Source organism: Lutra lutra, chromosome 8 (genome assembly GCF_902655055.1).
Source record: "Lutra lutra chromosome 8, mLutLut1.2, whole genome shotgun sequence".
In the NCBI taxonomy this organism is placed as follows: domain Eukaryota; kingdom Metazoa; phylum Chordata; class Mammalia; order Carnivora; family Mustelidae; genus Lutra; species Lutra lutra.
Genome location: NC_062285.1, coordinates 65,932,956 through 66,420,542, shown reverse-complemented (window position 1 = coordinate 66,420,542; position 487,587 = coordinate 65,932,956). Strand labels below are relative to the sequence as shown.

At 38.0% G+C, this 487,587-nt stretch overlaps 1 protein-coding gene across 1 annotated transcript; it reads left to right on the top strand.

The window, feature by feature from the left end:
- The first annotated feature begins 501 nt into the window (after positions 1-501).
- On the top strand, positions 502-364,608 carry PDZRN4 (PDZ domain containing ring finger 4). The gene is made up of 10 exons (XM_047742655.1): positions 502-1,242; positions 3,639-3,725; positions 5,653-5,760; positions 298,206-298,462; positions 301,547-301,649; positions 340,440-340,538; positions 345,256-345,318; positions 352,417-352,518; positions 357,068-357,184; positions 360,817-364,608. The coding sequence occupies exons 1-10, from the start codon at positions 592-594 to the stop codon at positions 362,341-362,343; spliced, it is 3,114 nt and encodes a 1,037-aa protein (XP_047598611.1). The 5' UTR covers positions 502-591; the 3' UTR covers positions 362,344-364,608.
- Positions 364,609-487,587: the final 122,979 nt, after the last annotated feature.

Sequence of the window (487,587 nt, the reverse complement as noted above, 5' to 3'; positions counted from 1 at the left end):
TGCCTCAGTGATTTTCTAAGGTCGCAGCCACTTAGCTGGTGATTTTGTGGTTAGCGGATTTGAGAGAACGGAAGTGCATATATTTCAAACACATTTATTGAAGATCCACTGGATGCGGGGCGATGAGAATTCAGCGGAAACCCGACGGACAAAAATCTTGCTCTCCTTGAGTTTACATTCTGGTGGAATTAAAAGTTGTTTCTCAACATCTGCGCTGTGCCCATTATCAGCTCTGCCTGAAGCCTGGGCCATGGCAAGCTGGTCTCGGCTCTCCGCGGACACAATCTGAAAGAATATGAATGGCAGAGCCACGAATGAGGCGGGGGTGGGGGTGAGCGTATGTTGCGGGGGGGGGGGGGGTCACTTGAGGTGGCGTCTATTAGCGTCAATACGGCGGAGTCAGGGGACCCAGCGAGAGCCTGAAAACTTCAAGCCAAACAAACTCTGGGCTCGCCACCACCCCCCCTTTCTCCTTCCCTCCGACAGCCACGGCCACGGCCGTAGGAAAGCCGTCCCAGGGGTAGCCCAGGGAAGGCAGGGGGCTTGGAGAAAGCGGACTCGGATTCGCTCTCCCTTCTCCCCCTCCAGACTATGGGCTTTGCCCTGGAGCGCTTCACCGAAGCGGTGGACCCGGATTTCAAGTGCAAGCTGTGCGGCCAGGTGCTGGAGGAGCCCCTGTGCACGCCGTGCGGGCACGTCTTCTGCGCCAGCTGCCTGCTGCCCTGGGTGGCGCGGCGGCGCCGGTGCCCGCTGCAGTGCCAGACCCTGGCGCCGGGCAAGCTGTGCCGGGTGCTGCCTCTGCGCGGCCTCATCCAGAAGCTGCGCATCCAGTGCGACTACCGCGCCCGCGGCTGCGGCCGCTCGGTCCGGCTCCACGAGCTGGCGGCGCACGTCGAGCGCTGCGCCTTCCGCCCTGCCCGCCGCCGCCGGCCGGATTGCGTCTCGGAGCCGGGCGGCCGCCGCGGCGTGGACGTCCCCGCGCGGGGGGGCTGCGGAACGGCGCCGGGGCCCGGCCGGGGCGGGGGCGCGCGCGGGGGGCCGCCGGGCGTCTGCGGCGGGAGCGGGCGGGGGCCGCGGCAGCTAGTCCTCGCCTGGAGTCGGCGCGAGAAGGCGCTGCGGGCGCAGCTCTGGGCGCTGAGGGACGAGGCGCAGCTCACGGCCCGCAGGTACCAGGAGAAGTTCTCCCAGTACATGGCTCACGTCCGCAACTTCGCCAGAGACCTGGGCGGCGGCCACGGCCGGGTAAGCGCAGAGGGATCGGGCACCTGGGGAACGACTGGGGTGGAGAGAGAACCGCTTCTTTCTAGTACTTCGGGATTCCTTCAGAGGTGACACCCTTCCTTACTGTGGGGTGGGAGGCGTCCACCCGCCTTGACCAAAACGACATACACTGTTGGTACTTTTCGGGTGCATTAGTGTTGCAAATTTCCACTTACATTAGGATCGGAACGAATTAAATTCAATTCCAACTTTTCAGTGGAGAAAGAAGAATGAGGAAAACTCATTTTCCCACCCCGACCTTGCTCCCCATTTTTAACTCTCCTGCCCTACCCTACCATATGTGTGTGTGTGTGTGTGTGTGTGTGTGTGTGTGTGTGTGTATTTATTATTATTATTATTTTTTGTGTGTGTGCCTTTGGCCTGTGCCTAAAGCCAATCAGAAAAGGAAAGCCAGGAAGTGAGGACTTCCCCGACCCTGCCTCCCCTCTGCCCCTGCCCCAGCATCACACCTTTAGCTCTGAATGACTTAGTTTTCCTGCCAAACTACCCATATTGGCCACCTTCTACTCCGTGCAGAGAGACTATCAGGGATGTGAGAAACCAGGAAAACCAGGGGGAGATTAGCAGATGGGATTTCTTAGACCTGCAGAGATTTCGTTACCCTGACCTTCCCTAAAGAATCCTTAGCTGCCTCGGGATCTCTTCGTTGGTGTAGTGTGTGTGTGCGTGCGTGTGTGTGTGTGTTGTGTTGGAGGGGTGGTTTGGGGAACCAAATCCGAGAGCAACCCCATCCATCCCATCTGCGATCAGACTAGCCCTGTGAGCCCGTGGGCAGCGGCTGTTTCCCTTCTTTGTCGAAGCTGCTGGCCCCGAACTGTGCTGGTGGACTGCCCGCTTTCAGACTGAATAAACAAGCCTCTTTGCAGCACCCCCTGTGAAGAGGCTTGTTTATAAAGCTGTTACTTCTCTTCTGGAGGACTTCTGCGCAGTGTTTGACATTGTTGGTCGCTGCCATGGTGAGCAGGGATTTAGCAGAACTTGCACTCCATTCAAGGAGCTGTTTTCATTCTTCAGCGTCCTGGGGAGGAGCAACACACGATGATTCCCGTTTGGGACTGCTTTGCCCTGCCTCCAACCCAGGCATCCAGTTTGGAAGCTTCTTCCTTGAACCTAAAAAAATGACAACTTAACTGTGAGGGGCTAAAATGTTTCTACTTTGTTAATGGGAGGCACAATGCTTATTAAAAGGCTGGAGGCTATCCCTGATTCTCTCTGTAGCCAGGTATATTTACAAAATGGGAGGACCCAGAGAAAAGCGCAGAAATGCGCTCTGCGTTACCAGGTCACGTTTCAAGGTTGTAGGGAAGCCATGATTGATGGAAAGGAGCAGCAACTGGAATTATATGAGGGAAGTCCATGCAACAAGTCAAGCTATGATTCTGAGAAGTGAGGAACAAACTGCCCATGTTTTGGAGATTGTCAGAAGGCTTCTCCGTGCTCCTCAGAAATGTTTTCCCACTACCAGTAGGGGCTGCTGCATACACTGCTTGGGAAAAGCTTCTGGGAAGAGGTGGCCATGGTGCTTATGGAATTTTACCATGAATTGCCAAATGAAGTTTCCTAGGACAGTTAATAATACCCATAGCCTTACCTAGAATAAACCTTGAATGAATAAGCCTTACCTAGTCTGGCACATTTTGTATTTAAATTGGTCTTCATTAGTAAACAGGTTATAGATATAATTCCTATTTGTTTTGCTATTATCTGGCTGCCAGGAGAAGAAATACACACTGTTTTACTTAACACAAATCCTTTCTTTGTAAAATTCTGTGGGAATAATACAAAACCAAAATAAGAATACTATTGAAAATTAGGATTACTGTCATTTAGATTCTGCATTACAATAACAATCCAAATATTACTGTTGAAAGAATTTTATCAATAACTCACAGTTACTTCAATCCCTCAAGACTTTCTGAAGTGAAATTTTTACATAAAATAATTCTGGAATTTTTTATTTTTCTCTGTTGTTAAAAACAAAAAGTAAAGGTACCTGTAGGGTTACCAGAAATTTGTTTTAAATTACAGTGAAGCCAGAATTAGATGCTGTATTAGGATAAAAGATAGAGAGATGTGTGAAAACATAAAACCTTTAGACGTTTTTGAAAATAATTTTTCTCACAAGCACTTTTTTAAAAACTATTTTTTCAAAGTAAATTTAGGAAGAAATTAATGGTTGAATCTCCCAAATTCAACCATCCTTAATTTTAAGGTTTTCTTCTTTTCAAATGTTAATTTATTGACAGTTTATTTTTTAAAAAGCTTTGTGGTAGCTTTTCTTTTTTCTTTTCTTTTTTTCCTTTTCTTTTCCCTGTCCTTTTCTTTCTTACCTAGTTATTTTATCCCTTTTCTTCTAGGATGGAGAACATAAGCCATTCACCATTGTGTTAGAAAGAGAAAATGACACATTGGGATTCAATATTATAGGAGGCCGACCAAATCAGGTAATCTACCTTATTCATGCCTAATTCATTCTTTGCTTATAAAATAATAGAAAACCACGTTCATTTGTAGATTTTGAATGAGGATAGCAAGTGATTTAATCTTTAAAATCATGGTTATGATAAAATATCAGATCCCTTAATGCAAATGTTCCAGTATATAACTACATTTTTCTGACAAAATGAAACAAAAAAATCCAGCAACTAATGAACTAGACTACCCTGTGCTACTTTAGGGAAAAAAGAGAATATGTTTCATATTTTATTTACATTGGATAGCCCCATTGGTAAACTTCTTAAACCTATTTCACAATAATGTGTATAGGCAATTTCTACTTGATAATATTAGGTAACTGGATTTGCCTGATTATACCTTCTATTTACTAAGTCAACTTGTCAGTTTTCAGAGGCTAACACAGACCAGGCAGTTTATAATGCATGTTGATTGATGGCATGAACAGTTAAAATAAGTTGAAATAAGGGATCATTGTTTTCACAGTTGTATAAGAAATGCCATGTTAAAGGAAGACAGTTGATTTGAAATACTATTGGCTCTCCAATCCAATCTTTTATTTAATTGAATGAATAATATTGTCTTCATTGCTACCAGTTGTTTTCAAAATACATGAGTTATAAACTTAAACCAGACACTGTAGTCACAAAGTTCTTTGATATCCTTCAAATACTACATCAACTTAATTTTCACCGTAACTAGAAAAAGGTGGTAAAGTTTAAAAAAAAAAAAATCATGTTCTTTAATTTTCTTAATAAACTGCCATGAAATTCTCGCATCCTGCTTTGCAGAATTGGCCCAAGGACACTGGGTTAGAGTTGTTGGCCATATGCTATGTTTAGGTCAGGATGGCAATGACATATTTCCCTCTACTGTTTAGTAGTTTGAAAACCTAGCAACTAATGACTACTGTGCTTCTGTTTCTAGAACAGTCCCCATTTATAATGAAAAGATAGAAGTCTTTTCATCATAATCTTTTTTGTTTTGTTTTTTTCCCTTAAGGAATGTTTTTATAAAATACCACTTAGGTGTTTGACCTTTAGATGACACTGGACATTTTTAAGAGACTCTTCAAATTCATGTTAAGGAAGGCTAATTAAGGGGAAATAATTTTATTTAAACTGCCATGAAGTAAAATGACATTTAAAATTATTATGGTATGTTGGGCATTTTACCTAGATAGGTTTTGCAACATAATTGTTTTCCTGTGACTGGCCAAAGTGTCCTATTTATATTATATCGGTTATATGGTTGAGGTTTAACTAATCATTAGGCTCATTGCACCTGGAAATGTGTAACAATTAGCTTTGAAAGGGTTCTCTTGCAGTTAGTGTTGATCTTTTGGGACTTTACACTTGAGTAAGCTCCTAGTCTCCCTGTAAATATAGTCAGAGCTTTATTTCCAGATCTGACACATCCTGAGGCTAAATTATATTTTCAAAACTATGGCCACAATATATAGTGAGGCTGGATATGCTTTTTGTTTCCTTGTGACCCTTTTTAATTGCTACATCTCTTGAGAAGTAAGCTGCTTAATAATACTTTGAAGACAGTCAATATCACCTTGTACATACCCTTTTCTCATAATTTTTTAATGTATACTCAAAAACGTGAAGCGAATGGATAATCTTGTCAGAGATGCTGGACTCATTCATTAAAGCTGCCATTTTGATTAATGACCATTTGCTATTAATGTAAGTTAATTTTAAGTAAGTTAAAATTAAGTAAGTTAAAATTCAGTGCCAAATCCCCAGCTAAGAGAGAGAGAGTTGCATGTTTAGGGAGGATTGGCAATGTTACATTTATTAAATTGTCCTTTATCCAACTAAAATTTTGTCTACATTTTCTTACTGCTAATGGTTTTGTTTTTGTTAATGTTTTATTTTTTTGTTTTTGCTAATGTTTTATTTTTGATAGAATAATAAGGAAGAAACATCAGCAGAAGGAATTTATGTTTCAAAAATTTTGGAAAATGGACCTGCCGACAGAGCAGATGGCCTGGAGATTCATGACAAAATCATTGAGGTAAGACTATAATATAACACCAATATGAGCCATGGAAGAAATATTTGGACATTTTAAATTTCCAAACTTACTGTTTTACCTTGGTGTGGCACTTATTAGAGTATGTATCTAACCAGAGTATAATATATCTGTCTAGAGTATACATCCAATCTATATCAATTACTAGATCTTAAGATAAAAGAATACATCACCTGAAGTTTCCAAATGTGTTATAAATTACTCTCCCCATAAACTATGAAGATAGTTGTGTTATTATTAAGGGATCAATTTTGTATTACATTTCAAAAGATGATAAATCTCTGCTAAAGAACATTTTTGATGAGGAAATATTACTATCTTTGAACTTGTGGATTAGTATATTACATGGAGAGTTTGGAATTTCTTCATTTAATATGGTTTACTTAGTTTACCATTTCTTAGTTTAATATGCTTTTCATGTTCATATATTTTTTCATGAAGGAAAAAAAAAAGGATTTTTTTTTTCCTGTTGTGTGAACTTGTCATTTTCTGTATTGTGCATTGTAGCTATGTTGTTGAGGGAGTTGACAAAGTAAATATATGTAAATTAGTAAAATTTGGGCTGTGATAATGGAATTTTAGGTCGCTGCCATTTACCACCAAAGTGCTTTTGAAATTTTAACTGGTCGCAATAGTATTATTTGGTGTTACTGAAAATGATTAGATTACTTTTAACAGTGGAATTATTTCCAGTGTATTAGTAAAGGTGTAAGTAGGAGTTTGGAAGGTTTCTTAGACTCCATTCTTGGAAACACTCTGTTTATTCTAGATTATATAATAACTAGTGCCATCTTTCTGATTATCTACATAAAATAGCTGGATGGAGATTGTTTTTTCCTATTAAACTTGGAGTAAAATTTTAGATATACATTCATTTTCTGTGCATTAAAAAAAAGTTGAATTTTGGGACACTGGTGGCTCAGACAGTTAAGCGTCTGCCTTCAGCTCAGGTCATGATCCCTGGGTCCTTGGGATCAAGTCCCTCATTTGACTCCTTGCTCAGCAAGGAGCCTGCTTCTGCCTCTGCCTGACACTCCCCTGCTTGTGCTCTCTCTGTCTCTCTCTGACAAATAAAATCTTTTAAAAAATAAAAAATAAAGAGTTGAATTTTGAATAATTTGACCTTGGATAAGAGTAAAGGATGCAGAAGAGCCAATAGTGTTTTTGTTTCAGAAGAAGAGCTTTTAACATCAAGAAATTAGCTGACTACGGACTTTGGGGAAGGGAGAGAAGGTGACCTTTGGCTGAGAAACTGGGTTTTATCTGAAGAGGTCTCTTGTATTAAGATTTCCTCCTTCTAGTTGTGTAGCCAAGAAAGTACAGACCTATTTTCACTGATACTATCCAGTTTGTCTTGACAATTTGCCCAGTGGAAATATTTATATGCTACAGTTTGTGTAGTCAGAAATTTTCTATTTCTACTTATGTTTGTGCAATATGATTTAAAGGGCCACATAATTTAAACAACAAAAAATTATTCTCATTACTTTCTGCCTTATCTCTAAAGCATTTTGATCTTTCCCGTTGAATGGAAAATGAATGCCTACATTTGATACTCTTAGAAAGGCAGATGGAACCCAATACATATATTCAGTTAACACACACACATATACACACACAGAAACATGTAATGGGGATTTAAAAAACAGTTTATCCTAGCTAGGCAACAATGTTGTATATGCTTCATTACTGTTGTATTAAAGAGGAAGAAGAAGAATTTGTTTTTTATATTGTGATATAGCACTTTATTAAAAAATGCATTTTTTTAATGTGAAGAGATAATTTGACAAAAAACTGTGGTTGATAAATCAAGTGTATCTAGACAGCTAGCTAATACTGTTACTAATATATGTCAAAATAATCTTATTTAAATCATTTAGAGAGTGAAGACTGACCATGTAAAACTAAATTATAATTTATAATTAGCTGCAGTATTATTATTTTACCTTGATGTGCATATATTATCAGTTAATGATGAGCTTGAAATTTGCCTCAATGATACAAATTTATCAGTGTATCTTTTATGCCAGGGTGCATTGTAATAGGCATATTTTTATTATACTTCTCTAATGGATTCATGTGAACACATTTGCAGTAGAAAATGAATTAGATGATATATATTTTTTTGGAATGCTGTCTGTTAAATAGCATGAGATATTTAAAAAGGAATATTATTAGAAGTCTCTCATATTCAGTTGTTCAGTGATGCCATCAGCTTTTACAGTGAATATTTGTGTGATCATATATATACACTCACACATACAAATACGTTGCTTGTTCTTGTGTGTACATATGTGTAAAAGATCCTATGTTTAACAATTAATTTAGAAATACTTGATTCCTGTCAGTTATTTTAGTTCATCTGCCATTATGGTATCAGTTAACTTTATACATTTTTTAGTAATAGGAAACTAATATGATCTCATATTAGTTTCCTATTACTAAAAAATATTACTAAATATATGATTAATTTGAAATGTGCAGAGACAAAATAGATTTTTAAAATAGAGTAATTTAGTTTCCATTTTTTGTGCTCAGTGATTTCTTTATTGAACTAATTTAGTGAGATTTTTTTTTCAGTTTTTGAATTTGCAATGGCTATGCTGGCTTATACCTTGTGCAACGAATATATTTGTTAGCAGTATAAAGTACACAGTAGTTCATATATTATGAAACTATCCATATAACCTAATTGCCATAATCTGACATATTACTAAATGCTATGAGTTCTGTGATATGTGACTGGAATAAACAAGAGAAACTGTTAGACAATTCTTTTTTTTTTTTTTCGTACTTACGGTCAAGATGTACTAAAAATGTTTTGTCTAGTGAATTGCTAAAAGCACACATTACAACAGTTTTATGAATTGTTTTTATAAAATAACAAGATTTTCTTAAATCATTCATTTGGTGGAGAAAGTAGATATATTAAAGGTCTGGTTCTGTAGATAATTTAAGAGATTTTACGAATTTTAATAAAAATTAGATTTATTTACCAAAGTTTAACAAAACCCAACAACTCTAAAAGTATTATTTTTATTTATTTATTTTAAAGATTTTATTTATTTATTTGACAGAGATCACAAGCAGGCAGAGAGGCAGGCAGAGAGAGAGAGAGAGAGAGAGAGGAGGAAGCAGTCTCCTTGCCGAGCAGAAAGCCCCATGCAGGACTCGATCCCAGGACCCTGAGATCATGACCTGAGCCGAAGGCAGAGGCTTAACCTACTGAGCCATCCAGGCGCCCCTAAAAGTATTGTTTTTAAAATAGTCTGCATTCCTCTGAAGCTGATCAAATTCAAGAATCATAAAAGAAAAAAAATCACAGTTGTAGTGTAAATCCATGTCCTAGTTTTCACACAATACAAAGAAAATTAATTTTCGGAGTCAGTCCGCTTGAGCAAAATTATGTTTAGTAGTTTCTAGATGTTTACACATCTGTATTTGTTAAAATATTTTTGGTGTACATTCAGAAAAGAAATCCATTGTGTAATTGGAGTTACAGTATAAGGTGTTCAGAGTATCCCTGGAGACCAAAAAGGCAGAAGGCATTGTTAAAGGCATTTTGAAATATGGCAAAAGTTCACACAGACCAGGAATTCACCAGAGTATACATCCAAATAAAAGCGTCTTTTGCATGCTGTTTTACATCCTTTCAAGACTCAAAGGAACCACAGAAGAGTTTTGATACCATCAGAGGCTTGCGCTCCATTCTGAAGAGGACAGTAGCACTACTGTGATTATCATCCCGCTGAGATGCCCATGGGGTATGTGGGAGTTGAGAATCAAAGTTCACTGCTGCTGCCAGCAGTTACTCCTCTGTTTTATTCCTGTGATGCTGATAGCAAGCAGTACAACCTTAACCCCAGAGTGGGAAAGTGAATAGAAGTGTGGAGAGTCATATCTGGCTCTTTGTTCCCACTCTCCTCCCCACGCTTCCCCCAAGATCCTAGCCAAGGTTGGGAGACAGGAAAGTCCACCCTTCTCCTAGCTTCTGGAGACCAAGGAATAGGGGTGGAGGTCGTGAAGTCTATGGGAAGAACAGTTTGGAGCAGAAAGCAGTTTTCTGTAGTTTATATATTAAAGTCTTCTATTTATTTAGTCTGAAATTCATACTGATGTGCAGTATACAGGGCATTTTCACTTACTTTAGAAACAGTTCCCACATCAGACAATGTCAATGTAGAACTTTCTGCAAAGTGCTGACTGTAGTATAGGGCGAAGGAACTTTACAAATGCAGTGTCTCAACAAGAACTTAACTATTCCCACCTGCCAGTCACATGAGCTTTTAGTTCTGGAGTGGTGTATCTTTAGCATTCTTCATCACTGTGCTGCTAAAGTAAAAATCTTTGATGGTTATCATGTTTATTTGCCTACATCTCTGCACAGTTCATTTATAGGTGTTAACACAGGAAATATAAATGCAGATCATAGCTAAACATTTAGGAATGCTGTTGAATCGGATCTACAGTATGCTACCCCTGCGTGTGCTTGAGGCACAGTGTACCTTACTATCTCATAAAGCAGCCGTGCTAATTTGTGTACGCTTAGGAAGCATTTGCAAGTTTTGTAGGTCACTTGTAAATCTGGTGGGCAATTAGGATTTTGACAAATTGCTGTTTAATTTGAAGACGTCGCTGAACTCTTCAGTAACAGATTATTATCATCCCACATTTTTAAAGTGTTATAAATCAATAACATTGATTATCTGAAAGAATTAGGAAAGAACTGAAAGCAGTTATGTCAGTGCAAGTAACAAATTGTAATTGTAAAGCAGTCATGTTAGTGCCAGTAAGGCATTTGTCATCATGACTAAATGCTACAAACTGACTGCAGTTTTAATAGGATATAGTTATCAATATATAATTGTATATTTTAACGTATCTTTAAAAGTATGGTGGTGCAGTGGGAAGAGCATGAGTCCTGGAATCAAGGAAATCTGGCTGGAATTCTTGTCCTGTCTCTTGAAATATGTGTGACCTTGAGCAAGCCGGTTGTACCTCAGTTTCTAGGCCATTTATGTTTACTGTGTACAAAAAGTGTCTGACACAAGGCAGATTCGTAGAACCCGCTATCATAAGCCTGATGCATTTCTCAGCTTACACAAGTAGTTTGTTCTCCAGAACCTGGAGACAATGGGGGCAGGGCTGTTTTTCTTTCTTGGAGAATTTAAGTCACTCTCCTCAAATTTTAGTCATTCCCATGTCTATAGATACCAGCATTTAGATGCGTAAATGTAGGAAGTTTGAACTCCTTTATTTTCACATATTTATAAGGACATGCAGATGCAAGAAAGCCTGTGGGGAAGACTTTCTAACTATGCACTTATGATTTAATCATTCACCAAATATTTATTAATTGCCTAATATGTGCCAGGCAGCATCTCTGTGTTATGCAAAGAAAGAGCAATAAGAACCATTCTCTGCCTACAAGTATCTTGTGGCATACAGGTCCCATTTTCTGTACAAGGCAAAGCAGTCTTTCATGGGAAGCTGTTCCTTCAGTTGTTACAAACTTAAATGGGCGTCACCACCATATCTTAGTGGAATGACACTGTGGTTTTATCCTAGTTTTCCTGCTCTCCCTGGAGTAGTTCAATTCATTTTAAGAAATCATGATGTCAGGTTAGTAAAGTAATAGAATCCGAATGTAAGTCAGCATTGTGGTTTCAGGAAGAGGTATGGGCTTTGAACTGGGGTCTTGGCCTTGAACTGAGGCTAGGTTATCTTGCAAAGATGTTTCAAACTTTAGTCTTCTCAGTTTCTTTGCTGTAACAATGAGAGTAAAAATAGCTAGTCCCTCAGATCTTCAATCTAGATGATCATAGCATTTTGCCATTCTACTGAATTTCCATTATTAATAAGTATCATTTTATTTTAACTTACCAGGAAAAGGCTGGAAATGTCTTTATGCTATTAAGCTTTGTTTGTTGGCTTTAATGTGTTAAGCATTATTTTATCTATTTTAAATTTATAAAGTACGAACTTGAGTTTGATTTTTTTTTTCTTTTGAGTGCTAAGCTTCTGCGTGAGGAAACAGGACCACCACACATGACTGCAGTTTGCGCACTGCACATGGGGTCCCTGTCAAAAGGTCTGGCAGTGGTTCCCATTTTCCTCATTCTGTACTACAGAAAACCTCATCAGAGCACCTATAACATTATTTTTTTTAATCAAAGTATTTCACATCCATAAAATGTTATATTAGTTTCAGGTGTACAACATAATGATTCAATATTTGTATATATTGCAAAACGACCACTACAGTAAATCTACTTGATATCGTCACCATATATGGCTACAGAATTTTTTTTATCTTATGAGAACTTTTGAGGTCTGGTCTCTTAGCAGCTTTCAAATATGCAATACACTATTTTTAACTATAGTTACCATGCAGTTCTTTACATCCCTATGATTTATTTATTTTATAATTAGAAGTTTGTACCTTTTGACTCCCTTCAACCATTTCATCCAATCTCTGGCCACCACCAAACTGTTCTCTGTATCTATGAACTTGTTTTTGAGAATTATACAGTATATGTCTTGCTCTGTCTTACTCATTTCACTTAGCACAGTGTCCTCAGGGTCCATCCATGTTGTTGCAAATGGCAAGATTTCATTTTTTTCATGGCTGAATGATATCCCAGTATGTGTGTGTCTATGTGTTATATACAGGAGTATTACAATTTCTTTATCCATTCATCCATTGATGGAGACAGGTTCTTTTTATATCTTAGCTATTGTAAATAATGCTGCAATGAAGATTGCATATATGCATATATGTTTTGAGTTTAGTATTTTTGTTTTCTTCAGATGAATACCCAGAAATGGAATTGCTGGGTCATATAGTAGTTCTATTTTTAATTTTTTGAGGAATCCCCATACGGTTTTCCATAGTACCTGTAGCACCAATTTACATTCCCACCAGCAGTGCACAAGGGTTCCCCTTTCTCCACAATCTCAGCAACCTGTGTTATCTCTTATCTTTTTGGTAATAGCCATTCTAGCAGGTGTGAGATGAGATCTCATTGTAGTTTGGATATGCATTTCCGTGGTGATTAGTGATTTTGAGCATCTTTTCATGTACCTGCTGGTCTTTTTTTTTTTTTTTTTTTACAATTTTTTTTTTTTTAATTTGACAGAAATCACAAGTAGGCAGAGAGGCAGGCAGAGAGAGAGGAGGAAGCAGGCTCCCCACTGAGCAGACAGCCCGATGTGGGGCTTGAACCCAGGACCTGGGATCATGACCTGAGCCGAAGGCAGCGGCTTAACCCACTGAGCCACCCAGGCGCCCCCCTGCTGGTCATTTGTATGTCATCTTTGGAAAATTGAAAAGGCCTATTCTGATCTCCTCCCCATTTTTAACCTAGTTGTTTATTTGTTGTTGTCGTTATTGAGTTGTATGAGTTCTTTATATGTTTTGGATATTAACCCCATACAGATATATGATTTGCCAATATTTTCTCCCATTCCATAGGTTGCCTTTTCATTTTGTTGATGGTTTCCTCTGTTGTGCAGAGAGGCTTGTTGGTTTCCTGTAATTCCACTTGTTTATTTTTGCTTTTGTTGCCATTGCTTTTGCTATCAAATCCAAAAAATTATTGTCAAGATCAAACTCATGGAAATTACTGTGTTTTCTTCTAGGAGTATTATGGTTTCAGGTCTTACGTTCAAGCTTTTAATCCACTCTCAGTTAATTTTTGTGTTTGGTATTTAAAAAGTGGTTCAGTTTCATTCTTTTGCATGTGACTGTCCAGTTTCCCCAACACCATTTATTGAAGAGACTTTTTATCCCCATTAAATATTCTTGGACCATTTCTCTTAACTTAATTGCCCGTATATGCATGGGTTTATTTCTGGGCTTTCTCTTCTGATCCATTGACCTATTTGTCTGTTCTTATATCCATACTACACTGTTTTGATTACTATAGCTTTGTAATATACTTTGAAATCAGGGAGTGTGATGATGTCAGCTTTGTTCCTCTTTTCAATGTTGCTTTGGCTGTTCAGGGTCTTTTGTCTTTCCATACAAATTTTAGGAGTGATTTTTGTATTTCTGTGAAAAATGCCATTGGAATTTTGATAAAGATTGCATGGAATCTGCAGATTGCTTTGTGTAGTGTGGACGCTTTAACAATATTCTTCTAATTCATGGACACAGAATATCTTTGATTTATTTGTATCTTCAATTTTTTTTTATTAATGTTTTGTAGTTTTCAGTATGGGTCTTCTGCTTCCTTGGCTAAGTTTATTCCTAGATATTTTATTCTTTTTGATTTAATTATAAGTGGGATTATTTGCTTAATTTCTTTTTTTTTACAGTTTGTTATTAGTATATAGAAATGCAACAGATTTCTCTATTGATTTAATATCCTGCAACTTTACTGCATTCATTCATTAATTCTGACAGTTTTTTGGTGGTGTCTTAAGGGCTTTCTATATATAATATGCCATCTGCAAAATAGTGACAGTTGTATTTCTTTCTTTCTAATTTGGATGACTTTAATTCTTTTTCTTGCCTAATTGCTCTGGCTAGGACTTCCAATGCTAAAATAAAAGTTGAGTAAAAGTGGCAAAAAATGGGTATTCTGTCTTGTTCCTGAACTTGAAGGAAAAGCTTTCAGTTTTTATCATTGAGTGTGATATAAGCTGTGGATTGTCATATATGACCTTTATTTATTGAGGGATGTTTTCTCTGTACCCACTTTGTTGGATTTTTATCATAAATGGATGTTGAATTTTATTAAATGCTTTTTCTGCATCTGTTGAGATGATCATGATATTTAACCTTCATTTTATTTTATTTTATTTTATTTTTTAAAGATTTTCTTTATTTATTTGACAGACAGAGATCACAAGTAGGCAGAGAGGCAGGCAGAGAGAGAAGGAAGTAGACTGCCCGCTGAGCAGAGAGCCCGATGCGGGGCTCAATCCCAAAATCCTGGGATCATGACCCGAGCCGAAGGCAGAGGTTTTAAACCACTGAGCCACCCAGGCGCCCCTTTAACCTTCATTTTATAAATGTGGTATATCACATTGTTTGATTTGTGGCTATTGAACTATCTTTGTATTCCTAGAATAAATCCTGTTTTATCATGGTGTGTGATTCTTTTAATATATTGTTGTATTCAGTTTGCTAATATTTTGTTAAGGATTTTTTGCATCTATTTTCATCAGAAATATTGGCCTATAATTCTGTGTGTGTGTGTCCCCTTGTTTGGTTTTGGTATCAGGATAATGCTGGCTGTGTAAAATGAATTTGAAAGTGCTTCCTAGTCTTCTGTTTATTGGCAGAGTTTAAGAAGGATTGATATTCTTATCGGAATGTTTGGTAGAATTCACCAGTGAAACTGTGTGGTCCTGGGCTTTTGTTTGTTGGCAGGCTTTTGATTGCTGATTCAATCTCCTTACTAGTAATTGGTTTATTCAATTATTCCTTTTCTTCATGATTCAGTCTTGGAAGATTTTATGTTTTTAGGAATTTATCCATTTCTTTTAGGTTATCCAATTTGTTGGCATATAATTGTTTATGGTAGTCTCATAATCTTTTGTATATTTTTTGGGTCTTATATAAGGTCTCCTTTTTCTGATTTTATTTATTTGAGTCCTCCCTCTTTGTTTTCTTAGTGAGTCTAGCTAAAGTTTTGTCAATTTTGTTTATCTTTTCAAAGAATCAGCACTTGGTTTCATCGATCTTTTCTTTTGACTTTTTGGTTCCTATTTCATCTATTTCTGCTCTGATCTTTATTTCCTTCTGTCTACTACTTCAGTGTTTGTTCTTTTTCTAGTTCTTTGAGATGTAAAGTTGTTTGAGATTTTTCTTGTTTCTTTAAGTAGACATTTATCCTATGAACTTCCATCTTAGAACTGCTTTTGCTGCATTTCATAAGTTTTGATGTGTTTATTTACTTTTTCATTTATCTCAGTGTATTTTTTTTATTTCTCCATTGACCTACTGGTTGTTCAGTAGCAAGCTACTTAATCTCTACGTATTTTTGAATTTTCCAGTTTTTTTTTTTCTTATAATTGATTTATAGTTTCATACAATTTTGGTCAATGAATTTAGTCTTACTAATTTTTTTTAAAAGATTTTATTTATTTGACAGAGATCACAAGTAGGCAGAGAGGCAGACAGAGAGAGAGGAAGGGAAGCAGACTTTCTGCTGAGCAGAGAGCCCAATGAGGGGCTCGATCCCAGGACCCTGGGATCATGTCCCGAGCTGAAGGCAGAGGCTTTAACCCACTGCACCACCCAGGCGCCCCAGTCTTACTAATTTTTTAAGACTTGCTTTGTGGTCTAATACATGATCTATCCTAGAGAATGTATCATGTGCACTTGAGAAGAATTTGTATGGTTGCCCTTGGATGAAACATTCTATATGTATCTATTAAGTCCGTCTTGTCTAATATGTCATTTTAGGCCAATGTTCTCCTATTGATTTACTGTCTGAATGATGTATCCATTGCTGTTAGTTGGGTATTATAGTTCCTTATTATTATTGTATGGCTGTCAATTTCTCTTTTTAGGTTTGTTAATATTTGCTTTATATACTTAATATTTAGATGCTCCTCCATTGGGTGCATAAATATTTTTAAATGTTATATGTTCTGTTTGGATTAACCCCTTTATCATTATGTAAAAACCTTCTTATCTCAGTCTTTTAAAGTCCATTTTGTCTGAGTATAGCTACATCAGCTTTTTAGTTTGGGTTTGGTCTGGTTTCCATTTGCAATGAATATCTTTTCTAGTCCCTCACTTTCAGTCTGTTTGTCCTTACATCTGAAGTGACTCTCTTATAGGCAGCATTTCAATAGGTCTTGTTTTGTTTTTAATCCATTCAGCCATTCTTTGTCTTTTGATTGGAGAATTTATTTAGATTTAAAGTAATTATAGATAGGCATATATTTATTGCAATTTTGTTCATTGTTTTCTGGATGTTTTTGTAGTTTTTCTGTTCCTTTCTTCCTCTCTTGCTTTTTCTTTTGTGGCTTGATGACTTTCTTTAGTGGTATGCTTATTATCTTTTATGTATCTTCTATAAGCTTTTGCTGCTTTGTTATTACCATGAAGCTTATATATAACAACTTATATTTATAACAGTCTATTTCAAGTTGATAATAACTTAAGCTTAAATGCCTTAAAGCCTGGATGGCTTAGTCAGTTAAGGAACTGCTTCAGCTCAGGTCACGATCCCAGGGTCCCGGGATTGAGCCCTCCATTGGGCTCCCTGCTCAGGGGAGAGCCTGCTTTTCCCTCTCCCTCTGCCTGCCACTCTGCCTACTTGTGCTCTCTCTCTTTTTGTCAAATGGATAAATAAAATCTTCTTTAAAAAAAAAAAAGCATTATAGGGGCGCCTGGGTGGCTCAGTGGGTTAAGCCGCTGCCTTCGGCTCAGGTCATGATCCCAGGTCCTGGGTTCGAGCCCCACATCGGGCTTTCTGCTCAGCGGGGGGCCTGCTTCCTCCTCTCTCTCTGTCTGCCTCTCTGCCTACTTGTGATTTCTCTCTGTCAAATAAATAAATCTTTAAAAAAAAAAAACAAAAACAAAACAAAACAAAAAAAAAAAGCATTGTAAAGCGCTACATTTTAACACCCCTGCCTTGTTTTATATTTTTAATGTCCTATTCCTCGTCTTGCTATCTCTGTATTTCTTAAATAATTATAGAAGTTATGGCTGTTTTTACTACTTTTGTCTTTTAATCTTTATACTAGCTATATAAGTGATTAATCTACTACATTTAATATATATTTACCTTTACCAGTGAGATTTATATTTTTATATGTTTTCTTGTTGCTAATTAGCATCCTTTCTTTTCAGCTTAAAGAAGTCCCTTTAATATTTGTTAGACCAGTTTAGTGATGATGAACTTTCATTTTTGCTTATCTGGAAAACTAATTTTTCCTTCAATTCTGAAGGGTAATTTTACTGGGTCACGTGTTCTTGGTTGGAAGGTTTTTTTCTCTTAGCACTTTAAATATATTGTTCCAGTGCCCTCAGGCCTGCAGTGTTTCTGCTGAAAAATCTGCTCATTTTTTCTGTCACTGCTTTTAAGAGTCTCTTTTTAAATTTTGTAATTTTTTTTTTTTTTTTTTTTAAGTAGGCTCCATGCCCAGTGAGGAACCCAGCACATGGCTTGAACTCACAACCCTGAAATCAAGACCTGAGCTGAGGTTAAGAGCCAGACACTTAACTGACTGAACCACCCAGGTGCCCCAAGATTCTGTCTTTAACTTTTGACATTGTAATTACAATATGTCTTGGTGTAGGTCTCTTTTGGTCTCTCTGGACTTCCTGGGTCTAGAAGTCTGTTTTTCTCTCTAGGTTAGGGATGTTTCTAGCCATTATTTCTTCAAATACGTTATCTGCCCCTTTCTTTCTCTCTTTTCCTTCTGGGACCCCTATAATATGAATGTTGGTACACTTGATACTATCCTATAAGCCTAGTAAGCTATCTTCACTTTTTTTTTTCTTTTTGCTACTCTGATTAGGTGAGTTCCATCACCTCTTCACTGATCCTTTCTTCTTCTTCTTCATCCAGTCTACTATTGAACACCTTTGAGGATTTTTCCATGCAGTTAATGGTATTATTCCACTCTGGGACTTCTGTTTGTTACCTTTTTTTTTTTTTTTTTTTAACATTTTCTTTGTTGAAATTTTCCTTGTGTTCATTCTTTTCCCAAGTTTGGTGAACATCTTTGTGACCATTACTTTGAACTCTTAATTAGATAAATTTTCCCTGTTGTTGTTTTTTTTTTCTCCCTGAGATTTTATCTTATTCCTTATTTGGAACATAATTCTCTGTTTCATTTTCCTTGATTCTATTTGTTGGTTTATATGTGTTAGTTGAAGCAACCTCCTCTCCCTGTCTTGAAGAGTTGTTTTTGTGTAGGAGATGAAATTTACTATTTAACCTTGCCCTAGCTCTCGGCTGTCTCTTGAATCTTTGTGATGGTCCAAGTAGACTGTTTTATTTTTAACAGCTCTTAGTAGTTGAGTATGTGCCCAGAGCCATCAGTGTCCCAGAGGGAAGGATCTCAACACCTCGATTCAGACTGAATAGAAGCCAAGCCCACAGGCAGCAGCTTCTTAGTACGCAAATATATATAGTCTTGTGGTATCACAAGTGTAAATCTTCTTGGCCACTGAAACGGGTGATCTAGAGGTGCTCTCTGTGGGCAGTTGCAAAAATCAGGCTGCAGGTGAGTGTATAAATTCTTTTCTGGGGGATACTCGTGAGAGTCGTGAGCCAAATGGAGAGTGCAGATGTGGCATCCCCTGACCTATATTCCCCGAGAGCACCTCTGCAAGGTCTAGATGTTTGCCAATTCTCAACCTGTTCCTGAGGCCAAAGCTCCAGGACAAGAGAGCCTTTCTCAGAAAGACTGTACGAGTGTTTCAGTCATCAGCTGTTTGTGCAGTGCCCTGGAAGTGGGAGTGGTAATCTGCCAAAACCTGCCTTGCCAATTGTTATAGTCCCAAGCGACCCATGAATGGAAGCAGCTCTGGCCTCCAGAGCCAGGCATTCAAGAGTTGGCAGCCACAGAATCCGAGTCATAAAACATAAGAACCAGGGCTGCAGGTGTATGTGGGAGCTTCCCTTCAGGAATGTGGCAGAGGGAGAATACAAAGCTGGCATCATCTGGGAAAAAAAAAAAGAGAGAGAGAGAGAGAAATATGGTGCCTGCCTGCTTTAGCAAGGTAGAGGGCCAGGGTGGAAGATGACACCTGCCTGTTAGAGCATACAGATGTCACACACACACCACCACCACCACCACCAATCCCCCGAAAGAGAGAAATGTGGTGCCTGATGGCCTTAGTGAGGCAGAGCAGGAGCTAGAGGATGGGACCCATCAGCCCCTATCCCAGCGTCCCTGCCCACCCCTACCCCTCAGACCAACACATTAAAATTATCAAAGAAGTCTCTTTTTCATGAAGCCTGAGCACTTTCCAAAGGGCTGCTTCTGTGTAGGGTCCTGGCATGTGTGAATCTGCACATGATCCCTTTAAGATTCATTTTTTAGTTTGCCTTAGCTTTGCAGGTCCCATGGGTACAAGCCCCACTGCTCTTCAAAGCCAGATGTTCAGGGGGTTGGTCTCTCAGGTGCCAGGGGTATCCAGTGTAGGGTACAGACTCCTCACTCCTCAGGAAAAAACTTGGGTTTTAAGTTCCCTCTGGTTTACAGGTTGTCAGTGCACTGGGATGGGAGGTAGGGATTGCCATGAGATTGTTTTTCATCATTTCCTATCTGCTTCTAGGTCCTTTTCCTCTTTTTACCCAATGTGCTGGGTTCACTGCCAATTGTAGTTTTTTTCAGGGGAAACTATTCCATATATATCTGTAGTTTCATTGTGTCCCTGGGAGAGAGGTGAGTTTAGGATCTTTCTACATTGCCTTCCTGAACCAGAACTTCCCTGTAACATTATTGAGATTTATTTTAAAATGAGATCTAGAATAAATTTTAACTAAAATTTCAAAATGGCCATACGTCACTGTCCTTTGCCCTCCTTTTCCCTTCAATCACCTTGGTTATCTGGCACCTTCTTTCTCATGGTCTTATTTCTTTGCAGCATTTGTCTTTTGAAAATAATGTCTTTAAATTCACTTATACCAATAGACATTTGAATGATAAAAGTTTGCCTCACCAGGCCGGGTATCTGAACTTTACCTGGAGGTAAGGCCTTAATGATTCTCGCGCTTTTGGCATTTTCATCTTGAGCACAGTAGCTTCTTGAGTGAAGTTGCCCTTCACCCGATCTCTACCATTCCCAGCTCAGCCTGCCTGCTACTGTCAGCATTGTCATTATTTTGCTCCTTTGTTTAAGGTCCTTCATTAGCATTCTATTGGCAACAGGATAAAATCCAAATTTGTTAGGCATAAATGGAACTTCAAAACCTTTTCTTTTAGTTTAGTTTAATTTTGTTTTGTTTTTTAGTTTTTGCTTTTAGACCCTCTACCTTAGGTACATGAACACCCCCCCAACCCCCCCCACCGGCTTCTTATTCCTTCTTTTCTTTTAACCTGGTATTCTCACCCCTCCCCCACATCTTTTCTATAGCTGGCAAGTTTCCGATATCCTCAAAAGTCCTCCACTTCCCCAAAGCCCTTCACAGTCCCGTCCATTTGTGGATTATCTCTGTGGTCAGTGCATTTCTATACCTCTCACTTTGATAGCATTTTTCATATGCTCTGCAATGTATTTATTCTCTTGTTTTCTTCACCTCTCACAAATGAAAGGGTTTCTTTAAAAAGTGGTTTAGGATTTTCTTGAACTTAATACCTCCAGCACCCTTTCTGCTCTCAGCATTGTGCCTGGCAAACTGCAGGCATTCTGTTAATTTTCTTTGAATAATGGAATAAATAAATGGGTAGACCTTAAGGTCAGAATTTCAGGCATTATAGTCTAGATGCAAGGGTTTTCCAGGTGCCAGGTGGGACATCCCTGAAGGTGGTCCTTGTAACAGCCTATTCTTCTCTTTGCATCTTTATTACAAGGTCAGTCAGAAGTTGAAAGAGTTACTGCTACTTAAGTTTCAAAATCTCTAAGAACTAGTGATAATGGACTGAAACAATTGTATTTCACTAGAGTCTTCTATGCTGTAAATAAGAAAGAATGCAAGTCTACAACACAGTATTTCAAATTCAATTTATATAAATGCTTGCATTGGATCTGAAGATGTGTGTTTGCCTTCACCCTAACACGACTTTTCATTATTAAACTTGAAGAACACAGTAAAGCTGACTATATTCACATGCCTGCCTGCAAAGCAGATTTGCAGAAAATGGCACTGGAGTGAACATGGAATTGAACAAAAACATGATTAACCACAGAGGAACTGAAAGATGAAAGATGTTTTCAGTGTTTCCAAGCCTTGTAAATGGTTTGGTGAAAAGATAGAAGCTTCATAAAATACTGGAGAGTGGCTGGGGAGACTCTTTGAAGTTTTCATGGTGAGAGCAACTTGGAATAATTAACAGTAGCCCCAGCTGTGAGGCATTCTGTGGAAGCTTAAGGAACAACTTACTAAGCTTGTGCTGGAACTTTTTGAGCCAAGTTTTAAAAGGTTGTGCATTCATAGAATACATGCTGTTGTATTTCTAGTAGATGTCGGGTTTGTCGTGGACATGAAAAATACATTATGTTGGTTCACTGTGTATAGAAATACAACTGATATTTGTAGATTGATTTGGCATGGTGGAAATTGGGAGAGGTTCATGAAAGGATACAAACTTTCATCTATAAGATGACTAAGGTATGAGGATATAATCTAAAAAATGATAACTATAATTGATAACATTATGTTTGATCATTGATATTTGTTGAGAGTAAGACTTAAGTGTTCTCACTAACATAACAAATAAGATGGAACAAGGGCCTTCCATATTTAGGTAGAATGCCTTGAACCAAGTGACAAGCAGTACTGACTGTCTTGCTTGGCAGCTATATGCTGATTAATATAATGAAAAAATAATAACCAGTACATATCAGTACAATCACACTCTCACAGGTGTTAACTCATTGCATCCCCACAAAACTCCCTGAGGTTGGTATTATAGCTACTAGTAGTGTCCCCATTTTACTGATTAGAAAACTGAGGCACAGGGCTATCCAGTAATGTGCCGGTGTCACAGAGTAAGAGTTCTTGGATCTGTGCCCTCAACCATCTCTCGATCCTACATATTATTAAGAGTTATATGGATGATTCGAGGTAGCTAATGTATATAATAAGTCAGTTGAAGTCAGATTTTGATCATATTAATGGAAGGCAGTGTATGTTTGGCTAAGGAGTTTAGTTTTTAGAATATAGGCAATGAGGAGTCAGTGATCATATCTGAGCAAGGGAATGACTTGTGTAAAGCAATGGTTAAAAAATTATTAAAAGGTTTCACTGGAATATGTAAATAAATTGATAGTGAAGGCATTTGAGACAGGGAGACTAGTGGGTCATCATTGCAGTGGTCCATATATCAGATAATGAGGGATTATAGCAAATAAAATAGAAAACTACCAGAAGGTAGTAACAGTCTAGTTACTTTATTCATCATACTTCTCCTGTTTTCCTTTGTCTTCACTTTCCTGCAGCATGTTTATCTTAATTCAAAAATGGTGTTTAGTGCTTATTTTTAAGTAAATTTTTATAGGAGAGTGACAGATCACAACTTCTAGTGTAATGAAGGATCAGAGTGAAGCCATCCATGTAGCCAGCATCCAGATTAAGAAACAGATCATTATAAGCACCCAAGAATCTCCAGTATTCCCCCATTCCATCATTACTTTCCTCCAAGATTGCCTCTTTTTGAATAGTGTATACAAATATATAATCATGTCATAGGTATTCTTTAAAATATGGCTTCTTTTACTTAACATTATGATGATAGAACTCACTGATACTGTTGCATCTAACTGTAGTTTGCTCATTCTCATAGCTGTGTAACATTTCACTATATGACTACAACACAATTTAGTTGTCACTTTTACTACCAGTGGAACTGCTAATTCTGGGTTATTACAGTACAGTCTGCACATCCTTGCATGTATCTTTCGGTGAACGTGTACATGCATTTCTGATATACACATAGGACAGGAGCACATTTTGTACATTGCAGAATCCTAGGATATGTACATGCTCAGCTTTAGTAATAACTGCCAAACAGATTTGTCAAATTGGTTGTAGCAATTTACATGCTTACCAACAATGCCGTGGATAGTTCTAGTTATTCCACATACTTGCAAAGACTTGCTATCGTGTGTCTTTTTAAATTTAAGCTGTCTAGTGAAGTGGTGTATGCACAATTCCTTGATGTCTAATGAAGTTAAACAAGTTTATATGTGTATTGTCCATTTCAGTATCCTTTTCTGTTCACTTCATGATGAATGCAAAAATCCTACCTTTCTCTGTAGCTTGAACACCTGGCACACTGCCTGACACAGAGTAGGTACTCAGTTGTTTGATGAATGGATTAATACATATAAGACTATCAGGATAAAGCAAATCTAGCATCATGTTAAAATCCTGGACTTGACATAGATGAATTGTAATAAATACATACTAAATGGATATAAATAGCATTTCTAAGTTTCCTTGAAATATATATCTTTCACAAAGCAATTATACTCTTCCTGTCTTACCCAGTTATCTCATGAGGGTGATTTTGTGTTTCTTTTGACATTGTCACCCTTGATCATATTGGCATGCTCAATTTTTAATGTTACTCTTTTTGTAAGGCCAGTCTTACCTGTATATATCCCTTCACAGTTCTTTGTTACAGTGTCACAAAGATTAATATGATCCCTAAATAAAAACTTGTGGCCTAGATACACTGTGTTACAAAGATTTTCATCTTACTGAATGTGTGGGTGTTATTTTTTTCAGAGGCACAATTCTTTCCAACAGATAAGCATGATCAAAGAAAAAGTCTGTTTTTCGTCTTACCTGAACTTTCACTTAGTAATTTCTTTTTATAACCTGGAACTTTATAATGCATTATCTACTCTTAGAGAGAAATAATTTTTCTTTGGATCCAAATTAGAGCTCTAGTAATGCCAGATCCTACTGCTTCAAAATTAGGTCACTGAGGCATACTAGGGCAGCCCTAAGATAAAAGTAGATTTCTAGGCATCAAGTGATAAAATAGAATCTTAGAGCTAAAAGAATTGGTTGGCTGAAATTGTTATGCAAGGAAACAATTGAGAAATTATTTTCATATAAAAGTAAAAAAAATGCTGAATACTCTAGCAATATTTCACATAATTAAATATTTTATAATGTGGAATTATGAACTACCAAATAAATTATCTGACTGTAACTAATACATAACTGTCCAATACAGAGAGAATTCATAAAATATATTTTAACACATACAGAAGTCATATACCATATGGCTCTTTACATTCATCATCATAATGAGGACAATAATGATTATAAAGTCTAATAATAGCACTAATAATTATGGAGTCTTTACTGTGTGCTGAACATGCTGCTGAGAGTTATATATAATAAATATATTATTGCAATTAAAGGATGTCAATGAATAACAATAGCTTAAACTTGATAAGGTTCAGTTTCATCACAATCCACTTAAATTATGTCTCATGAGAAAATATAGGTCAGTTTATTTGGAGGAATAGTAACCGTGAACTAACGTATAGTGAAGGCCTATGTAGTTAAGGGTTCTAACAACTCTTTAAACCTGCAAGTAAAATTCAGATTAATTATAATATTAACAAAGTTTACTGCTTAACAAAAGGATCAAGGAAGTACGGCGATCACTGTGTCTTTTCTTATAGCATTAGAATTTGTAATACCTTTCATTGTTAAAAGATCCCAAAATGCAAAGGGATACATGCACCCCAATACTTATAGCAACAATATCCACAGTAGCCAAAATATGGAATGATCCCAGATGTCCATCGAGAGATGAATGCATAAAGGTGTGATGTGTGTGTACGTATGTATATGTATATACACACAATGGAATATTATTCAGCCATTCAAAAAAGAATGAAATCTTGCCATTTGCAACAACATGGATGAAACTAGAGCGTGTTATGCTAAGGGAAATAAGCAGAGGAAGACAAATACCATATGATTTCACTCATGTGGAATTTAATAAACAAAGCAGATGAACATAGAGGAAGGAAAGGAAAAATAAAATAAGAGGAAAACAAAGAGGGAGACAAACCATAAGAGACTCTTAACCTCAGGAAACAAACTGAGGGTTGCTAAAGGGGAGGAGGGTGAGGGGATGGGGTGCCTGGGTGATGGGCATTATAGGGAGGGCACGTAATGTAATGAGCACTGGGTGTTGTATGCAACTGATGAATCACTAAACGCTACCTCTGCAACTAATAATACACTGTATGTTAATTAAATTGAATTTAAATAAGAAAAATTTTAAAAGATCTTGAAATGCTTAGTGAAGCAGGTTATAGGAAGGTGCTTCCTTAGCTCTGAATTTCCTGTCGTTTGTCTGTTTTAAGCTTGACACACATTATTCTCGCGTCCACTTTCTCCTTTATTTTCAGGGTATAACTGGTAAATCCTGGGATTCATAGTGTCCTAGAAATGTCTAGCCTGCTAAAATAGAGGTCGTTAAGTAGAAGTTTTATAATGGAGACTTGACTGTTGGTTCAAGGGAAATTTTTAAATCCCATTCCATGAAAACTTGAAGAGAATTTTCTGCTTTGAGAGTATAATATCAAAATTTTAATATTCATATTTTTCCATATGTAATTTTTTCACTAAAGAAATCTCCATACCAATTTATATAGTCTTGATCATATTTTTTTCTAAGAGATTTATACTATACATGTCAGTAATATTTGTGTCAATTACTCAACCAGGAGCAGTTGATGAAACTTGATCTCTTAGGAAGATTAAAACTTAATGCTCTCACTTATCATCTTTACCATATTCAGATTAATTCTTGACATGGGGCTGGTTATGTAATATAAAAAACTAAAAAGGATATATGAAACATTTTGTTTTACCAATAAAATTCCGAACCTCAGATCTGTAGGGAACATGCTTTGTAGTCCTTTTACTACCTGGAAAAGAATTTGATAGTATTATGCTTATTGTTTATTTTCTGGAGAAAAACCTGTATAGGAAAGAAAAAGAAGATGTTAATTTTTGGATTTCTTTTTTAAGAATATTATGGGGGAGGGAATTTTCTAGAACATTTACATGTATAAGATAGTGAATTCTTCCTCTTCACTTTTTCATGTTCTAGGAGTTTTTAGGAGTGTGCAGGTTAAGTTATAGGTGATAAGGAAGTACATAAATCCTGTGAATTTCTGTAAGTATGTATATTTGTGCAAATAGGTGTGTGTGTATGTGCATTTGCTCTTTTTGCCAAGTCTGAAAATAATGAGTCAGCACTTTGATTTAAGGATCCTTTCTAATCTTTATTTTGGAAAGAGCTCCTGGCATACAAATGAGTGGCTGGAGTTAATGAGCCATAAGGAGTGGTTTATTTGGAGTGGAAATGAGCTAAAAAAAATAAAAATAAACATTTACTTTGTTAGGTTTCAAAAGGGTCATTTAGACACAGATAAAGACATGTTAAAATGATATATCACCTTCTTTATCAACAAGGACAATATTACTAGCAGGTTCTCTATGGGAAGTATTAGGAAACAATAGGAGTATTAATTGTTTTACATTACTGGTATCTTTTGGAGGGGAAGTGTTAAAATATAATCTTAACAACATTTTAAAAAATGCAATGAAAGCATCATGTTTCATACCTGTTGCTCATTTTCAGCAACCACTGGACATCTTAAAAATAAGAAGTGTTTTAAATTATTTGTCCAGTTGCTCACAGGAAAGCTATTGTGTAAAAATGTCATTTAAAATTCCTTTTTCCGGCAGCCTGGCTGGCTCAGTTGGTATAGTGTCTGCTTTCCTAGGGTCCTGGGATTGAGCGCACATCCCGCTCCCTGCCTGGTTCTGCCTCTCCCTCTCCCCCTGCTTCTCTCTGTCTCTCTCTGTCAAATAAAGAAATAAAATCTTTTAAAAAAGTAAAATTCCTTTTTCTTTTGAGGGACTATTCTTGGAAATTCTGAAAGCCAGGTATAAAGGTGAACTTATATAGTGCTCAAAATGTAGCTCTGGCTTACCTTGTTCTTTGTATATTTACTGGTACATATGGATATTGCTGAAGGCTTAAGGTCCCAGCATTGTTTAAATGATCTAAGACTTCTAATGCTTTTTTCAAAAGAATCTAAAGTCTGAACGTAGTTAACTCATTTTCATGCCAAAATGTTAAGATCTATTTCTGTTTATTTCTCTCTTCTTTCTGTGTCAAGCATTATTCAAATACAATCTCTAAAGTATTGTTAGTTTTACAGATAAATTATGCCTATACATTGTATGACAATGTCAAGGAATACAAACAATTCATCAATTTAAAAAAAAAAAAAGATTCCAGTATTTTATTCCCTGAGCAAATATAATTGGAGATGTTATATCCTTGTCAATAGTCCCAGCTGCCAGAGTTCTCATACTAGGGTACTTTACAAATAGTTACTTATTGAAGGAATTATCAGTATTCCTATGGGGGGGCGGGTTTGGGAATAATAGAGTGTAGAGAGATTCCTGGATTCCAGATTAGGATTTAATTCTCAGAAGCCAATCCACTAGTGAGACTGTTGTCAGTGGACTATTTCAGATTCTACTGTTTTAGGAGAAAATCTGCTGTAGAATATAAGGAAAGGTGCTTATCTCTTTTGTTGTGACCTATTTCTGTTTCTTTCTCTTTTTTTTTCAAAGCCTTTTGGATAGCTGTTTTCTCTTTTCTTTTTTTTTTTATTTATTTTTTAAGGATTTTTTATTTATTTATTTGACAGAGAGAGAGATCACAAGTAGACGGAGAGGCAGGCAGAGAGAGAGAGAGAGGGAAGCAGGCTTCTTGCTGAGCAGAGAGCCCGATGTGGGACTCAATCCCAGGACCCTGAGATCATGACCTGAGCCGAAGGCAGCAGCTTAACCCACTGAGCCACCCAGGCGCCCCATGGATAGCTGTTTTCTCTAGTCTTGCCTACATTGTTGAAGAACCTTTCCTCAGAGGTGCTAATGTAATTCCATTAGCATGAGAAGTGCTAATCACTTAGGAACATAGACTCTTAATCAGAAAACTAGTATCCTGATATTGCAACCCTAACAAAATTAAGAGAGGCAAGACAAAGGCTACCTGTAGATACTTTCTGCTGATTGGATCATTGGGTGGTTCAGGCAGCAGACACATAAGCCTGGATGTGGAAAAATGCAGTTGAATGCAAGATCAGTTTAGGCAGAGTAAAAGCCACTTATTTCAGCCAAAATCCAAATAGAAACACAGTATTCAGGGGTATGTTTTTCCACAAGACCAGAAACCCATAACAATGACATTATTCATTCACCTCTAGATGTTTTTTCCTCAGGGCCTTTTTATTAGTCCTTTTATATACCAGCTTCCTTTCTAGCTGACTCCTAAAATAGGTAGGTATGTTTTAAGTCTAATTTAAAATAAACTGGATTTGCATTTTTTTCTATTTCCTTGCATATTACTGTACTCTAGACTAGAATAAACCTTTCACTGGGCGCTGTGCCAGTCAGCCTAATGGTGAGAGAAGCCCAATCTGGTGTTAATAAAGTCTTGCTTTATACTAGTACATGTTCCAATATCTTTGTGGGCTATAACCGAATTATACAGTTGTTATGGGAACATAAACTCTCATGTAGATTTTTAAGCATTTCTTTTGCCTGGACTAAAATATGTTATCATATAGACATTATGATACTGATGCAGTATTTGTCTTCCACCTGTTTTTAGTGGTTATTCTTTCTTTCCTTTTTTTTTTTTTTTTTTTTTGCACTAGTAATAATACAATTAAGTTCTTGTCTGGGTGGGTGCATTTTTTCCCTTGTATTTTCAATTATTTTATTCTAAGGGTAGCATCATTAAATATGGATAGATTGACATTCTCATGTTATTTGGGTGTGTTTTATATAAGAAGAGTTGTCTGAGATCAAAGCCATACTTTTTGTAACAGTGCACTTATTCTCTAAACCTCTTTTTAAAGAAATTTAAAAAATACTCATTTTCTCATTTATTCAGTAAACATTTACCTAGCTTCTCCTCTAAGCCAGCTACTGTGGTAGGTGCTAGTTATACTACACCCAAGGATCTGTAATTATGTTAAAATGATAAAGACAGACATTAAGCAGGTAGAAAATTACAAATTGTAGCAAACATATGAAAGAAAAATTGTAGGTGTTATTTGAGGAAATAATGGGGGTGAGGTGAAGGTGGTTTTTATTTGGAAGATCAGGGAAGTCATCTTTCAAGAGTGCTATTTATAGCATAACTTGAAATATTAATAGTCAGTAGTTAGACAGAGATTTGGGGACAGAGCTTTTTAAACAGACAGATGGGTGTGTGCAAGAGCCCTGAGGTGGAAAAGGTTCAGTGCAGTACAGGAGTTGAAGGAAAGCTGGGTAAGAGAATGGCTCTCAGCGATGGCTGGAACATTCATGCAGTATCTCACAAGCAGGATGACCATCCATCTGGGTTGCCGTGGGAAGCCTTGCTGATCTGACTAAATGATTCGTAATGCCCGTACTAGCAAAAACACCTCAATTTGATGTTCAATTATATAGTCAGCCTACTTATAAATTAGGGGTTTTGTTTGTTTTTATTCTAAGCAAATTGGAACCTGTTAAAGTGTTTAAGCAGTGAAGTAACAGGATCAAATTAGCATTTTAAGAAAAATTCTGGCTGTGAAGTTGTGGGGTAGAGTTGAGAAATCAAGACTGGGATGGGAGACCAGGTAGTCCACAGCGCAGTAGGTCAGATGCCAGATGTCAGTGGTTTGGATTAGGGGTTTAGCAGTGAAGAGGAAGAAAAGTCGTGGACTCAACATGTATTTCAAGGGCAGACTCAGGAGGCCCATAAACAACGGGTCTAACCATAGCACTACCTTTCTTCATTTCAGTAGAAATTCATAAAGGCATGCAATGCCCAAACCAAAATTGTATTTTAACTGACTTCTTGAGAACATGCAAAGGGTCTCTCTTTTATCGGCATCCTGTCTTCTGATTAACCTGTAGCAAGCTTTTGGAAAGCGTTGCTGTCAGTAGTTGATCTAGGAAAACAGTACAGGGCGTTGGTTGGTTTCCAGCCAAGGTTCTAGAGTCAGAGGGCCTGGGCTGGAATTTTAGCTCTGCCATCTGCTGGTAATGGTATGGGAGAGTCCCTGACCATCTCTGGATCCTTGTATCTAATATGAGCTTAATGACAGTGCCCACCTCATGGAGTTGTTGTCAAGATTAAATGAGCTAATATTTAGAAAATGCTTGAAGAATTTCTAGGCACATAGTAATCTTTGTTTTATGCAATTTTGCTAAATAACTAAAAATGGATAGCTGTGTGCTTTATTAAAGTGCAGTTTGATCAGAGGGTTAGTAGGATAATTTCTTATATATATAAGAATAATATATATCATATATATAAGAATATATAAGAATAAGAATATATATATATGTACGATATTTATATAGCCTGACTATGTACATTATCTGTTTATAACTAGTAAGTCCCTTAAATATAAATAATAAATGATTATCTAGACTAGAATCCTGGCTGGAATAAGATTAAAGAAAGGGTTACATTTTTGAAAGAAAAACATTTGTAGGCTTAATTTCTTCAGGCTATTTAAAGTATGGGTTTTCCACCTCAGCCTAAAATTAGATCTGTATTTACAGAATGTTAACATGGAAAACTATTATAGATGGCTTTAAAAAAAAACACATTTTTTTTTTTTTGTGTGGTAGGGATATAGAAATTAGGGCTTAAAAAAATAAGTTACTTGGCTTTTGAGAGGAAAAACTGTCTGAAAGTTTTGAATGTTAAAGACAGAATTTTAGGGGCACCTGGGTGGCTCAGGGGGTTAAGCCTCTTGCCTTCGGCTCAGGTCATGGACTCAGGGTCCTGGGATTGAGCCCCACATCGGGCTCTCTGCTCAGCGGAGAGCCTGCTTCCCCCCGCCCCTCTGCCTACCTCTCTGCCTACTTGTGATCTCTCTCTCTGTCAAATAAATAAAATCTTTAAAAAAAAAAAAGAATTTTATTGCTAATAAAATCTAATAGTGTCCCTCTCTAGATGGTTTTCAGTACTTCAAAAAGCTGTGAGATGTATTTGTGAAATTAAAGAGACTCATGGTTGGTGTATGTGCTCTTCTGGGATGGAAAAACAGCCTTCAGATACAACTGGTTGGAAACAGAGTAGACTGTCTCCCTTCTGTGATATGGAGAATGAGGGCCCTGCTTCCCTGACCAAAATGTTTCCTTTCTTACCTGCTACGTGGCTTGCATTTCCATCATTAATGATGCATTTCAAATCTTGAGGATTTCTTTTTGTTAAGTAACCTCATAGTAAAACAAAAATTGCTTGCTGGGGCATCTGAATCTAAAAGTGTATTATCTAAGGATTTCTAGGAAGAGTTTCGAAAATTATAGCATGAAAATCACTATGTTGGATTCTTGAGGAACTTGTTAAAAATGCAGACTCCAAAGCCCAGGCCCAGATCCACTGAAATCATCTCTGAGATATAGACTCCTCAAATCTTTTTTTTTTCTTCTCTATTTAGCTATCTTTAGAAGCCCTAGGTCTTTGTCATCCGCTCCTCAAGTTAGATTTCTATATGCTAAAGTTTGAGAACCACTCATGCCAGTGGTTAACTCATGGAAATGAGTGAAAGGGTGCCATTGAGAGTGCAAAGGATGACCTTTGTCTCCATTATGGTGCTGTTTGAATGCCATCTGAGTATCACATTTATTATCACCAGTGGTGTTTAGAAAGTTTGTAATAAACCAAAACCATGAAGTCCTATTTCTACTCTTAGAATATTAAAGCAGGTGAAATCATTTCAGTTTAGGGGTGCCTGCGTGGCTCAGATGGTTAAGTGTCTGCCTTTGGCTCAGGTCATGATCTCTAGGTCCTGGGATTCAGCCCCACGTTGGGCTTCCGGCTCAGCAGGATGTCTGCTTCTCCTTCTCCCTTTTCCTCTCCCCCTGATCATGCTCTCTCTCTGTCTCAAATGAATAAATAAAATCTTAAAACAAAATCATTTCAGTTTAATTTGCTTTCTGGTTGATAGTTCAAAAGCTATGTGGCTGATAATCTTTGAGGTCTCAACTGTTTTGTCTGCCTTGATGATAATACAAATAGGTTAGGGAATTGTTTTAGCAGATACCTGATATATCCATTTGAAGTGTAACTTGCATAGTTTTCACCTGAGGCAAAGACTATCTAGAGTTATCATTATACCTCTCAGCCTAATTTTGTTTCTTTCCCACTGTTCTCCCATGGTTCTCCCCTATTAGAATACTTGGAGTCTGCAACTTACCCTCTTTGAGCACACCTTGATTCTAAATGAGCTTCATAAACAGCCTTCTTTAAAAAAAAAACAAAAAAACAAAAAACAAAAAAACTCTCACTGAATTTAACACCCTGCTGTCCTAAACCTGATGTTGCTGTGAGGATTTAATTAAATCATTTACATGAAAACATTCTGCGAACTGTATTATATAAAAGTCAACTACTGTTACTGGTTAAGGACCTGAAAATTCTAGTTATTCCTTCTGTTTCCTTTTGCAGTCATTCCTTCCATCATTTCTGTCTCAGAACTGTGGTCTCAATTATACTAGTTAACAAAAGTATCAAGGTGATGCTGGCCTCATGAAATGAGTTTGGAAGCGTTCTTTCTTTTTTGGGGGAAAAGTTTGGAAAAGATTGGTATTAATGCTTCTTTGTGTGTTTGGTAGAATTCACCAGTGAAATCATCCTTTTGTTTGTTGGGAGGTTTTGTTTACTGATGTAGTTTTCTTACAAGTAAAAAGTCTGTTCATATTCTTTTTCTTCATGATTCAGTCTTGGAAGTTTGTATGTTTCTAGGAATTTATCCGTGTCTTCTAGGTTGTTAGACTTGGCATAACAAATTCAATTGTTTTAGATAAAATTTCGTCTCTGGTACTAATCAATAAGATCCATTTGCATGGGCTTAATTTGGTTTATTTAGGTACAACTAATGTATATATATATTTTTAATAAGAGAGAGCCTGCGTGCATCCACAGGAGATGTGGGGGAGGGGCAGAGAGAATCTAAGCAGGTTCCATGTCCAGTGCAGAGTCCCACATGGGGCTCAGTCTCATGACCCTGAGGTGATGACCTGAGCTGAAATCAAGAGTCTGGTGCTTAAATGACTGAACCACCCCAGTACAACTAATAATTTTTTTTATCATCCAGTATATGCAGTGTTCTATTACGAAGCAATGAAAAATTAAAATGTAGTTCTTGGAATTGTTGTAGAGATTTTCTAAAAGGAAACAAGAAGAAATACAACTATAATGCAAGTTACTATAGAATGAGTGCCAGTGTTGATATAAAAAGTGCTGAGGGTGGGAGTTTTTATGAAAAAAAGTAAAAGTTGCAGTTTAAAGGGGCACCTTGGTGGCTCAGTCGTAAAACGTCTGCCTTCAGAGCAGGTCATGATCCCAGGGTCCTGGGATTGAACCCGGCATTGGGCTTCCTGCTCTGCGGAAAGCCTGCTTCTCCCTCTCCCACTCCCCCTGCTTGTGTTCCCTCTGTTCTAAAATGAAAACATGTCCAAGGCTGAAGAACAATAGTACTATTTCAGAGCAGACCTGATCACTGATGTTGGAAATGCTGAAGGCGGAAAGTTTGTTCAGGACTATAAATCTGCATAGTTACCAGTGTGACATCCACTTCTGATATATGTCTTGTATTCAGGCACATTGATTTCAGCGTATTTTTAAAGGGCTAGAAAACTGCTTACAATATAAAAATCTGATCGTCTATTTGGAGTGTTATGTTCTTTCAGTAATGGTTGTTGGAAGTAGGAGATGACTCCTCAAGGAAGGACTCTGAAATAATTTGGTTGTATCTGCTGAAATAAAAGAATATAGAATAAATTTACTTTTATTATAAACCACCACTCATTTCTAGCAAATATGTATCACATGTAAAGATTGAATTATGTTCAAATATTTTCCGTCTACTGCTCCTTCCACATTTTAATTGAATTTCTACTCCTCTATGGTAAGTTCAAATATTTGGCTAAAAGCAAATAAGCCTTAAATTAGCTGTAGATATATTTTGAAAATTTCAAGCAGATATCTAGGAAAAATCATATTCTGATGCGTGGAAATCAGTGCCTCATTCGGCATACACTGACAGAGGCTGCTGTGTGTGTGTGCTGAGACTCAGCCACTACCTTCCAGGAATTCCAGGTCTTAGGTGCTGTGCTGGAACCCAAGAGAGGGTGGAAGCAGGCCCTATTTCTAGCTGGAGATGGTGGAAAGAAGCCAGGAGAAGACTGAGGAGAGTTCTTAAAGGATGTGACCTCAGACATATTTTGATGACTGAATAGGAGCTTGGTCAAGAATAGAGATGGGGAGTGGCAAAGAAAGGAAAACTAGGCAGATCAAATTTCTTCCAAATACTCTCTTTTTGTAGATATTTTACTGTTTTTTTTTTTAAGATTTTATTTTATTTATTTATTTGACAGACAGAGATCACAAGTAGGCAGAGAGGCAGGCAGAGAGAGAGAGGAAGGGAAGCAGGCTCCCTGCTGAGCAGAGAGCCCGATGCGGGACTCGATCCCAGGACCCTGGGATCATGACCTGAGCCGAAGGCAGCGGCTTAACCCACTGAGCCACCCAGGCACCCCGGATATTTTACTGTTAAAGTAGAGATCAAGGAGGAGAAATAATTAGTGATAAGCTCTACAAGTTGCAACTTGACATTCTTAGCAGTAGGAGTAAGCATTACTTCTTTGCTAACTGATTGTAGCTTTGGCCATGTCTTTGGTAAGCTGAATTTTAAATGGTGCAAATGCTTAAAAGAAATTGGATTATATGTTGAGATATTAGAGCTGCTAACTAACAAACCTGAACTTGCCTTGGGGAGAGACAAAGTTTACTGATGATAAGACATATAGTAATGTTTCATGATTGTACTAATCAGGAAGTGACCTTCACAGGATAAGAAGTTAGCTGTGGAATTTGCTGGTTTTGCCAAAAATGGAATCTTTTTCTTCAAATGAATATTTTAGAGCTATATCATGCTTTCCAAAAATTGTATTAGAAATTCTATATATTCCAGCACATTTTTAGATATGGTGGGTTGCTGGTAATATAACTTACAACATTGGCCGGGAAAATTCTAGAGATTCTTGTGTGTCAGTTTGACTTTAGAGACCTGCCTGAATTCGTTCTCAAAGGGAGGATGAACCAGTGTGGGTGCTCTCTGTAAATGCTGCAAATGTGTAGTAGACTCCTAGGGATCAGTGGCAGAGTGGTAGAAAAGGAGAGTTCGAGAAGTCAAATTCCATGAGTGCACAAGGATTTTTATCCGTTTTTTTTTTTTTTTTGTTTTGCTAAGTAAGATTTGCATTCGTTTGCTACAGTTTCCATAACAAAGTTCCACAGACTGGGTGGTTTAAACGACAGATTTTATTTTCTCACAGTTCTGGAGGCTGGAAGTCTAAGATCAGGGTGTGGGCTAGGTGTTTTTTTTTTTTTTTTTTTTTTTTTTCTGAGGGTCTTTCCTCTTGGCTTTAAATGGCCATCATCCTTCTGTGTGTTCATGTGGTCTTTCTCCTGGGGGGTGTTTGTGTCCTGATCTCCTCTTCTTAGAGGGACTCCAGTCATACTGACTAAGGGCCCACCTTAATAACCTTATTGATCTCTTTAACGTCCCCATTTTCAAATGCATTTGTATTCTGAGATGCTGTAGCCCAGGGCTCCAACTTATGAATTTGATGGGGACACATTCAGCCAATAAAGAGTCCTCAATGCTTCAAGCAAGTATTTGATATTGAACAGCATTTGGTAAATGAATGCATATTTGAAAGAATAAATGGAACAAAAAATGAAAGAATAGAGAGAAGCTGATGTCAGAAGCTGACTTGGATTGTATGTATAACTATGACAAGGAAATACATGCTACGTGGGCATTCAGTTCTGCAGTCCCCAGAGGTAAGAGAATGGAATGAGGAGAAGGTAGTTGGAGATGCTAAGCAGTTCAGAAACTTGGGCATAAGTCAAGAAGGTCTATTCATAGCAGTTGTCTCAGCCTTGATACTAGTTAAATGTGAGTATTTTTAACTATTCAAACCATAACTTGGAAGGAAACAAAATACTGTAGAGAAAAGCATCTGCTTACCCAGAGGGTCCATCTTCCTACATACTCTGCCTGGAACCTAATTATAGCTGAGGCAATGTTGTACATCTCCACGCCTTTTTCCTTGTTGGGCACGCTAGACGACCGCAGTTCTCCATTGCCCTGGCATATATATGGACTATGTGACTGCGTTCTCCCAAGGGAATACAAGTGGAAATAATGCTTCTTACAGACCTGGCCATAAAACATCCATGCAGTTGTCCTTGTGTGCCTGCTCACTGTCTGTCTGTCTCTCTCATATTCCCACCTGTGTATATGCTAGAAAGCAAAGAATAACAAAATGGTGAGTCACAGACTAGAAGGAGGTCAGATTCTGGAGCCACTGCTTGGAGAAGAGTGGTTCAGGAGGAATTTTGGACAGGGAACACCACTTCGGAGTTGATATGATCAAGAAACCTTTATAATGTTAGGCTGCTAAGATTTGAGGGTTGTCAAAGCACTTACTCATCCTAATGCAGAGATTGGTACTTTGAAGTGATGTTCCATAATAACATAAAGATTGCATCAACTTAGTGGTCAGGGAACATAGTAAGGAAGCTAACCAAGGCTGCGAGATGGCCATCCCTGTTATTCGGGGGCAAAACATCACCCCACATTTGGGAGGCAGAACATATATTGATATCTCTAAAAGGTTGAAAAACAGAACTTTATTAGTCTGTGTTGGTTCTGATGAGCTGGCAAAAAATAAAAAATAAAAATAAAAATAAAAGATTAAAAGAAAGAGATGAACTAGGGAAAGAATTTCTGGTTTGTTGCCAAAATGGCAAAGAACAAAGTATAGAAATTCAAGGCTCTACAGGTTTGGAAGTCAGCTGATTCTGGAGCTCAAGCAGTTAGAGATCAAACTACTGTGACTGTAGAGGTACAGTCAGATGAAGGGTGTGTATTTGGCCTTCCCACATAAGTGTGATAGACTTCAGTTGAGTTCAAGGAAGCTAATTTATGAGAAAGTGGCACAGGGAAAGAATGGAGAGAGTTGGGCCCCTAACTATCTTTACACAGCTGACTACACAGTCCCCAAAAGGGAGTACTTAAGACCTACTTACCTTTTGGCAAAGGAGATACTGGACCAGGAGAGTCTGTCAGAGGTTGAAAGTAGATGATGGAAAACAAAGGAGAAGGTTTCTTCCAAAGAACAGAATCAAAATCCAATTAAAAAAAAAAAAAAAAGACATGTATTTCTGTTATGCAAATGTAGAGAAAAACATACGTACTTAATGACATCTCTGTATTATTTATATCACTAAACACCAGTGGTGAAGATGAACTGATGATTTTGATGGAAATAGGATAGCCCTTCCAAGATAAGGTGTGGTAAAAGGAACTTGGAGGTATCAGTGGCTCACAAATTATCCCTTTAAATAGCAGTGGCTGTGGTGGTGGGTTGGCACCTGTGTGTTTTACTAAAGCCAGCATGTGCTCTGCTGCCCTTTCCCCATGGAGTATGCCATCTGTCATGTAGTTAGCTATCAGCTACATGCATCAAACATCATGGGCCACGTGGTACTTTTTGCTAGAAATAGTCATGTCATCTGCTGGTCATTGCCTACTAGTATTTTGTTGTGCTTGTGCAAATATCAGGATGTCCTTTTGGTATTCCGCCCTTCTCTCCACCCACGTCTTCTCCTGCCTACCCCACCCCCCGCCCCGCCCCATCTACCTTGCTTACCTAAAGTGCTGATGGCAGCCATGATGTCCTTGGGCAACCATGAACCATGATGTGCAGTTTGAGAAAGAACAGATTGCTTATGTATTGTAGATCACACAGAGGGGAGTTTGTATATTTGTTTATATTAAATTTCATCAGGTTTCACTGATAGAATTTATCCAAAAGGTGGGGCGCCTGGGTGGATCAGTGGTTTAAGCCTTTGCCTTCAGTTCAGGTCATGATCTCAGGGTCCTGGGATTGAGCCCCGCATTGGGCTCTCTGCTCACTGGGGAAGCCGACTTCCTCTCTCTCTCTGCCTGCCTCTCTGCCTACTTGTGATCTCTCTCTCTCTGTTAAATAAATAAATAAAATCTTTAAAAAGAAAAAAAAGAATTTATCCAAAAGGTAGTGGAATATTTATAACTGTTACAGAAATACTGTGAATTGGATTTTTATAGTAAATGACCTCTTAGATTGATTCTAATATAGCTCTAGTTTATGTCTTAGGGTTTTTCTTTTGTTTGTTTGTTTGTTTTTTTGGTATCTTCTGAACTTGGCTATGACTACTTGTATTTTAGTATCTCATTTTTGGTAGCCAAATTACATTTTTTAAGATTTCAGTTTTGCTCTATCATGAAGATTGGATAAAGCTCTCACAATAAGTAGATATTATGATATTTATTCATATCTTCTCAGTCTTTAATAACCAACACCATAAAGGAACCCATAGTACAGATTTGGTGGGTTTATTTGTATCCAGAGCATTACCATCAATATTTAGAATGTAATACCGAAGTTATTTATGTGATAGCTTATGTACATGTGTATAAAAGAAAAAATTAGTCTTATGAGTCAGGTTCTTTTTCCTTCCCTATTTCTCTCTTTCCCTCTGTGTATGTGTGTGTCTGTCTGTCACTGCCTCTGTCTCTCTCTCTGTTCTCTGTGCATGTGTGCTTTTAATTCAACCAGTAATGTAGGAGAAATGGGTGAATAACATACATCTCTTCTCCAAAAGCTCACCCTCTAGTCATTGAATATGGTATATTGATGGTATTCTATTTTTAAAAAGTAAAAATTTTTACTTTAAATTTACTTTAAAAAGTAAAAATTTTTAAAAAGTAAAATTATTTTGTATTCTGCATAGTAAATGCCAAATCAGAATCCCTTTTTGCTGTTAAACTAAATGTTACAAATAAAATAATATTGATGATGGGAATTGTTGAGCAATTAGATACAGACATGGTCAATTAGGACAATGAGCCAACATAAGACTTAAGCCTTTATTCATTTACTGCAACAGTACAAGCAAAAGATAAAAAAGAGCTGCTTGCTCCCCAGTGACCCATTCGTCCCCAGGGAATGACCCTGAGTGAGTGTGGGGTGGGTACAGCACAGATGGGGAGAATTGCTCACTCTCAAAGACTTCAGAGAGGACCCCTGACTCTAGGGACCTGTGGGTTCAGGGCCAGGGGAGGGCAAGTCTCGGAGTAGAAAGATACTAGTCAAAATGGAAAAAAATGTCTCAGCCATGACCCTCCACTAAGGAGGCCTCTGCATGGAGATGCCTGGGCTAGGAATGCAGAGTTCCATATAAATGTGGCTGGCCCACGGGGTGGGGGGAGGAGGACTTGAGGCCTTCACTGCAACTCTTTCCAGAAAACTACTAGTTCTTATGTGGTTCTCCCCAGGAGGCCTGCCAGCCAAAGCTTTGCACGGGCCTGTGGTTGGACCTGAAAGATGACACACAGGGTTGTGGCTTAGAGCTGAGTCCTCAGGAGCTCACTAAGCGTCAGACATTGTGGCATTCAGTTCCCCTAAAAGCAGGAGGAGTTTGGGCGAATTATTTGCCCCATTTTACAGATAGGTTACCTGATTTTCAGAAAGCTCCTGTTACTTGCCCAATAGCTTTGTGCTATCCAGTCTGTCAGCTAAAGTGGGCCAGGTCATACTGCACCTATTTAAATATACATAACATTAGTTTTGGTTAGAGTCTTCAGAGAGTCTTTTGTTAAATACCAGTGTCGTGATTAATGGGTCAGTTATTTGCTGGAGTGTGGTGAAGGGTGAACTTTTCCTGTGCATGGACACGTGATAAAATTACATGTTCAAATGGTTTTATTGAAGAAGTGACAAGATGCTGTGCTTCTAGTGGATTCAAGAACAAAGAGAAGGTCAAGTCAAGAGAATTCTGCTTTAAGAAGCACAGAATCATCAATCTTTTATGGTCTTGGAGACTGTCCCGATTTTGTACTATGGGTGAAGAAAATTTAAGTTTGTTTCTTAGCACAGTACATCTAACTAATAGTAGAGATGGGATGAGAAATCAAAACTCCTGATTTTTAGTTCAAATCACATGTTACTGTCGAACAAATACAATAGCAGTGGCCATAGTCTTATTCTAGTGTCACAGATGAGAAGAGGAAATGGATACTTGGAGACCAGAAACTCAGTCAGAATTTGAACCTGAGCAGACTAACTCGAGCTCTCATGCTTTCAACCACTGTGCAGTAATATCTTAATACTGCTCCCATAATATCGGAATAATGGAGATCGTGTTTTTTTTATGAATAAGTCTGAAAAATAGCACTATAATACTTAAGGAAAAAAATAGGGACAAATCTTGCTTATCTATGCAATCATCGTGACTGTTTGTTGATCCTTTTCCCATTGTGTAAAAAAGTTGTGCTATTATTTTTAGGGAAAATAATATAAACTACATGTATTCTTTTTTTTAATCAAGAAATAGTACATTAATCTTTGAACTTATAATGTCCATCTGATGAATTTTTACTACCACAATTTGCAGAGATGTTTACTGTTTTAGCTTTTAAAGCTAAATAGAGAGAGTTGTGATTTCAGTCTATAAACAGGAAGCATAACATCTTAATGCTTCCAGCTCTGGGTGGTTGTGCAATTAAGTGAGAGGGAGAAAGCTAGAAACAAAATCTCTGAAAGCAATGATGTGCAAAGAATTTGGGGATTCAGATTTGGGGCTATGATTCATTTTATATTGTGATTGTTTTTCTGAGACCATATACATTACCTTTATTGTTATTTTTTTTAAAGATTCACTTATTTGAAAGGGCAGGAGACAGAAAGAGAGCGAGCGTGCAGGGAGGGCCAGAGGGAGAGAAAGAGAGAATCTTAAGTAGACTTCTCCCTGACCTCGGAGCCCAACTTGGGGCTTCAATCCCATGATCCTGCAATCCTGATCTGAGCCAAAACCAGGAGTTGGACTCTCAACTGACTGTGCCACCAGGTGTCCTGACATTACCCTTAAATAAAACCCTTTTGATCATGGAAAGCTTTATTACAATTAAGTATATCCAAATGCTTTTGCAATACTTTTGCAATTTAGCTTAAAGAGCAACAAATAAAAATAAAAATAAACGAAACTAGTTTCCCTATCTCTTCTTTCTGGATCAACATGGATGATTCCTTGCTGTAAGGTGTTGAGAGACAACTGAATGTGGGGGCGAGGGACTTAGAAACTTCACTCCTTCCCTTACCTCCCAGTTGGGAATCAGTGCAAACCCTTGCCATTCCTCTCATCGATTTTACTATACCCATCTTCTCAGCTTAGGTTTTAAGTGGATATATTTTTTTTTAAAGATTTTATTTATTTATTTGACAGAGAGATCACAAGCAGGCAGAGAGGCAGGCAGAGAGAGAGGAGGAAGCAGGCTCCCTGCTGAGCAGAGAGCCCGATGCGGGGCCCGATCCCAGGACTCTGAGATCATGACCTGAGCTGAAGGCAGCGGCTTAACCCACTGAGCCACCCAGGCGCCCCAGTTTTAAGTGGATATTAAGTGTAAGAGCTATTAAGGTGTTTTAGGATTTGGGATCTCAGAATTTCATTTGTCTCCTGCCTTCCCCTGCCTTTCTGGGCCCTCACAGAGCCAGGCACCCACAGGGCAGGTAACCCCTATTGGCAGCCCTCCTGCCTCCACTTGGCTGCTTTTTCTACTTTTATTGGCATTCCTATTGGTCCTCAGTTTCCCTGTTCTGGGTCTCTTTCTCTTAGGACCTGGTTAAATGTTGCCTTAACATTTGAGTTGACCATTTGATATTATGGTTCTTAACATGAAGACTTTGAAATGTTTTGAACAATGCTGTATGTCATATGCTATTATATATGCATAATAGCACAGACTTTTCTATGGCCCATTCACTCACCAACCTCATGGCAGTTCTCAAGGTCCTTGGTGTACATGTGCCTGACCATGTCTTTAACTGCCTCTCTCTACTCCAGGTACTCCCTGCTCCCCTTACCTCCTGTTTCTTCTCTATAGCCTAGCACCTCCTAATACCCTGCACGGTGTTCCTAGCTATTTATTCCTTGTCAACTCCCTACTGGATCAAAAGTTCCTTGAGTACATGTTTTTTGTTTGTTTCTTTTTGTTTTTCATCCACTGCTAAGAACTCCAGAGCCTGGAATAGGGACTGATACCTATTAGCTGTTCGATAAATTTTGTTGAAGTAACAGTGACTTATGGGGACACATGACTTTCATTATATTCCAAAAAGGGAATTTTGTTCAGTCAAGGGGTAGTCAGAAGTAATTCTGTGTCGGTTCAAGGTTTATTCTATGTATCTCAGATCAAACTCGGATCCCAAGTGATTTTGAATAACTCCATTGCATCCTCTGGCTTCTTCTTGTTTTGTCAGGGCCAGTAAGTAATTTGCAAGTGACCTATCCAGCTGCAAACTGGGATATCAAAGTCATCAGGAGCTATAGTGTGTGTATATATATTATATATACATAAATGAGGCAGAAGTAGAGATAGGAAGGAAAAGCAAAAGTCATGCCTTAAACAAAAATTGTCTTAAACAAAAATGTACACACACATGCATAACACATACAACATATATCATGTATACACCACAAAAGTTGATTCTATGTATAATACACTAAAAATAAAGTAGCTTTCAGAGAAGATATTTACTAGTACTATTTTAATGACATTAAATTATAAGAGTAAAGGTCTTTGATATTATACATGGTACAAATAAAATAGCATGAGGGAAAAAGTCCTCTAGATTGAACTACTTTGGAGCCAAAAGACTGAGCTGTATATCTACTTATTAACAAAAATTATGAACAACCCTCTTCAGAATCTACCAGAGACCAATGAAGATGTTTTCAAGTGTTTCTCTAATCAGATGAACAGGGGTAGCCATTCATCAGTGTATCACCATTATGTCATCATAATTATCTTAAAACATAGAAGGAGAATGCACAAGGGTTTCTTTAGGCTGAAGGTTAATTTTAATTAAGTATTGGGGCATAAGTCAGACTTTCTGACTACAGAGTAATTTTTGTACTGCTCCGAGAATTTGCGAGTATTCAATAAAGTTCATAACAGCATTAGTGTTGTATGAATAGTCTGTTTAACTTGGATATGATAGGTCAGAAAAAAAAAAAAAAACCCAAAACAAAACTGTGACTCTAGTCTTGGATTTTGAAAGCCCCTTTGCCAGAAAAAGAGAATGTGCAATGGGTTAGAGTGTTAATTAGGGGGAAAATCCCAGGAGCATTTTATCGTCTTCCTAAATAAAAAAGCTACTTTTGTTCAAGGTCTATACACACAAGGGGCTATGACACTCTGATTTGTTGTGAATCAGACAACTGTAATTTCATTGACAAGTATAAGCATGAGTTTTCTTAAAGACAGAGTTGTTTGAGCTTCTCTTGAGTAGTTTCAGGAACCAATGTCCCTTAACACTTCATTGAATTATTTCTATGAAAGCCGATATGTCAAGTGAAATGTGATTTTTCTTAATATCTTTGTGTTTACATGTAGAGCAAATTAATTATTTCCATGGAGATAATTTGATGGGGTTTGGAAATTAGACAGAAGGAGCATTATGCTGGAGTACCAGCCCGATGGGGCCTAATACTCCAAACCTTAAAGAAAACTGAACAATTCAGCAAGATTCTTCTCTTTCCAGTAATATAAATTTCTCCTCTAAGTTAGAAGTGAATGTATTACCTCAGCCAAATCCCACACCATGCAGTACTTTCTGATGCCCCCCACATGATCTCCTCTGTTTGCCATAATAAACTGAGTCGGATAACCTGCGTTATTGTGCCCATTCAGTTCCTTAAGGAGGGAACCTGGAGATTCCCACTATAGCAGACACCCAGAAATTTGTCCAAGGAAGGAATGAAAAGCTCACAATCACAAACGAAACAGGGACTACCAAGTAGGATTTTTCAAAAGTTACATAACCAGAAATGTCAGATTCAATATCAGGACCAGAATTCCTGGTGCTCTGTGATATGTCTGTTACATCTGCTTTCTTATTCCAGACTAGATACTCTTTTCGAGTAAGTGTGAGGAGTGGGTATAATTATACCCTATGTTGAAACCGCAGAAGTAGGCTGCACTTAGACTGTGACATTTTGCATGTCTTACTCCCTACCTGCTATCTCAAAGCGCAGGTTTTGGTAGCCACTTTCATCTTGTTTCGCATTATGCTCTCAGACCCTATGTCCCCTCGCACCACTGTCTTGGGATTTTCGTTTGTAACCCTCTTGTGCTGGGCTTCAGAAGCCTGGGGGACTCCCAGAGCTTGAAACCTGACAGACTTCCACTTTATTAACAACTTTTCCTCAGGGTCCTAGGTGAGGCCAGTGACATTCTCTGCATTTCTCACTAGGAGGATAGCTTCTTTTTTCAGGCTGGAAGCTTAAGCAGGATCCAACTTTACATTTCTTAAAGGCATAATAATTTTGGTTTTGCATAAAATTGGTGCATTTCGTGGTTCTAAGCAAGTTTCCACAAGTGGTTTTTGGCAGAAACAGTTTGTGACCTGGTTTTTGTTGCTCTGTCAGCATTAAAATTACTACAGTTACTACAACTCAATAGTAATTGATTTTCAAAAGCATCCCTGTATCTCCTGAAGGCCAGAAATCACAAACCCGATCATGCTTTTGGACAGAGTAAACATTGCTGGTGGGGAGAGCACTGTGTCAGCCCAGCTCAAAGTGAGAACCTCTGTGCTTTCTGTTGACCAACTAAAGGACACATGTTCTTCCAGTTCTGGCTGAAGAATAATAGCACATTCTATGTACAGGTAGGGAGTTTTATGCCCCACCACATGGGAGGACATAATATCTATGATTTTATCGATTGCAATTTTTTTTATCCCTGCCTACCTTGTCAGAACCTCTCCTCATCATTAGATTGGGCCCAGGCAGTAGAGCTGTAATGAATATTCGCCTGAAGAACACATATTAGAAAAGTACATCTTCCCTATAAAATCTAAAATTAAAATCATGCAATGTATTCCCAAGGGGTTATTTGTGATGTCTAGGTTATTGCTTTCCTGGATTATTTTTACTTCTGTTTCCCTCCACTGGCCTATCACTAAAAAAATTTATCATTGCTGATAAGTTATAAATGCAGGCAGGTTTTTAAAAATAAGGATGGCACATTGTTATAATAGAGTGGAACAAACAAGGGTCTGATTCTGCCGTCCTTGAAAATGGTAGATTCAAGTAAAGTGTATATCACCTACGTCGGTGGACTTAAAAACTCTTTGTCCTTTTTCAAGTTATTTGTATTTAAATTGTTCTTATTTTTTACACATTTTCAGAAAAGCAGATTTTTTGTCTTTCATTTCCAGCTTTTGTAACTGGTTTAATTCGTCATAGTCTGATATGGTAGTTCTGTTATTTTAACATATAGCTAATCTTTTACCCAAGAGACAGGAAAATTTATAGTTCAGCCACATTAAAAAAGAACAGTATACTCTTTGTTTTTTCTTTGAGCTGTCTAATTCCTCCAGTGTAAGATTAATTTAAAGTAATCCTGTCCCCTCCCATGCGGTTTAATGGAATGTGTAGGTGCTTATGTATCGTATGTATATGTTTTTAAGAAGAAATATTGAGGAGACATAGAACAGAAATCCATTCATGAACTCACATTGCTTCCATTAGTTGCACATTCATCTTAAATGAGAAACACTGATTAGGGCTGAGCAGATACCAAACATTAGGAGCTGATTTGGACTTGATAAGCCCTTGAGAAACCAGACTGCTCTATTATCATTAATGGGTTTTGTAAATTTCTCAATTGCTTTTTTCCAAGGTTTTTATTAGGGAAAAAATATATCAATGTCGAAATTGCCTTTGTGTTGGCAGCTTTAAAACTCATTTGTTGGCATTTACATTGCCTAATTTCCCAATGACACCATTTATTGCAGAAAGGATTGGATTTGCTCTGTTCTGACCTAAATGCAACAGCGCAAAAAAAAAAAAAAAAAAAAAAAAACAACAAAAAAAAAAAAAACCCACAAGATAACTAAGTTGCTGGTCTATTTAATTTGACTCTGCTGATGTCAGTGATGGTAGCATGCAAATAAGTTTCCCTGGAGGTATAATTATTCCAGAGTGAAGGTTTTTCCTGATCATATACTGTAAGGTATGGTATCTTTTTTTAGACTTTATGAGAATATACCTAGTCACTTCCGCTGTTCAAAAATTGTATTAATTTAGGTTTTTTGGCTTCTTTCCTTCTTTTTTCCTGAATAAGATATGAGAGAAAAGCCTGAAGCTATGATTGCATGGACCCCAACCCTAGTTTGCTACATAACAATGATCAATTCTCATACTTTCAGACCTGTGATTTCCTTATTTGTCGGTTATAGTTGCTAGACTAGATCTTGAATTATGGTCAGTTCTAGTACCAAAAATTAATGATTCTATGTAAAGCAAACTGAAAACTCTTAGCATTGAAGTTATGTTGAGAAGGGCAGAATAAAGAAACATTTCCAAAATGTTGCTTATAATAAAGTTAAAGAAGTTTATTAAATTTAAAAATCAATGAATTATAATTGTTTGAGTAAGGGAATGTGTTTGTATTATTTGTTTCTTAACACAGGCATAAACATTCTATTTCTAAAAGGTTGTTTTGGGGAAAAATACAGAGGTGTGTCACAGAATGCCATTTGTGGCAGCAAACCTGCTACAGATTATAGATCTATCAGGGAGCAGCATGCTTATTTTCTTTTTAAAGATTTATTTATTGGGGCACCTGGGTGGCTCAGTGGGTTAAAGACTCTGCCTTCAGGTCATGGTCCCAGGATCCTGGGATCGAGCCCCACATCCAGCTCTCTACTCAGCAGGGAGCCTGCTTACCTTCCTCTCTCCCTCTCTGCCTGCCTCTCTACCTACTTGTGATCTCTGTCAAATAAATAAATAAAGTCTTAAAAAAAAAAGAGATTTATTTATTTATTTTATTTATCTGAGAGGGACAGAACTAGGAGAGAGAACACGAATGGGGGGGAGAGGGGCAAAGGGAGAGGGAGAAGCATACTCCCTACTGAGCAGGGAGCCCAATGCAGGTAGTGGGGGGCTTGATCACAGGACCCCAAAATCACGACCTGAGCCAAAGGCAGATGCTTAACCGACTGAGTCACCCAGGCGCTCAGGGAACTGCATGCTAAAACGTATGTGTTCAGATTACATTCCTAAATTTAATGAAGTGCTATCTTCATATACTATTGCTGAATACTTACTTTCATAATAAAGCAGATATAAATTGATGCCCAGGTAGCCTTACCTGTCCCTTCACATGGGAATATAAAGAGGGAGAGTGCATTACACTTTGCCTGGAATGTAAAGTGTGAAAAGACCCCTTTGTTATTTTCCCATTGGCCAGTTTTGAATATGTAAGGGGGTGTTCCTTAGCTGTATTAGCAAGTCCTAGGATTTAACAAGTCACTGCACAGTTTTTAAGCTTCTAGATGAAGGTCCTCCTATTCCTACATGTTTGGCACATGGGGGAGATGCATAGCAAAGAAGTGTATATCAAGATCTAGCAAAGAACCCTGCTCTGTCTGGACTCCATCATTGAGAAATGTTGCTCCTTGATTAATAGAATCCTCAAGTAGGCAAATATTGAGCACCCCAGGAAAGCATTTGCTTGATAATATATCTTGACATTTTCCTTTTGAAACTCCAGTTATAGGGCTGTCTATAATTTCATAATAAAACAAACACTTTAAAGTATATAAAACAGGGGTGCCTGGGTGGCTCAGTGGGTTAAGCCTCTGCCTTCGGCTCAGATCATGATCTCAGGGTCCTGGAATCGAGCCCCGCATCGGGCTCTGTGCTCAGCGGGGAGCCTGCTTCCTCCTCTCTCTCTCTCTGCCTGATCTCTGCCTGCTTGTGAGCTCTGTCTGTCAAATAAATAAATAAATAAAATCTTTAAAAAAAAAGAATATAAAACATTTGTGTAATTAATTAACATGTAATAGATTATAGTATAATGATGTAATAATTATATAATCAGGGTGGCTAATACTGTCACCTTATTTTACAAGATTTTGGCAAGTAATTAGACCTATAATCTTTACTTTCAAACGATACAGATCTTTTAAAGAGTAACTTCTCAGAATGCATACGGTTGATATTTTCACATAAATTATGAATATGAGAAGCCAGGATTAAGACAAAACTCAAAATTTTTGGTCAGAAAAACCATCTTAGGAAAGTTTAAGTATTATTCAAGATGGAGAATTCCAGTCCTAGGCATAGGGTATGAGGGTACCATTTATGAAGAAGGACCTTTGTAACTACAATGTGGAAGAACTCTTGGGGAAAGTATTAAATTTTCTTTTTATTTGAAAAATGTAGGCATCTCACCAGAAAGAGAGTTTACTGGTGGTTTCTGGATTTCTGGGATGAGGAATAGGTAGGAAGTCTTTGAGGTTCACCTGTGTGTATTCACATCTTGTATCAGATGGAATAATCACAGCCACAGATTTCTTAATGGACAATGTTACCTTTTGGGTTACTCTTTAGTTTATATAATGTGCCCTTTAAGAGCTGATTGGATCAGAGCTGTATTTTCTAATTCATTGAATCTCCTGAAATTGGAGATGGTTATTTAACCCTATGACAGATGGAGACAGCCTGTCTCAGCCTTCAGAGATGAAATGTGAATGAGCACAAGTGAGTAAATATGAGTCTAATTGAAGTGAACCAACAGAGAGACTGAGGAAGGATGCATTCCTGGCACTCCTCAGACCCCAGCTTTGAAGCCAGCCATCAGTCTGTGTAAGTGACCCCGCTAACCTACACCAGAAGGGGTTGGAAGGTTACCTAAACACATAGTCCTTTATAACTCTATTAGAAACACCTTTAGGCATTAGTATCCCTAAACATGTCTTGTCTCTCTTATCAATTATAAAGTAAGAATTTAGGAATACTGCTTTTTTAGATGATTGCAGTAACTTTATATTGTTCAAATATAAGCTTTTAGAGTACTACAACCAAATATTAATACTTTGACTCAACAGCAATGGTGATATTTCAAGCCCTGCCACCTTCTCACCTGAATTATTGGTATGCCATTTGGTTCCTTTTTCTTTCTTTCTTTCTTTCTTTCTTTCTTTCTTTCTTTCTTTCTCTTTTTTTTTTTTTCCATTTGGTTCCTTTTGCAGCAATATTCACCTCCTGGGAGAATAAGTAAAGGCCAAATAATGAAATGAAATTGAAAACAATGTGGGTTCAAAGTCTAGCTTTATAAATTATAGCATTTCATAAAAATATTAAGTCAATGAAGAAGAGGAACCATTGTGTTAACCAGAGCCACAAATTCAAATTGCTTAGAAGGGCCAGAAAGATTCCACACTGGGAGTAAATTCATTTGCACACACTGTGTATATATATGAATGGTCGGGATTGTGAGAGACACATAGGTTACTTTTGTTAAAAATAAAACTCAATTATTTTGCCAGTATTTGGAAATAACAGAATTGTAATTCAGGATGTACAAGCTACAGCAAAGCCATAGGCAAGTCCCACAAACAAAGGAGAGGAACATTATTTTGTGGAGAAGGAGGCAGAAGTTGGGAGAGGTTGTTTTGGATGAAAGTCCACTGGAGAAAAAGCAAGAGTTCTGGGTTATGAAGGTTTCTTATTGACTGAATTGCAGAGGTAGTCATTTTTTGGTAAGAGATACAACTTCTTTTCACTGTTGCCTGTAATTGACCATTCTTTCCTGTTAGTAATTCTTCTGGTGGGGTCTGTAATTAATGGTTCTTTCTGTGATTGTTGTTGGGTGGTATGCTTCCCCATATAACCCCCTGATTCCACTTTAACGAGGTTTCTCTTTTTAAATTCCCACATTTTAGAAGTATGTGGGCCCAGAAATGGTAGAGTTTTCGTTTTTTTCAAAAAACAGAGAAATCTAAATTTGTATGAAAAACATATCCATTTTTAAGTGTTGGTTCAAAATTAAAAAAAAAACCTCTATGGGCCAAACCACATCTATCCATGGTTTCCAGGGCTATGTGGCCCTCAGGACACCAGTTTGCAACTTCTGATCAAATGTATAAATATGCACAAATTTAAGGCTTTTTTGTATAGTAGAGACTCCAAAAAATTTTTGTTTAACCAAACTGAATATAATAAGATACCGGAGTTTCAGGGTCTTGTTGTCAGGAGCAGAACACTCTTTTTTTTCATTATTGAACTTTTAAAAGTCAAAGTAAACTACATTAGATATATTCAGCTATGTAAGTTACTAACTTAGCCAAATTTCAGGAATCAACATTCATCTTATTGAAAATACACTGTAAATTAATTTGAAATATTTTTTCACAATCTAATTCACCCACATTTATCATCTCCAGATTAAAAGACACTGAAGAGGTGATTAAAACACAGTTCCAAACCAAAGTAGTTCACAATCCAGAGTAGATGAGAAAGACTAGCTTTAATATAAGGCAGATAAAAGCAAATGTACAAATGTCATGAGCGAGGAAAAAAATGATTTCCTTTGTGCTTTCATAGTACAAAGGAAAGCATGATGGATTCTTTGCAGAGATCAAAGATCAAAGATCAGGGCATCCTAAGGAGGTAGCATTTCAGATGTGTCTGCGAGAGAGAGAGACATTGTAGAACTGGGGAGGCGGCAAATGGTATCCGAATCCTTGGTTGAGCAATGGTAGATGGTCTGGCATGGCAGTGGGAGCACAGAGGGACCAGTGTGGAGGTGAGGTGGCAGGCTAAGCTGGGACAGGATTACAGAGAGCCTTGGGCATCCTAATGGCATGTTTGAGTGTTTTATTATGTAGTTAGAAAAGATAGATGTAAGAATTTTTAATAGATACAGTCTCTGTTTTACAAGCAAATGCTGATGCATAGTAAAACATGGATTAGAAATAAAGGAAAAGTGACCAAAAGCAAAGAGATAAGTTAGGTGGTGATTTCAATAGTGTGGACAACAGAAAATGAAGCTAGAGCTGTGGGAAAAGCGGGGCTTGTGAGATGATGGATTAAAGTTCATATTAGATGACAGTCCAGGGAATGTTTTTTTCTTTCTTACCAACAATGTGAGTGAAATAATTTGACCTAGATCTTGGTTTTTGTATTTTCTATCAGCTCATCATTCTCTCTGAATTTCAGCATAACCAGCATAATAAAGAAGAAATGAGAAGACAATGGGTATTTAGATTTTCCTACACAGTCAAAAACAATTTCTATTCTCAGTTTCTGGGTTTATTTTATTTTATAAGTGGGATTGGTTGAGGAAGGGGAACAGAAAAGAGAAAATATTTGTTCTGTTTCTATTATGCTTTAAAGGTAGAGGACTGATATGGTTTCAGATGCATACACAGATAAAAGTTACCATAAATGAGAACACAGATTACAAATGCAAAGATGAGGAGGACTAGGATTCCCAAACAAACTTGCGTTGTTGGAAAAAAATGAAGCATGAAAATGAAAACACAGTTAGGGAACCTCATCTTTTAATTATCATACCTTCTTCATGATGGTATCCCCTTGTACACCCTTAGGAAAATGGAAATCAAGACCTTTCAAATGAGCAGAGTGTACAGTCCAGAGATGGCTGATGAAAGAACTATTCATAATACATTCAAAAAAATCTATTTCCTTTTTTTTTCCTTATGAAATGGAAGTAGAAAACATCTGGTAAAATTAAGATCACTGAAAATAGACATCATAGAGCAGATATCTTTACGGACCATATTCTCATTTGGCCATGTTAATTGTTATAGATGTTCAAATAAATGCCCCAACTAAAATGTCTCATAATTTTATTACTATTACTAGTGTATGTTGTTTTCTTACACGTGATAAGATATGCTTCAGGAGATGAAACTGTCGCCTGTCCCCTTTCTCAGTTTTGAAATAGTGCAATAGAGAAATTAGATGCTTTTCTTTATCTACTGTATTCAACTCATGCACCAAAAATTAATTGAACACTTCTCTAGGTAAAAGGTGCCACATGCTATTGGGGTCAGAAAAGTGAAAAGACAAATACCGAATAAGCCATTTCATTTTCAAGAATTTTGATTTTTCTTTGAGGTTTGGAAAGTCAGTTTAGCTTCTCTTAAAGCTTTGTATTTTCTGCTGACTCATTGGGCAGCAGTCATTCTGAATGAGCTGGAAAAAGAAAAGTTACATGATTAGGATTTTGTAGACTATGAAGACATTTTTTAAAAGACAACCTTAACAAAAACCGTAGAGATGGTTGAGCTTAACAGTTTCCAGAGGAAAAGATATTCAACAGTGTTTTAGACCCTAATACATCCATTATGGGAACCATTTTTTCCTTTTAAGGAACACTAATGTGTATATTTGAGAAAAGGCACATACTACTGCACACTTGGGCAAGAAGGACTACATCATAGCCGGAAGGACACAGCGCTTTATACTGCTGAAAACGTGGCAAATTGTATTACTCATTTCACGGCATGTCTTTGCTTTGAAAATTTGACTTTGTAAGTATTGCTATTATAGTTGTATACAAATTAATTATAACCATCTGACAGATTTGTAGCTGATGGTTGTCAGGAGTATTTTTGTGGGTGATCATTCCTAAATATTTGTTTCCTGTTTTCCCCAATAACAATGTAATCGAGACGCAGTGCTCAAGTGTGCATCCAAGGTCCATGCGGGTCCTGTCTCAGAACGGAAGGGTTGTAATAACTGTAGCTGATCAGTGCCATACCAAAAAGTAAGAAGCCAAAAATTGAAATTTTGAAATGCATTAACTGGAAGTAGCTGCAGAGACAACTAATTCTCAGGTTGATTGTATTTGCTTAGGCTACCAGGTGGATGTAGTTAAAATAAAGACTGTGGAAATATCAACAAAATGACTCAAACGGGCTGCCAAGTCAGCAAACTGCCGATCTACTAACACCGTATAGATTATGCAGTCTCAGAATGGGTGAAATTCAGCATCTATACCACACTCTTTCTCCCCAGTGCTTCTCGCTTTCTTTTATATTACAGAGACAATACTGAGCATAGAGATAGGAGCTGTCATCTTCTCTGCTTGGCCGTTATAATCTGTTTTTACTCACAGCACATCTGACACCAAATGTGTGGGGTTTTTTCTCACACCAACCAATTCTCCCAACTCTCTGGACACCACCTGCGTGTCCTTCCTACAATCCAAAACCGTTCTGACACCGTCTGGAGCTAGCCCAGACTTCACAGGTTAGGGGCTCAGTCCTACGACAGTGCCTCCATTTCAGATGCCAGTCACAAGGCCAGGCCACCAGTATTTTGACCAACTACAAAGTCTTGGGGGATTTCCATAGTCCCCTCCCCAGATTCAGTAATATGCTAGAATGGCTCACAAAACTCAGGAAAGGGCTTTATTTACTGGTTTATTATACGAGCTACCGCTCAGGAATAGCCAAATAGAAGAGAAGTATTTGGCAAGGTGTGGCCTTGAGAAGCAGGAGCAGAGTTTCTGGGCCTTTTCTGGCCGTGACACCCTCCCAGTGCCTTGATGTGTTTATCAACTTTGATGCTGCCTATCATTTTAGGTGTTTTATAGGTTTATTATGTAGGCGTGGTTGATTAAATCATTGGCCATTGGTGACTAACTTTATCTCTTATCCATTTCCCCTCCCCTGGGATCCTTGGGGGTGGGGCTGAAAATTCTGCTGGCAACCAACTCCTGCTCTATAACCATCCCCACCAAGAGTCACCTTATTAGCATAAATTCAAGTGGTTGAGAGGAGCTTGTTACGAATAACAAAATATGCTCTTGCCCTATCAGGAACATGGAACAAAGACCAAATATATATTTCTTATTATGCCTCTTTTTGCTTTTTTTGTGCATTTAGATCTTGGATTTATTTAAAGGAGTTAAACAAAGTACTCCTAAAAAAGTATTCAAATCAATGCTTAATAGAAAGGCAATGGGATTTTGTTAGCTGATTGACTTGAATGAACACTTGGTTCTACCACATTGTAGTCCAGTAGTTATGGGCAAATTACTTATCTTCTGTGAGTCTCAGTTTCTTCAACTGTAAAATGGGGACAATAGCAACCACATTGCAGTGTTGTTGTGAGGATTAAATGATATAATAATAAAATACTTACTGTGGTCCACGGCATATTGTAATAGAGGTTCCAGCAATTTTTTTCTGGTCTCCCTTTACAAACCATTGGTGATATGACTTTATGTTTTTCAAGGCAAATGTAAATAGTGTTTATTAACATTCGCTCTTTTATTATATTATAATTATATTATATTATATATATGTATATATATATATATATATAAAATATATATTATTATATTATATCTGAGCACTTACTGGGACCATCCTGAGTTGATGATGGTCTCAGCCACTCTTAAGATTTGACAGCCCTGGGCGCCTGGGTGGCTCAGTGGGTTAAGATTTGACAGCCCTCACTGCTTAGCTAAACTAAGCTAGAACTATGTCTCTTAGAACTCTTTACCTTTATAGGTCCCGGATAAAATAACAAAAAGAGAAAGTTCTATGAGGCTTGGAAGGCAGAAGGGAAGCAGCAATCTTGTTTTGCTCCTGGAATTTCAGGGTGTGGCCCGCTGCTGTTGGAGCTCTTGCACACGGTCCCAGATCTGCTGGCACACAGTGGCATGAGGCAGGAGCTGGGCCAGACTTCCTGCAGCTCCTGGGAGAGCACCCCCACCCCGCCCCCAGGCCAGTAGCTCGCCCCATCTTTTCTGGCTCCTACCGGATCTTGCAGCTTCTCCAGCTTTTGGGTCAGGAGTGTCTTTAGCTCTGTGATGAAGGTCCATCTTCTCCCACAGATTACCTGCAGCATATAAGTTGAAACTTGGAGGAAATAAGAAAAGGCGGGTTTTACTAGTTCATCCTCAGGTGTCCCGCCTCATCTCTGTAGGTTCTTGCCTTTCCCTTCCTCCTTTTAGTCCATGTTGCCCTCCCTGTTGCTTGTCCTGTTGGTGTTAGTTAGGTCCAACATCAGACACGAGAGCCATAGGTACATTGTTTAGCCAGTGCCCACAATTGCCCGAGGCCTAATCTCTGACACACTCTGAATGCTTATTATTCCCACTGTTAATGCTTTTTGCCCACACCCTAATGGATAGACCTATCAAATATGAAATCTCCATTTTTCAATTTAAATACATGTATCTCGATCTTACAAAAGGTAGCGCGTGCGCGCACACACACACACACACACACACACACACACATTATGCATTCACTAGAAAGTAACAGACCATTATGCCTAGAACCTTCCAGACCTGGTCTCAAACATAGCATTTGGAGACTTGCCCAATAAAATCTATGGTTTTTCTGATATTTATCTCAAACGAATATAAAAGAAAACCTCAATCTTCTTCTAGTAAGGGTTGGGGACTCTTGTTCTTTTCCTCTCATTCATTCATTCAGTAAATATTTGTGGATGGAACTGATTTCACCCAGTAAGTTTGAATTTTGCCCTTGAGAGTGTGGTTGTCAGTTTATCTACTGACCGTGCCCATCCTGTTGAACAGAGATCCTGGTTGACTAGGGACTACAGAGACTGCTACTAGGAATGCACTCTGTCCCGAGACCCAGCATAATCTCACACTTAGTCATTTACTCATTTAGCAAGATTCATTAAGGGCCAGTTGAGTTAGAGGGTAAGATTTGGTCACTGCCACTTAGAATTTGAAATCTCTAAGAAGACATATCCATAGCAACCTTACTATGTCTACTCCCACAACAAACTGAGAAACACCACAGATTTATCAGTGCAGGGTAATATACTTTAATAAAGTACATTTTAATAAAGATCTCAAGAGTAAACTTAAATATAGGATCAAAATCATGTTGTTCATTCCCTCACTCTAACTTTTGTGTGATAGTGTAAAAATAATCTATATTTTTATCAAGATAAAAATACAAAACCATGCAGGGGCGCCTGGGTGGCTCAATGGGTTAAGCCTCTGCCTTCAGCTCAGGTCATGATCCCAGGGTCTTGGGATCGAGCCCCACAGCGGTCTCTCTGCTCAGCAGGGAGCCTGCTTCCCCTCTCTCTCTGCCTGCCTCTCTGCCTACTTGTGATCTCTCTCTGTCAAATAAATAAATAAAATCTTTATTAAAAAAATATAAAACCATGCAATGCTTTGTCCAAATATAAATGATCACCTCCTAAATTTTAGTAAGACTATGTAAAAGTTATATATAACCACATACATATAATTCTACATGTATGTAATGATTAAATAGATAGTTGTATCATTTTAGCCCACAGCAACGTGATATAAAGGAAAAAATAACTAAACCTACAGAACACAAACACACATAGTGCATGAATGTAGCTTTCCCCCTCCCAAAAGTAATCTTCAGGAAGATAGATTATGCGTGATGGCATCTGAGAGTCAAGTAAATATTCATGAGAGTATATTGCTCTTCCTATCAGCAGGTAAGTCAGGACAGCTCTCTGAAGCTCTTGAGCTTGGGGAAACAGCTTCTGGGCAACTGGGAATGTTCTCCAAAGTGCAGGGATGAAAAACAATTTGATGGCTTCGTTTATAGAAAGAAATGAATTTAACACAGATTGTATATTAGTACTTTGACAGAGTGCTTGATAATCTTGTAATCTAAAAGAATTAGCCAGTTTCCCAAAGTCAGATTTTGTTAGTGTAGGTTGTGAAATGGGGACGTTGGTGTCAGGTCAGTTCGTGAGTTCTGTTCAGTTTCATAATGGAGTTAAAAAGGATGGGTTTACCAGTTTATGTAATCTGTCTTTATTGAAATCCAAATCAGGTGTGTGTGTGCGCGCGTGTATACATGCGCACCTGCATGTCCATAAGAATAAGAATAAAAGGGTCCCTGACCTTAAGAGTTCTTAATCATTTTGCATTACAATTTGGAGCAAGAGGGCTTCATGTTGGTCCTGAATAGTTTCAGAGCTGGTCTGTCAAATACTTCCATCAGGGATCATATAGATTATGTGGACAGTTGTGCAATTAATGAATTATTTTTAGCTGCAAATCCAGTATTTAACCTTGAAAGATATACACGTTCACCTAAGTTATTGATATCCACTTTGTAGATGTTCAGATCATGAGATGATTAATTGCATTACCCTCTCCGTTTTAGCTATCACATCTGAAATTCCTTTCCGCTCCCTGAGAAGTTTCCTTTAGTTTTATCATATCAATCATTTGGAAATGGAACTAGAAACTAGAAATCCATATGACATTTATTTTCAGTTGGGTCCAGGGAATCCTTAAGATCTTTATTATTTTCAAGTTTCATTTTATAGGACATCTTACTTTCAGTGGGTGTTCCAGGAATCCTTAACGTTGTTATTTTTAAAAAATTTCTTTGCTGAATCTTCAATATTTTATGTGCTTTTCTTGCTTCATTCAGAAAATCTGGTAGATAAAATGTCTGCTGGAAAACAGGATTTTTCACAAAATATCCTCATAGACCGTAAGTAGCTGTCACCTGGTCTCAGTCTGCTGATGTGGAGTGAATGCATTTGGCAAAGGTGTGCGGTGCCTTGCTGCATCGAGCTCGGGGTATTCCTCTGTCTGTGGGTAGATAGGATTAGCAGAGCATCCTATTCTTAAAAGATTCCTGAATCCTCATTTCACCTAATTACAGTACTTGTAATAAAATAAAATAATAATAAATACTGTAATAAAAATACAGTACTTGCTCTAAATGCATGTTTGTCTTACCTGGTTCTAGATAAGATTCTTCCCAGTATTTTCCTTTGTGTCTGTTCCTCCTGTTACTTGACTTCTGCCTCAAATATTTTTGAGTCAAAAGCTTCTTCAGTATGGAGGGAAAAAGAATTTTCCCTTATATCCTTTCATATCTTTACCCTGCCTGCAGAATGTTCTTGCTACCTCCTGAAGATTCCACATGAAGTTAAAAACTATGGTGAGATTTAGAGACATGGTTGAAGTCAGATTTTTATTAAGCAAAAATTTTAATTAAAAAATTAATTCCAGGGGTGCCTGGGTGGCTCAGTCAGTTAAGCAGCTGCCCTCAGCTTAGGTCATGATCCCAGGGTCCTGGGATTGAGCCCTACATCAGGCTCCCTGCTCAGTGGGAGCCTGCTTCTCCCTCTGCCTGCCGCTATGCCTACTTATGCTTTCTCTCTCTCTCTCTGTCAAATAAATAAATAAAATCTTTAAAAAAATTAATTCCAACTTTAACCATTTGAACAGATATTACTTCTTAGATTTGTTTTAACCTGGGTCAGCTTGGTTTATTGTTATGATACTATACTCAATAATTACAATTTTAAAAGTTAGTGCAGATGTTGGTAAAACAAGGAGACATACAGATCTTAAAATGTTTTAAGTTGATGATGATGTCTTATGAGTTGTGAACAAAATAATGACAAAGGAACTAGTTGAAAAGTAGAAAATATATGTATTATTCAAATAAATTATCTGAGAACAGATGAGCAAATTAAAATGTTTTGACTTAGTTCGCATTTAAAGCTAAATAGATTTCTTCAAGCTGCTTTGCATTTACAACTGCAATCAAAGGAAAACTGTCTCTCAGATTTTAATTTGGGGGGATGATTTTTCTTACTATGTGTTGTGAATGTAGTACTTTAAGACAAATATTTGAGAGAGAGTGTGAGTGTGTGTGGTTGGGGGAAAGGGAGAGGGACAACTAGACTCTGCTGAGTGTGGAGCCTGATGCAGGGCTTGATCCCAGACCCTGAGCTCATGACATGAGCTGAAGTCAGATACTCAACCGACTGAGCGGGCCGCCCCCCCCCCCTGCCAGCATTCCATGAATGTAGTAATTTCAATTTTCTGTATGGGATAGCATTGTTTCATTTGGTTCAAAACCATAAAATATATTTCTAATACATTAAAATATAGTATTTCACATGTAGAGAACAAAGCCCTATAATTAGCAAAAAAAGAAAGTATCTAAAGTTCCTATTTTTTAACCTTACCAAAAACATTCCCTTAAACATCACCCATTTCCTTCTCATACTCCCAGTCAGTAAGTGCACACTGAGGCTCAGCAGTCTTCCCTTTTGTATTTACTATCTGGTTGTACATCTTCTCAGCCCGACTGAAGGCTGGAGGAGGCTTAAGTTCTCTTCTGACATTTTATGCATAGTGCTGACCTCTAACCTGAACTCTGTCTGGTTTCCCAGCATTTCTATTTGGACATCTCATAGGCAGTCCTTCCATGTCTCGAAACAAGCTCTTGGTTTCCAACTCCTGCCCCCCAAGCCATCTCAATAAATGGCAGTTCTGTTCTTCTACTTGCTCAGGTGTCAAACCCTTGGAGTCACCCTTGTATCCTTTTTCCACCCCTTACCTAGAAGTCTGACTTGCCATCTGCACTAAGCCACTGTATCTCTCTCCGAGAGCATTGCAGTAGCCTTCTCACTGGCCTCTGTCCCTCCTGTTCTGTCCCACTACAGTGTGCTCTCTGGATGTCAGAGGATAATGACACTCTTCTGCTCAAACTACTTCAACAAAAGTTGTCTCACTCAATAAGTCTCACATCCATTCCGTGGCCCTGGCCCTGCATGATGCCTCCTTCTGTTGCCTCTCCCGCCTATCTTCTCTCTGCTTACCTTGCCCTTACCAAACCAGCACCCTTCCTGTTCTTCCAGCAGGTCCAACCAACTCCTGTCTCAGAGTTAACATTGTTTCCTCCCCTGCAAGGTCTTTCTGCCAGGTGTACCATTGACCTGACCTTCCTTTCATACTGGTCTTTGGTCTAAAGTCCCTCTAACAGAAGAAGTCTTCCTGGATCATCCTATATAAAATAGCATCGTAGTTTCCACCTCATGGCTAGAGTGTGTGTTCTTGCCTTTCATAACACCCCTAACACATTACATGTTCTATGTTTATCAGTTTATTACATCTCCCCACATTAGAGAAGGAGATTTCTGAGAGCAGGAATTTTGCCTGTTTGTTCACTACTATCTCCAGAACCCAGAACAGTGCTGCTTCCTTAAGCATTTAATAAAAATTGTTGAGTGAATGCATGAACAGGTTGCATTATTTTGTCAACCAACACATATTGACTACTTGCCTAGCACTATTTCAACTACTGGGAACTGAAATATGAAACCATTGGCTCAGCCTTCAAGTGGGAGCGATGGATGTGCAAAAAGTCATTTAGAATATGATATGAGGAGCATGTTGCATAGTGAAAACCAGGTTGCATAAGGTTACATTTTACATGATATGTAAATATATACACATATGTATTATTTAGGAATTTTACATATTAGTAAACATGTCTTAGTTTACTTAAATGTAAAATTCCTAAATAATACATGTCTGTTAGTGATAAGTACCAAATTTAGGATAGGTGGAACAGTGAAAGAGTCTAATTTGAAGGAAAGTTCAGGGGACTTGAATTCATAAGGCTTTATTTTTTATTTTCATTTATTTTGAGTAAATAAAAGTTGCATGTTTAAAAAAAAAGAATATGATATGATGAGTGCTATGGTCAAGTTATAAAAAGTTCTGCACACACCAAAATATTTATGAAAGACATGATACGATATCTAAGACTAGCTTCAAAATAGTATGAAGGAAGGGTATGATCTATATATGGAACAATATGTTAATAATTGATAAAGCCAGGTAATGGATATCGTAGGGATTCATTGCACTATCCTCCCTACTTTTAACAATATTTGACATTTTCCATAACAAAACATGCTTTAAAAATCCTGTAGTAATATAGTGGATAAAACAGTAACTTTTTCTGTAGGCACAGGGTATCTTTCTAGCGAAGATGAGATTTACACTGGTTCCTCCAAGAGCTGAGGCAATCGTGGTGAGCAGTCTAGGAGCTATACCCCTGTCCCCATCTGCCCTGCAGAAGAAAAGAATGCAAGGGCTTGATATTTCTAGGTGTGGCTCAAATCAACAAGAGGGTAAGTGAATAAGGAAAATAGGCTTGGAGGAAAATAGTCAATGACCTTGTTTGCAATAGGAAGGGATATTAAATTATTTTATAGGGAGTCAAAAGCCAGCTGAAATGTTAAAACTACAAAATTTAGGTTGATAACTCTAATAGCATACATACTGTGCAGTGACTGGTAACTAGGAGACACTTTACCAACCGCAGAGAGATTTCTCTAACTAATTAGAATGTCTTCTTGATAATTTGCATTGAGTGTTGTCTATTTCATCACAGTACTTGATATGAGCTCTGTCTACAGAAGATTTTTTTAAATAATAAATGTTTTGTCATCCTGTCCATGTCAAAGTTTTAAAAGAATCATATTTAAAAATTCACCATAGATTGAAAAGCTGTGATTCCATGATAAATTTTTGCGAAGAGGTTACATTGTGTGGGTAGATGCAGACAGATATTGATTTAAATCTGATACCCTTGAGGAAATTATTCATATTCCTTATGCTATTGAGTTCTTTCATTTTTTTTAAAGATTTTATTTATTTATTTATTTATTTAACACAGAGAGAGATCACAAGTAGGCAGAGAGGCAGGCAGAGAGGGAGGGGGAAGTAGGCTCCCTGCTGAGCAGAGAGCCCAATGCGGGACTCAATCCCAGGACCCTAAAACATGACCTGAGCCAAAGGCAGAGGCTTAACCCACTGAGCCACCCAGGCGCCTCAAGTTCTTTCATATTTTAAAGGAGGATTTCATCTAAATGTTTGGGGCATTTTGCCTTGCTACATTTTATGATGTCATGACGCTATCTAAGCTTTCCAGTTTGCTTGTGTGGTTGGTTACAGGGGCAGGTCAGGTTACAAGATACAGGCATTTGATGAACTCAGCTTCAAGGGCTTGGAGTCACAACCAACTTTCACTCTAGTGCTTCTTTCTGTCCTCATGTTCTTTATCCTCTGAACCTTCTAGTTCAGTGGGAGCTGTCAAGTAGCAAGTTTGACTTCAACCCTGTCATTCTTAATGCTTTGGAACCTTGGTATAATCGGTCATATTATGCCATTGAATGTGAAATGTAGTGAAGATAGTGACCTCTAAATTGTTTAAGAACCAAAGCTTTGCTCTGTAGACAGATCCCACACATTTGTTTTTCACTTTCACTCTGAAACACAAGTAGATAATTCTATATTTAGGCTTCAGCTAGGATATTTTGCCTTACTTTGTTTTTAATCCTTCAAGAATTAATAATTCCTTCATCTGTTCCTTCCTAATTGTTTTTTTTATTCAACCAACATATTATGATCCAAAATATCGAAGGTTCTGTGCAAAGTGCTATGACGAATATAATGCTGGTGAAACCCTAGCCTCAGAATTTAAAATTTAATCAAGGGGTTAACGTGTACCCAAATAATTATGGTCCAAGGTAGAATATGGTAGGTAGCAGTGTTTTGGGATTACAGAGAAATAATGTGTCATATCTGGTTGAGGGCTAGAGAAAGAAGATGCTAATTATGTTGCCTAGTATCTCATCTTCCAAGTGGGCTGGCAGATTCAGCATTCTGTGAGAACTTGCTAGATGTGCAGATTCTCAGGCCCCAACCAGATGCACTGAATCAATCACAGTCTTTGGAAGTGCAACCTCTCAATCTGTTTTAATAAGCTGATTTTTACGTACGCTGGTACATTGCTGTTCCTCAATATAAGTAGATTGTTGATTTTGGGGGGAAGGGAGAGTGAATTCCTTTCAGATATTTTGTATAATGAGCAAATATCTTTCTTGTACAGAATTCACTGAGCACTGCCTTGTGCTTTACTACTGCCTTGAGCTTGGCTTTGATTATGAATAGCTTGGAAAATATGATAAATCCCTAACTTATCAATTATTACATGTTTCTTGGCTTCATAGATTTGGATAAAAGAAAGTAAATTGATGTAATAGAATTTTTTTAAAAAGTGTTGACTCATTCATGCTTTTAAAAATATTTTATGTCAAAAATAATAAAACGTATATATAAAGTATTTTAGAAGATTTTTAAAAATAACCTTTGTACTCAAGGTAGCCAATTTAGAATACTGGTATTTGGAGATCATTTTTAAAAGATCTAGCCTCAAACTAAGATTTTAAAAGATTCAGGTTTATATTAAAATGATGAGGACATTTGCACAGTCATCAGGCATTTCAGCTACAGAAAACACTGGCGTTAGGCCATGTGCTGGGAGAGTTTATAGATGTGAATTTGACTGGGCTGTTGTTTTTTGGCAGTCAGGGTGAAACAGGAAATGACCTGTGCACAGCAGGCTGCAATGAGTTGGAATGATGCTGGTTCTTGTAGGTTTACTTCACCAACTCGTTATGATATTTTTAAAGTGATTTTTCCCCGGTTAGCCATGGTATTGATTGGTTGGTTGTTTTGCTTTAGCAGTTCATAGTTTGTGAAAATTATGTATGTGGTTCAGGAGGCATTTTGCTGAGTACTTTTAGAGTCAGCTGAGAAAACCCAAATACTAGATAAAATCTACCAAGCCAAAATGATGTATTATCAGGGCTTTCTATAAAGGAATCAGACATTTAGGGCTAACTTAGATTCTGTCATCATGCAGCTGCATCCCAGGTTTTAAGAATTACCCGTGATATGCTGGAAATAGAGACAATGCAAATAACAAGAAAAGTAACATTTTAATTGCTGGGAAGAAAAAAGTTTAGCATTCAATAGCTAAATCCAGTAAATTAGTGTATGACTGGCAGTAATAGCTGAGATTTTATGCCCCTGCCCAGAAATCCACTGTGAAATTGTGAATTTAGAATGGCAGTGATTAATCATTATGGTGAACTGTCAAAAAAGAGTTAAGGTCATTTATGTTAATGATTGCAGTATGCAATTTTTGACATTTGCTGTGAGTGCTAACGTATTTCATATATAACAATTAACCAAAAATGCAAACATCTGGAAAGTAGTCTGCCTGAAGTCTTGGAAGAAGTGGTATAAATTGGAACACACACACACACGCACATGCATACACACCATTGAAAGAAACCTTGGAATAAAGAGTTGCATTATAAAATAGTACTTTATAAATAAATTGAAACATAGATAATTTACCCAGTATAAGATAAATTTCTCCAGACAATGTATATAATGTCAGCAGTAACCACAACCCAGATTGCATAGCAATAGTAATATTCAGAAAATACTTAGGTGCCATGGTTCGGATATGAACCAGGTATGCATTGCACTTAGGCAAATTTGTGGGCATTACCAATTCCCCAATATTTGTTTTAAATCGCTTTCAAGTAAAAACTTCTTGCTCATTATGCAACAAAAATGACTATATAATCTAGATTATACATGCATGTACACAAACACACACAGAGTCAAATCCATAAAAGGGTAAATATTTTTTAAGGTTCAGTGTCTGGACATTCAGATAGGTATGAAAAAAGCAGAAAGTGTAATTGCATTGTTAGTATAGATACTAGACACACTTCAAGAGGAAGTACTTTGTTACCCCGTAAGGAAACGTTTCTGTGTTGAGGGTAACTTGTAAAGATCGGATATAACATGTCAAAATACGTCATTCGGCAGGGGGGTGAGGGATAAATTTGTACATAGGAATTTTCAGACCCATTGAATGCCCCTGGCAGTATGGCAGTATTATTACTGAATTGTGGGGATTTAAGGTTAAGAAGGGAGCTGAGTGAACAGCTTTGAGGCTGGAGAGAAGTCAGTAGGGAGACAGAAAAGTAATTATGAGGCTCTGAACACATTCTTGCCAATCCAGTTGCTTTCAGCCTTAATTATTAGGAAGCATAGCAAAGGACTCACACCATCCAAGGCTGCTTTGCCCTTAACTTGCCTAAGGTACTGTGCAGTCTTCCTGGGGATTTCCCACTTTTTGACATGTTCTGTTGACTTTGCACAAAGCTAGAAATAGCACAAGATATTAGGGAGTAAAGACGAAGCAGAGATCACTCAGAGGTGCAGTGCTTGGGTTTGGTGACTGAAGCCTTTTCTTTCTTAAAAGTGTGTGTGTGTGTGTGTTTGTGTGTGTGTGTCCATGTATGTGTGTGTATGTTTAAATTTTCTTACCAAGTTCTATGAGTCATCAATCAAATTTCCCCACAGTTTACCCCAGCAAGCAGTGTTATGAGACCTGAATTCACTGAAGGAGAATTTTATTTAGACTGATTTCTTATAAACTATATCTAGATGATGTAGATGACGATGGAGAAAATGGGTAGGATAACTTGTGTACTTTACTTACTTGATTTTGACTTAGGTGTTCAGACAGATTATTATAGATGTACTACAAAACACCCTCTAACCACTCCAGACCCTCAAAGAATTGTTTTTTGGGGTTTTTTTGGTAGCTGGTGTCTACCTCTGACTCATTCAGCAAAGATGAACAGCTGGTTTTTAGTGAAACAGTTGCAGGGGATAGGAAAGACAGTTGTTACTTATATAGCCTTGGTTATTCACTCACCTCCAGAAAACTTTTTCAGGAAAACAAGAAATCTCTATTTGAAATATGTTCTCAGAATATATAAGAAACATCTCAATTGTTCTATTTTCTATTTCTTGACTATTCTATTATCTCCTTTTCTTTTGATATAAATGCTCTGTGATAACTCATTTGAGGACCCATCTCCGCCTTACCCAGACTATTCATTCTGTCCTGTGTGGTCAAATTACAATATGGGTCAACAAGTCCTTAACCAAAACTATAAAGTTTAGGAAACACAGTATAAATATGTTATATTTAAAATAAGCATTGTAGGGGTGCCTGGGTGGCTCAGTGGGTTAAAGCCTCTGCCTTCGGCTCAGGTCATGATCCCAGGGTCCTGGGATCGAGCCCCACGTCGGGCTCTCTGCTCTGCAGGGAGTCTGCTTCCTCCTCCCTCCCTCTCTGCCTGCCTCTCTGCCTGCTTGTGATCTCTGTCTGTCAAGTAAATAAATAAAATCTTAAAAAAAAAAATAAGCATTGTAGTTCAACCACTTCAGAAACTTTGGCAATATCTTACAAAGTTATACATACTTTATTGTATTATGACCAGTAGTTCCACCCCTAGGTATTTACTAGAAAGAAATGAAAACACATATATAGGAGTTCTCTTTATAATACCAAATATCTTGAAGTAACCCAAATTGCCTACCAGTAAGTGAATGGATAAACACATTTTGGTATGTTCAACCTATGAAATATTACTCAACAATAAAAGAGAATCAATGAAACAGGCAGGAGTGAGAGAAGACACACAGGTTTTGTTTGTTTGAAACATTTAAATGTACAAAACAAATTAACAGTAACAGCAGATCGGTGATTGCCTGGGGCTGGGAAAGGGGTAGGAAGGATTTCTTGTAAAGGAGCATAAGAGGACTTTTTGGGGTGCTGGGAATGTTTTAGATTTTGATAATGGGGGGTACAGGAGGGTATACACTTGACAGACTCATCAAACTATGTACTTAAAATGGGTGTGTGGTAAATTTCATCTCAATAAAGTTGATTTTAAAAGAATAGGATATTGAGTATGTAGGAATAAAGGAATGTGTGGTAGAAATCATGCTGCAGCATTCAGTGGTGGGAAGTAACCCCCAGAAAAGTGAGACTTGAAATCATTTTGAATCAAAATAGTATTGGGGGTGCCTGGGTGGCTCAGTGGGTTAAGCCTCTGCCTTCCACTCGGGTCATGATCTCAGGGTCCTGGGATCGAGTCCCACATCGGGCTCTCTGCTTGGCAGGGAGCCTGCTTCCTCTCTCTCTCTCTCTCTCTGCTTGCCTCTCTGCCTACTTGTGATCTCTCTCTGTCAAATAAATAAAAGCTTTAAAAAAAAATAGTATTGAACTGAGATGAAAATTGTAGCAGTCAGTATTTTCTTCTACACTGCCAGAAAGATCAGAAACAGAAAACTTTATTATTTAGCACAGTATTGACATTCTACTATGTACTTTAAAGGCCTAATATTATTTGCCCCTCTCTAAAACTCCATGAGGTAAGTTGTGTTAAAAAAAAAAATGATGGGGTGCCTGGGTGGCTCAGTGGGTTAAAGCCTCTGCCTTTGGCTCAGGTCATGATCTGAGGGTCCTGGGGTCCAGTCCCACATCCGGCTCTCTGCTCAGCGGGGAGCCTGCTTCTTCCTCTTTCTCTCTGCCTGCCTCTCTGGCTACTTGTGATCTCTGTCTGTCAAATAAATATATATATATATATATATATATTTTTTTTTTAAATGCTTAGGGAGACTAAGTACAGTACTGATAGTCACATGGCTGATGAGTTGCTGTGCTAGGATTTGAGTCAGACTAACTGAAAAATATCAGTGCTTACCAGTTATACTAAGTCTTCCTGAATCGTCATTTCTTACACGATTATGGAAATACTATTATTTGTGATTGTTCAGATAATATATATAAAGACGTATTGCAACTTAGAGAGTAAACCATTGTCTCACGCACATTTGTCAGTAAATACTTGACTATCTACTATGTGCCAGAAATTATGCTGCATTCTGGGAATAGGACAGATTACATCCGCCCTTCTGCATTTAAAGATGTAGTTAGTAAAAGAAAGAAATTGAAATACAGTGCAAGAAGGGACCCACAGGGCTCAAAGACTACATTACATAAACAATCACCCTGTTAGAAGTGGTGATTTCTGAGTGAGAGCTGATGGATTTGTGTTTGCTCTCCAGCTGTGGGAGGAGGGGTGGAGTAATGCCCTAGAAGACATTGTGGGGAAGGATGGAGGAGAGAGACGTTCAGTAAGGTTTAGTGGGACTGGAGTCTACGTAGAGGGAGGAAATGGTGAGAAAGAAGGTTGAAGGGACGGGCAGGGCTGGATCATATAAAACCTGCTAGTAGAGCATGTGCAATTTGTCATCCAGGCCGGAATACATGAGAGAAAGGAGCACCATTAATACTTAGCCAACAAACACAACAGATCTAAATTGGGGCTGACCATGACCAGCTGGTTATTCCACAAGCCTTGAAAGGGAACTTGGGGCTTTTAGGGGTAGTAGGCATAGTTGGAGGGTTTTAAGTATAGAAGTAAAATGACTAAATTTGACCTTGCATCACATCTATCAGGATGCTTTGGCGTGGGGTCTGAAGGGACCTTTAGTAAATTTTACCTTCCTCAAGTATATGTTTGATGCCTTTTAAATCTTTGTATTCACAATGGAAATTATACTTCCTAGAGAAATAGTGAAGAAAAAAAAACAACACTGAATATTTCAATATATTAACAGCCAATCATCTTATTAAAGATAATTTGAAAAATAAAATTATTTATCATTTCCTTTTCTTTCCTAATCATGTAAAAATGATTTTTAGCAAATATTTTAAATCAAAGTGCCTGAAGTATAAAAGAGAAAATCGTTTTCCCAATACAACATTTTAAAATGGACAAAGATTTATTCCTCAAATTTTGATGTTCTATAATATAAAGGAAAATATTTAAGATTGTTTCTTGATTTAAGAGACTTATAAAAGAAGTGGTAAAATACTTTAATACTCTTCATATTTTGTCTTCATTCATTTGAATATTCAACAAGTAGATATGCAATGCCTAAAATGTGTTTTGAGAACCTGTAGTAAGATACTGATCTGCCTACACACAAGGCGGATAAGAGTTAAGTCTCACAGAGCTTTGTTGGCAATGTTGTTGTGTTTTTATCCTAGGAGCAAAGAGAAGTCACTTTGGGGTCTTTAGAAACATATTTATGTCTACCTTTGAAAAACATCACTTTGGCTGCAGTATGTAGAATACATTGGTTAAGGGGGGAGTTGGGGGACAGTGAATATAAGTAGACCATTTAAGAGGCACTGGCCAAGTGAGTAGCTTAGGCTGGGTTGAAGGCTGTGAAGAAAGTAAGTGGATTTCAGAAATATTTAGGAGCCGAAGCAATGAAATATAGTGGTAGATAAAATAGGAGAGTGGAAGGAGAGGAATTGGTTACAGATGATTTTATGATTTAGTTAACTGGCTGAATGTTCATGCCATTACCTGACTGAGGTTTGATGAGAGAGCTGGTAGAAAACTTCAGAAGATTGTTAGGACTGTCAGAAAAGCCTTAAGATATACAAGGGAATAGTCAAGTGGATAGTTGATGTGTAAGTCTGGAGACAGTTATGGTCAGATGCAGAGACAAGGTAAATAAAGCTTTGGATGTGAATGACCTAGGAAGGAATAGAGCTAAGAATTTCCTGGAATAGACTTTAGAGGGAGAAGAGAGTCCTCAGGAAATTCAGTATTTAATGACCAGATGAAGGAGAAAGAACCTTTGGAGACAAAGAAGAAATGGCCAGAGAAGAAGGAATAAAACCAGGGAGGTATGGTAATACCTAATTTAGCAAGTGTTATGCCAGAAATTGAGTTTTTCAGTTACATTACATTTATATTTATTTTGAACTGATTTCACTCTAATTGCATTGGAGAGAGTATTCTCAAAGGGAAAGTAATTGTCATTCATTTGCTCCTTTTTATTTACTCATTTTGTTTTTCTGGGAGTGCGACCCAGCTAGCAGAAAAACTGTAAGTAGTTTAGCAACTGTCTAGATTCGTAAATTTAACAGTTATTTTAGAAGCTAACATTTATTCAAGTGCTTATTATGTGCCCATGCTAAGTGCTTCAAATGCATTATTTTAAAGATTTTATTTATTTATTTATTTATTTATTTGACAGACAGAGATCACAAGTAGGCAGAGAGGCAGAGAGGGAGGGGAAACAGGCTCCCTGCTGAGCAGAGAGCCCGATGTGGGGCTCGATACCAGGACCCTAGGATCATGACCTGAGCCGAAGGCAGAGGCTTTAACCCACTGAGCCACCCAGGCGCTCCTGAAATATATTATTTAAATTTTTTTTTAAATTTACGTTCAATCTAATTAACATTAGTTAATTAATATTACTAGTTTATTAGTTTCAGAGGTAAAATTTAGTGATTAAGTGCATTGTTATTTAATCCTTTCAACAAACTATGTTATGGATAGTAGTATTATCCTTTTTATAAATGAACAGAGTAACAGAGAACTTGAATAACTTGGATATGACCTTACAGCAAGTGACAGAGCCTGGATTCAGGCACAGTGAATTACTCTGTATACCATAATTGCTAACTGAGGGTTACTCCATCATCATGTGTCCTAATGTGAAGCTGGCAGAGAGTCTACCAGACGCTGGTATTTTCTAAAGCCAAGCTGTTTGTATTGTGTTGTAAGTTACACCTGCTGTCTTGCTATTCCTACTTCTAGTATCCAATGGGAAGCATCTATATCCTGTTTAATTTTGGACCTTTTGGGTTAATAGTATCTGTAGTCTCAGTATTTTATTCTGGTAAGTAGAGTGAAGGAAGGAGAGGAAAAAAAGGGAAAGAAAAAGATGGAGTAGGGGGTATAGGGAAACCACATACTAGAAATGAAATCCCTTATTTTACATATAATTCAGAGTAGGGATCCTGGCACTAGAAATCCTCTTTGTATAGATAAGAAAGAGAAAAGATTCCATCTCCACAATCAGAAAATCATAACCCAAGGTGGGAAAAAATAGAAATTCTGTAATAAATGTAATTTTTAAAGCATAAAATATTTTATTAAAAGAGAAATACTATTAAAATTAAGTAATGAAATATGAAACTACTTAATTGATTCATTCTGCAAACATTTACTGAGTGCCTATTCTTGCTCGGCCACTTTTCTAGTACTGGGGATGTAGTAAATTTCCTGCTCTTGTGGATCTTACATTCTAGTGGGAAAGATGGGCAATAAATAAGCAAACAGGTATGTAGTTGGTAGGTGGTGATATACGCCATAATAAGAAAGCAGGATAAGGAGTAGAGGAAACAATGGGGATGTTGTCCAGTTACTGTTATCAGATGAAGGCCATTGATGATGGTGTAAAAATACAGACCTCAGTATATTTTTTGGCTTTCATGTTGGTAAAGACATTAACAAGTGATATATGGAGGGCATACTGCAGTGATTTTACTCATTTACTGCAGATTAAAGCATCAACTTTTAAAATAATTGTATACATTTAAAAATTAACCCACAGTTAAATACACACATCTGAGAGACTGGAAGCGAACTCCTAAATGGTAACAGCAGCCATTACTGACTGGCTTTCATTTTCATCTTTATACTTTACGTGTCTAAAAATAGTTCTACATTGTATAATTCTCTAATAAGAAAATAACATTTAACTTTGCTAAAACATGCCTAAATAGAGAAAAGACAGAATAGAAAGAGAAAGAAGAAAATAAAGGGAGAAAAGAGACAGACACTCACAGTTAAAAATAGACATAAAATTTAAATACACAGAAATAATCTTCATATTAAGAAAAGGAGATGCAGAGAGGGGAAGAGACATATCTGTGAATCTGCTCACACAGTTCTCCATGTTACAGCTTTTAACGTAGCGCCACTGAAGATTATAATTCTGTATTTTAACAGGTCAAGCATAGAAATGTCAGTACTGGAAGATTATTTGTGTTGGATGAAATTGCTCTGAGGGTTGGCTCTGATAATAGAATTAAAACAGGAAGTTAAACCTCGGCCAGACTCCTGCTTTGGTTCTCTGTTGGTCTTTTTTTTTTTTTTTTAAAGATTTTATTTATTTATTTATTTGACAGACAGAGATCACAAGCAGGCAGAGAGGCAGGCAGAGAGAGAGGAGGAAGCAGGCTCCCTGCTGAGCAGAGAGCCCGATGCGGGGCTCGATCCCAGGACCCTGAGATCATGACCTGAGCCGAAGGCAGCGGCTTAACCCACTGAGCCACCCAGGCGCCCCCTCTGTTGGTCTTTTTTGCAGACACTAATTATATATGTACTTAAAAACTTAAAGGCGTCACAGAGACAACTCTTAAAATATATTTAGAATTAAAATTTAAAATAAAACCTTAAAAAGGAGTCTATTGGCCAAACTGATTCTTCTATACTGTTTAATTATTTCACAAATGAACTTAGTCTAGGAGTGCTATTTTGAGCTAATCAGCTTAGTCTTAGCTCTCTCTTTTGATAGCTTTATCAGTAACTATTTGACTTACTAGGATTATAAATTCTATTTATTTTGCAAGTAAATCTACAGAAATCGAAGTGTCAATTATATATGTCTTTTTCATCTATATTTCTGATAAGATTCAGAGAAAACTGACCTTGAAGGAATGGCTTAGACTTGTAGTAGGTCACCTTCTACTTTATTTCAAAATACGGCCAGTGAACTGGTTTGTTCAGAATATCTGAAGAGAAGATTTGAAATTTTTCTGTATTTGATTAATGAAAAAGAATCAAATAAATTTTCTGTCAAAAATACTGAGAGCAATTAAATTTGCATTTTAAAGGTGAGATCTTTCAGACAGTCTTTTTTTCTTTTTCTTTTTCTTTTCTTTGGCAACTCTGGAAAATGTTATAAGAAAGATTTGCTTGTGGTGTTTTATTTTGACTTATATTTTAGAGGAGGAACAATAGGATTAAACATATCAAATTTTCTAGTAGAACCTTGGTATAATTTCCAGCATCACAGCAGAGACAAGGAGTGTGTGTTCGTATTGGTACAATTTGCAGGAAAACTTTAGTCTTGATTCCCATTAAACAAAGGCTATAAGAAGTGCCATATTCTGGGTGGTCTCTGATTAAACAAGCTAGTGCTATTGAGTTCAAGTGTCATAGTTTATTTTATTTAGAAAATAAGATATGGGGGCGCCTGGGTGGCTCAGTGGGTTAAGCCTCTGTCTTCAGCTCAGGTCATGATCTCAGGGTCCTGGGATCGAGGCCACATCGGGCTCTCTGCTCAGCAGGGAGCCTGCTTCCTCCTCTCTCTCTGCCTGCCTCTCTGCCTGCCTCTCTGCCTACTTGTGATCTCTCTCTCTCTCTCTGTCAAATAAATAAATAAATAAAATCTAAAAAAAAAAAAAAAGAAAATAAGATAAACTCAAGCATTAAAGAAATTCAGAATGTAACAAATCCAAGTTATGACTCCAGTCATACACGAGTTCATGTAAGATTGTGTTTCTTTTATTATATAACAGCATTATGTAGCCAGTGTTATCTTATGTAATTACTAGTAATAAACACATTCCTTGGTAGTAAAAATTACTAGCCCACTACATTATCAGCAAATGGGAAGGAATAGTCAGTATATCAGTTCCATCAAAATTTAATTGAGAGCCTGTTATATCCACTATGAAGCTAAGCAAGGTGATACCATTATAGTTTTAAAAAGTAAGCACAAATAGTCTTACATGAACTTCTGTACGATTGTCATAACTTGGTCTTAGATAGTCTTTATTACCTTTGTTTTACCCATAGTGAAACGTCAGTATTTCTCACACTTTTCTACTGGAAATACTTCTAATGACAAAAAAAATAATGAGCGTCTAACCCCAGGGTTCTACCAATTTGCCACAAAGTAACCCCTGCATTCAGAGGTATTTTTTTGTTTTTTTTTAATCTTGTGGATTTTTTTTCCCATTAGACTTCATGATAGATCTTTCCTTTTTAATTACAAAACAACGTGTTTTTATTAAGTAAAACCAATGATCCAGAAAGATACACTGTTTATTTTGTTGCTTCATGAATTCCATGGCATATCCCAGTTTGAAAAGATAAAGAATTCTCTATCCTGTAGACCAATTAGAGATGTACCAGATGTGTAAGTGTTCAGGAATTCCTTAGAATTCCTCATATGAAATTATGTAGATTTTTATCATTAACTTTTCTTAGATTTTTGAAAAATTGCATGTGGTGTACTTGAGGGAATGAAAAAAACGCAAGCGTTAGAGAGGAAGTTACAGCTTTCTTTAAGAAAACACCTAAGGGCAAATGGGCAAATCTCATTCCATATGGTTTGTTGGAAACCTAATAACTTGTGATAATGGAATTACGGCACATCAGAAGTCACAGGCTTAATCAAGATTTAGGAATTAAAGGAATCAAATCCTATTCCTCTACAAAATCAGCCGAAGTAATTCTATTTCCTTTTTTATTATTTTGGAATCTTCTCAATTTGGCCAAACTCAGCAATTTGCAGGGAGCTGTAATACAAGAAAGAGAAACTCACACTGGCATCAGCAGATCCATGGCAGAGAATGTGAAAATGGAGAGAGCACTACTTAGGGTGGCAAGAATTGGTAATAGGGCAGAATAGTAAGGAAGGGGCAGACTTCATTACTGAAGATGGACCTCAGGGCTCCTCACTGAAACCCGGATATGAATCTTGGGATTGCAATTTCTTCTTCCACGTTCATCCTCCCATTCTCTCCTCCCCTGATTCCATCTGCACTCCTTCAAGCTTCCTGGAGGGTTCGTCTGGTTCCCTAAATTAAGGTCTTCTCTGACGTCGGGACTTCTGTAACTTTTTCCACTTCCCACTGGCACTGATGACACAATACTGGAAATGTAACCATTATTGCAGCTCTACCTGCTAAAAGCCTGTGGCCACACTCCATCCTGTGGCAGAGTCTGGGGATAAACAGTCACCCATAGGTGCACAAAGCCAAGCATAGGTCGCTTTCCCCAGCACATGCTAGATTATTTTAGTAATCAAAGCTTATTTTAGACTGATCCTAAGTGAAACTGGTAGAAGGTAAATGTAGATCACTAAAGTAAGGTAAGCTTGGCTGTTTGGGCTTTTAGAATTAAATAAGACAAATCTTAAAGATTAACAAATGAAATCACTTGAGTTGCTATTTTTAGCCAGATTTTTGAAGTAGGAATAAAAAGCACAATGTATATATTTAAATTCTTAGCCACATAGTGTATACTATTTAGGTGAAATATGTACAGTACTAGAAGATTAACTCAGGCAACAATGACAAATTACAAGGGACCATGGTTCTTTGTGTATATTGGGTGAAGAAAATCACAGAAGGGGATCATTCCCTCACTTCAACTGTTCCTCAAAATTATTACTGATTCCTATAGTGACTCCCAAAAGCAAAAGGAATATGTGTGTGTTCATGTATACGTGTGTGTTTACACACTATGTATATCAATGAGACATATAAAGTGAGTGATGTAGTCATGCTACTAGTTTTTTAGTTTTTTGGAATGTACTGATATAGTCATCTTTATTGAATTATATCTTGCATTCATTTAAAGAAAATGAAAATAGAGTGCATCAACTAGACAAAAGCAAAATACTGATGGGGAAGAATTAGCAATCATAAATTTTATGTGCTTGTGTTAAATTTTAAAACTTTTCAAATTATACAACAAAATATTTACCATATATAAATCCAAATTTGTATACCCCTGTATTGATAATAGGTTGAATCAACCCATAAGCATGCCATCACCTGTGTGATAAAGGACTGCCCCTGAGGCCAAATTAAGCTGTGGCCAAAGACACTAACAGCCCCTATCCATTTCACACCTTTGACCTCTGAAGTTTCAGAACTATTTAAAAAGAGAGAATTATAGTTAAGAATATGTGCATATTTATGAATACCCCCCATTTAGAGGAAGAGGAAAGGGTCTTATTTAAATTCTGTCATTTTTCTGCTCTATAACTAGTCAAGACTGCAGGTACAATGAACACAGTAACATTTTTATATGATAATACAGTAATGAAAGGATTTTATTGGCAAGACTCATAATAATATCCAGTGGCAAAGAAGATCACGTGGCTGTGGCTTTTTCAAAAGTCAACCTCAAAGTGAGTGTATACAGTATACAAGATGGTTATCTTAATTGATTTTATAAGCATCATGAGTAAAGTATCATGCCAACAGGAATTGAGACCAACCTTTTATAGTCAAAGGTCTTAAAAATTCACATATTGCCACTGAAATCCATTCCTTTTGCCATTTTCTTATTATCTATGTAGTGGTTTGTAGTGGTTCAGAAAATCCATTAGAGGGCAATATAATATTGCTCTGTGGCTGAGAAGATGTGCTAGTGAAAGGATGAACAGAACAATCCAGCCTCTGTGTGTGCATTTTCAAAATGGGCTTCTAAATAACAAAATAAATGATTTTAGCTTTAGTCTTCCCTTGTTAGTGTTTGCTTTTTGTGAAACACAAATCTTCAGCTGAATTTTAAGCTTCTTAAAAAGAACTTAAGAGTTAGAGGATATTCCAAATTTGGATTTCTATCTGCACATGTGTTTTTGATTTGATAGATACAAGTAGGTAATACAGTAAATGTCCTCAAGTATTAAAAGGTCTTCTTACAATAGAATAGAAAAAGTTCCTTAAAAATGAGTAGAAAACTTGTTTGGAATTTATAAATTCAGTGAATAAATATTCCTGTAGATCTCTCTCTCTAGGTATATGAAATTCTGTGCTTCTTTTTAAAGAATCTTGATTGTTTATGTTGAAGGACATATATTTTACAGGTTTGGCTTATAAAGTTACATTTGTAAGTTTGAGATACAGTCTTCACTCACGTAACATGCTAGTTTACGTAATTTAATATATCTTTTAGTTTTCCTTAATTGAAAAATATTAAGAATGAATATGTCATGAATATGGTTTTACTTTAAGACACTGTTCTGTGTGATACCAGTCCAGTGGAGCTCAAATCCGATCTTCAATCTCACTGATTAAAGCATGTTGCAAAAACGGTAACAATTACAAAATTTAAAGAAAACACTGGGCATTAAAGAACTGTATTAGGACTTCTGTTTTCTTCTGAAATGACAATGAGTCGGTTCTGGATTGTTTCTCAGCAGAGGGATAGCTGCTGCCTGGATCCAGGTAAGTTTCTGAGTGACACAGGGAGACCTTTCATGAAAAGGCCGGTGAGGGGCGCCTGGGTGGCTCAGTGGGTTAAGCCTCTGCCTTCGGCTCAGGTCATGATCTCAGGGTCCTGGGATCTAGTCCCGCATTGGGCTCTCTGCTCAGCAGGGAGCCTGCTTCCTCCTCTCTCTCTCTGCCTGCCTCTCTGTCTACTTGTGATCTCTGTCTGTCAAATAAATAAATAAAATCTTTAAAAAAAAAAAAAAAGAAAAAAGAAAAGGCCGGTGAGGGCCTGAACTTGGGTGAAGGGGAATAGGAATTAACTAATCAGTTAGACTGACTCTCTTTGGAGGATGGACTAGACCCATGCCCCTCAAACTTTTAGCCATATCTATATACTGCTTATACTGTTATTTACTTCATTGGGTCGCTTTTTAAACTTTAATCAGTGTATTGTAAATTACTGTAAACTACCATGAATTGAGATGATAAGCCATAAATATCAAGGAACAGTAAAAATAAAGATCAGGAAAATGCATTAAATTAAAAAAATGAAATTAAACAATAATAATAAATCACAAGGGATCCAATAACTATATCTATACAGAAATGCATAGCTGAACATAAACTATTAAATGCATAGATTTGTTATTATCAGTCCATAATAAAGAGATTTGTTTAGGCCCAGTGCTACTTAGTCTGAGATGTAAGATGGGACTTTTTTTTTTTTAAAGATTTTATTTATTTATTTATTTGATAGAGATCACAAGTAGGCAGAGAGGCAGGCAGAGAGAGAGAGGAAGGGAAGCAGCTTCCTCTTGAGCAGAGAGGCCGATGCGGAGCTTGATCCCAGGACCCTGGGATCATGACCTGAGCCGAAGGCAGAGGCCTTAACCCACTGAGCCACCCAGGTGCATCTATAAGATGGGACTTTTAAATCTGTAAGATAATTCCATTTTGTGCGTGTGTTGTGTTGATATTTACTGGAAGTAAGAATCCCATTTAACCTATGCACCTAGTTAGATATTATGGGCCAGTTTGACGTTTACACTTTTAATTACAGAACAGTGAGAGGTTCTTTGAGCAGGAGGAAGCAGATATGAAGTAGGAAGCTAGATCTCAGGCTAGGTGAGGTGCCCCCCTCAGGAAAAGATATTTTGAAAAGACTCTGAAATTACACAGCTTCCCTTTCATTCTCCCTGTTGCCAGGGCTCCTTCTGTGCTCAGAGTGCAAAAGTCCCTGACAGGGTATGTGCCAGGAGTTAACCTAGAACTCCTTTGTTCTCTGTGTGGTCCCACCACAAATCCTAAAAGTCTGCATCACCTTCCTGTGTTTGAGTCTATCACAACCAAGTTGGCTAGCCCAGGATCCCAGGAGAGAGACGTCCTCTCCAGCCTGCAGAGCAATCTTAGCAGGACAATTGTACCTCCTTGTATCATCTGAAGTTATTGTATTGACATGCATGTTCACATTTGGCAAACACAGAACTGGAGACCATGGAGAGTGTTGGAAGGTTATGATTCAGAGGGAAAGGGCGCAAAGATGGGTGTCAGAAGAGCAATGTAGGCGCTCTGTGTCCCTGCAACATCTCCGCTTTCTACATCTGGTCCACTCACAGCTTTAGATCTTTTCATTAGCATCACCTGGGTACATATCCAGACATCTGTTTGTTTATTTGCTGGAAAAGAGACACATCCTGTTCAAAAAAAAAAAAAAATAGTAAAATGCTTTAGGGGAACGTATCCAAACCTTGTATAATTAATAAGGGATGCTACCTTTTAATAATAATACATCAGTTAGTAGTTTAAGAGTTTCTAATATAATACCACAAAGCCAAGTTTTCTTTCCAATTTATTCACAAGTTTGGTGTTACCTTTTTCCAGAATTCTATTAGTCTGTCCATCCGTATAGTTAGATAACCAGCCTGTCATTTCTGTTCATCAAAGCAGTGTGAGCTCATGGAACTCTCCAGCTTAGGTGCCAGACAAGCTGTTAATTAAAAATAATTCAGTCCTGGTCTATGTGCTCTCTGAAACATAGCTATCCGGCCTTTGACTGCCATTGTATGTAGGTAATGTTAAAACTGCTTATGACTTTCAGCCTGTAATGAAGCAGAAATATAGCTGTAGTGGGACATAGATAGGGATGGCAAAAACTTGGCATATAATTTATTTGCCCCCTCCTGTGCCTATAGCAGATATTGCTAATTGATATTCCTACTGAACCTGATCAGAATCCATCACTAAATAGCTATTATCAACCAGTTAGAGCAGGCATGTTGCTGGAGACCTCCATGCTATTCTTGTATTTGGAAGGACAGGGAAAAAAAAAAAGAAAAGAAAAAAAAAGGAAAATGTAAAAGCAAGGATATGGAACAGAAGAAACAAAAGGGAGAACCAGTGAATCGGAAGTTTAGAAATGTCCTTTCTATGTGCTGGTGATAAAAATTGGAGTTGAAACAAAGGGAAGGAAAAGGAATGAATGAGAAAGTTAACTCTGATAATCCCTTTCACCATAGAAAAAGAATCCTACACAGAATAGCCAGTTTCCATGGCTGCCCTTGCTACCCTGGTGACCTGGGGGAAGCTTAAAACCTCTGGTCTTGATTAACTTTATTACGTTAATTTCAATGGATATTTTTTAAGTGATAATTATGCATACTACACATAGGTGCCTACTATTCGAGGTTCTATGGTAGATTCAAAAGAGAAGTTTTTAAAAATTTAGTTCCTACTGACGGGCAAGGCACCATGCCAAGTCATTAACATTTGTTATTTTATTTAAGTCCCAAACATCCCTGGGCCAAAGCAATGCCTTGTCAGCTTTACAGATAGGAGACTTGAAAGACGTTAAGCCAGCTGCCAAAAGTCAGTTACCAAGTGAGGCCAGATCTTGCCCAGAAATTCTTTTCACATTGTGTTGCCTTACATGGCCCATGAGATAATTGTGCTTGTGTTTTTACCTATCCCTGGAGTCCCTGAAACAGCAGAAGAGCAGGGATGGCCTGGTCTTGCCTCCTATTCATACACATTATTTCCTTGCCACACAACACAAACTTCCAAAGGCTAAAGATAAAGGGGAAAAAATCAATTACCTGTGCTTGACTATCTATTCTGGTCTCATTACTTATATCCTTCAATTATTTCCAGGTTTGAAATTTTTAACAATGTTAAAATGTTAATCGTAATCATTAATATTAAAATATTTTAATACTTTAGTAATGTTAATATTATTTTAATGGAGCCACCCTTCCTTTGAAGAGGTTGAGGTATTTTTAAAAATTCAAATTGAATTGGAGGAATGAACATAAGAACATAATAATGAATCAATGAAGGATGAAAACACAGAAACCTGCTTCATTCAAACCTAGACATTCCACTTTGCACCCTGCCTTATAAATTATCAACTGGATAATACGATTCAGTATAGTCCCCCTCAGTCATTAATTTTTCACTTAAAATGTATTGTCTGCTTCACCTAGCTGCTTGCCTTGAGCTTGGGGAGTGCAAACAAGGATATTTGGGTTTAGCCTAGAGCAACATAAAAAGAAATGGAATAAAACCTTCTCCAGATCTCTGTATAGTTAGTGGCCTTCAGTGGAGTTGGGTTATAATGGTTCTTAAGCCAAGAACAGTATTGCTGGTGTCCATGAAAATGGAAAGCAACTATAAAAATGATTGACATGTTCTATAAAGTAGACTTTCATTGTCAATCATCTAAATACGATTCATTAATCATACTACAAGCATTTGACAGCTGACTGACAGTAACAAATTCTCCCCAGAGAAAGCTGTACAGAAACTTAAGAGCAGCTTATTAATGTTGATACTACTTAAGCTGGATGTTATGCATCGTAGAGGAAGCAGGTAGTTTCTTGCCGCCCCACGTAATTGATTCCAGCAGAGCTTTTATTACCAGAGTGTGCATTACACGGCTTCTGAGGCATTTCCAATCACAGAGGACTGATTGGTTTTATGAGAATCTTTTTTACAAGAGAAGAAGATAGAAGATACCTCTGATTTAAATTAAATTATTCAAAATAGGGTTTTTCTAAAGAATGTGTTTTCTATTTCTTTCAACAATTCCAGAGCCTTAGTATTACGAAGCAGATAATGTCAACCTAGCTTTGGTTCCTCTGTGTGACATCACAGTGTGCCTGGGTTCAGGGCCTCATTGGCTCCCGAACCAGCGGCCTTTTGCATCGGGACTCTTGTTTCCAGAGGATTCAAAAAAAAAAAGGTGCAAGGTCAGACCTTATTTAAGACACAAAGTAGAAAGATTAAGGGTATAATAGTAAAGAATTGTTATGCATAGATCCAGGAATTGTCCTTAAGGAAGATCTCAGTCAACATTAGGTTTTGAATGACAGTAAGCCTTCTGACACACACACACACACACACACACACACACACACACACACACACACACTACATGCTGTAAAATTTCTAGAATGTTAATTAAATGCCCTAAAGAGGCATTTTTTTCTCCTCCCTTTCCTTCCACCCCAATTCTCATTCTGGTTTTTTGAGGAACTTCTGATGGGTCATTGTTGTAGGTTGGAAGCTGGCATCACTCAGACCTGGATTTGAATTCGGGTTTCAAGTTTTGTCCATTTAGTACCTATGGGTGAGTGGGTTATTCATCTCTAAAGTAACGATTATTTATTTGCCCATCCCCAAGACTGTTATAAATTAAATGAGCTCATAGATAGAACAGTGCTCTTTGATTAACTTTGCTATTATCCAGGTTAATACTTAGACTGTAACTATTGTTTGTGCTAACATGTGTATATTTAGAATTAGGTTTTAAATGCATATAACCAGGCCATAATTCAAGAAATTTATAAAACTTGGGCTCAGTAAATTTTGAAGCTGAAGGGAATGACTGGAGATTATCTAATTCTCTAGTTGTAAGGAAAGATAAATCACAAAAGCAGGTAAATGATATGCCAAAATATGACTAAAGGTTTGTTTCTTTAATTTTTTAAAGGAATTGTATCCTTGCATTTTTTACTTTCTCAAAATTGCTGTGTGTTTTTAATGAAGATAGAAAATTAGAATCTTTTGTTTACTCCCATCTTATCATTGCAATTTAAGAATTCATCATTCCAAACTAATCGATCATCATAATGAATTTATTTACTCTTATAGTAACTATTTCTTGATATTTTATACCCCAGTAGGATAGAAGAGAGAATACATGTAATTGGAAAAAGTGATTCAGATTCTGTGCAAAACTCATTAACTGTTTCATTCATTTGTTCAGTGAGTCTGAAATCTGAAAATATCTGAGAGTATAAACCCAATATATGCATTGGGGCAGTAAGAATTTGAATGAAAAAGGCTCTTACCTAAAGTGTGTCTCATATCTATCTTTAGATTTAGTGACAACTCTGTATCTACAAATATGACCATGTAATAAAAATTGATCATTCAAAGGTCAAAACCTTGTTCATTATAGGTTAAAATGATTATTTTAGAAATCTGAAATAAAAAGTTTTATAGCATCACATGTTTTTCAGGATTACAAATAATTCTCATTGACTTACAGAATTTGTTTTTATACTATTTTTCTTCTTGTGTTTTATGTATAACAGATTTATTAAATTCAGCACCCCCCCCCCCCCGACCTCCCACAACAAGCAGAGGTTAGAGACAGGATACACCAAATATCTTCCAGTTTATTGTTTTATGAATAGCTGATTCTCATTATACTTAGCTTCTCTCCCTTAGGTACAAAAAATATGGGTCAAGTCCCATTTTCATGGCCTTATTAAATCACAATACAGGTAGCATCTTTAAGTATCCATGGCATTGGTTTAAAGATGTCTTTCACATAAATGTGGATTTTAAAAAAAATACTCTTCTTTGTATTTTTCATAATTGTTTTCTTCCAAAATTCAGATTTCTAACCTATTTTTAAACCTATTTAAAACCTATTTTAACCTATTCTGTTTTAAACATTTTGCCTCTTGCCAATTAAAATGCTAGCCTCCTAGCCCGGACTTCCTTTCCCTTGTTCCCAGCAAGCATCTGTTTTTTCCACATTCTTGTGTAGTTTAACCCAAAATGCCAATCAGTGATGATTGATCACATTTTCAGACAACAGCCTGGACCCTGATTCTGCATTCCACATACATTTGCCATTTTGATTAATGAACGTAAACCAGGGGTGACAATTCACATTTGCAAATGGATGGAAAGAATTATTAGAAATGTGGTGTGTTAGTACAGCTACAGCTTCCCTTCATTCTATTACAATTGCATTGAAAACAAGTGCACGTCCCTCAGAGAACCCTGTGGTTCTCATCAGGGAATATCTGCAATACAAAAATAAAACACATACTGACCAGGCCTGTTTTCATTATTTTGATCTCATACAAGATCTTTATATTTCAATACAGCAGTAACATCAAATGATCCTGAAACATAATTTTAATTCTACATAAACCTCTATTATACAGAAAGTCTCAAAAGCCAGCTTTTTTCTCTACCAAATAATGAGTATGTAATGATTCTGCTATGAAAGAGTGTCAAGGAGACATTTAAATTTGTTTTCTTAATTCACATGAACAATAAAAATCAAGGATTTTTAAATGTTCATTCAATGAACTATTTGTTTCTTTTTTTCTTCTGCCAAGATTTTAAGCACATAAAATTCAAAATAAATAACCTTTCCTAAAGCCAAAGTGCCAATGATACATGATGAATAAACTTGAAATTATCTGGTGAAAGTAGTTTGTATTCTCTGGCTGTGAAAATTTTGACCTAATAGGAACTTGCATACCCAGATCCTCACATAAAATATTCCTAAGTGGCTTACATATAAAGTGTAATTCACAGACCATATGTATTGATTCCAAGAGTGATCTCTTGACACATTAATTTTAAAGGATCATAATTATAATGGTCCATTCATTGTATTAAATGAGTATTAAATCTTTACTACTACTTAAAACTGTTTCTAAAGGGTCATAGATCTCATCACCTCACAAAATATATACCTACACCAATAGTTATCCCCATGTCTGCAAAAGGCAGAAGTTCTATAATATTCAGAAAGTATAACCTATACTTCTGGAAAAAGTCAATCTGTTTAAAGCACATGAACCAGTACTATCAGAGAAATTTTTACAAAGTTCGTCACTATTTGGAAAGTTATAAAAATATTTACCATACCTAGATTAGGTTTCTATCTTAACACAATTACTTAGGAAATACTTTGTTTTCATTCTCCTTTGTGGCAGCCAAATTGTCCCTTGAAGGCATCTGGAGTGGACACAGGAAGACTTGGTTAAATTGTTATACATGTGAGAGAACAGCAAAATAAGGTACTGTTGAGTGTTAATCTGAATTTCCAGAAATTACCTTAAAGTTGAAGTCCTTCTCAAAACACGTAGGAGGAAATTAACTTCTGCAAGCAATGAGAATTACTGTTTAGGGAGTTCCTGAGAGCCCCCCTCTCTTGCCATCTTCCTTAATCTTGTCTGGGCTCCATTTGGTAGTCTTTTCATGTTAAATTTATAATAATGGGCATGGAAAATTGAGTGCTGAGTATTCCCTAGATTAACTTTATTCATGCAAAAATAAGTATTTTATGAGGCAATGTGTTAGGTATTGCAAATAGAAATATCAAAGAACCTGAGTTTCTGCTTTCCAAGTATTCTTAATCTAGAGGGGAAATATTCATATCAGGAAAATGAGTTATAATCCAGTTGGTAAGTATATAACAATGGAAATATGCGTAAGACAGAGTGCTAAAAAGAGAAAGAAGGATCAAACCTGGTAGGAAGATATCATGAAAGACATAATTAAACCCTGAAAGTGCAGTTCCCCTGACATAGAGAGAAGGAATGGGTCTTGGGAGAAGAAGAAATACTGAATTCTGAACAAAGAAAGAATGAAACATTGTGGCATGATAGAGAATGGCAAGTAGGCTTAAGTGCATATGAAACCCAAGACGTAAAGCAGAGATGGAGGAAATGACAAGGCATGAAGTAGGTAAGGAGCTTGAGAGTTTAGATATTATTCTAAAAGTGATGCAGAAAGAGATAAATGAGGTATTTCCCTGAAGCAAATGTATATTTAATGAGAAGGAGTAATTTTTATGAAATTTTGGGATACCAACAAAAAGGCAATATAAAACATATTTTTGATAAAATATTTTGTCAGTTTCATCAGCAAAAAAGTATGGTTGATTTTAAGACATTTCTTGTTGTAGGACAAAACTGCCAAATGAATGCAATTTATCATTAAATTTACCTTCACTGCAGCAGATGCCAAAGAACTAGTTCAGCAATTATGCCTTAATGTCATCCCATTATCATTTATCATTTTTTGTAATTCATCAAGACCTAAAGTGTAAGTCCATGAAGGCAAGCTTGGTCAGCAACCATAGAAATATGGGGTTCATTTTGCTTTCCTTCTTTTTGTTATAAAAGGGGTCTTGCCTTCTTATATATGGGATGTGACATTTAAGTTAAGTTCATATAACCTTTTAAGTGAGTACATTTTTTTTTTTTTTCATTTTGAAGTAGGATAACTACATCACCAGTAAGTGGTAGAATAAATTGTAATGGCATGTCAAAAAGTAGGTCATCCTAATGAGTGTGGGTAAAGCTGGTATTTTCCTTCAGGAAATACTGGTTTTGTTTTTTTGCAGAATAACTGTTCTGTGTATTGTGTAGTTAAAATTATTGACTATATAACTTCTTCAGTGCCAAACATTTAAAATAATCAATCTTTTAAAAATTAACTTGACATGACATCAAGATACAATTTAAATGGAAATATGTAGATATGATATCTATGAATGGAAAACATTTTAAGTGCTGAGCTTTTAACCTTGTTTCTCTGTTGGTGAATACTTTCTAGTTGAAAAAGGAAGAGAGGAAGGAAGGAAGGAAGGAAGGAAGGGGAAGATGGGGGGAGGAAGGAAGAAGAAAGAGTATCCTGAGTTAGTAAATTGTCTAGATTAGAGAATATAGCAGTCTCCCCTTATCTAAGGGAATATACTCCAAGACCCCAGTGGATGCCAGAAGCTGAGGATAGTGCCAAATCCTATATAATTTGCTTTTTTTTTCTTATACATACATGTCTATAATAAAAATTAATTTATAAGTTAGGCACAGTAAGAGATTAACAATAATACTGCTCATAAAATAGAATAAGTATGACAATATGCCATAAATAAAAGTTTAGTGAATGTGGTCTCTCTCTCAAAATAGATAATTATACTGCACTCCTCTTGTGATAATGTAAAATGATAAAATGCCCAGATGATAAGATGAAGTGAGATGAAATAACATAGGAATTTTGACATAGTGTGAGGCCACTGTTGACCTTCTGATATCATGTCAGAAGGAGGAGGATCATCTACTCCTAGATCATGGTTGACAACGGGTCACTGAACCCATGGAAAACGAAACCGTGGATAAGTGGGGATAACTATACTTTGGAAGCAAATACAATACCATAGACTTTCAGGGGTCTTAGAGGTGTTCCTCTAAACACCACGCCAAGTCTCTGTGACACCTGTGTCATCTCTGCCTGTTGGGTCCCTGGACCTCACCGAAGCACCTAGTCAGCAGTGGAGTGCCGTCCTCGTAAGGCAGACTGCGTCTTCTTCAGATGGCTTCTTCAGGTTAGGAAATTCTTACTTAGATTATTCTAGATCTGTCTGGCTGTAACCAGGATTCTCTGCCAGAGTTCTGCCTGCATGGGGCCATATAAATATCTGTGGGCAGCCAAAGATGAGTTTCTTTCCTTTTTTACTTGATCACTAGACTGACTGGCAACCCGGGAAATGTGGTAGACAAAAAAAAGGTCTGAATTCAGCCAGATATGAGCAAAGTCTCTCATTGAATCATTATAGACAGAAGAGGGTTGGCTGATAGCACAGTTTAGTAAATTCATAACTAGGGACTAGTTAATGGGTGGCTGGTGTCAGTCCGGAGAATTGAAGTTTCCATGGAGCCTGCATGCTGTCTCGCTCTGTCTTCTGACTAAGATGCTCAACATTTGAATCTGTAACTGAGCTAAGGACCTTGATCAACGTGGGATTAAACTGACCTTAGAGGCAGCTCTGAGAGGGAGAGTGGTGAGAGGTATAAGTGCTTAATGACACTTACACCAGAGAACTGCATGGCTCATGTTCTTATTTTATTTAAGTTTGATAAAAGGTCCATATTTCAGATAAACTCTTTCTAATCACTTTACACAAATAAACATTCTCTCCTATCATAAGTATCCTCCTCCTTTATCTTCTCCATAATACTTATCATCACTGGGAATGTTATATATTTACATTTACTGGAAAGTTCTCTCCACTAGACTGTAAGTCCCAACTTTTTTTTTTTTTTAAGTTTAAATTGCCAAAAATTCAAACCTTCTGCTCTTTCCCATTAAGTGGTTGAATGGCCAAGTCATTGACATGAGCTTTGCAGTAGATTGAACAATAAACTTAGAAAAAGCAAGTTTGTGGAGTGACATGGTGGGGAGGCAGGAGATAGATCCCCTCTGAGACCCATCCTAACCCACTACATGCTAGTTCTATGCTAGGTGATTGGTATTACTTTATTTATCACCTCTAAAATTTTATGAGAGTGTGCTGTAGACATTTTAAAACAAGAGAATCTGAGGTATTATTCTATTATATATAAGGCAGTAGGTATGTAATAAGTGAAGGAAATAGGACTCAAACGCAGATATGGCTGGCCACAAGACTGGAGGAGAGCTTTTTAATATCTGACTATGAGGGTCACAGTGAATGTGTAAAGGGGGTTTCTTGAAAGAAAGGAAATGGAGCACAGTTGAGCCTAAGAAAATCATTCGGGGAAAGGGTAAGTCTTGATATAAAGAAGGAAGGTGGGGTACCTGGGTGGCTCAGTGGGTTAAAGCCTCTGCCTTCAGCTCAGGTCATGATCCCAGGGTCCTGGGATCAAGCCCTGCATTGGGCTCCCTGCTCAGCAGGGAGCCTGCCTCCCCCTCTCTCTCTGCCTGCCTGTCTGCCTACTTGTGATCTCTGTCTGTCAAATAAATAAATAAAATCTTTAAAAAAAAAAAAAGAATGAAGGTGATTCAGAGGGATGGGAGAATGATGAAGATATGAGAATGCTTGTGAGTTTCAGAATTGGGTAAAGATCACAGGCACAGAGGAGACTCCAGATTTATGTATTTCTGTCTTAGTAGATGTGGTTAACTAGTAGCAATTTTATGTTATTAAGAGGAAGGGTGAATGGTTTGATAAGCCTAGAATATTCTCAGTGGGGATGATGATCAGCCCCAAAGGGGCAAAATTGGTTCTTGGAAGGCAATCCCCCCTCCCACCAGATATTAAAATAGTTCATGGCCCTCCAAAGGACCACAGTATATAAACAGACATGCAGTATATCTGTGGTGCTAAAATTTCATGGACAAGTGCAAAAGGGGGATTTTAATGGAAAAAAAAAAAAAAGAAACACAGGCAATTCAAGAGAGTAAGAGAGTAGAAACCATAAGAGAAAATAATTTCTACAAAGGAAAAGCCAACTGGCTGTTTTACATGGTTTAAGAACTCCCCTGAGTATATTATAGTGGCTTAAGGAGTAGAATCTGTCCTTAGGTAGATCTGGAGATTATTTTGGGCTTACTATGTGTCCTAGACACTTCTAAATGCTTCTTGTGTGTTCATCGATTAAAGCCTTACAATGAATTTATGAGAGGTTCTTTGAATAAAATTTGTCCAAGGTCAAATGCTACAGTGTTAGGGTCAGCATCACTATGAGCTCTGTTCTCCTAATTGGGAGAATGGGGATTAGATAGTAATGACTATTTAGTAGGCTGATGTGAGAATTACATGGGATCATGTATGTAAAGCAGTGAGCACAGTATCAGGCAGGAATGTTAGCTATTCAGGATGACTCACTTGTGGTCCGTGCCCTACGTTTGCTTGGATGACCAGAGGCAGCTGGATTTGTCATTTTCAAGGGTCCATGTCTACTTCAGTTAATGACAATGCCTCAATATTGTTAGTGTGACAGATGCAGATGTACCACACTAATGTAAGATGTGAACGATGGGGAAAACCGGATGTGGGTATATGGGAACTCTTTGTCCTATGTTCACGATTTGTTTCTAAATCTATTCAAAACAAAACTTATTTTCAAAAAGATTCATTTCTAGCAATGAATTGAGTATGTTCTTTTAACTTGCAATTAAAAAAAAAAACTTTCTAAATCGTGCTGAACTATGAAAATGTCAAAAAAACACCACAAAACCCAGTAACAAGAATGCACAGGAATTTTAAACATTCCATGCATAAGCCAGCAGATGGCAGAGTACCCAAGCATCTGAATTTTGGCCTAAAACCCTGCTTCCCATCAAAGGGAGCTTTTTCGTTTTTCATGGAGTTTAAACTAATTTATAATGCTAAAAATACAAAATCCTGTCGCCTCTAAATACAGGGCTAGTGCTGCAAATAGAATGGGCGTGAGTGTGGGGCGGGTACTTCAGCTTGGAGACACCGTGGTGGTGAGTTCCTGTTGAGGGAAGAGGTGGCTTTGATTCTGAGAGCTGTGAACTCAGGGGCTCATTTACAGTCCAGATATGATGTCCACAAACAGATGGCGAGCCTTCTTGTCCCAGTCTTTTCCTCCCCTCACGCTCACTATGCCGATTTCTCACCTGGTGCAGGTGGGTGTGTAATCAACACCATAGACTAATATGGCGGGACTCATCAGTGATCTCCTCTGTGCCAAAGCTGAACGAGAGTTACTGCTGAAACAATGGTATAACCTCTAACTGAAATGAGGCTGGGAAAGGCCCTGGGTGCGACGACTGAGGAGACTGCTCTCTGCGTGGAGGAAGAGCAGTGTTTGTGAGAGGAAATCAATTTCTCTTTGGTAGATTAGCAGCCAAGGATGGAATTCACACAGAGGTTCCGTATGGAGAAAGATGATTTTTTGTCCCCTTATGTCTGGGAGAAAGGAAGATAATTTATGTGAGCAAACGAAAGGTAATGTAGAATAAAAGGGATAGTTAGACATTTTAGTCCTCAGCAAAGAATTTAAGGCTAATGGCCTCCATCGGATCCAAAAGCCAATTATGCTAATGGCTCTCTTAGAGGTAAAATCTGTGGCCATAAGTCAGCCCAGACCTTTGGCACTCAATATGTTTGCATGGACACTTGGGTGATTCTTTCCCTCCCATTTCCTGGCTGTACTCAAAGTTAAAATCATTTTTACCCTTTGATATATGCATGACCTGGAAGGTAACAGGACTGAATATAGTAGAGACTGTTTATAAGGCTATGACTGGATACATTCTCCAATCTGAGTCTTATGGTACATTCACAAGCCAAAGAAGCAAAACACAGACACAGGATGCAGTGAGAAGAAAATTTATTATCCAGGATGATGTTTTTTTTTCACCAAATGAAGAGGACTTTTTAATTTCTTTTGTGCAGAAGGTTAATCGTTGAGATGGGTTAATGTACAGGCATTAGTTAATCTTAGCAGTCTGTTAAATGAACAGGTTTATTGACTGTACAAAGGGTTACTTTGTGTAACGATTACATTGGAAGAGCAGAACTCAATAGAGGGCAGAATAAAGCAGTGTTTTTCTTCTGCTGCCCCTCAAACCCTGTGGTGGGCCGCTGACATCCATGCCTCTGACGAAATGTCAAAGCAGCCCCGTAGCTTCAGTCACTTCTGATTACAAAACAGCTCTGAATAGTCAAAACTCTCCCTTCACTCAGCGTTACCCTTCTCCCGTTGTTCTCTTCCTGCTGCTCTTCTTCAGCGGGAAGTGAGGGGATGGTGGGGGGACAGGAGCGTGCAACAGCTCACACCGAAGAGATCCCAAACTGTCCTAGTCCCTCGCTCCTCTGATTTCTGAAAATCTTCAAAGTATGGATTGAATCGAGGGTCTCAGTATTTGGGGCTCCTGGGTGGCTCAGTTGGTTTAGCATCTGCCTTCGGCAAAGGTCATGACCCCAGGGTCCTCTGATGGAGTCCAGCATTGGGCTCCCTGCTCAGAGGGGAATCTGCTTCTCCCTCTGCCTGCTGCTCCCCCTGCTTGTGTACTCTCTCTCTCAATTAAATAAAATCTTACAAAAAAGTGGGGGGGCTCAGTGTTTTTGACATCATCTCTGCAGTTCCTGCCTGGTGATCTAGCGATCTCTTAGGTTGTAAGGGTAATGATGCTTATATCAGCCTTTGGGCTTTCAGCCAGAGATGGAGGAAAAGAAAACAAGTCCTATTTCAATATCCTGTCATATTAGTAACTCTGGAGGATTTCTAAGACATCAAAAATAAGGCCATGCAGGGACGCCTGGGTGGCTCAGCTGGTTAAGCAGCTGCCTTCGGCTCAGGTCATGATCCCAGCGTCCTGGGATCGAGTCCCACATCGGGCTCCTTGCTCATCTGGGAGCCTGCTTCTCCCTCTGCCTCTGCCTGCCATTCTGTCTGCCTGTGCTCGCTCTCTCTCCCTCTCTCTCTCTCTGACAAATAAATAAATAAAATCTTTAAAAAAAAAATAAGGCCATGCAATAGGAAAATAGCAACATTCTAAGCTTCTTGTTTAGTGAACCTTGAAGGCCAGTGGGAAGTCAAAGTCTTAGGCAGAACTTGGATACACACTGTTTCTCAAGTGTTTGGGCTAATTAAGTTTGAAAACCACGTCTCTTGTCACTCTTTAACCAAGTCAAACATTTTGACATATGTTATTTATAAAAAGAGACAGATGAGCTAGGGGAGACTCTTAGGGTTCCCTGAAGCTCCAAATTGTTTATCAAATCAGGGGCGCCTGGGTGGCTCAGTTGGTTAAGTGGCTATGTTTGGCTCAGGTCATGATTCCAGGGTCCTGGGATTGAGCCCCACATCAGGCACTTTGCTCAGTGGTGAGCCTGTTTTTCCCTCCTCCTCTGCCTGCCTCTCTGCCTACTTGTGATCTCTGTCAAATAAATAAGTAAAATCTTAAAAAAATAAAAAGAATGACAAATCAAACAATAAAAAAATAAACTTGGCAAAATATTATATCTAGTTATCTTATCTTTGATTGTATTCCTATGAAACAGGCAGTTATTAAAACCTAAAAAGCTAAAACACCTTCACACAATTTATAAACCTAAATGAGAAACAGCTAATCTTCATTGTATAAAAAATGACAGCTATGGTGGTTAAAGATTAGAGCTAATTCCCAGTAATAGGTAGGAGCAAATATTCTTGAATTCATTAATTTCTATTTGGATTTCTCTAGAGAAAGCTGATATATTTTTTTGCTTAAGTCTCTATGTCCTCAGGTGAGAATATTAACTGAACCTGGGTCCAGTCGATGTGAAGTGTGAATTTTTAAAACTGAAAATGTAAAAATCAAACACATTACCATTAGTGTGAACACTAATGCTTTTAATGGAGGAAAATGAGATTTGTTGAGACAAAGAAAATAGAGTTGGAGATGATTATAATAGTATTCAAGATAGAGTATAAAGAAACTATAGTGATTCATACTATAATGGCTAATAGAAGGGCACCTGCAAGGCACATAGGAAGTTTTTTGTTTCTTTTTCTTTAAAGGCTTCCTGCGCCACGCTGCAGAGCTATCCTATTTGGTAGAAAACAGCAGCATAAAATCTGACTTGGGTTCGAAGGTAGAAACAAAATGAGGATGTTGAGATCCAGAAGGTTCTCTTTCTCCTTTATAGGTAGTTTTCATTTTGGTGGGAGCTCACTCTAAACTTCAGCAGCCTGAGAGACTTGCCCCTCCCCACCCCAACTTCTTCAGAAATGCTCCCCTTCTCTTCCCCGCAACCCCCTGCCAACATTCCCCAGCTTAACCCTGCCCAGGTCTGCATGATAACTGGGGCGCAAATCAAAGGTCTGTGAAACAGTGAATGCACAATGGCTGCTGGAGAATCCCATTTCATTAAATGAAAGTGGGTTCTGTTTAAATTAAGTTTCTGGTTCTTTCACTGGCTCTGGGAAGCACATGTGGCTGGATGCGTACGTGGGTGTGTCAGCACCAGGAAGAATAAATACTCAGGTGCTCACCTTAAGTCTTTGTTTCGGGAGACGCTGTTAGCAGAAGACCCACAGGGCCTCGAGGGAGCACTGTGGGGGACAGGGAGGATAACTAGTGGATGAGCTGGAGGACATGCAAGGAGACACCCCATACACACAAAATGATAGCCATTTACATTTTTAAACATACGGCATGTTGTTCCGTAGTAATCGCTTAATATCTTAGTCTTTATGTTATTTTTGTTGTCTTTATGTTATCTGGTGATGGAAGTGTTGTGTTTTTTTCTGATGAGTCAATTTTCCTTACTTAGACTTAAAAACACACCCCAGGTAGATGATGTAGCCGTCCCATGCTAGCTAGCCTCTGCAGCATCTTCCAATGCTGTGATAGGCAGAAGTAGAGCATTCTATTCAAACATTATTTAAATCATTTTTTATGTATAAAATAGTATTTTAAGCCCCAGAAGGGCCACTTGGAATAATAGACTAAATGAGACAAACCTGCGTTCTAACCATGGCCCTGCTAGAGGCATGACCTAGAGCAGTCACTTGACTTACGAGCTCAGATTTCCAATTTGTAAAAAGAAGTAGTTGAACTGATGAGTGCCAAGATCATTTTCAGCTCAAAATCCTGTCAGTTGAATTCTTGATGTCTAAAAGAAAATTGCCCTTATTAAATGTATCAATTATTCCAAATTAGCTTTTATTTATGACATTTAAACTAGTCCTTCATACATGGAATAAAAAGGGAAATTACTAAATTTACTCTGCAGAGATCCAAACACCAGTTGGCTGTTATGCAGTCTGACTAATGTGAAAATAACTTAAAAAACTGTAAACCACCAAGGAAGTCTGAGTTAATGGAAAATTTCTAGTCTTCTTCAAGGAACTTCTTCTCAGATTGTTTTAGAATTAAGCACCTCAGCACCTAAGGCAAGAAAAGAAAGAGAAAGAAACCAAATAAAATAATAGCAAACTCTAACAGGAACTCTCCTGCATAAACTAGACTTCCTGTTCTTTACTTGAAGACCTACATTTCCTCCAGAAGGCTTACTATTTAGCATAGACAGCACTGCCCCCTCCTCGCCCCCCTCTCAGCAAACCTGGGTAGAAAATGACAAATATCACTTGAGGTTTTCCACGAAGTTTCTCCCTTATGTAGCACTGCCATTTCTGCAAAGCCCTTCTAAATAGGAGAGAGAAAGAAGTGGCTTTTTATTTGGAATGCTAGTTGTGACTTCGGATTATTGGTGAAGCCCCTTTGTTTGGGTTTTATAGAAGTGTGTCAACAGCTGTCAGCGGTAATACTCGCCCCGCCTGCCGCCATGTGATCTATTGATATGTATACAACAATATGTTATAAATTGAAATAAAATATGCATTTTTTCATAATTTATCAGCATTATGATGGCACCAAAAAGGCAGTCTTATGAATAATACAGAGCTCTTCAGCGGGCATTATGTACTGTAGGTAATAAACGAAGCTTCTCCCCTGGACTGCCAGGAGAGTTGTAAAGCAGAATGCATTAGTTCAGCCCTGTGATAATAAATCATTTTAGTATGTCAGGAGGCTCGGGCTAACTTTTACTCCTGAGGTCTGAAAGAATAGTGTGCCATACGGCTCTGGATGGTTTCTGAAGTGTTTAGACTGGCTCTGATTCTCCTGGGTCATGTTTTGAGTGAGCGATATGGGTAGATAACAAGTGGCAGTATTTCTCAGGTATCGATATTGTGATGCCTCCTGTTGTTTTATTGCCTAGGGTGGCTGATTCCATCCTAATTGGAACTGTAGTTCTTCTTTGTGTCTCTATTTGCAATATGGTGCTGTGTTTCTTTAAAAAATATACAAGTTGTTCTGTAATACTACGCAACTGCTCTAAGTGATACCATCCTGCCTCTCCGTTATCTTTCCATGGGTAAGAAATCAATAAGTTATTTCTGTTCTTATTTATCCTCTTAAGAACTATAGCCATCCTTATGGGAACTGTTTTTCTTGAGCCACGATGACCATTTGTTCATCATTACATCGTGTGTTTGGAAAGGTAACAACACAGCCTAGTTGGTAGCAGACCTCAGTTGATTGTAAGATTGAAGGAATCATCTTTATATAAACTTTGTTAACATCTCAAGTTCTCTGTGTGTACTAATTTTTCCTAGAGTTGCAGTTGGGGTAATAGTTGTTGTATATGTAGAAAAAGATACAATTTAAAACCACTCTTTTGGCTTAGAACGCATGCCTTTTTTAAAGTATGTCACAGTTTTCCATTATGGTAACAAAGGTCTGAAAAAATTCATAAGAAACACTGGATGGAAATCAACAGCTCTTCTGAAGGAGGGGAAACATACATGCATTTTGTCATTATTTTCTGATGTTCTGTTTAAACTAATTCTGAGAAGTACATTAGCCCTTTTTGATGTGTAAGATTATTTACCAAGCCTCTGCCATCTTTTTTTTCTTTTCTTTTTTTTTTTTTAAGATTTTTATTTATTTATTTGACAGACAGAGATTACAAGTAAGCAGAGGAGATAGGCAGAGAGAGAGGAGGAAGCGGGCTCCCCGTCGAGCATAGAGTCTGATGTGGGGCTCGATCCCAGGACCCTGGGACCATGACCTGAGCCAAAGGCAGCCAAGCCTCTGCCATCTTGATGTAAGCATCCATACGTTAAGTTCATGGTGATCCATGAACAGTTAAGAGAACAGTGATCTGAAGTATCCACCCAGTACCTACCATTCACTGCAGGGTAAGAGCATGGTTTATAACTTATGCTCATTTTGAACATTCAAACTAATTCAAGTCATGAAACTCTAATAGTAGTGTTTTTAATCCACTGGTATATTACCTATTGTGGAGGAGGGGTACTTTTCATACAAAAGATCCTGAATGAATCCTGAAAATATTTGGGTTGAAACAGGTGAGAAATAACAGTTCAGGCCCACTGCTCCTTCAGGTCCCTGAAAAATAAATGCGGAATTTTAGCAGCAGCACACCAGCTGAGCTGCATAAAGATGGCCAATTTCTAAGAAAACCAGAATTTTTGTAATACAGGGCCTTTTAGAACGCATCAACTCAACTTCATTTGGAAGCAAATATGTAACTGGTACAGCTCGGAAAGCACGGCATGGCTCTTTCGCATTTCAAATGGCTCGTGTGGCCTCTGTTCTGCACCAGCAGGTCCCCAAAGCTGGCTCCCACAGAAGATTGCTGCAGTCCAGTATAGGGATTAGGAAAGCATGGAATACTGTGGTGACAGCAATTTTGAAGACAGATGTCTTCTATCTATAACCAGATTGGAGATAGTGAAGAAAATAGCTGTGCAAGTTGTTTCCATCAACTTACCCCTTCCCTTTGCTTTGTGAGTGTACCAGAAGAGGAATTCTGACTGCATTATGGAAGCTGGGTTTCCAGTGATTGTTATAAAATACTTGGAAATTTTGACACCAAAGAGGGCATGCCTAAATAGTAAGCCTAAGAGTATGAAAAACTCTTGTGAAAAACTACTGTGATGCATAGAAAATGCTGATGATGGGCCTTTCCTTTGGATTCATATGTAGCTGGAGATTTATTTGATGTCTGAGACCCATTGTCCTTTGGAATAGAATCCTCTTAGCATTCTTACCATAAGTGTGGTCAAAAGATGATTTCCGTGCTGTGGTTGACTAGCATGCATTGCTTCTACTTATGAGACTTTTTTTTAATAAAAAAAATTTTCAAAGAAATAAAAACTACTTTGGAAACAAGCATAATACACCTCATTTTCCTAAATAAGATGGCAAAAAAGGAATTTCATAGAAACTGTGATAAATCAATGACCTTTTTAAAGTGTCATGAAATAGAGCAACCAGCTTCAGAATTTCTATTTTCCAAACAAAAGATGTCTTTGAATAAAAGTATTTTAAGAAAAGCCTCCATCCAATGATGTATCAAATTCCCTATTAAGGTGTATTTATTTCTTTAACATTGAGTTATGTAAATTCTGAGGTAGAATATATAAAATACTTCTAAGATATCCAAGGAGAATTAAAATGGTAGAGTAAGAGTAGGACCTTGGCTTGCTTCATCCCTTGAACATGGCTAGATAAATATCAAATCATTCTGAACACTCAAGAAATCAATCTGAGAATGGAGAGAACAAACTGCACAACTAGAGGGAGAGAAGAGGCCATATCATAGAGGGTTGGAGGTATGGAGACATGATTTAGGGAAGAAAAGAATCATGGGTCCAGCTGAGGGAAAGAAGCCCTGATCATAGAGGAGAAAGAGAGAGAGAGAAAGAGAAAGAGACAGAGAGGGAGGGAAAATGGGAGAGGAGAGAGAGAGAACAGTGCACAGGAGATCACACAAGGAAAACACTTCTCCCAAACCACTGACTGGGGATATGAGAGGGGCTAATTATCATGAGTTTTTACAACAGAGCTGAAAGACTGAAGTTTTAGAAATCTGTGCCATGGCTGGTGTTGAACCCAGTAAGCACAGTAGTGCTGCTGTGTTCCTAGGCCCCTGTGGAAGGCAGGGGCCTAGGAACAGACAGGATCCCTCTGGATGCACTGGGAAGAATGTATCCCCCTTCTTGGAGTACATCCAGGAGTGGTAGTGTTGCCTCTTAAGGGTCAAAAGAGCCAGTGGGTGCTATTGCTCTGCCCCATTCCATAGCATAAGGGCAGAGATACCTGATAAGAGTGGCTAACCTGGACACAGCTTTTTGTTGTGTTTTACTCTGAACTCCAAGCTCCTATGCATTGGTGTGACTACTCTTCTGGGCCAAATGGGCAACAACCCCAGTATGGTGAAACCCTCCCCCAGAGGACCAGCAGGGGTCCATGCAGGTCCAGGTCCTTGAATTTTTGAGTTTTGAAACTCATTTGGTGTGCTGAGATACAACATAGGTGCACTGTACTGTTGGGTGGGCAGACGGCCCAGACACAGTGTGAAGTCAGGAATCTGAGGAACACCTGGGACACACGAGGGGAGATTGTTTGCTCTTCTGTGAGGTCTTCCTGGACAGCGATTGGCACAAACCCCTCTCCAGGGATGAGAAATAAGGCTGGCACCATTTTTCTGCCCTATCCATCAGTGCAGACGGACTTCAGTGAGCAGCACAATACCCACAGTGGAGGCCTGAGTCACTTACACCAAGCCCCACACCCCTGTGCTCTGTAAGTGCTTCTCTACTAAGGCAGGTGTACCTGAGAGTCAGAGCAGCAGTGGGCCCTTCCTCCAGGAGACCAGCACAAAGTCCCCCCACATACCAACTCTACCGGCCATAGAGTACTACAAATTTTCAGCTCTAGTGCAAATAGCATCAGGTCTCTTTTAACAAGCAGAACAGAGCACACCTAGTTAAAACGCCACAATTTGGACAAGGTCCAGACAATCCCCACTATAGGCAAGGAGAAATTCTGCAGAGGCCTGACCTAAAGGAAATAGCAGCCAACACACAGCAGGAAAGTACACACAACATACACCAGAAACACTTCCTGTAGTGTCAGGCACTGGATAGTATAAAACCTCTACTTAATAAAGTCATTACTCTCAGGAGCAGGAAATATAACAGGCTTTCCTAATACCCAGAAGAAGACAGAGGCCTAGACAGAATGCCAAGACAGAAGAATTCATCCTAAAAGAAAGAACAAGATGAGCATTTTAATTATATCTAATTAAAACAGATATAATTAATATGCCTGACCCAGAATTTAAAACAACAATCTTAAGAATACTAGCTTGGCTTGAGAAAACAGAAGACCCCAGGGAGTCTCTTACCACAGAGATAAAAGACCTAAAAATAGGCCAAAATAAAAAAAATGCTAGAACTGAGACACGAAACCGACTGGATGTGATGACGACAAGGTTGGAAGAAGCAAAGGAACAAATAAATGATACAGAAGATAAAATTATGGAAAATAATGAAGCTGAAAATGAGAGGGAAATAAAAATATTGGATCATGAAGGTAGACTCAGGGAGCTCAGCTACTCCATAAAGCACAGGAGCATTCATATCATAGGAGTTCCAGAAGAAAAAGAGGGGAAAAGGGAAGCGAAGGTTTATTTGAGCAAATTATAGTTGAAAACTTCCCTATCTGGGGAAGGAAACAGACATCTAAATCCAGGAGGCAGAGAGAACTCCTATGAAAATCATCAAAACCAGGTGAATACCAAGATACATAGTAAAATTTGCAAAATAGAGAAGGAAAAAATCCTAAATGCAGCAACAGAAAAGAAATCCCTAATTTACAAGGGAAGACGAATAAGGTTAGCAGCAAATCTACCCACAGAAACTTGACAGGCCAGAGAAAAGTGGCATGATATACTCAACAGGCTGAATGGGAAAAATGTGCAGCCAAGGATACTTTATCCAATAGGGCTGTCATTCTGAATAGAAGGAGAGAGAGAGTTTCCGAGACAAACATAACTAAAGGAGTTCATGACCACTAAACCAGCCTTGCAAGAAATATTAAAGGGGACTCTTTGATTGGGAAAGAAAGACCAAAAGTGACAAACACTAGAAAGGAACAGAGGAAATCTCCAGAAACAATGACTTTACAGGTAATACTATGGAACTAAATTCATATCTATCGATAATCACCAAACGTAAATGGATGAAATGCTCCAATCAAAAGACATAGGGTATCAGGATGGATTAAAAAAATTAGACCCATCTATATGCTGCCTAGAAGAGTCTCATTTTAGACCTAAAAATACCTGCATATTCAAAGTGAGGGGACAGAACTACTTATCATGCAATGGACAGGAAAAGAAAGCTGGAATAGCCCATACTTATATCATATAAACTAGATTTTTTTTTAAAGATTTTATTTATTCATTTGACAGAGAGCAAGGGGGAGGGACAGAGAGAGAGGGAGAAGTAGGCTCCCCACTATGCAGTGAGCCTGATGTGGGATTCAATCCCAGGACTCCAGGATCATGACCCGAGCCAAAGGCAGTCGCCCAACCAACTGAGCCACCCAGGTACCCCAAACTAGATTTTAAACCAAAGACTAATGAGATGAAGAAGGCCACCACATCATCATAAAGTGGTCTATCCAACAAGAAGATCTAACAATTATAAATATTTATGCCCCCAACTTGGGAACACCCAAATATATAAAACAATTAGTAACAAACATTAACTCATCAATAACAATACAATATTAGTAGAGAATTTTAACACTCCACTCACAACAGTGAACTGATCATCTAAGCAGAAAATCAACAAGGAAACAATGGCTTTGAATGGCACACTGGACCAGATGGACTTAACAGATAAACTCAGTACATTTCATCCTAAGACAACAGAATATACATTCTTTTCAAGTGCACATATAACATTCTCCAGAGTAGATCACATACTGGGTCACAAAACAGGTCTCAACAAATACAAAAACGGTTGAGATCATACCAGTGCTTATTTTCTGATCACAATGCTATGAAACTTGAAGTCAACCACAAGAAAAAATTTAAAAAGACCACAAATACATGAAGGTTAAAGAACATCCTACTAAAGAATGAATGGGTTAGCCAAGAAATTAAGGAAAATTTTTTAAAAAAATAGATGGAGAAAAATGAAAATGAAAACATTGCTGTCCAAAACCTTTGGGATGCAGCAAAAGCAGTCCTAAGAGGGAAGTTTATAACAAAACAGACGTACCTCAAGAAGCAAGAAAAATCTCAAATATGTAACCTAACCTTATACCTAAAGGAGCTTAAAAAAAAAAAAAGAACAATAAATGAGGCCTGCAGCAGCAGAAGAAAGGAAATAATAAAGATTAGAGCAGAAACAATAACAGATCAAGGAAACTAGGAGCCGATTCTTTGAAGGAATTAATAAACTAGATAAAACCCTTAACAGATTCACCAAAAAGAAAAGAGAAAGGACCCAAATAAATAAAATCACAAATGAGAGAGCCACAGACAACACCACAGAAATAAAATTTAAGAGAATACTGTAAAACATTAGATGCCAACAAATTGGAAATCTGGAAGAAACAAATAAATTCCTAGAAACATATACACCACCAAAACTGAAACAGGAAGAAATAGAAAATTTTAACAGACCTACAACCAGCAAAGAAATCAAATCAGTAATCAGAAATCTCCCAACAAACAGAAGTCCAAGACCAGATGGCTTCCCAGGAGATTTCTGCCAAACATTTAAAGAAGACTTAATATCTGTTCTTCTCAAACTGTTCCAAAAAGTAAAATGGAAGGAAAACTTCCAACCCATCCTATGAGGTTAGAATCACCTCGATTCCAAAACCAAATAAAGACCCCATGGAAAAGGAGAATTATAAACCTATACCGATGAACATGGATGCAAAGATTCTCAACAAAACACTCTCAAATCTAATCCAACAGAACATTAAAAGAATCATTCACCACAATCAAGTGGGATTTATTCCTGGGCCTCAAGGGTGGTTCAGTATTTGCAAATCAATCAACATGATACACCACATTAGTAAAAGGAAGGATAAGAACCATGTGATCCTCTGAATAGATGCAGAAAAAGCATTTGACAAAGTACAGCATCTATTCTTGAAAAAACCCTCAACAAAGTAGGGATAAAAGAACAGACCTCAACATCATAAAGGCCATACATGGAGAGACCCATGGCTAGTATCATCCTCAATGGAGAAAAACTGGGAGCTTTTCCTCTCTGGTCAGGAACAAGACAGGGATGCTCACTCTCACCATTGTTATTCAACATAATACTGGAAATCCTAGCTTCAACAATCAGACAATAGAAAGAAATAAAAGGCATCCAAATTGGCAGGAAAGAAGTCAAACTTTCACTATTCACAGACAACATGATACCCTATCTAGAAAACCTGAAAGACTCCACCAAAAAATTGCTAGAAGTGATACATGAGTTCAGTAAAGTCACAGGATACAAAATCAACATACAGAAATCTGTTGCATTTCTATACAACAATAATGAAGCAGCAGAAAGAGAAATCAAGGAATCAATCCCATTTATAATTGTACCAAAACCTATAAGGTACCTAGGAATAAACCTAACCAAAGAGGTAAAAAATCTGTACACTGAAAACTATAGAACACTAATAAAAAATAAAAGTGACACAAAAAAATGGAAAAACATTCCATGCTCATGCATCAGAAGAACAATATTATTAAAATGTTCATACTACCCAAAGCAATTTACACATAGAATGCAATCCCTACCATCAACATTTTTCACAGAGCTAGAACAATCCTGAAATTCATGGAACCATGAAAAACCCTAAATAGACAAAGCAATCTTGAAAAAGAAAAGCAAAGCTGGAGGCATCACAATTCTGGACTTCAAGCTCTATTACGAAGCTATAATCATCAAGACAGTATGGTACAGGCACAAAAACAGAACAGACATCAATGGAACAGAATAGAGAGCCCGGAAAAAGACCCACAACTCTATGGTCAACTAATCTTCAGCAAAGCAGGAGAGAATGTCCAATGGAAAAAAGACAATCTCTTCAATAAAAGTGTTGGGAAAACTAGACAGCAACATGCAGAATTAAACTGGACGACTTCACACCATACACAATAATAAATTCAAAATGGATGAAAGACCTAAATGTGAATCCATCAAAATCCTGAAGGAGAACACAAGCAGCCACCTCTTTGACCTTGGCTATAGCAACTTCTTATTAGACATGTCTCCTGAGGCAAGCGAAAGTTCTTTGGAGAAGATTGTGGCACATTAAGTGTGCATTTTAGTAGGGTTCAGCAGTCTTGGAAAATACACCCCAGAAAGTTGTATATTAGGCCAACATGAGAAATGTTTTAGACTCTGTATTTGACAAGATTGGCTAAGGGTTGAAATAAAGAACCTCCATCTCTCTGGGATTTACCCCAGTAAATGTATATTTCTTATCCACGAAAAGTCCTCTCAGAATGATCCTGGTCAGGCAGCAGCCTGCTCTTCTCTTTTCCGAGATATGGATCAGAACTCTGAGGTCCTTGCATTTTGGGGCTCCACTGCCATCTTGGAGTCCCTTGCTTCTTCCAGCTGCTCAGTTGGTGTGGAGTGGAGGTGAGTGGAAGATGGGAGAGGCAGCAAAGTATAGACATTCACTCCATTTTATGGCCAGGTCTGAAGAAAGCATTCATGACCTTCATCCACTTCTATCAGCCAGAAGTTAGTTATGAGATCCCACCTGGATGCAAAGTATTCTGGGAAATGTATTCTTCTTGGCTCTGTCAAAGAAGAATTTGGTTGGGGCACTTGTGTTGCTGTATCTGCCACAGTCTCTGTTATGGTTTAACCACCTGCACTCAGGTGACTGAGTTGTTGTTCCCCCATTCCCACCTACTTCTCCCCTTCCGTCTGTGCTTCTGCTTTAAGGAAGTCAGGAGCTGTCACTCTACATGTCTATAAAGGGGGCTGCTCCCCTCTCTCTCAGCTATTTAGAATAAACATCATGTCAAGGTGCCATCATTTTAGGGATTTCCTTAGACTCTTAACTGTTCCCCTCCTATTTGAAAAAATAAACTCACCATTAACGCATATCCCTTGTATGCTGTACTCCAAAGAGTGGCAGAAATAACTCATTCTGGCAAAAGGAAATCACCCTGGAAATTACCAGAGGATGTGACATGGGTTATTTAGTGTAATGGCTGAAGGTGTTTTCAGTAAAATGCAGTGTATGCTGTGTTCCCTGATCCCATTTGTCCTCTTAAAATTAATTTCTGTAGTGTTTCACAGTTACCTGTTTAATTATTCATTCTGGATGTCAGGGAGAATGATACAGTACTGCAAAATAAAGCCAATAAAACAAGTTTCTAATGCTAAATATCGAAGCCAGAAAATATGACCATTACATATAAGCAAGGATCTGTCTTCCTTTTTCATAAGTATTCTACAAAGACGTGCTATGCAATAAACAATGGTGTTGCTTGGATTAATTTGAAGATGTTTGCATAAATATGCTGAGTTTTATAGTTCTCTTTCCCACTACAGTTTATTTGTATTACAAGAATGTGTGTTTCCCAGGCAAAATATTCACCTTAATCTTTCATGCCATTGAAACTTCTAAATTCTCTTTGCAGTGTAGTGCTAGGAGAGAGGCATGAACTTCTGGAATGAGACAAACCTGATTGTGAGTCCTGGCTTAATCACATCTGATGCACAGACTACTTGCTCAGACTGCTTCTCATTTGTAAAATATATCTCTCAAAAGTTGTGTACGTTAAACTGAACGATATCACACAAAACCTTAATTTAGCATGCTGACTTGCCTCTCTCTTAAAAAACAATTACTTTCTACTAATAATTCTACTTGAATTATGAGTAACAAGATTGATTCCAAAGGATAAAAATATAAATAAGAACAGTATAACAATTGCTATTACTTTATGAAGACTACTAAATGACATGAAGGAATTAATTCATGGTAAATATTTAACATTTAAAGTTATTTTATTTAAGGGTGCCTAGGTGGCTCAGTTGATTAAGTGTCTGACTTGATTTCAGCTCATGTCATGAACTCAGGGTCATGAAATCGGGCCCCGCATCAGGCTCCTCACTCAGAGAGTAGTCTGCTCATCCCTCTCCCTCTGCTCTTTCCCCCACTTGCTCTCTATCTCTAAAATAACAAATAAAATATTTTAAAAAATTATTTAAAAGACAACAATATGAAATAGGGTGATTTTGCACTTAATTTCTTTATTAAAATAGAGATATCCCAAATTTGATTGACTGAAATATTATCTTCTTTTAAAGCTAAACTCAAGAAATCACACTTCTAGAGGAGGAAAACTCAGAAGTTGAGACAGAGTCCTTGTATGTTAAAAACAGGATGACAGGGGTGCCTGGGTGGCTCAGTGGGTTAAGCCTCTGCCTTCGACCCAGGTCATGATCTCAGGGTCCTGGGATCAAGACCCGCATCAGGCTCTCTGCTCAGCTGGGAGCCTGCTTCCCCCCTTCTCTCTGCCTGCCTCTCTGCCTACTTGTGATCTCTCTGTCTGCCAAATAAATAAATTAAATCTTAAAAAAAATAAAAACAGGGGCGCTTGGGTGGCTCAGTGGGTTAAGCCTCTGCCTTCGGCTCGGGTCATGATCTCAGGGTCCTGGGATCGAGGCCCGCATCGGGCTCTCTGCTCAGCAGTGAGCCTGCTTCCTCCTCTCTCTGCCTGCCTCTCTGCCTATTTGTGATCTCTCTCTCTCTGTCAAATAAATAAATAAAATCTTTAAAAAAATAAAAAATAAAAATAAAAACAGGATAACAAAAACAATGTTAAGCCTCCTGTAAGATCTATCATATTTTTTTCAAATCTATTATCAAATTATCAAAGAAGTATTGGAAGAAAATTCGCTACTTCAGTATAGAGACATGACTTTTCTTCAGATACATAGTTTTTCAGAAAGGAAAGGGTGGCCATCAGACAGGTGTAAGAATCACAGCAGCGTCTGGTTTCTCAGTAGTAGCATTGCAGGGACAATGGAGCCATCCTTTCTATTTTGAAGGGTAGGGATTTTCAAAGAAGAATTCTACACTTGAACTTCCTGTAAACTGTGAGGTAACTGCAGAAATACAAGAACTCAAAAAGCTTATCTTCCACTCATCCTTCCTGAGGAAGTTACTTCAAAGTATACTCCAGCCAAGCAGTCATGAAAACCAAGGAGTGAAATTTGAAATATTAAGAAACATTGGAACCAGTCTATTGAGTTCAATTACAAAAGTTCCCATGTTGTCATCCATAAGTCAAAAATAGCCCTCAAGCCAAACAGAAAGCATAGAACAGAGGAGGACAGAGTAGAAATTGATTCAATTCCAAGATAAAATGACTAAGACGCTAGAAGCTGTTAACCATGAAGACATACATATTTTTCTCAACAAAACAAAAGAAAGTCACTTAGGAAATCCAGAAAAAGTGAAAGAATACATAAACAGAAATGTGCAAGCCCTACATTCCTCAAAAACAAAACAAAACATAAAACTCTATAACAAAAGCATGGCTTAAAAATATACATATACATATATATATATACATATACATATACATATATATATACACACACACACACACACACACACATATATATGCTTTTGAACAGTTGATGGAATAAAAGAGAAACAAATTTTATAATGTTAGAATATGTGAATTTTAAATAGCACAAAGGTAATGACCTTGAATGATTTAAAAAAATCAGAATGGAAAAATAAAATCTTTAACCCAGGACACAACATATCCCAGCAACCCTGCTCTGGCTGTGGCATTGCCCTTCCCTCCAACTGCACTGATGTGAGGTCCATAATGATGCTTCGATAGTTTTGGTGTTTTCCCAGGTAATGTACAATACAAACCAAAGCCTCTTCTCTGAAGCTTATTTTCAACTAGTTCTCACACCATTAAGATTGTGTGGACAGTACAGTAGTGCTGGCTGGCCTAAAAGGTGGTATGACATTGAAAAAGGGGTTTGTTAATTTGTAGAGTGTTTTCCTAGTGCCAGTGGTGGGACACACAAAATACTCCTCGTCAGTGAGGCAGAGAGAATTCTTCCTTCCCCCTCTTTCTCAAGCCCACCTCAGCAGAAAACTGGGTCCCTCTAAGGGGGGCCCTCTGCCATGTTCATATGATACCCAAACACACAGTCCCTTTGTGGGAATAAAATAACATAAAAGTTTTGACTAAATTGACAGGTTAAAAAGGAAAATGTGACTTTTAATTATAGTCAGCCTTTAAGAGACAGGAATCCAGATGGGAAGGAAAGTCCATGAAGCAACTTCTAAGCAGCGTGGAGAAAATCCCCCATGTTAGAATTAGTGCCTAATGAGACAGTGACATCTTTGCAGTCCCCTCAAGTAGATTTGTTACTGTTTTTCAGTGTCCCTTTCAGACCCATCCTTAGTCTGCCCTGTAGATTAGAGAAACCAGTATCTAGTTTCTGGTTCAAATATATTCTTTAATGATAATTTTTATATTAGAGAAACAATAGAGGAAAATAAAATTCCCAATAATCCCACCCTAGAGAAAAACATTATTAACAGATATGAGTATTTAAATATAACTTGAAGATTTGAATTGCAGGATTGCTCCCAGTGACAGTTGAGAGCTTGAAGATTTTTTTTGTGTGTATTCACAAACTTTACTGTTTGCGTGTTATACATTGTTTTCTTGTTTTCCTAAGAATGTGCTATTCTGTTTGAATAATCCTGAGTCCATACTTTGAATATTTAACAATTTCATGGCTGCATTGCCACTCAAGTTTGCTTTGTGTCTTAATTTGGCATTTGCATGGACTTCATATCCTGTGATACTGTTGGATGAATTTTAAGCTAAATTCTTTTGTTGCCTTATGAATTTTTTAATGATGATACGCTTTTTGTTGTACATTTCTTTACAAATTACCTGATGAGAACTGGGTGAGAAATGGTTCTCTAATGGAGCCAGAATATAAATTAGAATAATGTTTAAACGCATTAAAATGAGCCAATGGAATAGACTAGTACGGTATCTTTCGGAAGGTGCATAAATAGGTCAGATTACAGCTCACGTTTGAATTTCTTTTATTTATCATTTAAAAAGATAAGATTTGGGGGGAAATATTTCTTTTTCTTTGAAAAGCCGATCGATACTCCTCTGAACTAGCCTAATGAAACTCAGTCCTCTCTGGACCCCTTCCTCGTTCCCTCTTTGAGCCTTCCCAGTCTGTCCTGGGATCGTGCATCAGCCCCCTTCTGCCTTGTTTTCTAATTCCTCATGCTGTGCAGCAGTTTTTCTGTTTTTGTTTTTTTCTTGTGACAACATCAAGTAGTCTCTCTCAGGGGCCAATGCAAGAAGTTCCATGCATCGTTCAATAGAACAATAAACAGGGAGTGACCCTGGGTTCTTGGAGGAGTCATCATTCTCTGTAACACTCTAGAGTAAATGACTATTAAAAACAGATAAACAGGGTGCCTGGGTGGCTCAGTGGGTTAAGCCTCTGCCTTCGGCTCAGGTCATGATCTCAGGGTCCTGGGATCGAGTCCTGCATCGGGCTCTCTGCTTGGCAGGGAGCCTGCTTCCTCCTCTCTCTCTCTGCCTGCCTCTCTGCCTGCTTGTGATTTCTCACTGTCAAATAAATAAATAAAATCTTTAAAAAAAATAGATAAACAGAGCTAGCCATCTTATCTTCTTTATACTTTAACTTCTGTATATAATCAAAAACCTTCTCTGAACTTTTCTTACACTTGTTTTCACAGTGGAAACTTAAAAAAAAAAGGAACATCAAAATGTTCTGCAGTTAAAAAGCTTTTAAATGGCCTCTCATTTCTCAAATTTTTGCTTGGGAGTCAGACTTTCCTCCTCTTTTGTAATCTGTGAAATCATTAAGAGTTGTTGAATCTCGGAGTGCTCCAGTTGATTATATATTTAATTCGTGAAGGTATTTTAATGATTGGTTCTGACTTCAGATCTAAATTGATTCTAGAATTTTCTCTCCCAGAATTAATTTATTTTATGATCCTTGGGTTTCTGAGGCTTAGATGGTATCCTTATAATATTTCCTAATAGCAAATTATGCTTCATTACTCAGTAACAGAATTGCTACACTCTTTTACATGTTCTTAAAGAGTAGAACTTTCAAAATATACTTTCAAGTAATAAAATTATTTAATCTTATGGGAAACAACTATAAATAATCCTACTGTGCTTTTGCATTTTCAAATTGAGTTTGTTTTCAAAGCATATTTCACTGTATATTTGTATTTCATGATAACAGACTCAGCATATTTAGCTGCCAAAGCCATTTAAGTATATTTATATATTGAGATCTTGTGCAATTTATATTTTTATGTCTTTAAAGGAAAAATTATATTTGATACTATTTCATGATGCTTTCATGAATGAAAGTATCTTTCAAAAATAGGTGTGTGTCACTGTACCCTATTAAAAATGGACCTATATATATGTTGTTATTTAATTGTTTTATCTATTTTGACCTCTGAGTAACCTCTGCCAGTATTATTCCAAGAGAAAACAAATATTATTTACTAATTTATATGTTCACTTACTTGTATCATGTTTTATGTATTATATATCATTATATCTTTATATATTACTAATAAATATATTTTAAAAAGGCAAATGCTATGTAACAATAAAAGCAATGCTACATTGCTTTTGTATGTCTCTTTTAACTGCTATCTTGATCTATATTTTTTTTTTAAAGATTTTATTTATTTATTTGACAGAGAGATCACAAGCAGGCAGAGAGGCAGGCAGAGAGGCAGGCAGAGAGAGAGGAGGAAGCTGGCTCCCTGCTGAGCAGAGAGCCCGATGCGAGGCTCAATCCCAGGACTCTGAGATCATGACCTGAGCCGAAGGCAGCGGCTTAACCCACTGAGCCACCCAGGCGCCCCTGATCTATATTTTCTTTTATCTTCTTAAGACCTTTTGAAATAAGATTGGTAATTTTGTACATTTGTTTAAAAAAAAACAAACTGAGATATGGTAGCAACAAATGATATGCCAAAGTCACAAAGCCTGATAAATTCAGTGCTAGAATTAACATACAGTTTTCCTGAATCACAATTCAATAATGTTTTAGGAGCAGATAGTCAAAAGTAAGGATTAATATAACTTTAACAATTCCATTTGAAGATATGTGTATGTGTGCACGTGTGTGTGTGTGTGTGTGTGTGTGTGCACGTCTCTATGATATTTTTGTGTGAAATGGTTCAATAAGCTGCCTGGCACACCCAGAAATGCCCCCAATTAAAATCGAACATATATTAGAAATATTTCATAATATGTAGGTTTTATTTTTTCCCTTGTGATCATTATCTCTTCTTTGAGAAATGGCCTCTAATAAAGATATTCATTTGGCCCCAGGATATGTGTACATTAAGGAAATAAAAACCTCAAGAGTTCTCCCTTCCCTATTATATCCATAAGATATTTGTCAAACATCCCTAGGGCCTTTCCCTTACTGGTCAGCTGTGCACAGAGATCATTATGAAAACTTCACATAGTTTTGCAGTATAACTTTGTGATCCTTCAGAGCTATTATATCTTCTAAGACTTCCTTGTGCTTTATTGAAAGCTTCAGGGAAAATAAATATGTCTTTCTAGACCCAGAACTTGAAATGACAGTGGACTCAAGAGATCAAGGTTATCGAAACATGAGTTCTGTGTTATGGCTTCTGTTTATCTGCAGGAAAGCTGTCAAGGTGAAATGGGTTGTTGTTATTTTTAAAGTATTAAATTATCTGTAAGAGGAATTTCTTATCAGTATAGATTATTTTTGTTTCCAATTCTAAATGTTGACCTTATTTTTGATATCATCTCTGTCCTTTGACAGTTATTAGCTTATAGATGATTGTGGGAAAATAACTCCCAAACTTGCAAACCCAGGAGGTTACTGGGGATGTTTGGCTATGTGTTTGCTTTCAAAGAGGGGAAAAAAGAGAGGTGAAAATGATGAAAAAGATACTGTTAAAATAATACCTTCACACTCATCACATTTTAAAATAAAATCATTTACTCCAAAAGATGCTCAGGGTTTATTTTGTGGTTTCTTGTGCCTTTTGTTCACCAATGTATACCCAAGGGGAAGGGTACATACCCTGGTTTTCAAAGTCTGACATAAATGATATTTTGAGGATGATTTGTATGCAGCTTTAAAAAAAAAGATGGAAGAATTAAAGGTGTGAGGATGCCATTGAGAAATGCATGATCTCTGCACACCTCTTATAGATGCTTAAATTATCCTGTAAGTAGTGAGTTTTTATAGGATCAGATTTATAATCCCAAAAGGAAATTAAATCTGTTTCACTTTTGCTGACTTTTGCACAATGGGCTTAGGAAAAGTTCCTTTATGAAGTTAAAAGTTGTTTATTTGGTGAGATAATGCAGCCCTGCAGAAATATTTTCTGTCTGCAATTTTTTATAACTCTTAGTTCATCAGTTGTTCATTTTACCCCTCCCCCACACCTCCTCTATCCATAATGGATGAGATTGGGTGCAGCTGATCCAAGTGAACCTTCACATGTCACCTAAAGTATAAGTCACATGCTTAGATTATCTTATAAATTTTCCTCTCAAGAGGATACCATTTTGGTTCTGAGCTGATTTAATAGTCCTTGGCTTATTTATGTGGATCAGTACAATATGTAGATAATTTTGTTTGTTGAAAATGTGAAAGCTACAAGCATTTGGTCCATGACATTGTCCTTAGTATCGAGAGTCAGTGAGCCATGATACCTATGATCTGAGGAATTATCCACTGGAAGCACATGAACTCATGGCAGGATAAAGGTGGTCTTCAGGGAGACCTCCATGGCAGGTACAATTATTACTCCAAGACTTCTGTTTTCATAATGTTGTCAGTGTTAGCCAGTAAATCAGTAAAACCACCAGTCAGACCATGCCCTTGGCAAAATATGAGATGGCATAATTACAAAAGAGTGTTTTCGAGAACACTCCCCAGAGTTCTCTGTGCTAAGTGCGGAAGAGGGGTTTTCTGCTGGCCTATGATTTGATCGTGGCTGTATGTGCATCTCCTGCCTCCAGGCTTCCTTTATCTGTGGACTGTATTTCAAAAATTTTGCAGCTTTACGAAGGCAGTGGGTATGTACATCCAGTTATAAAAATGCTGCTTATAAATAAAAATAGTGAAGAACCCACCTGTTTCCTCTGGAAGTCTCACATTCAATGAGGTTTCAATAAGATGTGATCTGGCTAATCACTCAGTATATTACTGTTTATTTATCAGAGGAACCAGATCTAATTTGTCATCATCCTGCTTACTTGATAATCATGCTAATCCTGACAACATTTAAACATTTGATTTGAAAGATTATTTTGGACCTGGGACATGCGTCTGGGTTCCTGTACATATACCAAAGGCAGGCTTTGTTGGAAGATGTGCTTTTGCTTTTCCCAATTAGCCCATAGGAAACTCAGAGTTCTGGATAAGTTAGGTGGCAAATTCCTTATTGTCACTCTATGTAGAAGTGACAAAGAACTTGAGAGGCTACACTAGCACAGACTTGCAAGCGCCCACCTTCACATTCTTTCATTATGGCACCTGTTCGGGTTGGGACTCAAACTCAGCACTCAAAATTCTTATGTGGTGGGTGAGGACCACAGACATATAAAGACATGAGAGTAGAGATATTTACAAAAGAGGAGTTGTCCTTTAAAAGATCAGAGCATACTTCATCAAAATGGAAAATTTCCATCTTAAGGACTTGCTAAGTCAAGAAGATGGGGCAAGGAATTCTGATGGCATAGTCCTGATGCATGGGACAGTATGTTATTTACCTTATTTCGAGTTTACACAAGGCTTTCCCCTACATTTTATGCTTTAATATCTTAATAGCCTCACATGATAAGTATTACATCATGAGAAGTTAAATGACCTACGCAGAGTCACCTAAATAATAAGTGTCAGAACTGGAATTTGAATTAATTCATTCCTTCTTTTGTTCAAAACATTTATTAGATATTTTAAAAAAAGAAAAACAAACAAACATTAGGTGCTTACTTTGAAGCAGTGTTTCTCAAATGTTTTTAATAATCCCTCCACCTAAGGATCCTTTTTGGACTTTTCTTTTAACTAATTGCCCTCTCCCTAGGAAATTCTGATACCTCAGATATTCTGTATTTCCATTTTGTACTGTGGCTCTTTGGCGGGGCACAAACCATTGCCATAGCTAGGATTTTTTTCATCCTTTCCCAAGAACCAAGTTTTGCCACCTCGAAGGTGCTATCTACCCCACTGGGAATGCTTGCTTTAGAGACCATTCGCTAAATGCTCAAGATAGAAAAATGAATAGGATATGGTGCTTTTTTGGAGTCATCTCAATGACTAATGGGTAAGGGGTACAAGCAAAGAGATAATCTCAGTAGAAAGTAGTGAGTGCAACAACAGAAGAGTGTCCAAGACCCAGTGACAGCACAAAAGAGGGAGGCTGTCTTCAGCTTTGGCTGCAAGCAGGTAGAAGAGGTGTCATGAGCTCCCTTCATGGTTAAGTCGGGCAGTATAGGAATGTGACCACAAGGAAGGTGGAAAAATGGAGAAGGACGTTGCAGACCATCAAGAACCATATATTGAAAGACAAAAGGGCAGTGAAACCACATGGCCAGTTTTAGGGTCTGCAGAAAACTTAAGATGGGAGGGCTCGAGATGTGTTGGGACCGTATGATAAACTGGGAGCCTAAATTTTGTCGTAGAATCAGCGGAGGGTTGACATGATGAGTTTTGTGTCTTAAAAAGTTCGCTTGCGAAAAAAAAAGGAAAAGTTTGCTTGGTTGTTTCACTTCCTGTTCAATGTGTCTGAGGAAAGTCAGCAAGTTTCTGTCTTCTCCCTCCTGCCAAAATCCTGTTGAAGTTACAGGCATACCCCAAAACTCACTGCATCATTGGAAATCCGGAAAGATGCCTTTAATCAACCAGAAACCATGAGGAAATTTTGGAACGTCTGGGAACATAAGTACGTTAAAGCACTAGAACAGTTCCTGACATAAAAGGCGCTCTGTCGTTAGCTATTAATCAGTGGGAACAGCTCTAAGAAGCCAAGTTAAAGCAAAACATTATATGATTCTTAACTGAGACAGGAACCTAGGCAGGGTCCGAGCAGATTAAAAAACAACTATATTGTGTGTGCTTGGGTGTCTCAGTCGGTTCCGCATCCAAATCTTGATTTTAGCTCAGGTCATGATCTCAGAGTTTGTAATTCTCATTTCTTGTGTATCATAGTATTTATATGTGCAAGGGACAAACGCTTACCTTTAGCACTGACAGTTCAAAACAATGAATCATTGGTGAATTAGATTATAATGCCACAAACAAGAAATCTCAGGAAGCAATATCAAAGATGAAATCCTGAGGCAATCTTAAATTCCAACTCAAGAACAAGAAATGAATCCCATATTGTCCATTTGTCTTTATAAATGGGGGAAAACGGAGGCTTAGCCTATGTCAAATCACAAATAATCCAGGAATAGATCAGATTTTTATGTGATTTTAAAAGCTTTAGGGTAGATGTTGGTATTCTGAGAAGAGCATGTGCTTATATTTGGGTATTTAAGCGACAAATATTCTAGAAATTATTTTCAAAGACAGTTTACCTAGTGAAATTAGATTCATATTCTCTTCCTTTTTATACTCCACACAATATCCTGGGAATAAAGAACACTATTCATTATTTTCTTCCTAAAAATGCTGTTATACAGAATACAACTTATCACACCCATGGGTAGGGTTATAATGAAGTACTTCAAGGTATTTTATGTTCATGTTTCAATTTGGAAAAAAAGGACCTTTTTTGTTTAAAACTGTACATAAAAATAAATTTCAGATAGATTAAACACCTAAATTTAAATGTGACATTCTTAATAACAATACTATCCAAGTACTAGAAAAAAAATATAGGAGATAATATTTTATGTCTTTGAGTAGAGAAGTCCTCCTTAAGCACCACAAGAAACCCAATTTAAAACTTGAAAATGAAAAAAAAAAGTAAAATTAAAGTTAAAAATATAATTAAAAGGAAATGTATTATGCATAACATATAATGTTAATGTCCCTAGTATTCAAAGAGCTGATATAGATAAATAATGAAAAGTTAAACAATCCCATTGAAAAACAAGCTAAGGCTAGATCAGGTAATAGTAAATAATGGTAAACATAATTTTTAAAAACACCTCATACTAATGATCAAGTAAATGCGAGTTATTAGTTACCAAACCAACAACAATGAAAAAGAATGACAATATTCACCATTGTTGAAGATGGAAAGAAAAAGTAAGCTCTTCTCACTATTCGAGAGACTATGAAGAATTTTCATATAACTCTGCATGTGTGTATATGTATTTGATGTATTATTAAAACTTGACTATTATAAATACCTACCTATGGATTAAAAATAATAAAGTAGTGGGCTTAGCACATTAACAGTATCTAGAATTTTTTAAAGATCATGTCATGCTCTTAACCTCATCCTCCTTTTCCTCACCTTGTGACTTGCTGTATTAAAGAGCTCTATTCAGTCGCTCTTAACCCTTCCAGACTTGCAAAGAGGATTTCTCCTGGATCATAGTTACATTTGCAACCACCATTCTCCGGACCTAAGTACATTATAACTGCATTGATGGTTCCATTATCACAGCTGGACCATGCCAGGCTTTCTACGGTTGCTAAGTAATCAGTGTCAATTGTTGCTCTTGAGGATGAAGGACAAAATATTTCTTAAGATAAAAGGAAAGCTTTATGAAAAAGCAGAGGCTACCTTTTTCCCACTGTATCCTATTTCTAAAACACTACCATGTTTTAATATTTTATTCATGAGGCAAATTCTTACAAGTATCCTATCACTTTCTTTAGTAACTTTATCTTGGAAACCATTTTCATTTAGGACAAAGGATTCTGACAAACATAAAAGGTTTTTTTGCACGATCATAAAGTTCATATAGGATTAGGGGAAATATACAGATCTAATGTTGAATCTCATGAGCATATGACGGTTCTGCTACCAACTTCCTCGGATCTGGAATGTAAATTAGGCCTCCTGCTAATAATATATTTACTTCAGCACACATAACAACTATTAAATAATCTTTTTCATAAATCTGCACAATTTCTTATTGCACCGAATCATCAAAAATAGATGAAAATGGGGCGCCTGGGTGGCTCAGTGGGTTAAGCCTCTGCCTTCGGCTCAGGTTATGATCCCAGGGTCCTGGGATCGAGCCCCACATCGGGCTCTCTGTTCGGCAGGGAGCCTGCTTCCTCCTCTCTCTCTCTGCCTGCCTCTCTGCCTACTTGCGATCTCTGTCTGTCAAATAAATAAATAAAATCTTTAAAAAAAAAATAGATGAAAGCATTGAATAGTTTGATTATCCTTGTCAACAATTTAGGATGCTACATGATTTTACTCAAAAACTAACACTCCAGTACTCCATCGTTGTATAGCTTAATTTGGTTTCAGTGAATCTGTGGGAAATCACACCAGTCAGTAAATATGCATACTAAGTGATGTGCTATAGTACAGGCAAGGAGGGACTTAAAAAACAATGAAAAAAGGCAAGACCCTTGTTATGTGGGGAAATTATATTCTTGCCTATGAAAGGTAATTAGCAATACCCAACATTATGCTTGTTCAGCATAGAGGGCTGGGCAAATATTGTATGCTGGAATTCTCAGGATATTAAAAAACCTGTCTGGCTTCAGTAAGGTCAGGTGAGCCTATAATTTTAAAGATCCACGATCTTTGGGTTGAGAACTACTTCTTTCAAACATATGAAGACTGATATATTAGGTGTCACTATATTAGAATGATACAGTAAGCGTTTAGTACGTCAAGGGTTGACATTCCATTTTACTGCCTCGTCTTATAGAAAACAAGATGTCCTCAAAAAAATGTCAGAATTCAATAAAACCAACTTTCAGATTTGTTTGAATTTGGAATTGTGTACGAACAACTTTCAGGTTTAAGAATATGGATGAACCATTCCCTGATTTGTTTTACTTGCTATATGGGATATTAATGTCTATAGGAACAAATTTGTACGACGTATACAAGTCTGCTCACTTGACAAAGACTCAAAAGGTATAGAGTGGAATTTAAAAGAAAATCTATTAGAAAATGATTATGTTCATTACAAAGGAATTTTTATAAGATTTTATTTATTTATTTGATAGAGATTACAAGTAGAGAAGCAGGCAGAGAGAGAGGAGGAAGCAGGTTCCCCGCTGAGCAGAGAGCCTGATGCGGGGCTTGATCCCAGGACCCTGAGACCATGACCTGAGTGGAAGGCAGAGGCTTTAACCCACTGAGCCACCCAGGTGCCCCTACAAAGGAATTTTTAGCATTATAAAATGTTACTGCAATTTCTTTTAAACATAGTACATATAGAAATAATTTATTAGGGAAAAAAGGCAGTTTTTATTTTAAAGAAAACATTCATTGCCCCTGATTTGGCATCATACTTTTTATGGCCACCAGTCAGCTAAGTGAGAAGAAAAGCGTGGGCTGCTCTTGATGCTGAAATCAGATTTCCCTGGATCAGCATTAGGGTTCTTCTTTACCATGTCCAGATACTAAAAATGTACATAAGGTTACTTTAAATACATTTGTACAGTGCATTTCATTTGTTCAAAGTATCTTCATGAATATACTATTTCATTTGGGTTTTTTTTTTTTAAGATTTTATTTATTTATTTGACAGAGAGAGATCACAAGTAGACGGAGAGGCAGGCAGAGAGAGAGAGAGAGGGAAGCAGGCTTCTTGCTGAGCAGAGAGCCCGATGTGGGACTCGATCCCAGGACCCTGAGATCATGACCTGAGCCGAAGGCAGCGGCTTAACCCACTGAGCCACCCAGGCGCCCCTTTCATTTGGTTTTTAAAACTTTTTCTGAGTTGTTTCCTATCTATAGGCAGTGTTCCCCTTATGCCAAATGCTTTTATGGAAAAGAAACACATACATTTTACATTTCTCTGTAGCGAAGAAAAAAAACCCAAAAAACAAAGAAACCCCAAAAACACACTTCCAAAATCATTCCACTGAACTTGGCAAAGGTTGGGTTTATTCTTTTAACAAATCCAGGTCTTACAGCATCTTCATCTCCCTGCCTCTAAATATGTGGCCTGACTGTGCATGCTGTATGCCTTCAGGCCAAGCATGTGGCCTCCTTCTTTTCTTCTTTTCTGTGTTCTATTATTAGACAGTTTTATTCCTGTTCAGCCTCTAGAGACTGGTGACTCCAGTGTCCATTATTGCCAAACCATACTGCTTTCCTTAGTGTTAGACCCAGAAATCCTGGCTGCCCATTCGGCATCTCCAAGTGGATATTGCATAGGCAAAATAAATTCAGGGGATTGAAGATGAAGCTTATATTCTGAACTTTTCCTTCCTCCTGTGTTATCCATTTAGGTGAACCAGACCATTCACACTCACCTGCAAATCAGAAATATGAAAATCATCTTGTCGGTTAAAGGTCCCAATCCTTAAATGCCTGTTGTAGCTCCCATCTCCTATACTGGCTCCTGAACCTTTCTTAAGTCTGTCCCTTCTTCCTCATCCCCACTGTGTTCCTATATGAACTCACCCCATCTTCATCTTTTACAAAAGATTCAAAATTCTCCTTTCCAACCCCAGTGATCTATGACCCCCCAGAATGATTGCTATAAAATGCAAATGTGCTTTGGTGATTGTCTTGCTCAGGTCCTTGCTACCTGAGGCAACATTCCAACACCTGAGTCGATCTTGCTCATAAGTCTGTCTTATCTCCAGGGGAGTTTTACTACTGGCAAGACCTGTGTGGGTTTTTTACTCAGTCTGGACCTTTGCTCATTCTGTTCCTTATGCTGAAAAGGCTCGTTCTGTTTTATTCTGTTTGTTCTTATTTATTAGAAAAAAAATACTTTGAGACCACTTGTTACTTCTTGTCCCAGAAATCACTGTTTTCCACAATTTAGATGCCTTAGAATCAGGAAAATCATGATACAAATCACCAGACAGCCCAAATAGTACAATTTAAGGATGTAGAAAATGCTGTGATAACATAGTCAGGAAGTGATGATTTCTTGAGTAGTGAGGGGCTTTCTTTCACCCAAGAAGCGACATTTGAACTAAGTCTTGAATGTTGAAAGGGAATATTCCAAGTAGAAAGAAGGAAGAGGACATTCCATGCATGAACAAAGATTACAGCTTCCGAAAGAATGTGAAACATTTGGGGGAAGACTGGAAAGTTTGTGTGGCCGTGAAGCTGTGTTTCATTAAGGTCTTGTTAGTTTGTCCTTATTTTAGCAACTTTTCTTTTTCCTCAGTAAGATAATTTTTGTTTAGATTTTCTCCATTGAGATTCGCCCAATGTGGAGACATCCACACTCTTCATTGAGTGTCTGTGTGTGTGTGTGTGTGTGTGTGTGTGTGTGTGTGTGTGTGTGTTTGTGTGTGTGTGTGTGTTTCATATCTTATCTAAGTTTCCTGTGGTACTGGCCCAGCCTAAGTCTTCCAGAAAGGAATGAAGTACTTCTCTGGAGATTTTAGAGTTTTAGGTATTACATGAAAAAAACATTGAAAACTATAAGTCATTAAGAACGGTGACTCATGCAGGCAGTGGTAACGTGGGAGAAATCATGACTCTGGAAGATCTCATAGGCTTGGTGTGCATTGATGTAGACCAAACCAAGGCTAGACTCCTGAGCATTCAGGAGAATTCATCTGTGCAGTTTTTCCCTCCTTTCTGAGCTCCACTCTGTTATATTATCCATATTTTTAATCTGAAAGCATATGAAGCCAAACCTACAGGAAACGAGTGAGCATATATTTCATTGTGAAGTGACATTTTATGAACTCTATGTGTCCTTGTTCGCATACATGCTTACTTCATAACAATGAAAACCTCTTCTGGAAACCAGTGTATAAAATTCAGTTTAGTTTATTCTTTCTACTGTCACTACCATGATAGTGAAAAAGCCAAATGACATTTGATTTTTTTTCTATTCTTGTTTATTATATTTGATCCACACCACTGGCATCTGACCTTTGAATTAAATGAAGATGTATATGAAAGGTATGAGAGCAAATGAATATTATAACCCCTTTGTTTGAAGTAAATTATAAACAATGACCCAAACATAAAGAATTTAATATTATCTATCATTATCATTTGATATTTAATCTTCATTAATAAAGAACTCTAATTCTTGTCCTAGTCTTCATTTAATAAATTGTAAATGAAGCCGTGATATGAAAAAATTTGTAGCACTGGGAAAAATAGGGATCATCTGTTGATAGGATTTATTATAGTACTACATAAGAGTTATAAAACACAGTGATTATTCTGGAACCATATAAATAGGTAGCTTGCCCTCATACTAAGTTATTGGACTCATTTGTATTGCATTGCAAGTTGTTTTCCTTTTGTTGTCATCCTTGCTTTTTGGATTGGAAAGGTAGAAAAGTCCTGGTCAGAACTTAAATTTGCAACCCAACATAAATCAAAGCTCCATTCTCCAGTCTGAAAGCTTCCGCCCCTACCTTCACTCCCAGTGACCCTGTGAATGTAATCTTTTCACAGTGAACCTTGAATCTGGTCTAGACAGCATGTGACTTATGAAGTGAGGTAGGGTGAGGTGTCCAGGGAGAGAGACAAATCCTTCAGAAATGAATTTCAAAATAATGTGTTTTCTTTCTTGGAGCCCTAAAATAGGGAGAGTTGTAACCCATTTCCTTTTTCATAAGCTGTTTACTCAGGTTTGAATGCTTTCTCTTTCTTCCAGTATTCATACCTAGTGTTTGTAATCCATGATTACATTGTTTCTGTTTTTTATTTATTGACCCCTCTGGTTTAGAAGACAAGTCCATATAAATAATTTGAGGTAAGACCGAAGTGTGCATTAAAATTAAAAGAAGGTAGCAACTGCCTCTTCCTTCTTAATAGTTTGAATGGTGTTTTAATTGTATACATAGTAATCACCATGAGGAAATAATCTAGGAAACATTTCTAATGAGAAGTTCTGGAGGCTGGTATGGTTACTGAAGGAAAAATGTAAGAAATAGAACCTGTAGTCCAGGACAGTAAATCCCTGAGTTAGAGGGAGAGACTATATGTAAACAATATTCATTTTAACTTATGAAAGTAAGTCAAATGTCAGTTTCAAGAGTATTCCAACTGTAGGACATCAATGGAAGTGATTCAGTCACAAGAGCTCCTATATTTGTATGGCTCATAAGCTCTCTAATATTCTACCTTTATTTAAGTTGTTAGTACTTTCAAACAATTTTATCTGGTTGGTTCCTATAAAAGAGATTGAAATCTTATTCCTCGTGGCACTCAGGGATCCGCGTTTGATAGTGTCATTTTAAATTCTTGTATCTTCAGTCATTCACGAAGTTTCATTCATTTGCCAGAAGCACTGAGTTCCATCTCACTAACTCTCCTCCGTCTTTAACTGTGTGCTCTCCTTCTCCAACACATAAGAGCCAAAGCAGAAGCAGTGACCATCTTACTATGGTGGAAAACTTTCATCATCTAATACCCAATATCATTTCTTCATTTTGTATTTAGGCACTAGGGAGTGTGAGTAGGGGAAGAGGAGATTTTCCTTTGAGAAGCAAAAGCAAAGCAAAGCAGAACACAAAAAATCTGTGAGATTTATCCCACTGTCCCTAGATGGCCAGTAAAATGTTTCTCTCTGTTTTCGGTGTGATCCTTTTAAACAGCTATCTATAGGGCCTGGGCTAATGCTTCTCCGCTCTTTGGTTCCACACACTGAGAGAATCAAACATTAACATTAGGAACAGTGGCTCACTATCAGATTTTTAACCATGTTCACCATTTTCAACCACTCATGTATCTAAATCTGGAAAAAGATAGTGGCAGGTGGATGTAAGATGTTCCTACAGGTTTGTGGGCTGAAGAACTCTCCAGGGAATATTGATGTTCCCCAAGGAACCAGGTATAACCTGTACCCTTCTCTTTGCCCTGTTCCTTAAAACAATAAGTGGTATATTCACATACACATTTTTCATGAAATTGCTTCCCAAGTAAGTAATTTATTGGATAAAACATTAAACCATCAAAAAAGTTAATATAACTGCAGGAAAACTGCTGCTTACGGGGCTTATTATTACCTAGATTTGGGTATTGGGGTAGTTCTAAAAGGACAATCAAAATAAACTGGAGTTTGGTGTATTTTCTTCATTGTTTCTTCCTCCTCTTCTTCTTCTTCTACTTCTTCTTCTTCTTCTTCTTCTTTTTTAAAGATTGAGAGAGAGAGTGAGCACACACAGTGTAGAGGCAGAGAGAGAGGGAGAGAGGGAACCTCAAACAGACTCCACACTGAGCACAGAGCCTGACACAGGGCTGTATCCCAAGCAGGAGGTCATGACCTGAGCAGACTGAGCCACCCAGGTGAATGTTCGCTGTTTTTCCTATAGACTTGTTTATGTAATAACCCATATATGCTTCTATTTAGTGTGATTTCACCATGATTACTCAATCAAAAATCATTTTCAAGTTATAATAAACATTAAATATAAAAACCAAATCAACATTTAATAGTTATTTTCATGATTAGGAATGATACAAGTTTACTATGAAAAAAATGGGAGGGGTACCTGGGTGGCTCAGTCAGTTAAGCCACCGACTCTTGGTTTCAGCTCAGGTCATGATCTCAGGGCATGAAGGCTACCTTTCAAAAAAAAAAAAAAAAAAAGGAAAAATGATGAAGAAAATAAAAATTACCCATGATCCCAACACCCAGAGAGAAATTTGTATTACATTTTGATGTCCTCATTGAGTGGCTGTATGTGCCAGGCCCCACAGTAAGTCAGTGTGATGTGACCCATTGATTCAGTAACCACACAACCCTGCCGTGTTCTCAATCTCTCCTTCTCTCCACCAGCCAAGAGATCAGTATCAAGCTTTATGTTCTGTGCTTTGTAGAACAAAAATAGCTGAGGTATTGATGATGCTTTCTTAAACTATGCACACCCAGATTCTGATTTCCTTCCATCACCTCCCCTCTTGCTTCCATTTGAGGATTCCAAGTATTTGGGTAGGGGGGAACACATCAGAAAAATAGGGAAGCCTTTAATTGGGAAGGCTCTTATTGTTCCAACTCCATCACTTAAAACTTTGCAATGTTGGATAGATGATTACCTCCCTGAGGTTTACGTCCACAGTCATTATTTAATAATTTATAAAATGGGTTATGAGGATTGACATGGAAAATGTGGGTAAAGTCCTTTGCAGAGTGCTTCTGGGAAAATAGGAAGTAACTTCTTCATGCCCGGATCTGGTTTGGGCCCTATCATTTACATTATGTGATTAATTTCTGAGAACAACTATGACCAAGAACAAGCATATGGATTTTTATGTGTGACGTGAATGCCCCAGGTTTCACTGTTCTGTGAGTGCAGAAGAGACCACAGTCACATAATGCCTTCTTCCAGCAGCACCCCTTCACAGAGGACCTCATCCGCCCTTCAAAACTGTCCTGGTTCTTCTACAAGTCTGCAGAGGGATGTGGGAAGTTTGACTCATGTTCTGCTGTTCCAGAGTCTTTGATGCCTTCTGTGGAAACCTATGTACCCCTCCATGGAGGCTATAGAAATGAACACCCAGGTGCTCACCCTCATGGGCAGATTGCTTTTGCAGAGTGGAGGGAGAGAAGAAGAGTCTGTGATCTGCTCTCAGTGGGCGATGAGCTAGGTCGCCTAGGCCTGGGTTCTCAGTGTCTGTGACCACAGCCTCAGCGGCCCACATGAATCCAGTGCCTCCCCCTCATTCTGCACAAACTGCTTGCTCTAGAGTCACTCGAAACTGATTAGTGCCCCTCCTCAATGTCCAGATCTACCATCGTTCCCCAATCCTATAGCACAAATCACCTTCCTCCTCCCTCCCAGAGGCAAAAACCCCCAAGCATGCAGAGCCCCCCACCCACCCCCAATGAACAACCAGCCCGTCAGTTCCACAGTCAGCTAGAGTTTGCATTTCTGTTCTTTTATCTTAGGGCACATTTGTTCATTCAGAGACAGAAACTGAGGCTGGCCTTCATTATTAAATAGGCATAAAGGTGGAAACAACTCATTCAGCTCACCTGCAACCCTGCGGTGCATTTGCAAAATTGATGTCTGTGCCCTGCTTTTTAATCTTTTTTTTTTTTAAAGATTTTATTTATCCATTTGACAAACAGAGATCACAAGTAGGCAGAGAGGCAGGCAGAGAGAGAGGAGGAAGCAGGCTCCCTGCGGAGCAGAGAGCCTGATGCAGGCCTCAATCCCAGGACCCTGGGACCACGACCCGAGCCAAAAGCAGAGGCCCTAACCCACTGAGCCACCCAGGTGCCCCCCTGCTTTTTAATCTTATGGTTGCCATGCTCTTTTACGGCACAAGAGAGCCCCTTCATGTCTAAATGCTCGTCTTGGGTCGGCCCCTCCTGTTGCTTCCCAGCAGCCCTCAGCCGTGCAGCATGGCTTTGGACGGCCCTCCTGCACGTCCCTAAGCATTTCATCTGCCTCCTGGGCTCACAGCCACCCGCTCTCGCCGGCTGTACAGCTGCTGTCCCGGTGCCTGCTGTTAGCCATCCACAGCACCGTGGATGCTCCCACCTGGGGGCTGAGGGAGAAAGAACATCCTTTCAGCACCGGGGCTTTGGCTGAATGCCAGGTGCTCACAGGTGGTCTTGCCATATCCCCTCATGCTCTGCAGCTCAGAGGAAAGTCAGAGACCGCAGCCCCCCCCCCCCCCCCCGCCCCCAACCTGGGGCCTGTTACCAGTTTCTTCAGCTGTGTCCATGGAGCAAAATCAGATACACTGCTGACACTATGCTGTCCTTTCATCTCCCACGATGTGTGCTGACTAACTAGAGTCCTGTTTTCTCAGTCCATCTGTCTACAAATGTTTGGATTTCTTGTTGCTGAGAACTCAGGTATCGTTATCAGGTTTTTTTTTTTTTAAGATTTTATTTATTTATTTGACAGAGAGATCACAAGTAGGCAGAGAGGCAGGCAGAGAGAAAGGGAAGCAGGCTCCCCACTGAGCAGAGAGCCTGATGAGGGGCTCGATCCCAGTACGCTGAGATCATAACCTGAGCCGAAGGCAGAGGCTTAACCCACTGAGCCATCCAGGTGCCCCTATCAGGTTTTTCTTATTGTTGTTGTTTTGTTTTTTTGTTGGTTTGTTTTTTGTTTTTTTATCTTCAGTATTAAGGAAAAGCTCTGTTCTTTAGTATGTTGTGGTAATGGAAAGTATCAGTTAGATGAAAACCCCATTTGCATCACCTTGAGTGTTTCCCGATCACTCAATCACTCGTTGCTTTCCTTACAGCCAACAGTAGCTGTGAACGTAGTGAAAAGGGATCATGGCTTTTTTCCAGAGGACCTCAGGCTGGCCTGGAATCAGAGACAAGCAGATGTCCACAGTGAGATAGCTGAATTGGTGTAGTTTTTAGAGATCGAACACGTGAAAATTTCATTAGGTAGGAAGTGAAAGCCCAAAGGAGGAATTTATCTCTCCCTTTGAATTTGTGAATACAAATTCATTAGACTATGTGAGTAAAGTTTATTAGAATAAATAATCGTATAACTACAGAAGTGTCAAGATCTCATAAAAAATTAACATTGGTTATCTCTAGGTGATGCAGTTATATGTAATTTTGAATTTTCTTCTTGTTTGCATTTCCTAGCACTTCTACAATAAATACATATCACTTCTATAATAAAAAATAAATACATAGTAGAACTTTTGCAAGTTTCAATAATCATACCCCAAAACACATAAGTATAAAAAAATTTTCTTCACTTTTCAGAATACGTTTGTAAAATTTTTCTTACGTACTAGAAAATCCAGTATGAGCTAAACAAAATAGATGAGAAAAACCTCAGATGCACTTTTAAGAATAAAGTGTTTGCTGTTTATGTCCTAAGTGCTGGACTATACAGATAAATAAGAAGTTGCCCTCCCGTGTTTGAATTTTCCATCTGCTCTCTTACTAAATTAGGTCAATCATCAGAAAGCCATGTGCCTGGACCACCTCACCTCAGGAGCACTGCAGTGCCTTCACTGAGTTATGATTTAATGGTACATTTTCTGCTTCTAAGCATTGAATCATTATAACAATATCTCTGGTCCCAGTGTTAATACTGTAATTCAAAATATTGCCCACACAGATTTACACAAAAAAATCTCATTTGTGACATTATTTCCAGCAAATAGTTCATTACCTAAGACAGATTTTTGTGTACCTTTTTATGGCAAAATGAAAGCTACCTAATCCAAACCTCCTATGCTTTAATTCCTAGAAATTCAAGTCAGAGTCACTGCTCATGCAGTAATCTGCACATTCACCTAGCTAATAACACCCATGCCTTTGATTTCTTTGGCAATTTGCTGGATTTAGTTTTGGTTCTTTGAATGGAATCTAATCTGTTTTGATCACTGTAATTTAAATAAATAGGCTCATATTTTTTAGATGGTAAATATATAACAAGACAGTGATCACCTGTATCAATGAGACATTAATCTTCAATTTAACAGAGATGATCTTATCACTGAAATATTTTAGCATTATTATAATTCCCTAACTTGAGTAAATATATAGGGATCACTTGTTGGAAAGCTTATGATTCTACCTTGTGTGTGGATATGGTTGTAATGCCTCTTCATCCTACAAGAGCATCTGAATTTATATATTTAAGACTAGTTCTTCATAGCACCCCTCAGCAGCTAGTCCACTAATGCTGTCATTTACCAAAACTTTTTGTACCTGGACTTTGAGGATTGCCTGTTGGGCACTTTTAGATGCATATACTCCAAAATATTTATCTGCGGCTCATTCTATAAAATAAATGCATTTGTGAAATGTTGCATAAAAATTAATATTGGAAATTTTGACTCTATTAAAATCATTAGAAACATCTTTATTTAAAGGAATCTCAAGTCTTATCCTTTTCTTTTTATATTTTTGTGAATCTTGAAAACAGTTCTCTACTGTTTTGCTAGTATACTGAAAAACATTGCAGACGGCAAATAAGGCCAGTCTGGTAAAGAAATGTGTTTCCCCATTCCAGTCCATCTGACTGGTGATGAAAGTGGCTAGATTAGAGGTTGCATTACTTTTGTTTCAGACTTTCTGGATCTTATCAAAATATTGCATTTCTTTTAAGCCCAGAAGGATAAAGCACTCTACCCCCAAGGTTTGTATCTCAGTTGCAGCTTTAAATTGACAGGAGGACTGTGTTGGAATAATCTTCTATGGATAGAGTATGACTTAAAGGAAACATCTAAATAAAATAATTCCTCCTTGCTATTGGAATGAAAGATCAATGTCAATTTTTTAAAATAAAAATATTTTAGCTTCTTAGTATTATATGAAAATATTGAGCCCATTCTTGAAATTTACATAAGACCTTCAGTTGAATTTGATAGGCATTTTAAAATGCATGTGATAAAGGAACAATAAAATAGAATAAAGTCTAAAAGTAATGAAGCTATTGAAATTGAATGCTCCTAAGGTAAACAGAAGATGAAAAAGTAATATTTTTTGCCAGATGAAGAGATAGGTCTCCTTATTGTATTGTTCAGGCAAATAAAAGCAAGAAATAATCAGAGTCATGCTATAGAGTAAGAAAAGTAAGAGATTTTCATACAAATTGAAATGATAATACATGTTTAAATCAGTCATAAAATTATTTATTATCCAAAAAGTATGTCACTAACACAGTAGCAAATGCTATAGTTAAAACATGTAAATATTTCTTTTCTAGTAATGAGTCATAAAATATCTAAACATTATCTTCACATTTTTTATAGTGATACAAATTAGTATCACTAATCAATGATACAAATTAGTATCATTTTGTTAATAAATCTGGCTACAAAAATGTCTCATAGAGATGTGAGTTATATTAATTTTCTAAAATTTAAAGATAATACATCAAGTGACAAGTTAACCTGCATTAGTATATTATAACATTAATCTCAAACAGAAAGTATGTTATAAAGATATTGTCCAAAAATTTATCTATATAATTCTTTAAAAAAAAAAAAAGCTAAGGTTTATTTCTTTTGAATTCTGTGTCTTTAGCTATTTTGGACATTCATATCCTTGTATTTGAACTTTTATGACACATTATTTGTAAGACTACACCTTCAGTAATATATGAGAAAAGGACTTTTTTATTATAGCTGATGTTTTTAATATGATGTTACAATACACCATAACATAGAAAGATTGTTTGAATAAAAGTTGTACCTAAAAAAAATGATCTAATTTTTCCTTCTTTCATTCCTCTGTATGGTACTTTATTAGTATCAGTAAGTTCTTATATACTTCTTCAATTATTATACTATTTATATCTCACTTTATAGATTTATTTAAAAATCTGTGCAAATTTATATGCAAAAAGAATCTTTAAAAATGAGGCCATATTTTATTTTTTATTTATTTATTTTTTTTAAAGATTTTATTTATTCATTTGGCAGAGAGAGATCATAAGCAGGCAGAGAGGCAGGCAGAGAGAGAGGAGGAAGCAGGCTCCCTGCTGAGCAGAGAGCCCGATGCGGGACTCAATCCCAGGACTCCGAGACCATGACCTGAGCCGAAGGCAGCGGCTTAACCCACTGAGCCACCCAGGCGCCCCAAGGCCATATTTTAAATTCAGGAAAAACATTGCTGTTTTAATCAGTAGTTGCAGCTTATTGAGTTATTGAAATAACTGGATATTCCAATGTTTTTGGTGAAGTATTATAAAAGAGTAGAAATTTTACAAATATATGAAGAACACATTTTAATAGGAAAACATCACACCCATTAACTACACTTTTTGTCTTGTGACCTGGGAAAGATACTATGATCTCCCCATTGTCGACACAGCCTGTAGACACAGATTACTCTAACACATTTACCAGTTTTCATAGATGCACCTCTCAACTGGCTTAAAGGGACTTTATGATAAATATTCCTATAAATCCAAATAGTTACCTTCCTGATCTGTGCTTTCCAGTAGTAGCCACTAGCTACATAGACTAATTAGTCTAATTAGTAGCTATTAGACTAATTAAAATAGTGCAAATTGGAATTGAGATTTGCTAGATCTCAAAGACATAATATAAAAATACCTTATTTTTATATTCATTGTATGTTGATATGAGAATATTTGAGGTCAAATATTTATTAGGAATAACTCTACTTGTTTCTCTTTATTTTTTTTAATGATAGTTCAGTTGTTTTTACTTAATTTTTTAAAAAGATTTTATTTATTTATTTGATAGAGAGAGAGCACAAGTAAGCAGAGCAGCAGGCAGAGCGAGAAAGAGAGAGAAACAGGCTCTCCATTGAGCAGGGAGCCTGATGCGGGGCTTGATCCCAGGACCCCGGAATCATGACCTGAGCCTAAGGCAGCTGCTCAGCCAACTGAGTCACCCAAGCACCTCTCTCTTTATTTTTTTTAATGTGGAAACTCAGCTGTTTAACATTTGAAATGACAAATGTGGCTCTCATGTGTGCCCATATTATTTTTGTGGAATAGCACTTTTCTAGATACTGACCTTCAGTCTATCTATTTTATAAGTTACCACAGTAGAGCAAATCCGTCTTTAAAGTGAACACCAGCTCTGGAGATACTTAAATGTACTTTGTTAATATTTGCAAAATAATATTTCAAATATTTTAACATGATCATTACTTTAGTATATAGTAATCTTAAAAATAAATATTCCAGTGCTTGGGATTTTATGTATATGTCGTATCATTATAGGATAATTCAGTGGCATCTGAATCTTTAAAAAAATTAGAAAACCTTGTTAGAAATTAACATTTATGTATGAGTTGTTTGTACCAATGTGTTTAGTGTGATATAGTTTGAAGATTTTTCTGAAAATAGAATAAACCAAAATTAGTTTGTATGCATCAATGATTACAATTACAGTATCTCCATGCATATTATTTTCTTTAACTGAATTCTTAGAAACACTATAATAATTGATCTTAAAAACACATAACAATGAATTTCTGAAGAAATTAGATGAGATGGATTGTAGGGAGAAGGGGACAAGGACTTGGTAACAGCTCGACAAACTCCTGTCAGCAGGGAGGAGGGTGACCTCCAGGCCAAGCCAGAGAAGACAGAGACTTCTTGTAGAAAAATCAGCTAAACATAGTTGTTGAGCGGTATTCAAGACCCACATGTTATAGTTTCTGCCAAAGACCATTTGTGAAGGAGTCTGTCTAATCATTGATCTGTCTCAGTTTGTGATATTTTTATTTGGATATTATGAATACAAAAAGTCAGGGTGATCCCCAAAAAAGACATTTTAGCCAATGTTATCACTTCTAGTATGGGACATAGACTATGATAAGAAATGAGCAGGTGTTTTTTTTTAATATGTTATTTATTTATTGACAGAGAGAGAGAGATCACAAGTAGGCAGAAAGGCAGGCAGAGAGAGAGGGGGAAGCAGGCTCCCCGCTGAGCAGAGAGCCCCATACGGGGCTCAATCCCAGGACCCTGAGATCATGACCTGAGCCGAAGGCAGAGGCTTAACCCACTGAGCCACCCAGGTGCCCCAGAAATGAGCAGTTTTAAAATGAATGTGCCTTAGAGAAATTGAATATGGTAAAAATATTATCAAATAAATTAAAAAAGCTTTCTAGGATAATTCCATTTTGTATCTTTTTGACTTTTTAGTTTCATGGATAAGTGTTCTATGGGTAGTGATTTTCAAAGATTTTTTACCATAACCAGCAATAACACATACATCCACGATACATCCACAGTTTACCTAAATGTATTTATTGCTTCTACAGCTGACAGACTTTGATATTTTCTCTGTAGTCTACTCAATTTCATGTTCTGGTGATGATCCACTGAATTTCCCTTACAACCACAACTCACAGCCATTCATTTAAAACATCCTTCAACCTGAAAAAAAAAAAAATACTGTTCTATGAAGATTATGATCCTCATTTTATGGGCAAAACCAGACCAAGGGACCCCTGCCCCACAACTCCCCTCTGTACGCATTGGTCATGGTTATTCACATGTGGCTTGTTCCTCCAGCGAGTTCACAAACACTGGAGGAGTTTGAGTAATGTGAAGAAAAGTGACCAGTGAGTCTAGAATTCATATTTCAGCAGATTTATCAGCAAGTGTTATTCTGATGTGTGTGTACACAGAGCACATGCTTGCACATGCCTCAAAATTCCCAGCTCTCCATGGGTGACTGACTCTGGGTCACCTTCTGAGAAAAACATGGACCATCTTGGCTGTACTTTTGGTGAAATGGCATTCCGTGTGTAGTTCTGGAGCACTGTCCTAGGTCTGCTTCACCTGGACATGAACCGCACTGCATGGCAATCTTTTACTTTGCTGTTGGAATGCATGTGTCTACATAGATTTCTTTTTTCGTTTTGGTCTGCTGAATCTTGATTTACGTTCCTATCATAGGAATACAATGCAAGTGTCCGAGAGGAGTGATTTTGCATGGTAATGGTGTTGAAATCTCTCTTCAACCAGTCTTTTTAAAACAAAACAAAACAAAACAAATGTCTCAATTTGGGGAAAAAAAAAAAAAGACTGTTCTATGCAGACACCAGACAGTAGGCATCACCAGGTCGAGCTTGAAGATTTGAACAACAAAGGATCAAAAGCATGTAAAAGGTTTGGGATCAACATATCCTAGGGACAGCAAGGGCCAGGGGATCAGAAGGCTCCCTGAATGCAGGTACCTGTGATCAGGGCCAAGTGTAATTGTGATGTAATTAGTTATCTTCTACTCAGTACCTTGGCCTCGCTGAAGCCAAACACCCTAACCAGACACACCAGATAGAGCAATATACCTCCCTGTTTAGAGTTGTAAAATGACAATACAAAGAATTCCTCCTCGCAGAAGCAGACTCCGCTTGAAATTTTTTTTTAAATATTTTATTTATTTATTTGACAGAGATCACAAGTAGGCAGAGAGGCAGGCAGAGAGAGAGAGAGAGGAGGAAGCAGGCTCCCTACTGAGCAGAGAGCCCGATATGGGGCTCGACCCCAGGACCTTGGGATCATGACCTGAGCCGAAGGCAGAGGCTTTAACCCACCGAGCCACCCAGGTGCCCCTCCGCTTGAAATTTTTAAAGGAAGATGGTAAAATAAGCATTTGCTAAAATGAATGGCATTATATTCTCTACAACTTAGGATATTCAGATAGTAGTAAAGCACACAGACAAATAGCTTTAATTAAATTCTGAATATAATCAGGAAAATGAACACAGTCAAGACTGAATGATGTATTATTTGGTCTTGAATTCTGAATTGAATTATTTATTTCCCTATCTTTTCAATCAGTCCCTCTCCAAGGGAATATGGTCATTTGCAATTTCTCTTTCTCTTGAAGGCACAACTCCACTTTGCTTGTATTTTCCCTGTTTTTCTCCCATTAAGGAAAAGGCTTTTTGTTTCTGTCCAATTTTAGTACATATTCTTACTTGTTTTTTCTTTCCAATTTCAGTACATATTCCACTTTGCTAAATTGGGGCGGTAGGTACAGCATTGTTCTCACATTGTGCAGCCCATTTACAGATTTCTATTCCTAGCATCCCTTTCTTTTCTTCAGCTACTAGTGATTGGCAGAAAGCTTGCCCAGAACCTCCTGCAGGCTTGCTCCTTGAGGGACAGTTCCTTTGGCACTGAATCCATGAGGCTAAAGCCCAGGCCCTCTCTGCACTTGTGATGTTTCGTCTCTGCTAAATCTTTTCCCTTTGTACCTTAGACACCTGAACTGTAGAGTGCATTTGTTGAAACTTAAAGGGCAACTCTTACCACGGTTAGGGCATGCTCCTTCATTTCTTCGGCTTTAGTTTTGGGGAAGTGGTTGTAGCTGTGGACATCAATCAAATGGAGAGGCCTCTTCAATTTGAATAAAACCTTTGTGTAGTTTGTGAAGGAGAGGGCTAAACAGTGAAAAGCCTTTGAGTTCTCAGGACATCCAGAACCAGTGGATAAGGCTAGTGGCTTAAAGTTGAAATGGCTGCTATTCCTTTTAGCTCGCTGTGGGTACAGAGCTCAGAATCACTTCAGCAACTACTACCTCTCAATGGTATCATCTTTGAGAATGAAAATCATGTGGTATGTAGCGAGGGTATAAGAGAATGTTGCACTGCTCTATGTTGGGCGGGGGGTGTTTGTGTATGTTTGTGAGAGAGAGAGAGAGAGAGACTATACAACACGAATATACATAAATGGGATACCTTACATACCCACTTCAGACATAGTTTTGTTTTCAAATGTATTTGTTTAAGTTTACTGAAATCATGTGTGTTTTATTCACTGTCTATGCTAGGGCATGGTTGATATTAACAAAACTATACTAGATAAGTCAAATATGAAAAGAATCTGGCAAATATGATTATGATTTCAGACTACATTTAATGTGATTCAGAGGACAGGAAGAAGGTTTATCCAACTGTATTAGCTATGCATTTAAAAAGAGCAGTGGAAAATAAATCTAAAAGCAAAATCTAATTCCGGGGTAAACACGGTTGTTTCAAATATTTTATCAGAACGATTTACGTTGTATAAAATGCACAGTAAGATGGTTTTGTGTTCCTTGATATTTGATACCTGTGTACTAGTTGAAATGTGTGCAGAAAAAAAAATTTATATATATATTAATATATATTATACCTATTATATATTATATTGTATTATATATATAATTATACCTCTTCTAAAACCACAGTTTGGGAGGTTTGTTTTAAAAAAGTTCAACTTTGTTTTAAAGAGTGAGTTCTCAAAATTCTGCTTGTACCTGCCTTAACCCTCTCTAAAAAGGCATGCTCAAGTTGTTCCTGAGTGTTTACCAGCCTAGAGAATGGTGCTGCTTTCATTGGTTGACTTAACTATTTCCATGTAAAAGTATTCTTTTGAGGGTAGGGAAAAATATTTCTAAGGACTCAAAGAAGACAAATCTGATGAGTCTTATGAGACCCGGCAGGACAGAAAACCATCACGGAGAGCATTTAGGCAGAGCCAAGTGGATTTTATTTTGTGAACAGAAGTGACGCTTTTCTGATTCGTCACCTTCTTTTGTCAGACGGCGAAGCCTTGAAATGTTATGAGCAGTTCTCTAGGGACCCACTTTCACGAGAGCCTCCTAATGGGTTTTTTAATTTGAACAAATTTGGACTGAGTAAAACAGAATGGAACCAATTTGATGACGTTGAGATGATTATTTTTCCTTTTTGACATCAGACTTGCTCCTTACCTCCATTTCAGCTTCCGAGTTCTACGTCCCTAAGCAAATTTCTGTTACATGCCTATGCATATTCTTGACAGCATCCTCTGCTAGTTACTTGGTAGTTTGGGTTGATGTTCACTCATTAGGGAGATATCAGAGCTGGGAACCTCCCTCAAGCAATCCTAGTTTGCCTATAGTGTGCCTACCTGCTCATTCTCTCAAAGTAATTGGGACTGTGTTTTAATAGAGGAATGTGTTTTCTTCGATGTGTTCGTCCATGGCTAAAGCCAACTTTAATACCTGTGCATTCTATGCTGATATTTTGTGTATGTGAATACACTAAGTAAAGTTTCTCCACATTATGCTTTTAAAAAGGGAAGTTCATCAAAGAGCATATATTTGTCAGAGCATGTGTTTACAAACCCCTTGGCAGCTAGGGAATTTTTCTTCTGCTTAGTTAATTCAGCCGTCTGAGTCACTTTTAATCAGTCCCCTCATCGTATTTTTAAAAGTCAGTTCAGCATGCTGTTCACAACAATAAATACATCTATTGTCATTTTTGGTGTGTGTATAACGATGTGGTGTTAATGTGCACTTTTTTCTTTAAGATAATCAGAGAATAATGCTAAAATAATGACTATTAAGAACAGGCAAAATGAGATTCTTAATTGCTGATTATATTCCTTTTTGTTTCTTTAAGTAAATGTTCTTTTGTCTGGCATTGCTTATACAAATCCAACCCCATTAAACTTATGAGAAAATAAAACATATAAAACCATTGTGCAAAGAAAGTACTTTAGTAGATTGAACTATCACTCAAGTCAAACAGTGTTTTTACGCAAGTTGCTCAGACTTGACTCCTGAAGATGAACCCCACATCCTCCCCTGTAATCTCTTGTACCCGATTTTCTCCTGATAACAATGGGCCAGTCTTTGCCTAGTAGCTAGAACTTTGATTAATCTTAGAATTATGGTATACAGAGATATCATGTGATTTTTCAGGTTTTCTCAGGAGATAAGCTAGACCATTTAAAAATTCTTTGTTATGTGATTTTCAGTAACAATGATTAATTTAGGATTATTACATATTGTTTAAAGAACCATTTTCCCTCTGTGCTTCTAAGTTAGCATAATGAGTGTTACTCAGCATGACAAAGTACAAAGAATAATCTGATTAAAACTGAATGAACTAAACCATTGATAACCCGATGTTGCAGAACTCAAGAGTTAATCATTGATCAAACTTTCCCATTATAAGAAAGTTATCTTGACATTTCAGGTGTTACTGAGATACCATTCTGGGTTTTAAATTTTTCAGTTCTTGAACCATACAGAACTGGGTATGACTTTGCATAATCAACTTTACCTTTCTGTACCTTAGAATCCTCATTTGTAAAATGAGGATATTAAAATTAGGTTAAATCATATAAAATTGCATGTCTATAAGTCAAATACAGTTTTTTTAAAAAACAGACAATTTCCTATTGTTTGCCCTGGTACCTCTTTTATAAGTTTGATGAGAGAATTAAAAGAGCTAATGCATGGGAACTCTGAGCAAAATGCTAAATATGCTGGAGTTAGCTTTCATAAATTTTAGTTAGTATTCTTATCATTAGAATAGTAAAAGCCAAGAACTATTTGGTCGTTCTGGGTATGAAAGAAATACATTCAAGTTAGCACCATCCAGCAGCCCAAAGTAATTTATAAAAAATTCTTTTCTTACATTTCTCAAAGTCAGAATAATTAAAGTCTTTATTTGTATTTCTGAAAAAGAAATGTCTTCTTGTACATCCCCATGACTTGTTATGTATTCATTGCAAGAATCTTTCAAGAAATCAGCCTCCTAAATATTTTTGTTACTGCATTTTCTTATATCAAAAAAAGTTTTCAGTACCCAGCTTTAAATCATCATATATTGTGTAGTTTTAATGTAGCTATTTGCTTCTGTCCCAACTGAGACAAAACAAAAACAAAACCAAGAAACAAAAACACCATTACTAAGGTGAATTTAAGCTTTACACATCTGAAAAACAGGGTTTGGGAAAGACCAGTTAACATCATAAATTGCAAATTACCCCAACTGCTTTGAGAAATACAATCAATGCAGTGAACTAATCACAGTGAGGTATAAGGGGATATTTAAACTTCAAGAACTTGAACTTAGATGATGTGAAAAGCAGAGAAGCAGCAGGTATGTTTGGGCCCTATTTCATTTATTTTGCCTTAGAAAGTCCTGTCTTGTGGTTTTAGAAGTGTTCAATGTTCTCAATCATTTCCTGTACTTCAGGAGCACAATCAGGCCATTTACAAATTAACATGCCTATATACAAATATATCAATGACCACTTAAACCCAGAAACAATCATACCCCTTCCCCCAAATGTTTGTGGACTTGAAGGACTAAAACTACTGGATCTAAATTAGAAATGGAAGTAAAGAGCTTGGAAGACAAGTTGAAATGGAATCTAAGCACTTGTGAAGTTATTGATTATTTACATTTCTTAAATATAAAAGGAGGGACAAAGAGAAGATCTGTGGTTATATAAGTTAAGTTTGTAGATCAGGTTATAAGGAACTCGACATCTGTGATGTCTGTTTTCGCAATAAAATGTGAGGTAGGACTGCTATCTGTAAGTGAGTCAAAGAGTTTGGGTAGGACAGGAGAGGATAATATATGAAACAATCATCTTAGATATTGGGAACTTGGGAACCGAGCTTAATGGAGAAACATGGAAGAGTTGCTGAGCCCATTTGAGACGTAGGGTGATTAAGTTAAAGTACAAACAGTATGCCTGGTCGTTTAATTTTCTCCTGCTACATTCAACTACTTAGGAATGCACAGTAAGAAACCGGATGGTTGTGCTCATCTGGAATTTGAGTTTCACAAGGAGAATACCATGGAGGAGGAGAGAAAGAATGTAGTTGAATGTAGTTGTAATAATGGACTTTTGCTTGTAAGTTGCAGAAGAAGGGAAGAGAGGAGAAGGTGAGGGAAGATGATAACTCAGCAGGTCCATGCCCTGAGGATCTAATGTTCTGAGAAGAGTACTATTTGAGTAAGTAAGAGGTAAGGGTAGGAAACTGAGATCCCAGGATGGAATGTTTGCATTTCAGATTTGGAGATGGTACAGACTCTGATGATAATGAAGTCTTGTCTGTGATCAGGAGAAAGGGTACTTGAGGTGTTAGGAAGGACAGAATTGTCTGAGATAAGGAGGTCAAAAACCAGAGGACTGGTTTTGGAAGGATTGAAAGGATTGTCCCAATTGATGATGAAGTTGTCAAGACTGGCTAGACTTTGTACAATGAAGAAGACAGGATCTAGAGCTAAAATCATTTGTGAATCAAGGGAAATGACCAAGAAATGAAGAACAATAGCTCCGAAGGGGTAGTGAGGGCAGAACAGCAAGTTTGCAAGAAGCAGAAAAAGAAATGGTCTGGAAGTGGAAGTTGGGGTGGGGGAGAACCAAGAACAGTTTCTCTCTTCTTGATCTGAAGCACCTGAAATAATAGTAATAGTAGTAGTAGTAGTAGTAGTAGTAGTAGTAGTAGTAGTAGTAATAGTAATAATAACCAGAACTATCACAATAGTGAAATAGCTATTGAGATCTTACTGTGAGCCAAGTTACTGTCTCAAATGCTTTATATTGATTCACCCATTTAGTCATTACAGTAACCCTTTGAGAAGTAAGGCTATTAACAATATCCCCCATTTTAGTAAACTGAGGCAACAATAATGTAAAGTGACTTAACTTTGCCAAAGTCACATAGCTAGAAAGTTATGCTGCTTGAGTTCGAGTCCTGACAAATGGACTTCAGAGCCTCTAAACCACCACATGGCTGCCAGTGTCCTTAATCTGAAATTGAGAGAATCAGCACTTCTGTAGGAGGATGTGTTCACTGGATTTCAGATTGCTGTGGAACCCTTTAGCACCGGTGGGCTAAGCGCTGCATCAGAAAGCCTGGGTCTCAGGGATTCATGCTGCAGGCGTAGAAAGGTAGTACAGGTCTTCCTGTAAACCCTTCTTTCTTGACAGCCATGTGTGCTGGCAAAGCAGCTTCTTGCTGTCCCTCACCACTGCCGCCACCCTGAACCCGGGGAGGACCCCATCTGGACCTCTGCCTTGTCAGATGATGGAGCACACTGCTCTTTTGTGACTGGGGAGAGAGCTTTGCTCTCTCCACTTCCTGTTAACAATAGAGCATTCACTGTTTCCAAGTCCTATTAAAGAGTCCATATTTAGGAAGAGATAAGAGAAAGCATATCATAATTTGTTTGGTTTATCATATTTTGCTTTGCTTTGATCAAGTATCAAGATTCCCAAAGAACCACGGTTGGCTCCACCAGGATGCACTTTTCATACCTAGTTATCTTTGTGTCAGGCACAAGCAGACTGAGAATTTGGACAAGTAACATTCCACAACCCTTGTTCAAAGTGAAATTTCCCTATCTTTCTAATTCCACTGCGCTCTCAGGTTGCTGATGGGGACCCATAATACCAGCTGTTTATCTAGCGCTCTATTGGTAGTTTTTTTGTTATGGTTTTCACTTATGCACACCTCCTGGGCGAAGGCCATCCTTTTCTCTGGAAAACTCCATCTAACGTTTGCCTCCTGATTCACATTTGAATCTCTGTGAGCCTACAACAGGGCCTTTGCTGGCATCTCACCAACTGGAGCCCGTCATAATAGAATCTTTCACAGGCTCTCTTGCTGTGCCTTTTCATCATTCTCAGATCTTTTTGGTGTTTTTGTCTGTGGCTTTGTTTGCTCTTGAATACCAAGAGTCTGTCTTTGGTAACCGCTGAACGTAATGAAGCTTGGGAAGCATTCGGTGAAAAGTTTTAAAAAAGAAAGAGAGAGAGGAAGAAAGAAAGAAGCCAAATTAATGACTGTTGTTCTAAATGCAGATGGCACTGATTAGTTTGCCGAGATCCTTCTGTGAAATAAGCTCAGCACCATCACCTTCTTATCTAGGAATCAGCCTTCCTGCCAGAACTGATGGCTGGGACAATGCAGATGGCTCTCAAGTAGGAGCTTCTCTCACAACCTGGTCCTTATCACAGCTTTGACTGGCAAAGGCTGTCATTCATGCTGTCACTCACAGTGGGTGCACAATGGATCATGTCTACCTTGCACATCATAGATAACTAGACTAACTGGGGCTGGATTTAATTCTTCGGTTAAAGAAGAGGAGAAAAGATAAATCATTGATTATAGAATATCTGATTTTCCTTTAATTCACCTGTCACTGAAACTGTAACCTTGTGTTCTAGATCAGTTACATTTGTCAGCATCCCTAAGAGAAACTACCACTTTAATAAGATCTTTCTTCAAACTACATATATTTATAAGTCCATATATGTGACTCTTTCAATCCTGTATCTGCGTGACCATCTTTTCTTTGAAAAACAGCAATGTGGTTTTGATGTGCTTTGGAATTTTTATTCTAACGTTTTAAAATAAAAATGAGCATTAATGATCTTGAGAGTATTCTTGGAAAAAAAACTGGTTAGGTAAAATGAAAATATGAAGCTATTGAATATAAAGGTATTTTGTGTGGAAGTCTACTGTTTCTACAGTACTCTGAATGGTGACAGCAGAGGATTCATTTACACATCTAAAGCAGCTTCGCATATTGACAAAGAAGGTGTTAGAGACAGAACCGTTGTCATAATAATAGCTGTGCCTATTCACTAGCATTTTATGTTACTGTATGTCACAAATGTTGTACTCCATATAATATATTAAAATAATCTGATAAAAGAAGCAATAATTCTTAGCTAGGTTAATTATTGAGTTTTTGAAGAACTAATTAACGATGTCTGACCTGATTTGTTTTGCTGCTGAAGGAAGGTATTGAAGATTTTAAGATATGCGAACACTCCTTAGTATACAATAAAACATATTTATAATGTTTGCCAAGGATATTAGTTTTTTCGCCAGGTTACAACACTGAGAATAAAGAACCTAATATTACTTTATGCATCTTTCTTTGCTCAGTGGTGGGAAAGTCACAATATTCAGCAAAACACGTGGAGCTAATATGTCTGATATGTTTGCTTATTTTCCTGGAGAAGTAAACTATGAACATGACTCTTGATGCCCTAACCAAACCAATGCTCATTTATGCAGAGAATTTTAGTTAAAATAAGACAGTGATGGTCTGTTAAAATGTTAATTGAAATAAAAGAGTTCCAGGGTGCCTGGGTGGTGCAGTCGGTTAAACGTCTGACTTGGTTTCAGCTCAGGTCGTGATCTCGGGGTTGTGAGCCTGAGCCCTATGCCAGAATCTGCACTTAACACAGAGTCTACTTGGAGCCCCTTTTTCCCCCTGCCCCCTACTCATACTCCCCCCAATAAATAAGTAAACCTTTAAAAAAGAAGAGTTCCTTTCAGAGATTGCATTTTGTTCTACATAACAACTACTTTTAGGATAAGGCATAGAAGATGTATTCTTTTAAAAAGAATCATAGCTATTTCTAAGGTTTATATAACATATGCAAGTGAAGGAGTAAGGAGGTATTCCTTCTAATTTAATAATTCTCATTTAAAAGTATTTTTGCATGCTTACGCAAAGATACAATCCATTGCCGTTATTTCAACAAATATGGCCAATAATATGCCAAATTCTACAGAGTATCCACTTGAATAATGTGTATCAGCTAAGGGTTGGTTCCTCTTGACATGGGAGATACAGAAAGGAGGAAGACAGAAGAGTTGATAAATTGAAGCTGTGGGAAAGAAAAATAATGCACTGCTCTTGTAGTGACCATTTATAGGTCACTGTTGAGCTCAGGGATTGGTTACCCTTGAATGAGATACTACCGCCTGCACCCCAATCAAGTCCAATCTGTGGCTACCTTAGTGCAAAGACCAACCTGGGGCTCTTTCCCAGAAAACAAGACAATGTGCAGGAAACTGTTGGCCAAAGGAGAATTGAACATGATAGTCATGTGACTGATGTGTCCAGAACATCATCTCTTCTTATATATGCAAATCTGAGTATTTAAGAATTTGTAAGTTTGTGCTCATTCTTTCCAGTTTCTTAAACAGTACCCAAAGTAGAGTCTATCCAGGTCAGATCCATGTCCCTCAAAGAAGAAAGGCAGTATCACCAAAAAATGTAAGTTTTTTAAGTTTACTGGACTATCTAATGTCAAAGAGTATGGGTCCTCCAAATTTGCCCTGTCTCAGCTCTCAAAAGGGACTTAGGATTTAGGGATGGCATATAACATTCAGAACTCCAAGAAAGAACAAGCTGGAGCAACAATGGACCCTTGCCTCTGAGTTTTGATTTTTGAAGTATGTGGGTTCTTCAGAGGAACCTCAGAGCAGTTTCATAGCCTGTCCAATTGTCATACAATAATTATCATCTCATCTCAGTTTTTACAGTCTCCATTCTTCTTTGTCTGAACCATGCCTTCATTCTCATAAAGTCATAACAGATGACTATGATCCCAGAATTCAGTTTCCTTGGTTAACTTCCAGGGATGAGAATGAAGTTGTTCCTTGGACTCCATTAGAGTTAAACCCATCTTTGACAGTCCTGTCCTAGAGTATACCATACCATGACTATGAAGGATACTGAGCTACCAACATAGCTGACTTCTTGGAGGCTTCAAGATTCATTCTCTTCCTATGCTCGGTCTTTATAATTTCTTGCCAATGTGACATAGATGAGTGTATAATTAGAAAATAAACGGAGAGAAGATTTTGTATAACCTTGTTCTCTTGGAAAACCTATCACATCTAGATAAGTGGCTTTGTGTGTGTGTGTGTATGTGTGTGTGTGTGTGTAATTTGGTTATTTAGAAAGGATTGATTGATATTTGTTCTGATCTTTTGTTTAAATATCTCACTTCAATAGTAAAATATAACCTGGTAGTTCAGTGAATTCCTTAATTTATTCATTTATCTAGTATTTATCCAGTGCCAACTATTCCAGTCCTCATGAATCTCAAAATTAGTGAACTCTCCAAGCAATGTATGAAGATTAGCATTACAAACTTAAGCAGAATGTAAAGGTTAATGTAAAACTCTTGTGGCCTTGATTTTCCATTTTGCATAGTACTCAAATGATTCTTTTTAAAGTAGATGCAGTCAAACCGCATGGGTCACAATAGATCGGTCATTTTTGTTTGGTTTGGTTTTGATTATCAGCCTATGTAGGCATAGAACTGCATTGAGAAAGGGAAAAAAATCGTCCATACTCATGATTAGATGACAGCTGTGTTAACAAGATTGAACCAGTTCCAGTCCCCAAGACAAATAACATGTCTAATGGCCATGGAAATGTGGCACTCTCTTCAGTACTATACTGAGTCTTCTTGGTTACAGGAAACAAGCAAGAACAATGTTAGTGACCAGTCCCTGCATATCTTAGCAAAATAAAATAGCAAACACAGTATCTCACCCAGTTTCCTGGGCTGAGGAATCTGGGGGCAGTTTAGCTGGGTAATTCATGTCCTGTCTCCATGAGGTTATGGTCAAGATGTAGTCATCTGAGAGCCTGACTGGGGCTAGGGAATCTACTTTTTACCTCATTCACATGGCTCTTGGCAGAAGGCTTTAGTTTCTCGCTGACTGTTGTTGGAAGCCTCAGTTTCTCTCACATGGGCCTCTCCATAAGGCTGCTCTTACCACACGGAAGCTGACTTGTCCCAGAGAACGTGGTGTAAGTGAGAAAGCAAGTGAACTAAGACAAAGCTAACAAAGCTACAATGTCTTCATAAACTCAGCTGAGAAATAATATACCATCACTTCTCCCATACTGTATTATTAACACAGACTGGTCCAGTGTGGAAAGGGATTACACAGGGGCACAAATGCCAAGAGGCAGGGATGCTTGGGGGCCATATTGCAAGCTAGGATCAAAAGTTTCTGATTTGATTCCCAGCTGTTTTTTGGAGAAGCCTAACCAAGTATCTCTCTTTAAAGCAGTGATTTTCAAAAGAGGATGAAGAAGTGTAGCATTAGAGAAGCATGCTCTATATTATAGTGAATTCTAAATCTTGATGTAAGAAAACACACTTTTTTAAAAAAGATTTTATTTATTTTTTTTATTTGACAGAGAGAGAGATCACAAGTAGGCAGAGAGGCAGGCAGAGATAGGGGGGGAAGCAGGCTCCCCACTGAGCAGAGAGCCCAATTTGGGGCTCAATCCCAGGACCCTGAGATCATGACCTGAGCCAAAGACAGAGGCTTAACACACTGAGCCACCAAGGTGCCCCAAGAAAACACACTGTTCTTTGAACATGGGTTACAGAAAACTAAATTTAACCATTGTTTCTTTGCCTGTGGAGATACAAATACATGCATATTGGTGATTAAGGAAAAAGGAGACTCACAATTTTGGTGTGCGTGTTGGGGGGGTGTATTTTGTTGTAAGGAGGATGATATTTTTAATACTGAAACTACTCTAAAACAAAATTAGGGGGTTCCTGGGTGACTCAGTTGTTGGGTGTCTGCCTTCGACTCTGATCATGATCCCAGGGTCTTGGGATCGAGCCCCACGTCGAGCTCCCTGCTTGGCGGGAAGCCTGCATCTCCCTCTCTTACTCCCTCTGCTTGTGTTCCTTCTCTTGCTATATGTCTCTCTGTTAAATGCATAAATAAAATCTTTAAAAAATAATAAAAATAAAAATAAAAAAAATAAAACAAAATTAGAAACCTGTCATGAAAATACAGACCATTAGACCCATTATCATTTACTCCAGTTAACCTCAATGAAATCAACCCATGTGTTTCATAGTTCTTTGATTAACAGGGATTTATTTCAGGTTTAAGAAAAAAGAATTGGCCAAAATATCTGTATCAACTCATGTAAAGTTATTAAGGATTTCTGGCAGCCTTATGGTATATAGATCCAAAAAGGAATAATGTACTATTATAGAATTTATTTCAGTCCTAAAACAATACAGCAAATATTATAAAATAATGTGCTTTTACTTGTTATTAACACAAGCATTTTGTATTTAATTTCTTCATGCTAAAGTAGCTTCCTTGAGTTGGAATCTGTACCAGATATCAAGGAAGCTGATCTTATCATTCTGTTGTAGTAGAACAGCAGGCAGAGTTCAATGAGGCTTTTTATCTTAAATTATATTTTCAACTTGACCTCATTAAATTCCTTTCCTTCTGTTTGTCATTGTTAGGCTCACTATATTTCACATTTCCTCTTGGCCTCTTTACCATTTTAAAATTGTCCTTTAGAAATAACTCTGGCATGGAGAGTTCATTATTTCTGATAGTGACAACACACTGAATGCCCTAATACACTGATTTCATTGTGCCTCATGACCTACATTTAGAAAAATTCAGGTATATTTTCTAGTCGCTGATTATTTTTTAGAAAACCATTAAGTGTCAAAAGCTATTTTCCTGTATATTTTCAAATTTGTTTTTAAGCTATCTTTAGGAGAGGAGTTGCTATAGTCTAACAAATGAAGAAAAAAAATCCCATTTTTTTGCCTAGATTTTGTTTTTCAAAGTGGAGAGAATAAATAGTAAATGGGGATTATTTTCTCTAATGTGTGACCTAAATTTCTGTTGCAATGAAGCTGATCTGCTTTTAAATATAACACCTGCCTCTGTAAATTTTTGTGGTAATTTCTTTTTCAATGATTGTGTATGCCATGTGGGTGTAAATATATACTTTAAATATTTCACATAACTATCAATGTGGGTATAATTTTGACTTGAAAATAAAGTAAGTTATTCTGAATAAAGTAAAGCTTTCCAAGCATCCTTTAAAAAAGAGAGAAAAATTAAAAAGGAGGTGGGGGGGAAACCCTGACTGAAATATAATCAGATGAGCCAATGTTACTAGACACAACCACTGGAAAGACTAAAGCAACTCATAATGAATTAGAAGAAAGGGGCCATTAAACTGGAGAATCCCAACAATCAAGTAGAGATGTTTCAAGCTCTTTAGGCATTACTGCTGGAATAAATACGTTATCACACTAAGCTTTTATGAAAGGCTGTTACATTTTTACCAACTTTAATCTGTTTCATTTTTGTGTTTAAAGGATGGGAGTTGCATTAAAATAAAAATTCCATTTGGGTTATTATCTCCCCAGCTGTCTGTACAGACCATGGAGCTGGCCAGAGAATATTCTCATTATGTGTGTCGAGCAGTTACTCAGTGATTGATGCCGCATTAATGCACGACACAGACGCGTTCCTTTTGTTACCGAATATTAGACAAATTAGTTCTTACAAATTCATGACCCACCCTTCCCCTCCTAGTATGGGTGTCTTTCTCCTCCCTCTCTCAGCTCCCTACCTGCCCCTGTGCCTTCTGCTGGGCACCTGACTTGACTACCATGGAGAGTAATATTGCTGATAACCTTCAGTGCAAATGAACCGAAGCATTAGGAGGAGGGCTTTGACAAAGGAAGGGGCAGAAAACAGGCAGTGGTCTTTCTAGGCAGACTATAGAATGAGGTTCTGGTCATTTTCCAGGATACCCTAATGAAGTAATGACAAATGAATGTTTTGTTGTCCCAAACTAGTTTTCCCTCCCCCACTCTACGTGAGGGACCATTTATCTCCTCATTTTCTTTAAACTTACTTTTGTAAGGATGGGGAGAGAGGAGTCATTAAAAAAAAAAAATTGTATTTAGATGGTTTCCTTACCATGAAGCTAGGAAGTATGGGAGTGGATATACCTCTCTTCTTCTTGCCCATAATGTTTGTATTGGAATTATTCCTAGAAGTGAAGAAGAGGCAGCGCCAGATATTAAAATGCGAAAGTGGGTTCTGAGCATGATCAGTGGTTTCCAGTTGGATTATGTGTCATATATTTGTGTTTCGTTGTGAAAAATGGGCCCGTGCTCACCAAATGTTTAGAGTTGTCAAAATATATCAGTACGTGTATATTTCTGGAAGAAAATATTCTGTGCTAAACCTTACTGTTTTTACATTGAATCTTGAAAATGACAAACTTCCAGCTGTACATATGAGGACACTGAAGCACAGGAAATTTAAGTCACTTGCCCAGTGTTACATAGTCAAAGTAGATCTTGAACCTGCCTCTTGAACCTATAAATTTGGTTTATAAATGAAAATGGATTAAATTTTACTTATTAGCTGTTCCTGAAGGTTCCGATATGTATTTTTTGGATGTTCTAAATTTCAGTTTCTAATACAGTAAATACTGATAAATATAAATATTGTTATTTTTATTTGATAATTATTGATATAGTCCATCTAACCAAAAGCTTGAGGAGCACTGAATACAATATTTTTAAGTTTACAAATCAGTGGGTATTTTTGGTATTTTAATAAGAGTGTGCAATAAACACTGCAATGTAATTGTAGGACATTTTTGTTCCTATAAAAGCAGCCCCACACCATTTGCAGTCACTCCCCATTTTCTTCCAGTATCTTCTGTCTAACCACTTTCTTCTTCTGGGTTGGCTTATTCTGGGCATTTCATATAAATGGAATCATAAAACTCATATAATATATGAATGATTGTGGTTTCCTCCACTTAGCATAACGCTGTCAAGGCTCATTCCTTTTCTGGCACATCTTAGTACTTCATTTTTTAAATTGCTGAATAATATTCCATTGTACAGATAGTTCACATGTTGTTTATCCATTTGTCAGTTGATAAACAGTTGATTAACATGGGATGGTTTCTACTTTTGGCTATTATGAATTGTGCTACAGTGAATATCTGTGCACAGGCTTTTGTGTGGACATTTGATTTCATTTCTCTTGAGTATATACCCAGAAATGGAATTTCTGGGTCATATGGTAACTCTATATTTAACCTTTTGAGCAACCGCTAACTTGTTTTCCATAGCAACTGCACCATTTTACATTCAAACCAATAGTCTGAGGGTTCCAATTTTTCCACATCTTTACCAACACTCGTTATTGTCTCTGTGTGTGTGTTTTATTATAAGCATCCTAGTGGATGTGAAGTGGTATCTCATTGTAGGCTTGATTTTCATTTTCCTAATAACATTGAACATTTTTTTGTGTGTGTTTCTTTGCCATTTCTTCTTTGGAGCAATGTCTATTCATATTCTCGGCATATTTTAAAATATGTTATTTAAAATAACATATTTTAAAATATGTTATTTGTCTTTTTCTTCTTGAGATGTAAGAGTTCTCTACATATTTTAGACATATAAGTGCCTTATCAGATATATGCTTCACAAATATTTCTCTCATTCTTTGGATTCATTTTCTTGATGGTTTGGTTTGCTGCACAGAAAAATCTTAATTTGGATGTAGCCTATTATATTATCTTTTGCTGCTTGTGCTTTCAGTCTTATCTAGGAAATGTTAGCCTAACTCAGGGTCACAAAGACATATTCCCATTTTCTTCCAAGTAGTTTGAGCTTTCATGTACATTGTTAAATTGTATTTGAAACACCCCATAAAAGACTAATTGTGGTATAGACCTAATTATTTTTAGTCTTGCCAATTATACAAGTCATTATACAAGTCAATTCAAAACCATTCACAAAAGTTAGTTGTGATGACTGTTCAAGATACATAGGAAATCAAGATGATTTCCTAGAACCTAAGTCTGCACTGAAAGAACTTGGCGTAATAAGAAGTAACAGACATAATACAAGTAACTAATTTGAAAGGAAAGTGTGACGTGAAAGGAATGGGATACGACGTATCTTGGGAATTCAGGAAGAAAGATTACCTGTAGTTGTGGAAAGTGATATTCATGCTTGATCTGAATCTCTAAATAAAAATCATGGTAAAGTTTTGGCAAACTCTCTCTGCTCTGCTTAAGATCGTAGCTATCACTGATTAGTTGTACTTGCATTGTGGTTTCTGGAGTGGTCCAAATGGCTGGATTTCAGGGTTTTGTGCCAGAGATAAGCAGTTCTACAAATGCTATTGGCAGAGCACTGAAAGTCCCTGAGAGGTTATAGGTGGTCTTCTAGGGCAAGACAATATTCCTAGTAATATTCAGACATGATTTGCCTTTTTCATTGTACTGACGTTGTGGTGGTTATGCAGTAGCAATAGTGGGTAAAACCACTGTGCTTTAGCACAAATCGAGACAACACCATCAAACTGTATGAGTAGTCACTGTGTCGATAAATCTGTAACTGCTCTGATTCTGGTGCCTAGACCAGATGGCACAGGACGTAAGAATTGCTCATAACTAATTTTGATGAATGTTTCTAGGCAAAGTAGATAAAAAGTCCTGAAAGTCCTCATAACAGATTTATTTATTTATTTTTTAAAAGATTTTATTTATTTATTTGCCAGAGAGAGAATGAGAGAGCATAAGCAGGGGGAGCAGCAGGTAGAACGAGAAGCAGCTTCCCTGCTGAGGAAGGAACCCAATGCTGGACTTGATCTCAGGACCCTGGGATCACAACCTGAGCTAAAAGCAGATGCTTAACTGAGCCGTGCATGCATCCCAAAAAAAAAGATTTAAAAAGATACTCTCGGGGCGCCTGGGTGGCTCAGTGGGTTAAGCCGCTGCCTTCGACTCAGGTCATGATCTCAGAGTCCTGGGATCGAACCCCGCATCGCATCGGGCTCTCTGCTCAGCAAGGAGCCTGCTTCCTCCTCTCTCTCTGCCTGCCTCTCTGCCTGCTTGTGGTCTCTCTGTCAAATAAATAAAATCTTTAAAAAAAAAAAAAAGATACTCTCAAGGGCTTAAAATAACCTTATTACTTATAACAACTTACAAATGTGATAAATTTAATTAGAAAAAAATACTACATAGGGCACCTGGGTGGCTCAGTCGGTTAAGCGTTGGATCCTTGATTTCAGCTCATGTCATGATCTCAGGGTCCTGGGCTCCAGCTCTGTGTTTGGCTCTGCACTCAGCATAGAGTCTACTTGGGATTCTCTCTCTCCCTCTGCCTTCCCTCCCTGCACCCCACCCCTGCTTGAGCTCTCTATCATTCTCTAAAATAAATAAATAAAATCTTAAAGAAAAAAAAAAAAGCAAAATGCTACACGATAACAAAAATAACAGGGCTCTAGAACAAACGCAAATGCATTTTAGTTTCAACTGAGTGTAAGTGCCTGGCTTCTGCTAAATAACTGTCCTCCAAAAGGAGATTCAGATAAAACATAATTTCCTGCAAAATGTGAAGGAAATAGTAGTGACTTTTCAAAATATAGTAAGAGCAGCTTGGAAATGTATATGCCATTTTGGACAATATTCCCCATGTCATCTTAGATATGTTGTTACTATATATCCTTCAGAATGTTATTATAGCAACTTTATTTATGAAAGCAGGACTGAAGACTTGGAACCAACCCCAAACTAGGTCTGAATCTGAGCCAGAAGCAGGCTTCCTGTCAGGGTAGAAAGAGCAGTGCCTCTCTCCTACTCTCACTTGCAGCATACCTGGGAGGGAACCATGCAGCACAACTGTGATTCAGTTGTGGAGCGTAGGAGCTCTTCTCTGATTTCTAGGCAGGATTTGGTATTTGACAAGTCTGATCTGAAGGAAGTAAAATAGGTGCATTTATTCTAGAGTTGTGGGTCATGGACAAGATTCTGGTTGTCAGAAGCATAGTAAGTTTTTAACCAAAAAAAAAAAAAAAAATCAGTTGGATATATGACGGGCTTTAGAGAGAAATCTGCAATGGAAATACAGGTTTGAGTGATTACCTTATAAATGATAGTCACTCTAAGACATGACTTTATTTCAGGAGTCTAGGAGGAAGATTATTACCGGTTTCATTATAATAAAACAAAGTAAGGAAGGAGTATTCTGTGATAGGTAGCAATAGCTCTCCTAGGTGAAACCACTTCTCTAAAGATGCTAAAAGTGAATTGGGGATTCAAATATATGAATACATGGAAAAGTAAGAGGAGAATAAGGCACAACTCAGTCATTTGGAGAACATCCAATTATTTATTTTTTCAGCATTATTGAAATATAATTGAAAGTGATGTATAAATTTAAGATATACAGTGTATCGATTTGATATATGTATAAGATTATCAATTTCTAATATACAGTATGGAGAGTATCCAATATTAAACAGGTGGATTAAAGTAGAGGAAAACTTTTAAAATGTTTTCAAAGGAATAGAAATGAAGACAGAGATCTGGGAAAGAAATTATATGAAAGCTAAGAAGACTTATTTTTAAGAAGTAGGTGTGGCGGGGCGCCTGGATGGTGCAGTGGGTTAAGAAGCAGATTCTTGGTTTCTGCTCAGATAATGACCTCAGAGTGGTGAGATGGAGCCAAGCTTCAGGCCCTGCACTTGGCACAGAGGAGTTGGCTTAAGACCTTCTCCCCCTCTCCCTCGGCCCTTCCCCCACCCCCTATAAAATAAAGAAACCTTAAAAAAGAAAAAAAAAAATGTCAGTATGGCCATCGTATCTGATTATACGTAATGGTTCTGTTTAGATAGGTTCCAGAAAGGTACCCTGGGTTTGGCAAATGAAAGCCTCCTGGTGAAGCCCGTATGGCAGGCTGAATGTGTAGGTTTGAGGATACAGAGACAAGAAGCATGGGCTCCACTTTTAAAAATCACAGTTGTGAAAAGGAGAGTGAGACAGAGTGTCATCCTGCAAAAGGACAGAACTGTCAAGAAAGTGCTTTTGTTGATTTAGATGGGACAGACTTAAGCAAGTCAGAAGCTAACAGTAAGAGCCAGTGGCGAGGGAGTGGTGGGTGATTTATTTGGGTGACTGGCAGCTCCTATTCTACTCAGGATAAGAGACCTTGAGTTCTTGCATTTATCACGGCATTTCTGGTCCTGATAAACTTATTGGTGTCAGTACTTTCACTTTATGTCTTAAAGTACTTTGTTCACATGGTTTAAACTAAAACAAAAGACAATTATTTGAGAACAAAATTAATTATTCTAGAAGCTTATTATGTTAATGCCTCAGTTAACAAGAAATCAGCTAACTTAGTAACCCCAATATTTTCTACACTTTTCCTTCTATATGAATGAAGAAGGATGTGAACATGAGTGATTAAAAATTTAATTTAAAACCTACTTCAGTCCAAGTGGGTCTAAAAAAAAAAAATAAAAAAAAAATAAAATAAAAATAAAACCTACTTCAGGGGCAGAACAGACAATCAGTAACCATTTATTATGTGCTTACTCTCCCAAAGATAGGATGATATGTGCTAGAGTTGATACAGAGAATTATAGCACCTGGTCTTTATTGCCATGAAGGTTGCAATCTGAGGATATAAAACTATATGAAATGATAGCTAATGGTGTGGCAATATAAATGATAAACAGCAAAAGGAATGATATAGATTAAATGCAAAGGAATTTGGAAAAGATGGTTAACAGTGAGTCCGAGCGTTCAGAGGTAACTCCTTGGGCAAAGCGGAATTCAACAAATCCTTGGGTCGGATGTGGACCTAAAGAGAGAAAGAAGGCTATGGATCCTTAGATGTAGAGATAGGAAAGCATTTTAACTGGGATGGAAGTAGTACTTACTCATGAATTAGAGATTACTGTTTGCTGGTGATATACTAGGTATTTTAACATGCATAATCATAATTAATTTAATGATTTGTGAAGGTGAAGAGGAATAGGGTTTATTTCAGATGATTGAATGTACCATAGGTTAATGGGCTAATGATTTGGTTAGGTCATTAGTTAGCCAAAATGGTCTCTTGTGCATGCATGTGGGCATATGGGTGTGTGTGTGTGTGTGTGCATGTGTGCGTGTATTTTCTGTTCTCCCTGGCATCTGAATCCCCTTCCCACGTTTGGGGAATCCCCCCACATGAATATTGGCAGGGGGCAGACCTTACTTCTCCATAAAAGTTGGAAAGTCTAGATACTTATTTCTCAGCCCCTGGCAACCAAAGATAGGGCAGACAGGTTTGACCAAGCAGACGACTTACCTGAGACTTGGAATCAGGAGCTGATTGCGTCTGTAATGAAACAGCCATTGTGGCAGTGGAGGCAGCCACACCCATTCACTGTGGTGACAATGGCAGGGCAGTCAATGTTGACATTTAGCCATGTTGGAGGCAGGAGGTAGCAGGCTGGGGCATGTGGTGGTCAGAGGTGGAGGCAGCAGTGTCCTTAGATAGTTCAGTGGCATGATTTGGATATGGTTTGGCCTTCCTGGCTTCTCTTCTTTCATGCCTATATTCCAAGCCAGGCTCTCTTGCCTCCCCAAGGATTCTGTGGGGAACCCAATAATTTCTTTCAACAAATGCCCTTTCTGCTTTAACTAGTCAGACTTGTCTTCTGCTGCTTGAAACTTAGCATTGTGACAAGTGAACAAGTTTAGGGTGAGGTGATGAGAGTTTTGAATGTCAGCGTGAGGAGTTTAACGTTTAATGTACCAGAAGTTCTCAGTATCAAAGGGTTTAGAACGGTAGGATAACATTACCTAAGTGATGCTGTAGGAAAATCAATGTCAGTATTACGTAGGATGAATAACTTGAGGACTATAGCTGAAAAGATAATGGTGGAGAGATGGGTCATATTAACAAGGAAGCTTGTCTGCAGGAGAGGTTAGACTGGTTGAGTCTGAGTCAATGCAACTAATGTAAAATTGGGCAATAGGAGCATGGGGCTAGGCATAGACAGAAGAAGAGAGAGTCAATACTTTAATAACAAGGTGTGTATGCTGTAGGAGATGTACTGCTCTAGGCAAAGGGATTATTGGTCTATAATTCCTCATAGAGCACTGGGCTTCTGTGTAATCTGCCCTTGCATGCCTGAGTGCCAAACCATGGACCAGGACCCAGTGGTTCATTGCCAGGGTGATTCTCCATTTTCAGCCTTGCTTCCCTTACAACATCTATTTGCATCTGAGGGGAAGGAAGCAGATGTCAACTGAGAAGGAGCCAAAGATTATTAAATAAGCTGCCCCCTAACTCCAGTGCCCTACCTCACTCCAAATGCATTTACCCAGGAGTCTCTTGTTTAGAAGGCAGAAAACAAAGAGGACAGAAACAAATACTGCCTACACTTATATTAGGTGCTAGAGAAAGGGAATGGATTCTTAAAAGAAGAACAAGACTTATATAAGAAGTGTCAGGACTGCCAGAAATCGTGGCAGCTGAATTCTACCTTTCGATGATAGTGTCTAAAGGTCCACCCAGAAAGGGCGGCAGAGTACCGTAAGTAGCATGAGCTACCAGGCTTAGATAAAGTGATGCTTGTATTTTATATCTAAAAGTCATTGCACTACCTTATCCTTATAAGAGCCTTATCCTCATTCAGTTAGGATACGCAAGGATGACTTTGCTCATACAGGGTACTCTTCCATAACATTCTTATAAAAAAAAGTTTAAAAACGCAACTTTCTGGAACAAAGGGCAAGTCATACCGCACTGTTAAGAAGATTTCAAGATGTGTTCTCCCATGATGCTAATGTCATCACTTGAAAGCAAGGTAGATTTCACGTTAGCAGGTGCAACGCACAGGGTTGTGGGGGAGGGCGCCACCCTACCGTTTAGTCAAGAGTCTTGTTTCGCCACAAATGGTTTGCCTTGAAGATTTTCTTGCCTTGTCTCTGCCTCAGTTTCCTTATCTCGTAAGTGAAGAGATCACTGGGTGCCCTTGGGGAAAGGATTGAGAAATTGAAGTTGTGATTCAGGAAAATGAAATTGGCTGTGGGAGGGAATGAACAGATGATGCTGCAAGATGAATTGCAGCCTTCACGGCAGAAGTTGAGAACAGTTGCTACTTTCCTTAAAGGTCACTGCTCATGTTCCAATGGGAATGGGGTGGTGGTGGCACATGGAGAACCTGTTGTCTTTGTCTAGGGTGGGCCCTACCCTCTTCTAGCAGTTATCTGTTTACCTTTTAATATAATTAGGCAGACCAGATTGGTATTTAGTCTTGTTCTGACAACAGCAAATTAGGCTTAACTCTTTAATTACAATGAGAAGGAAATCACCTTTCTGATATCCTTCAATTAGCTCAAGCAGCTGTTAAGTTATAATTAAAATTTCACATGGATCATTTGAGTTCCTGGAATGTTTCCATTTAATAACAAAACATTTGCATATATGCATTCAGTTTTCAGCCACCTTTTCAAATCTGTCAATGGTAAACCAAGAACGTTGATACTGTATTAAACAAAATCTTTGTAGACTTGGAAGCAGCCAGCTGGGTCCCACAAAATGAAAAATGGAAATGGAAGACAGAGATCAAAAAGTATTAGTGCCTCCAAGTTTTCTGGAACTTGTTCAGAGAATTAAACTTTTCGCTTCATTCATACTTATCCAAGAGGGGAGAAAAAAAACTAACCAGGAGAGAGTGGTTACTTGGTGCTTAACAAATGAGTGCCTGTATTACACGCATCTCATTATTCAAGACAGCAGCAATCACCCTGCTGTGTCTTTATAAATGGATTCTTGACTCCACAGACTTTTGAAAATATAAATGTGAGAAGAAAAATTACATGTGAAAATTCAAATACTCCCTTTTGCTTTGTTTTTATTTGATTCTGAGAACTGAATTGACTAAACAAGCATACTGTCTTTGAAGTTGCTCGGGCCGGCATCTGTCTGATACAACCGTGGACTCAGCGATGCGTGTAACACCAACAAGGAAGAATCGACATAGATGAATCACACTTAAAATTTAGATATTAATGGAGCACCGGGTGTAGTGCACAAACAATGAATTTTGGAACACTGAAAAAAAAATTAAATTTAAAAAATTTAGATATTAAAGGTCTTTGAAGTATAAAATGCTGGCTAAATTAAACTGAATCCAACTGAAGAATGATAGGAATGTATTTGAGATTATGCTTAGAAATGTGAATTTATGGAATTTGAATTGAATGGCAAAATACTGATTAAAACAGGAAGATTTGAAACTATTGTTCTCCCTTTTTAAAATATGTTTTTGTGTTTTCTTAACATTGGTGGGAGGAAGTGAAGAAAGATTTTGTAGGTTAATAACAATGTTGTGAGGTGTAGCCTTCAGAATCTATACCCAAGGCCCTAAGCTGTTTTTAACAAGCTGGGATTCTATTCATGCTTATTCATTGATAGCTTATATTGACAAGTAGAATTCTGTAATGGCTAAGACCCTAATGTCCTCCCAGCCGTCGGTTTGTAATGTATATTATTGAATTTCAACCACCAAGATAATTGTATCCCTGGAAATTAAAGAACGCATGCAGAGAAGGAAGAGGAATGAAAGAGCAATGTCTGATATCATAATTATACCAACGTGCACACTTTTGGGGGCTACCAGCTGTTATCAGCACATTTGCCATCTGCCTTTACTAATTTTACTATGACCTTTTGGAACTGATTTCATCTAGCAGAGAGTTGGCTCTGACGCCTTCATTGAGTCAGTTTTATCTTTGAACAACTAAAGGGAACGATGAGTAACAAGTGTCATTCTAGCCAGAAAAAAATACTTCTGTTGGGAAACTTCATTGTTGAGTAATTTTGAAATTCATTTTGAGTACTTAGGTTTACCAATCTGCAAAGCCACAGGGTACCTTAGAGAAGCAGAGTCAGATATAAACTCTCAAGTAATTTTCAATTCAATTTATTCTGATTCTCAGATCTAGAAAAATGTATTCATTATCTTTCTCCTCACCTGTGTTCTTTCTCTTCCTCTCTCCCTCCTTCCCCCTCCCTGACCCACACACAACATGAAGACTGTACTCTAAAATAACATCAAGATGTTTAGAACACTTATTATGGGCCGTAGTTCACTTATAGTGAATAAAAAATTTATTCATCCCCCAAACCTAACAATCCCATTGATATTCCTATATACATCATACATCAGAGAAAACTGAAACCAGAAAAGGTTGAATAAATAGTGCTTACAGGGAGCAGGACCAGAAGTTAAATCTATGTGTGTCTTATTCTAAAGCCCATTCTCTTAACCAGTATGGTGTTATATTCATTTGTTCGTTCGTTCATTCATTCATTCATTCATTCAACAACATGGAGGCTACTAGGTCTCAGACTTTCCCAAGAGCTCGGAATACAAAGGTGAGCAAAACAGACAGGGTCCCTCTTCTCATGGAGGTGACAATATGTGGATACTTTTCTTCTTTTAAATTGATCGTATGTCAATGAGCAATGTCAGCACATTCATAGACTTTTGCCCTAGGCATAAGCTGTGTGTGGGTTTTAGGGCTGTTGCTGAGGCCTGCATTAATGCTGGGAATATCTGAATTCTGTAAGGAGGCAGTGTGTCGAGTCATCTCTGGGGGCCATGGAAGCCATGGCTGGCTGTTTGGGAAGTAGCAACAGCTACACAGCCATAGCACGGTTCAGCCCCCAACCATGAAACACAGGATCAGCTTCTAAGTTGTTCTTGGGATTTCCCTGTTTTCTAAGAATCCATCTCCCCGCCTAGCCGCCCACATAGGGAGGAATACCCTCTCCAGCTCCTCCTGCTAAGTCAAAGAGCAGGCTGCATGCAACCTAAAAGGAAAGATTTGATATTTCACTCGCTCCAAGAAAAAGAGTAATACTTTACTCCGACTTATGTGTACCAGCAGCACTCCCAACCAGTTACATTTGCTGAATAGAAGGACATATTCAGGATTCATGGAACTCCTATATAATTCCTTGGCATAGAAGGAGAGTATTCTGATCAAACTTTATATTCTAGTGTTTGACCAAAAATTTTCCCAGTTCTTCTTCTTACTAACATCACCATTATTGTCTTTTTTAAAAAAGATTTTATATATTTATTTGAGAGAGAGAGAAAGAGAGAGCACACACATGAACGGGGGGGAGGGACAGAGGGAGGAGGAGAAGCAGACACCCTGCTGGGCAGGGAGCCCTGAGGAGGGGCTCAATCCCAGGACCCTGGGATCATGACCTGAGCCAAAGCCGGACACTTAGCTGACTGAGCCACCCAAGTGCCACTACCCTATTAAGATTTTGCAATGAGCCAGATAATGTCCTGGGCAAGTCCCTTAAACTTAATCCTCACACTTTTCTTCATTGTATAGATGAGGAAACTGCAGTTTAAAAGAATTGATTAACTTGTTGGTGTTCCCCAGCTGGTAAGGGGCAGAGGCCAGAAGAATTTAGGTCCCTCTGACTTCAAAGCTGCTTACCTTGAATTAATCTGAGTCACATGAAGGCTGTCCTGCTCCTGCTGCTGCTGGACGTCAGCCATATGTGGACCTTGCATAGATTTAAGGACTTTCAGTGTGTCTTATGGTTTTTTTTTTTTTAATTTTTTTTTTTCAGCATAACAGTATTCATTATTTTTGCACCACACCCAGTGCTCCATGCAATCTGTGCCCTCTACAATACCCACCACCTGGTGCCCCCAACCTCCCACCCCCCACCCCTTCAAAATTCTCAGATCGTTTTTCAGAGTCCATAGTCTCTCATGGTTCACCTCCCCTTCCAATTTCCCTCAACTCCCTTCTCCTCTCCATCTCCCCTTGTCCTCCATGCTATTTGTTATGCTCCACAAATAAGTGAAACCATATGATAATTGACTCTCTCTGCTTGACTTATTTCACTCAGCATAATCTCTTCCAGTCCCGTCCATGTTGCTAAAAAACTTGGGTATTCATCCTTTCTTTCTTTCTTTCTTTTTTTTTTTTTTTTACAGCTTTATAAACATATATTTTTATCCCCAGGGGTACAGGTCTGCGAATCGCCACGTTTACACACTTCACAACACTCACCATAGCACATACCCTCCCCGATATCCATAACCCCACCCCCTCTCCCAACCCCCTCCCCCCATCAACCCTCAGTTTGTTTTGTGAGATTAAGAGTCACTTATGGTTTGTCTCCCTCCCAATCCCATCTTGTTTCATTTACTCTTCTCCTACCCCCTCAACCCCCCATGTTGCATCTCCTCTCCCTCATATCAGGGAGATCATATGATAGTTGTCTTTCTCCGATTGACTTATTTCGCTAAGCATGATACCCTCTAGTTCCATCCACGTCGTCGCAAATGGCCAGATTTCATTTCTTTTGATGGCTGCATAGTATTCCATTGTGTATATATACCACGTCTTCTTTAGCCATTCGTCTGTTGATGGACATCTAGGTTCTTTCCATAGTTTGGCTATTGTAGACATTGCTGCTATAAACATTCGGGTGCACGTGCCCCTTCGGATCACTATGTTTGTATCTTTAGGGTAAATACCCAGCAGTGCAATTGCTGGGTCATAGGGTAGTTCTATTTTCAACATTTTGAGGAACCTCCATGCTGTTTTCCAGAGTGGTTGCACCAGCTTGCATTCCCACCAACAGTGTAGGAGGGTTCCCCTTTCTCCGCATCCTCGCCAGCATCTGTCATTTCCTGACTTGTTAATTTTAGCCATTCTGACTGGTGTGAGGTGATATCTCATGGTGGTTTTGATTTGTATTTCCCTGATGCCGAGTGATATGGAGCACTTTTTCATGTGTCTGTTGGTCACCTGGATGTCTTCTTTGCGGAAATGTCTGTTCATGTCTTCTGCCCATTTCTTGATTGGATTATTTGTTCTTTGGGTGTTGAGTTTGCTAAGTTCTTTATAGATTTTGGACACTAGCCCTTTATCTGATATGTCATTTGCAAATATCTTCTCCCATTCTGTCAGTTGTCTTTTGGTTTTGTTCACTGTTTCCTTTGCTGTGCAAAAGCTTTTGATCTTGATAAAATCCCAAAAGTTCATTTTTGCCCTTGCTTCCCTTGCCTTTGGTGATGTTCCTAGGAAGATGTTGCTGCGGCTGAGGTCGAAGAGGTTGCTGCCTGTGTTCTCCTCGAGGATTTTGATGGATTCCTTTCTCACATTGAGATCCTTCATCCATTTTGAGCCTATTTTCGTGTGTGGTGTAAGGAAATGATCCAATTTCATTTTTCTGCATGTGGCTGTCCAATTTTCCCAACACCATTTATTGAAGAGGCTGTCTTTGTTCCATTGGACATTCTTTCCTGCTTTGTCGAAGATGAGTTGACCATAGAGTTGAGGGTCCATTTCTGGGCTCTCTATTCTGTTCCATTGATCTATGTGTCTGTTTTTGTGCCAGTACCATGCTGTCTTGATGATGACAGCTTTGTAATAGAGCTTGAAGTCCGGAATTGTGATGCCACCGACTTTGGCTTTCTTTTTCAATATTCCTTTGGCTATTCGAGGTCTTTTCTGGTTCCATATAAATTTTAGGATTATTTGTTCCATTTCTTTGAAAAAAATGGATGGTACTTTGATAGGAATTGCATTAAATGTGTAGATTGCTTTAGGTAGCATAGACATTTTCACAATATTTATTCTTCCAATCCAGGAGCATGGAACATTTTTCCATTTCTTTGTGTCTTCCTCAATTTCTTTCATGAGTACTTTATAGTTTTCTAAGTATAGATTCTTAGTCTCTTTGGTTAGGTTTATTCCTAGGTATCTTATAGTTTTGGGTGCAATTGTAAATGGGATGGACTCCTTAATTTCTCTTTCTTCTGTCTTGTTGTTGGTGTAGAGAAATGCAACTGATTTCTGTGCATTGATTTTATATCCTGACACTTTACTGAATTCCTGTACAAGTTCTAGCAGTTTTGGAGTGGAGTCTTTTGGGTTTTCCACATAGAGTATCATATCATCTGCGAAGAGTGATAGTTTGACTTCTTCTTTGCCGATTTGGATGCCTTTAATTTCCTTTTGTTGTCTGATTGCTGAGGCTAGGACTTCTAGTACTATGTTGAATAGCAGTGGTGATAACGGACATCCCTGCCGTGTTCCTGACCTTAGCGGAAAAGCTTTCAGTTTTTCTCCATTGAGAATGATATTTGCGGTGGGTTTTTCATAGATGGCTTTGATAATATTGAGGTATGTGCCGTCTATCCGTACACTTTGAAGAGTTTTGATCAGGAAGGGATGCTGTACTTTGTCAAATGCTTTTTCAGCATCTATGGAGAGTATCATATGGTTCTTGTTCTTTCTTTTATTAATGTGTTGTATCACATTGATTGATTTGCGGATGTTGAACCAGCCTTGCAGCCCTGGAATAAATCCCACTTGGTCGTGGTGAATAATCCTTTTAATGTACTGTTGAATCCTATTGGCTAGTATTTTGGCGAGAATTTTTGCATCTGTGTTCATCAAGGATATTGGTCTGTAGTTCTCTTTTTTGTTGGGATCCTTGTCTGGTTTTGGGATCAAGGTGATGCTGGCCTCATAAAATGAGTTTGGAAGTTTTCCTTCTATTGCTATTTTTTGGAACAGTTTCAGGAGAATAGGAATTAGTTCTTCTTTAAATGTTTGGTAGAATTCCCCCGGGAAGCCGTCTGGCCCTGGGCTTTTGTTTGTTTGGAGATTTTTGATGACTGTTTCAATCTCCTTACTGGTTATGGGTCTGTTCAGGCTTTCTATTTCTTCCTGGTTCAGTTGTGGTAGTTTATATGTCTCTAGGAATGCATCCATTTCTTCCAGATTGTCAAATTTGTTGGCATAGAGTTGCTCATAGTATGTTCTTATAATTGTCTGTATTTCTTTGGTGTTCGTTGTGATCTCTCCTCTTTCATTCATGATTTTATTTATTTGGGTCCTTTCTCTTTTCTTTTTGATAAGTCTGGCCAGCGGTTTATCAATCTTATTAATTCTTTCAAAGAACCAGCTCCTAGTTTCGTTGATTTGTTCTATTGTTTTTTTGGTTTCAATTTCATTGATTTCTGCTCTGATCTTTATGATTTCTCTTCTCCTGCTGGGTTTAGGATTTCTTTCTTGTTCTTTCTCCAGCTCCTTTAGGTGTAGGGTTAGGTTGTGTACCTGAGATCTTTCTTGTTTCTTGAGAAAGGCTTGTACCGCTATATATTTTCCTCTCAGGACTGCCTTTGTTGTGTCCCACAGATTCTGAACCGTTGTGTTTTCATTATCATTTGTTTCCATAAATTTTTTCAATTCTTCTTTAATTTCCTGGTTGACCCATTCATTCTTTAGAAGGATGCTGTTTAGTCTCCATGTATTTGGGTTCTTTCCAAATTTCCTCTTGTGATTGAGTTCTAGCTTTAGAGCATTGTGGTCTGAAAATATGCAGGGAATGATCCCAATCTTTTGATACCAGTTGAGACTTGATTTAGGACCAAGAATGTGATCTATTCTGGAGAATGTTCCATGTGCACTAGAGAAGAATGTGTATTCTGTTGCTTTGGGATGAAATGTTCTGAATATATCTGTGATGTCCATCTGGTCCAGTGTGTCATTTAAGGCCTTGATTTCCTTGTTGATCTTTTGCTTGGATGATCTGTCCATTTCAGTGAGGGGAGTGTTAAAATCCCCTACTATTATTGTATTCTTGTCTATGTGTTTCTTTGATTTTGTTATTAATTGGTTTATATAGTTGGCTGCTCCCACGTTAGGGGCATAGATATTTAAAATTGTTAGATCTTCTTGTTGGACAGTTCCTTTGAGTATGATAGAGTGTCCTTCCTCATCTCTTATTATAGTCTTTGGCTTAAAATCTAATTGATCTGATATAAGGATTGCCACTCCTGCTTTCTTCTGATGTCCATTAGCATGGTAAATTCTTTTCCACCCCCTCACTTTAAACCTGGAGGTGTCTTCGGGTTTAAGATGAGTTTCTTGTAGGCAACATATAGATGGTTTTTGTTTTTTTATCCATTCTGATACCCTGTGTCTTTTGATTGGGGCATTTAGCCCATTAACATTCAGGGTAAGTATTGAGAGATATGAATTTAGTGCCATTGTATTGCCTGTAAGGTGACTGTTATTGTATATTGTCTCTGTTTCTTTCTGATCTACTACTTTTAGGGTCTCTCTTTGCTTAGAGGACCCCTTTCAATATTTCCTGTAGAACTGGTTTGGTATTTGCAAATTCTTTCAGTTTTTGTTTGTCCTGGAAGCTTTTAATCTCTCCTTCTATTTTCAATGATAGCCTAGCTGGATATAGTATTCTTGGCTGCATGTTTTTCTCATTTAGTACTCTGAATATATCATGCCAGCTCTTTCTGGCCTGCCAGGTCTCTGTAGATAAGTCTGCTGCCAATCTAATATTTTTACCATTGTACGTTACAGACTTCTTTTCCTGGGCTGCTTTCAGAATCTTTTCTTTGTCACTAAGACTTGTCAATTTTACTATTAGGTGACGGGGTGTGGACCTATTCTTATTGATTTTGAGGGGGGTTCTCTGAACCTCCTGGATTTTGATGCTTGTTCCCTTTGCCATATTGGGGAAATTCTCTCCAATAATTCTCTCCAATATACCTTCTGCTCCCCTCTCTGTTTCCTCTTCTTCTGGAATCCCAATTATTCTAATGATGTTTCGTCTTATGGTGTCACTTATCTCTCGAATTCTCCCCTCGTGGTCCAGTAGCTGTTTGTCCCTCTTTTGCTCAGCTTCTTTATTCTCTGTCATTTGGTCTTCTATATCGCTAATTCTTTCTTCTGCCTCATTTATCCTAGCAGTGAGAGCCTCCATTTTTGATTGCACCTCATTAATAGCTTTTTTGATTTCAACTTGGTTAGATTTTAGTTCTTTTATTTCTCCAGAAAGGGCTTTTATATCTCCTGAGAGGGTTGCTTTAATATCTTCCATGCCTTTTTCAAGCCCGGCTAGAACCTTGAGAATCATCATTCTGAACTCTATATCTGACATATTACCAATGTCTGTATTGATTAGGTCCCTAGCCTTTGGTACTGCCTCTTGTTCTTTTTTTTTGTTGTGAATTTTTCCGCCTTGTCATTTTGTCCAGATAAGAGTTTATGAAGGAGCAAGTAAAATACTAAAAGGGTGGCAACAACCCCAGGAAAATATGCTTTAGCCAAATCAGAAGAGATCCCGAATTGTGAGGGGGGAGAAAGGGGATAAAAAGGAGTTCAGAAAGAAAGAAAAAAAAAAAAAAGAAACTATTAAAAAAAAGAAAGCCGATAAAGAAAAAATATAAAAAGAGGAAAAAAATATATATATTAGATAAACTATTTAAAAAACGTTAAAAAAAGAAAACGGTAAGAGTTAAAAAAAATTTAGCAGAAGAAGAGAAAAAGAAAAAAAAATTGAAAAAGAAAAAAAAATTAAATTAACTGCAAGGCTAAAAAATCATGGGGAGAAAGCCATGAGTTCCGTGCTTTGCTTTCTTCTCCTCTGGAATTCCGCCGCTCTCCTTGGTAGGTGAACTTGGTCCTGGCTGGGTTTCCCGTTGATCTTCTGGGGGAGGGGCCTGTTGTAGTGATTCTCAAGCGTCTTTGCCCCAGGCGGAGTTGCACCGCCCTTACCCGGGGCCGCGCTGAGTCATCCGCTCGGGTTCGCTTTCAGGAGCTTTTGTTCCCTGAGCGCTTTCCGTAGAGTTCCGGAGGACGGGAATGAAGATGGCGGCCTCCCGGTCTCCGGCCCGGAGGAGCCGAGAGCCCAGGGCCCCACTCCTCAGTGCGCCCTCAGAGAACAGCGCCCAATGTCTCCCGCCACCCTGGCCTCCGGCCACGCTCCGAGCTGACCGAGCCTCCGACCGGTTCAAGGCAACCCCGAGCTGAGAGTCACTCCTCGGCTCTGTCTCTGCAGCCGGCTCTCCCGTTCTAATACCGGTAAGCTCTGCGTCACTCAGACACCCCCGATCCTTATGCGACCCTGCGGGACCTGAGGCCGCGCTGACCCCGCCTGGGCTTCCAGTTAAGCCTCTGGAGCGATGTCCCTCAGCGTAACAGACTTTTAAAAGTCCTGATTTTGCTCTGTTGCTCCGCCGCTCGCCGGGAGCCGGCCCCTCCCCCCGCGGTCTATCTTCCCGTCGCTTTGGATTCACTTCTCCGCCAGTCCTACCTTGCAGAAAGTAGTTGATTTTCTGTTTCTGGAATTGCTGTTCTTCTTCTCTTCAATCTCCCGTTGGATTTGTAGGTGTTTGCAATCTTTAGATAAGCTATTTAGCTGATCTCCCGCTACCCGAAGTAGTCTCAGCCTGCTACTTCTCCGCCATCTTGACTCCTCCGGTTTTTTTTTTTTTTTTTAATTCTAAAGCACAGATCCACAAGTTAGCATATTTTCCAAAGATATCTTCATCTCCCAGTTGCTTAAAGGATTCATATGCTAATTTACAGATTTCAAGCCCGTGCCAAAGCTAGGTTATACTTTTGTCTTTTAGGGATAGTCACTTGGTAGAGGATTATTTTCTTTTGAGTTTCATTTCTTAATTGTTTCTGAAATAATGAATCCTTTAATTAATTTATTTTAATTATTTAATAATTGTGGCTCTCCAGCTGATCAGTCTAAAAAAGGTTGGATAAATGAACTACATGGTGGTGACCTAACGTGTTATTTAAGACCTCTTCTGACCCTGTACTTCTTAATGTATATTTATTGCTAATTGGGTAACTTACCACAAGTGCTTCAATCTCCCTGTGCTTTATATTTTTTTTCATACAGAATAGTGTTTCTGCTACTTTTTTCAAAAGGATTTTCAGTCACCACATCTCTAAAATATCTTTTAAAATTCTTTGAAGGGAGGGACTGTTTCATTATATTGTGATTGAGTTTGGAAGTGAAGTTAAAAGACTAGAAATCTAGTAAATAGCCACTTCAGACTAAAAACAGGACACTTCAGTGGTCAGATTTCTATATTAATATACTTAGTGATTTGCTCACCTAATAACTTTTTTAGGTCTCTCTCACAAAGACCACCTGAAATAGGCAATTCTCATTTGGGGTTAATAAACTAAACACTTGTCAGGCTAGGACCCACTGTAAATTAAGATGAACAGTTAAAGTACAATGGATAAGGTAATGCTTTGTGTGGTAAGTTTCTTCTAGGAGTTTTGGGTGACAGTTGTTTTTCTTTTCCTAATCAATTCTAAGAAGCAGCAGTGGATTCTGCTACTCAAAGGAATACTTGACAGAGGTTTCCATAGAGAATAATCAACACAGGCTTGAGTGCTGGCACTTTCTAATTCTGCTACCTTTTGGCATTTATTGTAGGCATTATTCAATATGGCAGTTCTAATCACAATATTTGGTAAATACTTGTTGTTGTGTGTGTCTTTTTCCTACTGCAATGATTAACTCCATGAACTTAGAAGCTAGCCTTGTACTCCTTTCTCTACAATACCTAGCATAAAGCCGAACATTTGTAACATTATAATAAATACAGAATTTCATAAATGTATGTCAGAAATGTTGATATTTTACTTAAAGGAAGACATATATGTAAATAATACAGTCATTATGATTGTGCTCTTATTTCATATAAGTGCTGATTCATACATTTAAAATATTTTTTAGGGGCACCTGGGTGGCTCAGTGGGTTAAAGCCTCTGCTTTCAGCTCAGGTCATGATCCCAGGGTCCTGGGATCGAGCCTCACGTCGGGCTCTCTGCTCAGCAGGAAACCTGCTTCCCTTCCTCTCTCTCTCTCTGTCTCTCTGCCTACTTGTGATCTCTGTCTGTCAAATAAATAAATAAAAATTTAAAAAAAAAATAAATAAATAAATAAAATATTTTTTAAGTAACGTGTAGATACAGGCCTTTGTCCATAATAACATGTTGACTACCACCTGGGGACACTTATACACAACTTTGTGTGGAAATCTGGAGCTCACCCTCAGGATCTCAGTTCCAGCCTGTTGGTGGGGTATAGGGGATAAGTTGCAGGTGTCTTTACTTTGAAAAACACCCCAAAAGGGAGCACTTGGGTGGCTCATTCGGTTAAGTGCCTGACTCCCAGTTTTGTCACAGGTCAGGATCTCAGTGCTGATTGATCAAGCCCCACACTGGGGTCCACACTCAGCTGCCAGGGATTGGGTTGGGGGAGCTGGTGTGTCTACTTGAGATTCTCTCCCTCTCCCTCCCCCCTGCACTCTGTCTCTCGAATAAATAAATCAATCTTTAAAAACACCGCAAGAGATACTATGGTACAGTCAGAGTTGAATGCCACTAGTTTAGGATTATCCAACCAGTTCTTTAGAAATTATCACAGGACATTGTGTAGACTACTGGGTTTTGGGGTCAAGAAAAAGTAATGAATAATACTTGCTTCTTATACATTTCTCATAAACTGAAAAGACTAAAGGCATAGTTATCACATTGGTAGACTACTTGAAAATACTTGACTAAAAATTACCCTTGTGCTGGGGTGCCTGGGTGGCTCAGTCAGTTAAGTGTCTGACTCTCGATTTTAGCTCAGGTCAGGATCTCAGGGTCGTGAGATTGAGCCCTGCACTGGGCTCCACACTGGGCATGCTCTCTTTCTCTCAAATAAACAAATCTTTTAAAAAATTACTCTCATGCATATAATAGACCATGAGACAGTGAGAGCATGCAAAAGCTGAGATATCTAATGTCTATTGACAATTATCTGCCTTCTGTTGCACAAGGTTTTCTATGTAACTGTAGGATTAGGAAATTATCAAAACAGAAAAACAAAAGCCCTGTTGTCCCATCCTGTTATTTATAGGTATATGAAATATATGTGGATGTATATAATTTATATCTACACATACATATGTAATCTATACAAACACACATATGGCTATATTAAGGACTTGATCTGATACAGGTTTTTCTTTGACTCTAAAGCATAAGGTATTTTATTCGGTGTGGCTACTTTCTTCTTCCAGTTGCATGAGAAATTTGCATGCGAGTTTACAGATTTGCGTGCTAGTGTACAGGTTATAGTCATTTAAGAATAATAACTTGGTAGGGGGAAGTATATAACAAAAGTATATAAATCATGAACTTAATACAAAATTAACTTTCAGTAACCTCCTTTTGAAATTGAGATGCTATTCCATTTGATTGTAATGGAAAGTCATCGGACATGCTAATGAAATATTCACAAGGTTTCCTTCAAATATCACGTGTCAAAAGAGCAAAATCCCTGTACAAGCTCCACTTTTGATTTTTACAAAAAACATGCAGAAGAGAGGAGGCTTGTCTGAGAATTGGTATTGAGCTTGCTTGTTATGAGTTATGGATGTTTTAGCAATAAAATTTGGCTTTCTGGAACAAATGGATGTTCAAACCTGATTTTATTAGTGTGGTTGAACATTGTGGAACTAAAACAAGGAAATTTCTGCATATTGCCACAATCTGAGGCCGTACGGATCATAAACTCTTCTATTTATATTTCGCTGGTGGACATGAATGGCCTTATCTCATCAGGAAAAAAAGGGGAAGCCAGGAATACACAACGGAAGTTTAGAGATGGTACATCTCGTTCCTGAATGTCACATAGAGGTGATGCTTTTAAACTGGAGGCCTCTTGATTTAGTGCCTTTAATGCGCAGAGGAAGGGATATGCAGGGTGCATCATTAGTGTAACAGGGTGAAAGGGGCAACACGTTTCTTCTGTTAGTCTGGGAAGAGGATGAATCTGGTACAGCTCTGATGTCAGAACCTCCATCACCTTTCTCACAGATGATGTAGATTTTAATTGTACTCGGGGCTGCCTCGCATCTCCCCAGCTCCTACGTGACATTGAGATAGATGAAGCCATTTGTTGGCATTCTCAGAGCCAGCTGTGTGCTTGGCTGCGGCTGCAGTAGGCATTCTATCTCATGCATAATCCCCTCATTGAGAGGAGATCACAAGCATCGGAACCATATGGCAAATAATTTTATTATGATCAAAAAAGGACTCTTGAAGCTAGTTAAACAGAAGAGTCCTTGAAATGCAATCAAAAGAAGTTTTATTTTCATGTGCACCATCATCCTAAATTAATTGTTAGTACTGCCACAATCGAAGAGAACCCAGACTGCCCCACCCCCCGTAGAGCTGGAATACACTTAACATTATTTTGCCTGCAACATCCTTGCAGGCCTCTCCATTTGGGTGAATTTATTTGGATCCATATTAGAGAAGAGAATCTGGATTTCTAAGACTGAAGCTGGCTTCTGATTTTAATAATAATAATAATAAGAAGAAGAATGCTGCCAACAACAATACTTCTCCAAATGCAAGAACCCCAATACCAAATGAGCAAGCTTGAATTTATGTCCTCCGTGCTCTTCTCCCAAAAGCCATAGAGATGGAGATTTTTTTTTTCCTTAAGCGGAAGTAAAGTCTTAAAAGGAAGAAAGGAAATCTATTCTTACAGTGTAGCCTAATGATCCTGTAAGTTTAGCATACATCTTCCAAGGGAAGATGCAAACTTGTCTTTTCCACATGGTGGGATTTCCTGCACGTTGTCAAAGAGACGCATGGGTCTCCATAGCAAAGGCATGTAATCCGCTGCCCTTCTGTCCAGGGAAGTGATGGGAAGCAGCTGTTCTAGGACACACTGGGCTCTGGTTAGGAGGAATTGTGTGAGGCTCTGGCAAGGGGTTTAGTTGTTGCCTCTAACAAGAATTGCTTCTAGCTCTCATATTCTTCCTGCATTAATTGTGACTTTTATTAATCACAAAGGATGTTTCAGAACTCCAGTTCAAATGTTACAGGGGCCATAAAACAGCAACTTGCCTAATCTTACCTTGAGTGTGATGTGTATGTTCTGTTCTTTCATTATGATTTTTCTTTCCAGGGGAAAGTATATAGATTTGGGCCTTGGGGCACCTGTTAGTAATGTAAAGGCATTATCAGCAACTTCCATACCACAGTTGCAGAACATAAAGTATCACAAGGTCCAAATGGTAACAGCTGCCTTATCTGGAGACTAGTCTTTTATTTGGTATTTTATTGACAAATAATAAAGCTTGTAATTGGCCTGGGAGAGGAATATAGCCACCTAATTTACAGGAACCTTAATTTTCTGCTACTGAATGCCTGAAGCAGCTTTTAGTTCTTATCACCCCCTCATGACGAAATCAGAGTATCTGGCTGAACTGTTAAAATGGTTTCAAAGGTGTATTTTTCTCTTCAATATATAAGAGCATGTTTGAAAAAAAAAATGCTTACAATGAAATATAATGCTGATTCCTTAAAAAAAACAGACCCCTCCCAACCCCACGTGATCCTGACTGTGAAGCCAGGATGCGTATTTGTCAGGAAGCTTTCCTCAGTCCTTGTCCCCAGTGAAGGGAGGTGGAAAGGGGCTCCAAAAAAAGGTGGGAGGAAAAGCCAGACCACCTTCCCGGAATTGCCGGGGGCCGGCTTTCCCCATCCACCAAGAAGTAAAAGTACACATCTCCTCAACCTTCCAACTTTGTCATGCATTTGCTGTTTGAAAAAGAAAAGAGGAGAGAATAAACAAGAAAATGACCCTGTCGGGCTGTCATGCGTGTTTGCCAGTTATGGAAGTAGATGTTCTGAGTTCAGAATTGCCTTTCTGTGGGATCTTCTCCATGGGACCATGGAGAGTTGATTGTTCTCTGACAGAGAAAAGGCATTTCAGACCTTCTGGCCTCACGCCAGGGAGTTCTGTTAGTGTGGAACGTTTAGTATATCGCCCAGCTGCATGAAATATATGATTTTTGTCTGGGATCTTCCTGGTGCTTTTTAAACGTTTTGGGTTTTTGCTCCCAGAAAGAATTGACACAGGGCTGACTGATCATTATCCACGATATGCTTTCTGAAAGTTTTTGCTAAGTGGAAGAACCACAGCCTTTGATGTCATACTACATACTTCATAGGGCTTTCGCTGGCAATGAAGGTTGTACGTAAATAATGGATGAAGAGGGGTGACAGGGCCTGAGTACTTGGGGCCTGACAGATTATCTTGTGATGTATTACAATTAGATATGCGTGAGTGTCACTTCATTTATTCAACTAGTACGAGTGCATAACTCTTTGAAGGTAGATTTATTAAGAGCTTGACTCGTGTCTTTTCAAAATTTAGAATTGATTTTTGAGCATCTCTAACAGCTTTCTAAATCACCTACATTTATGTGGGTTTTTATTTTTTAGGTTGGAATTTTGGGGAAATCTTTACAAAGCAGGTTAAATATTTGGTTGTATATTTTATTTGTGCTCAAGGCAGTTGTGGGATGACAGATCACCTTGTCACCAGCTGGTCACCAGACCGAATGGGCCTTTGGAAAGAGAGAGTACAGGATGGTAGTACAGAAATCACAGGCCCTGGTCGATGACAAATAATAGACGTTGTAATAAAGAAGAGTTGTTTCCATTTAGAAATCTTACATATATGCATTGTAAGTAGGCATTGGCATATATCCGTTTTGCAAAAGAGAAGCCAATGGGGAGAAAAATATAAATCCTGGATGTTAGGAACTATTTTAAAATAGGACCCCATTTCTAAATTATACAAATGAAGTTTTTCTCGATTTCTGAGATAAAGTACACAAATTCGCAATCACCCAGGTACCTAGGCCCTACTTAAAATTGCGGAAGGCAGTTAAATTTGATTAGGGTTTTACAATGTCTCTGTCTCACCTATTTTTCACTTGAAAACTTAGATACGTGTCAGAGGTTTCTGTTCTCTTTAGAGCTTCGTGACAGGAGAAATAATAGGTGATATTGGAGAATGACTAACAAGAGAAAAACTGTTATCCGTAAATATGAGTGAAACCCGTGCTGATTTACTGTTAATAGACAAACTGGTTTCCCCCCTGATCCTAGATCATGTGAAATCAGGTCACTGGAAATTTATTGTTCACATAAGCACATACATTGTTTCCGGTATTACAATGTATTTTTTTAATTGCATGTCTACTTGAATAGATATTTCTAAAATAATCTACTGGGATTGCAAAAGGCTCCAATCCTCTCCAGCCAGAATGAACCTCACCTTGGAGGAATCCATTCTTCGCCTGGGGAGATCCTCTTGAGTAATCCATTATTGCAAAATAAATTCTTTCGATGCCCTCCAAAGGTGTGTTTTTCGGCAAAGGGAAGTGTATCATGGGACGGACAGCAAGTGGCTGCAAACACAGAAGGAACACAGGCAGGATTCTGGGAGATTAAAATTTGCCCTTCCCCCTTTTGAGCCCAAAGCTCTCTCTCCGGGGGTCTAAATAAACAAACATGCTTGTCACCATAGGACAACTTTTACATTCTTCAGATAAGGACTCAGCTCTGTTTGGGGTCGAATTATACTAGCAGCAAAGCTGATCAGAGCAAACAAGGTTTGGAGGATTCACTCACTCTTGTAAAAGCTGATTATAATTGATGAACGACCAGCTTGCTAGACCCTGACAGGCTGGTTGCCTGGCCTTTGCTCTCTGCTAGTTCAAGCCTTACAAGTGTGAAATAGCCAATTACTGGAATACCTATTGAAAGTAATAGGCCAATGAGCAAATTGCTACTGTGGGACACCGTGGCAGTGTAGATGGAAGGAGGCCAAGATAAAGTTCTGCTTTGAGCAGCTGCTCCCACCACAGATTGCTAATACTATTGGATGACCAAGAGATGAGAGCAAGGTATTCTCCCATTCAGACTGCAAGTGTCCTGCCTTGTATTGACTTAAAGTTTATGATGCATGATACCATCTTGTTACCCAGGTCCTAATTTGCAGAAATAAATCCTCCTTTTAAAAGGTAGTTAAATAGGTAATAAGGATAGTCACGGCCATAGATTTTGTGCAAAAGCATTAAATACAATTTTTGCAGGGAATGAAAAGTCATATAGTGTGCAGAGTGTTAATACTTGCCAGCCATTTGCTATTGACAGAACAATTTATCTTGATAAAGGACAGTGAAAAATTCCAATCTATTCACTGACATCACATTATCAGCAGTAATATATGACTGCATCTAAATATAAGGTTGAGATCTGATACAGCTGAGAAGTTCCTGGTAATTTTCCTGTAAATATATTGTGTACTGGACAATGAACAAATGACACATTTACCATGTAATTGGATAACCTATTTTTATGTGAAATTTTAAGTTTTGCTGTGTTTAATGGAATATACCATAATGTTTCCTTTTGGAGGTAACTTGTTTCCTTAGTAAGACTTTTAGCAATAAAATGGGTCATGCTGGCGTTGACAGAGAAGAAAAGATAGACAAAGGTAAATTCTAAAAAGACAACAAGTCCTCTCAGTACTTACTGCCATAAGAAAATTACCTTAATATTTACTACAAAATCTGAATTATGTTGCAGTTATTACAGTAATATACGTCTTTTTGTGTTATTGGGAAATGTTGAATAGCTTTTGAAATGGATGTGCTTTGCAAATTGCTCTAGCACAAGTCTGAATTATCTGAAATATGCCTGAATAGGTTAGAATGCAGTAAGATCAAGGTGGGTTTATGTGGAGTTTGGACCGTGCTAGAAAGGTGATTTAGACCTGTGGGGACCCGTTTGAGCTCCATCTCTCCTCAGGTTACAGGGCATACAAGCTCAGCTCAGTAATATGATGGGAGGCAGAGAGTAGATACACACAAATCACCTCTGTGTTTCTGTGTACATTTTTGCCCTATATCTCTGAGTACATGTACTTACATGAGTCTCAAATAAGGAAGAATTAAGTCCATCATTGCTTAAGATCTGAATCTTGAATTTGTTGGTTAAAAAAAAAATGTGTTTACTGGCAAACCTGCATAAATGCCTACAGTATCTTATCAGTGCATTTTCCTTCCAATTTGTCTTCCATGAACAATTTCGCAGAAGAAACAAGAACTTGCTGTTACTGGCATAAAATAGCTTGGAAGTAATATATGTGTTCTGTTTTGGATTATAGCTATGGAAAAATAACAATAGTTTACTATTTCCAGTATACACCATGCCTGTTTTCAAGAGGATTTGAGGAAACCACAACTCAAATTAAAATCATAATGCAAAATCTCTTATTTAATTATTAAAAACAAATGAAAACAAAAAAGAAAATCCCAGAACCGTATTCAGGAGGCAGAAGGACTGATTACTACCAGGCTCTTGAGAGAAATGTTTTACCGTAATTGGCACTGAGTTTGACAATCTGGTTTTGTGCTTGCTAAGACAACAAAAGAAAATTGCACCATAGAGTAGGGAAAAAGTAAGGCATCCTCTATTTCTAATATAATATTCTAATGTTCACTGGAAGCACCTAAGTTATCTCCAGACTTAATAAGCAAAATTCTTGGTTCCCCTCTTCTCATTCCTCTTGGGCTGGGGGGAAGGGAGTTAAAAAAAAAAAAAAAAAACCCAATCCTGTTTTCAAAAATCAAGGTGAAGAGAAAAATCAGATCCGTCCTCACAATTTGAATACTTCTATTGGCCACAAGATGTCGCTGTTGAAAATGCGACCTGCACAGTTTGTTGCTTCCAAGTCCACAAATGGGATTAAGTTTTTCCTAGTCCGGATCCCTGTGCGGGATACAGTGATTTTTCTGGAGAAAACAGTACCACTCAACTTTTCCAGTATTTTCTAGTCAGGTTTATGCTTCTGTTTCAACCATTCCCTCCTGAAAGCACACCAGCAGTGTTGGGAGACTAGGTAAGAAGGGGCTTCAGACTCATGCTGTATGGAAGAGTTAGATTACTGGAACTTCTCAAGGACCTGTGTGAAGATGAGCATTTGGTGAGGTTTAATAAGTTGTTTACACACACACTTTGAACAGAGGCTGTTAGCTGCTGTCATTATTATTATTACTACTCAAATAACTTAATGTAAAACCACCTTGATCCTGAGCACAGGGCACAGTCCTGCCTTCTCTCTTTCCTTACCTGTAAGATCTCCTTTGGAGGCCTGTGGCATCAGATTTCAGTAGGTATTCTCTCAATCCATTCGGAAGATTCTTGTACTATTAGTACTTACAAAGGAGGGTGAGATCTTGCTTGATCTTTCCCATCGGGTGTTCCTGGGTGTTCTCGTCTTCCTCCCAGTGATTAGCAGTACAGGTGGGAGTAAGGGGCTACTCTTGTCAAGAATGCAAAGCCCCAACCGCGTCTTATTAGGACGTGAAAGCCTCTGGTTTTATACCTACATAACTGAGAGAGATTACTCAGGATTCAATTGCAGAACCAATCTTTAAGGTAACTTTCCATTTTTCACTTTAAAGAAAACAAGCCAAGGGTGTTTGTGAACTTCTCTTTTTTGTTTACTTATTTTTAATTTTTCTCAAGTTTTTATTTAAATTCCAGTTATTTAACATACTGTGTGATGCTAGTTTCAGGTGTACAATGTAGTGATTCAACACTTACGTACAACACCTGATGCTCATGACAACAAATGCCCTTCTTACTCTCCATCACCTATTTCACCAGCTCCGCCCCCCCCCCCGGGGGGGGGGTGGTAACCAACACTTTGTTCTTTCTAGTTAAGAGTCTGATTCTTGGCTTGTCTCTTTTTAAGTGTCAGCTTCTCTTGCTAAAAAGTATGGTCTGCATTGTATTCACTTCCTGTTATGAGATTTTTTCCTGGGAAGATCAATTTATTTTCTTATAGTTAAACTTTATAACTAACTTGTCATATAAAATGGGGGTTGAGTAATCTAATGATTCTGTTTATGGCCAGGAAATGAACTTTGTAAGGAGGGAAAATACTGTTTCTAGATACTATAAACAGTACCTCATTTTATCTGTACAATCCTCAAGGGAAGTAGTATTATCCTGGTGTTGCAGGTTAGGAATCCATGTTCAAAGAGCTTGTGTGACATGCCCAGAAGTCATGTGGCTTGCACATACGGAACCTAGAGCACAAACACAGGTCATGGAAGTACTTTAAGATTTAGATTTCCTATGCAATGAATTTGCTGAAATCTTTTAATAATCTATATAATTGTAGATTTGCCTAGATTTTTTACTTAGATAATTATATTGTCTGCAATAAGATTTTTATTTCTCCCTTTCCTTTTCTTTTAGCTCTTATTTTATATATTTTTATGTATGTACAAAATATATGGTATTATATAACTATATATATTTATACATAAATATATAAATAAAAATTATATATAAGTATATAATTGCATGCATAAATATGTATTATGTAATTATATATCTATAAATATATAATATATATATGACACTGACTAGGACTTTTAGTACAGTGTTAAATACATTGCAATTACAAAAAGTAATGACAAAAATTCCTGTCTTAGCCTTCATTTTATTTTTATTTCTATTGTTTTAAAGATTTATTTATTTATTTCAGAGAGAGAGAGAGAGAGAGCATGTGCACACCTCAGAGGCAGAGGGGAACAGGGAGAGAGAGAGAATCTCCAAGCGGAGTCCCCACTGAGCACAGAACCCAACACAGGGATCTACTGTAGGACCCTGAGATCATGACCTAAACTGAAATCAAGAGTTGAGCGCTTAACTGACTGAGCCACCTAGGCACCCTTTATTCTTGATTTTAAAGAAAAAGCTTTCAGCTGATGGGGAAAGGGACGGCGGGAGGGGGTAACAGGGTTATGGGCATTAAGTAGGGTGCATGATGTAATGAACACTGGATATTATATGCAATTGATGAATCACTGAACTCTCTCTGAAACTAATACTATAGGGTAATTAATTGGATTTAAATAAAATAAAATTTAAAAAAAAGAAAATTATGAGCATCGTAAAGGACAATGGGTACTCTACCGATCATTTTTTTTTTTGTTTTTTTTTTGTTTTTGTTTTTTTTTTATTTGACAGAGAAAGATCACAAGTAGAGAGGCAGGCAGAGAGAGAGAGGGAAGCAGGCTCCCTGCTGAGCAGAGAGCCCGATGCGGGACTCGATCCCAGGACCCTGAGATCATGACCTGAGCCGAAGGCAGCGGCTTAACCCACTGAGCCACCCAGGCGCCCCTCTACCGATCATTTTAAAGGGTCTATTTGATTATGAGTAAGTTCCACTGGTACTCCAAATTGTAAAGATAGAGCCATGTTCTAAAGGGAATTTTCTGAAAGACTGTCTGTACATTTCAGCAGGCTAAGGATTCAGAATTCTGTCAAAGTCAATGTCAGGGATTGATGAAAGCTGATGGAAAGAACATGAAACCCTTGTGTTCTAAGAGACAACTTGTGGTAGGAAGAATTTGCTGGGCTTCTTTAACAGTGTGACCAAACATGCCGCCCACGTTTTATGGGCAGAATCTCTATCATTTGTTTCCCAGGAAAAACAATTGTGTTTATATACATGTGTATAGACAAATGTGTTAAACAATAAATCTCCTATTCTTTCATATAAAAAAAAGCTTTCACCTTTCAACATTTAATTCTAATAATAGTAGGTGCTGTATATTATAATTATAATTATACATTATAATTATATAATTATTTCACAGATGATGAACTGAATTTGTTTCCTCCTTTTAAAAGATTTTTAATAGATAAGTAATGCTGATTTTAAAGAATTTTTAATATTCATTGAAATCAGCATGTAGTTATATAATACTAATTTGCTAATGAGGTATATTATTAAAAGATTATCCTAATGCTAAAACAATTTTGCACTTCTAGTATAAACACTACTTGTTCATAATATATAATTTTTTATACATTTCCAGGCTTACTTTTGGCATCAGATTATACCATATTCTTTATTTTCTGCACTAATTTGCTAAAGATGAAAATTAACAAGTTTGGTAAAAAAATCCTCCTGTAAAAGGGTGGCTAGTGATTTTTGAGTGGGTTTTTATTTTTCTTTAGTGATTCAATTTTGTTGATATTTATAGTCTTAGTTAAGATTTCTATTTACTGTTAACCCAATCTATGTGATTAATATATTCATTTTGTTAAGAATATATCCAATATTTACAATGTCTGTGCTGATCTGATATTTATAAAATACTTTATCAATTGTTTAGAGAAATATACCCAACTTCCTTTCTACTGATCTATATGTTTGTCTTATGTAGTCCAATATTGCCGCCAATTTGTCTACTTTGCTAGTTTTTTTTATTTTGCTTTTATTGAATACTTCTTTGTTTTTGTTTCAATAATTTCTGTTCTTATCTTTATTTTTCCCTGATTCTGCTTTCTTTCAGTTTGCTATGTTGGTGTTTTCCTTAATTCACAGTCAAACACCTTACTTATTACTCATTCCTTTTTTTTTCCTACTCTCCATATATGCCTTTAAGACTATACATTTCCTTTCATATACAGCATTAGCTGCATCCCATAAGTTTTAATATGGAGAATTGCCATTGCTATGACACATAAATATTTGTTTTTTAATACTCATTCCTTCATCATCAGTTTTTTAGAAGTTTGTTTTTTTCTGTCTCAGTCTAATGGATTGTGTCCTCATCCATTCAAATTTATTGTATTTTTATCAAAAACCATGGTCTGTGTTGTATTGATTCTTCTATATCTATTGTCCCTTAGTCATATGATATACCTATAACAATTTATGGGTCTTTTAGTGTGTTTTTTAAAAAAATGTTTCTATAATTTGGGGATATAAAATTCTTTCTTTTTCTGTCTCACTGTGTACATATGAGTATAAATGTATGTATGAATATATACCATACATGTATTCATAATATACATACATACATACACACACTCATGTATACACTCACGTACACACATGGTAGATCAGTCTTGTTAGTCATGTAATTGTACTTTGTAACACCCACAGTACTTTTTGGTCTATTATCATTCTTAGAATGGTATGATAAAGGTTTACAGTAACTTACGAATTCTTTATCATTCTCTTAAATTTTTCCTGTATGCCTTGTGAGGAAATGTGGTGATGTTCATATATACTCAATTACCTTTTCCTTTTGCACTGTGCCTTTCATTTGTAGGTAAAACTGCTATTTTTTGTTTATAACATTTTAAAGTCTGTTTTGTTTGCCATCAATACCATTGGATCAGTTCTTCTTTGAGTCTTCATTAGACTGAGATCCCTTTATCATTTCCTTTTCAGTCAACCTTTTTATGTCATAATTTTTTTGTTTTTTTTTTAATTTTTAATTTTTTTATAAACACATAATGTATTATTAGCCCCAGGGTTACAGGTCTGTGAATCGCCAGGTTTACACACTTCATAGCACTCAGCATATCACATACCCTCCCCATATGTCATTATGTTTTTAAGTGTATATTTTTAAAATGCCTTATGACTGGATTCTTATTTATTTATTTTAAATCTAATGGCAAGATCTCTATTTATTTATACCATTTTAAAGAAAAATACCAACATAAACCAAATGTCCAAAGCACTATACTCAATGCCTTACATGTACTAACCCATTAAATATAACAATCCTACGAGCTGGCTAGTATTATACATCTTTTATAAATGAGGTGTTAAGACCCAGAGAAGTTAAGCAACTTGATCATGATCCCATAAACTAGTTAGTAGTGGAGGCTTCCAATACCACAGGCTTATCTCCTATGCATTGAACTAGAATGGCTCAACCAAAAGGGCAGCCAGGGTAAGGAATTGAAAATTCAGTGACTAGAACCTCATTGAGTTTTGCTGGAACAGAATGTTCTTTCATTTGTGGCTTTATTCATTCATTTGTCAAATATTTATTAAAGGCCAGCCCATATTCTCACTGCAATCTTGATTCTTCTTAGAGAACTACCTTGCAAAGTAGGCTTAGCCTTTATACAGAAGAGGGTACAAGGATTCTAAATTACTTGGCAAAGTTCACAAATGTGAACTTCACAGATGTGGTGAAAGGCAGACTCTCTGCTTCTCAAAAGTATACTTCTTCCATTATACACTTTGGCATCTTTGTAGAAACCTAGGTCAAAAAATGGGGGAGCTAAGTGTAAATACACTATTCTTTTTTATACAGGTCATGTTTTTCTATAACTATTTATATCTGTTTGTAACTTTATAGGCAAAACACCTGAGGAAAGGTTAAAATAAATATAAGAAAGTACTCAGTTCGTTGGCTAATAAACGCGTTTATACTCACAGAATGAAGCTCATATTTAGTCAGAGGTCATTTTGCAAATAAACAAAATGAGTGATTTATAACTTTCTCCTTACATTTCTCCCTATTGGGGTTTCCACCCAGAAAGAAAGTAAATGAACACAACATATTCATTTAAGGGCAACCTAAATGAATTCTTAGAAACCTTAGGCTGTAGTTTTGTAATGCACCAAGTGTAATACATGATCTCAAATAGGACTACTCAGGTATATGACTATGCCTTTAGGTCATCAAATGTGTGAGGCCAATGAAAGAGGACCTTCCGTGCCTTTCTACTCTTTAGAGCACCAAATGAGGATTTTTGGCACTTAATTTGAAAATTCATAGCACACTATTTCTTCAGTTTTTGCCATGTAGATGCTCCAGAAATTTGCCTTCTTTCTGCCAAGAAAATGACTCCAGCAAAGCTGTTCTGGGGAAGAACTCTGAAGGAAAAAGACCAAAAAAAAAAAAAAAAAAAAAGGAATCTGAAAAGCATTGTGACATACTGAGCATTTTAAATTAGGTAGTTGGTAGAAATAAACACTTTTATATATTTAGGGTTAAAGCACCAAATTAAATATTTGTGGCTATTCAGATTGCATTCATCAGCACCAAGTTATTAGCAAAGGTCCGTATTCCAGAGAACTTATGTGGATAAACTCCTTCTCCTCCTTCAAGATAAGCTCAAATAACCCCTGCTTTGTAAAGCTTTCTCTCTTCACATGGATTAATCACTCTTTTATCAGTGTTATTGCTTTGTATATAATACATGTTTGTATAATAATATTTCTTGCATGTATCATAGATAAATATCTCCTTGTAGAGTTAATGTTGCCTAGAATGTGTTGAGACCCTTTGGGATGATTTACCCTAGCCCAACTGAGAAGACTGATATATACACCAAGATGTTACTTTGTTTTCCGAAGAGTACTAGAGATGTGTGGAAAAGCTTTTTCATGGAATGGAATGCTCAATTCCCAGTCATCAAAGAAGCTCCTGGAAGAGTCCCTTAGTGAACAGAGTATTTCATGGCAATGAAGGAACCAGAATTTTTAGTGGCTAATACTAGGTTTCAGAGTAGGGACTGTTTTAAGGGATATTTCTTCCAGACTATAGGAAGATATGATAAGTATTTCTCGTGCCATTCACACCAGAACAAACAACACTACTAACCACCTCCTGATTCTGTTTTTCTCCCACTGGTAAAAGATTTAACTAGATTCAAGCTAGATTTAACAGTGCCAAGAACTTTTTCTTGGAGACATCTGATTTTTTGACTCAGTATAAGTGGAATTAATACTGTCTTCAGAGAAAATACGACAGTGCTCAATAATTTTAAGTTTTTAAATCAATTGCTTTTCTAACTGTATGAAATTGGTCTTGGAGGGCTCCACATGTCCTATGCTCTTGGAGTGAGCTCCTGCTATGTCTTTATTATAACCATTGTCTCCTGTTTATTGGCTTGAGGGGCTTTTGCTTGGTGCTTAAAAGATTGTACAGTCTAAAGCAAAGAGAGCAGGGACTGCTGAAGTTGTCAAATATGGATTAGAATCATGCATCTCCTGTTTAATCATCTGTGTGCTATGAGTGAAACTCCAATTTCCTCACCTGGAAAAGTGAAATAGGAATACTAGATGAAATAGGAGTACTCAGCTCAACAAGGGGGGTTTAAGAAGAATAAAGGTGATAGAGACTAAGCACCTAAACTCCTGCTGGGTACCTAGCGGGAGCTCAGGGAATAGAGGACTTCCTGTTATGCAACAGATACCTGATTGCGTTAGAGAACATCACTGTGTTTCCTTCCTTCCTTCCTTCCTTCCTTTTTTCCTTCCTTCCTTCAGTAAGCTGCCTATGTGATGCCAGACAGGATTTATAACACTGAGCCTACAGCATTTAAAAAAAAAAGAAAAGTACCTTCTACCAGGGAGAGACAGACCACGAGAAAAATAATATTCTACAGTAGAAAACCAGAAATGCTGTGAGGAAAAAACAAAGCCTATATAAAAAGAGACGGGTTATGCTTTTAAAAAGGGAGCTCAGCTAAACAAGAGATGACAATTTGAAGTGAGGGAATGAAGGAGGCAACGGACCCAGCCATGCAGATGTCTAGCAAAGGATATCGTATGTAGAGGGAACACCCAGTGCAAAATGAAGTGGCCATAGACTTGTATCTGGAGGCTAATGTTTTAGGACAGAGTGAAGAGGGAAAATGCAATAGAAAATGAGGTCAGAGAAGTCACAGGGACCAAACTGTGAGGAGCTTTGTAGGTCATTGTCAAGACTTTGGCTTTTACTTTTATTCAGATAAAAGCCATTGGAGGTTTGTACCATTCTGCTGTGTATCTGCTCTACCTTTTATCTCTCTGACAGCTCTTTTGAGAAATGGATTCTAGGGAAACAAAGGTGGAAGCGAGAGAACATTTAGGAAACTGTTGCAATAACCTAGGTGAGAAATTACCAAGTAGCAGTGAATGGCAGTAGTGGGAAACGTCCAGAGGCTGGATGTATTTGTAAGAGCCAATCGGATTCAGATGGATTAGATGTTGTATGTGAGATAGGAAAGGTCAAGGATATCTACAAAGGTTTTGACCTGAGCAGCAGAACAGATGGATTCTCGATGTGAAGAGCTGGGATAGTGTGTTACTTCTTCTTCATGTGCACTAGTGATACTGTTCTCTCCATATGGTAACCAGCAACTATTGATAACTGATTGACTGATTTTGTATGGCCTGTCAGTAACACTGATTAAACTTGTCATAAGTTGGGTGTGATGGTTGAGATAATTCTACATGTTGTGGCCATTCCTGGTTATGGTTGGATTGTTAACTATCCCTGCAGATACTTACAATTATATGAAAAAAAATAGAGGAACGATGAGTGTTCATACTAAGAATTTTGACTGTCTTTAAAATTCTCAAGTCTAAAATGTAGTATACTTGAAGGGATCTGTGATTTTTTATAAATAGTACAATAAACGGAAACATTAATACCCTCCAAGTGAAGCAACATCCAGTTACAACCAGTGAATCGAGATGAATGTTTGAAAGATGGAACCTGCATCTTGTATTACAGAAATCTTCTGAAGACTTTCTCTAAGCTTTTAAATGAAACCAAAGGAAGCCCAAATTTAGAACAAAAGATGGTGTTTAAATGTAAGCAAGTATACCTATACCTCTCTGACTGTCCAGAATTTATAAATGTAATACATTTAGAAAGTATCTAGTTTCACATCTTAATTTTTCCCTCTGAGATACTAAGATAAAGAATCAAACTGGGGAAGCCTGGGTGGCTCAGTGGGTTAAACCTCTGCCTTGGGCTCAGGTCATAGTCTCAGGGTCCTGGGATAGAGCCCTGCATCAGGCTCTCTGCTCAGCAGGGAGCCTGCTTCCCCCTCCCCCTCGGCCTGCCTTTCTGCCTACTTGTGATCTCTCTCTCTCTCTCTCTCTCTCTCATTATATAAATAAATAAAATCTTAAAAAAAAAGAGAGAGAGAAACTAAATCGGCCAAGCTCCCATGTAATTAATGGCTAAGGGAGATGCAAACCCACATTTACTTGTTCCTGGCCCAGTGGTCTCCTATACCTTGTGTTTGTTTTCATTTTAATTAGTTTTTCTTAGTTTTCAGGGAAATTAGAGTTTACCAAACACAATTCTCTCAATCTCCCAACCGTGTAGACATAATTTTAGAGATCGAGTGATCTGACCCCTGAGTGAGATATTTCACCATCCCTGCTCTGCCGTGTGGACACAGGTTTCCAGACACCATTCTCCAGTGATGGGCTGGGACCTGTACGTTCTCAACCACCCTGTCCTCCTTGGACACCGCCTTCTGTGCTGGCCACCAGAGGTCAAAGAGAACTTGACATCCACCTGGAGGTGTGACCAGACATTTCCATTTCTGGATTCTTCTGGGGTTTGTCACTTTTTACAAAAGGCTGAAGGCAATCATCACATTTGCCATTACACTCAGAGTCCAGGTAATCCAGTCTTGAGCATGTGGGGATTTCGGTGGCATCTGATGTTAGGTAATGTTGAAAATGATAGATTATTCTTCAAAAAAGATAAATACATGGCTAGAAGCCAATAATTCAACCCTTGCATGTCAGCTGTAAAGAAAGGATGGTAAATCTTGGTTAGATGTCTGAGATTAAAACCCTTTTTATAGTTGAAGACAGTGATATTTTTAATGACATTAATTTACAGTGGACAAACTGTGGATTTTTAACCCTGATAATCTTACCATTTATTAGACTTGAAGAGGAAGGATAATTAAGTATTACTGCCCAGAAGAGTTGCTGTAGAGTGTTATTTATAGCCACAGTGAGTATAAAAAACTTAACTTTTTATGTTCAAATGAATATTAATTCTTGCTTCATTAAACGCAGACTAGAAGATTTGCATTGATGCTTTCCCTATACCATTTCATTTTCCAAGTTGTTTGGCTGTTCATTTGTCTTCTTGTTTTATTCTTCTCTGTTCCCAACCCCCAAACAACCCAGATAGCCTCCCAAGTGGTGAGAAGGAGCCAGGGAGTATTTTCTGAAAGAATTGTGCCCTACGCTCTCTAAGCAAAAAAGAATTTTTGCTTGGTAGCCTGGTGATTGGGAAGAACTTCTGCACAAAAAAAGGGGAAAGCTTTTTTGATATTTTCCAACTGATGATTCACGGGGCTCGGATCATACATATTCTTCTTATCGGGCTAAGTAACGCATCATTATTACTTTGATATTTGACATACTCTTATATTGCAGTAAGTCCTTTGATAAGAATAATGTAACAGTGGTCTGCAGGAGGTTAAATTCTACAAGCCCCTGTAGTGTAAGCAATTTCAGAAACGAGTAAAACCAAATAACCAATGCAAACAGCTTAGCGATAGTATTTATTGTCATTTGTTTTAAAACAAAAAAAAGAAGGTGCCACAAACAGTCTTATTTTTTCTAATTCTGAGCGTAAGTTGCAGATGCACTGAGGAAATATAATTCCATCATGAGCAATAAAACAAATGTTGCAAAGTCCACACTGTAGCTCCAGTTATGGTCTCCCTCCACTATTAGCCCTTAAGTGGATGTGCAATTTCAGATGTCTTGGGACTATTGCAACTTCCATCCTTTCAAAAAGTCCAAAGACTCAGTTTCTTATTAAAATTCTATGCCTTTATGCTTCATATTTCTTAGGCCTCCACCTGTTATGTCACCCTCACTCTTGATAGAAACTTATTTGGATAATGTCTGGAAGCAAAGCACCCCCCCCAAAAGGTTAGGGATGGAGGCACTCTGTCAATACCTGACAGGTGTAAATTTTTTAATGTATGAGCAGTATATGAAAATACAAATCACCTCGGAGAGCCAGCCTAAAGCAGACTGAAAAGCTGTCATAAGCAATTTTCAAAAGGCATGAGTTATTTGGTTCCCTTCCAAGGGGAACAACTCCAGAGGCATAAATTTGTGAATGGTACTTGACAATCTTAACAAGCCCTGCTCTCCCCAAGCTTCCTGCATGGCCAACATTTGATGTAGGCTTTCTGTTCACCTGTACTCTGAGACCGACAGGATATCAATGTGAGAACTGGAAAGAATTTGAGCCACCTTACTTATTGGGACACCCATATGTCAAGGGACATATTAAATAGCCTCACAATCTGAGGCATTTTGAAGCAGTTTGGCAACAGATTATGTATAGACTCTCCGAAGACACACCAACTCATTGAGTGTCATAATATTGGGGAAAATGATAAAGTCTTTTCAGTGGACCCTCCCCCAATCACTAGTTTATGCGCTATAACATTGTAAGATTTTTTTTTTTTTCTTTTTGGCCCTGGGTTCATTGAAAAATCTTTACTAACTGAATCTCCTTCCCTCTGGTGTGAGAAGGCTGACTTTAGCAAAGGAGTGCATGATTGGCAAGTCGGTTCTAATTGAATAAGTGTCAAGGTCAAAAACCAACAAGTGATGAAGATGAAGAAGCCCTGGAGTGATGTTTGTTTCAAATTTTATTATATACTTTTTAGTGGCACAGGGCTTTAGGGAGAATATGTAAAATTGAAAAAGCACGAAAGTTACGGTATAGCTTTATGTTTTGTCCACTAAAAAGAAAGAAATCTGTATTTTGTATAGTTCTTAATAAAATTAGGTCACATAAAATGTACTGATATCAGAATTCTTGAGAATTCAACACTTGGGGATGAATTAAATCATGAATGTCTCCCGAAGGATTTGCTATGATGGAAGAATAAAATAAAGGCTTTGGTTCCTGTAATTCGGGATCCCCCAATGGCCTCTGTTGATGTTCCCCTAGGACAGTGGTTCTCAAACTACTTTCATCATGACCTAGAGAAAGAAAAAATATTACTGGGACTCAGTATACACAATGATACACATAACCACAACTTAAATATGATTCAAAGGAGATCTACTCTTATTTCCTGTGATGTACTTTGATACTCCTATCTCAAGATTTCATTTAAAGGCTGATTATACCACACTAATTTGATGACACAGCTTACCAGTGGTTCACAACAGGCTGTTTGAAATACATTGCCCTAAAAGCCACCTTCTTCCCAGAATATGCAGTGTGTTACTCCCATTGGACCTACAATTATGCTGGTATTCCTTCCAGAATGTCCTCCCTTTACCTAAGTCCTAATCGTCCTACAAGTGTCCAAGGAGAACTATCACCTATGGAATCCTAGAACATTCTTCACCAGCTGTTTCTTTCTGGAAGTTTCCTAATGAAGCCACCCAACCAATAGAACTGTAAAAGAACATTTTACTATTAGCTGTAGTTTTCACACCAAGCCACAAGGTGAGGTAGCCAGATTGTGCGGAAAAATTGCTTTATCTAAGCCTAGAAACAAAAATCAAAGCAATGCTCTTAGTCACTGTATTCTACTATCAGAAGCTATACGCATTCATTGAACATTCATTCATCCTTCCTTCTTCCTCTCTCCCTCCCTCTCTCGCCCTCCCTCCCTCCCTCCCTCCCTTCCTTCTTAAGATTTATTGTGTGCTTGCAATGTCCCAGGCATTATGTATTTACTGTGATAACACTGTGGTCGTGGTCTAGGACCAGTACCTGTGCCATGAAAACATTCTGTTCCACTAAATCCTTTAGCTCCTCTGTTTGGTTCCTTAGTTGATTGCTCATCCCAATTGATAGTATTTATCACATAATGAGTATTTAGAGGTAGTAGTTTCCCCTCTTAAATTTGTTTTTGTTTTTGTTTTAGAAAGAGAGAGAGAGTTGGTTAGTGGGGTTGGGGGAACTGAGGGAAAGAAAGAATCTTAAGCAGGATCCACGCTGGGCCCAGGGCAGGGTTTGATCTCAGGATACTGAGATCATGACCTGAGCCAAAATCAGGAGTTGGATGCTTAACCAACTGAGCCACTCGGGTGCCCCTCCCCTCTCTTAAAATCATGTTAGACTACTATATATATAGCACCTACCACAAAACATTGTTATGTAACAATGATTTTTTTTCCTCAACACTATATAATTGGCCTGAGACTACATTTAGTTGTTGGGTAAATCCATGAATCTATTGGATTTATTTAAAAGGATTGCTTTGTAATCCTTGCTATTTGTAACCATCATGTAACCCAGTTTATTATATCAAGTACATGTTTGAAAACTGAGTGGTAGGATGCCTACTCTTAATGAAAAAAAAAAAAAGGTGGATTTCTGTGTGTCTTATGAACTCAGGAAAAAGTCTGTAACTCTTCAAATAACTATGGAAATGGTAGATTTTCTGGTTGCATATTGCTGTAACAGAATGTTTATCCCAGGATACAAATGGTAATTTTTCTGGTCACCTATAACTGCATAGCAAGTTCTCTAAATTTAGTGACTGGACACAGTAACCCTTTTATCATATCTCATGATCTTTGTGAGGCAAGTGTTCTGGCAATCCCTGAAGAGTAAATATTCTTTCTATATTTGGCTGGATGATGGGCTGTTCTGAAGGCCCCAAGACCACCTCACTCCCATGTCTGGTGCCTCTGCCTCCACAGGGACAGCTTGGCTCCTCTAGGGTTGATCACCAGCCACCTACCTGGGGCATCTTCATAATGACAGTGTTAGGGTATAGTCAGATTTCTTATGTAGCTCATAATGACATTCCCAAGGACGGCGTTCCACAAGTGAGACTCAGAGGGATAAACGGAAGCTGTAAGACTTTGTATGATCTTGACTCAAAGTCCAGGAGTACACTGTTTCCACCTTCTAAGAACAGTGTATTAGCTTTCTATTATTGCATAATAAATTGTTCCCAAATGTATTAGCTTAGAACTGGGAACATTATCATCTCACTGTTTCTGTAAGTCAAGAGTCTGGCAGCATTTTAGTTGGCTGAGACTGGCTCTGAGTTTCTCCTGTGATTGCAGTTAAGCTACTGGCCAAGGCTGTAGTCTCACTTCAGGACTCTGGTTGGGAGATTTTGCTTCCCTGTCTGTTCCATGGTTGTTAGCAGCCTTAGTTCCTCACTGACTGATGACCAAGGATTTCAGTTCCTCACCGAAAGGATTTCATCGTAGGTCCCCTGGGTAACTTCATGACATGGCAGCTGGCTTCTCCCAGAGCAAATGGTGGGGGGTGGGGGAGAGAAGGAGGAAGACAAAGAGAGACAGAGAGATACACCCAAATCAGAACGGTGGTTTTTTATAACCTAATTTAGGAGTGGCAGAGTGTAACTTATATCATATTTTATTCTTAGAAGCAAATCAGTACGTCCAGCCCACAGCCAAAGGGAGGTGAACCATGTTCCACCTCTTGAAGGGAAGAATATTGAAGAAATTTTGTAACCAACACAGTCCACTTTCTGTCCATAAATGTGTTCACATTACTCCCCCACGCAAAATACACTCAACTCTTCCACAGCCTCCAAAAATCTCTTCCATTACAGCATCAGGTCTAAATCCAAAATCTCATTATCTAAATCAGATCTGGGTGTGGATTAGTCTCCTTTGCTATAGGTCCTTAAATTAAGCTTCTTGAGTACAGTTCCTCCTAATATGTAAATCTATGAAACTAAACACAACTACACACACAGATTATCTACTCCCCACACACCCAAATTACAATGGTATCACAGATACCAGATGGCTAATATAGACATTCCTGTTTAAAAAAACGGGGGAAATGGGAGATATAAAAGGATGAATGGTGCATGATAATGGTGAAGTTCCTTGATTAAGTCTCCAGATCTGAGAATGATTCTTGTGGCTCTCAGCCCCACTTTGTGGCCCTGAGTCATCCTTCATTTTTCAAGAAAGTCTGCATACGTTTGCAGCTGGTAGTTTTCTTAGCCTGCTTCCAACAGGTAGAACTGTGGGCATTCCAAAGCCACATTTCTTTATGCGCTCTCTCTGTCCTTTCAGTCCAAGCTGATGATGTGTCCACATAATATAATTCTTTTATTTATTTATTTATTAAGATTTTATTTATTTGACAGAGATCACAAGTGGGCAGAGAGGCAGAGAGAGAGAGAGGAGGAAGCAGGCTCCCTGCGGAGCAGAGAGCCCGATGATGTGGGACTTGATCCCAGGACCCTGAGATCATGACCCGAGCTGAAGGCAGAGGCTTAACCCACTGAGCCACCCAGGCACCCCTGGGCTGCAGTTTTAAAGTGGCAGGGGGATTTGGTGGGTATATACATTCTACTAAGCATTGAATGCTGTTTTAAAGACTCTCTCTGCAAGTTCTACTTTAAATCACTTTCATACTTGATTTTGTTAATTGAAAGACTGTGTTAAAATGAAACACTAATGAAATATTGGAATTACTTTATTAACTTCCTTTTTCCTTCACTCTAGGTAGAGCTATGATTTCTAAGGGCGTGTTTAGTTCTATGTTCTACTATACCTCCCTTCTATTTTTCAGTCCAAAAATAGGTTCAACAAAGGATTCTTTCTTTGTCCCATGCTTGTAAATGACTGGCAAAGTGAGTATATCTTTTGAAAGCAATTTCTACTGTTATAACAAGCTGGAATCAAAATGGCCAATCTGTAATAAGCCAACCCTTATTAACTTGCACTAAATTATTTTCATTTGGCAGATAAAATAACCACTTTTCCACTCTTAATTAGAGTTTGGTCTAATAGGATTGACAAGTCAAATTGGAGGGAAAAAATGCTGTATTTAATTGCCTTTAGAATTCAGTAGTTTTTAAAATAGATTCCGTTTTGATAAGGTTGCAGAGAAACTTGGAAACCCCACGTTTTGTTTTTCTCTACTCTCTTAAAAATCAAAACAACTCTAGCCAATGGATATTTCTAAACTGTGCCATTATATATTAGTGTCTATGCCCTTGTAGGACTTGACTGTTATTAGAAAATGGTAGTGTAATTTATAAGCCACTTATGTTCTCTTTCTATTCTTCTATTTCATGAAAGTAAGTTATTTTGTCCCTTAAACTGTATCTTTTAGTAGAAAGTACACAAAATTGCCATTTATTAAAAAGAGAGGTAACATGGTTAAACAAACAAACAAACAAACACAGAACCACAGGCTTTAGAGCCATAAGTACTCAAGTTCAAATCCTGACTCAGTTGCCTACCAGCTGGGTAAACTTGGGCATGTTCTTTTTTTTTTTTTTAAAGATTTTATTTATTTATTTGACAGACAGAGATCACAAGTAGGCAGAGAGGCAGGCAGAGAGGGAGAGAGGAGGAAGCAGGCTCCCCGCCTAGCAGAGAGCTGGACGTGGGGCTCGATCCCAGGACCCCGGGATCATGACCTGAGCCGAAGGCAGAGGCTCTAACCCACTGAGCCACCCAGGTGCCCCGGGCATGTTCTTAACCTTCTCTGTGTGTCTGAGATGATGTGAGGAGTGGAGGTATAAATATGTGATGCTTCTAGTATAGTACCTGGGACATAAGATATGCTCCGTAAATCTTGGTTGTGATTACTCTTGCTACTCTGTTCTCAATGTCACACTACATTTTAAAATATAGCCACATTGACAGACCCCATCTCCTCTGAGTCCAGGCTCCCAGGTCACAAATCCAGCTGGCATTGAGAGCGAAGAGGTTAAAGTCATGAAACCAGAGTTTTAAATTAGCTTAAATAGAATCTTTTTAAAGATGTATTTATTTATTGTACCAAGATTGAAAGAAAGCATGAGCAGGAGGGACAGAGGGAGAAGGAGAAAGAATTTGAAACAGACTCTGGGCTGAGTGCGGACCCCAAAGTGAGGCTCCATCTTAACCTGAGATCATAACCTGAGCCAAAACCAGGAGTTGGACACTTAGCTGACTGAACCACCAAGGCATCCTTAGAATTTTTAGTAATAAATGTGACTGGAAATGATGGGGCTTTCAGAAGGTGTCATTGAAGGATGGAACCTGGGACAAAAGTCATTTGAAGTCAGTGATTAGGGAAAAATAACTAGTTTAAAATTTGGGAAAGAAGTGAAGGGAGAGAAATAGGAAGGGAAGAACCTTGATGTGTTATTCCTCAATTTAGAACATCAAAGGCCATCCCTTGAAATGAACAGATTGAGTCATAATCAAAAGATATATGATGATGTCTTTAGCTATTCTAATTTGAATCAAGAAAAATGCCCAACCTTATAACTGCTGTGTAACTTCCATTTAGTAAACTTTTGAGGCTTTTGTCCAATATTGAATGTTATGTAATTTTAATTTACATTGAAATTGAAGTCTAGTCAATTTCCTAGGGGGAGAAATTCAAAGATCTGGTTTATCCTCCCCATTTCTTCTATACATAATATAAATAAATTATATTATGAACATACTTATTCAAGAAATTACAACAGTGACTGACATAGTAGGTTAGGTGCTCAGAATTTTTTTTTTTGGTTGCACGATAATTGACTTAATTAATTTGAGCATCTTCCCTTAGTGTACTAATTCCAAGGTAATTTTATTAGATTAAATTCAAAGAAACTGTTTTCATCTCATCTGCACAAATTTATCCATCAAGTATTCTCAGCTATAGAACAGCACTTAGAAAGACAATACCTTTCAGTACTTTTACTTATTTTACTTATTTACTTATTAGTAAGGATTTGAGTCATTGGGTCTTAGAAAAAATTAGAAAACTAGGAAGGACTAAAAATAAAGTGTTTATTTTATGTACAAGCATATGCAATTCAGGAATACTGATATTTTATTTGATCCACTAAAATTCAGTAATTTTTTTTTTAAGATTTTATTTATTTATTTGACAGAGAGGTCACAAGCAGGCAGAGAGGCAGGCAGAGAGAGAGGAGGAAGCAGGCTCCCTGCTGAGCAGAGAGCCCGATGCGGGACTCGATCCCAGGACTCCGAGATCATGACCTGAGCCGAAGGCAGCGGCTTAACCCACTGAGCCACCCAGGTGCCCCAGTACTAACCAGGCCCGACCCTGCTTAGCTTCCGAGATCAGATGAGATCGGGCGCGTTCAGGGTGGTATGGCCGTAGACTAAAATTCAGTAATTTTTTATTACAAAATAAGACATGTTGTCAAAAATACAAATGACCAAAGTATATAAAAAGAAATAAGAAAAAGATTATCCATAGTTATTAAAAATAATCACTATTAACATAGGGCACCTGGGTGGCTCAGTCAGTTAGACCTCTGCCTTCAGCACAGTCATGATCCCAGGGTCCTGGGTTCCAGCCCTGCATCAGGCTCCCTACTCACTGGGCTCCCTGCTCAGCGGGGAACCTATTTCTCCCTCTCCCTTTGCTGCTCCCCCTGCTTATGCTCTGTCTCTCTGTGTCAAATAAATAAATAAAATCTTTTAAAAAATCACCATTAGCGGATGTTATGCGCAATAAGTAACCACATAGGCTCACATAAAAAAGATAGAATATTAAAATTTATATGGCAAATTATGTCCCCTTATCCTGTTTCTCATTTCTTTTACCTGTTTTACCAACCTTTGACATTTGTCTTCCTGAGTTTTTTTCTATCCAACACACTTAAATTTTTACAAAACTATTGATTTTTAAAGATTTTATTTATTTATTTGAGAGAGAGAGTGGGAGCATGAGCGGGGGAGGGGCAGAGGGAGAGGGAGAAAAGGATACCCCGCTAAGCCGGGATCTGGACATAGTGCTCCATCCCAGGACCCTGAAATCATGACCTGAGCTGAAGGCAGACACTTAACTTTCCTGAGCAACCCAGGTTACCCCCAAAACTATGGGTTTTTTAATTATTTCACCCCACAGTGACATACAACATTGATGTCAACGGAAGATAAAGAAAGAAGCAATCGGTTCCTTTTGGGGTTTTTTTGGAATAAAATCCGATCACTCCTGATTGGATAGATGCTTCTACTCCCTCTGCCTATCAATGAAGTCTCCCTACATTCTGCAAAAGGCACTGCAAAAAGGAGAAGGCTGGCAGAGGAGGACAATGTCCTGGCCCTCGGTGGCTGCTTCATATGGGAAATGGTGTTCTCTTTGACTCTCAGGCTATTGTGCAACTTCTCTAAAGGGATGTTGGAGCAGCCTTCAGTTAGGAAGGAGTTATTCGATAACTCAGGTTCCAGTTGCAGGACTCCGAGGGCAATACACAAATGCATCCTCTTTGTTTCTCTGTCTACTGAATCTGCAGTTTCTGAGCAGCATTTTTTTTCCTGTTGTGCATTTAACTTAAATCTGACATAAACCGTGGATGAATTTTGTAATAATCACTGCTGGTACTTACGTCCCAGACAGGCATTTTGGATAGGCTAACATCAACAAAATTGTAGTGGGTAGTCAGGGAATGATACCGAAAACATGTAATGGACCTCCATGTGAAATAGTAGACTAATACTCCTCTGATGGGGCTTCAGATTCATCTGAATTTGAATAATCTGTGTTAAGTGATTTGCAACACATCTGAGGCACTGTCGAGGGTCTATTTTGGGCAGAAGGCATAGTTTAGACATTAGGACCACATGGCTTATTTATTTTTTTCTTTCTGTTGGAGAATATATGACATATGTTCTGTTTTGTTCTGGGATTGTCAGCCCTAAAATATTTACAGCTTTCAGCCAGGAGGAGAAAGAGGGGATGAGTGAGGGGGCGTAGCCAGGGGAAGACAACTCCATAAAACGGCCCCATGCATCATCCTACCTTTCCTCACACTGCAATCCAAACGAAATCTCACTGAAAAATAATTTCATTAAGACTTACCCTATAGGGGCACCTGGGTGGCTCAGTGGGTTAAGACTCTGCCTTTGGCTCAGGTCATGATCTCCGAATCCTGGGATTAAGCCCCAGGTCAGACTCTCTGCTCAGCGGGGAGCCTGCTTCCCCCTGCCTCTCTGCCTGCTTGTGATCTCTCTCCCTCTGTCTCTCTGTCTCTCTCTCTCTCTCTCTCTCTCTCTCTCTGTCAAATAAATAAATAAATAATCTTATTAAAAAAAAAAAAAAAAAGACTTACCCTATAAAAGTGCCTTTGCAGGTCGTATAAAAGTGTAGCCCCATTGGGCAATTAGACTTCCCTTTACTAGCACCTGCATCCTTTGTATTTTTGAGGTAGATCTGAACCTAAGTATTGTTAGGCTTTTTTACTGTATTCTTCTGATTCTGAATTGCATAACAGAGTTCTTCCCATGTATTTAGGATTTTAGTACTTTAAAAATTCTGCCTAACAACTGAAGTGTATATATTATGTATGGGTGGCTAACCATAATGTGCTTCGTATGTAGCAAACAAACAAACAAACAGAAATCAAGCAAACAGATTAAAAAAAAAAAAAACCCTCACTTGCAATTCAAATGTTCTATGTAAATGGTAAAAATTTTTCCTTCTGATTCCTTTGATCTGCTTGCTAGATAAGTTTAAAATATTCACGAAGCTACAAATTATCACCCACTTAATACTGTGCCTGACTATAACCAAACAAGTAAATATACCATTCCCCTCACTCAGGAAACATTTCATGAATGTCTACTGAGAGCGAAGGGAAGCTATTCAGAATTGAAAGTTTCTCTCCAGTAGCTCATGGTAATAACAGCAGTTTCTCTAACATCTATAATAACCATGTTTCAGGTTTTTTATAACTTGTTCTTATATTGCGCTGTATGCTAGATTTAATAGCTTTATTATGAATGTGTGATTTATAAAATGTTCTCTTCCTGTGTATTCATTGTGCATTTGTGATCCAGTCAGAAACCTCAGGATCTGTTTTCATTTATGTCTCTTTTTTCTCAGCTTTCTCCATAGCTTCTTAAATCCATCCCCTCTTTGCCATTCCTACTTCCTACTGTGTCTGGTTTGTTATAATGGTCTCTTTATGGGCTATTTAGTCCAATATTCAGTATTGCCAGAATTTCTCCCTTCCAGAATAAACCTAAACATACTACTTCCCTTGATACCAAGTATATTATCTGCAAGAAGAAGTTGAAAGTCCAGAAAATATCAAATACCTTACAATCTATTTCTGATCTTCATCCTAAGTCTAATTTCCTGCAGTTCTTCCCAAATTCTTTGTCAGCCAGAAACAGTTCTCCTCATTTTGTGAACCCGTAACCTCCTCAGGGCCCTTGCACATTCTGTACTTTGCATCTATGGGCCTCTTCCTCATTTCTCACTTTGTAAAAACAGCAGACAAGTTTGGTGCCCAGTTTGTGCGTCTCTCCCTTACCACAGTCCTAACTTCTTCCCACCCTTCCCACCATGAGGCAAGTTTTAACTTTGTTAAGCAATAATACTCTGTCAAAAATCAAACTCAACCATGATTTTTTATCACAATGTTTGATCAGAGACTAAAAGATCATTTTATATTTTGTATAAGAAAAACATCAAAAGAAAATACTAAGCTCTTTGAGGGCAGGGTCAGTGTCCTATGTATTATTTCTCTCTGTCCACACAGTATTTCGTGTAGTGTTTTGTGTATAACATGAACTACATTGAAGAGAGAAGTTACTATTATGTCATCAGATTTAGGGCCTTGCTATCTTCCATGTCAACTTGGGTCTTGTTGTTGAGTGACTTCTTATTGCTTAAAAATTTAAGTTATAATTGTTCCTGTATCAAAAAGTCTAAAAAGGGAAGCCATTAGAAGTTTAAAAATTTTTAAATTAATGGCATATCTTCCCCATTTTACTCATTCAGTTGAATTAAACCCTGTTTGATGGGGACAGGCAGCATACAGCCATCTAGCCTTGTGAGAACTTAGGATCCCAGTACACTTGACACTGAGAAGCAGCAGCTGGTAAACCTCAGGATGAATGTTTGGGAAAATAGCTGCTCTTTTTTTGTTTGGTTGGCTTTTCACTGCCCTTTTTTCTTTTTATTTCTATCAACTCGTTATATCACGATTTCATTTTTAAAGACTAGTTGTGAACTGGAAATACCATTTTTAGCAGCACAATTAAATGAAGGAATTTTGCATCATACTCTTTTCCTTAAACACTTGTCAGATACAAAATAGTTCCATCAGGAACATGAGGAAAAGGGCAGGCAATATTTTGGTTATTTTGGAAAAAATGTAAATAAATCACAAATTTAAAAATCACGCATGTCCCTAGCTTCAAGGTTTAAAGCCATTGAAAAGAGATACAGTCCCATTTTATGATAAAAATTATTCTGGATTCTAAGAGGTCTTGATGTGATAAGTAGATAAATATACTAGAAATATAAGGTTGGTTATGGTGGTGAGTGGGATGACAAGGCATAGAGAGTAACTAAATATATTGACAAATGTCAATGAAAACTTTCACTTAAAATTTGAATCAAAACAGTCCATGAGGTTGTTTTTCTGATAATAACTCAGAGAGAAAGATAGAGAGTCTTCTGAAATGGTGGGTAAATTTTATTTATTTTTTTTTTAAGATTTTATTTATTTATCAGAGAGAGAGAGACAGAGAGGGCATATATGCAGAGGGAGAGGGAGAAGCAGACTCCCTGCCAAGCAGGGAGCCTGATATGGGGCTCAATCCCAGGACACTGGGATCATGACCTGGGCCGAAGGCAGATGCTTAACAACTGAGCCACCCAGGTGCCCTGGTGGGTAAATTTTAGTTAATACTGGTATATAATTCATTCACTCAGACATTTTTGTTAACCTACTTTTTATGTGCCAGGCAGTGACAGTCACCAAAAATGCAATACTGAATAAAATACAGACCCAAGAAGTGGACACCTAGAAAGATAATCTGCAATAAGCCAGGCATGGTATGGAGGGAGTAATTGTGGGTTCCGAGATGTATGTAGCATGGTGTCTCTGTGATGCCCTGTCTTAACTGTATAAGGAGTTAAATTGTGTAAGTTGATGAGTCCTATAATTGTCAACTCTGGCTGCCAGTCTATACCCCTTGAGGAGCTTTAAAACAAGTCAGTTTCCTGGGCCCCATCCCTGAAACTCTGACTCCATACATCTTTGAAATTACTGAGTTTTTTCAATTTATCATTTTTTTTAAAGTTTCCCAAACTATGAATTGATGATTGCTCTAAGTGAAGACTAGGTATGGGGGCTTATTGGACTATTTTATTTATTTTTATGCATGCTTAAAGTATTCCAAAATAATTAAGATCTAGAAAAGAAGAAGAAAATCTCTCCCAGTCACTCAGATGTACTGTCAGTTTCAGGGCTCACTGAGAAGAGACAGAGAAAAGATTAAAGGGAAGACGATCTAGATAACTGACAGGGACATATATCAGAACTCAAACTCATGGATTAAGGGGATTAAGGTAACTGTTTCTTGCCTTTGAGACCAATTAATTTCTGTTTAGCACTCCTTTTCTAAAATTAAGATTTATTTATTTATTTTAGAGAGTGAGAGCACGATTGTGAAGGGGGAAGAGGCAGAGGGAGTGGGAGAGATTTAGAATCTCAAGCAGACTCTGTTCTGAACATGGAGCCTGATGCAGGGCTTGATCCCACGACCCTGAGATTATGACCTTAGCTGAAACCTAGAGTCAGATGCTGAACAGACTGAGCCACCCTGCTGTCCCACACTACTTTTTTATTGTATACTGGAAACTTAATTTCAGTCAGTTAAGGGCTCTGACCCACTTTCTCAAGATTTTGGTCTGTGTTGGAGTTTCTATTAGTATAAGGCATCAGATATGGGTATCTGAAGGAAATGAAGTATCTACACATGAAAACTATAGAATTTGATGAAAAAGATTCTTGAAGACAGACCGAAAAAATGGAAAAATACTCCATACTTAAGGATTGGAAAAATTAACGATGTTAAAATGTCCACATTACCCAAAGGTAGCTACAGATTTAGTGCAATCTCAAAATTTCCATGACTTTTCTCACAGACCATAGAAAAAAAAACCCTACAATTTCTATGAAACCATAAAAGATCCCAGATAGCCAAAAAAAAATCTTGAGAATTAAAAACAAGGCCAGAGGCACCACACTTCTTGATTGCAAACTATATTGCAAAGCTATAGTAATCAAAAGAATATGGTATTGGCATAAAAACAGACATATCAATCAATGGGACAGATTCAAGAACCCAGAAATAAACTCAGTCATAAGTGATCGCTTACGTTTTGACAACAGAGTCAAGAACATACAATGGGAAAACCGTAGTCTCTTCAATAAATGGTATATTGAGAAAACCAAATTGCCACATGCCAAAGAATGAAAGTGAACCCATATTTTATGCTATTTACAAAGAGCAACTCAAAATGGGTTAAAGACTTGAATGTAAGACTAGAAACCATAAAGCTCCTAGAAGAAAGCAAGGAGTAAGCTCTTTGTTATTAGTCTTGGCAATGGTTTTTTGGATTTGACACAGAAAGCAAAGGCAGTGAATCCAAAAATAAAGAAGTTGAGACTATTTCAAACTAAAAAGCTTCTGCTTAACAAAGGAAACCATCAACAAAATGAAAAGGTGACCTATGGATAGGAGAAAATATTTGCAAACTATATATCTGATATGGGTTAATATCTAAAATATACAAGGACTCTTACAACTCAATAGCAAACAAAAACAAAAACAAATAAGCCACTTAAAAAATAGATAACCTGAATAGACATTTCCCAAAGAAGGCAGACAAATGGGCAACAGGTACATGGAAGGGTACTCAGCATGACTAATCATCAGGAAAGGCAAATCAAAACCACAATGAGATATTACCACACACCTGTTAGAATGACTATTATCAAAATGATACATGCTAACAAATGCTGGTGAAGATATGGAAAAAAAGGAAACTCTTGTACACTGTTACTGGGGATTTACACTTACAGTATGGAGTTTCCTGAAAACATTAAAACTAGAACTACCATATCATCCAGCAATCCACTTATGAGTATATCCAATAGAAATAAAACCTTCATCTCAAAAAGTTAGCTATACTCCTGTGTTCATCACAGCATTATTCACATTAGCTAAGGTATGGAAGGAGCCTAAGTATCCATCAGTGGATGAATGGATCAAGAAAATGTGGTGTACATATATAGTGGAATATTATTTAGCCTTAAAAATGAAGGCAATCCTCTCATTTTAGACAATATAGATGAACCTGGAGGATATGCTAATTGAAATAAACCAAAGACAGATGCTGTATGATATCACTTATATGTGCAATCTAAAAGCTAAAGTTGAACTCATAGAAAGAGAAAGCAGAAAAGTGGTTGCCAGGAGCTGGAAAGTGGGGGAAATGGAGAGAGGCTAGTAAAAGGGTACAAAATTTCAGCTATAAAATGAATAAAATCTGAGAATCCAGTGTATAACATGGTGACTATAGTTGATAATGCTGTTTTATATAGTTGAAATTTGTTAAAAGAGTAGAAATTAAATGTTCTCAGCTAAAAAAAAATTTTTTTAAGGTGAATATGTGAGGTAATGGATATGTTAATTACCTGATTAGGGAGGGAGCATCCTTTCAAAATATATATACACATTTCAAGTCATCATGTTGTATACTTAAAGTTTCGTACCATTTTATATGTCAATTATACTTCAATAAGGCTAGAAAAAAGAAAAGAAATGAGTCTGATCTTCCATGTCTTCCCCTATCTACCTGTCACCTACTGAGATATCCTCATTCTGACCTGGTTTCCAGGTGACAGTTTGGGTAAGTCATTGTTGAGAATATCCTCATTCAACATGATAGGCCATTTCAGGTGTAGCTCTGTTTCATTTACTTCCCTGCTGCTCTTCAGTGAATTCTTTTAAAATACATTCTCTAGGGGCGCCTGGGTGGCTCAGTGGGTTAAGCCACTACCTTCGGCTCAGGTCATGATCTCGGAGTCCTGGGATCGAGTCCCGCATCGGGCTCTCTGCTCAGCAGGGAGCCTGCTTCCTCCTGTCTCTCTGCCTGCCTCTCTGCCTGCTTGTGGTCTCTCTCTGTCAAATAAATAAATAAAAAATCTTAAAAAAAAAAATAAAATAAATAAAATACATTCTCTAGTTCCTGATTTTTCCCCATGTGCTTACTGTCCACCACATCCCCAGGGTGACGATTTTGAAATTTGAATGCCAGGAATTTGCTCTTTAAAAATTTTTTCAACTTCCTGACTTAAACTGTTTTATTCCTCCTTAAGAGTAGAAAAGGGGGGAGTCCTACCTTAATTAAAAGGTGGGGGTAACAAAGAGGTACACAGAGACTCAACATTGATATTTTAAAATATCCTGCACTGTAAAGAAAACAGAGTAAGAGAAGACCTAGAAACAAAAGAATTCTTGTCCTGATCAGGAACCCAAAGAATAATTCAATCTGGCCAGAGTTTTGAGGAACCGAAGTATCAGGAATAAGACTAGAAAGACAAACAGTGAAGTTTGGATTGTGAAGGGGCTTGCGTGCTATGTAAGATGACTAAATTGTATCTTAAAGGCAAAGAAGAGGCATTAGAAGGTCTAAAGCAGGAAAGTAACCTGTCCAGATTTGTGTTTTATAAAGATCTGTTTGGTTGCCTTACAGAGTCTGGATAGGACGATGAGACTGAAAGCAAGAAGATGAAGTCTTCCGTTATAATATAGGAAAGATCATGATGGCCTTGGACCAGGATAGAAAAATTGAGCAATATTAAAGATTTTTAATTAGGTAAGATCAATAGCACTTGGTGATTGAATGTAGAGAGTGAGGCAAGGTGAGGTAATATAGATGACTCTCCAGTTTCTAGCATGAGCAATTGGGTAAATAGTGTTACCATTTTTTAATATAGAAGACAGTAGTTGGCTTGGGGAAATGGTAAGTGCACAGAGAATAAATTCAATGAATTCAGTGGGTTTAAGATTGAACATGTTAAACTTGAATGGTCTTTTGGCCATCCTAATAGAAATATAGAAACCCCCAGTAGACCTTTGGCTATGTAGGTCTGGAGATCTTGATAGAAATCTGCAGAGGTATAGATTTGTCTGTTATGGGCATGTGCAAGGGAAAAGTTGAATTTCCCATGATTAAGGTTAATTGAAATTTAGAATAGCAAATACTTCACCAAAGTTGTGTTTTTTTTTTTCCAAAGTTGTGTTTTATTTAAATTTCCATTTTATTTTAAATCTTTACCCTAGAGTGATCCTAATAATTAAACTTGGTTAAAACTACTTAGTACAAAATGATTACAACTATGATATACTATCATTATTTGCCTGGGTTTACTCGATATAGCTCCCTTCTCTGCATAGCAAGAAATGTTGAATGCTATGGTTTTTTAGCTTAAGATGAATTAAAATCAATTTTGCATCTCCCCTCCCCCCTTAAGATAATAGAATATCATAAAACTTGGGCTGGGTATCTCTGGCCTATGATAGTCACTGGAGAATTTGGGTAGAACTTGAAGATGCTACTTCAAATGAAGAATGTGATCTTTGGCATCTATTCCTCTAGGATTTCTTCTATAAAGTATTGAATGGATGCAAAATTAAATCCACCTTCTGTTCTCTTTGAGTAATAATACATTCTGCAGAAAGACCAAAATACAAGTATTAGATAAGTCTAACAAAGTATTCTAAGTAAGAATATGAAATACTGGATACTTAGGATATGAAGTGTTCTTCAGTAGGAGTACTAAAACTCTTCATTTCCAGAATTTTTCTAAGAGCAAAGTTTTATTTACCAAGAAGAAAAGAAAACAAGGAAATGAAGCAGTTGAAAAAGGAAAAAAAGGAAAAAAAAAAAAACAACTCAGGCCTACTTGTAGGCAGCAAGGTGGCTCCCTTCATCTTGACCTGGTTATTATGATGTTCTCAATTTGCTTTGATAAGAATTATTGTTCTAAAGTCTTCCAGGACAACTCATTTTAACCATACCAGCTTATAAACCTCTGCTGAGTGTAAAGCCAAAGGTAGGAAGAGACTTCTCAACTATAAAAATACCTTTAAAAGTACTTTATTTAGGGTGCCTAGGTGGCTCAGTGGGTTAAGCCGCTGCCTTCGGCTCAGGTCATGATCTCAGGGTCCTGGGATCGAGGCCCACATCGGGCTCTCTGCTCAGCAGGGAGCCTGCTTCCCTCTCTCTCTCTGCCTGCCTCTCTGTCTACTTGTGATCTCTGTCTGTCAAATAAATAAATAAAATCTTTTAAAAAAAATACTTTATTTAGAAAGATAATTTTAATTTGAAAACATCGTATATATGTGTGTTTGTATATACAGACACACACACACACATATATACTATGTGTGTCAACAAAAAAAAAAATACAAAAGAAAAATGCAACCCCAACTCCATCTTCACAGTGTGAATATCACGCTGACAAATGCTACAACCTTTAGTCGTTCGAGAAATGCCTGATTTGTGAGCCTCATTCCTCCTAATGAGTTGTGTGTTGTGAGGCAGAACTTATATTCCCCATGGACCCTGCACTCTCAGAACTATTAATTTATCTTTTATGAATTAACACCGCCTTTGTTAATAGTACAGGGTGCAGCCCTTGGCAAAGTCCTCATTCACTTGGGGGAAAATACTGACTGAGCTAATGCGTCTCAACGTCATTTTAGGTTGGTACTTTGGGTACTAGAATGGACGTGCTCTGAAATCCCTTTTCTTCATGAGAAACCTTCTAAGTTCTGTGATTTAACATGAGCCTGTAGTAAGCAGAGAGCTATTTGGTGCTGAATTCTGAGCAAAGGGTTCTTTGTGGGAAGGTCTGTCAAACAGCATAGTTACCATGGCAACCCTGGCTAGATAACCCATTTGGGAAAATACTTGTAGAACCTAACACTCTATCATCTGTCATTCAATAATTTCATGTTCATAATAACGAGGGAATCAATGGCTATCCTCTGAGACAGTTTGTGGAAAGGGCAGGCATGCTATTGGCAGTTCACAGCTTACATTTGCGTCTGTGTGTCGTGATTCCCGTGCCAGGTTAGGAGTGTGAGAAAGAACTTGTTTGGACTGGCACGAAGATTAAAGGCAGGTTCCGTTCTGCAATCTAATTACAACCGTAGTGTTTACATGTACAAAAGAGAAAGAACCAAATGGCATATTAATAAAGCATTTGCTAGCCTGTTAGGAAGTAAGGTTCACCTAATATTAACATTTCACATTTTAGAATTCTGCAGGAAAAGACCAGTCCAAGTTAACACGTGACTGGCATGTACAAATTTGGTAACATAAAAGACATTTTTCTTATCTTTGCTTTCTAATTAAACTGCTTATCATTGTAGAGACTGTGTTACCTGGATGTTATGTATAGAATATAAAGTGATCATAGAAAAGTAATTAAAATTCTTAAACATGCAGCCCGTTGACTTTACATACAATTAGTTTTTAGAGTGTGGGGTTTAATAATAAGGCAAGTTAGCTGAGTAGAAAAATATACACTTAATAATTACCTTGACAGTATTTATCAAATGGAAAAAATGCCAGGAATAATTTCTGTAAATGGATATTATAAATAAGAAAGCATGATGAACTAAGAGCATGAAATGAGTAGAAGAGAAAATTAAGCATTTTGCATTCTATAAAGAAAGAAATTTTTCACCTTTCTGGAAACATCTAGAAGATACTGATTCAAACATTATGAAAAGCTTATTGTTTTCAATTAAAAAAAAAGATGTTTGTAAATTGATTTTCTTTCGACACAACAGGTTTTTATTTTAAGCTGCTCTGGGTGGTGATGTACTAGCATATAAGGGAGTTGTATTTCTGTGAGTTTACAGAGTCCAGGTTTTGTCAAAGTGGAAGGGTGGGAGCTGATTAAAACACCCCCTTTTTTAAAATAAGAGATAAAGTCTTCTAAAGTGAAAATGGTGTTTTATCCAAAGAAGGAATAGTTCTTGAAAGACCTATGCTGAATGTGAACATATTAAATGGGAAGAATATATGACCCCTCTTAGTCTAAAACCTGAAGTCAACTGAAGACTTTTCTAATCAGAATTAAAGTTATCTTGTTTTCAGTATAAACACTATGGTGTTCTTGTTGAATTTTCAAAGATCTGGTTGAGCAAATTTACTGTTTGTTTTTCTTTTTCATCATATTTTATCTTCTTCTGAACTTTATTCTTCCTCTCTCTTCATCTTTTGGACTAAAGGATATTGATTTCTATTATTAATGCTGGCTTGAATAAAAAAATGGAAACTTCTGATAAGTTTTAGTTTTAACATTTTCTGCATGTGTTTCAAACTACTTGAGTGCATAAGTGGAATCCAAGTGGTATCAAAGGCAAAACTATTTCTATTATGGAATGAATTTTGACTCCATATACTTTTAAAAGAGAGCATTGATTACATTTTTAACAACAGAGGTTTTTTTTTTTTTTTTTAATTTTATTTCTTTATTTGACAGAGAGAGAGATCATAAGTAGGCAGAGAGGCAGGCAGAGAGAGGGGGGAAGCAGGCTCCCTGCTGAGCAGAGAGCCTGATGTGGGGCTCGATCCCAGGACCCTGAGATCATGACCTGAGCCGAAGGCAGAGGCTTTAACCCACTGAGCCACCCAGGTGCCCCAACAACAGATATTTAAAAGTTGAAAATGATAAAAATTTTTAAAAATCATCTGTCATCTTTAAATGAAAGGATTTACCCTACTCTTGTTTCAGGAAACACAATTTTTTTTTAAAGATTTTATTTATCTATTTGACAGACTGAGATCACAAGTAGGCAGAGAGGCACGCAGAGAGAGAGGAAGAAGCAGGCTCCCCGCCGAGCAGAGAGCCCGACGCAGGGCTCGATCCCAGGATCCTGGGATCATGACCCGAGCCGAAAGCAGAGGCTTTAACCCACCGAGCCACCCAGGCGCCCCCAGGAAACACAATTTAAATACCTCTTTTAAGAAAATACCTGTTATTTTCCTAAAAGCTTAAAAATCTATACTATTTTGTTATTCCTTTATTCATGTGTTTACTACACATATTTATTGAGTCTTTATTAGGGCCCCAGGCTCTCTGCTGAGTATAGAAGTTACAAAAAGTCCAATCTTCTATCCTCAAGTACTTGTCAGGCTGTTGGGGAAAATGATAGAGGGATTCACAGTTTACTGTGTATGGGAACATTGAGGAGAAGTCTTTCATCGAACATTCTTAGATGGATTTTCCCCTTATTTTAGAATTTTCTGAGCTGAGGTCATTTCTGCCTATTATTTTTTGGCATTTCAATTATTTACCACCTTATAAATGAGATGCAGAAATACCAATATGTGGAAAATTTCGGTATATTCTCAGTAAAATTCAGATATTAAAAAAAGATGTTTTTCAGTGTTCTCAGTGAAACTCATAGACCACTAGTATCGGCAGACATATTAGTTTTGTAGGCTGTCTTAATGAAATACCACAAATCCAGGTGGTTTCAAACAACAGAAATTTGTTATCGCCTCATGGTCTGCAAATCCAAAATCAGGGTGTCAGCTAGAACTTATTCTCACAGAGCCTCTGGGGAAGGAACTTCCATGCCTCATCTAGCTTCTGGGAACCTCAGGTTTTCCTTAGCTATGACAACATCACTCCAGTCTCTACCTCTGTCTTCTTATAAGGACACTAGGAATCCTAAGACTCTTCTTTTCATTTTTTGTTGGATATGGGAATGTGAAGCCTTCTTTAGCATTTTTGTTTTAAAACTGCAGGTGTAAAGACTTCCTAAAAACCCTCTATATTCTCATGTATTGGAAACACACACACACACAATTGCAAAGATAAAAAATGGCTATTTGGGGGCACCTGGGTGACTCTGTCATTAAGCGTCTGCCTTTCGCTTAGGTCAGAGTCCTGGGATTGAGCACCACATGATCTCCGGGTCCTGAGATCCAACCCTGCATCTGGCTCCCTGCTCAGTGGGGAGCCTGCATCTCCCTCTCCCACTCTCCCCACTTGTGTTCCCTCTCTCACTGTCTTTCTCTCTATCAAACAAATAAATTTTTTAAAATGGCTATTTTGAAATTTTTGCATGATAATTCAGCCTTTAAATACAAGCCACTGCTTGGGACTCTTTATCCTGGCCAGGTCTGTGATTAACATATCTATTCTACACCATTTTACTAGTAAGCCTTCTGATACTATCCTGGCCCAGCCTGAAGTGAAATAGTGTCATCTCCATAATTTAAATAATCTAGTCTTTTCTTTAGTATTTAGAATGTCAGAAACTATATTCTGTTGCCCTAGGTAGGAGGAAAAATGCTGCAGTCAGATGTAAGGAAGACAGGTTTAATTTGGAATCCTGTTCTGGCTTAATGGTTCTGGCTGTTGAGTCTGTCTTGGCCTTAATTTCCTCATCTTTGAAAAATGAAAGGGCTCTTTTCAAGAGTTCTTAACATAATATGAGAAAGGGCTGGGCACCCAGGAGCTACCTGGGAAAGTGTTGGTCAAATCCAGTGGGGAATTTGCAACAGGTGGAGCTTAGGTGTCCAGACCTAATGTCCTAGAATGTGAGAATAAACAAAGCCAGTGTAACCTGCAGATGAAGTACAGCTATTCTGTTTGTGGTGCCCTCCTTCCTAGCACCTCTCCGTTCATCTTCTCATTGCGTATAGGAGAGTGAACAGGAAGTGGGAGGTGGAAGTCCCCATGTGCCACCAGAGAGATACACCACCTTCCCTGGTATTTCTCTATCTTTCGTCATGGGTTAGAGCAGTAAAACTTGTACCTGTGACTGAGAAATAACATTGATCAGAGTGATCTCTCTTAGGGAGTGGAAGACAAAAAAAAACACAACAGGATTCCTTGTTTATTGGGCACTTATCAACATAAGCACAAACATTGCATCTTGGGTTTGACTTTTTAGCATGGTAAAGAACTTGGAGGATAAGCCGATTCTGGCTCATTGTAGCCTACTGGGTTATTGTTTCACTGGGCACTGCTTAATTGAAGCAAGAATGCTATTTCAAGTAAAAGATATCAAAAGGCATTTCATTTAAACCTAGTTAATTCTTTACAAGGCTCTATAGGTAAACAAAATAGAACTTCTCTTTTCTCTTCCTTCCCCTATTAATTTCAGTTCTTAATGTGATCAGCAGCTTTTTCTCCCAGGTTATAATAGCTAAGAAGATTTCTGTTTTTTTTTTAATTAACATGTACTGTATTATTTGTTTCAAGGGTACAGGTCTGTGATTCATCAGTCTTACTCAGTTCACAGCACTCACCATAGCACATACCCCCTCCCCAGTGTGAAGAATTCTGCTTATTAATAGGAGACAAGGAAGTTAAGAAAGGTTAGAAAAGAAGGCCAAGAGCCCAGGATCTCATGCTAGTTGGATATCTCCCATTCATTTCTATATAATCTTAGGTAAGACAAGACAACTCTCCGGGGCAGTTTTCTTTAGCTATAAAATAAGGAGATTGAACTAAATCAACTTTAACTAATATCTTTAGGGTCACAGTCCCCTCACTGAAAATCTGATAATTCCTATAGATTTTTTTCCTACCATATCTGGATATACAAAAATACAATTTTATGTGTAATGTAGTAAAGACAGACACTCTGAAAACACATATATGGGCATAGCCAGCCTCCATTCCCAAAGTCTTCATTGTGCAAATGACTGTTTCACCTCTAGTCATCATGTCCACTTTATTTCTGCTGGGAAGACAACAGAAAGGAGAAAGACATGATGAAGAAAATGAGTGAAGGGCATGAGCCAGCAATGATTTATGGAAGGTTCCTGGGAATTGCCGCATGACATTTTACTTACATCCCATTGATCAGCAACATAGCTACACTTGAGAAATGGACTTTGGGTAATCATGTACCAAATTAAAAATTTGGAATTATTTTACTTTGGAAAATGGGATATGTGATATAATAATTATATTAAAGTGTTAGAAATGGGTAAAGAGCTAAATTGTCATTATCTATTATAGAATTTTAATACTTAACACCTAAAACCTAAAAATCAAGGGGTAGGTGCTTACTTAAGAAGATAAACATGAATCAAATTTCCATAAAAGTAATTAAAACTTTGATAATTGCCATGATGGAAAAATGCAGAATGCTACAAAGATGTCTAGCAAGGAGTCTCATCTTGAACTTCAAGAAAGGTGGCCTTGTAAGTTGAGTAGGCATTTATGAGACAAAGAAAAGATTTCTTTATTCAAAAAGACATGCATAGCCAAAGGTCCTGAGGTAACAGGGAACAGAGAAGAGCACATTTGTAGACCTAAATAGAGGCTAATGACTGAAGAAATTGCACCAAGAGCTAAGACGGGGAAACCACAGATCAAATCACTGCTAGGCCTTGCAAACAGTATTATGGTTTTAGATATTTAGCCCTAACTTACTAGAATTCACTGAAGCCTAAAAGCAAGAATGTGGTATGATTTAGTGTGTATTTGAAAATATACCTCTAGTCTAGATGAACTATAATTAAAATTGTGGGACGTGTTTGAGGGGGAAGGACATATGCCACAAGACCAGTTTTATACAGTTCGCATAAGAGATGATGATAATTTTACCTTGCTTGGTTGCAGTAAGAAATGTAGACATGTTAATGGAAATGAAAGATAAATAGAAGGAAAAGTCAATGGGACTTTCATAAATACGTGTGTGTGTGAATGTGTGTGTGTGTGTGACTATAAAATTCAGTTACTGGTTTAGAGCTTTGCTTTTTCTTCCTAAGGTCTAGCTGTATATGCTGCCCATATGTAAATAAAAGTTGAATGAATAAATGTCTTAGCCTATAAATAGGAAAATATTGATACCATCATATTTATAAAGCCAATAACCTTTGTTGTAAGGCATGCAACATTTTTGGTGAAATTTCAACTTTGGGAAAGTATTATAGTTAAATACAGAAACATTTTTCTTCTGTATTTAAAGGAGGAAATTGGCTACCTTATAGTAGATAAAACATAATTATTTGGAAACAAGGAATTGTGTCCAGAAGGCATGCTTTACCATAGCAACCTTAACATTGAGTTACAGTATGTCTTTCAGTTTTACAGAGGGAAATTTATCCTGGGAAGAATGTGCTGAATATGTCACATCTTACTATCTGCTTATTTAGTTAGATAATCAAGATCTTGACTCTCAAAATAGAATTATTCTCAGTTTTGACTATTTTCATGCTTGCAAATATAATGTGTGTATACTTGATACTCATTTTAAATTTTAAACAGATTGAAGCTAAGTCTAGCTAGCACACATAGGACCTAGAAGTAATGCCATATTTCAGTTTTCTTCCATGACTTTACAACCGTGTGATTGATGAAGACCCAAATATTTTCTCTGAGATTGACACAATTTTTTTTCCTAAACTGAGCTATTAAAATTTGAGAATTACACTGAGGGTTTTGGAGGGGAGGGGGTTGGGGGGGTCGGTGATCCTGGTAGTGGGTATTATGGAGGGCATGTACTGCATGGAGCACTGGGTGTGGTGCATAAACAATGTATCTTGGAACACTGAAAAAAATAAAATAAACTTTAAAAAAATAAAGAAAAAATAAAATTTGAGAATTTAAACAAAGTATAAATTGGAAAAGAGGATTTACATTAAAATGTGAGCAAATACATTAAATTTATTTTCATGATTGTTCCTATTTTCCCCATACATGTATATATCTACAGTAGTTTACAGTTTTATAAGTAAACTTTTATTTTAAAGATATCATTTTTCTTCTTTTGTACATGAAAGAATTTTTTTCTTTGTTCTCAAGAACAAGAATGACAAAAGAGGGACTTTTTTTTATTAAAAACATTTGGGCTTTTACTTTCTTCAACATGTATTTTTATATACATCTAGAAATTTGGACAGATTTAGCCACAGGAAATGGCTACCGGGCCTAGAATGAATTGTTTTTTTCCCCCGGGTAGGTGTTCTACTTTTGTCTAAGTTTATCTGAAAGTGTGTGTCAGATTAGGCCTGCTCTTTTATATTGCAGCAAGTTGCTCTAGTTGAGTCCAAATATAGGTAAACTTTTCCCAAAACACTATCATAATACCCTTGTTTAAAATCATCATGTGTCTTGATGCTTACACTCAGGGATAAAATCATCTGTCTTAGTCTGCTCCGACTGCTATAACAGGGTATCATAAACTCGGTTGCCTTTATACAACCAGAATTTATTTCGCACAGTTCTGGAGACTAGGAAGTTCAAGATTAAGGCACTGGCAGATGCAATGTCTTTTAAGGGCCCACTTCCTGATTCATAGAAGATGGCTGTCTTCTCAGTGTTTCCTCACTTGACAGAAAGGGTGAGGGAGCTTTCTTTGGTCTTTTTATTAAGGTACTAATCCCTTTCATGAGAATTCTCTCTCATGAGCTAATCACCTCCCAAAGGCCCCATCACCAAGTTCCAACACACTGGGCTTGGTTTTCAACATGGATCTGAGGGGGACACAAGCATTCGGTCTATAGCAGCATCTAAAGGATATGTTCTTAAAGAGATCAAAATTTGACTTTCTATAAGATAGTCTGATTTTGGCATTTAATGAAAAAGAAAGATGCAACCTCTGTTTATCACTTTCAGAGATGGGATATTGACTTTGAGTCCTGTAGTCTGACCAAGAACAATTTCCAAATATTCTTACTTGGAAGGAAATTTACCATATTTCCTCAATTCTAAAGAAATACATTTTTTTAAAATATTTTAATGTTTTTGGAAAAGGGAAGAAAAAGCCTTGTAATTCATACACACCTTTAATATTGTAGTATTTTCTTTTCTCTTCTTCCTACAAAAGCTGATAATAAATTTATGGTAATGTTATGGGCAGTGTGTCTTTGGCCAGAGGAAACTTAGTATGTGCCATTGTCAACACAAGCCACATAGCATTAGCTACTTTCAAGGGGGAGCGATTGGCACAACCATTGACAAGGTTAATGGTTTAAGAGATTTGTGTATGATGTTCATCCTTGATGTGGCCACCATTTTAATTTCACATATAGTCACCCACTAGTGCTTATTGAGTGTCTGTTGTGTGCCAGGCAGGATTCAAGACACCAGAAAGGCAGAGAAGGTGTTTGTCCTCCAAGAGGTGACAGTCAGCAGGCAAAGAGGTTATGATGTCAGAATTCCTATAATAGCAATAATCACAAAGGGGTGTGGAAGTACAGAAAAGAGGGCACTGGATTTTGCTTCAGAAAGAAGGGAAAAGCTGACAGAAAGGGGAAAATTTGAATTCTCAGATAATGATATTCCAAGTAGAGGAAATAACATCAGGAAAAGTATACAGGGTTAAAGGTGCACAAGTGCATGAGAATGTTGTAGAAAGGAAAGACTGTACAGTGCTTGTAGGGTGAGTAGCAGAAGTTAAAGTTGAAACTGTAAAGCACATTTTATGGGTCTTATTAGGAACACTTTCATATTATATGTATACACACACACACATATACACACATAATATTACATGCATATGGTATGTGATAAATTTATATGCGTATATTATATGTGTGTATATATATGTTATATACATTCATTCTACATGAATGTATATAACATTCTCATATGTTCTCAATATGGCATGTATATATTATATTGACAAATACACATACACACATATATATAAAACATGACAATCTTAGTCCAACATGTTAACTCCCTTGATAGATGTGTAACACAAACCCTTACCCAATTAATTTCCCAATTAATTAATTATTCATCCTTGCTACAGCTAATAAGCAATATTTACCTTTATATGTGTGGCATATAACATGTAATTACAGATTCATGTATTTTTATTTAAAAAACTGAACCTTGAATGACAAACTAGAATTTATGCAGTTCTAATAGGTTTTTTTTCCCCTGCTTCTGTGAGCATTCTTCTGCAGCGGGTTATCATTTATTTGAATTTATAAGTGACATTGACAAACAACAAAAATACATTGATGCTTGCATGCATTCACTCTTTTAAAAATAGAAACATGCTTTAAAATCTAAATTGAAAAACTTGGAGACATTGTTCTCATTCTATGGAACATTAATTGAAAGTAAAATGTCACCCTAAATGAATCCTTGGTATCATTTCTGCTGGTACATTATCTGGAAAGAGTAACTGGAAGAGACATCCTGTGATACACATTTTCAAACACTAACAAAGGCATTCCAGTTTGCATCAAAACGAGGAAGTAATCGGAGTTACTACATATAGATACCAACTTTAAAAACTACCCTTAAGGAATTTTATTCCTAGTAAAAAAAAATCCCTGACTTTTAAACATAGTGAGATCATGTCTCATGCAAATCCAAAAGCAAGCTGCCTCTCTATAAATAGTCATGACTTTGTCCTATTTTAAATGGTTAAACCAGATTCTGTGAGATTCACGGCATTTTGCCTGTGGCTACTTTTCTACCATGAAATTTCAGAGTTGCCTGTTATGTAAAACAAAGCAATTTCACTGCACTCCTCCTTGGAGGACAGCTCTGATGTATGAAGGAAGCATTGATCTACTGCCACTTCCCTGAGTGGCGACAGCAGTAGCCAAGGGAAGAGGGCTTGGCTGGAGAAGAATAGTTGGGTGACCAGTGTAGGTTGTAGGTGGGGTGACTGCTGTCAGTGGTGGGGGGACTGCTGTCTCAGCTCAGCATCCAGCTGACAACAACCCCCAGTTTGAAAACCAGTCAAATGTGACAAATCTCCCCTTGCAATTTGATGGGATGCCCTGCTTGACTTCTTGTAGCCAGAAGAAAAGCAGATTTCAGATTAAGGCTATATAACTCCATTCAGAGATAAAGCAGGATTTTCGAGGCTAATTTGTATTATTTTCCATAGGAAATGAGAAGAAAAGAGAAATCCTTTGTTAAATGGGGTTTAGCAATAACCCTGTATGAGGAGCCTTCCTTTTCTCCTTGTCTTCTTGTCTTGAATGCTGGTGTTTATATCTGTTGTTCTGGTCTTATGCCTTTTTTTAAAAAGTGTGGCTTCTGTGAGCATCGCCATAAAGCTGTGGTTGGGCTACAAAGCGCTGACTGCCAAGCTAGTGGTTCCGAGAGCTGTAATCCTGTTAAGTACCTGTACAATAGTAGAGCAGCTGGTGCCGGCTGCAGTTGGTGTGTTCGTGTGCTATGTTGGGACCCGGGATCCATGCGCACAATGAGGCGAGGCAGCTTAGAACAGACCTAAGGCCCCCCTCAGACAGCTGGCCCAGTAACTATACACTAGCCAGTCTGGGGAGAGAGACTCATGGAATAACATTAATTTTCTTCTCCAGCAGACGGTAAGGTAACCAAAGCCAGGTTGATTGTGCTGCCTTGGGATTTTTACCTAATGATCTTCTGGAAAACAGGTGCATTGGCAGGGATTTTAAGCTTATGAAAACCCAACTAGTATTACAGAGCAAACCTTTGCTGCTGTGGGTGTTTATAGGAGTGGGGTGCATTAGTGTTAGATCATTACAAAGCATTTTGCTGACTGCTACAGAATTAATGGCACTTTTATGGTTCACGGTTAATGACTGTCAAGAAATAAGAGTTTATATCTGTTCAAATTATAATTTTAAATCAAACTAGCCAGCTGTCAGATGCACACAGCACATGAGGACTCCTCTTGGTGATATTTGGTGTTTCTCTTATATTTATCATGTTATTAGATCATTGCTTGGAACCTCGATTGTTTTGCAGAGGCTTGATATGAAGTTTTATCATGACAAAAGCAAAGCAAGTTGTCACTTCTAAGAGGCGATTTCCGTGTCCCTGTGGAAATTTAGTTTTCTTCAGTATTGAAATACTTGAGATTCTTGCTATTTTTTGAGTACCCACTTTTTAAAAATTTAACCTCAAGGAAACCATAACCTTACTTCCTACATCACCGTATGCAGGGACATCTAATGTGAGCTCATTTCACTCTTCTTCCTTCCCACACTTCTAAGTTGTCCCTATCTTTATCTTTGTCTTCTATCTGTGAAAACAGACATCTCCATCCACTCAACGCCTATTGCCTTTCTGTGCCTCTCACCCTCTTCACTCTTAGTTCCTCCACGTTTTCGTCCCTCTTTCTTCAGCATCTTCAAACTCTTTCCTGGATTCACTCCTCGTTGAAAACAAGCAGATAAACCCTTCGTTGATCCTGCTGTCTTCCTTCAGTGTCATCTTAGCTCCCTATTCTTTCCCTCATAACTTCCGGAAAGAATGGTCTTCGTGTACTTTGGGCAATTCATCCCGTGCCCCACGCTTGTTTCGCCTGCGCAGCCTGTCCTGCCTTACTCTAAGCAACTCTCTCCAGACAACCGATGGATTCCAGTCAAGCCCAGTGTTCCCCATGCAGCACCCCTGCCTGGAATTCTCGGCCACATGTGAACATCCCGACGAGCCCATTTTTGAAACTGTGTTTCTGTGGTTTCTTGACTCCTTTGACTGCTGTCTTTCTTCTCTGGCCCTACCTCTTCCATTTCTTTACCTAGAGATAGGCAGAGGGTCAAGATTTTGGTTTGGGTTTTGTTTTTGGTTTTTTGGTTTTTTCCTTCCATATCTTCTTTGAATGCCCAGTTCATTACCTTTATTTCAAATATATATTAGTGACTTTCCCATTCGTATCGGTATCTTTGTTCTCTCTAGTAAAAACTTCAACTCCAGGAAGGATATCCTTATTCTTAGAAGTACCTCAGTGTTGTCGTACCCAGCTCCAATCTGTTCACGTGGTGTCTATTCCTCCAACTTCCTTATTTCTGTTAATGACACAGACTTTAGCCCAGACATCCAGTCTTACAAATGTACTCACTATTGATTTCTTCCTGCCCCTTTCCATCACTTAGCAGGACAGTTTGATTCCATCTCTGTAGCATTTCTCTCATTTCCTCTGTACATCCGTTCTTTCCACTTCTCTTTTCCAAGACCACTCACACTGTTGTAAAGGGTTTCATTATTATTAATACCATTATTAGATTCTTCTTTGTTTCTTCCAGCTCAGAACTCTTGAGAAATTAAAACTATGACCTAGATACTAGCACATGCTTGCAGAGAAATCTCTAGTAGCTCCTCCTTACCCATTGCAGAAAACGCAAACACAGACCCTCAAGACTCTTCACCTAAAAAGGTCAAGTTCATTTCTCCTGAGAGGGTTCCACATTTCACCCTGCAGGCTAAATACTGCACCACTCCCTTAGTGTCCTCATTGTTTCTTAAGTATTCATCTTTTCTTCACTGTTCCGTCCTCTGACAATTTTTCTTCAACTCCTCCATGGCTGCCTGCTAAAGATACCCTACTTCCTGATAGTTTTCTGAGAAACAGTAAAAAATTACCAGCAATAAAATACATATATATGTATCATATCTTTATAAGTAAATGATATGTAAAGTAGATCCCTCAACTAGCTAATATCCCACAGTGATTAGTACACTATATCCCTACTGAGGATTCTGTTTGAATGATTTATTTATTTAATTATTTAAGGTTAGCAGAGTACCCATGTGTATCAATAAATACTTGTTGAATGAATAGATGAATTTAACTGATTGTTTTTAATTAGAATCTCTTGGCTCATTACCTTGGTATTTCTTGGGCCTGACAGAGTTATCAATTTTGTTTTTATTTGTAATTTTTTTATCCTCACTAATTTGTATGCCATTTTATACGCTACACCTATGAAAATAGTTGAACAGGTTTATCATTAAAGAAAAACTGAGGAGTTTGTGTTATGTCAACACAAACATAACTCATGTTCATATTGCTAATTATTATTAGAAAAGAGCATTGTGTATCTACCACTGCATGACAGGAATTATAAAACACATTCTCAGTCAAATGAGCTGTATGTCACAGGTACCTAGCGATTATCTGGCACCCAACTGAACTTTTGCTGATTATCATTATTATAATAAATTTCTGGTAATAAACTCCTTTGGAAATCATTACTAGTCTCCAAAATTCTATAAGTATATGCATGTATGTAAATACACACACACAAAGTAGACACATATATCTTACACACAATGGAAATTTCTTTTGTCAATGTGACATTTATCTAAGACATTTATAATATGATTAGCCAAGCTTCTATCTTCCAGTATCTTATTCCCTTCCATCTATGTTTCTTCTGATTTTCCTGAACTATTATATCCTGATTTCATTTGTTCAATAACTCCTCTTTGCCAGTTAAAAATTGGCAACATAAGCTCAACTCTGTTTTTTAATGGTTTTTTGTTGTTTTGCACTTCTTAGCAGTAATAAAGTTAGATACATCTTTAAGCTTCATTCTACAAGGATAATTTTCCTCCAAATTTTGCTTAATCTGCATATTCCTGTCCCGCTTGATTTTTGCATATAATATTGTATATTATATGTATATAACTGACACGCTGCCTTGAAAACTTGCCAGATTTCTAGTATTAGTTCTATACTCACGAGTCCCAGGATCAATTTTAACTTTACGTTGCTATTGGACTCCCACCCCTTCAGCAGTTAGAAAGTTGCTATTAACATTTCTAGCTCTTAAGACTATGAAAGTTAGTAATTGTAAACTGGTCAAATCTTTCAGAAAGTGGTAAGAGTCTTTGGGAGCTGGGCTAGGAAAACTTGGTCTTAATGAGAAACAATCATTTCACATAATCTCATCAACAGTGCCACGAGGCACAAGCTTTTCCCTCCATTTCACAAATGTGAAGCAAAGACTCAGAAAGTTGAGCATGGTTTTATAGCTCAAATTGTAGAGCTGGGACTTAACCTTGTGACTTTCTGATTTTGAAGCCCATGTTGTTCCATTACTCTTTTCTGTGTTGAGTAGTTTATCATGCTCTTTCTAGAAATTCCTATTCTCTAAACCACACTAAAACTATTCCATCCTGGGGCACCTGGGTGGTTCAGTGGGTTAAGCCTCTGCCTTCGGCTCAGGTCATGATCTTAGGGTCCTGGGGTCGAGCCCCGCATCAGTCCTCATGCCTGCCCCTCTGCTTACTTGTGCTCTCTCTCTCTGTCAAATAAATAAATAAATAAATAAAATCTTTAAAAAAAAAAAAAACAAAAACTATTCCATCCTGTGACTGGTTTCCTTCAGGCCCTATTTTTTCTTTATTTAAAAATAATTCATCACTTGACTAAAAATCAGCTTAACCTACTTAGGCTATTTTTGTTTGCTACAGATTTGATGTTTTTACCCAATTAAGATGCAAAACCCCTCTGAACATCAGAATTTCTGAAATGGGCACAATTTTTGCTCCACGGGATCAAGAGCTCTATATGATCATAGCATGCATATATACTCAGGCTGTTTATGTTAGACGGTCCTCCTGTTGAATCCAGCATGTTCTCCCTTCACTCAAAAACAAAACCAAACAAAATGAAATACTGCTTATCCTACCGTGAAACAAATGATCTGATGAAAATCTGAATGGCTTCCAAGAGAAACTTGACAATTTTTATACTTTTATTTCTGAATATTCATTTAATTATGCTAGGTAATGTCACTATATTTCTTTGCACAGAATTGCTTAAGAGGTCCCTAGCAGCCATCATGACCTGTTATTAAGCCCTGATGAGTTGAGCTCTTTCATGCTCACTCTATTTGTTTCAATACATGAATTCAGAGGTGTCCTCTTTGAGTTTTAGTCATGCTAAGTTATACTGAGGTAACAAACAATTTTCAAATTCTTGGTGGCTTATGAAGTAAAGGTGCATCTCTCCTTCATGCAGAGTTGGATGCAAGTCTGAAAGCTCAGCTGAAGGACTTTCTCCAAGTAATGTCAGGGATCTAGGTTGACTCCACTACAGTGATATCTTTTGCTTACAGGCGCTTGGTGGACACATACAATCCTTTCCCACTGGGTTTACACACCAGACTTATGGGTCTAGTCAGCCTAACAAGGAAGGAGGCTTACATATAGCTGGGTGACAAACAGTTTTAGGAATTCCAAGCTGTAACCACAGTTTCTTAGGTTCACCCTCCATTACTACCCCTTTGCTACCGTAAGCTTTATGACCTCAGTTCCCCTAAGTGATTTGTCATCACTACTCACTGCTTCTTGTGAAACAGATTTCAGATGGCAAAGCTAAGCTCCAGACAGGTTGAACTTGGTGTCTAGAGATACTGAAAATCAAAGAAGAATCATATCTTTTAGAAGTGTAGATGGATTTACACCTTTACTCAGATCAATTATGGTGCATTAAAGAAAGTCGTCTCATTAACATAGAATCCAGTAGGCAGTCACTTAATTCTCTCTGCCTGGCACCAACACCTGAAACTTGGGTCACTCACTGTCCCACTAGGGATATTGGATTCTTCATGCTCAGTCGCATACCTGATCCCAGAAGCTAAAAATCAGCCTCCCCACAGGTCTAGTAAAAATTTGCTCACCAGTACAGCCTCTATGTAAAACATGTCAGGTGAACTGCAGAAGGAGACAATGACTCTCATCCAATCCTGACCCTACCACAAATTCCATTCATGGGACACAGGACTAAAGACACTGTACTATATGAAGTGGGTCCTGCTGCCTTACTTCCTGAGAGAAGTAGTATATCTTTTCAGAAAAGGCAGAATCTTAGAGTTAAGCCCATTTCCATTTAAATCTCAACTTTGCCCCTTAGCTATGACAGAAATTGATCCAGTTGCATAGTATCCTGAGCCTGAGTTTCCATGTATGTGAAAAATCCACATAGAGTTCCTAAAACTGTGTGAGACTTACAGCACTTTTGATGTACTATGTGCTTTGTAAATGTTACTTCCCTTCTAAAATGAGTAACAAACACCCAGGGATCTTGATAATTGTATAAGTAACCATATCAGAAATTTAACTGATGGGAGGAGTGTTGGGTTTGACATATTACATCTCGATTTGGAGGAGAGAAAGGGATGAATTTCTGTAGATTTTCGGTGGATTATTTGAAAATGCAGAGTCTCGGGCCTCACCCCCTCATTTGCTGGCTCAGAAGCCGTGGGAACAGGGTCTATCCATGTGTAACTTGAAAACGAGCTTCCTGAATGATTCAGATGCACACGCCTAGTTAAGTACCACTCTCAAGGCTGGCCCAGGGCCTGATACATAGGAGTTGCTCAACACACGTTGATGGAACTCAGGGGTTCACCATCTTGGCCCAGTTCCTACCTCTTATAACCATTAAATTTCTTTCTGCACCTTCTGCCTGCAAGTACCTATGATATCAACTATTGTTTATCTTAGAGGAACCCAGCCCTTACCAGAGAACACATGATGTTTCAAAGTATCCAGCCATTTGCAGAAATGTAGACAAAACAGCCATATAGCTACCTGCTTTTTAAAATATCTTCACAACAACAGAATTTAGACACTTCAGCAATGCTATATTGTAAGCTGTAATAATACCAGTTAATAGTTGTTAAACGTCTACATGGAGCAGGCTCCAGGGAAAGCGCATATTCTCAAAATCCCTCTGTGGCAGGTACTGTGACTATCCCAATTTCACAGTGAGGAAATGGAAGCACATAAAGGATGTGTAACTTGTTCAAGTTGATATGGAAAATTTTTTAGAGTGACGTTCAAAGACACTCCTACGTGACTTCAAAGTCAAAAAGAACTCAGGGGCTCATGCTGATGATTGTGGTGTCCTAGACCAGAATTTGTATATTGTCAGGCATTCTGCATTATTAGTTTATAGAAACTGATTGATGTGATACAAACATATTGACTTGTAGTGTCAGTGTTTCAGACAACCACATTAGGGTCATGTCTGTGATAGAAAAACATGGCAATGGAATGGGGAAGGTCTGGAGACACCAAGACCACAATAGTTAAGTGATTTTCTAGGACCCTGAAGGTGGCAAAAAACTTCAGACCTTGAGCAGTGTGTTAAAATATGTCATCTCTTTGTTTGCTGTCCACTTACCTGTCTTATTTATCCTTATATTTATTGGTTATATATGCATATAAATAGGTGTGCAAGGAAAGAATAGATAATCCAGGCCCTAGAATATCCAAGAAGGATGAGCCAGTTATCACTCCCTATCATACCACCCTGTGTAAATTCCCTGCATAACCCCTATTATTTCCTGGATAGTTTATACAACAATGATCTATTTATTTACTGCTTTCTCTCACCTAAGTTTTCTCCATGAGATCTGGGACTTAATGTATCTTGAATGTCATCATATTGACCAAATAGGTGAGTGAAGTCCAAAGATGAGGGAGGAATGATCATGTATCATAATACCAGATAGAAAAGTAGAGTCTGGAGACTGTTAAGATCAAAAGAGAAAGAAATAGGGGTGCGTGGCTGGCTCTGTCAACAGAGCATGTGACACTTGTTGTTGGGGTTGTGAGTTCGAGGCCCATGTTGGGTGTTGAGATTACTTAAAACCCTTGAGAGAAAAAGAGAGAGAGAGAGAAATATTCTGAAAGACATAAAAAGTGATGCTAGAAGAATTGTGATCTCTGCACCGAGAGCAGGAATACTCTGTTTTATGTTCTCTTTTGCAAATGTGTATGTCTGTGTGTCTCTGTGTTGGAGAGAGACAAAGACAGAGAGAGAGAGGTAATAGCCTAGGGGCCAGGAAAATGGTCTTGTAAATGTGTGTTTGTAGACAGAGTAAAGCAAGAAACCAACAGTTGCTTCCTTATACTATTCTAAATGCTAAATATTCATGAGTGAATGGAGGATAAATCAGAGAATAAACAGTAACCTAACACAGGAGAGTGGTCTGGGAAGGGAAAAAGTAGAGATTAAGCAATTCCAAATGACTGTGCTTGGTCATTAGATGAAAGGGAAGAGGCAAGGCAGACTTGAGTTCCTGGGGCTAGTCAGCCCAGTCTTTGATAGGGAGCACATGTAGAGCAGTCTTGGTGGAAGAGCATTATGACTTAAGTTTTGGTAGGTTGCCTTTAATGTGCTATGCCTAGCCCGCATGTTAATGTAGTAGTCCATGAATAAGTAGGTCTGAAGCTTAGGAGAGAAATGAAATCTACAGATTTAAATTTGGGAGTCATCAGCTAATCTATACCTTCACCTTTCTCAAAATCTCCAAATTTCCCTGTCTTATGTAACTGTTGATGATTATTCCTTATTATGGAGATATGACTACCCTACTACCAATGCATATATTTCCTCCTATAACAAATATTAAGAAAGAAAAATATTCTACAGTTATCAGTACATATTCAGTGCTGTGAAACCCCATCACCAGTGGAGTGAAGTTATGAAATTGCTTAGATTTATTCAATCTATTTTATGCAGCCATGCTTCAGGACACAACTTGGAACCTGGAAGTTAATTTTAGACTCACTCCCTGTCCTCAGGGAAATTCTTACATCTCACTGTGCTTCAGGCATCACCAGAATGCCTTCTTCTAGCCATCTAGGAATTTGTCATCATGATGACTATCTCCGAGTGACAGGCAATAAAAAAGACTGTTTATACAGTGGATCCAGACCGCTTGGTTTAAGTCCTGGTTCCTCAATTTACTACTCATGTAACCCATCTACAACCCATGTTAGGAGGAGATATTGATAATACCTACCCCAGAAGGTTGATATGAAGACTCAATTACGTTAATAATGTATGGTGCTAGAACAATGCCTGGTATAGAAAATACTAAATAAGTGTTAGCTCTTATTTTCAAAAATATTTAGGAATTGTCATCATGCTCTACTCATAGTACCATTTAATAAATACTGGCTAAACATTTTTTTTAAAGATTTTATTTATCTATTTGTCAGAGAGAGAGCACACAAGTAGGGAGAGTGTCAAGCAGAGGGAGAAGCAGACTCCCTGACAAGCAGGGAGCCTGATGCAGGACTTGATCCCAGGACCCTGGGATCATGTCCTGAGTCCAAGTCGGATGCTTAACCGACTGAGCCACCCAGGCACCTCTACTGATCATTTTCTAGACTACTTTTGTAGAACTGAAAATGGTGATGGTTGTGTTCTGAGGAAACCCTAAATACTACCTGTGATGTGGCTGAACAGTGTGACATTACCAAAATATGATGTATGTGTATGGCCAGTTGGCCTATAGATGACCAAATCAAGAAAGGTAGTATTATTCTGGGATAGATTAGTAGTCTTTAAAGTTCCTCAAAGAAATAAGATGGGACTACCTACTTCCTATGAATCTTGCTTCAGATGCTATCATTGGTTTCTTGCACATTTATGTCCACATTATTTATACATTATCCATTAAAGTAAATAAAAAGAACATCGGGATTATTACTCTGAATATATTACATTACATTCTTACACAGAATGTGTGTGTATCCCATTTACATACATAATGGATACTTCTGTGCTGACATCTTTTACATAAAGGGTTGGGAAACAAAAAACCTTTGAGGAGCTCTTGAATGACCAACATAAGTATATACTAGCAAATGATGTGGACGGAATAGGACTATAAAGTTTCAACCAAGTGAATTTCAAATAATGTAATAGGGATTTATTATGACTGAAAAACTATAAAGAGATAACCTAGAAGTCTACAGGAGTTAATCATCATTACCATTATCATACTACTTGTGTGATTACTAGTATCCAGTATGTTATTGCGCATGTATGATGTGTCAGATGTACCTGACACATAAGATCATCACAACAACTGTATCCCTTGCAGTAATTATTTGGCAAGTGCCATTTTATCCTCATTTTAAAGATGAGAAACCAAGAAACAGGGAAGATAAACAAAAATAATAACTTGCCCCATATCACATAGATAGAAACTAGGGGAACTGGAACTTCCAGAGCAGACTGCCCCTAGAACCCATGCTGAACAGCACACCAATATAGACAAAATACTTCAGAGTTTATGAATCCCTTCTTCTGGATTCTATTGCATTTCATCTTCAGAATCAGCATGCAAGGTGTGTATTATGTCTGTGCAAAGCCATACAGACAACAGTGACAGGTCTCAAATGGAAACCCTAGTCATCTTCCTTGACATCCATACTTTTTCTTTCTATGGGAGTCTCATCGACTGACTTGACAATTCCTAGGAGTTTATAAGTGGGCAAAGTACTTTTAGTTCTGCAAGCCCCAATTGTAGATGCAAAATCAACAAGGTCAAGTAGTGAGAACAATGTGAAAAGGATGCTGGGTTATACACTGAAATGTTGAGCTATAACCAAGTAAGTGGATGACACGTGGACACTATAAGCGGGAGCGTTTTTGTAAAATCATGAGAGCAGTTGATATTGCACATTGTTATGAATAAACACTGGATGAAATCAAAGGGCAAAGGCCCTAGGTCTCCTGGCATTGGCAATTTCAACACCTAGTCATTTCTTTATTAAAAACAAAGGATAATATCGGACATATTTACCTCAGAGACACTGTGAAAATCAAATAAAAGGTTGTCATTCGAGACACCTGGAAATCCTGTACTACCAGGCAAATGATCAGTGCCCAATAAATTATCATGTGTTCTCAATAAATTCACTCATATGTGGGACAGAATAGAACTTTAAAGGTGCATATAAAATATATGCATAAACGTGCAAATAACTGATAAAACACATGTGATCATACCTCATTTATTTGCATACCTGTCAGAGAAATTTTTACTTCATAAACTCTCAATTTGATGTGTCTAGAATTAAACCAAGTTAAATATCTTATGCTTATGGTTCTTCAGTCCTTTGATTTAATATTCTTGAAGCAGCCCTACTGGAGAAAAAACTTTACCTAACAATGAGGTATAGAAACACAAACACAAAATTATGTCACTTTGCCAGAAAGTCTGTTTAATCTCCCAGTCACATCCATTCACTCAATAGTCCTCTACTGAAGACCTTCAACATGAGCAGCATCACGCTAGGAGTTCTAGGAGGTCAAAGGACAATTGACCACTTCATCCCAGTTTGTCCTGGACTTACGGTCCTACTGCCCTCACAGGTCTTGTAGTCTACCCTGAGGGTTAAATCATCTACATAAAAATGATATGAAGTAGAAAATGATGCATAGCTTGAGATGGGTGTGGATAAAATCCACTGAAGGTTTAGAAGTTCAGTAGTGAAGAGATCACTTCTCCAAATTCATGAGGCCAGGGAGGAAAGAACATTTCAGCTGGACCACAGAATGATTTCTGCAGCATGAGGTGCACTCTGTAGCAAAGGTAGGAAGACGGGGAAATTTACACAGCTGTTCAGCTTTGCTGGAGCTTGAAAACAGAAGCATGCACTCAAGTGGCCTATTTGCCCATGGCTGAGGGGCTCTGGGATATAGAATTTGGAGAGCTAAAGACATAAGAATCCTGGGCAAACCGGGATGGGTTGGTCATCCCTAGTGTGCAAGTGCCCAGTGATCCATTATCAAGGTGTATTAGTAAGGGAAGGTATTTAGCTGTGACCTATTAAAAAAAGTCAAAAGTTTAATTTGATAAAGTTTAATTTTAGTTTAGTTATTTATCTAAATCATAATAAAGTGTTTTTTTTAAACCAGAAATAATCATTTCCCTTATTTTAGACTAGATCTTCTTAAAAGTCTCTCTCTCGTTCTCGCTCTCTTTCTCCTCACTGCTTTGAAATACTATTCTCCGTGTCCTCGGTCGTCAGAATCAGGGAAGGGTGTATTGATGTGGTAACTTCCTCTGCAAGAGAGAGAGCTCAGCAACATAGCTATTGAATTCCACCGCAGAATTTGTCCTTGGAGAACTGAGTTCAGATCTCTTTACTTAGTCTGACCTTGGGTAAGTTGCTGTGTCTCTGAGCCTCCGGCTCTTCATCTTGGTGATTGCATATAAGATACTAAACCTTAGAAAATGTTAGGTAGCTAAGTGCCAACTCAGAAGTATCCAAGCATCCTCTAAAAAGAAGGCAGGATTTTTATCACCCAAAATGATGTACATACCAAAAAATGTAGTTTAGTAATGCCTTTTTTAAAATGTCATTAAAATTTCCTTTAATCTGTAGACTTCCTCTCCATCATCTCTCTTTCTCTCTCCCTCTCCCTCTAAGAAACGGGAATATGTATCTATCTATGTCAGGTTACTCGCAGCCTGGATTTGGCTGATCACATCTCCATGGTAAAGTTTAATATTCTTCCCTGTTCTCTGAATTCCCTCTAATTTGCTCACTTTTGGAAATGCTCTTTCAAGAGTGGTCTCATTTTCTTCTGTCAGATTGTGTGTGTGTGTGTGTGTGTGTGTGTGTGTGTGTGTGATGTTAGCAGCCATTAATTCTCAGTACCTAGATCCATTAATTAAGGATTTCCGGCATGAGCATGTTCTATCATTCTTTCTTCATTTATTCAGTGGAATAATTCTATAAGGAGAAACTCCCTCTCATCTACTCTAGTTAATTCAGCGTTACCATTTATGTAGGAGAAGCAGGATAAATTCTGTATTTCTTCCCTTCAGCTATCTCGGTTTAACCCTCTTATATGCCAGTATAGATCTTAACGATAGTACGTCCAATTTTGCAAGCCATTGCACTTTGGGAGAATAAACTAACACAAATTAAAAGCAATAAAAATAAATAAGTATATTTTGAAATACATACGCAACAAATGTTTTTGCACTTTGGAGAGTATTTTTGCATGGGTACTCAGAAAGATAGTCCTCTATTCTCTGCTTACTTTTATTTTTATTTTTTTCAGCATTTAATTTAATTTAGTTATTTTTTATTTTTTAAGTAGGCTCCACACCCAACACAGGGCTTGAACTCACAACCCTGGGACCAAGACCCAAGATCAAGAGGTGGATGCTCCCCTGTCTGAGTTACCCAGGCACCCCTCAGCCTATTTTTAAACCATATTATCCCACATTATTACTATCCACCACAGACAGTATCTAATCCATTTATATTTTTAAGACATTGGTTTTTTTTCTTTTTCTTTTTTTTTAAAGATTTTATTTATTTATTTGACAGACAGAGATCACAAGCAGGCAGAGAGGCAGGCAGAGAGAGAGGGGGAAGCAGTTTCCCTGCTGAGCAGAGAGCCTGATGCGGGGCTCAATCCCAGAACCCTGGGATCATGACCCGAGTCGAAGGCAGAGGATTTAATCCACTGAGCTGCCCAGGCACCCCTTTTTTTTCTTTTTTTAAAATTTTATTTTATTTTATTTTATTTCAATGTTCCAAAATTCATTGGATTAACTCATTTGCCCCTATCTACTCCAGACGTTACATTCCAACACAAGATTCTGCAGTTTAGTCACTGGAACTTCTAAAGCCTTGTATTCTAATGAAATTTAGAGAACTTTGGAATATGTGTTCCCTTTTTCTAAACACCCTTCAGTTCAATGGAATGAGCCCATTAGTAGCAGAAGATGGAATCCTTCCAGAGTATATGGGCCATGGACAGCATTTGACAAATGATTAGAGAAGCTGCCCTTGCTTCCTGAAATATATACAAAAGAACAGGGGCACTAGTAATGAACAGACACAAACAGCCAAGATAAATGGAGGAATGAATAACTTCAGTTTGAAATTGCTGACTTCAGTGGAATGCTCATTCTTTACTTTCTGATGACTAAGAAAATATTTTTGAAAGTTATAATTGTTTTTTTTTCTTTAAAAGCTAACTACAAAATATTCTGAGAAGAAAGCTCCAATAAGCAGCAATAGCTTTAATAATTAGGTTTCCTACTTAGCTTTCAAAACCTGTCTCATAAAGAAGTTTTATAAGTAGAGGAAGCAGACACTTTCATTGATGGATGACTGAACCATCCTTGCCTTACTGCATTCTAATTTCTTGTAAAGTACAGAATTTCAACATCTGGAGATCATTAACTCTTTCACTTCAGCAGTTCAGAATCCTTCAAAAAAAAAAAAAAATAGGCAATCCTCACTTTAAGGATGTTGACTCCAGCATAAAAACACTCCCTTGGAAGTGGCGCTAGAGACTCAGAGAAAATTAACATTTTTTTAAAGCATCAAATATGTATATTTTACCACTGCACCTACAGAAGATCGTTCCCGCTCATCCCCAGCATTGATTCCCATAAAAGGTCTTTTCAGATACTTTCTTGAAAACATTTCTTTCCATAATGGAATCAAAATAATTAATAGCTACTACAAGTGGTTTCAAATTTGCAGGAAGTCCTGGTCAACTTTGGTCACGAGCAGTATTCCCTATTACGATGCCACTTTCATGTAGGTCTCTCAGCTTGGCTTTCGTCCAGGCTGTTAGGTGAAATTAGGCCCAGAAAATCGGATTATTACATCCCAAGGGAAACGACCGATAAGCAGCAGATGATTGCTCATCTCTTTGTGACTTGCTGGTGTTGAGGTGTTACTAGTTGCAAAGCCAATTTGTTAACAATTAGTACTCATTAGAATCATTTCCTGTTATCGATTCTAAACATTTGACAAAGCGCTTTTAGGAAATTGGACCCCAAAAAGTGGCTCTACGTAAGTGATGAGCAATTAAAAATCTTCAAGATCCAATGTGATTCCAAACCACAGTCATCAGTTTCCAAGTAATTATTTTTGCTTTGGAACCCACCTGCTATCCTGTCCAGTTTAAAGATGTGCTGGAACAAGGACATACTTCTTAATTAGCAGAGGTTGTGGTTAAGTCAGAATAGGAACAAAAGGAATTTTCTTTTATTATCTGCTTTAGCTGTTTGTACTGTATCTATAAAGAATAAAAATTGCCAGCTTGCAATACAATATATGTATTTGTGAGAGTGTGAAATTAAATGCATTACTTCTATTATCTAAACATCTAAGCTGAGTTTTTAAGTCTGTGTTCACCTTTGTACATTATGAACTCTAAATATAGAATCATAAATGGAGTCATTGTGCATTACATTAGAATTTAAATATTGCCAGTGTCAGCTCTCTGAAATATTATATATGACTTTAATAAAATTAGCATAAATACTATAAGCATTTGAAATTTTTCTCAGAAAAGGCATTCTATTTATCTGATTTTTAAATATAGACCCACATGCATTATAGTGCTACAAATCTATATTCAATAAATATGCCCTTATTATCTAATTAAAATATTTATTAGCTGTACAAGTATCATCTCTTCATACTCACCTAAACGATCTTTATTTAGATTAAGAAAATATGTTTTATTTCCTCTCTGGTAGGTAATGGTCTTTACACATGAACTATTCAGTGTTTTTTATAGGATCAGAATTAAAACTGAATGATAGCCCCCATCTTCTGTTCCTTTCCCACATCACTCCCCAAATTCTCCTTTGCTTCTGCGTTTATTTTGTAAATTTAAATAATTGCTCCTATTCGTCTTCCCCTAGACTCACTAACACTGAAAATATTTCTTCTAATTGTTGCAAAACATGGAGATGTGAACCAAGTATATTTCTGTTTCTGAATTTCTTATTCCCATATTAAAACCTTACATCAACAGAGAAATTAAGTGTATGTTCCTTTTTGAAATGCCCTATGCTCACCCCCTCTATCCTTAATAAACAGAGATGGTATTGACACAAGTGAATTTTGTTTAACCACACTACATTTGCTTCTTAATTAGTGAATATTCATCTGTCATCAGCAGCAGCTATGACACCCCTCCCTGCTAACATGTTCTGTCATAAATAATCAATGAGGCACTATTAATATTCATGAGCTGGAATCTGTGTAGTCATGTGCACTGATGCAGAGACAGGGGGAGTGTTGCCATGAACTGACTGGAAACTCTGTGTGTGTATCCGTGAGTGCAAGATACTTAGGGAACGCGAAGAAGAGCATGCTGCCACACACCAGCCTGGCTTGTGCTTCCAGCTAACAGCGGTTTGTCTGTGTTTCTGGGCTGAAGTGACTGATGAAAAACAGTAGTCAAGTCTGGAGGGTGATTCCCTTTCAGTTCACTTGCCTTTCAGGTCTGGGGAAATTAGAAGATTTGCTCTCTCCCTCTGCTTCTTAGAATGGGCTGCAATTTGTGCACTTTTCAGAAAAGAGAGGAACACTACAAACTGCTATATGAAGTTTCCCAGGTGAGTGCAGGGTCTGATGCCAGCACCTCAGCAGCCAGGCTTTGTGTTTGTCTGGAAAGATGGTAAATGAATTGTGGCGAGCTTTATTTTTTCTTTTTCTTTTTCTTTTTCTTTCAGTAGATTTCAGAATTGAGAGCAGACTTGCTGGTTGGGGGCTTTTTATTTTGGTTTTGGGTGGCCGTTTTCGGGTTTCCTTGCCACTCCCCCTTCAGATGACTTCCTGTGGGATTCTTTTTAACATTTTTTGTATCTCCTGCCAAGATGTCAGTCAAGTCAAAGGAGTAACACTGTAATATTTTGAGACACCTCTTTCATTTTGGAATAGTGTTGACATTTGAAAATCAAGCGTATCGTGACTCCATTAACGTTGGGATTTTATAGGTCTGTGATCTCAGTTATTTTGAATAGACAGGAAAAGTTTCTTGCCAAATCTTGTTAGCCAGAGGAATTATTTGATTAATTAGGAATTTTTGCTTTGGGTTAAGAGGATCACCTGGTATATTTGTATTATATGAGAAAAAAATATGTATATGTCTTGGCTTAAAAAGGAGATAAAGGGATTTTCTTATCACTTGTTCTTAGGTCCTTTTTATTTTTTATTTTTTTGTCTCTCTGGTGCTAGACATTAATTTCAGGAGCTTATTACAATATGTTTTTGTCTTAGGGAGAATGTGAAAATTCAGTTGTCCTTTAATGTATATCTGAGAGTTTTTCAGAATAAAAATAAGAAAAACTATATCCCTAGCCTTCATAGTTTTCATAGGATTCTGTTAATTCACCATTTTATTTAAGCGGGTTTCCCTGGGATACATGCTGAAGTCCAGATTTGTTGTTTGGCAAAATAAAGTTTATTCCTTCCTTTTTGCAGTTTGTCCCAGATGTGAGACACTGCTACTTTTGTTCTTAGACAATATTGCTGATGAAAGACAATGTTTGGGATGTTGGTGGTCTGTGGGCACAGCAGTAGCCAAGTGCCCACTGCCTACTGGTTCCCTCAGATTTCCCCCTGACGTGATTCATTTCACAGTGGGCTAATTACAAAGTGGATTTGCTACACATGAAACAGCCTCCTCAGTTGCAATGTTAATGCACATTTTCATGGTAATGTGATCAGAGGCTCATTAGCCAGTTTCCAAAATGATCCTCTGCATTAATTAAATATAAAAATGACTCCTTTATCACCGTAGAGAGGAAAAAGAAGATTAACATTGTTAATTACACTAGGGGCAATACCTTTTGCTTTATTTTTTCCCTACAAACTTGCAAGGATGGGCTAACATAATATTCATTTCCTAGATAAGCTCTCATCCACTTTGACTCATGAAAACAGTCTCTAGGTGGAACACTTTCCTTTAGTTTGGTTTGTTGGGAGTTTGAGTTCTAGTGTTGATTTTCTTTGGGTGGTAGGAGAACAGGGGAGTGGTTAATCAATCTATTCTTTTTTCCCCTGAATTACTAAATTGATATAAAAGTATAATATGGTGGACGTCGTAGGTGATCTCCTTCCTGATTATGCCTAGGTTAAGCTGTTTGCATTCTACTAAGAAATCAAGCAGGCTTGTTGCAACCAGGAAGGACTACTGTATTTGTTACAGAGTGAGAGTCTTTGTTGTGGATTTTTAAAATGCTTGTCTGCGACTTTTGCCTCTAAGTGCTTCCTAAATCTTGAGAAAATAGATAAGCTGCATTCTTTATTGCCTCCACCTGTACTCCTCCATATATTTATTTTATTTTCTCTACTCCTGAGTTGCAGTACTTATGATCTTTAATAAAGGGGGTGAAAAATGAAGTATTAGCTTCCATTTAACTGGCTTTTATTAGATAACTTAAAACCCAGCTTAAAGGTCTTGGATGTGTTTTCCAGGGGGAGCCCTCCTACAGTTCGTCCCCAGCTTTGCGTTCTATTTTATTGAGTTAATGGAATAGATAAGATATCAAAGGAAACCGGTGATAGGCTCATATAATATACCCTGGAGCCCCGTGTGGTGCTGCAAACTAGTTTCTATTTTTATTTGGAGGAGAGGCAGCTCAGAGCACACATCAAAGTGAGTATGTTCTTAACCAGGTGTTCGGGAGGGCACACCGCTGCCCCCATAAGAGAGGACACTATTTACAAAAGTGACTTGAGATTAGAAGCCTGAGTATTTCTAGCTGGTATATTAAGATGAATTAGCTCACGCAAACATTAACACCTGATTCTCCACATCATATTTATTTATAGACTTGTAATCCTCAAGTCACCTACCTTCTTGCTTCCTTTGTTATTATTTCTTAAAAGCAAAGGCAAATTAAAGTTTACCAGGACACATGAAGAAGGTTAATGGTGAATCCTAAACACATGGCCAAGAACAAAATATATTTCTCTGTAATGGAATCACCATGAGATTGAACTTTTTCACATTTTCTTTCTATATTTAGCGATCTGATAACATGGGCCACATAGAATACAATTTCAGGTTTATAACCGTAGTAAACAAAAGCAAATGTGGGCTCAATAAGGAGTCTAGAGAAACGATCAGAATGCTGTGCTTAGGTGTGAAATGAGGTCAAGTTTGTATTTTTTTGATAATTTTTGCTCCTATAGAGGAGCAGAGATTTTCAGTTGACAGAGGAGAGGGAGTCTCGTTTCAAGAAAATTATTTTCAGTTGGAGTTGGGCCAATCAGGCTCCAGCATGAACACAGATGGAAGAATCTAGAGTTTGGGTAGATCCAGTAATCCCACCAAGCAGTTTTCATGCATCTTTATGCGTCTATTAACTTTTATATGTGCCTAGGACATAATTGTTATCTACAGTGATTTTTTTTTCAAAATAGGTTATTTATTAACCTCTAAAGAATTAATAAATGAGTAATTTGAACAGTGTCCTTCTGTGGACATGACCAAATTACCTGTTTCCTATTAATCTGATTAAACAGCCCTCCTGGACCAAGAGAGCTTCAATAGCTTGTCAGTCATTCCTGAGCTAGTGACAGATTTATTTCTGAGTGAGGTTGGAGGATAATACCTAAATCTATTGACTTCTTAGTTTGATTTTTCATACATGAACCAAATGAAACTTTTTGAGTGGCTAAATGATAGAAATTATCAATGGGGTGTTAACCGCTGTTGAATAACCTGTTCGATTGTGGGCAAATATTTAAAAGCTCATACTGTTAACACAGAACTGTTTATAAGATTTCATTAAGATCTTCTAATGTGGTATGTAAGATTCTCCTCTTACTCGCTTGGCAAATTAGAGAAAAGAAATCGTTTTCAGTCTCACGAAAAGCCCAAGGAGAATGGCGCTAGCTGTCTGGGCTGTGTCCTCGTCTGAGTGGACACTGTTGCATGACACCGAGGTGACTGATACATTTTCCTATTGTGGCACAGCTCAAAGGTCTCCCCACAGCCTGCATCAATGAATTTGCAACATGAACTGAAACAGACCCTGCACTGAAAGTAACAACAATGACAATATTGACAGAGGCTGATAGTGAGCCTCTACTATATTCTAAGCACTGTGCTAAGCACTTTTTCCTAAGCCTTGTCTTATTTTATCTTCACAGAAAACCCAATAGGGAGTTATAGGATCGCTTCCCATAATATTTTAATATGTGGAAGTTTCCTTTACCATATAATGAGTTCCTTAAATCTCTCTTTTCTGTGACTGTCCTGTATCTCAGAAATGTCTCTTGTCACATGCTATGTAAACACAACTCGTAAGATTATAACCACATTTCCCAAAATTCATCCTTGCCCCCACATTCCTTAACACACCAGTGAAGTTCTCACTGTCCTTGCCATCACTAAAGCACAAAAACACCAAATTAAAATGGGTACTTCTGTCTTCTTGATCCACACAGTGACTTTCTCATTCTTTTACACGTTCCCCAGTATCACTTCCAGCCTTCCCAGAATCACAGTCCCTTCTATTAACTCTCTCTAATAGCATGGTAAGAACTTTCCCACTTAGAAATTGTCAGTGTGCCAGTCTACCCTGACTACTGTTGCAGGAATAATACCCAGTGGCTCCCGGGCACTATAAAATAAAGTAAAACTTCTTATTCCAGTATATTCATAGACCTCTTGAGCCTTCCCTAGGTTTCTTTCCATCTTTCTAACTGGTCTTCCCAAAATGCAATCTATAATACCCCCCAGATGGGTCTTTTAACTTTTCTTTTTAAGTCATCTTTCCATCTTGGATCCTTTTAACTCAGTTCTTTTTCTTCAGCTTCTGTGGCCCTCCCCCCATATCCACTATTTTCTTCCATCACTGGCTGTACATACCCTGCCCCTTTGGCTCAAATGTCTCCTCAGGCCAATAGCCCTTTGCAATTAACTGGTGTGTTTTTTTTTTAATGTGTATCTTTCCACCTTGGAATTCTTGCAACATTTTATCTTTTGGGGGGGGGTTCCTTTTTCATGTTCATCAGTCTATTATAGTCAATTCCTGTGGCTTGATTGTGAGTTCCTTGAAGGCAGGTCAGGTGCTTATCTGTCCTTTGAACTTCCCCTACCAGCAGATGCTCATTGGGGTTGGTCATGATGTCTTATATATCCACAGCTTCTTTAGAGTAAACTGTCCTACCCAAAGCTTCTGGTGAAGGACCATATCTAACTCAGCCTTCCTCTCCACCCCGTGCCTAATGGCTAATGAAATCAGGGCCAGTCACCTGGTGCATGAAGTTGAGGATTCCATTAGGTGATTTTGGTCTCAAAAATTTATGCTGGGAAACAAGCCTTAGGAATGGGATTAGGCTGAAAGGATTGCAGAGTGAGAAGACTGTAAGCAGGTTGCCAAGTTTGAGGGTCTGTGAGGCTCAGATGTATAAGAGAATTAGAGACATGTAAGAAATAAAGCACCTGGGGCATGAGAGAGAGAGAGAGAAGCACAAAGAATAAACAGGTCCTCAGAGTGGCCTCATTTTTTCAGTGCTAATAACTTTCCTATAATAAATCCATCCACATCTCATTTATTTGAATGAGGTGTCTATTCCTTACTATCAGAAGAACAAATGAGGATACACCATAATAGCATCTTGCCTTTGTCAACCACCTAGCATGTGCCTGAAGCTCTAGACACGCAGTTCAGCTCAATAAACTTTCAGTAAGCTCTGATTGCCTGGTATGTGCTACATGCTGATCTTTGTCATGGAATGCAGAGTCAAATGTGACCATCCTTGTTTCTGAGAAATGCACACTGTGTAGCAAAGATGCATGAGCAGAGAATTGCCGTGCAATGTAAGTGAAGCCTTCTATCAGCAGAGATGTTGCCAGGCCGCTATAGGAGGGCAGAGGTGCTCAACCTGCTGGGGGGCTTGGGGAGTTGGGGAGAGAGAAGAAAGGAAACTGAAAAGATGGAAGAGTGACGAAAGTGGCAAATAGATGATAGGTGTGAGTGGACTTGGAGTCGGAGAACTATACTCTGTGTTACTAAAACCTAAAGCCAGAGACAGGCTCCCAGCACAAGACCAAACCCTAGAGAGTAGCCCATGACCAGATTTTCTGTTTGTTTTTGATCCAAAAGAGAGATCACTCTGATGATAGGGAAGCATGTGGACTTGGTGGTGGTGTGGTCCCGGGACAGCTGAGTTTGAGATGAGGATGGTGTTCAAGGCTACAGGGAGACCAGTGTAGAGGCTGTTGCTAATGTGAATTAGTGGTAGAAAGAATGTAAAAGGGAGGAAAGGATTGGGACCCATGAGGAAATAAATTTCAGTAAGTTTCTGGCTTAGGAGCCTAGGTAGTTAGAGTGAAATTTACCTAAAGAAGACAAAAGGGAAGAGAGGCCTGGGGAAGCGAGAGAAGAGGAGGCTGTTGGCTTCTTTTATGGGCTACCTAAGCAATGTCTGGCAGACAGCAAAATGTGCAAAACAAAAACTTGGTGCATATAGATGTGTGTTGTATGAGATCACCCAGAAAAATGTGAAAGAAAACTCAAAAGTAAGGAAAGTTGTGAGCCACGGACATAATATTGAGAAACAGGAAAGGGAGAAGAAAAGGAGAAAAAGTGAAATTGTTATAAAGACAGAAGGAGACTGAGTGGAAAGTTGTGGGGGAAACAAAGAGGAAAGAGTCTAGAGGAGCAGCCACTGTGGTCAGACACACTAGAATGTGTGAGAACTGCAGCCTCTTTGAATTTGAAAACACATCATGTGCTACCAGGGTCCCTCCTCAAGAAGGACTTGTTACCCCAGCTGCTCAGAGTGCTGTCAATGAAAAACTTCAACTGTCAGCCCCTTCAGGGACTATCTTAGCTGCAAAGAGTTCCTCACCCAAGGTTATTGCCCTCCCAGGAGGCCCCCCTCCAGTGACAGACTGATGCCAGGTGTATAATGCCTGGCGTCTTAGCCTGGATTGGAACATTCTTGGGGAGGGGGGGGCGGCGTGTAATTCCAGCTCTAGAGCTCCCTGCAGGTGTCACTGGGCCTTATCCTAGTTCAGTTCTCCTTCTGCCCACTCCTGCTGCCTTCTTTTCCCTTCCACAAAGGCAACAGCACACTATCTTACTCTCAGTTGGCTTCCTGGAGAGCCTAACCTGGACAGAGGTCAGCGATGATGATTACAGAGCATTGGAGGACAGAAAGGTGAACAAAATCCAGTAAGCAATGGCTTCAAAGTAGAGTTCTGCTGTACCTCAAGAAGTTTCTCTAAGATAAGGCAGATGATCAAAAATGGAGTTCCTGCTAACACTGGAGTATAGATTTTCTTAGCCTTTTTAAAAATATACAAAATTACTTAATATTGTGAATATTAAAAATGAAAGTCATCTTTAACTTTTACTTTCAAAACTAAGATCGAGTGATTTTAATATTGAGTCATGTTATTCAGATAGTGATGATAATATAGTGATTAAGAAACAAAACATGTCCAGTTAGCTAGAATCTCCCTTATCCAAGACTTTCGAAGAAAACCTTAAGTGTTAGAGTGTTTTTGACATGCAAAAGACCTCTTATAAAAGTAAATAGTTTTAGTGATTATAATAAATGTAGATAATTTTAGTAAGGAAGTGCCTTTCCCTACCGAAAGGATCAGAATATCACATATTAAAATGTCTACATTTAATTTCTCCATACTCTCACACTTACTGAATTGATCTAGACCCAGGAAAAGGTCAACCATCTCTAATTGCCTTTCTATTTAGATGGAATGATGTAGAAAAATATTTTTACTGATTCTATGTTATATGCAAAAGCACATGTTGCTGAAAATGTAGCTAATAGATAGGCTGAGATATTTGACTCTTCAACTCAATTTGCTGGCTAAGTAGGATAATCTGATTGACAAATTCTTTAATTTCTATTTTTGTTGAAAATATTTCTAAAATATATCATCTTATTTACATAATTACTTAACATAACCACATTTGTTATTCACTTCCAGTCATGTTAGATAGTAACAAATGAGCCACATAGCTTTGGCAAACAGTGGTTCCTGTACTTTACAAGAAGAACTGTTTCTAAAGATTGATAGGGAAAAATCCTTCCATGACAGCTAATCACTGTCTGGTACTTTCATTTTATAGAAGTGGATTTTCATATATTGAATTTTCACAAGTCATTTAATAGGTATCCAATTAATATTATTAAATTATTTTTTTAAGATTTTATTTGAGATAGAGCGAGAGTGAGAGAGTGCGCACGCACACACCACACACACACACACACACACACACACGCACACACACAACTGGGTGGGGGTGGGGAGAAGGAGAAGCTGGCTCCGGCTGAGCAGGGAGCCTGACTTGGGGCTTGATCCTGGAACTCCAGGATCATGACCCAAGCTGAAGGCAGAACCTAAACCAACTGAGTCACCCAGGCTCCCCAATCTTATTAAATTAAGAAAAGCACAAAAATTAAATCACTAGGTACTCAAGAAGAAGCCCTGAACTGTGACTCTGGGAAGGATCCCGGTCTTGGAAACATTTAAAATTTATGGAGAAAAGGTGAGCAGGGTGCCCAGAACAGGATCTGCCTCAAACACTTAGTCTTTTATAGACACTGTTTTCTCCCATGATCCATCCTCAGGCACACACTGTAAGGATTTTAGGTGTAACTCTCAATAAATGTCTTCTTGTGGCTCATGAGGATTTAGGTATCACAGGATAGTAATTTTGTCTTCAGATTTAGAAGTCTAGATAATTTAAGTGCAGCTGTGATTTTCATATATAAATGCAACATTTCCAAAGTCATCAGTATAACCTGTCCCATCTCCATCTCCCTTCCAGCTGTATTCATTTCTTCTTTTTTGCTTCTATCAATCTCGATGTAGAATAACAGCTTTAAAAGGGTTATTATGAAAAGTTCATTGTTTCCTTCAACAAAAAGCTTAAAAGGTAGCAACCCCATACTCTCCTGTGTTTCAACATATAACATCTAATTGCTAATTTGTGCCATTCTGTAACAAGCTGTAAATCTTTCTTTATGGTTGTTTGGGTCCTAGTGAAGCATTCCCCCCCACACACGCACTTATGCTTTATGTAGCTTTTTAGAAGTACTGTAAGAAATTCTTCTTTAGAAACTTGCTGTCATCTTAGTGGAAATTAGATTTTTCTGAACTAACCTCTCACTCCCAAGCCTCTTAAGCACCTGTTTCAGGTACCTTTATTAAAACAACACAACTCTTTCAAGAGTGAACAAAGAGAATTTCTAAAATACTTACTGTTGTTTTTAAAAAATAATAAATCCACAGATGAAAGACTAGTATTATAATCAGTGATCATAATTTTCCTGTAATTGAACCATGGTAGAATTTGGATATGAATTTTTTTTAATAAGGGAAAGTTCAGGAGAGAATATTTCTCATTGAATAACCAAAGTACTTTGGACCTGCTTTGTGCTCAGTACTATGCCAGATAGCAAGAGAGGAGACAAAAGAAGCAGAAGAGGCCAGTCTTCAAGTTGTATTATCATGAAGCAATTAGAAAACAAATGTAGAAATTTATGACCCTGGCACCATGGACATTGCAGAGAAAGGACAGCTCTGTATAGGTAAGGATAACCTAAGGGTCTTCATAAAAACAGCTTAGCAATGGTTCTTATTCTGAATGGCTTAGGTTAGGAGTTCATTTTTTAGTTCAGCTTAATTATTGTATGTCCATTTAGTCAAAGGCAGTATGTTTGGTGTCCAGGGGGTACTGTAAAAGCAAAGTCACAGAATATGACTAGTAGGACATACTCAGGGGAAAGTGGGAAGAACAGGCTGGCTAAAGCAGAATATGGGATGAGGATAGTTGAGTTTCTCCATCTCCAAGCAAAAACAAGTGGATTTAGGGCCATCCTCGCTGCAGGCCATTGTACACCCTAAGGATACAATCAAAGAGTGTCTGAAGTCAACTTAAATAGAAAATGTGTAAGTATTTTTTGCTTGGCATTTATTTAAAAGAGCACAGTCATGATTTCACTTATAGTGTAGAATTAAAAAAAAAAAAAAAGAAGAACAAACAGGCAAAAAGCAGAAACAGACCCATAAATTCAGAGAAGAAACTGATTGTTGCCAGAGGCGGGGAGACTGGGCAAAATGAGTGAAGGGGAGAGGGAGAGACAGGCTTCCGGTTCTAGAATGAATAAGTCACTAGGATAAAAGGTATAGCATCAGGAATATAGTCAATGGTATCGTAATAGTGCTTCATGGTGACTGATGGCAGTTACATTTGCTGTGAGCATAGCATGAAATATAGACCTGTGAAATCATTACATTGTACACTTGAAATTAATGTAACTTTGTGCGTGTCAACTATTCCTCAATAAAAGAATTGCATATATTATATGACATTACAGTCATTTGCAGGTATCTAGAAATATTGTTTGTACTCAGCGTGACTTAAAAATTTGAGTAATTCTTAAGCCCTGTTATTTTATGTCAATTTAAAAGCTCATATATGATTTTTAAATCTTTTTATAAATGAATATCAATATAATTAGAAAGAAAAGAGCATAGCTTGTTGAGTTGATGCATAGTGGGTAGATTTTGCCATTCATTCCCTAAGTATGCTCTGTGTTTCCTTTGTGACTCATGTCTACCATGTTAGGAGTTGATTTTGCTTAGGCAACAGGATCTCCGTGTTAAGACAGCATGAAAAATAGTGAAAATGTTTTACTCCATTGGCACATGGGTTTGTCACTGTTTGATAAGTGTGTGCTAAATACCAATTACAATGTGGTACATAGAAGAGGCCCAACACATAGAAGAAAGAACACACTTTGGAATCAAGCAAAAATACCACTCATTTCCTCTCTGACTGAGATAGTTACATAATTTCCTTGTAATTGTTCATTTAATTGATCAGTATTAACCTTGAAGGGTGTTGTCAAGGATTAAATGAGATCGTACATTCAAAGGGCATTACCTGTTACAGGAATGCCATAAATGGTAACTTTTGAGATTATGATCTCATTTCAATCCAACAACGACCTTATGAAATAGGCAATATTGTCCCCATTTGACAAATGAGAAAACTGAGGCACAACATAATCAAGTAACAGATTCATATTGTCAGCAAATGGAGCACCTGGAACTCAAATCAGGACCTGCCTGATGCCAAAGTCATGTTCATTTTAGTGTAAATACCAATTATCTCTCTCCTTGAGCTTTCCATATTTATCCACTGAACTGATCCATAGTACTGAGCCCCTAGCCCAGAGTAGTCTCTCAATAAATATTTGATAAAGGAAGAAGTGGAAGAGAGGGAGGAAAGGAAGAAGAAAGGAAGGGAAATAATAGATGCTCTTTGTAGTTCTCCTTGTAAGGGGTCTATAGAGATGCCCTTTTTATTATAAGGAAGAGAAAAAGGTCCTTCTATTACCTCTTTCCCACTTAAATCAAATTATCTCACTTATGAGAGCCCATTAGTAGAGGTAAGTGGTTTGTCACTCCCACTTTTGAGAGTTTGGAAGTCTTTCCCCATTTTTCTGTAATACCATGCCTGACATGAAAAATCTATCTCAATCTGCTGTCTCTCCTCATACCCTCCCAATAGTCCAAATTTTCACCAAACTATAATTTCTTATATGAAAATAATGTGGTTTTTCCCATCTTTCTGCCTTTTGACACAATGTCCTTTTTGCCTAGAGTGCTTTCCACATGACCATGCATTCATATTTAATCCCTTGTGACTCAAGTCAAGGTTTGCTATCTGGGAAGTCCTCTCTGAACCCAAGACAAGGGAAATCACTCTTCCCAGTGCTCTTATTCAACATGCTTCACAATTTGAAATACAATCAAATGCTTCTGGATTTATATTTAGTTTTTATCCATCTCTATGATTCTATCATATCTTATAGGGCCTGACTCAGAGCAGGTATTTAAAGCAGTTGACTCAAGGAATAAGAATGGACAAGGGGGGAGGTAGGGAGTGTTTTGCTACCACATGATCACCAAAGAAATCTCAATGTGTCATTGTTTCCAGTATTCACTGAATTCTCTTTAAAAATAAGATAATTCAGGAGACTACCTGTTCTGCATTTTCTTGATTTTGAAGATGTCATCTATTTTAAGGTATTGTTAATTGTAAGGCTCATCATCAAGTTTAAGAACAGCTGCAGGCATGCAGGGTTGACAAACTACCACCTTTAATATGCATATTGATTGCAAGCTGCATCCCAAATTCAGAAACAAGAAGATATGGGGGGGGGGGGCTTTGTGTCTTAGAATTGAGGAAACTCGGTCATTGCTTTTTTCAAAACAAACACTATTGGCCCTTCCTGCACCCTTACTGTACTCTAATTCCCTGACCCCTTCTCTCAAACTGAGGACTTTATTACCCAAGTGGACCCAGCATATCAGGTTCTTATCTCAAAGTCTCCAGTCATGATAGGTGATGATAGAACTTTATTTCTCAACTGTCAAAAGAGCCAATAAACCTAGCTCTTGTTGCTTTCTAGAATTTCCCCATTGTTTTTCAACTCAAGTTGTAGCCTTTCTGAAAGCTGGGGTAAGGTATTACCTTTCTCCTCTTCCCAGAGTCCCTGAAATTGAGCAGGCCCCCTCTTTTGTCTTCCAAGGTACCCAGTGCTTATCTCTGTCATAGCTTGTACCAAATGGTTTTGTTTCTTAGTTATCTTGCTTATGATTTTCACTGGTTTCTGAACTTCTCCGGTGGGCAAAACCCCTCTCTTTAATCTAGTCCAGTGCCCATATGGATGTTTCTTGAATAAAAGATGAATGACTAAATGCTAAATGAATTCTGTGTCCCAGGCAACATGGTGAAGACTACATAAAAACTGAATAAGTTAGAATCTCTACCCTCAAGGTGTTTACTGTCTGGGAATACACTTATTCCCGGATAGCTATAGTACAATGTGCAATATTACTTGAAAGAAAAGAGCAAAGTATCATGAGATGTCATAGTGATGCTGATTTGCTGTAACATAGGTAAAAGTTAAGGAACTTAAAATAGAATGTTATATATACATTGTATGAAGCAAAACAGTGTTCTGTGTGTGATTAAATGAACTGATTATTGATTTAGTAATGGTCATTTTCTAAATTTGCTGCCTTCTATGCTATAAAATTGAATTAGTTATTTTATGTAAAAATGGCTGAATACATACTTATTTTTATTTTACATGATTTATATCCATCACTGGCATAGTACAGTATGGCAAAATTATTAAACTATTCATTTTACACATATTCCTCCTTTGTATAAAAAGAATTCAAGGTGATGATTGTAAAATGTACTGGGATATGCCTGAAATTTCCCTGATGAAGATGTCTTTGGGTTTCATAATTACTCTAGCACTAAAATGACAATTTATCCAAGTGCAGATATCCCAATTAAAAAGCAAAGAATAGCCTATTAAAAAAAAACATAAAAACTATTCTTAAAACTTTAAGCTCTAAATAAAACCTAGTCCAATCCAATAATATACTAAAAATATTTTCCCCATAATTAAAAACCATATTTATTTTACTCATTATTCATTATTCCTTATAAAAGTTAAGATATTCTTTGAGCCATGAGGAATATAGTGAGAGTAAAGATAGTCCCCCTTACATACCCAGTATCAGTGAAGTTTTTCAAGGAACATTCTAACTCAGTGACCCACAGGTAACTCGAGATAGAAAACTCAGAGAGGGGAGAAGTTAAGTTTTTGAATTTGAAAAAGTTCTTTTCAAACCAGGATGATTTTCCTATTCCCATAAATATTAGTTCTGACCCATGTCAGAAATGCTCACATTCCATGTCAAACAGAACCTTATCCAGATTCTAGAGGGAAGCAAGAAAGGAGGATATTTTTACTGTCTTGCCTATGATTGCAATTTATAATTTAAGAATTATATATAAGGGTGGTGTCTCTACCTGAGGGTCAATCATTCAACCTTCAGGAATTTGTAAAAATTAAGTAAAAATTTTGAAAGCTTTTTAGAGTTGCACCATATTATATTTAATGCAGTTAGTAGAATTGAGAGAAAGGGAGACAGTGACAGTATTGTATTTAATATACTCATATTTCACAGGATGAGAAATTTAGACCAAAATGTCTTAGAAAGAACTTCGCCTGAATTGGTATAGACTTGATGGCTAATTCAGTCTTTTCCATTTCCGTCTTCTGAAATATAATATCACCAATAAATACCCATAACCTTAGCAAATGTATAAAAATTACAGTTCATTTCTGTGATGTTCACATGCACAGTAGATTGTTCTCAGATATATTTAAGTGGAGTAAGTGAGTGTCAGTTCATTTTCAGGTTTGTGGGATCCATTTGGATACTAACCATTCTAAAAGTTAAAACTACATTAAATATTAATATAGAGAAGTGATCTTACAGATCTATATTGTCATTCCAGCCTCTTGAAAGCAAAGTAACTAGATCCTAGATTTCAGGAAAATGAAATTGTGGTTTCATAACTGATTAAAAACAATAGTGATAAAAGCACATAGCACAATGGGTAGAGATAAATAACCTCTCCCAGCAATTTCCTTGTAAGATCACGTTCATGAAATGATCTTCCTGATGGATTGTCATTTACTGAGTGATCGGCACTTTATCTATGACCGATGTACATGACCTGTTGGTATCACTGTGTACACCCAGCAACAATATTATCAGTGTGTTAATGATGGCTTCCCAGTGCTTTCCTCTTCTTCCTCTCACCACAAATACCTGGTTCTCACCTTGCACAACAACCAGAAAATTATTTTAAAACTGGCCCCTCTCTTTGAAGTTTGCTTTGATGGCTTTGAAGTATTCACAGCTTTCCGGCCAGTATTATATCTGTTTCGTAGATCACAGAAAATCCTGAGAGAGGGAAAAACACTTACTAATTTGAGATGTTGAATTTTCTGTTGATATTTTTCAAATAGGTTTAGTTCCCTGTTTTAATATCCTGTTATAAATTATTGCTTTTAGAAGGTGCATATGAGACAAATGGCAAACAGGACCTTAGGGAAATATTACACATTATTAATAATATCATAGTATTCATAAGTGGGGACCAATGGGCGGTCATATGATGCCTAATGTTGCCTCGAATTCCTCAAAAAAGGAAAGGAAAGTGGCATGCCAAGAAAATGGTACCTTAGCCCCCAAGTACATTAATATTCTTTGACTAGTTGCTGGATACATGAGTATATAGAGGCCCACTAGAATCAATCTATATTTAAATTATTAAACATGATATGCTTTAAATTTTAAGTTATATAGAAAACATCTCTTTGTGTCACTCCCAACAAAGTAATAGTATATTACCCCAATTGTGAACTTCAATATCCAGAGTCATCTCATCCAGTTAATTTCATCTTAAATTAAGATAATCACAATTATCTTAATTCTCTGCCCTCCCAAAATGACTCTTTGAGTATATATATTGTCTTGGGTTTTGTGCTGGGAAACAGGCTCTGAGAGAGACATTTGTGTGAGAGATGCTGGGAGAGTTAGTTGTCTCTGGGAACCATACTGTGTGGACATAAAGGCAGAGGAAAAGCAGCCTGTGATACAGTCTCAACAGAGACCTCACTGGATGGTGGGGGATGGGAGGAATCTGGAATGGGCCTTGGGAGTTGTTCTCAAATGAGGCAAAGCTGCCATGCTTTGTCCTCCTGCACAGGGAGTTTTGGATGTGGTGGCCCCTGGGGAGCAGGTGTAGCTTTGTACAAGGCAGTTTGCTTTGGCTGAGCATAGGTCCTGGAGCAGGACAAAGCTATGAGGCTGCACCCAGTGTCCCCAGGGGTTGGGAGAGTGAGTGCCTCGGTCCTGAAGGAAGGGATTTCAGCATCTGGCAAGCAACCACTGCATCCACCAATTCATCTTGTGATGGGGGACATAATTTCTAGTCTATAATAAAACTCCCTCCTCAAAGGAGTTTTAATCACTTTTAAGACAAGGTCAGGTTCCTTAAGGTTAGATTGTTCTTATCCTCTTTATCCACTTTGTTGCTAGATTAAATCATTTTCTGGAATTAAGAGTGTCATGGAAGCATATTTTGAGAATGTGACTTTGAAAGTCTGACCTATAGAAATCTGATAAATTGCGTCTGGAGATTGATTTTGCTGAGTGCTAATATCAAGTCATGTAGCAACGTAGTTCCACTTACTAAATATTGCCCAGGCCATATTGTTGAACTCTGCCTGCCACGGTAACCTCATCAGGATGTTTTCTGTCCTGTGACTAGTGGCTTCAGATGTACCCATCCATCTTCTTGTCCCATTACATTTTGTGTGACTGATGTTCTGTACCCATTAAAATTGATGGAAAAGAACAAAGAGAAGAAAAATGTGCCCTTCAATTGATTACTTCTCTGAAAGAACAAATGAGAATTCTCTAGTACCAAGAGATTTAGAGTAGTGGGTTTTCCCCCATTTATTAAGTGCTTTAATTAGCTAGGTTTACTAAACAGAGTCTCCTGTCCATAAGAATCCATTATTCAGTGTACTTTAAAATTCAACCTCTTGAAATGTTTGATCTTTATAAGATGAATTTAATGGCTATAACATTGTTTATAGTCAGGAATTATTTTGGTGAATTCTCAGTATTAGAATCAGTTAAATCAGATGCCTTCCACGTCAGACTTGTTTTTTTCTGGTCTATTAAGCTATCATAATGGCTCATTTTATGTTCTGTGATAGCGAGTAATTAAATTGACCATTATTGTAAACTGAAGCCAAAACCATCGTGATTTTGGAAGGCCCAATCTTTTTAGGTTTTTCTTGGATCTATTGAATATTTTCTTGGTGTTCAACAAATTGCAGAACAGCAAGATATTTCTACAGTGCTCACAAAACATTTGTTTAATTACAATATTTAATGTGGTGAGAGGGAGAAACCTACCCAGTGGCAGTTACCAGGCTGTGGCCCCTACACCTCATTCCCCCTCAGGTTCCTATATTTGAGTTAGGTGACGTGGTGTAGATTTACTTCTTAAGAGACTGGAGATTCACCTTTTTTTTTTTTTTTAATAAAATTAAAAGTGAAATAAATTTGACTACATAATATGAAATAAATCATGCTGGAAGTCCCTTAAGAGAATCAGATTGCCCACAATTCTAGGGAATGATTTGGGTGCTATGAATAATATGGTCCCATTAGAACCAGTGAAGTAAAAAAATCCATTCTTCCGTATTGACTTGGTCCCAAGAATGGCAAAAACTCTTCCAGGACTTTGACCACAGGAGTCTGTCTGTGAACAGCTGTCAAATTGGAACTGGCCTAGCTGATCTCCATTTTCAGCAATATTAATTATCATGTGCTATACAAATAGTTGGACCAACTGTGGAGCAAATGGAGCTAATCAGACTGCAATCATGCCTTTCGTTTATGTAAACAATGGTCTCGACTAGAACTACCCAATAGAAATTTCTCTGTTGATGGAAATATTCTATGTCTGTGTTGTTGACTGCGGTAGCCACCAGCCACAAGTGGGTATTGATTGGTTAAAATGTGGCTAGTGTAACTCAGGAAATGAATTTCTGATTTTATTAATTTTACCTAATTTAAATCTCAATAGTCACATGTGGCTAGCAGCTACTATATTGAATAGTACAGGTGTAGAAATTCCTAAGGAATGATATCCATTTTTATTCTATGCTAGCATTTATTAAATCCCTTATGGATTTTTCTTGGGGGAGGTATTTTGTTTAAATATGAAATACTTCTTTAAGAACTGAAATAAAATATAAGTTCAGAAAACAAGCATAAAAATACAAATTGCATGGAATAACCTGCAAAGAGGAGTCTTAGAAACTGGAACTCTAAAGGAACACCCTAACATAACAGTGTTCAGTAAATATTCTTGGCACCAAAATTTCACAGGAGAAAAGAAAAAAACAGTTTTACCATTTTATAAATTACAGATCTTGAAAGCCTGGAATCTGGGTCATTATCCTGTAGCAGTGGGAATAAAGAATGAATTCATTTTCACCCAAACACAAAAGAGTTGCATTTCTAGATGTCAAAAAATTATAATCAGTTGGAGCATTCTAAGAAAAACAGTTCCTTTTCAACTGTAACAGCAAAAGTAAATAAAATAGTATTAATAACAGTATAATTAGGGAAGCACTTTGTACTGAACCTCCTTTCACACTCTTCCCCAATCTTAGAATTCTGCCCATAAATCACGTACATTAATCTGAGAAATATTTTTGAAGTACTATGTCTTCAAAGCCCTTATTAGTCCATTTTGGTTCTAATTATACTTTCTGTGATAATTTGGTATTTATCTCAATAGATGTGCAACTCAGACTCGCCATTCAACAGTAAACCCATCTCCTTCAGATATAAATGATATTGGGTTTCTTTTTCCCTGGAAAAGGGATCACAAGCTGATCATTCCCTTCAAATCCTAATTTGTGAGTCACCATCTCTTCATCAGTGGCCTTTATCCTGTTCTCCCAGCCGCCACATCCAAGCTCTCAAATCCAGGGATTCCTCCTCTGCCATATTACTTTTAACTCCACTCCTCCTTTCCTTTACCACCAATCTTCTGGATTTATTGAACCCACATTTTCTTGCCACTCCTGACCTGTCTCCTTGCTTCTGGTCTCTCCACCCTGAGGCCAGTATACTGTTCTTCTGGCTCCTTTGCTCAGAAGTCTCTAGTGACAGATCTCCCACTGTCTACAGGACAAGGTCCATCCCCTAGCTCAGAGAACAGTGAATGCTGAAAGCTTTCCACAGTCACCTCAGCTGGAATAAGTTTCTCTTCCCTATGTTAGATGACTGAATTTAGGACTTTAAAGATTGCAAAAGATTTTCAAAATCCCCCCCACCCCATCCTATATCTCAAAGTTTCCCAGAAATTCTGTGATCTAAGTTGAACAGGAAAAATTGTGTCCCTATTTTGTAAAGAAGGAAACCAGCTCAGTTTGGAGCCAGGTACACAGCCAGTAAGGGACCCAATTTCTGGATTCATTCCATAGTAATAAAATAAAATTTTCAGTAGAAAATAATAATATCCCTAGTACCTATGAAGAAAGCCTGGCATAGAGTAATATAAAAAAAATAAATGTTGACTGAATGAATGAGAGAACGAGTGGATGAAGACACCTTGCTGAGGCTCTTTAGAATATGATGACCAGCATTTGAACTAGAATAACTAGACAGTGAGCAGTCACTGGATTGTGTGAGCAGGGAGGTGCAGGCAAATTTGAGAGGACAATTAGGAAGGTATGAAGAAGCAAGGAGATACGCACTTCAGACAGTAGGACAGTAGGACCGTGGGACCCAAAATAAAAAGAAGAAAGTGAGAGAAATTTAATGCAGAAGCTAAAGTAGAAGGCAAAACCTTGGTGTGTGGCTGAGGGTAGTACCCATTCCAGAAAGAGAGAAGCCTAGAGGAGGAGTTGTTTCCCTTGAATATAGATGAGCCTTTATCTGTGCTAAACCCTTTGGTATCTGATTATACTATATTTTGTCTCATTCTCTTTATTGGATCCATGTCTAATTATTCACAGGTGAAAATATTGTTTTTCTTTATCTTTTAATTCTCTATTGTTCCCATGGCACCTAGTCCATTGTCAAGTAAAAGGTAGACCCTCCAAGTAGTGTGGAAATTGATTAGTTTGAATATGACATAAACACTATATAATTGAATTATCCAGCATCCCTCATGAAAGTTTAACTTCAGCACAAGTTGTACAACTACAGTTACTGTTTTCCAGAAAATCAGCTCATCTCAAAAGTACTGGCCGCGTTTTTCCACAATGCATTTTGTTACTGATGCTTTTATTTATTTTTTTTCAAGATTTTATTTATTTGATAGAAAGAGAGAGACAGTGAGAGAGGGAATACAAGCAGGGGGAGTGGGAGAGGGAGAAGCAGGCTTCCTGCCAATCAGGGAGCCTGACGTGGGGCTCGACGTGGGGCTCGATCCCAGGACACTGGGATCATGACCTGAGCCAAAGGCAGATGTTTAATGACTGAGCCACCCAGGCACCCTAGTTACTGATGCTTTTAAAAGTGGAATAAAAGTCCAGTAAACAGCACTAACTTCTTCATAGAAGAAAAATTGTTTGAATTCTGTAAGAAAAATTTTTAATTTTCTAGGGAATACTAAGATAAACATTTAAACTTCCTCTACCTCGTGGTGCCTGGGTGGCTCAGTTGGTTAAGCATCTGCCTTGAGCTGAGGTCATGATTTCAAGGTCCTGGGTTTGAGCCCTGCTCAGTGGGGAGTCTGCTTCTTCTTTTCCCTCTGCCCTCCTCCCTCCTTGGCTCAGCTCTCTCTCTCTCAAATATATAAATATAATCTTTAAAATATATAAATAAATAAACTTCCTCTGCTTTTATAACAAAAAACTTTCAAGTCATGAAGCAACAAGTAATTTCTTCCCTCCCCCCACTCCATTTTAAGCTACAATAAAATAAAATGGCTGGATTATTATATGCATTTGAATCGTGTGATTATAACTACAATCCCTAGGAAACTAAGATCTTATCCATTAATGCTTATTTTCATTGTACCACTATCAAAAACATGGCACATGGCCAAATATAAGTCTTACAAATAATTGGATGCATTAGTGACTTTTTGGTAATATGAGTAGTAAATTAACCCAGTGGTTAATAGTGACCGTCCAATTAAATTCAACACAGATTTCAAGTGCATTCTAGGTGCAAGGCTGCTAATATAGTGGGGCTCCAGAGGGAAACAAGACAGGACCTAGACCCTCCAGGGGCTAACCATTCTTAGGTATTATAGTGAGACAAAATGCAACCGATGGCCAGGAAAAGAAGGGGTATTGTAACTAAGGGAGCCAAACCAAACACAAAAGCACAAACAAAACCTCATAAAGAGCATGCCATTTGAGCTGAACATTGAGCAACCAGATGGGGGTATGGCATTCTGGCCATAAAGACAGTGAAAGTGAAGGATCAGAATTTGGGGAATCTAAAGTGTGTGAATCCAGTGTGGCTGTAGCATAGGGGACTTTGGGGAAGGCAAGAGGAGCGAGGGACCTCAAAGTAAGACAGGAGCAGGTTGTGAGAGATCGAGGCAGCCTGAAGAGAGTGAATTTTCTTCTATGTGCAGTTAGAAACCTTCACATGATTTTGTTTTTTGAGAAAGGGGTGGCAAGACCAGATCTATGGCTAACTAATATGAGCAGAAGTTACCATGAGCAGGGTAAGTATGATGTTTGCACTAGTTTTTAGGAGTAGAACCGTTTTCCCGCCAAATGAAATGAGGAGCTTCATATATAAGACAGAGTTGCCTGGCTGAGTCTGAGAAGTTGAGGAAGGTGGACTGAGCATGCCCCAAGGTAGCTCCTGTGGCTCCTACAGGTGGGAATGGTTAGGAGACTGGGGGTTAACAGAAGAATCCAGAAAGCTGAGAATAGAGGCCAGGACTGCCTTGGAAAGGGGGACTGTGGGAGAGATTCAGGCCAGAGCATCAAGATTCAGTAACTGATCCTAGTGGAGGAGATGAGGGAGAGAAAGGGGGCAGAGAAGTTTCTGATGGGATCGACTGAGAAGAGGGCAGTGTCACGAAGACCAGAAACCCAGGAGATGGAAGAGCAGGTGTTCGTGTGCGTGAGACCTGAGTTCCAAAGGTTTGTAGAAGAGTGGGTGTCAGAAACTCAGATGAACATTGGCAGCTTCGCTGACTGACTTGAAGGTGTTAAATATCTGATTACCCAAAATCATGTCAGCATGGTCCAGGTTTAAGTAAGGTGATGTGTTTGTATTTGTTACTTTTTTTTTTTTCTTTAGTACATCCTGGAGATCTGTTAGCCTGATCTTTTATACCAACATTTCAGAACAACTTGAGGAGGTCCTAGAGGAGAGACTTGACACCTGGAGTATGATCCAGGCTGATGCAACAAATGTTAAAATGCATTTTCATGGGCAAGTTAAAAATGTGCAGTTTAGAGAGTAGTTGAAACTCCATATGCCTCTTTTGGCCAACACAGTAATGCAGCTTGTGGAAATATAAATGAACATTCAGAAATTGGAAGCATGCCTTTGTCTAAAATCTGGGCCGTATTTAAGCCTTCCTACATACTGCAACCTTTCAGTTAGCCATTACCAGACTTAAGTGTAGAAGCATTTAGCTGGTGCTGGGTTATTCATCCTGTCTATAGCTGAATCAGATTCCATAGCCAAAGAAAGGCAGTGTTTTTAATAGCCTTTATGAAGAGACTTCTGCAAACCCAGATTCTGTTATTTCAGAAGCTCTTAGGAACAACAAGGCTTTAAGTTGTGAATGCTTATTAGACCCTATAAATCATTTTGCATTGCAATAAACATCAATTAAGTGTACGTCACATCCCATAATGCATGGACCAGATTGATACGGTAGACAGCACAGCTCAGTGTTACCTACATCCAGGGGTACAGAAAAAGAAGAACCATTAAATTAACATTAGCTTAAGAAAAATGAAAACTTTTAGGACAATTACAGTTTTACCGTTTGACTGAGGAGGGAGAAATGACCTTTGTTCCAAGAGATGTGGCTTGAACAATGCTGTTCTGCATGAAACTGAGAAATTACATACGTTCCCATCCTGATGGATGGTGTGCGTGAGATCTTAGTTCTGCTTCATTAGGCTCTTGTGAATGAGTGGTGAATTTTCCCTATTTATACATTTTCTGTCAGGCTATCATAAACATAGCCTGCCCAGTACAGGTTTTTTTACTGTTGCCTTTTAATTTATATATTTGTTGCAGCTTTGACAATTTATTCTAATGAATAAATATGCTCCTTCTTAAATACATATTAGGAGTAGGTAAAAGTGTACAACCAGGCACTTTTTATGTTACATGTGAAATAGTCTTTAACAGTTACAAGTTTTCAGTGAATGCAGATAAACTTATATTGATCTGATCTCAACCTCTATAATACACAAATTTTAACAAGCTAGAAATGACGCTTAATACAGAGGCATTTCCTAAACAAAACCTCAATTTGAACAGTGCAAGTCTGGAGAAAGTAAATTGTTCACAGATGAATTCACTTGGATTTTATTTTGAGAAAAAATTTGCAGCAAGCTGTCTATACCAGTCTTTTTAAAGCCTATTGAATGTATTTTTTTTTTAAATATCCAAATGTGTCTCAGAAATTGTGTATTATTTCCAAGTGTGACATGTTACTAGTAATTGTATAAAGGTGTGTGTTGGAGTGGGGTGAAGGAAGAGGACAGGAGAGAGGGAAATGTTAGCCTATAACCGCACGGCTGCTCCCTGGCATTCTGCTATGCTTTCTCACGTGGGAAAGGAAAGAGGAGAGTCCTGCCTTGGTGTAGAATGCCCATATAACCCTAGATGAATGGGTTCGTGGAGGTGTTTCTGTCACAAGTAGACACCTCGGTGTTGCTAGACCGAGGAACAACAAAGTGGCTCTTGAGGGTTCATTGGAGTTTCAGATTGTTCAGCCTGACTCCTTCAACTGCAAGGGTTTCTGCTATTTCTGTGGCTGCCCCTTCTCAGACACAGTCGTGTGACTTCTCCTCTGCCCTGGATAATGTTCTGCAATTTCCCTGTGTAATAGAAGGGACACTTTCCCTGAGCCTCGGCTTTTGGAGATACCCCAGTCATTTGACTACAGCTGCAGGGAGACAGGGCATGCCAGTCAGACAAAGACAAGCAGTACAGAAGCAACCAGTGAACTATTTGGGCACAACTTCCCTAAAGAGATCAGAGAGGAGGCTCCCGACAACCACACCTCTACCCATTATTTCCAAAGCAATAGCTTATCCCATGGAACATTTAATATAGATATGTATTAGCCAGAATTTACCCATAGAAAAACAGAAAATGAGATCGAACTTCTCCTTCCCTTACTTCCTTACCTTTATAAAACCCTGTCTCACCTTCAAGACCCAATTTAAATGCCGCCTGCTTCATACTGTCCTCTCAGAGCCTTAAATAGAATAAATGGATTCTCCTCCAAAAATCCATAATATTGTCTGGGCCTCTATTATTGGACTTTGAGCAGGTGCTCTGTATTTTCATTGAGTACATGTCATCTTTGTCCTCTAGAGCAGTACCTGTCTCTTTGATATTTGCTTCACTTGCCCACCCCACCCCAAATCACATAGAAGAGTGCTTTGCATGTAGTAGCTGTTCAGTAAAATGTCATTCATGTTCACTTTCAACATTAACCTCACATTGTGCTTCCAAGGGTTAGCCTTTGATGGTAGCGCTGATTGCTTTCAGTCTCATATACTACCTATGCCACGTACATCTTTTCTGCTAACCAGCAGTTAAGGTAGGCTTCTAAATTTGATTTTCAAATCCATTCAGGATTAAGTACAAGTAAATTAACTTCTATACCAAAAGGTCCTTGAGGGAAATATCCACTTCATAGATCATTTTTCTATCCCACAGAGTTGCTTAATACAGGGCTTTTAACAAAATAGATATTCAGTGTTTGTGGAACTAAATTGTTAAGTCAGGAATACCTATAAAACTCACATGGAGACTCTCAACTGCTGAGCTTGCATTTCTTATGTATATTTCTTATAGCAAGTTAATGTACCAGGAAGACTTCATTAAGTTTTCATTATGCTTTAACTCTAAAAAGGTATTGACATGGTTTAGAAGTCATTGATCATTAGTCACAAGATGCTGCTAATCTCTCTACCTGAGTAAAACAAATGAAACTACCCAGGTAAAAAATTGGTCATCACTTAGTCATTCCTTCAGAAGAATTTCTAGACTATATTTAAGGATATGCATACAGTGACCTCTGCCTAGATTCCAATTTTTCCTAACCACTCTGTGAGGATATTTCTGCCAAAGGCAGAAATATTATCAAACTTTGCCAAATCAGGCAAAAAAGAATCAATGAAATTTTTTGCAATAGATAGAATATGTTATAAAAAATTGAACACAATTATGCGTTAGTAATTCTGTTATCTTTTAAAGAGAATAGTATTATAAGGAAAGACAAGAATTACAATAATTCAACAGTGATATTAGCAAGAGCAATTGACTGAGTGTAGAAGGACTGGGGTCCGGTTACTGCCATATCCTGAGCACATCCCAGTTACCTCGCAGCCAGGATGGGGTCATGTACTCTGAGATCACTTCTAGTTAATAGGCATGGCCCGTGATTCCTTGCCACCCTACTGCCAAATACATATTCCTAAAGAATAGCTAATTTGGGGGCGCCTGGGTGGCTCAGTGGGTTAAGCCGCTGCCTTCGGCTCAGGTCATGATCCCAGGTCCTGGGTTCGAGCCCCGCATCGGGCTTTCTGCTCAGCAGGGAGCCTGCTTCCTCCTCTCTCTCTCTGCCTGCCTCTCTGCCTACTTGTGATTTCTCTCTGTCGAATAAATAAATAAAATCTTTAAAAAAAAAAAGAATAGCTAATTTGATCACTCAAAAATCTTTACTAGATACCTCTTGTCTGTAAAATTGCAAAAACAGTTATGATTAGCAAGTGCTTTAAGACTTCAGTGTTTTGATCAAACCCACCTTCTCCTTCACCCATTTTACCCAATTCCCTCACTTATACAAATGCCTGGCTGGGCAACTGCCTTCAGATTTTATTTTACATGTTGCCCATTCCATGGTCTCTGCTGAAAACATTTTTTTTCAACCTGCAGTATGCTTCCCCAGCCCTGAAGCCTTTGCTGAGTTCCTCAACTACTCTTTCTCAGAGTCCACACTACTATAATGTATAGTATCATGAAGTTCTAATAATAGTTTATTATTAGAATAGTTTACTGTTTATTTATTATAGAATAGTTTATAACTTCTAATGAAGTTTTTCATACTCTGACTTATATTAGAGTTACTCAGTTGGGAGGGGGCTCTTCCTTCTGTTATAATCTCTTTGAAAGGAGCCCTGTCTTGGATTTTTCTCTTTTCCACAATATCTAGTACAATGTCTTATTCATTATGGATATAAACCACACAATCCTTAAGGCAACCAATGAGAACACACAGCACCTTGGAGGGCACGATATACACCGTAGATTATAGAACTGTAGCATGAGAATATTATATGGTGATCATCACATTTGTCTCCAACATGTGGCTCCCTTTGTAAGTCAGATAGTAGGGTGCACGGTTATATATTTGATTTTAAACAGAAATGGTAGGTTACCCACTCTCGTTTGGCATTAAACAAGGTTTTGTTTCCTATTCTGGTTGAACTGATCTTCAGAAAGCACCTGGATTTAGACATAGTCTCTGATAAATTGGAGGATAATATACATTCCTTCCAGTATTTAAAGATCTTACATCAGTAAGATAGAGATTAGCCATTTTCATCCAAAAGGAGGCTCCAATCTGGCCAAACACAAGGGGGATTCTGGGAGCTCTGCTATCCTAGAGAGGGCACCCCAGCTCTGGGGCACAGAGGACAGCCAGAGCTCTCATGACTTCCACAGTGAATCTATTTTGAAGGTTGGATTTGCATCTCCAAGGACGCCATGGGAATAGAATTCAATTACTTCCAGAAGTGGTTTCTTTGTCCTCCACACTCCATAGCACCAGCCATGTTCAACTAGAATAGTGAAGTGCTCGTATGCCAGCATAGTCTGGAATGAAGAGAGGAGCAAAACACGGTTCAATGGATGATGCAACTGGCTCTCTGCAGAAATCCAGGGGAATGCCAAGAGAATTAGCCCGGTTCTGGGCTTTCACTGCACTAGCTTCCAGAAAAAAAAATAGAATGTGGCTCTCATATGTTGGTCAGTTCTGTAGATAGAACAACTCAAATGCAAGTGAGCAGAAGAGCCCCCTGTGCCTATTCACCGTCTCAGGTGGAGTCACTCATTCAACAGTGGCTGGGGAGGCACCGCTAGACATGGGATCAGAATACTTAGAATATTATATGCATAATTAATATGCATTCTGGAATCATCGTTGTCATGGGTTTTTTTCTTTAGCTCTTCTTGGTATATAACTTTTCCTCTTCTGAATTAATAGGGTTTACACATAAGAATTTGTAAGTAAAAACAACCAAGTACTAACCTATATATACTAACCTATATTTTTCTCTTAAATTCATTCATCTGATGAATTCATTCTTCATGCTTACAAAGAGTAAAGACAACATTTAATAATCAAGATATGTATGACTATAGCCTGTTTAGGACCATTTGGATTCCATTTTATTGTTAAATGAATGAATGAATGTTACGGTGTCTTACTTTTTGTCTGCTAAGATGTGAGTAAGTGTGGGTAGACAACAGTCTTATTCTCAAATTATACTTCTTTCTAAAGGCATGAGAGCGACCTTTAAGTATCTGCTTACATCATTTGTTCTCTATGTTGTGGGGGGAGGAAGGACCATATACTGGGTCAGTGTAGAAGAAATGATATGTTTAAATTACATCTAAAAACATCAGTAAACAGCCATAGAGATTTCACTTGCAACTTACTATGCATGTTGTAAGTTATTTTTCTTTCTTCTAAAATCTTTTTTTAAACTAGGACATTTACAAAAATGTGCATATTTCTGAAAAATTGGGTAGGCAAAGAAAACCTAGGAAGAGATAGTAAATGGACAAAATTAGAAATGGAAAGCTACATTTAAAAAGAACAAATGTGCTTGCTCATTTGCTTACAGTCAGATTAATATAATAATAACATCATTATCTTTTTGTATTTGAGCAGTGTTCCTCTTAACATAACCCCTGTTATTCCCCTGTCTTCATCCCATTGCCATAGTCTTGCTCTATGTCTAGACAATTATAGTGCTAACTAGTTTCTCTTCCTGTATCCGGTTCACTGTGGAATTGGTGATGAAGAAGAGAAGGATATGAGAAATATTTATATAAGACAACTTCAATTTCCTCTTAACTGTTTATTTTTAGGATCTCACCCAGTGATACTTAAATATAGCTTAAGTTACGATTCCTCACTGTTTTCACTAAATACATGCATGACTCCTTTTAGTGTTCTTTTTAAAATAGCCTTGTTTCAATGCCATTATCAGTTCATTATCAGTGTATTGTTTTTTTCATTGTCCAGCATGACTGTCTGATAAAATCCTTAATTATTAAGTATCTGATAATACTATCCAAACTGCTTTAATTACATCACATTTTGTGCCTTGTTTTATTACATTTCATGCCAGAATGAACCTGGCCAGGATCTTTAATAAGGCCATATTAAATCCAGGCTAGAGGTTAAAACTCATGAGGCAGCCTTGATTCTCTGCCTATTGTGTTGAGAATCTCATCAGAAAAGCCCCAAACTTCATTAAAGACCGCTGGATGTGGGCCCTCCTATATTACCATTTACTTTAAGGGCTATCACTCAGGGGCAATTATTGGTGTGCTCCTCATGATCCCTGTTATATTAAGGCAATTTCTACACCTAGGTTAGGCATTAATACTGCCATTATCTCCAACACAAATCCCCTGACAGTTAGAAAAGCAGGAGAAATTACAGATGGATTAATCTCTAGTGCCCGTCCAAAAAGAAAACCTTCCCCTAGAGGATAGGGAAGGCTATGTTGAACTCAGTTAAGCTGTGTTAGATGTAATGAAAAAGAGCCCCCTGTGCCTCCCTCTGTTGGAGACGTTAGATGACCCTTTCTCAACTTGTCAATATCCCTTTTGGGCTTTCCTTCGCTCCACTCCTACAAGGCTACTCTGAGTCTCATGGCATCTTTAAATAATTATGTTTGTGCTTTAAAAAAAAAAAAAAAAAATGGAGAGCAAGAGGAAACAACTGAGCTTATCCATGTGGGAAGGCCGGACAAAGTAATCCATTTCATACAAGAAGAAAAGAGCCCAGTGTTTTCACAAATCCTTTATATTTCCAGTGTGTTTTTCCAGATGTGTTTGTGGGTCTCACACCAGGAACCATGCTTCTAAAAGCAAATCGGAGAATAAGGACAAAGAATCCCACTACGCACAAAGGAGTAGGAAGACAAGATGATGCCGCGACTTGGCAGGTCATTCCCAGTGCACCCTGCCTCTCCTGATAAGGATGCCTTTGACAGTGGCTGATGCTTCTGTTGACGCACCTCTGTGCAGGCAGCAGAATCCCTGGGCTTTGGGAAAGGCATGATAAGGAACACAATGAATAACTAACAAAGCTCATTTGATGAATACAGTCATTTGCATTACAGCGAAAAATAGCTTTGCTCCTGACGGGAGAGTGGCATACCTAACCACAAATATTATTTGTATCCTTCAATGATCTATAAGGGCAGTCGTAGACAAGGTGAGAGTTTGGTGGGTGGGAAGTTTTAATTTATTACACTGTAATAGTGTGGAAAATATTGACCCAGGAAGGAATTTTTTTTTAATGCTGTTGGACTCAAAAACAAAGGAGTTTTTCTGTGTTTGAAGGAAATATTTATAATAATAATATCTTCTTTCCAAAACCATTAGAGTTGAAATTAATATCCCATGTGTTCATAATATAAAGATGTTAAGGGACGATTCATAGTTGGACTATTTGCCTCCGTGCTACTGAAATTCTGTTCTCCTCACTTTATTCCTGTCCTACCCAATAGGACAAAATGAAAGGAGGGGTTTTTTTTTTTAAAGATTGTATTTATTTATTTGACAGAGAGAGAGATTACAAGTAAGCAGAGAGGCAGGCAGAGAGAGAGGAGGAAGCAGGCTCCCTGCCGAGCAGAGAGCCCGATGTGGGGCTCGATCCCAGAACCCTGAGATCATGACCTGAGCCGAAGGCAGAGGCTTTAACCCACTGAGCCACCCAGGCGCCCCGAAAGGAGGATTTTTTGCGTGTACGAGGTTGGATGTGAGGGAAATTGGGGGTTCTAAACTCTTTCAGAGGAAGCAGTTGGATTTACTTATCACTATGATGTGGTTTTAGCCATTTGCCCAGAACACAAAAGTGGTTTGCAAGTTGACTTATCCACTCTTACCTTACCACAAACCAGAAATATAAAACTGTAACCCTGAGCCAACCACGAGCTATAGCTTCGTTTTGATCTACTGCCTGGTGATAGCTGGTAGCTCCTAAGTCATCAATGCAGAAAGCCCCAGGGAGCTCAGCACTTTCTGGCCAAGTAGAAGCAGAAATATAATATATAAAGTGAGAAATCACTTCTTCCACAAGTCATTCCTAATTCACAATGTGTTCCCTTTTTTGTTGGTGAATTGATTACTATTCTTACTGAAAGCTTCTCTTCCCTCTCAAAAGACTTAAGTAGTGTATACCTTCTGTGAATTTTGGTGTCTAACATTCAGTCAGCAAATACATGTGAGCACCTACCAAGTGCCATGTATTGCATTTAACTGATGGAAGAATCAAGATGACATCCCTCCTCTAATGGAGGAGCATACAAATAGTTACAACCTAACATGAGTGATGCTGTCATTGAAGTAGGAGCAAAGTACTGGGAGAGCACAAACCAGAAAGGGACAATTTCAGAGAATATGCAGCTGATACCCAGAAATGTGAAATCTAAAAACAAGTCAGTGAATATTTAGAAGGACCTCCCAACTTACATAACTTTTCCTTGGATACAATGATTGGATCAGAAAATACTGGGGAAAATCTTCCATGGACTTTTATGTGCATTACAAGGAAACTCTTTTTCACCCATAGAAATAAGGGAGAGTATTCCCTTTAGAAGGCTCCAAAGTATTGTTGCCTTCTGTATACTAGGCCAAAAACATTGAGTTGAATATGAACTAACTTAGCACCAAAGACAGGTATTCCTTTTGTTTTGTTTTGTTTTTAAAGATTATTTATTAATTTGAGAGAGAGAGAGAGAGAGAGAGAGAGAGCAAGCACGAGTGGGGAGAAGGGGCAGGGTCAGAGAGAGAAACAGGCTCCCCACTGATCAGGGAACTCAACATGTAACTTGATCTCAGGACCCAAAGATCATGATGTGAGACAGAGGCAAATACTTAACAGACTGAGCCACCCTGGCGCCCAAAGACAGGTGTTCTTAACTGAACTTCAACTATAAGGGAAACCACCAGAAAGACTCAAATGTCTATTTCCTTTGCTAAAAGTGTACTTTCTTTGCTTGTTCCCATTTATCTACTACGAATACATTATTCTTAAGTAATAGCCACACTTTCCTAAATAAATTATTATCTTGTTTCTTCCTTTTGTGGTATAAGAGCTGTGATTAACATTTTTAAACTTTCTGGGCTTTTTCTCCCCACAAATGTTAACATACCTTATTATAAAACAACCTTTGCATAAATGCATAACACAGACTAAATGTATTCCATAATCTCTTTCCTTAATCTACTGTGGCTAATTAGAAATAATCAGGATCCGTTCTATCACAAACAACCTAGTATATCTCCTTTTGCTCCCTTTTGTTTTTTGCCTTTGATTTTTAGATCTGGGGCTGAGTCATAGCTGTCCTTCCCTTAAGGACACTGTGGTACTAGTTTTCCTGAATATCACAAGGGGATACTCGGTGAAGAAGTAGTTCTCTTCAGAGAACTACTGGGGGCAGTGTGTAGTAAACTGACTTTCCTTCTAAATATTTTAGCAACATCATTTTGCCTGAATTACCAGATACAGATTAAAGGTTTTTGGGAAAAAAAAAAAAAAGTATGCTGAGAACAGTTGAAGAATTATAAAAGATCTACCTTAATTGGTGAAAGAGCTAGATGACTTGATATTAACAAAAGTATAAAATCAAAGAATAGCAACTTATCTTCTTGCTATAGTGGCTTAGTTTATGTGTATCTCATTCTGGATGTGCATAAAAGATTTTCTGTATTCTAATTTGCCTATCAGTGAAAACATAAGTAGTTGAGTTTAACAGTGATTTGTATTGTTGTGTTCCCCCTGCTAAGTAGACTCTGTCATAATTTTTGGAGTACTTCTGCCTAAATTTGGATTTTTTTCCCTTTTTATTTCACATTAATCAGTCCAGATCTGTCTCTTGCTGCTGTGAGCATGTCTGCTAATTCTTGTGTGCCATGGACTAGAAAATCAGATGAAGGTTTCCTAAACTGCTCTATAAACTAAGAGTGTTTCAGCTCAGAGTTAAATCTAATAGATTCTTCCCTGTAGCAGGCCTTGTGACTGGGCACAAGGAGTTCTGGCATTTATTTTCAAGGTCCTTCCAAATTTATCTCTGGATCTCTACTGAGTTTTTTAATGAATCTGCCAGGAATTTTCCAAATTCCTTCCAGATTTTTGGCTGCAATTGAGATCTCTACATATAATCTTTCACTAAATTCCATAATTAAATAAATCACTCTCATTCTTAACCAACTGGTGATAATGGTGATATGAAAGGTCCAAATTACTTTGATAAAGATGCTCCTCATGGAAGAAAAAAAAAACCTAGGATTGGATAGTCTCTTACTGGCAGGAGACCTTCCTCCATGTGATTGAGGGACCCAGGCTCCTTCCATCGTGTGTCTCTGTCAGCCCCCAGTGACTTCAGTAGTCTTAGCTTCCAGCCTGCAGAAAAGGAAAAATAAGAGAATAATAAAAAAAAAAAAATCCAGCCCTCTTCTTAGAAGTCCTGACCAGAAAGGATAGAGATCTCTTCTGCTCTTACTGTGTTGGTGATAACAAGCCACATAACCACAGTTGGCCAAAGTGGAGGAGTCAGGAAGTGTGTAGTCTCTGGCTCAACAACACCCCAGCCACAATCCCACACTGGGAGAGAGGGAGACTTGACAGTGGAGAACTAGACATCTTAGCTACAGGTAATAAACAACCTAGGAATGGAGGGGAAATGCACAAATAGATAAGACTATGTACATAGAATAAAGTCATCTAGCTCTACCAGCATGCAAACGACCTACTTAGCAACCCTCCTGGTTGAATTAATCATGGGCTCTGAGTATTGTTTCCAGGAGTGGTGGTGGTTTGCAGTTACCCCCTCCAAGAAGAAAGCTGCCTGTGCAGAGCTGTGGTGACAAAAAAACTCTCTTACCGACAAAATGCACCCACGTGGCAGCCTGCACGAGACAACTCAGATGTTATTAAAAGATGCACATGACCAAAGAACAGGAGTAATTTTTTGAAACTTTTTTCTTCGCTTGCTAATGTTATTTAAATATGTTTATTTGGTTTAGCCATTTATTGTCACACCTAACAGGTGATTCAAGGAGAAAGGTGAAACTCAGTTACTTTCTAAAATGAATTATTTCTGTTGCCACATCTGAAAATATATAAAGGTAGCTGAATTTAGCTTTCAGAAAGGGTTTTTTCTTTACTTTAGCAGAGGGGAGGATTTCTCTATTGCTTTGTTTCTTGAATCATTGCCTTCTAGATAGAAGGTATTTATTTAATAAATATTTGATTAATTTAAATAAGCCTTTTGATGATGTGGCTGCTGATGAGTCTGATGATTTTTATACAGAAACTCAGAGATAGTTGTATGGATTAATGAATGCAGGTTGAAATTGTTTTAGCTCTTATGATGAACTGTATCATCATAATAGTCATTATTGTGATTATTATAGGGTGATGATTATAAACATAAATCATTGATAAAAACATGCCAAGAATATATTTCATTTAAAATAGAATGTGCTGCTTTTATAAAAATTTCTTTATAGAAGTCCATTTTGCTTTTTTAAGAATACATTTTAGTACTTATGATCCCTTTGAGCGTAATTATGTTTCTGCTAAACTGCAGTATAATTGATAGGTGACAGATGATACCATCAACAAGTTCAAGGAATAAGAAGTACATCCATTTAATAACTATGATTCTGTAGTACTTATTAAAAAGGCCCAATTCTATTTGAAATATTTTGTATCCCACAGTGCTATTTGTTGATCAACTGTGACAAAAGATAACAGGTAGGGCGCCTGGGTGGCTCAATGGGTTAAGCCTCTGCCTTCAGCTCAGGTCATGATCTCAGAGTTCTGGGATCGAGTCCCGCATTGGGCTCTCTGCTTGGCAGGAAGCCTGCTTCCTCCTCTCTCTCTCTCTCTCTACTCTCTCTCTCTCTCTCTCTCTGTGCCTACTTGTGATCTCTCTCTGTCAAATAAAATCTTTAAAAAAAAAAAAGATGACAGGTAGACTTTCTGGATAGATATTATTTTGCCAGGCACCATTCACCTCCTCAGCAACACGAAAAAGTAATTCACTTTCTTTGAAATTATTTTATTTTTATTTTGGGAGGGTTACTATTTATTTTTTTATTGTGTTATGTTAGTCACCATACAGTACATTAGCTTTTGATGTATATGTTCTAGGATTCATTGTTTGCATATAACATCCAGTGTTCCATGTAATATGTGCCTTCCTTAATATCCATCATCAGGCTCACCTATCCTCCCACCACCCCTCCCTTCTAAAACCCTCGCTGTTTTCCAAAGTAGCTGTTCCAGCTTGCATTCCCACCAACAGTGTAAAAGGATTCCCCTTTCTTCACAACTTCTCCAACATTTTTTGTTTCTTGCCTTGTTGATTTTTGCTATTCTAACTGGTGTAACGTGGTATCTCAATGTGCTTTTGATTTGCAATTTCCCTGGTGGCTAATGATGATGAACACTCTTTCATGTGCTGTTAGCAATTTGTATTTCTTCTTTGGAGAAGTGTCTGCTCATGTCTTCTGCCCATTTTTTGACTTGATTATCTCTTTTTGGGTGTTGTTTGAGAAGTTCTTTATAGGTCTTAGATATAAGCCCTTTGTCTGTAGTGGCATTTACAAATATCTTCTCCCATTCTGTAGGTTGCCTCTTTGTTTTCTTGACCATTTCCTTTGTTGTGCAGAAGTCTTTTATCTTGATGAAGTCCCAAAAGTTCATTTTCACTTTTGTTTCCTTTGCCTTTGGAGATGTATCTTTTTTTTTTTTTTTTAATATGTCATGAAACTTTCTTTTTTTTTTTTTTTTAAAGATTTTATTTATTTATTTGACAGAGAGATAGAGAGCACAAGTAAGCAGAGCGGCAGGCAGAGGGAGAGAGAGAAGCAGGCTCTCCGCTAAGCAGGGAGCCCGATGCGGGGCTCGATCCCAGGAGCCTGGAATCATGACCTGAGCCGAAGGCAGCTGCTCAACCAACTGAGCCACCCAGGCGCCCCTTGGAGATGTATCTTGAGAGAAGTTGCTGTAGCCAATGTCAGAGAGGTTCCTGTCTATGTTCTCCTCTATGATTTTAAACAGATTCCTGTCTCACACGGAGGTCTTTCATCCGTTTAGATTTTATCTTTGTGTATGGTGTAAGAGGAATGGTCCGGTTTCATCCTTCTGTATAGCTGTCCAGTTTTCCCAGCACCATTTATTGAAGAGACTGTCTTTCTTCCACTGGATATTTTTTTTCCTGCTTTGTCGAAGATTAGTTGACCATAGAGTTGAGGGTGCATATCTGGGCGCTCTATTCTGTTCCATAGGCCTCTGTGTCTGTTTTGTGCCAGTACCATACTGTCTTGATGATCATAGCTTTGAAATAGAGCTTGAAATCAGGCAACATAATGCCCCCAGATTTGTTTTTCTTTTTCAACACTTCCTTGGTGATTCAGGGTCTTTTCTGGTTCCATACAAATTTTAGGATTGTTTGTTCGAGCAGTTTGAAAAATGCCATTGGTATTTTGATTGGGAGGACACTGAAAGTATAGATTGCTCTGGACTGCATAGTCACTTTAATGATGTTTATTCTTCTGGTCCATGAGCATGGAATGTTTTTCCATCTTTTTGTATCTTCTTCAATTTCTTTCATGAGTATTTTGTATTTCCTATAATTTAGATCCTTTACTTCTTTGGTTATGTGTATTCCAAGGTATCTTATGGTTTTTGGTGCTATTATAAATGGAATTGAATCTCTAATTTGTCTTTCTACAGTTTCGTTGTAGTGTATAAGAAAGCAACTGGTTTCTGTGCATTGATTTCGTATCCTGCCACATTACTGTATGAGTTCTAGTAATTTGGGAGGGAAGATTTTTGGGTTTTCCACATAAAGTATCATGTTATTTTAAAAAGAAGTATTACAGAATCATCCCCTCTGTCTCCCTCTCTCTCTCTCTCTTTACCCTGATTTATGTTAAGATAATATTGGCTAGCATTTATTGAATTTTTACAAAATGCCAGGTGTCCCTCTAAGAATTTTAAGCATATGAATTCATTTGGTCCTCCCAGCAGACACATGAGATGGTAGTAACATAACTTTCCATTGTAACAGGGAGGAAACTGAGGAATGGGAATGTTAAATAACTTACCCATAGTCTTCACACTGCTAACTGGTGGAGTAGAACTTGAACCCAGGAAGTTAAATATCAGAGGCCTTGCTCTGAGCCACACTAAAGCTGTGTCTCTACTTGGAATAAGTTAAATAGTGATTTTAAGGTATTTTTACATAATAATTGTTGCAGTGTAGCTAAGTAAGCATAGTACTACTGAGCAACTAATAATCACATGGAATGTGTATGTATCCCTTTACTACATATAAAAGACAGAAATGATAGCCATTGTTTCTCTTAATTTGAATGGGTTTTTTTTTTTTTGTTTTAGAAGACTCTTGGAACAGTTAATCCTTGAGGGAGGCAGGGGAAAATTGTGTTATTTCAATCAGTCTTATAAGTTAACTGAAATAATGTTTGGTTTTTTTTTTTAAGCATCTTAGATACTCCTAAAAGAACATTCAGTTTAACCATATGAAGTTGTCATTTTCATGGGTCAAAATGGTAACATATTGGCAATTCCACATGATTCCACCATGGCCAATTACCCCAAGTATTTATTAAATGGTGGGTCAGAAATATTGATGAAGAAATGAAAAGGTAGTAATATGTGGTTCTAGTCACAAGGCATACAATATGAATGTGAGAACAAGACATACTTACCTGTAAATGGAAATGATAGCACTCAGGAGACCATACAGAATGAAATCATGTCCAGCTACCCAGCCTAGGAAACTCTCCCTAGAAAACCAGGAGAAGCACAAGGACAGGAAAAAGCTCCCACCATTTCAGAAAGGACCTTGTAACTTCACTGTCCCCCTAAAGAATACTGTACCTGCCTTATTTTGGTAGCATCTGCTTATGGGCCCCATAGAAGCAGCCCACACACACTCTGAGTCTTTCACCCTAATTCAGGCTGACACTGCCACTAACCACTGCAGTCATGCACTTACCCACTCCTGGTCGGGCACTGGTGACCTGCCCCAGTCACCAACCTGGGTGCCTCCTCCAGCATCTGATCTTTGTCTCTGTCTCCTGTATTTGCTGGAGCTGTCCCCAGTACCCATGTAGATGCCGTCATAGGATTTATCCTACCAAGTAGTCAGGTTATAAATATTATATAATAAAGTCTTTCAAAGGGACCAAAATGGTTAGTGTTGTAATCTGAAAGAGCAAGGGTTTCTGCGAATCAGAATATTTAGAGAAAACTTCACTGACTTGGGTAAGCTTTGAATGCAATTTTGAACAACTGGTAGGCAGAATTGGGATGAATGGAAAAGCAAGGATATTCAGGCTGTAGAAAAAGTGGAGTAAAAAGAACAGCACAGAGGGTTCCATGGCCTGCAGAGGGGATAAGAGATATCCATCTGGAGCAATGATCTTACATAGTTAGAGATAGAAGAGAAAGTGGCTTAAAACAGTTTGTGTCAAGTCTTCAGTGTTGAGCTGAGGGCAAGTCCCAACCGCTCCCGGTCGTCACATTCTGAACACCTGCCATGTGCCACATATTTGACAGAGGACTTCTCCAATGTAGCAAATCAGAGAAATGAATTATCAATTATATAGATAACAACTTGAGATCCAGAGAGGGTAAGGATCTTATCAAAAGCTGAATTTTCAAAGTATCTTCTGTTAATCACTTTTAAAATATTTACTATGTAACAGGTTTAGATCTGAGTCCGTAACAAAAATTAACTCATTGAAACCGCACAACAACCCAGTGAGGAAAGTCATTGTATTATTATTATTGTTTTCATCTTCTGTTAGAATTAAATGAAGTACCTAGGGGTTACCTAACTCGTTCAAAGTCTCACAGTTTATAAATGGTGGAGCTAGGATTCCAATTCAGGAAGCCTTACTTCAGCGTCTGTGTTGTTACCCGTTCTGCTAAAAGTTGTAAAACCAAGGGGTAAAGGGACACCAAAGGTTGTAAGAAGGATAATTACATAACCAAAGTAGCATGTACCTATTATTGAACACTAAAGTGGGAGGTCAGGTGGAAGATTACATCTATAATTTTAATTGCATTATTTAAGGCATAGGTTAGGACAATATTGATGAGGACAAAAAGAAAAAAATATGAGAAATATTATGAAGAAAAAAGCAGTTGTGAGAACTAATTGGATATGAAAGATGAGTGTGAAGGAGTGAATATGATTCTAAAGATGTCTGCCTGACTAGCTGTAATTACGATGCAACTATCTGAAATAGGAAAAAATTGCAAGAAGCATTTTGTATCAGATCTTATGCCCAGGCTGGAAAGTGAAAGTAGAAATATCCAGTGAACCACAAGACATAGATACCCCAAGCATTCATTTTATATTTAATGTTCTTATACTGCATTCAGTAAGGTGTTTGTAGGTCTGTTTTTCCTTCCTAGAAGTGATTTCTAGATTCTTTTCCCTTAGATTCATCAATGCCTAGCACTGGACCTGATAACATAGTAGATGCTCAATAAATATGATAGAATGCATAAGAGTTATACAGATAATAATGATAGCTGCAGCCTTGAGTCTTTAAAGAAAAGAGCAGAGAAATGAGGCCCAAATGCCTGATTTCTTTCTTCTGGAGATTGTGGTCTCACCTCTGTGTTTTCCTAATAGAATCTAAAACTCACAATCTATGATATTGTAGAGTAAAATAAATGACTAGACGTTTTACAAAATATTACCTTAGAATTCTCTTAATGGTTTAGTAGTTGGAATCGATACATACCTATTACTTTCATGTCTTTAATTATGTTTATCTAGAGTACTTGATTGCGAGGCTGTAAGTGGTGTGGAGAAACAAATTCTTTACAGCTCCAAATGGTATTGTAGGAAACTCTCAAAAGAACATTTGTGCATGGAAAGTGACCCTTAAGCCTTGATTATAAATACCAATGTGTTTTGACCCTGTGATCTCCTGAACCACTCTGAAAAGCAGATTGATGCAGTTCAAATTTTATTTATTTATTTCACACATAATATCATGAGAAGTATGATTCCTCCTCTTTACTTATCTGTTTGAGATATGTTAGAATCCTGGAATTCCTGAGTCTTGAACAGAATTCATACAGGGCCTTTTCTATCACATTCCTTTTGCTCTTTTCTCCCTCTATTTTCCTGTTTTGGCCTCCAGGGGTAAATGTTGTCTGCACCATTCATTTGATATGTGCCACTTGGTATTTTAAGCTATCCTTTCATGCACAGAGAATTTCAGCTCCTTGAGGAAACTGTGTCTGAAGCTTGTAAAGATTCTCCCCAGTGCCTCCAAACCCCACCTCCACCACACACCTGTACCACACAGAACATGACTGAATGCCATTAAGGGTTGACAGCCTTTTGAGACCCCAAAGTGCCTTGAAACCAGTCTTGTAGTGCCCCTTATATGTTGCTTATTGTGATTTTACTGACATTTTGCATAAAGAAAGAAGCAAGATATTGAGTGGAAAAATACCTGTAGAAATGTGGTTGGAAAACAAAGTCCTTCCAGAGGTTGTTGTTATAACATAACTATAGCTATTTGTTTCTCTTTACTAGGTTGACTCCGAATTTGTAATAGGTGTTGATCTTTGCAAAATTAACTGAAATGATTCATTTTCATTGTATATATGCATTGCTAAAGAACCAGCTTAACACACCAGGAGTAGAATCATAATTGAAAATTAAAATTAGGAGGGTGGCTGAGTGGCTCAATAGGTTAAGCCTCTTCCTTTGGCTCAGGTCATGATCCTGGGGTCCTGGGATCAAGTCCTGAGTCTTCCTCTGCCTCTGCCTCTCTCTCCCTCTCTGTCTCTCATGAGTCAATAAATAAAGTCTTTTTTAAAAAAAATTAAAATTAGGAGTTTTGTATCTAATTGTAAGTTGTTGGATGAGACTTAGAGTGAACTGGTTTTTAAGCGTCCCCCCTTATACAAACTGAATGAAGGGACCACTCCAAGGACCTGTGTACCTACAATGTTTCACCCATTCAGTCCTCTTCCAATGTTTGTTTTTGCCAGGCAGGAAGGGCTGTGCTCCCTCACCTTCAGACTGCTCCTCTCCCAGGAACAGTGGAAGCCTTTGGTCTACTCGGAGAGCTTTGTTGGCTTCCTTTGTAAAAAGTTCCTCTTATCCAGGTGTTTCACTCTTAGGGGAAGGTGGCACCTTGTTGACGGCTCTGATAGTGAAGGAAAATTGACAAGTCTGAACACCTAATGTCCTCAAACTACCTGTTAATGATCGTGGTGCCCATGCCTGCCTGGCGGCCTCAATTTCCAATTAAACATCTGTGGAAGCTGGAAAGCAGGCCTCTTAATTGGGAAGCTGAAGATGCAAGGCAGATTGCAATTTCTGCCAAGACATGTATCACTCTGGCCAAGATTCTTTCCCTGGCCCTCACACTTGCATTTGTGTTTTTTTTATTCTGCAGTTCCCCAGTTTTGCAAGATAGGGAGGTTATTTGGCGAACGGCTGAATATGCAGAAATTATTTTTCATGAGGAACTTTCAGCTCCATAAATAACCTCCTACGGAACCAGGATCTGTGACGAATTTAGTCCTAATTGCACCTTATTCTCACCCTTCCCCCACAGCTCCCATTAAGATATATTGTCTAGGACACATGCAGGAGATCTGTTTGTAGCTATCTTTTACATAGAACTGATTGTTTAATTGCAGATTAAAGATTAATGCAAGTATAATGATTCCATGAGGACACTTCAGACAAAAGCATCCTGCATCAGGCTGCCTGCCTCTATTTTTCAATTTGACCATAAATTTGGCTGGGAATTAAATAGTAAGTAGCCGTGATTGCAACTCTGGTCTCTGAAGGCACTCACGGGAATGAAAATAAATGAACAGGCTCTCACACAAAGCATGTTTCATTATGGTCATTAGTGGGCAGATTCTCAGCAGTATTGAAGGTGAAATTGTCTAGAAGAGATGTTGGCACGTGTCTGTTAAGAATAGCTAAAAAGTATGGTAAAAGTAATGACAGTGGTCTTGGTTAGGGAAGGATTGCGGCATACGTTTTGGAGCTTAATTCCAAAAAGTTTATTACTATTGCTTAAAAGGTTTGGGGCATTAGCAATTGGTCACTTGTGCTACAGAACCACATACATGTAAGCTTATTTTGTGTAGGTTCAAAATCAGTATGATGTTGAATATGCACATAAATGTAAATGATGGTTATTTGGCAAATACCCCAACTCTGCATAAAACAGCCAAATAAAACTATTGGAGGTAAATGTGACATCATATGAAAAGCCCCCAGGGGCTTTTACCATATAGGTGGTAATGGTTTTGCCTGGGAAATGCTTATCTTAAAAATTCTCTTAGGTTTTTCAGGTAAGACACAGTTTTTCCTTAAACCTTTGGCTTTGTGACGTGTTGTTCATCCATTGTGAGAATGAGATTAAATTTACTTCATCACTTTATTCTCTTGCTTATCAGTGAGTAAATTAACCTACATGACTGTAAGTAAGAGGACAAACCTGGCTGCTCTAGTTTTTTTTCCTGACCACTGGCTCTTTGCCTCCAACTAACATATTTCGTCCTGGAAGTACCTTGAATGACATTACACCATGAACCACGTTAATGAAAGATCCCTGTGCAAGTATGCTGGTTTATTTGAATTATGCTGTTACTTGGAAAGCTGGTTTTCACAGAAATTCTATACAAAAGAATGCACATTTATTTATTTTTTAAAAATATATTTATTTATTTGACAGAGAGAGGGATCACAAGTAGGCAGAGAGGCAGGCAGAGAGAGGGGGAAAGGAGGCTCCCTGCTGGGCAGGGAGCCCGATGTGGGGCTCGATCCCGGGACCCTGAGATCATGACCTGAGCTGAAGGCAGAGGCTTAACCCACTGAGCCACCCAGGTGGCTCAGTAGAAAAGTTTACTTCAAGAAAAGTTTAGTAGAAAAGTTACTTCAAGACCAGAGGCTGTTCTTCTTACATGTTAATATGTTCTAAAACTTACTCATGTGTTGATAATTTACATGGAGCCAAGACAAACCCTAACGTCTGATAAGACACAAACTTTCCTTCATGTTCTCCACAGTCTTAGAGTCCTCTTATTACGAAGGAACAAATACAACTGTGATGACACCGAGTGCCCAGTAACAACTGTGTCAGAAAAGCTAAAATGTTACGTAATCACAAGGAGTTTGGTCCCATATATATATATACATACACACACACACACACACACACACCCCACCCCCACCCCACCCCCGTTCCTCATATCCAGAGAGCTCACCTGGCGAAACTGATGGAGCCATGCTAAAGCTTGATGAACGTTTTTGTACCACATTGCCTCGGAAACACATATCCAATGCCAAGGCTTCACAGGTAGTAGAGATGTTCCAAGTCAGAATTCTAAGGGAAAATGATAGTGTTTTTACTAATGAGTTAAGAAAATAAGGACCAAAGGAATCCTGACCTTGCTTCCCAAAATAAAAGCAAGCAGTTGTGAAGAAAAACAAAACAGTTTTGTTTCTGTTGTAGAACTCATTCAAATCTTCAACATTCAGTTGACGTGAAGATTTCAGAATAAGAAAGAATGACTTTTACCAATGGCATGTTATTGAGATACAGTTGGGGACACTGGCAGATAAAAAGAATGTGATCATATCCTGACTTGGGTGTGGGTATATGTTTTCAATTGATGCACAGAAGGAAAGCCTGACCTCCTCTTGAGACCGGGGCAGAATTGATTTGTCAGAAAACTAAAGTAGATGACACAGTATTTCTTCATTTCTTTCACAGTCTAATAGATCAAGTATTATAGTTATGATAGTGATTATGATAATATATCTATCCATTTTTACTTGCTTCCATTATTACTTCAAAATTCTACTAGGGCTGAGAGAATGATTGAATAACTTCTCATGTGCATGGGATTATTTTATGAAAGAGGTTAACCAGCTGCTCACCATTTTCACTGAAGAGTGAACAAGAAGAAATAGTTTAAATTGATGTCACCGGTCTCTATGTTGCGTGGGAATCATCATCATTGACATCATCATCTGTCCAAAACCTACACATGAGTTTCAGCTGTACACAGAGAAAAGCCTTTCCTCCCTGGAAAGGCAGTTAGATTCCAGGAAGGCTCGGCAAAAGAAATTCCAGAGCACACATTTGTGTGGATCTCTTTATAGAAACATAAATATAGACATGGCCCTTTGTTGAAGATTTCAATAACAATTTTATATCAAAGGAAATGAGAATCCAAAAAATGTAAGGAATGGGGGAACTAACATTGCACACATTAAAACACATTTTCCATCCTTAAAACCACTCATTGGAGCCCCCTGACTATTCTATCCACTCTAACTTTCCTATTAAACATGAATGAACATCGCTGATCCATAACTTTCTAAAACTAAATCAAATGGCATACTATAATTTCCATGAACCAGGATAGTTCTTCTCTTGTGACCATGTCATTTTTTGCATATTTTAAGTCTGTAGGTTACATGCTCATGATATATTAGCAAAGGATTTTTCTTCTCTAAAGTTACTATTACAATTGGAAGTTCAAGGGCATGATCTTGGATATGTCAGCAATTCCTCCCTCAGTCATAATAGCCATCTCTTTTAGCAGCCACCTGTTGATAGAGCAGCTGGCCTATTTATTGCCTCAGTGGCCTTGGTGTCCTTCGGAGGTGAGACTAGTTCATCAATGCCATTCTAGTTTTGATCCTGTTCACAAGACATGGCTCTGACATTAGCTGACTACTAATTCACCAGATGACTGGGATATTATAGACAGTCAAGCTAAGTTGGAATTAATATTTGGAATTCTTGGACAAAGTTTACTCTTGCCACTTTGTTCTATGTCTACCAATTATGCTAAGAACTTATTATTTTTAGTGGAGTAACAGATCTTGCTGAGATTTGGGTCTTTTTGAGAGTAATCTAATTGAATGTCAAACATCAAGCTACAAAGGTATAAAGTTTTTCATAAGATAGTTTCATTTCATATCTCGGATGCTCTGTGTGAAGATTTCCAATACCTTTGCACCTCTACATAACATAGCTTTAGTGAAGGTAATAAACAAAAACAGATTAACAAAAACAACATTGTTATTTAATTGTTTCCCAGTGTCAGGCCCCATTCCCAAAAAGGAAACCTCCATGTAAATATTATTATAATTTCTTAAGTTTTTCCCTAGAAGATATTCTTTCCAGATAGTCAACATAGAGCAAGATAGAATATGAAAAGTAGGAAGGGACACTGTTCAACTCAAAGAGAGCTCTAGGTTGGAAATGCTGGTATTTTGTAGAACAGGGAACAGATAAAAGTTCAATAAGGAATAGAATGGAGAAGATAAAAGAACTTTCAAAACATGACTAAATCATGATTTTGTTTGCTAGACTGAGAATTCTCATTCTGTCAGGCCAAAAGAATGTAAAAACCAAAATGAAATCTTAAGTTACAGGTGTAGATTTTTCTAGTAGGTCATATTTCAAAATTATTTTCATTTTGTCCTCCTCTGTGTAAATGAAGATGAGCTGCATGTGAAGACATATATGGTGGTAAAAGCACATGTACCCCAAAACAGATCTAGTCCACAACTTTGAACAGGGTCTCCTATTTCCACCATGGCTGTGGTCCCTGGTGAAGTAAGTCATAATCTTTGTTTCTACCAGTGTCATCCATCAAAGGAGGAGCACTTCCTTGACCTCTCTTTTCTCATTCAGTCCAACTGCCCATATGTAGACACTCAGCTCAACAGCTTATTTCTGGAACCTTCAGATTCTCTTCTTTCCAACATAGCCTATAGAGTACTACCAAATTAATTTTAAGCATGAAGCAACTTAAGCTTCTTTGCTCAAAACCATATTGCCTACACAACCAACTCCAATTCATTAGCTCAGCATTTAATTCCTTACTTGAGTCTGGCAGATTGGTCTTATCACATCTAGTTTTCCTTCCTGTGTATCATTGATCAGCTGTCTTTCCTAGTCTTTCCTTTATTTTCCTTTAAAAACATTCTCTTTGAACCCTCCTTAAAAACAGCCCATAAGCTCAAACCCATAAAGTTCCCCTTGATCATCAATAATCCTGAGTTGTTTTTTTTTAAGATTTTTTATTTTATTTATTTGAAAGAGAGAGAGAGAGCATGAAAGGAGAGAGGTCATCGGGAGAAGCAGACTTCCTGCTGAGCAGGGAGCCCGAGGTGGGACTCGATCCTGGGACTCCAGGATCATGACCTGAGCTGAAGGCAGTTGTCCAACCAACTGAGTCACCCAGGCACCCAATCCTGAGTTTTTTTTAAATTCCTGTAGCACTGATTGTTTATACTACTAACTGAGCATTTAGAATATGCTACATTACAGGGCACCTAGGTGGTTCAGTGGGTTAAAGCCTTTGCCTTTGGCTCAGGTCATGATCTCAGGGTTCTGGGATCAAGCCCTGCATCGGCCTCTCTGCTCAGCAGGGAGCCTGCTTCCTCCTCTCTCTCTTTGCCTGCCTCTCCATCTACTTGTGATCGCTATCTGTCAAATAAATAAATAAAATGTTTTTAAAAAAAAGAATATGCTACATTACATTATTTTTATCTTTTCATGTGTATACCCTTTCTCTCCAAATAAATTAAGAGGCACCTCAGGAGAAAAATTATATTTTAGACCTGTTTGCCTCCCGAGTATCTATTACATTGCCCTACTTAGATTAGCCATTTTCTAGATGTTTGCAGGTTATAAAAATCAATTTACCAGGTGAAGAAGAATGAATTGATTAGAATAATACTTTTTATCTGTAGAGGGTGTCTCAGTCTTGTCACTTTTTATGCTTTTTTGACCACAAGTAACCAAATATCCCACCAAAGATTGATTAAATAAAGGAGTTCAAGATCATTTTGATCACATCAAAACATGTTAGGAATAGCTTTTCCCAGCCTAGATCAGTGAATCAATGACGTGTGGGTCTTAGGTTAGCTTCCCTGTCTTTATATTAACCTTCTCTTCATTATCACCAAAGGCTGCCATAGCACCGAGCATCACATCTTCATATAGCCAAACCTAAGATAGGAAGACGGAGAAGGTGTTTTTCCTTGACATCTCTCTCTTTTACCAAGATTGAAAACCCAGGACACGTGAGTGGCTCAGTTCGTTAAGCCACTGCCTTCAGCTCAGGTCATGATCCTGGAGTCTCGTGATCGAGTCCTGCATCGGGACTTCCAGCCCCGGGGGGAAGTCTTCATCTCCCTCTGACCTTCTCCCCTATCATGCTCTCTCTCACTCTGTCTCTTTCTCTCTCTCAAATAAATAAATAAAATAAAATAAAAAGAAAGATGAAAAACTCAGAAGTATTACCGTAGTTTCCCCCCAGGAATACTTTAGTCCAGTGTAGGATTATATGCCAGTCTCTAGCTATTAAGGAAGCTAGAAAAGAAGCATCTGAAGTAGTTAGTCTCTATTATGAAAGCTGGATTCTACAAAAAGGAAGATGGGAATGGATTCTGAGTTGGCAACCAATAGCATCTGTCACCAGGTAAGATTCAGAGTCAAGTAATAATCATGAAGTACTTATAGTGCCAGGATCCATACTAGCTGTTTCCCCATATGTTGAGTTAATTTTTTCTCTGAGCAATCCTGTGAGATTGGTAGTATTTTCCATTAACAGCTAAAGAAACTGAGGCTCATAGGGCTTAGAGTTATCAAAATCAAGTAGGAGAGATGAGATGTAAGTCCATCTTAGAAGGCCAAGGTCAGGGCGCTTCCCATCGCACCTCAGCTGAGTCTCAAAGCAGAATATTTTAGTGGTAGGTAAAGAAGGAAAAAACGTAACCAGAATAAGAGGGGGTCTACATCTGGTATGTAGTAAGGGGGGGGAACAAGGGACAGTGCAGTTGGGCTAGCTTTCTGACAGTGAGGCTGCCTAGCAGGGAGTGGGGAAATTTGGCGTCCATCAGAGTTTAGGTGAGGATCAACTCTGTTGAATGTTGGAGAGTTCTTAAAACTCTCCATAATTATGCAATTATTTCTATTTATATAAACATAAAAATAACTCCTTGAGAAACTTTATCTTGACATTAAATATATATATATTTGACCATAGATATATATATAAAATATATAATGTTATATATATAATATGTAAGAATATATATATTTATATATAAATATATATAAGAATTCTATAAAATTCTATATATAGAATATAAATAGAAAAAATTCTATTTCATGGCTGCTTCTCAAAGATAGATATATATATCTATCTTTGAGAAGCAGCCATGAAATAGAATTTTTTAGGAGATATAATTTATGTATAATCTGAAGAATAGCCTGTAGTTTGGCTGAGCTTTTAACTATTCTAACACTTTATATTTTTCCTCTTTGACAAAGTACAGATAGATGTCCTCTATAAGCAAGGTTTATGATTTTTCTTTATTTTTAAATTTTGTTTTTTAAGGTTATCCAAAAAGTAGCGATTTATTTTCATTCTCTCAGTAAGCTTACATGAGACTTCAAAGAGAGGTATCTCAAAAAGAATGAAAAATAATATGTCTCTTTTGAGATTTCTTTGGATTCTTATGGTGCCTTAGGACTTCTAGAAAAGAGCAGCATCCCAAACACCTTTCTTTTTCTTTTTTCTTTTCTTTTCTTTCTTTCTTTCTTTCTCTCTTTCTTTTTTTGAAGCAGTTGGGGAAGAGAAAAGAGAGGGCAGCTGAGATTCCTCCCTGCCCCCCGCATCTAGAGAGCTTCAGAGAAATGTGTAGAATTGATATATGACATGCTGTTCCTTTGTAAAAGCATCAAGAATATTAAAATACTACTATTATCTGTGCTTAGCCTCAAGCTTCCTTTAATGATCCTCCCAGATCTTTCAGGGACTCAGACTAAAGCGAATATATGAGTTCAAATGGTAACAACACAGTGACAATTAATGGTTCTTGTCAGGATCCCTTCATTATGGCAGGCATCTAACTGCTAATCTTTTTCCTCTCTCTTAAAGGTTCTTGGGCAGCTTATTAAAACATCTCATCTTTGCCCTGATATGCCCTCTCAAAAGAAAAAAAATAAACAACTGATTCAAGTAGAAATTCTTTGTGGCTTAAGTCAGAGTCCAGTAGCACACACTTTGTATTTATCCAAATAAACCCCTCTTTATGGGCCATTAGAACATATATCCTTTTTGTGTAAATTTTGGGGGCTCATTTTTTTTCAAAGGACTTTCCACATGCTCATTTTTTAATTTTGTTAAATTATATTCTGTCTCCCACTCTGGAAAAAAATACCTTTTAAAGTATATAAACAGATGAAAAGCACTTAAGAATTTCTGTGTAAGATCCTGCTCTTTCTGTTGGACCCATCAAAAAAGTTTAACTTTTTTTTTTTTAAATAATGGTTCATGTGAGTAGTTTTTTTTTTTAAAGATTTTTATTTATTTATTTGACAGACAGAGACCACAAGTAGACAGAGAGACAGGAGGAAGCAGGCTCCCCACTGAGTAGAGAGCCCGATATGGGGCTCAATCCCAGGACCCTGAGATCATGAGCCTAAGGCAGAGGCTTTAACCCACTGAGCCACCCAGGCGCCCCTAACTTATTTTTTAAAGAAAGAGAATAATGATCTGTATGACACAGAGGACTTATGAGTGTCATATAGCAAAACTGGAGGAGTGTTATTCCTCATTAGTAGTTTTTCTTGCCCTACTATAATGTGAAAATAAGAAGAGATATTTGGAAATACTCAAATAATCCTAAGAGATCAGAGCAAATCCGTGTGAATTTTTGACCATGAACCTACCTTAATGAAAACTGCAGGGTTGAAGAGGTCATTTACGTTTGCTGGCTTCCTCCACCGCAACCAAGTAACTCGATATTGTCAACCTCAGAGCCTTTCTTCATTTTAGTACAGTAATTCAGAGTTTTGATTCAAATCCTAATTCATTGTGAACTAGCTCTGTGGCTTAAGATAAATGACTTAAAATTGCTGCATCTGTTTCTCACCCACCCAAAAAGTATGCTAGAAGGATCATCCTACCACAAGAAACTTTTTTACTGATTACATGGTGACTGCCTACAAGAAAAACTTAACATTTGATGAATAGTAGGTGCTAAATAAGTGTGAGCTATTAGAATTATTATTTTCCATATTGTCATCTCACTTACTATTACCCTGACCAAACCAAGGAGTCTGAAGATCAGGTAAATTTCTATTACCCAAATTTGCTACAAGTTTGACTATATGACTTTGGACCACTCCCACCCCTATGATTCTGTTTCCTTAACTCTAAGGTGAAGTTTCTGGTCCAAATATTCTTTGAGGGCACACTGGCATTTTACCCTGAAATCATCACAAGATAATAAACACCAGAGAAAAGAATGTGGTAGATTAAGTGTGCCTACACCCCAGTCCACTAATGACTTGTGCTCTTTCAGACTGTAACCTCCCTCTGGCTATCCAAGCCTGGTCCCTACCATGCTCCTCAAGTCTGACTCCCTCAGCACATATCTCATGCCTCAAAACTGACCCCTTCTCCCCAAGCCCAGCCTCCTCATGGAAAAATGTACTTATCCCAGATCCACATTTCTCAGCATATTAGCATTGACACTACTTGACCTGATTAATTCATCTGTAGTAAAGTGCAGTGGATGTTAATATGTTTCTACTCCCAGACAAGATATGTGTTTTTTGTTTTTTGTTTTTTTTAAATGAAGGTAGGGGTAGGGACAGGAGAAGGGAGGAGTTTCGGGGACCATGACAGAGGAAGCTATTGAAGAAACAGGAAGAAGCCCATCTCTGGGCAGTCAAAACTGAATTATCCTGAATTTGGTGTAAGCCATATCAGACAGCGTGTACCACATACTTGTCCCAAGATGACTAAATGCTAAAGACTGATTGACCCTGTAGAGTAATTCCGGTACGGAAATGGCACGTCAGGAAATTCCTGGCACGCCAGGACTTACTAGAAGTGTTACTATTCTTACTGCCACCTGTTTCCCAAGTTATTCCTATGTTTGCTTTGAAATAGAATTAAAGGCAAGGTAGTTTAACGATTCCTGTATCTGCCTTTGCTACAACTTAATCTCAAAAATAAAACTTAACAAGAAATATATGTAAGAGCTTGCTATTAAAATATTTTTAAAATGTAACACTTGATGAGATAAACTAAGACAAAATACCATTTAGAAGAGAGAAGAGGAAATCAGCTTTTAATATTATGTAGAAGGTCACAGCCCATTGTTTCCAGTTTTATATAAGGCAGAATAATGGAATATCATGGACCTATGTTTTAACAAGTGCTATTAAAAAAAGAAACACAGGGGTGCCTAGGTGGCTCAGTGGGTTAAAGCCTCTGCCTTCAGCTCAGGTCATGATCCCAGGGTCCTGGGATCGAGCCCCGCATCGGGCTCTCTGCTCCGCAGGGAGCCTGCTTCCTCCTCTCTCTCTCTGCCTGCCTCTCTGCCTACTTGTGATCTCTGTCTGTCAAATAAATAAATAAAATCTTTAAAAAAAAAAAAAGAAACACATTATTTCAACTCTTTATTGCTGGAAGTGTTCATGTTCAGCCTAGATGACCACTTGGCATGGATGATGCTATAAAGGAGATTCAGGTACTCACAGGAAGTTAGACAGAGTGACTTCCAAGACCCATTCTAATACTGGTAAATAATTTTGATAAGATTCCTATTCTATTAACTTTACTGTTTGAAATACTTCTTGAATTAAGTTAGGTATAGAAAAATCAGGAAAAATTTAAACTGTTGGATATATATCTTAGATTTGGAGTTAACCCATGTGACGCTCAAATCTCATTGCTTATGAATCTTTATTATGCAACATAAACTGAAATATGTAACCTTTATCTCTTTTCTCATCGGGAAAATAGATGTAGTAATAATGCCCAATCTAAGAGAGTTATCGCAAACATTGAATTAAGCAAGACTGTATCTGATGCATCATGCTTGGCACAGAGTAAGAACTCAGTGAATAAGGCCTTATTATTTGGGGGGCTCTCTCTAGAGATTGCAAGAGAATGGTCATAGCATGAAAAGGCAACAGCTGGGATTATATGGATGATAGCAGAGAAAGGAGGCCGACCTACCAAGATGAGAAAGTGGAGAATAAAAATAGGGAAAAGAAACCAAAGTAAAAGAGGTGGGGAAAGCTTCCTGGAAAAGACAACTCCGGATCAAAGCCCAGTCCATTCAGTAGCCTAGTATGTGTCCAATTACTGTGCGTTTGTTCATCACGCCTCCACCCCTACTCACTCCTCAGGTCCCTTCTCCCCCATGCTGTCCACAAGTAAAAAGAACACTTCACCGGTGAGCCTTTGCAGTGGCTATTTCTCTCCCTGGGTTCCTCCAGAAAGATATATTAGCATTCTTTATCTCTTAATTAAATCTCTGCACAAATGTCTGGCACCTTCTCATTGAGACCTACATGGACCACAAAAAGAAAAATTACAGTTCCCCTCCCCCATTCCCGGTCCTCCTCATGCTGCTCTGTGTGCTCCATAACACGTAAATAATGATCTTTCTATACCACTTAACCAGTAGATGAGGAATTTATTATACTTATTGCCTGTTTGCCTCATTAAAATGTAAACTCCATGAGGTCAGGGATTTGTCTGACTAACTCATTTATATTACCTCAGTGCCTAAAACAAGTTGGCACATACCTGGTACTCAGTACTTTCTCTCCCATTCTCTTTCTCTCTCTCTCTCTTTAATTCACAAATGAAAATTTAAGGGAAAAGAGGGAAGAGGAAACTGATCTCAGACTCAGGAAAATTATTTTTTATTTTTTTTCTTTTAATTAGTATTCCCAGTGCTTTGGCAGGAGCATAACATTACATACTAGACAGGACTCGACATCTAATTATATTTTAAATTATAATCATTAGCTTTGAGTTTTAATTACATCATTTGCCTTCTCTTCTACTGTAACCCAGTCTAAAGAGACCTAGAACTTGAAATAGCACAAGCAGGGGAACCTCAATCATATGTATTAAAATGTCCAATGTTGTGAACTCTAAAAATGTGGTTTCCAAAAAGTAGCTAATTATACAAAATATGTATGTACAAGATTGTACCAAGCCTCTAATGTAATTCATAAAGCTTATCTCTTGACAATCAGGAGAAGTAATCTTTAGCCCTGGTATCTAGCAAGTAAAATCTCAGTGGGAGCAACTGGTGTAGACAAAGCACAGGTTTCATCCCGTCTCATCAGCCTTTACTGTATCATGTTCAGCACCTGATGAAGCAGGAGGGAGAATACCTACTCGCTAAGAGGTGAGCCTTTTCTCATATGGGAGTTCTCAAGTTGAGAAAGCAGTTCCTTGTTGGATAAACATAGTAATTGACTTTTATAGCCTTTTAGAAAATACATATGTATGTATCTTTTTGAAACGTAGAAAGAAATAGATTACATAGAGTGAATGAATAAGAAATGAGTCTGCTACATTTCTTTCTATCAGCATCCAAAATAACCATATGCAGTCATGACAAAAGCTTCAAGTAGTTAAGGACTATTTCCAAAACAAATGTTACAAAGTATTATTGTTAGTCTGGTGAGGTTTCACAGCCTTTTAGTCCCGCAAAAGTATATTCTGCCATCGCTTCTGCATTTCTTTGTGTAATGTTCTAAATCCTGCCCCGGCTCAGCAATGCAGTGAGGAGTTCAGGCAATCAGTATGGAGCAGAGCATTTCAAGAAAGAAAGTGTGGAATTTCAAACAATTTTTAAAAATTCACACCAACAGTGGCTAGGCTATTATTTATTATGGTGCCTATTATAACCCAATGCAGGCCTTCCTACTTGAGGGCAATACGGAAAACTTAAGTAAATTGGGAAGAAATTCTAAATTAAGTAAAAAAAGAGAAAATAAGATCTATACAGAAAAAAATATTCAAGCATGATATTTATTAGTATAACTACACAGCAGGTGATCTGGCATCTAGGGATCCATGTCATATGGCCATCCCCAACAAAACATGATTTTACCAATTTAATGACAGCTTAAAAAATTCGACACAGAGTAGCTGAGGGGCAGGTGACAGCTTCTGAGTCTCCACATGGACAGTGCCATAGTGAAGAACCCCAACAATCACACTAAACTTTTCCTGATTGGCAAAAACAACAACAAAAACAACAACAACAATGTAATTAGAGCCCTTTTAAATAATATTGCTTGCTCTTTTATTCGGATATATTCCAGGTCCATTTTTTTTCTTTTTTTTTAAAGATTTTATTTATTTATTTGACAGACAGAGATCACAAGTAGGCAGAGAGGCAGACAGAGAGTGAGAGGGAAGAAGGCTCCCCGCCGAGCAGGGAGCCCGATGCGGGGCTCGATCCCAGGACCCTGGGACCATGACCCAAGCCGAAGGCAGTGGCTTTAACCCACTGAGCCACCCAGGCGCCCCCATTTTTTTTCCTCTTAAAACATGCCTATATATGTAATTTTAGAATGATAAAAATAATTCATGAAGCAGAGGTAAATTTCCATCCTGGTCTCTGTGACACCCGCATTCTTCAACCTTAGTGAAGAAAAACACCCCTGAAATGAACCTTAAAACGGTGGTTCTCAACTGAGCGTGACTTCGCCCTCTATCTGTATGGCAGTCTGAAGACATTTTAAGTTGTCACACATGGTGGTGGTGTGTGTGGGGATGTTCCTAGCACTGAGTGGATATAACCCAGGAAGACTGCTAACCATCGTCTCGGGAGGTGGTACCGCGCAACAGAGAGGTCCAGCCCCAAATGCCGGCTATGCCGCTGTTCAGAAAGCCCAGCCTGAAGGATGCCGTGCTGTTCAGCATCCAGACCCTTTGGAAATCAGTTCTAGCAGCTGCTCCTCTGTGTGAATCTTGTATTGCAGTAATTGTGGGGGTAAGGGAGCAGTAGATGTGGACAGAACTTACCTCCCTGTCTGGAATCTCTACAGTTTACACACACAGTGTCTAATTCAAGCAATGAGAGGAAGTCAACTCACCTCTGTCTAAATGTAGTATTTTATTTTTATTTTGACATACTTAGACTTCATAAATTTTGGATACTTTACTGAAGTTCTTCCTCTTCGACCTAGAACTCTTACTTTGTGAAGCTGTCATTGATAAGTCTAGGACATTAGTGAATGTTTCATAGTGACATCAATTACCCATAATCCTCAGCTTTTAAAAAATTACCAAATTGAATATTTCACAAAGGCCAAGTTCAGCTGATAGTTCTTTCTATAGTCTGGTTTCTAGTTAACTCAACAATACTTATCAGAACTTGAGACTCAACCATAGAGTCCATCTTGTTATCAGTACCTTCTTTGATAAGTAGTTTTACCAAGAGCGTAATATTTGGATTTAAGTTGACAACCATTTTCTGTATCTTATACGGTGGTTAATGAATCCAGGCAACAAGATGAAAACAAAGGAGAGATGACTTGTGGTGGCATAACAAGAATGCTGAGAGCCAGTCAAGGCTTTTAATCCCAGGTTTAACACTTGTTGTATGACCTTGCTAAAAATCAATTAAACCAATATTTACCTCTTATTTAAGATGTGGGTAATACTTAAATCTCCTGTGAGCAGTGAGATAAATGTTGGTGAGGCAATTGATTAATAAATTGCTAAATAGACTGTGAATGTCAAGCACTAACCCCCCTCATCTGTAATGACTTCACATGTATTTGAAACTAGAAATTAGAAATTTGAAACTAGAAATTAGAAACCAGAGCTTATATAACTTCCCAAGTCTACATTGGTAACAAATGGTCTGGAATGGTTTTTTTTAAGTTCTCTGATTATAAATCCAATGCTCTCATTGTATATAGATTTACTTTTTCAAACTTGTTCCATCCCTAAATCTCGCAAGTATGCTTTCTCCACATGTCTAAATACGCCACAGTTATCACTCACTGATAAACCTTGGGTAGAGAACCTTTTCTGAATGTCATGTAGATAATAAAGTATTATAAGTTCCACATTTTAGTTGAATTCCTATTCTATCTCACACATTGATTACCTTTTCTATATTTCCCCGTCGCTTTTAGAGTTATTTCAGAACATTATTATCACCAATTTATAGATGAAGAAATCAGTGTTCAGGAAGTCAAGCGATCAATCTGAAGTCACATGGCCACTAAGAGGTAGAATTTGGACCAAACCTGGGGCTAAATATTCGTACTTTCCCCCTTATGCTTTACTCCGCCTTTGTGTTTACAACAGTGCATCAATCAATATCTTTTCATATGTTGTTTAAACAACTTAGACTCTCAAAATAGTACTTTCTTTGTTTCCTTGGTTAGATTCTATATGTTCCAGCCCCACAGGTACATCATCTCGTAAGTTCACCTGAGTCGCTAGACTCTCCTTTCTTCAGGAATGTCCCACCTCTAAGATCCTCTACTTTGAGCTTCTGCTGTGCAAATCTCCCCCACACATTTCAAGAAATTCCTACCACCTACCTATTAACAGGATCACACCTCTCAGAGTCCATCTTCTCAGTCCCAACAGGACATACTCAGGTCCGAATTATTAGAATAAGCTTCTGAGGGTCCCAGAAGGGCAGAGCAGAGTGGGCTTTGGTACTGTGAGTGGCACAGAATGTTTCAGGGCGAGTATGGCTGCTGCCAGGGTCTTGAGATTTCCTTACTGAGTGAGCAGCACATCGGCCATTTTGCTTTTCTGAGAAACCAGTGGGTCACTTTTCAGTCTCACACACTCAGACACACACGCACACAAACGCACACACACACACATCCCCATTTTATCCTAGTACCACGTACATCATCAGAGAAAGCTGTCTAACTTGTTAGTTTGGTTCAAGCAGGAAATGAAAACTTCCGTAAGAATTGATGCAAGAAACTGCAGACCCTGCCATTCACGGTCCAGGTGTACTTTTCTTCCATGTGCCTTCATAGGTGATTTTAGGAGGACACTGAGAAGGCCTATGTCAGGAACTACTAACCAGTTACAATTATAAAAAGAAAAAACTATCTTATTTTTTAAGGTTTTCTTTGAGAGAGTGGGAGAGAGCAGAAGCAGGAGGAGAGGAGAAGCAGGCTCCCCACTGAGCAGGAAGCCCAACTTGGGGCTCAATCCCAGGACCCTGAGATCATGTGAGCTGAACGAGGGCAGATGCTAACCAACTGAGCCACCCAAGTGCCCCAAGAAAAAACTATCTTGTCATTTTTTTGAAAATTGTCTTTTGTTCTCATTGGAAATTGCATGTTATATTATACACTGATTAAGCCCTGAAGATGTCATGAGGTATTAATAAGAACTACTTTTGATCATACAATATCCATGGTGGCAAATTTTTATCTCAGTGTTTTCTTCTCTTCTTCATCCAGTTCCCAGACTTTTATGAAGGCCCAGTATAGTCTGAATAAAAATATTTTCCCTTGATATAATTTTAATAACCTAATGCATATGTTTCTCTCATACATATTCATATGAAGACCACATAACCCCCAGAAAAATGGAACGTATGCTATGAATTGATTAGTACATCAAGTGAATGTATCCAATGCATACAAAAATGTGTGTTCTCCATGATCTTAAAAATGTTTTTTGAGTTAAAGACTTGTATATTCGGCAACCTATAACTCCTGCATACGACTATAAAAATCTTAAAAATATAAAACAGCAATGGCAAGCTGATAGTTAATTTTCATATACCCTAACATCTTTGAAAAATAGGAAAACCCTATCTTACTTAATTTAATGTGTTATCTGTTAATTTATTATGATATCTCCTTTATGGGCAAAACTCTTGAAATTTAAATCTTCCTTACAAGAAGAAAGAAATCTTAGATCATGTTAAAAACAGGTGACTACCTCTTGTTAGAGAGTATTTCTCAAAAATTAATGCAAGGGTCATAAGAACAAAAATATACTATGGAATCTTGAGGAGCAGAGAGAGAGAGAGAGAGAGAGTGTGTGTGTGTGTGTGTGTGTGTTGATACTCATAAGGCACTATCATAAGGAAGAGGGTGTTCCAACTTGGCTGTGAGATTTGAGCATATTACCAGGTTGCAGGTGGTAGAAATCTGATTCTCTGCCATTTAAAAGGAAATGAAGGAAGTAACTGTTTAAAGCTGAGACTTGAGACTTGCCATCCTACCATTCATATTAAGATAGAGCTACCTAACGTCCTCTGAAGTATGAGATCTTAGTGGCATAAGAAAAATCAAATTTCACTTAGCATTCTACTAGAGACCCTTTTCGAATTATTCTTTACCCCTTTGAAATGTCCAAGTCACCCTGGGATCGCTATTTGTAAGCTACCACTGCGAGATGACATTTAAAACAAATGAAAGAGATATAGACAACATCCTCTCTAAATAAACAAAATCAACCTCGGCTTGAAAGCTGGTGTGGAAATGCTTGTTTTCTGTCCCACTCTTCTGTGCATATGGCATTCTGGAAATTATAAATTCTGTTTTACAGAACTACAATATTTATTACCAGAGGAAAATAGATTATTAATTACAGCCAAAGGCAACTTTGATTAAATATACAATTAATTAGCTATGCTAAGCTCATCCATCCCAGAGCTCCTAATATTTTCAGCCCGATGCTTCTTCTAGTACTTTTAATTAAAATTGTTTTAAAAAGCCACAAGTTAGCTGCATGTGCACTTAAACTGAAGTTATCTCTTCAGTGTTTCACTGATTTCCGTATGCCATGTAATTAATCTTTAGTGATTAAATGTACATAAAATCATCGGAGATGCAAGGTAATTTGTGCAGACATGGAACAATGGAGAGCTTTTACTGGGACTTTGCAGGATTGTTTTCTCTGCTGAAAATTCTTTCAAAAGCATACAGATATTAATTGTTTGAAGGAACTAAATTTTTTTTTAAAAATTTGCCCTTCTTCCCCCACTCTTCTAAACAAAGGGAAATTAAGTCAACAGTATTAGTGTAGAAAAATGTTTGTGGCAATTTACATTTAAAAAATCTGATGACTCTATCTGCAGAGTTACATTCACTCTATTACTCTGTCTGATTTGTTTCCAGAAGGAGACATAGTACCATGTGAAACAGTTTTCAGAAATTGTCCCCAAATACTATAAGTTGATTTTTCATGCATGGCTCAGCCCCAAAGCCTGGAATTGGTTCCCACTCTCCCTGTGGCATGGCAGCTATTCTGCAGAACTGCTTTCTGTTTGAATCACTTGTGATTGTGTCCAGTAAGATAAAATCCTGGGGGGACCCAGGTGGTCTCCCCCTCCCCCCTCCCTCGAGACTTAATCCATCACACCTCAGAGGCTGCTGAACTGTTGTGAGGCATTAACAACCTCCCAAGACACATGAACAAGGCTGGCCCTTGAACTGGGAATCTTTTTTTTTTTCTTTTTCTTTCAAGATTTTATTTAAATTCCAGTTAGTTAACACATAGTGTAGTATTAATTTCAAGAGCAGAGTTTCGTGATTCATCGCCTGTGTTCATCACTGTAACACCCAGGGCGTATTACACGTCTCGTCCTTAATGCCCATCACGCAGTGACCCCATCCCCCACAACAACCACCCACAGTTTGTTCCCTATAGTTAAGAGTCTCTTATGGTTTCTTAAGGTAATAGTTCAGTGCCAGATAGACAGGGTCTTGAGTCACCTCCTTGTCTGAGCTTTACCTGATTCACTTACAGAAAAGAAGCAGAAACAGGATTCTTTTTTATCAGTCTTAAGTGTCAAGGGCTATAAAAGGAGTAGTGCTGGGGCGCTTGGGTGGCTCAGTGGTTAAGTGTCAGCCTTCAGCTTGGGTCATGGTTTCAGGGTCCTGGGATGGAGCCCTGCATCAGGCTCTCTGCTCAGCGGGGAGCCTGCATCCCCCTCTCCTTCAGTCTGCCCCTCTGCCTACTTGTGATCTCTGTCTCTCTGTCAAATAAATAAATAAAATCTTTTCTTAAAAAAAAAAAAAGGAAGAGTACTTATTCATCATTATGCATGTTGTTTATAGATTTTTTTTAAAACTGAGGAGGTTGTTGGATGGCATCTTTACTAGCCTATTCATTTTGCAGAAACATTTTTTCACATTCCACCTGGAGTTTTCTTGTCCAAGGACAAAATATAAGACAATTATCCATACTCATGAATGCCAACAGTTCATTCACTACTTAATTTGAAGCTTATGAACTGTTTGCTAAAAGACTATAGAAGAATAAATTTCCCACGAGTTCTCTTGCCAGTTTTTAGAGCTTCTGTGCTAAAACTCCTATCGATGTTTAAAAAATAATTCATAGGAATTTATAGAAAAATCTTGGTCTTTTTTAAACTTAGTATTTAGCGTGATCTTGAATAAGTTGCTTAATCTGTTCAAGTTTAGTTTCTTTATCTATAGGATGAGTATGATAGTATTTTTCCACCTCTAGTAGCAGATAGTGCTGAGTAGAGCATGTGGTAAATAGTGAGCCCTTAACAAATTTTAATTACTGCTATGGTCCTTATTATTCATTTCAAGGTGCACTTGGAGACAACCACCAGTCAGTGAAAGTACTGGTGCCGATTCCACCTATTTGGTATAAAATAGCATCAGTTGCTATTTTAAGTACATTTACTTCATCTTTTGCCTTAGGCAGCAATCTTCTCTGTTGTTAATATGGAACAAAATATTTCTTTTCAAAGCCTATAAATTTGAGGAAGTTGGAAGCGTGGTGTTAGAAAGGTTATGGGCATAAGTTCAGGTGGCTTTATTTGCGGATGTAGACGCTTGCAAATTTCCCTGGGGACTCGGCCTTTTTTCTGTAGTTTCATGTCATTGACTGAGTTCAACAAGTGTCAGAATGAATTCAAATGGCAGAATTGATTGTTGAAAATGATTTAAACCTCCTGCTTCTCCTTGGTTGATGGCTTTGTTCAGATTTTGTCCTGTCCTTTCAAAGTGGTATAAAACACCTTTCATGTTCCAGGCACTAAGTTAGAGATGCTGATATTGAAAGAGATGGTTATATATCATGCAAGTTCTACTTTCTTGTGTTAATCCCTATCTTCTAAAATTCTTATGTATTCACTTGGGTAAAATATCTTTCTAAGGTTATATTCCACACAAAGTTGTAAATGATTCAAGTAGAAGACCCTAGAAAGTATACAGGTGTTTGTGTGTGAGTTTGTGAGTGTGTGTTTTTGTGTGTGTGTGTGTGTGTGTTGTGTTTGGTAAAATAGTTACCCATTTGGCTGGATGGATACTAGCCAGAAAGAGTTTGGGAAAATTGGAAGAGGTAGTTTTTGAGCTCTAAGATAATGACAGAAAATAAACGTCTGTAGGGGATAGGCGATATCTACTTGGAAAGCCTTTATGTCTTTCTACTTAAAATTCAACTTCTACAGCTTGTATTTCCTTACGGTACGGATTTTATTAATTGGAATAGAAACTGAGGCTAGGCTATGCCAGTCGATCTGCTAATCTGATAAGTCTCATTGGAATAGATATGATTGAAAGACTCAGAGCACTAGTTTACACCCCTGTCCTTCCTCTTCTAGTTGGACCATCCAGGCTGTCCCTGTCTTGATCCAGGCACTGATCATTTTTCCCAGTAACTTCCTAAATGGTTTCCCTACTTCCATTCTGTTATTTCTCAGCACAGCCTTCAGAATTATCTTCCCAAAACCTAAATGAGATCATGCTGCTTTTCCAAGAAAGGAGTTGTTTAAAACGAATATTTTAAGGGTGCCTGGGTGGCTCGGTCAGTTAAGCATCTGTCTTCAGCTCAGGTCATGATCTCAGAGTCTTGGGGTGGAGGTCATGATCTCAGAGTCCTGGGATAGAGGTCATAATCTCAGAGTTCTGGGATCGAGCCCCACATGGGGCTCTCTGCTCAGCAGAGAGTCTGCTTTTGCCTCTCACTCTCCCTCTGTGTGCTCTCTTTCTCTCTCCCTCTCAAATAAATAAGATATTAAAAAATTAAATAATAAATTTAAAAAAAAAAAACTTTACCATGGCCTATTGAGGACTGTGGGATTTGTGTCAGAGACTTCTTTCCCACCTCTTTGCCAGACGTTTATCCAAATCCCCCGTAGTCACACCAAATCTCTCTTTGGTTCCCAGAAGACTTGCTCTTCCATGTCTTTACCTGAGTTTCCTTTTCATTTTTCCCATCTTTGCAACTCTTCATCTTTAAAGACCCAACTCAAGTATCAAATCCCTATGCGTCTGGGCATAGTCGGCTCTTTGTGTCCCCACAGGACACTGTTAGTACCTTTGTGCTTGCTCATCACAAGTTGGCTTAAAATCGTCGATGTAGATGTTGTTTTTCCCTAACAGGTTGTGAAGGGCAGGTGCCTTCCCTCGCTCAGACCGTTACACCTCAGCTTCTACAACTTTCAAACAGAGATAAAATCCTTACCTCACCTGACTGTTGCTGGGTGTGACTGAGAAAACATGAGCCAAGTGTTTCCCCTGGTTCCTGGCGCGTTACGAATGCTCACTCGGTGCTAACTGATACTATTATTGTTGTCGCTGCCAGAACTCTAAGCACAGGTGTTAACTTGATCCCCAGAGAATCACCGAGTCTCCGTCACTCAAGCTTTCCTCAGGAAGGAAGCAGGGAAGGAAGGAAGCATGGCTCAACATCATAGCACTCTGTTAGCTCCCTTAGCTGTATATTTCTTTGATCTAGTCCACGACTCTGCATGGGGTATTAGCATCTCCTCTTCCAGATGAAGAGACTGAGGCTCAAAGAGTTTCAATAACTTCCTCAGAGTGACACAGCTAATACTGAAAACTGTGGAGACCCCAGTTCTGAATGCTCCCTGCATCATGTTCTTTGGTACTACAACTTTTAACCGATGGGTGGGGCTTATGAGTAGGGCTCGCCTTCGTACGCCCCTCAATGTATACAATAGATTCAAGTAAATGGAATAAATTGGGGCACTGGGCTGCATCATGGGGGTGGGAGTGAAAGGAAAGCAGTTTGTTTGTAAACACGAATAACTTTAATGACAAATACAATCACATGTGTTTTAACATGGATTTTGATTGAGAAATAAATGAAAATTTAGCATGTGTTTATTGAGTATCAATCATGTGCCAAGCATGTTTTTGGACTTTTAACTTAGGCACTGAACAAAACTGTCAGTTTCTTGTCACACACAAAGTTTTTCTGCATGGAAGCATTTAAATAGGGATCGCTTGTATAGATAGGGTACAGCAAAACTCTGGTGAAGATGCTGTTGGCATCTTTGATGTTCCTCTGACAGATGCCATGTTACAAGTAACTCACTGCCTCCTTAGTCCCTTATTAGTAACTATGTGGAACACGTTTATTATTCCTTTCACTTAACAGGTAGTTATTTTGGGCATTTCTTTGGCGTCTTGCTAGTGTTACTGAGATACAAGGTTATATTCTTTTTCTTTTTTTAAATATTTTATTTATTTATTTGACAGACAGAGATCACAAGTAGGCAGTGAGGCAGGCAGAGACAGAGGGGGAAGCAGGCTCCCTGCTGAGCAGAGCCCCAGTATGGGGCTTGATCCCAGGACCCTGAGATTATGACCTGATCTGAAGGAAGAAGCTTAACCCACTGAGCCACCCAGGTGCCCCAAGGTTATATTCTTGATATCGATATAACAAAAAATGGGACCAAGAGCTCTTGTCCAGGGGCTAAGAGCACATTTCCTCTTTTTCAGTGGACATAAAAGATGAATTGCTCCAAGTCCTCACTTACTTACTGATGCTGTTTATAGTGATTTTTAAAAGAAAATCTGGGTCATTTAATTACAATGAAGTTTTTTTCCCAATGAAATAATTTGAGTTCATTTCAAAAGTATTTGCCCTATATATATGCCTTATGTCTTTACACCCTTAGGCCCATTACAGAAAATTTCGCGTCTGCATGAGAATTTCTCATTAAGTTGAACATACTTGGATCTGATGTGTCAAAACTCAATGGATAGGTTTATTAATAATCAGTTACATCAGCTTAGTATTATCTTAGGAAGTAAAAGGTCAGTAAGTAGTTGTTATCCTACCATTTTATCAGTGGACTCTCCTCCAAAGACTTCAAGTCATTATTCACTGCTTATAGAGTCACTTGAGATATAAAAAGTCTTTTTATAGTAATGAAAGAGCTCCTACAATTAGCCAGAAGGCAGCCATCTATCTTTTTAAATAGCTCAGCTTGGAGGAGAACAGGATTTCAGGTGATATTTGGTAGATGAATTGTTATGACAATGATAAAGTTGGTGATACCAATCTGTGTTTTTTGCTGTAGGGATGTGTGTGTCTGTGTGTGTGTCTGTGTACGCACACACACAAGGAAAAAAGACATTCAGCGCAGAGTGGGAATTTATTTCTCTAAAGATATGCAAATCCAGAAACAAACTCTGTGTCCAACAATTCCTTATAATTATTTTTAAGTCTAAGTGATGATAACATGAATCTGTTTTTAATTAATAACAAACACAACAAGATTTTGTAACATTCATTTCGACATAATTTCAGGCTTATCAAAAGGTTGCAAGAATGGTATAAAGAATTCTCAAATAGCATTCATCTAGATTCCTCAAAATTTAACATTCCATTCCATTTGGTTTAGATTCATCCTCTCCCTTCCCCCACCCCTCACCCTCTCACTTTCAAGAAGTCCTCAAGGTTAACGGCACCAGCAACAGACAAATCCATATTACTTGCTTCCTGCTGGGATATACTGAGGAAGACACAATACCACTTCTAGATATTCTTGCCAGAAAATACAAAACCTGAATGTAATGAACGAGAAACACAAAGACCAACTGAGGGAGATTCTGTGAAATAAGCATGCACATCAAATATGTGAATACTTTAGATTTGCTATGTGATCTCAATGAAAGTTGTATTTTTGTACTCCCTTAAAAATGCAACTTCTGCTAAATCCAAGATACCAGAAATTCTATTTTTGATGAAACTAATTTTGATAGTGAACTTAATTTGCAAAGATGTTAAGTTTTAGCTTTTGCCTTATTTTTGTTTAAATCAGACAGTTTATGTCTAGTTGTATCAGGCAGAGTCCCAGAAGGAATTGGAAGGCACACTTGAAGGATTTAATGGAAGTGAGTTCAATAAGGGAGCAAATTCTAGGAGGTGTGAGCAGAGTTAAGAAAAAGAATTTAGGGAATCGCAATAGAAAGAGAAGTCCTTACTGCCCATAGACCTGAAAGTGGAAAGTAGGCAAGGGATGCGAACAGAACCTAGCAAGATTTGGTGTCCTAAAAGCCAGGGGAGAGGGGCCTGAATAAAGACACAGAGTACTAACTCTCTTACCATTAACCGAACCAAACAAAATACATAAAGCAGGGAACCTAGTGATGCCGTATACAGTGGTCCATGTCCCAGAGCCCTGAGCTGGGCAGAGAAGAGTAGACTGTGCATCTGATGGACAGACCAAGAATCCCCAGCTCATGTACCAAACAGCAGATACCTCCATTTCTTTCATTAACATGAGGGAAAATAAATGTATTTATAAAGCGGTCAATAAACCTATGTTGTATAGACTTCAATTTATTTCCTTCAGTAAGAATCAAAACATATCATGACCTGTTCTTTAATAACAGGAACAATTTATATAAAAAACCACTTCCAAGTGGGAAAGCTCAGAAGAGAAGAATGTGGCAGGGAGCCTCAGGAAAGAAACAGAATATATGAAAAAGGGACACAAAAAATGAAACAAAGAAAAGATAATCAAGGGAAAAAGCAATATGAATGATGCCTCCCCAGGATTTCCTATAACCAAAATTATAAGTTTGGCCAAGAATAGTTCTGATAAATTCACAAAGAATGGGTCTATAATATCTTTTTTTTTTAAAGATTTTTATTTATTTGACAGATCACAAGTAGGCAGAGAGGCAGGCAGAGAGAGAGAGGAGGAGGAGGCAGGCTCCCTGCTGAGCAGAGAGCCCGATGTGAGGCTCGATCCCAGGACCCCTGGATCATGACCTGAGCCGAAGGCAGAGGCTTTAACCACTGAGCCACCCAGGCGTCCCGGGTCTGTAATATCTTAATAAGAAAAGCTGGAGCCGAGTCCTGCTTGCACTTGCACAGGAAGTAGCATACTGTCCTACTGTAGGGACCTCAATGTCACAGTCAATTAATTAAATGTAACAACAGGCTTTCTAGATATCTCCTTGGGTTACTGGGGGTCTGCTGTTCATTACTATTATATAAATAAGCATTTTTAATACAGTCAGTTTCTTAGGTTGTAAATGCGTATCATGTCACACAAATGTTAATCAAGGGCAAATCCCACAGTGTCACGAGTTCTACAGGTTAGCCAACAGTCTTTATTGGGAAAACATCCAATTCAGGAGTGAGCAGCTCAGGAGTCATGCGGGGGTCCGAAACGGCTGGACTTGCATTAGGTCTGTATTCCAGTGCAAGGATCCCTACCCACTGTGGCTTTCTCCTCTTTGGGGAGCATTGTTAGGAAGGAAACAGAACATAAGAGGTTCAGAATATCTGGGTTAGAAGTTAGTGACTTCCATTTGGCTGGGAAAGCCATTTGCCCAGCCCTGGGAGATGTTGGAGCCCATGGGAAGCTGTCACACCCCCATACACCAGGAAAATGAAGCCACCGGTCCCTCGTAGTCCCAATAAGCCAAGAGGAGCCCCAGGATCACTTTTTGAATAAATCTGCTTATTACATCAGATGTGATAATTACATATTTATTCTCTTCCCAAAATCCAGTAATAGCACTTTCAAAGCAGAACAGTGTACTACACAGACTTTTGGTATAATGCCATCTAACATATCTTGTATTCTTCTAAATTATCACAAACCCACAGGTGATTATTTTGTTCATGAGTAACATTTTAAAATGTCAAAATTAATTTTAGTCAATCTATTGCTAGGTTTTCTTCATATAATTTTGACAATTCTTATTCTGTGTGTTCTTTTCACTATAAATATTTTTTATACTGTGCTATGCCTAATTTATAGGACAGATGTCCTCACACAAGCAAACATACCAAAGTTCAGAAAAAAATTATATGATTCAGTTCCTTAAAACTGATTGCACAATTACATATGACAAATGCTTTAATGACTATAGGGTTTGGGTTATTTTAAATTTCTTCCATACCCAACATTTTAGCAGTAATTTAAATATTGTTTCCTCCTTCTATAAAATGTTACTAGAACATGTTTTTACAATACCTCCCTAATTATCAGGTGGAGCAGTTGATCAGCATTCTCATAGGGACTTTAGTCAAAATTAATTCCACATTTATTTGTGAAGGGGGAAGATCTTATAAACTGGCATGCCAACCAGAATTATACTGCTTGGCTCTGAGGATCCAAATGTAGACCACAGTGACTAGAGTTGGTGATACAGTATTATATAATTGGAATTTGCAAAGAGAGTAGAACTTAAATGTTCTTACCAAATATACTAATTAATCAATACGTGAAATGATGGATGTGTTAATTAACTAGATGGTTGGAATTCTTTAATGATACATACATCTATCAAATCAACACAATGTACATGTTAAATATATTATAATTTTCCTTGTCATCTACATCTCTATAAAGCTGACCATTAACAACCAGATGAATGAATGAATAAAGGAAGCAATAAAAATTTTGTAAACAGAAACAAACAATATTCCCGGGCTTTATACTTCTTCTCAACTTGAAATTGGGTTATATAAATTGCACATAATGTTAGGTATTCTATGCTTCTTCTGTTGAGTAGTCCTGTATTTTCCTATGAAAGGCACAGATGCATAAAAAGCCTGATTTTTCATAAGAGGAAACAGGTTTGGAAACCCTCATCATTCCCAAACAGCTGACTCTGGAAATGGCAACACGCTAGGGTGACTTGGTTATTCACGCACTTGTTTGCACTTCAAAAGGAAAAAAAGAAAAGCCTGTTTGTTTTCTGATACTCAAGAAAATTTTGCATGTGGCTGGATTTGGAGAAATAATCAAAGTAGCACAGCTCATATCCAAGCTGAGGCCACCAGCCACTCTGGGGAGGTTACTGACAAGTGGCCCAGATTTTGCAGTTTATCCAAAAGGGTAGATTATTCGTTAGACAGAAGCCTCATCAAACATTGGCGTGATATGGTTTACATATGAAAAGCTATATTCTTTACTTAACATTCACAAGTTGCTTATGGATTAATTAGCCCATCTGCCACAACAAATGTGTTCACACTTCTTTTGCATCAATTGCTGAAAAGCCACTACTTTTCTCCTATCCCCTTATCCTTATCAATATAATGGAAAATAACTTATTAGAAACAAGACACTTATTTTTTCATCTCTGTATATTTTTCAACTTAAGTGCTGGGGTATGAGGGAAGCCTTCCCAGAGGATGGCTTCCCACGATCGCTGGCTTCCAGTCACAAATGTAGTTGTTATGAGGACAATCTTTCTACCCTGGAACTTTTATCATGGGCATCTTCTTTCCTTCCTGGTGTTGTGGCCAATTCTGATAACCCTTTCAAGGTATAATGCTCTGGATTCTCATTTATCTCAAATCAGGTGGTTCAATCACCTTTGGAGTCCAGTCATTCCATTGTGTGATTGCTAGCCCCTGGTCAGATAGTGACCACATGTGTCTTTTCAGTTGTATTCTAGTTGCTGCCCTCCAGTTGCTTGGTAGCAGAACCAAACCTATTTTGAGCACTTAACGACGTGCCAGATGTTATGGTAATAGAGGGAATTATCTCATAGACGTCTCGTGTTTATTATGACATGCTAACCTCTCACCTGTGCCTTTCACCAACAGCTTCATGAAGAAGTCTCTTTCTCTATGCCATGCTTTAATCAGATCGCCAGCGTTTTTGAAACCCTTCTGCATGAAAACTTCAAACTCAAGCCCCGCAATGCATATTTCTCTTTTAATTTTCAAATTACTTATCTTCCCATCAGTTTTGTTCCCAACTCTTCTTAGGCAGTTTTTCCTCTTGAAAATCAGCTTTCCTGTTATTCTTCTGGCATTTTTGTTTTCCTCCTTTTACTAGGCACCCAGAACACTTGTGGTCTGCACCCTGACTACCTACATTAGGTGGGACACTTTTAACAGAGGGCTTCTCCATCTCCTGTCTCATTTCACAAAACATATAAAAATCGTATGCAGTTCGTACAAAAGCAAGGTTGAGACAGGGAAGGAGGGATGGGCAGGAGAGGAAGCAAGGGAAGGAGAGAGAGAGAATATGATGGAAAAGAAATATAATGATAAGGATAAGGCACCATGAATACCAGATACCACATTGGTTTAGAGTCTGGCCACTTGGGAAAAATGAGGTTTGGCTGTTAATTTATTTGTTCATTTATTACAAACTTTTTTCTATGGGATTAAAACCTCAGATATTTGCCCAATTATCTTCTTCCTGGCTGTAACTGATGATAACTGAGCAAAGCAACTGCCAGAGAACCCCAATTAAGCTATTCTTTTTTGTTATTGTGAAAGGCATAATTTATAAAATGGTGACCTTTTGGGAGGCTAACAGTATGTTGATGAACTTCAAGTGAAGTGAAAAAAAAAGTGTTTAGTATCATCAGTGCTTACATTTTCTAAGGGATCACATGGGACAGTAGAGCCTTTAAAGGTCATAGACTTCTTTACTTTGAGAGATATTAAGTAGCTTATGAAAATAGAGGTCAGCTGCATGATAACTGGAAGAAAAGAGCATTCCCAATGGGGAAGTAAGATATTTGAGAATTTATTGACTGTCCTTTTGTAAGATTGTATTTGATGGTCCTTAAAGCAAAAAAAAAAAAAAAATGAAATTTACATATAAATGCTATAATTGTAAATGAATGAATGTACAGGTCTTAGAATCAATAGCTATTGATCTTGCTGTGAGAACACTAATACTGTCTGCATATACTGAACATTATAATAAGAACTAATTATTTCACAGCCTAAAATACTCTTTGGTAATCTTTATGTTTCTGCAGAAATTGTTATACGTTTCTGGATTTTACAAAAATAATCAGTAATCAGTGAGGAACTCGCTTTTTAAAAATTTTTCTTGCTTTGAAAATCACAAAAACAAGTTAGAAACAAAGGAATACCAAGACTACATTGTAGGCAAGGTGCTGAGCCACCTTGAGAAAGAAATAGGATAATGGCATTAGTCCGTCCACTACATAATGACACAAAATTTATGCATTAGAAGGATTTAATGTGTGACTGGAAGACCCCCTAGCCACAAATTGTTTTTCTCTTTACCTTCAGATATTGTTTGAAGTCCTTCAAAAAGGGCACTGTCTTCTTTCATTCTACCCCTATTAGGGGTTACTTTAAATGTAAGGCTTATAGATTATGACCAAGATTTCTTTTCAGGGTGAGAAGGATGTAAGACTTTGCAGGACTGGATATTCACTAAACTGAAGGGACTCCATAAAGCAGAAGCCTGGAGACAAAGGGCAGTTTCTCCCTACCCCATAGATTCTGGCAGAGCAATCTTGTCTACTACTGGATCATCTTCTACAACCCTGGAGTTCATAAATACTGACCACAGTGTGATACATAAAGAATGATACCAGCCAAGACAAGAGGCTAGATTTTAGGTTTTGTTTCTCCATTCTTGGATTTCACTTACCATCTGCTGATTACACATCCTCAAGAGAGAAAGTGGTGGCCTCGGCCCAAAGTACCCTAGACCAATAGCTCAAGGAATGAGTATGTCCATTGATGTCCCTTGTTAACATACTCCCCCATGCCCAAGGTTATCTAGACATTCCAAGGTTGTACCAATACCAAGGCAGCAATAATGTTCAACTTTAGTCCACAGAGAAAAGAATCAGAGTGAGAATGTAAAGATTCATGAGTGTATGTGCACTGGTAGGTAACCATTTGTATTGTCTACTGAAGTTTCTTACTAGTGATCCAAGAACTGTACTGGAACATATTTTGCTGGTGAGGAAACTTAATTGCTCAATTTTTGAAGGCACATTAACTCTTTCAGGGTCCATTGAGTAAATTAGGTCCTCCAGGTCATTAAGCCTGTATCGACATGACATGATGATTTCTACCTGGCATTGTACCCCCAAATACCCCACACTTGCTCTGAGCACATTCATATTCTTTGTCTACTCAGGGAGGGAGAATGTGCTCATTTGGATGTCAGCCATTGCTCTCTGACTGCAACTCAGCGACTTTCTTTGCTTCTTCTTAAGTCACCCAGGGGTCCCTAAGGATTTGCTGGTACATGGCTGTTATCAGAGCCTCCCCAACAGGCAGATGGCTTCATTGTCTAGAAAGAGTATCATTTCAGGGGTTTTAAGCACAGTATTGTGCCCCCAAGTATCTTTTCCTATTTGCAAAAACCAACATTATTGATTCATCTAGGGTGGGAACTGTGAAGATATTTCAGGATGCTGTAGGCCTTTATTAAAACAACTTCCACCATGGATGGAACTAGAGGGTATTATGCTTAGCGAAATAAGTCAATCGGAGAAAGACAACTATCATATGATCTCCCTGATATGAGGGAGAGGAGATGCAACATGGGGGGTTAAGGGGGTAGGAGAAGAGTAAATGAAACAAGATGGGATTGGGAGGGAGACAAACCATAAGTGACTCTTAATCTCACAAAACAAACTGAGGGTTGATGGGGGGGGTTGGAAGAGGAGGGGTGGGGTTATGGATATTGGGGAGGGTATGTGCTATGGTGAGTGCTGTGAAGTGTGTAAACCTGGCGATTCGCAGACCTGTACCCCTGGGGATAAAAATATATGTTTATAAAAAATAAAATTAAAACAACTTCCACCATGGACTCTGTCATCAGGACTGGTTTTAGGAAAACAAACTGACAGCAATGTGAGAGCAGTCTGTACTGCCACTGGAAAGAGTGTTTAGAAAATTGTGCGGGGGTGTCTGGAGTGCCACAAAGGCTGGAGCACAGCCCTGGCTCTTGGTAATTAGGCATGGGAGAGTCTCACAAAAAGAATTATTTTTCTCTCCCAAATGCCAGTAGTTGGCCCTGCTGGGAAGCAGTGACAGAGAGCAAAGGCAGACATTCCCTCTCTCTGTTATGTCCAGGGCTACTTTGGAGAGTCGTAAATTGGTATAAATTAAAACAGGCAAGGATCCAAAGGAACCGAGTATATTCAGAGATGTTTTAGAGCAGTGCGCCCTGCAAGTGCATATAAATCAGCTGGGATCCTGTTAATACACCAGTTCGGACTCAGCAGGCCTGGGTTGGGTCAGAGATCCTGCATTTCTAGTAATCTCTTATGCTCGTGCTTATGCTGCTGGTCCACAGACCACACGTTGAACAGCCAAGATTTACAATAAAATGTATGGTAACATGGTCTTGATTTTATGACGATAACATGGTCTTGGATTTAAAAACAATTAATATGAAAGGAATTGGACAATACCCACAAAATCAGATATCAAGCCAGTCAAACTTTGATTAAATATTAAAAATTCCACAAAGAGATGGATAGGACATTTTTTTTAAATAGATATACTTAACATTTCTACCTATCTGAAGGTTTGGGTGAACATTTTCTGAGGCCAACGTGTGATTCAAATTTTTTAATCTTTACTAATGATCCTGACAGTATCCTTCCGAATGAAACAAGAAGCAATTGTTTTCCTAATCTTCTTCACTTCCAAGTATTGCTGAAGAGTTCAGTAAATGTCAGTGTCCAATTAAGTAATGCTTTACAAACTTCGTATGAGAGCAGGTGTTTAAACTTAGCCTCCCACCTTTTCTTAATCTAGGATGATAGCCGCTCTGTTCTTTCCTCTGTGATGAGCAGTGTCCTTGTATCTTCACAGGTCAATGGGAAGGATCTCTCAAAGGCCACCCATGAAGAAGCAGTGGAAGCTTTTCGAAATGCCAAGGAGCCCATTGTGGTCCAGGTGCTAAGACGAACACCTCTCAGTAAACCAGCCTATGGAACGGCCCCAGCAGTGCAGCTCATGGACGCTAGCACTCAGACAGACATCACCTTCGAGCACATCATGGCTCTGGCAAAACTTCGGCCGCTTACCCCTCCAGTGCCAGACATCTGTCCATTCCTGCTCTCAGACAGGTATTTTTTTTTTCCTGTCATTTTTCCCAAAGCCCTATTTGTTTTCACTCAGCATTCCAAGTAGGTGTTGGAGAGAATCAGTCACACTAGCAAGCTGACCATTATAGAGACAGGCTCTCAGTTCTCTTTGGAAAACGTCTCCATTGTGTCTATATCCAATTAGATCCCAGCTGGCCCTGCGAGTGACTTTCCCTGACCCACACAGTTGCTTCACGTTAGGAATCATGCTTGCTGCGGAGCAATGAAAAATTCTGGCTCTGATTAGTTCATCTTCATATTTCCAGCCATCAAAAACCTCATGCTACTTGTGAGCACCGGTCAGGGAAATAGCTTTTCTCACCAAAGCTGCCAAAAACCTTATTAAGACTGACACAGAAGTGGCGTGTTGGCACTCTGTTCTCCTCTGTGGGTCGCCTCTCTCTCTTTCACTCTTGCTTTTCTCTTCTTTAAAGGAAAAGCTAGGAAATTAATTTAATTAAAGTGCAATTCTCCAAAGAAAGCAATTACCCAATATATTGAGATGTCAACAAAAGATTCTGTCAGTGAGTAAGTATAAGGGCTGTGAAATCAGAATCTATTAAAGGAATATCTTTTCCCAATTTTTTACCTAATTTAAAGGCAGGTTGAGAGATTTTATTCAAATAATCTTACCTGTACAGTCTTATTTTATGAGGAAGTATGTTTTGCCCCATACATTTTGCTCTGTGTGCTATGCAGCAAATATTCAAACATTAGAGAGAGTTTGATTTATAAGAACAATGGTCTCTTTAGGCTGCATTTTCATTGCCTTCTGCAATCCATTCTGCACTCTATAAAACACAAATCTGATCACTTCCCTGCCCTTTAGTGGCTTCTGTTCATGTCAGTGGTCCACAGGTGTGCATTAGAATCACCTGGGAATTTTAAAAAGGCATATCAACGCAATGTCTGAATCCCACATAAGACCAATCAAAAAGGAGTTTTTAGAGTGAGCCCCAAGCACCAAATCTTTTTGCCAAAATCTCCCTAGGCAATTTTAAGGTACAGTCATGTTTTGGAAACCACTCCTTGAAATTTCAAGTTCCAGGAGGGCAAGGACGCTGTTTATCTTGCTTCGTACTCCATCCAAGCAACCACTACTTATCAAATAGCCCCCTTTATCCGGCACTGGAAGTAGGTGCTGGGCATGCAACTGGGAATGAAAATAAAGTCACCATCTACCTTCTAGAGGAAGAGAAGAAGAATACACAGGCAAACAAATACTGAATATTGATAAGTGCTACCTAACGCAGAGGAGACTTCCAATAAACACTCTCTTGAATGAATAACAGCTAACATTTATTAACTAATTTGGCATGTTTTTGGTAATATTACAAGTGGTCTACATTTATTAACCCACTTAGTCCTCACAACAGTCTTTAGAGGGAGTGCATTGTACTATGACCATCACAGATGAGGGAAGATGTTAAGTAATTTGGCTGAGGTCACATTGGAAGGAAGTGATAGGGCAAGGCTTCTGAGCCTAAGAGGTCCGACCCCACTACCCACTCTCTAAACAGATATCCTATGTCGCTCTCCGTAAGTCCAGCAGACCTTAGCTTAAAGGCAACCTCTTCTAGCAAACTTCCTAGAACTGCAGTAGGGACATCCCCCCTCCCATCTGCTCTCAGATTCCATATTTCCCCTGAAGTCTCACATTTTACATTTGACATTCCCACCTTACTGCTCTACCCAGTGCATAGAGCAAGGATTGGATTTGGTGTACCCACAGATTTCTAGCCCTCAGCAGAGGGCCTAGCATCTCGTAGACAATAAATGTTTATTGAATGAATAAGGTGTTCCTTGTGGCAGGGCTCCCTTCTTACCAACTGAAAGACAAGAGAAACCCATTAGTTTTCCAAAGCAGCAAGCTTAATGGTTTACCAGCCCAAATGGGTTTTCAGAGCCAGTCTAAATTTAAGCAAGGATGGTTTACCTGTTAGACCAGCAAGTAAAATGTTCCATGTACTGCTTTTGCTGTTAGGGTTCACATCGATTAACCCTATGTGGAGATGACAGCCATAGATAGCAGTGAGAAGAGATGGTAGAATGTTTATATTGAGGGTGTGAGGACCCCAGGATGCGTCTCTTGTGCACCTTTGGGCTAGAGATAAGGAAACGATTTATACTACTAACTCCAGTTTTTCAGTAATGTCCACCCTGGTGAAGCTTGGAGATTGCACTTGCCACCAGCTTGCTTAATTGCACTGAGTCTTTTTCACTAACTTCTAGAAATAGAGATGCCCTCGTGTCCTTTGCCTTTAAACTATACTTGACCTTCACATGGTCTAAAGTATAGGATCTATATCATAGGATATAGCAATTTTAAAGCATTTCTATAAATGACTTAAAACATTTTTCTAAAGCGAGATGAATAAAATTTATGTACGATGCCCCAGGTCCCCCTCATTTCCTTTAATCCTCTCTGAATTTTTGGAAGGGATTATGAAACCCTTTGGCTTATAGGAATTTCCAGCGAGGTGTCACCATGAATGCTGATTAAAATTTGTGCATGGGCCCTCTATCAAAGAGGGAAAAATGTGGGTTATGAGGGAGAACAAGGAAGAAGGTCTTAAGGATTGAGGGCAAGGCAAGTATGTTTTACAATCTGAAAAATGGGTGCTTTTGAAATCAGATTTCAAAAAACAGTTTGGGGCTGTGCATTAGGAAATGGGTAGTACTTCATTATAAAAACCCCTCTTTGGGTAGACTGTGGTCTCAGAAGCCACACACCCATGTATGGAGCAAGTTACATTTGGTGGAATGGAAGCAGGCCAGGGAGTATCCTGCACCATGGCCGATAAGAGATTTTACATCAGACTCTTTGGAGTGCAGTTCTGGCCATGGGCCCTTCCTCTTGGTATTCTCTCAGAAAATCAAATTGACGGACCCCATGGAGGGGAGAGAGAAAGCTATCGCTTTTTTCGAGCTTCTAGTTCACTCAAAGCCTGGATTGCTACAGGTCTTATGGCAAAGCAGAGAAAACAAGTGAAATTCTAAAATCAGTTTTAATCTTGAAAACAACCCTTTTGATCCATTTCTATCATCTCGCTACATTCCCCACAGCTGCCATTCTCTTCATCCGATGGAGCATGAATTTTATGAGGACAATGAGTATCTTTCCAGCTTGCCTGCTGATGCAGACAGAGCAGAGGACTTTGAATATGAGGTAAGATCGTTTTCACACCACTTCACGTTTCTTCATGAAGTTATGGTTGAGGGGTTTTGCACAACAAAGAAAAATTTAACTTATTACTGTGAGAAATATTTTTGTCTATTACATATTGAGGGTAAGTTCTTTTACCTATTGTTTGTTTGGGCTGTTTGTGTCTAGTATTTTAAATATACTAGAAAACATTTTTATAATATAAGCTTGAAAATAATTTGCTTGCATTTTTGTTGATTTTCATAAATAGTATTAGGGCAGCCACCTTTTTTTCTTTTTACTGTAATGAGGTAATTTCCAAGTAGAGTTTGAAAAAAAATTATATTTAAAATCAAGATTGTGGGGCACCTGAGTGGCTCAGTGGGTTAAAGCCTCTGCCTTCGGCTCAGGTCATGATCTCAGGGTCCTGGGATCGAGCCCCGCATCGGGCTCTCTGCTCCGAGGGGAGCCTGCTTCTTCCCCTCTCTCTCTGCCTGCCTCTCTGCCTACTTGTGATCTCTCTCTCTCTCTCTGTGTAATAAATAAAATCTTAAAAAATAATAATAAAATAAAATAAAATCAAGATTGTATTTCTGTTTTCATTCATTGGCATTTTGATTTTAGTTGACAAACTAAATTTTTTTATATTAGGTATATTTTCTTTCACTTATTCAACATTCTCTTTATTTGTGACTCAAGTATATACCATAAAAAGCAGTTTCACTGACTTTCTAGAAAGAGGAATGGTCTAATGCCCTTTTATTGTTTAGCCTTAACACCATATACAGTAGAGTACCTAGACTGTGATATACAATAATTCCAAAAGCCCATCGATTAATTATTTAAAAGCTTTCACAAAAGTTAAAGGATTTATCCTAATATTTCCTCTTCTGCTGCCATCTATAAATCTTTGAAAGGTTTCAGACCACTCTGACATTTGGAAATAAAGTAGATTGGGAAAGTAAAGAAGCTTTGGTAAACAGGTAGAGAACCCATGATTATCTGCCCTTTTAATGCTTTAGATGATGTCATACAAGTTCAGCAAAATGTTCTTTTCCATTTTACAACCTGGAAATCCTGAAATCTCTTCCCTTAGGAGGATCTGAAATCAAATAAGGCCGATTCCGTGAAGCTCACCCAAAGCAAATAGACATTTATTTGAAATCTTCCCCCCGCAAAAGTCATTGCTGGGGATTACCAAAATCATTTGTGTGATGATACCTAGCATCTGAGTAGATGGTTTCAGTGTTGTTGTTGCTCCTACTGATTTTTTATCCCTTTTCCATTAAGTTGATTGAAAAGTTTTATTTTATAAATCTATTCAAGGACTGGTATGCACTGAAATATCCATTAAGTTTTGTCTTCTCATGAAAAACAAATTACAAAATTGAGTCACTTACCCAAATAATTCAAGATTAAATGATGTTTTCCTTTCAGCTAATGAATACTTTGGGCTTAGGGACTGGAACTACCTAGCTCACTTCAGCTTTTTATTTAGTTTGTGCCTTTAAGCTTTATTAAAAATAAATCTGTATTCGGAGGGAGGGCATGGAAGAAAAACTTGCTTAGTCTAGCAGGTTAACAGTAAAAATTATGTTAATTAATTAACATATCATTGAATATTCCAGTGCAGACAGATTTCCTTACCTTTCTATAGGGCTTACTGTAGCTGAAGCACATCCTCTTTTTTGAACAATATAAATCCCTAATAGATTCCAGCCTCAGTATGATGACAGTGGTAAATGCTCAGACAGGTCCTCTGTAGCCTGTAATCTCAACTAATCACAGCATCATAGTCATTAATTTGCTGTCAGCTGTGATTCTCTTGCCAAAGGCGTCTTTCTGAGTGATTGAAATAAGAATGTTCCTGTGAAATTTAAATAAGGAAGACGTTATGTGACAGGCTTCAATCACAAGAAAGGATGCATTTTTAAGCATTGTACATGGTTAAACAGAGGGGCGGAGGCGTGGGGGAGTATCCCAAGGATCATTTACCAGGTTTCGGAGAGAATAATGGTTCTACCTAGCACTCCTCAGTCTGTCCCGGTTACGAGGCAGAGTGGCACACACCATCCCTCACGGCTGTGTGAGATTAGATGGTAAAATCTAGTCCACGGCTGTCAGCATTGCTGATGATTGTGGATGATTGCTGAGCATCGTGGATGCCACATTAAGTGGGGAGACTTTGAAATCACAGTCCCGTCTTCTGCCCTGTTGTACTTAGACGCACACCAGTCAAGTGCCTCTGTGACCAGCTAAGATGACCTCAGCTCCCTCAGAGCTCTGAGAATGCAGTGGTCGAGCCCCTTCCAGGACTGCTTCTGTGCCTCTTAGAGAGTATTACAGGAAACAGGCCTAATGGCCAAAGAGAGAACTTCATCTCAAAAAAAGATAAGATTTCTCCTCAACCTAGAGGAGAACACACATCAGCAGGCTGTCGAAGAAGCTGAGGAAGGTTTCCTTTCCATCTGCTCCCATTCGTTTCTACCTTCAGTAGTTAATGAGCACTTAAAATAGGCCAGGCTCTTATCTAAGTATGCGATTGATGGAGCCTCTGCAGGGGCAGCTTAACCCGCCCAGAAACGGGAAAGACAGCCTGTTCCGGGATGGGCAGGGCTAACGGAGAGCAAATGCGTGGGTAGTGGAGACAGGAAACGCATGGTGTTGTTTGTTGGGACGGGGTCTTGCCGTCTTACGCAAGGAAGTCGGGGAAGGCCTCTCTCATAGGAAACTTAAGGAAAGTAAGAGAGCAGTCACGTGGGAAGGGCAAGTACAAAGGACCGGAAGCAGAAGCATGCCCGGTGTGCTTAAGGAACAGCAGAGGCCAGTGCTCCAGCAGCCTGGACAAGGAGGAGAGTGGAAGGAGGAGAAGCCAGAGGGAGGAGGGGCTTATCCTGAGGCACCTTTCACTTTCCCGTGAGGATGGAAAGTTGCTGTAGAAGAGCTGAAACCCTAGCAAGATTCCTCAGGTTGCCAGAATGAATCTGACAGTTGCAGGGGGGTTGGGGCAGGGTGGTGGGGGAGTGTTGGGCGTAGGAAGCAAAGGCTGCAGCGGCATAGTCAGGCAAGCCAAAGTGGATGCCCGGGGATGGTGAGGCAGAAAGGGCTGAGGCATGGTCTGGAAGGACAGCATCCATCCCTGGGCACAGGGTTTTGCCTAAATGTCCGTGTTTCCATCATTTGCCTCCAAGCTGCAATTAGATTTGGGCTACAGATTTGGGCTAAAAACGGGATTTTCCTTCTGACTTTTTAAAAAGCAAAATGCCATAGGGCAAAGGGAAACACAGCTTCTGGCATCCACTGGAACTAGCATAATAAACCCACTCTTTAAAAGACAGGAAGTGCAAAGAACTGCGTTTCTGAACTTGCTAAAATGCCAACTGTGTAACTGTAGAGGCCCCTTTGTAAAGACCTACTTGCTATGGACTCAGTGAACCAAAGCTGATCTGTCTATCTTGTGCCTACATATTTAGGGACTTTGAGTGCCTGGATTATTGACCCAATAGACCAAAACAGATCTGACTATCTTGTAAATACATATTTAGGGACTTTTTAACATGCAGATTATTGCATTGATAGACTGTAACAGCTCCCTTCAGAGCCATGATAGGCAGCAAATGCTTCTTTGGAGATATTATAGTCAGCATGTCAATGTTATGGTGACTCTGGTGCGTTAGGGACCTCTATGAAATTTTAATGACACCCATATCTCACCATGGCCTATCACCACTTTGCCTAGGAAAATTATTTGACTGGCTTTAAAATTTCCTCACTGTGCTCCAGAAAAGTCTCAGAGGACCAGTCTGCATTAAAAGACTCATAGCTTTAAGTGTGTTCTCTTCTATAAATGATGGCCCTTGTTCTCTAATTAAAAATGATAAAGGATTTTAATTTTATTTGTGAGAGAAATAGTAAAAATATCAAAATTTAAATAATGTACCCATCCTAAGAGTCAGGGTGCCCCATACCACTGAAATACTACTGAGGATTAAGCGTCTTCTCTTCTTTATTTTCAACTTTGTGCACTTTTTTCCTAGGGCCAGCTAAAGGTTGAAATAAATCATAAATAGCCCTTAGCAACTCAGAGGCAGATCTCAAATCCAGCCTCTACCAGAAATAATTTAAAGGGAAAGGCTTCAAGAAATATAGAGCCCTTTCATCCAACCCCTAATAAAGATGTTTGCCCCTGCTGGAGTGCAAGGAAGATGCTGAATTTTCTGCAGCATTTACCATTAACTCTCAAAAGTCGGTACGCTAGAGAAGAGTCAGAGAAGTAATATTAGACTAATAGTAAAGTCCAACATTTTGATAGCATAAAACATCAGGTTAGCCAAGACAAGCAAATAATTTAGCACTTCGAAGTCTGATGGTTTTCATCACCTAGAAATGCCACTCAAAACCATTTCTACTCCTCCTCCTGAGATCAGGCTAAATACCCAAGAACCTGAATTAAGTGTACATCGAGTTCCCCTTCTGAACACGTGGTCATCAGAATAATAGGGAATTTAGAAGTTGGCTTGAAGAGGTGTTAAAAGTAGAAGAGTGAAGAGGACAAGTGTATGTCAGGTATATATCAACTGTGTATATATCAACTGAAAACCAAACCCAGACTCCTATGTAGAAATAGGAAAGAGCATTTAGCACATTGATTAGGTTCTTCTTGACAATTCTTTTTTTTTTTAAAGATTTTATTTATTTATTTGACAGAGAGAAATCACAAGTAAGCAGAGAGGCAGGCAGAGAGAGAGGAGGAAGCAGGCTCCCTGCTGAGCAGTAAGCCCAATGTGGGGCTCGAACCCAGGACCTGGGATCATGACCTGAGCCGAAGGCAGCGGCTCAACCCACTGAGCCACCCAGGCACCCCTCTTCTTGACAATTCTTAAGCAAAGTGTAATAAACCCTGTGCTGTGCTGAGAAAGGTCATTTGCAAAATTTGTTTTCCAGACCTAGATCCCTATGAATAGGTGCAGAATATTTGTGACAATCTGAATAGATAATCTCTCTCATACATAGTTAAAGAAAAGAGAATTATGAATCAAGGAGATGGTCATTCAGAAAAATAACAAGAGGATAAATATTAACTAGATTTTGGTCATATTTTTCAAACAGCTTCATGACTCTGAAACAAACAGGGAAAAATTCATGTGTGTGTGTAGAACTTGGTGGCTCCTTTCTAGGCTGTGAGGGCAGAGACCTTATCTGTGTGTTTGTCATCGATCCCATCACCCATTTCATAGTGGGTGCTCATATTTGGTGAATGAACAAAGGAGGATTCCTGTGTTGTCTGCATGGACCAACTTTTGAGCAATGCAGTCCCTTTGGACCTTTTTGTACAAGGGAATTGGAAAGGAACCTGGGACCACCATGCACTTACAACAGATATCCTCTCTTTCTCATAGGTATATGTTCCTTTTTTTATTAAGTTCATACCTCTCTGCAATGTCTCCCTATTTGCTGCACCCCCATCCCCAGTCTCTGGAAACCATCTTTTGACTCTGACCCCCTGTTTCTGTGAGTTTGACTTGTTTTTTCTTTTTTTAGATTCCACATAAAATGATAGTGTGCAAATTTATCTTTCTCTGACTTCTTTCGCTTAGCATAATGCTCTCAAGATCCATCTCTATTGTAGCAAATGGCAGGATTTCCTTCTTTCTCACACACACACACACACACACACACACACCCCATATCTGCTTTATCTATTCATCCACTGACAGACACTTAGTTGTTTCCATATCTTGGCTGTTGCGAATAGAGATATTTTTCTTTTATGTCAGGGGTTCTCTAATCCAAGCATCATTTTTGTTTCAGTTCAACACTTCTAAAGAAAGGTCCAAAATGCAGGAGAATGAGGAGAGAGATAAGAAATGAAATAGAATTTTAATGGTCTCCATGTAAATTCATTCCTGCCGATTATTATAAGAATCTCATACTTGTTATGAATTTGACATATTCCCTAATCCACCCCAGTACTTCCTTTATAACTTCCTCACCAAGGGATCATCCCACAAATTTATGAAACACAACCATGGACAGAGAACTGAGAGCCTCCCCAAGTATCCAACCCTGACTCTGATGGTCTCTGGGAAATGTGTCAAGGAGTTTGAAAACCAATGCTGGAAAGAATATGTTTGGTGTGAGACATAATTTATAAAGAGACATAATTTATAATTTATAAATTATAAATTTATATAATTTGTAATTTATAAAGACACAATTGATAATTGATAATATCCATATGTGCATTAGATATTAGGAAAAAGAGACAATAGTGCATAGAGTGTGAAAGTGTAGCATTTTCAGAATTATTTTGATTCACTTCGTGCTTTATATTTCACCAGTCCCTTTTATTCCACTTGTTAGTCACATTTTAGAATTATTAATGAAATATATTAAATAATTTTATACCACTTACCACTGGGGCAATAAAATCATCCATTTAAAAAAGTCACCTTAATAGGTTTCATTCTTGTGGGAAATTTATTGAATTGAAAACTGGTCTAGATGAAGTGTGAAAATATTTTTATTACTTGAACATTTAAGATAAGATGGTATGCTATCAGAGTTGGCTCACTGAAGTATCTATTCATGACACCACCATTTTCTCAAGTTATAGCACATTAAAATCTTAGTCATGGAAGGCAACCCAGAAGCTGTCATGTAGTGGGGCTTGTATTTCTAGACTCTCTGGGGCACGTTTCTCCTTCATATCACCAATGCTTCCTCCCTTGTGTAGGAGATTATCTCTAGGTTCTTCCTTGGTCTCCTGGGCTCAGTCCCCTAGCCTCTGCAGTTCATCCATTCACCAATTCCTGCCAGACTAGCCATTCTCAAACAGAGTTCTCACTGGGTCGGTCCCCCATTCATCATCTTGTATGACTCTACTCCTTGAGTTAACTCTAAAATTCTCTGCCTGGCAGGAAAGGTCCTTCATACTCTGTCACCCCCCTACTTTTTCAGGCATCTTGGGGTCAAACTCTGTAGCCCAGCAATACTCAGAGAAAGCTGGGTACTTTCCTTCCTCTACACCTTCACCTATGAGAATTTCTGCCCCTCAAATGCTTTCCTCACACTGTCCCACCACAGAACTACCATATCACATTCTATAATTTCTTTTTTGCATTATGCCTCGGGTTATAGTTATTTATGTACATATCTTTTTCTTCTAAATAGTTTGTCTTCTTTAAAGAAGTGACTCTTCTAAGCATCTTTATATCACTGGGACAACCTACCTTCCACATACCTTAGCACACAGAGGGCATTCAGAAATGTTTGCTTGAGAAGTGAATAAATTACTGACATTGCTGCTACTGTTCTTATTTTGTAAGTATCCTGAACACAAATACAAAAGGTGAAATGGTGGGGAAAGAGAAGAAGACAGCTGACAGAAAATAGAAATTTGAAATAAAGTGTGAAAGTCTTTGATTTTCTCTTAATATTTCAATTAACAGTCTAATAATTGGGGTAAATGATTTTAAACATACACTCATGCCAGACTATTAAAAAAAGAAAATTTGGATTTCGTGTTTTTGTTGCCATTCTAACAAGAATATCCATGTTTTACCTCACACTTAGAAGCTGGAGAACCCTACTAAACAGACAAGCTGACTTACATAGGTAAAGAATGACTGGAATTCAACTCCCTGGTAGGATTACCATACATTCTGGTATGCCCTAAGCTATCCCCATGTATGGCTAAGTTCCACTTTAATTATGAGTAGCACCATCTTTCTTCCATCTTCAAAAATGTCCTACCTACATACTACATTATATACTTGACTTAGTTTCAGTATTTGAACCTTAGTTGAGGCTGAAACTTTGTAATGACACTTTATGTAATCCTAAAATTCCAAGCAGAGGTAACTCAGAATTTCTTAATTTGAAAACCCATGTTTATAAAATTGAAGGATTTTCCTAAGTTGTGATTTTCTATTAAAAAAAAAAGTTCTCATAAGAAGTGACTAGAAAGAAATAGCCATCAAAATTGTTGTAATTCTTTTAGATTTCTTCCTGGAAGAAATGATATTGGGGCACCTGGTGGTTCAGTGAGTTAAGCAGCTGCCTTTAGCTCAGGTCATGATCTTAGAGTCCTGGGATCAAGCCCCATGTCAGTCTGTCAGTCTCCCTGCTCAGGGGAGTCTGCTTCTCTCTCTCCCTGTGCCTCTCCCACCAGCTTTTGCGCTCTCTTTCTCTCTCTCTCAAATGAATAAATAAAGTCTTAAAAAAAAAAGAAATGAGATTAGTATTATTGTTAATTTGTTCATGTAATTTCATAAAATAAATATGAAGCCCATCTATCTTTCACCTCACTGATTATGAGAACACTAAACTTTATTTCATAAGAAAACAATGAAAAGCAAATTTACATTCCAAGTTGGTTATTAAAATACTAGAAACCTAGATATAAGATGAAGATTACTTCCACTACATATATGAATTTTATCAAAATCCTGACATCCAATTTTTGTTCAAAGATACTCATGATACACATTCAGATGATTGCTTTGCATTACTAAAAGGTGTTAGAGGTTGTGTTTAAGGTGAAAATTTGCATGTCAAATCATATTCCCCAATATCTCCTATTCTGCTTTCAAAGAACTATTTTCAAAGGGGCATAGAAAGAAGAGCTGTCTTTTCACTATAAAGCAAATTCCAGATAAGGATTCCAATGTTCCCTCCAGAGGCAATATAATCTAGTTGAGTATGTCCAAACAAGGAATGTGGTCCCAGTTCTAGCTCTGTCTCTTAAAGGCACCACTTACCTTCTGAGTCATAGCATCTTCACATGTGAGCTTCATGGGGATACCAATAATATTTGGAATGATTTCTCTCATCTGGTCTGCCCATGTAACTCACTTGAGCAAAATGAGACAAACCCATAGTCAGATCCTTAAAATTTTACAAATATTTTAACATTTCAGTCCTATCAACCCCCATTTTCCAGATTTTTATAGAGAGCGTACACACTTAAGGACACACGTTGGTCTATGTCTAGTACCATACTTTACCATGGGTAGAAAGTAGCACACATCTCCATATTATCTCTGACTTTAGCTTTAGTGTTTGGAACCAGCTGACCCATAAATATTTGCCAAGGTGAAATGGCAGTTGCAGGCTGTAGGCACTATAAATTATTTTATTTAAATACAGTATTTATTTTTTTTAATTAGAAAAATATAGAAAACAATCCCAGTTTAGATTGTCTTTGAAAAAATTTTGGAATCTTTAAAGAGGATGTGTTTTATATTGTCATGACAGTTCTCCCCTTTCTCCTTTAGACTTAAGCCCTTGGCGATGCTCTGGTCCATAATTATACAGTGAGTTTACTGATATTCACTATGCATTAAATAATCAAACTTAATATAAATAAAAGAGACTCTTGCATGATCAATATAGATAGTATGTTATTAGCCAAAGATTCTGGTAAATCCAATGTATGTATTTGAAGTCCAAAATAAAATTTTAAGTACCATTTTCTGCAGTCGTACCATTCAAGGTAACCACAGTTAACACTTTGTGTGTCTCACATTGTTTTTCCTATAACTAAAATTTCATCCTTTTGTTGGGTACTTACATTTTTTTCCTGGGTTTCTTAGCTATAGGAAAACAGAGTGATCTGCGTCACGCATGAAACTTCATCTGCATTTTACTTTTTTCTAGCTTTATTGAGATATGATTGACATGTAACATTGTATAAGTTTAAGGTATACTACATGATGACCTAATATATGTATATGTTGTGAAATTATAACTGCAATAAGATTAGTTAACACCTCTTCCTCTCACATAATTACCTTTTTGTGTGTGTATGGTGAGAACATTTAAGATCTACTCCCTTAGCAACTTTCAAGTATATAATACAGTGTTGTTAAAGTCAGCATGCTGAATGTGAGATTCTCAGAACTTATTCATCTTAGAGCTGGAAATTTTAACTCTTTGACCAGTATTTCCCCATTTTCCCTACTTTCTGGTCCCTGGCAACCATGGTTCTACTCTGTTTTTTAGTTCAACTTTATTAGATTACACCTATGAATGAGAATGCAGTATTTTATCTTTCTTCATCTGGTTTATTTCACTTAGCATAATGTCCTTGAGGTCCACACATGTTGTTGCAAATGGCAGGATTTCCTTCCTTTTATGGCTGAATAGTACTCCATTGGAGGTATATATCACATTTTCTTTATCCATTCATCCATCAATGGGTGCTTACATTGTTTCTGTGTGTTGGCTATTGTGAATAAGATTGCAATGAACATGGGAGTCCTGATATCTCTTCAATATGTTATATTCATTTACTTTGGATATATATATACCCAGAGCATGATTGCTGGACTATATGGTAGTTCTTTTTCTTAAATTTTTGGAGGAACCTCCATGCTGTTTTTCATAGTGGCTGTACCAATTTCCATCCCCACCAACAGTGCACTAGAGTTTCCTTTTCTCCACTTCCTCACTAACACACTTGTTAGGTTATATGTTTTTAGGAGGTTATTCATGTGTCTTCTAGGTTATCCATTTTGTTGGTGTATGATGGTTCATAACAATCTCATGATCCTTTGTATATCTGTGGTCTCAATTATGATGCTTCCTCTTCCATATCTGATTTTATTTATCTGAGACTTCGCTCTTTTTTTTCTTAGTCTAGCTAAAGGTTTACCAATTTCCCTCATCTTAAAAAATCAGCTATTTTCATCTATTATTTCTGTTGTTTTTCTGATCTCTATTTCTGCTAAGAAAATGGCTAACTTTGGTCTCAGTTTGTTCTTTTTCTAGTTCCTTGAGGTATAAAATTAGAGTGTTTATTTGAGTTCTTTCTTTTCTTAATGTAGGCATTCATCACTCTGACTTCCTTCTTAGGACTGCTTTTGCTGCATTCCATAAGTTTTGGCATGTAGTATCTTCATTTTCTTTTTTTTTTTTTCAATAAATTTTTTATTTTCCTTTTGAGTTTGTCTTTGACCACTGATTATTTAGCAGTGTGTTTTTTAAATTTCCACATATGTGTGAATTTTGCAACTTCCTCCTGTTATTAATTTCTAGTCATACAATTGTGGTCATAAAAGATACTTAATATGATTTCAGTCTTCTAAATGTGCTAAACTTGTTTTTTAAATTAATGTATAATATATCCTGAGGAATATTCTGTGTATGTTTGAGAAGGAAGTGCTACTGTTGGATCAGATATTCTGTATATGTGTGTTAGATCCATTTTCCCTAAAGTATATTTGAAGTCCAATGTTTCTTTACTGGTTTTCAGCATTTTAATATTTCCTTATTGATTTTCAGTGTTTCCTTATTAGTTTCTTATTAATGATCTACCCATTGTCAAAAGTGGGGTGTTGAAGTCTGTATTACTGTATTGTTGTCTGTTTTTTCCTTCAGATGTGTAAATATTTGCTTAATATATTTATGCTCTAATGATGAGTACATATTAAATTTACAATTATAATATCCTGTTGATGAATTGACTGCTTTATTGTTATATAATGACTTTCTTTGTCTGTTGTTACAGATTTTGATATAAAGTCCATTTTATGAGATATAAGTATAGCTACCCCTGATCTCGTTTAGTTTCCACCTACATAGATTATCTTTTTCCATCCTCTACTCTGTGCCTAAGTGTGTCCTTAAAGCTGAAGTGAGTCTCTTGTAGGCAGAATATAGTTGGGTCTCTTGTTTTTTAATCTAGCCAGCCACTCTCTGCCTTTTGATTGGAAAATTAATCCATTTACATTTAGAGTAATTATGGATCGGTAAGGATTTAGTAATGTTATTTTGTTAATTGTATTCTGACTGTCTTAGAGTTCTCTTATTCCTTCTTCCTCTCTTGCTGACTTCCTTTGTGAACTGATGAATTGACTTTGTGGTAGAGGTAGAAATAAGAACAAAGAGACAAAAATGTTTCTTAGCTAAATATTTGACAAACATAAGATTTTATAGTTATTCTCATAAATAAATAAGCACCAGGTCTCAGTTTCTAATCTCTGCACCCTCTTCTATTGCCTTATTGTATTATTATTGCTTGTTCCCACTTTGGGCTCCCCTATAAATCTCTGATATTCTTCCATGTGGAGGACCTTGTCTTATGCGTCTTTGTCTTCCAAGTACCAAGCACATAGTGGACTTATTGAAACAATAACTAAATTTTAAATATACTTTCAGGCTAGCAAATGTAAGGGTTATATGACTAAGGAGGTTTAGAGTTATAGCTCTTTAGATGTTAATCATTTTTTCATATAGTTGTTTTATTTCTCAAATGAAATACTAAAGAAAATAAAACTTTTTCTGGTTAGAATTGGAACTTACTATTTACTGTTCTAATAACATACCTAAACATATCACATAGACACACACACACACATTGTCACAAAGTCTCTTTTCATTGGCTAGTAGGGTGTTTAGAATGTGGTGATGAAGCAAATAAATATTCTGGCCCATTTTAAACCCAGAAAAAAATGTCAATTATAATGATGTTTACGGATGAAGCACTGGACAGCAGTATTTTTAAATACAACAAAAAATATCTACACACATAGTCATTATAAGTGGAATAGATTGAGAGAATGCAAAAATGGCACGAAGTTGGTAATCACTTTAATTGAACTGAGATATGATACTTAACTATATAATCGGATTTTAAATGACCAGATTTCATCTCTTAGGACAAGACATTTAAGGCAATATGTATTTGTACTTAGCTGATGCAAGTTATAGAGTCCACTATTTCAGAAGCCAGGCCTAATTGTGAGTTGAAGTTCTACAGCAGAAATTATTCATCAGCCAAAGTTTAAAATTTGATCAGTCCTACAAATACTCTTACCTGTGTTTTTATTTCATTGTATTGCTCTCTTGTAGATACTCCCTTTTTATATTTCTATTTGTTTTTCAATAGCCAAACCTTGAAAGTTAAATCTGTAACTTTTTTCCTTTGTTCTGAAAAACACATTGAAACCATTTGCTCTTTCACTTTCCTGAGACCGGGTTTTAAAGTCTAGAGTCCACCCAGTAGGAAATGAAGGCTTCTGTAGGAAGCAGTAACAAAAGGGGGATTGCCATAAATAGCTTATTTTTAAGAAGTGTGCACTTTAGAAATAAGAGCTTTCTTTTCAAATGTAAAAGGATATTAGTATTCAGATAATAATAATAGATATTGGAGGAAGGACTTTAAAATAAAAATAGATAAACACATTTAGATAAAGAACAATTAAGTGGTATTTGGACAGAAGAGAATTAAGATTAAGAAAAATTTGACATGATGGAATTTGAACCACAAGAAGACCTTAGAAGCACACCTGATTACTTGACAAAGGAAACTGAATCCCATAAAGGTTAAAAGGTTAAAAGACTCATGTACCATAGCTAATTAGTAGCAGATACTAGATATGAATTTCTTCTTTTTCATAAAAGAAAAAAAATTATGATTATAAAAATAGTAGAAGTTCATTATTTTATTTTCTTATTCAAATTCCCCCTTGGCATGTAACTGAGTAGGTGTTCTTTCCTAGAGTGTATAATCATCAAGAGTATATAATATTTCACCTTCTCTTATAAACAAACTAAAATTAATATGTCCTATAAAGTGTGATTGCCTGTGATTTATCTTATGAGAGAGGTCTAAAACCCCTGAATAACCTTTGGAAGGATAGGGTGTTTTCCAGAGGATGTTTATGAGTAATCAAAGGATCCATGGACAGCTGTTGAGCCTTTTTGCAGCCAGGAAGTTGATAATCCTTAAAGAACTTTTCTTTCTTTGACTTATACATAATACCTGCCAAATAAAGACAGTTGGGAATACTTTTAAACAGAGGTTTTAAATATGCTTTAGGAACATAAATGAACAAGGTAGTTGGGAAATTTAAAAGAAAACTGTGATTCCATGACTGGGGATATCACTAACTGGTCCCAGTTGGGAAGGATTTAATAGGCTTCCTATTTGCTTTGTACAGAAATTAATATAATCTCTTTCTCCAAAATGAAAGCAAAAAGGACTTCTAACTTTGGTTTCTCTCCTTCAGATAACCCAGAGTTTCCTATTACTTACTTTCTTCTGTGTTGACTTGAAGGTTTAAATTTCCAAATGCTATGATTTAAGAATTTTTCTACCTTAAATATTTTTAGTAATGAAATCTCATGCAATAAATCTGTTGTGGGATGGATCAACAAGTTCAAAGACATAGAGTAATTCATAGAGGTTGTAGCACATGTGGATATTCAATTAGTTTTACTATCTGACTCTCTCATAGGAGGAAGTACATTAATACCACTTTTTCAAAAACCAGACTGGCTATTCCAGATTCTGGTACTATTCTTTATGTGTGTCAAAAAGAAAGAAAGCCATATGTTCTCTCAAGGACTTTTCTCAGGTCCAGAGACCTTACTTTTAGAATCATTTCCTGTCATTTTTCTTAGTGATCTTGAACACATGCATAATGGTATAGTAGCCATATAACAAAGTGTAGGCTTCCGTAATATTATAATGCTGATAGGTCCATACCTGTTGGATATCAGATTACTTAACTGAAAAAAGTTCTAGAACATTTTCTGGCACCCAAAGTATTTTGTTTTATATTCCAACTACATAAAATAAATTGCCTTCATTAAGTCCTCATTTATTGTCCCCTATAAGTAACCTACCATTAATTTACAAGAAAACCCCTCAAAAAATTTGTTCCAACAAATCAAAGTCTGATTGTATTGCTCTGATTGGAAGAAAATTATATTTAGGTATATTTAGAATCAGCCTGAAGTAGGCTCAACTCAAACTCCACTGCACAATACCTATGTGACCTCTCTGAGCCTCAGGTTCCTCAGCTGTGCAAAGAAGATAACATTAATATATGTTGTTGTTTTTTAAAAAGTTCTATGCCCAATGTGGGGCTTGAACTCATGACCCTGAGATCAAGAGTCACATGCTCTACCAACTGAGCCAGACAGGTGGCCCAATAATAAGTACTTAATATTAAGTGAGATAATATATGAAACCATGTAGTAAAATAGTTGGGATGGAGATTAGCTATGTAGATAGATAGATAGATAGATAGATAGATAGATAGATAGACAGACAGACAGACAGACAGACTACCATTTAGAATTAGAATCTTTTGGGAGCATATACATTGGTGCAGCCACTATGGAAAACAGGATAAGGGTTCCTCAAGACGTTAAAACTAGAACTATCCTATGATCCAGCAGTCCCACTTCTGGGCATATATCCAAAGAAAATGAAATTACACTTTCAAAGAGATTATCTTAGAAACAATCTAAGTGTCCATCATTGGATGAATGGATAATGGAAATGTATATGCAGATGATGGAATAATTTTCATCCATGAAAAAAGAAGGAAATACCTAGTGCTCAGTGAGATAAGTAAAAGACAAACACTGTATGTGCTCACTTATATGTGGAATCTAAAAGGGCCAAACTCAAAGAAATAGAGAGTGGAATGGTGGCTGCTAGGAACTGAGGGTTGGAGGAGATGAGAAGGTATTGGTCAAAGGGTACAAACTTCCAGTTATAAGATGAATAAATTCTGAGGGTCTAATGGTAATGATAATTAACAGTATTGTATTATACACCTGAAAATTATTAAAACAGTAGATGTTAAATGTTCTTCCCACCAAAAAAAGAGGTAATTATCCGAGGTATTAAGTAACCTTATTGTGGTAATCATTTCACAATACACACAAATCATCACATTGTACACCTTAAACTTACATGTTGTGTGTTATCATACATGTTTTCAACATATAACATGTAACTTTAAGCTTTTTTCCAGCTTTATTGAGATTGATGATAAAGATTGATAAGAAAAGTTGGAAAAAAGCTAAGAAAAAAATAAAATTGCACTCTAAATTCTCAGTCCTTCTGCATGCAAATACTGATCATGGCACCCCATAGTATACGATTAAACATGCAGGATTTTTACACTTTTAAATTTTATTTTTCATATTCCACTAAATTTAGCTTTTAGAGCAAAAATTTTGAAATGACTTCCACTTCTACTGTGAAATGAAGATGTTTTCCTTTCATCTGTCCAACCCAGTTAAGTTCAGAAATACTTTTGAGCAATATGATATTTCAGATTCTATGTGGGCATTGGAGAGCCAAAAATAAATAAATAAGACACTGACTTCCGTCAAGGAGCTCACAGTCAGATGTGGAAACCGAAAGTCATATATAATTACACTACTGTGAGCCATGCGCTATAAGAGGAATGGTCAGAGAGGAAATGGTACCTGAGAAGAATTTTGAACAAGCAGACATTTAAGGGGAGAGCAAGTACAAACAAGTGAGGGCATCAACAAGCCCAGCCAGTTCAAGGACCTGCATAGCCCAGTCCAATTAGAGAGTAAGTTTTGAGAAGTAAAGAAAGATATAGGATAAGGCTAGACAAGTAGGCAGGGGCCAGATAAAGAAACACTTTGAAAAAAAAAAAAAAGATTTTATTTATTTATTTATTGGAGAGAGAGACAGGGAGACAGAGCACGAGCCAAGGGAGGGGCAGAAAGAGAAGCAGGCTCCCCTCTGAGCATGGAGCCCGATGCAGGGCTTGATCCCAGGACCTGTGCCAAAGTCAAATACCTAACTGACTGAGCCACCCATATGCCCAGAAACACCTTTTATGTCGTAATGAATACCTTGGGCTTTTACTACAGGCCATGGAAGATAATTCATGCTAGAAGAGGCACCATGGAATCAGACTTGTGTTCCATTTAGACCCAGTTTTGTAGGCGTGTGTAGGACCAGTTTGGAGGGACAAAACCCAAAGAAGAGACACAAATTAGGGGTCAATTTCTATGGACCAGGTATCAAACAAAAAAGATTGGAACTAAGGGGGTGGCAATGGTAGAGTTTAAAATTCAGTAAATAAATTGTTGGCTTTTTTTAAATAAGCAAAAATTATATAGGTGTTATCTTTCTCCTGCATGGCAAGTGGTTATGAGCCTAGCTACTAACCAAAGTCATTCTGGCAAACTTGACATCCGGCATGATCTGTCCTCTTTGATAAATGTCCCAGGGAGTCAAGACAGTCACCTGTCAAAATTGATAAGTGAGGCAGCAGCAGGGACCACAGTCTCATTTGTGAGGGCATAGCTGCCAGTGCTTCTAGCCTGTTCACCTCTAGACTGATCTGTCTCGCACTGAGACTTTTCTATTTCCACCCAAATCGCCCCAAAATGCATTGAGGCTATGCCTACCTATGCGAGACACTCATTCCAGACTAGTCTGCAAATGTGGGAGGAGGATAAAGAGGCTACTTTCATTAGGCTGTTTCACAACTGAAGAGTTTCAATATCTTTAAAAGGGAAAGTGTGAATTTGACCAATTCTCTGTAGGCATTTAGCAGAATAGGTAGTAAATTCTGTGAAATAGAAAAGCCCAAGGGATTACTGTGCAGTGTACTTCTAAAATCCTAAAATGCTCATTACCTCATGCACGGAAGGTATCTGAGGAATAAGGAGCCATTTTTTGATTAAAAGGACTTAGTTCTGAACAATAGAGTGGCTGGTGTTTTTAAATTAAATACACAGAAAGACACTTAAACCTCATCTTCTGCTTTTGTGAAGGAAAGAAATGAGAGTCTCAGAGGATCACCCCCACATTGATGAGAAGTGCACAGCACAGTTCTGTACAGTAAACTTTTGCTTTCTCTTCTCTTTACTAATGAGATTGTGGTTCTCTGTGTACGTGAGCACATTGCCACAAAATCTAAGAAGGAAAGAACCGAAATCTGAATAGAGCAATGGCGGGACCCTGGTCTACTCATGGTGTGCTCACGAACAAAACTTCCATTCACGGTGGAAACTCAGACTTCTTAACATGGGCATTTCCTTCAAATGAGATGCTTGCAGCAGCTAGGGAAACTAATTATGGCAGGCATCCCCTCCTCATCGCCAGACCATTCCGCCTCCCATTATTTACTTTAGGAAACCATATTTTGAAGATTCAACTGATCTTTTATTCTCTAGAAACTAATGATTCTTCGAAACTACCGTGGTCTTTACCTTCCGGCCCAAGATGGTGAATTGCAAGGTGTTCTCTGTTACACAAGTTTTCAATAATTGTTATAGCCCTGGCAATGTTGGAAAAGTTTTGCCTTTCCTCTGTTGCAGGTATTTGCCCAGTTGACAGTTGAAATGCCATGTTTCACTGAGGTTTTTTTAAGTCCTTCCTATCATACTCCTTTCACATTCTCCTGCTGGGATTATTCCAAGACGTAATAGACTCCATCATTAGGAAACATTTTATAGTACTTAAAGTGGCTTTCCCTATGTTGAATTACATCCAGTGTTTCCCCTCCATTGCCCATTATAGAAGTAATTTGCAGAATTTCTGCAATTTTGCCAGAAACATCCAGAAGAAGTGTCTGCCTGTGTGCTGGGTACCAGCGGCATTGCCAAGCTGGAAGGGACGGAGCTCTAGTGAGGAGTGTGTGTATTTCTGAATATCCATGTGTCCCTAAGTTATTATCTCTATATATTACACATGCTTCTTGTTCCCCTTAATAAATTCATGGATACACATGCTTGTACAGGCCCTTTCCCACATATTTACTTGTCCTAGATTAGATATTGAGGTAAATTTGGATATGCCTAATAGTATTAAAAGACCAACAGAATGGCACTGTAGTGCTACAGTAAGTCATGTGCCCATGCACTATCCTCTGTTTTTGTAAAAACCGTATCCCTAATATCTAGTATCACACACACTTAACTACGTTTTATAGAAGTTGTGTTGGTTTTTTTCATTCATTCATGGGAGGTTTATTTTTTACATCATGTGGGATAGTATAAAAGAAATGAGTATAAAATAAATATACAATCCCTGCCCTCAGTAAATGAACATCTATTATTCACTTTAAATGCACTTCAACGGTTTTCTTAGGGCATGCCTCAGTTTAGATGAAACACAGACAGTGAAAACAACAGTATGTTTTTTGGCTGTATTCTCTCCCCCGGTTGTTTGGGTTCTTGAAGATAACTCTCAGAATCTTTCCAGAAGCTTCTGAGAATCCTCAGGGTGGGTCTCCTGTGTGCTCTCAAACTGTCTTGTTACTACCCAGTAAAATCTGACATTCTCTCCTTCTGGCTTCAACTGTGATGATCATATCCTCTGTGGGACCTAATGTTTTTGATGCCCACTCTCTTTCCCTCCATCCAGTTCGGACTGGCCCAGACAGGTTGCTCAGGTCACTGCATACACACCAAGCTTCATTGCAAGAGTTACCTCAGGGAGAAGTAATGGTTGCCTATCTTTATGCTTTTGGTGTCATAAAGAGCTAAGATATGTCTTCTATATCCACTTTTCTCTATTGTATTTTTAGGATAGTGACAGAAATCTGTAATGGCAGATCTAAAAATAGTCTCAATAATGCTGTGCTACAACATCCACTTGCCTCCAAACAGAGATGCAGTAAACACCTGTCTAGTCAACATCCAGCTGTAGAAAAAGAACCTTACCGTGACATTGCAACCCTGTGCATGCTTCTCCCTAATCCTGTCTTTTTACCTTCTCCCTTGGGAGTAAGCATTATCCTGAATTTTATGCTTATCATTATCTTGTTTATCTGTATAATTTTGTGACGTAAGTTTGTAGCTCTAAATAATATGTTAACTTTAGGGGGCACCTGGGTGGCTCAGTGGGTTAAAGCCTCTGCCTTCAGCTCGGGTCATGATCTCAGGGTCCTGGGATTGAGTCCCACATCGGGTTCTCTGCTCCACAGTGAGCCTGCTTCCTCCTCTCTCTCTCTCTGCTTGCCTCTCTGTCCACTTGTGATCTCTCTCTGTCAAATAAATAAAATCTTTAAAAAAATATATGTTAACTTTATATCTTTAAATATTTTTGCAGCCATACTGAACGTATTCTTCTTAAAGCTGTTTTTTATTCAGAATTATGAGCTTAGTTGATCCAAGTTGTTATGTATAGCTGTAATTCACTAATATTCACTATTATTATAGGATTAACATTTATGAAAATGGCATAGTTTAGGTACTCACTTGGTGGGCATTTGAGTTGTTTCCAGCTTTATAATGCTACAATTTTGCTATGAATAATCTTTTGTGTAGAGCCTAGTGCATGTTAGAGCTTTCTAGGGGAACTCCTGGGTATTGGATGTGCACAGTCACTAAGCAGTGAGCCCTGAGCCCATTTTAACTCATACCAGCATGAAGGTGATACTAGGCACCACATTCCCAAAAACACTTGGCATTTTTAGACTTACGATTTTCTCCACACATAATTTTTTCCATTTATCGTGTTGTGATAATTGGCTTTCACCAGGTATCGTATTGTGGCTTAAAATCTTTCTCCTGAAAAAATTTAAAATAAAATATACTTTCTCTTGATTATTAATAAGGTTGAGCATCTTCTTATAAGTTTATAGGCCTGTTCAGTTTTCTTCTTCTGTATAACACCATTTTGGTATTTGCTCATTTCTATACTGGTTTTTTATTGATTGATTTTTTAAAAAATTCTTCATATGACAGATTGTGAAATCAGTTCTTTGTTTGTATTACAAATACTGTTTCTCAGTTGGTGACTTGTCTTTTCACTTTTTCATGGTATCTTGTGCTTTAAAAAGTTCCTAATTTTAATATCATAAAACGTGTTAATACGCTTCTTTATGGTTTATGCCTCCTGTATCTAGTTTAAGAAATCCTCCCTCTTTTATTTTGTATTCTGAATTAAAAAAAATAAAACAATTTCTCTCTTCACTTTAATCTTGGATTCGCACAGAAATTTTTTTTCGTATTTTTGTTATTTTTATTGTTGAGGTGGCATGAATGAATGAATAAAGGAATCTCAAAAAGGTGAACAGATGAGGAGAAACATGGAGAGGAGGGAAGTTAATTATTTTTTGGCTTTTTGAGTTTTTATTTTAATTCCAGCTAGTTAACATACAGTGTTATATTAGTTTCCAGCTAATAGTGATTCCATAATTCCATACATCACCCTGTGCTGATCATGACAAGTGTGCTCCTTAATCCCCATCACCTATTTCACCCATCCCCCCATCCCTGCGCACAGAAATTCTTTTTGATTATGGTTGAAGCTTGGGGCCCAAATTTATTTTTTTTTTCAGTGTGGATTACTTAGTCTCTTAGTACTACTAATTGAAAGTTCACATTTTGCTTGATATGTAATCACAACTCCATCATAAGTCAAGTTTCTGTGTAGGTGTAAGTTGATTTCTGCTTTTTCCCGTCTGTTCCCTTGGTCAGTTTGTCAAACTCTATGCCATACTATACTGTCTTAAGATGTACTGTAGCTTTATTCAAAATCCTTGTAGCTGGCTGGATAATCCTTTAACTTATTCTTCGCAAGTGTCTTCAGTATGCTTTGTCCTTTGCAGTTCATATAAATTTTTTAATTAGCTGTGCAAGTCCATAACAATATTATAGGGATTTTGAATTCAATCATCAATTTGGAAAGAATGAACTCCTTATGGTATTCATTCTGCTAATTCATGAACATGAGTTCTCTTTTTCTCTAGGTCTTTAATATCCTTCAATTGATTTTACAGTTTTCTCCATAAGGTGCTTATACATCTTTTCATTAGCTTTATTCCTAACAATTGCTATTTTTTCCTGCAATGTTCCACAGTAGATAAAGGCACAGACTCTCTAATCCAGTTTTACTATTTTCTAGTTGTATTACCTTGAGTAAAATCACTTAACCTCTTTGTGTCTCAATTTTCTCATATGCAAAATGGAGATATTTGTATACCAAACCTTTAGAATCATGGGAATTAAAATGTACTATAAATGCTTAAAACACTGCCTAGTACAAATTAAATTTAATGTGTTTGCTGTTATTGTTAAGGAGAATATTTTCACAAGTGATTAATTCACACTTGAAAATAATATATATACTCTGCATTTATCAGGAATACTATTCTAGAGATATACATTAGATCAAGCTTGTTAATCTTATTCAAATATTCTATATCTTTAAACTTATATTGCCTAATTTATCAGTCACCATTATAGTAACAGATTTGTTAAAATTCTAATTCTATCATTTTTGCTTTCTAGAACTTGAAGTCATAATTTGAGGTGCATCCAAGTACAGAATATTTGTTTCTTCCTGGTCAATTTTAACTTGTTTTCTTTAAAAAATTATGTAGACTTCCCCTCTCTGTGACCTTTATTCTATGATGTACTTTATTATATTGCTACGTAGCTACACCAGCTTCTTAGTCTTTCATGACATAACTTTTGCCATTTTTATTTTCAACTTCTCTGAACTGTTATTTTTTTTTTAAGATTTTATTTATTTATTTGACAGGCAGAGATCACAAGTAGGCAGAGAGGCAGGCAGATAGAGAGAGAGGAGAAAGCAGGCTCCCTACTGAGCAGAGAGCCCAATTCGGGGCTCGATCCCAAGACCCTGGGATCATCACCTGAGCCGAAGGCAGAGGCTTTAATCCACTGAGCCACCCAGGTGCCCCTGAACTGTTATTTTTTACCTGTGTTTCTTATAACCTCTTGTTAGAAGTGTTCTTGTACAATTTTTGTGTAGCTGGATTATTGTTCTTTTGTCCTGGTGGTGGTGGTGGTTTGCTTGCATTTCTGTTTTGTCATTTTATGTCTTTTACTTTTAGTCTATTTATATTTATTATAATTATTTAGAAATTTTGGCTGACCCCCATTATCTTATGTTGCACTTCATTTGTTTTCTCTCTTCTGTTTCTTTTGCATCTTTTATGTGGCCTGATCATCCATTTTTCTCATTCCATGTTTTTCCTTCTGCCGGATGAAAAGATATACTATTTCTGTTCTTTTAGTTCTTATCTTAGAAATCTTAATTCAGGGGCGCCTGGGTGGCTCAGTGGGTTAAGCCGCTGCCTTCGGCTCAGGTCATGATCTCAGGGTCCTGGGATCGAGCCCCGCATCGGGCTCTCTACTCAGCGGGGAGCCTGCTTCCCTTTCTCTCTCTGCCTGCCTCTCTGTCTACTTGTGATCTCTGTCTGTCAAATAAATAAATAAAATCTTTAAAAAAAAAAAAAAGAAATCTTAATTCATCTATTTTTATAATTAAGCAATATATTAACCCTCCTCCTAAAAAGGAATACAGGAGCTCAAGAACACACACTCTAACCAGGTCCCTCCTGATTTACCTTTTACCTTTATAAGCATTTTAAATATTTTTGGCCTTATTTTAACCTCTAAGTCATTATACACAATATAACTTGTTATATACATTCTATATTTGTTTAAACTATTTTTTTCTTTTCATTTCTTTTTGTGTCTCTGACCGTATACCTAGAGTTTGCCTTCTGACCTTGAAATACATCTTTTAAAGTTTCCTATAGCAAGAGTGTGCTTTTGGCAAAATATTTTGGGTTTTTGTTTATCTGAAAACATCTTTATTTTACTTTTGTCCTAAAAAGGATATTTTCCCTTGGTATATAGAATTCTAGATCAGTTGACCTTTGCTTCAGCACAACCAAGATACCATCGCCCTGTACCTTGATTCACACACAATACAGATACAATTCACAGTAAAGATACTGATTCCTTAGTCAGTGGATTAGTGGTTTTCATCAGGTCAGGAATATTCTCAGCCTTTTTCTCTTTCTTTTTTTTTTTTTTCTTAAGATTTTATTTATTTATTTGACAGAGAGAGATCACAAGTAGATGGAGAGGCAGGCAGAGAGAGAGAGAGGGAAGCAGGCTCCCTGCTGAGCAAAGAGCCTGATGTGGGACTCAATCCCAGGACCCTGAGATCATGACCTGAGCCGAAGGCAGCGGCTTAACCCACTGAACCACCCAGGCGCCCTTTCTCTGTGTTTCTTAACTTCTATTTCATATTTTTCATTTCTTTGTCTATGTGTGTGCATTCTAGATAATTCTGCCGTCTATCTACTAGCTCACTAATTTCTAATTGAGTAATTCTCTTCTCAGATATGTCTAATCTGTTATTAAATACATCCATTAAATTTTAATTTCAATACTATAGTTGTTATTTCTATAATTTATACTTTATATTGTTTATTTTTATTCCCACTCTTTATTCATCTTTGCAATTCTATTTTTTTTTTCATTATGTTAGATCTCCCTGTATATATTTGCAATATCTTTCCAAACAGGATACCTGTTTAATTTTTTTCCTCCTGTTGAATCTCACCCTAAGTGCATTGTTTCTTGTGCATTCTATGAAATTTGACTGCATGTTTATTTTTATTCTAACATTATCTCTGGACCCTTTGAGGCCTGGGTTTCTCTAGCTAGAAAGTGTAAGTTTGTTCTTGCCAGTATTTATCACAATAATTTCCCATTTTAAAATTTCTTTGGGATCAATATTCTATTGATTAGATATTCCCTTATTTAAGAACACCCATATTGTGGACATTAAGGACATTTATGATATTTTGCTATTATAAATTATGCAGTAGTGAACAGATGCTGATATACTTCAGCTTAATTTTGATGATGTTTTTGTATGTAGTTACCAAACCAGACTGCAGAATACATAATGCACTGATTGAAGTTAATTTTCAAGTGGCCGAAGTGATCAGACTAATCTCATTAATAACAAATAGAGAGACATACCTACTCTTCAGAGGCTCAAGAAAAAGCTTCATAAAGCAGTTGGGCAAATAACCATAAAATAATTTAATAAATAAGTTAAGCAAATAAAACATTTAAAATTAACCTGATCATTTATTTTGTCTATCCAATATCATAAAATACTCTTCAGATTCCTTTAAAATGACAGAAATTACATCATGATTATACAAACGTACAATTATATATCTACACATCCATCACTGGGAAAACTACACCATGTAGAATAAAAACCAACACATATTTGAGAACACCTACATTCTTATGAAAATTTACCAGTTCTACAAAAGTCTATAACAGCATTCATTTTCCAGTTTTAAAAATGTATGGTAATATAATATAAACTGTTACAATCCACCATTAATTATGAGTCCTATGGGGACAGATAAAGAACTGTGAGTAAATTTAGAAAATACGTGTGTATGGGAAACAAAACAGATGAACATATGGAAAGGGGTTAAAAGGAGAGAGGGAAGCAAACATAAGAGACTCCAAAGAGAACAAACTGAGGGTTGCTGGCTGGAGGTGGTTGGAGGATGGGCTAGGTGGGTGATGGGGATTAAGGAGGACAGTTGTTAGGATGAGCATTGTGCGTTGTATGTAAGTGCTGAATCACTGAATTCTACTGAAACCAATATTATATTGTATGTTAACTAATAGAATTTAAATAACATTTTGAAAAAAAGGGAAGCAAAAAGAGAAAATATGTGTATATGAAATTATGCCATTCAGTAATGTTATATATGTTTTTGGGGAGCTCCTCCAGTATTTAACAACGTGCATACCTCCCAAAAATGAACTCTATCCCTTCTAAGGGTGAGTGTTAAAATTCATATGTTGCTTCTTGATTCAAAAAAAATTTTCATCAAATATCTTGAGTTTTTGGGAGAAAAGGTAAAATGCTGAGTAAAGCACAAAACTTTAACCTCCACATTTTATGACCTGTTGTAATACTTTGGAATAGGTCTATTTTTAGGGTTTAATTTCCTTGGTTAGATGAGAAATATCTATAGAGAAAAGTGGACACAATTAGTTATATGAGAATTCTACTTACTAAACAAGAACAAGAACAGAAGAAAAAAAAAACTGGGGAACTATTATTGTGACTTTTATGGGATCTTGACGGGCTTAAAAATCTTGTACCTTTTCTTGTTATCTTGACGATGGGAAAAACTCCCAGCCCCACTATAAAATAGCTTAGAAAAGACTTGCAATAATAGCCCAGTGCCTCATTAGAAAAGCCTGTATTTCCTGCTTCGGTAACCAGCTGATGGAAATAAAGTTCATCTTGTCAACAGGTTTATTTATTTCCCATTCTTCTTCTGCTTTGCTAATCTTCCTTTTATGTTTCCTTAATAACACATACTGTAAAAGTTCCTGAATGCTTTTCAAATAAAAAGAAGTTCTGAGAAGGATTGACAAATTTCTGTTGTGTCAACATAGACACGGGCGTCTCCCAGTCTGGAACTCAATGTATAATATCTGAAAAAGATAAATGTAGACCCTCCTTTTCTCATTCATCAGATCAGGAGATGTTCAGGTCTACTAATTGGTTTTAATGCATGTTATTAGAATTTTATTGCCAGTACAATAAAGACACAATGCATTTCATGTATCATAATAAACTGGCATTAAAAAATAACTAGGAGAGCTGGCTCCAAAAAGGAGGATAGAAAAGGAAAAATCCAGAATTGGTGCCATCAAGTGAGTTTTTGGATACTTCACGGTTGTGACCAGCAGCTAAATGTAGAACTTACCAAATAGGAAATAATGCATGAATTCAGGATCAGCTGTCACCCATAATTAATCAGTATGTATAAAAAAATTGTCATTACATATGTGGTACTAATCTGGAGATGCGGAATCCAAGCATCTTTTAATAATTAATCTTGTGGATCAAATTCCTTACTGATCCTCAAATGTTGGAATAAAGTACCATATTTTTGTGTGGTCATCGTAGAGCAGGCAATATTTTGGGATTTTCATAACAGAAAATTTAATTCACTATTTGATCATATTTTTAAATGGTGTCTTAAACACTGGGTGTAAAAATGTGATAATATGAAAGGACTCCTTGCCTTAATCCACTTGCAGGAAAAATGTATTCTATAATAGGTTTTATCACATAAAATCTTTGTAGTTTCTGTGCAACTTTTATAATTAGTTTGCCCTGCCTATGGAAAAAACAATGAGTTTTGCACTATTTTTCACCAAAAAAGTCATTGCATAGCAACATATTGACACAACATGAAACATGGTAAATGGGATATTAGCTGATAAATTTAGATTAATATCTCTATGCAAGTTCAAAAGGTAGTTTTTTGTTACCATGCCCTAGATGCTTTCCTTTCATTAACCTTTAGCCCAAGTTCACAGTAAATCTACCATCTCGACCAAACTCTATGCCTTTTGGAGCAGTCTTTCAGTCCTACCAAACCTACATATGCTCCTTTTTGGGTTTATCTTAGATCACAGCTCTGTACCTCTTCATTCCGTCTTCTTCACCACTTTGCCCTTCCCCATCTATCTTCTCTCTCAAGGGGCCACAGTGTCTCACCCTCCATCCCAGACATTGGACAGGGCTTCCAATATTCCAAAATGTTGATTGCTAATGATGTTTCCCATTAAGCTAAAGCAGTGACAACCACAGTACCTTGTCATCTGAAGTTGATATTGATGACCTATTTCAGTCCAGGATTACTAATTTCCCTAGAAGGTGCTCCCAAGGATCATTTTGTGAATGGTTAGATTTTGCTTTTATTTCTTTCCAGTGTTTACTCTGCTACCTCAAGTAGCTAGAGATGGTCCATACAGACCCCTATATTTAAGCAAAAGACATCTTGCCTTTCTCAAGTAAATGTCTGCCTCTTCAAAATGATTGTTGGGGGTTTTTTGTTTGTTTGTTTGTTTTGTTTTGTTTTTGCTTTAAAATAGCATCCCAAACAGTAGATGGTATCTCTTTAGCTGATCCCTTTTACTGAAAACATGACCAGGTCAAAAGCATCACAAGAACTGTAGCCATTGAACGAGGGACTACTAAGGCACAAGGGGTCACCCTGTCCTTTTCCACTATTTACTTTGCAGAGAGCACATTGCTAGTATCAAAGAAATGCTGTTAACACTGTCTTTTGAAAAACTGATTTTTCAGTAATTCAAAGAAAACATAGTTTACAAATGTCAGGAGTGGAGATAAAATAAGGTGAAAAGCCATATTATCTAAATGAGAACATGTGTTTGAGCTGCTCAGTGAATGCATGGTACTTTTACATAAAAGTTAGTGTGCCATTCCCTCTTTTTTTTTTTTTTTTTTAAAGATTTTACTTATTTGAGATGGAGAGAGAGAATGAGAGGAGAGAGGTCAGCTGGAGAAGAAGAATCCCTGCTGAGCAGGGAGCCCAATGTGGGACTCGATCCTGGGACTCCAGGATTATGACCTGAGCCAAAGACAGTCGCTTAACCAACTGAGCCACCCAGGCACCCCTGTTCCCTCTTTTTAAGTTTACTGTACATGAAGGGATGAAAGAGTACTAAAAAAAAAAAAAAAAGAATTTCAACTCCAGCCCTTCTGTCCTAGAGTCCTGTACTCATCACCCTGATTTGGTGTATGGTGCAGCTCAGGTCAGCTACTCAACCGAGTTCCCGCCTCCACATATCCCACCTGCATAAGGCACTTCAGTCAGCTTCTATCTTCCCCCACCATGATTTTGGCCTCGCAACACACTCTCCTCCCTGCACACTCCACCCCACTCTGTCCCAGGAGAGAATGATTTAAGGAGTAATAGAAGAACCAGAGAGATAACCACAGAAAAAAAAGCAATTTGTATGATAGTCTGGAAGCCTGGTTCCCACTCCCAGCCCTGCCACTGAATTACCTGTGAATGGGAGAAAGTCATTTACATAGATGGATCAGAGGGCAAGTTAAACTATGGCTAAAATCCCTTCCAAATAATTCTATGAAATAAATTGATTATATCATTTCCCTAAAATGTAATCAGTATTAAAAATAACAGAATAAATTTATGCTTCTGCCTCTGTTGAATATCAGAAAAACAAGTCCTTACTTTCCCTCAGTTGTCCTAATTTCATAACTGGTCATGGTTTATGTCTGAAAGAAAGCCTCACATTTTTCATTCTGACCACCCTGTTTCCTTACTTATAAAGTGGAGATGGTAATAATATCTCCTGCTTAAACTTGTTAACAGTCAACAGGGGGTAATCAATGTACAGTGACTGGCAGTTTACCCAACACAGCAAATGTGAGCCATTGTTGTTGTAATTCCTAGGGTTAAAAATAAAGAGAGTGTGGTTCCAAAAAAGATACGAAATTTAAGAAAAAGTAGTTATCACACATCTGACCAGTGCCAAGATACATAGTGAAGCTAGATCAGTCACTTGTCTGCAGAAACACTTCCAAAGGTTTCCCACATCACTTGGAGTAAAGCCAAAGTCTTTATAAGGCCCGCCTGGCCCTGTGTAGTGTGGAGCCCCTTCACCTCTGTGATCAGATGTCCTACCCACCCCAGGCTCCCTCAGCTCTGGAGAGATTGCCATCTGCCTTTTCCTCCAACCTGCCAGGCACACTCCTGGCATTGCCACCGGATGCACCTTCTGCCTGGGTTGCTTACCCCACATGACCACGTGGCTAAATCCCTCATCTCTTTTCTGATTGTGTTCCAGTACCTTCTCCTTGATGAAGCTCACTCTGACATCCTATTTAAAATTGCAACCCTTCCACTTACCACACTACTGTGTGTTCTTTTATGCTTATGCCTCAGTCTAGACAATGAGCTTTTTAACTGACCACTGTACTAGAAAAGTAGAAAAGTCCATTGATTTAAAAAAAAAAAAAAAAAAGCTTTCAAGTAAACAAAACAAAGACCCGTGTTCAATTTCTGATTTAGAAAAATAGTTGCTGAGTGACCTTAGGTAAATTACTTAATACTAACCCTGAATTTCCTAATCTATAAAATGAAATTATATTGTCTACTAAAAGTAATGGGAACTGTGATCCAAGAGACAGAAGATACAAAGCAAATGCTTAAAGAAAGAGAGGAGATGGAGTGGCATACCAAACTCAAAATGCCAAGAGTTTGCATAACTTGGTATGAGGGTTCAAATAATGTCACTAAGTTTCAGTCTTTCTCCATCTTTGGCTTTTATCTTTTCTTTGTTGGACAGATCCTCAGGCTCTGTATATTGTGGTAAGATAAAGCTTTGAGATTCTCTTGATCTACATTCTTGCAGGCTTAATTAAAACAGGAAAGACAAGTGTTCTTTTCCCAATAGTTTCAACAAAAGTCTTGAGCCCTATTTTGGTGGTATTGAACTGGATCAAATACCTATCCCTAAAAGAATCGCCACAGCTAAAGACATAAAATACACTAATTTGCTACCATCTAGGTCACATGCCTACCCCTAGAGCTGGAATTGGGCCAAAAAACCTATAGAATGGGAAGGAGAAAGATGTAATTCTGCACAAAAAATTTAGGGTCATGTTTCCAAAAAGAGAGAATGTGAATGCTGGGTGGGCCAGAAATCCCTATACAATGTATAATCTTGTCATATTTTTATAAAACTAAATGAAATATTATTTGTAAAATACTCATAAATAACATATATATAAAAGTACATATATATAAAATTTTTGAATATATAAAAATTTTAATGCTGATATAAAAATATATATATTTATAGAATATATATATTTTTAATGCTTTTATATATATATGTTTTTAATGCTGACTATAGTTCTTGGCATATAGCGGGTAGCAAGAAAATGTCAAGTGAATAAAATAAATAAGTAAAGACGGAATCTGCTAGAGGAATTCTTAGAATGAGTAATTTATAGATAATTTTGCTTATTTTTCATCAACTCTGGTTAGTTTTCTTGTTGGCAGAGATTATAAGCGATTAAGTCACATCTATTGTTTTCACAGCTTGCTGAATATATCCTACTGAATCTAATACATTTATACAAATATAAGATATATAGAAATACAATATAGGTATAAATATATAAAAAAGCAATTTCAGCCAACACCCAATCCACTATAGCAGTTAACTCACCCAGCTAATGAATATGGGCCTTTGTTTACATTTTCAGACTATGATGGCCCTCGGAATGTCAACAAGAGGGCATGGCACCATCCTTAAGAGCTGTATTTCTTTGTTTTGCATCTAAGGATTTTAGGTTATAACATAACATAGCAAGGAACATAGCAAAGACCTGTTCATAGAATAGGGAAAAAAAAAGAGACTTTTTTTTTTTTAAAGTAAGCAATGTAGTAAAATACAGATTTGCTAATAAAAAAAGAAAGAGTAAATGATAATAATTTTCAAGAATTTAGTAAGCATCAGTAAAATTCTGATAGAGAATTTTAGGGGCCCTACATAAGAAAGTGGGATGGAGAAGGATACCATCTAGAAAGTATCATTTGAGCTAAGAACTCAGAAGGAGAAAGAACTTTTCATAGAACTAGAGGAAGGAGCTGTTGAGAATTCAGTCTTGGCCTTTTAGCTAGAACTTGAATCCCACCTCTGCCTCTGGCTTGCTGTGTGACTTTGGGCAAGTTACTTAACCTCTCTGTGCCTCATTTTCTTCATCGATAAGATGAAAATGATAGTAACTGTATTAAAGACTGATAAAGCACTACTTTCATCTAAGCCCTCAAATCCTGTCGCAAAACTGATAACATTCGGGGCACCTGGGTGGCTCAGTGGGTTAAAGCCTCTGCCTTCAGCTCAGGTCATGATCTCAGGGTCCTGGGGTCGAGTCCCGCACTGGGCTCTCCGCTCAGCAGGAGCCTGCTTCTCCCTCTTCCTCTACCTGCCTCTCTGCCTACTTGTGATCTCTGTCTATCAAATAAATAAATACAATCTTTAAAAAAAAAAAAAAACTGATAACATTCTCCACCAGCCTTCCTGACTCCTGCAGCTCACCCATTATGCTACTGCTGCAGTCATTTTTTTCTTGCTACAGATCAGACTCTTATTTCCTTTACAGTGAGTCCTCTTTACTTTTTGCAAAATCCAAATTATTTTTTGCAAAATCCAAATTACTTAGTATGGTGTAGCCATCCTTCCATGATATGGCCCTGATCTATGTCTCCAGTTTGTGTGTGTGTGTGTGTGTGTGTGTGTGTGTGTGTGTGTGTGTGTGTTTGCCACCATGACCCCTCACCCTTCCCAGGCTTAAATCCTTAGATTCACACACATTAACTATATAAAGCTCCTGTAACATACATGCTATTTCCTGTATCTGTAACCTTTGTATAGTCCGTGTTCTCTGCTTGGAAATTTGGTCTCGGTGAACTCCAGGGTCAATTCTATTATCTCTTCCAATGCACTTTTATTAACTTCTTCCAGCAGGCCCCAAACTAGAGCCGACCACCATATCATAGGAATTGGATTTCCAATTGCCTCACTTCATATAAGTGATAGTAATGCTTTGTGGGTGTGGTATGGCAATGGGAATAATCTAATAAGGAAATCGAAACTGATGATACAGGAGAAAGGGAAAATTTAAAGAGAAAAGGTCTTGAAAAATAAAACGTTTTTAAAAGGGGGCTTAATTTATGGAGCATGAGTGGGTTCATTGGCCTTTGAGAGCATTGAGCCTCTCCCTTTCATTGTACTAGAGGGACAAGCCACAGGATAGATACAGGTGAATTTAGGTTGATGCACTGAGCAGAAGGAAGAAGCAACAGTTTCTCTTTCATGGCTTCTTTTTTCTTCATGAAGCATAAGATAGGATATTGCCTAAAAATGAAGAGAGGGAAGACACTAGAGCAGAATTGCAGAGAAAGGGGGTATAAAAGACGAGTCTGGGAGAGTGGAAGGTTGAGGTAATAATAACATAACATACCATGGGCTCTGAGACAAGGTCATCAACTGAACATGGGTAGGTCCTCTTGGAAAGTTGAGATAAAGAGGAGCAATTTGACAAGGGAAGTATACTGGGATTGTCAGGTAGTAGTGATGGTCCATTTGAGATCTGTGGTAATGAACTTACATTGGAAGAGTCAATGTGGTCAGCATGGTTGTGCGTTTTCCTCCAGGACCATGCAGCTGCTCGGGTGGGAATGCAGGGAAGTCATAACTGGGTTTACCCATGATGGACTTTTTGCCGGGTGATACGGTGGAAACAGAGATCAACGAGGGAGTTGTAGATTTTCATGAAAGTTAATCATGGGTAACTGTGCTTCCAAACTGTGCAAGGAGAGAGGGGAGGTCATGAGGAAATTATTGAATGTGAAAAGTGGAAGAATCTGTAGGTTCAAGGTCTAGTGAATGAGCAAACATTCTAGAGAAGGAATACTGGAGTATCTGTGCTGATCAAACAGTAGAGCACTGGAAATGGATATTTTAAAGAAAAGCAACTAGGGTGATGACAGTTCATGAATAGTCTTTTCTACACATTGTTTACGGCATGTTGAACAATTTTAATGAAGATGCCCCCTCACCAAGAACGAACATATAAATCAGAAAATCCAGCTACAAGTGACAGTAGGTATTTGGCAATGTCATTAGCAAGTTAATAAATGATCATGTTCATGTCTGTTCAAAACTCAAGAGTCACCTGTGGATAATCCTGGATTTCAGGATTGAAATGATCTTTATATCTCAAAAGATACAACAACAACAACAACAACAAAATTAAATGATACAAGTAGAAGTTTTCCCCGAGTGTCATATGCCAGTGATCTTTATTTTGGACAGAGCAGGACTGGGTAAGAACCCATCAATAAAGAACTTTGCACGCAGTTGGCATGATTCTCTTGCTGGTGGGGTAGATGTAACAATATGTACTTGAAGTATCACATTTCTACCCTGAATTTAGGTCTCATTTCTCTTCCTGGTCCAGAATTGATGACATCGACTACTGATTAGGGGCAATGTGAATCCACCCTCCCCCGAATAACAATACACACAAAATTAGTATTTCTTTGTTAATGTATAAAATCCATTTGCAGTGAGTAATTTAGGACTTCCTAAGGTGATTCGAAGCCGACAGTGAGAAGCAGGCAACCTGGGCATAGAAAAACGTGAATTCTTTAGTTCCCAAAGAATCTAGGGAGTTCATAAGAGGAGAAAACTGAGGTATTAAAAGCTGCCTACAGGACACCTGGGTGGCTCAGTTGGTTGGACGACTGCCTTCGGCTCAGGTCATGATCCCAGAATTCCCGGATCAAGTCCCACATCGGGCTCCCAGGTCCACGGGGAGTCTGCTTCTCCCTCTGACATTCTCCTTGCTCATGCTCTCTCTCATTGTCTCTTTCTCAAATAAATAAATAAAAGCTTTAAAAAAAAAAAAAGCTGCCTGCGTTCCACAACAATATCATTAAGAAAGAAAAAGTAGTCGAGTAAGGAACTGAGGTTAAGGACGTTAGTGGAAAGACATGACCATCTGCTCTTGCTTTTACCCTACTGTCTCTACAGAAACATAATTTAGTTACGAGGTGCAGCAGCTTTTTATTTGGAGATGGGATTGTGTGAGCCTGATGCTGTCCTAGTGATGTGGGTATTCCGGGATTTTGTTATTTATTTCTTACTAAGTATTATTCCTGGTTTTCATTATTGAGGAAATAATGATATTGAAGCAATATTTTCACAGTTGACTATCTAGCTTCCCTTTAGCTGTGGGAGTTAAAGTTTTTATACTTCCCACTAATTCTTTTTTTTTTTTTTAATAAATGTTTTGTTAGAACAACTGAGCATGGCATTCTGATAGTTACTAATCAACATTACAAAATGTAAGATAATGATATATGATTAATACTAAGCTTGTATAGTAGTGCATCTGTTGTCTGATAAATGTAAATCAGGAACACAAATAAAAGAGAAGGATGATATGGACACAAGAGACCCCTGTCTCCCATGATTGTCAGTTGACATCGGTGACCATCCTGTCTGGCCCTGGGTTATCTTCAGGCATTTGTGGTACTGCCTGCCTCTGAATTTTCTCTTCATGGCCTGGGTCTCCGAGCTCTCTAGGGTTTGGAAACAATTTGCCTAAAAAGCCATTGTAGACATTTGTAAGCCTAAGTTCTTCCTCTAGCAACAGAGTCCTATCTAGAAAGCAAAAGTGGTTTTCTTTTTCTTTTTAAATTCCTTGTTCCTGGGCGCCTGGGTGGCTCAGTGGGTTAAGCCACTGCCTTCGGCTCAGGTCATGATCTCAGGGTCCTGGGATCGAGTCTCGCATTGGGCTCTCTGCTCAGCAAGAAGCCTGCTTCCCTCTCTCTCTGTCTCTCTGCCTGCCTCTCCGTCTACTTGTGATCTCTGTCAAATAAATAAATAAAATCTTTAAAAAAAATAAATAAATTCCCTGTTCCTCCTTAGACCAAATCACAAAATATATAAAAACTTCACAGTACTGTAGGGCAACTGACTTATGGATAGATCCCATTCTTTCTATGACTGGAAAGATGTTTCACAGGAAGCTTTACTAACTAACTTTAACCCTCTCCTCCACCCTCAATCTCCATGCAGCCAATTTCTCACAAGATTAGGCACTATGATTTTATTTTTTAAAGGGACTTTACATGTTCCCAGAACATAGCATCTTAACGCACATTTAAACCAAACAAATATAGTCTTACCAGGTATATGAAGTGCTTCTTTCAGTCCAGTCACAGATGACTTAAGGATGGTTAGTGGCGCTATCGTGCATGCTTGGCTTTGATTCGTATATGCCTGTGAATTGTCTCTGTGGAGAAAATGTACAGAGGTAACATTTCACTTTTATGTTTTTCATCAAACAGCTTCCTAGTGACAGAGGTAAAGGTATGAAAGTTGTTAGGGAAAACATTCTCTATTACCAGGAGGTTGTTTCTTCAGAAGTCAGAGGCTTGTGTGCTTTGTGAAAGGAATACTAAATTAAACCTGTACTAGAGACTTTCTTTCAGATAATCAGGCTTTACAAAGCCACCTTTGCCTCATACAAACAAAATGCTCTATAGGTAGATACTTAGAAGTTATTTTATCATAGAATTAAAGGACCTTTGATTCTAAAATGTGTGCTTCTGTATACTAATGTGAAATATTCAGTGTCTAAAGCATTCTCAACTGAAGAAAGAATGGCAGATCCACACTTGGCACTAGTATTGGGTGGTTTGTGGGATCCAGGAAATCTCACTCAAGTCTTCCTCAGAGCCTGAAATCCTACCACCTCAAGTTTGGCCCTTTGAGTTAAGGCTTTATATTTTTAGTCTTTATTAATATGAACCAAATCCTAAGTGGGCAACATTTAAAATAATTATTAATCTGAGAAACGGACTCTCTTTTTCCATTTTATTTTATTTTATTTTATTTCTTTTCAGTGTTCCAAAATTCATTGTTTATGCACCACATTCAGTGCTCCATGCAGTACGTGCCCTCCATAATACCCACCACCAGGCTCACCCAACCCTCCAAAACCCTCAGTTTGTTTCTCAGAGTCCACAGTGTCTCATGGTTTATCAGACTCTTAACTATAAAAAATGAACAGATGATTACAGAAGGGGAGGTGGGGGGAGGGATGGGTGTAATAGGTGATGGGGATTAAGAGGACACTTATCAGCATGAGCACCGAGTACTGTACAGAAGTGTTGTGTTACTGTGTTGCACACCCGAAACTAATAGAATACTGTATGTTAACTGTATTGGAAGTAAAATTATAAACCTAAAAAAATAATTACTAATGATGATCTCTTTAAGAAATATTCATCACTTTTCTTTATGTACTAAGAGCTACTTGTGTGAGGAAATAGAAGGTAACATTGAATGCCCCCCTTTGCTAGGAAATAGGTAAGATGACAAGCCTGAAATCCACTGGCTGCCTAGACAGGCAGATCTCTAGCAACTCCAGACAGTTAGAAGGAAATATGAGGGTGCTGAGTGTCTTAAATGTAGGATATTAAAAACAAAGATGTCATAGATAACTTTGAGACCTATTCTACAGTTTTGCTGAGGTCCAGTAGGATGACAATATTGAAAAAATTACATTGACCTCAGGATCTTTGTCTTTCTGTTGCGATTCTCGAGTTGGTGCTTTGATTTGCAGTATTGAAGCCTTATGGGTAGGTTCTGCCCTCTCTATCTTCACAGACTGGTTCCATTTTATTGCAGAATATTTCAGCATGTGTCTCCTAAACAAACCCCAGAACCATACTGCAGCCTTGAGAATGTCGAGAAAACACTTAAAAAGCAAGACTCCCTCTGGAAGTGTCTTCCTGCGGCAGAGGGACTTTCTGCCCTGCTATAAGAAGGACGCTGAAAGTCAGGGCACAGCTTTGACTACAGCTCCTCATTTGCTTTAATTTAAAGGTCCCAATCTCAGTTCTTTATGGAGTGTTTAGGTTTCCTTGTAGGCCTCTTAGGAATCATAAGCTTCTCTCCTCCTTAACTGTATAGTGCATTGCTGTAATTGAAGCTCTTTTGTTGCTGCAATTTCTTCCTAATGTAACAGTTTCAGTCAAGTATTTTCCCCCCTCTGGAGGCATTAATGATTGCCAGTTTTGAGAATACTCTTGCTGGGTATGTACTTTTTTTACTTCCGGTGCCAGATCACACCACTGTTTCCTGTTCTTCCTCAAGGTGAAAGGACTTTTCTCCCTTTTTCCCTTACTGTTTAGCATGCCCTTTTTAACCACTGTGGTGGAATTTAGAGAATCTTTGCCAACCAGTTACAAAGTCATTCTTCATAGTTTCATGGAGTTTGCCAATTTACAGTACATATCTCAGGACAGAGGACCTAATGTTGTTTTATTTGCTATCAGCTATGAAATTATTGGTCACTAGAGCTTATGATAGTCTACCCTTGCTAAGGATTTTCCTATGGTTTATAGCATGTCATTAAAATAAATGGTTATTTTCCAATGACAAGGCCTGCCCTAAGATACAAAATTGAAAGGGAGGCTCCTTCTTCAAATGCAACAGAGTATTCTGGAAAATATCCCCTTGTCTGAAGTTAAGTGAGCTTTTCTTTATTTAGTCCTGGTAGCTATTTCAGATAGTACATGGTTAAATGGATGCTTATTATAATCAAACTTCCTAATCTTCTTTTCATTCACACATGCATGTATACACACACATACACACGAAATCTGTCTCCCATTAAAGAGGAAAGACTGCTTAATTATTGTTTTACAGAAAGTTACAAACACCAGGAAAGATTTGAAATAAAAGCGGCCACCCTTCAGCCTGGATTTGCTGAGTGCCCACACTATGCCTTTCCCTGTTCTAGGACCTGGAGAAACAGCACTAAGCAAGGCAAACAAATTTGCAACTCCCATAGAGCCCGAGTTCCAGAACCCTCATGCAGACTTCTCTTTCCATTTCCATTTTCTTTTTTTTTTTTATCTTATCTGATTATTTATCAAAGGGCCTTATATTCTTCATCCAATAGGAGCAAATTCTCCATGATGAGAACACTAATTTATCTTTTAGTGCTGGGAATTATGCGATTTGTCCTAAAGTCATCTGTTTCTGAAAGTAGTACAAGTCTATTTCATTATATAAAAATGAAATACACTGAAATTTATTATTATTTTACCGAACATAAATCAGGAAATAGATTCAATATACATTACCTAAGGACTGACATTTCAAGCCCCTTAGCTATGTGTTTCAGTAAATGTGTTTCCATGTTCATTTACTGCTACATTTTGAATCATTGCTTCCGCTCATATGACTGTTGATGTCTCTCCCTTCAGCCTGGATGAACCCATTTCATTCCAAGGGTTAGAGCCTCTACAAAATAATAGAAAGCCTTGGCCTGAACTACACAAAACACTTGCTGATTACCATATAGCATAGAACTCCAGAGAAGGATTGACACGGAGCCCAATGTAGTCTTTTTTAATTTGAACTTTGTTTTGTTTTATTAAAATACAAATAAAATCCACAGTAACTCTCAGTATTTTTATGAACATTTTTCTACCTACTTTGACAGTCTCAAAATATCTTACTGATTGATGCATATTTTATACTTCACTGTACAATTTTTAAGCCTTAAGTTTATGATTTGATACCAAAAACATTGCACTTTTCCACCTGTACAATGAAAATTTGAAACATTGGCTTGAGTATATAGAAATAGACATTGAAGGTACATTTGGATGATTTTGGTAACATAAACTAATTCAAATGTTGGGCAGTAATTATGAAAACCTCCCAAGGCAACCCAGGGAGTATCAGTGAGTTCTCCATTCTGCTGTGGGATTTGTTTCTGAGATAAATGTCGTTCTGTGTGTGTTTTTCTCTCAGGAGGTCGAGCTGTGTCGTGTTAGCAGTCAAGAGAAGCTGGGCCTGACAGTCTGTTACCGAACAGATGATGAAGAAGACACGGGCATTTATGTCAGCGAGGTAAGAAATGCCGAGGAGGGGAGATAGGGGGAGGGAGACTGCGAGTAATGGAGTCAAATGACTCACGATGAGAAAATCCTTGGGAGGCTTGGATGTGAAGAATTGGCCATGTTCCAGTACTTGTCACTTTCAATTAGGAAAGTAAATTATGTTGCCCAAGTAATGTAATTATTATCAGCTTGTTTAATGGGGATGCTTTCACCCACAGAATCCCAGTAAGGAAAACTGCAAAAATGGGAGCATTGTCTAAATTTGAATAAATTCTCCTAAGTATGCAGGAAGTCAAGCAAAGTTTCTGATGAGCAAACATTCATCCTTCCATTCCTTTTATCAGTGCTTTAACAAGAGCATTGACTAATTGTTTTAGACCTAATATCACAAATATTACATATTTTACTCTGCTGGCAGGATTGATACCTTTGAATATCCACAGAATGTATCTGTGAGTTTTTTTTTTTCAACCCTATAATCAATGTCAGAAAGTGAAGTACGTGTACGTGAAACTCTCTTAGTGTTAATGACTTTGAAAAAAATGTGAAGCATAATTTATTATTATAGTTGATTTTTTAAGACTCATCAAAGAATCGTTTTGTAAGAAGTAGTAAAGTATAATTTATTTTAATTATATGTACATATGACTGAAAATTATATAAATATATATAGAAACACATAGATGTGTATTGCCTAACTCCTTCCCTTATATATCTATACACACACACACACATAATGCGTGTGTGTACATGTAAATGTGTATGTGTGAAAAAGAAGTTAGACAAACTAGATACTAATTAATGTCCCATGCTGTTCCAAATGTTCTTGGCCATGATCTTGTCTCCCTGAGCTTCAGCTTCCTTGACTAGAAACTTGGTACAACAATATTTATCTCATTGCTTCTATAGAGGTGTTTAGAATATGGAAAAATAATGTAATCAATGCAATTAGAAAATTACCCAGCTCTATAAACGTAAATGTTACTTTTTATTACTTTACCAAAGAATTTACTGTCTGGATCGTGCATTGAAAAAATCAGAGAATGATTCACTTATACGCCTCTTTTTTTTTTTTTTTTTTTGGCCATTTATTTATTTATTTATTTATTTTACAAAATAACTTTAATTTTTTTTTAAATTTTTTCAGCATAACAGTATTCATTATTTTTGCACCACACCCAGTGCTCCATGCAATCCGTGCCCTCTACAATACCCACCACCTGGTGCCCCCAACCTCCCACCCCCCACCCCTTCAAAATTCTCAGATCGTTTTTCAGAGTCCATAGTCTCCCATGGTTCACCTCCCCTTCCAATTTCCCTCAACTCCCTTCTCCTCTCCATCTCCCCTTGTCCTCCATGCTATTTGTTATGCTCCACAAATAAGTGAAACCATATGATAATTGACTCTCTCTGCTTGACTTATTTCACTCAGCATAATCTCCTCAAGTCCCGTCCATGTTGCTACAAAACTTGGGTATTCATCCTTTCTTTTTTCTTTCTTTTTTTTTTTTACAGCTTTATAAACATATATTTTTATCCCCAGGGGTACAGGTCTGCGAATCGCCAGGTTTACACACTTCACAGCACTCACCATAGCACATACCCTCCCCAATATCCATAACCCCACCCCCCTCTCCCAACACCCTCCCCCCATCAACCCTCAGTTTGTTTTGTGAGATTAAGAGTCACTTATGGTTTGTCTCCCTCCCAATCCCATCTTGTTTCATTTATTCTTCTCCTACCCCCTCAACCCCCCATGTTGCATCTCCTCTCCCTCATATCAGGGAGATCATATGATAGTTGTCTTTCTCCGATTGACTTATTTCGCTAAGCATGATACCCTCTAGTTCCATCCACATCGTCGCAAATGGCAAGATTTCATTTCTTTTGATGGCTGCATAGTATTCCATTGTGTATAACCACATCTTCTTTATCCATTCGTCTGTAGATGGACATCTAGGTTCTTTCCATAGTTTGGCTATTGTAGACATTGCTGCTATAAACATTCGGGTGCACGTGTCCCTTCGGATCACTACGTTTGTATCTTTAGGGTAAATACCCAGCAGTGCAATTGATGGGTCATAGGGTAGTTCTATTTTCAACATTTTGAGGAACCTCCATGCTGTTTTCCAGAGTGGTTGCACCAGCTTGCGTTCCCACCAACAGTGTAGGAGGGTTCCCCTTTCTCCGCATCCTCGCCAGCATCTGTCATTTCCTGACTTGTTAATTTTAGCCATTCTGACTGGTGTGAGGTGATATCTCATGGTGGTTTTGATTTGTATTTCCCTGATGCCGAGTGATATGGAGCACTTTTTCATGTGTCTGTTGGCCATCTGGATGTCTTCTTTGCAGAAATGTCTGTTCATGTCCTCTGCCCATTTCTTGATTGGATTATTTGTTCTTTGGGTGTTGAGTTTGCTAAGTTCTTTATAGATTTTGGACACTAGCCCTTTATCTGATATGTCATTTGCAAATATCTTCTCCCATTCTGTCAGTTGTCTTTTGGTTTTGTTCACTGTTTCCTTTGCTGTGCAAAAGCTTTTGATCTTGATAAAATCCCAAAAGTTCATTTTTGCCCTTGCTTCCCTTGCCTTTGGTGATGTTCCTAGGAAGATGTTGCTGCGGCTGACGTCGAAGAGGTTGCTGCCTGTGTTCTCCTCGAGGATTTTGATGGATTCCTTTCTCACATTGAGATCCTTCATCCATTTTGAGTCTATTTTCGTGTGTGGTGTAAGGAAATGATCCAATTTCATTTTTCTGCATGTGGCTGTCCAATTTTCCCAACACCATTTATTGAAGAGGCTGTCTTTTTTCCATTGGACATTCTTTCCTGCTTTGTCGAAGATGAGTTGACCATAGAGTTGAGGGTCCATTTCTGGGCTCTCTATTCTGTTCCATTGATCTATGTGTCTGTTTTTGTGCCAGTACCATGCTGTCTTGATGATGACAGCTTTGTAATAGAGCTTGAAGTCCGGAATTGTGATGCCACCAACTTTGGCTTTCTTTTTCAATATTCCTTTGGCTATTCGAGGTCTTTTCTGGTTCCATATAAATTTTAGGATTATTTGTTCCATTTCTTTGAAAAAAATGGATGGTACTTTGATAGGAATTGCATTAAATGTGTAGATTGCTTTAGGTAGCATAGACATTTTCACAATATTTATTCTTCCAATCCAGGAGCATGGAACATTTTTCCATTTCTTTGTGTCTTCCTCAATTTCTTTCATGAGTACTTTATAGTTTTCTGAGTATAGATTCTTATTTACAATTGCACCCAAAACTATAAGATACCTAGGAATAAACCTAACCAAAGAGACTATACGCCTCTTTTAAATGGACAGCTATGGTCATCCCTCCAAATATGGTGAGGAAGTAGGTGAAGAATTTTCTTCTGTAATAGGCACAGAGATACAAATGTCAAAGTTTGGCCTTAGTTTGACCACAGTTCTGTAAGCAAAGTTTTAGATTGTGAATAGCTTCTCAGTAGGATACAGTTGATTAATCATACTTCTTTTCCTCTAGTAAGTCTCTATTTACCATTTAAATATGCCCACTTTGGAGCTTAACTTTGTAGGAACAATAAAGAAGCCACAGGAACTGAACATATGTACTTGGAAGGGATATTTTCCTTATGTTTCTTACATGTAATAATAGTGTCTTTGTTCTTGATCGATCACTTAAAATTCACTTATTAGGTGGCACCACCTAATAAGAAAGTAATACGTAACATCTGGATAGGATGAATCAACCTCATACTACACTTGAAATACTTGGCTTAAATTAAAGACTTGATCAAGTAATCTTAAATAAATGGCTTAGTGCCATCATTCAAAATATGATAGACAGATTTACCCCCAGTGAACTGTAAGTCATCACTCAAGTTTGGCCCATTAAAATGTTGGTAAACCCCTAATGAAGGCTTAAATCTCTATTTGTTCTAAAATAATTTATAGTTAATACACTTCACCTTATAATTTAGAATCTAGTAATGATCTACATTGGTAACTTTTTTTTTCATTTTTAAGCAACATCAATTATAAATCTCTTTATAAATTAATGTGTTCATGAGACAGAAATTTCTTTAATAAAATGGACTTAGTATAGCTCTCAGCTTTTCTAAAACAGCTAAACCAGGATTTAAAGATCACCCTAGTAGAAAGCAAATTTCCTGGGTCCAGAGAATCCTAGAATTAACATCTGCTGAAGATCATGTCAGCTGAGGACCATGTCTGACAGTTTGGATACAGAAATGAGTGAACCAGATATTTAAAAAAGAAGAAGAAGAAAGAAGAAAGAAGAAGAAGAAGAAGGAGGAGGAGGAGGAGGAGAAGGAGAAGAAGGAGGAAAAGAAGAAGGAGGAGAAGGAGAAGAAGGAGGAAAAGAAGAAGGAGAGAGAAGAAGAAGAAGGAGGAGGAGGAGGAGAAAGAAGGAAGAAGAAGAAAAGAGCAAAAAGAACGAAAAAAAGAGAAAAAGGGAGGGAGAGAGAGAAAAATCATTTTCAAATTAAATTCTGCTGTAGTTCTAACTTTTTTGTTATTAATTCTAAAATAGTCCACTTACATTTTTTGAATCAGTGATTTTTATTTAACAGAAAACTTTGGCATGCCTTCTATAAATCAGTAGAGAATTTTTAACCAGGTTACTAAAAATATTTTTTAAGTGATATTTTTAAGTTCCTGGGGGAGTATCGCATAACCAGTTGAAGATGTGTGTTTTCTCCATTACAGGTGGATCCAAATAGCATAGCTGCCAAAGACGGCCGAATTCGAGAAGGGGATCGAATTTTGCAAGTATGTGAGATGGTTATTTCCTTTAGTGTCCTACCGTTTGTTCAATAGTTTCCATTTTTTTTAGTTTTTTATAAAATGTTAGAGAAAACAATTTGTCTTTTCTAGATAATGGCATCCACAAAACAAACAGCTATTGTTTAAAAAAATTTTAAGTAAAGATGATACTATTGATTAAGAATTATTGGCTAATAATTAGTAATTAAGGTATCATCTCTGGACTTGGATTACTCAGCTTCACCTCCCAGCTCCACCTCTTACTTTACTCCTCATTCTAAACCGGTTTCCTCATCTTAAAAAATGGTAATAATAAGACATATTGTTGCAAAGGTTAAATGTGAGTATACCTCTGGAGGGCTTAGCACACTGCAATGTAAGTAACAAACATTAACTTCTAGTAGTAAGAGCAACAGCAACACCAGTTACTGCTGCCTCTTCCAGAATAAATTAGGGAAACATGGATTCCTATGTTCCATGAGGACCTGAAAGTCTAGAAGTCTGAAGAAATTTGATTTATGTGAAAATGTAGAGACTGACAGAATTTCAGTTTAATGAGCAAGATGATAAATGGAACATAAGGGGGATGTGGAGCTGGAAAGAATTCCAGGCCAAATTAGAAATGACTTTGAATGCCAAAGTTTGTCTTCTATACCGGCCTCGACCCTCTCTCTCTCCTCTGAGTCCTTTCCCATACAGAGTGCTACAGAAAGACACACAGCTCCCCAACTTGTGTGTCCAGATTAACCCAAATTTAGAGCCGAGGCTTGAGTTTACTGCTGATCATACAACTACAAAGCTGAGAAGATGACTCGCAAGAAAAACTGAGGAAGTTATCAACCGTTCAAATATTCTGCATAACTTTTAGACCATATGATGAACCTACAGCTCCCACTTCTCTTTCCTAGATGTGGATGCTTGACGAATGTTGCTTTGCATTTTAACAAGAATAGATTCAACACTCTGCCTAGAACCAGGACTTCGAAAACAGACCAGATGCCATCCTGGCATTTGGGGCACTCCCCGTGCAATTAGGAAGACAGCTGCCCACACAGAGGATGACAATGCAGGGGGCACTGTCATGGTCACGGCGTGGTGCACTGCCTGGGGCCCTGACCACAATTATCCTGCCCAGCCTTCTCCTCGTCTTCCCTTTCTGTAGGGCTCCACTCACTGATTCACACCTCTACTGCATACCCTTGCTCCTCTCTAGCTAGATGCTGCAGAACTCGTTTTTCATCAAGGAACCGCTCCTAAGACTCCAGTTAGGAAGGAATAAAACTATGATTTGCGGTCATTCATGGCCCTACTAATTTTTAGAAAACTTCAAGAATATAACTTGTATTCCTATAGCTCCTTAAGTGGCGACCTGTAGTTAAACAGAATGGACTGTGTCACAGGCTCTATCAGGGCAAGGGAAAGTGAATCTGGAAACCAAGGCATTGTCTTGTTTGCTACCATACTTTCAGTGTCTTTCTCAATCATGCATGAATAAATGAATGAATGAAACAGGTATTCAGTGGACAGAGTGATAGGATAAATGAATACAATCTGCAGTAAAGCTTTACTGATGTAGCCTCATTAAAAAACAAGGGTACCGGGTGGCTCAGTGGGTTAAAGCCTCTGGCTTTGGCTCAGGTAATGATCTCAGGGTCCTGGGATCGAGCCCCACATCGGGCTCTCTGCTCAGCAGGAAGCCTGCTTTCCCCCTCTGTCTCTGCCTGCCTCTCTGCCTGCTTGTGATCTCTCTGTGTCAAATAAATAAATAAATAAATTAAAAAAAAAAAAAAACAAGGGTACCATTTTTGTGTACTATCCAGATAATGAAAGTTTCAAACATATTTTATTATTATTATTTTGACTTGGAAACAATTATAAATGTATCATTCACCTTGTTAACATCTACAGTTGAATATACTCAACTGAAAAGAATATAACCTCCTCATGATGCTCAAGGTCATATTGTGCCCAGCAATCATTACAGGATGCTATAATAACAATAAAATACTCAATGGTTAAAACGTCTGGAAGACTTTGTGCCACAATATGAAATCACCCTGGTTGGCCACATTTTCTGATGTGTTACTTACATTGTTTTTTTGTCATTTTTCTCTTGCTGCTTCCAGCTGTCATGTCTTCTCTCACCCTCTACTCTCCACATTTGACAGCTTCTCCAGCAACCTCACTGGCTCCTTTCCTGATTTCCAGCTAACCACTTTCTCATAAGCTAGATCTACAAATATAGTGGTTAAAATTGCATTTATTCATTCTATGAGTAGAGGTAGATAGAAATAAAGCAATTGTATTGTCATATATACATGTTATATGTTTTGATACTTCCTTATTTTCAGCTATATTAGAGGCAGATAAAGTTTTCAGATAAAATATTTGCTGGATAATAAGGCATTCCTTAATGGAGTTGTTCACTGAAGAAACAACGGCAGGATTGACAAAATGCTGTTGTCTGCCTGATTACTTTATATTCAGTGTCAAATATGTCACATTTAATGAACAAATATATGTCACATTAAAAAGCCTAGAATTCAAGTCTATTTACACACATAGGAAACAAAGAGTCTTAAGGGTGATGGTGAAATTATATTAAATAAAACTGTGACAAAATTGTACCCACAGACAAATAGCTCCCATATGGCTGATGAAGAGATTATGGGATACCCTGTAATGAACAATTAATGACTCCTGTCGCAGGGAGATGAGAGGAGGAGAAAGAGAGGATTTACTTCTTATCCTTGGAGTTTCCTGGCTGGCTTTTATTTAAATCAATCTCTTTAGAGCTATTGTGGTTTTAATTTCCTGTTCATGATGACCTAAGGAGAGTACTCCTATGGTCCTGTCCTCATGGTGTAGCTAAAATTTTCTAAAGGTAGTACATTGCGGGTCTGTTAAATGACCTCACCTAGAGACACCACCCACAGGTACTCACATGAGATTGGCCCAAGGTAGGGATTGTACAGAAGAAAAACCATGACCCGGTTTCATGAGAACAAGTTTTAACTCTCACATGCTTTTTTCCCAGCAAGCACTTGACAGTTCTGTGTGCTGTGCCATTGCCACAAGCTTGTGGTATCAGATGTAGCCTCAGGAATTCATATGGTGAAGTCCTCTCACAAAATTGCAATGCTGAGTGAAAACAGGCTTTTCTGAGCCCCACAGAGGAGGAACTAAAGATCACATACCTCCATGATCAGAGGGCTATATTCTCACTTCCTCCTTGGGACAGTAAGCGTACAGTATTCTATGTCAGCAACCTAATCTCATGTTTGCCAAAAAAGTCGGTCATGTTCCTAAGGATTACTCCCTCCCTGACAAAACCCTGCAAAAACTCAAGCACTGGGGCAGTAAGACTCCAACTGAGCTTTCTCTATCTCTGCCCTACGCATAAACTTGTCCCCAGCTTTTGTTCCTATACTTTTCTTTTCTGCCCTCTAGATAACTGTTTTCCTCCCATTTCTGTTCTGTCCACCTCTATATCTCTGTAGGTTATTCACCTTCCTTCCACACTAAAATATAAGCACACTTAAAGTACATCATGCCTCTTTTGCCTTAGGCTCCTGCATTTTCAAATAAATTCCATAGGTGGTCAGATGCCAAGAATTTTAGTTGCCCACCCACTCTTGGAACATCAATATAGGAAACCTAAAAATTGGCACATTCGTGCAAAAAAAGCTATATTAAACCATTTCTAGGCTTTTAGGGTCCTGCACACATTTGCACACACACACATACACACACACACATACGTACATACACACTCATATGCACATACAGGAGATTGGGCCTAAAGTGAGATTTTGGGTGATTTATCTTTGTAATGCCACAAATCTCTTATAAGCCAAAACAATATCTGCTTTGAAATCAATATTTATATACGGCCATGCACAGAAAATGAGACAAGACATATTCTCTGGCGCAGTTTTCCCTCATTTACGACAAAAGTTGTATGTTGCCTTTCTCCTGGTTCTCTTTCCCTCTCTTTTCTTAAATGAAAGCCTTCCATTAAACCGTGGTGACGCATTCACTCATTTATCTCCTCCGTGTGATTCTGAGTCCTTCACCTTTATGTCTGCCTGGTGTTTTCAGGCAGGGCAAACCTCTTTCCCACCAGCAATCCTGCAGTATGAGCCATCCTTCAGGAACAAGAGCAAATGAAGGTTGAAAGCTCTATCTGATTCCATCCCTCAGAACTTTTCATTCTTTGCTAAGACCCAGGGCTGCATTTCTTGCCCCAGTATCACTCTGGGTATCAAACTAATGTCTTGAGTTCAGTAGGATCTACCAGCCAGTTGGCTAAAGTGGCCTTTATTTTGAAAAAGAAACAATAAATTACGTTTTAAACCCAGATTTCTGTGGCGAATTCATTTCCTTTCACATTCACATAGGATTCTGAATGGAAATGTGTTTCTATAACATGGGATCTGTCCTTCTAGGAACAAGGACATAACGTTGGGACTGAAGACCATAGCTCTGGTCGTGCGGAGTTCACAGAGAGAGACGAATACCAACCCTAAGGAGACTGCAAATCAAACACACCATATTGTTTCTTGGTGGTTCTCTAGGAGTTAAAAATATATATGAGAGAGATGTCTTTTAAAGTAGAAAGATGTTTGCTGCTGTGGATTTAATTCTTATACATGAATTTTACTGTATTTGCTTTATTTAGAAGAAAAGAATCTTTACTGAGGATTAAAATATGAACATAAATAATTATAGTAGTAGTCATAGTCATAAGAAGTAACAACAACAAAAATATCAACGTATTTTTGGTACCATGTGCCAACTCAGAGCTCTTCCTGGATACCAGGCCCTTGGTTAAACCCTAGAGATATATTAACTCATTTAACCCTTACAAGAACACTCTGAGAAAGGCACTATTACCTGCACTTTTTTTTTTCAAAGATTTTATTTATTTACTTGACAGAGATCACAAGTAGGCAGAGAGGGGCAGAGAGAGGGGGGGAAGCAGGCTCCCCGCTGAGCAGAGAGCCTGACGTGGGGCTTGATCCCAGGACCCTGAGATCATGACCTGATCCGAAGGCAGAGGCTTTCCCACTCAGCCACCCAGGCACCCCATAGTACCTGCAATTTAATATAGGAAACATAATAGTAACATTAAGTAAACATGAATGAAGAGTATTTAGGTTAATGGTAAGTGAAATGTAGATGAAGAATTTATATGAATATACTTGAATGAAAAAAATAGTGAGCATTAGATTTTGCACAGAAAAGGTGAAGAGAAGCTGTCTGAGAGCACCCAACTCCATCTCCCCAGGATCCAACATGCCTGGTGATCGAGGGAGGATGGACGATTAGGTCCATAATGAATGGACAAATAGATACACTGCAGATATACTATAAAGAATTACTACGAAATGGACATAAGCCCCCAAAGCTCAAAGAAAGTAAACATTTTCAAGTCATTATTTTAAAAGTACACTTCACTGGGGATGGGGGAGGTTTAGTAGAATCCACCATGGCCAATTTATCTTTATTTGAGAAAAAGCCTTGGATTCAGCATAGAAATAGCTTTTCAGATGTATATTTAAGAAAAACCACAAAATTCCCTTTCCTGTCATTAGTTCCCATTTTGGAATCATAACTTCTGTTTTCTAATTTGATGAATTTTATTGTGAGTTGCCAAAAGAGGAAATGTGCTTGAAACTTGTAAAAGCTGAATTTCCTGTCTACATATATAAGTGAAAAACAAAGGCAATACTTACTTGATCAGAGTAAGAAAATATATGTTTGTATGATTGCCCCCCTCCCTTTGACTATTACGTATCGTCTGCTTTCTTTGTGCTCCATATGTGTGATAAGAGTCCAGGATTAAGGATCATTTATTGTGGTCCAGAGTTGAGATACCTGGGCTTATTTCAATAATTTTATCTGCCCTTGTGCATCAGCCAAAATCCCAAAGATCCACAAGAAGAAAATAAAATAAAATCTCAGCAGTCTAATTCATGCTTTCCAGCAGAAATGCTTAATGAAAGATGTTAATTATTGAAAAATTGGTCAGTATAGCTGCCTTTTCTATTTAATTTATTGAAATAATTAATATTTATTTTAGGCATAATTACTTGACCTCTTGAATTGAAACTTCTTTCTGCACATGTTGATTCTGTACTATGATCAAAACCTTCACTGTCCCTGTGGATTTGAACAATCAATAATATAAAATAAATATAAAATATCCAAAGAAAGAAATTAACTCAGAGCTAAATACATTTGAACATGAAAATGTAGCTTAAAATACAAACTTCAGAAACCTTATTTGCTCTGTCTGTAGAATTTAGAAAAAGGACAAAAGCTATATTTCGAATTCCAGCAGAGTCTTTTTAATCAAAAGTTTACTCAAGCTTGGTTTCTTGCAAAAAGCCATTTTTCCTCTGTGTTTTATTTTTTAACCTAAGTTCACTTAAGAGATGAGCCATAAGATATTTCATTAGCTTTGTTGTTTGAGGAAATGGACAAATCTTAGAAAGAACTGGAGTATTGATATGGACGTTACCGATGAACTGTCCTTCTTTTGATTAGTGAAGCCCTGAAAGAAATCCTGAGAGTGACTGGGGCAACTGAGTCAGACCCACACAAATATGAGATGATTAAATGAAAATGCAATCAGCAGTGGCCTGGGAGCACTGCCTGGTGAGAGATAATACTGCAGCTCTCTAATTGGCTCGTAGCAGACGTGCAGGATGACGGATTTCAGATGCGGGATTGCCAGTCCTGCTTCCCCCAGCACTATTATCTCAGAGTGACACTTCCATTACTCTGAGCGGAGAAAGATGAACGTCACCTGTCAGGGGCTGGTTAATTGTGTTGCTAGATGTATGTTGCCAGGGCGCAGGTTGGACATTTATGAACATAACTGCTTCCTCTGATGTCCGCCATCCTTCAGGGATCGATATGGCTCTTACAGTAAGCACGTAATTGAGTGAAGGCACTTACCACGGAGGGGCTGAAGATGAGCCCATTGTGTGAGTTTCATTGTCCATACATTCACCACAAATGAGCTGATATTTGCCATTTATTGTGTGCAGCATTGTGGAAATGGAAACTAATGTGCCACTTCCATTTGTTTTCTAGATAAATGGGGAAGATGTCCAGAATCGAGAAGAAGCAGTGGCGTTGCTGTCTAGCGATGAGTGCAAGAGAATCGTGCTGCTCGTCGCAAGGCCAGAGATTCAGGTCAGAGCGGATGTCGGAAATCTTGAGACTGAACTTGGTATCCATTATTTGCTGTTCTATATCGACTCAGTACTATGGCTATTGGTAAAGCCAAGTATGCAAAACATAATTAAGAGTCATCTTTCCTAACTTACCAACCTCATCAACTTATCTTTTTGGGGGGAAAAAAAAAAAAGAAGAAGGAAGGAAAAATGTACACAAGTTGGGACCATTATTCTCTCCTTCCACTTGCAAGTTATTTGAATGAATTCGTAAATGAAAAATGGTTCACTTCACATGATTCTAAATTCTGTCTGGATCCTTGCTTTAGGTCTCTATCTAAAAATACTTAATTGGCATATTAAGGTATCTTGAAAGAATCTCTAATGAGAGAAACATTTGCGTATCCAACTATCAACTTAAATCTTTGTAGGAGAACTTTATCAAATAAAGTGACCCACGTAGCATGTGTAGTTCCAAGTATAATGAAGGAATTTTTCCCAAGTGTAGTGTGATAAAAACATCTGTCCAGTCAAAAACAAGTGGATAGCTTCTGGAGGAATTGTTTTTTCTATCTTTAACAGTGGGGGATGTCATGAAAGTAAAGGAAAGGTAATGGTGGAAGAAAAGTGCTATGGGTCCTTCTTTTTATATGCTTTTTATAACCCACCACAATGCAGAAAGGACAGCACGTTGTCACCATTCTCTCCATCTGTCAGTCGTTTGAGTGAAGTTGCTTATATCACCATTTGTCTCCCAGGTTATCGATCTGATATTTTTCAAACTCAGTAACTGGATACTATCTATAAATTACATTGAGGAAGTGTATTTCAGTGTCAGACTAAATCCTGACTTGAATATAGTGGTTATAAAAGATCACCCTTTCCGCATATATTCCCTTTATGCCCTTGACCATTCTAAATGGATCCCATAAAGCCTGCTATAGCCCAAGGCAGAGTATAGTTATACACCTGCGGTCTCGGGAGTGGGAGAGAGCCTACACGCCTGGCTGGACTGCCTGTTTAGGAGTGAATTTAAGAATACAGAAAATGTATGAAAGTTCACTAATTATGTGGAAGTTTTGCAAACCATTTAATCTCACTGATCCCATTTTCTTGAAAAAGAACAAAATAAAGGGGCTAAATATATGTTAGTGAAATGCATGGTAAACCGAAGAGAACTCAGGGGTCCTCCCTGTTAGAGAAAAGGTATTTCAATGTCATAATGTGGTTTCCCTTGCCCTTTCCATGTAACTTCTAGAGAACCTCATTAATTTAGAATTAAAGCATTTCCTGAAACTATGCCATAGAACGGTTATAACAGACTGTGGAAAGAATCAAAATTCATGATGTAAGACTAGATCCTGTTAATCATTAATAGAATACATATGCTTGGTAGAACTGGTGGCATTTTCAAATATCTGACTACACTCCTGACCTAACAGAATCAATGTTGGAAGATGAATTTCCAAACAGGACTTCCTCTCCACAGTTGAGAAAAGATGGCTGTCTGACTGCAGGATACTCTGTCCTGTCAAAATCAGGATCTGCTTCAGCCCCTTGATCCTAAAGAAGCCTCATGACACTGGAAGAAAGCTAATTGCATTTAGAAAATCAGATTTCTAGAAAAATAAAGAAAGAAAATGGATCTTCACACCATATTTTAAGAATGTAATTTAAGCAGTACATGCTATAAAATGGCAAGAAAAAAATCCAAGAAAACCTTGCCTTTATATCACCTATATTTTTAATCAATTTTAATGTATCTTATTATGGTATTTTTTGCAAATGAATTTTACTCGTGAAAGTGTGGAAGTTTCTTGTGCACTTTTTCTAGGCTTTTTCCTTTCTTAATATTTCAGATACTCTCTACATTCTTGGAAATGATCTACAGATTTGCTGGGGGCAGTCTTATACATCTGTGCAATATTTTTAAATAACTCATTTCTTTCATTCCCTGTCAACTTCCTTTCATTTTCTTCCTTAGACCATTAAAGATATTGCTATTCTGTCCTCTTCCCCTTGGGACATTGGGGCAGAGAGGGCTCTCATAAGAACTTGTAAACACTACTCCAGAGACAATGCAGATAGTTCCTTTCTCTGAAATGGCACGTGTGTTCCACTGCTGTGCAGACAGATCTCAGTTTCATAAAGAGAGCCCCCTTTTCCTGCAGGCTCAGCTCCAGGGAAAGGTCCGCCTGGGGCGGAGTCTAAAACTCAGACTACCATGAATGCTTATTTCAGTGGAAAGGGAAATACAAGAGGGAAAGGAGGTGACTCACTCACTGCGCTGTGTATACCTCCAGCCAAAAGACTTGTCAAAATAGATGTAGGCTGACTACAGGTAACACCCAAGGATCTGTGGGATTAGCTAATAAGAAAAGAGTTATAGGAAATCCTTAATTTCTACAGTTTGTTCTCCTTATCTTTCCCACCCCTTCATTTAAATTTCAGAAGACTCTGTTCCATTATTCACTAGCTCTGTGCAAGCAAATATTTTGTTTTGACCTGATTAAAGAAAAATCCCTTGGTGTGCTTATAAAAAGTAACATTTGTAGCTCTACATAATTTCTTTTGGAGTCTGGAGTTTTTGGCTTCATAAAATTTACAAGGGATTAAAAAATGTAAAACTGGTTCACCTGGGTAGCTCAGTGGGTTAAGCCTCTGCCTTCAGCTTAGGTCATGATCTCAGGGTCCTGGGCTCAAGCCCCAAGTCAGGCTCCCTGCTCAGTGGGGGCCTACTTCTCACTCTCCCTCTGCAGCTCTCCCTGCTTGTGCTTGCATGCAGTCTGTGTGTGTGTGTGTGTGTGTGTGTGTGTGTGTGTGTGTGTGTGTGTGTCAAATAGATAAATAAAATCTTAAAGAAAAAAAGGATGTAAAACTTAGACAATTATAATCTGAATTTGAATTTTTAGTCAGCTTAATTTTCATAGTTCATCTGCATATCAAAGTCAGTGAGGTAGAACTTAGTTATTCAGGCTACATTAAGATAAATGAGGATGAGTAAATGTGTCTGCACTTTGGCCTCAAATTTGAGTAATTTAAATTCTAGGCAGCCTGTAATAAATATCAAGAAACTTACAACTACCTTCATATTAAAGAATATGAAGCATATATGCTAATGCATTTTCCGATACAACTTAATGTCCTCTCAGAGTTTGTTTTCTTTTCAAGTGTTACAGTTTCATTTACCTTTAAGAGCTTATTTTGCCATTGTTGGGTGGTGAAAATCCCTCAAACTACAGCTGAGCCTTGAGCAATGCAGGGATTTAGAGAGCCAAAACCCCCACCCAGTCAGAAATTGGCCTGTAACTTCTGACTCCCCAAAAACTTAACTGCTAATAGCCTACTGATGATCAGAAATCTTACAAATAACATAAACACTCCAATAACATATTTTTATATGTCACATGTATTATATACTCTTCTTATAGCCTAGTAAGCTAGAGGAAAAAAATGTTATTAAGAAAAGCATAAGGAAAAGAGATTTAGAGTACTGTACTGTATTAAAAAAAAAAAAAATCCACATGTAAGTGGACCCACGCAGTTCAAACCCCTGTTGTTCAAGGGTCAACTATATTGTCAATTTCGGCTCATTAGAAAGCTGCTGTTTCTTTTAACACAGAGTAAAACAGAACATGGACCGTAATTCAGTTAATTTAATCAGCATAGACAGCTAATTTATGTAATCCAGCTCCAGAAATCCACTTTGAGGCAAATTATCTGTATTGACTGTCAACACTCATCATTTTAGCAAGGTTTCCCACTTCACTTTGTATTGAGAAGCCGAAAGGATTTATTCAGTTTAATTTGTGTAAGACTCCCACCAGAATACTTGGATCCTGAGCCCACAAACAAAACCCTGCATGCTCCACACTGCTCCACTCCCTTTAGATGCAATGTTTCAGATATATATATTTTTTTGCAATTCGACCTGAAAAATGAATCAAAATAGACATGGCATAGCCTTACCTTTTTTTTTTTTTTGAGAAGAATATTTTAGAATTTTTCTGTTCTTCCCCCCAGATCAAATAAATGTCTGTGTTTGTGGCATGTAGCCATCTTGTTAACTTGGAAGCCATCTGCCTAAAGATAAAAAAGCGGTATGAGGGTAGCATCGGTGTGTTCTGGGGGTGGGGAACACTTTGTATGCAGTCTCATTGGGGGTTGTTGTTAAGGAAAAAAGCCCAATTGTCTCATGGCCCTATTAGTACCTTTGCAGTGCTTTAATATGGGCACTGTTGGAGGTAATGAGAGTGACAGCTGTGGATTATGCAATATGCTTTTCATATATTCTGAAAGACGGTAATGTTCTGTGCTGTGAGATCTACTTGGTTATGAGAGAAAATCTGTAGCTCTGTTTCAGGAAAGGATAAAAGGCACGTGCATCCAATTTTTTTTTTTTTTAATCACCTTTTCTTCCTTCTGAGAGGTGAACTTACCAGAGGCTGGTATTCTGAAGAGAATCATTATGATAAAAGGAACTGGTCAGGCATCGCCATTTAAGTTTACCCTCTTTTAGCATGAGCTCGCACTAACCTAATGTAATGTACTAATGTATTCTTTTGCAGCTGGATGAAGGCTGGTTGGAAGATGAAAGAAATGAATTCTTAGAGGAGTTAAACTTGGAGATGCTGGAAGAACAGCATAATGAAGCAATGCAGGGCACGGCCAACGAGGTGGAGCAGGTACGGCCAACGACTTGACCTACATCATTTGAAACGTTGCTAGTTTTTTTTTTTTTCTTAATATAGAACCATAAATGGAGTAAAAACAAAAATCAAAGGGTTTGATCAAACACCTCTGTAATGGTAATTTTTCTAGAGCAGATGGGCATCTCAAATGAAGCAGAGGGAATAAATACAATGTTTTTCTATTAAGATCCTTCTAGCTTGGAAAGCTTAGGGACCATTGTTGCCAGAGTACAGCAAGATTCAAATGTTGACCCGGGCACTGTTCGACCTCATTCAGAAATTTAATGGCAAAAATATGCGTTGCTTTTCAATATGCCAGCCAGAGAGAAACTATATTTCATGAGCTACCCCCTCTACCCAAAATTAATTTTATAATTTAAAATATTAATATGTCTATTTGAATAGTTAGGCAAGTATAAGACGATGATGACATGATGTAAGCCATCAATCTTATTTATGTTTGTGGTATCATGGCCCTACCTATGTACTTCTCGACAGGAGTCCCACTATTTGAGATCATTGATATCATCTCGCCTTAGGGTCACATAATCATTCAGCCAAAAATGCTGAGCTCTTCATGTGTCCCAAGCACCACACTTGATCCTGAGCATACAAATTAAAATGAGCAAAGTTTCTGCTCTTAATTAATTCACTGCTGGTGCAAGGTTACAGAGGGGCCTGTAGCGGACTGAGTCTTGGTACTCTTTTGTGATTGCCGTTGTTCCTATGGGATAAAAACAAGATCAGTGTATCCGAGATTTTTTATGTTGAGTTCATGTCAGTCATCTGCCTGGTATAATTTCATGAATGCTTCTGCTGTCAGTTTATGGATTATCCTTACCCTTATCACCCTGGTCTCAACATGAATTCTTAACACATTCTAAAAGATAGTTTTTTGGGTGTTTTGTTGTGTTTTTTTTTAATAGTTTCTTAAAAATCCTGGACAGTTACACTTAGGGACATGAAGCACAAACATCCGATCACTTTACCAAACTGCATGATGGAATATATGGCCACGTTAGCTTTCCACAACAGAGACGGATGCGTGTGTGTTTGGGCACAGGCCCGTATATTAAATAAATCATTTCGTTGCAGACTAAGTGTCAAAGCCATGTGTGCTCTACTCTGGCTGGGCTGAGCATAGATGCTCATTGGCCAGTTTACAAACAGTAGTTCATGCTCACGAGCAATGCTGCTACTGTGCTGATTGCTTTTCAATATAGGTAAGACAGATGGAATTTTTACGTACGACTTCAACGCTGGCCACAAATAAAGATATTTTTTGGTGGCAGCTGCTGGTTACAAGCAAGAAAGTCCTTGCTTCAGGCTTTTTCTCTCTTAGATACAAAATGTGACCTGATATAGAATTGACAGGGGGATGTTGGAATAAAGAAAGAAGGGAGAAATCCTGTCCAGGTGAAGTGATATGGTGTCAAATGCTGCCTACTCATCAGACGTAATACAAATGCTAGGTCTTTTGAGGTAACACTAGATGTCCCTGAGGTTAGATTTTCATTGTGTGGAAATTTTTCTTCGGCATGAGACTGAAAAATGATAAGAAGGACAGAAACCTTTAAAAGTCTGTGCCCTTATAAACAATAATACTACATGAGAAATGTCTTGGTAGAAGCATTGCCTGTCACCATAATAATTCCATAGGGAAAGGATAAATGAGAGAGGGGCATTATATTAGAAACTAGGAAGTCTAGGTTTGGGAATGGAAAACGCTTTTTTTATTTTCATACTTGCTTATAAACCAGTGACTAAAGAAAAGAGAATTTGATTTAAAAAAGGAAACGTATATCTGTACTTCAAAACTAAAATCCATGTACACATGAAAGTTTCACTTCCCATACTATCCTTGGTGTTAGGGTTGCCGCTGACACATTGTGGAACACCTCCCCTGGCATAATTTATCTGTATCCTTGGCACTCCACATAAAAAGACTAAAAAAAACAAAAACAAAAACACTAGCTTTTTTATATTTTTAAACTCATTGAAGATATGAAAAAATATGTGTAAATAATGTGGTGTATCCACTCAGATGTCCAATATCAATAATATCCTCTGGAGGGGCTATGGCAAGTGTGAATGTCACCACATCAGATTTCTATTGTCAGCTTATAAGCAAGGACCATACAGATATTTCAAGCACTCCACTGTTAATCACAATTACTTATTTAGAATATTATTTTTTTATCAATATGACATTTAAAATCTCAACATATTTTCAAAAAATGAGGAAAACTATTTTAAGGAAAGACTTTGAATCCTTAAATAACATTATACATGGTCATGTTCTCTCCTCTGCAGTTTATGTGATGTTTTGTTCTGCTTTCTGTGGGAGAAAATAAAGCAATTTTCTTGATAGACTCTTTCACGCCTGTTTTTGAATACCTTTTCTCATGCTTTCTGTCCTTCTTTAACACTAACAGACTTAATTATATTTAATTGTGTAATTACACCTGCTAGAGGGAAATATTTACATAAAATGGTAAGTTTACGTATAAAAGAAACACAATGTAGAAACTGCCATGTAGACTCGTATATGATACATGATGGAGGAAAAAATAATTTTACCCTCTTCACAGAGAAAGAATTACATAAGCATCCTCTTAGGATAGCAACAGTGAATTGTTCTACATGAAAGCTGTAAACTATCAAGGAATAAAGTGTACATATGAGTGTGTATTCACAAATATGTCAAAAATATATTTTTGTGATACAATGCCCATGTCTGGCAATCAGTGCTTCTCCGATTTTCATGAGAACTAACACTTTACTCTGAGAAGAATAAAATTCACATCTGAAGGAAGTTCCGGTTGAGAGTAGAAAAATACTTTAAGTAACCCAAAGCAGTCCTGAGATGATTTTGTTGCTTTTGAGCAATGTGATTTGGAGAGGCACTGAGGTCAGGGTACCTATGCAGGAATATGGCATCCTGGACATAGAAGAAATCCTGTTTCTGGGGGATGGCACTGGCCTTTTCTACCTCTCTCTGAGTCACTCATAAACTGATTCCATCTGGGCTTAAAGTTCCTCATCGATAGAGAGAAGGACCGAGGCTTCAGTACTAACCTATCCCTGTGATACTGTGTGCTGTCTGACTTACCATAACCAATGTGTCATAAATCAGCGAAGTTTCTTCTGAGCTTGAAGTTCAGGGAAAAAATCCTCATAATAAGGTGACTTGGCTTCAGAACTCCAGGCCTCCACACTGCAGAAGACCATTTAGACCACCTGTCTCACTCATCCTTTTCTGTGTTACCACCTCAGAGACTCATACAGTCACCTCATTTACACAACTTCCTGCCACTTTCCCAAGTAGGAGAGAACCTTAACGTAAGAATCATTTATTAAAATGTGGCCTATTTTATTTATCCCCAAGTCAAGTCTCAAAGCAGTTTTGGTTTTCTTTATTTCAGTTCATAAAAAGCTGCCTTGAGCGAAATGTCTTTATTTCTGAAATGGTTAAGGGTACTAAAATTGGAACAGCTTTCTAGGAACCACATCTTTGCCAAGAAGCATCATTTTTTTCAAGCAAGTTTTGCAACAACCTGTGGGGGGTTTTTTGTTTTTTTTTTAAATAACGGGTTTTATTTGATCTTTCCACTTTATTTTCTCAGCCAAAAAAACAAGAAGAAGAAGAAGGCACAACAGACACGGCAACATCGTCCTCCAACAACCATGAGAAGGACAGCGGGGTAGGGCGCACGGATGAAAGCTTGCGGAATGATGAGAGCTCAGAGCAGGAGAACGCCGCCGAGGACCCCAACAGCACATCTTTGAAGAGCACAAGAGAGCTGGGGCAGAGCCAAGACACTCTGGGAAGCGTTGAGCTTCAGTGCAACGAGAGCTTCGTGTCTGGCGAATACATTGACTCCGACTGCCTTGGCAACCCGGACGAGGAGTGTGAGAGATTCCGACAGCTCTTGGAGCTCAAATGCAAGATTCGAAACCATGGAGAGTATGACCTGTATTACTCGAGCAGCACAATAGAATGCCATCAAGGGGAACAAGAGGGAGTGGAGCACGAGCTACAGTTGCTTAACGAAGAACTAAGAAACATTGAACTGGAGTGCCAGAATATCATGCAGGCGCACAGGCTCCAGAAAGCGACAGACCCGTATGGAGACATCTGGGCTTTGCACGATGGAGGATTCCGGAATTATAACACCAGCATGGATATGCCACGGGGGAAACTAGACGACATCATCGAACACCCAGAGAAGTCGGACAAGGACAGTTCTAGTGCTTACAACACAGCAGAAAGCTGCAGAAGCACCCCACTCACTGTGGACCGTTCCCCTGACAGCTCCCTTCCCAGAATGATCAACCTCACCAATAAGAAAAACCTGAGAAGCACAATGGCTGCCAGTCCGTCTTCTTCTGGACAGAGCAGTAAAGAGTCGACCTCCACCAAAGCCAAAACCATCGAACAAGGCTGCAGCGCGGAGGGCAAGGAGAAGATTTCCGAAGGCAGCAAGATTTCCGAGCAGGAGAAAACCAGCAGCGAGCACATCCCTTACCTCTCTCCTTACCACAGCTCCTCCTACAGATACGCAAACATCCCGGCACACGCCCGCCATTATCAAAGCTACATGCAGTTAATTCAGCAGAAATCCGCAGTCGAGTATGCGCAGAGCCAGCTGAGTTTAGTGAGCATGTGCAAGGAGGCCCAGAAGTGTTCAGAGCCCAAGATGGAGTGGAAAGTGAAAATCAGGAGCGACGGGACGCGGTACATAACCAAGAGACCCGTGCGAGACCGGATTCTGAGGGAACGTGCCTTAAAGATCAAGGAGGAGCGCAGTGGCATGACGACGGATGATGACACCATGAGCGAGATGAAAATGGGCCGCTACTGGAGCAAAGAGGAGAGAAAGCAGCACCTGGTTCGCGCCAAAGAGCAGCGTCGGCGCCGGGAGTTCATGATGCGGAGCCGCTTGGAGTGTCTTAAGGAGAGCCCCCAGAGTGGCAGCGAGGGCAAGAAGGAGATCAACATCATTGAACTGAGTCACAAAAAGATGATGAAAAAGAGAAACAAGAAAATTTTGGACAACTGGATGACAATCCAAGAACTGATGACCCACGGGGCCAAGTCTCCTGATGGCACCCGGGTGCATAATGCCTTTTTGTCAGTCACCACTGTATGACCGAATGAATGGGATGCGACTGATTTTAGGAGGTGCTACCAGTTTGGGTAGAGTATGATTGCCTCGTTCAATGTGGCATTTTTATATATATTTTGTGACTCTTTATAGTTTAAATTTTTTGTAAGCAAAAATACCTGGTAATTTTTCATTTGTTTTTCATATGCTGGTACCTTCTTTTTGGCTGAGATCTTTCTTTAACTTGTGATATATTCGTATTACTCATTTATATATATATAAAAAAAAACTAACAAAAGGAAAGAAAACAAAAAAAAGCTTGAACAGAAATACTGAGGAGCCAATTAATTTCCTATTTTAATGTATCTATTGTAAGTTAAGATCTGGATTTATTTCTCTAGTTTACTTATTTTCTACTTTAAAAACAACTCAATGCCAAAACATTTCTATGCTTGCTTCTTGGCATAATACGTATTAAAATCAACCCTGTTAATAAATCATGTGCCACATCTTGTCTTATACGTAAAAAACCTCTTTTTAATAGCCCGTTGTACATTTAACACATAAATGGCCGTTGTCTTTGTCTCAGTGAAGTGTAGGTGGACAGTCTTCCTGTGGTATGTAGTGACATTGGTCATGTAGCTAGATAATTGTGGTAATTGTGACGATAAAAAAATAAATTATTGATTATCCTTAAGAAAAGTTATCAAGGAGTGTTTTATTTTCATTGTCCACTATGGCTACCAGATTTCAAATTAGTTATATATGTATACTCCTTAGAAGACTCCTAATTGTGGATTATAAAATGTGTACATTTTCAATCACTTTTTTCCAATAAAACTATCTTGAAATACTTACCGTAAGTCATCACACCACATATTCTTACCAGGATTCAACTAGATAATATATGTAGAGCATCCAACAGATGTTAACTAAACACCCCCTGGCCTGCCACCCATGAAAGGTAAAGCCAGGAAAAATCTACGGAAGCACATGGAGAGGGGATCAGTGAAGTGTCTGAAATGTTTATAATGGCATAAGTGTATTAGTTGGCTTGAGGTGTCATAACAAAATATCCTAGACTGGGTAGCCTAAACAACTGGAATTTATTTCTTACAGCTCTGGAGGCTGGGAAGTCCAAGGTCAAGGTGCTGGCAGATTCAGCAACTTGGTGAGGGCTCTGTTCCTGTCTTGCAGATAACCACCCTCTCCCTCTGTCTTCAGGTGGCAGAGACATAGAAAGGAAGTTGTCCACTGTCTCTTCTTATAAGGGCACTGAACCCCTCAAAAGAGCTCCACCCTCATGACTCCATCTAAACCTAATTATTTCCCATAGGCCCCATCTCCAAATACTATCACACTGGAGGATAGAACTTATTCAAAATATGAGATTTAGGGGGACACAATTCACTCTATAGTACTACATGCATTCTTTTAGTTGATCATTTGGGAATAAATTTGGGGGAATCATCTTTTTGAGAATTTCCAGCATAGTCAACTATAAATGCCTTAAATGTCAGTTTATAAAAAAGTGAGCTTGCTAGATTACCAGGTTCTTTAAATCTAGCTTCGTCATAAAAACCACATATATGTCGATCATGGTGCCTCCAGAGTAAAGGCCAAATCAGCCATGTATATGCAAACATGAGTTTGATCACATTTTCATTCAACCCAAGAGATGGTTGGAGACACAACATCTGAATATTTCTGAAGCTCCTTTCTTATTTAAAAACCAACAGTGGCTTCTTATTCCCTTTTGAATCAGACTCTGATGCCTTGGCCTTATGTTCCAGGCCCTTCATTCCCTTACCCACTTTGCCTCCTGTCCTTCTTTTCAGGTCTTCTCTGAGTTTATTCCTGGCTTCCTGTTTCCACTCTAGTTATCTTAAACTATTCTTCTGTCTGGGGTTCCTGTGCCAAATTCTACACTTCCCTCAGAGTGTAATCACGCAGACATTTTCTCTTTGGAGCCTCTTTTGATGACACCAGTTTTTCTCAGCATTTTGGCATGCACTATGATGCACCTGCGGTATTGTTTTACCTTCGTTTTTTTAATCCTGTTATTTGAATCACATAAGTAGAATGTAATGTCTCCCTGCATGGATTTTAAGTTCATGGAGTTTGGCCCTTGTGTCTCCACTCTGTCTTTGTAAACCTCTGTAGAATGCCATTTGAATAATAATGAATGCTGGTTGAATTAAATTATTGTATTCATTTATCTCTCTCTCCACATATTGGTTCTTTTGTTACTATTTTCCTTACTTTTCTAGCTTTCCAAGTTCTTATCTCCTTAAGGGTTGTTACAGAGATGGAAAAAAAATGGAACTTAATTACATACAATAAAAACCTGGACTCAGAAATTTTAAGATAAGTAATGTTAATAGCAATCTAAGGCAACTGAAAATTTCATCACTTCCAACTTTAGCCATTGTTAATACCATCACTAAGACTACTCTGAATGCACCTGGAGTTTTTAAAATAAGAATGTCTATATTAAAAGCTCAGTTCTTTCCTGACCTAACGCCTGTGGTTATTGTTTATCCTCTTGACATAGCTGGGTTTAAATATTCACTGTATTCAAATTACTCCTATTGATAAATATGATTTGGAACCAACATGTAGATTTTTCCAGAAGAAACATGGACACATCTCACAGAATGCAGTGTTTCCAAGGTTACCATTTTAATTTTATTTTTATTAAGGCCAAGTGTTCTTGCCAATTTTTAAAAAATGTGATGTTGGTATTTTTCATGTCTGTGTTTATACATTCTACAAATTGAGAAATGTCTTTTTCAAAAATCAGTGAATATCTGGAACTGTTACGTTTTTATCTTTCTACGTAACCTCTCTTTGTGCTAAACATGTTTTTCTAGTAAATGAATAATAAATCTGTTGCTCAGCAAAAAAAAATAATTGCTTATACGTGGGATATTTTATTTCAGTTCAGAAGAAATACGTGAGTGTAAAGAAGAAAAATATTTTCCTTGGACAAACCTTTGAAATTCCATATTGTTTTTTATACTCAAGATGTGACAGAAATTGGTGTTAGGATCCACATGTGACTGATCTAGGGGGTGGAAAATAATGCATATTCGATGGGTATCTCTTCACAACATACCATGAAGAAGGCTATTGTGGCTATCTTCTTTTGTGCAGATTGTCCTTCTCTGAAGACGTAACGTAGGCTGGAGGAGGACTCCTATAACGTAGCCTTTCCGCAGCTGTCTACTGACTTAATCCATGTCTTATTGGTGTGTCTAAATCTTCCACCCAAACATGTTCCTTTTATCGCTCCAATGAGCTTCTGCTCTCTGCTTCAAATTCTTTGCTTTGTGCTGGACATCATTGTTCACCTTCTCTTTCATGCTTATCACCTAAATCTGCTCAAATTTCTCTTACATCTGGTCAGTCACAAAGCAGTGTGTTATTTTTTTCTTCAAAATGTGTCAAGCTATCTTCGGAACCCTAGAACACCTTTGGCTGGACTGTCACTGCTTTGTGCCTAATTACTTGAGCATGTCTCTACCTGGTCTCCCTGTGTGTCCTTTCCTATCTATCCTATCTATCCATACAGTGGCAACACTTGACCTCCTAAATGTCACTTCACTCACTTGCTTAGATACCTTCGAGAGTCTTTTCCTGAGCTTGGGATACAGTCTGAGTGCCTGAGACTATCATCTAAGGACTTCCATAATTTAACTTCAACCTGTTTTTCCACCTGATCTCATACTTCTCTCCAGGGAGGGACTTCCAACTCAGACCTCAGGAAACGTGTGCCTGGGGTAGATGAATAATTTGATGCTCCTTCAAACTAATATTCTTTAAAGTCTAATTAAATTTATTTTCTATGAATTAATAGTTATTAATTAATATCCATTTTTTTCTATTACTAATCATTAATATAACTGGTGCAATATAACTAATATGATAGCATCATAATTATTACTAAATAATTTTTATTAATTTTTACTTAATAAAGGACACTGCAACAGGTTCTCTAATTCATTTCTAAAAAAAGAAAAACAGTTTAAAAAAAAGTCTCCCCCGGCAAATTATTTCTCACTTATTGGAAGTTTTGTTCTTTTTTCAGTTTTCTATCACTCTTTTCAGAATGTATGTGTTTGGAAGTACATTAAAGGACTTGGACTTTAGACAGAACAAACCATTTCCCCCTATAAATATGCTTGATATAGTTTCAGAATTTCAGTGAGTACTGACTACAGGAAGGCACTGACAAAAAATAATTGACCAAGGGGCGCCTGGGTGGCTCAGTTGGTTAGGCAACTGCCTTCCACTCACGTCATGATCCCGGAGTCTCTGGATCAAGTCCCGCATCGGGCTCTCTGCTCAGCAGGGAGTCTGCTTCTCCCTCTGACCTTCTCCCCTCTCATGCTCTCTCTTACTTGCTCACTCTCTCAAATAAATAAATAAAATCTTTTTAAAAAAATTGACCAAGATAGTCACCTAGTGAGGAGAACTTTGATATTTTTCTGTTCTTTTCTTTTTTGCTGTTTCCACTCAAGTGGCTGCCCTTCCCATCCAAGGCAGAGCCAGTTCACATGGCCGCCCCACTATGCTTTTGCTTTAGTCAGACACACCTCCCCACAGGTTTTCAAACACACCATTCTCATTTCCAACATCACTCTTTACTTACTGTGTTTTGCGAGTCAGACAAAACTTTCTCTTTTACCCCTGTCCATCCTTCCATCGATGTTTATTTCCTATCTTTCCATCTCTCCAGGAGACCTGCTCTAACTCTTGCTAACAGCACTCTTATTTCTAAACACTCATAGATGATATTGTCTTAACACACGCTTGGCTTTCTACCCCACAGAGTCTACTACTTTTTTCCTATAATGTGTCTGTCATGAGTATAGTGCGTTGTACTATTAGTCACCTTTGGCACATATGTCCTTCTGGCATTTCTTCTGTTTTACCCAACAGCAGCTGCTCAGGATTTTGGGTGCCATGCATTTTTTTAACACATCCTAGTCAATGGTGTTATATTGAAGAAAAGAGTTGCTTCTGGGTTCATGGACCATCTCTAAGCTAGAGTCCTGCTCATTGTTCAATATCCCACTACATATTTTTAACTTCTTACTATCTACTACTTACTTTCTGCCTCCCCACTCAGCCACTTACCAAGTTTGTATTCGCAGGCAAGTTACTGAAGCTTGCCACTGCTTAGTATAGTGGAGATCATTATAGCTTCTTTCATACATTGAGAATTAAATGGATTAATACATATAAAGAAGCTAGATAAGTACTGGCACAGAGTGTGCACTCAAGAGATATTAACTATTATTTTTACTTAGAGGTGATGTGTATCACATGTGGCTGATAACACCGCAAATTCCTCAGCTACTAAGCCCTAGATCCTGGAAGCAAACTCGTGATAGTCTGCCCCCAAAGTTTCTCTTCCTTCCACTGCTTTCAGCCTCCCAATAAATTAGGGATGGACTTTAGAATTAATAGCAACTTGTTCACGAAGCTCCATAAGTTCTGCTTCAAACAGGAGTCCAGACAGTTGACACCATTTTCTTTGTGTCATCAAATGTCATCAAAGCGACTTTCTTTGCTCGGTTCTTCTTTTCCAGTCAGGCCCTATTTTAAGTGCATGTTGTCTGTGGTGGGGAATTATGATGGTAGATTTTGGTTTTGTTTCAGCTAAGTAGCACATAACTACATTCTGCTTCAAATCTTTTATCACCCCTTTCTACAGGGCTGCTTGCCACATTCACAATCAGAAATGTGCCATTATTGCAAAGAACCTCTTGGATATCCATTTACAGGACTGTCACTAATATTTACAGCCTGGTATTTTAATAGGAAGCATGGTCTGTGCTCCCTATTCAGACCTAAAATGTATTTGAACAAGAAATCTAATAAACCAAGACATTTATTTATCTTCACCTCTGTGGTGGCGATAAGAATAGATTCAATGGGATGCAATTGCCCAGCATATCTTGGAATATTTGTCAGGAATACTGAGTAGGCAAAGCCTACTCAAGTGTTTCCATACACCAGCCCTACCGTGATGTTCTCATTATGGTAGGGTCAGTGAATAGAACATAGATTGCTATTTGTGTCCATTTCATTTAACCTTTTTTTTTTTTTTTTTGAAACAGAGGACACTAATCAGAAAATCAATTAGATGGAGGACACAAAAAATAGAAATGGCACAGAACACTTAAGGAAATGTATTTGGGAGCCTACCATGTTTAGTGTGTTAGGTGCTATATGTGGATCATTAATAAACTTCTTGTCTTGGGGGATGAAGTAGGAGCACCTGAAATCTGAGTGTATTAAGAAGACAGCACAGAATCATGGAACCAGTGAGGAACACAGGAGGGTTAGGAGAGGTGAGAGCTTCTTCCTGTGGGCTCCCACCACCTTTGGGAAGCCCTCTCTGCCCTCATAGTTCTGCATGATGACTCACACATGGGAGAGTTCTCATCACTTCTATGATCTTGAGCAAGTTATGTCCCTTCTTTGAGCCTGCATGTTCTCATTTGGAAAATGATAATGTTGGAATAAATGATCTCCAAAGCTCATCTTTGTTAGAACTTTCCAAAGTTCTAACATTCTACAAATTGGCAATATATAATAAAATATTTTATTCCAAATTTCCTTTTGTTGCACCCATACCACAGTTTGTTATGGAGCTATCTTAGGTAAATTTCTCATCTGCCTCTGAAGAGAATAAGGACATTTTCAAAAGGAAAAATAAGAAAGCAATCCATTGGTGTAAAATAATGCCTGTCCTCTCCTTCCATGATTCACCCAAAAAAAAAAAAATTTTTTTAAATCCATTTTCATGATGCTTGCCACCCTCTGAAAGAATTCATATGCCTGGTTCACTCTAGAACATCAAGGAGTTGGGATTTAGAAAAGAGACCTAGATCTGCAGAATCTTGTATATTTATAGAGAAGATGGGAAGGGGATGGGCTCGTGAGCCATTTGGATAATTATAAGCTTTGCCAGTGAAGATGCAGACCTGCTGACATGAGAAGGCTTGTTGCAGGACTACATGGGGGAAAGCAGCCATGGGTCATCCAGCAGGCCCATTGGCTGGTTTCTCACACAAGCTATGGTTGGAATTTAAGTTATGAAAATGGTGGGAGAGTTGGGCAGGAGCCAGGTCATGAAGAGTTTTACATGCAAAGAAGTTGGGAGGAGTTAAAGTGATCAAATTTGTGATTTAGAAATATCCTTCTTTTAGCAATTTAGCCCTTGTGTTGGGTGCAGAAACATTCGAAGGAAGGACAACCAGTTAGGAGGCTGTTTGTTCCACTGACATGGGACAGAAGAGAGAAGAACTTGAATAAGAGGCCAATAAGAGAGGATTTGACAGATGATAGGAACTAGGGATGTAGATTTGGATGCAGATTAGAGAAGCAAATAAAATACAGAACCCCAGTTAAATTTGAATTTCAGAGAATCAGTGAATAATTTTTTAAATGTAAGTATTCATTGGAGACATATTAAAAATTATAGTTCATCAGAAATGTTCATTGAATTAGACATCCTGTAATTTGTCTGGCAATCCTATTATAGCCAGCCTTGGGAAATGACAGGATACAGAATAGGAGATAAGCAGAGGGAGGAAGAATTTGAGGATATTGTCCAGGTTTCTGGTTATGTTACCAAGTAATGATGATACCACTCAGCAGAACATACTTAGCCTGGGAAAGATGCTCTGGAAGAAAAAGGTAAACAATTCGCTCTGAGGTATGTTGATTTCAAGGTGCCAATAACACAATCCAAAAGGAAATGTCTAATGAGCAATTTAAAAAGCAGATAGGGGGACACCTGGGTAGCTGAGTCAGGTAAATGTCTGTCTTCGGATCAGGTCATGATCTCAGGGTCCTGGGATTGATCAGGCTCTCTACTCAGCGAGGAGTCTTCTTCTCCTTCTGCCTCCCCAATTCCCGCTTGTGCACTCCCTCTCTCTGATAAATAAATAAATAAAATCTTTAAAAAAAATAAATAAACAGATGTGAAATTCAGAAGAGGAGACAGGGAATGGAGAAATGGATGCTGGGGGCATCAATCATACCATCCGCTTTCTTTTTTTCATCTAGACCCTTCTATGGCAACAAAGGTCTGGTTACCAGGAGAGGAGCAATGAACAGAAACCTAGTAAGTGTCAAGGAAGTGAGGGATATACCAAATTTTCATTGCCTTTCTTCCTCCTGTGCCCTGGGGAGTAAGGGGTGGTTTGTAAACGTCTTATCCCTGCTTCATTAAAAGTAGAAGGAAGAGTCTCCCATTCACATGTCCTCCCACCTCCTTTGGAGCCACTTTCAAGCCTGGAGAATGGATTTTAGAAACATTCCCAGTAGTATCTGGGGAAACACCACATAACTAAACACTTAACTATTTCTTCAGTAAAACATATGACCATTTAAACTATAAATAACCCCAGCAACTTCAAGTCAGGTTTTGCAATCCAATTATTTATGGGAAAAAACATTTGGTGGTCAGAGATTTATGGATTTTAGATTTTCAGCTGAAGGATTATGATCTTTATTTACATCAATGATAGCATAGCTGAACAGACCCTTTTTACTTAATATAATTCTATATTAATCCATAAAGAGTTTCCTCTTTCTTTTTGTTTGCTTTCCTGCTTTTTAAAGGAAATAGTATTACATTGTATTGATATACTATAAAAGTATTCATCTATCGCCCATTTATGTATATTTTGATTGTCTCTAATCTTTAACTATTGCAATCAATGCCTTAATTAATAACCCTATAAATACATCATTTCCTGCATGAGTGAGTACATCTCAGATAAGTTTCTAGAAGTTGAGTTGCAGGGTCGAAGGGTAGGTACATTTGTGATTTTGATGGTTACTCTCATAAATACTACCCTCCGCAAAGATGGGCCACTTTCAACTCCTACCAGCAGAATATAAAAGGAACTACTTTCTCTCCTTCCCTGCTGTGACGTTTTGGGCCTGTTTGCCTCCTCATGCATTTCCCTTCCCCTACCCTGCAGATGCCCTTGGATTATATGTCCAAGCTCTCATGTCAGCTGGACTTGGTCAATGTAAGCAATGACAGGAGAAAGGAGTACAGGAGGAAGGGAAGGGAAAGCCATGCATTTTCCCTCTTCTGGGAAAATATCCAGGTTTTGCGGGGTTTCAACATTCAGAGGTTCTAATTTAAAAAATACATTTATAAAAATTATGAGTTCAAGAGGTGCCTGCATGGCTCAGTCAGTGAGTGCCCAATTCTTGGTTTCAGTTCAGGTCATGATCTCATGGTCCATGGGATCGAACCCCCATCAAATTTTCTCCCTCTGCCCCTCCCCCGACTTGTGCACGTGTGCACGCACTCACTTTCTCTCTCTAAAATAAATAAATAAATCTTTTTAAAAATTATGAGTACGGGGAAGCCTGTGTGGCTCAGTCGGTTTAAGCGTCTGCCTTCGCCTTAGGTCATGGTCCCAGGGTCCTGGGATGGAGCCCCAGGTTGGAATCTCTGCTCAGCAGAAGCCTGCTTCTCCCTCTCACTGCTGCTCCCCCTGCTCATACTCTCTCTTTCTCTGTCAAATAAAGAAATAAATTCTTTTTAAAAACTTTAAAAATTTTTTAAAATTATGAGTTCAAAATTAGATCCAAAAGTAAAAATTCATTAGAAGTTAAAAAGAAAATACAAACAACTACAAATTTTGTAAAGTTTACAAGTATCACAAAATTTTTAAATTAAGATATGATTAATTATCTTCCAAACATATATGTTTAGTATCTATTTCTTCTGTGTTTTTGCCTACCTACACTTAGATCACCTCTTACATGACAATTATTTTGTGATTATTTGTATAGAGAGAATAGAAAGATAATTCAATTTTTCCTTTATCACAGTTGATCAAAATTTGATTTCTGAGAGTTTAAAACATTTCATCTTCTGAACCTATATTGGTAATGTCAAATAAATTTTTAGGATTATAGTGAAATTTGGGTAAGCGCCTTTTTCAAGTTTCTTCCATACATGAGCTAAAAATCTTTGAAAATTTTACCCTAGATTTGCTTCTAATTCTGTATATATATATTTTTTCATTGTGTTATGTTAGTCACCATACAGTACATCATTAGTTTTTGATGTAGTGTTTCATGATTCATTGTTTGCTTATAATACCCAGGGCTCCGCACAATCGGTGCCCTCCTTAATACCCATCACCCACTTACCCCATCCCCCACCCCCCTCCCTTCTGTAACTCTCAGTTTGTTTCCTGGAGTCCAGAGTCTCTCATGGTTTGTCTCTCTCTCTGATTTCTTCCGATTCAGTTTTCCCTCCCTTCTCCTGTGGTCCTCCATGCTCTTCCTTATGTTCCACGTATGAGTGAAACCATATGATCATTGTCTTTCTCTGCTTGACTTATCTGACTTAGCATCATCCCTTCCATCCATGTCAATGCAACTGGTGGGTGTTCATCCCTTCTGAAGCAATTTCTGTTCTCCTGCTTTAATTCTAACCAATATTTTTCTTGGTACTAGATATGGTCCCAGTAAACAGGCCCTCATGTAAGATTCTAGAATAAAGTTACTTTCCTGTTATGTGAACATATTCATATCCCCCTTGAATATGGAAAATGAGACCTTAGTAATGTGGGCATACAATATATCACCTGTAGTTGCTTAGGATTAAGTACCTGTCAAAATCATTATTTGAAAAAAACCAGAGAGTTGCTAAGTTGCTTCACTTGTCCACTAAGGGATCATTGATGATTACAAAGAATGTGAAGTGAGGTAACTACTTTTGACAGCATTAGGGAGTCTCTAAGAGGGAAAACACTTGGAATGGAACCCTACTTTTAATAGAGACTCATCCATGGCCATCAGAAATAACAACTGGCAGTCTTACAGTGTACCTTATTGGTCAAGCTAAGCTTCAGAATGTCTATGGCATCCATATTTCCCTTTCAAGTAGTATTTCTAATTATTTACTAATGACTTCTATTTTAAACTTCTGTACCAAAATAAAACACCTGTAGAAAACTCTATAAATTATTACAAAATTGACCTACCTGCATAACCATCAGATAGAACATGACCAGCCCTCCAGAATCCACTTCCCTAATATTACCTCTCCCTCCTTTCCAACTGTAAACACTATCTAGGCTTTTTACACTACAGGTTAATTTTGCCTGTTATCGAAGTTTGTATAATGAGGGTAATACATTCTTCGGGTCTGGCTTCTTTTATCCAACATTTGGTCGGTGAGGTTGACCCATAATGCTAGGTGTATTTGTAGTTCATTTTCATCACTGTGCATATTCTGTGAGATTACCACAATTTATATATATATTCTATAACTGATGAACACCTGGGGTTTTTCCAATTCCTGAATATTACAAATAATATTATGAACATTCTTGTATGCATGATAAAATCATTTCTATTAAGCATATACCTAAAAGTTGAATTACCAGATCTTAGATTATATATGTGTTCAACATTACAGATATGAAAAAAGTAATTATAACAATTTATATTCCCTCTAGCAGTGTATAAGAATTCCCAATGTTCTGCATAATTATCAATACTTGATATTTAAAAAAATTTTTGGCAGAATTTATTTCATTACAGTACTAATTATTCCTGCCAGTTCAGACCATCCTAAGATTATAAGAAATACTTATAAGAAAATACTTATTATAAGATTATAAGAAACACAGTGAGCAATATGAAGTGTATAAATATTCATATCAGTCAGCCAGCTCAATTTTGTGCCCAACAATTTTTTTAAATGTCCCTTATTGTTCTTTCCCTGTTTAAAAATTTTTAGCTTCATTGAAATATGCCAATTGGTATACAACATTGTATGAGTTTAAGGCATACGATATGACAATTTGATACATGTATACCTTGTCAAATGATTACCACAATAAGGTTAATTAGCACATCCAAACCTCGCAAAATTACTATTTTTTGTGGTAACAACATTCAAATCTACTCTTTTTGCAATGTTCAAGTATGCAATAGAGTACTGTTAATTATAGTCATCATGCTACACATTAGACCCAAGGAACTTATTTATCTTACAGCTGGAGGTTTGTACACTTTGACCAACATCTCCCCATGTTTCCCACCCCTGAGCTCCTGGGAACCACCATTCTATTCCATCTCTAAGAGACTGGCTTTTTAAAATTCCACAGATAAGTGGATCATACAGTTATTTGTCTTTCTCTGGCTGGCTTATATCATTTGGCAGAATGCCCTCAAGGTCTATCCATGTTGTCACAAATGGCAGGATTCCCTTCATTTTTTGGCTAAAAAAAAATCTTCTATTGTATACACCTACCACATTTTCTTTATCTATTCATCCATCAATGGATACTTACATTGTTTCTAGGTCTTGGCTATTGTGAATAATACTGCAATGAGCATAAGGGTGAAAATATCTCTTCAAGATAATGATTTGATTTTCTTTGCACATACAGTTGGCCCCTGAACAATGTGAAGGTTAGAGTCATCAGCCTTTTGTCTCCTCAAAACTCATTACTAATAGCCTACTGTTGACCAGAAGTCTTACCGATAACATAAACAATTAACACATACTTTGTGTGTTATATGTATTACACATAGTGTTCTTAGAATAAAGTAGATTAAAAAAAGGAAAATGGTATTAGGAAATCATAAGATAAATACATTTATAGTACTGTACTGTATTTATCAGAAAACTATCCTCATGTAAGTGAACCTGTGCATTTCAAGCCTGTGGGGTTCAAGGGTCAACTGTATACCCCAAAGCAGGATTGCTGGATTGTGTGGCAGTTTCATCTTTAGTTTGGGGTGGAACCTCCATACTTTTCCCATAGTGGTGCACCAATTCTCATTTCCAGCAATAATGCACAAGGTTTCCCTTTTCTCTACATTCTCACCAACACCTATCTCTTGTCTTTTTGATGGTAGCCATTCTAACAGGTATGAGGTGGTATCTCATTACGGTTTTGATTTGCATTTCCCTAATGATTAGTGATGTTGAGCACCTTTTCATGTGTTTGTTGGCCATCTGCATGTCTTTTTTGGAAAAATGCCTATTCACGTCCTTTGCCTATTTTTAGCTGAAGTATTTGATTATTTGTTATTGAATTATAGTCATTTTTCCCCGTAGGCCACTTTCTGGTACCACAAAAAACCATATCTTAACCATAGCTAATTGGACCAGAGGGTAGGCATCTAACCCAAGGGCATCCAAACTGATGGTCAGCCATATGACTAAGAAGTGATCTGACCTGGCATATAAGCATTGTCCAAACAAGAATAATGATCAACTGGATCAATCAAATTTGCTAAAAACTTGAGTTGGAACTTTAGGCAGATCATCAGTTATTATCTGATGTATGCAGACATGCATAGAGAAAGAGTCTTTATAATGGTGAAGAACTAGAGTAGGGGTTTCTGCATTCCCAAAATAGGAAAATCTTGTGACTAACTAGTTGCTGTCTCCATAATGCTCAACTGCTGCAGTTCACACTTTTAGTGATGACTGATAATAAAATTTCTTTAGTTTAATGTGAGGGCTAGCTGTATGATTAAGTTTCTTATATCCCTTCATATATTTGTCAATGATGAATCACCATTAATATACCAACCTAGGAAAGGTTCCATTTACTGCAACTAGAAGAATCCATCTAAAACGATGTTCTTCTCAACCTTTTTCTATGCATATGTATGATTTTTTTAATAAAATCAGATCATATGATACAAACTGTTTATATCCTGATTGTTTGAGTTAATGATATGTTTTAAATATCTATCTATAACAATAAATGTGTATATATAGCATTTTCAAGGTTTAGAGTATCTATTACATGAATAAACCATAATTTATTTAACAGTTGCCTTTTCTTCCCTTTCCCTTATTGTTTGCTACTGGTATAACAAATAACAACTCAATAAACATACTTGTTCATATACCAATGTATACTAATTTGATTATTTCCTTTGGATAAATAACCAGAGTAAGCCAGCTAAAGAATGATGTCACTTATAAGACTTTTGAATTATATTCTTAAAATGTCCTCCAGAAAGTTATTAACAATTATATTCTCTACAACAATGCATGAAAGCATACTGTTGTACAAAAAATAAATAATTATTTGCTTAGGATCTCACTATCTCTGAGGAGAATCTCCAGTTGCAGTTACTACCTTTGCCAAGGGAGGCCTATTACTGAGGGAATAATTTGGAGGTGAGTGGGTCTATTGAACATGAACATGCTAAGGGGCTGGCCAAATTTTCAATAATTTGAAAGATGAAAACTTGCTGGAGGCACCTCTTTCTATACACTTTTGAGCAAAAAATAGTATACACTTCCAGAGGAGTAATCAGAGTTTCTTTCATATGTGGGTTTTGCTTTCATATATAGTTTGAAAGTTCTAACATGTTTACTTTCCTTCTAAAATATATTTCTAAGTAGTAGAAGGTAAAATAAGGCATTGTTAATATAAGAATATTTCAATTGCATGAGTATATATGTATATACTTGCCATGCCACTATATATTTCTGTGTCTGTGTGTGTATATACATACATATACACATAAATATAACTTGCCATATATGTATATTATATATATATCATATATACCTTTATATACATATACATGCACACACAGAGAGAAAGAAAAATAAATATTTGTATAAAAGTAATTTATGTGAGAAAAAGAGTGTATATTTGATAGATCTAAGAAGGAATGATGGCAAGTATACTGAATTAATAATCAAAACACTAGACTCAGTGAGCAATATGAAGTGTATAAATATTCATATCAGTCAAGATGCTGTCACAACTTGGACAGGATGGAACTCCCAAATTAAAATATAGAAAGGATGATTCCATATCCCCTCCTGGGTGGCTCAGTCAGTTAAACCACTGCCTTGAGCTCAGATCATGATCCCAGGGTCCTGGGATTGAGTCCCCCATCAGGCTCGCTCAGAGGGAGCCTGCTTCTCTCTCTGCCTCTGCCTGCCACTTTGCCTGCTTGTGCTCTTTCTCACTCTCTCTGACAAATAAATAAAATCTTTTAAAAATGGATTTAAAAACAAAACAAAACAAAAACAAAATACTAGACTCAGCTCTCTACAAACATTGAGAACTTGAGCAAATTACTTGACCTTTAAAGGGTCAATAAAATAAAATAAAATAATCAAGTAATAGGATATAGTCATAAAAATGAATCAGACATATTAAAAGGAGTCTAGAGCTCTGAATTTCTTGAGAGGACTTAAAAAGTTCCAGTGATTTAATTTGCGACCTGTGAAACTTATGATTTAAGTTGTCTTCTAGGTGACCTGACAAAAGCCATATATGATGGCTGACAATAGGCAAGAAGACCAAGGTTCAGTTCTCTGTTCCTATCATGGCATTGGCATTACCCCGGCACTGCTGGGAACTGATGACTTTTCAGGAAGAATCCTGTCAAGATAGCTGAGTGAATCTTCAAGACTACCATTTGAATTTAGTCCTGAAAATGTTAAGAAGTATGTAAATAGAAGATCCATTCATCTTCTTCCTAAATGAGGAGTCATACGCTGGAAATTAAATTTTTATGCTGGAAGACAAAAAGGTTGACACCGTATTTATGATGGCTGGACCTTCTTTGGCAGGACCTGCAGGAAAAAATTTAAGTAGGAAGTTGAGCAGTCAACAAGCTCATGAAATTCACTAGAGATCAAAACAGTCCCTTTTGGCACTTTAAAGCCTTTCCTCTTATTTTCTGAGGTTATTTAACCTTGCTGCCAGTCTCAACTGTGCATAAATATTTTTGTGGCTTTGAAATCACCATCTTAATGGCATATAGATGCTATACAGTGAGCAATATGAAGTGTATAAATATTCATATCAGTCAAGATGCTGTCACAACTTGGACAGGATGGAACTCCCAAATTAAAATATAGAAAGGATGATTCCATATCCCCTCCCCTTTGTCTTTGACTCCATGGTTAAGTGAACAATGAGGATAAAGAAGTGGACCCTGAAATTCGTACCAAGTTTCAGGTGTAAGAAATTAAAACTAAGGACCAGTTCAACCCCGACAGTTTAATTTACTTCTCTTAAGATCTTTAATACCAAACTTATCAGTTCTCTCTGTTAGGCATTAACTTGTTAAATGAGTCTTAATTATACATAAGCAGATGGAGATTTGAATTAAAATTACCTTACACTCGAGTGGCTTTAGTTCATTATAACATATCTTCCTCTTAATCATTTAGGCAGTCTCATCATCTTTCATATAGAAAGTTATTAAAATATTCCAATTTCCATATTTCTTCAGATACAGCCACCATTAAATGGCAAGTAATGCACATTAGTAGGTGACTTATACCATCCAAGAATTAGTGAATTATTCATGTCAGGAACAATTTTTGTGCTTTTCTGTCATCTGTAGTATTTTCTTTTAAATACTTTATATTTACTTGATACGTGGAACCTCACCTCATTTAATTTTAAGCACCAATTTTAATTCCATTCTATTTTCAAAGGGATGTTGAAAAAGGACACCATCAGCTCTATTTCGCACTCTGGTTCATCAGAGTCCAGAAATTCGGGGTACAGGAGCCAGTTCCTTGAAAACATTCATAAAAGGATCAAGATTAAGTACTTCATTACATCAACCTTCGGAAAGATGGCTGCCTTCCAAACCAATGTACCCACAAAGAAAACACGATGCTTAAATGAGCTCCTGTGTTGCTAAATACTAAGAAATGTAACTAAGTCAGTAGTAATTTTACCCCCAGAAATTAATATTTCTAGACTTAACAACCAAACCCAAGATCTCTTTTTCTTCAAAGTTGCTAAAAACATTGAGGCAAGACCCCACCCAGATATCGTTCGAAGGTCAATGACTCCTGTCTACAATAAGGCTAACTTAGGCCAAGGAGTAGCATTTCAGTATTCCTGAAAGTGAGAAATTTACAGCTATTCCCTTAGGAATCCTTTGGAGAAAATTTCAAAGCCAGACACTGCCATGCCTTCCTTCAGAAGTAGAATTCCCCTCAGGCTATTATTTTACCCAAGTAGTCAATCAGTATCCAATAATGTTCTGTTCCAGAGGCGTCACTGGATTCACAGGCAGGAGTGACAGCGGCAGCAGAATCAAACCAGACAGCTGACAAGAATGGAGGATCCTGAGTCTTGGCTGAGTCATCAAGACAAAAGTTCAGTCAGTCTTGCCAGGCATTGTCATATTTTATTTATAAAATGAAGCAGAATATCATCCTTTATGTTTGACAAAACTCAATATTCAGCAAACTTCTTCTGCACCTCTCAGACTGTGTGCGTGAAGACAAATGAGGAGTCTCAAACCCACATGTATTATGAAAAGTAGAGTAAACCGAGCCTGAGTTGCTCGGTGAGTGGTAGCAGCCTCCAGTAGGATCTCAGTCATACCGTACAAAAGAACAGTGATTCTGAGAGACTGCTTCTTCTAATGAGATGAAACCTTTCTCTAACCAGCAGGCAAGAGTTGGGCTAATTGCAGCATTCCAGCAGTATGACGTCATGGCTTGCTCACTAACGCACGTTTCTAAAGGAATGGAAAGTAAAAAATCACATGTATACCTTGAAAACAAATATTAAGCAGGTGAGATGTAATAAAGGCATTCATCCCATTTTGCTTTGTGTCTTCTTGAACAGAGCCTCCACTTTCCTATAATCACACACACACACACGCGCGCGCTCCTTTCTCTGGTCCTCATGGAGACAGAGTTATTTTCCAAACAGGCTGGGAGTTTTTTGTTGTTTCTGTATTTGTTTATTTTCCCTACGCTCATACACTACTGATTCACTTGAAAAACAAGTGTTTAAATGTAATGTGTTCTCAAATTGATCGATAATTTTTAGAGCCTTTGAAAACTGTCCGGCCTAGACTGTTCCCTGCCAAGGGTGGAGGTTTAAACATGGTCACTTCTCCACCAAAAGCCCATATACACTTTGGGAAACCTCCAGCCAGCTCATGCTCTGGACTCCAACTAATTAAGTTTTCTGCTGCTGCCATTGAAAGCTTCAGTCAGGTATAATTAAAACTGAGCCAATGACAGCAGTGGCATTTGTCAGAATCATCCCGTGGTTCAAATACCAGTTCTGACAGAAATGTCAAACTGATAGCACTCCCATCTTCCCAGTGCATGCAAGGGAAAAGCAGGGAGGACTTTTATTATAAATGCTTGGCTGATAACCTTTTTGAATCCCAGAACACCAAATGCTTCACATGAAATTTCATTATCCTGGAAGAGAGAATTCAGCTCAAAGATGCTCCCTGCTCATGGAGTAAAGCTCAGTCTATGATGGTCTTTACTTCTGTTAGGTCCTTTAGGGAATTCTGAAATATACAAACAACCTCACAGCAGATAGTCATGAAGAAAGGAGCATTTTGGTCACAGAGGCACCAATCTCCTAAGTGAAAATTTTCTCAGTTAAAGCTATTACCAATCAAATGTCTAGATACATTGTTTGATTCAATTTTTGTCATTTGTTTCAGTGATAAAAGATAACCCAAACTAGTGAAGGAGCCATCCTGAAGGGGGAGAAGCCACAAACCCCAACACCAACTGTCACGGACTAATTTATGGTCTATTACCTAGCATAGTTCTTGGTAGGACTCAGCATATGTTTGGTGAGTTAAAGAGTGGATGAATAAATCAATGAATGAATATCACACACATTGTGAAGAATACATTTCTACATCACCAAATGCAAGTGGTTGTAGGAAGATGACTTTGTGATTATTTATCCATAGAGGTGAGAAAGACAAGAGATAGAAAGAAGTGATTTGTCTTCCTTCTCTTTCTACGTGAGTACATGGTATTGAAGACTGGATAAAGTAATACATATAAACACCTTTGTCAGTCTTATGGCCAAGAAAATAATCATTACAATAGCAAATATGAAATGGTTAAGTTGAAATGCTTGAACCATTGCATCCTAAAGAAAGATTTAATATTGTACACAGGGAATGTCATGCCTACACATTTTTTTCCACCTTGTGATACACATTTCTCAGTTCTATCCCAAGAAAAGGTGTTGTGTTCTATGAAAAAATATTTTTAAATGACAGCCTTTGCTTGTGGATATAAAACTATTAGAGACGGGAAGGAGAGATAAGAGAAAGTCACAGTTGCACAGAACTGCAATCCAGATAAAAAGTCAAATAGATACCAATATCCTGACACATGGGAGATACTCAATAAGAACTTGGTGGCTAGTAGAAAGGAAAAATAAAAACAAAAAGGAGGAATTTGTTTAGAACAGAGCTCAGTAAGCCCTTAAGGAGTAGAACATGAGATCCTAGGTCATAGATGGAAACAGACAGGTGATAACTGAACAACTCTCTATGGGATAAAAAGAGGAAATGTGGAATGAAGAGAGAGAAGCTCTGAAAAGAAGGGAGGATGAGAGGGAGAGAATAATTAGAGTCCTATTCTAGGAAGTCAAAAACTTTGACAAGTGGCCAGTGAAAAAACTCTTAGTGATCAAGGGGCTGAAGGACTTTTGAGAACAAGGATCTCAACAAGTTTTAAGATGTTTCCTTTTCTAGGCTTTTATATCCTTAATCAACTGCAACCAACATCAGTTAAGGTCTATTACACACAATTCAAGGGAAGAAGCCCAGACCCAGAAATGAGCAAACTTCTGGGAACTTATGAAATATTAGGGCAGGAACTGGATTTCTTATAAACATAGTATTGAGTCAACTGTGTGTAAACACAGGCAGGGTGATTTCAGCAAATACCTGGGGTTTGCACTCAGTAGTTTAATTAATTGAGTCATGTTTCAATTCTTATGTATTTCTCATAGTCATTCATTTAATGGCTCCTCACCCAGAATTGTTATAAATCAATGTTTCCTAAAATATTTTGTAGGAAAGACCAGTCCTTTAATATATCAGATATCTTTAAAAACAAAAAGCAAACAAAAAACGAAAACTGTTGGGAGAAGGTGATTTAAATTCTTTTGTTAAACTAGTTTGTAGATACTAAAATGACCAAAATAACACATGATTCTTCACAGCAGGGCTGCTATATAAGTCTTAAGTATGCTTATCTTCAAAAGACCTGTTATATTTAGCAGTGTCACCTAAATGTATTCAAATCGAGCTATTTCTATAGAACATCTTAAAAGACTCATCAGTACTCTTCGAGAAATACTGGCCAGTATTCATTGAATCAACCCAGGAAAGAGATTAACCCACGTGGGGCATGGATGCCTTTAAGAACACCTTGAAAATTTTAGAACTTCCCCTCAAAAGACACCCCATTCATATGCAAAGAAATACACATAAGACTTTGAAACAGGAATAGGGAGTAGGAAATCCTGAAAGTCAGAGGATTTTCAGATATTTAAAGGGTATTTATTATATAAGTATGCCACAATTTTTCCATTCTTCCTTGAAGAACACTTAGGTTGTTTCCATTTTTTGTTTATCAAGAATAATGTTGCTATGAACATACTTGAACACATCTTTGGATTCACAAATATATATATTTCTGTTGCAAAAATTAAGTGTAGATTGATGGGATTATAGAGTGTTCATATATGTTGAACTTAAGTAGATATTCCAAATAGTTTTTCAAGTTGTTGAACCAATTTGCACTTCCACTATCAGTGATAAGGATATCATACACTCTTGTCAATATCTTTGACAACACTCCATATATCACTCGATAATGTCGGTTATTTTTATTTTAGCCATTCTGAGCATAAAAAATGTATTACTATGGATTTAATTTTTATTTTATCAATAATGAAATTGAGCCCTATTTATATGCTTGTCAACCAGTTGGAATATCCTTTTCAGTAAAGAGCCTGTTCACTAGTTTTGCCTATGTTTTCTTGGGTTTCAGCCTTTAAAGTGCCACACCTCAGAAACGCCTCAGCCAGGGTGACTTGGTTAGTCACTTTAATTTCAAGACCAGGCCTATTGTTTCAATCAGGATACATCTACAGCTCTCTGTTTTACATTTCATTAGAATGTACCCAGCAACAACAAAAACATGGTGTCTTTTGATAAATGTAAGTTCTAGTTGTCTGTAATGTAATTTATCAATCCTTTTCTTTGTAATTTGTGATCTACCAGTACTGTTGAAATCAAGTCAAATTCTATGTTATCTTTCAGAATCTTGCTTTTTTTATCTTTTACATTTAGATCTGCAGTCTACCTGGTATTATTTGTCTATATTGTGTGAGGTAAGGATCAAGTTTTTTTTCTATTTTTTTTCCATAAAGGTATCTGACTGATTGATCATTATTTATTGAAATAAATACACTTTTCTTACTCTGAAATTCCACTCTTTATATGCAGGTCAGTTTCTGGACTGTATTCTTTTTACTGGGGGTAGGAGGCTCTCTGCCTATTGCCCACTGTCTATCCTAGTACCAAGATTACACCATCTTGATAATGTAACTTTGTACATTTTTATATCTAGTAGATCTAGTATTATAACTTGGCTTTCATTCTTCAGGGTACTCTTGACTTAATTTGCCCATCTGCATTTTCACAAAAATGTTAACCATCAGCCTATTATTTTCTGAAAAAAGAAAAAAACTCATGATCTAATTGGGATTGTATTGAATCTGGCACTTTGTAATGACCTGACCTCTTTATAATATCTGACTTTCCAATTCATGAACATAATATTTGTAGTTCTTTTTCAAAAGATTTTATTGAATTTATCCTAGGTATTTCAAATTTTAAGTGCCTTTGTATATCATTCTTTTTCTTTTTTTTTTTTAATATTTTATTTATTTATTTGAGAGAGAGAGAGCATGGGAGAGGAGAAGGTCAGAAGGAGAAGCAGACTCCCGGTGGGGCTGGGAACCCAATGTGGGACTTGATCCCAGGACTCCAGGATCATGACCTGAGCCAAAGGCAGTTGCTTAACTAACTGAGCCACCTAGGCACCATATCATTCTTTTTCTTTAAGATTTTATTTATTTATTTGAGAAAGAGAGAGAGAGAGTGGTGAGAGACTGAGGGAGAAGGAAACTCCCCGCTGAGCAGGGCTCGATCCCAGGATTCTGGGATCATGACCTGAGCTGAAGGCAGACGCTCAATGAACTGAGCCAATCAGGTGCCCCATGTGTATCATTCTTTAATTTCATTTTTTTTTTGGATGGCATTTTGCTTATAATGGCAAAACTAATTTATTTTTTGCATATTGATATACCCAGTGAACTTGCTAAGTTTGTTTGTTAATTATAATACTTTAATTTTAGACTTTTTTGGATTTTCTATGTATGTGACTATGATACTTACAAATAATGCCAGTTTTATATCTTATGTTCTACCTCTTACACCTTTTATTCTTTTCTTATTTTTTGCACCAAATAAACCTCTAGTACAATGCTGAACAGAAATAATTGTGATCATCCTTTATTGTTTCCAACCTATAAGGAAAGTTTTAAATATCTCAGTATTAAGTAATGTATTTGCTATAGATTTTGCTTTTTAAGGGTAATCTTTATCAGGCAGAAAAGTTTTTTATTCCTGTTTTGCTAATTGTTCTTAATTATAAATAGATGTTTAATTTTATCAAATGTTTTTCCTGCACAACTTGAAATAATCATGATTTTTCTCATTTTATTAACATGTTATATCAAGTGGCTTTCAAATGTCAAAGGAAACTTGCATTCCTGAAATAATCTCAACATGGTCTTGAGTTCTGTCCTCTCTGGACTTGGCTTTGTACTATTTTATGGCAAGTTTTGCATCTATATTCTTTGAAAAGTTTAGTCTATAATTGTCCCTTCTTTACAATGTTATTTACAGGACATGGTATGAAAGTTATGCTGCCTTCATAAAATGAATTGAGAAGGGCTGACTTTTTTCTGTTCTCTGGAGTATTATTGTCTTAAACTGACATTATTTCTTTAATGTTTACTAGAATTCAACAGTGAATACAATTGGACTTGGAGTTCTCATTGTGGTAAGGCTATTATTTATAGATTCAATTTCTTTAATAAATAATAGGATTATTTCTTCTTCAGTGTGTGTAAACTGTTTTTCTAGGAATTTGTCTACCTCAATTAAATTTTCAAATATATTTGTTTAAAGAATATCAAAACATCTTATTATGTTTCTTAGTGTCTGTAAGACCTATTGCAATGTTCCCTTTCATGTTTCTCATATTGATAATTTGGGCTTTCTTTAATCTTTTTCTTCATCTGTCTTGCCAGGAATTTATCAATTTTATTATTCTTTTTGAGAAACCAAGTTTGTCATTGTTAATCATCTCTATTATACATTGGGATTTTTTTAAAGATTTTATTTATTTATTTATTTATTCATCAGAGAGAGAGAGAGAGCACAAGCAGGGGGAGAGGCAGGCAGAGGGAGAAGCAGGCTCCCGGCTGAGCATGCAGCCGAAGGTGGGACTCCATCCCAGGACCCTGGGATTATAACCTGAGTTATAACATTTAACTGACTGAGGCACCATGCATCCCCATATACATTAGTTATCTTTTCCCTCTTTTTTACTTTGTGTGTGGCATACAAACCATTATATTATGCTCACTGATTATGTGGGTCAGGAATTCAGACAGGGCACAGTGGGGCTGGCATCTCTGCCACCCAGAGTCTGGAGTGTCACTGGGAAGACTCAAAGGCTGAGGCTAAAAAATGTGAAGGTGATGCTGATGCTGTCACAAGTCCAGAAGTTGATGCATGCTGTCACTTGGGACCTCAACTACAGCTGTTAGCTGTCACACCAACATGTGGCCTATCCTTATGGTTAGTTTGGGCTTCCTTGCCACATGACAGTTGGGTTCCAAAGCAAGTGTCCTAAGAGAACCAAGTGGAAACTGTGTTGTCATTTTAAAAAATAACAGTTTTACTTAGATAAAATTCACAATTAATTTGTTTAATGAATACAATTGTTTTAGTATATACATAGAGTTGTCCAACCATAATTAATCACCATAATTAATTTCAGAACATTTCCATCTTGGCAGAAAAAAAAAAATTATTTCTCATTTTCCCTGAATCTTCTCATAAGTAATAGGCAATAAGTAATTTACTTTCTGTCTCTATGGATTTTCCTATTTTGGACAGCTCATATAAATTGAATCATACAGTATGCAGTTTTGGGGTCTGGCTTCTTTCACTTAATTTACTTTAAGATTCGTCCATGTTAAAACATGTATTAAAACATCATCCTTTTTTATGGTCAACTAACAACTCTGTATGGATATACCACATTTTATATAACCATTCATCAGATGACAGCCATTTGAATTTCCAGTTTTGACCATTACGAATAATGCTGCTATGAACAATCATATAGTCCAATTGTAGACTACATTTTCATGTCTCTTGATAATATATCTAAAAAGGAATTACTGAGGCATATGGTAATTTATGTATAAACCTCTGTGGAACTGCAGATTGTTGTTGTTGTTGTTGTTGTTGTTTTAAAATTTATTTATTTATTCCAGAGAGAGAGTGTGAACATGTGAATGGGGTGGTAGAGGGAGACAGAACTCTTTTTATTTTTTTATGTTCATATTCTATTTGCTCTTTTTTTTAATTTTTAATTTTTTTAATCAACATATAATGTATTATTAGCCCCAGGGGTACAGGTCTGTGAATCATCAGGCTTACACACTTCACAGCACTCACAATAGCACATACCTTCCCCAGTGTCCATAACCCAACAACCCTCTCCCTAACCCCTCCCCCCAGCAACCCTCAGTTTGTTTTGTGAGATTAAGAGTCTCTTATGGTTTGTCTCCCTCCTGATCCCATCTTGTTTCATTTATTCCTTTCCTACCCCCCAAAACCACCCACGTTGTATCTCCACTTCCTCATATCAGGGAGATCATATGACAATTGTCTTTCTCCAATTGACTGATTTTGCTAAGCATAATACCCTCTCGTTCCATCCACGTCATTGCAAATGGCAAGATTTCATTTCTTTTGATGGCTGCATAGTATTCCATTGTATATACATACAACACCTCTCCTTTATCCACCCATCTGTTGATGGACATCTAGGTTCTTTCCATAGTTTGCTATTGTGGACATTGCTGCTATAAACATTTGGGTGCATGTGCCCCTTTGGATCTACATTTGTATCTTTAGGGTAAATACCCAGTAGTGTGATTGCTGGGTCGTAGGGTAACTCTATTTTCAACTTTTTGAGGAACCTCCATGCTGTTTTCCAGAGTGGTTCCACCAGCTTGCATTCCCACCAACAGTGTAGGAGGGTTCCCCTTTCTCTGCATCCTCGCCAGCATCTGTCATTTCCTGACTTGTTAATTTCAGCCATGCTGATTGTTGTGAGGTGGTATCTTACTGTGGTTTTGATTTGTATTTCCCTGATGCCAAGTGACATGGAGCACTTTCTCATGTGTCTATTGGTCATCTGGATGTCTTCTTTGCAGAAATGTCTCTTCACGTCCTCTGCCCATTTCCTTGATTGGATTCTTTGTTCTTTGGGTGTTGAGTTTGCTAAGTTCTTTATAGATTTTGGATAGAGGGAGACAGAACTCTTAAGCAGACTCCCTGCTGAGCATAGTGCCCCACTGTGGCTCAACCCCATGACCCATGAGATCATGACCTGAGATCAAACCAAGATTCAGAAACTTAACCAACTGAGAGTCCCAGAAGCCCTTGCAGATTATTTTTACAGTGTCTTAACAATTTTACATTTCTATCAGCAGTGCATAAAAGTAACATTTCGTCCACATTCTTGCTAACACTTGTTTTTATTAATCATTTTGCGGTTTGTTCTATCAATTACTGAGAGAAAGAGAAGTGTCTTGGAATCTCCCTCTATGATTGTCTCTCTAACTTTTTCTATCCTTAGTTCTATCAATTTTTGTTTCATATCTTTTGAGGCCTCAAAATAGTCATTAACTATTAAATTGATTGACGCTCTCCCTGGATGTGTGCTTTCACAGTCATCCTGAGTGAATGGAAGTTACAATACACATTATTGACTTTATTAGAGTTTAATATAACCCACTACTTCCCAAACAGTGGAAGGAGCTTAGAACATTTTAATGTTCTCATCTTCCATCCTAATGTTATGGTTCATATATATTATTATATGTATTTTTAATAATCATCATTCATTTAAGTCTATCCACATGTGTACCCTTTTATTATTCTTCATTCTGTTTTATACCTCTATTCTGTGTCCCTATATAGTTCGTTTAGTATTTACTCTGGGGATCATGACACCTCTTGAATATGTTATTTGATAGCTTTCATTTGCACAATTTTGTCACATTAATCCCTCAAACTTTTTTCTCTAGTTCATTCTCTCTTCCTCACTTTCTCTCTCATCTCTTCCTTCTATTTCAATTACATATATGGTAGTTTTTCCTGGCATCCCATTATGCTTCTAATGCTCTTTCTTGAACTTTTCAATCTACTGCCTCCACTTTAGTCAAGATATTTTTTTCTGACCTGTATTTCACTTGAATACTCTCTCCTACTGAATCTAACCTGCAGTTAAACGTGCCCATTGATCTCTTAATTGGGAGAATTTATCAGTTGTATATTTTCTATTTGATTCCAGAAAGGGTATATTTCTACTTTCTTCTGAAATTCTTCACCTTATTATATAATTTCTGGAACTTATATTAATCACACTCATTTTAAGACTACTAATTAGTCCAAAATCTATATTTTCTGTGGGCCTCTTTCTATAGTTTGTGTGTTTTGTCTCTTGGTTTCTAGTCAGTTTCTACCTTTTTTATCTTGTTTTTTTATTCTGGATTGTATATTTGTTGTGAAAAACTACAAAAGAACTTGAGGTCCTGGATAATGGCTCCAGAGAACATTTACTTTGCCTTCTGAAAGAAACTTAGTTCCAGGAAGGATTACTTTAATGTAATTATCGATTTAGCTGATCAAGGCTGAGTCCTTAACTTCTTAATCTCACTCTGTGTGCTAGGAGTTTAAATGAAGTCCTTTAATTAATTCTATGAATTCTTAAAATCTAAGACGGTTCATATTCTAGGCAGCTAGAAAGAATGACAAATGTTCACCTAGCATATTATCTAAAAAGTATAAAGTCTAGGAAAGTATGCATTCCACCAACTCTTAAATACATGTCTAGTTAAATGTATAAAACCTAATTTGACCTGTTCAGAAAAAAACTTACCAATGATTGTCTTGATGACCTTACAGACTCGTCACATATGTAACTCTAAATTTTATGTGTTAAAGGAATGATAGATAATTTCCTTGTCATTTTTATTTTCCTAACTGTGAACCCCAAGAGATATAGTTGAAACATAGAAAATGCACTTTTTTTCCTGGAGTATAGTTACAGAGTATTGATAGGGTCTAAAGCAGCAGATACTAATATTTGGGGAGGAGATATGGACTCCTTTTTGGAACCAATGAGAGCTATGGCCTCTGCCTCCAAAAAGAGAAGTATACAACTCACATTTGCATTCAACATTATGGGTACAATTTCAAAAAGCTTAGCGCCCACTGGAGCCCATGAGTGAACCCAACGTTAAGAATTCCTGCTCCAGAAGGGAGCTGAGGGGAGGAAATGGCAAAATAGATGGAGAGGATTAAGAGGCACAAACTTCCAGTTATAAATTAAGTAAGTCCTAGAGATGAAAATACAGCACTGGGAATATAGTCAATAATATTATAATAACTTTATATGGCGACAGATGGGGACCACACTTATCATGGTTAGCAATAAGTAATGTATAGAATTATCTAATCAATATGTTGTGTACCTGAAACTAACACACATTGTATGTCAATCATACTTTAATAATAAATAAAAAACAAAAAGAGAATTCCTAATCTAAAACAAAGAACATTTATTCTTTATCTTTAAGGATAAATAAAAAGATACGATGCTGGAATTCCATTAAGAGCTTTCCTACTCAACACTTTTCAGTTTATGTGTGTCATAGAACCCATATTCCATATTTGCCTTTTATTTTACCAGAGAATTCACAATTGAAAGTCACTCATAGGAGAGAGGGGAAAAACTCACTTAACTTTTAGATTTTAAAATGTAACGATATGTAATAATAACAAACATCAATTTTGCAAGCACGTGCACTGAAGGAAGAACACCTTCTAGCAAATCTATTTCAAAGAAGAATAGGAGGGTCAGGGGGTTTGCCCCTGACCCATTGTGGCAGACTAAGATCATAAGGCCATATCCTGTTCATAGATAGTTCTTGTTAGGTCCACACAGTGATTTCAAACACTGGAATTGGGAAATTTCACGCAAAAATATTTCTCTGTCCTCTTAGACCACACATTGTTGGTCCCCCCCTTTGATGTAGCAACGATCAATAGGGCTGAGTAACCACCGCTTGTTTTCCCAGTTCACTGCCACCCTCAGAAGCCCCGGCTTCACTGCTTCAAGTGTTTCTAGTACCTGATGGCCTTAGTAGGCACTGCAGCATGTGACCCGTCGTGGTCAGCCCTTGAATAAATGAGTGCTGACCCAGTGTCACAGAACACTCTCTGCTGTGTAATCCTGTCTTGCCCATGTCTGCCCTGCCTCTAAAATCATACCTCGCTCCTTAACAGGAGTTTCCAGACTCATCCCATTCTCTCTGAATTCATCTCCACTCAATTTTTTCCAGATAACTTCCAGCTGACCTCCCACCATGCTCTTCCAAGGAACAAAGCTTCCTAAAAGAATGCAGAATGAAGGACTGTGTCTGGACTGCTAACTTCAGGATTGACAACCTCTGTGGAGTTCCCATTTCTCTAAAAACCACTTTTTCTTTACTTGTTTTATATTTTGTTTTGTTTTGTTTTAATTTTGACCTTCATTAGAAAGGTTAGCACACTTCACCGGCATACTTAGCGCTGAAAGTTATGTCCAAAGGACTATATTCCTAAGTGAAAAGGTCTTGGAGATCACTGTTAGTATTTGTAGCAGAGCTGGGTCAAAATTAACATATTACAACAGCTTGTGTCAGCCTGGATTGCAAACTTCCCGCAAGAAAGGGTAGGCCAAAAGGTCACACTCATCAGCTCATACCACAGAGAATCGCAGAATCCTAAAAGAGGATTTCTTCCCTTTACACATAAAAATCCCTGACTCCTCCGGCTCCAGGGCCCCCACTTGCCCCGCCTCCTACCCACACACAGGACCTCCACACACACCACTTACCCACCAATCCACACTAGTTTCTATCCCCTCTGTTTCCGTGAGTTTGATTGGCTTGGGTCAGTTTCTAGCTTGGTTAAATACTGTTACTTCATTCTACATTTTGTTTGTTTGTAGATGGAAATGCATATTTACACTGTTGGGTCCATGGTCAAAGGAGAGAGACTGATACAAAGCGAAGGTCAAGCAAAGCTTTATTTCGTGCCAAGCATCGAGAATCAAACCGACCAGCCAGGGTCGTCTCTTGCAAAGAGGCGACCCCTCCCTGCCTTACAGACTTTTATAGAGCAAAGGCCATGTGGTTGGGCCTGGCCACACACAGGTGGCCAATGAGATTGTAACACACAGAGAAAGCTGCACAGTCATGCTAGGTCCCACATGGGTGGGAATTACAATTCACCCCATAGTAGCTATTTGAACTAGCCTATCACCTTGGTCAGAATTGGTGCCCAAAAGGTGGAGCCCACACTCCTTGGTAGCTAGGGAGACAGTATGCATGCTTTACTGATTGGATGTCTCCACCTGACTCGACTCCTCCGGGCATTCCAGCTGTTATCTCCACCTGACCTGACCCACCCTGCATTTGGGCTTTGTTACCTGGGACTGGTTTCCCTGACTTGCTTTTAAGTAAGTTCCCCTGGGGAGGGCAGGGTCAATTTAAGTATTACTGCATAAACAACAAGATGGCTGTTCAACCGAGGTGGGGCCGCTCTGGCTGAATAAGCCCTTACAAAACCCTTGGCGAATTCCTAGCCCAGACCTTAGCAATGACTGTGGTTAATAACAGTTCTCGCCCACGATGTCACCTGAGATGGGTGTCTGTGGCCTGATTGACTAGCCATAGAACCTCTTTAACGCCTCCCTCCAGGATGCAAATACCCCAGGAAAAGCACTTTACTCTTTCAGGCGCTGGATTGCCAGGGGTGGGGGTCCAGGCTGCACACTCCAGCTGGCAGTTCAGGGGCGGGAGGCCGGTGTGTGCTGGATCACAAGTGGCTGCCCGGGGAAGATGCTTGTGGGTCCTGCACTCAACTAGAAGGCTGAGCCTGACGTGGCTGCTCAGTCAGCAGGATGTCCAAATGACAGGTTGTTTTCTGTTACTCGTCTGCCGGTGTTGGCTTTCTTAACCCTGAGGCTGGTAATGAAAGATGCCCTCACTTTACCACTAATGCTACTGCACTAATCCTTTCAGCCGTGTTCTCACAGAACAGAAGATGAGGAGAACGTTAAGCCCCTGGCCCTGGGCCCAAGCTATATTCCCTTTCTCTGCAGGCTCCCACATCCGCTCCAGATGGCTCGCCAGTGTCTTCAGTTACAAGACAGCCATCTAAAAGGTGCAGCAACTGGAAAACATTTCACTCTTCAGGGATCTCGGAGGGTCTCAGAGTTTCATGTCACCAGACTTACGTTTGCCGAGCCTATCCTCTTGAGTTCACAAAAGGTCATCTTTTTCAGTGGGGTCCCATCCTTTCTATACTCCTTGTCCCAAACCACCATCAATTCATATTACATCCTGAATCTCTAAATCAATCAACCCATATCTCTCTCTCTCCCTCAATCTCTCTTTCAGTCTCTCTCTCCTCTTTCTCCCTCCCTCCTTACAAAGCATGCTGTCTTTCAATTAACATAGTGATGACCTATTGTCACCCGTTCCCATGCTAATCCTGAGCTGGTGTGAAATTACTTTATAATAAACACTATGGAGTTCTGACTTCCAATTAATTTTTCACATGCTGCGCTAAATCAGATTAGCTCTCCCCCTCTACCATCACTTTTGACCACAGACGTAATTCTTTCCTTATAATGAAATGGAGGATTAATTTATATGAAGCATATCTGTACACATTTGCAAATAAATGTAAAGATAAACTTTATGCCGTATTTGCATGGTGCACGGTGCTGTGTTAGCGCCAACTCTCCGAGATTACTTTCTTGTGTTCACAGGAGTGGACGAAGATCTCTCCAGTTGTTGTTCCTCTTTTAAATTCTGACTAGATGAAGAATAAGCAAAGAAACACTCACACATGCCACAGGGCTGAGGGAGTGGTGCCTCTTCCCGTAAATCGTACAACACCGCATTAGGAGAGGAAAATGTAAACACTGAAATGGAAACAATAATCATTAACTACTAAATTGATTGGTGCTCTCCCTGGATGTGCGCATTCACATTCATCCTGAGCGAATGGAGGGAGGGTAGCTCTTTAAATGACCATTAAATTGAAGGAATTTGATGACAATTTCAAGCCCATGACAGCTCGTGCCTTTTTAAAACTAATATAGCCCCTGCACTAAATTATATTTTTGGCGAAATAATTATTTTCATCTTTGAAACTCATTATTAGAATGGAGTAATGGAAGATGAATGGAGGCACACGAGAAATGAACAAATTTGTGTTAAAAAAATTAATCATACTACCCAGATGCTGGGCTATATTTTTTTCTTCTGTCAGTCTCCAGTGTATTTCATTCAGCTTCTTTTATTACTACAAAATATTGATAGAAAAATTTCCCCAACACATATTTTCTTTTTGACACCGAATGAGAAAAACTGCCAGAAGAACTAAAGGTATGGCACATATAAAAGATAAATGTGTGCTTATCAAATCCTCTTAAACCAAACCTTTATTAACAGGAGAAGAAATAAAATCTTGTTTAGTGTTGCAATGATGAACATACTCACTGCTGAGTTATTTTAAGACAGGCTAAGCAAATTGTGCTTGGCAAACATGGGGAATTTATTCATCCCTTCAGCGGTGGTATTTGATCCCTGCTATGTGATAACCAGTACTTGAAGTTCACCTGATAAAACAATAAGCAAGACAAATTCCCCTGCCCTCATGGAGATTCCATCTAAGGAGATGCAAACTCGAAATTATAAAAAGGGTCCATCACCATCATCATGACCATTAATTGAGCTCTTACTGTATGTTCACCACTATACCAAATGCTTTCCTATTACATAGTTCAATTATCATGATTAATACTTTCCCTCTAGTTATTATTTTGCACACATTTTATAGATGAATAACTAAGACTTCGAAATGAAGTAATTTGTTCTAACTCTACAGATATATAGTGGTAGAAGAACCCCAGACTGAGGTTTTATACTAAAATTCCTGTGCTCTCTTGCCTCTAACCTTCCTTGTCTCAAAAGCATGTATCATCCTCTTGTATTTGTCCAAATTTTATTTTTGTTCTATGGTAAGTAAAAATAGGAGCAAAAAGTACAATTCCCCATCTAAGGAGATTTCCAGTCTACTGGGAGAAAATCACACATTTATGAAGCAACTATTCTTAAAATTTCTTTAGGGCAGGTAAATTTTTTTTTATTTTTTTAAAGATTTTTATTTTATTTTTTGACACAGAGAGAGAGATCACAAGTAGGTAGAGAGGCAGGCAAAGAGAGAGGGAGAAGCAGGCTCTCTGCTGAGCAGAGAGCCCGATGCAGGGCTCGATCCCAGCACCCTGAGATCATGACCTGAGCTGAAGGCAGAGGCTTAACCCACTGAGCCACCCACCCTTAGGGCAGGTAAATTTATATGAAGTGTGTGTGTTGATGAGAAAGGGAGCAAGATTATTTGCTGACATTTATCTCTATTTGAATAGCATATTCAGCTTCTATGACTTTACTCATTTTATAATGCATTATTAATTTAACAGATGATTTTATAGAAACATTGAAATATACAACATTAAATGTGGCCATTATATACTCTGCAATGTGTCCTGATTTCAGTTCTATGGAACTGTGAAAGGCTTGATTCTTAGAGTCAAGATGTACATTAGTGAAAGAATAATCTGTTCCTTGAGGTTCAAAAAACTACCAACAAGGTTTTTCACAGAACTAGAACAAACAGTCCTAAAATGTATATGGAACCTCAAGAGACCCCAAACAGCCAAAGCAAACTTGAAAAAGAAAAACAATACTGGAGGTATCACAATTCCAGACTTCAAGTTATATTACAAATCAGTAGTAATTAAAACAGTAATGTACTGGCCTAAAAATAGGCGCATAGGTCAATGGAACAAAATGGAACACCCATAAATAAACCTACTATTATATGGTTAATTAATCTTCAACAAAAGAGGAATGGATATATAATAGGAAAAATTCTCTTCAACAAATGGCATTGGGAAAACTACACAGCCACATGCAAAAGAATAAAACTGGACCATTTCTTTTCAACATATGCAAAAATAAACTCAGAATGGATTAGAGACCTAAATTTGAGACCTGAAACCATAAAAGTCCTTGAAGAGAGCACAGGCAGTAATCTCTCTGACATTGGCCCTAGCAACATTTTTTCTAGCTATGTCTCTTGAGGCAAGGGAAATAAAAGCAAAAATAAACTATTGGAACTACATCAGAATAAAAGCCTTCTACACAGCAAACGAAACCATCAACAAAACTAAAAGACAACAAAAAAGAAGATATTTGCAAATGACATCTCTGACAAGAATTAGTATCCAAAATATATAAAGAATGGATATAATTCAGGGTGCCTGGGTGGCTCAGTGTGTTAAGCCTCTGCCTTTGGCTCAGGTCATGATCTCAGGGTCCTGGGATCGAGTCCCGCATCGGGCTCTCTGCTCACCAGGGAGCCTGCTTCTCCCTCTCTCTCTGCCTACTTGTGATCTCTCTTTTTGTCAAATAAATAAATAAAATCTTTAAAAAATATGGATATAATTCAATACCCCCTAAAAAAACAAATAATCCAACTGAGAAATGGGCAGAAGACATGAACAGACATTTCTCCAAAGGGAACATACAGATGGTCAACAGACACATAAAAAGTTGCTCAAAATCACTTATCATTAGGGAAATGGAAAGAAAACTACAATGACACATCACCTCATACCTCAGGCAGAACCTGTCAGAATGGCTAAAATAAAAAACAAGTGTTGAAACAACAAGTGTTGGTGAAGATGCGGAGAAAAAGGAACAGTTTTGCACTGTTGGTGAGAATGCAAACTGGTACAGCCACTGTGCAAGACAGTATGGAGGTTCCTCAGTAATTGCTGTACTGGGTATTTACCCCCAAAATACAAAAACACTAATTCAAAGGGATACGTGTACCCCTATGTTTATTGTAACATTATTTATAATAGCCAAACTATGGAAACAGCCCAAGTGTTCATTGATAGACAAATGGACAAGAAGTGATTTATATATTTTATATGTATATGTATATATAATTCAGCCATAAAAAATAATGAAATCTTGCCATTTACACAACATTGATAGAGCTAGAAAGTATAATGCTAGGAGAAATCAGTCTGCCAGAGAAAGACAAATGCTGTGGAATTTAAGAAACAAAACAAATGAGTGAAGGAAAAAAGAGAGAGAGAGACAAACCAAGAAACAGATTGTTAACAGAGAATAAACAGATGGTTACCAGAGGAGAGATGGGTTGGGAGGGATGGGGGATATTGGGAATGGGGATTAAAGAGTATACTTAGGATAAAAAAATAAAGAAAAAGAAAAAAGTGAGAAAAGAATGTAGAAATACAGGATAAGGAGACAAGAGGAAATGAAATATGATTTGAAACAGCTCTATATGTGAGCCAAAAAAACATGACTTAAAAAAAACTTCACTTTGGAGCTGTATGTATGGACTAGTACATTTTTTAAAAAGGATCTTCTGGATCACTCTGGTAATCTCTTTCATGGTATTACTAAATCTTGTTATTTATATTTTCTTAGATATTTCAGCCTAGTTTTCAAATATATTATCATAAATACAATAAAAACATATCATTATAATTTATTTAATCCTGATATCTGCAGTTATTTCTAATGCTTATTTTATCTTATTTTTGTTTCTTTTTCTTGTTTTCACTTGCTTGGTTCACTCATGGTTTATCTCTCTTACGGTTTTATTTGTTGTTGTTTATCTTTTTTATGGTTCTTCAAAGAATGATCTTATTCAAACGGACAACTCTTACATTTGTTTTTCATTGCTCGTGTTCTTTATTAACTCATTCATTTCTGCTTTTTTGTTCATTAATTATTCTACTTGTTCTACATAGATATATTTTTCTTTTCATAATTTTTTGAGTTGAATAGCAATTTGTAATTTTTAGTCTTTAAATACCATGAATTTCCTTCCTTGGTTGAATCTCATAATTATTTTCCTAGATATTCTGTATTTTAAGAAGTTTTGAATTCCTCCTTTACCTAAGAATTTATTAGAATAATGTTTTTCAGATGCCTCGGGTTTTCTCTGTTTATACTTCCAGTATTTATTTTCAGTTTTAATAGAATATGGTCCAGAGTGTTGTCTAATATTTGACTTAGTAGGCACTTGAAATAAAATGTATTTTCTGTTTGCATAGGGTAAGTTGACGAGTACCAATTTAAACAAGTTAGCTATCATTCAGATTATCCATGCCCCTCCTAGTTATTCTGTAAGCATTTTATGAGAAAATAACTAAGGACACCTGTAAGAGCTTCTAATGCTGTCAGATTTCTGTTCTTTTTCTTATAATTACCATAGCTGTTACTTTTAAATTTCAATACTATGTATTCATAATGTAAGTATTCATGGTTATTGCGTCTTCAGCAGTAAAACTGACCCTCCGGTTTCATTTAATAAACCAATACACTGAGAGATCTAGTGAGATACGGTTTGTAACAGAAAAAGATCTGAGCTAACGTGAGGGTGCATAAATAAGGGATTAGCTAAACGATTTATATACATCAGTAAAACCAAGTATGTATACACACCAAAAATAATGAGGAAACTTTACAAAACAATCTCAAAGATTTATTTCCAAGTGACTAGAGCAAGGTGCAGAATATTGTGTAAAAAATTATAAAATGGCATCAGGTTCAGAGAAAGCAGAGAAACACGGTGATAAGAACTGGTCTCAAGTTGTCACACTGGTCTGCTTGAATGAATCCTGGCTCCAACTCCTACCAGCTGGGTGACCGTTGGCAGGTTACTTAACTGTATCTTCACTTGTACAATGGGAACAAGAATTAAATACCTATCTCCTAGAGTTTGGGGAAGGATTAAATGAATTAGTACAAGAAAAGTGACTAAAATACTACCTGGCACTCGGTGCTTAATAAATATCTGTTAATATTTAAAGCAGAGAGAAGAAAACAAAAGATACCCACATGCATAATGTGTATATTATGTATATTGATATATACATAATGTATATGTATACTGATATATACATAATGTAGAGTTTGAAGGTAGAGTGGACTGATAGCAAAAGCATCTCTGATCTTTCACCCCTCCCTGTATCTCTGCTTAACAAGGTGATTTTACAGTTCCTTCCATAGGGATGAGGAACCTATCTGCTCACTCCTTGAATCTGAGCTGGCCTTAAACGTTAGAATGTGGTAGAGGTGACTGTTTGCTAGTTCAGAACACATACCTCATGAGTCCTTCTGTGCTTCTGTTCTCTTTCTCTCAGACTCTGGCCATTGCCACCATGAGAACAAGTCCAGGTTAACCTGCTGAATGAGAAGGGTCTACGTTGGAAGTTCTCAACATCCAACCCATGCCCAGCCAGATCATCATAAGCTGGCCATGGCCTAAACAACCCCCAACCACAGATGTATGACTGAGATCAGCCAAGACTGAAAAACTTCTGAGCCAACTCAGAAAACCAAAGTACTTACTCTTTTAAGTGACTGGGTTTGGGGTGGTTTGTTATATATCAATAACTAGCTGATAAAGAAGAATACATGAGAACTGACAGCAAGGATTATCTTGGGGTACGAATTTTGGTTGGTGTGAATCAGGATGGACTGAGAAAAAGATTTTACTCTAAAACCCTCTGGGCTACTTTTTAAAATGAAGCTCAGGTATCACCAATGTTTAAGTATCATTATTTCTAAGAGAATGAATGAGCCATGCACTCACTAATTCTCAAGATAAGAACCAACTAGATCTAAACTAGATATCTGGTATGATTCTAAACCAAGAAAGATGATCTAGACCAGCCTCTATGTGGAACTTGAAGATAATCTTGTAGTGATAAAGGTGTGTTATGAGGGAAGAGTCCTGTCATGGTTTTCATTCCCACCTCAGCCAAACACAGGATTCAGGAGAGACACTTCAAAGAAGCATACATTGAATTTGTATGACTTTTTGGCTGTGCTCTCATAGTGACAGTACAATTTTTACATATGACAAATTAAAAGAGGTAGAAAGAACACCTCGCAATTATTTTAATTTACTTTAAATTATATAATTTAATTGAAAGAACACCTTTCAATTATTTTAATTTACTGAACTGATATAACTGTGTGGATTGCCTAAAACTCCTTATGTTGATGGATTTTAAAAAGTTAGCCTTTGCTACTTATTTTTTTAATAATTGACATGAGTGATTACCACATAGCAGAGTAGGATGAACACTGACTTATTCAGAGTATAAAATATGGTCTCTATCATCAAGGAACAGTGATAGAGCAATGAATTGAATGAATAACCAATAAAACAATACTTTAAAGTCCCTTTTTTTTACAGTTTCCAGAGTATCTGTTGTTTGTAATCTACAGGGTTATTTTTAGCTTTTTTTTTTTTTCAGTTTTATTGAGGTAAAATGGGCAAATAAAGTGGTAATATATTGAAAGTGTATAACATGATGACTTGCTGCACATTTACCTTGTGAAAGGCCCCCACAGTCCAATAACCGAACACCTTGTCCATCACCACACATATTTACTTTTTTCTTTTGGTGAGAACACGGAAGATCTACTCTCTTAGCAAACTTCAATCGTGCACTATAACATTACCAACTATAGTCACCATGTTCTACATTAGCTCCTCAGACTTTATTCATCCTATAACTGAAAGTGTGTACCCTTTTACCAACCTCTCCCTCTCCCCCTACCACCAGCCCCTGGCAACCTCCATTCTACTCTTCCATTTCTATGAATTCAACTCCCCATACTATAACTCGTAACCAAAAATACCACTTAACTGAAAACTACTGAATAATAAAAGAATAATAAAAGAAATCACAAACCATCCAAGAGTTAGTGTTAGACATTGTATTATGTAACATTTAAATATATAACATTAAATATGGCCATTGTCGATAAATATTGACTGAGCTTCTTTTAAATGTAATGAGCTATCTTTCAAAAGAATGAGACATGATCCCCCTCCTTAAAGAGATTATGACTCAATCAGTACTACTGAAAAAAGAAATAATAGGGTTTTTAGTATTGTCTATGTGCCAGATGAGTGATGTACATCATAACAGGTATAAAAGCTAAGAAGAGAGAACATTGTTCTGTGTGGAGGGAAAGGGAAGGGCTGGGTGCAGAAAAGTCAGTAGACATACACATGCCAAGAGATTGCTGTGGGGTACTGAAGGCTGAAAGGACAACGTGAACCACAGGCCTCAGGACAATGCCTGTGCGTGTGTGCGTGTGTGTGTGTCTGTACATGCACATGTGTGTGCATGTTATGGTGTATGCATGCATGTAAATATATTGACATGTACTCCCACGTATGGTACATCCTTTAATTGACCCACAGTTCACTTGGATGAGCTCCTCGGTACCTGAAACCGTCTATTTGTCAACAATTGGTACAACGGTGGTACATATTATGTCCTCGATAAATGTTGAATGAAGGAATTATTGAATGAATGAACATTGTAGAACAGCTATGAAGAACCTAAGGCTCAAGGCCCAGCTTTCCCAAATTTAGGAATGAATACAATGTGCTTCTGACAGTGTTTCCTACTTTATTTCCTTCTTACTCAAAGTCGTCCACCAACCACCAACAGCAGCGTCACCTGGAACTTATTTAAGAGTCACAATCTCAGGCCCCACCCCTGACCTACCGATTGCAAAGCTGCACTGGAACCAGACCCTCGGATGATTTGCGTACACATTAATTGGAGAAAAACACTGCTATTTTGCACTGCATTCTGTAAGAGTAAGAAGATGAGTTTAAAAATTTGGGAGGTTTGTGAAAGGGAGAAATGAAGAATAAACATAGAGACATGGGTGGGAAACACTTTGAGGAAGACCATAAATTCAAAGCTAAGGAATTTACCTTATAAATAGGGTTTCCAGGGTTGCCTGGGTGGCTCAGTTGGTTAAGCCCATCTGCCTTCCGGAAGCTCAGGTCATGATCCCAGGACCCCGAGACTGAGTCCCATTTTGGGGTCTTTGATCAGGAGGGAGTCTGCTTCTCCCCTCTCCTTCTCCTCCTCCCCACCCCACTCATACTCTCTCTCTCAAATAAATAAATAAAATATTTAAAACAATCAATGATCGATCGATCAATCAATCAGGGTTTCCAAAATAGAGTTTCTTGACCTCAAAGGATGCTCTAGACAATCAATCCACTAGGATGTGGGAAGAAAATTTTAGAACTCATTTATATTTAATTTTTATCTAGAAATAAGAAAGGGATTTGACTTACTAATAATATTAATACTCAGCTGCTCTCTCACTTAGTCTGCTCGTCAGGTTACAACTCAGATATTTAGCAGGGAAAGCCACAATTTGAGTGGCCGTGTTCATACACTAGGTATTGAAATATAGGCAGGCTTTTCTTAAGAAACACTTGGACTGATTATGTTATTTTAATTAAAGTAATCTTCCCATAAATAAAATCTTCAAAAAAATAAAATAATCTTCCCAAAGTGAGCAAGTGGTTTTAAGTGATTCCTGAGCAAGTGGTTTTAAGTGATTCCTGAGCAAGAATGTCTACAAGTATATACATGAGCACATACACATGGACACACACACACACACACACACACACATGCATCAGATAGAGGACTTAAAATGCAGCCCAAGTGAACAAGAAAATGGCAGAGCTAATCCTTCTCTTAACATCTGATAAGAGCTCTTAGCCACATTACAAGGGGAAAACAATGACAATCTCACCAAATCTGACAAGAAGGCAGCCAACAAATGAAAAATATAGCTACTTTTCAAAAGAGAGTTATGTCTTGAAGCCAGCAGATTGAAAATGAATGTCTGGAAATGTTTCTGTAGATTGAGTTTTTGTTGACAATAATAATATAAGTTTGTCTTCTATTAAAAACTTGCATGTCTGCATATTTAAAACACTTAGAAACAAATTTCTAACTTTAAAAAACCCTTCTAAATAGAATTACATTGAATTTAAAGCAATGTAAAAATTCTACATCCTCAGGACGCCTGGGTGGCTCAGTTGGTTAGGCAGCTGCCTTAGGCTCAGGTCATGATCCCAGAGTCCTGGAATCAAGCCCCGCATTGGTCTCCTTGCTCAGCCGGAAGCCTGCTTCTCTCTTTCCCTCTGCCTGCTGCTCCTCCTGGTAATGCTCTCTATATATCAAATAAATAAATAAAATCTTTAAAAAAAAAATTCTACATCTTCTGTTTAGTTTGCCAAAAAAAAAAAAAAAAAAAAAAAAAAAAAAAAAAACCTGATTGACATAAGGCAAGATGAAAATTTATGAGTTGGCTTTAAACAAAAAAAAGTTGGCTTCACTGTTGGCTGAGATTGAATTATGAGTATCACACTTTAGTAAGTGTAGCCTGTCTTGAATGTCTTCAGTTTAAATGTACAGATCTTTGTGAGGTAGCTTTCTCAAATATGACATAATACCAAGTACTCAAATAAACTGAATTTAAGTTTAAAGTGACCATAAGTTATGAACCAAAAATTTTAAAAATAAACATATTTAACCAACTTGAACCCTCCAAATATAAGAGCTAAAAAGTTTATGCCACTAATAAATATTAAATTGACATATTTAAATATTTACTTTCTCTACATCAAAATTTGATTTTACCTTTGTGTCTGTTTTATCATGTTTGGCATTACAAGTTACAGTGTGTCACCCTATTTCAAGTAGAAATTGTCATCAATTACAATAAGTTCCATAACTATACATTCCACTAAGATAAGAATGCTATAATTACAATTATAAGATGACTTTAATTATAAGAGGTATCCAAATCTTAGAGATGTTAAAACCTGGGGGCTAGGTGGGGAAAGTGCATGCAGAATAATTATGATTCAGTTTGGTGGCTAATAAAAGCAACAAAACAAGAACCATGTTGGGTCTTTTTTTGTTTGTTTTCCATTTTATTTTATTTTATTTCTTTTCAGTGTCCCAGAATTCATTGTTTATGCACCACACCCAGTGCTCCATGCAATACATGCCCTCCTTAATACCCATCACCAGGCTCACCCAACCCTCATCCCCTCCCTTCCAAAACCCTCAGTTTGTTTCTCAGAGTCGCAGTGCTATATTGTGTCTTAATGAAAAAGGAGTCTTTCATATAAAAGTCTGGAGATATGCAGTCCACTCACATAGTCTCTTCCTGAATGCACCAACTTCTTAATTGCCTTGGGGCCTCCACCCCTGCCTCCCTATTCCTTTTGGGTATGGAACCCTCCTCCCACCTACTCTGGACTAATTTCTTCTCAACTATCAAGTATCAGTACAGATACCACTCTTCAATGCGACCTTCCCCGGCTCATCATCCAGTAAAGTCCTCCTTGTTAGGACCTCCTGTGTGTGTTTGTCTGTTTGTTTGTTTTTTTCCTTTCTGACACTCATCCCAACTCATTGCTATAATTACACATGTGTGTTGGTTTAATGTCTGTGCCCCTAACTCCCCGTGGAAGGCAAAGACGATGCGTGTGTCACTCTCTTGTGAGTACTCGTTGCCCATCACGTGGCCTGGCAGGTGCATGACGAACGGTTGTTGAAGAGTCACAGAGCTCACAGTTGTGACGACCTGACTGTGGGCCAGACACTCTTCTAAGCTTTACATCCTCGTTTAATGCTCAAACTCTACTAGGTCGTTGTTCCCATTAGCCTTATTTTACAGGTGAGGAAAGGGAGAAAGAGAAGTGAAGCTACAACCCCAGGTCAGTCCATTCATCAAATATTCTTTGCAAATGGATTGAGCACCTGCTGCTTCAGGCTCTCAGGCTGTGACAGTGAACAAAACAGACAAAAGTCCCTCCTTTCAGGAATCCTACCATTTTGTGCAGTGAATGAGGAAGCCAGGATTTGGATACAGCAGGGGCTGGGGAGCCTGAGGGCTTTAACTACTCTACTCTCTTCCCCTCACACTTTCTGAATAGGTGTTGTGGAGAGAGGCGAGACCAAGAGGGATAACACACTTAAAAACCCACACTTACCTACCTTCAGGTTATTCATTGATTCCGCTTTCGATCTGTTTGTTCTTCAGTTTCTCCTGATTTCTCCAAGAAAAATAACTATTAAACTCATTGTAATCGTCCGTTGAACCTTATTTCTTTTGACCTCCCCAGTACCTTGCATCTGCTAGACACACAGGGCCACCAACATACACACTTATTGAATGAATGATTGAACTAGTGAATGAATGAAGGAGGAGCAATAAATGGTTCCATCTTGTGCATATTACCACTTGACTATTAATGTGAAAAGCCTCTCTTGCTTTGCAGGTTGATTTTTAGGCAATAGACTCAGTACTCAGCTCACTAAAACCATGACTTAACAAATACATGAATATTTAGAGTGACAATCGGTGCGGTTTTCACTCTGCAGGGAAGACGAGAGCATTGTAGAAAGTCTCAGGAGAGGGCAAGGCACTAATCTGTAGCTGCATTTGACAACAGGAACCAGGTGCCAGAGAGTGGGAGGAAGGGAAAACCCGGAAAAGAGGGAGAAATGGGGGGAACGCAGAGAATAAAGGCACCAGTGAGAGGGAATACAGGTAACGTGACATCGTGATCTTTTCATAAAAGAAAAAAATTGATTACAGAGTATATTCCTCACATCCCTCCATTCCTTGATTTTTTTTCCTTAATAGATGTATTAAATTTAAATTATATTTGGTTCAATGTTTAATTTTTATGCCTAATGAAGTATTGCCACTTGAATAAATAATATTTAATATTTTTTAACAGGGATTCAGAGAGCATAAACTGTTCACTTGCTTGATACATAAGGTCAATGTTTTTCATAGTATGAAGAAGAATATTACCTAAATGAAGCTTCACATTTTGACCCTGTTTCCATCATACTTAATAAACTAATCAACTCTATATTATAAAAGATGCCCTGATGAATTTTTCAGGTGACTTGAAAAGTAAAAGCAGGGAGAGATGAGGAAAAGTCATCTTGCATCCCAGGAAATCCTTCAAACCATAGCATTTCATCACTCTTTTATGTAGAATTTGACCCCCATGGTAGAGTTGCAGAACATATAACAAAGTGATACTGAATCGGCTGTTAAACACTTATCTCTCTCCTGACATTTCCTTGTTGATGTTAACTGTGAAATGGGCTAATCTGCTATCAAATTCTGGAAAAGTGGACTAGTTTTGTGCACAGGTAAAATGCAATTCCTTTTTTCTCAATTTTTTTTTTTAAGATTTTGTTTATTTATTTGACCGAGAGAGACACTGAAAGAGGGAACACAAGCAGGGGGAGTGGGAGAGGGAGAAGCAGGCTTCCTATTGAGCAGGGAGCCTGATGTGGGGCTCGATTCCAGGACCCTGGGATCATGACCTGAGCCAAAGGTGGACGCTTAAGACTGAGCCACCCAGGCGCCCCTGCAATTCCTTTTATTATTGATTTTACTTCCTGATTTTTTTTTAAAAGATTTTACTTATTTATTTGACAGACAAAGATCACAAGTAGGCAGGGAGGCAGGCAAAGGCAGTGGGGAGCACGCTCCTTGCTAAGCAGAGAGCCTGATGCAGGGCTCCATTCCAGGACCCTGGGATCATGACCTGAGCCAAAGGCAGAGGCTTAACCCACTGAGCCACCCAGGAGCCTCTTACTTCCTGATTTTAAATATTCCTTTAATTGATAAGGAGCATGCATGTCCTAACAACATATCGGTGACTGTTGGTTTAAAAAGCACAGTTCTGGAAGACTGTTTGTATTTGCACAATTTCAAAGCAAAGTTTTAGAATACTGTTCACTAGTGTAGAACAGTCTCCACCCTTATTGATATATTCAGTTGTACCCACTGCTACCTTTAGACACTAACAAGCATTGTAGAACCAAATCCCCTTCTGGACTGTAAATCTTGAAAACAAAAAGGTGAAATTCTCTCTTTCATGCTGCACACCATTCCTCTTTCTTTTTCTTTTTTGGTGTTTTTGTTGTTGTTGTTGTTGTTGTTTCTTTTAATATGTTGGCTAACTGAACCATTCCTCTTTCTTAAAGGAACAATGGGGAATCAGGAAGAAGGATAAAGGCAGAGGAGTCTTGCATCCTGACAACATCAATTACTTAGTAGCCATCAGAACCTGCACGGGTCATTCTTCTCTAGACCTTTTCTTGAATACAGAAAATTGACCAAACAAAAACAGCCGGTCTAATCCTTGCTTTTCCATGTTCCCATACTTTCTGAGATCCCACAGCAGAATGTGTGTAGCTTTGATAAAATGGCAAGTACATGGATGTAATAATCTCTTTAAAGGGAGGTCAAGTTCTTTTTTCTGAACAAGGGTCCCTCAAATAATAAGAAAACTGCAGCCTTAAATATTTCAGAGTAAAGCCTGTAACCTTCACAGAGACTTTTATTCCAGCTGTGTTCACATTCATTATAATGACTCTGGAGAAAGGCACTGCCTCATTTTAGATGATGACTACATAACTATTCATTTATACTTAATGAGTTTATTCCACCAGGTATATGATGAACTCTAAACAAATAGTGTCATTGAATCACACATGTCAATAAATTTGAGTACTAAACTGATTCCACCTAGCAAAGGTAATGATAAACTAAGAGGAAAGAGAGCTGTGTCTAATTAATGAAAATGCCCTTTGTATTTTCTAATGGTAGAAACATTAACTTGAAAATGGCTTTCCCTGCAATAATTTACAGACAAGCACTCTTTAATGGGAAAACAATTCAAATTTATGTGCAATTGAACTACAATTATTTGATTAACTTTATTAAATTCTTGTTGATTCTACAGTCTGGATGAAGTGTATCATTTTTTATAAGTTTCATATATTGCAGTTTTAAGTTTTTTAACCTCAGGATTCAATTGATCCCGAAAATGTCCTTAGGAACCTGTTTTTTGTGTCTAGTGGACTGAACTGTGGTGTCTGGGATTCGTTTCTCTTGTCTCTTTCCAAAGTGATCATCTTATTTTCATATTCAAGAAGCACTTGAATTAATTTTGTAGTAGAAGTCACATGATTCTTTGCTCCTTTTGTGTAATTGAAACTATGGGAAACACTTGACTGAAGGAGACTCTATTCAGATTAAATTAAATCCCGTATCTATATGCTTAGGTTTAACTGGGTAGTACTGATGACTCAAATATTCTCTGCTGTATTTTTATGTGGCATGAAAGGCTTGTGTTGAAAAAGAGAGAAAGTAACCTACACTTATACATTAACAAACTAGAAGAAGAAGAGCAAATTAAACCCAAACCAGCAGGAGAAAGGAAATAATAAATGTAAAAGGGGGTGGAGGGAATGAAAACTAAAAACAGGACAACAGAGAAATATATGAAACCAAAAGTGTAGTCCTTTGAAAAGAGCAATAAAATTTATTAATCCCTGCTTGGAGTGGCCAAGAAAAAGACGGTGAATACACAATTTACCAATATCAGAAATTAAGAGGATATATCTTCACAAATATTACAATATAAAAGGATAATAAGGGAATATTATTAATAACTCTATCCCTATAAGTTCGACAACTTAGATAAAATGGATGAACCCCTCAAAAGACACAAACTATCAAAACTCACTCAAGAAGAAATAGGTAACTTGAACGGTCTCAAATCGATTAAAACAATTGATTTTGTAGTTAAAAGCCTGCCAACAAAGAAAACTCCATGCCCAGAGGTTTTACTGGAAAATATTATTGAACATTTAAAGAAGAGTTAATATGAATTTTACACATTTTTTTCCAGAAAATAGAAGAGGAGAAAATACTTACCAACCCTTCTTGTGGGGCCAGCATTACCTTGATGCCAAAGCCAGACAAACATATTACAAGAAAAGAATACTGACCAATATTCTTTATGAAATGGGCAAAAATCTTGAACAAAATGGTATCAAAATTGAGTCCACCAATATGTAAAAAAAAATACATTATAATACATATAATACATTATAATACATAATACATTACAACAAAGTGGGCTTTATGCTCGTTTATGCAAACAAGTTCAACACTGAGAAATCAATGTAGTTTAGGATATTAACAGTTTAAGGAAGAAAAACCATATGATCATCTCAATATATGCGATAAAAACATTTGATAAAAATGCAACATTCATTCATGACAAAAGAATAAAATACTCTCAGCAAACCCAGAATAATAGGAACCTTCCTCATCATGATCAAGAGCCTCTACATAAATCTACATCTAACATTTTATCTTATAGTGAAAATTAAATGCTTCCTCTCTGAGATTGAGACAAGGCAAGGATGTCCATTCTTACTGCTTTTACTCAATACCATATTGAAAGTACTAGTTAGTGCAATAGGGCAATAAAAAGAAATAAAAAGCACATGTTTGAGAAAGAAAAAAATGAAGCCATCTCAATTGCAGATGGCATGATTGTCTAGAAAATTCTAGAGAATCTAGAATTCTCTAGAATTAATGAGTACAGCAAGGTTACAGGATATTAAAAAATCAATTGTATTTCTATACACTAGTATATGGTATGAGTTGTAAATCAAAATTACAAAATAGTATTCTTTAAAATAGCACCAAAAAATGAAATACAGGGGCGCCTGGGTGGCTCAGTGGGTTAAAGCCTCTGCCTTCGGCTCAGGTCATGATCCCAGGGTCCTGGGATCAAGCCCCACGTCCGGCTCTCTGCTCAGCAGGAGGCCTGCTTCCCCCTCTCTCTCTGCCTGGCTCTCTGCCTACTTGTGATCTCTGTCTGTCAAATAAATAAATAAAATCTTTTAAAAAAAAAAAAGAAATACATAGATATGAATCTAACAAAATATATTCAGGTTCTGTCTATTGAAAACCGCAAAATATTGACTAAACAAATAAAGGGAGCTATATACACTGTGTCTATGGGTTAAAAGACTTAATAGTGTTAAGATGTCAATTCTCCAAAAACTATCCTGTAAATTCAAAGCAATCCCATTCAAACTTCTATCAAAATGTTTTGTCATTACAGGTAAACTAATCTAAAATTTTTATCAAAATGCAAAGAACCTTAAAATAGGCAGAACTATTTTGAAAGTTAGAGGGCTTACACCACCTGATGTTAAGACTTTTTTTTTTTTTTAGAATTTTATATATTTATTTGAGAGAGAGCACGAGTGGGGGGAGGGGCAGAGAAGGAGGAGCAGAGTTCCCACTGAGCAGGGAGCTCAAGGCTGGCTTAATTCCAGGATGGGAGGATCATGACCTGAGCGGAAGGCAGACATTTAACTAATGGAGCCACCCAGGCGCCCCAAGACTTATTTTAAAGCTCCAGTATTCAAAGTAACATGGTATTGATGAAAGCATACACGCATCGATCAATGGAACAGAATCAAGTCTAGAGATAGATCCATACAAATATGGCCAATTGATTTTCAACAAATGTGCAAAGGCAACTAAAATGTGTAAGTGGATAGTCCTTTACACAGGGGGATGTCAGAACAAGGAGAGTTCTTAAATATGACTCTAAAATCATGACCCACAAAAGAAAAGCATTGATAGACTGGTGGTCATCATCAGAATTTTTTAAAACTTTGGTCCTAGAAAGACACTGTTGTGGAAATGAAAAGACAAGCCAAATACTGGAAGAAAGTAATCCACACATCTGACAAAGGATTTATTAGAGAGTAGTTAAAGAACTTTCAAAACCCTCAATAAGAACACCCGTTTAAAAAAAGTGGAAATGAGCACACTTCACCAAAGAAGATATAAGGATGATAATTAATCACATGAAAGATGTTCAACAGAACTCAGCATTAGAGAAATACAAATTAAACTCACAATGAATCACCGCACATCTATTTGAATGACTAACAAAAACAAAACTGGTAATTCCAAATGCTGATGAGATGCAAAGCAATTGGAACACTCATACATTGCCGGAGGAAATGCAAAATGGGATAGCCACTTAGCAATTTGATTTGCAGGTTTCTTATAAAGTTAAATACTTACTGTTTAACCCAGAAATTCCACTCCTAGATATTCACCCAAGGAAAAAGAAAACTATGGTCACACAGAAAACTGTATGCAGATGTTTAAACAATTTTATTCTTGTACTTTAAAACTGGAAACCACCCCAAAATCCTTCCTCCAGTGGACAAACTATTCAGCAATATTAAGGAATGAACTGATGGTTGTAGCGCGGATGGATCTCAAATGCTTCATGCCTGATGAAAAGACACTCAAGGGTGCCTGGGTGGCTCAGTGGGTTAAACCTCTGCCTTCTGCTCAGGTCATGATCTCAGGGTCCTAGGATCAAGCCCCACATCAGGATCTCTGCTCAGAGGGGAGCCTGCTCCCCTCCCCTGGCTTTGTGTGTCTGCCTACTTGTGATCTCTCTCTGATAAATAAATAAAAATCTTTTTTTAAAAAAGACACTCAAAAGGCTATCTACTGTATGTTTCCTTCTTGAAAAGACTCAACTAAATGAAGCCCAAAACAATCAGTTGTTGCCTGAGGTTAGGTTAAGGAAGGTCTCAGGGCTAAAAGCCAGGATGATAGGACTTGGGTGGGGGGAGAGGGTTTGCCATAGTAATTATATGACTATGAATTTTTCAAAAACATAAAAAGCTTTCTGATATAAGCTAATTAAAAATAAAATAAATCCATAGAGATCTAGTTTAAAAGAATTTCACCGGGTGAGGGGTATTAAGGAGGGTATGTGGGGTGATGAGCCCTGGGTGTTATGTGCAACTAGTGAATCGCAGAGCACTGCATCTCAAACCAATGATGGACTATATGTTGGCTAACTGAACATGATAATAAAAAATTAATAAAAAAACACATAGAAATGTATAATTTCTAAGGTGCGAAGGACAAACCAACTTTCACAAATGTAAAAAAAATTAAAATAAAATAAAATAAAATAATAAAAGAAAAGAAAATTAAAAAAAGAAAACCTGAAAAAAAAAAGAATATCACCTTACATTTCATCTTATATTTCCATTTGCCTTATTTTGCCCCTAAATAAGCTCTTTACTAATTAATCCATCACTATCAGTGGAAACACCTTGCTTCTGATTCTGGCTGATCTCTATCTCCCCATCTTTGACATATCTTTTTCTTACATTCCCCACCATCACTATCTCATTTGCAGTCAATTACTGAGTTCTGCTGGTTTTCCTCTGTAATAGCTTCCACATTCACCTTCTCCTTCTCATTTCTTCAGCCACATTTTCTCCATTTCACCCATCACAATATCCTATTAGCTAATTTCCCTGCCTAAATACAGTAAGCATTGTGTCTTTTTGTAACATTGTCTTTAAAATATCAGTTTTTTGCCTCTGATCAGAAATTTTAAGTGGTTTCCCATTTTTCCATTACATTTGTTCCCAATGCCTCAAATTTCTTGACTATCTTAACCCTTTTCCATCTTCATGTTTAAAAATCTCCTTTCATTCCAAACTGATAAAAAAAAAAACCCTGCTATTTATTGTTTATTATATTTTAGGCACTGTGCTAACTTATTTCTTATTGTTTCTACTTCATCATGGCAGCAATCCTGGGACATAGACTTATCCCCACTTTACAAATGAGAAAACTGAGGCTAAAGAAGCCATTTAGTTTCCTATGATCAGTCATCCAGTAAATGGCTAAGATGGAATTCAAACCCAGTCTCTGACTCCAGGTTCTATACTTGTGACTTCTAAATTCTTTGAAGTCCTTTAAATTTTACTTCATTTGATCCTCTACTACATGTCTTCTCAAATCATTTCTTCTCCTTAAAGATTCTCTTCTTCCCAGCTCACCTTTGCCAAATTCTTCCAGGAAAGGTCCTGACCACCTCTCACCACCATTTAATTGCCTTCAGCAAATGTTTTAAAGATCTTTTTTTCTTGCCACAAATCCTATATTGCTCCATAATCACTCTCTAAGATATTTCACATGTATATGTTTTATTTTCTCCCACCGCACAATCTGACTCATTCATTCACGAGAGAAAAATAACAGATTTAATGAGCACCTACATGCCCAGCAATGAGTAGGAGAGGTCACCGCTTCAAGGTCACAGCAGATTCCTTGAGAGCAGGAATTGTTTTTTCCCTTTTATTTTTCTCCCTTCCCCCATCCTCCCAAAGAACCTATTATGCTGCTTTCCTTATGCTTTCAGGATGGATGAGTGAATGTACTGGTTTGCCTTGGTCACAAATACAGAACATCTGAGAGCCGGCAAGGGCTATCACAGCCCTGTGAAATTTTATGTTGAAAAACCGCTAATGATGCCATCAGGTCTGGTGTCCTTCAGGGGAGAAAATGAGCTCTTGAGGCAAACATGTAGAAGCTGCAAACCATTTGTAATCAGAAAGTGAAGTATGCAACAAGGGATGCTTGCCAAGCTCAAGGACTCAGTGGCTTTAATGAAGGGATAGTATTACCAGTGGAAATCAAACTTGCCTACCAGCTGGATTATCTCATCTACACAATGAGCTTTACTGGCTGATAACCACGGGGTCCTGAGAAATTAAGCAGACCCACAAATTACCTGCATAACATTCTGGCTAGATGTTAGAAAGTTGAATTAATTGCCTGAAAATAAATGAATGGGGTAGGGCCAAGAATTGCCTCATTAGTATTCAGCAACATGGCTGTTGTAGGAAGAAAAGGAGGGTGGGAGGAAGGCGAAACAATGGGAAGTAGGGAGGGGAGGGGAACTGGGAAGAATAATGAGGGAAATCGTTATTTTACGAGTGCATTATGGGCACCCGGTTTTTTCCGATTAGTTATAGAATTTGCTATCCTAGCCCAGCTCACAATTGGAAGGTAGAACTCCACCTGTTCTAATGGAGCAGGCACTACACAGGGCCCAACAATTCATACATGTGCAAAAAAACGGAAATCGATTAAGCACATGGACACTTTCCCTGCATTTCCCAAATGACAGCAGAATTCAGGTGTTGGGGTTTGGGGTTTTTTTGTTGTTTTTTTTTGTTTTTTTGGCAAGAAAGCAGAAAATGGGGAGAAACAGTGCCCAACAGGTGCGCCACTGAAACATTTTCATTAGTGGCTTTATTCCAGCAAACACTACAGCTAAAGCCCGAACCCTCCAGGCATAATTACATTTTTTCTTACAGTAGCTTTAATTTCTTCAATTAATAATTCTGCTCAGTCTTAAAAACTACAGTTGGGAAGCCCTGTCTTGTGACACGTATGGGCACAGCCAGCTGCTCCAAGGCTTCCTGTTAACGAGTCATTAAAGGATGCTGTTCCTCCGCAGCCCCCTGGAAAAAAGCCACATCAAGACCATGACATGAAGGGGATATGGAGGCTAGTTTGGTGGCCAGACTCTGAGACTAGCAAGCAGCTCCCTGAAGGAGGACCTTTTACTAATAACTCATGAAGAGCTCTTCCTGAAGACCAGTGGCAACTTCTATTTGAATTACAATCACTTCCTCAAGTCAGGGGTGTTTTTTGTTTGTTTGTTTTTTGGTATTTGTTTGTTTGTTTGTTTGTTTGTTTTTCCAGAATCACTGACTTTTCAAAGCTCTTCCGCACTGATTTTATTTAAATCCTTCAAGATAAATCCCAAAGTTTAAAAGTAAAACTGCTACAGTTTGCTTTTATTCATTGGTGGGCTACTTTCTTTTGTTGTCAGGAGTGGTTATCTCTTACGATGTTTGTGACTTGAGTAACTTCCAGCCAAAATACTTTCCTCAGGGGCACCTGGTGGCTCGGTTGGTTGCGTGTACAACTCTTGGTTTCAGCTCAGGTCATGATCTCAAGGTCTTGGGATCAAGCCCAGGTCCTGATAGAGCCCAACACTCTGTGGGCGTTTGCTCAGGATTTTCTTTCTCCCTCCCCTTCTGCCTCTCCCCTGCTCCTGCTCGCTGTCTCTAATAAATAAATAAAAGTAAAATCTTTAAAAAAACATGCTTTCTTCATTTTGAGTGCTGAGAATATGCTCATCTGTGAGACTTACATCTACATTTCTCTTCATTTTAAGATTTCTTTCATCTAATTATCTTCACCACAGGTTTTAGACCATGAGGCACCTTAAGATTATATATATATATTTTTTAAAAAGAGTATTTTTATGTTCCCTCTAAGTTCCTTTGTCTTTCAAACATCAAATAGCTTTTATTTTGCTTACACTCTTCTTTTTCAGTAAATCCTAAAATACAGCTATATGATGGCAATAATCTTAAAAGCAAAAATATTCTCCCTGATCTACGATTTATCTTGGGTGAGGATGTCTGCTTTTCTTTCTTTATATCCAGTAACATAAAAGTGAATATCTCTTTTTATCATATGTAGCAAAAATATTTTTAACCTCACTTCAAAAAACAAAGGAGATTTTGAAGCAGGAAATCAATCATCACCAAGTATACATTGAGAATCTATTTTGGGTCCTGTCCTATCCACTGCGATTATATGGAAGAAATGGAATTCCAACTTGTGTTTATGGATGTTTTCTTCTTTTGTTTATTTCAAAGAAGTTGGGCCCAAATGATTATGCCAGTGATTCAGGTGTTGCCACATTCTTTTTTCCAAGTAACAATCTCTTTGACTCTCTGCATATTTTAGTTTGTCTTAGGTTCAACCTGAAAATTCTCATTCATAGGATGAGTTTGTCAGCCCCAGGATACAAGCTTATGGTTTTATGTTTGACCTTGATTTTTTGTGTTATTTTGGACTTGCTGAATTCCTTTTTCAGTTAGAGTGCTTTGGGTTGTAAATATAAGAAAAATCCAAATTAGCTTCAACAATAAAGAGCATTTATTGACTAAAGTAACTGAAAAAGTCCAGAGTGAGAGTTATAATCAGGTTTGGTCTGAGTGGAGGGCCACTTCTCTGTTTTCTTCATCCCCATCCTCCTTTGGATGTCAGTTTCAACCTTGGAATGGAAGAAAGAGCCTCTTCTCACACTCTTTGTCAGAGGGTGGCAAACTACAACCCACAGGACAAATGTAGTTTTTCACATCTTTTTATAAAGGAAATTATACTGGATCACCCTCTCATTCATTTACATGTTGTCTATGACTACTTTCACGCTATAAGAGCAGAGTTAAATAATTATCCATAGCCCACAAAACCTAAAATGTTTTGTGGCTGTCCCTTTATAAAAAAAAGTTTTCCTTTCAGTTCTTGCTGTGGCTCTTTTCTTGAGAGCTAGGAAACTTCTTTCCCACAAATGTCAATAAATCTCTTGTGACATGGTCATAACTCAACCAGTCTGTGTCCAAAATAATGCCAAACTCTGGCTGGCTCCAGCCTACTGTGGCTCAGAATATGGGGTTGCCCATAAAGTAATCAGATTAACAATCTGTATGGGAGAGGTTCATAGGAGTAGATATGACTGCTGTATCATTGGGACAGAGTGAAATGAAACTGTACACAGAACTGTATCTGGAGATTGTCCAAAGTTACATACCTAAAATTGTCAAGTTACCAGTCATTTTAAGCAAACAAAAACAATTATAGTAATGTGGGAAGGCATGATAAAGGAGTTTTCTTCATGAATGGAAACACCATGGCTCAAGCTCTAGGCATAATAATTTAACTTTGTCAGTGATTTTTTTTTTTTTTTTGACAGAGAACAATCACAAGTAGGCAGAGAGAGAGGAGGAAGCAGGCTCCCTGCTGAGCAGAGAGCCCGATGTGGGACTCGATCCCAGAACCCTGAGATCATGACCTGAGCCGAAGGCAGAGGCTTTAACCCACTGAGCCACCCAGGCGCCGAGTGATGATCATTTTTTTAAAAAAATACAGCTTTTCAAAACATTATTTTGAAAATAACACCACTTGTAGAAGGTATAGATATTAAGCTAGCAGAATGTTTTCTAAATTTACTGAGGTTATCAGTTACATTGGCTCACAGTGAACCATACCCTCCATGTTCACATCTTTATATACTCTCCTCCTCTTCAATTTTAAAGGAAACTGGTTTTCTTTAACCAAGAGAATTTAGCAGATGTGTTGCTGTGTGAGTTCTGGATCTGACAGTCTGCATCCTGAAAGCCTTGAGTCACCTCACACAATGTCTACCTACTCTACTTAAGAGACCAAAACAGGGTGCCTGGGTGGCTTAGTTGGTTAAGCAAATGCCTTCAACTCAGGTCATGATCCTGGAGTCCTAGGATGGAATCCCGCATAGAGCTCCCGGCTCCACAGGGAGCTGCTTCTCCCTCTGACCTTCTCTCCTCTCTTGCTCTCTTTCACTGTCTCTCTCTCAAATAAATAATAAAATCTTTTAAAAAAAAAAAAGAGAGAGAGAGAGAGAATAAGAGAGAGAGAGACCAAAACAGGTAGATAGACCCTGTGGAGAGGCCACCTGGAGAGAAGGTCCCTGAGATTATGGGAATAGAGTCCCAACCATTCCACCAGCCTAGCCAAGCCTAAACCCAGATAGGCCAACAACAGAATACAGCCACATGAGTGACCATTGGGAAAAACCATCTGAAGAACTACCAAACTGAGCCAGTATGGGTTGCAGAATTGTCGCAAATAAAATGGTTGTTGTTTGAGGCCACAAAGTTTCGTTGCACAGCAATATATAACTGAAGCACTTACCGTCATCCTTTTAGAAGCAGAGGTAATAATAATTATCGTTATTTAGTCCAATTATAATAAAATTACTTTTATTAATATTTAGTCCAATTATTTTTGTGTTGAGGAAGAAAACTGAGAGACAGAATAAGTGACCTGTTCTGAGTTCTACAACATCTTCCCCTTCAACGCCTAGCTTCTCAAAAAGCCTTCTTCCTCAATTTTTCTGGTGTGACAGGGAACAAAAGGAAAGGAATGGAAGGGGAAAATGGAAAAGATACAGAATAAGAGAGCAATCCGAAATTTAAAAACCAAGCCCATTGGCCACATAGTCTGGCATCTGGCCTGGGGTAAACAGAGCAATCTCTGTCTACAACAATCTCTATCTCTATAATCTAGTCTACAATCTCTACAACAACATTGTACACTGTATGCAGGTATATACTCATAGGACTCAGAAACCTGGGAAATCTGTAGTATGGTAGATAACTATTAACGACCGAATGTCATTTCTACCAACTGCATGTTACTCTCACTACCTCATTTTGCACTGCATGCTTCTGAGAAAATATTTTTCAAGTCATACAGGAGCAGATCAGCCTACAGAGTCAATAGACATCAACAGCACCCACTTGGCTCTGAACCAGGCTGCACAAAATGATAGTATTTCAAGATTCTCGAGCGGATGAGATTTCCCAGGTGAGGATTTACTAGAGGTGTCTAATACTAAGGTCTGTCAGGTTCTTTCACATTGGCCCAGGGCTCGTGCCTTCTGAGGCATTTTATAAATAAGTAAGTTACCCTATTCTCTAAAGACTCTAGATGGAAACGCTTTAATAAACAGACCTAATTTTTCAATCTCACCTTTTGTAACTGGGTGAGAATGAGCTATTCTTCATGTTCTTGTAGCTTGACAGGAACAAGAAAGTGTACCAAATCATTAATTCTCTAATTTGCCCACATAACATAAAACCAGCTGGCTTTTAATATTTAATTAAATTAGTGTGCTCCCCGACTGAGTTCTAATATTCCAATTTCAATTTTCAGCACAAAGCTAATATAAAACCAAAAAAGCACTGAGTGATGTGGAAACGGAAAATGTGACCTTGATAGGATAATGTGAAGGCATCTACGATGAAAAGAAATCTTTTTTTTTCCTTCAGCGATATAAAATGTCCAAAGTGAGCATCCTGACTAAAAATATCTCGCTCTCTTTTAAGAAGTAGCATCATGTGGTAAAAATACACGCACATAGGAGGACAGTTTCTTTTTTCCTTAATTAAGTCCTTTGTCCACTTGTTGTTTTCTCAAGAATGAGTCCCAGGTATTATATAGGGAGTCTGAGAGTGAGGATGAAAGGCATTGTCTCTACCCCTGGAGGAGCTCGCCGTCTCTACTTCTTGCTAGGGATCTTGTAGTCAGGTGTGCGTGCCGTCTTGACAAGCTTAAACTTTGAGCTTCCGACCGCATCTCTAGAACAGCTACGTTAACAACACTTAGCTCACGCCATCCCTGCGAGGATGACATGACATCATGTCTGGCGACAAAGCTTAGTACCTTGCAGAGCGGCAAGAGCCTGAGAGTTGAAGTCATGAGGTACTTTGCGTAGGTTTTTGTTGCTGTTGGTGTGCAGTTGTATTTATGGGAGGCCGGAGGAAAGGATTCTGCTATGTCTATTTTGTAATGGGTCACTTCTCACTTACACACAGTAAAATGGGCTGACGTCTGGCCTCAAGAAATTCAATTTGGGGATGTTTCATCTGTAACTCTACTTATGAAGTGTTTCCTGCCTTGAATAGCAGATTCTACAGTCAGGGCCGGTGTGTTTCTTGTTTGTTTTAATTGGATTGGATTATGCTGCGCTTACACAAACGGTCTTCCTTAGCTTTTTTGTGGTAACTTCATCCCATGTGCTTTTAGGATAACTGCTGAGTTTTTGTTTGTCCCTCCTACTTCTCTGTTTTTTTGTTGCTCATTCGGGGCATTCTAGGGCACCATGGTACAAAGCTGGTGGGTGCGGGAGAGTGGAGACGATGCCTGAAAAGTATTCAGTGAAGTAATAGACAAGCAGGCTGTGGATGTCGCCATATGGTGTGTCTGGCCCCACAGGGCAGTGGTGAAGTGGGCCTGGACCAGCATTCAAGGTCAAGGCCAATAGATATATACTGAAGATGAGCCAAGGGCCACGGAGGCACAGAATTTCACAGGGGACACACGCTTCCACTTTTCCCCTGCCTCTTCTGTGTGGCTTTATGGCATAGTTATTCATTCAGCTGCCCAGACAAGGTTTCAGAAACGTCCTTGATTCCTCCATTTTGTTACCCCCCTCACTTCATGGATAAACTGCTCATTTCACCTCAGAAACCACTTGGCTTCTGTTCCCTCTTTTGCCTTCCACCCTCAGTACCTCAGGCCCAGCCTTTGGGACATCACAGTTGTGCTATTTCAACAATAACCTACACACCAGCCTCCCTACAGTATAATGCCTACGGATAACGTACACCTCCTTAGAATGGGACTCAGCTCTTCCTGTGGAAAGTCCAGCCCCTCCTTCTCTTTTACCAACCACAAGCCCCCACTCCAGGTACTAAATTTTGAAGCTGCACCAGGGACCTTCCTATTTCCAAACACACCTCGTGCCTTTGTTCATGGAGTTGTCTCCGCCTGGAATGTCAATGTCACTCAATTCACTGGAATCTATTCATTGCACCAAGCAAACCCCCACTTATTCTTGGCAGACAATTCACATGCTGCTACTTCTCTATATAGCTTTCCACGGCCCTCCAAGACAGGATTAATCATTCCCGATTCTTTGTCCCTGTGTCCATGTACCCATATTTTTTTAAATTTATTCATCCATTTTTTTCAAAGAAATAGTGAGGTGTGAGAGAATGAGTGTATCCTCTTGAAAGTTTATCTCCAAATCCTAGAAAAGTGACTCATATGTGATTCATGGACATGTTGAATAAGTGCTTAAATGGAATTGTTGAATTATCTTTTTTAAAATCTGCAGGTAGCCACAGTCATGACTTGAATCTACCTCTCCTGAACTTTATAGCATATGATTCATTTTTGAAAAATTATTTTTCTGATAACAAAGGTAATATTAAGTCACTGCAAAGATTTAGAAAATACAGAAAAAACATAAAAAAGAAAATAAAAATCACTTAATAAACCCCCATTCAGAGATAGTTAACATTTATAAATTGATCCACTCCCTTTCAGTACACTTATGATACATACAAATTTTATGCTAATTTTGTAATAATTTGTCATTATTTAGGATAGCAAACTTACTCTCCTTGAAATGACAACATATGTGTCACTATAACTGTCAATTTATTTCAGTTCCATGGGTCTTGGAATTAGTGTGAATCTATAGTTTCTCTATATTGAAATAGAATTCCAGATGCTTTCTGAAGATAAGCTTTGCTTCCATATACATTTTATATATTTGCAGTTGTACATATGAATGACTTTTAACTTTTTTTTTTTCACTTCATGTTATACCATCAAGCTTTCTTCCCTGCTAGTAAGTATTCTTCCCAACATCACCTTTAATGGTGTGTATCATGGACTAAATTGTGTGCCCCCCCAAATCATATGTTGAAGTTCTAACCCCAATACCTCTAAATGTCATTGTATTTGGAGATGAGCCATTAAGGGAATAATTAAGTTAAAATGAGACGAATAAAGTAGATTCTAACCCAATCTGATTGGTGTCTTTAGAAGAAGAGGACATTTAAACACACAAAGAGACACAGGGGTGCACATATACAGAAGGATGACTATGTGAAGAGCCAGCGAAAGGGTGACCATTGACAAGTCAAGGAGAGAGGCCCCAGAAGAAACCAAACTTGCTGACACATTGATCTTAGACTTCCAGCCTCCAAAACTATGAGAAATTTCTGTTGGATAAGCCACCCAGTTTGTGGTATTTAGTTATGGCAGCTCTAGCAAACAAACATACTATACATTGTAAAATTTCATTATATTGCTTCTTATAATTTATTTAACTCACCTATCGTTGGATGCCAATTTCTCTTCAATAGAAACAGTGTTGTTGTGATGTATATCTTCATAAAGAAATCCTTATCAGATTGACTATTTCCTTAGAAAAGCTTTTAAATATTTCCCAGTGCAAAAACAACATAATTTTTTTTCAAAAAAAATTTAGAAAATACAGCAAAAAGAGAAAAGTAACATAATGCTATTATCCAAATACAGGTGATAGGTTGTAATTTCTTCCAGTCCTTTTTCTCCTCCCTCATTTGGGTGCTTTAAAATATGATTCTACTATTTATGAATTTATACTTTGCCTCTTAAATCTAACATAAGCATTACTTCATATCGCTTCATACTCTTAGTAAGTATTTTAATGGCTCCATAATAGGTGGGCTCAGTAAGAAAAGAAAAACTGAACATTCCCTGACTAGTCTTTTCCTTGTATCTGGTGTTTGGACTTTGTAATAGTTAGAGTACAGCCTAAGCTGCTAGAAAGAAAAAGGGGAAGGAAAGAAGAAAGGAAGGAAGGAGGAAGGAAGGGAAGAAGGAAGGAAGGGAGAAAGGCAGGTAGGCAGGCAGGAAGGAAGAAGGAAGGAAGGAAGAAGGGAAGGAGGGAGGGAGGGAGGGAGGAAGGAAGGAGGGAGAAGGAGAAGGAAGGAGAGTGGGAGGGAGAGAAAATAAAAGAAAGACAAGACAAGACAGTGGCTTAACCTAGATGGGAGTGTATTTCTCCATCACGATGACACAACAGTCCATAAGCCGACAGGGATCTCAAACTGGTTGTACAACTCTGTCTTCCATGGCTTCTGCTTGTGTGCCCCAGGTTGTTACTCTAGCCCTCATTATCTCCCAGGTAGCAAGAAGCAAGCAAAGGACCAAGGCCATGCCCTCACAATCCTCTTAACGCCAGGACCCAGGAGCAGTACACAGGTCTTCTACCCTCTACTCTTGGCCTTAACTTAGCCTCTTGGCCACATCAGCAACAATAGAGGCTCGACACTAACTTTCGTTTGAAAATAAAAAAAATATATTGAATCCGATAACATTTATGCAATGCACATTGTGTGCCCAGGACTTTCTCCAGTTACTTCCTTTAATAATCTTTTACTAGATAGTATCATCAGCATGGCAGCTGGGGGTCACTGGGACTCCAGATAGATTAAATAACCTGCCCAAGGTCACTCTCCAAGATCACAGCCCCTCTGTCATCCAGCAGCACTGAATCTGAATCTATATGACTCCAAAACCACTGCTCTCCTGGCTACATTTATTACCACATTTCCTTATTAGCCTGAAAATCAAAATTTGAAAAAACAGGTACAGGGTTTCCTTCTGAGACTTCGGAATTTTTAAAAATAATTCTTATTGGAATTAATAGTCTGTGTCATGCCTCCAAATACAGATTTAGTAGAAAATATTGTTAGGTGGTTTTAGAATAAGTTGGATGTCTGGATTTCTGAGACTACTTAAAGTAAATAACAGCTATTTATAATCCCTCAATTTGCTCCAGTGTAAATCGTGACAGTGACAGTTACTGTTTTTCACATGTTCCCAGATCTCAGAAAATAGACCTTTTTTGTGACAAAGTAAACTGGGGGAAAAAGAAAAAACAAAACGAAACACTCCTCTATACTATTAGCACAATAATGGTGATATTATTGTTTGGCTAGGGGCAAGGTCAAAGGCATAATCACAGAAACTCTAGCCTTTCTTCACATAATGAGAAAATAAATAGAAACATGGCAAAATGGACTTGCTTTTTAGGAAAACTAATGAGGCAGTCAGCCGCACTGCTCTCTGTTGGGGAGACTGCACTGGAATTGGAGCACCTGCCTTCCCGGAACCACCTCCACATCGGAAACTCCGATTTGCAGGACAGGAGATGGGGCCAGAAGGGAGGAACATCAGCCTGCCTGCCACCGCGGAGTTCCCCCAAAAAGGAGACTGGGTCTCCCAACTACGAGACATGGAAGAGGCTGAACAAGGGGCATATGGACTATTCTCCTCTCAGAAGACCTAAGCCACACAGAAACCCTTCACTTACATGGTTCACAAGTATGAGTAAATTAGATGAGGTGACAACCTCTGTCCTCCCCACACTCCATGTAGCTTTCCTGAGCACTGCCACGGCTTAAGGCCAGCATGCAAAAGTTTGGTGTGGGGAAGACTGTCGGAGGGCAGTTATCCCAAGAGAGGCAGCCTCCATCATCTCTCCAGGACCACAGTAGATAGTAGATGAGGAAACAGGAGAGAGTTCCCTGATTGCAACCTGCCCTGGCTTCCCCTCTCTCCCACCCCTGCAGGAAGCGGGGAACTTTCTTCAGCTTAGGATAGAAGGGACCTTTTCACACACATCAGGCTGCATATGTGTGTGTGTGGTAAAGCTGACTCCAGGTCACGGACACATGAGCAAAATGGTGAGGGCTTACAAATTCTGTGGCATCTCCGTGAGAGTGGCAAGGGTTCACTGAATAGAATATACAATCATTAAATAATATGAGTCATTTTTTTGGTAATATTCGACATTAGCTTCTAAATTTTTTTTTTTTTTTTGACAGAGAGATCACAAGTAGGCAGAGAGGCAGGCAGAGAGAGAGGAAGGGAAGCAGGCTCCCTGCTGTGCAGAGAGCCCGATGCGGGGCTCAATCCCAGGACCCTGGGATCATGACCCGAGCCGAAGGCAGCGGCTTAACCCACTGAGCCACCCAGGCGCCCCTCGACATTAGCTTCTAAAAGGCTTCTGCTGATTATGTTTTATTACCTGGTTTGTTAAGCATCTATTGTAAAGTGCTGTTAAATTATCATGAATTAGCTTTCCTTCCACAGAAGTGTCACCTGAATGTATTTAGCTAGCTCGTCAACACCACAAATGTGTAATTATTTGTTTTATTGAGCAGTGTTGTTGCCTTTTACACATTACAAAGTGCTTTTTCATTAGTCGTACTTGAAAAAAAAAGTTAAATTATTATACAATGTGACGTTCTTAGATATGGTATTTTACTCACAAAATTCTAAAATTTTTAACAGTTTCTTGGCCCTCTGATACTACTTAGAATTTTTTCTTTGATCTACAGATCGAAGACCATAGTGAGAATCTTATTAAAGCTATGAAACTTCTCACGATAAAATCAACGTAAACAGAGAATGTTCCATAAAACTCCAGGACTTTCATGCATCCCCAGAAAGCTATTCTGGGGACGCCCAGGTTAAGAAACTCTGAGGTAAAGGATTTTGAAAATTCTTTTTTTTTTTTTTTTTAATTCTTAAATTATGCAAAATGATTAATTTTCTGATACTGTTCCCTGGACTTTTTCAGGTGTCGCTGCAGGAAAGAAGGAGAGGACAAACATCTATCACCATAATGGCGGCAAAGACAAAGGTTATTTCTGTTTGGATTTTGTTGGTTAAAAAAATAATGCTCCAGTCCTTAAGCTTCCATATGAGCCAAGGATATATTTTCCAGCACCTTTTCCCAGTTGAATTTTATATGGAAAGAAAATTACTTCGGTCATTTCAGCTGTGCCACATCTTAAAGAACTGAGAAAGCAAGTCCTGGTGTAAAGTTATTGAGTGTTCCCTCTGTGGTTGACACTTGGGGGTCGACAGTGTGCCAAGTGCCTTCCAAGCATTGTTGCATTTAATTCTTAAAGCAAGCATATAACAAAGCTACTGTTTTTATCATCCTCTGACTTATAAGGAAATGGAGAGAAGCACAGTGACTTGGCTGAGGTCACGCTGTTGGTTTACAATGGGTCTGGGACTCAGTTTTTCTTTTCTAACTGACAGCCAGGCAAAAGCCATCAGAAACCTATGTCTTTTATCTGAAGTTCTAGGAGGGAGGAGCATGTTTATCTGATTTCAAAGAAACAAGTGATCTAAATCAATTTGCACCTGCCCTTGATTTTGTGCAAATTTATTTATAAGGAATTGTGAAGGAAGGGGAGATAGTCCTAAATTCAGAAAAATTTAAATAGTCTTAAATCAAGCCTGCAACACACAATCCCATTTGTCCAGGAAAAAAAAAAAAAGGCAAAAGGCAGAACAGTAAATCTTTTCCATAGCAAAATTATCACAAGGCTACGTGGAGCCTTCCAAGCTCAACGTTTCTTTCCCCTTTGAATGGAAACTGCAAATCACTGGGTTATCGTGGGCTCTAAGTAGTGAGTCCATTAATCTCTTTCACTCTTCATTTGCCTCGGATCTGATTTGACTTTATGATTATGCATGGCTCTGATCACCCTGTGCCCTCCTAGATATGGAGTCTTCAGAGAAAGCTACAAGCAAAGAGGGCTGGTGGCTCAGTCCTACCCGGGTCTCAGGATGAGGAATGACAATGTTTGGAAGCATCTTCAACATAATTGTGGTACCCAAGAGAACTTTCAAGATATAAGCCAGCAGTAAAATACTTGTAGAACTGAAGAGCAAAGCAGAAACTGTAAATGAATTATTACAACCACTCCAATTCAGTGTAAAGTTTTGCTTTGAAGGGCATAACACTCAGATACCTACTGAGTGTATGTACGTGCATCTGTGAACCGCAGTGGTTAATCAAGTTAAATTCAAGGTTGGGGTTTTTGTTTCTTGTTTTGTTCTGTTCACATGAGAAGGGGAGATATGGAACAGTTGAATTACTCGAAGTCTCCCTAAAAATTGGTGGTGGCAGGGCTTAGTCCAATGTCCTCTCTGCTTTGTTCCTACTCTAGTGTAGACGAGGGGTAGGCAAACTTCTTCTTTAAAGGTCAGACACTAAATATTTTAGGTGTTGCAAGCCATACTGTCCTTGTATCCACTACTCCACTATGCCACTGGAGCGTGGAACCAGCCATAGACAATAACAAGGAATCAGTGTGTGCTCCAGCAAGATTTTCGTTTCCCAACAGGCTGCTGGCTGGATCCCACCGGCAGATGGTAATTTGCCGACACCTGGCTCTCACTACAAATTCCCTCACGGCCATTTATTAATTACAGGATTGGATCTAGTTGTTCAGTCTCTCTCCACCTCGGTTTCCTCCCCAAGTGAAACACACTTTTTCCCACAGTTGACAACAGTGTTTCTCGGATACATTTACCATAAGTGGTTTAACTAGAACAGGGTTCGGGGAATCTCACTCTTCAGGTTTATAAAAACAGATAAATAAGCATACCTATGTGTGGAATTTATTGAATACCTATTATATGCTAAATATTGTATTAAATGTTTTACGTATATTGTCAAATGTAATCCTCGTAACTGTCTGTCAGCATAGATGCCGGGTGATTCCGAGACGTTAGGGAATTTGCCAAGCTGCCCAGCTCCTGAGGTGTAGAACTGCAGTCGGTTGCTTATACAAGCTTCTCTTGGGCCTCTACATTGTGCTGTCTTTCCATGGACTCTTTATTTTATCATTTTATTCTATTGTGGAAAGAACACTTAACGGATCTGCCCCCTTAACAAATTTTTCAGTGTGCAGTGCATTATTGTTGACTCTATGCACAATGTATACAGCAGATCTCTAGACATTATTTATCTTGCTTAACTGAAACTTTAGGCTTATTGATTAGCAATGCCCCACTTCTCCCTTCCCCTAGCCCCTGGAAACTACCATTCTACTCTTTGCTTCTATAAATTTGACTACTGGAAATACCTCCTATAAGGGGGATCCTGCCGCGTTTGTTTTTGTGTGACTGGCTTATTTCACTTAGCATATTGTCTCTCAATAAGGGCATCCTGGAGATCTTCTTGAAGCGTCATGAGGGGCAGGGTGTCATGTGCATGAAACACAAGTCATTTTTTATGGGGGACAATCTCCTGCCCAGATCCAAACATTTGCTGGGCTATGTTTTACTAGTGGGTAAAGTGATACTACTACAGTTTAAGATGAGGGTCCTCTCTCATTCTATGCCTGCTTCCTCTTTTCACTTTTAGCTCCAATGACTAGAAAACACACTTTTTCCCTCTTGAAGGGAAGTATATAGTTTACCTCCTCTCTGACTTCTCAAAAGCAGCCTAGCACAGGCTATTTACCAAACACATACGCAGCCTAGGACCTCTCAGTTCCAGATACAGGAGCAGACTGGTCATCTTTTGCTATCTTACCCCTTTTACTCTTTATGTAGCAGATAAGATTCACATTCACTTTTCCCTGCCAATGCAATGGTAAGAGCTCACCCTCAAGTTTCAGATGTCCAATAGGAGCAATAAGTAGCAAGCTCAAATACGGCTTTAGACCTAAACTATATTCTGTATAGTTTTCTGTATGGTTTTTCTGTATGGTTTTTATCAAAGTTCAGCATTAAAAGCAGGAAAGTTTTCTTTAATAGAAAATAGTACTTCTTTTTACCATTTGGCCACATTCTTTGTCCATGAGATCCACAACATCCCTTCCTCCCTGTCCGTGAATTCCAGGGAGGAAGATGGAAGAGGAATGCCAGAAAGATTGATTGATTAATTAATTAATTAAAACAAATAATCAGGGACGCCTGGGTGGCTCAGTTGGTTAAGCAGCTGCCTTCGGCTCAGGTCATGATCCCAGCGTCCTGGGATCGAGTCCCACATCAGGCTCCTTGCTTGGCGGGGAGCCTGCTTGTCCCTCTGCCTCTGCCTGCCACTCTGTCTGCCTGTGCTCACTCTCGCTTCTCTCTCTATGACAAATAAGTAAATAAAATCTTTAAAAAAAAATAATCAAAACAAAAACCAAACAACCCTACATTAAGCAATGCAAATGGGGTCTAGTTCCTCCATCTCTCTCATAGTCTTCAATCATTGGCTTCCTCCCTCATATCCCACTTGAACCTTCTATCATTAAGTTTACCAACAGGCTCTATTCAAGTCCAATGGCCACTTTTTAGCTCTTAACCCACTCAATTTTTCTGGATTATCCTTTTTTTTTTTTTTTTTTTTGTTAAAGAAACCCTCTCCTCTTTTTAACCCCCTTATTCTCTCAAGAGTCAAAACTCAAATGCCTACAGGGGCCAAGCCCATGACATAAATTAGTGGTCTCATGTTACTTTCCTTCACCACATATCAGACCTGGAGTCCATAACCTTAGAAGGCAGTACTACTGGCTGAGAATGTAGAAGGATCAAGAAGGCTTTGGTTAAATTCTTGACATTCAACATGACAGGTGCATGTTGATGCCCTATAGAAGATGTCCTTGTGCTTGAAGAAGAGGTCACTGATGGAGGAAGATCTTCTACCTGTTCTTGGCCCCACCACCAGAACAGTCTTGGGTTGGGTGGGTTATAGAGCTGAGCCGCTGTCACGGTTCTGTTCTTATATTAGCAAAAACAATTAAATAAAAGCAACTTTGGATTTCTTTAAAAAAAATGTATTTTTTTGTGTAAATTTTGTGTAAAGACACACCTCTTCCTGAAAACACAGATACATTTGTACCTATATCAAACATGTAAGAATATTCTTGTCTTTCACAACTAACATGGTCTTTCCCATTATTCTTGACACACTTGGCCCATACCCTCTCTTTTCTGTCTCCCTGCTTTTTATTTTAAGATTTTATTTATTTATTTGACAGAGAGAGAGAGATCACAAGTAGGCAAAGAGGCAGACAGAGAGAGGGGAGGAAGTAGGCTCCCCACCAAGCAGAGAGCCCAATGCGGGGCTCGATCCCAGGACCCTGGGATCATGACCTGAGCCGAAGGCAGAGGCTTTAACCCACTGAGCCACCCAGGCACTCTGGTTTCCCACTTTTGATGGAAACATGGATATAAGACATGTTCCACTTTCTTCTCACCTATACTGTAGGAAAAGCCTCTTTCATCTGTTTAAATAGATCATAAATAACACCACTCACCCAGTCCCAGGATACTGGATTATGTTGGAGACTGGGGATAATGACAGCTCACATAATCTTATCTGAAGAGGAAGGTCCATCCAGCTCTGAGTTATTGTTCCCAAGTCTTGTTAATTACAGTAAATGCTAGAACTCCAGATTTTCTGTAAACCTCTGATTTTTAAAATGTTGGCAACACTGTATAGGTCAAACTTAATAGCTCTGAGTGTGAGTTTTGTGATACTTATTTGCCATGTTTGTGATCAGAGCCAGATTTTTTCTTCACTGACACTTTTTCCACCAGTCTCTCTTGGCTCCTCTCTGAGTCATATCCTTATTCCAAATGCTTCTTTCGAGAAAGTCTATCTCCTCTGCCATGGCTTCAGCCCATAGCACTTTGTTGTGACTTTATTCTCCTACATTATATTCTTCCTTGTGTAATAGGTCTTTATGAAGTTGTCTTATCTGCCTCAATTACTAATAATTATATTATGGATAGTGACTGATTCTTATTTATATGTGCATTCTACATAGCACTTAGATCCACTGCTTTGCCCGCCAAAGCTTTGTCATAAGAATGTCTTGATCCCTTAAGATTTAGACTCTGAGGGATGCCTGGGTGGCTCAGTTGGTTAAGCAGCTGCCTTCGGCTCAGGTCATGATCCCAGCGTCCTGGGATTGAGTCCCACAACGGGCTCCTTGCTTGGTGGGGAGCCTGCTTCTCCCTCTGCCTCTGCCTACCACTCTGTCTGCCTGTGCTCATGCTCTCTCTCTCTCTCTCTCTCTGACAAATAAATAAATAAAATCTTTAAAAAAAAGATTTAGACTCTGAATTTCTGTAGAGAAAACACTTTTTAAAAAAATGGCTGCTAGGTCAAATGATCCCAGAATTATGCTGGGATCCTACTCTGCGGATCTCCATTTGTATAGGGCAATCGTTTTCCTCTCAAATTCCTGAAAAATCCATATAAAGCCAAAAGCAGCTTTGTTCCCTATGCTGGTGGCTTTGCCAAAGGCAAAAACTATTTTGTAAAAAAATTAAAGTGGGTCCCATGGAAATAAGTTGGAGAAATTCTGGGTCAAACAGTGTTTAACAAATTTCTTTACTGCAGCACTTCCCAGTTTTTATGGTGCAAAACTGTAACCCTGACTATCCAAAGAAGTAACGGAGTGCTTTTCAAACTTCCTTGACTCTAGAACCTTTTTTGTGAGAATCATTATTTAAGATCTCATGGTCATGGTAGATAAACTTGTTAATGTGCTGTTGGATCCTATTAGTTAAGATCTCATGGGACTGGAACACAAATGGACTAGAACACAATCTGCCTTAAGAGTCAACATGCAAAAAAAAAAAAAAAAAAGAGTCAACATGCTTAAAATGTGAGGTCTTCTCTGATCTGTCCCCTCATCTTTATTTATCTTCACTGTTGTTTTCTATCAGAAATATCCTCCCCCCATTGCAGGACTCATGTTATTCTTTGTTTCCCAAACATGTGCCTTCCTACTTCAGCACACTTTCTCTCAAAATTTACATGGTCCGGAATAACATTCCGCCTTCACTAAAGCCAGTTAAGCGTTACACATCCTTTAAAACCCAGTTAAACACATACTTCCCTAAGAACTCATCAAGCACCACTCCTGCCCCTGTTGCCCTCTCTTTCCACCCAACAGCAGCCACATTGTCTTCGTCAAGCCTCTGGTACATAAGATAGACTCTGCGAACTTTGTTTATTGTATTGTACTTGTCAGCACGTATCTTCTCTTCCCCTTTAGATTGTTATCGACCTCAGAGCTCTGTCTTTTCACTTGGTGCCTTCTTCCTAGAGGAAACCCAATCAGTGATTTTCATGATCAACTAAAATAACTTGGAGACCTAAAGTCATGTGACTAAGGATTCTGAGAAGTGAAGGAAATTAGTGCATGTGAGGTTTTAGTGAAGCACAGTTTTCCCAGCAACAGCACATACAAGAGAGGCAAAGGTCTCTCTAGAATGAAGACTTTCAAAATAAGAAATAGAGGCAAGAACCTTCAAGAAGGCGAAAGCACATTCCCTATGCAGAGGGCAGGAAGCACTCTCTCAGGAAGAAAATGTATGTGGAGATACCTTCATCCAACCTTGGCAATTTGTAAGTCAAAGGCTGTCATGCAGGGTAAAGTCTCTCACTGAACTCTTGCCCATAGTTCAGCTTGCTTCTCATGGGGATGTTGTTTTAAATAGAGTCAAAAACGGAAAGAGTGTACCTTCTGGCATTTTGAAAAGGCTAGATAGTCAAAGAATGTTTGAAAGAGCTCTCGTAAAATCAGAAAAATTTTCTCTCTACTTGGAAGATTTCAAGGTATATGCAAAACAAAGCACCTGGCACTACGAGTAAGGAATAAGAAGGGAGGATAGTTACAGTATGCGTCTTCAAGACCCCACATAGGGGCCCAGCCAGCGAGGGATCCCTGGGGCAGGGATGGGGAGGGTTTCGGGAGAGCTGGCGTACCAGGAACGAACTCAAGTCCGTCTGGAGCCCAGTGTTGTAAGGGAAGCTTTCATCGTTCTTCTCGCAGCTTTTATATCCTGGGAAAAGCAGGTTATACCAGAATGCAGTACTTTATTTCCCAATAAAGTAAATGTGGCAGAGTCGAGAAATTTATTTTGCTTACAGTTTGATTTCCTGGCCTGCTAATTTCTCAGAAAGAAGAAAAGGAATTTGAAAGTGAGAAATATTTACTTATGTGGGAATAAATATGCATGAAAATGCTAAACAAAAGTGCAAAACCAGTATTTATGCCCATTTGCATGAATTTTAAAGCAATATGAATCAAGAAAGCTCTAACATCATCATTCTGACTCTCTGTAATGGGACAGAGAGTAAAGTAATATATACATTTAAAATGTATTCTATGTATGAATAGATGCACATTATGTGGATGGATTTCTTTATGAAATAATTGACCATTTTTTTCTTGTAAACCTAATAAAAACAGTTTGAGATCATCAAAATTAAGAGATCAAGCTAGTGCATAACAAAGTGAAAGTCTAATCTGTGTATGTAATGAGGGTAACGGCAACACATTTAGCATCTGTTAAACTCACAGTGTATAATATTCATTTCATGAAGTTTGAAATACAGGCAGGAAGATTATGAAGGGGAATACCTGCCTGAGAGAACCCTGTGTGACATTTTTCATTTCATATTTACACTCAGCTATATGTGTAAATAAGCAGTATTTTAATATCTGTACCAAATGAAAAACTATATTGCACTAGTTTGAGTTTTGATGCACATGGTTTATATATGTGGTTTAATTTGAAGAAGAAAATGATGGAAAGCCAGGAGATCATCAAAGTTATACCTAGAGAAATGAGAAATTATCACCTTAGCCACCCTCCCCATTGAATAGAAGTTCGTCTGGAAATGCATCCATTTTTATATCAACAGAAAACACAGCGTCGCTGGGTAAATACTCACATGTTGCAAAATGTAGATTATCTCTAATTAACAAAAAGAAAGACATGGCTTTTCAAAGTCTGGGAATATTATCTTGTGATTTTGTCATAAATGAACTTTATTTAATTGTTCCATTTTAAGGATGATTTATCTTGTTTTCACCTCTTTGATTGCTTCCTCCCAGTGCCATATAAATCGGAACCATTATTAGCAACATCACTAATCTCCTCTAAAGATCATTTGAGCTCTCAAGCCAAAACATTGCACTCCGTTTTATTTTTTCATAAAACTGAAATGGTTTTAGATGGGTAATTTTGTCCTCTTTAATTCAAGCCTCAAAGGGTGGCCAATTTTTTTTTTTTTTAACAAATAAGTAATTGCTTGGACTGAAAATTTTAACTGCAATATTCAAAGGGAAGATAATGTTGAAATGCCATTGGTTATAATAATTAAAACTAATTTTAATTAGTTCTGTTCAATCAAAAATAGACTCTTTAGCTAAAGGGCAGTAAACTTCATGAGGTATATAACGAATCATGTTTCACTTTATCCAACTCAGATTTTTTTTCCCCCTTCCCTGTGTTTAGTATTTGTCATTCAGATACATAAATAGAGAGATAATTTGTGGCAGCTCTGATCAATCATGTATTTATGCGCTGTGATTACATGAGAGGACCATCACGTAGAAGGTTAATAAATTACTCCAAGTCCGCAAAGGGTTTGGTCTGCAGACCCGTTCTCTTTTCTTCCTCTTTCGGGCAAAAACAGTAACTGTTTAACTAGAAAAGCTTTCCCTAATATTTCAAATGAACTTTACAATATCACCAGAGCTCGGTGATGTACCATTACTAGGATTAAACACAGCAAGGTAACAAATAGTATTCAAAAGACAGAACTGAATACTGAAGGTGTATGACGCACTTCCTCAGGAGGGAGGAGACTCACCCGGCTGCAGAGGAGAGGAAATGATTGGTAAAAGTTGATAAAATCAGAAGAGAAAGCTGTGGCCCTAGTGTGAAGGGGTAAAGATGAAGTGTCTTCATCAGTTTGGGCTGCTATAACAAAGTACCCGAGACGGGGGGCTTATAAATAACAGAAATTTATTTCTCAAAGTCCTGGAGGCTGGCCATTTGCGATCAGGATGCCAGCATGGCTAGATTCTGGTGAGAACCTTCCTCTGGACCACAGACAGCCACCTTATCCTATCCTCACATGGCATAGAGCAGAGAGAGGAAGTTAGCGCTCTCCTGACTCTTGTAAGAGCCCTAACTAATGCCATTCATGAGGGCCTCACCCTCACATGAAGTTGTCTTCCAAATGTCTACCTCCTGATACCATCACGTTGGGGGTTGGAGAGCGGGGTTTCAACATATGAATTTGGGCAGGGGGTTGGCAGGGGAGAAACAATCAGTATAGCCCACCACCGTGGACTTTGTATAGGGCAGCATTTTCTGATGACTGATCTAGCACCTATTGGCAGGAGACGCTGTATAGAGAAGGGTCTGAGTGTAGGGGAACACGTCACGCAAAAACATAGTGGCTCAGGAGTAAAATGAGAAGTTGCTGAACACAGCTGTCGGCAGTGGTCATGGCTAGGGAAGGATATTTTGAGAGCTATTGTTAAAGAAACATGGACAGACTTTCTAATACATATGAATGCTTGAGATAATTCTAGAATTAATAAGTGGGGAAGTGAATTTTGGGACAAGAAAGGCTATTTCTGCATATTAGTTGAGATCCTTTAAATTGTGCTACAGTAAGAGAGTCCCCAAGTCTCCTAGGCTCAAAATACCAAAGTTGTTTTTGTTGTTCTTATTGTTTATAATTCCCTCTCACACTAACGCCCATAGTGGTCAGCTGGGTCTCTGTCCCTCACTGTCAGCCTCCCTCGGGGACATGCAGCTCTGCTCCTAAGTGACTGTGCAGAAGAAGGGCAAAGCACACTGGGTCTCTTAGGACACATTGTCTCTCAAAGCTTCTACATGGAAGGGACACATGGGACCCCTTGTCAGATTTCATTAGTCAAAGCAAGTCACATGGCTCTGCCTGAGTTCAAGGGAATGAATATTGGGGATTAGTAGTCCAATCTACCACTTTCTCTTTTCATAACAAGCAGGACATTTGATGTGTGAGAATATTCTTTTTCAGACTACGTTCTACAAAACATGAAATGCAAAGCTGGGGCGCCTGGGTGGCTCAGTGGGTTAAAGCCTCTGCCTTCGGCTCAGGTCATGATCTCGGGGTCCTGGGATCGAGCCCCGCATCGGACTCTCTGCTCAGCGGGGAGCTTGCTTCCTCCTCTCTCTCTGCCTGCCTCTCTGCCTACTTGTGATCTCTCTCTGTCAAATAAATAAAATCTAAAAAAAAAAAAAAAAGAAATGCAAGCTATTTTCTTCTCTTCGATGACAAATAATTTCACGTGGACCAATATGAAAGGAAATAAAAATGTAATTAAATACTAAAGAACATCCCTAGCTGTGTACAGTTGGTTTCATAAATATGCCATCTCTAAAATCTGTGGTTTGCCACTTAATAGGGCTTTCTATAAATTAGTTTCTTAAGGGCACTACAACAGATTTCCACCAACCTGGTGGTTTAAAACAACATCTCTTCTCTTATAGTTCGGGACATCAGAAGTTCAAAATCAGAGTTCCTGGGCCAAATTCAAGGTGTCAACAGAGCCGTACTCCCTTGAGAGGCTCTAGGGGAGAATAGGTTCCTGGCCTCTGACCAGCTTTGGGTAGCCACCAGCATTCCTTAGATCTTGGTTGCATCATATCAGGGCACACTTCCAGGGTGATGTTGCCATCTCCTCTTCCTGTAAATTCTCCCTCTGCCTGCCTCTTATAAGAATTCTTCTGATTACACTAGATCCCCCCAGATAATCCAAGTCCCCATCTCAAGATCCTTAATTTAATACATCAGCAAACTCCCTTTTGCCATGTAAGGTAATATCCACAGTTTCCAGGGATTAGGACTTCAATATTGCTGGGGGCCATAATTCAGCCTACCATACCCATCATGACACAGTACATTATTTCTTCTGGCTCCCATTGTGTTTTAGATATGTACTTGAAAGGAAATCAAACAAAGCACCATTGCAATAAACCTGTATTCAAAAATGTCAGGCTTGAAAAGACTAAAGGAATATTCTAATTTGGGGAAGAAGGGTGTAACTTTGCATAGGGCTGACGGAGGAAGGGTTGACTGAAGTTCACTTGGCTTTGGGAACTGTAGGTCAAAAATGGTTCTTCAAAGAAAAAAGATCACTCCTACAGATTAGCAGCCATTGTTTGCATAGTATGGCCTTTACCTTGATAGAGGGAGACAAGCAGTCAGGAACTAAGGTCATGTGCAAGATCAACTTGCAGATGAAGGATAGCTACAGGTAAATAGACCAGGTGGGAGGCCACAGTGAAAACTTCTCAGCTTTCTGTGTCTTTTACAAATACGGCAGAGATAAAAAATTAACCTGTATTTGTTCATAGACTTCCAATTGCAGAAGGGCCACTGTCCAGGGAATGGAGGGACTTCCCTTACCATCCAGGATGTTACTGTGTAAGCCGGACTCTCTGCTTTCTGAACCTTTTGTCATATTAATCCGAGGAGAAAGAAATCCAGAAAAGCCAGGAATTCATATTTTAGAAAAAGCAAAGAGCTTTCCGAGGAAGAAAATAATAAAGCAGAAAGTAAAGGGAGGGGGCGCCTGGGTGGCTCAGTGGGTTAAGCCACTGCCTTCGGCTCAGGTCATGATCTCAGAGTCCTGGGATCGAGCCCCGCATCAGGCTCTCTGCTCAGCGGGGAGCCTGCTTCCTCCTCTCTCTCTGCCTGCCTCTCTGCCTGCTTGTGATTTCTGTCAAATAAATAAATAAAATCTTTAAAAAAAAAAAAAAGAAAGTAAAGGGAGGAGTTAGGGTGGGTTAAAGAACAAATGGGAGAAATAGGGATAGATATATTTAAATAATCTTTCTTACTTTAGGGAGGTAATTTTTTTATTTACTCATTTTCTAAGGACTTCAGAAAATGTATAAATTGCCAAGACTCGATGCAAATTCTCTGCAGAGAAACTTTCCTCTAATTATCTGGCCTTATACACTAAAATCTGTGGAATAATATATATTCTAAACTCCAGCAACACTTCTCTCTCGAATACTTTTATGTATATTGGAGATTATATTCTCCCTCATTGGGCAAGTATTTTCCAATTATAATCTTACCTTTTCTTTACATGTAAAAACCTGATAATGTTCATGTGTGAAACCAGTTTGAGGCATTTAGACATATCTGAATGACCACCTCAGAACAACCAAGCAAGAATCTTAATGATTACTCAGTAAGTAGCCATAATTAGAGTCAACAAGAAATGAAGCAAAAAGTCAGATCACGAATTTGTTCATATAAATAGAGAAACTGTTGTAAGATTTCATTTGTTCTTAGAAATCATATCTGTCCTGAATTCAAAGGATGCTAATGAATACTACATTCGAATTATGTTCTTAAACAATCTCTCAGTGCCCCAAAATCATCACAAAAAATATTGTGTGTGGAGTAAAGGTGATGAAACTTTGCCTAGGTTTGAAGGGCAAGTTTACTCTGGAAAGTAACTAGATCACTGAGATCCTCAACCATATATGATAATATATGTTATGTTATGGGATTTTTTCTAGAGATTTGTTTACAGCCCTTGAGATTCTTATCTTGTTTGGAGATCACTAATCTTCAGGAGTTACGCAGAGTCGCCACTGCATTCTATTTGGTTAAGAAACTGTGTCAGAAACTGGTGTCATTTTTGTCTATTGCAGAGCAGGTTCTAGAACCTGGATATCTTACTGCTCCCACACCACCTCATAACTAACTCTCTGAAAGACAGGCTTTGGTCTTTTTTGACTGGGAAATAACCTCATACTTATGAAGTCCCAAGGGCGTACCTCAATTTCACAGCCCACACAACCCAAAAATTCAGCTGAAAAATCGGTCTCTGATATAAAAGCAATGCTGGTCAAAAGTAAATTCTTGGGCTGTGGGCCACAGAAATCCAGTCTCATTTCCTATGCAAAAGACCCTTATGCTGTCTGATTTTCTATGCAACTCAAGTGCATATTCTTACCACTCAGATTCTCAATCCAAACAAAACCCCCCAGAAATATTCAACCAGGCTTTCCCAATGGTAGTTATGGCAGCCTGTTCATATGTCACAGAAATCTTTTAGCAGATTGTTCTAAATTGATTAACTATTTTTAGGAAAATGGTACCTTAAATTTTATTTTGTTTATTTATTTATTTATATTTAAGAAAAGCTTTATTTGGTACAAGTTTGCATTTGGGGCATGTTGTATTCTTGAGAACCTCCTTTTTTTGATCACTTTTTTACATTAAAGTCTGGAACTTTCTGGTTGAACTGTGGATATGAAATAGGCTCTACACATAAATAGCAAATGACTGCAAGTGGGTGACAACTTTAACAGGAGGTGGACATTCATAATCACTTATTGACCTCCCACTTATGTACACACACACCACACACATAATCTCCGCCTCATTCACTACTCTATTTATTGTGCAATATATTTTCTGCATCGATTATTATATACTAATGGGCTGTGTAATATCCTTTCCAGATTTCACTGTAGGTATTTATAAAAATGAATAGATTCAATTATAGAAAAAAATCAACTCCTTGCCTACTGCTGTTTATTTAATTATAAGTAGTTAAAAATTTACAATTTGCACTCTTTGGTTTGGATCTAAGTTATGTATGGGCTCTGATTCCCACTGGCAACTCTTTGTGCATGACTTTTGTTTTTTAGGTAGGCTGGCAGTGAATTTCTGAGGTTATGTGGCACACATTCCATTCATAGCACGTTATAAGCATTTGTCATCTTCAGATGTTGCAGTTGGAGAAAGGAAGTTTCATTCATTTATTCATCCATTCCACAAATATTTATTAGCTTACCTACTACATATGAGGCATTGTTTTAGGCACTGACGATAGAGCAGTGGGGAAGTAACAACAACAAAAAATATAAATATCCCTGCTGTGATGAGGCATTCATTCTAATTGGGGAAGACAGACAAGAAATAAACAAAATATGTAATATGTCAGATCCTGATATACACTAAAGAGGAAACAAAGATACAGAAAGAGCTGGAGTTCCAAGGGCAGATAAACTTAAAACTGGTAATAAGTTGGTGCTATCATTCCTGAATAGATTGAAGGAAGATGAAGGAGTTCCCACACAGCTACCTTGGGAATATGACAGGCAGAGGAAACAATAAGAACAGAGGCCCTGAAGCAAAAATGCACATGGGTGTCCTAAGGCTGGCCCAGAAGAAGTAGAGTGAGCAAAGGGAAGAGTAGTAACAGTTAAAGACAGAGAGGTAATGATGAAGATTATATAGGGTCTTGCAGGCTACTCTAAGGACTTGGGTTTTACTCAGAGTGAAATACAAACACGTGATTTGACTTACCTTCATTCAAAATCTGATAGAAGTCCAGTGCTGTTCCAGGAAGCTGTCTTCTGCATGGTGATTCAGTGATGCAGGCTGCCTCTGGTTTCGGCTTTATTATTTCAACACTCAAAAACATCTTCACTGACAAGGGGAAAGTGAACTGGAAAGTCCACAGGGGACTTTTGCTTCTACTCAAACTCCATTGCCAAGAACTAATCCGAAGCCTTGGGAAATATAGTCCCCCCCAGGAGGGAAAGAAATACAATTTCAATGAGCAGTAGTAATGTGTACTACTGGGGGCAAATGTAAAAACAGAAAAACCAGGTAAGAGAACATTACGAACATCCAGAAAAAGAGATGACAGTTGCTTGAATCATGTTGGTCGCAGGAATCAGATTCTAGGTATATTTTGAAGGTAGGAACAGTAAAATATACTGATGGATCGAATGGGGGGTTTGGGGGGAGGAGCTAAATTGGGAGAATGAAGTTGCCATTTACTGATTGAAGAAGATTTCAGAAGTAACGTGTCCAAGGGGCATAGAAAGAGCTTGGCTTTGAGAGGAAGAAATAGAAAATTTGAATAGACCCATACACCAGCAAAGAAATTGAATCAGTAATCAAAAATCTCCCACCAAAACAGAAGTCCAGTGCCAGATGGCTTCCCAGGGACATTCCTACCAGGAATTTAAGAGTTAATACCTATTCTTCTCAAACTGTTCCAAAAAAACAGAAATGGAAGGAAAGTTTCTAAATTATTCATGAGGCCAACATTACCTCAATTCCAAAACCAAAGACCCCACTAAAAAGAAGAATTACAGGCCAATATCCTCAATGAACATGGATGCAAAAATTCTTAACAAGATATGAAATCAGATTCAACAGTTCATTAAAAGAATTATTCACCATGATCAAGTGGATTTATTCCTGGGCTGCAGGGATGGTTCAATACTCACAAATCAATCAATGTGATACACCACATTAATAAAAGAAAAGATAAGAACCATATGATCCTCTCAATAGATGCAGAAAAAGCATTTGACAAAATACAGCATCCATTCTTGATTTAAAAAAAAAAAAAACAAGCCCCAACAAAGTAGGGAATAGAGGGAACATATCTCAACATCATAAAGGGCCATACATGAAAGACCCACAGCTAATATCATCTTCAATGGGGTAAAACTGGGAGCTTATCCTCTATAGTAAGGAACAAAGAGGGATCTCTCTCACTGTTGTTATTTAACAAAGTACTGGAAAGACCTATACTTAAAGTCTGCTTAAAGTCAGACCAGTCAGCATACTTGCATGCTTCTCCCATGCCAAGACCTAAAAAGAAATAAAAGGCATTCAAATTGGCAAGAAAAAAGTCAAACTTCTATTATTCACAGACAACATGGTACTCTACGTAGAAAAACCCAGAAGACTCCACCAAAAAGTTGCTAGGAATACATGAGTTCAATTCAATAAAGTCACAGGATACAAAATCAATGTATACAAATCTGCTGAATTTTTATACACCAATACTGAAGCAACAGAGAAATCAAGAAATCATTTCATTACAATTGTGCCAAAACCCATAAAATACTAGAAGTAACCTAACCAAAGAGGTGAAAGATTTGTACTCTGAAAGCTATGAAACACTGATATAAGAAATTGAAGATGACACAAAGAAATGAAAAACATTCCATACTCATGGGTTGGAAGGACAAATATTGTTAAAATGTCTATACTACCCAAAGCAAACTAGACATTTAAGGCAATCCCTATCAAAATACTACCAGCATTTTTCACAGAGCTAGAGCAAATAATCCTAAAATTTGTGTGGAACCACAAAAGACCCCCACACAGCCAGAGCAATCCTGAAAAATCAAAGCTGGAGTCACCACGATTCAAGCTATATTACAAAGCTGTGGCCCTCAAGACAGTAGGTACACTCACAAAAACAGAGAACAATGGAACAGAATAGAGAGCCCAGAAAATTGACTCACAACCATGTGGTTAACTAATCTTAGACAAAGTAGGAAAGAATAGCCAGTGGAAAAAAGACAGTCTCTTCGACAAGTGGTTTTGGGAAAACTTGACAACAACATGCAAAAGAATGAAACTGGAACACTTTCTTACACCATACACAAGAATAAATTCAAAAATAGATGAAAGACCTAAATGTGAGACAGGAAACCATCAAAATCCTAGAGGAGAACACAGGGAGCAACCTCTTTGACTATAGCAACTTCTTACTAGACATGTCACTGGAGGCAAGGGAAACGAAAACAAAAATAACTATCGGGACTGTCATCAAGATAAAATGTTTCTGCACAGTGAAGGAAACAATCAACAAAACTAAAAGGCAGCTTACAGGATGGGAAAAGAAATTTGCAAATGACATATCTGATGAAGGGTTAGTATCCAAAACCTACAAAGAACCTATCAAACTCAACACTCAAAAAGAAAATAATCCAGTTTAAAAAAAAAAAATGGGCAGAAGATATGATACACATTTTTCCAAAGAAGACATAGAGATGGCAAACAGACACATAAAAAGATGCTCACCACCACTCATCAGCAGGGAAAAACAAATCAAAACCACAACGAGATAGCATCTCATACCTGTCAGAATGGCTAAAATTAACAAGAAAAGAACAAATGTTGGTGAGAATGCCGAGAAAGGGGAACCCTTCCCTGTTGGTGGGAATGCAAACTGGTGCAGCTACTCTGGAAAACAGTATGAAGGTTCCTCAAAAGTTAAAAATAGAACTACCTTATGATCCTGCAATTGCACTACTAAGTATTTATGCAAAGATACAAAAATACGATTCTAATGGGTACATGTACCCTAATGTTCATAGCAGCATTATCAACAATAGCCAAAACTATGGAAAGAACATAGATGTTCATTGACAGATGAATGGATTAAAGAAGATCTGGGCTGTGTGTGTGTTTGTATAATGGAATATTATAATTCCATTATAATATATAATGAATATTACTCATCCATCCAAAAGAATGAAATCTTGCCATACACAATGTGTGGATGGAGCTAAATTGTATTATGCCAAGCAAAATAAGTTAGTCAGAGAAAGATAAATACCATATAATTTCACTCATATGTAGAACATAAGAACATAATGGGGGGGAGAGAAGAAAAAGAGAGAGGGAAACAAACCATAAAAGACTCTTAAAAGGTTGAGAACAAAGGGAGATGATGGGAATGGGTTACATGGGTAATGGGTGGGCATTAAGGAGGACACTTGTTATGATGAGCACTGGGTGTTATATGTAAGTGATAAATGACTAAATTCTACTCCCAAAACCAATATATAATATATGTTAACTAACTAGAATCTAAATAAAAATTTGGAGGAAAGAAGAGTTTATATTTGAAACATTAAATTTTCATGGGACATCCAATTTGAGATATTGAGTAGACAGTTGAGTATATGTGTCTGGAGTTCAGGAGAGAGATAAATTTAAGAATCATCACATGGTGATAGATTCACAGCTATCTAACACAAGAGAGCTAATACCTAAAGGGTGGGTATAAATTGAGAAGAGAAAAGGCTGAGCTCTAGGCATTCCATGTTTCTAAGTTTGGTAGAAAAGTGGGACAAACAAAGGAGCTTGGGAAGTAACAGCCATGAATTAGGAGAAAAATTAGTAGTGTGTGGTGTTCCAGAAACTATGTGAAAAAAGGTGTTGCAAGGAGAAGTTATCAATAAGGTCAAATCCTACTAATAGCCAAGCTAAATAAGGGTTAATAATTGGCCTTTGATTTAGCAACATGGAGGTCATTACTAACCTTGTCAGGAGTCATTTTATGGAATGGTGAGGACAAAAGCCGTTGGAGTTGTTTAGGAGCAGAAGAAGGGGTTGTAGTTGGAGTGGAATTTGGGAGAAACTCATCATGTCTTTATGCTGATGAGATGATACACAGGAGGAACAGGGGAAATCCCTGGGGTAATGCCTCAAACCACTTAGAAGGAAGAGGATCTGATGCACTGGGGGAGGAGGTGTCTCTGACAGGAGCATACTGGCTTCATCTCTGGAAGAGGAAAGATGTCAAAGTGTGGGGGTACAAAATGCAGGCCGGCAAGAAGGTATGCTTGTGGGGAACATGTGGGACGTCCTTCAGAGTGTTTCTACTTTCTCAGTGAAATAAGAATCAAAGTCAACAACTAGAGTTAGAATGAAGGAGGTCTGAAGAGAGAAAAGGTGACCACTCTTCATCTAGAGTTGTAGCTGAGTGGATAGGATTTCCAGGCTGCTCTGAGGGACTGCTTAAAGTCAGACCAGTCAGCATACTTGCATACTTCTCCCATGCCAATGATGGGCTGAGGAGCTCTAGGGGCAAATGTAAGAAAGGAAGAATGTTGGGTTTTAAGGAGTCTCATTTTTTTTTAAAGATTTTATTTATTTATTTGACAGAGAGAGAGATCACAAGTAGGCAGAGAGGCAGGCAGAGAGAGGGAAACAGGCTCCCCGCGGAGCAGAGAGCCCGATGCGGGACTCGATCCCAGGACCCTGAGATCATGACCTGAGCCGAAGGCAGCGGCTTAACCCACTGAGCCACCCAGGCACCCAGGAGACTCATTTTTGTTGACCACGATCTTGCCATTACTATTCTTGGTTATTTTAATTGTCTCCTTTCTCACAGGTGCTCCTGAGATCAACAAATCACTCAAGTTTTGCCTCCCACATTCTACTCTAAATTGACTTGCTCTCACTCCTTTGGTTCCAAACCCATTATCTCTACCAGGTTCTTCCTTAGCCCCCACCCCCTTTGCCAAGACTTTTATGCCCACTTGACCTCTGAAGGACATGGGTCCAATTTTTCTCAAGCGCAAATTCAGCAGCCTCTGGGCCAGCTTCCCCGTCTCTGCCTCTCCTACTCTCTTCATATCAAACCCCCAGGTCTGGGTCATACTTTCTCTCAGGGAGCTCAGAACACGGATTTGGGCAAAGATTCCTACCACGGCCTCAGACCAATTAAGAGTGACTTGAGCCCCACTGAGGGAAGAAGCTGAGGGTTTCAGGACCCCATCTTACCCCTCTGCTTTCTGGGCTTCATCTGCCTTTCCTGCTTCATCCAGAAGCCAGTTCAGAGACAGTTTGGACGTGCAGGAGATGGGGTGCCAGACTGCATCATGGAGGCTATGCTCCTTACCGCAAATTGGAGCAATCCTTTCACAGTCCAGATGGTTAACGCTGCTGTGAAGGCCTCGCCAACATGTTGAGTTTACCATCCCGAGTAACTTGCTCCTGGGGAAATGGGAGAAATTGTTATCCAAACAAATAGGAGGTCAGCTTATTTAGTTTAAAAAAGAGAGAGAAAGAGACTCTCTACAGAAACATTGGGCAGGTTTCAATTTAGGCAAAAAGCATTTCATTATGTCATTTTAACAGCTTCTGTTGAATAAGCATGAAAAATGGTTTTCATTAGTCCTTCCTCAACATTAGACCTGACAAGCAGGGGGAAAACATGAATTTTTCCTGTACTTAACAAATATTCTGTAGTCATATGGAGCAGCAGGAGAGATGCAAAGGAATAGTAATTTGCAAAATGAAAAGGCTTGGGCCAAAACACATCATTTATTCCCAGGAAGGAGCAAGCATATGCTAGCACACGATAAAAATAAACTGATGAAATTTCTAATACTGGAGATTATGATTAAAGACAATTTATATTGGTCTGGAAATGAAGTGGGGAGGAATGCTTCAATTTCATTATTTGCTTCAACCTTATTTATTTCTCACGCCCCATTCATTCAACAGGGGACCTCCAACAGTCTCTCCATAGGTAGAATTTTTGCTTCATGCCCTGGCTAATGCTTGCTACCATATAAATAGCTTATTTCACAAGCTACTTTTCTTGCTGGGGCCTAGGATTTTAACACTAATATGATTTTTTCTTTCTTTTTCAGTGCCCTGAGATGAATTGTACTTGAGGAATATCTAGTTTTGAATGTAAATGCCTTTGACATTTTACTTTTATTCCAATTTGGGTGGTAATTTAAGGGTTTAATTAACAGTAAAGATGATCAACCTATAAAATGAATACATAAACAGCAGCAATTGACAAAAAGAAAGAAAATTTTTCTAATGCATTCTCTATAGATTCTCACTGGTGTGGGCAAGTAGTGTGTGTTTCTGAGACTCATCACACAATTAAGAACAGAAAAGACCCAGATTGGAATGTTGCCTATTCACAAAACAGTTTAGGCCAGTTAGTGGATGTGAAATACCAGTAATAATAAGTAGAAGAAAACGGCTCTTTTTTTTTTCCTAAAGATTTTATTTATTTATTTGACAGAGAGAGAGAGATCACAAGTAGGCAGAGAGGCAGGCAGAGAGAGAGGGAAACAGGCTCCCTGCTGAGTAGAGAGCCCGATGATGCAGGGCTCGATCCCAGGACCCCAGGATCATAACCCGAGCCCAAGGCAGAGGCCTTAAACCACTGAGCCACCCAGGCACCCCGAAAAATGGCTCTTTTGAAGAGAGAGTGAAGCAAATATGCATTAAGTCTAAAAGGGATGCTTGTCTCAAGCTGGCTTCAGCAAAACCATGTAACTCAGTAAAGTGCAACCGAATTTGTACTGAACTCTAACCTTAAGCCCAGGCATGAGCAAAATACTTGGTCTTGCTCATTATGCTCATACAACTCAATGAGACAGATCTTATTATTATTCCTAGTTTACAGATGAAGAGGTAGAAGTTCAGAGAGGTAAAGTAACTTGCACAGATCACACAGCTAGAAGTGGCCTGGACAGGATTTAAACTCAAGTCAGTCTGACTTCAGACTTATTTTACATGAATAGATCATTTCTTAAATCTATTTTTTCTTTATAAAAAAATCCTCTTAAAATGTACAGAATCGGGATGCCTGGGTGGCTCAGAGAGTTAGGCGGCTGTCTTTGGCTCAGGTCATTATCTTAAGGTCCTGGGATTGAGTCCTACATCAGGCTCCTTGCTCAGTGGGGAGCCTGCTTCTCCCCCTGCCTGCACCTCTTCCTGCTTGTGCTCACTCTCTCTGTCTCTGATTTTAAAAAAAAATTTTTTTAATAAAAAAATTAAGTCTGATTAATGAAATTACGTATTAAGTCTGATATGAAATTACACACCCATCAAAGTCAGATATATGTTGGCACAATTTGTGCACATTTGAAAAATATTTCCCCGAGGTTGCACTATCACTCCTAAGCTTACTTGTACCTCTTAACCTGTGCATCTTAGAAGCTTGCAGGAAAGCATGAGGGGCAGTGACTAGCCTGCTTTGAATGCTGCAATTTTCTTACCAAAAAGTTGGAGTATTCACTCCAGGGCTGAATCACGTCATGTGCACCAAGGAAACTGGCCTCATCTCTTCAGTGTGGGGACATGCACTCTCCAACCGCCTGGGAATGATCTGGCGTGGTATATTCCACTGAGTTGTTCTGGGGCACTTAAAGTAATATGTTCAGCTAGCAGAGGCATAATTGCATTTTTTCCTCGCATTCATTGAAATGTCCGAGGAAAGACTCCTTTTCTGTGGAAAACAGGAGATGAAGAGGAGTTTTTTAAAGAAATAAAGAGCCTAAGTAGGGAAAACTAAGTGGATAGGAAGTTACAAGTATTCATAAGCTCTTACGTTGCTATAGCACGTGACGGTTTATACAGGGCTTTCAGATTAAAATGTGTTTTGCGAATGATCCCTTGAGTCGGTTGGAGGCAGACAGTATCACAGTCATTTAATGGAGAAAGGCAGAAGCTCAAGAAGGTCAAACTGTTTGTCCAAGGTTATGTGGATTTTAAGTGATAATACTGGGGCAGAAGCTCAGGTCTTATGACTCCATCAAGACTTAATATCGATAAGATGTTTATTTTCTGAAGGCTTTTATGGACAATTATTTCATTAAACAGAAACCTCTCTTGGGATTTTCCTGAAGTTGAATGCTTCTTCCTACAAAACTGCTCAGGCCACCACATCTCACAGTAGGAAATTCCAATGATGGGTCATCATCACCACCTTCATCTCTGGCTCACAACAACACCAGTTAGTGCCAATGAAGGGCTCCTCTGTCCAGACATTTTCAAATATTAACTTTTTCAGTCATCATAAAATCCCTAATGAGGTATCATTATCTCATTTCCTACAGAAGAGACTGAGAGAAGTAATTTTATATAGATGATTAGGTAACTAATATTTATTAATATATATTATATATATATTAAAATAATTATATATATTTATATAAATAGATGTAAGTTCATCTATATAATAAAATATATAATACAAATATGTCATATAAATATATAATAAAATATATAAGTTTATATATAATTATATAATAAAAATATATTTATACATTATATATGAAATATATAAAATTCATGTAATATTATATATTATAAATTATATATTATATATTATATATTATAAACATATATTAATATATATTATTATATTAATATAAATGAATTGATATATTAATATATATTAATTTTTTTTTTGAGAGCTAGAGAGCACACGCACACGAGCATGAGCAGGAGGAGGGGCAGAGGGAGAGGGAGAGAGAATCTTAAGCAGACTCCATGCCCAGTGTGGAGTCCCATGCAGGGCTCATCTCACAACCCCGAGATCATGACCTGAACCAAAATAAGGAGTCAGACCCTTAACTGGCTGAGCCACCCAAGCGCCCCAAGAGAAGTAATTATCTTAACAAAGCTATTAAGTAACTATATCAGTTAAGCAATGCTATGGTTAAAAACAAACAAAAAAAAAAATAAAAGCAAACAATAAACCCTCTGTGGTTTTTAACTGCATGAGTGCATTTATTACTTGCTGGCTCTGCTTCCTGCCCAATTCATTCCAGGAGCCAACCTGTCAAAGCACCCCTCCCTGAATCATTGCCAGGCTCATGACAGAGACTGGAACAGACAGTGGTTCACCAAAGTCCATAATTGGGTTACAGATACTTGCTTCTTTCTTTACTGGAGTCAATCCCAAAGTTTTATCTTAACGTAAGACCGTACTGAAAGTCTAGGATTTTGTGATAATCTCTACATCAGGTCTGGGGATGGCTCGAGACCCATGAACAATCCATCAATCGTACATAGAATTAAGTAAGTCTGCTTCACGCACAGACCAGTGTGGTGTGGGAGCCAGCTTGTGTCTCCTTAGAAGTGTCAACTATTACATTTTCAGGAAATATCACATTCATCAAATGTCACATTAGTAGCTTAAAGTTGGCCACGGTTTGGAATTATTTACACCACAGAAATGAGCAAATGCTAGAAATCAGGGCTTTTTTCCCCTAGAGAGAGAATTATTCTGCATTTACCAGCATAGTACTATTCATTTGACGTATGTTGGCAGCATAGGAGCTGGTGAACGGCAATCAATTCCACTGTTTGGAAAGAAGACAAACGGAAACCACACAGCAGTCATGGGCCCATAAGAATTCTGGAATGACACTGGGCAGTTGTTGCAAGAGCCCCCTACCCCAGAGGTGGGGATCACTCCTTTATCAACTGCTTCTATGCCCTCAAAGTTAACTCCCAGGCTACTGTTCTTACTGTTCTCAGGGACCTTGCCTCTGCTCTCTGGGTGATCCTTTATTCTCCTTTTCCTCCTTGGCTCCATCTAAAATACCCATCGGACACTGCCCTCCTTGGAAGCGGCGCAGCTATTGTAGCCCGTAGCTACTGTAGCCTGTATGCCAGGAGCCACACCTCCCGTTCTTTTCCAGATATGCCCCTGCCTCAACTGCTAATAAGTCTAGCCTCTCAGGCTCCTGTGGGACAGCCTGGAAGTCTCTTTACCCTGAGCCATGTTTTCTATTTGAAAAGTTCTCCTGGACACCAGCTGAATGGATTCAGAGATTTCAACAAAGACCATGGCAGCCATATCCTTGGATTGGTTTTTGCCAAAAATCTGGGTTTCATCAGCCTTAGTAGCTCAAAGATTTTCTCAGTTTTATCATTTTTTAAAAAATCTTTAACACTATAGGGTCCCAGAATTTCTGGACTCTCTCTCTTCTTTTTGACGTCTTCTTACAAATCAGTCAGTTTTTTTCGTAAGCTCACCTCAGTAACGTGTCAAATACAACTTACAGTGAACAATTTATGCTACAAACATTCTGTCTTCCAATTCCTTCACCTAGAGCCACAAGTTAACAAAATACCTTCCCTGCTTTCCAAGCTACTGTGGCCAACAGTATTGCTAAATGTTTCACTAGTGCCTTCCATGGGTTCCTGCCATGGTCTTTTTGCTGCCTTCTGGCCAGCCCCAAGACGGTTCACATACTTCAGGGCTTTGTTTTTGTTACTAACAGCAGGAAACTGTACAGTCAGGGCAATGCCTGTATCACCCCGAACAAGCTAGCTTGATGGCAAGTATATCCCAAAATCCCAATGGATTACACCAATGAAATTTATTTAAGTTTATTTTACTTTTGTTAATGTTGGCTACAGGAGGACTGTGGCCCTGCTCCACATCTGCTTCCTTCAGTGATTTAAGCTAAGGAGTAGCCTTTATGTTGTTGGTCTCGTAACAGAGGAAAAAGAGGTCAGCTGTGGCTGACCATAAAATGGGTCCTAAATCTGTCACTTTCCACTCACATCCCATTGATTAAGAAACTAATATGGATGATGGGCTTGGATATCCCACACAGGATAGCCCATAGGGAAAAATCTATAGGGAGGAGTTATTTGGAATGATTTGGAATGATACGCAGTGTTCTATGGTAGTAGAGTCTATCTGATTCTAAAGCCTGTGTTCGTAACCACTGTATCATACTACTATCTCTTCAAAATCTGCTTTAGCTTCATTTGTTGGTAGACTAATGACAAAGGTCCCAAGAATCCTTTGGGACACAGAGCAAAGACTATTGGGGCTTTAATTGCTACAGTTCTCCAAGTGACACAAAGGCAGTAACAGTCAAAGCTTCCAGTCCATGGCAGAATTTTCTCAAACTAGCTTGAGACACAAATTCATTTTAACCAGAGAGATTTAAGGGAAGGCGATTTTCCCACAGTGAGGTAAGGTGCATTTCTGTGGCTTCTTTAAAGCAATGAAAAATTTAAGTCATAAAAATTATGTTCTTAAATGATGTTTTTCATCCTGAGAGATTACTTATAATTACTTATCATTACTATGATTTAAAGCAGTTAGAGGAATACTTTATCCCTTCTATTTTATAAGTTGGGAAATGTAAACCAGGTCTGTCATTTATGTTGGTACAATAAAGTAGGAGTTTAAAGCAATTATACACACGTTTCTTTGTGTGTGTGTACGTATGGTTTCCTTCTTCCTCTGCATTTAGCTGGGATCAATCCAGCCCAAGATCCTGACGCTCAAAGTATCTTTGAAAAGAAAGAAGTTAGGACTGTATGTTGAGCATTGTTTTTATTAAAGGCCTTGGTTTGGCAGCTGGAGCACCCCAAATTCTTTCCTCATTCTCAATACACCTTGGGTACACAGAGTAATGAAGACTCAACAGAGGCAACAGGCCTGTGGGAGTGTTACCCCCGGGAGAGTCCACACTGTGTGAGTGGAGATCTTCATTCTTGGATTCCCCATGAAAGATTCACACGAGGATCCACACACAAATGGAGACAGCCATCAGGAAAGTAGAAAGCACAAAGCAATTTAGGTGAGAAAGCAGGTAGGCCCAGAGGGGGCAACCGCACCAGAGTTGGGGGTGTCTTTTCTTTTTATGTTTGCGTAGGTTATGGATCCTAGCTGGGGCACTCCCCGACTGAGGGGGTTTCCAATCATCTAAGGGGCTCCTCCTACTGGTTGGGGCAGGAAGGATAAAAAAAAAACCTCCAGGTAAATCTATCATAATGAAGCTCCTGGGCCAGAGGTTGAAGAGGAGAGTGCAAGGTCTGCACCTGTGGCTCTTAGTCTGTCAGCCCAGGGGTCTTGGAAGCCTAAAGCCAGGACGTTAAAAGCCACAGAGTCAGGATGTTGTGCCCTTCAGCTTCTCACATGTCACCTGTTTATTACCACCTGTGACTCTGCTCATGTCTAACTCCTAGTCTGTCAGGAGTGGTGGTGTCCAAGAGAGAGCTAACTAAGTGGCCAGCAGGTTTACTGAATGATTTTTTACTATGATCACAGTGCAATTTTTTGCTTTTCTGCCAGAACCAGGTTTATTCAGGAAGTAACGTCATGGGTATTGGTGGCTTAACATCTCTCAAAAAGATCTTTGACCATTTCTTTAAGCCTGTGAAATACACTGGGAGGGAAATTGTTTCTAACTTGGTGGAACTGCTGATGTCCCAGAAATAAAATCAGCCTATTTGACCAACTAAAATCACTGGCTGGTTGGTCCCCCTGTGCTCTCCTGATTCCCAGGCTGGAGATTCAATTGACCTCCCATGTTGTCTGTCACCTTCCTAGTACTGATCCCCCTGGTAAAGAAAGCTTGGTCCCAAAGGCAATTATGCAGATGTTTTATTTACTAATCTTTAATAATGGCTTCATTCTTATCTCAAATAATTTCTAAGCCATAATTAACTAATTACTAATATATTTTCTACAAATGGGAAATAGATATTTGGGACCGATATCCTCAGTAGGTGGTTCAAACTCCACACTGAGTACATTTACAGCGTAGATTGCACTTGTTTGTGCCTCACAAATAGGAGATGTGTGGTCATAACTAAAAGATTACTACTTGGAAAATAACTCTTCCTCCTCCCTCTTAAAAGTCCCCTTTGAATGTCATTCTAAGTCATCTTACCTTAGGCTGTTTGGTCAATCAGGCACCATGTACTATATTTTTCTTGGATTAGCAATTCACAATGAATTAACACTTCTGAGGGTTTTTTGGTCTTTTGTTTGTTTTGTTTTGTTTTGGCTTCTACATGAGCTCATTATAAAGTAAAGATCTGAGGTAATTATCCAGAAATTTAAAACTTTCAGATACATTTTGATGAAAATATTTTCTGCTACTAAAAGTATTAGCATATAAAGTAACTGAAATTTTTAATTAACAGTGAATTTATTATGTGGAAATATTAAACATACTGGCCTCACAAATCCTTAGCCTTGTTATTTCCAAATATGTTCCAAATATTTTTCCAATTTTTTCTCCATCTTTTCTATAGACTTCATCATCACTGAAAATTACTCCACCTCCTATCTCAAAGGGAAATGTCCTTTTCTAACCATAACTTCACCTCATCACCTTTTGCTTTCATTAATGAGACGTTGGCCCTTCCTTTTTCTCTAAGTTTATTATACACACCATCTTATGAATATTTTTTTCTAGGTTAATTTCAGTAGCAGTCCCAAATGCTCTCCCTCCTTTCATCAAAACTATGGTGTAATGTGGGTACAGAGTAAGACAACTTGTAGGTCAGGTTGTCTTGGTGGTAGCAGCAGGAATGGTGACACTCCATTCTATACAGGCGTACAAAACCCTTGCCAGCAGAGAAAGTGTCCAATAAGAGAAGATTTAAAAGCTACAGACTTGGGGCACCGGGGTGGCTCAGTCAGTTAAGTGACCAACTCTTGATTTTGGCTCAGGTCATGATCTCAGGGTTGTGAAACTGAACCTCACATCGGGCTCTGCACTCAGTGTGGAACCTGCTTACGATCTTCTCTCTCTCCCTCTCCCTCATCCCCTCCAGCCCTGCTCATGCTATTTCTCTCAAAGAAAAAAAAAAAATACAGTCTTAAGAAATACATATTCTGAAGACTCTGAGAAAGGAGAGACAGAGAAGGTGGGGGAAGAGAGAGACTATTGGGCCCTTGTAAATGTGACTGAAATAGGAACACATGAAACCCTGAAGAGGAATAAGAGATTGGGATACGACTGAACTGGTCTGGAATATTATCAGTCTTCAGCAGTAGATTACAGTGACTCTATTAAATAGTGACTCTATTAAAACCCCAAAGCCTTGGCCCTTTAGTCTTCATTTACACAAAGAAGACAGGTTTTCCATAGATGAGGTGGAGGACCTACCGCTCCATACACTTTTGATCTAGAATCTTCAGGAGGATAGTTTAATACCTCACCTTGATTTCCAACCAAACTCACAGGAAGGAATAGGGTCTCTCTCTCTCTCTCTTTTTTTTTTTTTTAATATTTTATTTATTTATTTATTTGACAGAGAAAGAGAGAGAGAGCGATCACAAGTAGGCAGAGAGGCAGGGAGAGAGAGAGGGGGAAGCAGGCTCCCAGCTGAGCAGAGAGCCCATCGCAGGGCTCTACCCTAGGATCCCAAGATCATGACCCGAGCTGAAGGCAGAGGCTTAACCCACTGAGCTACCCGGGCTCCCCAGGAATAGGGGAGCCTATCCCTATCTCTTGATAGGGATTCTCACCAGCAACGTATATCCATTTCTTGTCTTCAGCACCTCTGGGTCATACCTGGTGAAGTGTGCAGCTGTTATGGAGAATGTGTGGGTACATATGCATCAGAGGACATGAGACAGGAGGCTCACACAAGAGGGAAGGTGTTTGTTCACAATTAGGTTCACAATGACTAGATGCCCTCCCTTCGTTCATAGCCAGAAGTGTCTCCTTCCATTGGATCTTCCACACACTTGTGTTTCCACAGCTTGAGTTCATTCTCAAGTCAATTAGGATGGTATAGTTGCTGCTAAAGTTTCATCATGTAATTAAAAAGCATATATGTACACCAGGGAAATGAGAGTGTGGGAAGACAGAATATTGCTTTTATGAGTAGTTGAATGTCTTGGAGAGACAGATTGATAAAGAATAATTGCTGACAATTAGACATCTGTGTTAGGGTTCAACAGAGAAACAGAATCAAATATGTATATTCAAATATATATATGTGTGTGTATACACACACATACACACACATGCAGACATACGTACATACAGAGAGAGAAAGATATTATAAGGAATTGGCTCACGTAATTACGGAAGAAGAGAAGTCCCATGATCTCCAGGTGGCAGGCTGGAGACCCAAAAGAACAGATGTTTAATTCCAGTCCAAATCCAAAGGCCTGAGAATCGGGACAGCCGAAGTTGTACATTTCAGTGCGGAAGGTAGCAGGTTCAAGAACCAAGAAGAGTCAGTGTTTCAGTTAGGGTCCAAAAGCCAATGTTCCAGCTCAATCAGGCAGATGGAGTTCCCTCTTACTCAGATTTTTTTGTTCTTTTGGGCCTCCAGTTGATTGGATGAGTCTCACCCACACTAGAAAGGGCAATCAGTCTTACTTAGTGTACCAATTCAGACGTTAATCTCCTCCGAAACAGCCTCACAAATACATCAAGAATAACATTTGGACAAATGTCTGAATACTCCATAGTCCAGTCAAACTGACACAATAAATTCTGGCATTTATTTAAAAACTGGAAAATTCTGAAAGAATTCTGACCTCAAATCCAGTATATGGAAATTATAGATGATGTGTTATGTGTGTGGCTTACGTGAGAGAGAGAATAAAGAATTTTTTAGGATGATTAAATTTATATCCCCCTTTAAAAAGATCTATATTCTACATTAAACTTTTGAAGAATAATGAACATGTTTTAAGATACAATAAAAACTATTTACATACTTTAATCTTTTTTTTGATTTTTCACTTTAACAGAATTGTTTTCAACTAACCCACAAAATGACTGTCTCAGATAACACCAGTTAAGAGTAATCTACTGTGAAAAAAAAAAGTAATCTACTGTGTAAGATCACAAAATAAACAAGTACAGTCAAGGAAATGAGACACATGAATATCAGAACTGTTTATGAGGACAGTTGGATTTGCCTAAGGGCATTTTTTCCCCTGAGCATCTTACATATATGTCAATTCTTGCTATTTGGTGTGGGTTTTTTTTTTTCTTTTAAAGTAATCTCTATACCTAACATGGGGCTCAAACTCACAACCCCAAGATCAAGAGTCACATGCTTTACCTATTGAACCAGCCACGTACCCCTGCAATTTGGTGGTTTTGTTTGTTTGCTTTTTAAAGATTTTATCTATTTATTTGAGAGAGAAAGAGAGAGCATGAGCAGAATGAGGGGCAGAGGGAGAAACTGACTCCCCACTTAGCAGGGAGACTTGATGCAGGACTCGATCCCAGAACTTCAGGATCATGATCTGAGCTGAAGGCAGACACTTAACCCACTGAGCCGCCCAGGAGCCCCATCTGTTTGGTGTTTTAAACCTGAAAAAAAGTCTGCTTCTCCCTCTTCTGCTCTCCCTGCCTGTGTTCTCTCTGTGTCAAATAAATAAATAAAATCTTAAAAAAAAAAAAAAAAAAAAAAAAACCTGCAAATATCCATCCTGGCTATTTCCAGCCTTGGGTAACATCAATCATCAGACCACTCCTCTCTTACTATTGACCATTGAGCATCATAGGAAAAATCCCACAATCATACCAGCTACCATTACAACCAAGCCATGTTATCTAATATCTGCTGACCTATCAAAACTTCTGGGCAATCATTTATCTCTAGCTGACTCTAACTTCATGCTATTTTTGTTATACTACTTTCTTGGTCTTCCTACTCTCATACGGTTCCAAAATCCATGTGCATCTCCTTCACTCTCAGCAAATGGGAGTTTTGCTTCATCCTCGAGAAAATATAGACCATACAATATGAACTGTCTCCTTGATTCAACCACCACTTCTATCATCCCTCCTTCTCTCTTACTTTTCTCTTCCCTCAGACTTTTCTTCTCTCTCTTTCTCCCTGGCAATCTCATTCATTCTTACAAGATAACAGCGTACAAGTCACACTTCTGAATTTCCCTCCCAATGTTGTCATTTGACCACTGAGTGTCCTCAACTAGATTTTTTGCTTAGGCTTTAAACTCAGTACCTTTAAATTCTTTAAGTTTCCTTCTAATTCTCTAAAATGTTTGGGTCCATAAAATCGTTTGAATGGTTGTCTTTATTCTCCAATTCATTTATTCTGGTCAAGATAGGTAAAAGGTTTATGTGTTTGTTTGTTTCTATATCTGGCACAAAAATTCCATAATCCTTCTACTTCGCAGAGCCGAATATACTATGAAATTCTTCCTGCAGGGCATAGTCCCAGAATGCATTCACTTTGGCCATCTCAATGATGAACCTGTTCCTACTCTAAAGTGAACTTGAATTTCCCCGCTTCTCCAAATGACAAGCTAAATGAAAGCTCCTTGCCAATAGATTTCTTAAATGATAGCTTCAAGTTGCCAAAATACTCTCCTGAGAGATTCTCCCTTCACTCGGACAGGATCTAAGTCCAACAGGCATGAGCTCCCCGAAGGCCATACCTGCCAGCTGTCAGCGAGTGTTTCCAGGTGGGCATCTCAGCTAATCGACAGTGCTGTTGGAGGAACTGGAATCCAATTACAGTGACTCACAGCAAAGGCAATTTACCTTTCTTTCAGGAATGGGAGGACAAAGTGCCAAATGCAGCAGGTTGCATATTTTTGCTCATAAAATACATAATTTGTCAAAATCATTTCTCTCTAAACACTTTAATGGAAATCCTTGGCAGGCCTATGCACTAATGATTTCCATATTAATTCAGGACTCCCTTCCTCCATTTTATCCCCAAACTCTCTGCATCTCTAAGGTACGGCTATTATTCTTTTATTATAAATCATATAAGTAGACCATTTTCCAAGAAAGAGGATATCTCTGTTAAATTTAAAAGTGCTCTGTGACTCTTCTTGGATGGCCTGTGCTGAAATTAGTAATAAGAGACCAGACTGACTATGGAATGATGTTTAATGATTTCTTGCGTGTTGAATTATGTAGAGGCAGAATAATTGAAAAGCAACATTACAAAGCAAAGGGAGTGGGGAAAGAGAGTTTTCAAGTTATGAAATCTCTTTTGTCAAGTTTACCTGATTACAAGTGATTTCCAGACTTTAAAAAAGATCTGAATATCATTCATTTTACTGATTTTCTCTAGATAGTTCAAAAAATTTTTTAATTAAAATTTTTACCTCACCCCTTAAAAGCAGAGGCAATTTTGTTGCGAAATTGATAAAATAATAGAGAGGAAGGAGAGATGGGCTTCAAGAGAAAAACAAGTCATCTCCCATTATAATAATAGACAAGGAAAGCAGGTTTGCAGGCTCTAAATTCTATGTGAGCTGCGTTAGCGATCATATTAAAATTCACATCACATCGTGGGTTTGTTTCTACTGAAAACTGCTCGGCTTGAACTAATATGTTATCAGTCAGATTTTAAGGAGCACTCCTTACTTTTAAGAATGTGATAATGAGTCCTACTGAGCCATCAAACTCTTTTTGTATTTTGGTAAACCCTTGAAAATGCTTTTGCCAGAAGGGTAGGGAGCCCAGGTGGAAAGTGTGGCTGCCCACCCTTCGGGTATGCAAAATCTTGTAAATTTTCTGTGTCAAAGGTAAGCTATTCAAATTTCACAGCCACAACAGTTTTTCTGCTCCTTTTCTCTCTTTGCCCTCAAGATGGTCTCCAAGGGGTTTTACTCAACGCCATACGATGCTGAAAGTTGAACAGGAGCGATATGGTAATTGCACACGAGCTACAGTTAAGGCCTAATGAACACTATGTTTATGAAGAATGTAGCTCTGATTTCTAAAAGCACTTTGGTAAATTATACAAATTAAATATTCATTACTTTGTACTTCATTAGTTCACATTTGGAACACTTTTTCTTCATTATAATAGCCTGGAGTAAAAGCTTTTTGTGTTTTTTCTTAATACATTTTATTCTGTTATTTTTCAGAAACTCCTTACTTACAATATTAGGGCAAAACTGTTATTTTTTTCCACGGGGACCATAATATTCAGTTTGCTTTAAAAAAAAAAAGCTATGTATTTATTTCACACAAAGAAAGTGAAGATGTGTTTGCAGTTTTTATTTTGAATAGTCAGCATGAAACTGTCAACTTTTAACTCCAATTTTCACTCAAACTTACCCACTTCTCTTATTCCAACAAATATTGCTATTTCAGGGCGCCTGGGTGGCTCAGTTGGTTAAGCGGCTGCCTTCAGCTCAGGTCATGATTCCAGGGTCCAGGGATCAAGCACAACATCAGGCTCGCTGCTCAGCAGGGAGCCTGCTTCTCTCTCTCCCTCTGCCTGCCGCTCTGCTACTTGTGCTCTCTATCTGTCAGATAAATAAATAAAATCTTTAAAAAAATAAAAAATTGCTATTTCATTAAGGGAGAAGCTGGGTGTTAAGTTGAAAGTGTTGTAGAGTTATAAAGAATGTTTCTTTTCCGTGTTGGAATAACTTTACAGTGATTTATTAGTCATCAGGTTCTGAGAAGTTAAACATCCTTTAAGTAGTAAGGTTATTTGTCTGAGATAGGTGATAAATAGACAAGCTTCCTCAGCACGTGGAAATTAAAGTAGGAGAAAGAATTATGACTGGAGCCACTCTTTCCACTCCTAAATACCTAGTCAGCTAAAATGTGTACTTCCGTCAATGCCTTCAGCAAATGAGTGTGTGTGTGTGAAATGCTTCACCTAAGAACTCCTCCCAAGATTCTCTCAGCTGATTGTGGGCGGCAGGCGCTCAGTGAAACCACTAGATGCAGGTGACTTAAAAAATGAGCTTGTAATCAAATTGTCTTCCGATTTAGAGATCATCAGCTTTTCTTCATGTAAGATTTCCACAAATGGCAATTAATGATGGGTTTTTGCTCAGAGCGGTTGGCAAGAGAGAAAAATTCTAAGAACGCCATTTTAAAATATTTCAGAGAAAACGGTCTGCCTGCACTGGGACGAAATGATACTGAAACATTAAGGAGCCCAGGGCTGGAGGACAGGAAACTTGAATTTGAGTTCTGGATGTAGCATCTAGTCGTGTGTATTCGTAAAAGGCCTTTAGACGTCAGTGATCTAATCCAGTAAATGGGAATAAGAACACTGGTTTCACCCACTCCTTTGGTTCATGGTGAACATATCATGAAATTATAAAGCATTAAAAACAGGAAAAAATGAAAAAAACCTTTAAAACATAAAATATTCTATAGGTTTATGGTATTAAAAATCCAAATCATAAACTCTATAATTTCCAAACACTAAGACACAACAACAGGGACCCCCGGGTGGCTCATTCAGTTAAGCATCTGCCTTAGGCACAGGTCATGACCCCAGGGTCCTGAGATCAAGTTCTGCATCAGGTTCCATGCTCAGTGGGGACCCTGCCTCTCCCCCTGCTTGCTTTCTCTCTCTCTCTCTCTGACAAATAAACAAATAAAAATCTTTTTAATATAAAAATAAATAAATAAACAAATAAGACATGAGTAATAAAATATCAACTCAATTCCATTTTAAAGCATGCCAAGTGAAGAGAAAAATGGTGGTCCAGGCAATTAATGAGATGCTAGCTTCTCTTGAGTGCTAACCATATCAGGGGTTACCAACCAGTTTCAGCAGGATGGTCATTACGTCTCTTATATGAGAGCTCGTTCATTATTCTATTTGCTACTAGCTTTTATTTTAACTGACCTTTCTTTCTTAGGGAATGTCAAGAAAATAAGAGAGTCATAAGAATAAGATTTCAGCTGGAACCTGCAAGAGAAGTCAATAGGGGGCTTTGCAGGTATTAAATCTACTTGTTTCAAAATTGAAAGAATCCAGACAATGTCATGAAATGAGGAAAGGAGCAAGATGATGACCCAAGAAGCTTAGAGAACAAAACAGAAAATAGAACCCAGACTAAGAAAAGAGCCTTAGCATAACTGTTTTTGTTTTTTTCATGACAATTAGGAAAAGAAATGCTTGAAAGCAACTGAGAAAGAAAAAAGGTAAAAGTAAAGACCCTACTTCAGAAAACTGCGTAAAATTTTGATTGGGATAACTGTATATTGCATGCATCAAAGAGAAAATTACTCAAAGAGTCTTAGAAGCCAGAAAAGCAACCTACAAATCAATTCTGACATGTTATAAAGAAACAACATCTGAATTTGTCAGCTGGATTCATTTGAGGAGAGAATGGTAATTGTAAGGAGTCAGAGATAATGGGGAAATTGCACGTTAAAGTAACAGGATGGATAGGGAGTTTCCAACAGGCTAAGAATGACAGGCTAGGGTAAATATTAGGACTAGCGCAGAGTTCAACAATAATGCCTATTCCCGTTCTCTATTGATCTATGTTCATTCCTGACATTAAAACTGGTTTAAAATGCACTTTATTCAATGAGCCTCTTCAGAAAAATCACAGAACTATGATAGCAAGATATGTTAAGTAGTTCATCCAGCCATCCACTCCTCAAATTCTTTCAGTGCATTCCGGCCAATGGGAATTACATATGAACATCTTCTGGGGACGAGATATTCTGTTACCTGAAGCAACACATGTCACACTTGGTAAATGTTGTATGCTAGAGAAGTCTTCCTTCACCTAAGCTAAAATCAGTCTCTTACAGCTTCTTTTCATTGGGCCCGTTCTTCCCTTTTAGGGGTACACAGCCCAATGGCTGTCTGCTCTGCTCTGTTCTTTATTCTTTTCTTTCTCAGATCCATGCATAGAACATGCATTGAAAATGAATGTTTACACAAACATTATACACTGTGCTCTTATAAATTTACCTCTCCTTTTATTCTTAGAGAGGAAGCAGAACTTCCCAACCCCCCACCAAGGTCCATGCCTTAACATCACCACAGGTCCAAGGTTCTGTGACAAACCCACTTTTCAATTTCCCAGGAGGAAGGCAACTTACATTTGATGAACCCTGTTGTGTGCCAGGGATAAGACGGATCATGTCACTCAATCTTCTCATCAACCCTACAAAACGGGTACTGTGATTAGCCTCTTTAAACAGATACAATAGTCAGTTTTATGCTTTTACACTTAGAGATTGGCTCTATAGTAGTCCGGTGTTATCCGTAGTTTGAATTTCTTCAGTCTCAGTTACCTTTGGTCAAATGTGATCCAGAAGCAAATCATCCCCTTAACAAATCATCCAGAGTCAATGTTGGCCCAACACTGCCCTGCAGTGCATATATCATTCACCCCACTTTGTCTCCTCTCTGGGGGATTTTATCATGTCCCATCATCACAAGAAGAAAGGTGAGTGCAAAATAAGATATTTTGAAAGGACACACTCACATAACTTTTATTATAGTATGCTGTTGTAATTGCTCTATTTTATGATTCATCATTGTTGTTAACCTTTACTGTGTCTAATTTAGAAATTAAACTTTATCATAGGTATGTATGTATAGGAAAAACATAACCTATACATAGGGATCTGTACCTGCGCTTTCAGGCATCTACTGGGGGTCTTAGAATGTATCCCCTGTCGATAAGGGGGGATACTGTATATTGCTTTCCTAGGAACTGATTTCTATGTGTGCTTTTGAATTCCTTAATATATATTTTCTTTTCATGTTTATATTTTTTATATGAGATCTTCTAGAAGTGTTTTTCAATTCTTTCTTGAATGAGGCAAGATATAAAGAAAAGAGATGGTATTTAAAATTGACATTTCACAGATGGGGTGCTGAAACCCAAAGAGGTTGAATAACTTGACCAAGAGATGATCAGACTCTGGAAAATGGATTCTCAGTAGCTGAACTCTTGAGAATCTGATTTATAAACCCAAAATCTCGTTTACCACTTTTAATGGAAGGTCTCTGTGGAAGGATAACCGATGCCCATCATTGCACAAAGCACTCAAAGACCAAGTCACAAATCAAATCACATATCAGAAGCCTGCTTAGTTAGAGCCGCTGAAAAAAAGAATCTATGATATCCAAATGATATTTACATAAATATGAAAGAGCTCAACTGTTAATCTCCTTTGTCTGGAGAGATTGCAAACTAAAGGTTTTAATAAAAATGCTCCTTAATATTATAGAACTGGGTGTCTTAGACCTTTTTGAAGTGAGGCTATCTAGGTTTTATCTTTCAAATTTCTTTTCTCATTGTTATCAACTAGTTGCCAAAATTGACAGAAACAGAACTCCCTAAGAATGTAATTTTAAAACTTAGGTCACATTAAAAATAAAATTACATAAGTTGAATATACTTCAAATATTTGTTTTTATTTAGGGAGAAAATACTGCTGATATTTAAAAATATCACAAAGATATCACATCTGTTTAGGTAGAAACTTTTTGGTTTCCATTTTATGGAACAACATTTTATGCCCTGATTCCTAAACAGTAAAGATATGCTTTGTGTGAGGTTGGAGGCCTGGTCAGATCCTATGAAAGGAGCAAGAGAGTTTCCCATGAAGAGAATGAATGACAACTATATGATGGAAAAAAATCTGGGACCAGGGGCCAAGGGACTGTGGAGTCCAGGGTTGGAGGACGAGTTCGAAGAGGCCAGGTCCCAAGGAATTAAACTGGCCACAGGCATACATCCCCAGGCCTGAGGCTGAGAAGCTGGTCTGCGATAATTTAAAATTAGAAAGGCCAGGGTACTTGAAATCTAGGAGTGCTGATTTTTCTCATTGAACTCTGAATTTTCATATTCTGTTGCATGACCCTATTATGGAATCCTCAGACCGTCAGGGAAATTTTCTTAAAACGTCACTTCTTAGTATTGTGTTTGGTGGATTTATGGGAGATGCAAACTTGGGATTCCTTAGGACAAAGAAGGGAATAACAAAAAAGCATAAGCAACTAATAGTATTTGCCTCAGAAACTGAACCACAAGAACTACTGTGGGGGGAAAAAAAGCAGTGTTTCTCTTGATGGTATCCATAAATATTGTTTTGCATTTCAAGTTTTGACAGTCTCCATTGAATTTTTCAAATTATGATCATATTAAGCCAAGCTCCCAATGGGTATGTTATCAGCTATGTAAAATCGAGAACACGTTTCAGAAAAAGAGGTAAGTATTGCAATTTGTTATACTTACATTGATAAAACAATACAATAGAAAATATACTCTTGTTCTTGTTTTAGAATTACGAAAATGAATAATAAATGAGCATAAAAGGGAACTCATAGCCATCTTATATTCATTATAAAAGAAGTTGCATATTTTGAGATTTCTGTTAAACTGAAACATCTTTATATTTGCAAATCAGGTTTTTTAATCTCTCGAAATTTGTTAAAAAATTCACATTTCTAAAATGTGACTCACTGGAACCGATTTGAAATTTTTACAAAGTCTCCTGCTATTAGTCTTCAGAAACACATAATAATGTATTATCTCATGTTATCCTTTAACCTGTAGGAATTAGGAAATTAAAATTTTAAGTGGACTCAGTTCAGTAATGTTTCAAAAGCTAATCAGTGCTTCCAACTCTTTTATCTTTCTTGGTCCTGTCATATAAATATATGTTATCAAGGATATTAAGGTCTCAGAGTTAAAGTTCTGAGATGAATTCAGATTTCTCAGGCTATGAACTCAAATGTGCAAATCATGTCAATTTAATTTCTACAGTTGTGCTAATTTTTTAATTGAACTTCCTTTCTACCCAATGAGAGCAACTTAATTTTAGTCAATTCAGAGTAAAAAAAATAATAATAATACAGAGTTTTCTCAGTCAATTAATACTTTTTCTCAGTCAAATTTATTTCCCTTGCAGCTCCTGTGGTGGTGTACAAGTTTTGAGAAGGTTCACACAATTGAATCTTACTCATGTCAGCTCCTCCAGCTGCCCTTGAACCTGGATAAGTCTCCAGGTTTTGGAGTCTGAAGGACATCTAATTTCTCATCCAATCTCTAATCACAGGTTCCAGGCATTCTTGCTGCCACATTATTCTCCTAAAAAAAAAAAGAATGCAATGCTATGGTCTACAAAATCTTCTTCCACTGCTGTCATATCACTCTCTGTAGCATGGGAAATATTCAGATGCTCTCCAAAACCCCTCAGGGTCCAAGAGGAACACAGTGAGCTATCTCCATCCTTCTTTGACCAGATACATGAAGGGTTAGCCCTTTGACTTACGTTAGTCTTTGTGTAACTCCCTAAGATATCTGGGTAACTGACTGTGGTCTTCTTCCCCCAAGACCAGTTCAGGAATGGGCTCACAGCAGGCTGTGTTCACGAGGGGAGGTTATGAGTGATGACTGAGAAGTATCAACCCTCAGGGCTCAGGGTACTGCTCTTTAATAACCATAAATTCATTGTATACTCAAAACTCCCATGGTGCAAATCCAGGTGGATGGCTCATTTTCTTGTACCTAGGAAAACACTAAGTTCTTCCTAGGTATTCACTAGCATCTAAGTCTCCTCTTGCTCAAGATTTGCACCAAAATTTAGACAAGTTTCTCCTTACAGAATTTCTATCATCTTGAGGGTAGGAGACATTGCCTGATATCACGTACTTCTCTTATGGAAAAAATTGTTAGCCATAGTGCTCCAGGACCATGGATTTTTGAGATCAAAAAGGAAAGGGAGTGTAATCATTATGTAATGTATATCAAATCACCACATAGTACACTTTAAAGATACAAAATAATGTATTTGTCAATTATTCCTCAAACAAATTAGGGGATGGGAAAGACAAAAGGCATTGAGATTCAAAAACGTCTTTTGTCAAACTTTTGTCTCTGCCAGGATTCCAAAAATCATTAGGTGATTCAAGGATTTATTAGATCATTGAAAAAGACTATAGAAGACCGTAATTTATATAATTGAGCATTCAACGAATTTTGCTATCAGATACTCTTAGTTTAATAACCAGCAATTGTATAGATAATTTTCTCTGAATTACAAATAATTTCAACTTAAATATGAATTGTGCTTACTTGATTAGAGAAAGTGTGTTCTTATTTTTAAAAAATTATTTTTTGAAGTTTGTTTTCAAACTCTTTCTCAGCATAAGCTGTTTGCCAGTATTTAGAAGAAATCTTTTTTATTTTTTTGGCACAGGAGATGGTTTTAATTATAGAAATCAGTTTTATAACACCGTTTGGAAAATACTCTCTGGAATCTAATTTTTAGACAATCTTCTTGCAATTTTAGATTTTTCACATACACTTGCACCCTCCTTGGTGTTGTACTATTATTAGTATTTTTGTATCACCCACACTTTCACTTCTCCAAAGGTTTGGGCTTATTTTATTTCAGCCAACTAACTTTCATAAGGAAGGACTGAGTCCAGCTTTTCCTATTTATTAAGACTGGGAGTTAAGATTTCTCTCCCATAACATAAAAGTTACTTTCATAGACATTTTCTAGGATGTGGATCTTAGGTTGTTCTTTACTAAATCAGCAATGACTACAGATTTCTCAAAGTGCTCTTCACACAAATACTCTCCTCCCTGCAAAAAACAAAAACATGCAATTCTGATCTATACCAAAAAAGAGATTAAATGACTGTGGACTATCTATACTTTCTAGATGAAAACCACTGATAATGAGAGTATCAAATAGTATGACCACTAGAATAAATAATTCAGTAGCATCTAGAAAAGTGAAAATGAGTTTACCTGAAGACCCAGCAAACCCATGTCTAGGTAAAATACCTTGAAGGGACTTACATATGTGCAATGGGAGACACTTACAAGGATAACACGGCAGCATTATTCCAATGGTGACACCTGATATATTCTGAGCGACATTCAATAGAGGAATAAATAGATAAAATATATCAATACTTCAAAGCAGCTAAAGATAAACTTGATCTCTCTCTGACATTGGCAGATCTCAAAAGCATCTTGCTGAGAATGCAAGAAGCTTCAGATTAATACACAGAGTGGGATACAAATTGCATGCATTTAAAAGCACACAGAAGGGGCGCCTGGGTGGCTCAGATGGTTAAGCATCTGCCTTTGGCTCAGGTCATGATCCCTGGGTCCTGGGATAGAGCCCTATGTCAGGGTTCTGGCCCAGTCTCCCTCTGCCTCTGCCTTGCCCCCTGCTCATGCTCTCTCTCTCTCTCTCTGCATCTCTCTCAAATGAATAAATAAACTCTTTAAAAAATAAGTAAAATAGGAATAAATAAATAAGGAAAAACACACAGAAATTGGCAACTAATGAATCGTTGAACACTGCATCAAAAACTAATGATGTACTATATACTGGCTAACTGAACATAATTTTAAAAACCACACAGAAATAGAAATAACACTATTCATGTGCACATGTATTTATAGGCACAAAAATTAAAACTGGATACACATCAAATTCTTCCTCTAAAATGTAAAATATTCTTGGATAGATTTTTTTTTTGGATAGATTTTTTTTAACTGATATAATTCAAACATCTAGAACTCTGCCTGACACACTATAGGGGTTCAATAGATACTTACTGAAAAATGCATTCATGATAGTGGTTGCCTGGAAGTGTGTCTGGGAGAGAAATTAAATGGGGAGTGAGAAACAAGGGTTATCAATTTCATCTGCAATGTAAATTTCCTCTTATTTAGAAAGGAAGAACAATACAAAAAGTGGAGTGGAGGGAAAGAGTGGGGTGAAGGGGAAAAGGGAGGGAAGAAAGGACTTGCAAAAATGAAAAAGTCACCAAGTTTCAGTTAATTAATCTGTGCATGTCTTTTATAACCATCCCAATGTTTTCCTGTATTGTTTATCTTCTTAAAAAATGCAACCTGTACTTTTATTTTTTAAGATTTTATTTATTTTAAAGAGAGAGCGAGAACACAAGTGAGGGGGGAGAGGAACAGAGGGAGAGGGACAAGCAGATCTGTGCTGAGTGTGGAGCCAGATGAGGGGTTCGATCCCATGACCTTGAGATCATGACCTGAGCCTAAATCAAGACTCAGACATTTAACCAACTGAGCCACCCAGGTACCCCTGCAACCTGTATTTGTAGAAGCCATGTGACTTAAAAAGTAATAAAGAATTTAAAAAGAAATTCCATGAGAACATCCTCACCCTTAATTCTAAACCCTTGTCACTCTTATATTTAAGTTCTTATTGTTTCATGAGTATTTATTTTGTTTTCCTCTTTAAATTATGAGTAACTTGGATAGACTCAATCTTTAATTTATTATATTTCACCTAATCTCCTGATTCAAGGGCGCCTGGGTGGCTCAGTGGGTTAAGGCTCTGCCTTCGGCTCAGGTCATGATCTCAGGGTCCTGGGATTGAGCCCCAATCACGATGGACTCCGTGCTCAGCATAGAGTTTGCTTAGGATCTCTCTCTCCCTCTCCCTCTGCTCCTCCCATTTCCTGCATGTGCTCATGGGCATGTGCTCGCTCTCTCTCTCTTTCTCTCTCTCAAAATAAAAAATAAATAAATATTCTCTCAAAAGTCAGAATATTTGGCTTCTGGCTTCAGTTCCACCTAAAACAAGCTCTGTGACCTTTACCAGTTTCCTCAATTACTGTGGAACTTTGCTTCCTCATTTGACAATTAGAGATATTGCAAGTGATCTCTCTTAAAGCCCCACTCATATTTAAGATTTAAGAACTTCATAATCTACATTTCCTCTTAGTTCTAAAATTCTATACTGATTTTCCCACTAAAATTTTATTACCCATATTTTGTACCTTTACTCTAGCATCAAGTACCCTCCCCCCTACAATGACTACACAGTACCTGATAGGACACAATAAATATTTGCTGTTTTAAAGTGAATAAGTTCTAGAATGCTAGTTAAATTTTTGAAAGAATCAAATCTAATGTCAGTTTCGTGTTTTGGGTTCACAAATGCTGCCTTAACTCAAGCCACAAAGTTATGAGAGAAGAGGCTGTTCCCTGGGTTGTTCGATTACCGCAAGTCAGTGGTGGGATACATATTGTTTTTCTCTTAATGTTGCAACATGTTGATAGGAACTCACATATTGCCTTCCTCTTCCCCTGTGCCTTTGAGTAATCATAGATCAAATGGCGCGCAGCCCGTGAATCTTTGCCTCCCTCCAACATGATCCTTTTGAAGCCAGTGCAAGGTAGACCTGTTTCTGTGTGACTTTTAAGTTCCATTTCGACAGCCCTGCTTGAAAATCCAGTTACTATGGTGATAGGTACCACTGCAAATAATCTCCTTCTCAACAACTGAAGTTATACCCTCCTCAGTAAAAGCCCTATCTATGGCTTAATGGTTCAGCAAAAGGCCGACAGATCTATGGTCTTATTTCCAACTGAGAGGTTTTTAATAAGTAGTTTTGAGCTCCCAGAACCTGAGAAAACTGAGCAGGCTCTGTCTAAATTTAGCAAGGTCAGTCCTAAAAGATGTTGCCTCAACAGATCAAGTCCTGTATGAATTGGAATATGCTGCCTTGGCATACCAATGTTGGACTCTCTTTGGAGGCAATGGAAAGAGAAACAAACAGACACCCCCTTTTCTTTTCAAAAGCTAAACAGGGAGTACACAGCTGTCCTCTAGTGGGATTCTCCTGCCAAGAGCCCTCACTCAACCCGGGGCTCCCCCAGCTGGACTCCCACCAGCCTCTTGGAGCTGTGGGTCTCACTCTCCCTCTCTCAAAAGACAAGGGGAGTGGAAGAAGGGCAGGTTTTCTATGACTGCAGAGAAGTGATCTTCTTGGCATTCTCCTCAAATACATATGATTTCACATAAGGATTAGATTCAGTAATAGCCCACGTCGCAGGTTTTACAGGCTTGTGGCTGACTCGTCGCATGAACCAGCTCAGGTCCAATTTATACAGCAAATGACATTCTCGGTTCTGAACAACCGCCTCAAGTGGAACTTGGGGGGAAAATGTATATTCTACTAGATAACTTCACGCACTACTACAGTAGGAATATCTCAAAGGTCCGAAATGGCTTTCTTCATCTTCACACACCCCCAGCAGTCTGCATAGGTCAGGCGAGCAGCACGGCAGGCACGTGGTGCTCAACAGGGTGAGGGGGTGAACAAGGGAAGGGGATAACACATGAATAAATTTAATCCAAAAGTCTACTGATACGGGAGACATTTTCAGAGATGTTCCATATGTTTATCACTAGTCATCTTTAGCTGTTTTCAGGACAGATTTTTTTTTTTTTCTAAAGCTTCGATAAGACCACCGGTCAGATCCTCTCATGAAGCTTCCGGCAAACAAGGAATTCAAGGAAGCTATGTGTTCATGAAATGAGCCAATAAAAATTATGATTATAATCACGGGCTTCAAATTAACAGGGTCGCAGTCTGTAAATAAGAACATCTGATGACATAAGCAGTAACATCTTAAATTAATGTCTGCTCTGAGAGAAAGACACAGCTTGAGGCGAAATGCAGGCTGCTGGTGATCCTCTAGCACGCACTGGGGGCAATGAGGCCTGAATCAGCAAATATTGTTGTCATTAGATGATACCTCTACCTTGGAGACTACGGTTTTAATTGTCATCTCTAATTACTAATCAAAATGCTGGGAATCAAAAAGAGAAAAGTCTCTTAACCATACCACACCGTGATTTTACTTTGAGAAAAGACATGTTCCTCACTCAGAGTGTATGTGTGTGTGTTTTCCAGGGTTAGCTACACAGTTTCAACCAGCCACAACCCTATGTTTCTTTGAAACCCTTCCTGGGTTGGTAAATTGTGAATAACTCCAGATCAAAATGCTGCGAACCTTGTTACCTAAGCACAGTGGCCCTTCTCCCAGATCACTTAGTGATAATCAGTCTCTTTGAATCTAATTCTAAAAAAAAAAAAGCTTTATGAACACAAAATTCATGTATTGTACGATTTTCCATCAAATCATTTTGCAAAACATATTAAAAACAGGTTTCTAGGGACTCCTGGGTGGCTCAGTGGGTTAAGGCCTCTGCCTTCAGCTCGGGTCATGATCCCAGGGTCCTGGGATCGAGCCCCGCATTGGGCTCTCTGCTCAGCGGGGAGCCTGCTTCCCCCTCTCTCTGCCTGTCTCTCTGCTTATTTGTGATCTCTCTCTGTCAAATGAATAAATAAAATCTTAAAAATTAAAAAAAAAAACAGGTTTCTAAAGCACTGGGTTGATTTGGCTTCTCTCCTTCCTTAGCTTCCCAAGAAACCCACAATCTTAATTTTTTTCCTCTGTCGCTATGATCCCTCTTCATACAGTTTCATTCATATAAGTGCTGTTTACTGTCCTGTCCTAGAGCTCAGCAAGCCACATTTTTTCCCTCTGCCATCTTGATTCCCCATCTCTTCAGAATAATGCTACAGGGGCGCCTGGGTGGCTCAGTGGGTTAAAGCCTCTGCCTTCGGCTCAGGTCATGATCTCAGGGTCCTGGGATCGAGCCCCGCATTGGGCTCTCTGCTCAGCAGGGAGCCTGCTTCCCCCTCTCTCTCTGCCTGCCTCTCTGCCAGCTTGTGATCTCTCTCTGTCAAATAAATGAATAAAACCTTAAAAAAAAATAATGCTACAGATGCAGCTCCCTAAATCTGCATTCTAATCCTACATTTTCTTCGAATTCCAGATCTGCCATCTAGAAATCTTTATGAAAATAACATATCTGAGTGATATGTTATCTTCCCCACAAATAATCTCCTCTTGACATCTCCTTGCATTATTAATGCCTATTCTAGGTGCTGAAGCCCCAAATCTCAGAATCATTGTTTATTCTTTCCCTTCCTTGACCCCCCCCACAACAAATTAGTTCATCCCACAGGCTATGAATGCAGTCTTCTATTTCTTTCTCCTTGATCATTCCTGGCCCAGCTGTCTTAGTTCAAATTATTAGCTTCCACATATGCTATTGCTGGTCACCAGACTGAGCACTAGGTTCCGTGCTCCAGTTAACTAAGCCAGGGGTGCCTAAAGTAACTCAGCTACATTATATGTACCTTATATAAATAAATTATAATACGTAATTATATAATACATTGAATTTTTAAGTCATTCCCCCTATTGTAAGTGCGTGTGTGTGTGCCTCTAGTTATAACATTTGACAGTTCAGAGCTTTCATGCCATTCGCTGTAATAACTGGAACCGTCATGCACTGCTGGTGGGAATGTGAAATGGTACAGTCACTTTGGAAAGCTGTTTGGAAGTTTCCTTTAAAGTTAGATGTACACCTACCATATGTCTCAGCCACTCCCTTCCTGGGTATTTATCCAAGAGAAATGATTTAAGTCATTTTGATAAGCTCCCTAATGCATCAGATTAACCAGGTTTTTTGGTTTTTTTTTTTAAGATTTTCTTATTTATTTATTTGACAGAGAGAGAGAGAGAACACAAGCAGGGAGAGTGACAAGCAGAGAGAGAGGCAGGCTCTCCACTGAGCAAGGAGCCCAAAACGGGACTCAATCCCAGGACCCTGGGACCATGACCTGAGCTGAAGGCAGACGCTTAACTGACTGAGTCACCCAGGCGCCCCAAGATTAACCAGTTTTCAAACCAATATTTTTCAATATATAACAGTGATGCACAAATGCAATTTTGGAATGCTTCCAGCTTTCTAAATCAAGCATTCTAAAAGTTCTTTGAAGAAACAGGACTTCTCAGAGAATGGTATATTTGGAAGAGGGAAAGTTTATATCTTTTTAAACTACATTTAAAAAAATAGGCAGGAATATGGTGCTAATTTTATTATTTCTCCCTCCCCAAAGAAATTGAACTTGTCTTCCGTTTAATTGGCAGACTTGATATGGGTGAGTTTACTCACTGGCTCACTGACATGAATGGTTACATTTATGGCACACAAAACTAATGAACACAGGGAAGGGGGAACAGTTGAGAAGTAGCAGACAGAACTTTCCAGTCATTAAACCTATACAGATGGTATCGAGCTCCTTTCTCTGGATACCTGTTTTACAACCATCGTCTAATAAATCCATCCAAAGCCGATGCAAGTCAGGAAAAACTGCAACACCACATCTTTTTTAGAGTTAGGAAAAAAAAATACCTCTGGCAGGACAAAGAGGAAGATGCTTATTTCCTGAATGAGCTAAGAACAAGGAACAGCATAGAAACTTGTGCCAAGACCTACAGCCTTCAAACCTCAGATGTCTAAGAATGAATTCCATTAGGGAGAAGGGGAAGGGAGTTAGTTCACTATTGAACCAAATTTTTATTTTTTCAATTATCGTATCTTTCTTTGTATCACCCAATATGTGGCACACGATAGGTACTCCTTTTTTAGGAGGAGATTATTAACGGTTTTATTGAGGCATACATGATATATCATAAAATTCACTCATTAAAATATATGGGATCATTTTTAGTAAATTTACATAGTGACACAACTACCATTGCATTCCGGGTTTAGAACTTTTCTATCACTCCTCAAAGTTCCATTATGTGCATTTTTAGTCATGGACGTTTCCTCCTTTCATCCTAGGCAAACGCCGAGCTGCTTTCTGTTCTTACAGTTTAGCATTTTCTAGAAATGTTCAATTGAATGATGCAATACGTAGTTTTACATGTCTGGATTTTTTTCACTTAGTGTGCATTTTTAGGTTTATCCATGTTTTTGCATGTCATAGTTTTTCTTCATTTTTATTGTTGAGTAGTGTTTGTACGAATATACCACATTTTTGTTTACCCCTTTGCCAGTTGATGAACCTTGAATTGTTTCCATTTTTTGGTCTGTTAGGGATGCAGTTCCTATGAACAGTTGCATTACAAGTCTCATGGGTGTATGTTTTTATTTCTCTGGAATGAAATCACTAGGTCAAATGACAACTGTGCTTTTAACATTTTATGAAACCGCCAAACTGTTTTCCAAAGTAACCATTCTGCATTACCACAAGCAATGGATGAGGGTTCCAATTTCTACACATTTTCTCCAACACTTAGTATTTTCATTCTTTTTTATTACAGTCAAGCTAGTGGGTGGGTGTGGAGCTCATTGTGTGTGTTTTACTGGTAGCTTTATGGAAATAATTATAATTAAGATACAATAAGTTGAATATGTTTAAAGTGTATAATCAGTTAAGTTTTGACATATGTGTACAACCATAAAATAATCACCATAATCAAGATAATGAAGGTGCCCATCACTAACAAATTTTCATTTTCCCTTGTAATTCCTCTCTGCTGCATTGCCATCTGTACTCCATGCCCGAAAAGCACTGATCTGTTTTCTGTTACTATAAATTGGTTGCAATTTCCAGAATTTTATATAAAAAATTAAACTATACAAGGTCTTTTTTTGTCTAGCTTAATTCATTCAGTATAATTATTTTGAAATTTACCTTTTTACTTTTTACTTCTTTTTACTTTTACTTCTTTACCTTTTTACCTTTTACTTCTATCACAGTTTTTTTTTTTTTTAAGATTTTATTTATTTGTCAGAGAGAGAGAGAATGAGCACAGGCAGACAGAATGGCAGGCAGAGGCTGAGGGAGAAGCAGGCTCCCCGCTGAGCAAGGAGCCTGATGTGGGACTCGATCCCAGGGCGCCGGGATCATGACCTGAGCTGAAGGCAGTTGCTTAACCAACTGAGCCACCCAGGCATCCCAACTTCTATCACAGTTTAATCTTCCTTATTGCTAAATAATATTCCAGGGTGTGGATGTCCCATAGTTTACCCACTTACCTGTTGATGAGCATTCAGGTTTTCCCCCCGAGTTGTTAGCTATTACAAATACAGTTTCTATGAACATTAATGATTATCACTTTGTATGGACATAGGCTTTCATTTCTCATGAGTAAATACCTATGTGTAGAATGGCTGGGTTGTATGGTCTGTGTATGTTTAACACTTCAAGCAACCACTCTACTGTTTTCCAAAACAGCTACATCATTTTATATTCTCACACAGAGTGTTAGAGTTCTAGTTACATCATTCTTGCCAACAGCTGGTATAATCAATCTTTTCAATTTTAGGCATTCGAACAAATGAGTAGTGTTACATCATTGCAGGGATTTTTAAGAAGATTTATTTATTTATTTTAAAAAGGAAGAGAGAGAGCATGAGCACATCCAGAAGTGGGGGAAGGGGCAAAGGGAAAGAGAGAATCTCAAGCAGACTCCCTGCTCTCATGACCCTTGAGATCATGACCTGAGCCAAGATCACAGGTTAGATGCTTAACTGACTAAACCAACCAGGTGCCCCTACCATTGTGGTTTTATTCACATTTCCCTAATGACTAATGATGTTGGGCATATTTTCACATCCACTGATAAAAAATACTTGCCAATTAATATTTGAAGGATTTATATCTAGAATATGAGAAGAACTTTCAAAATCCAATAATAAGAATACAATCCAATAAAAAAAAATGGGCAAAATATTTGAACAGATTCTTAGCCAAGATGAAATACAGAGGACAAAGAAGCACAAGAAAAGAACTGGATTCATGCAGAAGATCTCCTTACCTCAAGATCTTTAAGTTAATCACATCTACAAAGTCTTATTTGCTGTGTAAGGTAACATACTTGTAGGTTCTAGGGATTAGGACATGGACATATCTGAGGAGCTACTATCTACACAAGTGGCATCTCACAAATTTTGATATGTTGTGTTTTCACTTTCATTCTATTCTATTTTTTAATTAACATACAATGTATTATTTGTTTCAGGGGTACAGGTCTGTGAATCATCAGGCTTACACAATTCACAGCATTCAACATAGCACATACCCTCCCCAATGTCCATCACCCAGCCACCCTCTCACTACCTTCCAACGTCCCAACAACCCTCAGTTTGTTTTGTGAGATTAAGAGTCTCTTATGGTTTGTCTCCCTCCTGATCCCATCTTGCTTCACTTTCTTCCTCCCTGCCCCTCATGACCTGCCACCCTGCCTCTCAAATTCCTCATATCAGGGAGATCATATGATAATTGTCTTTCTCTGATTGACTCATTTCACTTAGCACAATATCCTCTACTTCCATCCACATCGTTGCAAATGGCAAGATTTGGGGGGTTTTGATGGCTGCATACTATTCCATTGTATAAATATACCACATCTTCTTTATCCATTTATCTGTTGATGGACATCTAGGTTCTTTCCACAGTTTGGCTATTGTGGACATTGTTGCTATAAACATTCAAGTGCACATGCCCCTTCGGATCACTACATTTGTATCTCTAGGGTAAATACCCAGTAGTGCAATTGCTGGATCATAGGGTAGCTCTATTTTCAACCTTTGAGGAAACTCCATGCTGTTTTCCAGAGTGGCTGCACCAGCTTGCATTCCCACCAACAGTGTAGAAGGGTTCCCCTTTCTCTGCATCCTCTCCAACATCGGTCATTTCCTGATGTGTTAATTTTAGCCATTCTGACTGGTGTGAGGTGGTATCTCACTGTGGTTTCGATTTGTATTTCCCTGATTCCGAGTGATGTTGAGCACTTTTTCATGTGTCTCTTGGCCATTTGGATGTCTTCTTTGGAGAAATGTCCATTCATGTCTTCTGCCCACTTCTTGATTGGATTATTTGTACTTTGGGTGTGAGTTTGAGAAGTTCTTTATAGATTTTGGATACTAGCCCTTTATCTGATAGGTCATTTGTGAATATCTTCTCCCATTCTACAAGTCGTCTTTTGGCTTTGTTAACTGTTTCCTTCACTGTGCAAAAGATTTTGATCTTGATGAAGTCCCAATAATTCATTTTTGCCCTTGCTTCCCTTGCTTTTGGTGATATTCCTAGGAAGAAGTTGGTGTGGCTGAGGTCTCAGAGGTTGCTGCCTGTGTTCTCCTCAAGGATTTTGATTGATTCCTGTCTCCCATTGAGTTCTTTCACCCATTTTGAGTCTATTTTTGTGTGTGGTGTAAGGAAATGGTCGAGTTTCATTCTTCTGCATGTGGCTGTCCAATTTTCCCAACACCATTTGTTGAAGAGGCTCTCTCTTTTCCATTGGACATTCTTTCCTGCTTTGTCAAAGATTAGTTGATCATAGAGATGGTGGTCCATTTCTGGGCTCTGTATTCTGATCCATTGATAGGTGTCTGTTTTTGTGCCAGTACCATGCTGTCTTGATGATTACCTCTTTGTAATAGACCTTGAAGTCTGGAATTCGGATGCCGCCAACTTTGGTTTTCTTTTTCAACATTCCTCTGGTTATTCACGGTCTTTTCTGGTTCCATATAAATTTTAGGATTATTTGTTCTATTTCCATGATGGTATTTTGATAGGGGTCGCATTAAATGTGTAGATTGCTTTAGGTAACATAGACGTTTTCACAATATTTGTCCTTCCAATCCATAAGCATAGGTTTTTCCATTTCTTTGTGTCTTCCTCAATTTCCTTCATGAGTACTTTATAGTTACAGAGTCTTTGCCTCTTTGGTCAGGTTTATTCCTAGGTATCTTATGGTTTGGGGTGCAATTGTAAATGGGATCAACTCCTTAATTTCTCTTTCTTCTGTCTTGCTGTTGGTATATAGAAATGCAACTGATTTCTGTGCATTGATTTTATATCCTGACATTTCACTGAATTCCTGTATGACTTGTAGCAGTTTTGGAGTAGATTCTTTTAGGTTTTCCACATAAAGTATCACATCATCTGTAAAGAGTGAGAGTATGACTTCTTCTTTGCCAATTTGGAGGCATTTTATTTCTTTTTGTTGTCTGATTGCTGAGGCTAGGACTTCTAGGACTATGTTGAATAGCAGTGGTGATAGTGGGCATCCCTGCCGTTCCTGACCTTAGGGAAAAAGCTTTCAGTTTTTCCCCATTGAGAATGATATTCACTGTGGGTTTTTCATAGATGGCTTTTATGATATTGAGGTAGGAACCCTCTATCCTTACACTTTGAGGAGTTTTGATCAAGAAGAGATGCTGTACTTTGTCAAATTCTTTTTCAGCATCTATTGAGAGTATCATATGGTTCTTGTTCTTTCTTTTATCAATGTGTTATATCACATTGATTGATTTGCAGATGTTGAACCAACCTTGCAGCCCAGGGATAAATCCCACTTGGTCATGGTGAATAATCCTTTTAATGTACTGTTGGATCCTCTTGGCTAGTATTTTGGTGAGGATTTTCACATCTGTGTTCATCAAGGATATTGGTCTGTAATTCTCCTTTTTGATGGGGTCTTTGTCTGGTTTGGGGATCAAGGCAATCCTGGCCTCATAAAATGAGTTTGGAAGTTTTCCTTCCATTTCTATTTTTTGGAACAGTTTCAGGATAATGGGTATTAATTCTTTAAATGTTTGGTAGAATTCCCCTGGGAAGCTGTCTGGCCCTGGGCTCTTGTTTTTGGGAAATTTTTGATGACTGTATCATTCTCCTTACTGATTATGGGTCTGTTCATGTTTTCTGTTTCTTCCTGGTTCAGTTGTGGTAGTTTATATGTTTTTAGGAATATATCCATTTCTTCCAAATTGTCAAATTTGCTCATGTATAGTTGCTCATAGTATGTTCTTGTAATTGTTTGTATTTCTTTGGTGTTGGTTGTGATCTCTGCTCTTTCATTCATGATTTTATTAATTTGGTTCCTTTCTTTTTTTCTTTTTGATAAGTCTGGCCAGGGGTTTATCAATCTTAATTCTTTCAATGAATCAGCTCCTAGTTTTGTTGATTTGTTCTACTGTTCTTTTGGTTTCTATTTCATTGATTTCTGCTCTGATCTTTATGATTTCTCTTCTCCTGCTGGGTTTAGGCTTTCTTTGCTGTTCTTTCTCCAGCTCCTTCAGGTGTAGGGTTAGCTTGTGTACTTGAGACCTTTCTTGTGTCTTGAGAAAGGCTTATATTGCTATGTACTTTCCTCTCAGGAAAAGTACATAGCCTTTGCCCTGTCCCAAAGATTTTGAACAGTTGTGTTTTCATTTTCATTTGTTTCCATGATTTTTTTTTAAATTCTTCTTTAATTTCTTGGTTGACCCATTCATTCTTCAGGAGGATGGTCTGTAGTTTCCATGTATTTGAGTCTTTCCAAATTTCCTCTTGTGATTGAGTTCTAGCTTTAGAGCATTGTGGTCTGAAAACATGCAGGGAATGATCCCAATCTTTTGGTACCAGTTGAGACTTGATTTCTGATCCAGGAAGTGATCTATTCTGGAGAATGTTCAACGTGCAATAGAGAAGAATGTGTATTCTGTTGTTTTGGGATGGAATGTTCTAAATATATCTGCAATGTCCATCTGGTCCACTGTGTCATTTAAAGCCTTTGTTACTTGTTGATCTTCTTAGATTATCTGTCCATTTCACTGAGGGGGGTGTTAAAATCCCTTACTATTATTGTATTATTATTGATGTATTTCTTTGATTTTGTTATTAATTGGTTTATATAATTTGCTGCTCACATGTTAGGGACATAGATATTTAAAATTGTTAGATCTTCTTGTTGGACACACCCCTTAAGTATGATATAGTGTCCTTCCTCATCTCTTATTATAGCCTTTGGTGTAAAATCTAATTTATCTTATACAAGAATTGCCACCACAGCTTTCTTTGATGTCCATTAGCATGGTAAATTGTTTTCCACCCCCTCACTTTAAATCTGGAGGTGTCTTTGGCTCTAAAATGAGTTTCTTGTAGACAGCATATTGACGGGTCTTTCTTTTTATCCATTCTGATACCCTGTGTCTTTTGATTGGGACATTTAGCCCATTTACATTCAGGGTAACTATTGAAAGATATGAATTTAGTAAAAAAAAAAAAAAAGATATGAATTTACTGCCACTGTTTGGCCTGTAAGGTGACTCTTACTGTATGTTGTCCCTGTTCCTTTCTGGTCTGTTACTTTTAGGCTCTCTTTGTTCAGAGGATACCTTTAGATATTTCCTGTAGGGCTGGTTTCGTGTTTGCAAATTCTTTTAGTTTTTCTTTGTCCTGGAAGCTTTTTATCTCTCCTATTTTCAATGACAGCCTAGCTGGATATAATATTCTTGGCTGCATATTTTTCTCATTTAGTGCTCAGAATATATCATAGCAGTCCTTTCTGGCCTGCCAGGTCTCTGTGGATATGTTTCCAATATAATATTTCTACCATTGTATGTTACAGACATCTTGTCCTGAGCTGCTTTCAGGATTTTCTCTTTGTCAATGAGTTTTGTAAATTTTACTATTAGATGATGGGGTGTGGACCTATTTTTATTGATTTCGAGGGGGTTCTATGTGCCTCCTGGATTTTGATGCTTGTCCTTTTTGTCATATTAGGGAAATTCTCTATTATAATTTGCTCCAATATACCTTCTGCCCCCCTCTCTCTTTCTTCTTCTTCTTCTGGGATCCCAATTATTCTAATATTGTTTCATCTTATGGTATCACTTATTTCTCGAATTCTCCCCTCATGGTCCAGTAGTTGTTTGTCTCTTGCTCAGCTTCTTTATTCTCCATCATTTTGTCTTCTATATCACTAATTCTCTCTTCTGCCTCATTTATCCTAACAGTAAGAGCCTCCATTTTTTATTGCACCTCATTAATAGCCTTTTTAAATTTTAACTTGGTTAGATTTTAGTTCTTTTATTTCTCCAGAGAGGATTTTATTTCTCCAGAAAGGGATTCTCTAATATATTCCATGCTTTTTTTGAGCCCAGCTAGGACCTTGATAATCATCATTCTGAACTCTAGTTCTGACATATTACTAATGTCCACATTGATTAGGCCCCTAGCCATTGGTACTGCCTGTTGTTCTTTTTTTTTTTTTTTTTGTGGTGAGTTTTCCACCTTGTCATTTTATCCGAATAAGAATAGATGAATGAGAGAACAAAACACTAAAAGGGTAGTAATGACCCCAGAAAAATGTATACTAACCAAATCAGAAGAGACCCAAAACGGGGGGGGGGGGAGGGAAAAAAACATATGTATATATATTAGTCTGGTGAATAGAAAGAGCCACATACTTCATTTTGGGTGTATTTTGGTCTGTTAGAGAAGAAATTACTCCCCAAAATTTTAAAGAAAGGAAAAGTTAAATATATAAAAAGTAAGGGTAAACACAATGAGGGGATAGAATATGAGTAAAGATGAAGATTAAAAATTCTTAAAAAGGAATTGGTAAGATAAGAAGTGGGTTGAAAAAAGAAAAGAAAAAAAAAAAAGAGAGTAAAGAATGTGATCAGGCTGGAGACCAGAACAAAGTCATGCACTAGATTTAAGGTATATTTTGATTATACGAAACTGTATCCCAAAATTGTAAAGAAAAAAAAAAACCCATATCTATACAAAAAATAAGGTTAAATACAATGAAGGGATAAAATATGAATATAACAATGAAAATTTAAAAAGATTTTTTAAAAGGTATTGATAAGATAAAACAGTTTAAAATGTTAAATTAGGAAAGAGGAAAATTTAAAAATAGAATAAGAAAAAAAATTTAAAATTTTAACTTTGAAAGACTAAAGTATCATGGGGACAAAGCCATGAATTCTATGTGTTGCTTTCCTCTAGCTCTGGAGTTCTGCAGTTCTCATTTATTAGTGTACTTGGTCTTGGCTGGATGTTCTTGCTGATCTTCTGGGGGAGGGACCTGTTGCAGTGAGTCTCAAATGTCTTTGGCCAAGGCGGAATTGCACCACCCTTGCCAGGAGCCAAGCTAAGGAATCTGTGCAGTTTTGGTCTCAGAAGTTTTTGTCCCCTGAATGCTTTCCATATAGCTTTGGAGGATGGGAATGAAAATGGCAGCCTCCCAATCTCCAGTCCCAGAGGAGCTGAGAGCTCAGGGCCCCACTCTTCAGTGCACCCTCAGAGAAAAGCAGTCAATCCTTCTCTTCTCCCTGGTCTCCAGCCGCGCTCTGAGCTCACCTGGCCTGTGATCGAGCAGTTCTATCTCTGGCACATGCCCCATTCAGAGACTGCAAACTGAGCAGCTTCCTGCCACATGCTCGTGTGCCACTCCTCCAGGAGGAGGAGGGTGAATCTCCCTGCTACTGCTGCTTGTTGGGTCCCTGCTCAAAGAGCAGTGGCCTGACTGTGCCTTGGATCATAGTTTAAGGTAATCCCGAGCTGAGGGCCCACTTTACAGTTCTGTCTCTGCAGCTGGTTTCCCCTCTCTGATACCTGAGAGCTCTGCCTCACTCAGACACCCCCGGTCTTTCTGTGACCCTGCGAGTCCTGATGCCACACCATCATGGCAAGAGCTCCACCCCTTGCTTAGCCTCTGGAGCGATGTCCCTCAGCAAAGCAGACTTTTAAAAGTTCCAATTTTGTGCGTGCTGCTCCATCACTTGCTGGGAGCCACTCCCTGCCCCCACAGTCTGTCTTCCCAAATGTTGCCTCAGATTGACTTCTCCAAATATCCTACCTTCCATAAAGTGTTGGGTTTTCTGTTCCTAGACTTGCTGCTCTGCTATTCTCTCTCCTGTTCAGTTTATAGCTGTTCAGAATGGTTTGGTAACTATCTAGCTGAACTTCTGGGACATGATGCTATTTAGGTCTCCTACTCCTCCGCCATCTTGCTCCTACCCCTTTCATTCTCTTTTAGGTACTTTCTCATTTCCTTTTTGAGGTCTCCTTTGACTATGTGTTCCTTAAAAGTATGCAGTTAGGCTTCAAATATTTGTGGATTATACAATATATGTCTGTTATTGATTTATATTCAATTCTGTTTTTAGAGACTTTTACTCTATGATCTGAATCCTCTAAATTTTTTGAGACTTGTTTGATGGCCCAGAATTTGGTCCACCTTGTAAACATGGTAAGTGTGCTTAAAAAGGATATTTATTCGTTGCTGATAAGTTTAGTGTCCTCTAAATGTCAAGTAGATCAAGTTGGTTGACAGGGTTTTTTCAATCTTCAATATTCTTACTGATTTTCTGTCTACTTGTTTGATCAGCTATTGATATTGGGTATTGAAATCTCCAACTATGAATATAAACTTGCCTATTTCTCCTTGCAGTTTTCATATCGTATATTTCGAAGCTGTTATTAGCTGCACAAATATTTAGGATTGTTACATGTTCATAATGAACAGATTTTTTAAATTATTTATTTATTTGAGAGAGAGTGGGGGTGGGGTACAGGGAGAGAGAGAGAGAGAATCTCAAGCAGACTCTGCAATGAGCAGAACACAACAGGAGGCTCAGTTCCAGGACCTGGAGACCTGATCTGAAACCAAGAGTTGACTGCTTAATCACCTGAGCCACCCAGCCCCCCCACCCCCAAAACGAACTGGTCTTTTTATAATCTTCCAGAGATTGTAACTTTTACAATATCTTTGTCTTGAAATCTATTTTGTCTGATAATAATATGGCCACACTGGCTCTCTTCTCCTTCGTGTTAGCATGCATGGCGTATCTTTTTCCAATCTTTTACTCTAACCTACTTGTGTCTTTGTACTAAAGTGTATTTCCTATGAGCATCACATAGTTGGGTATTCTGGTTTACTCAACTTGACATTCTCTGCCTTTTTATTGGAATATTTACACATTTACATTCAATTTTATTACTGATATAGCTGAATTTAAATCTGTCATCTTGATATTTTTCATTTGTCCCATCTTTCCTTCATTTCCTTTTGCTCTTTATTTGCCTTTCTTTTGAATCAAGTAACTTTCATGATTTCATTTCATTTCTTTTCTTGGCTTATTACCTAGAACTCTAGTGTTGCTTTAATGGGTTGCTTTAGGATTTATAATAAATTTTTAACTTATTAAAGCCTACAACAGGTGATGTAATATTACTTCACATTTGGTGTAAAAACACTAAAACAATATGCTTACATTTTAATCTCCTGATTTTTTGTGTTATTGTCATACATTTTATTCTTACACATCTATAAATATTACAGTATGTTATTGTTATTTTGGTTTTAAACTATAAACTATCTCTTAAAGATCTCCTTTATGTAGATCCATGTTTCTGATTGGTTATATTTTTCTTGGGTTTAAAGGACTTCCATTAACATTTTTTGAAGGGCATATCTGCTGTCAAGGAATTCTTATAGTTTTTCTATGTTTGAAAATGTCTTTTTATTTCACCCTAATTTTTTTAAACAACATTATTGAGGTATAATTTACATAACGTAGAATTCATCTCTCATATGTACTCAGTTCAATAAATTTATTATTTAGTATGTTTATACAATAACCCAACTATTCTAAAATCCAGTTTCAAACACTTTGAGCATCCCAAAACTTCCATTACTCCCCTTTAAGCCCTGCCCTAACCTTCAGTCCTAGGTGACCAGTGATCGGTTTTCTGTCTTCTGTCTATAAGTTTGCCCCTTCTAGATATTTCATATAAACAGAATGTTACAATACAGTCTTTTGTATCTGCCTACTTTCATGTGGCATGTTTTTGTGGTTCATCATTTGTAGTAAATATAAAGAGTCGTGCCTTTTCATTGTGAAGTGTTATTTCATTATATGTATGACTACAATTCACTTTTCCATTCACCAGGCTGATGAGCATTTAGGTTGTTTGCAGTTTTTGGTGATGATGAAGAATGTTTCTATGAGCATGGGTGCACATGGTTTTGTGTTGATTACGTGTTATTTCTCTTAGGAGTGTTACCTTCATTCATGAAAGGTATTTTTACTGGGAAAAGATTGTAGTTTGACAAGTTGGGTATTTTGCTTTCGTTAATTTGATGACAGTGCACCACTGTCTTCTAGCTTGCTTCCTTTCACATGAAAAATCTGCTCTCGTCCTGGCCTTTGAGTCTGTCTACATAAAGTGTTCTTTTCCCCCTCAGGCTGCTTCTATGATTTTCTGTCACTGGTTTTAAGCAATTTGATTCTGAGGCGTCAGTGTGGCTTTTTCTTCATGTTTCTTGTGCTTCAGGTTCGGTGAGCTTCCTCCAACTGTCAGTTTATACTTTTCATCAAATTCAGAAAGTTTTGGCCATTATTTCTTCAAATGTTTTCTTCATCCACACCTCTCATTCACCTCCTTCAGTTTCTTCAAATACATGACTATGTGGCTACTTGAAGTTCGCTCATGGTTCATTGATGCTCTATTAATTCTGATTCTTCTCTTTTCTCTCTTTGTGTTTCATTTTGGATAGTTTCTATTGCAATTTCTCAAGTTCACTAATGTTTTCTTCTTGAATGTCTAATCTGCCATTCACCACACTTGGTATGTAGTTCATTTCACATACCGTTTTCACCTTTAAAATTCTGACATGGGTATGTTCTCTATCTCCCACATCTCTACTGAACACATTCCATCTTCATGCCCAACTTTTCCTCTATTTTTCTGAATATTTAAAATGAGGTTAGAGCTCTTTAATGATCTTGTCAATAGATTCTCATCTTTTTCATTTTTGGATCAGTTTGATTGATTTTTCTCCTCACTGTGTGTTACATTTTTTCTGCTTCTTTACAAACTCGATAACTTTTTATTGGATGCCAGACATTGTGAATTCTGTCTTTTTGGGGTGTTCCATAAATGTCAAGGAATATGTCCTTGAAATTTTGCATTTTTGTATCTATTACCTGGCACCATTGTTAATTTATATGGATTAAAATATTTTGTTTTAAATAAAGATCATAAGAGAAAAGAATGAAGTTCAGTTACTTAGTTATCTTTTCATTCACTCTGGAGCAAAAATGAATACTCCTTAATGCCAGGGCCATAATTCCCCATAGGGCTGAGACTATCTTTGTTAGCACTGGGTATAAATGACAAGACTCACAGCATGAGTTAACAGGAGACAATGCAATAATAGAAAGAGTGAAATTACTTTCTGTTATAAATGACCAGGGAATTTGAGGGTGGATTTGAAAGGAGAAGGAATAGAACAGGGGACAAAAGAGAAATGGGATAATTAGGAGTGTAATAGTGTTTAAGTAACATTCAAGGTCAAGAATGACTAATATTTCAAGTTCTTTGCATTAATGAAAAGTAAATCTGCTCTTTCCCAACCCTCAGTAAAGTCTGTAGATTACCTGTCTCTTGAAAGTGTTTTGTTTGTTTTTCCAATGAAATGAATTAAAGTTTAAGTCCTATATTTGAGATAATACCAAGACAGGGAGAAAGAAATTACCAGAAGGCATAGAAGAAAGCAAGGATTCAGTGGAGGCAAATAGTCAAAGCCAAATTGATCATGAGAATATCTTTTTTCTCCCTTCAGTAATTTTCAGTAATCTTGGGGAAGGAACGGAAATGTCTATACAAAGACTAAAGAGATCTAGTTGAAATACGAGTTGCACATAGATCTCTCTACTAGACTTTCTTATTTTCACCAAATATAAATGTTTATTTCTACTTCTAGCTTGAAAGCAACCACAATCATTAATTTACCCACAGTTTTACTTCTCAACTCTCCCAAAGTACACTATTCCATTCCTCCTCATTTTTAGATGCTGCTTCTACTAACTTCTCATCACAGACATTTTACCTACCAGATGGTGGTTTGTTCCTTTCCTTCTTTGCATTCACACTCCCTACACTATGCACTGCATAAACACTGAGTGCAATAAACATTTCAGCTGTTCAAAAATTGTTGTGAAATTTATGGCAGAGTTAGCTCAATTTAGGAAAGGCAGCACAGATGCACCAGTGCAACAAAAGAAATATTAAAATAAAAATACCAATTAACAGAGCTAAAGTTAGCAACATCACTTCACGTTTTATTTTCTGTACCTCCTCCCACTTTCATATTAGTAGAAAAACCAAGGTTGTTGGAAATGTAATACGATTATTAACCATGCTGGTCGTCATGAGAGACTGAGCCTTGGTTAACCCCAATGACTTCTTCAATGATAATAAGTAATAACATCTTAAGAAAAGAAGTTATGTACTTCAACAGAGAACTTACCATACCAGAATACTTACCATACCAGAACTTACCATACCAGAACAGAGAACTCTGGGCATGGAGTTGTGTAGGATTTTCTTAAGGAAAGCTTCCTGCAAGAGGTGACACTGGCATTGCATCAGGAAGGAAGGGTAAGAGCTAATCAGACAAACAAGAAGGTGAATGACATTCCAGACAGAGAAAACACTTCATTCAAAGCTCAGAAAATGGGGAGGAAAAAAAAAGAAAAAAAGACTGTCTTTTATGAACACTGAGAAGTTAAAAAATTCTGTAACACGTGGAAAGATTATAAGGCAAGTTGTTGAAGGACCTATTCCAAAAATGACAGTCATCTCAAATCCTTTTTAGAACGTTTGTTCTGTCAATGGTGTGCTAAAAATCTTAAAACAAACAAACAAACAAAAATATACACTGCGAGATTTGCATTTTCTGTCTGGAGTTTCTCCAAAACACAATCTAATTGCCCACTAGAGATAATTGTTTCAGGATCCAGGAAAGCCGAGCCACTAACTACCTCCCTCTTTCAGACTGCCTTTTATCTAACAGACAATCTGTCTGATCTGATGACTCAGGCTCAACGCTGGTCTCTCTTCAGAACTTGACTTCAGGTATATCTCTTCCAGTTCTTTACACCTTCTTCTTACCACCTCACCCCCCGCCCCCCAGACACACACATCACCACCACACCACCACCCCTCCCCCCAGCCTGGGGTTATGTAGGGGCTACACACTAACTCTCCATTTCCTCCAGTCATCAGAGAAAGGAGTCAGGCAATTATCAATAAAAAGTCAAAGCATGTTTTCAAGCAAAGGGTAAATATGTTTGAATTATGGAGATTATTAACACTATACATTTTTTCTTATTAAATATAAGAGCCATTAAAATGTTGGAGATCAAAGAAAACCAGGCAATGAAACTTTAGCCTATTTGCTCAAGTGATTGGCCTATGAGTAGCAAGTTGTTACAAATTAATTGAGGGTATAAGAACACACATAAGCACCATAAAAGTAGTAAATCATTCTGATTTTTTTCAGGATTAAATATTTGTCTAATATCCATCTTCTCCACCACCCCCTCAACCACCCATCTATATGAATTTTATCAACCAAAATAACACGAGAAGCTGAGGGAAAGAGAGAAGGAAGAGTGTGGTGTAAGATAACAAACATGAGTATTCATTATTGGAATGCAATGCAAAATAATATTAAAATTTAAATCCCCCTAGCATGAACTTAGAGAGATTTGCATGATATCAAGAAGTCAATTATTATTAGTTTTCTGCACTTATAGATAAATGAAGCCAAGAAAATCTCCATTTCCCAGCTGCACATTTTTTGACTATGGTGTAATACTAAGCTACTGAGTTGGAGAGTGTTGTCCGCTTTAATGACTAGTTTTGAATATAACATGAGTAATCAGCATGAAATAGTATTCTTAGACCCCTCATTGTAATCAGCATGTCATTGTTACAATATTACGGTACCCAAATAAAGTAGATTTTCCTCATTCTTAATTTTTGAATAAGTGTTTAAGGAATAAATTATAATAATTTCCAAATGCATGGAGGACAGCATTGTAAGATTGCATCTTTCTCCTAAAAATGATAAGAAATTCACTAATGAGTCCATTAGACAGAGTCCATTAAAGGTGACAGGACAAAGATCTCTTGGAGACCTCATCAAGCGGAGACAATATGCAGGATTAATGCAGTGTCCATTCAGCTTCCCTGTGCTCAGGCGGGAAATGAGGTTTGAGTGACAACTTTATTTAGCAAGTCAAAGACTGCTGAAAATTTTATGAAATGATGCAACTCACATGCAAAACAGAGCAGAGTTTTATTAGGAGAGTTTGATGTGAGATTGTGAAAAATGTGAGTAATTCTCATTAGATATCAGTTAATAAAAGGCATGAAATATAAATTAGCTGCAAGCTTGATCTGAATGAGGTTGACTTTGTGTTTGCAATAGTAGCCTTATCATTATATGTTTATTAATAGGGATCTCATTTATTGTTCTGTCTCCTTTTATATTCAACTCATTTGAAATCATAATGGTTCCTATTAGTTAGGCTTCATTTAAAACTATCATTGATTGTTCAGACATCCATCCTTAGAAATTTATTTATAACTTCAATTTTTGGTGCTCAGAGAGTTTGCTGCCCTCATGAACAAATTTTGAAATTAACAAAATAAGCCTTACATATACAGACACACAAAGGAAAGGTTACTGATACTCAGACAACTCAGAAGATTGAATTTTAAATTTTTAAAGGGTTAGTGGAAACATTCCCACATGAAAAAGCATGAAGCTGAGGAACCTAAAATATTGTGGGGATAATAATGCACACGTGTAAATTTTATGATACAAAAATATAAAACTTATATATTCTTTTATTACACTTATATTGTTAGAAAAGAAAGTAAATTTTTAAGAAGGCATCCGGAGACAAAGTCTAACTTTACTCAACCCCTTCTATGGTAATAATGACAACAAAACTCAACATTCACAGAGTTATAAGCGTAAAACATAAAAATTTTTTTACATTTTTGGGGCACCTGGGTGGCTCAGTGGATTAAAGCCTCTGCCTTCTGCTCAGGTCATGATCTCGGGTC

Coding starts and splice junctions, on each gene's coding strand:
- PDZRN4 (XM_047742655.1), top strand. CDS start 592: ATGGGCTTTGCCCTGGAGCGCTTCACCGAAGCGGTGGACCCGGATTTC. Junction 301,650..340,439: donor CAGAGGACTTTGAATATGAG/GTAAGATCGTTT, acceptor TTTTTCTCTCAG/GAGGTCGAGCTGTGTCGTGT. Junction 357,185..360,816: donor CGGCCAACGAGGTGGAGCAG/GTACGGCCAACG, acceptor TTATTTTCTCAG/CCAAAAAAACAAGAAGAAGA.